The following is a 576,716-nucleotide window of genomic DNA, read 5'->3' on the forward strand; positions in this document are numbered from 1 at the left end:
GGAATGGAGGTAGACCCAACTAAAGATGTGCTAGCAAAAGATCCAAACAAAAGAGCAGAGGAGATGGAAATCGTTCCTCCCCCCTGTACCGATGTTGGAGTGTGCATAGTTGTAGCAATTGTAGTAGAAGCCATGCTTCCAGTAGTGGTCATCGATGGTAAGCACGTAGCATAACCTGGACTTGACAGTCTATGCATCGGAGTCCCGACGTATTGTCATACGTTCGGATGACTAGATGGTAGGGGAGAATTCGGAGCCGCTAACGACTCTGAGAGTTCTTCTACCTCTATGTTATTCTCTGCTTGAAAGAGAACTCGAGAAAGAATTGGAGCGTCCCTCTCTTGTTCTCTGGAAGTGCCAGGCCTTGCTTGAACACTAATGCCCCTGAGTGGAGGATCAATCCCCGATGCGTCAACTGCCGTGGGACGAAACCCACCAGCAGTATTACCTCTGCGCCTTCTAGGAGAAGGCTCTAAACTTGGTGGTGAAAGACCATGAAGTCTTCGAGACCGTCTAGGAGATCGGTCAGCCACTTTGAATTTTTTGTTATGATCTAACTAAAGACTCAAAAAATTGAAAGCTAGGCCAACTAAGAGCACAGAGCACACACTATAAAGTTCCTAAAGATAATAGCCAGTCAAACAACTTCCAAGTATTTCCGCTCCGGGTGATTAGGACCGGACACCAAAATACAAGAAAGTGAATTAAGGGGCCTCCCGAAGATAGTCTGGGATGATGAGGGCCCAGTCCTATCAGCAAAGGTATCAGAGGAAGTTACGCTGACCTCCTAACAACAGCCTATGCCGGTGCAAGCCCCCAGCTTCACAAGGGTGCCCTCCAGTAGTACTATTGAGAGTGATGCAACGTCGACCTCAGGTGCCATGGGATTCCCCTCCGCAGCCACCTGTGTAGATCCCTAGGAGTAGCAACTATGGATACCAACTCGTCGCAGAAGCCAGGCGGAACAGTCGTGAGGTAAGTTCGGACAAGTAGGAGAGGGGGTATCTCTCTTCCCTGTCTTCACAGACCCTCGTGCTTAACTCCCAGATCCAGAGCTTTCCTGGTCTTCCTAACGCTATTGGATTTTCACTCGCTATTCAGACTCCTACGTTTGATGTTTAAATGGCCTTGGAGAGTTAACTCTCCACTCGCTTAATCCAAGGCCCTAAAATCCTAAAACTTGTTGGTGTATCTATCTTAAAAAAACGTTTTAGTGAATTTTAATTAGCGCTTGATTTTAAAATAGGTTGTTCTTTAAGTCATGGGAAAACGGAAGTGAAAATAGTGGTGTTTTTTGACGCAAAAGAAATTAATAAAACCCTAACTACATGCACATGCACTTGTCTTTGTTTTTCGATGAAAAGCAATTTCTATAGGGTTCAGAGGAACTTCAAATAAAACAAATTTTTCTTTTCTTTTCATTAATTGAAGCTTCACACTCACAAAAGTTAACAAAGCTATGTATGCCTAAAAATATATGCAAATCTACCCTAATGCAACAAATATATGCTGATGCAAGATTCAAAACTACTCTAAAGACAAGAAATGAAAGTTGCTTGCTTATCGATTTCTATTTTTCCACTTAAAATGTCTACATGGAATATGAGATGTTACCATTCATTTCGTCTAAACACTAAAAACAAGTTTCAAGACAAACATAAAGAACTTTCATTCACTAAAAGGAAACCAAATGAAAACCAAGTTCAAGAAAGCAAAATGAAGTTTTTCAAAAAGTTTTCTTTAAAGCAACAACAAAAAAGTCTTTTCAAAAATGCTCTCAACAAAACTGAAACTTTGTGATTGAAGAATAGGCAACAAACACTTTTGCAAGTTGACACCATACAATGGATGAAAACTTAACAAAAAGAAACGTGTTTAAGGATGCTCTTAACAATCAAAAGCATCAATGAAAGCTTTGGCAACAAAAACCAAAAAGATCAAAAAGACCAATTTCAAGAAAGTATCAATCAACAACTTTCATGAAACAAAGAAGTGGATGGTCACAAAAAGCGGTTTTGTCAAGCAAACAAAAAGTCACCAAAAGCAAGATTAACACAAAGATTAAGATCAATCTTCCTGCCCTGATGAATCAGAGCAGCCAAGATTCCTAGCAAGAAATCTTGCGTGCTTTAGCAAAAAACGATGACGCTTGCAGCAACAAAAACAAGACCAATACCCCTTACAATCAGAGAGAATTTGGAACAAGATGCTCGCTGTAAAACAAACAAATGATACTGGAAAGTGGTTGTTTCAAACTGACTCAAACCATCAGACAGACCTTCAGCAGTAGAAAGATTTACAAATCTTGAAAATTGCAAGATATACACGACTGTACTGGTGTACAAATTGCGTGTATACGAGACTGTAACTAAGGAAACCTGCATATACGCGAGTTCACTTAAAGAAACATGCATATATACGCCTCTGTAACTAAGAAAAACAGCGTATATAAAAGGTTTCAAGAAAAATAAAAAACAAACTGAAGAAACTAGCAAAACTTAAAGTTCAAAAACAGACCAGACAGCATCAGCAAGCAAACAGGCAGCTGAGCCCTGATTGGCTTGCCCAAACTAGGAAAAACAAGAGTGTTGTCCCTAGTGGAGTCGCCAATTCTGTTGAGGGAAATGTTCCCCTAGGGCTTTTGGGTTGAAACCCTAGCAGACTGAAAGTTGTCTATATAGAGAAACACACATTCACACAGCCATTATGCGATTGTAAGCAAATTCTATGATAAGAGGGCGTACCTTAGGTCCTACGTTTAAGAAGGCCCTTTAGGGTGCAAACCCTTATTGGAGTTCCCTTTTTGCTCCTTTGATCTACAAAACCACAAATTCCAAAGAACGCAACAGTATATGGACAAAACCTTATAAAGAAACCATCTTCATGTTATAAAGAAAGGTAGTTAGTTATGAAATATAAACAACCATTCACATATGTATTCTAACATGAATATCATAAACATAAAGAAGATTTATATCGGGAACCAAGACATGTGTTTCTTTTATTATAGACAAATAAAGTACAGAAAAGGAATAATTTCACCTGAGTCACCTTTTGCAGGCTCCAAGCAAAGCTTCCTTTCGGATCCGTCCAGCCTCAAGCCTTTAACAAACTCCTTCCATGACTTACTCCATGATGTCATAAGTAGTGGATGAACATCAACACACAAGGAAACAAGGGTTTCCTGTACAAATGGGGGAAGTGCAGAAGGCACAAGGGACTTTAGACCTGGTGAGGGGAAAATCTCAGCATAATAACCTTTCTCTCTCTTCTCTCTTCCCTTAGGCCTTCCCATTGAGGTCTTTTTATACCTCTCCCAAAGTAGTTTTTTAGTTGGGAGTTGGTTGGGAACAGTTGGGCCACGGGCACTAACAGGTGATCAGCAGGTAAAACCCGCGATCTCCACCCGAAATTAAGGAGTTTTATATTTTTTTAAGTGTTCTAATACATACACGCTAGTTGGGTATATACCTACCCACGTATATACGCGTTTAACTCAGGGAAATGTCGTGTATAAGGGATAAAACACTGTTTTTTAAATTTTAGGACCAGGTCTGGAAGGAGGGGTTGCCCTAGGCCATGAGTGCAGCATCACAAACTATAAGAGTGAGATTTGGAGCTATAACACTAAAAACACAATGTTGAAGAACACACATTTTGAAAATTAAATACAAAATATTCTAAAACATGTGAATTTCACCAAGTTGTGCTTACATAGTGGGGGCACACTTGGTATATAATTGAAAAAAAACACATGGTCATTAAAAATGACACATTTATAACTAAAAAACACACACATATAAAATATATCTTACAATGTCCATCAATAAATATTTATGGAGAACTTCTTAACATTAATTCATATTTCACACAAAAATATTGAATTTCCATTTCCCCATTTAAATAGATCACTAGACATCCTATTAACATTTGCACAATGTCTTATGCTAAATGATTGAAATTGATTGACAATATTTTTTGCTTCTCCATGCAGTTGTTTTAACCTCTCTTTTTAGCTTGGTACACACCTTTAATCTAGTTGAACATAAGTTTAGAATTGGTGAAGACTACAATTCCATTGGATCCATACTCCCTAGTTGTTCCTAAGCCTTCTATCAGTGCAATATAATATGCTTCATTGTTTGTAGTTCTTCCAGGTAAATTCATTTTCCTCTAGAGGATTTTGTTTGTCACAATATTGCATAGCACATAAGTAATCACTCCTTGCCCTGGATTGGGATAACAAGAAACTTATATGCATAATGCTCATTTTTCAACTATGTTTAATGGGTTTTTTGATCCCTGTAAAAAACAAATTCAATAAAATTAACTTAATATATTTATACAAGTATTGATAGGTTGTGCAAAAGATCATTGTTTAGACAAATTCGTCGGAAGGCTAGGTAGCAAGAAAGTTTGTTTCTACTTGGTTGGATGGTTAGAGAATTACAAGAAGAAAACAACTAGAGATCTATAATTCAACTCAACTACAAATCTCTAATTCACTCAACTTAGCTTCAACTCAACTGAAGGTTGAAAGTATTTACTAATTTATTGTTATGTTATTCCATAGATACAAATCTTTCTAATTCAACTTAGCTTCAAATCACCCAAGTTTGAAAGTATTTATTAATTTATTTTCATTTAAGTATGCCAACACTCTAATTAGCTTCAACCTAATTCACCCAACAAATTAGAAATGAAAAATATTTATCTCAAAAAGAAACTACTTTTGAAAAGAGAAAGTACAAGAACCTTCAATTAAGTGTATTCTGCATCATCTTAGGAAGCTAATAAGACCCCTGTTCCAAGCAAATAGGGAAGCTTGAAGTGAATTACACATAATGAAAAAAGAAATATAAATGAACATATAACAACATAAGCAAGGAAAGTATGTTACCAAGAAGCATCAAGGTTGTTCTATGAGATAAATCAAGGTAGAATAAGTCAAACCAATAACATTAAAATTAAAACCCCAAAAATAGATGACAAACCAATGCCAACACTCTAATTAGGTTCAATATCATGAACCCAACAAAATATAAATGAAAAATATGTATCTCAAAAAGAAACTACTACTTGAAAAGAGAAATTACAACCTTCAATTAAGTGTATTCTGCCTCATCTTAGGAAGCTAATAACACCCATGTTTCAAGAAAATAGGGCAACTTGAAGTGAATTACACATAATGCAAAAGGAAACATAAATGAACATATAACAGCAAAATCAAAGAAAGTATGTTACCAAGAAGCATCAAGGTTGTTCTACGAGATAAATCAAGGTAGAACAAGTCAACCCAATAACATTAAAATCAAAACACCAAAAATAGATGAAAAAATAATGGCAACACTCTAATTAGCAACCCAATAATGTTAAACTTAAAACACCAAAAATATATGACAAAGCAATGCCAACACTCTAATTAGCTTCAATCTCATGCACCCAACAAAATAGAAATGAAAAAGATGTATCTCAAAAAGAAATGTTATGAAACCAGCTCACAAAAAGATAGAAAAGATAGATGAACACCTTAGAATTCAACCTCTTTGAGAGGGCAACCTCCTTTACATTACAAAATGAACAATTCTTCGATGATACAAATGACAAGGCCTCCTTTCTATATATAGGAGTCTAAGGGGTCATAATATAATCAAAGCTGACATAACAATAATAATATAAGGGCACAATAATAACAATAGTGGGCTTCTATGGGGCACAATAATAACAATATGGGGACTACATGGGCACAACAATATAATAAGGGGGTTGTACTAATAACAATAAGGGGTTACACTAGTAGTATAGGGACCTAACATGCCCCTCTCCTTCAAAAAGTGTTGTCCTCAACACTTGAGTAGTTCTTGATGCTTCTATACAAATTCTTGTCCTCCCATGTGGAATCTTTAGCGGGTAAGTTCTTCCACTTGATGAGATACTCTGAAATTGATCTATTTCATAGCTTTTGATTTCTCAGTTCTGTGACTACTTCAGGTTCCAATATGATTTTTCCTTCCTTGTCAAGTTCTTGCAATACTATTTGAACTGGGATCTTCTGCAACTTTTGAATGAGTTCCCACTCCTTGGGACATATGGATATATGTAAGGCTTGATGTTTGGAGGAACACTTCGTGGAATCAAATGAGTAGCATGATCATGATCATGAATAGGTGGGAGGCCTTTGAGAGTCTCAAATACCTTGCAATGATTGTCCAAAACATTTTGGAGATCTAGAGAAATACATGATTTCGATTTGGGATCCTCTGGTGAACATAATTGTGTAATTACACCCTATTGTTCTTTATTTAGAAGCGTTGCCACGCTATTAGAGTTGATTATCTTTCCAGGTTTTCCTTCGATACTCCTCAATTCAAATTCCTTTCCTTCCCAAAAAATTTCAAGAAAAGTTCTTGAAAATTAAAAGCTATCATACCCAAAGATTGTAGCCATTGGACTCCTAGTAAAACATCAGCACCACCCATTGGAATGGAAAGTGTTGGGCTATTCAATACATATTCTCCCATGGATAGCTTGATATTATGACACTTTCCAAAGAAATTTATGGTTCCTCCACTTGCAGCCATCACTTGACACTCTGCTGATGGATATAGGAAGCAATTCAATTCCTTGGCTATCCTACAATCAATAAAATTATGGGTACTACCCGAATCAATCAACACTCTTACCTTTTTCTTCTTGATATGTCCTTCTATCTTGATAGTTTTAATAGTGGTAATTTCTTCCAATGCATTACAAGATATGGTCGGATTGATTTCTTGAGACTCTATGTGATCTTTCAATTCTTGAACATTTTTCTTCTTGATATGTCCTTCTATATTGATAGTTTGAGGAGTGGTAATTCCGTCCAATGCATTAAAAGATATGGTTAGATTCATTTCTTCTTTCTCGATGTGATCTTTCACTTATTGAACCTTTTTCTTCTTGATATGTCCTTCTATCTTGAGAGTTTTAGGAGTGGTAATTATTTCCAATGCTTTACAAGATATGGTTGGATTCATTTCTTCTTTCTCTGGGGTTGGTTCTAGGTGTATATACACTTCTTTTGACATTTCTTGATCCTTTTCTTCCTCCTCTCCACAATCAATGTAAAATAATTTCTTCTCGGCACGCTTATGACATTTAATTTATTTGTTATCACAATTGTAACAAGCCCTTTTTCTCTTTTTTCTTCTAATTGTTGTGGTGTAACCCTTGTAGGTTGTGGAAGGCTAGGAGAAACAACACTTCCATCTTTATAGTTGTGAAGGGTAGACTTCCTTGTTACCATAATTTTGCTTTCCACTTTGTAACAATGCCCTTTTTCTCTTTTTTCTTCCAATTGTTGTGTTGTTGCTCTAAAGAAGGTGTTGTTCTTTGTATCCTCATAATGTGCTATCATTTCCTCCGTGAAAATTGACCACGTAACAAGTTGTTTACGAGAACAAAGCCCTTTATACCATAAAAATTGATCCAGTTCTAAATATGAAGATGCAATACATACCTTTCGTAATAGTGGCACACCATGTATATCTAAATATTGCTCCATCTGTAGTATCCAATTTATTGGATCCTTTCCATCAAACTTCCTCATATCGCCTTTTCTTGATTTCAGGAGCTTGATCTTGAAATGACTGTAACTCTATACTTTTAAATCTCCAAGTTCTGAAATTTATTCCTATGGTAGCTCTCTGAGCTCTATTTCTAACCCCACAAGTTTGATGAGAATTTGATTATCCAAGAAAGAGTTATGCCAAATCTCCCACGGTGACCTGATTATAGAATAGCTCAGTAGAGTGAACTTGAACAATGTGCCACATCTCATTGTTTCAACCTTAGTATCTAAAACTGATATACAGAAAACTACAAGAAGTCCTTTTTCTGAAGCTTCTTACGAAATTTCAAATCTGATTCTCAGAACAAAAGTTATGACTATTTTCCCAAGGTGACCTGTTTGGAATCTAATTCGGGGGTCTGCAAAAACCATAACTTCCTTAGATTATATCTTTGAACATATAGCAAGAAAAAATCTGAAATTCGGACCTGAGGTTCAGCGCGATGTTTTCTCAAATGGGTTTTGTTTTTAGCTTTTGGAACATTGCAGAAAAAAAGTTATAGCGAAAATTCCAAGATGACCTGTTTGGGGTAGCTATACCTTAGAATCCAAAGCTCTGATACCAAATGTTATGAAACCAGATCACAAAAGATAGAAAAGATAGATGAACGCCTTAGAATTTAGCCTCTTCAAGGGGGAAACCTCCTTTACATTACACAAATGAACAATTCTTCAATGATACAAATGACAAGACCTCCTTTCTATATATAGGAGTCTAAGGGATCATAATATAATTAGAGCTGACATAACAATAATAATGTAAGGGCACAATAATAACAATAGTGGACTTCTATGGAGCACAATAATAACAATATGGGGACTACATGGGCACAACAATAAAATAAGGGGGTTGTACTAATAACAATAAGGGGTTACACTAGTAGTATAGGGACCTAACAAGAAACTACTACTTGAAAAGAGAAAGTACAAGAACCTTCAATTAAGTGTATTCTGCCTCATCTTAGGAAGCTAATAAGACCCATGTTCCAAGAAAATAGGGAAGCAAAGTGAATTACACATAATGAAAAAAGAAACAGAAATAAACATATAACAGTAAAAGCAAGGAAAATATGTTACCAAGAAGCATCAAGGTTGTTCAATAGCCATGGTATCATCATCTTTTTCATTAGCGTCCTCCTCGTTGATCACATTTTTCATTTTTTCAATTAAAATGTTATGTGTTGAGAAGATGGGGATATGATACTAGCATTAATGATAAGTGCATTATTTCTAGTTCTTTGGCAGTGCATCATATGCCCATATTCTCAAGATAGAACATTTTGATTAAGTAGGGACTCCTCATAATCGTAAGGCTTCTCTTGAGAGCGTTTCGATGCATTTGGACCATAGTTCTACGAGATAAATCAAGGTAGAACAAGTCAACCAAATAAAATTAAAATTAAAACTAAAAATAGATGACAAAGCAATGCCAACACTCTAATTAGCAACCCAATAGAACTAAAATTAAAATACCAAAGATAGATGACATAGCAATGTCAAAACTCTAATTAGCTTCAATCTCATGCACCCAACAAAATAGAAATGAAAAATATGTATCTGAAAAAGAAACTACTACTTGAAAAGAGCAAGTACAAGAACCTACAAGAACCTTCAATTAAGTGTAGTCTGCCTCATCTTAGAAATCTAATAAGACCCATGTTCCAAGCAAATAGTGAAGCTTGAAGTGAATTACACATAATGAAAAAGGAAACATAAATGAACATATAACAATAGAATCAAGGAAAATATGTTGCCAAGAATCATCAAGGTTGTTCTACAAGATAGATCAAGGTAGAACAATTCAACCCAATAACATTAAAATTAAAACACCAAAAATAGATGACAAATCAATGCCAACACTCTAATTAGAATCAATCTCATGCACCCAAAAAAATAGGAATGAAAAATATGTATCTCAAAAATAAACTACTACTTGAAAAGAGAAAATACAAGAACCTTCAATTAAGTGTATTCTTCCTCATCATAGGAAACTAATAAGACCCGTGTTCCAATGAAATAGGGAAGCTTGAAGTGAATTACACATAATGAAACAAAAAACATAAATGAAGCAGTCATGCTGTAAAGGGAAGCAAAAGTGACATGGAACAAATTGATAATGTGGAGGATTGAAATTGATAATGTGACAACAATGATTTGGTGGAATATGAGCTAGAGGTAACATTGAGGGAATATGCATTGATCATATTATTGTCCTTTGAAATTATTATTGTCGAGTGATCTGGTTAAATGGGTCATTTACAACATTTTTTTAAATACTTACAAGGTCTAATTTTATTTAAAAATAAAAACAGAGAACAGGAAAGCTCAAAATGAAAAAGGATACATTATATGAAATATAAAATTCAATTGTCGCTTCTTAACCAACACCATGATAGATTATATCAAATAAATTTGATATTTATAAATCATCATTTCATTGATATGCATTGTAATTCTCTCTAACTCTCAAACTGAATTGCATAAATCTCAATAGAGTTCTGTATATATTGGTGACATGTTATATATTATAGGGTAATATTTTTAGCCAAGAGACATTACTGTACTGGAACTACTTTACTGTAGCTGACAATTAGGATTCAGTGCTAATAAACGTTTATGAAGGGGAAAGGTCCAATATCAAAGACAATTATCGTTTGGGAGAATTTGTTTTAGAGGGACTTCCATGTGCACCTAGAGGAGATGTTAAAATTATCATGGGTATGGAGATTGATGCTAATAGAATTCTGAAGGTGTCAACAAAGCATAAGTCAAGTGGGATAAAGAAGGCGATGACCATGACAAATGAGAGTGGGAGTTTGAGCGATGGTGAGATTGCCAAAATGATTGCATAGGAAGAGAAACTAAAAATTAAAGATCAAGACTGGAAAGAAACAGTGGAATTGAGGAATGCATTGAATCAATACATCTATTGAAAATCAAATTCCATGCCTGAGATACACTCTATCACCTCTTGAGGAGACGTGAATTCAACGTTGGGTTGGAATTATTTAAACACAAATGGTATATGAAATTATTCCTCTAACATATGAATTCCCATTTGTTTAATATTCCATAGGCAGTAAAACATGGCCAGAACAAAGGTGCCTGTTTAACTATTTTAAGCTTTGGTTTTCTTATTTTAAATTTAGTGAGACAATTTAAAGTGAAATTATAGATATTTTTGGTTTAAAATGTGTTTATAAATGATAAAATAGATTTAGATTCCTAAAAAAAACATGAAACATTCAAATTATGCAAATTTACTAACTCAAGTTTGTGTTTTCAACAAATCCCTCCAATAGTTTAGACTAAATTAACTAGAAAATTATCCAAAAATGCATCAAAAATGAAGAATGAGACTACATCATAACAAAGTGTCAGGCATCTCAGCTGATGGAATAAACAAATGTATGAAATTATGGACAGATATACAATTGTTGTGATTGCACATTCAAAACCACAAATTGCATTGTTTTTTTTACATGACATAACATGAATTTTTTCCTAGTTTGAGAATCAGTGGGTAACAAAATCATACAATGTTGTGAAAACCACATGCTACAGTAGTCTCTTGGTCTATTAGATCCTAATGCACCAATACATAGAGAAACCATACATTCCTAGGCTCTGTGTTGTGACTATCAATACAAGGATCTGTGAATGGGAAAATTTGTCATTGGTTTATAAGTTGGATATGACTTTGGTTATAAGATAGATAGAGTATATATATTGAAACTGGCTTAACAAAATTAGTGAGTTGGTTTGAACATCAAGCAACAGAGGTGCATTAAGTTTCCTTAATAGAGCTAGAGATAATAGAGTTGGACTTGCTTCCCATTGATGGGCAATGATCTGGCCATCAAAAGAAACCAAGCAGTGTGCCACATTTGAAAATAGAGATATCTAATCATGCCTTCTGGTGATTAGCAATGGATAAGATTTAAACTTAGCATTGACAAAGTTGTAATGGTATTTACATTTTTAAACTTAACTTTTGTATAATATTTATGTTGATGAGATGGGTAAGACATAAACCTACTGCTTATCAAATCTCCAACTAATCATCCATTATGTTAACAAGGTTCAATCACAATCAATGTCTTCATTAAAATTTATTTTGGGTAGAGATATTTCTGTGAATTCATGATCATCATGGAAGATAGTTCATTAAGATCCTTGGGCGACTTACCTGGTCCAGATGAGGAGGCGGGATGAGGAGGTTGAGAAAGATACCAACGACAAGTGAAAACAACCAAAATTCCTCTGGTGCCAAGCTGCAAAAAAACAAAAAACATTATAAAAAATTCAAATTAAAACATTCTTGTAAACAAAAAAATTTAAATTACAAAAAGTTTAAATTACGAAAAAACCTCATAGCATGAGGCTTCAGCTTCGGCAGGGCTTCGGCTCAAACCAACCACGCCCAATAGAGCAGCAAATTTAAATTACGAATGAACCTCACAACACTCAATAGACCACATTCAAAAATCAACAGAGCAGAAAAAATCGTAGTAGGGTCTGCCCCTTTGTATATATAAAAGTTTTTTCAATCAAATAAATAATTCCGCTGAAAACCATAGTTCGACTGAACAAATAGTTTGGCTGAACTATATTTTTTGCCGATTTTTTCAACTCCAGAAAAAATTCTATTTAGCAGTCGACGTTAGTCTAAATGGCCAAAAGTTTGGTTGAATGTTAATTTAATAGTTCGGCTAAAAAATATAAAAATTGCTCAACTGAAAAATTGAGATTGTGAATTTTTCAGATGCATTTCTCACAAAAGTGTAACCCAGCTTCACGTTTTCACCCATACTCTACTTAAATCTGTACATTATGGATTGCAATTTTTCAAAATTATGCCAATAGAGGTCTTGGTTAGCCTAATAAACTCTATATAAATACATCCAATAAATAGATGATACGGTCTGAATCGCCAACTAAACAAAATTATTGTTGATCATTCCATTGTCCAAACATTCAACAACCAACCAATTATTTGGTAGTGGCCATTCCCAAAAGTTTGCAATTCTGGAAATAACCACCATTCTCCATCGATTAGAAACTTGATTCATATCAACATGGGAGAACTTTTAATATTGTCAAAAACTTGGTAAAGATAGTAGTGCTCTTAAGAGACATATGTTCCCCATGGATCCAATCATCAAATGAGCCCAGAACTTCAACATCCTCAGCCATACCATACCACATAATAGGAACTTCATGAAATTGAATTACAAATGTCTTGAATTAATAAAATGAATACCATATCTACGATAATAATTAAAAAAGGAAAATTATTGTCTCAGAAGTCAGAAAAGACCACTCATTGTTGATTAGTACCTCTATTAACACTGTTGATTAATACCACCACACAAATTATGACATAGGTGTCACCCAGGGATCCATATTATCCATAATCCTAATGAATATCATCTTGCATGAGTTGGGATTCAATCCCATGTGAGTGAGGAGGGATATATGATCTAGAACAGTGAAGTAAAAAGGAAAAGGTATCGAATGACCAACACTTTGGATGTAGGAGTTACTGGAGTGCACATTGTAGCATGGAAAATAGAAATGTGTGTTGTTTTGGACCAAACCGGATATGACTAACCATATATTCATTCCAACTTTTTATTTAAATCATTCATTTTTTTTGTGTGCTTCCCTTGTCCTTTCTATTGGTTCTACCCAAGGCCTGACATGTTTCTATATTGTTAATAAAATAGTATGACAAAGGCATGAACCAAAAAATCAACAAGAGTAGTGCCTGACACCTATTGAGAACTATCTATATTTGTCCATCTTGTATCATCCATGAAATACAGAGTTATTATTACTATTAACCACATCGATTCTTAGAATTTAGAATTGATGACTTGGTGTTCCCATTATAATGTTAAACTATCCCTTAATCTACAATATATTACTGACTACATGAACTCAACATTAACTAAATAAGGGTGAGTAGTTCAACAACCTCATTTTAACTAGTGACACTTGTAAATATTGTAATTGTAACTTTAGTTCATCAAGATAATTCCAAGGTGTGCAAATTTTAAATTTATGATCTCTTAATGATAATTTCCATTGATGATAATTTTTATTCTCCTCTCCACGTACCAATCTTAGAGCTAAATTGCACAACACTTTAAGATACAATGCACTTCAAATCCTTCATAAATGCTTTAAGATAGTCATGACACTACAACAATATTCAATCTCTTCATCTTTCATTATGACATTTCATTTATCTTTTAAAAAATTGGATTCCTTCAAACTTGTCTCACCATTCATAGCTACTGAACTCAGTTTCTCATTGATAGTTACATCTACTTCCTCTTTGTATTCTTCACACTGTATTGGCTCATTCTGTATTGTTTTTGTTGACTCAACCATTTCGGTAGATTCCCTATCCAGAATAGTTTCTTCAATGCACAATGTCATGACCAGGTGGGAAACTTGGTGTTTTGTCTATCTCTAGACTTTGACTTAACCAATAAAATGATATGTAGCAAATAGTGAAGTATGATGTTGTGGTAATCAATAGTTAGTATTATAACTACGTCATAGTACTTTTCTCATCAAAGATATAACATGAAATGGATGTACATTGGGTTAGACTAGATTGGCTAGTCTTCTGGTGGGTCATCCAAAGAAAATTGATGAAATTTTCCTCATCGGATTATGAGAGTATATTCTAATATATCTTACTTTCAAACACACTATTTACAAAACCATAAAGTTTGAAACCACCTCATTTTTTTTTTTCAATTTTAACCATGCCTCTAGTATTTGTGTTGTCATTTAGAAGGGCTATTAATGACTGTATTTATTTAGTGAAAGAACACACATTCAATATACCCACATTCTAAACCACCAGATTTATCATTTCAACAAATGGAAAGAGAAAACAGACCAACATTTTCATGCTACTAGATCATTCCATTGTCAAATAATAGTGCTATATAACTTATATACATGAATTTTACCACTCTCTTAAGCTTAAATCAATCCTAGTGCTTATCTTTCCAGCTTCTAGAACTTGGAACTTTTCTAGAGCAAGACTTTTATGACATAAATCATTGACAGCATATTCTTGGGCACCTAGCTCTCTGTGTTGAAATATGTAACTAGGTTCATTCTTCATAAATATGGAATGTACTCTTTATTCTTTTATATTGTAAAAAGAAAGAAAAATTATTATTGTTATTTTTTATAGCATGGGTTTTCATGCTCAAGGTCATTGTATTTAGAGGTCAAGCACCCATTGAGTGCTTCTAAGGTTTGTCATAGAGTTAAGAAGTCAATAGATTCATTGTCATATAAAGAATATCTCATTGGGCATCTTGTAACATGTCAAGGGAATTATTTTTGTGGTTAAAGTGTCAAAATACCCCTCCAAGACCAAGTCAGTATGACAGCTAAGAAGTAAGCCTCATTAGGGAATGTCGTCCTCCTTAGACGGCTATATATAGGAGAGAACTTGGCCTCCTATCAACACTCACTCGATTCTATCATTCAAATGAAGAAGAGGCTGAAGAAAGGAAATTGAAGAAAAATAGAAGGATGAACGATGCGTTTCTTGGGTTAATTCTCTCTCTTTATCTCACACATATGAATATAAGGCTAAGGTTTTACAACTACAAGGTTGAAGTCATCAAGTTGCAGAAATAAGGTCAAAGGAAGGATGTTTAGGTCACCTTCTATCCCTAGAAGGAGAATAAGCCCAAGTGAAGGAGTAAGGAAGCCTTGTAAGACCTAATTTCCCTCACATGTGTGGAAGAAACAACTGTCGCAGGGGATGAAAATTCTAGACTTGGAGTGAAGGCTGAGACTCTGTAGTTGGGGGTCGAAATTATGTCGCTGGAAGAGATTTGACTGGTTTTGACTTGGATATAAGAATCACAACATTAATAAGGTCTGGCTTGGTCTTGGAAGGGTATTGCTTTGTCTACAGGTCTTGGAATTCATCATTTGAAGAATCTATAAGAAGATAAGATATTTGTGGGTTTCCTCTCAAGAGGGGAGGTTTTGGCTCTGGCTTATAGATGATATCCTGTGTTCTTGTGTATTATTGATCTTCATGTTTTTTGTAATTGTTTGATGATAATAACAACATAATAATAAGAGAAGAATCTAATAATCAAGAAAAATTAAAAATACATCACAAGCAGTTATCAAGCAATAGAGAAATCACCCTAGTTATAACCCTATTGATTTCTTAACATGGTATCAGAGCTAAGGTTGACAAAGGGCATGATGAAGATCACTACATCTTTGAAGAAATCATTGAAGAAATTTTCTATGATGGAAATTCATTTTAAGCAAGGCATCAAAGCATTATGGAATCTGCTATTATCTATCAAGAATGATATGACTAAAACTTCTAATACAAAGGTCAAAGGGTTATTCTCTGCAATTACATGTACATTTGAAGATGAAAATATATGGGTAATTGACAATGGAGCTTCCAAACATATGATAGGTGAGAACAAAAAACTAAATACCCAATCAAAAGGAAAGGCTTCCTATGTTGTTGAACTTGGTGACAAAAAGAGCTATCTAGTAAGAGGAATTGGACCAACTTTGTTGGAGAAATGGAGGAAACATACATCTCAACAATATTATATTCGTACCATATTTTCAAAATAATTTACTTTCTATTTCTCGTCTAAAAGATAAGGGAGATAAAATTTCTTTTATAGGTGGAAAAGTTATGGTATGGGATAAAGGATCTAGCATTAACAATGCAAAAATCATTGGGATTTGTGAAGGAAGACTTTATAGGTTACTTACACCTCTCTCTCAAGCCTTGGTTCACATTCAAGTTAGTGTTAGTAAATTATATATTACAGGGCAATGGAACACATAAGATAGTGTATAAACATAAACACATAAAACAAGAGAGACACATAGTATACGTGGTTTACCCAATTTGGGCTATGTCCACAAAGAAACAACTAGTCCTTTATTTTATATTATCCAACAAAATGAAGAGATACAACCTATAATAGATTCGTTGTAATTTCATATTCTCTCTCACATAGTCTCATCTCTCTTTCTCGCATAGAATAATCATACACAACCTCAAAACAATTCCCTCATGTAAACCAAGGGTTGGATTTTTGGGAAAAAAACCCTAAATTGACATAACTTCTAACTTCAGATCATCCACCTAATGAACGATCCATATTAAATATGAAATTACAATATTTTACAAGGAAAATTATCATCTATTTTTAGCTTCAGGGTCACTACACCCAAACCCCCTCTAGGGGGGCCTCATAAAAGTCGGTGTTGCCTCCTCTGTACCCCCCTAACGATGATTAAACATGCATCATTACTACTATGTTAAGAACAAGGATCTAACATGGCTGAAATAAAAAAAATCCTTTGAACAATCAGGGATAATCAAGCTACACACCCAATAATCTCCCACTTGGAGACAAATTATATCAATTTCGATGCTACTCCACTTGCTGGACATGGCTTCCACATTGGACCTGGTTGTTTCTCATCTTCATCATCATACTTTCCAAGACCAACTGAAACTGAGTAGAATCTCATTTTCTCCCAGGTTACAACTTTTGTTAACATCTCCACAAGATTTTGGATAGTGTGTATCTTTTTTGGCTTCAACTTTCCATCTTCCAACACTGGCCCTATGAAATGGTGCTTGATCTGTATATGTTTAGTCTTGGAACGAAATGTTGAGTTCTTTGCAAGACGAATGGAACTCTAGCTATCACTGTATAACTTGCCCATCTCCTGTTTTTTCCCAATTCTTCCATAAACTTTTGTAACCAAATCATTTCTTTACTAGCCTCTGTATCAGCAACATACTTTACTTTCATTGTTGAAAGTGCAACAATGTTTTGCAACTTTGAAACTCAACTGAAAGTTGTGCCACCTACAATAAACACACACCCTTTGGTGCTCCTCCTATTCTCTCTATCACTTGCCATATCTGCGTCAACATATCCCTATAGAGAAATGTTTGAACCACTAAATATTAGAGGTTGATTTGTGATACCTCTCAAATACCTGAGAATCCACTTTACTGTCATCCAATGCTCTTTTCTTGGATTGTTCATATACCTTCTTACAACTCCCACTGCATGTGAAATATCAAGCCTTGTGCGGACCATTGCATACATTAAGCTTCCAACTACTGATTCATATGGAAATTTATACATATAATTCATCTCTTCCTGAGCCTTGGGACACATCTCCTTACTTAGTTTGAAATGGCTATCCAAAGGTGTACTAACTAGTTTTTCATTTTGCATATTAAATATTTCCAACACCTTTTATATGTACTCACTTTGAGACAATTTTAACTTGTGATTTTCCATGTCTCTAGTTAATATTCTCATTCCAAGGATTGTCTTGCAGCACCCAAATCCTTCATTGCAAACGAATTCTCCAAATTTATTTCAAGCACATTTATTTCCTACATGTTAGACCCTACAATAAGCATGTTATCTACATACAATGAAATATAATATAGTTTCCATCATTTTTCCTTTTTAAGCTAAACACAATGGTCAAAGTCACATCTAGTATAACCTTGTTCAGACATGTCAAATTTTAGATACCACTCCCTTGGAGCCTATTTTAAGCCATACAAGTTATTCTTCAATTTACATGCTAACGTCTCCTTCCCTTTGAGCTCATACCCTTGTGGTTGTTGCATATATATTTCTTCCTCCAAATCCCCATCGAGAAAGGTTGTCTTTACATCTAATTGCTCAAGATGCAAATCTTCTACTGCCACTAGACTTAAAATGCATACATTAAGCTTCCAAATACTGATGCACATGGAAATTTATACATATAATTCATCTCTTCCCAAGCCTTGGGACACATATCCTTAGTTTGAAATAGCTATCCAAAGGTGTACTAAATAGTTTTTCATTTTGCATATTAAATATTTCAAACACCTTTTCTATGTACTCTGAGACAATGTTAATTTGCGATTTTCCATGTCTCTAGTTAATATTCTCAAACCAAGGATTGTTTTGCAACACCCAAATCCTTCATTTCAAATGAATTTTCCAAATTTATTTCAAGCATATTTATTTCGTACATGTTGGACCCTGCAATAAGCATGTTATGTACATACAATGAAATATAATATAGTTTCCATCATTTTTCCTTTTTAAGATAAACACAATGGTTAGAGTCACATCTAGTATAACCTTGTTCAGACATAACCTATCAAATTTTAGATACCACTCCCTTGGAGCTTGTTTTAAGCCATACCAATTATTCTTCAATTTCCACACTAACATCTCCTTCCCTTTGACCTCATACCCTTGTGGTTGTTGCATATATATTTCTTCCTCCAAATCCCCATCGAGAAAGGTTGTCTTTACATCTAATTACTGAAGATGCAAATCTTCTGTTGCCACTAGACTTAAAATAGTTCTGATTGAAGTCATTTTAACAATAGGAGAAAAAATTTCATCAAAGTCTATACCTTTCTTTTGTGAAAACCCCTTCACCAGAAGTCTAGCCTTATTCCTCTATTTACATCCATCTTCTTCCTTCAACCTTAAACCCATTTATTCTGCAATTTTGTTTAACCTGCAGGTAAGTTGACTAAGTCCCAAGTCTAGTTATGCATCAAGAAGTCCATCTCTTCTTCCATGGCTTGCTCCCACTTCTTCCAAGTTTCTACCTGCATTGCTTTTTCATATCTTTTCGGTTCACCATAATCATTCAACAATACATAATATAATGAAGGAGAGTATTGTTCACGGGGTCTACTTATCCTAGTAGATCTTATAACACCACTTTCAGGTGTTTGAGGTGCCTGTTGTTGTTGTGGTTTTTATTGTTGTTGTGGCTATTAATCATTATGATTTTCAAGCACCTTTACTTTTTTTGTGATTTCATCAAGCACTGCATATTCTTTGGTTTCCTTTTACCATTTCTTTTCTTGTCTCTGATCCTTATACAAGACCTTTTCATTGAATATGACATCTCTGCTCCTAATGATTTTGTGATTTTCATAATCATATAAGTGATAACCAAAATCATTAACACCATATCCAATAAAGGTACATTTCATTGATTTTTCCTTAACCTTCATTTTATTTTCTTTATTAATGTGGACAAAGTCTTCACAACCGAAAGTCTTTGAAAATGAGTAGTTTACCTTTTTACATGTCCATGCCTCCTTTAGAATACCACCATCCAAGGAACTTGAAGGCCCTCTATTTATTATATAAACAATAATATCTATAGCATATGCCCCAAATTTTAAGGGAAATCATACATGCAATCTCATGCACCTTGCATGCTCTGTGATTGTCCTATTCATCCTTTCTGACACACCATTTTCCTATGGCATTCCTGGAACTATCTTCTCTCTATGAATTCCATGTTTTGAACAGTAGTTATCAAAATCTTTGTTGTAGTATTCACCTCCATTATCTGATATGAGACACTTCAACTTCTTTCCTGTCTCATTCTCAACCAAATCATTCTATTTCTTGAAAGTATCAAATAAATTAGATTTATTTCAAACAAAATAACTCCAGGTTTTCCTAGTTTCATCATCAATAAAAGTAACATAATAGCGAGATCCATCGAGAGATGATACCTGAGCTGGTCCCCATACATATGTATGCACAAGCTCTAATTTTTTGCTCTTCTTTTCCTTCCCAACTCTGATAAATTTGACTCTCTTCTGTTTTCCATAAACACAATTTTCACAGAAATCCAAATCAACATGCTTCAAACCTGGAAACAAATTTCTTAAGTGAAGAATTTGCATCCCTTTCTCACTCATGTTCCTAAGCCTATGATGCCACAATGTCATATCTACTCATGTGGAGGTTAAAGCATTAACAAAATTAGAAATACCATTGCATAAATACAATGTACCAACCTTTTATCCTTTTTCTATTACCAGGGCTCCTTTAGTGACCTTCCAGGTTTTTTTTGTGAATGTAGTTACATAACCTTCACCACCTAACTACCCTATTGAAATTATATTTTTCTTCAGATATGGAACATGCCTTACCTCCTTTAATAGCCATTAGTTTCCATTTTTTTGATTTATAAAAACCTTACCCATTCCAACAATTTTATAGGGTTTATCATCACCGAAATGAACGTGTCCAAAATCTCCTTGAACGTAGTCATGAAAATGTTTCCTATCAAGAGTGGCATGGAATGAGGCCCTTGAATGTACCACCCAGGCATCAATAATATTATCTGAAGAAAGAATCAAATCATCCTGCAACATATCACTTGTCACATTCTCTTCATGATTGTTCTCTTGTTGTCCATCTCATTCTTTTCCTTTCTAAGATTTGCAGTCATTCTTCAGGTGACCTTTCTTCCCGCATTTCCAACACACTATCCTAGATCTGGATTTAGACTTGTCTTTTCTTAACTTACTGCAATAGCTTGGGTTCCTTCCTCTTTCCATTTTTCTTCCCCTAGTCTCTGTAGTCAAAGCATTACTTGATGTCTCACCTGAGCTTTTCTATTGAATTTCCTCACTAAGGATAGCACCAACATCATCATCGAACTTTAAAGTACTAGGTCTAGAGGAAAACTTACTTATAGCCATAACTAAGCCATTCCAACTTTTTGGAGCATAGAAACAATAGATCCCTAACTTCATCATAAAAATTTACCCCTATAGAACTTAACTGATTGGTAACCATGTTAAATTCATTTAAATGATCAACAACATATTCACCTTTTGACATCTCCATATTAAATAGATGCTTCATAATAAATACATTATTTGAGGTCGAGGGTTTTCCATATAGTTTTTCCAATTCCATCATTAAAATTTTTGTTGTCCTTTCCTTTGAAATGTTGAATGCCACCAATGCTTCCAAACACAATCGTATTGTTCCTAGTGTCTTTCTATTGAGGATCTCCCATTCTACATCCGTCATACTTGTCAGATTCTTTGATTTTTCACTCAATGGTAGGTACATATCTTTCTAATATAGATAATCTTCCATCTACATTTTCCACAGTTGGTAGTTTTGGCCATTAAATTTATTGACCCTAAACGTACCATCTTCCACCATTTCTCCCACTCGAACTAGGAACCATTATCTCCTATGAGTTTATCATCCAAATAGACCTTCAGATTTGAAACCAGTTAGTAAATTATATATTATAGAGCAATGGAACACATAAAATATTTCAGAGACATAAACACAGAAAACACATTAAACAAGACAGACACACATATATGTGGTTCACTCAATTTGGACTATGTCCACAGAGAAACAACTAGTCCTTCCTTTTATCTAATCTAGAAAAATGAAGAGATAGAACCTAGAACAAATTCATTGTATATTTGGTTGTCTTGCATACATTTACATTCCAAAAGATAAAAGAAAGAGGTTGGATCTTACAAGCATGGAAGGCATATTTTTTAGCTATAGTAACACTTCAAAGGTATATAGGGTCTACATAAAGTAGGGCACCAAATTGAAGGAAGTCAAGATATGATATTTGATGAGACAATTACATATAAGAAGTCTAAAGATATCTAGATTGATTTTGATGATGAATAACTACTAATATTTGAATAAAGGGAAGAAGAAGACTCAAACCATGAAGAGGAAGGTCCCATTGAACCTTTGCAGCAAGTCATCATTCCTGAAAATATAAACAGACCCAATTGGTTGAAGTATACACATCAAGATGCAAAAGGAAATTCAACAAATAAGGGTACATTCAGGGAAAGAAAGAAGCCTAAAAGATATTTAGGGTATGCAACTTATATGAAAAATTTAATTGAAGTTGAACCATCCACCTTTGAATAAGGTTTCAATCATCAAGAATGGAAATATGCTATCAATTAAGAATATCAATCTATAATGAAGAATGGAGTTTGGGAAATCATTCCTAGGTCAAAAGACAAATATGTGGTGATTTCTAAATGGCTTTACTAGATTAAACATGTAGCAGATGGAAGTATTGACAAATATAAATCAAGGTTTCTGGCTAGGGTTTCTCCCAACAAGAAGGAATTGATTGTGAAGAGACATTTTCACCTACAACTAGATACGCGACTATAAGATCGTTTGTCTCTTTGGAAGCATCTATGGGATTGAACATCCATAAAATGGATGTCAAGACAAAATTCCTAAATGGTACCATTGATGAAGAAGTCTATATAGAACAACCCTTAGGATTTGAATTGAATGATAGAGAGACTCACATTTGCAGATTGAAGAAGGAATTTTGTGGCCTCAAGCAAGCTCCAAGCGTTTGGTATGCAGGGATGGACACCTATCAACAAACATTAGGCTTCTCAAAGGTTTTTGTTGATCTGAATATTTATATCAAGATAATGAAGGATGAAGCTGTAATCATTCTATATGTGGATGATATTCTCATAATAGGTATGGAAGGTCATATTCAAGAAGGCAACGAGAAATTGGCAACAAAATTCGATATGAAGGATCTAGAGATGATGCACTATTAGTTTGGGTTGGATGTTTAGCAAAGACTTGGTGAAATATCTAGGTCAAGGAAAATATGTGATTAAGATGTTATAAAGGTTTGGAATGATGGGTTAGAAACCTATGAAAACCCCCATGATCACAAGCTTGAAGAGTTTAAAAATTTATGATTCAAACCTTGTGGATCCTACAAACTATAAACAATTGGTTGGCTTTCTGATGTATCTTGTGAACACTTAGCAAGACATTTGTTTTGAAGTGAATATTCTTAGTCAGTTTTAGATAGATGCTAAGCATGACCATTGGATAGCAGCAAAACATATTTTGAGGTAGCAGTAAGGAAAAATACATTACTGCCAAACGTATGATACAAAGAATGATGTCCAATTAATTGGATATACAAATTATGATTGGGGAGGCAGTGAGACAAATAAAAGAAGCACTAAGAGAGGATGTTTTATCTTGGGATCCTTTATGGTATTATGGATGAGTATAAATAAATAGTCAAATGCTTTGAATAGTAATGAAGCTAAATACATTGCAACATGTGAAGTTAGTAGAGAAGCTACTTGGTTGAGGAAGTTGTTGTCCAATTTGTTTGAAGGACCGATGGACCCTATAGTTATACATTGTGATAACACCAGCTCCATAAGGTTGTCTGAAGGCCCAGTATTCTGTTAGGTCCCTCTAATACTAGTGATTACCCCTTTACTGTTGTAGTTGTATCCCTTATTAATATTGTTGAGCCCATATTGTCCCCATATTTTTATTACTGTGCCATATAAAATCCCTCTATTGTTATTTTTGTGGCTTTATATTATTATTGTTAGGTTGGCTGGGTTATATTGTGACTCCTTAGACTCCTATACATAGAAAGGAGGTTTTGTCATTTGAATCATCAAAGAATTTTTCATTTGTGTAATGTAAAGGAGGTTTCCCCCTCGAAGAGGATGAATTATAAGGCATTCAACTATCTTTTCTATCTTTTTGTGAGTTGGTTTCATAACATTTGGTATTAAAGCTTTGGATTCTAGGGTTTCGCTGCTCCAAATAGGTCATCGTGGCATTTTCGCTATAAATTTTTTTTCTGCGATGTTTCAGAAGCGAAAAAAAAAACCCATTTGAGAAGAAATCGCATTGAACCTTGGGTCCAAATTTCAGAGCTTTTCGCGCTATATTTGCAGAGATATGATCTGAGGAAGTTGGTCTTTTTGCAGACTCCTGAATTACATTCCAAATAGGTGACCTAGGGAAAATTGTCATAACTTTCTCTTTGAGCATCGGATTGAAGTTTCGTAAGAAGCTACAGAAAGAGGACGGACTATAGTTTCTTGTATATATTTTTCAGAGCCAAAGGTCAAAACAGGGACACGTGGCATGTTGTACAAGTTCACTCTACTGAAGTAGTCTATAATCAGGTCACTGTGGGAGATTTGGCATAACTCTTCCTTGGAGAATCCAATTTGGATCAAACTGGTGGCATTGGAAAGAGGACAGAGAGGGCTACTGTAGGTCACAATTTTAGAACTGGATGATTCGAATTACAGAGATACATCAGAGGCAATATCAAGCTCCTTCAAAGTGAAAAAAGGTGTGTAGATTTTTTTAAATTTTTTCTTAAGCTTGGTTTGAAAAATTATTTTGAAGAATTCAAAAGGCATAGTAGAGCATTATTATCAGTAACTGATGCCCCGAGGAAATAAAATGCAAACACCTACTAAGCAACCTGAAAGCGCTAGCATGACTCATGAAGAAGAGGAAGAAATGCTACATGATATATCAAAATTACAAGACCAAGTGCAACAAATGTCACTCTCACAAATGCTAACATAAGCTAAGATAAATGGCATGGAATCTAAGATAAAGGGCATGGAAGCTAAGATGAATGGCATGGAAGCTAAGATGGATGATTTGAAGATAGATTTGAAGATAGACATGGAAGAATTGAAGATAAATATGAATAAGTTGCTACAAGAAATGGTCACTAATGGTGAAAGGGTAGCAAAGGAAACTCATGATGAGAACAAAAGAAATGTTAATCATGATTCCATAGACTCTAATATTGGATCGAAGACCCACAATATTCCAAAAATTGATATGAGGAAGTTTGATGGCAAGGACCCCACAACATGGATATTACAGATGGAGCAATTTTTCGATCTCAATAATGTGTAAAACACACAAAAGGTACGTATTGCAACTTTATATTTGGAACCAAATCAGTTTGTATGGTATCAATGGCTTTGCTCTCATAAACAAATTATCACTTGGGAAGTTTGTATGGAAGAATTTATAGCACATTATGAGGACACAAAAAGAAACACTTTTTTTAGCCAATTGATAAGTCTAAAACAAAAGGGTTCAATAATGGAGCACATTGAGGAGTTCCAAAAATTGAACATAAGAGTAAAAAATATTCTAGAGGAGCATAGGATTGATGTGTTCATAAGGACATTAAAGGATAATATCCAACATGATGTTTGCCTTTGGGAACCTGATTCATTAGAGAAGGCATTCAGGTTAGCAAGAAAAATGGAAAGAAAAATTATGGCAATCAAGAAGCATACCAGTCACAACTATAAATATGGAAGTGTTGTTACCCCTAGCCTTCCACAACCTATAAGGTTGACACCACAACAATTGGAAGAAAAATGAGCAAAAGGGCTTTGTTACAGTTGTGATAGCAAATACACTAAAGGTCATAAGTGTGATGAGAAGAAATTATTCTACATAGATTGTGAAGAGGAAGAAGAAAAGGAGCAAGAAAGGTCAAAAGAAGAGGATATACTCCAGGAACAAAGCCTAGATAAAGAAGAAATGAATCTGACCATATCTTGTAATGCATTGGCTGGAATTACCACTCCTCAAACCATCAAGATAGAAGGACAAATCAAGAAGAAAAAGGTAATAGTGTTGATTGATTCAGGAAGTACCCACAATTTTATTCATTGTAAGGTAGCAAAAGAATTGAATTGCTTCCTATATCTAGCACCAGAGTGTCAAGTGATGGTTGCAAATGGAGGAATGATAAATTGCTCTGGAAAGTGCCATAATATCAAGCTATCCATGGAATAATATCTATTGATGAGCCCAATGCTTTCCATTCTAATGGGAGGTGTTGATATTGTACTAGGAGTCCAATGGCTACAGTCCTTGGGTACAATAGCTTTTGATTTTCAAGAACTTTTCATGAAATTTTCTACGAAAGGAAAGGAAGTTGAATTAAGGGGTATTGCAGGGAAACTGGGAAAGATAATCAGCTCTAATGGTATGACAAAGCTTCTAAAAAAGAAACAAAGAGGTGTAATTGCACAATTATGTTCGCTAGATGTTTCCACATCAGAATCATCTATTTCTCCAGGTCTCCAAAAAGTCTTGGACAATCATTCCAAGGTATTTGAGACTCTTAAAGGTATCCCACCTATTCATGATCATGGTCATGCTATTCATCTGATTCCAGGAAGTGTTCCTCCAAACAACAGGCCGTACAGATATCCCTCTGCCCAAAAGAGTGAAATTGAACGTATGGTTGCAGAAATGCTAGAGGCTGGTATAATTCAACCTAGTCAAAGTTCTTTCTTTGCTCCTGTAGTATTGGTGCACAAGAAGGATGGATCATGGTGCATGTGTCTGGATTACAGGGAGCTCAACAAGCTCACTATTAAAGATAAGTTTCCCATTCCTGTCATTGATGAATTACTGGATGAATTGCATGGATCAATTTACTTCACCAAGTTGGATCTTCGTTCAGGATATCATCAAATGAGAATAAATATTGAAGACATTCTGAAAATAGCATTTAGAACTCATGAGGGTCATTATAAATTTTTGGTCATGCCTTTTGGCCTTACCAATGCACCTTCTACATTTCAAGGTTTATTGAATTCCATTTTCAAACCCTTCCTTAGCAAATTTGTGTTAGTGTTTTTTGATGATATACTAATCTACAGCAAGTCTTGGAAGGATCATGTTGAACATGTTGACAGGGTGCTACAACTATTGGAAGAGAAACAATTATATGCAAAAATATCCAAATGTTTCTTTGGAGTACAAGAGGTGGAATATCTGGGTCATATTGTATCTCATGAAGGAGTTAAGGTAGACCCTAGCAAAATTAAAACCATTAAGGAATCGAAAATCCCCACATCCATAAAGCATCTGCGAGGATTTCTCGGGTTGACAGGGTATTATCGCAAGTTTGTTAAGAATTATGGGAGAATAGCAGCACCTCTAACAACATTATTGAAGAAAGATGCATTTTCATGGACTCCAGAAGCAACAAAGGCCTTCGAACATCTTAAAGAGGCAATGTGCCAAGCACCGGTCTTAGCTACACCGAACTTCACAAAAACCTTTATTGTGGAATGTGATGCTTCAAGAAATGGAATTGGTGTTTTTTTAATGCAAGATGAAAGACCCATTGCTTTTGAAAGTCTTCCAATCAAGGGAAAGTTTTTACACAAAGCTATTTATGAGAAGGAAATGTTGGCAATACTACATGCACTTAAGAAATGGTGACCCTACCTAATGGGAAGACACTTCAAGGTAAAAACGGATCATGATAGCCTTATATAATTTTTAGAACAAAGATTATCCTCTGAAGAGAAACAAAAGTGGGTCACAAAGATGTTGGGTTATGACTTTGAAATCATCTACAAAAAAGGGAAGCAAAATGTGGTGGCAGATGCACTCTCAAGAAAGGATGAGGACGTGGAAGCATTGTTGTGCGCCATTTCTATTATCCAACCAGATTGGATAAGCTAAGCAAGGGAGGAATGGAAGAATGATGAAGAAGTGTGGGCACTTATTCGAAAGTTACAACAAGATTCCAGTACATCTGATAAATTTAGCTAGAAAAATGATTCGTTATGGTACAAAGATCGCTTATACCTTTGTAAGAATTCGCAACTCAAACAAAAGATTCTTATGGAATTGCACACTTCTCCCTTAGGAGGGCACTCAGGATTTTTAAAAACTTACCACAGGGTTAAGAAAAAAAAAAATTGGGATGGCCTTAAATCAGATATTCAAAATTTTGTGGCAGAATGTTTGGTTTGCCAACAAAATAAAGTAGAAACAATTAAGACCCCGGGTCTATTACAACCTTTATCCATTCCAAGAAAATGTTGGGAGGAGGTTTCAATGGATTTTATCACAGGTTTACCCAAGTCTGAGGGAAAGACTGTCATCATGGTGGTAGTTTATAGACTTACCAAGTATGCACACTTTTGTGCATTATCACATCCATTTAAAGCCAGTACAGTTTCTATTTCATTTATGTAAACAATTCAAATGCTACATGGAAACCCAAAGATTATTGTAAGTGACAGAGATCCCATTTTCACTGGAAATTTTTGGACAGAATTATTTTCTTGTCTTGGTACTCAGTTAGCTCATAGCTCATCTTATCATCCTCAATCTGATGGGAAAACTGAGATAGTAAACAAATGTTTGGAAGGATATCTTCGTTGCTTTGTATCTGATAAATAGACACAATGGGTCAGATGGTTGCCTTTGGCTGAATGGTGGTATAACACTTCCTTCCATACAGCAACAAAAATGAACCCATTTATGGCACTTTATGGATATCAGCCACCATCCATCACATCATATTTAAGAGAAAATTATAAGGTTCAAGCAGTGGAACATCACATCGAACATCAACAACAATTCCTCCAACTCTTAAAGGATAACCTCATGTTGACACAGAATAGAATGAAACAACAGGTAGATCAACATCGCAGCGAAAGAAGTTTTGATGTAGGTGATTGGGTATTCCTACAACTACAACCATATAAACAAATGTCCCTCAAGCAAGCTAAGAAGGATAATAAATTATCACCAAAGTATTATGGTCCATACAAGGTGTTGTAAAAGATTGGTACTATGTCATATAAATTGGAGCTTCCTGCAACGTCTCGAGTGCACCCAGTTTTCCATGTTTCATGTTTAAAGAAGGTTATAGGTGACAAGCTCCCAGTTCAAACAATATTGCTAGAACTTGATGAGGAAGGAAAGATTATATTGGAATTGGAACCAGTCATAGAAACAAGAACTCAATAGTTGCGAAATCGATCAATTTCGGAGTATCTCATCAAGTGGAAGAACTTATCCACTGAAGATTCCACATGGGAGGATGAGAATTTTATACAGAAGCACCCAGAACTACTCAAGCGTTGAGGACTACACTTTTTTGAAGGAGAGGGGCATGTTAGTTCCCTATAATACTATTGATTACCCCATTAATGTTGTAGTTGTATTCCTTATTAATATTGTTGAGCCCCTATTATCCCCATATTTTTATTACTGTGCCCCATAGAATCCCTCTATTGTTATTTTTGTGGCTTTATATTATTATTGTTAGGTCATTTGGGTTATATTGTGACTCCTTAGACTCCTATATATAGAAAGAAGGTTTTTTCATTTGAATCATCAAAGAATTTTTCATTTGTGTAATGTAAAGGAGGTTTCCCCCTCGAAGAGGCTGAATTCTAAGGCATTCAACTATGTTTTCTATCTTTTTGTGAGCTAGTTTCATAACAATAACAATAAGGGGGCTACACTAATAACAATGAGGGAATACACTAGTATTATATGGACCTAACATGCCCCTCTCCTTCAAAAGGGTTTTGTCCTCAATGCTTCAATAGTTCTAGATGCTTTTGTATAAAATTATCATCCTCCCATGTGGAATCTTCCACGGGTAAGTTCTTCCACTTGATGAGATACGCTGAAATTGATCAATTTCGTAGTTGTCGAGTTCGGGGTCCGGGTGTGAAGAAGGACCTTACCAAGATCTTTTACTTTTGTGATGTGTTAAAATATCTTTTCAAAAGAACATTAAGGAATACAAGTGCATGCGGAAAATAAGAGGAACAACATAATCATCATCACATGGAAACATAAGCCGTTATTAATGGAGTTTGTCCAGGAGGGACTACGTCTCCAGGCCCCAATCAAGGTGGTGTAGGCTGCTGCATTATGTGTTGTCAATGAAAGTGATGTACACAAGAGTTTTTTGTCCTGATCATACAAGGTAGAAGGCCCTCACATAGGAGTGGCTCTAAGAGATATTCCAAAACTAGAACTCTCAATCCAAAGACTCCTATCAGTATGATGCAAAAACATGCATAGTGCTCATCCTGCCAACAAGGCATAAAAAGGGATGTCAAAGAAAAACACATGCACAACGACAACAAGAGTATCCTAGTAACATACAATAAGGGATCTCAAAGCATAAAGTAAATCATATGAAGATTCTTCATAACATGAAGCAAGGAATCATGACAACATGAAAATAAAGAAGATCCTGCATCAATATCAATCTAGGATCTGCAACATAATGTAAAATAAGAAATATATGAAATAATCATATACCTCATACCAACCACTGGCCATCTGATAATATGAATGAAGAAGTGGATAAAATGATCCACAGTGAACATTTGTTCATATCATCAATGTGCAGGCACAGTCCGCTCCCAATCTGTCATGGCCTCATTATGAATGGCCATATGAAGAAGCCCTGCTCTGAAGCAATTGTCAAAGTGTTGAATCTCGCTGAAGCACTGATCTCATGGAATCAATATGCGAGAAGAATAAGCGATCGAAGAAGCATTCAATCAAGAAGAATTGATCAAAAGATGAGTTGATGACACAAAGAAGAATCGATCACAAGAAAAATCAATCAAGAAGAATTGATTAAGGAATTGATAAGAAGAACTGCTCTAGACTCTTGGCTTTGAGGCTTGCTGGCTATCTGGCTCTATAGCGCTCTGGATTTTGTCACTGCAGCTTTGTGATCTACCTGAAGTTCAAGCTCTGTGGCTCTATGCATCTCAAGCGCAGCTCTGCTTCAAGTTTCCTTGCATAATTCACAGCACAATCTAGCTATCTCTGCATAGCCTCATTTTGTGACTATTCATTAGGCACAACCTCCTTATGGCTCTCTAGCACTTCAGGCTCTCGGGCACTTTAGTACAAGCTCTCTATCCTCTATCACATAGCCTCTCGGGTTCTCTGTTTTACTACCCTCGCCCTCTGTTATGCAGCCTTTTGCCACTTTCTGCTCTCTGCACCATGTTCTCGATACTCTAGCATAGGCTTTATGGCCCTCGGGCATGCTCTAGCATGCAGGCTCTCACTCCCTCCTTCTTCTCTCCGGCTCTTTGTCACCCATCATGTTTTATAACATGTTTGGGGAAAAGAGCACTTCGAAATCGAAGGCTTGTTTCTTAATAATAGAAGTCGTTTGTATAGAAGACTTGGTGAGCGCAACAACCTTTTGAAAAGAACCTTTTATCATTTTACAACGATATGACAAAAACCTAGAAAAACACTGAAAATCATTGAAAAATCTGACTGCTCGGATTTCAAAATTTATAAAATCGGGCCTATAAACTTTTCGGGTCTAAGATATATTTCAATTCGAGATCGTAGTTCGCCGATCACTGATCGCCGATGTCACCAATTAGATCTGGGACATTGATTGGTTTTCAGATTCGATGGCTGAGGTTACGTCACTATATTGTTATCGCTGCAGCCCGGGGTCCTTCACCGATACATGGTATATTCTGACGCTGATCTCCGATCACCAATCATTCCAATCGCCGATATCAGTGATCGCTAATCGTAGGGTCTAAAGTCCCGATCCTCGGCCTTTGGGTTTCACTGATGTCGATTGCTGATTTGATTGTCGGTCACATAGACAACTCTCCGACATCACCGATTTCTTGCCCCCGACTCTGATATTGGAGATCGTTGATCGTGGGTCTGTTGGCATTATGACACAAGTTTGGCACAGGTTTGGCTCGATGACATAAGTGTTGTTCTTAATGGCAACTCACTCAAAGTCCATGATGGAAACTCACTCAAATTCCTTGATGGCAACTCACTCAATAGCAGATCACAAGTTCAGGCTCTCAAAATAGTAGAAAATGAGATACCCGCAGGTTCCTGTTCACAAAGCTGCGGACATCAGCAGGTTCTACAGGTGCGCCGAACAAAAGGTGTGGACATATTCGCAGGTGTACCGAACAAAAAGTGCGGTCGTAAAGTACACACACTTTCATGCAGAGAAAAACGTGCACACATGGGAAATCTTATGGTTGGTCCATGGTATTTAGTCCGACATTTTTGATCCTATGGTTTTGGTCCATGGTTTTGCTTCTAAAGTATTGAACCCAGGTTTTGGGTCCCTAGTATTGGATCTCTATGGTTTTGGACCATGGTTTGAGTAAGGCCTAGTCTATAAAAAGGAAAGGAGATCATTTGGCTGGGCACTCATGTGTTGAATATCTTAAGAAGAGCAAGATCTGAAATACTAGTGATCGGTTGGTGAGTTATAGCTGGACCTGAATCAAGGAGAAACCTGAGAATTACAAGACATATTTACTGATGGGTCGAGATCTCTTCGACGCATGATCAGATCTGTAAATCTGATAGTTTGGGGTATACTTGAAGTCTGATAAATTATCTATACCCGCAGGTCCACGGGTCCGACACAACGCAAGTGCAGAGATCCACAGGCTAGACACAGTGCATGTGTGGATACCCACAGGCTAGACACAGCGCGGGTGCGGAGAACCGCAGGCTAGACACGGCGCAGGTGCGGAGATCCACAGGCTAGACACAGTGCATGTGCGGAGATCCGCAGGCTAGACACAGCGCAGGTGCGGATACCCTCAGGCTAGACACAGCGCAGGTGCGGAGAACCGCAGGCTAGACACGGTGCAGGTGCAGAGATTTGCAGGCTAGACACGGCGCAGGTGTGGAGACTCGTAGGCTCGACATAGCGGAGGTGTGGATACCCGCAGGTTTCTATTAGTGAAGTTGCAGACTTTTCTTGAAATGTGTTTTAGCTTTTTTTGTCTATTACTGCAGTGTTCAGGGTTTTGAATTGGTGTCTGGTTTCTGTGTGCTGAGAAGTTATTGATTTAGTATTTGTACAAGGAAGTTGGTTGATTACAGATCTATTTGATGTTTGATTGATATTCATGGATCCAGTTTGAAAATTTATGAAACGTGGTCCCTGGAAGAAAAGAGAAGGTTGTAGCCTTCTGCAGGTTGAAGCCTGCGTGCTGGTATGAGACTGCACCAGTACAGAATCAATGTAAAAAGAAGTTTCTAATTGAAAGAAGATAGAGACATATTGCAGTAGGTGGTTTTCACCCACATTGGGTTTCCACCTTATATCTTGTGTTCTTTGGTGTGACTATCTGCTCTATTTTTCCTATTCCTGTTTACTGTTATATGGTTCTGACACACAGATTAATGATCAACATCTGAAGAATAAATTAAATTATAAGTATGGAAGATATACGCAAGTTTCATTAGTCAGATTTGCCTCTTAAGGCTTAAAGTCCACTTTCTATGAAAAAACCACCTTTTTCAAAGGAACTTAAGGCTAACACTTTTCATCATTACTTCGTCATCCAGACTCGGATTGACAAACCATTTGCACCTCCATGATCAAGAAGATGAGATCTACACTCTGGTCTTGGTTCAACATTATTCTGATCACTTTGATTTTTGAGTGTTTCCATGCCATGTATCTGAAGATCCACTTGGATCAATCCTCCCCACTGAGGAGCTTTTGGTCCTCAAAAAGCATAAAAAGTAATCTGCGTCCTTCTTTGTACCCTGTCTACATCACAAATGTCCTAAAAAGGTCTTGCTTCCATCTCCTTCACCTTTTTTCTTCGGAGCCTTAAGCAACGAGCTGACACTTGCTACATCTGCAACCTATAGTACATGGATTTGTAAATTACATTCTTAATTGACATGACCAACTAAGACCCAAACGTCCCACACTTGCCATGAGTTTATAAGTCATACTCGGTGGTCAAGTTTACAATAAGATAGACGTAATACTCCATATATGACAACAAGGCCAACCTATCATGGTTGCTTCAAAAAATGACGGAAAACACATGATCACTGCAACGCATGATTTACATTCATAAGGCCAAACACTATTGTTTTGACACGTGACAGAAACATAACATCCCTTTCAGATTTTTAACATGCAACTCAAAATACGACTCAAAACATGACCAGACATCATTGTTGCTGGCTACGTGATGGAAACACATCATCACGTTTACATTTTAAAATGCAACAAAAGATTTATAAAAGAATGACCATGAAATGAAAACATGTCTAGAAACCATTTCTCACTTATCAATGTGAATGGGTCACCTCCTTGAGGTGGTTTTGCATGTCGAACAACTTCTTTACCTAGTTCAGCATCGATGCTTTGTCTTTAAGGCACTGCTCTGGATGGAGCTTCTAGCAAGTGGCTCTTTGATGGCCATTTCTGTTGCAATGACTGCAATATGTTTTCTTCCTCCATACCTGCTTAACCTATTTCTTTTTATGTAGTTGAGAGGGTTTTTCATGCCTCATGAGTGCTGTTATTCTTTTCCAACACTTGGAAAAGGTATGGTTAGGTAAACCACAAAAAGTGCATATTTTTCGATGCCTTTGTCTTCATTCATTATTAACAATATGATCATAATGAAAATTCAAAGATAGAAAGTGATTATACCTTTCTTTGTTGTTTTTGATGTTGGTATGGCGATGAGAGCTTGCCCCAGCTCTCTCCATATAATGGAAACTGTCATGGGATGATGGGGATGTTTTCGCATCACACTCTTTCCTCGACAAAGTCTTGGACAACTCTAACACCTTTGAGCACTCTTCTTTGGTCTACCTTGAGCCTTCGAATCAAGGTTCGTGCATAACCTCCAAAGGTTGAGTTATGCCTTTGTTATTAACACCAAGTTCTTTCTCTTCGTGTCTTGTCTTTGTAAGGAACCTCATATTCGTCCCTGTAATTAGGATCTCCAAATCTCCAACAGAAATCATACCATCAGTAGAGGAAATCGAAAGGAAATCAACACCTTTTACCTTCTCTTTTGATTTGGAAAGAATTGATGAGGGTTTCTCATCATTTGTTGTTGGTGGATCGCATTCCCCAACTTCTTTCCTAACATACCCAAGTACTGCCTGACAGGGTAATTCCTCTACTTTGTTGGGATTGATAATGCCTTGGCCATTAACGCCCAAGCCTTTTCCTTCATATCCCATTCTCTTCAGCAATTTGGAGCCAATTCTCGTGGTATGATTTTCAAACACAGCAAAATCATCATCAGGAAACATACATGAAGATGGAGAACTACTTTTTACCTCACATGGGTCTTGCTGCAGCTTTTCCAAGGCCTCGTCCTTTGCTTGCAGCTGTAGTAGCAAACTCTACTTCTCCTCTTTCTCTTCATGTAGATGCATCTTCAATTCATCATTCTCTGTTTGAAGATTATGTTTGTTTTGCCTCAGTTCCTCCATGGCCTCTTCTATGGCTTTCAACTGAAGTTGTAACCGCTCCTTTTCCTCTGTTTCTTTCTGTAGAGTTTCATACACAATTTCCACTTTCTTGGAAATGTTAAGCATGGTCTCACACATGGCTCTTTCATCCTCTGTCATTGCACGTTCCATTGTTCACACTGCAATTTACATCAACGTTAAGACCCACTCCAATACCACTTGATCCAGGTCCGGGTGTGAAGAAGGACCTTACCAAGACCTTTTACATTCATGATGTGTCAAAATTTCTTTTCAAAAGAACATTACAGAATATAGGTGCATGTGGAAAAGAAGAGGAACAACAGAATCATCAGCAAATGGAAACATAAGTCGTTGTTAACAGAGTTCGTCCAAGAGGGACTACGTCTCCGGGCCCCAGTCAAGGTGGTGTAGGTCGTTGCATTATGTGTTGTCAATGAAAGTGATGTACACAAGAGTTTGCTATCCCGATCATACAAGGAAGAAGGCCCTCATGCAAGAGTGGCTCTAAGAGATATTCCAAAACTAGAACTCTCAATCCAAAGACTCCTATCAGTATGATACAAAAACACGCATAGTGCGCATCTCGCCAACAAGGCATAAAAAGGGATGTCAAAGCAAAATACCTGCACAACGACAACAAGAGTATCCCAATAACATACAATAAGGGATCTCAAAGCATAAAGTACATCACATGAAGATTCCTCATAACATGAAGCAAGGAATCATGACAACATGAAAATAAAGAAGATCTTGCATCAATATCAATCTAGGATCTACAACATTATGTAAACGAAGAAATATATGAAATAACAATATGCCTCACACCAACCACGGGCCATCTGACGATATGAATGAAGAAGTGGATAAGACGATCCACAGTGGACATTTGTTCATATCATCAATGTGCAGGCACTGTCCGCTCCCAATCTGTCATGACCTCATTATGAAAGGCCATATGAAGAAGCGTTGCTTTGAAGCAATTGTCAAAGTGCTGAAGCTCGCTAAAGCACTGATCTCCAAGCATCAATATGCGAGAAGAATAAGTGATCAAAGAAGAATCAATCAAAGAAGCATTCAATCAAGAAGAATTGATCAAAAGATGAGCTGATCACAAGAAAAATTAATCAAGAAGAATTAATTAAGGAATCGATAAGAAGAACTGCTCTGGACTCTCGGCTCTGTAGCTTGCTGGCTATCTGGCTCTATAGCACTCTGGCTTCTGTCACTATAGCTCTGTGATCTTCCTGAAGTTCAATTTCTATGGCTCTACACATCTCAAGCGCAGCTCTGCTTCAAGTTTCCCTACATAATTCGCAGCATAGTCTAGCTATCTCTGAATAGCCTCATTCTACGACTATTCATCAGGCGTAGCCTCCTTATGGCTCTCTAGCATTTCAGGCTCTCAGGGCTCTCTAAAACAGGCTCTCGGGCACTTTAGTACAAGCTCTCTGTCCTCTGTCACGCAGCCTCTTGGGTTCTCTGTTTTACTGCCCTCGCCCTTTGTTACACAGCCTTTCGCTGCTCTCTTCTCTTTGCACCATGTTCTCGGCACTCTAGCATAGGCTTTCAGGCTCTCGGGCACTCTCTGGCATGCAGGCTCTGACTCCCTCCTTCTTCTTTCCAACTCTCTGTCACCCATCATGCTTTATAACATGTTCAGGGACAAGAGCGCTTCAAAATCAGAGGCCTGTTGCTTAATAATAGAAGTCGTTTGTATAGAACATTCGGCGGGCACAACAACCTTTTAAAAAAACCTTTTATCATTTTACAATGATATGACAAAAAAATGGAAAAACATTGAAAATCATTGAAAAATCCGACAGTTCGGATTTCAAAATTTATAAAATTTGGCCTATAAACTTATTGGGTCTGGGATATATCACATGTCGGGATCGCAGGTTTTTGATCGTCGATCGTCAATGTCGCCAATTAGATCTGGGCCATTGAACGGTTTTTGGATTTGACGACTGAGATTGCGTCGCTATATCGCTATCGCTACGGCCCGGGGTCCTTTGCTGATACATGGTATATGCCGACGCCGATCACCGATCATTTCAATCATCGATATCGGCGATCTTTAATCACAAGGACTAAAGTCCCAATCCTTGGCCTTTGGGTTTCACCAATGCTAATCGCCAATTTGATTGTCGATCACATAGTCAACTCTTCAACATCGCCGATTTCCTGCCCTCGACTTCGATATCAGAGATCGCTGATCGAGGGTCCTACAGGCCTGCCTTAAGTCCTCCCTTTGGACTATGCTGATTGCAATTTGCCTCTTAAGGTTTAAAGTCCAATTTCTATGAAAAAACCTCCTTTTTCAAAGGAACTTAAGGCTAACACTTTTCGTGATTACTTCGTCATCCGGACTCGGATTGACGAACCGTTCACACCTCCACGATTAGGAAGACGAGATCTACACTCTGGTCCTGGTTTGACATCATTCTAATCACTTTGATTTTCGAGCGTTTCCAAGCCATGTATCTGAAGATCCACCCGGATCAATCCATGTACCATTATGAATATCTCCCTAGTTAAGAGGGGTGTTGTTATGAAACTAACTCACAAAATAGAAGAAGAGATAGATAAATGACTTTAAAATAAGCCTCTTCGAGGGGGAAACCCCCTTTACATCACACAAATGAATACTTCTTGGATGATTCAAATGAAAAAACCTCCTTTCTATATATAGGATTAAAGGGTTCATAATATAATCAGAGCCGACATAACAATAATAATGTAAGGGAACAAAAATAACAATAGTGGGACTTTATGGGGCACAACAATAACAATAAGGGGGCTACACTAATAACAATGAGGGAATACACTAGTATTATAGGGACCTAACATGCCCCTCTCCTCCAAAAAGGTTTTTTCCTCAATACTTTAGTAGTTCTAGATGCTTCTGTATAAAATTCTCATCCTCCCATGTGGAATCTTCCACAGTTAAGTTCTTCCACTTGATGAGATACGCTAAAATTGATCAATTTCGTAGTTGTCGAGTTCTTTTTTTTTGTGACTGCTTCAAGTTCCAATACGATTTTTCCTTCCTCATCAAGTTTTGACAATATTGTTTGAACTCGGAGGTTGTCACCTATAACCTTCTTTAAGCATGAAGCATGGAAAACTAGGTGCACTTGGGACGATGTAGGAAGCTCCAATTTGTATGTCATATTACCAATATTTTGCAACACCTTGTAAGGACCATAATACTTTGGTGATAACTTATTATCCTTCTTATCTTCATTGAGGGACATTTTTTTGTATGGTTATAGCCATAAAAATACCCAGTCACCTACATCAAAACTTATTTCGCTATGATGTTGATTTGCTTGTTTTTTCATTCTATTACGCGCCAAAGTGAGGTTATCCTTTATGATTTAGAGAACTTGTTGTTAATGCTCGATGTGATCTTCCACTGCTTGAACCTTAGAATTTTCTCTTAAAGATGATGTGATGGATGGTGGATGATATCCATAAAGTGCCATAAATGGGGTCATTTTTGCTGTAGTATGGAAGGAAGTGTTATACCACCATTCAGCTAGAGGTAACCACTTGACCCATTGTGTATATTTATCATATACAAATCAACGAATATATTCTTCCAAACATTTGTTCACTATCTCAATTTTCCCATTTGATTGAGGATGATAGGATGAGCTATGAGCTAATTGAGTACCTTGACAAGAAGATTATTCCATCCAAAAATTTCCAGTGAATATAGGATCTTTGTCACTTACAATAATATTTGGGTTTCGATGTAGCTTTTGAATTGTTTCCATAAATGCAATAGCAACTGCACTGGCTTTAAATGGATGAGATAATGCACAAAAGTGTGCATACTTGGTAATTCTATCAACTACCACCATGATGACACTCTTTCCTTCGAACTTGGGTAAACCTATGATAAAATCCGTTGAAACCTCCTCCCAATGTTGACATGGAATGGATAAAGGTTTTAGTAGACACGGGGTCTTAATTGTCTCAACTTTATTTTGTTGTCAAACCAAACATTCTGCCGCAAACTTTTTGAATATCAGATTTAAGTCCATCCCAAAAAAAATCCTTCTTAACCCTGTGGTAAGTTTTTAAAAATCATAATTTCCCTCCTAAGGAAGAGGTGTGCCATTCCAAAAGAATATTTTGTATGATTTGGGAATTCTTACAAAGGTACAAACTATCTTTGTAACATAATGAATCATTATTCCAACTAAATGTATAAGATTTTCTAGGATCTTGCTGCAACTTTTGAATGAGTTCCCACACTTGTTCGTCATTATTCCATCCATCCGTTGCTTTAGTTATCCAATCTAGTTGGATAATAGAAATGGAACAAAGAAATGCTTCCACATCCTCATCCTTTCTTGGATTGGATGAATTTCAAAAGAAATGGGTCTTCCTTCTTGCATTAAAACAACACCAATTCCATTTCCTGAGGCATCACATTCCACAATAAAAGCTTTTTTGAAGTCTGGCATAGCTAAGACGGTGCTTGGCACCTTTCCTCTTTAGGATACTCAAAGGCCTTAGTTGCTTTTGGAGTCCAAGAAAATGCATCTTTCTTTAGTAATGTTGTTAGACGTGATGCTATTCTCTCATAATTCTTAACAAAAGTTCAATAATACCCTGTCAACCGTAGAAATCCTCGCAGATGCTTTATGGATGTGGGAATTTTCCATTCCTTAATGGCTTTAATTTTGTTAGGGTCTATCGTAACACCCTTATGAGATACAATATGACCCAGGTATTCCACCTCCTATACTACAAAGAAACATTTGGAGGTTTTTGCATATAATTGTTTCTCCTCCAATAGCTTGAGCACCCTATCAACATGGTCAACATGATCCTTCCAACACTTGCTATAGATTAGTATATCATCAAAAAATATTAACACAAATTTCCTAAGGAAGGGTTTGAAAATGGAATTCAACAAAACTTGAAATGTAGGAAGTGCATTGGTAAGGCCAAAAGGCATGAGAAAAAATTCATAATGACCTTCATGAGTTCTAAATGGTGTTTTAAAAACTTCTTCAGTCTTCATTCTTATTTGATGATATCTTGAATGAAGATCCCACTTGGTAAAGTAAATTGCTCCATGTAATTCATCCAATAATTCATCAATGATGGGAATGAGAAATTTATCTTTAATAGTGATCTTGTTGAGCTCCCTATAACCTAGACACATGTGCCATGATCCATCCTTCTTGTGAACCAATACTACTAGAGAAAAGAAAAAAAATTGACTAGGTTGAATGATACCCGCCTCTAGTATTTCTGCAACCATACGTTCAATTTCATTCTTTTGGGCATAGGGATATCTGTAAGTCTTGATGTTTGGAGGAATACTTCCTAGAATCAAATGCATAGCATGATCATGATCACAAATAAGTGGGAGGCCTTTGGGAGTCTCCAACACCTTGGAATGATTTTCCAAGAGTTTTTGGAGATTTGGAGAAATAAATGATTTTGATGTTTGAACCCCTAGTGAGCATAATTATACAATTACACCCCGTTTTTCTTTCTTTAGAATATTTGTAATGATATTAGAGCTAATTATCTTTCCTAGTTTCCCTATGATACCCCTTATTTAAACTTCGTTTCCTTCCCAAAAAAAATTCAAGAAAAGTTCTTGAAATTTGAAAGCTATCATACCCAAAGATTGTAACCATTGGACTCCTAGTACAACATCAACACCACCCATTGGAATGGAAAGCATTGGACTATTCAATAAATATTCCTACATGGTTAACTTGATATTATGACACTTTCTAGAGAAATTTATAGTTCCTCCATTTGCAACCATCACTTGACACTCTGGTGTTGGATATAGGAAGCAATTCAAATCCTTGGCTATCTTACAATGAATAAAATTATGGGTACTACCTGAATCAATCAACACTATTACCTTTTTCTTATTGATATATCATTCTGCCTTGAGAGTTTGAGGAGTGGTAATTCCTGCCAATGCATTACAAGATATGGTAAGATTCATTTCTTCTTTCTCTAGGGTTGGTTCCTAGTGTATATCCTACTCTTTTGATGTTTCTTGTTCCTATTCTTCTACCTCTTAAAAATCTATGTAGAATAATTTCTTCTCAGCATACTTATGACCTTTATTGTATTTTCTATCACAATTGTAACAAAGCCATTTTGCTATTTTTTCCTCCAATTGTTGTGGTGTCAACCTTGTAGGTTGTGGAACACTAGGAGCAACAATACTTCCATCTTTATAGTTGTGAGTGGTGGACTTCCTTGTTGCCATAATTTTGCTTTCAACTTTTCTTGCCACCCTTAATGTCTTCTCCAATGAATCAGGTCCCCCAAGGTGAACCTCATGTTGGATGTTATATTTTAAAATCTCTATGAAGACATGAATCCTATGTCCTTCCGTAGTATCGATTACCTTAATATTCAATTTTTGAAAGTCTTCAATATCCTCCACCATTGAACCCTTTTTTATAGATTTATCAATTGGCTAAAGAAGGTGTTTATCTTTGTATATTCACAATGTGATATCATTTCCTCTATAAAAATTTGACCAGGTGACAAGTGGTTTATGAGAACAAAGCCATCTATACGATACGAAATGATTTGGTTCTAAATCTAAATTTTCAATACATACCTTTTGTGAGCATTGCAGATCATGTAGATCAAAATATTGCTCCATCTGTAGTATCCAAGTTACTAGATCCTTTCCATCAAACTTCCTTAGTTCTATCTTTGGAATGTGGTGGTTCTTAAACCCCCCATTGAAGTCTTTAAAATCATAATTGATATTTTTGTCTTCATCATGATTTTCATGGATTGCCTTGTCCCACTCGGACGCCTTTCTTCTAGAAACTTTGCCAAACCTTCCTTCAAACCATCTATATTGACATTCATCATTTCCTCCATGTTTGCTTTTAAACCATTCTTCAAATCATCCATATTATCTTCCATTCCATTCCTCAAACCATCCAACTTAGCTTCTGTTATGTTTTGTGAGAGCAAAATTTGTTGCACTTGGTCGTATAATTTTGATATATCATGTTGCATTTCTTATTCTTCTTCATGAGTCATAGTAGAGATTTTGGGCCTCTTACTAGGTGTTTTCATTTTATTTTTGGGGGGCATCAATTAATGATAATTATGCTTCACTATTCCCTTTGAATCACTTCAAACTAATTTTTCAAACAAAATTATGCAAATTTTTAAAAAGACTACACACCTTTTTTTCGCTTTGTAGGAGCTTGATATTGAATATGTTGTATCAATGTAATTTCGGATCTTCAAGGTCTGAAATGTCATCATGTTTGAGTCCTCTGCATCCCCTTACCAACGCCATAGGTATAATTGATATTGGATTCTCCAAGAAATAGTTATGTCAAATCTCCCACAATGACCTGATTATAGACTAGTTCAATAGAGAAAACTTGTACGAAGTGCCATGTGTCACTGTTTTTACCTTTGGCACTAAAAATGATACCCAACAAACTAAATTCTGTCCTATTTCTATTACTTTTCACAAAATTTCAATCTGATCCTCAGAGAGAAAGTTATGAGTAGTTTCCCAAGATCACCGATTTGAGATCGAATTCTGTAGCCTCCAAAAACCCTATATTCCTCAATTTGTATCTTCAAAACTATAGCGAGAAAAGATATGAAATTTGGTCACAAGGTTCATCAAGGTTTTGGATCAAATTTTTTTTAATTTCAACATCTTAATCTTCCTAGAAAAAATTTATAGAAAAAATTCCATAATGACCTGTTTGAAGTAGCGAAACCCTAGAATTCAAAGCTCTCATACCAAATGTTATGCAACTAGCTCACAAAATAGAAGAAGAGATGGATAAAAGACTTCAAAATAAGCCTTTTTGAGGGGGCAGCCTCCTTTACATTACACAAATGAATAATTCTTTGATGATTCATATTACAAAACCACTTTTCTATATATAGGAGTCTAAGGGGTTACAATATAATTAGAGTCGACATAACAATAATAATGTAAGGGCACAACAATAACAATAGTGGGCTTTTATGGGGTACAACAATAACAATAAGGGGGCAAAACTAATAACAATGAGGGAATACATTAGTATTATAGGGACCTAACAGGTGTTGAAATATGCAACTAGGTTCGGTCTTCATAAATCTGAAATGTACTCTTGATTCTTGTATATTATAAAAATAAAGAAAAGTTATTATTGTTATTTTTTGTAGCATGGGTTTCATGCTCAAGGTTATTTTATTTAGAGGTAAAGCGCCCATTGAGTTCTTCTAGGGTTTGTCATAGATACAAGAAGTCAATAGAGTCCTTTTCATATGAATAAGACCCCACTGTGCATCTTATAACATGTCAAAATAATTATTTTGGTGGTTAAAGTGTCAAAATAGCCCTCCAAGACCAAGTCAACCTAGCAGCAAAGAAGTCAGTTCCATTAGTGCATGTTGTCCTCATTGTAAGTTGATATATATGAGAGAACTCAAGCTCCTATTTACACTCACTTACTTCTCATCATTCAAGTGATGAAGAGGCAAGATAAAGGAAAGTGAAGAAGAATATAAGGAAGAAGGATGAATTATTTGGGTTAATTCTCTCTCTCTCTCTCTCTCTATCTCACATTTCTGAAGATAAGGCTAGGGATTTCTAGCTACAAGGTTAAAGTCATCAAGAGAAAGAATGTCAAAGGAAGGATTTTGAGGTCACCTTATAGCCATAGAAGGAGAATAATCCCAAGCGAAGGACCAAGGAAGCCTTGGAAGCCCTAATTTCCCTCACACATGTGGAAACAACAACTCTCTCAAGGACCAAAAATTTCAAACTTGTAGTGGAGGCCAAAATTTTGTAGTTGGGGGTCGAAATTGTGTCGCTGGAAGAGATTTGATTGGGTTTGACATGGATAGAAGAAGTACATCATCAATAAGGTATTACTTGGTCTTGGAAGGGTAGTCGTCTTGGTATAGAGACCTTGGGATTCATCTTTTGAAGAATCTATAAGAAGAGAAGATATTTGTAAGTTTTCCTCTCAAGAGGATAGGTTTTTTCCCTGTGTTGCAATGTACATCCTATGTTCTTATGTACTACTGATATTCATGATTTTGGTAGTTGTTTGATGATAAGAACAACAACATAATAAGAGAAGAATCTAATAATCACAAAAAAGTAAAAATACATCACAAGCAGTTATCAAGTATAAGAGAAATCACCCTAGTTATAACCCTATTGATTTCTCAACACTGTGTACCTCTCAGAATTATAGTGTGTTTATATAATCATTTATACATATAAGCCTACAAAATATTATAAAATTATTAAAATTTATCAAATCTTTCATTAAAATACAAAAAGTTTTCAAAAGAATATATTTTTGGAGAGAAATTTCTAAAAAAACACAGAGAGATATGTGTAATAAATATTAATATACAATAAATCATAAATGTATATTAGATTATAGAATTATGTCATGGTAAAGTGAGAATGAATCTTCATGAATAAAAATCTTGTTACATATTTTTATTTTTAATGTATATATGTTTAAGTTACATATTAACTCCTTTTACTAGTAGGCAGTTTTGATAGAAAGGGATCTCTTATGTGAAATGGGTATTACAGTTTATATATATATATATATATATATATATATATATATATATATATATATATATATATATATATATATATATATATATATATATATATGGAAATTATCTCATCTTATTAGTAGTTGTTGAATCATATTTGAAAAAAAAACCTAAAGTTCTACAATTGTTCTTGAAATTGTCAAAGAACAAATTTTGCAGATTAATTTAAGTTATTTTATATTGGATTTACTAATGAGCTACAATTTTTTTTAATCTTAAATGAGAATTTCTTGATTGGATGAAAAGCTATAAGCAGGGAATTAATAAAAAATTGCTTAGGGAAAAATATCAGTAAATGTGGAAATTTTATTTCTATTCCCTATTTTACTCCTAATGTATTTGGATGTAAACATAACTTTCTTCAAATAATAAATGTCATTTGGAACAAATTTTATTGTATTTTGAAAAGTAAGTGATGCTCATAAATAATCACATTGCAATGATCCCTTTTCATGGAGGAGGTCACTATTCATCCATCGACTGTGTTCCAATTTTTCTTAATCAATGTTTATTACTTTGAAGTTTTTTATTTTATTTTATTGATTCATGTGGAAACAGTTCCTTATAATTCTATGAAAACTTGACTACCCATACATTCTTTGTTTGTGTTCACTCCCCTCTAATATTTACGATTACAATTTACTTGTCAAGTAGATTCAAATTGTTGCACAAGAGCACATGTTTGTTGTTTGGGCCTACAAAACAATTGGCAACCCTTACTGAATGCGACTCATTATCCCTTACATTTTGTGAATTCTTGTTCTCATTTATTTCCTTGATAAGTTGTTTAGAGTCGTAAGTAAGTACATTTTTTACATTTTGGTATCAATGTCTAATAAAAGTGTTACATTTTCAAGTTTATATGGGATGTTTGGTTCTTACATATACTACAATAGGCCCTAAAACTATTGTCTTATTTCAATTGAACTAAGGAAACTTGATGTTGATTTAAAATAGTTGTCATGGCTAGAAGATGATTCAGAAGTAGGGTTGCTAGAGGGAAAAGCATGGGGCCATCAAAACAACCAACTCCTACCACTCTGCACAATGATTAGGAACACATTGCAACACATGAACATATACCTGTAAGAGAATTGTTGAAATTAATGAGATCATTTAAGAACATGTCAGAGGTACTAATAAATTGTATAGAATGAGAACGTGAAGGATGTGACACACAAAATGAAGCACCCCAAAACACTACAATAAATGATGTGTGTCGATATTTGGAAAAGGTGAAATTTCCATAATTTTCGGGGTCCGCAAATGATCAAACTGCAGAAGGTGTGGCTAGAAAATATGGCTATGTGCTTTACCTTGAGGGATTACACCTCAAACCTAAAGGCCAAGATGGAAGTATTTTAGTTGAAGGGAAATGAATTTCTTTGGTGGAAGACATTATTACCCCAGCTAGGCATGGATATCTTAGAGGTAACTTGGGAATTATTTGAAGAAACGTTTAGAGAATGATCCTTGTGAGAAGAGTTCAACAAAAGACAACTAAATGAATTTAATGCATTGAATCAGGGCAGTCTCTTAGTCCTTGAGTATGAGGCTATTTTAATGGAGTTACTTCATTATGCCCCTCACTTAAACAAAAAAAAGTTCAGAGTGAACAAATTGTGTATGTACTAAATTTTAACATTTGGGCTATGGTTAAGATCTTGATGCCTCACACCTTGCATGAGGCAGTTCAATGGGAAATTATCAGAGAGAAGGAGATCTTAAATAGTGGACCAAGTAAGATTCCTAAACCCATAGGGTCAGGAATGTCAAATGGAAACATTATGAGTCACACAAAATTTCAGAGGGGACCAGTGCATAGTCATCAAAACGGGTCAACAAAAAATCAAAGAACACCATATAAGCATCCAACTCAACATTTAGGCATGATATCTCAGTAGAATCTTCAGCCATAATAGTATCATTTTATTTAGTATCACGATGCCATGTCATCACAATACTGATCATGACATTCTGGCTCTTATCATCAGGGTCTCAAACCAACTCCCAGTTCATCCAGTAGCAAGAGCTAAGCTCCTAAGAGGGGGTGTTGGACTTGTGGAGGCTCACACTACGAGAGTGAATACCTTGAGAAGACATGTAATTCCAATTTAACCCAACCTCATCCAAAGTGGGAGATTTGGGAAAGGCTTATCGCATTAATGTGATGGTGAACAATCACTAGGTTGAACACTAGTCCACTATCCTGGAGATTTTAGGTAATATTGATGGTATGAGTTTTGTCATTTTAATATATCTAGGAGTTACCGATTATTTTATTTCTTTAAATGCATTATCAAAAATAAAAAATGAAGCAATTGCACAACATGATTTTAGGCATGTAGAGATGACATGCAGTATGAAAAGAAATGTAGAAAATATGGTAAAGGACTATGAGGTGGATTCACGAGTATGTAAAACAAACTATCCTTATACTCTACAATCTTAGGATTCTATGATGTAGGAAGAGGAATTGATTGGTTGGAGTAGCATAAGGCAATTATAAACTGCAAGGAAAAAATATTGCATTTCATAAATGATGACGGGCTAATAAATTCTTTGAGGGGAAATAACTGTCTAGTCAATTTAATGTCTTAAATTGCTCTACATAAATTATCAATCCAAGTATCGTAAACTGATGAAGTGTGGTGCACCATATGTGCTTAGTTAACCTTTTTCTTACTTCATTGTTTTATAGATTTTATTTTGTTTTGGTGTTTTGTTTTTGTTGGTTTCCTAAAGTGTTTAATGCAAATGGAAATCCTATTCTAATGTCTTAAGAATACTTTTAAAGGACAAGTATGGATAGAGATTTCAAGACAAGGCCTATGTCCCTAGTGGTAACTTCCAAAACTTAGCCCTTCAAAAGATCTAAAAACATGTTATTGATGGAATTAGTACTTAAACAAAAGTGTAAATATGCAGCTACTTCAATCAAAATGGAATGCAACAACCAATCAATGAGCTAGTGACTATGAAACCCAGTATCCTTGCTGCTATATAAAAAGAAAACTGAACTTAAAGCAATTCAAAAACTGTAAGAAAAGTAAACTAAATCATATTACATCAACCCATATTTTGACCCCTCACCTTTCGACTCGCTCTGGCTATAGGAGGCAATCATAAACAAATTGAGTAATCTAATATCTAAATTGCATAAAATGAAACTAAGATCAAACTACGCATTCATACTTCAATCCCTCACCATTCGACTCGCTCTGGCTATAGGAGGTAACCGAAAATGACATGAGTAATCTAATCACTAACTTGCAGAAAAGTAAACTAAATCATATTACATCAAATAATATTCTGATTCCTCACTATTTGAGTCGCTTGGCTATAGGAAGGTAATCATAAACAAATGGAGTAATATGATATCTAAATTGCATGAAATGAAATTTCATAAAATGAAACTAAGATTAAACTACTCATTCATACTTCAATCCCTGAAAATGACATAAGTAATCTAATCACTAACTTGCAGGAAAGTAAACTAAATCATACTATATCAAATAATATTCAGATTCCTCACTATTTGAGTCTCTTGGCTATAGGAAGGTAATCATAAACAAATGGAGTAATATGATATCTAAATTGCATGAAAGTAAATGAGCAAAACAAAACTGAAAGAAATAACAATGCTGGAGAACTCAGAAAATAAATCAGCAGAAGGACAAGATGATTCCATCATGTCATTAGTCATTAAAAAGCTATGTGCATTACTAATCTACAATCAACCGGTTGAACACACTTGCATGAATTAAAATTGCGTGAATGAAAAATCTAATCTATCAAACTTGAAAGCAATCAAATGACATAATGAAATCAAAGAAAAATTTACAAAATGAAATCTACTCTACCTTACATTCTAATATGCTCCATGACATCTACTTCACATCTCCTTCCATGTTGAGAAGATCAAAGCTTTATTCAAATTCTTCAAAATTACAAAGTACAACAAAGTTCTCCAAAGCTTTCAAAATCCTTCAAGGAAGAACTACAAACTCCAAGCTAAAGAACTCACAAGCTAAAAGACTTAAGAGCTCCAAACTCTAAGCTAATAAATGAAGGAGAGAGATCTCCTATTTATACAAAAAGATGAGAAGCCATCTCATTAATGAGAGTCCATGAATCTCTCCCTCTACCTCTAGAGTCCTAATCAAAATAGGAACTAATAAGACACGTCTTCTTAGAGTTACAATACAATTAGGAGATGTGACACATATCCTCATGATCCCATGATTCTTTCCACTCAAATTCGAATTTGGCCTTAAAGTGCCACATAAGGGTCTTCTATAAGCCTCCTTTCAACCTACACATGTCAACAATCTCAACCCATTTGTTAGGTATAAGTATATGCACATTATTTTCTAATTTTTAACCACAAATTCACTTAAAAGGCTTAGAATTAATAAAGATTGGAAAAACATAAATGTGGCCCAATGATAATGAAAGTGGGATGAATGTGGTGACATAGTAGTAAAATGGAGGTGAAATGGAGGTGATATAATGGACATAATAGTGAAAGTGTAATGGAAATGAATGACATTTTCAAGACTCAACATGCCCCCCAACTGAAGCTATTGCATGTCCTCATGCAATATATATTACATTAACTCTTTTGATCCTTGAGCTTTGGCTTAACTTTGCATGATATCATTTGATAACTTCATATTTCTGCAAAGTGTTTCACTTGAATTGCAACATGGTTGGTTCTTGTGTTACAACCATTTTTTTGTTGTTGCCTTCTATTTTGATCTTTGAACTTTGCATAATGTTATTTTTATTATTGTTGCAAAGTATATCTTTATTGGATTGCATGATGGTTGGTTCTTGTGTGACAACCATGATTTTGTTTGTATCCAATTTATCCTTTAAGCACTTTTTCAAAAGCCATTATATGCTCATAATAGCAATGTAATAATTAATATATGTTGGAAGTATGTAGGCTCCTGAATATGATATGGACATGGCAATAAATGAATATGAATGTATTCCCCCCTCCCCAACTGATAGTATTGGCAATTTTATGAAATGAGGAAGATAAATGTTTTTCCAATAATTATCATTCTAGCTTTTTATGGAATTCTATGGTCAAAAGTTAGAAAATGACGTACCTTCACTTACCCTTTGGAATGGATGAGTTGTATGTGTAGTGGCTGAAAATTTCTGATCATATTCTTCTTTAAGTGGCTGAACAAGAGGAGTCATGGGTAGAGAGATAAGATGACTTTTTATTGCTTCTACTAAAACTTGCTGAATCTGCTCCAAAATGTTGAAAATAATAGTCTTCATGTCTTCAAAACTTGTTGGCACAATTCCTACTATGTGAAAAGATGTTCTGATGTCAAACATAGTATGAAATTGTTGGTTTAGTGGCCATTAAGGGATGCCACTAGTCAACACGAGAACTCTCACCATTGATAACAATGAGAGTCAAGATGCCCAAACACATTTTGCTAGGTACGAATGAATTTGCTGAAGTCGAGTCACCTAGAAGATCTGACGAACAAGGGACATTAATGTATTCCCATTGTTTGTCAGCATGAGGACTTGCCATTAAGGCATGCAAGCCTCAAGGTGTTTTTACAAAGAACTTAGACTCAAAGGACTATGGACTCAATAATTTGCATTGAAGCAGGGCTTATTTGTGGAATGAAAATGACAAGGAATGGAAGATGAAAATGGAAAATGGCAATGGAGAGTAGAAATGGCAATGGGCAATAAGCATATGAATGAGCCTCTTGATTTTATTTTTGGGTTATGTATGGAGAAAAAGAGATGGAAAGTGTATGTGAATGTAAATGGAAAATATGGAGTGAATGGTTTATTATGAAGTATGGATGTGATGGAGACAATAGTATCTGAAAGTTTTTCAAGTGTTTGGATCTGATTTTGCATCAGCATATTTCCTCTTTGTTGTTGATCATCCTTTTATGAAAAAAATTAGTCTCTTAGAGAGACACCATTCTCTTGTAGTCATTTGTCCTTCCTCTTGGAACCTGCAAAAAAAATAATACTTCTTTTGCAATGGAATGTAAGATTATCAAAGGAGAGAGGTGATCAATCTCTCTAGTTATGATATTTACACACAAAACTAAGAATTTGTATTAATGAAACAAGTTCTCAAAGGAAAAATCAAAAGAATTTATACCTGCTTTGGAATTGGTGCCCAAGTTGAATGTTGCTTCTTTTCAGCAATTTATTTCATTATTTTCCATTTCAAACTCTAATGATGGATTTCTCATTGTGTAGCTCTTGTTGAGATCTTTCCAATGGTACTTAAATCATCAAAATCTGATTTTATATGAGAAAGATAGGCTGATTTGAACAATGAGGTTTTTCTGGCTGCAGAATTAGAGAACAGCTGCGCAATTGGACTTTAGCTGCAGAATGTGCACAGTTTCTGTAGCTAAAAATCTTGAATAAAAAGTTAGTCATTCATCTTTCATCGTCAGTCCAAAATTAAGCAATACCTTCAGAAAAGTGAGCAAATAACTTATTCATTTCATTGATTCAATTTTTTTTTTTTTTTTCTTGACATGCAGTGACTTAGTGTGGCGACTCAGTGTGGCGACTTAGTAATAACACTCAACTTGACTTCCTTTTGACCGGGGTCTTTTTCATCGAATTGGATCAAATGAATAGGACATCATCCATGTACTGACATTCCCCCAGCTACCCATGTGGCTTGTTTTACTTGATGACACCTGCAACCTAAAGTTTAACAAAACAGCTGCGAAAAGTTGAACCAGCTGCGGAAAGTGGCTGAAACAGTCAACCATCAGTTTTGAATTTTTTTTTTACAAAAACTGTGTAATGATATGTTGCCTTGGAATTATTAAGGTCCATTCTGTCTCTTTCAGCATAGATAATCAGAAATTAATTTCAAGTGTAAAAACATGTTGCCTTGGAATTGTAACGTTTTCTTTTCTAGTCACAAACAAAATAACTGGCAATAGTCATTACAGCTTTTTTTAGTAACTTGCCGTCTTTTTCCAGATGGTTATATACTAACACGTTTAAAGCATATTACAGCATGAAGAATACTCGAAATTGTACAAGATAAAATTTTATGAAGCAGAACAACTTGCTCCTTGACTATGAACATGGTTATCAAAATGGGCAAAAAAAATTCTACAGCAGTCCTGTATATAATCTATGGCAATCAGATGCTGGTGACGCGAATTCCTCGGTCCATGAATTCGCATAAAATATAACAAAGTTATTTAAATGGTTTGATTTTCCAATTCTTCCCTTTACTTTGGTCGTATATTTCATCAACAACAAACACAACTGCCGTATACTTTTTTTTGGACACGTCTTTGTTGTGGGTCGTGAAACTGAGCATAGTGACGCGTTGCATGGGACTATCCGTCATTAAAGACATATAATTAAGCTTTAATACCAACACATAGTTGATTCCTAATTAGATTTCTCTTCCTCAAGCACGCCGAATTACATCACAGCCTATTCATTTAATTGAAATTCCATTTTTTTTTTCACGCGGCAGTCAAAAATGCGCTCCAAAGAACCGCGAATTTCTCCCAAAGCGCCACGAATCTCTTCAAACAGTTTCTGGGTTATCTAACTGACCCAGCTGGAAAAAAACCCATGTTTTCTTTTCTTCAAATTCGCCTCCGTTTGGGCAAATTGTGTGTTTGAAGTTAAACGTTTTTCTCTGTTCTGCGTTTTTTTTTTCTAAATTGCTGTGTTTGAATTTGCAGGTTCATGAGCGTTTTGGAAAATTCTTACAGAAGCATTATGAGCAGTCACAGTTGTGTAGCCTACCACATGGAAATTTTCTTTGATTGTATACACTTGGTGATAGCATCTATCCGTCAGATTTACCTAAATCAACACACCTGTTTAAGTAATTTTGATCTGCATTTTGAAATTCCACCATTGAGCTCAGTGCTAATGGAATAGACTTTGTATTACAGGTTTGTTGAAATTGATACTGAAGATAAAGCATCAATTCACCATAGATTCATTTCATTGTTCCGATCCTTCACTTATCGTTGATACTCCAAATGCAATCACCTGTTACATTTTATTTCATTTGAAAAAAAAACTTTTATGCTCTTAGCCCTACGTGGTTTTCATGGAGTTTTTTTTCTTTTTTTAAATTGTTTTGTTAATAAAATTATATGTTATATTTTCAAAAATTAAAAATATACATATACATTTCATTAAACAAAACAATGAATTTTTTTTATTTTTTATTTTTAAACAAATGTTCTTGTAGGCTTGTTTCAGGGCCAAGGCTTGAACATGGATGTATATTTTTCTACTGAGGCCACAGTGAAAGCTAGGATTCAAGATAGCCATAGATTATTTTTCTTCTTTTTTTTTTTCTCTGAAATTGTAAATTTTTATAATAAGGATTAATGATTTTCAATTTCAGACAACAAAGAATTCAAGAAAAACATGCTAAAATCAGGACTTTGACTGAGGTCTTAGGCTGGTTTTTCATCGTTCTGAGCTAGGTGACTAGGATAGGATCCATGTCAGGACAATTCTGGAGATGCCCATGTGGTCGGTTTTTTCATTGGACATTTGTAACCTGCTAAACCTTGAAACAGCTGTGGAATTCTCAACTAGCTACGGAATCAGGGCACTTTCCACAGCTAAGTTGCAAAACCTTATTAAAACAGGATACATTGTTTTGAGGACAGCTACAAACCATAACCAGTCAATTTTGGACAATTTGAACCTATCAAAGCAGTTGAGTTCCATTTTTTTTTTTTGAATCAATTGAAATGATGAAGTTTATTTTGTCTCCTCTTTTTTTTTTTTTTACATAACAATCATTTTTTTGATCCTCCAGATCACACAAAGTGCAGGAGGAGAGCATACTCAAGAATTATTAATTTTTTTTACTTAACAATCCTTTTTCTGATCCTCTAGATCACACGAAGTGCAGGAGGAGAGCATACTCAAAAATTATTAAAAAAAAAATTAGATGTAAGAAATAAGGTCTCCTAATTACACTTCCCCGGCAACAGCGCCAAAATGTCTAGTCAATTTAATGTCTTAAATTGCTCTACATAAATTATCAATCCGGGTATTGTAAACTAATGAAGTGTGGTGCACCATATGTGCTTAGTTAACCTTTTTTCTTACTTCGTTGTTTTATAGATTTTATTTTGTTTTGGGGTTTTGTTTTTGTTGGTTTCCTAAAGTGTCTAATGCAAATGGAAATCCTATTCTAAGGTCTTAAAAATACTTTTAAAGGACAAGTATGGATAGAGATTTCAAGACAAGGCCTATGTCCCTAATGGTAACTTCCAAAACTTAGCACTTCAAAAAATCTCAAAACATGTTATTGATGGAATTAGTACTTAAACAAAAGTGTAAATATGCAGCTACTTCAATCAAAATGGAATGCAACAACCAATCAATGAGCTAGTGACTATGAAACCCAGTATCCTTGATGTTGTATAAAAAGAAAACTGAACTTAAAGCAATTCAAAAACTGTAAGCAAAGTAAACTAAATCATATTACATCAACCCATATTCTGACCCCTCACCTTTCGACTCGCTCTGGCTATAGGAGGCAATCATAAACAAATTGAGTAATCTGATATCTAAATTGCATAAAATGAAACTAAGATCAAACTACGCATTCATACTTCAATCCTTCACCATTCGACTCGCTCTGGCTATAGGAGGTAACCGAAAATGACATGAGTAATCTAATCACTAACTTGCAGAAAAGTAAACTAAATCATATTACATCAAATAATATTCTGATTCCTCACTATTTGAGTTGCTTGGCTATAGGAAGGTAATCATAAACAAATAGAGTAATATGATATCTAAATTGCATGAAATGAAATTGCATAAAATGAAACTAAGATTAAACTACTCATTCATACTTCAATCCCTGAAAATGACATAAGTAATCTAATCACTAACTTGCAGGAAAGTAAACTAAATCATACTACATCAAATAATATTCTGATTCCTCATTATTTGAGTCGCTTGGCTATAGGAAGGTAATCATAAACAAATGGAGTAATATGATATCTAAATTCCATGAAAGTAAATGAGAAAAACAAAACTGAAAGAAATAACAATGCTGGAATTAGAACTCAGAAAATAAATCAGCAGAAGGACAAGATGCTTCCATCATGTCATTAGTCATTAAAAAGCTATGTGCATTACTAATCTACAATCAACCGGTTGAACACACTTGCATGAATTAAAATTGCATGAATGAAAAATCTAATCTATCAAACTTGAAAGCAATCAAATGACATAATGAAATCAAAGAAAAATTTACAAAACGAAATCTACTCTACCTTACATTCTAATGTGCTCCATGACATCTACTTCACATCTCCTTCCATGTTGAAAACATCAAATCTTTATTCAAATTCTTCAAAATTACAAAGTACAACAAAGTTCTCCAAAGCTTTCAAAAGCCATCAAGGAAGAACTACAAACTCCAAGCTAAAGAACTCACAAGCTAAAAGACTTAAGAGCTCCAAACTCTAAGCTAACAAATGAAGGAGAGAGATCTCCTATTTATACAAAAAGATGAGAAGCCATCTCATTAATGAGAGTCCATGAATCTCTCCCTCTACCTCTAGAGTCCTAATCAAAATAGGAACTGATAAGACACATGTCTTCTTAGAGTTACAATATAATTAGGAGATGTGAAACATATCCTCATGATCCCATGATTCTTTCCACTCAAATTCGAATTTGGCCTTAGAGTGCCACATAAGGGTCTTCTAGAAGCCTCCTTTCAACCTACACATGTCAACAATCTCAACCCATTTGTTAGGTATAAGCATATGCACATTATTTTCTAATTTTTAACCACAAATTCACTTAAATGGCTTAGAATTAATAAAGATTGGAAAAACATAAATGTGGCCCAATGATAATGAAAGTGGGATGAATGTGGTGACATAGTAGTGAAATGGAGGTGATATAGTGGACATAATAGTGAAAGTGTAATGGAAATGAATGACATTTTCAAGACTCAACAATAACTAAGGGGTGTCCTTGAAATTGAAAAAATATAGATGAAGGGGATGTCAAATGTTCACAATGGTAGCTATAAATGATAAAGGAGACTCTAAAAATCTCAATAAGCATCCCATTCTTGTTAAATTCAAGGATGTATTTACCAAAGAATTTCCTGGGATACCCCCAAAAAGGGAATTTGATTTCACCATAAACCTTAAGCTAGGAAAAAAACCTATTTCAAAGGCACCTTATCACATGTCAGCTCCAAAATTAAAGGAGTTGCAAATCCAATTAAAGGAATTATTAGAATTTGGTTCATACGACCTAGAATTCCCCCATAGGGAGCCCCTGTAATTTTTTTTCAAAACAAATATGGGTCTTAGAAATTGTGCATTCACTATCACTAATTAAACAAGGCGACAATCAAAAATCACTATCCTTTACAGATAATATATGATTTGTTCGACCAAATGATGGGAGAAACTATATTTTTAAAGATAGATTTGAGATCAGGATATCATCAATTGATAATCAAGGAAGAAGATATTCCAAAGACACCCTTTAAGATAAGATTTGGGCATGATGAATTTGTAGTATTAACCTTTGGTTTGAAAAATTCCCCTGGTGTTTCATGAGTTTGATGAGCGGGATATTCTTGGAATACCTAAACATGTTTGTACAAGTTTTATCAATGATATTTTGATATACTCCAAGACCCCACAAGAGTATGAAGAATAGTTGAGGCTAGTATTACAATGTCTTTGGGAGAAAAAATTGTATGGAAAGTTGTCAAAGTGTTCCTTTTATCAATCCAAGATCCACTATCTGTGGCGCAGTATCCTTGGGGAAGGGATTTTGGTAGACCCAGTAAAGATCGAGGCCACCATTGAATGGTCGACACCAACTTATTTTCATGAAATATGCAGTTTCATGGGTATGGCCAAATACTACCATTAGTTTTTTGAATTATTTTTGAAGATAGAAAGCCCCATTACCGAACTCCAAAGAAAGAACAAAAGGTTCATTTGCACTGAAAAATGTGAAGATAAATTCCAAAGGTTAAAAGTATTATTAACAATGATGTCACTTTTGAAGGTACCAGATATGGAGCAATAATTTTTGGTTTGAATTGATGCCTCCAAAGAAGGATTGGGTTTTGTATTGGTTGAAGAAGGGATAATAATAGCATATGCATCAATAAATCTTAGAACCTGTGAGGATAACTACACAACATATGTTCTAGAAATGGAAACTATTGTTTACGCACTAAAAATTTGGAGACGCTACTTTCTCGGAAGGCAGTTTGAAATAAGGACTAATCATTATGGGCTACAACACATATCACCCAATACCATTTGTTGAGGCAAAGTGATTGCCTGTCATTTAATTTGTCAACCCAGGGGTTTCATAAACTTGTGAAGCATGCGTGCACTGTATGTGCTAGAAATTGTCTTTCAGTTTAGATCAATCTAACTACAAAATAATGAAAACCAATTCATCTAATCTATGAAATCAAATAATGAAAATGAAATTCAACTAACCTGTGAAATAAAAAATAGCTAATGTATACTTAGTTACTCCATAATTCAATTATGAAGTGTTACCTTCTTGAGATGATGTGTAAGCAACTATTTATACTTTAACTTCTAATGTCCTAGAAAAGCAAGTAAAGTGTGCAGAAAATAACTCAGTAATTGCATGCATTAAATATTCAACCATTCAATCTTGAAATATGATTAAATCAATTTCTTATAATGATCTTTAGGAATATCAGTTGATGCAATTAAATCAGGATCTTAAAAGAAAATATAAAAGAACTAAAAATTAAAGCTCAATGATTGCATAGGTTGAACATTCAATCACCCAATTTGAAGTCACCTTCTTGACCTGATATTTTATTCAATTATACAATGAATTGATAGTTTGATCTAAGAAAGTAAATAACATAATATAAAAGGAAACTAAATAACTATGAGCTCTTGCCTCAAACTTAATCCAATTGGAAAATACATAAATCTTTCCTATTGAAATGTTTTTAGAAAAGCAAAGATTACATAGTCATTCTAAAACTAATACTAAGAAAGAAAATGAAATTTAACCTATAAAAGCAATTAAATCTCACAATCATTAGATGGTCATTCCAATGGTGTATGAGGATGGAAAGTGAAGAAGCTCCATATATAAGAAAAACTAAATCTTCAAATCTCCAAGTATAAGCTCCAAATTCTCTATTAAAAACATGAGAATTTCTCCAACTTTACACATGCCTTTCAAAGGAGAAGGCTCTCCTATTTATACGAAAACATAAGAAGCTACCCTATTTAATGAGGATCCACTAAAATATCATATAGTTACAACCAAATAGCTCATAATGAGACACATATCCCCTAAGTGTCTCATAGAGTTCTAATCCAAATAAGAAATGATGAGACACCTCACAGAGTTACAATCCAAATAGGAAACATATCCTTCTTTGACATTTATCCAAATTTCCTTTGAAGGGAATTCGAATTTGAGCATTGGAGGCCACATAAGGGTGCCTTGGAAGCTTCCAAATGACCTACACATGTCATGAGACTCAAACCACATATATAGATACATGAAACCATGTTAATTTCCTAGTTTTTAATCATAAATTCACTTTAAACACATAAAATAAATAACTTTGGTAAATAAGGATCCTAACCCATATATTTATGAAAATGGTGGCTAATGAAAGGTTACCTGGTTATGGAGTTGTGACATGTGAGTGAAATGGTGGCGATAAAGGTGAAAGTGGATGTCATTTTGAAGACATTTTGGAGGCCCAACACCATTTACATGCCAGACAACGAAGGTGGTCATTATTATTATTATTAACCAATTTTAAGGTCACGACCAAAACAAAACCAAATTGGTATATGATACACCCTTGTTTATGGGACAAGGGACCCACCTTCGCGCAATGTTAAGAAACCAGCTCACAAAAGGATAGAAAATATAGATCAACAACTTCAAAATCAGTGTCTTTGAGGGGGCAACCTCCTTTAAATTACACAAATGAAAAATTCTTGGATACAAATGAAAAAAACTCATTTCTATATATAGGAGTCTGAGGGGTCACAATATAATCAAAGCCAGCATAACAATAATAATATAAGGGCATAAAAATAACAATAGTGGGCTTCTATGGGGCACAACAATAACAATATGGGGACAATAGGGGCACAACAGTAAAAATAAGGGCTACAATGGCAATAGTAATGGGGGAATCACTAGTATTATAGGGACCTAACATGCCCCTATCCTTCAAAAAGTGTTGTCCTCAACGCTTGAGTAGTTTTGGATGCTTGTTTATAAAATTCTCATCCTCCCATGTGGAATCTTCAATGGGTAAGTTCTTCCACTTGACGAGATATTCCGAAATTGATTGATTTCGTAGCTGTCAAGTTCTTATTTCTATGCCTTCTTCTAGTTCCAATATGATTTTTCCTTCCTCGTCAAGTTCTGGAAATATTGTTTGAACTGGGAGCTTGTCACCACTAACCTTATTTAAGCATGAAACATGGAAAACTAGGTGCACTCGGGAAGCTGCAGGAAGCTCCAATTTGTATGCCATAGTACCAATCTTTTTCAATACTTTGTACGGACCATAATACTTTGGTGATAATTTATTATCCTTCTTAGCTTGCTTGAGGGACATTTATATATATGGTTGTAGCCGTAGAAATACCTAGTCACCTACTTCAAAAATTCTTTCGCCACGATGTTGATCTGCTTGTTGTTTCATTATATTCTGTGCCAAAGTTATTTTATCCTTTAAGAGATGGAGAACTTGTGGTTGATGCTCAATGTGATCTTCCACTGCTTGAACCTTAGAATTTTCTCTTAAATATGATGTGATGGATGGTGGGTGATATCCATAAAGTTCCATAAATGGGGTCATTTTTGCTACAGTATGGAAGGAAGTGTTATAACACCATTCAGCCAGAGGCAACCATTTGACCCATTTTGTTTGTTTATCAGATACAAAGCAACGAAGATATCCTTGTAAACATTTGTTTACTATCTTAGTTTTCCCATCATATTGAGGATGATAAGATGAGCTATGAGATAACTAAGTACCAAGACAAGAAAATAATTATGTCCAAAAATTTCCGGTGAAAATGGGATGTATGTCGCTTATAATAATCTTTGGGTTTCCATGTAACTTTTGAATTGTTTCCATAAATGCAGTAGAAACTGCACTGGCTTTAAATGGATGAGATAATGCACAAAAGTGTGCATACTTGGTAAGTCTTTCAACTACCACCATGATGAGACTCTTTCCTTCGGACTAGGATAAACATGTGATAAAATCCATTGAAACCTCCTCCCAACATTGACTGAGAATGGTTAAAGGTTGTAGTAGACCCGAGGTCTTAATTGTTTCAACTTTATTTTGTTGGAAAACCAAACATTCTGCCACAAAATTTTGAATATTAGACTTAATGTCATCCCAAAAAAATTCCTTCTTAACCCTGTGGCAAGTTTTTAAAAATATCGAGTGCCCTCCTAAGGGAGAGGCATGCAATTCCATAAGAATATTTTGTTTGAGATGGGAATTATGACATAGGTATAAGCGATCTTTGTACCATAATGAATCATTTTTCCAGTGAAATGTATTAGATGTATTGGGATCTTGTTGTACCTTTTGAATGAGTGCCCACAATTCTTCATCATTCTTCCATTCATCCCTTGCTTTGTTTATCTAATTTGGTTGGATAATAGAAATGGCACAAAGAAATGCTTCCACATCCTCATCCTTTCTTGAGAGTGCATCTGCCACAAAATTTTTCTTCACTTTTCTGTAGATGATTTCAAACTCATAACCCAACATCTTTGTGACCCATCTTTACTGCTCTTCTAAAGACAATCTTTGTTCTAAAAAGTATTTTAGAATATCATGATCTGTTTTTACCTTGAAGTGTCTTCCCATTAGGTAGGGTCATCATTTCTTAAGTGCGTGTAGTATTGCCAACATTTCCTTCTCATAAATAGCTTTGTGTAAATACTTTCCTTTGATTGGACGACTTTCAGAGGCAATGGGTCTTTCTTCTTGCATTAAAACAACACAAATTCCATTTCCCGAGGCATCACTTTCCACAATAAAGGTTTTTTTGAAGTCTAGCGTAGCTAAGACCGGTGCTTGGCACATTGCCTCTTTAAGATGTTCAAAGGCATTTGTTGCTTTTGGAGTCCATAAAAATGCATCTTTCTTCAATAATGTGTTAGAGGTGTTGCTATTCTCCCATAATTCTTAACAAAATTGCGATATTACCCTGTCAACTCAAGAAATCCTCTCATATGCTTTATGGATGTGGGGATTTTCCATTCCTTAATGGATTTATTTTTGCTAGGGTCTACCTTAACACCTTCATTGGATACAATATGACCCATATATTCCACCTCTTGTACTCAAAAGAAACATTTGGAGATTTTTGCATATAATTATTTCTCCTCCAATAGTTTGAGCACCTTGTTAACATGTTGAACATGATCCTTCCAAGACTTTCTGTAGATTAGTATATCATCAAAAATAATAACACGAATTTTTTAATGAAGGGTTTGAAAATGGAATTCATCAAACCTTGAAATGTAGAAGGTGCATTGGTAAGGATGAAAGGCATGACCAAAAATTCATAATGACCATCATGAGTTCTAAATATTGTTTTTGAAAAGTCTTCAGTCTTCATTCTAATTTGATGATATCCTGAGCAAAGATCCAACTTGGTGAAGTAAATTGATCCATGCAATTCATCCAATAATTCATCAATGACATGAATGGGAAATTTATCTTTAATAGCGAGATTGTTGAGCTCCCTATAATCCGGATACATGTGCCATGATCCATCCTTCTTGTGCACGAGTACTATTGGAGCAGAGAAAGAACTTTGACTAGGTTTATTATACTAGCCTCTAGCATTTCTGCAACCATACGTTCAATTTCACTCTTTTGGGCATAGGGATATCTGTAAGGTCTAATGTTTGGAGGAACACTTCCTGGAATCAAATGAATAGCATGATCATGATCACGAATAGGTGGGAGACCTTTGGGAGTCTCAAATACCTTGGAATGATTGTTCAAGACTTTTTGGAGATCTAGAGAAATAGATGATTTCAATGTGGGAACCTCTAGCGAACATAATTGTGAAATTTTGCCTTATTGTTCTTTCTCTAGAATCTGTCATTCCATTAGAGTTTATTATCTTTCTTGGTTTCTCTATGATACCTATTAATTCAACTTCCTTTCCTTCTGAAGAAAATTTCATGAAAAGTTCTTGAAAATTAAAAGCTATTGTACTCAAGGATTGTAGTCATTGGTATCCTAGTACAACATCGGCACCACCCATTGGAATGGAAAGCATTGGGATATTCAATACATATTCTCCCATGCATAGCTTGATATTATGGAACTTTCCAGAGCAATTTATGGTTCCTCCACTTGCAACCAATACTTGACACTCTAGTGCTAGATATAGGAAGAAATTTAATTCCTTGGCTATCTTACAATGAATAAAATTATGGGTACTGCATGAATCAATCAACATATTACCTTTTTCTTCTTGATATGTCCTTTTATCTTGATAGTTTGAGGAGTGGTAATTCTGGCCAATGCATTACAAGATATGGCTAGATTCTTTCTTCTTTCTCTAGGGTTTGTTCCTAGTGTATATCCTCTTCTTTTGACATTTCTTGTTCCTTTTCTTCCTTCTCTTCACAATCTATGTAAAATAATTTCTTCTCAGCTAATGTATGACCTTTAGTGTATTTGCTATCACAAATGTAACAAATCCCTTTTTCTCTTTTTTCTTCCAATTGTTGGGGTGTCAACCTTGTAGGTTGTGGAAGGCTAGGGGAAACAACACTTCCATCCTTATAGTTGTGAGTGGTAGGCTTCCTTGTTGCCATAATTTTTCATTCCATTTTTCATACCAACCTGAATTCCTTCTCCAATGAGTCAATTTCCCGAAGGCGAACCTCATATTGGATTTTATCCTTTAAAGTCCCTATGAACACATCAATCCTATGCTCCTTTGTAACATATTTTACCCTTATATTCAATTTTTGGAAGTCCTCAATGTGCTCCATCATTGTACCCTTTTGTTTTAGGTTTATCTATTGGCTAAAAAACATGTTGCTTTTTGTATCCTCATAATGTGCTATCATTTCTTCCGTAAAAATTTCCCAAGTGACAATTTGTTTATGAGAGCAAAGCCATAGATACCATACAAACTGATTTGGTTCCAAATATAAAGTTGTAATGCGTACCTTTTGTGTGTTTTTCACATTATGGAGATCAAAATATTTCTCCATCTGTAGTATCCATGTTACGGGATCCTTGTCATCAAACTTCCTCATACTGATCTTTGGAACATGGTGGGTCTTAAATCCAACATTAGAGTCTATGAAATCATGATTAACATTTCTTTTGTTCTCATCATGAGTTTCCTTTACTACCCTTTCACCATTAGTAAGCATTTCTTGTAGCAACTTAGTCAAATCTATCTTCAAATCTTCCATGTCGCCTTTCAGTTTTTCTTCTATACCATCCATCTTAGCGTCAATGCCATTCATCTTACCTTCCATGCCATCCATCTTAGCTTCCACGCCATCGATCTTAACTTCCACGCCATTCATATTAGCTTCCATGCCATTCATCTTAGATTCCACTCCTTTCTCTAAACCATCAATCCTAGCTTTTGTTACCTTTTGTGAGAGTGAAAATCATTGCACTTGGTCTCGTAATTTTGATATATCATGTTGCATTTCTTTCTCTTCTTCATGATTCTTTCTAGAGCTTTCAGGTTTCTTACTAGCTTTTTCCATTTTCTTTCTTCGGGGCATCAATTAATGATAATTATGCTTTAATATTCCCTTTGAACTTCAAACTAGTTTTTCAACCCAAACTTATGCTAAATTTTGAAAAGACTACACACCTTTTTTTGCTTTGTAGAAGCTCGATATTAAGTCTCTTGTATCTCTATAATTGCGGATCACCAAGGTCTGAAATTTCTTCGTGCGGTATCCCTCTAAGTGCTCTTTCCAATGCCACCAAATAGATTGAAATTGGATTCTTCAAGGAAGAGTTATGCCCAATCTCCTAAGATGGTTTGATTATATAATTTTTCAATAGAGCTAACTTGTATGATGTGCCACGTGTCACTGTTTCAACCTTAGGATTTGAAAAAGATACACAGAAAACTATAGTCTATCCTATTTTTGTAATTTCTTACAAAATTTCAATCTGATGCTCAGAGAGAAAGTTATGATGATTTTACCAAGGTCACCTACTTGGAATGTAATTTGGGAGTCTACAAAAATCCTAGCTTACTCGGATCATATATCTGAAAATATAGCAAGACAGGATTTGAAATTCGGACCCACTGTTCATATTTCGCTCAAATGGGTTTTTTTTTAGCTTCTGAAATTTTGTAGAGAAAAATTTATAGCAAAAATTCCATGATGACCTATTTGGAGCGGTGAAACCCTAGAATCTAAGGCTTTGATACCAAATGTTAAGAAACCAACTCACAAAAAGATAGATCAACGACTTCAGAATCAACCTCTTCGAGGAGGCAACCTCCTTCACACTACACAAATGAACAATTTTTGGATGATACAAATGACAAAACCTCCTTTATATATATAGGAGTCTAAGGGGTCACAATATAATCAAAGCCAACATAACAATAATAATTTAGGGGCACAACAATAACAATAGTGGGCTTCTATGGGGCACAATAATAACAATATGGGGACAATAGGGGCACAACAATAACAATAAGGGCTACAATGACAATAGTAATGGGGGAATCACTAGTATTATAGGGATCTAACATGCAATGGTTTTGATTGCTAAGTCTATGAACGCATACATACTCTACCCCCCTTTGATTTTGCACTTGTGACCTCTTAGGAGGTAACACATGCTCATATTACTTACAAAAAGGGAACAATAAATAGGGTGGCATATGCTTTAAGTAGGAGACCTTGAATATTTTTAGTGATTCCTTTAAAGACAAACCTGAAGGAGAAGTTGCTTAATTTACTCGTTGATGATACCTCGTACAAGGAAGTTAGCATGAGTTTGAGGGAGGATGAAACTATGGTCCCAAAGTGTGAAGGATACTCCTTGGATGGTGATGGAATATTATGTGTCCATGGGAGGATGTATGTACCATTGAATGAGGATATATTCCAATTAATATTTAGAGAAGCACATCAAGTGGTATACGTGGAACACTCTGGTGTCAATAAGATGAGTTTGGACCTGAAACCACTCTTGTTTTGGAAGGGAATGAATAAATACATTGGAAACTTTTTGGTAAGATGTTTGGAGTGTCAACGACTAAAAGCTTAACACAAAAATCTAGTAGGGTTATTGAAACCACCTAAAATACTAGAGTCTAAATCAAGAGTTATATTAATGGATTTTGTTGTGGGACTACCAATGACCACAAGAATACATGATGCCAAATTTTTTTGGTTAACAGATTGACCAAGAGTGCCCCTTTTTGTACTAGTTAAGACTACTTATAAGGCACCTAAGATAGCCAGAGTTTTATTGATGAGATTGTGAGATTGCATGGAGTGCAAAGAAAAACCATTTTAGATAGGGGAGTAGTTTTTATAGGAAGGTTTTAAACTAGTTTCCAAGAAGCCTTTGTGAACCCAACTAAATTTTAGCACTTGTTATCACCCTGAGACAAGTGGTCAAACATAGAGGACTAATCAAATCCTTGAGGATATGCTATGAATGTATGTGATGGACCAAAAAAATGATGGGAGAATTTTTTTTTTTTTTTTACAAATTCGGCTTTTGGTTGTATTCAAAAAAAGATAGGGAGGCTAAGCTCTAGTATTACATGAGTAGAGCTCGCAGGATGAGCTTGGAACTGGATTACATTAAAGCATTCTGCTAAATTGCTTTCATTTTCAACTTGAAAAGTACTGACACATGAATAGATTCGGACAAACTGAAAAAGAAGTAAACAAACTTTACAAAACATCTGATCTATACTTATGTGACTTTCTGTTGTTCCTTTTCTGTTGTCCCTTTTCTACCTTATTTTCTGCTGTTCCATTTCTTTTTTTGTTGTTCCTTTTCTGCTGTTCTTTTAGATCAGCTGTTCCTTTAGTAGTGATTATCCTAGTAGCGGAATCAATTTTCTCATCCAAGAGGCACTAATGCATTCTGTTTTGCTCAAATTCTTCCTGCAAGTCTCGACGATGAAGACAATCTTTGTTGTGGGCCATCTGGGGGTCCTCGGCTCTGTCCTGAAGAAACGCTGAAATACTGCTCCAGCAAGCTCTAACCGACGAGATAGTGAAAACCAAACAAAGGATTTGAAGAGCAGGGAAGAGGGAGGAAAGAGGGCTCAGAGAATCGAGAGCAGAGTGATAAAAAATTTCAGAAAAAATAAAGTCCGAGGTTGAAGCAAATAGGTGGTCACGGATTTTGCACAGGTAACATAGATTCAAAAAATCTGAGGAGATTGCAGGGAGGAAAGGGAGGATTTCCGGCGGCGTGGAACATATAGCCTCGGGATTATTTTTTATTTGGTCAGGGTATGCCCTGAGCAAGATGTGAGTCTTTAGATATGAAAATTTTTTACAAGTCATGGGAGTCATGTAAGAAATTGGAATTGTTCCTCGTTGTTATAGAGGATATTTAGTTTTGGTCTTTACAAGCTTGGCTGGTGCATTTATCAGCTTCCCGATTGATGGTTCGAAGGATATGGTAAAATTGGAAATATCGAGTTTGATTGATCATGACTTGGCATCTGCTAATAGTTTGTTGTAAGAAGATGCTGGATGATTTTCGTTTGCTAGTCATTAAACTGATAATGATAGTAGAATCGCTGAAGATCATAGCTTTCTTGATTCCATGAATTTGTAGTTGAAGAATTCCTTGATAGAGCGCTAGAGCCTCTGCTCTGTTGTTTGAGAGGATCCCTAATCCCCACTCAAAGGTGACTAAGGGCTCACCATTGGGATTGTAGATAACTCCCCCTGCTCCCGCTACTCCTGGATTTGATTTGGAGGCACCTTCAAAGAACAAGGAGTGGGTGTTGCTAGTGCGGAGCCACTTGTTGAAGTCATCCTTCTTTAGTCAGATTTTCCAGTTGTGACTCTGATTGTTGTTGAAGTTGCTGTTGATTTTCACTACTGGCAGGATACTGATCTTATGTATCAAACTCCTTATGAAATCTTTTTCTTCAACCCAAAGACTTGTCATGTCCATTTTTTTTGTGCTCTTAGAAGCGATGGTTTCTATCGCAAGGCTTTTAGCCTTGCTGCAAAGATGCCTGATTGTGGTCTCTTTATCTTTAAAGATCTTACTGTTCCTAGCAATCCAGATCCTCCATAAGAGGGAAAATGGGAGGGCATCCCACACTCTCTTGGCAATGTTGTTTTTCATGGATTGCTAGGGGTAGTTTTCTTTCCAGTTGTTAAGGACTTCCCCAATGGATTGCTGAGAGTTCCAGGTGAAGGGAATGATTGGGGTAATATTGTTCCAACAAGAAAAAGCAAAAGGACACGAAATGAAGAGGTGCTGGATGGACTCCTCCGCTTCTTGGAAATTAGGGCATCGGGAGGGTCTAGCAATGCCTTTCTTTTTTAGATTTTCTGCAGTGAGAGTTTTTTTCTTTTAAGAGGGTCCACATAAAAAATTTCACCTAAGGGATGGCTTATGATTTCCACACTATTTTCCAATGTGTCCATGTTGGTGCCAGGTAGTCCCTGTTGCATAGATAATTGTATCCTGCTTGTATTAAGTAGTTGGTGCTAGTGGGGTCCCATCGGAATCCATCCTTGCCATTTTTTATTGTAGGAGCAATGTTGTGGAGGTGTATCTGAAAGTTGTCAAGATTCTCTTTGAGTCGTTGAGGGATGGGAGGAAGGCTCGATCTCTTCCAAGCTTGGGTATTTGTATCCCATTGTGAAATTTGATCTAAACTGTATATTCCTTTACTTTGAAGAAAAAGAATTATTGGAGCCATACCTGGAAGACTGCTAATTGGCTGATTCCCCATAATTTTATTAGTGCCAATGTTGATTTTGTTGCTTCCTTTGGGAACCTTGGAGACATTTTAAGACATAAAGGAGATGGCTTTTTTACAGAGTTTCCAGATCCTTGTGCTGTTCCTGTTGGGTATTTTAGTTGTAAGCAGATGCTGCCTTGGGTGGCTGAGATATTTGGCCTCCAAAACTTTTTTCCACCAAGCTTATTAGTCTTCAATAAGCCTCCAGACTATCTTGCCGCCAAAGGCTGAATTGGTGAGAGATGGGGATCTAATTCCAAGACCTCCTTTTTCTTGGTTTTGAATTACTTGTTTCCATCCAACCAAGTTATATTTTATCTTTTCATTTTTTCCTCCCTGCCAAAGGAAAAACCTGAGAATACTGTCCATTTTGTGGAGAAAAGAGGCTAGAGCCTTGGCAAGGGAGAATTGGTAAAGAGGAAGAGAGGAAAGGCCCAATTTGAGTAGTACCAATCGTCTAGCTGAGTTGAGCCAAGAGGCTCCCCACTTTTGAACTTTTCTTTTCATTTTATCTAAAGTTGTTTCCGAAACATCAACTCTTGCATTTCCTATATTCACTAGCATTCCCAAATAACTGAAATGGTGCCAATTTAACTTGCAAGGCAAACCGAAGATGTTGGCTATGTTTTGAAGCGTTTGAGTTGAGGCGTTCCATCCATAAATACAACTTTTGAAGTGATTAATCATTCCCCCTGAATATCTCATGAATTTGTCTAATAAAGAGTTGAATCTTCGAGCTATGATTGCGGACACCTCTCCAATGAGTAGGGTATCATCAGCAAATTGGGAGTGATTGATGTTTTTCACTCCATCTTCAAATTTGATTCTAGTGATGAGGCCTGTCTACCGCTTATGGTCAAGGGTGCAATTAAAGGACTCAGCCATGAAAAGGAAAAGGTAGGGGGACAGAGGACAACCTTGCCTTAATCCTCTTGAAGATTGAAAGGCAGGGTTGGGTCTGCCATTGATAAGGGGAGCTATCCAAGGGCCAGAGATACAGGCTCTTATGAGATCAATAAAGAAGGATGAGAAGCCCATTTTTTGAAGAAAAACAAATAGAAAGGAGTGTTTAACCTTGTCAAAAGTGTTTGCCAAGTCCAATTTTAGGATGAAGCCCTTTTCATTTCTAGAATGGCTTGAGTGAATGGCTTCCTAGACTAAGAGAATAGAATCTGAAATGTGCCTATTTGTCATAAAGCCAACTTGGTTTTCAGAGATTAACATAGGCAATAGAGGTTTGAGACGGGAAGCAAGAATTTTGTGAAAATTTTGGAGTAAGAATTACATAAGGATATGGGCCAGAAACGGGAGAAATTTGAAGGCCGGTTCTCCTTTGGAATGAGGGCTAGATGTGTTGAATTTGTGTAGCCTCCTAATTTATTTTTCCTCTGAATCCATTTAAAGTATTTGATGAGGTCCTTTTTTATCATTTCCCAATACTGCCTATAAAAACAAATAGGAAAGTTGTCCGACCCTGGTGCCTTGTCTGGCTAGAGGCCCCAAATTGCTTCCTTGATTTCTTCTTCTTTTATTTCCTCTGTCAGCCTTTCATTTGCTTTTGTTGCAATATTTTTTGGAAAATGCTATAGGAAGTCAGCGTTGTTTTCATCCTCCCCTGATTTAGTTAGCAGCTCTTTAAAATGTTCTGAGGCAGCGTTTTTGATGGCAGTTTGATCATTGTGTTGAGTGCCTGCATTATCTGTGATAGCTATTATATTATTCGCGATTTTCCGAACAGTGGCTTGCTTATGGAAGAAAGTTGTGTTCCTATCTCCTTTCTTCAACCAAGTCTGCCTTGATTTAATTCGCCATTTTTCTTCCTCTTCTCTTCTGATACTGTATAGCTGACTGTAAATATTTTCTTCTTGATTTTTTTCAGCCTGATAATATTCTTGCTTTTCTAGTGCATAGTGAAGTTCTTCAATTTTGGTTTTCACTTCTCTTTTCTTTATTTCTGGCTCTTTATATTGGGTTTTTGCCCAATTCTTGAGAGCATTCTTTACATTTCTAAGTTTGCTTTCCCAAATAAAACTTGGGGATACTTCGACATGTTGGCACCAAGTTTGTTGGACCAACACTTTGGCTGCTTCAATTTCATTCCATAAAGGACTGTATTTAAAAGGGAGAGGGCCCAGGGGGCAGAGAGATTCATGCGTTAAAGCAGTGGGATAATGGTCTGAAGTATCAAAAGGAAGGATGGAAGCGTTGAGAGCTGAAAAGGTGGAGAGAAGGGATACATTTACCAGGATTCAGTCGAGCCTTTCCATAATATTATTTCTCCCAAATCTGCGATTACTCTAGGTGTATTTGCAATTCTTTGGAATGATATCGACAAGATCACCATGTTACACAACATTTTCCAATTGATTTCTAAAAGGATCTGGGTTGAAGCTTCCTCCACGTTTTTCATTAGCATGTAAAATGAGGTTTAAGTCACCTCCTAAAATGATGTTGCTCCTATTTTCTTCTGCTATATTATTGCTGAGAGAGTCCCAACAAACTTCTTTATCCCTGTAATGATTCGAGACATAAACATTGTAAATTACTATCTATTGACTGCTGATAATATTCTGCAATACAATCTTGAACCAATGTTGTTCTACTATTTCTCTTGTGCTGTTCCATTCATCTTGAAGCCAAAGTGTAGCAATTCCTCCTAAGGCTCCTCTGGAATCACATATACATCCTTTGTAGCACTTATGTTGTTCAATAATCTTGTTCATCTCTAGCTGTCTTTGCTTTGTTTCTTGGAGTAAAACAATGGTTGGTTTCTCTTGGTTAATAAGATCCTTTAAGGCATTTGATTTGGAGGAGTGCCCTAGTCCCCTGCTATTCCATGAGAGGATTTTAATCATTTCAGGTGAGAGGTGCGAGGAGTTGCTCTCCCTCCCTTGTCTTTATTTGCTATGTCTTTGTCTATTGGTCCTTGAATATATGATTCAATGGGGTTCTGGAGCCCCAATGCTATGTATTTTTGCGCATTTTCATTCATGTGCTATTTGGCAGTCTTTCTTCCAGGCTTCTTTTGATTGTCTAGAATGGATCCATGCTCCTTGGAATTGCTTCTAGTGATTCTGAGAGGGGGAGGATCAGATAGGAGGGAAGAGGAAATGGCCTGGGGAAGGGGAGAAGAGGTAGGATCAGATTGAATCAAGGGATGGGATTCCTTGGGAAGAGAGAGGATGTGAAGGGGATTGGAAGAGGGAGAAGAGGTAAGGGGATCCGGCTGGTGATCAGAAGTTAGGGGAGGCTGTGGGGAAGAAGGGAGAGAAAATGAAGGTAGGGGAGAAGAGGGAGGGGAAATTGGGGAAGGTCAAGAGGAAGGACCGGCTTCATGGGATGGTTTAGGATTAGGGGCTGTCTTTTTCTTTTTAACGGTTTCTCATTGCTCTTCTTGAGGATTATTTTCTACATTATAAAGTTTAGTGCAACGATTAGCAAAGTGATCGTACTCATGACATACCTTGCACTTGAAGGGGATTTGTTCATAGTCAAGCTGTTGAATGTGCGTCCAGTCGTCAACCTTGAGATTGATGGCTTCTGGTAGGCCTTTACCCAAATCCACTTCTACATAGATGTGGGCACAAGCCTACATGTTATCTTTCAGTTCACTCCGATCAATGTATTTCCCAACAACATTCCCAATAGCACACACAAATTCGTCTCCCCAGCAATGCAAGGGGAGGTGAGGAAGCCGGACCCAAACAGGGACCGCATTAGGAATATCAAGCTCCGGGTCAAAATCCAGAGTCCATTTGTTTAAATATAAACCTCTAGAATCCATGAAATAAGGCCCATTACGAAACATTAAATCCTTGTCTTCCTTTGTCTCAAAATGAAATGTAAAATATCCCTTTCCACAAAATCTGATAGAGATTTTTCCTTGTATTTTGTCTGTCCAATTCCTTTCCACCCACCTCTAGACTATTTTTGGAGAGGGCCAAAGTCTTGTAAATTTCCCAATAAGTCCTTTTTCTGCCAAGGCAAGAGTAGCCATTCTGGGCAAAGTTGGAGGAAGAGAAACTTCCTGTAACCCATTAAGTTTTTTCATGAACTTTGATACTAAAGGGCGAGCTCGCTGAGGAGGCATGGACTTGATCAAGGCAAAGAAGATGTTTTGGTGAGCTACCTCCTCCAGCGAAGCCTCAAGAGGGACCATCCCAAGTGGCCGAAGATCGGTTTAGACCTAATGTTTGCAGGCGACGGCAGGAGCAGAGCGCGTGTTCGTTCTTTAAGTCTGGGGTTATCGATGGGAGAAATTTTTACCAATAGAGGAATTTACATATAATAACAGTCAGCAAAGTTCCATGAAGATGGCACCATTTGAGTTCTTGTATGGGAGGCCTTGCAGAATGCCTCTTAGTTGGGAACTAGTTAGAGGATCGAGTATTAATAGGACCAGAAGTAGTACAGGAGATGGATGAACAAATGACCATGATTAAGGGTAGGCTTAAAGAAGCACAAGATCGACATAAGAACTATGTTTCCACTCACCAGATGGACCAGAGTTATGAATTACGAGATAGGGTATTTTGACAGTCAAGCCCCAAAAGAGATCCATATGTTTTGGGAAGGGAGAAAAAGTATTCCCATGGTTTGTAGGACTTTATGAAATCATATAAAGGAAAGGGATGATATCATATATGCTTGTTTTACCTACATCACTAGAATGTATGCATGATGTGTTCCTTGTGTCTATATTACATCATTATATTTTGAATCCTTCACATGTTATTGACTTGCGAATTTTGTAGGAAGGGCATAGTGATCGTTTTACCAATTCACATGTTGGATCAAAAAACCCAGCAACTTAGAAGATGATTGGTGGACCAAGTTAAGGTCTAATGGGACAACTATATTCCTAGTTCAACCACTTGGGAGAACATTGAGGAGACGCATCAACATTTACCTTTCATGTTCTGAGGACTTCAGGGACGAATTCTATATTTAAGAAGGGTGTATGTGGTTCTTTTGTGCAAGAAATCCTTTCTGCGGACAGAAACAACTGCTCTAGTCCTATGGGAGGATTTCCTACACAAAAAAATGGTGACTCCACTGGGGAGCTTATAACCCTTCAAACCTCATTTTTATGTTTGGTCTTTATGATTATTTTGACGAACTTCCTTGTGATCTGTCATTTAGGGTCATTTTTGGGTGTTCATTATGAGTAGTACATTCTTTAGAGTGTCGAGTCTAAATATCTGTTTTGATTTCTCCTCATTTTTCTAAGTATTTCTCACTCAATGTGCTTTTTGTCACAAATAGTCGCACTGTCAGCATTGATTTTTCTCATTACAGTTGCATTGAATACCCTATCAGCCTGTCAGCACGGGTTTTGACCATAAAAGTAGCGTTGATCCACCTTATCAACATGTATTTTGACCATAAAAGTAGCGTTGATCCAAAAAATGATATTTTTTAGGGTTTTTATCATAAAGGTCTAGTATGTCTTGATCTCTAAAGTGTTCTCCCGCTTTGGGTGTATATAATTTTCCATTATTTTTGTTGATTTCTTATTGGGTTGCAAAATCCCATCCCATTGTCTGAAGTAGTGAAAGTGAATTTTGGTTGAGCCTTTAGTTATTAGGTCAATTTAATTTATTATTTGTTGCTTGTATGTGTGGAAGGAATACTGATTTGTTGTTGATTAAAGAATTATTAGTTATTTTGAGAACCATAAAAGAAATCACATTTGCATTTGCTTAGCTTTCATCTCAAAGTTTACTTTTTGAATTGCATTAGATTACATTGCATTGAAAAGTGATTTTTGGGATTATCATTGAGCATAGATTACATTGCTTAGTGTTGAAAGTTGAAAAGTGCATTTTCATCGATTAAGAAGAAAAGTAAAAAAGAAAATCATTTTACTTTTGGTAGGTGCATTGGAATAGTGAAAGCAAAAATTATATTTAGGAAGTTGTGCTTGTTGCATACTTGATTGTTGCATCAATGTTTGTGTTTTTTACCTACATTAGATAGCTTTCATCAAAATGAAAAAAAAAAAAAAAAAATTCTAATATTAGTCTCATCATAGGTGTGTTCAGGTGACATCAATCTTTGAGCCTTAAAATTGACACTTAATCCAAGTTCAACGTTGAAATTTACCTCAATTAACCTAAGGAGCATTTGGAACATCAAAAAAAACATTTAGAGGTCTAGGCTAGCGACATGTTTCGGCATTGTTAAACATACAATATGTCATTATTTGCTAGCATTGTATCCTGGGTGTGAAATTTCATTCCATGTACAGAAGTGTATAGGACCATTCTCCTGTACTTTATGGTATATCAGATGCACTCCACGCATGATAAGTATATGGGAACGCTCCGATCAAATGGTTACACATTAGATAGCACTACTATGGACTACACTCCCACATACCATCGTGTATATTTTTGGAGTCCCCAATAGGTTTCTATCTATCCATAGGTAACTAAGTCTTCCACCTTTATACCATGATACACTGAACACAACATTTAGGGAGATTGGTTGTCGTACATTAATTCCTTGTTTCCCCAAGGTGTATATTGCAGTTCACAGTTGCTTGGTAAACCTTTATCCCTAGATACCCCTTTTTGATCTATTTTTTGTTAAGTTCTAAAATCAATTGACCACAGAAAAAACATCCTTCCTGTGGAAATACTCCTTAGTAGATCTTAGGTTGAGATTAATGGCAATAGTTCCTGAGTTCACCAACCAAGGAAACCCCCTTGATGGGAATACTGGTCCTTTTCCTTCTTTTGGAAATGTTGGTTCTCCCTATATGGAAACCTTGTCCCTTCCTTGATTTACCATTGATTTTCCAGTTTGGTTATTTTTGACCCCTATGGTTCCAAATGTCCAAACTGCTCCTCAACCAAGCTCTCCTCCACCTCAACAATATCTATCTCTAGTTGAGACTAAATTTGACTCTTTTCCTTCTTTGCCTATTCAGTCTTCTTCCTCGTCTTCCTCTTCATCTGGTGAAAGCCTACAAGCTAGTAACTAGGTGGATAAGAAGAAGAATAAAAGGAAGATTAAGAAGGAAAAAATAAGCAAAGGGCCAACCAAGCGACCATTGCTATAGATGCAACTGATGTTGAAAAATATTCCAATCAACCCCATAAAGTGAAATTCCCTTTCAAGATTTGTAAGGGTGACCACCTTCTTTGAGAATGTCCTAGTATTCCCAAGATATTATAAGTATGGTCCACAGGTTCACATCGACCTTTCTCATTAGCCTCTGGAGAGCATGTTGGTGATAAACCTTCAAACAGTGACAGTGAATCTAATGGGAAAAAGATAAAAGTCAAATTTCCCTGTAGGTTGTGAGAAGGGAATAATCTTATTCACTTTTTTCCTTATATCAACGAAACCTCTAACGTGTTGAATAACCTTACCACTTCTCAAACTCATCTTCTGACTGGTTATCAGAATTTTTCCCTTGATCCTCCACTAGTTGATCAAATGATTGATCATAACTCATCTCTGGCCAATCCCATTCTCTCTGGAAGTGAATCCCATCAGTTTGTTTCCGACCAATCATTGGTAAAAAAAAATGGTTGACCCGATTCTGATTTTAGTTGATTGTATCTATCCTGTAGAGAGTGAATTTCATACCACTCAAGTTCTTCTGGTTTCTTCATATTCCAAAGGATTAGTGGGAAATCCTCTTGTTCCCATGGTATAGAGGATGATGCTCCTATTCCCATGGTACAGTGGGGGGATCCTCCTATTCCCGTAACGCAAGAGGGTATTCCTCCCATTTCGATGGCACCATCTCTAAGTATTTTAGTCACTTTATTTGATTGGAGTCGACTCGCAGGATATAGTCTTCCTTCCTATGTGCCCTTTCAGATCACGATATAGGATTATAATATATCCCTACCTGGAAAAATCATAAATAAAGGCGTATTTATTAGTATTATGTCCACAACTACTTGGCAAGATTTAGGTTCTCCGCAGCGTGTGCCCATTACCCAGAATATGTTAGATTTTAATAGAGGAACCACTCAACCCTTATGGATCCTTCCGAAGTTACCTATTACTTTGGGAGGAAAAATCGTCTATCTTGATGTGATGGTTGTCCCAGGCCCTTTGGATTTTAATTTGCTCCTCAAACATGACTAGATGTTTGTGTCATGGGAGATCTTGTCTCTTCTCTCTCATGTCATATGTTTCTCGCATGAAGGAAGAATTGTTGCCATTGATGAGCTTTTCTTCATTGGTCCTAATTTGACTCCCAATGAACCTTCTTCCATGAACAATCCTTGTATGCAAGTGTCATCACCCCTCCTACAGATTAATTATGTGGCCACTTGTTCCATGCCCACATCTACTAATGATCTAGTCAGTGATATAGTGCATCATGTATTGGGGGCATTAAAACCTGATCTTTCCATTAGATCACTTGACATGTATCCCTTCCAGAGTGTTTTTCTACCATCTAATGAGAACCTCTTGGAAGCCATGGTATCTTATGGACCATGAATCAAGGTTGTTGGAGCAGAGTTATTTGTCTTGTGTCAAGCTCCTTAAAAAATGAATCAAGGTTCTTGGAGTAAAGTTCCTTTACTTGTGTTAAGCTGATCCGGATTTAAACAGGAACGCAAAAAATTATAGAGATAACCATATACACAAAGATGCAGCGGAAATAATACTTCATTTCATTAATGGAAAATACTGAAATATGCTTACAACCAGAAATGGAGATAAACCAGCTAGGGCGATGGTAGCTTATCTCTGAGAAGAGATGTGATGGCTACATGCCTCTGAACTGTGTTACAATGAGGCTCGAAGGCCTATTTATTGTTGAGAAACAATGGAAAAACCCTTAACATTCCAAAACCTAACCCTAGGAGATGAAATGCCAAACTGTGGGCCCCGTTTGGGGTAAATTGGTACATCAATTTCCCAGGGTCGTAACTTTGGCATATGATCTCCGTTTGACGCGTACAATAGCTCATTAGAAAGATCTATCCGAGCACTATCATTGTTGGAACGAGCACCATCGGTCCATTCCATGGACCCATGTTGCCCCCAGATTCCCCAAAAAACGTCGTTTAGGGCCTCAAAATGGCTCCGGAAGTTCAGGACCCGAAAAACTGCTAAAAATAGTAAGTTGTGCTACAATTAAGGAAACTGAAAATGCTGAGAAAGACAATGGTGGGGGTCCAGGTGGACTTGGCAGGTGGCCACCAATATCCACCTGGATCATTCCTCTCCCCTTAGGAAGCAATGGTCCCCATTGCGTTGAGCTCCTCCATGAGATGAGGAAACTTCTGCTGAACTTGTTCCCTGGTGAGCCACTTGCCCTGCTGAAGGAGTTGGCCTGCTTTGACAACTCGATATAGTTGGATATTCTGTTGGCGAGTGTTCTTGATCTGTGTGTCCATGATTCGATCAGTTACAGCTTGTTCCATGCAATCTGGATTTAATTCTGTGGGTTTGAGCTGTTCTGCAATGTCGGATGTGTCTAGAAATGGTGGAAAGTATGGCCGAAGGCGGTCCACATTGAACACTGGGTGCAGGCCAAGGAATGGGGGAATGTTGAGCTCAAATGCATTGTCTCCCATAGCCTTAGTAATGGTGTAAGGACCATATCGGAGTGGTCTCAATTTCCGATAGGCTCCAGTAAGGCGTTCCTTTTGCAAATGCAACCAGACTTTGTCACCCACCTGAAACTTGTGTGGCACCCGATGTTGATCATGTCGCTGCTTGTACTTGGCATTTGATTTCTCAAGAATGTCATGGACCTGCTGGCGAATATGTTGGATGCGCTCAATGAAGCTGGTGGCCTTATCTGTTTCGGACTGGACATGAGCTGAATTCATGTGAGTAGCTACAAGTGGCATGGCCACATCAATGGGGCATAGTGGCTGGAATCCCAAACCCACCTGAAAAGGGCTATGGCCAGTGGAGCTGTGAAGAGCTTGGTTGTAGCTGTGCTGAACATAGGGGAGGCTCTCGTACCATGTGCGTGGATGCTTTGAGTTATACATGCGCAGAATGTGCACAATCATCCTATTGACAACCTCTGTCTGGCCATCAGTTTGAGGATGGAAGGCTGTGGACTTCGTGAGTTTGGTGTCCAGCATTGACCAGAGACTGGACCAAAATGTGCTGAGAAACCGACTGTCCCGATCTGAGATGATAGACTGTGGGATCCCAAAGTGCACCCACACTCGTTCAAAGAAGAGTTTAGCAGTGGCTTCTACTGTGATATTCTTCTTGCAGGCCACCATAATGGCCATCTTCGAGAACCTGTCGACGACCACAAAAACACAGTCATTTCCATGCTTTGTGGAGGGAAGGCCTGACATGTAATCCATGGAGATGGATTCCCAAGGTCGACTAGGGGTAGGAAACAAGGTATAGAGGCCGTGCTTCTTAATGGTCGGTTTGGCAATGGCACAGGCAGTACATGATCGGATGTACTTCCCAACATCCTGTCGAAGATTCGGCCAATAGAAATAATTTTGCAGTACTGCCATTGTTTTCTCTACCCCGAAATGCCCAGCAGCCCGACTGTAGTGTGCTTCACAAATCATCTTGGCACGATCACTTGAAGGAACACAAAGGTGACCGAGGTGGCATAATAGGGCATCCTGGAGGTGAAAATATGCAACATGCCGACCCTCCAAGAGTGTCTGGTATGTGTGGCCGAATTCTGGGTTGCTTTTGTAGAGAAGTGGCCAATCAGAAGTCTCGTGCCCACAAGAGTTGAGCACGGTGGTCAGCGCCATGATCGGTGGTCGACTGAGGAAATCTGAAACATTATTGGTGCTACCCTTTTTATACTTGATATTCAAGTGAAACTGTTGCAGGTATGTAGACCACTTCTGATGGCGATCATTCTGCAATTTCCCTTGGGTCTGTATGAACTGCAGGGGTCGGTGGTCTGTGTGGATGACCGTTTCCTTCCCCAAAATGTAATGCTTCCATTGTCGGCAGGCCTGTACAATGGAATACATCTCTTTATCATAAGTGGGGTACTTCCGGACTGTGTCTGATAGCGTTTCACTGTGATATGCCACTAGATGTCCATGTTGAGTAAGGACTGCCCCAATAGCATAGTCAGAGGCATCTGTCTCGACCTCAAATGGTTGTTGTAAATCTGGTAACGCGAGCACTGGTGCCGTGCAGAGGCGATCCTTCAACTCCCTGAATGCCTTCTGTTCAAATTCAGACCAAAAGAATTTTGCTTTCGCCCCTCCCTTGGTGACTTGACTCAAGGGCCAAGAAATATGAGAAAACCCCAGCACAAACCTGCAGTAGAAGTTGGCAAGACCTAGAAAGCTGCGGAGCTCTGTTAGAGTGGTTGGAGAGGGCCAATCCCGAATGACTTGGACCTTGGCTGGATCGACATGCACCCCCTGTTCATCAATGATGTATCCCAGATACTGAACCTGGGTCATGCCAAAAGTGCATTTCTCCAAATTGGCACATAGCTTGTATTGCCGCAGTGTTTGGAGAACCTGTCGGATGTGGTGGAGGTGCTCTTCCCAACTCTGGCTGAAGATCAGAATGTCATCCAAGTATACTACTACAAAGGAGTTGGTGAATGGCCACAAGATGTCATCCATTAGCCTCATAAAGGTTGCAGGAGCATTCTTCAATCCGAAAGGCATGACCAACCATTCGAAGAGGCCCTCCTTGGATTTGAAGGCAGTCTTCCACACATCTGAGGGTTCGATTGGTACCTGGTGATATCTTGATTTCAGATCGATCTTGCTGAAATATTTCGCCCCCTTTAGTTGGTCTAGGAGGTCATCAATCAGCGGGATCAGGTACCTATTATGGACAGTGATCTTGTTCAGCGCCCGATAGTCAATACAGAGTCTCCACGTCCCATCCTTCTTTTGTACCAACACGATCGGGCTCCCACAGGGCGATGAACTCGGACGGATGTGACCTTTCTGCAGGAGCTCCTGAATCTGCCTCTTGATTTCATTGTTCTCCAGAACGGAGCGCCGATAAATTGGTCCATTGGGTAGCGGCGCACCTGCGGTCAGATCGATGGAGTGCTTGACTTGACAGTGCAGAGGAACCCCTGTCGGGGAGGTGAAGATGTCTTCATACTCCTCCACAATCTTGTCCATCTGTACCTGTCGTGCAGAGGGACCCTGTTTGGAGGCTGTGGCCACTATCTTCTTCTTCCCTTGAGGGCGTATCATCAGGAAAACAAATTTCCTAGTTTTGGAAATGATCTTACTGCATTGTTTTGCAGTAATCAAAGAGATGGCGGCAAGTGGTGCTACCTCTGGTATCCTGAACAACTTATTTCCCAATGTAATAATAACAGCACGGGGCCTTGATTCATACACAGCATGTCGCTTCCACAAGTATGGTTGTCCTAGTAATACATCACAAACTTCAAGGGGAGCAATGTCACACAATACCTCATCCGTGAAGGGCTTGATGTTGTATGGAAGGCGACACTGCTGACTCACGCGAAGATCTCGCCCTTGGTGAAGCCACCCAATGGTGTATGGTTGTGGATGTGCTGTGGTCGGTAAGCCCAACCGCTTCACGACCTCTGCCGAAATGAGGTTCTTTTGACTCCCGCTATCAACAATGAACTGTATCGGGGAGCCCTTTACCCACATCTAGGAGTGGAAGAGACGCTCCTCCTCCTCTGGATCTTCGGGTTCATTTTTCTGGATCTTTACGGTAGCAACAGTGGCGCTGGGATCCACATCAATGATCTGCTTCCCTTTTTCATACCCCTTATCGGGTTCTGACTCAGAGTCGGAACATGCATCTGATTATGAAACCTTTAGCTCAGCCACCAGTGACTGCTTGGCCCGACACTCACTTGTGTTGTGAGTGGAGCTCTTATGGAACTTGCACCATTTTCCAGTGTCCTTTCTTGGCTTTGCAGCGTTGTTCTTTGCTTGCAGCTTCGGCTGGTTGTCTTGGGTTGTCCTGCCTTGGCTCTGTCCTTTGTTTTGTGGTTTAGGGGCACCTTTCCCCTGCTTTGGATTCGCAGATCCAAAGTCTCGCTTCTTTTGTTTAAACTTCTGCTCGACCTTGACGGCATATCGGTATGCTGCGCCGAGCGAGGGGATGTTTAGGAACTGTATTTCTTCCTGGATGTACTTGTGCAGGCAGCCACGGTATTTGAGTATCAAATGTTGCTCCGAATCCTTGATACCCAACTTTGTGCGAAGGGTATGGAAAAGATTGGTGAACTCCAGCACGTCTTGGTCCCTTCCCTGCCGCAGCGTAGTCCACTTTATGTATTCATCCTCATAGATTCCGACAGGGTAGTACTGCTCCTTGATGGCATCCCGGAACGAATCCCAGGTGGGTGCGGCTGAAAATAGTGAGCTAGTACTTTCATCCTTCTGCTCGCAGTAGGTTTCCCACCAGTCCTTGACGTGGGGGGCTGCTTTGAGAAGAGCAAAAACAATCTTTTCCCGACTCGAAAATTCATGAACAGAAAAATAATCCTCTAGCAGATTTAACCATTTATCTACAGAATCGGCGTCTATCTGACCCTCGAATATGGGGATTTCAAAATTAACTTGTACCTTAAAGGGTGTGGCGTTTCCAGCGGAGCTGCTGGAAGTCAATGCGCCGCTTCTGGGTAGCCGCTGAAGGATCTGGGCAAAGCTGTCCATCATCGCATTCCATTGTCGCTCGAGGGCTTCTTCGAGCAATATTTTGATGGGATCTCCTGCCCCCTCGTCTTTCTTCTCATCCGCCATGGGAGGCCGTCGGGATTTGCGAGGCTGGTCTTGCAAAGGTTCAACCAGTTCAAGCCCTAACTCCTTATATCCCGACCTTGTTGGGGACATGCAAAGAAAAACAGAGAAAAAGCAGACCGCTCTGATACCACTGATCCGGATTTAAACAGGAACGCAACAAATTACAGAGATAACCATATACACAAAGATGCAGCGGAAATAATACTTCATTTCATTAATGGAAAATACTGAAATATGCTTACAACCAGAAATGGAGATAAACCAGCTAGGGCGATGGTAGCTTACCTCTGAGAAGAGATGTGATGGCTACATGCCTCTGAACTGTGTTACAATGAGGCTCGAAGGCCTATTTATTGTTGAGAAACAATGGAAAAACCCTTAACATTCCAAAACCTAACCCTAGGAGATGAAACGCCAAACTGTGGGCCCCGTTTGGGGTAAATTGGTACATCAATTTCTCGGGGTTGTAACTTTGGCATATGATCTTCGTTTGATGCGTACAATAGCTCATTAGAAAGATCTATCCGAGCACTATCATTGTTGGAATGGACCCATGTTGCCCCCGGATTCCCCAAAAAACGTTGTTTAGGGCCTCAAAACGGCTCCAGAAGTTCAGGACCTGAAAAACTGCTAAAAATAGTAAGTTGTGCTACAATTAAGGAAACTGAAAATGCTGAGAAAGACAATGGTGGGGGTCCAGGTGGACTTGGCAGGTGGCCACCAATATCCACCTGGATCATAAGCTCATTAAAAAATGAATCAAGGTTCTCAGAGCAAAGTTCCTTTTCTTGTGTCAAGCTCCTTAAAAAATGAAACAATGTCCCAGAGTAGAGTTCCTTTACTTGTTTCAAGCTCGCTAAAAAATGAAAAAAGGTGTTATGAGCATGGTTCTTTTCCTATATCAAGCTCGTTAAAAAATGAAACAAATCCCCTTCCAATTTAAGTCTTTGATTAGATCTCGTAAATTCCCACTTGATTCTTTCACCTTGATCTAGTAAATGAACCTTCACTCCATCCACCTCTTAGTAAACCGTAGTTTACTTACGCGAATGAAATGAAGCTTGGGGGCATGTAACTCGAATTGAGTCCTTATGTTGGGGGCATGAAAACTAATATTAATCATACTTTTTCTTTGTTTCAAGCTTTTGTAAAAATGAAACCAATCTCAAGCATAGTTTGTCTCCATTTCAAGCTTGTGTAAAAATGAAACCAAATCCAAGCATAGTTTTTCTCCTATTTCAAGCTTGTGAAAAAATGAAACCATCTTCAAGTATCCTCAAGCATAGTTTCCCATGTTTCAATCTTGTGTAAAAATGAAACCGTTCCCACTTTAGCTCTCATGATTGCCATTTTTATCAGCCTGCTTTTTCTAGATGAGCCTTGTTTTTTTCATTTCATCATCACCATCTCTTTGACCGATCATATGTTTTCACTTGGTTGTCTTACCCTTTGCCAGGGAACATATGTGATGAGTGGTCATATTAGCCAACCTCTTGATTTTTACATGTTTTGAGTAGTTCCATCATGACGAGAACCAGTTTCTATCCTTTTATACCACTCATTCATCTAGGTGGAGTCCTCTTTCAGCTCTTTTCAGACTCCAAAAATATGAAAATATCATCAAGCTCTTGTCTCTATGAACTCGTAAAAGTAAATGAAAAGACATCTACTCAGTATAAACTTAACCTTTTTCTGGACTGAGATAGACTAATTTACGAAAAAGGAATACCTTTGTCAAAGGTGGCTAGGAGGTTCTCTTGAATATTTTTTCTACCTTTTCGGATTCAAGAGACTATCTACGAAAACAGGAACCTTTGGAGTTTTCTTTTTCCTCTTTTTCAAACTCTCTAAAATGTGAAAAATATGTCAAGTTACCCCTTCATCAGACTCATAAAACTAAGATGATGAAGGACTTGTCACCATGACGAGACCGAGCTACTCCTTCCTAGGGCTCATTAAAAATACTAGGATGGATTCATCTGAAAGATGAACTTATATGACAAGTATATGGTATCCTCTTCAAGCTTGAGATTAAAAATAATGAGGTACTCGCTAGAAATAGTGGGGAAAATGGAGGTAAACATATATCCTGTATTTTGTATAAAGGTACCATGTCGCTCTTGAACATGGCACTTGTCTATATCTCGTGTTGGGTTTGAGTTATCATGACTTTGTCACTTACCTTACTGAGTTTTCAGAATCCACTTTCCTCTCATTCAATTATCTCCTATTGTCACCATGAAATATGATCCTATGTTGAGTCAAATGCTGCCAAATTCCAGAGTCCTGTCACTGATATGTTAAAGAGAAGTCCCCACTGCAATTCAAACCCCTTATATCTTGTTTGACTTTTCTTCAAAAATCCTAAATCACTCTTGCCAACTCTGCAAAATCCTATGTTTCATGTCAATGATCTGGGAAACATTATGGACCTCCTTCAATGGATCACTTCCTTTTGACTCCAACTCATTATCCAAGAAGATGATCTAGAAACTCCCTTTTAGTACCTTGGAGCTTCCATGCCTCAATGGTAGGTTCTTCACATTCGATGATAGGTTCACATCGTTGGCCTTCAATTGAATGATTCTACAAGTGTTCGACTTCAGCTTCATTTTTGACACTCGTGGATTGTGCTATTGTACCTTGAGAGCCATCATCACTATTGGTGGTTTTTTTATGTTGTTAACGGTTCACATCATTAATTGGTAATCAAGTGGTTTCTACCATGTTCGAATTTGACACATCTATTCACATGGTGGGATTCATACTTTGGTTGGATTGAGACAGATATGAAGACCCTGGGTTTCATCTGATAAATCTAAGCTGTGTGGATTTATTAGATATTCATGATTGTACACATGATCCCTTCTATTCAGATGGTTGTGTCCATGTCGTGGATCCATACAAATGATCCTTTCGATTCAGATGGTTGTTTCCATGTCATATATTCATGTATTGTTAGATGCCTACTAAAATATGTTTTATTATGCATACTCACATCAGATATGTCTAATATCTTGTATCATGCTTTATTTTCAGGTCTCCTAATGATGTTTCTCTGGGTCCTTGCCTTGACTTGTAAAGCATTTCACCCATCACTTCCTGTTTTGCCTTCATGCTTTACAGGGCATCCGTTACACAATATTTTTTCGCACTCCTAGCTTCATATCCAAAAGTGTAAAAATGACGAAATCTGTTAGTGTATTCACCATGAAAAATATACAAAAGCATCCCTGCAGAAAATAAGGAAATTTTCCCTAAAAGAGTTTTTTAGAAAACTTGTCAAAAACCTAGTTTTTAGGATCAGCGCATGTTACACCATTAGTGACCTATGCTGGTAACTTATTTCACTATGATGACCTAGAAATTCTAGCATTAATTTTATAAGGAAAACCCACCCTGAACCTCTTCAGGTAGTTTTTCCTAAAGTGGAGGAGAAGCTCCTCTTACTAGAAGTCTCAAGCACAGTGAGCTAGTTACAGGTGAATAAGGATTAGAGCGAGATATCCCATTCTTGGTCCTTGATCCTACTTTCAGGGATCTTTCCCTTGAGTTGTGGAACCTCTCCCTCATTTTATGGATCCTTAACTCCCTCTCCTCCCCAATAAATGAGATCCCTACTATCCACAATTGGTTATCTATTGATTGATTGCCTTCCTAGTGCTAAACTATGCCCAAATGCTACCCATTTTGCTAAGGAGAAAGGATTTCTTGAAGGTTAAGGCTAGGAATTGAAAACTCAGATAAAAGAGGCTTCCAACATCAAGGCTTAAGTGGTTGTAATTCTCCCTTTATCCTTAGAAAATTGGGAAGCATTTGGGCATAGTTCAGCACTAGGAAGGTAACCAATCAATAGCCAACCAAGTGTGGATAGTAGGGATATCATTTATAGGGGAGGAGAGGGACTTGAGTACCATAAAAGGAGGGAGAGGTTCCAAAACTCAAGGGAAAGATCCATGAAATTAGGATCAAGGATCAGGAATGGGAGATCTCGCTCTAGTCCTTATTCACCTGTAACCATCTTGTCATTCTCAATACTTCTAGTAAGAGAAACTTCTCCTCCACTTTAGGAAAAAATGCTTTAAGAGGTTAAGCACAGGTTTTCTTTATAAAAGATGCATTGGTAGCGCTAGGTCAACATAGTGAAACAAGTTACCAACATGGGTCACTAGTGGTGCAACATGTGTTGATCCTGAAAACTAGGTGTTCGACAAGTTTTCTCAGAAACTCGTTCAGAGAATTTTTTCTTATTTTCTTCAGGGATGCTTCTGTATATGTTTCATGGTGAATACATTGAAAAATTTTGTTATTTTGACACTTCAGGAAACGAGATGTGAAGTGTGACAAAATGTTGTGTAACAAGTTCCCACTCTAGTTCACTAACCTTGATATGACATTAGCCTTAGGGCTCATACATTATTCTTTGAGGAACTCAGGTTGAGGATCCTTATATTTTACTTTTACTATTTTTGGATGTGATAATAACTATTTTCAATTTTGATAATATGATGATAATGGTTGTAATGGATGTGTTTCATGACTATGTTTAATCATATGATGGATTCATTATGTGTATGTTTACATTAGTTCTTGTTCAATTACAAAGATGTTGATGATTATGTGATGATGATGATTTAGCATACACAATTATATTGGTGACTGATATTACGAATAAAATATTATTGATGATCATTTAGTGTGGAAGGAGACCACCCAAATTCACTTTCATGTGGTGAGTCAACAACCTCTAGTTTGGTTTGAATTACATATTGTTATCTCAATAAATTTTTAAATTTCAAGTTAAAATTATGTTTTGGATTCCAATGACATGATAGTGGTTGTAGGCATAGCATAGTTGCTTGTATGAACGACTCAAACATGGGTCATGGGGCCATGTAGATAGATGGAACTTCATGGAAGGGGTGGGACAACATCACTAATCTCAGCCACTAGCACTCCCGTCGTGGCTAGGGCTGGAATGTGTTGGAATAACTTTGCCTTGAAGATCACGATGTCATGGAGGCAGACCTCAGATTGGGTCACTCACGAGGATTTTACTGGGAGGGTGTGAATCAAGGAAAATTTATTTATCCCTAGCACCATTACTGTCACTATAGCGGGTGACATAGGAGAGGATAGTGGTATCCATTGTCATGCCTATTTTTCCCCTCATAGTGACTAGATGCTTGAAGGGAAAGCGACATGTCACCCTTGGAACTTCAAGGGAAGTTCTTGAAGGAAACAATTGACTTGACACCCTTGACATCAAAAAGAAACTTATTAGTGTGGCACCCTTGGAACTTAAAGGGAAGTTCATGAAGGCCACGACTGACTTGGAAAAGGGGGGAAAGGGACATAGAGTTAATTATAAAAATTAATCCTAAAATAGTTTAACCTCATTAAGAAAATGCCGTGGTGAATGAAAATAAATATTAATAAATTAAATTAGAGAAAATTTAGAGAACCTCCATGTGGTTAGAGACAACACAAAAGTATTGATTTAAGAGTCAATTTAAGTTAAACTAGTGTAGAAATTTGGGAAGCTATGAGACGCATTTCCCCATAGAAACCCTAAGGCCCAAAAAGAAACCTGTGTTGCCTAAAATATGAATTCAAATCAGTTAAAAGAAATTATTAATTGGTTTGGTTCCTCTCTTATTTAATATAGCTCAAATTCACTTGGGCAAGTGATCTTAAAATAATGTGAAAATATATATTTAAGAGAAATACATTTAAATTGTAAGCTAATTTAAATATATTTCCCTCCAAGTATCTCAAGTTGGTTTCATAATTCTCATGTCATCCTTCCTCTAATAGACATGTCTTTCCACATTTGGAAAAAATTATAATTTCCCCATCGTTTTTCCTCACTTGATTACACAAGCATCACATACATTTTCTCTATGGTTCTGTGACTCCTTTTAGTTATGGATAACATCAAATCTCATGCAAGACTCACTTCTATTTATTCTATGGATATATATATTGTGGCCTTCTCTAAAATGCTCACATATATATTCTTTAGGTTTTAATTCTACAAAGAATCAAACTATAAATCATTATCTTTTCCATTGCATTGGTCTCCAACAGTGGGTGACAAAGTTCTATGGAGGTTTGCATTCAATAATCATTCATTGGAAGAATTTTTTAAATCACATTCATAATTTATTGTCTTGTATCATCTCATTGGCTCACATATGTAAATTGTGGTCTACTATCAGTTCCAGTGACATCACACTACATTACAGTGGTTTGAACCCATAGAATTGCATTTCATTACAATGTATAGTATGTGATACTTCTTATGGCTCACTCCCTTTATCTTTGAGCACCACATCTATGAATAATATAATTAATATGTGAAGCATATATGTTTCTATGGCTTGCATATGATCCTATGTGGCACATATTTATTGCTAAGTGTGATATTTGGAGATGAATATGTCAATACCTTTTGATATAAACTATGTTGGTTATAATATATGATGGATGAAAGTATGGTCATATTTATGACATATGAAAGAGTAACCTTTGTAATGGAAATAACCTAGTATGGAAAAATATATTTGATATGGTAGTATCCTATGATGCATAACTATGTCCTTACATTCATAGATGTATGACATGCAACATATTTATGTAGGGTTTGGATGACAATTTTGTATGGCAGGGATGTATGATTATATGATAGGGATGTTGATGTATAATAATACATAACAATGATATATGTCACCATGCATCTATGACTGGCAGTCACAAAATGGTATTATAAATGATATGTAAGTGATCTTGATGAATGTATTGGCAGTTATCTACGTCAACGTCATGATTTACATGATAGTGAAATATAGAAATTATGATGAGAATATGGATATTAACATATGACAATGACTTGGATCTATAATCTTGAACCTAAGTAATAATGATACAATGATCTCGTTGACAATGAAACAATGACTTTGATGACATTGACCTTGTTTGCATGGCAGTGATCCATTATGGATGATTGATATGACAATGTCTCTATGGAAAATGAAATATTGTATATGATATCGATATGATGACAACTCTCTTGGACTTGTTTTGTTCATGTCATAAACAAAGTTTTGAATTGACTTGGGTTGGCACTAGGTAGCTCAATGTGTTTGATAATGAAATACTCATGTCTCATGATGTTTGTACTTTGTATCTCAACTGGACATTTGATGAATATATAATAGAAGACGAATCTAGTTGGGTTTTTCCTTGATCTCTGACCTAAATCTAGGTGTCTCTATTTTGCATGTTTTTCTTCTACTATTCTTTATTGTTTCATTGGTTTTTGATGTTATTTTTGTATCTACATAATTTCTAATGATGATATAATTTCATGGGGTGAATGTAATGTGAAAGATGTTGAAAAAGTTAAAAATTACAATTATCATCAGTAGAGAACAATCTATCCCTAAAATTTAACATGGTATCAGAGCTAGGCTGAAGAAAAGTCATGGAAGATCACCCCCATGAAGAAACCTATGATGAATTTTATGATCAAAGCAGAGTGAAAGAGATGAGGATGGAAGAGACCTAAAAGTATACTAGGGGTTGAAGGAAACCATAGGAAGCCTTTACATTTGCAAATACAAGATATGGTTTGAGAGAAACCCTATGAGCGACCTTGATATGGAAAAGGACCTAGTATGATTCATAATCTATTTATATGAGATTATTTATGAGAATTTATTAAGTTATTTGGGACATATTCAAGGAAATTCTAGGAAAGGGTTTGATGCAATATCCATTGGTCATCGATAGTTGGGCTTGTCTAGTGATGAAAGATATCAAGGATATAGATGGGTTTTAGGATGACACATTTCATCTAAAGACGACATTGTCATATGGTTGATGAATAATGGTGACTCATGGAGGGAGGATCAAGGGGGTGTTGATAGCTTCCTACAATCCTCATTAAAGATAAGTACTTTCAAATCTCATGGTATTTCTTTATGACAATGCATTTGTTTAAATTTATCTTTTTAAACTATTATTTATTCTTCCTACATGAATATTTGAATTATTCATTCACTAACTTCTTGGATGAGGATGTGATTAAAGAAAGCATATTTTGAGGATCATTAGGATACAGAATAGTATGGGAATAGTAATCCCCAAAAGGGATCTAGTGTAGGAAGAGTAAACTTGAAAAGGGAGATGGTAAAGGATAATAAAAAATCCACTCTCATATCTAGAGAAGAAAGATAGTCATGCCTCATCATTAGGTACACTCACATTATGTTTGTTTACTTTTATATTATTTATCTTACTCTTATTCTAATATTATTACATCAAATGGATGTAAGTATCTAGTCCTCCATATCTAGATTTAAAACGGTGTAGAGCCATCGCATGGTTGGAATATGCACTTGAAAGTTGGACAAGATCTTAGACAATGAAGGAAGGATTATAGTGTTGGCATTATGATAAAGGTATTGTCCTTGATGGAAACTCACTCAGATGAAAGTTCACAGTGCAGTAGGTCAACAACAAAGGATTACAGATTAGACTCCAAAGAATGAAGAAAGAGAGGTATACACTGGTTCACTTTGTCCAAGGCGCGTATACACACGGTTTAATATAAAAAAAGTAGTGTATAACATATACAGACACTTTCAGGGGAGGAAAAGTGCGTACATGTTGGAAAACCATGTTTTTGGTCCAAGGTATTTGATCCAAGGTATTTTGGTCCGAGGCATTTGGTCCATGGTATTGACGCTAGGTATTGGGTCCAAGGTATTAGTCCTAAGTGGTTTTGGTCCAAGGTATTGAGAAAGTCCTAAGAGTATATAAGGAGGAGGAGATAATTAGGCCAAGGTGTGCAAGCAATGAGATTCTAAGGAATAATTCTATCTGAAGTATATATTATGTTGCAGGGCTATTGTAAATTTTTGTAGATGTTCTATGCTAAGAGCAATTTCACTTTTCTCACAGCAATCATACAAGTAGATAAGCAAAATGCAGATAGAACATATAAGCAGATCTTACAGAAGACAAATCAGTAACAAGAAAAATGAATGTGTTCGTTTCGGTGGTCAACAGGATGCTTCAACCAGCAAAGTCTCCTTTGGTCAGCCAGCCCAGCATGTGTCACAACAACCCTCCTGGTAGCTTGTACTTTTAGGATGAGAGAGGAAGATGTGAGTTTTTGTTCTCTTCAAATTCTCTCCAACTTTTCCTGTATATATATCCATCAATGAGGGTGTGTGACACATCTGTTGGGCATGTGAGCCTACATTACAAAACTGGCTGACCTTGCACATATAATTTATTAAGAATAATAAATTCAAAATATAAGTTCTGCTCATCGGATTAAGACTATTTTTATATGGATTTTACACCTCTCAGAAAGAGGAATCCAACAAAAATATTAGCCTCTTAATCTGAGCATTAGAACATGGAGTTTGGACCTAGTTGTCCAATTTTAACACTCCCTCTCAACTAGGGAGAACTCCATCTATTAGTGCAATTAACATCGTGGGTCATCCCGCCGAAACTTGCTTTGCTGGCTTCTTTATTTCAGAACAGAAGTGGGTCAGTCACAAAGACATCATTCCCCGACTGACATAATCAGTCCAGAGGTCCCAGACCTCACAAATCTTGATCCCAAATCAAGTGGTTGGACCATGCCATCCTAGATAGAGAGTACGGCAATCTCTGATGCGTCCATCAGTCTTTGCTAATAGTCTCTAGCTTTTCCACACCTCATTGGCCAAATGAGAGGTACTTCCCATGAGCCCTGAACTCAATGGGTAGGATGCATACGGGGCACAGATTAAATGAGTGGCGAACCAGCTCAATAATCACAAGGGTGGGGCAGAAGCATTATGAGTGCTTATAGCTCCGAGAAGCTATCCCCAAAGCCCCCCAGAGCTCCCAGAGCTCATCGTCCAACAGGACCCACATCATAGGGTCTTTCCACGACACCAAGACTCTCACGGAAGGTTAGGAACTTGACCTTCCCCAGGGGCTTAGTGAGAATATCCGCGACCTGCTCATCAGTTCCTATATGATCGAGCCTTACGACGCCTCGCTGTACCATATCCCGGATAAAGTGGTACCTGATATCAATATGCTTGGATCGGTCGTGGAACACAGGATTCTCAATCATACGAATCCCACTCTGATTATCACAGAGTATTACAGTGGTATCTAGCACATGTTGGAACAGCTCACTAAAGAGCTTCCTCAACCAAACTGCTTCACAACAGGCCATACTAGCAGCAATGTATTCGGCCTCCGCGGTGCTCAAAGCCACCGACTTCTGCTTCCTGCTCATCCATGAGATCGAAGCAGAACCAAGATTGAAACAGCATCCAGATGTGCTCTTACGATCCACCACACTGCCAGCCCAATCGGCATCAGTATATCCCCGGAGTATCACACTCCCGGCAGTGTATCTCAGCCCATGGTTTATCGTGCCCCGAAGATATCTCAAAAGATTCTTGGCACCAACCCAGTGAAAATGATGAGGCTCAACCATCTGTTGACTCAAAGTATTCACTGCAAAACATATGTCCGGACGGGTGTTCACTAAGAACATCAAAGCTCCTATGAGTTGACGATACTCAGTAGGATTGGCCAAGATAGGCCCTGCAGCGCTGCCACTCAACTTCTTAAAGTTGAGTTCCATTGGTGTCGACACGGACTTACAGTCCACCATCCCAAATCTTTCCAGAAGCTTCACAACATACTTTCCTTGAGAAAGGAGAATCTCTCCAGGTCTCTGCCAGACCTCCAGGCCTAGGAAATAGTGCATCAGTCCTAGGTCTTTCATCTCGAACTCAGCAGCAAGCTCCCTCTTACATTGATGAATGAGAGGGTCATCACCTGTCAGGAAGAGGTCGTCCACATACAGCACTAGAATGAGAGGCTTTCCTTCCTCAACCTTAAAGTTAAGGTTAGGATCAGCATTGCTTCGAGTGAAGCCCAGCTTCATCAAGTAACTATCCATCCTCTCATACCAAGCTCAGGGTGCTTGCTTTAACCCATAGAGGGCTTTCTTCAACCTGCAGACATAAGTGTCTCGATTTTGAACTTCAAATCCCAGAGGTTGTTCTACATACACCTCTTCCTTTATTGCACCATGCAGAAAAGCGGTCTTGACATCCATCTGATGAAGACTCCATCCTTGCGTAGCAGCAAGGGCTATGATGGATCGGATGGTGGTATATCGAGCCACAGGTGCAAATATATCGTCATAGTCAATTCCTTCCTTTTGAGAGAAGCCACGGGCAACAAATCTTGCCTTAAACTTTTCAGCACTCCCATCAGATCCATGTTTAATCTTGTAGAGCCATTTAGCGGTGACAACAGATTTGTCCTTCGGTCTCGGGACCACATCCCAGACATCATTCTTCATAATAGCCTCATATTCTTCATGCATAGCATCCTTCCAGACTTGATGCTTGATGGCTTCCTTAAAAGATCCAGGTTCAGATTGTATAATAGTACTCATGGCAGCTAGATACCCTTGGTATCTACACGGCTTCTTGCTTTCTCGGAATGTTCCCCTTGGGGCAGCATGACCCTCAGCATCTTCGAGGGTGTCCCTGAGCCATGATGGCCAATGTGTGGGGAAACCCTTTGATCAAATCTTCTTTTATCTTCAAAGTTCAGCAGAGAAAGAGAGAGAGAGAGTACATTTGCAACAGAAGTCAACCCTTTGACTTTCTCTAGATCTAAGCATAGATCATCTCCTATAATGAAGAGATCAGTTGAAGACATTCTGCTTCAAATGATTCTCAAGGTGACTCCTTCACCTATCATTGTGCTGCATCTCGTCCATTTGCTGCACCTTACTGTGTAGCACCATCATGCTGCCCATGATCATCATGTTGCTCATGATCATTGTGCAGCCCACACATCATGTTGTCCATGACCTCATACATTATGCTGCCCATGTGTCTTAATGCTGCCAATTCATTATGTAATGCTGCATCCAAGTATCACTGAGTTTTTCTCAACATCAAGCTGTCCATGATCATGCTGCCCATGCTCATGATCCTATCCATCATGCTGCTCATGATCTCATTCAACATTGTGTTGCCCATGCCTGTCCCTTAGAAGTTACCACAAAGGCGATCTCTGAATCTTCAACGAGATCAAGATCTTTACAAGAACTAGATCATGACTTTGTCACTGATCATTCTTGACACAACTTCTTCCACTATGCTGAGAATGTAACTATCACTATCATCACTACAGCAGCACATGACATTGCTTGAAACCTTTATCACTAATTCTCATTGTGCTAATATGCAGAGACTAAGGTTGCTTCTTAAGTATCATTGTGATCTCCATTAATCCAAGACAGGGAGAATAGTAAGGGGTCACAGTTCTCAATATCATACTATATTGTGTCTCGCCATTATGCCAAGTTTGTCTTTCTGTTTCATGCCTCTTCAAGTATGCCTAGTTCCTGAGGTGAGAAGGAATTATCATGTCATACGTGATCTGGTCTGCCTGTATCCAAACACTACGATAGCATCTAGATCCTACAGCTATTAGAGGTTTGTACCCTCCTTCCTATAGTGTGGATCACACGAAAGAATTGAGTCGTTGTTTGCGGATACCCTAGCCCACAGTAATGCGTATCTTATGTTCCTTCATCACCCGAAGATTCAGGGACAGATTGTGAGTCTTCAAGAACTGCGCGTAAGTAGTATTCAATTTCTGTGCGTATAGATAACAGCTTATAGAGGATAGTTGCTACGTATATGCTGACAACATTCCATATATAATCCAATTGCGGGCTTCTGCGACTAACAACATTCCATATATAACTGCGTTGTACATGGATTTTCCAGAGATTAACCAACGTATCAACATATATATGAAAAGCGTATCACATTGCTGCGTAACATATTAACTGTCACCATAACTGCGTAAGGAATCAAATACTGCAGCTATGTCTTCCTCATTGCGGCTACGGCAGCGATGTTCATTACTGCGACCACTGCTGCCAGGGCATCATTGTATGTTTTCATAAACAACGTGAGAAATGTTTTCATGACAGCGTATATATATATATCAGCATATATGACTCCGATGATGTGAGTATAAGCCTCCAGGAGCAGCGTATCATGACTGCGTTCACTTCATCGATTCGGCTCATTTACCAGTGTATATGTATATATATATACATGACCAGCGTACAGTGTATATGGTTTCCCATGTGTCAGCCTCATACATTTGTTGCATATGACAATTTATATGCATTCTCGACCAGCGTATATATTATTGATCAGCATCCAGCGATTATGTAAGATTGTCCAACGCTTATAAACACTTTTATAAAATTGTCCAGCATATATGCAAGACTGTCCAGCGTTTTCTCAGCGTACAACATTTTCCCAACGTCCAATGCTTATATTATTTCCGAGTGTTTTGATTATCCAGCGTTTCCAGCGTATACTTGTATGTAGATTCAGGAAACTTGAGTTTTGTTCCTCTAACCTACAGGCTTCATATATATTAGTGGCAGCTAACAGCGTTCCATTACAATGTCCTTCCATTATATCGTATAACTGTAAGTGGATTTCGGAGAGCGTATTACATGTCTACGTGCTACAGCATGAACCACGTTACCAGATCTAGGGCTTGCGTGATGTGCCCACGCATCTTTGCCTACATCCTGACTGCGTTCTAATAAATATCTTCATTCCCTGTATTATATGACAGTGTGCTATATGAAAACGATCAAAGTGTGTGGTCTCCACATGTTTCCTCAGAACGTATTTCTTTGCTGTGTTAATATGCCAACGTATTTGAATATATAGTTGTGACCGACATATTAGCTCCTGCGTGTAATCCTTTTCAGCTGTTCTATATACCAAATTGCGGCTTGGCTTCATATACCTTAAATCTCTTCGACCCACTGATCTATGACTCCTTAACTCCTATTGACTGTGGCTTGCTGTTCTTTGTTCCTTGGAGACTGCGGCTTACTGCATCATCAAACTAGGGCAACGCATTCCTTTTGTGACTCTCCTTCTCAAAACCCAAGAAGTGGAGAGGAGATCTAATAACATCTTCCAGGCATGGAAGTCATCACTTCCAGTCAGCTTGTCATTCTCCCTGAATTCAAGCTTAGAGGAATCCATTTTCTTCGATGATGATTGCTATAGATAGAGTTTGTCTTCACCTCAGCTCTGATACCATGTAAAGTTTTTTAGATGTTCTATGCTAAGAGCAATTTCACTTTTCTCACAGCAATCATACAAGTAGATAAGCAAAATGCAGATAGAACATATAAGCAGATCTTACAGAAGACAAATCAGTAACAAGAAAAATGAATGTGTTCGTTTCGGCGGTCAACAGGATGCTTCAACCAGCAAAGTCTCCTTTGGTCAGCCAGCCCAGCATGTGTCACAACAACCCTCCTGGTAGCTTGTACTTTTAGGATGAGAGAGGAAGATGTGAGTTTTTGTTCTCTTCAAATTCTCTCCAACTTTTCCTGTATATATATCCATCAATGAGGGTGTGTGACACATCTGTTGGGCATGTGAGCCTACATTACAAAACTGGCTGACCTTGCACATATAATTTATTAAGAATAATAAATTCAAAATATAAGTTCTGCTCATCGGATTAAGACTATTTTTATATGGATTTTACACCTCTCAGAAAGAGGAATCCAACAAAAATATTAGCCTCTTAATCTGAGCATCAGAACATGGAGTTTGGACCTAGTTGTCCAATTTTAACAGCTATGTTTGGGACTGGATCTGAAATATTCATGTGCACCTTGAGTTCAACATTGTATCAAGAATCATGAGACTTGAAATGACTTATTCTTGAATGATCTAATATTGGTTGTGACTAGATCTGATGTTTTGCACCTATTCTATTTGTTATCTATCATGATCTAGATTTTTCTGAAGTCTAAAATTGTAGCAAAGTTCTGAGCCAAAATTTGTAGATCTGTACACAGGTTCGTCTGCGTGTACATGCGGGTTCAACTCTTCCAAGTAGAGTATACAAAAAGAAAAGCTTCTATTCAAATTTGACTAATATATCTGATCAAATTCTATTGTTTTACTGTTGTCTGTCAATGAAGTCCTCTTAGATCTGAACGTAGAATTGTTGTATAAGAAAATTGAGTCTGATTTATTGATTGATTAAGAAGAGAGGGTGATCCTTGCTGCTATCTGTTTTGAACTTTGTAATATGACAATAGATCTTCAGAATGTCACTGATTGGTACAGTCTGTGGTTCAGAAGTGTATGATTCAGTATCTTTATATATCTATATCTATATCTATATATATATATATATATATATATATATATATATATATATATATATATATATATATATATATGCAAGTTGGGTTCAATCAAGTAGCGTATACACTCTTATTTTTGAGGTTACAGCTAGTTCTGGATGATGATGTAGGGTTCTGGGTTCAACACAGTGTTTTGGTGTCAGTGATCTGATTGTTTAGATTAACTGAATATTGGTTGATGCAGTTTAAGTTTAAAAGGCTTTGATGGGTCCTGTGTGAAAATTTGATGAAACGTGGCCTTCATCTTGTGGTGTTGTGATCCAGGAGTATCCAATCTGAAAATTCGTGAAACGTGGTCCCTGGTGGAAGAGTGGAGTTTTCTGTAGGCTGGCACCTACATACTAGTAAATATATTGGCTAGTACAAGAGCTAGGGGGTTGTAGCTCCCTTCCAATAGAAGCCAAAAAACGAGAAAAGTTTGTAACCTTTTGCAGGTAGAAGCCTATGTACTAGTATGAGTCTGCAATAGTACAAGATTGTAAACATATTTTCTTATTATTAAAAGAAGACAGAGATGACAACAGCAGGTGGTTTTTACCCACATTGGGTTTCCACCTTAAATCTTGGTGTTCATGTGTGTTTCTTATGTGTGATGCTTTATTCTACTTTCACTACACTGTCTAATAAATCTTTGATATACTGGTTTAAGCCCAACACATGATAAACTGTCTAAATCACAAGCTCTCTGCATATACGCTGGTTTCTTTAAGCACAGTCTCGTGTACACGCTAGTTCACTTCACTAAAGTAGCATATATAAATCTATTTGGGAAATAAAATTATTGATCTGATAATACTGATTCACCCCCCTCTCAGTATTATTTCCAACATACAGTCTCTTAGGTCGATGTCTATTATTGAAGAATCTTCCTATTCATAGGGAGTATATTGTCAAATTCAATGCAACAGTCTTATGAGATGATGAGATCTATATGTCCTTCGTGTAAGGACCATTTTAAATGACATGATGCAAAAGTGCCAGATGCTCCAGCGATATCAAGATAAATAGTAATAAGGAAGATACTCTTAGAAGAAGAGGATTGTGATGAGTTCTAAGCACCATTGTTGGAGGCACTATTATCATATGTATGAAAAATTGACTTTATCCATGACATTTAAGAAGAATATTTCTTGGAGCTACCTCAAGGTTTTGAGGCACATAATAATATACTCATGATTCCAGACTGAAGTAAGTCCCATATGGACTCAAGTAAATCCTCTGGACTTGGCATGCTTGGTTTAGTGGACATCTAATTCAGACTCCGGCCTCTCTTAAAGGTTGAAGGTATGTCACTATTGTTTGGTTTTATTCATGCTAACAAATTATTTATGACATGATTAGATCATCTTAGTGTTGAGTACCAAATGGATTGAACTGTAATCCCTAATGGATTAGAAGTGTAATGGAGTGATGATGAAGACTTCCTTGTTAAGGGAAGTATCTTATCATAGACTCGGCATGTTGGATTACAGTAAAGCAATTAAGAGAGACTCATCTTTAGATTCAGATTTAATGGATCCTATGATGAGATGGAAGTCAAATGAATTGTTGCTTTGCAATATGAGCCAGATAGAGCCTAGATATGTGTATTGGGATGTTGATAATCATGTGTTGAGATATATAGATGAAAATATTAATCATGGACTGAGACAAATTGCCATAAACTCGATGGATACACTGATGTTGACTGAGACTGAAAATGTTGTTGATAGGAAAAGTACATTTGGGTAATGTTGTATCATTAGGTCTACCATGATTTCCTGGATGAGATGGAAATATAAATATGTTGATTTGAGAATGGCTGAGTGAGAGCAAATTGTTGCTAGAATGGCTAGTTGCGAGGTAGTGTGATTGAGAAAACTCATTGGAGAGTCGCTTGAGCATGTGTTGGACATCAATATGATATACTGTGATAATATTAGTGGGATCTGAATTTCATAGAATCCCATAGTTTATGACCGGTCCAGGCATTTTGAGATAAAATATTACTATATTTTGGATATGGTGCAGAGGGAGTAGTGAGGCTTCAACATTGATTTGTTACAGAATTGAAGTAGTGAGGCTTCAACAAATGAGCTAGTTGTTGACATTATCATCAAGCCTTTTTCAAAGGGGAAGTTATTAGTTTTCAGAAAGCAACATGGACTAGTGGATGTGACCCTCTTGGGAAAGGGTCATGACTTATCAAGAACATTGAGCTATGCTCTGCCACCCTGTCTGAATTCCCGGGGAGGGAATGGAGCCAGAGAGCTCTTGGGGTTATGGGAACTCTAGAAAATTGGATAGTGTGTGACCCATACATGCCTAATGTCACTACAAGGTGTGTCTGTGATCCTTGTCACTTATGACAAGTGGGTATCTCCCTCTACCATCAAGTATGGGACTTGAAAGAGTATAAACTACTATGCATCTTACCCACAAGCTGGGCTTATTGGGATTTCCACCCATCTAGCCAATGGCTGAGGAGACTTGAGATAGTGTGTGATCCTTACCATTTATGGTAAGTGGTATCTCGCTCAACTGATGGGATGCAAGTGTTCTACCACTTGATTCTTAAGGATCAACATGGGAAGATTAGTAGACAATAGGATAGTGTGTGATCCTTACCCATCATGGAAAGTGGTACCTCACCTATTAACAATGGATATAGGGTGGCAGACATATCTCCCCTATGATGATTCTTCTTCTTTATATCATGACATCATTTTTAAGCTAAGATGAAGGTCATGGAGATTGACTTGGAGACTAGTAGGGTTTGAAGGATCGAATCGATCTCCCCTACCATTGGTTGTGATTATTATTCTTTTATGAGACAATATGATATGAGATGAGATGAGTTGAGACATGATGTAGTATAAATATACATCTGAGATGATAATTTTGATGCAAATGGAAATTCCTCCCTAGATGAGAGGGAGTGCTAAAATTTGGGCAGCTTTACGACGAATTTCCCCATAGAAACCCTAAGACACAAAAAGAAACACATGCTTCCCCAAAGATAAATTCAAATTATTTAAAATAAATTATTAATTGGGTTGGTTACTCTCTTATTTAATATGGCTTGAATTCACTTGGGAAAGTGATCTTAAAATAATGTGAAAATATATATTTAAGAGAAATGCATTTAAATTGTAAGCTAATTTAAATATATTTCCCTCCTCTAGTGCCTCACTTGGTATGCTCATGATGGCCTTCCTCTAATAGACATGTATTTCCACATTCGGAAACAACTATAAGTTCCCCATTGTTGTGCCTCACTTGGTTACACAAACATTGCATACATTTTCTCTGTGGTTCATATGTTCTATTGTTTTTCATTTTCTGCGGAAATTCACATATATTTTATTGATTTGATTATATGTTTTGTGGCTCAGATATATATTTCCTATAGCTTGTTGTTCTATCTCATTGTGGATTAGATCTATATATATTTGTAACTCCTTTCAGTTATGGCTCGCATCAAATCTTAGAAAGGGCTCGCTTCTATTTACTCTATGGATCATCCATATATATATATATATATATATATATATATATATATATATATATATATATATATATATGTTTGTGTGTGTGTATATTATGGCCCGCTCTATAGTTCTTGCATCTATATTCTTGAGGTTAGTATTCTATAGGGCATCACACTATATATAATTATCTCTTACATTACATTGGTCTCCAATAGTGCATTAACAAATTTCTATGGAGGCTTGCATTTAACAATCATTCATTAGTAGACTTATGTGACTCAGATTCATAGTTTAGTGGATCATATCATCTCAGTGGCTCGTGTATGTCAATTGTGGCTTGATATTAGTTCCAGTGTTATCGCACTATGTTACAATGGCTTGATCTTGTAGCATCACATTTCATTACGGTGTATGATATGCAATACTTCTTATGGCTCACTCCATTTATCTTTGTGTAGCACATCTATGAGTTGTATAATTAATCTGTGAAGTGTATGTGTTTCTATGGCTTGCATATGATCCTCTGTGGAATGTTGTTGTTGCTATTTGTGATCTTTGGCAATGACTATGTCAATACATTTTGACAGAAATTACATTGGTTATAATCTATGACGGATGATAGTATGGATGTGTTTATGACATATGATAGAGTATCCTTTGTAATGGAAATAACTTTGTATTACCAAAAATATTTTATATGGAAGTATCCTATGATGCATAACTATGTCATAATGTTCACAAATGTATGACATGTAAGCTAAAGTGTATTTAATAAAACGTATTTATGTATGGTTTGGATGACAGTTTCATATGGTAGGGATGTATGGTTATATGACATGGATGTTGATGTATGGAAATATATGACATTGATATGTGTCATAGTGAATCTATGACTATGACAATGACAAACTGATAGTATAAATGATATGGAAATTATCATGATGAATGTAATGGTAGTGATTAATGTCATTATCATGATGTAAATGATAGTGACATATGGAAATGCTTATGATAATATGGATATTAACATATGAAAGTGAATTGGATCTATAGACTTGAACATAAGTAACAGTGATACAATGATCTTGTTGATAGTGAAATAGTCACTTTGATGATAATGACCATGTTTACGTGAAAGTGACCCGTGATGGATGAACGATGTGACAATGTCTCTATGGAAAATGAAATATTGTATATGACAATGATATGATAACAAATCTCTTGGATTTGTTTCATTCAGTTCACAAACGAAGTTGTGAATTGAATTAGGTTGGACCTAGGTGGCCCAATGTGTTTTATGAAGAAAGACTCATGTATCATGATGTTTGAACTTTGTATCCCAGTTTAAAATTTGATGAATATTTAATAGAAGAATAATTTGGTTAGGTTTTCCACCTTGTGGGCTTTTCCTTAGTCTCTGACCTAAATATTGGTGTCTCTAGTGTTCATTATTTTCTTCTATTATTGTTTATTGTTCCACTACTTTGTGATGTTATTATTCTCTCTACATAATTTCTAATGATGATATAATGTTATGGGGTGAATTTAATGTGAAAAATGTTGAAAAAGTTAAAAATTGCAATTATCTTCAACAAAGAACAATCTAGCCATAAAATTTAACAACTAGGATGTAGTTAGGGGACCAAATTTGATACATATCAATTGACTTTAGTAATGAACACAAATTAAGGAGTAGAAAAGGGGGATAAAAATATAACTAGGAGAAGAATTAGGGAGTAATGTTGGGGTGAGGAAAAATATTTTTTTTGAATTAAAATTTAAGTAAATTATTTTGGAGAGCCTTGGTGAGAGGGTGACACACGGGTGGGTGAAAAATCAAACTTTTGGATTAATAAAAGTAACTAAATATGTGATAACTCTATTATGAGTGGCTATGAAAATATAGTGAGTTTGGTGAGGTAGAGGAAATTAGATAGGGACTCTTGAGCCAAGAGTGTTCTTCTCTATCATATAGCATTCTCCCTCTCAGTGTACAGCTCCATTGTATCTCAGCGGTCTGCGGGAAAGAAGAGTACCCAAGGAGTAGGCTAGGAGGTCAACAGGTGAGTCACCAATGTTTGGTTGGGACACATTATCCTTTACATGTGGACATAGACAATAGTAGGGATTCCAAGTAGCAGCAAGGTCGAGAACCAAAAATTCACTCCTTGGTGAATGACTCCTTGTGTATTCATAAATTTTGTTATATGATTATCAATGTATATGTAATAACCAAATTGAAAAAGTGAACGTTGTGATGGTTGTATTACAATAATGTCTATTAGTGTATGCATCTCCAATTTTCTAGTGTTGATGTAATTTTAGGAAATGTGACTTCATAATGGGCATGACTAATAATTTACTAGTTGAAACTAAATGTTGTTTTCTTACTATTATAATATCAGAACTTAAATACGAGTTTCTCCCTATACCTAGTAATTTGTTGCTACTTTGATTTGTAAACTGAAATATAAAAAAAAAAGGAACAAAATTAATTTTGAGCATAATAGGGAAGGTCCTTACATCCATCACCAACAAAAAACACTGCTAGAAAATATGACCTAAAAATACGTCACACCAAGTTACTCCTAGCCACTCCAAAGGCTTAAAAATAAAGAAACATTAATGCCAAAAATTACACTCTCGCTCTTTCTCAAATCTTTTTTTCACATAATCTCTCTAATGTTAGAACTAATTTCATCTCCTCATTATAATAAATTTGGTTTTAAAATGAGTCTCCTAAGGAGAATATTGAAGTAGTAAAATAAAATTCCATGTTGTAGAAATTATGGTGTAGAATTGCAATTTCTCATGAAATTTTAATCTAAATCACTAGACATAATCCTACTCTACTACTCTGTAGAATTCAATTGACAATTTAGAACATCAATCACAAAGATGCAATGAGAAATAACACACGTACACATCGTATTTTTCCATGGAGAGAAATCTGCGAAAAACCCATTTTCCACCTTGCATTAATCTGATGAATAGAGATGCATTACAATTGCTTGCTCAATCTAAGCATAACCTAAAAGTGAATAATCTATATCTCTACTCACTGAGAATATCTAACTGGGGCTCAGTCAAAATTTTCCTCTACTTGAGCCCCTATTTCCTTGCGAAATTCCAGAGGAAATTAGGCCCTCTTATTTAGGAATTTCCTCCAAAATGAGTGTGCAATTCCCAAGGTTGATCATCTGACTGCATGCAACACCTTTACACTCAAAACTAGTCTACCACTAATTTCACAATGCCTTGGAATCTCCACCACAACTAGGGAACTTGAATTATTTACATGCACTAGAAATTTTTGGATGATTGATCAGTTAACTGGATGATCACTGAGTTAGACTGAAGTCTCACTACGTAACTAAACTTCCACTAGTTCCTTCAACAGTTAGAACTAGTTTAACTAAAAACAACTAGAAATAATTGACCATGATTTCTAAAAATTAGTAATCAAACATGTTTTTCTAAACTCAAACTCCTCTAAATCAAGTTTACTAATCTAACTGTTTGACAAGGGCCATGCCACACAAGTTAACTACACCCAAGTTGTCTGCTAATGTGGAAATTCAAATTTTCTCAATTTCACTAAGGAAAAATCAAATTGAGACTTTATTTTTGTAGTTTTCAATACTCTCTCTTAGCAATAAAGGGATTATCAACCACCCCTATCATACACCTTTGGAACTCAAACTTCCCTCTTGAAAAATCCTTTGTCAAATTGTCAGCATCTTGTTCGTCTTTTAGAATGTATTGTAGCAATATTATCTACCTCTACACATAGTCCTGTAAATGGTGATATTGGATATTTATATGCTTTGATTGATATTGAAATACAACATTCTCATATTGCTTGATGCAACTCTGATTATCACAGTAGATCATAATTGGATCCATCATCTGACCAAAGATACCCACAAGTATCTTTCTCATCCAAATCATCTCACATGTTTCTTGACTTGCAACCATGTATTTTTCTTCTGTCGAGCTAAGAACCACAAATATTTTCTTTCTAATGTACCAAGAAGCTGTGGGGGACCAAACATTGAAAATTCCACCTGATGTAATCTTTCATTCATATGGAATCCCTGCCTAATCTACATCTATGAATCCACACAACTTCACTCCCTCTGTCCATCTGTACCATAGTCTAAACTGGGTAGTGCCTCTGAGATACCATAAAACATGATTTTCTTCCTTTCAAAATAATTTGGTTGGCCTAACCATAGCTTCACTCACCTATTTTACTACATATCATATATTTGGTCGTGTGTTCACAAGATACATATGTGAACCCACTAGTTTCCGATAAATGGTAGAATCCACTTCTTCACCTGAAGTGGCATCCTCCTTCCTCCAATTGGTCACTAGAGGTGTCTCCATGGGTTTATAACCCTCCATGTGGAATCTATGTAGTATTTCATTTGCATACTTTCCTTGAGACACAAATAGTTCCCCATCACCTTGCCATACTTCCAACCCAAGGAAGTGGTGCATGAGACCCATTTCCTTCATTTCAAATTCCCTTGGAAGGTCCTCCTCGCAAGATCTCATTAACTGATCATCACCAGTTAAAATCAAAGCATCAACATATAAAACAATAATAAGAAATTATCATTCTACCAAGATGTGATAGATTTTTGGATCCGCTTCACTTTTGGTGAATCCCAAACCAACAAGATAGTTGTTGATCCTGGTGTACCAAGCACGAGCTACTTATTTGATATCGTAAAATGCTTGTTTGAGTCTGCACACATGCATGATACTGTCAATCAAATGTATCAAAATATTTTTTTTTCCCAATGTACACCTCCTCCTCAATAACCCCATTGAGAAATGTTGTTTTTAAATCCATTTGGTGGATATTCCACCCGATCTGCACAACCAGAGAAATAATTTCTCTAATGGATGAATACCTTGCTACAGGAGCAAAGGTCTCCTCATAGTCAATTCCCTCAATGAAAGAGAATCCTTTGGTCACAAATCTAGCCTTATGCTTCTCTATGCTTCTGTTTTCTACATGATTTACCTTGAAAATCCATCTCGAACCCATAACTAATTTATCTGTTGATCTTGGGACCAATTCATAAGCATTGCTATTTACAATGGATTCATATTCCTCTACCATTTCATCAACCCATACAATTTTTTCAACTGCTTCCTCGAAAGAGGATGCCTCAGCCTCTACCAACTCAGTCATTAGAGCCATGTAGTTGGTGTACCTCCCAGGTGACCTCCTTTGTCTGTGCATATTTGAAGGATCTCTCACATTCTCCCTCGCATCCTAAACAAGTCCACCATCTTCCCTAGTTATTTTTTTCCTTCTCTAGATGGTTCATCCTAAGTTGATGTATCCACTCTCTGGTCCTCAATTTTTGATTTCTCCACAAATTCTTGAGGCTCCTCCTTTGGATCTAAAAGCTACTCTTATGATGGGATTTGAGGCTCCCTCTCAAGAGAGCACCACATCGCTTTCTCCTCATCAAACTTTACATCCCTTCACATAATTTTCATTTTGAGGGAAGGTAAGTACACATGGTAGTTGTGAGGTGTTTTTTTGTAACCCAAAAATACCCCCAACTCTATTGTCGGCTCAAGCTTCTTCCTTGATTAATTAGAGACATGGTAGTAAATAGAGGCTCCAAAAGTATTGAAGAGTGACACATCCAAATTTCTCCCCAAGAAGGCCTCCTCGAGTGCAATCATAATAAGAATCCAATGGGGACTTTCGTTCTGCAAATAGACTGTTTCGTTGCATGCCTCATCCCATGAATGCAGAGGTAGAACTTGGTCATGTAACATATCTCTCATTTCTCCACCAATGCTATGATTCTTTCTCTCAGCTACCCCATTCTATTATGGGTTGTGGTGTGTTGTAAGCTCTCTTCAAATGCCTTCTTTCACACATAAATTTTTTAATTCATTCAAAACATACTCACCTCCATTATCACTCCTAAGAGCCTTCACTTTTCTATCATTTTCTTTCTCAATTAGTGCCTTGAATTCTACAAACTTGGAGAATGTCTCATCTTTCTTCCACATGAAGAAGATCCAACACTTCCTTGAGAATTCATCGATAAAAATGATAAAATATTTGTGTCTGGTAGTGGAGGCTATCAAGAATGTTTCACAGACATCAGAGTGTATTTTTTCCAAGACTGCATGTGTTGTGTTGTCCCGATAGTGGAATGTGTATTTTGCATACTTCCCCAAGGTACATTCTTTGCATACATCTTGCTACTCAAGTGCTCCTTTAGGGAGGCTAGTGGTTATTTGTTGCATAATATTTAAGGCACCATGATGCGAATGGCCAACTATTTTGTGTCAAGGTTCACTAACAGCGTGACTCTGCAATTTCTTTGCAACATAATCTTCCACATCTATCTTATACTCTTTCTTCACATGAATCCCAATTTTCTTCACTTGTCTCATGGCTATGTGTCTCAGAAATGCTATCCCTTTGTTGAAGATCACATCATAACCACGGTCTTCCAAAATTACAATCGAGATGATATTTTTCTTTAGGCTTGGAATGAACATGACATCCTTCAGCCTAAGAGGGGATCCCAACTCCCTTCGAAAGGTGACTGTACCAATCCCAGTCATTTTTTCCCTTTCATTGTCCCCCAGATCAATGTGCATTTGGATATCTTTCTCCTCTAGGTCATTGAAAAAATATCTATGCCCTATCAAGTGGAACGATGCACTTGATTCCAAGTACCACATGCTCCCCATCACTGTGTTGGCCATGCATGCAATAAAGGTGAAGTAAAGCTCGAACTATGAAGCCAGAGCTTCACCAGCTACTCCTCCTAAGGTCTTCTTGCTCAAATTTTGGTGTGGACACCTTGTGGCATAGTGCCTAAATTCATGACAATTGGAGCATTTAATTTTGGACAAAGATTTCTTCTTGCCCAATTAGCTGGATTCTGGTTTTTTTTTAGATTTCTTCCCCTTTACTTTCTTTCCCTTTCTAACCAATTCAATTTTTTTTTCATCCTCACCCTTGGATGAAGTCCCATCTCTGATATTCCACCTTATCTCCTCTTATACCAAATCAGACCATAAGCATTCCCAATTCGATAATTTCTCCCTCTCATTCACTGAGTCTTGGTAGCTATACCAGCATTTGGGAAGGCCTAAAAGAGCTAGGCTTACCAAGTCATCTTCTGCAACATTAGCACCAACCCCACTAAGTTCATCACGAAATTGCATAAATCTGATCAAATATTGCGGGACAGTGTCATTCTTGTGCATCTTGATATTTCGAAGTTTATCCTTGAGTGCCAACTTCCTGTGGTCACTACTATTCTCAAAAAAAATTAGCCAGTGATTTCCACATTGCGAAAGAAAGTTCTTTCCCATGGATATTTAAGACAATGTGATCCCATACTCCTTCCAATATTATTCTCCTCATCTTCGCTACATATTTCTTCCATTGGGATAAGTTATGTGCTTCAGATGTTGGTGGTTTTATAATATATGTCTTGACATATTCTGACAATCCATTATCATCCAATACCACCTCCATGTGATCCTTCTATGCAATGAAATTAGAGTTTCCTTCCAAGGCATACTCTAGTCTCAACTCATTAAAGGTCATGTTTCCAACTCTATAAAGAACCAGCTACACTGAAATGCAAATTTGATCCTCCTGAGAAAACATTTTGAAATTCTTGTTCTAATGTGAATCCTGCTCTGATACCATGTAGAAATTATGGTGTAGAATTGCAACTACTCATGAAATTTTAATCTAAATCACAAAACACAATCCTACTCTACTGCTCTACAGAATTCAATTCACAATTTAGAACATCAATCACAAACATACAATGAGAAGTAACACACATGAACATAGTATTTTTCCAAGGGAAATAAATCTGCTAAAAACCCCTTTGTCTGCTTGCATTAATATGATGAATAGAGATTTACTACAATTGCTTGCTCAATCTGAGCTCAACCTGGACGTGAATAACCTATCTCGATACTCATTGAGAATCTCTCATCTAGACTTAGTCAATTCCTACCTCCTCTTGAGCCCCTATTTCCTTATACAAATTCTGAGGAAATTAGGCCCCTATTATTTAAGAATTTCCTCCAAAATGATTACGCAATTCCCAAGGTTGATCATTTGATTGCATGAAACACATGTACACTCAAGGCTAGTCTACAACTAATGTTATACTACCTTGGAATCTCCACCACAACTGGGGAACTCGAATTATCTACATGCACTAGCTAATTTGGGTTGATTGATCAATTAACTGGATGGTCACTTAGTTAGACTGAAGTCTCACTGCACAACTAACCTTCCACTAGTTCCTCCACCAGTTAGAACTAGTTTAATTGAAAAAAACTTGAAATAACTTACCTTGATTGCTACAAATTAGCAATCACACATGCTTAACTGAACTCCAACTTCTCTAACTCAAATTTACTGAGAAAATTTAATGACAAGAGCCATGTCACACAAGTTAATTACATCCAAGTTGTTTGTTGATGTGGAAATTCAAATTCTCTCAATTTTACAATTATATGTTGCGTCATAGCCACACAGTTGTAGACTAGTTGGAAACAATGTGTATTGTTAAGGAAATCCTTATGTAAAGGTGGTTGGTACAAACTTCAATTTACTTGTGCCCATGGTAGGGAAATTTGTGAGAAACCAATGGTTATAATGGTAACGATCAAAATTGACCTTGTGTCATTTAAGTATGAGCCTACCCTAGTTGTTAATTCCCCTAGTTACAAAAAAGAATAAGTATATGCCACGTCACATTAAATTATAGGTGTTCTATAATGAAGGCTAATCAGTATTATTTCATTAATGAAAATTAAGTGATGAAAGTAAAAAATAATAATAAAAAGTTTTAAACCCTTGTTGGATAAATGACATTATGCTAAAATACGTAAATTTATATCATATTTATTTTATTTAGAATAATTTATTTTTTCTCCCATAACAAACTTGAAAATTATTATGTTAATATAAAAGTCATAGTCAATAGGGATAAGTACAATGAAAGAGACAACTAGCACCCTATCCTTGAGGGGAGATTAAACAAAATATTCTTCTTCCTACTAGACTAGAAAAGCCCCATTTTGACCAAAACACATGTTTATGGAATGTCTCGATAATACTCATGTCCAACAACTACTAATTTCCTCAATTTTTTTATATGTGCCAAAATTGGCTTGAGTGTTTTTTGCTTGTTGTTGACACATAGGATATGGAACTATTACACTAATTCAAAACTTCCTTCGAGGGTTCTAATTTGAAAAAAAGCTTGATTCAACTTATTGTCCTTTGCAATTGTACCATGAACCATATGCTTGATGATGATTGTGGAATCCTCAAATACCAATAACTTTTGTATGCCCCATTTGTGTGTGAATCACAGGTCTAGGAGCAAGGCATATGTTTATGATTGGTTGTTTGTCATGTGACCAGGGCTTCCAGTATAACTATGCTCTAATCTCCAAGAAAGAAATAAACCCAAATGCCACCTATATGATTTAGAATATTTCTTAATTAAATATGCCATCATATTTTTTATATATTTAATAATAAATGTAAAAGTCAAAAAATATAATTATATATTTTTAAAATAATAATATATATTTATATATATATATATATAGATAATATAATATAATTGACTATTTATTATTTTTATTTATTTATACTTGGAATGAAAGCATGGGAAACCCTGGAGTACTTCTCCACATTTTGTATATGGTAAATCGGGTAAACCTTCAGTCCTGATTACTGCGCATTTCCCTAAGGGGATCAAACAGAGTTGAACCTATGCTCAACAACAACTAGCAACAATATGAAAGAACTTCACGTGTGGCTCTAGATCACTTGAACTAATCCGTGGGGATAGATTATTACTTATTATATATTACAAATTATATATAATATATAGTGGATAACTAGTCATTATATGTTATATGATACAATATATAACAATTAAATATTTCTAATACATTATGTTATATAATATAATTAATTATTTATAGAGTATATTATATATTATAACTGTCTACTTATAATTAACGAAATATAATATATAATATATAATAATAATAATAAATTCAAGGGAATCATCCTCTCTGTTAGCTTGAGGGCAAGAGTGAGGGTCAATACAACAATATTCATAAGAAAGTACCCATTACATCAATATTTCTTATCATCATGACACTCGCAGTGAATTGAACTTGTTTGGGGGAGATAACAACCCTTAAGGTGCTTTGTCTACAACCTCCAAAATTACAAAAGTTATCGCCTGAGAAGTACATTTATTGTAGAATGTCAAAATTATTTTCAAAAATATCTCTTAAATATAGTCTAATAACTTTACATATGTACTATCATGATAATCATATAACTTGTATAAACTGGTAAAAAAAACCTGATGTGAGATGTTGTTCAAAAAAAGTCCTCAAATAGGCCCTAACGAGGCCTAGTGAGCATGCAAGTATTCTTCTTTATGAGTAATTTTTTTTGTGGATATTCGAAATGCCAGGGTCCAACACCAACCCTTATTTTTAAAGTGTGTTGGCTTCCTGATTCTAGTGTATATAGACCTAGATGAAAGTTACGTTTTTGAAGAGATAAAGCATGTTTTGAATATTCTTGAAGAGAGGCTGCAAGGAGAAATATTTCATCTTGTATATGTCTTTATCCAATTTATGACCAAAAGTGAGCCCCCATATATGTGAATATTTGTAATTTTTCTTTCTTATGCAAGGTGTAATAGGAGATTGAAAGCCATGAGCTTCACATAATTGTTTGGAGGGCTCAACCCTTGCCCAAAATGAGATTTGTGAATTTGCGAATAGATAAAGGATGCCACTAGAACCTCCCATTGATGGTGAGCGTTGTGCTACCCCATCGAAGAAAGCCTATGAGGAGTTAGTTTGAATAGTGAGCTCAATATGGTGCATGGAAGATGACAGAGTTTGTGTGTAGGAACTTGAGGAAAAAATAACCAAGTTGTAAGCAACAACTTTAATGGCTAGGGGAGGCTTGTTGTCAAATATAACCTGATTTCTCTCTAGTTTTATGCCCTAGGTTACTGAGAGTGGGAGGGCTTTGTGATATTTTTGAATATTTGAGTGCAACCAAGTGTGAATACAGAAGTCAATGACATTCCCCACCCAAATGTAATTATGACTAGTAAGCTTATGAATTTCATACCAGACCTCATGAGGGAAGGAGCAATGTAAGAAGAGATGTATTATGGATTCTAATTCTTGAAGGCGCAACAAACATCTGTTTAGTCCTTGAAAGGATCATTTTTTAAGGTTGTCCCATATATTATTAGTATATCCAAAAGTGAGTACATCATGGGAGTGTGGTGTAGGTACTTCCAAAAACAAAGACCACAACAATCCTTTTTTATATCTAATATTATCCATGACTGACCACTATAGCAGGTAGAATTACATATATCAACTGATAATTGTCATAAATATACATACCATCATAGAATTTCAAAAAATTTCCAATACAAATAAGAGTTATGCAATGTTATTTAGAAAATTTAAATTCTCATCATTTACCTAGTGACACTAGATGGATTCTTTTTGAAGACCATGTTTTAATTATGTGACCAACTAGACTCTAAAGGACAATTACATACTCTTATTCGATAGGGAGTCCATAACTTGGTTCTCGTGCATGTATACATGATCAAAATTTATGTGAGAAAATAAAGTAGCCATGTTTTGAATATTTTTTAAAAGTTTGAAAAGAGAAAAATTAGAAATCCTATTAATTCCTTTGAGCCAATTTATGACCAAATCAAAGTGCCCATAAACATGTATCTAAATTAGATTATGTTCAAGAGTAAGTTGGATAAGTATTTTAAGTGCCATTAGTTCAACCTGATTGTTTTTAGTGGGACCTAAACTAGCCCTGAAGGAGATTGAGTGTCTATCCAAGAAATATAGTATACTTCTTGCCCCACCTTTTGGCAGGCTCATTTGGGCTGCATCATCAAAGAAATCCCAGGGGAAATCAATTTGAATAGGAATATCCATAGACAAGGAGGATATGTTAGCGGCGAGGACATGTGCATTAGAAGACAGGATTGCAAGACACTGAGTTTCCAGTTTGACATTTACAGAGAGCTTGTCCTAAAAAATGTCTTGGTTGTGCTCTAGTCATATGCCCTATGCATAAAAAAAGGGAAGATCCTTATATTTATTTCGAATATGTCCTAAATACCAGCTCTATAGATATGATTCAATATTTTTCTCCTTCCCATATAGGGTTTAGCTACAAAATCTGATTCATTTCCAACTAGACTGGCTTTGAGAAGGGGCAACAAACAAAAAGGTGGAGAACCGATTCTCCATCCAAATGACACAAATCACATCTATGTGGGTCCTGGAAAGAATGTTTCTAAAGGAATATACATATTTTGGTCTTCAAGGGACTACTTATACTAAATAACAAATCTCAAAGGCATTACAATAAAGCCCATCATGTCACTTGCTAAAATAAACCATAGCTTGAGAGTATAACAATCATTCCTCTCAATGACCCAAGATAAACCCAACTAAATTAATCAATTATATAATATACTAAAACAACCATATAAATTAAATGGACGGTAAATGCCAATATGCATCAATTCATAGTAGGCATCAAGAGAGTTACCTCATGATACATCTTACATTTGCTAAGGTTTTAAAAAAATCATAAAAATAAAATGAATTTTAACTTTATTTTAAGTTATAATTATTATTATTATTATTAATCATAAAAATAATTATTATATAAGTTATACATATATACAATTAAAAAAAATAAAAATAAAAACATGTAACAATAAAACATAATAGAATAATAATAAACAATAAGAGTGGAATGACACTTGTGGACATGGCATGTTTTTAATTAAGTTGAAAAGTAAAAATGGCATAACTAACTTTGAGATAAATCTCAACCCTCTATCCTAACTATTACTAAAAATATTCCTTGGAGGTTAAATCTAGACCTAATAATTATTGATAATTAAATTAAAATATCCCTATTTTAAAATAGACATGCACATCTATGTAAATTTAGTTATTTAATTATAATTAATGAATGAGCTATATTATATATTATATAATAAGCATAGTCTAATTAATAAACGAAATGACTTTTTTGGTTGGAAATCAAAAATATGATTTTAGCAAGGTTATGATTTCTTTTTGTTCAAAATGCACTTTCGAATGCATAAATGGATTCAACACCTTGAATAACCTCCGAGGAACTTAAACTTTACAAATTAAACAACTTAAAGTTATAATTATTAAAAATCTCTATTGGATTTTGGGAAAAATAGACTAGAAATAGTGCCATGAAAAGGGCAATTTCATCTGAAGTATTTCTTTATTGGATCGATAGGATTCTGAGACGGAGACGAGAATGAACCCTAGAGACTCAGCCGCCGCATCCTCTCCTTTGGCCGCCGTCTGGACACGGCTCGGCCCTATCGATGATGCCGTAGCGTGTTTCAGCCCAGGATTGCAGGTCTTCGCTCGCACTGCGGTTCCGCCTGTCTTCAAGATTCTTTTGAAAGCTCCCCGCCCTTTGTGCTACTCCGCTCTGGACTTTGGGGCCGCCAGCTCTCAGCCCTCTGCCGCTGCATCTGGCTGCAGCTACCCCCATCAGATTGCAGACGCATTGGTCAAGAGCGAATTCGCAGAACATGCTCTCAGTTTTCCCCAGGCGGCAGCTCTTGGAAATAAATTCTTTACCCTGCCCGGAGGGAGCATCTGGACGCTCTTTTGGGCGGAACGCAATGTCAGATTTGGCGACCCTAAGACTCCCTCCTCTTCTCCTCACAATCCCTTGCGGCAAATACAGGAAAAGAAAGCCCTTCAAAGTTCCAGCCGCCTGTTGTCTCAGATCTGCAGAGGCAAGCAGAACTATGGTCTCTCTGCCTCATTCCAGATCCTGATCAAGCTTATATCTGGCAAAACTCTGCTACAATGGGTGAGAGCGTCGGATCAAGTGCAAGACCTCAAGCAGGCTCTGGAACTCAAGCTGGGGATCCCCTCTGCAGCACAGCGAATTCTCCACGAAGGTAAACAACTCGAGGATATTTTCCCCCTGTCTTTTTACAACATTAAGAGAAATACCTCCATTTCTCTTACCCTTCGTTTGAGAGGGGGAGCTACAGGACAGTCATCCTCAGCTGAGGCGTTTTCATACAAGGACGTTGTCCATGCTAAGCTGCCTAAGAGAACAGCTCCACCTGCTCAAGCTCCCAAGCCTTTCCTGGTGGATAAACTGGAGGAAACCCCCTCCATAGAAATAAAGCATCCAACGCTGGATGAGAAAACCCAGCATTTTGCGGAACATGGCATTATCTGCAGGTTTAATGGGCTATGGCCACGCACAGCAAACCTCTATCAATGGATTCACTCTAATTGGACCAACAACTGCAAGGTTCTGTTATGCTCAAAGGGATTCTTCATCGTAGTGTTTGCCTTCGCTGAGGATTATCAAAAAGCCTTAACTGGTGGCCCATGGTTCTGGGGTGTAGTTGGTATATTCCTCACCCCTTGGTTTCAAGATTTCGATCCCTCTACAACAGTCATCACCAAACTCCCCATCTGGGTCAGACTTCCAAACCTCCCAGCGCATCTATGGCACTTTGCTGTATTCCAAGGGATTGGCAACTCTCTAGGATGCTTTTTAGACACAGACATCTCTAGAGGGGAAAAGGGCTTATACACTTTTGCCAAGATCTGTGCAGAAATAGACATGAGCAAAGGTCTCCCGGACCAGATCAATCTCAAAATTGGAGACTTCCATTGGACTCAAACTTTGGACTACGAGAACACCGCCTTTCGCTGCCGCAACTACCATCTGACAGGTCACCTTCAGAGCTCTTGTCCCACGATGCCAGCCCAAAAGAAGAAAGCCAATCCTAAGCAGAAATCCAAAAGCTGGAAGCCTCATGATCCTCCCCCCATGGACGATTTTGATTTCAGCTCCGATGAAGAGGAAGAGAATAAGGAAGGTGTGGCAGCAGCGTCGGAACCGGATCCGTCCTCGACAGGTCCTGTGGATTCATCCGTCCTACCAGTCTCACAGAAAAGGAACCATGAATCCTCCACCTCAGACTCAGACAAGGAGACCTCTCCGTCAGCTCATCTCAGTTTGCAAATCATGCCAGCTCAGCAAAGTCCTCTTGAGTGGGTCAAAGTTGGTAAAAAGAAGGGGAAAAAATGCCGAATAGTGGATTCTGCACATGTTGGGTAGAATCCTCTGTTCAGTTCTTGCTCCTCTGTTCCTCTTGTTTCTTCTTGCTCAGCTCTGCTCTCTTCTCTTTCTCTCTTAGGAGCCGAGGTGGATAGCCAATCCTTTCCGGCTGCCTATGTTCTTGCTTCTCTTGTTTGTAATCTCGTATTGTACCATACGTTCTCTTAATAGAATTAGTTTTTACTGAGAAAAAAAAAGAAAAGGGAAATTTCATCTATTAGTTAGACTATGATTTATATATTATAATATTATATTTGATATAAAAGTGGTTAAGATATTTAATTCATTCTTTTATTTTTTCCATCACAATTTATTGTTTTATATATTATATAATTACTTATTATAGATCCTTTTTTTTAATAATTAATAATATTGATCCAAATGGATCCAAGAATGCCTCTAAGTCTTCATAAAATTATTAAAAATCATGCCAAAGCCAAAAATCTTGTAAAAGGATCAAAAATATCATAAGAGGGACACCCTTAGCCGGGCGGAAAAGCACTATTGGGCAGCCCAAAACCCATGAAATCATGAAAAAAACAGAGTAATTGCAAGCAGAACAAGTGATGCACAGTAGCCATCTAACTTGGCTAATCAACGGTCTAGATCGGATCAGCAATCACAATCAGCGGTGAAATTTAACAGAGATTGATGAGATCCACATAAGAGTTGCGATCGCAAACAGCGATATCGGCGCTTTGTATACATATATGGAGATGGCGATTGGCGGAGTTAATATGGACCGTCGATCAAGCGCGCAGATCGATGGCCCATATTAACTCGCATGATCATTATCAGGGGATTGCAGAAGCGCTTACCATAGCGAAAGGGTTCTTGTGATGAGCGATTGCGATATATCGCATCGCCGCATCACATCGGAACTATGCAGAGGGTTTGATATCCATACACCATGCAACAGCCGGACCCGATAACATTCTAAAGGAAATTTGATATAATTTCAAGTCCCTAACAGGGCCATTTTAATGTATTTTCATGCTTTTCGTGTATTTCCAAAATACGAAGGGACGAAGCCTCCCCGATATGCGATGGCAATCGATAGGTGGACCCGATAGGTGATTGAACCATATTTAAGGACTTTTGAAGTCCGACTTCTCATGTTTTGGCAGATTTCTCCATTTCAAAATGCATTTCCCTGTGTTTTAACAAGACGCGGTTGTTTTAAGAATTTCAGAGACCCAAGGTACTATGGCGTTATGGATAGGTGGCCACCTCCCCTCCATACGTTAAAAAATGATTGAATAATGCTGGCAGAGGGATTCTAAGTATTCAGAAGCTGGGGAGACTGAGAGTCGAGGATGCGAAATGAACAAGCAACCCAGAATGGCTTTAAAAGCCATAGACAGAGAGCAAAGAGGGGTGCAGTGTTGAAAGAAAATGCGAGACAGAGTTTTAGAGAAGATTGAGAGCTATGTGGGAGTCTGTGTACTCAGAGGAATCTTGAGGGATTCAAGTGAAGCTCTTGTTGTTATAATCTGTTTGTGTGTGAGGCTCAAATTGAGCTCACCATTGTAAACAAATCTCTGCTTGAAGACATAATAGAGAGGCCACCACTGAAGGCTAGACCAGGAGATGTAGCCCAGGAGTATTGGGTGAACTCCTTATTAAATTTGTTGTGTCATGTGTTATCTATTATGTTTGTTTACTGCTTCATTGTCTATGCATTTCACAATCTTATTGGTCCATTACATATAATGACATAGACTAATCCATGCACATAAGTCTGTAATACCTTATTAATTGATTTAGATCGCATTTCAAATCAAGTGGTGTCAGAGCTTTAGGTTGCTAAGGTTAGACAAGCTTGTGTTGGACTATTTATGAATGCTCACTAGATCAAAGCTTAAATTAGGAGAAGGAAAATTGGTTGAATCTAAACCAGAAATTGGTAGAATATATACTAGGAGGAAAATGGTAGAAGAAAACCCTTTGGAATCAGACTCTCAGTTCATGGACAGTTTCATGACCATGAGATCCATGGTAGAATAAATGTATAGAGAATTTAAGAAAGGTTGAAGTGAAGATTCTTCTACTTCCAAACAAGACAAAGGAGCAAAAGAATCTCATATAGATGGCCATTCTAAATGCAAAGGGAAAGGAAAAAAGGTTTCTTTCTCCACGCCTCCTGACAGCCCTGAAAATAAAAAAAAGAAACATCTTTGATTAAATTAGATGTTAAATTTGATTTTCCTATTTATGATGGAGATTTAAATGCAAAGAAGTTAGATAATTGGATTAGGCAGATTCATGTGTATTGTAGAGTGCAAAATATTGATTCAGACAGAAGTAAGATTTAGCTGGCCAACCTACACCTTGGAGGAACTACCTTGGTATGGTGGGAAGGTAGGACACAAGATGACTTGAAGAAGCATGGTAAAACTCTTTCTATTTAGAGTGAATTTTTCTGCAATTAAAAAACAATTTTATCCACTAGCTTATATGCAGCAAGCGACAATGAGTTGGCAAACTCTTTGCCAATTAAAAGGGAAAAGTGTACAAAGCTACACTCAAGAGTTTAGAAAAAGAGCTTTGATCCTAGGCATTTCTTTAGACTCACCTAAAACCTTGCTGAAGTATATAGGTGGTCTACATAGTTATTTGAGACATACCATTATCATGTTTAACCCTACCAGCATAGATGAGGTATCTGTTCAGGCTACCCATCTAGAGGCTAGAGGCAAGAATGTGAACCCAGAGATTGGGTATCATCAAAACCCACTGCAAGCAAGAACAAGGAAAAGAGGAAGTAGAAATCGAAAGAGAGGAAGGCCAATACTGTACAAAAGGCAAAACCTTCATGCACTCAATGCAAGAAGGATGGACATGATGATGAACATTGCTGGTCTTTGCATCCAGATCTGAAACCCAATAAGTTAGATGGCAAGAAGAAGAAGACTATTGTTGCTATACAAAAATATTTGGGGTCAAACTTAGGTGATGAAACAACCGTTGCAGCCATGGGTATAAAAGGTAAAAATTCTGAAGCATCTACTAGTAATTTTGCACAAACTATTGATAGTGAAGAAAATGAGAGAAGAAGACATGAACTTTTCCATATTAGAGTTATTTCCAAGAATCAAAAGATTGATACTTTGTTTGATAGTGGCTCACAAGTAAGTTTAATTTCTGAAGCAATTGTAAAGAAATTGGGACTGCTAACCACACCTCACAAGAAGCCATATCCATTAGGTTGGGTATGCGATAAAGAAAAACTACAAGTGACTACACAATGTAAACTTAGGTTTTCTTTTGGGTCAGCATTTGTGGATGAGGTTGAGTTAGATATTATTCCTTTGGATATATGTGGAATTGTTTTAGGAAGTCCTTACATGTTTGATAGAAAATCCATATTCTATAGAGATGAAAATAAGTACCAACTCATTAAATATGGAATCGAATATATTGTAAGAGATCATAAACTCAAGAATAATTATACTCTCATAAACTCAGGGCAGATGAAAAGAATTGTCAATTCATGCAAGCAATTTTTACTGATGGTTGTAAAGGAAAAGAAACCTGATAAGACCAATGTATTTGAAGGTTGTGATGCTAAACAACAAGCTGATTTAGAAACAGTTGTTTCAAAATATGACATATTATTTCAAGAACCTAAAGGTCTGCCACCAAAAATGGAAATTGTACATGATATTAATTTGCAGCAAGATGCTCCACTGCCTAACATCAGAATGTATAGGTTATCCGCTTTAGAGAATGCATAAATCAAGAAGCAGGTATAGGAGTTGCTCGAGAAAGGGTTCATAAGACCAAGCACATTGCCGTGTGGATCCCTAATAGTGTTGGTGAGAAAGAAGGATGGTTCGTGGAGGATGTGCATTGATTACCGAGCATTGAATAAAATAACAATAAAAAATCGTTATCCGCTTCCTCACATAGATGATCTATTAGATCAGCTGAAAGAGGTTGTTTACTTTTCCAAGTTGGACCTACATAGTGGTTACCATCAGGTCAGAGTAGCAGAGCAAGATGCATGGAAGACTACTTTCAAAACAAAGCAAGGGCTTTATGAATGGCTAGTTATGCCTTTTGGCTTAACTAATGCTCCTGCCACTTTCATGAGAGTAATGAATGATGTACTCAAGCCTTTTATCAATGATTTTGTAATTGTATATTTGGATGACATTCTTGTATTTATTAAAACGTGGGAGGAACATTTAAATCATGTAAAGAAGACTCTAAATGTTTTAAAGCAAGAAAATCTCTATTTTAAATTATCAAAGTGTGAATTTGATCAAAAATCTTTAAATTATTTGGGTCATATTGTACAGGGTGGTCAATTGAAGATAGATCCCTCTAAGGTTGCAGTCATTGTAAACTGGCCAAAGCCCAAGTCTACTATAGAAGTTAGAAGCTTCTTAGCGGCAGCACAATATTGGAGAAAGCTTATTGCTAACTTTTCCTTAATTGCAGTTCCCTTACATGCTTTGGCAGGATTGAAAAAGGTGTTTCAGTGGGGAGGAAAACGACAGAAATCCTTCGACACCTTGAAAGAAAAAATTAGTACAACACCAGTACTAGCATTGCCAAATCTTCAACAACCGTTTGAGATCAAAACAAATGCCAATGATTATGCCATGGGAGTAGTGTTGATGCAACATGGTAAACCCATATGCTACCATTCTAAAACTTTTAATTCTGCAGTAGTTAATTATCCTACATATGATAAAGAATTGTATGCATTAGTCCAAAGTGTAAAAAAGTGGAAACATTACTTAATGGGAAAAGAAACAGTTATACATATTGATCATCAACCGCTTCAATATTTACACTCACAAACTAAGTTACAACAATCAAGACACTATAGGTGGATGTGTTTCCTACAACAATTTCATTTAGTCATCAGATATAAAAAGGGCATACACAATAAAGTTGCAGATATGTTGTCCAGACCAATTATAAATGCATATACTATACTTACGCATAACACAGTAATGCATGAAAGCTACATTAAACAATATGCTCAAGATATAGACTTCAAAGATGTATATGCATCTTTAAGTAATGGCAAGAAGGTAGAAGAATTGGATTACTATATTAAGGACCAACTCTTGTATCATTTTGACAATCTATGCATTCCACAAATAGAGAGAATTAATATAATTAGGGAATCACATACTTCTCTAATATCAGGTCATTTTGGTGTAAGCAAAACAATTGCACAACTACAAAGATACTGTTATTGGCCAAAAATGCATGAAACAGTTTCTAGATATGTAAGAGGGTGTACCATGTGTGCTAAAAGCAAGCCTAGCAATAGAAAACTAGGCTTGTACACTCCACTGCTAGTCCCTTCCCATCCTTGGGAAAGTGTTTCCATGGAATTTGTTGGAGGATTGCCAAAATCTAGAAAAGGACATGATTATTTATATGTTATTGTGGATAGGTTCAGCAAAATGTGTATTCTAATACCTTGTAATAAGTAGATTACAGCTGAACAAATAGAAAAATTGTTCTTTCAACATGTCTGGGTGAATTTTGGGTTACCCACTTCCATAGTATCTGATCGAGACTCCCAATTTGTTGGGAAGTTTTGGTCAAGTCTGTGGGAATTAATGGACACCAGACTGAAGAAAAGCACAACCTTTCATCCACAAATAGATGGCCAAACAGAGGTAGTCAACAGGATAGTGATCCAGTTGCTCAGGGGTTATTATAGCAAGCATCCCAAGCTTTGGGATGAACATTTATGTTATATGCAGCATGCTTACAATCATGCTAAACATTCTTCTACAAAGAGATCTCCTTTTGAGACCTGTTTTGGTTTTATCCCAAGGTCTCCCTTGGATTTTGTCTTTAAAAAAGATATAGCAGTTGTTGGACACAGTGATGTGGATAAAAAAACCAGATTCATTGAACAGACCCAGGAGATTCACCAAGCAGTGCAGGAACAACTGGAAAAGAGCCAAGCCAAATACAAGGCTAGGCATGACAAACACTGGGTGGAGCACAACTTCCAAGTTGGCGATCAAGTCTCGCTGTATAATAGCAAGGATAGAATGCAAGGTGAAGGAAAGAAGCTGAAACCAATAAGGTGTAGGCCTTTTAAGGTACTTGAGAAAATTGGTGAGAAAGCTTTCTGCCTTGATCTGCTAGCATACATACACATCTATTCAGTAGTAAATGGAGAAAATTTAAGACTGTTTGAAGCTTCATTAATTGAAGATCCTGAAGAGCAAAGTCAATTGCCTTCCATTGATGATCTGTTGCCTGAATACCTCAATGAGATGCAGGAAGATATAGTTCTGGACAGGAAGGTGAGGACAATGCGTAGAGGAGATTTTGAGTACCTAAGGATTGGACTCAAAGGTTCAAACCCTAGCAGTGCAAAATGGATAGAGATTGGACAAGTGAGGTAACAATATCCTCACTTGATTGATGTGTGAAAACAAAGTTTTGGTGGTCCAAAATCCTTTTTCAGTGGGAAGGCGTGATCCAAATGGATCCAAGAATGCCTCTAAGTCTTCATAAAATTATTTAAAATCATGCCAAAGCCAAAAATCCTATAAAAGGATTGAAAATATCATAAGAGGGAAACCCTTAACCGGGTGGAAAAACACTATCGGGTAGCCCAAAACCCATGAAATCGTGAAAAAAACAGAGTAATTGCAAGCAGAACAAGTGATGCATAGTAGCCATCCAATCTGGCCGATCAATGGTCCATATCGGATCGGTAATTGCAATCGGCGATGACATTCAGCAGAGATCGGTGAGATCCACATAAGAGTTGCGATCGCGAACAATGATATTGATGCTTTGTATACATATATGGCGACGGTGATTGGCAGAGTTAATATGGACCATCGATCAAACACGCAGATCAACGACCCATATTAACTCACAGGATTGCTATCAGGGGATTGCAGAAGCACTTACCACAGTGAAAGGGTTCTTGCAATGAGCGATTGTGATATATCGCATTGTTGCATCGCATTGAAACTATGCAGAGGGGCCAATATCCATACACCATGCGACAGCCAGACCCGATAGCATTCTAAAGGAATTTTGATATAATTTCAAGTTTGTAACAGGGCCATTTTAATGTATTTTTTCGCTTTTCGTGTATTTCCAAAATACAAATGGATGGAGCCTCCCCGATATGCGATGGCGATCAATAGGCCTAACCCGATAGGTGATTGAACCATATTTAAGGAATTTTGAAGTCCGAATTGTCATGTTTTGGTGGATTTCTCCATTTCAAAATGCATTTCCCTGTGTTTTAACAGGACGCGGCTGTTTTAAGAATTTCAGAGACCCAAGGTACTCTAGCGTTATGGATAGGTGGACACCTCCCCTCCATACATTAAACATTGATTGAATAATGTTGGCAGAGGGATTCTAAGCATTCAGAGGCCAAGGACACTGAGAGTCGAGGATGTGAAATGAACACGCAGCCCAGAATGGCTTTAAAAGCCACAGACAGAGAGCAAAGAGGGGGGCAGTGTTCAAAGCAAATGTGAGCCAGAGTTTTAGAGCAGATTGAGAGCTGTGTGGGAGTCTGTGTACTCAAAGGAAGCTTGAGGGATTCAAGTGAAGCTCTTGTTTTTATAATCTGTTTGTGTGTGAGGCTCAAATTGAGCTCACTGTTGTAAACAAAACTCTGCTTGAAGACATAATAGAGAGGCCACCACTGAAGGCTCGACCAAGAGATGTAGCCTAGGAGTATTGGGTGAACTCCTTATTAAATTTGTTGTGTCATGTGTTATCTATTATGTTTGTTTACTACTTCATTGTCTGTAAATTTCGCAATCTTATCGATCCATTTCATATGATGACATAGTCTAATCCATGCACATAAGTCTGTAATACCTTATTAATTGTTTTAGATCACATTTTAGATCAAATATAAAATGTTTATTGTATTTCAAAATGATTATATTATGATTTGAATTAGTGTAAGATTTATTTTTAAAAGTATTGAAAACAATGATTTTCCCCAAGGAAAAATCATAATTTTCATTAAAGAGATCGAAAGTTACTTTTTGCAAATGCAATGTAGTGCATCCAAAAACAGGTGCTTTTGAAAAAAAATAAACCATCCATAATTTTTTTTCTTTGAATTAGCTTGAAAGGCCTGTTCAAGTCAGCACCAAAGTGTTTCATTAGAGAAATACATATATACCATAAACATCACTAAATGATCCTCTAGACATCAAAAAGGGAGGATCTCATGATAATATAAAACATGCCATAAAGAGCAGAGAGAAAATGAAATGTGGTCACAATGCTACTTATGTTCCATCTCTAGGCCTTCTATAAAAGATTTGTGGTAGAACTCATGAAATGAATCACCATTATTTTCTGAAATCTTCCATATTCCTAGTTCTTGTTGTGCGTCTACTTTGGAAAGGTCATCAACCATGGTATGCCTCTTCTTGTAAATACGAGAACAAGAAATTTGATCAAAACTTATTTTCAACTATAAAGCCTCCTCCAAAATGGGAAATATTTAGTATTTCTAGAACTTTTATTATATCTTGAAATGATATTATCAAAATATTAAACAAAGTTACGTTTATATGTAATTCACTCATGTAGTTTAAACATTCTATGTCTCTACCCTTGTTTGGATATATTCATGATGAGTTTTATTTGAAATCCGACTAAAAATTGTTGAAATGATATATTTGAGTTTTCAAATATATATAGATTGAGTTCCCCACATTTTTTTAAGACTTTGAATCTATATATTCTTTCAAAAATGAATTTCAAGCAATTAAAAATAACGATCCCACCATAAATCGCATCACTAAATTCCAATGAAAAAAACCCGTAGAATAGTTAGACTTTACCATTCACTATTTCCAAATAAAAATGACATATAATAATATTTGACTTTTAGAGTTCCATCTCAACTATTATAAGTGACCTAATTTCTTAAAATTCTATTGGTTTTTGAATTCTAACTCATCAACCATAATTTTTCTTATAAGGCCTATTTTAAACGTAAATTTATTCTAATGCCAATTTATAAATTTATGTCTTGAAAATATTGGAAATATTAATCACTTCATAGGTAAATTTCATAGGAATGAAGAGAGTTGGTTTGCTTAATTTATCCACCACTACCATGATTACAACTTTTTTCTTGGTTGTTCCTGGAAAACCAATGCTGAAGTTCATAGATATGAATTCCCACTTACATTCCAGATTTTTTATTGGTTGCAAAAACCCTTTTTGATGCTTATGCTCAACTTTAACATGTTGAGATTCTAAACATTTTGCAACATATTCAACAATTTTTTTCATCATCCCAAGCCAATAATGTAACTTTGTTGTGGTTTTTATCATCTTCCTATAACATATTTGTCCACAATAAGGCATTTTATGGAGTTCATCCATTATGAGCATCTTTAAGTCTATTGAATTTGGTATGTAAAATTTTCTCTTTTACATCAATAAACCATCCTATGTTAGTTGATATCCTTTATACATTTAACCCTTGGGCTCTTGTTCTAAGCATCCCTTTACATATTTGAAGTGTTCAACACTCTATAGAGAATCTCTAATCATGTTATCTTATTCACATATACTAGTTGTTGGCATATGGATTGTTTGCATGCTTTGACTAAGTGCATCTATCACTTGGTTTATTTTCCTTTAATGTGTCCCATCTCAAATTCAAGTTCACTATTAATATCCGTCCACCTAACTTACCTGACATTCAAATGGGGTTGATCAAAAAAACATTTCAACCCAATTTGATTTTTCATTAATACATATTGTCTTTGAAGCACGTAGTGCCTCCATATATTTAAAGTGTGTACAATGGAAACAAGATTTATATCATGTGTAACATAGTGTTTTTGGTGCTCACTTAATATTCTAGATCCAAAATTGATCACATGTCTCTCTTGCATGACAACTCCACCAAATTCTTCCTTGCATTAGGGAATTTTGAGGTCTAAAATGGGCCACCTAAGGAAAATAATACAATAAGTGTTATGAATTTTTAAATGAAAAAAAAAAAACTATTTTTTTATTATATTTTATACTTATCTCCTTATAGGTTTACTCAAATTTTAAGTCTCCATCTAGTTTTTCATCCAACAAGTTACCACACTTGAAATTTGAGTAAACCTATAAGGAGATAAGTTGAAAATATGATTTCAAAAAGTAGTTTTCTCCTTTTCTCTCCAAAATATTTACCCCTAGAGATGAAATTATCATCTTGAATACCATGGTTCTTCTAAATTTTATTTTGTTAGTACATTTTTCATTTTGAGGTCCATTTTTTACCTCAAAAATTCCCTAATGCAAGCATCTATGTAAACCAATAAATTTTTATATGGATCTAAACTCTTCATGATGGGTGCATAAGTCAAATTTCTTTTAGTTGCTATAAGCTTGCTTCGCACTTTTCTAACCATACAAATATCACCCCCTTTCTTGATAGTGATGTGATTGGATGGCCAATCCTTGAAAACCCTTAGATAAACATTATGCAGTTTCTTTCCAATTCCATAAATGATCTCACCTCTAATATATTCCAAGTTGAAAGCAAATCCATAATTTATTTGATCTTCTCAAGTTATACTTTGACTTCTTCCTTCGAAATCGCATGGCCGAAGAAATGGATCTATCTTTGAAAGAAATCACACTTATTGAGCTTGACATGCAATTGTTGTTCTCTCATTACTTACTTTACCATACTGAGGTGCTCCTCACGGTCCTCCTTGGTCTTTGAATATACTAATATGTCATCAATACAAAACAAAATATACTTATCCAAGTATTTTCTAAGGATTTTTTTCATTATGCACATACATTTTGTTGGTTTATCGGTAAGTCTTAATGGCACCACCACAAACTCATAATACCCACACCTGGTCCTAGATACGGTTTTGTATATGTCCTCAACTTGGATATTTACTTGTTGATACCCATACCTCAAGTTTATCTTTGCAAATATTGTGTCTCATCTCAACTAATCAAAGACGTTATAAATCCTCAGAAATTGGTACTTGTTCTTAATGGTCATCTTGTTCAATTGTTTGTCTGTAATGCATAATATGAGGGTACCATATTTATTTTTGATAAGAAATGTCGGGTTCTCCCCACGAAGACACATTAAGCATAATATACCCTTTTTATAACATCTATTTCAAATGTATCTTCAATTCCATCAGCTCATGTGTGCTCATATTATAAGGTGCCTTAGACATAGGAACTGCTCTTGGCATAAGTTGTATTGAGAAATAAATATCTCTTTTGGGATGAAATCTTGGTATCTCTTAAGAAAATACATCCCTATATTCGTGTAGCATTGGATGGTATTTAATTTTTAGCTTGTTGTATTCTATTGAATCTAATACATGTATGGAATACAATAAACATTTGTTTCTCTAATATTTCTTTAGCCATAGTACTAAAATATTCTTCATTGATATTGGTTTTAGTATGCCTTATAGGATCATTTAGTTTCCTTCATCATCCTCACATTCCAAAGTTTTGTTGAAGTAATCCATCTTGATGTTTTGTTCTACCAATCCATGCCAATTAGCATATCATGTGACCCCAAGGGTAACACATTTAATGTTTCTTGTTTGTGAAACACACTAAGTCCCAAATTAGCATGAACTAATCACTTCAACCACTTTCCTCTTGGTCTTTATAAATAACGATTTGTGGTGCAATATAATTGAGGTTATAACAATGGTAAATTGAAATTAAAATAGGTCAGTTATTGAAGTATACCTTCCATCCCCACCATTGATGCCTAGTGGTTTTCTTACTCATTCTCAACAACTACATAAATATAAGGTACATTTTTTATGGTAGCCTCTCGGACATTGTAAACCCTCATGTTATCAATTTTCTTGTAAGTAAAATTTCTTAATAGGTTCTCTTCCCTGCACCACCAATATTTTAGTGGTCTCTATTTCTGATCTTTCATCTTTTCCTTTGTTGGTTTGACTGCCTTATTCCCACTTTGACTGGGATAATTCTACTGGTGCACACTCTTTTTTGGAAAATTTGACTTAACACTTTTTCTCAATTGCTTATATCATGATAATTTGAATCCTTTCTTTTTAAAATCAACTCCTTCTAAAATTTATTGGACACCAATCTGTGCTTTGATTGGTCATATCAATACTTATATTTTTCATTCATCAAACTCAAGCTGGTCATAGAGGATTGTGGAAATCCATTGCAAAAATTTGTATATTTACTTTCTCATCCTTGATGTATAGTACATACCTCAATAACTCTGTAAATTCTCTGATAGTACTTACCTCAATAACTCTTCCTTAGTGGGTTGTCCCAACTTGAGTTCATGAAATTCTCTAATTGTTTCATCATATTATCCTTCTCCTTCCAAACTTTATGGGAATCCAATCTTTTTTTTGAATGGTTGTAAGAGTATTACCTTTTGGGTTCATCAAACTCAATTTGGTCCTAGAGAATTGTGGCAATCCATTAAGAAAGTGGCATATCTTTAATTTCTCATCCTTGATATATGGTACATACCTCAATAACTCTAAATTAATTTACATAATCATTGATAGTGAGTTGTCCCAACATGAGTTCATGATATTATTTTATTTTTCTATCATAATACCTCTCTGATAAATATTTCTTCCTGAAATATTTCTCAAAATATCTCTAGTTATATTTGTTTCATTGAACCCCTCGAAATTATTGAGGTCTTCCCACCAAATGGAAGCCCTTCCATTTGAGTTAAATATGGTTACTCTAGCCTTCATGTTTCTGGAGTATTGTTGTACTGGTAAATACTTATATAGTTTTAGCAACCATGTCTTTTCTGCCTCACCTTTTTTGATCTCACCATTTTAATTGTCAACTGAAGGAGAGGATGACCTTTAAAATCCCAATGTTTGATGGAATGTAATTGTTGAATTTAATGGGCTACCAATTGTAAACCTATTCAAGCTACTTACTGATAGTCGATTTATGAGATGTGATTGGAGGTGGTGGAGGAAAGGACAGTGCCCATACCATTAGTGCAACGAGGAGATAGGTCTACAACCTATCAAACACACGAGGGGACGTTGGGAAGAAATATATGAAAAAACAACTAAAGAAAAAGGGGGTTGTCTTATTCGTTGGATGGTTGTTGGCTCTTGTTGTTGATCGCTGGAACATGTGGAAGCTATTGGACATTTCTAGTTGAAAATAGAGTGGTGTCTAAGCTGATTTATAGAGCCCTGTGCATGGGTTAAACCCCTATGAATTTGGGTCAGTTCCCTGTCAACTGTGTGTGAGGAAACTGGATTGTGTTGTCTAAGCTTGTATGGTCAGTGGGAGGCTCAATGGATAACTGAATCATTGTGGTGCTTGTTGTATAGCCGATAAACCACCTGGATAGGGAATTTTGGGTCACTATGGTGCTTGTTGAGTAGTTATACGCGACTTGGACAATGAACTCCAATCCCTTATGGTGCTTTATATGAAAATACATTTGATAATTCACATAGACAATGGATTCCAACTTCTAAGACTGAGTAATACCCCATATAAACCTTGGGTGTATCCTTGTCAATGAACTAAAAGGAAATAATGAGTCATTATGGTGATTACTGCTATGAATAATTGATAAACCACCCTAGTGCTTATTGTAGGTATAGCTGATAAACCGCCTTGGTGTTTATTGTCAGAGGGCAGTTGAAAAAGCCCCTGGACAATGGAATCCATACTCTAACTGGTAAACCAACCCTTTGGTGTGAATTTCCTTGAGCAAACATTTTATCAGACAATAGATCACGCTTGGAGTTGGTCGATTGTAAGAAAGTTACAGTGTAGCCATCTTATGGTTGGGTGGAGAGTGGAAGTCCATCCTTCAGTAGTTAGTGAGTTTAAGACACATATATAAGTGTATTGTACTTGTATATTAAAAATCACGAACTATGATGTTCAATGTTATGTTTATGACTAGTATGAGATCTGGTGTGTCTATGAATTTTAAAGAATGTCTAGACAATATTGATCAATATTTGGTTCGTAATTGATATGAGGAAATTTGTGTATATGCTTTCTTAGATGAAAAAAATGGCTTCTAAATATAGTAGCTCAGTTTGTTTAGAGGACTAGTAATTTTTTATAAATGCACTAGAATTCCTCTTGTATATTTATGAGTACTTGCATATTCATGCTTAGTTAATTAACATTCACGACTCTCTAAACAAGTTTAATTGGATCACAAGTTTTGTAAGAAAGTGATGGTAGTTTATCAAAATATTTCAATGAATTGATTAAATAAAATCATGGAAAATTTTAAGGATGGAAATTTATCTTAAATTTTAGAAACCTCAATGAATCTTGCTACTCTCTAATATGAAAAACTATAAAATATTTGGTGATATATTTGTAAAAGCATTCAAATTTATTATGTTTTTATATATACTCTCTATATAATTTTGGTGATATTTAAGGTAAAAAAAATCTATATTATAAAACTTGGGTGAACTATTTTTAGAAAAAATAGAAATTAGTGAATCTTTTTTTTGGAAAAACCATGGAAAATTTGCCCATCTACAAATATTAGCTCCTAAAATTTTCCATGCTCGAAATAATGTTTCTACATAAAATCCAAGAAATGGTAAGCTTGGAATTAATTACCAATCCTATTAATTAATGTTTAATCATTTTTTCAATAAAACTGGGTTAGGGAAAATGATCTTAAGGAAAACAACACTTGGTGAAGTGATCTTGGGGAGATGCATTTCCAACCCAGGGAGATATAGTACTCAGGTATTTTATCCCAAAGAATATGGTACCGAGGAGGTAATCCCAGGGAGTGGGGTGCTAGGAAAGGGACCTCGGGGAACATGACACTAGGGCGAAGTGAAAATAGAGTATAGGACACAAGGAAAGTATCAAATCACTGGATTGGGGAAAGGACTTAAATGATAAAATTATGCACGTGTACTAACATGGCATAAAATTAAGAAAAAGTATTAAAACTAGAAACTAGGGATTTTACTAGAAATAATTTTTTTAATCACGAGCACCAATGATAATTAACTAAATTAATAACTGTTATAGCTCCAAACCTCACTCTTGAGGTTTGTGATGCTGCACTCATGGCCCAGGGCGACCCCTCCTTCCAGACCTAGTCCAAAATTTTAAAAACAGTGTTTTATTCCCTATATGCGACATTGCCCTGAGCTAAATGTGTGTGTATGTGGATCTGTGTATACCCAACCCATGTATGTGTCTTAAAACACTTAAAAAAATTAAATCTCTTTAATTTCGGGCAGAGATCGCGGGTTTTACCTGCTTATTACCTATTAGTGCCCGTGGTCCAATTGTTCCCAACGAATTCCCAACTAAAAAACTACTTTGGGAGAAGTATAAAAAGGCTTCAATGGGAAGGCCTAAAGAAGGAGAGAAGAGAGAGAAAGGTTACTATGCTAAGATTTCCCTGACCAGGTCTGAAGATCGTAGTGCCTCTTGCACTTCCCCCATTTATAGGAAACCCTTGTTTCCTTGTGTGATGATGTCTATCTACTACTTGAGATATCATGGAGTAAGTCATGGAAGGAGTTTGTTAAAGGCTTGAGACTAGATGAATCCAGAGGACGATTCCGCTTGGAGCCTGCGAAAGGATGAATCAGGTGAAATTATTCCTTTCTGTACTTTATTTGTCTATAATAAAAGAAACACTTGTCTTTGTTCCTGATATAAATCTTCTTGATGTTTATGATATCCATGTTATGATTCATATATGAATGGTTGTTTAATTGCATAACTAACTACCTTTCAATATATTATGAATATGATTTCCTTATGATGTTTAATCCATATACTGTTGTACTTTCTTGAATTGATTGTTTTGCAGGTTGAAGGAGCAAAAGGAACTCCAAAAGGGTTTGGACCTTGGCAGGATCTTCTCAAACGAAGGACCCCTAGGTACGCCCCTTATCGTATAATTTGCTTATATTAGCATTGTGGCTATATGGAATGTCTGTTTCTCTGTATAGACAACCTCTGATATGCTAGGGTATCAACCCAAGACCCTAAGGGAATTTATCCCTTAACAGAATTGGCAACTCCACTGGGGACAACAATATTGTTGTTCCTAGTTTGGGTTTATTCAAGCCAATCAGGGCTCAGCTATCTGTTTTCTTGCTGTTATTGTGTAGTCTGTTCCTGTAGGAACTTGAATTGTAAGTTTGATCAGTTTCTTTAGACTGTTTCTTGTTTTTTCTTGAAATCTTTTATATACATTGTTTTTCCTGTTTACAAAGGCGTATATACGCATGTTTCCTTAAGTTAACCTGCATATACGCAGGTTTCCTTAGGCTCAGTCACGTATACACGCAACTGTACATCAATATAGTCATGTATATCTTGTAATTTTCAAGATTTTTCAAATCTTTTTGTTTATGAAGGTCTGTCTGCTAGCCTAGTTCAGTCCTGCACAGTTACTTTTCTGTGTCAGTCTTTAGTTTTACAGCAAGTATTTGATTTCAAATTCTCTCTAATTGTGGAAAGTGTTGGTCTTATTTGTTTTTCTTGCAAACTTCATCGTTTTTGCTTAAGCACACAAGATTTCTTGTTAGGAATCTTGGTTGCTCTATGTCTTCAGGGTAGAAAGATTGATTTCAATCTTTGTGTCAAGTTTTGTTTTGGTGACCTTTTGGTTTGCATGTCAAAACTGTATCTTTATGACCATATGCTTTTCTTGCTTTCTGAAAGTTGTTGGTTCACACTTTCTTGAAAGTTGTCTTTTCAATCTTTTGGTCTTGATTGCCAAGCTCTAGTTGCTGCTTTTTTATTATTAAGAGCATTTTGAAACACATTTTTGTTGAGTTCTCACTTGTTTTGTGTTGCAAACTCGCAAAGATTTTCATTGCCTATTCTTCGATCATAAAGTTTCAGTCTTGTTTAGAGCACTTTTGAAAAGTCATTTTTTGTTTTGCTTTTGAAGAAAACTTCTTGAAACTTGGTTTTGATTTAGTTCCTTTTAGTGAATGAAAGTGCATTTTTGTTTATCTTGAAACTTGCTTTTAGTGTAGAGACGAAAATGAGCATTAGCAACTCATCTTCCATCTAAACATTTTAAGTGGCAAATTAAAAATTGATAAACAAGTAACATTCATTTCTTCATTTAGAAGTAGTTTTGAGTTTTGCATCAGCATGTACTTGTTGCATTAGAATAAATTTGTAAATCGTTTTAGGCATCCATAGTTTTGTTAATTTTTGTGAGTGTGAAGCATGAGTAAAAGAAAAGAAAAGAAAAATTTGTTGCTTTCTTTGAAGTTCCTCTGAACCTAGTAGAAATTTCTTTCATCAAAAAATGAAAACAAGTGCATTTGCATATAGTTTGGTTTTTATTAATTTCTTTTGTGTTAAAACATCACTAGTTTCACTTCCGCTTACCCCTTGACTTAAAGAATAGCCCATTTTTTTTTTCTGAATTTGTCTACTCCTATATTGATACAAAAAGTTATAATTACAGAGAGGAAGTGGCCTCGAAACATCTAGCCCATAGAGGTGACATGCTTACAATACCTCGCTTGATCACTGACCAAAAAAACTGGTTAAAGACTGACTAGTAGATCTTCCATGAAACAGAAAATGCCCAGACTGAAGCTGAAGACTGACCAGAGGAATATTTAGACCAGGACAAGTTAACTGAGCCCGAACAAGTAAACAGTTATGCGTTGCCCTTTCAAAACTGGAGACTGACCCAAAGAACAGCTTAAACCGAAACTGAGACCCAATGACACAGTCAGGAGAATGCCGCCCTCGCAGGGGAAACCGACCATTTGACATTGGAATAAAAATCTGAGCCTGAGAACTGTAAATCATGTGATGACTATTAACCATAAGGGAATTGAGCAGCTTCGAATAGCAAAGAAACAAAAACCAAGAAGCACAGACCTGATTAGGCTTCATGAGAGGTGGTAGGCGCCTCTTCAACAATGCGACACCCATATTTGTAGGGGTCTTCTTCCTCGGAGGGATGGCCTTCTTTACCTGAAGAACCTCCGCCAGTGGGGACGCTTGGACCGGCTGAGCCACCAGGATCCTTAGTCTGCGCCTTGTCAATTTGAGAAGTCCCATGATTGTCCTCCACCCCCATCTCCTGAGACACCCCTAGTGTGGCAGCAACCGAACCAAAAGAATCCTCCTGAAGCTCGATGGTGACAAAGGCTATGAAGGAGGAATTACAGAGAGTGCAGGGGAACTGAAAACAAGCAGTGTGAGAATGGGAATGCTGAGAGCGCTTTGCTATATTTTTCTACCCTTGACCCCGACCATGTCCATGCCTGGTAACTAGATAGCTATCAGTGCAAAAGTCTGAGGCTTTAGTCGAGGAGTCCGAGGTAGTGGAGGAGGGCTGGCGGGTTACGCGGCCTCGAGAACTTCCTCTTCTACAACTCATTCTCGAGTGCAATCTAGGCATGTTGAAATGAGCCAGAAGATCTAAATTGGCAGCAGCTGGAAAAATAGAGGAGGAGCGACCGCTGTAGTTGCAAACAAGGCTATGAGAAGTGTGGAAGCCCAACGATACCTCAGCACAGCAATCCAGAGTAAAACGATACCCTTGTTTGGCTTGAGAGAGAAGTGCTGCACCAGTAACTGAATGAAAAGAGCTTAGGGGAGGAGAAAGAGTGTAATTTACGAGGGGCGCCATACCTAAAGAAATTGCAGACTGGAGAGGCGGAGTGAATGGCATTAATGCTGCATTGATGTTTTTCGCTGAAGACATTAAATCTGGCTTCACACGAGGCCAGATGGCAGTGGTAGTAAGCCACACGCTAGCCCACCAAGCTGCACTCATACAACTTGTCACGTTACACACCCGCATCCGTGAAAAGAACAGCCCATTTAAAAACAAGCGCTGATTAAAATATACTAGAACTTTTTATAATTGTCAAGTTAGACACACCAACAAGTTTTAGGATATTTTAGGGCCTTAGATTAGGCGAGTGGAGAGATAACTCTCCAAGGCCATTTAAACTGTCAAACATAGGAATCTGAATAGTGAGTGAAAATCCAATAGCATTAGGGAGACCAGGAAAGCTTTGGATCTGGGAGTTAAGCACGAGGGTTTTTGAAGATAAGGAAGAGAGATACCCCCTCTCCTACTTGTCGGATCTAACCTCAAGACTGTTCCTCTTGGCTTCTGATATGAGTTGGTAAGCTTACTTGCTACTCCTAGGGATCTACATAGGTGGCTGCGGAGGGGAATCCCATGGCACCTGAGGTCGACGTTGTATCCTCTCAACGGTACTACTGGAGGGCACCCTTGCGAAGCTTGGGGGATTGCACCGGTGCAGGCTGTTGTTAGGAGGTCAGCATAACTTCCTCTATTACCTTCGCTGATAGGACTGGGCCATCATTATCCCAGACTATCTTCGGAAGGCCCCTTACTTCACTTTCTTGTATTTTGGTGTCTGGTCCTCATCACCCGGAGGGGAAATACTTGCAAGTTGTTTGGATGACTGACTTCTTTTAGGGACTTTTTAGTGAGTTCTCTTTGCTCCTTGTATATAGTTGGCTTTAGGTACTTTTGTCTAGTCACTTTTTGGACTTTGTATCTTGAGTGATTGACTTGCCACTCTGCCGATCTGGAAAGGCATTTGATCGTTCTTTCAAAAGTTGTGGAGTTGCCTCCTCAAGGGCAAAGGTTTTGATTGTCTATCTATCTTCCTTGAAAAGAAATTTCTACATTCCCATAAGGGAAGGGTCTGCAAATCAGTTAGATATGGCCAATATTCCCGGCGGAAACTAACCAAGGTACCCTCCCAAAAGGGGATCCTTGTGCTTTTCCTTTCTTTGGAAACGTTGGTACTCCCTTGATGGCCACTTTGAATATTCCTAGATTGAATGTTGGACTACCAGTTTGGCTGTGGTCCACTCTGAATATTCCAAATGCTCTTGAAGCTTCTTAGATGAATGCTTTATTTCAGGGGCATCACATGGGTGCTAATTGTTCATCTTCTGTCAAAGAGAAATCTAGGATTCCTTCTTCTCCTCTTTCTTGTAACAAGAAATCTAAAAAAAGGAGAAAGAGGATGTCAAAGAAGAAGAATAATTCTATCCATTCATCTTCAACCTCTTCCAGTCATGTTGGAGATGAGCCTTCAGCCGCTGTGAGTCATGCTTGGGGCACAAGTCTAGTCACTGCAAGTCACACTAGCACTTCATCCTCAACCTCTGCCAGTCATGTTGGAGATGAGCCTTCAGCCGCTGCAAGTCATGATGGGGGCACGAGTCTAGTCACTACGATTCATACTAGCAAAGAGTCAATATCCTCTGCAATTCATGTTCAGAACTCTCCGCAAACCACTGCTAGTTATGTTGGTGGAATGGAGGTTGATAAGAAACTTGGATGTAGAAGTTTTAAACCTAAGTTACCTTGTAAGATATGCAAGGGAAACCATCTTACCCATTTATGCCCTGGTATTCTATAGGTTCAAAGGATATGGTTCGAGTCTAAAAGTACTTCTACTCCTAGACTTGATATGGTTTCTCATCAATCCCATCAACCATTAGTTGATAATGTGGTTGAGCCAGTGCAATCGTTGGCCGATTACACTCCTCTTTTGGGGGGTGAAGTTCCTAACAAAATAGTTTGTTTCATCTCTAGTATAGAGTCTTCTAGTAAAGGGGGCATTCCGGTTTCTTCGAATGTTCCCCCTCCAAGTTCCAGGAGTGTTTCCTTTGATTGGGATAATCTTGTCGAGCCTCGTCTTCCTTCCGCTACACCTTTTCAAATAAAGGTCAGAGTTAATTCCACAAATGTCTATCGATGTATGGTGGATGAAGGATCCTTTGCAAGTATTATATCCTCTTTGACTTGGAAAGCTTTGGGTTCCCCAAAGTTGTTGACAGCTCAAAGTTAGTTGTTAGCCTATGATAGAAGACCTGGTGAATCTATGGGTGTTCTTCCCCAATTGGCTATCACTTTAGGTGGGAAGACTATCCTAATCAATATGATGGTGGTTGATAGCCCTTTAGACTTTAATATGCTACTGGGGTGTGATTATGTCTATACTATGAATGATGCGGTGTCTTCACTCTTTCGAGTAATGTGCTTTCCTCATAACGAGAATATTGTCACTATTGATTAGCTTGCATCTGATAATTACCACCCTAATTCGACTTTACTACAGAATACCCCTTGGTTTGTTCCAAGTATTCAAATAGACTCTACCCCGCCACAGGTCAACTATGTGGCATTGAATCCTCAACGTTCAATCGCTTCTGAGAACGATCCTTGGACCTATTGTTCTCCTTCTTGGGACTTGATCCCAGCAGTTGACCGAGAGATTCTTCCTATAGGGACATGAGACCCCTTAATTCCCTCTTTTGATCCTTGTAGTTCTCATGATTTCTCAGAACTTGTTTTGCCTTCACAGGAGGAACTCTTTGAAGCCATGAGTTTTGACTATCAAAGGAGTCCTTGGCCTGAGCCTGGGAAGGGGTTTGTCCAAATGAACTATTATGCATAAGCCGCAAGGTTGTGTGGTTCCCTGTACCTTATTGTACATATGAGGTACATATTTTCAAGTTTTTTATTCTACCACACAAGATTTTATATGAAGTTTATAAGTGGTATGTATTAACTTCTTGTCTAGTGTTCCTATTTATGTATACAGAACTTGGAAGATTTCTCCTTTGGAAGTTTATGGTTGGTCCATTCTGGCAGGTATTGGTTCTCGAAATTGGCATATAGGTTAGGGTTTTCCACCTGCATTGTGCACTTATCAGTTTCCTTTCCCATTTTTGCCTTAGGATCGACCCCACCAAGTTATGGTGCAGAACCTTCTCATTGCTTAGAAGTATCATGACTTGTGTGGTAGAGCCTACCTTATCATGGGTGCCCTAGTTAGTACCTTGTTGTCACTTGTCACTTATGTTGATGTTTTGTCCCTAGGCTTGGGAGTCCTCTTTAGTCTCGCCATGACTTATGCGTTGAAGACTCATTCCTCTTTGCTTCTTCACTTCATTTTGGCCTTATACCCTAGAGGCTCCTTTGTGTTGAGTTGTACTACTGCATTTCATTTTTACCATTTGCATCTTTTGGCCTTAAGCTGGCTTCACTTGGACTCGTGTTTAAGCCAACTTTTGACCATGACGACTGCAAAAGAAAACTTGCATACCTTTAACTTCTACAACTTTACACACCTTGAACCGTGGAAGGAACACACCTTTGAGTGTCTTTGACCAGTTTTCGCCTCCCTGCATTGAGCATAGGAACGTTCCAATCCCAGGAACTAGATCATCTGCTTCACCGACACTCATTCTTTCCACTGTACTATAGCATTCTTTTATTCTTTTTCCAGCTTAACAAAAAAAGACAAAAAAATTATATATTCCAAAAAAGAGTGGGAACGGGACAATATTTCCATTTATTGTTGGCAGCTAGAGTTAGTCGTGTCACCCTTGAACAAGGCACTAAAAAAAAAAAGTCTCCTCCATTTGGGTAGGATTTAGTTTGACTTAGGTACGCCTTAACCTTGTTATTGAGTCAATTCTCCCCTGATTGGTTATCTCTTCCAATCATATGGAGGGTTGGTTCGTGCCTCCTGCATGACGAACTTATACAGAGTCATCATATGCTGCCACATAGTCACATTGAGTCATGCTTTTGTTCAAGGGAAGTTAGCCTGAGTCGGCCTCTCTGCGGTGTCTCTTGACTCACTTTTTAGTCGGCCATCCCTGGTTGTCAGTATCATGTCTATCATCACATCAGTTATATTGGTCCTTTACTCATGCCGGTTTGAGAAGGTCTTCGTTGACTTCTTGCTGGCGGGTCTTATCCTTATCGAAGACAAAATCTTGCTCTGAGGACAGGCCTAGAACTGCACCCTAGCCCTATTTTCATTATTGATAGGTCACCTTGTGCTCAGCATCGATCAGTATCATGGGTCTTTAACTGAGTGGTTTCCCTTGTGTTCGACATCAGCTTACATTATCACACATTGGGATTCATTCAGTACCTTGGTTTCCATTTGACCCTATTGGTGGATACCTCACCTCTGTGTCATCTTTCATTATTGGTTGGTTCAGAGGGTTTTTGTCATGCGCTAGCCACATCTTGTGTACGTCGGAAATGTACTTTGGTTGGGTTACTACATTTTTTTGGAAGATTCCTTCCACATTATTGGCCTACGGGTTACACTCGCGCTAGATTGACGAAGGGTGCCTTAATGCCTTCCTTCTAGCGGATCTTTCCCTATCGACTTCGACTCATTGCTCTGGGGCAAAGATCTAGAGTCCATTTGGCAGTACCTTGGGGTTTGCAGTCATTAGTGGCAGATCCTTCGCTATCGATAGTGGGAAACCATCATTGTCTCCTGATTGATAGATTCTTACAGGTGTTCAACTTCAGCTCATCCATTCACACTTGTTAGATTGTACTGGGTACCTTGATGCTCATTATCATTATCGGTGAGTAGTCTTGCGTTTATTAACAGTATACATCAATGACTGGTAATCAAACGATTTATCACATGGTCGACTTTAGATCATTTATTCCCATGGTGGAGAAATGTACCATAGCGGTCGGTGAAGACCTCAGGTTGCATCAGCATTCATTGGTTCACTTGACAGTTGCTCTTGTTGTTGCTAGTTGATACCATTCCACCTTATATGTTGCAGTCAGTCATGGCAACATTCTATATGTTGGCACCTAAGTTTGTAGTGTAGTACCATCCTATTCCATCATGTTCGTTTGGTACCTTTTGTGATCAGTCTTTGATATCAGTAATCCGGTTCATTCTTCAGCATCATTGACATTCTTATATGTGACATTCAGACATGTACTTGTTCGATCGTGATCAGATGATCCATTATCTATTTTCTAGTTCTGTATACTTGTATACTTAGTGGATCCGCTTGTACTTGATATGCGGACATGCTTTACTTTCTCTAAGCATGGGTATGCCCGCCTCAGACAGTGTTTCTTTCTAATCTCCTTGTGTGGCTTGGCAGGTTGAACTCTGGTGAAGTCCTTCTCAGTTTTTGACAGATTTCCTTTCCATGAACTTTCTTAATACATTTCAGCCACCATGTACCCCTTCTGACCTCATATATTAGGGGGCATCTGTTATAGCTCCAAATCTCACTCTTGAGGTTTGTGATGCTGCACTCATGGCCCAGGGCAACCCCTCCTTCCAGACCTGGTCCAAAATTTAAAAAACAGTGTTTTATTCCCTATACGCGACATTGCCCTGAGCTAAACATGTGTGTACGCGGGTCTGTGTATACCCAACCTACGTATATGTCTTAAAACACTTAAAAAAATTAAATCTCCTTAATTTCAGGCGGAGATCGCGGGTTTTACCTGGTAATTACCTATTAGTGCCTGTGGCCCAACTATTCCCAATAAATTCCCAACTAAAAAACTACTTTGGGAGAAGTATAAAAAGGCTTCAATGGGAAGGCCTAAAGAAGGAGAGAAGAGAGAGAAAGGTTACTATGCTGAGATTTCCCTGACCAGGTCTGAAGATCCTAGTGCCTCTTGCACTTCCCCCATTTACAGGAAATCCTTGTTTCCTTGTGTGATGATGTCTAGCTACCACTTGAGATATCATGGAGTAAGTCATGGAAGGAGTTTGTTAAAGGCTTGAGACTGGACGAATCCGGAGGACGGTTCCACTTGGAGCCTGCAAAAGGACGAATCAGTTGAAATTATTCCTTTATGTACTTTATTTGTCTATAATAAAAGAAACACTTGTCTTTATTCCTGATATAAATCTTCTTCATGTTTATGATATCCATGTTATGATTCATATATGAATGGTTTTTTAATTGCATAACTAACTACATTTCAATATATTATGAAGATGATTTCCTTATGATGTTTAGTCCATATACTGTTGTACTTTCTTGAATTGACTGTTTTGCAGGTTGAAGGAGCAAAAGGAACTCCAAGAGGGTTTGGACCCTGGCAGGATCTTCTCAAACGAAGGACCCCCAGGTATGCCCCTTATCATATAATTTGCTTATATTAGCATTGTGGTTGTATGGAATGTGTGTTTCTCTGTGTAGACAACCTCTGATCTGCTAGGGTATCAACCCAAGACCCTAGGGGAATTTATCCCTTAACAATAACTATCATTAGTACTAACCTTAAGTGATTAGCATGATACCAGATACTGGGAGATTTATTAATAGAGTGTTTCATAGCATGTTTTGATCCCATGCGGAACCTTGATCTATTGGAACTATATCACTAGAATGTCGTGCCATTAGGCCACCAAAACATTGGAAAATTTTAAGTGGATATTTGTGCAGGGAAGGCTTGACGTTTGTGGGCCAATATTGGCCTTCGGTTATCGGCCAAGTCATAGAACACACGACAATGAAAATATGTCGATAGCCCGATATGGTATGACTTGTGTGCGATAGGATGCATTGATTTATTTGGGCATTGCATATTGCAAATAGTAGTAAGGTTATTAGGCTCTTAGTAGTAAAGGTAAAATAAATATATTTATTATTTCTAGTAAAGGGACTTGTACCATTTGGACTTTAAAGGTGGACCCCCATGTGGTGGTGACACGGCACAACATGGCCACATGGGTTCCACATATATTACCCTTGATGACATGGCCACCTTAATGGGATAAAGTTATGAGGGGCTTAACTTTCTACCTCAAACTTGGATTGAGATAAAATTTATAACACTAGAAAGTGATCAATCCGTTTAATTTGTTGGTGGCACTAGTTTTAGAATTTGAATATTTTGATGAGAAGAGGTTTTTGTGACCTCATCTTCATAGTAGACCTTGTAGATCAGGTCAAAACGAGTATCACTCCCACATCCTGAGATGGTCTAAGGGGTGGTAGGTGTTACAAAGTGGTATTTGAGCTAAAGTTCATCATTTGGACTGGATGGTCCCTAGAAGATAAAAGAATTATCTGAGGTAAATTGGATCTCTGATGTAGAGTGGTATCAAAGAGAAAGGTTCAACACTAGACTTGAAGGGGCTCACACACACGGAGTAGAATTTAAGCTTATATGGATGAGTAAAGTGATTTTTTAAATGAATTTTGAGTTAAACGAGTAGTTGATGTGATCATTATCTTTGATGGGATTCTATTTTTCCTTTTTTTTCTAGAATATGTAATTGACATGGGTTTTTGTTGTGTGAACAACTTCAAGCTAGCATTCTTGGTGTTGGCATAACAAGGCTATGGTTAATATGATTATACTTGATTTAGATGAAAATTATGTGTGTGTAACAACACATAAGAAGACATAATCTACAATAGAAAACAAAGGAATGAGCAGTAGAATGGTATAATACACCATGGATAGAACCTTTCCTAACTAAGAAGAAGATTTAGTTGCAAAGAGGTCAGAAGAAAATTCCCCTGATTGGATGGATACCATAAAAAACTTGAGGGCTGAACTGATGAGCTATAGGGCTGACAATGAAAAGACTTTTAGAACTCAAGGAAGGTAAGCAGAGGTGAATGCGGTGATATGTCAAAGCTTATAAGATCTGCAAAGATAGAAGCAACATGATGATAAGCATAAATCCAAGAAAGGCCCATCTGAAACATAGATGCATGGATTGGAAACCAATAAGGCATAAAGTAGAAAGTAAATTAAGAGGCACAACCATGCAAGTGAAGACATAGTGAGAGGGGGAACTCCACTCAACATTATGGAAAGAGAAACAAATAGCCACAACAAACTATCTAGTGCTATAACTAGGTCATGAAGACACCACCAACAAAGGAAGAGTGAGGAAAAAGCAATGTTGGAAGCATTCAAGAAAGAAAATATTAGAAATAATGGAAACCAAGAAACCACTAGGGGGGTGTGAATCATTAATGTGGCCAAATTATACAAATTTTCAAAAATTATACTTTTCAATCACTTTAGCAATTGTTCATGGATCAGCAACACAACTCAATCATAATCACCAAACACATGAACAAGATATACACGAGACACCAATATTCTTTTTATTACAAGCTTCAACTTGATTACATCAATGCCCCATAAGCTACTACTTGTAGGTTTATGAGCTACTATTGAAAGGAACTTCTATCCCTACTCATTTCTTAATATTCACTAAAAGGGACTATTATCCCTACTTGTTTATCATTCTCTGCTGAAATGGACTCTTTGCCCTGCTTTTTTATCAGCCTCTGATGAAAGGTACTCTTGCCCCTACTTGTTTATCAGTTGATATTGAAAAGGACTCTTTCCCCTACTCATTTATCAGTTACTACTGAAAGGGACTCTTTCCCTACTCGTTTAATAACTAATACTGAAAGGGACTCTTTCCTCTACTCATTTATCAGTTAATACTGAAATGGAATGCTTCCCCTAAACATTTAAAAATGCCCACTAGAAGGAGCTACAACCCATGATCTGCAAGCCACCACTTTCCAACTCATTTAATCCATCTTTCATTCATTTTCAAACTATAACCAATAGGTCAATTATGCATAAACAAATAAATTTTCTTACTGCAACTTCTCACCAAAACCACCTTACAAACACCTTCAAAAATATATGACTATTGATAAAAACACCATCACCTTCAACAATTTCTCATTACTAAAAATATCACCAAACTATATGCACCAACAAAATCAACACCAAAAATCACCTTTAATGAATGCACCAAAGCACTAATCACCAATTCATCATTCACCTATCAGATATCAAATATGATATTTGATTCATCCTTGATGCATAATGCATCTTGTTGCACCAACAACCTTTCATCCACCTCATCTACTCACTCTACTGCGTAAATTCTACTTTTAAATAATTCTTAATTGATATTTTTGGCTTTAATGCTTTTCTTGTATACTGGCATGAATCCTTATTTTTGTCTTTGTTTTGTTTATTCTAGTCTTATGTATGTGCTCTTAACTTCTTAATCTCTAATATGAATTTATGGGCTCAATCTGTGAGTTTCCCCACAAACTTTGATTCTTTTGGCATCTTATAGAAGTTAGTTGGGACTTTCTATCTTTGGCAAAAATCTAGTTTTACCAAAACTGCTAAGTCTTCCTGTTAATTGCTTCCAACCCATTCACAGATTTAACATTCTACTATTATGCTTGGATTAGCTACCAAACACTGCCACTAAACTGTCACATGTTGTCGACTCATCCATTTGTTAGCCCAAAGGCTCTATTAATCATAACACACTGTCAAAATAGTTGCCAACTCAACCATCGATGCAAGACATTTCCACACCACCAAACTAAGTGGGTTATGGCCCAAAGGCTTTATTCAAAAATTTTTCCACACATATATTTGTCGATTGTTCATGCCTTAGTACTTTAAACATAGGCCTGAAGCCTTTTAATACATTGTTACTACTAAACATTGTTGCCATATAAGCCTTGGCCCCAAGTGCTTACGCTTGCAAAAATAACTCTGCAAGCCTTTTTAATTTAGTTCCTCTCATGCTTGTACTTAACCTCTTGTCCATCATATGACTCGATGTTGTCACCATTGCTCAAACCTTCAGAACTAAACTCTTTTTATTCTTGTGAGGGCTTATTTTCCTTTGGAGATCCTCCACGCCTTTGGTCTTCTTTTTCTAAACATAGAACTACATTCTCGGTGTTCTCTACCCAACACACTAAGCCTATGCCCCTTTATAATCCATCAATCTCTTCATTATGGGACAAGTTTTTCCAGTGGGGTCCTCCTGCTATAGTAAGAGCCAATAGAAAATCCCTCTGAGTTGAGTTGTCATTGACATGCCCACGTCATCATCACGCGTAATCATCTCGCTCATCTTCCTTTGCAGTACTCCAAGACCTTCCAAGGTACTTCCAGTGGGATGATGTCATGTTGACGTCACCTGTACGACGTGTCAACCTATGACTGATGACACGTTTCACCTAGAAATGGACCCTTTACGTACCCAAAAAACACCAAATATGGATTCCACATGTCACACTCCCATTGGTTGGTGATGAAGTCGTCACCGACCAATAAAAAAATTTCATGTGTCTCATTATTAGAGAGGAGAGAGAAGGGTTGCGCAAACCTGTTTTACACCATATTTCCTTTACAAAAATTTTAAAGGGTCCCAAACATTTTTATTTGTACTACTCCATCCTTCCACTGGATAGATGCTCCTCGACACTCTACTTTTAAATCCTTCAGGATCACCTTTGTGCTAGTCTAGGCTCTTGCAGGCTTCACTATCAATTGTGGGGTCCTCCTGCTCAAATGTCCACCAATTAACTTCCTTCGCTACATTACGTTGGGTTCACATATTCCTGCTTCCTTCTCCTTTGCGCCTTAAGGCTTCTTTGGGGTGTTACCTCTAGGATACATCCGCCAAGATGGCATCATCTAATGGTGTCATCCCACCAATTTTATTTGAGCATTCTTTGCAAACATTTGGGACACATCCACTGGGGTGCCTCTACTAGGTCAAGATATTAAGTGGGCTCTGCTAAGAGCCAATAAGAATGCTTTATTCTGCTACAATTTTCATCTGCAGGTACCCAATGCTCTTTATGGTAGTTCTGTTATGCTTTTCGTTGGATTTTTAACTTTGGCCAACTTTAATAAAGCACAAAAAAGGGTCTCCAAGCCTCTTTAACTCTACATACTATGACTTGGGGGTCCTGCAACTTTGACTAGATTTAACTTTCAAACCAAGAGGCAAATTTCAAACTTCCATGCACCACTGGAAATCTCTTTCAGAGCTCTTCACATTTATGTGAGGTTCCATCTACATCTGATATGATATGTTATGATAGAAATGGATCCAAATCCTCTACACGTATCTCACCATGAATGTTGATCTTCATACTTCTTGTAACTGATCCTAAACACCTGTGTCATCCTTTACCATCCTCAGACATCTTTTCCATCCATTAACAAACACCATCAACAGTGCTATGCAATTTCCATGCTTTGACTTTGCCATCATTGACAACATATTTATCAATGCATTTGTAGTTTCCATTGCTGGCCTTTGCCAACCTTTTCCATTGCCTTTATCTTTGCCATCAATGACAACATACTCCTAACATAAAATACCCCTACCTTGATGGAGAGATTAAGAAGAGTGAAGAAACAAAAGCCTACTTTTTGGGCTTAAAGAAGTACTTTAGAGTCCATGCTTATTATGAGAGTATGAAGGCTAAGGTAGCTATTTTCAACTTGAAAGGAAAAGTTGATATATGGTGGGAAGATCTTAGAAATGTTAAAGGCATTGTAGAAAAGGAACTAGCTTGGAAAATATTTCCAGGAAAAGTACTTATTTGAGAGGTGATATGACAACTAGTTCAAATATTTCCCTAAGCATAAGTTGGGACAACTCATCTTGGATGCCTACACCAATATATTTTTTGGAATACTGAGGCATATGCCCTACATCAAGGATGACAAGGTGAATATTCAGAGATATCTCAGTGGTTCATGATAGTCCTTCCGAGACATAATTAAATTTGATGAACCAAAGAAACTGGAGGACACTACGAAGAAGGCCAAGTATTACTATGATTAGTCTAAGCATAAAGCTAAATTTTGAATAGATTGGAAGAAGAAAGACAAAACTAGCTTTAAAATGAAAGGACCACAACCCTCAAGGTACAAGCAAACATAGAGAAATGTCAAATCAAATAAACCTACTAAAGTCGAGTTCCAACATAACTTTCTTGTTTCCAATAGAGATTAGCCTATCAAATCAACAAGGAAAGAGGCAAAGGAACCCATGATAAATTCATTGCAGTGTTGGGGATGTAGATAGGATCACATGTTAATAGATTGTCCTTATAGATAACATAGAAGAAGATGTTGTACAATTTCCAAGAGGCAACAATAGTGAATGATGTGGATCAAATCATACCTCAGAGTTATGTAGCATTGGACAAACCAACTTTCTTTTCCTCAACCAATATTTGGACAAGTTCATGCTAGTCTTTGTTGATGATATTTTTATTTACTCAAAAACCAACTAACAACATGAAGAGCACTTGAACGCGGTGTTGCAAGTACTACAGGAAAACAAATTATATCCCAAACTTAACAAATGTGATTTCTTCCATTCACAAGTACAATATTTGGGACATGTAATCTCAAAGGAAGGAGTAGTTGTAGATCAAAGAAAATCAAGGCCATAATGGAGTGGCCCTCTCCATGAAATGTTATGGAGGTAAAATATTTCATGGGATTGGCAGGATATTACCGACGGTTCATACAAGGCTTTTCAAAGAACACATGCACCTATTTTGAGGATAATATACCCAGAGAAGGATTTCCTCATTTGCATAGATACCTACAAGGAAGGATTAGGTTGAGTCCTAATGCAAGAATAATGTGTAATATGTTGTGATTCAAGGAAACTAATGGAAAATGAGAGGAACTATGTTACTCATGACTTGGAGCTAGCAACAATTGTGCATGCACTAAAGATGTGAAGGCACTACTTGCTTGGGAGAAGGTTTGTGTTGATGCCAAATCATGGAGTACTGAGATACTTGTTTGACCAGCCTAAGTTAAATGCTAGACAAGCCATATGGTTTGATTTTATTAGTGAAATTGATTTTGAAATCAAGCATACTAAGGTCAATGAAAACCAAGTAGTAGATGAATTTATTATAAGTCTACAAGTAGCTCACTTGGTAGTCACGAACACTTGTGGAATTGACACTAATAAAAAGATTAAAGAGGACTTGCTACATGATCCAAGTGGATTTTGGTGGCCACCTGCCTATTCCGATTAGACCCTCACAATTGTTTCTTTAAGTTTTCAGTTTCCTTAATTGTAGCACAGTTTACTATTTTTGGTATTTTTTCGGGTCCTAAACTTTCGGAGCTGTATTGAGGCCCTAAATGGAAATTTTTTGGCAACATTGCAACTGTTCATTGCTATAGAAATAACATTGGTAGTTGTAGTCATTGGATATGTCTTTCCAATGAGGTATGGTATGCGTCAAACAAAGATAATATGACCACGTTACGACCCTGAGAAGTTGGTTGTCCATACAACCCCAATGGGGCTCATAAATTCTTGGTGTTACATCTCCTTGGGTTAGGGTTTTGGTTGTTTAGGGTTTTATCTTATTGTTCAATAATAAAAAGGCCCTTGAACCTCATTGTAACTCAGTTCAGAGGCATGTAGCCGCCACATCTCTTCTCAGAGATAAGCTACCATCGCCTGAGCTAGTCTTATTTCCATTTTGTTTGTAATCATATTTCAGTATTTGTTTATTAATGAAATGAAGTGTTATTTCTGTTGCATCTCTGCATTTATCGTTATATCTATAATTTGTTGTGTTCCTTTTTAAGCTTGGATCACTACATGATGAGCATTTCCAATATGTGAAGGAATGCTTAAAGCAGGAACAAGAGGGAACGATAAGCAATAATTACAAGCTAATTGATGATGGTACGTGGTTATTCAAAGATAGATGGTATGTACCATGTGCGACTGACTTGAAGAAACCCATAAAACAAAGTTACAAACTTAATGAAAACTGTAGTCTAAAAATGAGAACTCTAGCCCAAAAAACCCCATTTTTGTGCAACAGGCATGAAAAAACATCCTGAAAATGGAAAATGTAAATGTTGCATCAACAACAAAAAAAATCATGTTAAAATTCCAATTTTTTATTTTAGAAACTACATTAAAAACCAAAATTTTGGTGTAATAAACATGAAAAACAAAGCGAAACAAAAAGTGTTGATGTAGCTTGATGTTGCATACACTTACTTTTTTTAGGGTTAAAATTCTACTTCTTTTAAATAATGGAGTTAAAAACAAAACAAAAAATTGTGCAATAAACATAAAAAACCACCCCGAAATAAAAAAGTGTTGATGCTTTTTTTCAACAAAATGGTTATGGGAGTACCAAATGGAACTCATTTATATGACTTTTTTTTGCAATTTTCACCAAGTAAAGCATGTCTCTGGAGACTTGAACCTGCCATGGCCAGAAACACAATATGTGCCTCTACTACTTGCACTCAACCCCTTCGACCAAAAGGTGTTGATGTTGCATCAATGCTTTTTTGTGTGTGTTAAAATTCCAACATTTTTTAGGAATGGCATTAAAAATAAAATGTTATGACTCTGAAAAACCTTAAAATTCCAATAGTTTTCGACGATAACATTAATTATGATATATCACGACTCTAAAAACCTTAAAATTATAATTTTCAAACATGGTGCTAAAGATAAATATCATGACTGAAAATCCTTGAAATTTTGACATTTTCCAACCATGGCGTTAAAGATTATAGAAATTTTATAGAAATTGCAACTACTCAAGATTTCAAATTGAAAAACAAGAGACAAAATTTTACTCTACAATTTTGCGGAATGGAAAACACAATTTAGAACAACATGTTATTGTAGCTGCTACAACACCCTCCAAAATTTTGGCTTACTCTCAAATTTTTGAGCCTTCCTTGGTATTTTTCATTGTTTTTACAAACACTAGAGCTCATTTCATGAGTTTTCTCGCAGTTGTTTGGTCCCTTTCAGATGTTGGGTTACCTACCATCTTTTGGCATGTTTAACTGTCGTACAATGTTTGCGAACATTTTCTGATGGTTTCAAAGCTTGGTCTTTTTGTATATGAGTTGTCCCAACCATGTGAACATCTATCACATCCATAGACAAAGTCTTGAGCACTGTCTCACAAGTGTCATCGTGATCGTCCTAAAGCCTATCTTAAGTGTCATGTTTGTTGTATTTTTTCATGAGGCAATCACACAAAAGGGAATGATTTGCTTACGTGTTCCAATTATCTATGTTGTAATTTCATCAAATTATTTTAAGTGTGTGATCATAGTCAAGGGTTCATCATAGTTCATCACCCATCCCACACTTAGGCATTTTCAGAAAATCTTCCCGACCGAGCAACTTAGCTTCACCAAAACCTAACTGAACTACACAATGTGCAGTCTCATCCCTCTAAGTTGTCACCTTTCTTCTTGGAATTGTGGAATTTGTAGTCCTTGTCTCCCACAATTTTTGCTCTACGCAATTCCTGAGCCCAAATCCCAATCTTGACCTTCAGAATTTCCTAGTTTTGTCTCCCAATCTACCTTGAACTGCACACTTCACGCCTTCAACCCTCAAGCATTTCCCTTGTCTGTTGGAACTACACAATGCACAGAAGCCCAACCTCCCTTCACCCCAAAACTACACAGATTCTTCTACTAGTGCCCTTTCCCTCATTCGAACTTCACTACCTCCAAAAACTATGCAATTATGTCCTTCAAGCCTCCCTGAGTTGTGCACTATGTACTATCAGTTTCCCAATCCCCATTGCCTCCTAAAAAAGGACATTTTGTCCTCCTAGGGCCTCATCCTACACCCTCCACTACCTGCTTGAACTGCGCAAATTTTTCCCTCAATGGGCACTACGCAATTTTTTCCCTCAATGGGCGCTGCAAAATTTTTTCCCTGAGTGGGTACTGCGTAATTTTTCCCCTCAGTGGGCACTGCACAAATATTCCCCTCAATGGGGACTGCACAAATTTTTCCCTCAGTGCACACTATGCAATTTTTTCCCTCAATGGGAACTACACAAATTTTTCCCTCAGTGTGGCTTGAGCTGTGCACTACACAGTCTCATTGATCAAAATTGAACTTTGGCTACTTGAATTGTGCAATTGTGCAGTCATTGAGCCTCCTCTCCTGACTTGTCACCCAGTCCTAACCTAGTTCATGAATCCAAATGCTCTATCTTAGGCTACAATTTTTCAGATTGATGTTGCCTCGTCATGAGTGAGTTGCGGATGCAGGTAGTCTCTTACACCATGACAAGATGATGAAGAAGGAGATGCAATAGGGAAGCATGTAGAAATAAATCTTTGCAATTGAAACATGGAAGCTCATCTATCAAATAAAAGCAAAGGGACACAAGTTTTCAACTACCATCCAAGACTAAAGATCATTGAAGACTTCACATCACCAAGCCATGTAGAGGAGAAGAGAAAGCATATCCAAGAAGACATCCAACAATCAATAGCAACAATAACTTGACATTTCCACATCATTGAGAAGTCCATGTTAGCAGTGTCATGTCATGTCATATCATGAGTTTTCATATGCCACATCACCATTGTGGACAATGTATAGTATATTCAAATGTATTGTAAAGTGGAAGTCTAATGGACACACATGAATATGGAGAGTCATGTAAGTTGAAAATTCATAGGAAGATAAACAATCATTAGGGTATTCAACGAGTCACAAAGGGAAAGAATCACCCCTTGTTTATATATACACCCTCATTGTATGAGCAAAGGACTTTTTCACCTTAGCTCCTTCCGCAAGGAATTAAAGAGATCAACTAGTTTTTTAAGGAGAAAGGATTGGCTTCAATGTCCCACTCTTGGGGCTAGTGATGTACATTGTAAAAACGTGGCTCGGAAATTTTCTTAATAACCAAATCTTGTTAAGGCCAACACCACTATTGGGGCTAGTGATGTACATTGTAAGAACGTGGCTTGGAAATTTTCTTAATAACCAAATCTTGTTAAGGCCAACACATTCTTCATGCATGGACTATGGATGTTTGTAATGTATTTCATGTTTGCTTTCACATGAACTAAGATAGTTGAACTATTTCAGTTATTTTAGTGCTTATCTTATTGAGAATTTGTTGTAATGGTTGTTATTGTTTTCCCATCGTTGTGGACTATTCCGTCGGGTACTAGACAGATCTTTCCTTGTTTGTTGGTTGTAAAGATTGTAACACTTGTTGTGAACTATTCTGCTAGATGTTAGATGGATTCTGCTAGTTCATGTGTGTCTCTTCTTGGGTGGTATTATTACCTCTCACTTAAAGGCTCACTTTTCTCCCCCCCCTTTTGTATGTATAATAACCTTGAAATAGTCACAACAACACACTCACTTGACACACCTCCCTTGCTTTTCAAAGACACCATTCCATCCCTTTCTTGTGCTAACAGTTAGAACCAAGGAATATGCAACTGGGCCAATATTATGGATGGGGCTCCTACATATAATGATGTAAGGTTAATTGGGACTTCACATCAGGAGACCCCCTTGGTTGACAGATTTCTAGCACCGAGAACAAAATGGTGCTACAAGGAGGGGCAGATAAAAGGATGTTCCCATTGAGTCTGTTTTGAATCTCTTATTTAAAATGGCTCTTCCCCAAATCATAATCCCAGGATGTTTCTCTAAATAGCTTAATTGTACCATCCTTGCAGAATTTATTCATAACCTGTTTGAATTTAAGTTAGATGGTGAGAGTGAATCAACTTTTCGTGAACATTTGTTTCAAGTTGTCAGTCTTTGTCTTTATAATGGAATACATTCCAAATATGTCATGACTAGATTACTCACCCTCACATTTGAAGTTCATGTTAATCGATGGTGTCATACACTACGCATTGCTTCTATCCATTCATTTGACCAATTTTCCAAGAAGCTTCATAAAACCTTTGATAAGTATAACTACCGAGATGTTTTTGGAATAATCAATCTTTGAAGAATGAAACCTGATGAATCATTTGAGGATTTTTTTGATCGATTCCTTCACCTCTGTTATGAAATTCCTAAAAAAAATATAAACTGGGAATTTGAGCGCTTGGTTCTTGTCTCTTCTTATGGTGAACATGATCCCCCTAATTTTTTTGCTTCTCCAACTTTTGTGGATCATGAGACACCTCTAATTTCAGAGGAGGAATTTACTAGTCCTTTTTTTCTATATCCTCCTCCTTTTCCAGTTCTGATAGGGGTGCCTCTCTACGATAAATATGAAAATCAAATCCCCAATCCATCTTCTCATTCTTCTTCCCTTTCTCATGATACAGATTCAATGGAGAAAAGTCTAGAATGGCTCATAAAGCCTAAAGTGACGACTGACTCCTCTATTTCACAAGATGTTGTCACCATGCACAACTCTAGTCTCCAAGCTGATCTCAATTTTTTCTATACTCTATCATATACAAGTCATGACTCTTTGTACCATGATCCACTTAAGCAATTTTTCCCACCAGCTATTCTTTCACACTCTCTTGATTTTCGCGTTGCTAGTTCAAATTGCGATCAGGTACAAGGTAGTTAATCTACACAGGTAGAGGAGTAGAGAGGTGAAGTTGCTTTGAATCTTTCTTATGTTTTTCAATATCCTTCATGTCAATATGTTGTGCTTCCATTATTGGATGATCTTCAATATGCCAATATTGGTAGTAAATCAAATGCAATCAATTCTCTCAATCAACCCCCAGCCTTGGGTGGTAAACATTCCAATGATGATGACTCTATTTTCGTTTGTCGTCACAAATTCCCAAGCACATGATATGATCTTTCGATTTCTCAAGAAGATTTTAATTTAGTTCTAGAATTTGTTCATTCAAGGAAGATGTTCATATAAAAAATTCCTATTCACCTCACTATCCCTTGTGCCATTCAATTTGCAATGCATCTACTTGCAACAGAGATACTCCATGCTCTTCACTTTCTTCAGCTGATTAGTTATCCCCTCGATGGACACCAAGCGGTGAGGTTATCCATGAAGAAATTGAAAATAGTCAAATCATAGAGTACCCTTCCCATCCATCACCATCTCTTCTCCTACTTGAAGACAACTCTTCAAATAAACTATCTCACGAGATTTAACTGATTCATTTATCTCTGAATCTACGAGCAGAATAGCCCTTCAACTTGAGTAATTTTGTTGTTGAAGTTAGAAGATCTGGCAAAATCGTTGACAAAGATGGTCCTTCAACTTGAGTAATTTTGTTGTTGAAGTTAGAAGATCTGGCAAAATCGGTGACAAAGATGGTTGTTATCCAGTGAGTAGTGGCTTTATGGAAACTAGTAACAAAAACTATCCTCAAACCATGCATGATCTAGTTCAAGTTTCAAAATGCAATTCTACAATCCTGGAACATTTCGAGACCTACCAGGGAGTCGAGGCACTTCAACTTCCATTGATGGTTATGTCAGGATCTCGTGACTATGGTAAGTGCCCCTAACTAAGACAAATCTAGTTACTCTCGCACAATCTATTTGTCTGCATGGTTTCACTCAATGTAAATTTCCTTATGAAAAATATTTGGTATTCTGGGTGTGACCTTTCAAATTTTCAAGATTCTACTTCTATTTGAATTCAAGAAGCTATTACAGTACATTCATCTTCATGAAAATCTCTCGCATCAAACTTGGGTTGGGAATGTGCATCTCTCATAGAGTCATGGAATTGCGAAGTTGATCATTCCAAGGACTATCTTTGCCCGAAGGAATCATGCTTATCAAATTCATCCCTTAATGGTCATCTCTTGGGTCTTCTTGCAAATTTTATGTTGCAAATTTGTCCTCTCATCACACCAGAAATCCTCTTGAGTAATAATGAATGCACAAGTTGTCACACGAATCAAGTTATTCTTTGTTCACCATGTCCCAACTGGTCTCATGTATTTGTGGTGCTATCATCCTTTTTAAACTCTTTTGATGACTATGATGCTTGTACAATTTGTCACCAGTTGCATGAAAATTGTTTGTCATATTTGGCTCGCAAGTAACTAGGTTTGGTTCTTCAGAGAATTCACGAGACTATTCAAATTGATTTTTCTTCATTTATTACAAACTGGGAATATGATGCTTTAATCAGCTCATGTGATCATTTTTTTGTCTTTAGTGACTGACATTCAGCTTATCATTTTCCCATCAGTACATCTGATGATAGTTGTTTCACATCATTCAGTATTCATCATGTAACATCTCGCTATTTAGATTTTTCCCAAATGTCTGAGGCACTTTAGCCTTCATTGATGGTTTTGTTAGGTCCTCACTAGCTTGACATGCCTATTGAATATGATCAGATTTATTTTTGCTTACAATATTCTCATCTTAATCTCATGCTTTTGATTGAAAATTCATGTTGTCAAATATTTATGGGTTTTCAAGAGGACCATCATGAATTTTACAATCCAATCATTGAATGGTTGAAAAAGTCTTACCTGGCAAGATTTGTTGCAAACAATAATTTTAGATCTTCCATCACGCTTGCTAAATAGTTCGTTGTAGATGGAGACACATCGATGAGAATCTTCCAAGGTTTGTTGAAAGATGGTATTCATCATAAAGGTAAGAATGCAATTTGGATGAAAGTAGTGGTTGTGACACATCTTTCTGCCCATAGGCAAGACCTTCCTTATCTTGTGCAAGTTATTCGAGTTCTTATCTTTTCTGTTGCACATTTCTTTATATTCTTTTTAGCTATTCATATTTGTTTGAATGCAGGTCAGGAAAAACTACAGTGGCTTCACTTGAAATTTCATTATACATGACCCCGACCTTCTAAATATTAGGTTAGGAGTAGGATTAGTTGCATCCTTGTTTTCCCTCTCTTGAACTCATTCTGCACTCGTTCCTTGTAGTTTGTCCTCATTTTCTTATTCTAGTTTTGCATCATGTTTTCTTTAGACATTTTGTTCTCTTATCTTTTGGTTTTGTTTCCTTGTTGTGTCTTTCCTTTCTTTTCGTCTTGTTTTCTTTCTTGTTGAGTTTCTCCTTTTTTTAATCATGCGAATAAGTGTTGTTCCTGGACCTGTTTTGGCTTATTAGTATGTGTGTGGCCGAACTATAAAGATTCTTGTGACACTTCAACATTTGTCTAGCCTTCTTTCCATCTTCCATGTTTTGGTTACATATTTTGGCTAATGAAGTTCTAATGGAAAATGTGATTCGTCCATAAGGATATTTTTGGTCCAACCATGAACCCACATCTAGTTCGAAAACTTCATGCCTATTGTAATTTTTTTCTACTTTGGTGTTCTCAATCTTATCCAACTAGTAGAAACAGAGAAGGGGAAAATCTAAATGAAAAAACCTAAATGAGAGGTCTCTATATGCTTCTCTGAAGGAACAACCTCTTATGCTCTCAATAAGTCGAGATCCCTCTTCCACCCCAAAATAAATAAGTGCCAATGCACAGTCTTCTTTAAATAAATAAATAAAGGTGAAAGAAGAGAAAGGCTTCTTGTGCAGAGAGGTGAAGAAAGAAAATCCGTTGCGGTATTTTCCATGCTCGCTGACAGAAAACCAATGTTTGTGTTCCTGCGTGACTCCCTCGAGGTACCTTCCAGGTCTGATGGCAGCGTAGCAACACAAGAGATGAAAAATTGCACTATGAAAATCTTAAGCTTGTGAGCTACACTACCCTTCCCAACTCGAAACATTGTGATTATGCTTAATATTATGTGTGTTCGATTGAGAAGGTATAGAGGGGACCATGTCTATTCATGGGATAAGTGGGAAGGTCGGGGTAATTTGCATGATTAATCAATACTCCCTGAAAAACCAAGACCCTACTCAGAGGAAGTTAACCAAGACAGAGAATCTAGAGTTCAACCAGTGTGTCGCCAAGTGTTGTTGTTGCTACAACACCCTCCAAAACTTTTGCTTACACTAAAATTTCAAAGTGTTCCTTAGCTTGGTCCTTTTCATTGTTGTTGCAAACACTAGAGCTCATTTCATGAGTTTTCTCACAGTTCTTTGGTCCCTTTTGCATGTTGGGTTAACTGTCGTCTTTTGGAATGTTTGACTATCGTACAATGTTTTTGAACCTTTTCTGATGGTTTCAAAGGTTAGTCTTTATGTATATGAGTTGCCCCAACCATGTAAACATATTTTGCATCCATACACAAAGTCTTGAGCACTATCGCACAAGTGTCATCACGGTTGTCGTAAAGCCTATCTTAAGTGTAGCGCTTGTTGTATTTTTCCATGAGGCAGTCGTAAAGAGGGAAATTATTTGTTTACATGGTCTGATGATCTATGATTTCGTGTTGTCAAAGTATTCTAAGTGTGTGGTCATAGTCAATATTCATCATAGTTCATCACCCATCCCACATAGCCATTTTTGCAAAATATTCCTGACCGAGCAACTTAGCTTCACCGGACCTCGACTGAACTTCACAGTCTCAACCCTCTAATCTATGACCTTGCTTCTTTGAAATGCACAATGTGCAGTCCCTATCCCCCAGGGCTATTCCTATGTGCAATTCCTAAGCGTAGCTCCCGATATTGACATTTAGAATTGTGTAATTGTGTCTCCCAATCTTCCTTGAACTGCACACTTCACATCTTCAACCCTCAAGCTTTTCCCTTATCTACTGGAACTGCACAATGCACAGAATCCCAATCTCCCTTGGCACCCAAAATTGTACATATTATTCTCCCAGTGTCATTTCCTTTAGCCGGACCTCACTGCCTCCAGAAACTGCGTAGTTATGTCCTTCAAGCCTCCTTGGGATGCGCATTTTGCAGTCTCACTTGCCCAGTCCCCCTTGCCTCCTGAAACTAGACAGTTGTTCCTCCCAAGACCCCATCCCGCAGCCTCCATTCCCTGCTTGAAGCAATTTTTTCCCTCAGTAGGCACTGCGAAATGTTTTCCCTCAGTGAGAACTATGCATATTTTTCCCTCAATGTGGACTACAAAAAAAATTCCCTCAGTGGAAACCGTGCAATTTTTTCCCTCATTGGGCACTATGCGAATTTTTACCTCAGTGGGCACTGCACAAATTTTCCTTTAGTGGCCACTAAACAATTTTTTCCCTAAGTGAGGACTGCGTAGAAATTTCCCTTAGTCTGGCTTGAGCTGTGTACTACGTAGTCTCAGTGATCAAGCTTGACCTTTTGCTGCTTGAACTATGTAACTACGCAGTCACTGGTCCTTCTCTCCTAACCTGTCCCCCAGTCCTGGCCCATTTCACGAATCCAAGTGATCTATCTTAGGCTAGGGGTTTTCAGACTAATGTCATCTCATCATGAGTGAGTTGCAGATGCAGGTACTCTCTTACACCATGACAGGATGATGAAGAAGGAGATGCAAAAGGGGAGCATGCATAAAGACATCTTTGCAGCTGAAACATGCAAGCTCATCTATCAAAGAAAAGCAAAGGGACACAAGTTTGCAACTAAAATCCAAGACTAAAGATCATTAAATACTCTGCATATCCAAGCCACGCAGAGAAGAAGATAAATCATATCCAATCAAACATCCAACACTCAACAACAACAGTGACTTGACATTGCCACATCACCAAGCATTCCATGTCAGTAGTGTCATTTCATGAGTGGTCATATGCCACATCACTATTGTGGAAAATGTATAGTATATTCAAATGTATTGTAAAGTGTAAGTCCAAAGGACACACATGAATATGGAGAGTCATGTAAGTTGAAAATTCATAAGAATTTGAACAGTCATGAGGGTAGTCAAAAAGTCACAAAGGGGAAGCATCATCCATTGGTTATATATACCCCCTCATTGTATGAGCAAAGGACTTTTTCACCTTGGGTCCTCTCGCAAGGAATTAGAGAGATTAGCTAGTTCTTTGAGGAGCAAGGAATGGCTCCAATGTCCCACTATTTGGGTTAGGAATGTACATTGTAATCATGTGTCTTGGAACTTTTGCTTAATAGCATAAGCTTGTTCAGGCCAACATGTTCTTCATGCATGGACTATGAATGTTTGTAAGACTATTCTATGGACATTTTCATTTCATGTTTGCTTTCACATGAACTAAGATAGTTGAACTATTTCGGTTATTTTAGTGTTTACCTTATTGAGAATGCATTGTAATGGTTGTTATTGTTGTCCCATCCTTGTGGACTACTCCGTGAGATACTAGATAGATATTTCCTTGTTTGTTGGTTGTAACGACCATCACAACCATTGTGGATTATTCCATTAGATGCTAGATGGATCCTGTTGGGTCATATGTGTCTCTTCCTAGGTGGTACTATTACCTCTCACTTAGCGGTTAACTTTTCTCCCCCCCTTTTGCAGTAGAATAACCTTGACATAGTCGCAACTACACACTTACCAAGTGTGACATCTCCCTTGATTTTCAAAGACACCATTCCATTCCTCTCCCATGCTGACAGTTAGAGACAAGGTATATCTTTAGAGATATATGGAAACTAGGCCAATATTCTGGATGGGGATCCTACACCAAAGTATGTGAGGTCTAATTGGGACTTCACATCAGGGAGACCCCCTTGGCTGACAGATTTCTAGCACTATCAAAAAAATGGCGCTATAAGGAGGGGTAGATGAGAGGTTGTTCCCATTGAGGATGGTTTGAATCTCTTATTTAAAATGGTTCTTCCCCAAATCATAATCCCGGGATGTTTTTCTGAAGATCTTAATTGCACCATCCCTCTGAAAGTTATTCATATCTTGTCCAAATTGAAGTTCAATGGTGAGAGTGAATCGACTTTTTGTGAACATCTATTTCAAGTTGTTTGTCTTTGTCTTTCAAATGGAATACATTGCAAATATGTCATGGCTAGATTATTCACCCTCACATTCAAAGGTTGTGTTAATTGATAGTTTCATGCACTACCCATTGCTTCTATCCATTCATTCAACCAATTTTCCAAGAAGATTCATAAAGCCTTTGATAATTATAACTTCCAAGATGTTTGTGGAAGAATCAATCTTTTAAGAATGAAGCCTGATGAATTAGTTGAGGATTTTTCTGATCGATTCCTTCACCTCTGTTATGAAATTCCTGAACAAAAATTGAACTAGGATTTCTTAAAATAGGAGTTTGAGCACTTGGTTCTTGTCTCTTCTTACGGTGAATGTGAACCCCCTAATTTTTCTACTTCCCAAACTCTTGTGGATCATGAGACACCTCTAATTTCAAAGTAGGAATCTACTGGTCCTTTTGTTCTTTGTCCTCCTCCTTTTCCAGATCTGATAGGATTTCCTCTCTGCAATAAATATACAAATCAAATCCCCATTCCATCTTCTCATTCTTCCTTTGTTTGGCATGATGTACAATGGAGAAAATACATAATGGCTCTTGAAGCCTACAATGATGACTGAAGCCTATGTTTCACAATATGTTGTCACCGTGCACAACTCTAGTGTCCAACCTTATCTCAATTTTTTCTATCCTCTTTAATCTACATGCCATTAATATTTGTACCATGATCCACTTTAGCAATCTGTTCCAACAAGTAGTCTTTCACACTCTCTTGATTTTTTCTTCGTTGGTCCAAATTGCAATCAGGTACAAGGTAATCACTCTACACAGGCAGAGGAGAAGGAAGGTGAAGGTTCTTTGAATCTTTCTTATGTTTTTCAAGATCCTTCATGTCAATATGTTGTGCTACCAATCTTGGATGATTGTCAATCTGCCAATCCTGGTAGTAAATCAAATGTAATCAATTCTTTCAATCAACCCTCAGCATGGGTAGTAATCATTCCAATGATGATGACTCTATTGTCGTATGCCGTGACAAATTCACAAGCACATCATATGATCTTTCGGTTTCTCATGAAGATTTTAATTTAGATCTAGAATTTGTTTCGATCCCATAATATGTTCATATCAAAAATTCATCTTCACCCCACTATCCCTTGTTTCATGTCATTTGCAATGCATATACTTGTGACAGAGAAACTCCATGCTCTTCAGTTCCTTCAACCGATGAGTTATCCCCTTGATTGACACCATACGGTGAGACTTTCCATGTTGAAATTTAAAATAGTCGAACCATAGAGTACCCTTCCCAGCCCTCACTATCTCTTCTCCTGCATGAAGACAACTCCTCAAATCATCTTGCTCATGAGATTTCACTGACTCATTTATCTCTGAATCTGCGATCAGAAGAATCTTGCGACTTGAGTAATTTGGTTGTTGAAGTTGGAATATCTAGTAAAATCAGTGACAGAGATGGTTGTTATCTCGTGAGAAGTGGTTTAATGGAAACCAGTAACAACAACTATCCTCAAACCATGCATGATCTGGCTCAAGATTCAAAATGCAATTCTACAATCCTGGAAAGTTCCTCGACCTTCTAGGGAGTCGAGACACTTAAACTTCCGTTGATGTTTATGTCAGGATCTTGCGACTCTGGTAAGTCCCTCGAACTAAGTTAGATTTGTTTTCTCTCACACAATCTATCTCTCTGCATGGTTTCACTCGATGTAAATTTCCTTGTGAAAAATGTTTGGTATTCTGGGTGTGACCTTTCAAATTTTCAAGATTTTACTTCTGACCGAATTCAAGAATCTGTTACAATTCATTCATCTTCATGCAAATATCTCACATCAAACTCGGGTTGGGAATGTGCATCTCTCATAGAGTCATGGAATTGTGAAGTTGATCATTCCAAGGAATATCTTTGCACGAAGGAATCATGATTATCGAATTCAACCCTTAATGGTCAGCTCCTGGGTCTTCTTGCGAATTTTATGTTGCAATTTGTCCTCTCATCGCACTAGAAATCCTCCTGAGTAATAATGAATGCACAATTTGTCACATGATTCAAGGTTTTCTTCATTCACCATGTCCCAACTCATCTCATGTACTTGTGGCGCTGGAATCCTTTTTAAACTCTTTTGATGACTATGATGCTTGTACAATTTGTGACTAGCTACAGGAAAATGGCTTGTCCTACTTGGATCTTAAGGAACTAGATTCGATTGTTCAGAGAATTCGCGAGACTGTTCAAATTGATTTTTCTTCATTTATTGCAAGCTGGGAATTTGATGCTTTAATTAGCTCATCTGATCATTTTTTTTTTGTTTTTGGTGATTGTCATTCAGCTTATCATTTTCCCATCAGTTCATCTAATGACAATTGTTTCTCATCCTTCAGCATTCATAATGTGACATCTTGTTATTCAGATTTTTTCCAAATGGTTGAGGCACTTCAACCTTTGTTGATGGTTCTGTTAGGTCCTCACCAGATTGGCATGCCTATTGAATATGATCATATTTATTTTCCATTACAATATTCTCATCTTAATCCCGTTCTTCTGATTGAAAATTAATCTTGTCAAAGATTTTGGGGTTTTCAAGAGGACCATCATAAATTTTATGATCCAATCACTGAATGGTTGAAATGGTCTTACCTGGAAATATATCCCACACACAAAAAGTTTCGATCTTCCCTCACGTTTGCTAAATAGTTTGGTGTAGATGGAGACACATCAACAAGAAGCTTTCAAGGTTTATGAAAGATGGTATTCATTGGAAAGGTAAGAATGAAAATTGGATGAAAGTAGTGGTTGTGACACAAATTTATGCCCATAGGAAAGACCTTCCTTATCTTATGAAAGTTACTCAAGTTCTTATATTTTTTGTTGCACATTCCTTTATATCTATTTTGACTATTTATATCCGTGTGAATGCAGGTCGAGAAAAACTAGTGGCTTCAATGGAAATTTCATTATATGTGACCCCAACCTTCTCAATGTTAGGTTAGAAGTAGGATTAGTTGCATCCCTATTTTCCCTCTCTTACACTCATTCTGCACTCATTCCCTATAGTATGTCCTCGTTTTCTTATTATGGTTATGTATCATGTTTGATTTAGCCATTTTGTTCTCTTGTCTTCTAGTTTTGTTTCCTTGTTGTGTGTTTCATTTCTTTACATCTTGTTTCCTTTCTTGTTGAGTTTCTCCTTTTGTTTTTATCATGCAAATAAGTGTTTTGTCAGGACCTGTTTTGGCTTCTTCCTATGTGTGTGGCTGAACTATAAATATTCTTGTGACACTATAGCATTCGGCTAGCCTTTTGTTTGTCTTCCTTGTGTTGGTTACATCTTTTGTCCGATGAAGTTCTGAAAAAATATACGGTCCATCCATAAGGACAGTTTTGGTCCAACCATGAACCCACGTCTAGTACTTAATCTGTTCCAAGCTTAGAATTTCGAACTTTCCTCCAAGGCATACTCCAATCTCAGTTCGTTGAAAGACATTCTCCTAAATCTGAAGAAAAATTGTTGCACTGAAGCTGAAAATTCAAATTTCTTGAGGGAAAAATTCAAAATATTGGTTCTAATGTGATTTTAGGGCTCTAATACCATGTAGAAATTTAATAGAAATTGCAACTACTCAAGTTTTCTAACTCAAAAGCAAGAGACACAATTCTACTCTACAATTATGTGGAATGTAGATCACAATTTAGAACAACATGCATATACATGCAACAAGAAAAATCATGAGTAAAAAATGATTTCTAGGGGAACCCAACTAAGAAAAAACCCTCAACCCTCTTTGTATTAATCAGTTGAATAGAAAAACTATTACAATTGCATGCTCCATCTCTAAGCACCACCTGTAAAGGTCAAATTGTTCTCCCTACTGAATGAGAACCTCTCGACAACACTTAGCCACTTTATTCCTCCACCAGCCTCCTATTTCCTTACACAATTCCAAGAAACTTCTAACTCCTAAACAATAGGTAAGGTCCCTATTTCCTTGCGCAATTCTTAAGGATTAATCAATTTCCTACATGAAAAATTTTGTACACTCCACTAGTATACAAATAATTTTACATTAGCCTTAATTCCACTAATCCATCTATGAAATTCAAACTCCATGCATGCATATGCTATTTTGGGTTGATTTATCAGTTAACTGACAAATCTCTAAGTTAGACTGTTGTCTCACTACACAACTGACCTTCAACTAACTCTATCAATAGTTAGAGGCCAGTTAGTTGAGTACAACTGAAAATAATTGAACTATATTTCTCAAATTTAACAATCGACACAAGAATGACTGAACTCTAAGCCCATAACTCAAATTTACTAATCTAATTGAGTGACAAGATCCATTTCATTCTAGTTAATGGCCTCCAATTTGTCCTACTGATGTTGAAATCCAATTTACTCAATTTCACTAAAGCATAAGTCAAAATTGAGTCTTTTGCTTGCTACAATTTCTAACAAAGATAAAATATCATGACTTCAAGAAACCTTAGAATTTTGACATTTCTTAGCCATGGAATTAAAAACAAACATCATGACTCTAAAAAATCCTTAAATTTTCAACATATTTGGAGACCAAACATCATGACTAAAAAAAACCTTAAAAATGAATACCTAAATCAAAGAGTTATTATATTAAATGCTAAAAGTATAGTTTTTTTAAGTCTTAGCTTAAGACAACTTGACACATTGCAACAAAAACTTTAAAATCAATCATCAAATCAGCACACAATGGGGGGGGACTTGATCGATTGCAATAAAAACTTATTATTAAATGGACCATCAATTGACACACATTGGAGGCGAACTTGACCCACTATAATGAAAACTTAAAAACTAGCTATCAAATTGACACAACGGGGGTCAAGTTGCTAGTTGAGTATTAACACAACCCCTGAAACCAAAACAAAAGTAAGTAAATAAATAAATTGATGAATAAATAAAATTAAAAAACCAAACGAAAAGAAAAATAAAATAAAAAATAAAAAAAAAATAAACTGAAAACAAAAAAGTTTAAAAAATAATAATAAGTAAAAAATAAAATAAATTGTCTAAGGGGCACTTCCATTGGTGATTGAAGTAATGTGAGTCCTAAGAAAACTGAGAGGTCCAAGGTTGAAATCCCCTCGGCTATGACCTGATTTACGGAGAGGAGGACAAGCCATAGACCTCCATATATTTACCAGTAGCTACATGTCATGCAGGCTACTCAGTTCCTTTGGGATACCAAAAAAATCATGGAAAAAAGTTAAAAAAAAAAAATATATATATATATATATATAGAAAAAAATGATTTAAAAAACAAAAATAAAATAAAAGTTAAGCATACAAAATTTAAAAAATAAGGAATAAAAGAGAAATTCAAACATAAAAATAAATAAATAAATAAATAAAAGTAATGAAAAAATTAAAAAAACAAAAAACAAAATTTTCAAAAAAAATTACATAAAATTTTTAAAAATATTTTTAAAAAATAAAAGTAAAATCTAAATTCTAAAAAGATAATTGTCCACGGATAGAGGGTGATCATCAGGTGAATTGTTAAGGTAATCTTAGATGTTAAGTCATTGATTCAATTCCCCACCATATTCGGGTATTATCCTCGGACATGACCATGATGAAGCCTCACCAATGTTGAAAAATAATAATAATAATAATAATAATAAAATTAAAAAAAAAAACAAAAAATAATTAAAAAAAAATATGACGACCCTATCGCATGGTGGCTGGAGTGGTCTACGCATCGCTCCATCTACCATGCTAGCATCCCCTAGGTGATGTGGTTGTGTTGGGGGGTTGTTTCTAGGAATCAATCATCTACCATGGTCACAATGCAAAGGAGTCGCTAGCAGGGCAGTTGGAGTGGGGGTTGTTCCAACAACCATGTTGATAGCCCCTAAGTGTTGTGGTCATAGCAGGGGATCAATTCTCGGAATTGACCCCTGCCCACACATGACCCTGTGTGGGAAGGGGATGATTCACGGAATTGAACCCCCGCCACAGCTGGAACCATGGCAGTGGGAGCAGTCGCTCCATCATGTCTATTGTAGGGGGTTGATTTTGGCCCTCTCCAGTTGCCATGCCAGTGGTCCCTTGGCGTCACAGCCATGGTGGGTGGTCGATTCCGGCCCCACTCTAGTTGCCATGCCGACATCCCCTTGGCATTTCAACCATGGTAGGGGTCAATTCATGTCACACCTGCGATGCTTAAGGGTCAATGACATGGCCGCTGGAGCGAGTGTTTATGGTGAAGGAAGGGTTGCCCAATATCTATATATATATATATATATATATATATATATATATATATATATATATTGTTTTTTTATATTTTCTTTTAAATTTTATTTTTTTCTGAAATTGTTTTTGTTTTTTTCAATCATGTTTCATTTTTTCCTAATTTGTTTTTTTTTTGTTTTCATGTGTTTTTTTTTTTCAAATAACATTTTAAAATTTGTGATATATATATGAATGAAATGTTTTGTTTTATTTTTATAATTGTTTCCTTTTCAAAAAAAAAAAAAATATTACTTTTAACTAGTTTATAATGGTTTTTTTTTCAACTTTTTGTTTGAATGGTTTTTAATTTTTATTTTAATTTTTTTTTTGTCATTTTTTATTTTCTTTTCACTTTTTCCGGGGGGTTTGTGTTAATTTTTTTTTTTTTACATGAATCGTTATTTTTGAAAAAAAATAGTATTATGATCTTTGGCCACAAAATTCATAAAAAAATTCATAAAAATTATAATTTTTTTAACTTTTTATATTCAAACCTTTCCATAAAATAAATAAATAAAATTATTTCACATGTCATTTTTAGCGAAAAGGTCTTGAAATGTGAATTTTTTTATTATATCTATATGCAAAATGTGTATTTTTTGTAAGGAATTAAAAGTATTACTTTTTAGTGATAGTTATTTTATGTGTATTGAAGTATTAATTAATGATATATAAATACATAAAAATTCTAACTTTAAATTATTAATTTTATTATGTTTTAAAACTTTACAAAAAATTTGAATATTTCATTACAAAAAAAATTGTAAAGAAAAACAAAAAACACAAATTAGAAAAACCCTTAAAAAACAAACATCTCATGAAGAAGAAGAAAAAAAAGAAAAGACGAAAACTTGAAAATTTTTTAAATACCAACATTTTAAAAAAATGTGCATACTTACTGACAAAAGAAAATTTAAACTTTTTAGAAATATTTCTAGAAAAATCACATTAGAAAATCTTTGTCGACGCATTTCGAACCAACGAGTGTGGTTCATCGTCAGGACAAGTTGAAAAAATCAGATCATGGCTACATGTTAAATAGGGATGGCAGATCTTCCAACGGTTAGGTTTGACTGGAAAAATGGCTATATTAGACTCGATTGGATCAAGGCCATAATTGATTAAGAAATGGCTAGATTAAGTAGGTTAAAATTATTTAATTATAATAATATTATCAATGAATTAGAGTAAAAATATTAATATTTTATAATGTCATTTAATACATTTTTGGTTTATTTAATAAGTTTTATAAAAATATTATACTACATCTTATTAAATCATTATCATAACATTATAATAGTGGTAGTATTTTCATCACTATAATTTTTAGCCAAAACCTACTACTCAAATCTAAATATTAATCTTATAATGGTTAATATTAAACCCTTATAACAAGGGTAATCTTAGATATTATCTTAGATATTATTAATGTATAATATTAATATTTATTTAATACGAGTTAATCTTAATTATAATGTTATTATTAATAATTATTTAATATGAGTCTAATCTTAATTATAATTATACTAAGTATTATTATAATATTATCATAGTAATAAACTTACTATTATAAATCTAAATAGTAATCTTGTAATATTAACCCATTTAGTTAGTTATGACAATGGTAATTTTAATAATATTATTAATGTTTAATATGAGTCAATATTAATAGTATTGCTTTAACATTATCCTTAAATTAAATATTATTAAATAATTATAGAAAGTAATATTTTATCATTAATGGTTTTTGGGAAACTTTTTAATATAAATTAATTCGATAAGCCATCTAAAGAGAAACAAAACGGTTAGTTAGGACAAGGGAAATTTTGAAGAAAAGGAAAGGGGGAAAAATTTAGTTTAAGTCATTAATAGAGGGGGGAGGTGAAGAAGAGGGGAGATAAGACTGGGAAGAAAGGGCAGGGATCCAACAACTACTTATCTTCCAACCATCATCCCTATTGAGATTACTTCACCTTTTTCAATCTCAATAGCTTCCCTAAATTTCTGGTGATGAAAATGCGCAACCTTAGAAATCACTCGGGCTTCCTCAATACAAACATGATGTTTAGTCTTCTCTGCATGTTCCGCCAGTGCAGAGGACTTGGTTCTCCCATGTTTTAGGTCAGCTGCGTGCTCATTAATCCTTTGATTAATAGAGCGACCAGTCTCACCAATGTAGGGGGTCCCACATGAACAAGGAATAATATAGACACCCTTCATGTCCTTGGGGTTGATGGGATCTTTTACTGATCGGAGGGAATTACGAATGGTTTTAAGGGGTCTGAAGGTCGAGGGAACATTATGCTTCTTAAGAATCCTAGCAATCTTATTAGTGGTCCCTTGGATAAAAGGCATATGGACCCCCGGGATACGATCTTTAGGTTCTTTTTTGACCACCGAGTTCTTGAAGGCTTTAAGGAAAGCTTTCTAACCATAACCGTTTTCAACAAAGACATTAAGGAGATGGGATTTCTCTCCATCGAAGCTCTTTTCATCGGAGATTCTCAAGGCACGAGTAGCGAGGGTGTTGAGAACGCCCAACTTCTGAGTTGGGAAATGATGGGAATTGGCGTGAAGGTATTGCTCAGTGTGAGTTTTCTTCCGATATACCTTATGGGAGAGGGAACCATCGACATTCTTCGAAATAAGAATATCAAGGAAAGGGAGGCAACCATCTACCTCTTGTTCCATGGTGAATTTTATGGCAGAGGATTGACTGTTAAGATGCTTGAAGAAGAGATCCAACTCCTTTTGGCCATGAGACCAGATGACATTAGTGTCATCTACAAATCTCTTCCAGAGCTTGGGAAGGAGATGGGCAGAGGCTAAAGCTTTGGATTCAAAATCTTCCATAAAAATATTAGCAACAACAGGGGACGGGGGGAGCCCATGGCGACACCACAGGTCTGCTCAAAGAACTCGCCTTCGAAACTGAAAAAAGTGGAAGTGAGACAGATCTCAACTAATTGAGCGGTATCAAGATCTGTGAGACGCTTGATAACCTCCATGGCCTCCTTTATAGGGATGCAAGTGTAAAGGGAGACTACATCAAAACTCACTAGAATATCCTCAGGTTCTAGTTTTATGCCTTTGAGTTCTTCAATAAAGGATGCAGAGTCTTCGACGAAGGACTTCGTAAGGCCGACTAAGGATTTTAGCTTAGAGGCGAGGTATTTAGCTAGAAGGTAGGTCGAACCACCAATGGTGTTTACAATGGGCCTAAGGGGAGCTACTTCATTATGAATCTTTGGAAATCCACACTTGTTGGTTCGAAACGCGTCGACAAAGATTTTCTAATGTGATTTTTCCGAAAATATTTCTAAAAACTCAGATTATGGATCACAGAAGCTTAAATTCAAAAATTTGAAGTGTCAAAAATATGCCCAAAAAAATGTTGATGTTGCATCAACACTTTTCAAAATCAACATGAAATTCACTAATATTTAAAAAAAAAAATCCATACTTAATACATAAGAAAATTTAAAGTGTCAAAAATAAACCCTCCAAAAAACGAGGTTAGTGTTGCATCAACACTTTTCAAAATCAGCATGAAAATCACTAACATTTAAAAAAATGTTGATACTTAATACATAAGAAAATTTAAATATCAAAAATATGCTTTGAAAAAAAGTTGATCTTGCATCAATGCTTTTCAAAATCAACATGAAAAGATGATTTTTTGCGACCTCTAAAAAATAAGAACATGATACAGTTCTTGTTAAGTTGGTAACTTAGTTATAATGGATGTGTTTTTCAAAAGACCTTATTGAGGTTATATTGATTAATAGAAATTGATAACATCCATAAAGAAATTTTATCATTGGCCAGGAATGAAGAAAAAAATAGTTGAATATATTGTGAGGTTTCTGGAATGCCAACAAGTCAAAGTACAATATAGACATCCAACAAGATTACTACAACCAATTCCAATCCCTTAGTGGAAATGGGAATTCATATCCAAGGATTTAATCATGGGATTGTCAAAGACATAGAAATAACATGATTCCATTATGGTGGTAGAGGAAAAATTGAGCAAGGAAACTCACTTTATAGCTATTAAGTCCACCCACAAAGATATTGACATAACTTGGATTTTTACGAAATAAATATTCAGATTGCATGGCATACTCAAGAACATTATTTTAGATTGGGATGCCAAGTTCACTTCAAATTTTCGGAAAACATTGTTTGTAGACTTTGGGTGTTGTTATGTTTATGTTGCTATGGAGTACCAAAAACACTTCCCTTGGAGTTGGTTGTTACCTACAAGGAGTCAATAGACAGTTGGTTGTTGTTAGTGGACAACTTAAATAAAAAAGCACTGAAACAATGGAAGCAATGCATACATAAACATAAACTGAAAAAACTATGCTAGATAACACAAAGAACAAAGCTTAATGAAGCAAACAAGTCAACAAAATTTAGGAAAAGGGCTCCCTTTATTGACTATTGAAAGTAGAAGAGATATAATAGATGAATTCCAAACACTTGGAGAGAATTGTTTGAGCAATGGTGCTAAAAAATCCTCAACAAAGAATTTTCTTTCTTCAATCTCCTTGCAAGCTTCCTCTCTCAAAGAAGTATGAAGACTCTCTCAATGGTGAAATCCTCTTCTCTATGAAATGTTGGATTTATGTGGAGAAATTTTTCCAGTATAACAATGCTTTACTTCTTCTTGTTTTTGGTCTTCCAATGGCCTATTTATATAGAATTTTGAACTCCTCTTCCCTCCCTTAGTTCATTAATGAGAAAATGACTTATGAGTATGAAAATAGGATCCCTTGGGGGTTGCATATCTCCAAGTTGACTCAAAATTGGTCGTCCTTGGGTGGTACATGTCAAGGAATCCTAATTCCAAATGTGTGAAGTGGTCCTAAATCGTTGATTTAGATTTTTGTTTAACTGCGTGACTATTAAAGAAAAAGTCATGCAATCATTAATTTCTGCCTTTAGATGAGTTGCTTGGGTAGACTTTAAAATTAAAATCTTTGGATAACCTTTGATTTTTATATTTCATGATATTTTCAATTGGAAATCCTTCATATGTACGCTCTGCTATATGACTCTAGGTGTCATCTAGATTATACAAATGTGTGTGTGATTTTTCCGTGTTAATAGTTTCCCCCTGATGTATGAGGTTAGGAGAAAGTGTATAGCCAAAATACATCATGTTTTTTCTGTTCTGACTAAGAGTTTGATCAACTTCTTGAGAGAGAGAAACTTACAACATAGATGAGTAGAGAAAATCCTTGATTAAGAATTAAATATAACTATGTTCTAGAGAATTTTGAGTGAAAAAGTGTTTATACAAGGAAAACACGTCCCATGCTCGTTATGATAACTAATGATTAGCTATTATAATCATACAGGAAATGTTCTTGCCAAGTCAGAATTGACATGGCTAAAATTTTGAGATGATGATGATAACTGCTTACGCCCTCAATGGTGCCTTTGGAAAATAGACTAAACTAGGTGCCCCCATGCATCGATAGTGAAACATTGTTGAATGAGGTGTTGACGGATGCATCGGTATTCAAATTTGAGTACCTCTCCTATATCAAAATGTAATAAATATTGAATTAGGTTCTAAAGGATGCATGGGTATTCAACTAAATGAGAGAATTACAATGGTCACATTGTATGATACTACCCTGACATGATAAACTTTGTTGGTGTAAAATTCCAGGGAGACTGATGACATTAGCAAGTGATAGTGATTCCCACTGTGCCATTTGAGGATGTCCTTTAAGGGGGGAGAAACCAAGGTACAAATTCGATCTTGGAATATGGGTGTTGACATGGATAGGAAAGAAGCACCAACCACCTGAAATAATGATTCAAGGAATCGTTGTGAAGGAACAAAGATGACTATAACATGGTGGGTCATGATAACAAGAGTTGACAGTATGGGTGGATATGGTAAATTTTCCAATGTCGGAGTTGTAATGTGAGTGGTGGTAGTTAAAATAATTCTTCTCGAGAAATGTCCCTGGAGTCTGTAGGAAATCCAGGGTGGGTATAAGCATGTTTTGACTAGCGTGATGAATGATGAATGAAAGTGGATCATGTTATGGTGAAGAAAGAAATATCCAACCAAGGGAGACTAGGGATTAACATCGGGTAACTAAGATGAAAATATGGGTCATAGTCCTTTTCCTTAAAAAAATTGTGTACACTTTCCAAAGGAATATAAAATTGGTTTGGGATGTACAAACATGGAGATGGGTGACCCAAGAAAACGACATCCTGCGGAATAGTGTAGCTAAGGTTTTTTGTTGAGGGCGAGGGACCCATTGGTTAGTCTCTATGTGGGGTTGGTGAGGCATATGAAGTAATGCAGATGGGTTATTTAGGATGGAGGGATGATAGGCCAAATGTATAACATGGGAGTGCATTCAACTTTATCTGACAAAAAATAAATGAAGAGGACGAGGAGTGGGGTTGGTAAGAAATGAGTAAAGAAGAGGAGAATGTGATTGATCTTCAAGACATGCGAATGAGATGGCTCTCTGGACTGAGTGGGTGGTCATGGATCCTGATAGGGTATGGTGATCTATTAAATGAGGTGATCCATGTATGGGGAAGTTCTATCGACTGGCAAGGATGTTTACTAGGTGAAAGGGGAAGGTAGTCGTAAACATGGTCAAGATGATGGACCCTATGGTGTATTTCAAAGAAATGATGTCAAGTTATGCAAAGATTTGTAAGAATCATATCATTTTGAGTGGATAATGGTACCTTAACCATAAAATTTCATGATGGGGGGGGGGGAGTGGGATGAATCTGATGAGAAACAAGTTGAATACCTGCAACTTTGAGAACTAACACCCCAAGTAAAAACATCTTGATGAAATTAGATAGAAGATGAAATGTGTTGAACAAGATGAGTCAAAGAACATAGAAAGGCACACCTAAAGGGGTAGTTTGAAACATGAAACGAGCATGAAAATTGTGTCTAATGTCAAAATAGACCGAAGGGTACCATGATGAATATGACTTCATCCTGATCCTTGTGTCATTGATGGTTTTAAAAATAGAGGTCATGAGCTCCTGAAAAAGTCTTTGGAAGATGACAAAGAGGGGATATATAGGGAAAATTGGGCCATATGCCACCTCATTTATACGTGCTGACATGGAGTTTAGAGCCTTCCTAGGGGTGGTAAGTCCTTAGTCTCTACTATGTAGATGTTGTGGCTTGGTGCCTCAATAGGTGAGAATGATTTCTCTAGGAAGAAGAAAGAGCGGTGAGGCATAGCGTCCCAATGACAATAAAGTTCTGTCATGGCCTTCAAAATATCTTCATCTAAGTGAAAAAAATGGCCTACATGTGTTATATATTGTTGGAGGTCATGAGGATGCGATTGGGATATAACGGTGTTTGTTGACGAACAAGAAAACAACTCGCTGGTCACCATTGTAGAACCTAATGATGTTGACAATGCGCAGATTCCATGTGTCTACATAGTCTATGATGGAACCACCTTTACGGTGGGTGTAGCGGCCTTGAAACCAAAAACTTATGAGAAGACTACATGAATCAAGGTTCTTACAGTCTATTAAAGGAATCATATATGGTGTTGTGTGTTCTCCGCACAAGGTGGTGGTAATATTTCTCTTATGGGTTCCTAACGGTAGTTTCTAGTACTAACGTGATATATGGTTTTTGTCGTGACACCTCGCATAGTTGTCGATGATGGGCTTGTTAAGGTGTTGGTGAGGGGTGCATGTCGTGTGTTGTTATGGGGTTGGGTATATTTTTGGACAAATCTTGAGGTCACAATATTATATTTTCGTAGGCGAGCTAATGCTTCGCACAACCGAGGAAGGGTTAGGAAAAACCAAGTATGATGGTTTCGTGTACAAATGTGACAACTATGGTGTTTTCACCTGGGTATATTGCTAGGGACAACTTGAGGGACCTAGTACCATTTCTTAAGTTCCTGAAAATCAGGAAATCGGTTAATCACATGTCGAGGTTCATCACATAAGGTGTAGATGAAGGTAGTTTGAGGTGTCACTAATTCTAGTTGCCTCCTTGTATGGTGGGAGGTTGTGTGACCATGGGTATAAGATGAATATGAGCATGAAGCTTCTTCCTCAAAGACACATAAAATGGTTTTGGACCCATCTACGGTTACCGATGTGGCAGGAAGCAATTGGGTCATAGTATTGGTTTGAACAAAGGCTCCCAATGCATCTCGATAACATGGAATTTCGGGACAATAGTGAGTGTAATGTCCATATTTCATTCATATAGTGCATGCATGGTTAGTGTGTAATTCATTATTTCATGTTGGGGTAGCCTTTTCTCTTGGGGGTTGAGGTGGGGCTATTGGCAATGTTGGGGCATGAATAAGGGCTTTTAACTCTTCCAACTATAGGCATAAGTTCATAGGGTGTCCTAATACTTCACATAAAGCACAGATTGGTGGTACCCTGGGTGAGGAAGAGTTTAGGGATACCACATTATTTCCTTTTTGTTTATCCCTCTTTCTTGCATGTGCTGGTGTCAACATAGGTGCAACTCATATTAGGGTGGTTTCTTGATGAGGGGCTATAGGAATGATGCTTGTCGAGGTGATACCCGATTTTGCTGACATGTCTTGAGGGGGAAAATACCAGACAGGTATCATGAAATCCATATCTGAAAACATGAGTGTTGTCATGGCTTGTTGTAAGACAAACCCAAGTGGAGGGTATAAGAATGGTGTATAAGTGATAGCATAGGGTACTAGGAGTGTTGAGTTAGTAACCACAACACAAAGGGTGTTAAGGACTGGTTTATAGGGTTTTGGTGTGCCTGACGAGCTCATCATGCACATCAGGGCTAGAGGGGTGGCCTTTATTAGCGGTGGGTCTCTCAGGTATGTGCCAAGAAAATATGATGGTTTGAACATCCCTGGGGTTGTTTTTGTAAAAGTGGTAATCAACTCTCAGCAGGATCCTATGAAAGGTAACACCCCTTTGGGAGAATTTTTGGTCCTTTTGTTGTAGTATGTGATTTGATCTACCATAATGAATTTCCCATCGTGGGGGAACATCATGATACAAAATACAGAAGATGTCATCATAGGAATAACATACATGTAGTTGCAGCCCAATAAGATGTTGTAATTAAGTCAGGCATTAAGCACTTCTATGTCGATGAGCATGGTTTTGTCAGCAAGCTCTATCGGTACATCCTGAGAAATCATGGGGGGATAATGGGCACTCATTGTAATCTCTAAGAGTAATGGGTGATGGTTTTAATTCGAGAGAACCCAAATTTTTCCAAATTGTCTTTGACATGATGCAAGTAGATTCCCCCTCGTCAACAATGCAACGATGGATCTTGATATTTTGAATAGTGATAGAAATATGGAAGGCGATTATCAATGGAAGGAGTAGGGTAGTGTTATCCAAGTCGAAAGCCATCAAACAAGAATTGATTGGGTCGATGGATCCTAACATGAAAAGAAGGGATTTTCACTAAGTTGGGTAGGTTTGTAAAGCTTCCAATGTTGACATGCCCAATGGGGATTAGGCTAAGTAATAAAATATGTTGTAGCTATGAGCAGCCTTTGTGTTATGTCGAGTTCGACGTAGAGGCTCATTGACCATGTGTGGGATGGTTTCAACAAGGGGTCGAGGGATCATCAAAGGTGTTGCTATTGTTGTAGTTGTAGTCGTGGTTGATATGGAAGGGTTAGTTTCCAGAGGGGTTCCATAGTCCTTTTTCATGTTTGCAAGAGAACTTATTCTATTGCAATGTAGATGTCTTGATTTATGGTATCCATGGAATTCCCTCCATGGGTATTCTAATAATGTCATTGAGGGTTTTCATGTTGGGTATTAACTACTCCCTAATGGGGGAAATGGTCCTACGTAATGGTAGTTTGTTGGTGTGGCCTGCCCTGCCCCCTAGTGTATTTCATCCTTTTCAACTTGGTGAGTTGAGGGAAATGGTGGGTGCAATGTCTATACTCACCACAAATAACACAATCATGATTAGTCCTTATACTATAGTTCTCATTCTGCATTTGTAAGTTTTTATTACTTTGACTTGGTTTTGGTTCTGGTTAGGTCGATTTCCCCCGGTTGGTTGTCGTGAAGGTTGTTGTTGGTTGTTTCCCCCATACCCATGATCCCCCTTTGGTTTGTTCTTTCCTTTTTGTTTTTGTTGGAATTTTTTGAGTTTTCCATATTTGACTGTTCAAAAGATTGTTGTCATTGTGGGAAAGAAGGTTGTACAAAATTAACCTCGACATTAGGATGTGGTAAGGGGGGATTCTGCTCAAATGCAGTAAAATTGAAGTATGGATTCTCTTGCCTTGGGTTGATGTAGGTGCTCTGGGAGGTGGAAACTGCCTTTTCCATGTGTAGGGGGTACTGACCACCCTTCATTGGAGGATGTTGACTCCCTTGCATGATCAGATACTGGACCTTTTTCATAGCAAGGTTTTGTGGGGTTGCAAAATGATTGGGATAATATCCCATGTTGGATGATGGTTGCACTACAAGTTGGGTACTATATGGTTGGTAATTTTTTGGTCCTTGGTACATGTTTTCATCTTGCTAGAAAGTGTTTATGGGTCGATTTTTGGCTATGGTTCCAATCAACCCATCTGTAGCACTTGATTCTCTTAGTGTTTCTAGTCTAAAATAATTCAGTAGACTGGTGTCTGGGAGGACATGATAGAGGTATCCATATTGAGTATAAATTAGCTCAAATTTTTTAGCTTCACTCATATAATCTTCCTCATTTTTGGGAATGTGCTAGTCACATCTTTTGAGATTTCCGTTGTGAGATGTTTCAAAAATAAGTCCAGGATAAGGTCCTCATCTACTTGTACCTTACATAGGTTACAATGTTTCCTCCATTCATGGACATAGTCTAAGATATGGACGGAATATATCTTTTGGAAATAGGTGAGAAGATTTAGGCCAATGTCCTTGTTGAAGAATCTACGGCAATTAAATATAGTAGGATTCTTCTAGACTTGATAACAATTTGTGAAGCACTTTTACAATTTATCTTGTTAGCTTAATATTCTTCTATTCCTATTAATTCATGTGTGTTTACTTCATCAAACTACTACCAAAAACACAAGAAACAAGAACATAATATGTTGGCACTATGTCAGCAAAAAACCTCTCTCTCTTAGAGAGGAAAACCCTTTCGTAAATTTCTCTTATTGAAGCTTCTATTGATCAATGCCAAACCCTAAACCCTTGACAATAATATCCTCCAAGCATAAGTGAAGTCATTCCTCCTTTCTTCACTTCATTTCCCTAGAACTTTGTCCTTTTCCTTCTGAAACGTTTTTCCCCGACACTTCATCCTCCTCCTTCCAACACTTTTTTCCCCAACACTTCATCTTCCTCCTTCTGGCACTTTGTTCTTATTTCAACTTGTTGATAGTCCTTAGTACACTAGATCTATAAGAGACTCAAATCTTTGATCCTTACTGAGATCCTTCACCAACAGGATACCTTATTTCTCTTGACCCAATCAAGCTTCTCCTCAATGTATAGTGCAGACTTGATATACTAGTACTATAGCCCAAGTTTCTCCCACACGTGGAAGGTTTCCCTTATGATTTTAGCTCCTTTCTCCTTCGCTTGAGAGATCATCTTCTTTGCTTGAGTAGGAGACCTTATAGGCCTAAGTTACTAGAACAGACAAGGAGAAGTATGTAAACTATGATCTTGTTGTTGTTATATCTACATACTACCCTTCTTTTCTCGCACGTGTGACTGTGTTTCTTCCTGAGAACAACCCTATAAAATCCGGTTTGTGTCTCTCCTTCTTCATTGCACTAGAGGCTCCTTGTACTTCGACTTCCTTCACCCTTTCTTAGTCTTTCTTCTTCACTGATTACAAAAGCAGATTTCCTTTTTGTTGAAGGAGTGGACAACCTCTATATATAGAGGATTGTCCCTCCTTTAGGCCGACTTGAGGATTGTAGGATGACTGGACTTTTCTTGCTTTGGAATTGCTTCTTTAATGATGTTGTTGCATGGAGATGACTTCAATTTGGTTGGAGGGATATGTTTTGACTCTTATACAAATATATACATGGCATAAAATGCTCTTAAGGGTCTTCAACATTTTATTTTGACTCTTTGACTTACCTATAGAACTTTGACATGTAATAGACCTATTTCAATGAGCAAGAAACCCATTGATAAATATAAAAAAATTAATATTTCGTTTCTTGAATAAATACAAATATCAAAAGGACATTTATGAAGACCGAACCTAGTTACACTTTCTTCAACACTCCCTCTTAACTAGGGAGGTATTCATAGATCATTACAAGGTGTTTGGCTATTTTTCAATCTTGAAGAATTCACATAAGGGAAACCATATTGGAAATCCATCCGTTGTAGCATCATAGTAACCAACATTGTTCATAGAAAGGCCTTTACTAATAGCTCTATCTCTCATAAGGTCAGAGCACAATGTTGGTGAGACCAATGACTTTATAGACATCTTAGTCATTGTCTCTCAAGGTACATACCCACCTAGGTGTTCACTCATTATTACCTTCTAGGACTATTCTTATCTTGGGTTCCCAGCCCTCAAAGAATATCGCTCCCACAGGGGCTTCACTCACTGAACCTCTGACATAGCACATGTGTTCATGGCATACTAAACAATACCCTTAATGCAGAAACATTTTCTACAAATCAACTAGCTTTGATACCATGTAGAAATTTTGAATAATATAACACTTATTCACAGAGATTATCCTGATTATACACTATTTTCAGAATGCATGCATAATACATAACCTCCTCTACCATTGATCATCAATTTTTCGGAATTAAAAACAATCGCATGCGCACATTGAAACATCAATCACACATATCAACACAGTATGTAATGGGGAAAGCATACAGCTGAAAACCCCCAACTATCTGTATATTATAATGATAGAGAACATGTAACAATACATAGTACAATACTCCTCACAAGTACTCAGTACTATCTCCACCTGCTACACACAAACTAGCTCAGATCTCAATCAAGTCACAGGTTCAAATCTCCTCCACTATTTGCCTGCCTCTACTGCGCAATCCAAGTTGAGAATAAATCTGATCCAAGTTCAAATTCCCTTGGCATGTACTATGCAATCCTCATTGGCAATCTAAATCAATGATTGTGCAAATCTCATGCACATCTATAGTCACAACTGATAGTAGTCTCACCCTTTCACCCACCTCTAACACTTGTCTCCACTGAACTGTCCATGCACTAAGTTAACTGATGTATTCTTTAGTTGATTTATGAGTTAATAATTAGTGAATTAATTAATAATTAATTCACATCACTCATCACTAGTGTATTTGGTAGTTAGACTAAATACAAGTAGTTCAACTAAGTCAAACTGAACACAACTCCATCAACTCCTCAATACACTCCACCAAACTCAATCACTTGAGTTCTAACTGAAGTCCATCATGCAATAGCTCAACTAACCCATAGGAAAAGCGTACTTCCTTCTGGCAGTTGCATGTGCCACATCCGTAGCTCGAACTGAAGTGCTGCAAGAGGATAAGATAATGTTTATAGTCCAAATACTATTAATAGCTAATAATATTCGACTGTTCTATTTTTAGATTGGCAGTCTAAAAATAGACTCCGCCCATATGTCTAAAAATAGAGGTCCATCTATTTTTACCAACATGACCAATCATCCATAAATAACATCCTGCAACTCATAGACCATGATCCATATGTCTAAAAATAGACATAGTTTAAAAATAGACTTTGCGCCAAAAATAGCCTGTGGACCCACTTAGTGAAGGCGACTTCTTTTCACTAAGCTCCATCATCTTGTTGCATTTTCAACACTCCCTCTCAACAAGATATGGATTATCTGCAACCCCTATCCTGCCTCTGTGGTATTCCAATTTGCTCCTGGTGAGCACCTTCGTCAAGATATCAGCATCCTAATCCTCCATGGGAATGTATGAAAGTAACACGATTCTCTGCTGCACACAATCTCTGATATGATGGTACCTGATGTCGATGTGCTTGGATCTATCATGAAATACTGGATTAGTCGAGAGTTTAATGCAACTCTGGTTATCACAATAAATCACAGTAGGCTCCAAGTGTGACCCGAACAACCCGACCAGGATCTTCCTCATCCATATAGCCTCACATGTAGCCAAACTTGCTACCATATTCTCGGCCTCTGCTGAACTGAGTGCCACGGATCTCTGCTTCCTGTTGTACCAAGAAACTGCTGTCAACCCAATACTGAAGATCCCTCCAGATGTGCTCTTTCTGTCCGTTGGGCTCCCTGCCCAATCTGCATCTGTGAAGCCACGTAGCTTCACCTCATCCTCCTGTTTGTACCACAATCCATATCCCAATGTGCCTCTGAGATAACGCAATACATGCTTGCCTGCCTTCCAGAAGAGCTTGGTTGGCTTAACCATAGCTTGTGAAAGCTAGTTAACAGCATAGCAAATATCGGGTCGTGTATTGACCAAATACATAAGCGACCCCACCAACTGTGGATAAACAGTGGCATCCACTACCTCCACTGAAGTAGCATCCTCCTTCCTCTAACCTCCAGGAAGAGGAGTATCAACAGGCTTGCAACCGTGCATGTTGAACTTCTCCAGTATCTCTCGGGCATACTTACCTTGAGAAACAAATAGTCCATCACTATGTTGCTTCACTTTGTTGATCCATCTCGAACCCACCACTGATTTCCCCTCCGGTCTTGGGACAATCTCCCATGCACTATTTCTGACAATCGAATCATACTCTTCCACCATGGCATCTACCCATGCGGGATCCTCCACAGCTTCCTCGAAAGAGGATGGCTCAGTCACGACACATTTGCTCACAAGAGTCATGTATCCAGTGTACCGATCAGGTGACTGTCTCTGTCTGCGTTGTGTTGTAGGTGGTCCTACAACCTTCTCTGCATCTTGAGCCAGTCACTCAGCTTCTGTAGTGCGCTTTCACCCTCTGATGGTTGGCGCTGCATGAGTGGTCTCTTCCACTCCATGAACTTCATCTTGTGGCTGATCCACATCCTAAAGCTCATCTTTAGGAACTAATAGCTCCTCATCTGCATGCAAGTGTGGCTCCCTCTCAAGCGAACACTTCATGGCTTTCTCCTCCTAAAATTTTATATCCCGTCGCACAACAGTCTTGCGACTGTCTGGAAAATACACACGATAGTTGTGGGGTGTATCAGTGCACCCCACAAATATCCCAACCTTTGTGGTCAACTCCAGCTTCTTCCTGGCATCCTTCGTCACATGCATGTAAACAGGAGAACCAAAAATCCTCAAATGGGAAATATCAGGCCTCTTACCAGAATAAGCCTCCTCGAGTGTACTCATGTCAGGCATCTTGTGAGGACAACAGTTCTGCACATATACTGCAGTATTGCATGCCTCCGCCCACAAGTGAAGGGGTAGGCCCTGATCATGCAACAACGCCCATGCAGCACCCACGATCATTTTGTTCTTCCACTCAGCAACCCCGTTTTGCTGTGGGTTATGGGGAGCTATGAGCTCTCTTCGAATCCCTTCTATGCTGCAGAAGTCCTTGAACTCGCCAGAGATGAATTCACCACCATTGTCGCTCGTAAGAGCCTTCACCTTCTTCCTCGATTCCTTCTCGACCAGTGCTTTGAACTCACAGAACTTTGAGTATGTCTCACTCTTCTTCTGCATGAAGAAGATCCAGCACTTTCGAGAGAAATCATCAACAAAGATCACATAGTACTTGTGTTTTGCTATTGAAGCTACTGAGAAAGGTCCACACACGTCTGTGTGAATTCTCTCAAGGATCGTCGTGGCGCGTCTATCCTTCTCATGAAAGGTGGATTTCACAAATTTTCCCAAAGTACACCCCTTGCACTGATCTGACTGCGCAAGAATGCCATTAGGAAGCCCAGTAGAAATATGCTGCAGTATCTTCAAGGCTCCATGGTGAAGGTGGCCCAATCTCCGGTGCCACAGCTCGCCATCATCCCGGCTCACCAATCCTTCTACCTTGCATGCCATTGCTGCGCAGCCATCTACATGCAATTGATAAAGGTTCTTGACTCGAACCCCTATCTTCTGGGTTTCTCCAGTTGTCTTACTGCGCAGGAAAGCCTTTCCCTCGCTGAAGACAGCATCGTATCCCTTGTCTTCGAACATCGCCACAGAAATAATATTCTTCTTCAATCCTGGAACATGCATCACTTCCTTCAATACAAAGGGTTTACCAGACTCCCTCTCAAAGGAAATGGTACTGATACTGGTCGCACTATATCTACCATCATCGCCCATCTCGATGTGCACTCGAAGATCTTTCTCATCCATATCAGAAAACAAATCTCGATCTCCTGTCATGTAAAAAGACGCACCACTGTCCAAGAACCATATCGATCCCATCACACTTGATACCAAGCATGTGATCAGCGAAAAATCCAGCTCAAACTGCGAGGCTAAGGCCTCTCCAGCTGCAGATCCAGCAGCTTGCTTATTTTTCTTCTTCTGCAGACAATTTGTGGCATAATGTCCGTGCTGGTGACAGTGAAAGCACTTCACCTTGGACATGTCCTGCTTCATGCCTTTCGCACCGAAATGAGAAGCTTTCTTGTTCTTCCCCTTCTTTGCTTTGGCAGCCAAAGTGCAATTTTCTTCATCAGATGCCTTTGATGAAGATCCATCCCTGGTATTCCGCCTGATTTCCTCTTGCACAAGATCAGACCAAAGTCTCTCCCATCCTGAAAATTTCTCCTGACCATTGATAGAATCCTGATAGGAATGCCAAATCTTCGAAAGACCAAGGAGAGCCAAGCTCACCAAGTCCTCATCATCGACAGTCACCCCCACACTTCCCAGCTCATCCCGGCATTGGGCGAACTTCGTGAGATACTTGGGCATACTGTCTCCTTTCTCACACTTAATGTTTCTGAGTTTATCCTTGAGTGCCAACTTCCTCTGGTCGCTCTTGCTTTGGAATAAATCTGTCAACGCTTTCGACATCAAGTATGGAGAAGCCTTTCCATGCAGGCTGGATACAATGTGATCCTTCACACCCTCCAACAGAATCCTTTGACACTTTGTTGTCTTCTTTTGCCAAGCCTCAACGTGAGCAGCATCAATAGGCTTTGGGACCTCAGCATCTATAAACTCCTTCAACCCATTGTCATCTAACACTGCCTCCATCCTGTCTTTCCATGCAATATAATTCGAGCTGCCTTCAAGGGCATACTCCAATCGCAATCCATTGAAAGACATTTCAACTTCGACACCAAGAAAACACTGTTGCAAAGCCGAATTCCACCAGCTCAAAACTCAACCACTTCTGATCTAAAATTCGTGAGAACAAAGTATTTCTCGTACAGAGATTGACTGTATGGGAATTTACCGGATATCTCACCTTCCAAAAGAAGGATGAATCTAGAGGCTACCTGGCCTGATTACAGACTCTGCCTGAAGAAATAAAATGTAATCACTTTCTGAATAATAGATCTGATGATCAACTTTGCTCTGATACCATGTAGAAACGTTTTCTACAAATCAGCTAGCTTTGATACCATGTAGAAATTTTGAATAATATAACACTTATTCACAGAGATTATCCTAATTATACACTATTTGCAGAATGCATGCATAATACATAACCTCCTCTACCATTGATCATCAATTTTGCGGAATTAAAAACAATTGCATGTGCACATTGAAACATCAATCACACATATCAACACAGTATGTAATGGGGAAAGAATACGGCTGAAAACCCCCAACTATCTATATATTATAATGATAGAGAACATGTAACAATACATAGTACAATACTCCTCACAAGTACTCAGTACTATCTCCACCTGCTACACACAAACTAGCTCAGATCAGAATCAAGTCAAAGGTTCAAATCTCCTCCATTGTTTGCCTGCCTCTACTGCGCAATCCAAGTTGAGAATAGATCTGATCCAAGTTTGAATTCCCTTGGCATGTACTGCGCAATCCTCATTGGTAATCTCAATCAATGATTTTGAAAATCTCATGCACAGATATAGTCACAACTGATAGTAGTCTCACCCTTTCACCCACCTCTAACACTTGTCTCCACTGAATTGTCCATGCACTGAGTTAACTGATGTATTCTTTAGTTGATTTATGAGTTAATAATTAGTGAATTAATTAATAATTAATTCACATCACTCATCACTAGTGTATTTGGCAGTTAGACTAAATACAACTAGTTCAACTAAGTCAAACTGAACACAACTCCATCAACTCCTCAATCAACTCCACCAAACTCAATCACTTGAGTTCTAACTGAAGTCCATCATGCAATAGATCAAATAACCCATAGGAAAATCGTATTTCCTTCTGGCAGTTGCATGTGCCACATCCGTAGCTCGAACTGAAGTGCTGCAAGAGGATAAGATAATGTTTATAGTCCAAATATTATTAAGAGCTAATAATATTCGACTGTTCTATTTTTAGATTGGCAGTCTAAAAATAGACTCTGCCCATATATCTAAAAATAGAGGTCCATCTGTTTTTACCAACATGACCAATCATCCATAAATAGCATCCTGCAACTCATAGACCATGATCCATATGTCTAAAAATAGACTTTGCGCCAAAAATAGCGTGCGGGCCCACTTAGTGAAGGAAACTTCTTTTCACTAAGCTCCATCATCTTGTTTCATTTTCAACACTTAATTTGACTACATATTGGAAAATACCTCTAAAAATCACATTATTTAATCCCCTACCAATATAAATCCAATACACCTTCCCAATTTATAAAACCCCTATTTTCACTAAATATTGTATGTATCCATTTTTTTATTCACATTTTTTATACCCTTTTTATTTTTATATCCCTGATATAGTGACATGATGCCTATCTTATGACACCACATGCATTCTACAATGCACCTTTCTTCTTTTGATATACATTGTAAATGCATATTAGTTTCACCTTTCTTCTTTTGATAGACATTGTAAATGCATATTATTTCTCCCACAATGCAATTACTTAACCCAAACTCAAGCACATCTCACTATGATTTGTGGCATTTTATGGTCTAAGGCACACAAAATTCTATTTGATACCAATTTGAGAGGAAAAATCCTTATTTGCCATGAAACTTTAACACCTATAGGAAAATTCCTTCACTAATCCACCATATCATAAATCAACTCAGGCAATTCTAGGATTGAGCATAGCAAGTTCCAGTCAATGGATAAGGTGGTAGTCAAGGAAAAGTCTTTAATGACATTAGATTTCCAAGACCTGAATTAACCTATCAATGACTAAAATTTACTACAGATACAATCACCTAGATCTACAAAGGATCATAAGCAGGACTATAGAGAGCTTACTCTCAATTGCATTCTAAAATTGTTTATTTGCTTCCCCAAGAGCTACAAAGGATGATGATCAGGGCTAAAGAGAGCTTAATCTCAATTGCATACTAAGCATGTTTATTTGCTTCAGATCTAGGGGCATAAGAGCATTGGAAGTACACTCCCACAATGAAAATTCATTTCCAGGTCTGGGTGATGCCCAATTTTGACCAAAAGAAAAGCCCACGAAAAGCCTCCAAAACCATCATAGAATAGTCTCTATTAGATACTCTGACGAGGAGAAAGAGGTATGGTGTGACTCTTATTCCTTTTTGAGTGAGAATTTCCATGATATGATGGCCTATTTAGCTATGTAAGTACATGCGTAGCCAACCTGTAGCAAGACCACAGCAAGACCAAAGAAATACTTACAAGCCCTCAAGCCTATGTACAAATTTGTCATTTCATCCATGAAGTTCTTGGTGCTAACACCCATTACATTATCATTGTAATGGGATGCTCTCCCTTGTTGTAATGGGATGTTCTCCCTTAGCTTAAGGATACATACATAATTATTCTTGCAAGCCTTGGATGAGGACACATCCAATCTTCCATGACCAACCTGCACTCCAACTCATGGCCCATCAACTACAGTTTTCTAGGTTGCATGTGTGTGTATTTTGTCAGAGAAAAAAACCTATATATACATGAGAGGTGAACATACATGTTGTCCCAAAAAGGATTGGACTTGGATTTTCATCCCAATTTGAATACATACATAAATACACACATATATATTTACTACCAATCTTAATTAGGCACGTTGATTTCATATTTTCAAGCTAACCCAAATATGGCCTATGGATGTCAATTTCAGATTTCCAAGGTCTATTTTACCGAAGATAATTCATAATAATAATTCCTCATCCAAGCAAGTATAAACATTGAGGAGTTGGCCCATAAGCATATAAATGGTCATATCTAAATTCTGCACTCCAAGAATCCAGAGTAGAACAAAAAACTTCAAGATTCTCGTTAGATAGGGTATGAGGATTCCATAAGGTAGAGATCAAATATTTCACTATTCCAGCCAATCCACAATACATTGTCATAGATCTTTTGCCCAGATCTATGCTTAACTCAAGAATGAAGTCTGAGGAAGATTGATAGAATTCTTGGGTGAGCTTAAGGAGTAATGTAACACTCCTGCAATGCTCAAGAGTCAGGGTTGACCCCTAGACCAAACTTACAGGAACATGAGTGCATTGGTGAACATTTTAGATTTCATTTTCAGATGTTCTATGAAGACTAATTATTTAGCCTTCTTATAAAACTCAGGATTCCACCTATGAAGCTTGTCATAAAGGTTGGGTCTCTAAACTCAAAGTGGCATCATCAAAAACATCTCCCATCAACCAATACACTCAACCATGACACTAAAATCAATACTATAGAGTCATACCCAAGAGGTAGCATTCATTCAGTGAACAAATATCAAGCAATTACAACTAATGTTCCACCTAGTTTCCAAGATTCAAGGGGATAGGGGGATGTCAGGATATGTGTGTGTGTGTTATAAACATGATTCAAATTTAAATTCAATAACGAAATATATTGATTCACGCATCATAAATGATTCAATAGTAGATACTAAAGTCTAAATACTAGACTAGTAAATTGAAATTACTCAAACTGAGAAATAGTAAAAGGTGATGAGTCAAAAACTTGGTCTAAGGTCATTAGTATCAAAAATCAAGACTCAAAATTTAAAATTGAAAATGATCAATGGACAATGAACCAATGTTATCAGAATTGGACTAGTCATCGAACCAGTTGACCCCAAAACAGATAATCAGAGAAAAACCAAACCAAAAGACCAATGAACCAAAAATTACATAAATATTCATTTTTTTCAAAAAAAATGTAAATATTCATGTACATCAATATGAATCTAAACTGTTATACAAAAATATGAAAAGTTTCTCATATATATAACAAGTAAAGGTGCATATAACCAAAATAACACTAACTTAAATCCATCTTTGAACTAGAAATGCATCAACAAAGAGGTTGTAGATGGATTCTATAGTCCAAAAGAAACCATGCTACAACAAACACCTGCATATCATCATGCTAGAATAAATTGAATCTATGAAACAACTCCATAGACCTACAGCCAAGTCAGCTTGTTAAGAAAACCTATGACTATTGTGAAAAACCTAATACCACTGTTAAGACACATTACAAAGCCTGGTGTTAGAATATTCATCTGTTATAGTTGAAATACATATCATACAATTCAAAATCTACCATGCCCTCCTAAATTGAATCTAGCTTTTTCTTATCAATGTGCACTCTGGTAAAAGCTAGATCCTTCTTCTTATGAAATGTTGATGCACCAACTCCTACAGCTTCTGTTGAAGCAACATTTATGCTTGGATCTTGAATATTATTCTCATATTTGTTTGGAATGGTAGAAGTGGGGTAAGAGAGGTCATGAGGGTATTTCTTGAGCCTTCATTTAAAGTAATAGACTTTGAAATTTCCACTTTACTCTTCAATTTGGGCTTCAAAGCATGAATGCTTGTATAGAGCCTGCAAAATAAACCCATATAAATATATTTTGTTTATAACATAAGCACATTGTATCTCTTGTAACATAATCACGTCGTACCCATAAATAAGATAAATTGATAAGTGGTTGAACACATACAAGAAGAATGTGTTACAATCCAAGGGTTAGATTCCAATCCTTCTTCAGAGTATTGACACATATCTCTCCATTGCTTGCAATATTAGGGTGGAAGATTTCTGTGAAAAAATACCCTGCAGTCACACATCCAATACAAGTTTAAAAAATGTAAGACTTAGTATTCTTTACATCATAAACAATGTTTTGATATCAAGAAAAGTCAAAGAAACTAATAATTCACTCATGATATAATGGTAAGAATGAATATCCTTGTGGAATCGAATATGGACATCCACGACTGGCCATTGAGATTTGACTGACTCAACTATACTTAACAGGAAACCTGAACACACTAACTCGGTTATTGCTAATAGAAAATTTTCATCTTATACCAAACAGTTTATTGTGTGACTCCGTGAGGTATTATTGTGTGAAAATATTACAATGGATTGTAAGAAAATTTACGTGACTGCTATAGGGATTAAATCACTTTGGTGGAAGACACACCAATATACTTATAGATGGTAAGCAAGAAAATTTTTGTGATTCTTCTACACCTAGAAGGAAGCTTAAGCATAGTAACTCAACTATACTTGAAACAAAAAAAAAAAAAAATCTCTCTATACCAAACAGTGTGATAATATATTTTAGGACTCCGTTGAGCAATTATTGCATGACTTAGTTGTTCACAATTCAAATAAATTTTGGCCATAAATTGGATAGCCCAACACAGTTTTGCTACTTGTCTCACATTCCACATCACACATCCAATACAAGTTAAAAAATGCAGTGTACAAGAGAAATGTGCAGAGTTAGCAGGAATACTTATCATGGATGGATATGACTGACACGCAAGAAAGGAGATAGGTAGAAGAATATATGCCACTGAGAAAAAAATCAGTTTATATGGCGGAATAAACTATTAACAATTGCATTCTATAGTTTTCTTGGGAGAAAGAGCCATAGGTACGTGGCTCCATGCGTGGAGGATAGGAGTTCTGTTTGGGCAGCGTATCACTTAATTTTAGGTATAGATTTCCTATTGAATATAGTTGTTGTCAGAGGAATACATGTTGGATGTTTTTCTGTGCTATTTGGTGAGGTTTATCTTTGTTACAGGCTACAGGAATAGAGCTTCTACAGTAGCTTGTTGCTAAGACTATTCGATGGGTATGAAGGCATGTATAAGTCCTCTCTAGGACACATATGCCCAAGCTTGAGTGCAGACAGGTCAGAATTCTTCCATGTAGTTTGGGACTGTTTCAAGATTTGTTGAGGAGGAGCTACCAAGCTCTAAATCAGTGATTGGGTGTCTTCTATGGATAATCACAGTAATTGAGGGAGAGGAGAATGAGGACTGAAGCTGACAGCCCTAACCAGTGACCAGGATTACCATCAACACTTGAAGCTAACTGTGTTTGTGCCCTAACCAGTATTCATAATTGCAGTATAGAAATCTCCAGCATATAGGAGGATATACTTAAATATTGAAATCTTTTATGATCCTGGGAGATGGGCCAAACCTCTGTAGATGTTTGATTGAAGTATTACAACCCTCATTTTAGAGGACTGTATCATTCTTAAAAGAATAATTTCTCTTTGAGATTCTCAAATCCCTGGAACGTTTCAGATGACAACTATGGTTTCACATCCATCTCATCCCTTTTTCCTTCATTACATATCACTGAGAATTTAAAGTCGAATTGTTAAAGGGTATATTGAAGACAACCCAATTTGAGCATGAGTACTGGATATTTGCTGAGATTTTGTTGACAATTTTGAATATAAGGATCAACCTTGATTATCCTATGCAGCATACTTTCTGGGAAATTTTTCAGATCAAGGAGCAATATTAGATAATCAATGATAATATTGCTCTAACTTTTGCAGCAGTTTGTTTGGGGATATATGTATATATATGTTATCGATATAATCCGTCATGTCTATGAAGTCATTATGGGAGATGTATTGATCACTTGATATCTCAAGGCAATACGTCCTTTATTCTTAATACCAACTCTAAGGTTCTGAGTGTCCTTGCTCTGAACTTGATTTAAGAATCTTTATCTCTAATGATGATGTAATCCTAGCTCAATTTGATTGATGCTCTTCTTGAAGGTATCTCGGCTCATTGAAATCAACAATTAACTTCCCCACAAGAATTCTATGTTATGCTTAAAATCCTGACCTAATAAGTTTTCTTGTTGGTAAGTAAGGAAGCCATATTTTGTACTAAGAGGTTCAGATTTGAATATTGAAGTTGAAGAAAACAAAAACGTAAGGAATTCTATTACATCTCATATTCGATGCCTTGACAACCTTATCCTATCTCTGACCTTGATATCAAATTATAGTATCATTTTCTTCAAAGTCAAATGCCTTATCATATTGTGAAATGTGGCTCTTGGTTGTCAAATCTACTTGACCTTCTCTCTCTTTAATTATTGAAATCATTCAAAACTAAGAATGGAACATCTCCAAGAGCAAAGGTATCATCTTGATGGAAAGTCATTTTGAAATCATATAAGTGACAACTTAATTAGGACAATTTTATGAAGATATGTCTAAGATTCGGGTTGAAAATTGATTGAGTGTAGAAGTTGCCATGGAATCATTAATAAGTAGAAAAGGGTTCCTCTCTTGTTGTTAATTTGTATCACTAATATACATCATCGATTGAGTGTTGTGGTGAACCCGTCAAAGGTTGAAACATTCAGATCAAGGACACAACTTGTTTTCGCTAATGAATATGTATAAGGAAATGTTGAGATTAGTTACTACTGGACATGTATTACTATTATATATAGAATAAAACTAAGAAGCCTTGTTAACAAAACAATGCTTGTATGGACCATATTGGTATATTGAGTAATGATGGGGTCGTCCTGGAATTATGAAGATCTGTAGCTATCAAGGATAGTATCCTGTGCAGTAAAGATACAATATCAGTGGCACTGTCTATGAATGACATCCCTGTACATGCAACAAAACATCATTTATGCTCTATTTTTATCCCACCATTTTGTATTATATCGCTACAAGTCTAGTAGTGGTGGTGATATGTTGTAGGCCTTATATGTTGATGCCTGTTTTACAGGATTGTTCACAATCAAGCTATAAACCAGTTAAATGCATATTTTGAAGCTTTTATTATTGAAGATCGGCTAGGAAAAGAATGACCTTTGTTGAAATCATCTCAAGAAATATGTCATCTCCTTATTAAAGAAGAACCTTGTCGATTCTTCAGAAATTTCCTCTTTCGTCTAGAGCTTCCTTGAAGACCATACGAGAAGCTCAGGAAATTAAATATAAAAAGGCTCTACTATCATTGGATTAATAATAGGTTGAGATGGACCTATGAATACAATTTGAGTATGAGGGAGCTATGATTCAGCTATTAATGACATTTGTCCTACAGATGATAACCCTCTCATTTATCAAAGTAAGAGGGAGACTTTTCTTGAGGGGTCAAGATGAAGGGCTCTAAGATTAAAAGGTTTGATAAGATGGAGATGTTGTTAATTTTTACATAGTCATCTTATGAGGTCTGATTAAATTGTTTAAATGAAGTGTATTCTTCTAAGACAAGATGTTGTTATTTTGAATAGAAGAAAAACAGTTTGCAAGTCTCCCATGACAAAAGGGGCGTACCTCTGTATACCAATAGAAATGATAAATGTCTTGAACGTATTCAACTACAACAAGTTGATTTTCATTATCTGCTTCGTCAATGTTGGGAAAGTAAAATAAAACCAACGGAAGTAAAATAAATACATGTAAACCATCCCAATTAAATAGGCAAGCAAAGAGCCATGTTATTGACCTCAGTATATCCACATACAGTTACCGATTTGAATAGAGGCAAACGTATAAAGCCCAATAGTAGTGAACTCATATCATTCACCTCATGCTACATACTAACATCTAGGGATTGATATATGATAAATAAATCAGATAGTTGTTTAATCACACACAATTTATACAACCAAGGATGATCTACATACCATGGACGATGACTTTGTTGTAGCACTCGTATTCTTGACATCGACACCAAACCTCCTACACACCCAATTCTAATTGTTAACTCTAATTGGTAAAAACCCCAAAATATCTACAAAAGACCATAGCATCATATTCGGAAGTTGAATCTACCTTGGCATTTTCTTATCAACAAGTTGATTTTGCTTCCTAGATTTCCTATGGACATACAATTACACACCCAAAGTGTCACATACACATTTCTCTTCATCAACCCCCGACAAAAGAGGGTTTAAAATTCCTGAATAAGCATATGGCTAGAGAAAAATGCTTGACCAGAGAGGCTAAGCTCACAATCAAAACTTCTTTATAAAACTGAAGTTTCCACTGTGTGTTGATAAAACATGAGTACTACATAATGGTTTTCCAAATAAAATAAAAAAATACATATGTTCTAGGAATGAAAATGCCTGCTTACTCTAGCTTGATCTCATCACCCCCATTGGGTTTTGAAGCATGGCACCCTGGGTTCCCAATGTCTGATAAAACCCTTCTAGGCCTTGTTTCAACCCGTGTCACCACTACACCACAAAGCATGCATATAACCTCTATGAAATCGATCTTTGTTTTACACTATTCATATAGAGCCATAGGTATTCATATAAACACTAATAAAGATGTACTACATATTTGTTGATATTAGGTTTTGGTATGGGGTTTGGACAACAAAATACTGTAAAATACCTTTGCTAGCCATGGGCCTGTTGGGCTTCGCCACCCTATTTTCGATTCCAATTTTGGTTTGCTGAAAATACAAACAAAAAGCATTCAGTAACTATTGAATAATCAAACCCCTCCAAAACTAATAAGGAAGCCATAACTGAGCGTGATCTTGACCTTAAACATAAATTCAAGAATTCTAAAATCTTACCAGCCATCTTGGAGATTCTGGGATAATGGAGAGACCAATAAGCAATAGAAAACTGGGAACTAGCTCTACATCACCTCCCATTGACAACCTACCTCGCTCAACAATGCATATTTTTTTCTTCTAGTTATGTTCTCGAGAGAGATCATAGGTATATTCTGTATGAAAGTTTGTGAAAAGTGGCCACCAAGTGGCCTTATTTTCCTTTTTGGAGGTGATATGTCATGCTATAAGCACTTTTCTATGTATTTTCCTTTTCCAAACCATGAAATAGAAAGATATGCATTCTTTCTTTGAAAAAATAAAATCAGTTAAAATTTGCATACCATTCACCCTATCAAATTCTTGTCAATCCAAAAGTTGCAAAAAATTAGATACCATTCACCTTAAAATAGCCCTTGGATCATATGCACACATTGCAAGGCCCATCAAACACATGTATATCAATGTAGGCAAAAATAAGAAAGCAAAGTGCCATCACCCAAACAATCTACCAGAAGCACATATCTCAATAAAGTTGCAAATAATTTAAAAACAAACTACCATCACATGTCCAAAAGCCTTTACAGATAGTAATTAATGTTAATGTCGTTTAGTGAAAGCACTGAAAGGAAATGCCCAAAATATGATTGAGGACTCAATTGACAATAATAACCAAATGCAATTTAACTATTGTAGACCCCATGCATATGGCCAAAACATAAATACTTCCAAAAAGACTCTGATGGCACATTTGAACTACAGACTCTGATTTATATGTCCAATTTAAAAAATAGGAAAGCCAACTACCACATAAACATTCAAAATAAAATGCACTTCATGTGCTAGACATTGCTATGGTGTAAATTTGTTGACTTGAGTGAGAAAAAACCATCATGACTAAATCTCGTGCCATCAGATCCTTGATATCCTTTCTAGCAAGTGAACCATTAATCTAAAAATTCAAGGAAAATGTTAACATTAGTGAGAAGAACCACATACTTATCCACAAAACATATTCATGAAAAAGGAAACATATCTTCTTGTTTTTCATGATTAAATGGACCAACTTCAGAGGGACCAAATTAACATTTGAATGAAACACAACTACGAAAGGATGACTAACTAGTGAAACAAACTTACACCAAAAAGAAGGTAGCAAAAAAAGGCTGAGTTATCCCAAACATTCACCATTTGAACTATTCACTAGACCTAAAACCAAAAACTACAAAATTAACATCAGATTCATACGAACAAATCAACAAAAATACAACCAATAATTATTTATAAATGATCATATGGAAATACATAAGGAAAGAGAAAGTAGAATGTTTTGAAAATCTACCTTGTTCAAAATTTTCACAAAATCTGAAAAAACTTTGTAATCACATTCTTCTAATTTGTATGTATCATTCCTAGCATTGTATGATAAGTTTGCGATTGCTATAATAGATTCAAGTTGTACAAATGCATGATATGTCAAATCATACTTATACATGTGTTGCCCCTTTATTCTACTATACCAACATAATTGAAGCTCAATGCCTTCTAATCTATCCAAAAGGTCAATGTCATTATGGTAATCAAACACCCTATTACCATCCATCTTCCTTATTCTTTGAACCCTTCCAATGTACCACATTCCACAAGAAATACCTTGTTTTGTACTTCGAGGAACACCTTTTCTTGCAATACATTCAATGGGGGGAATTAAGTTGCTTTCAAACAACACCCCACAATCTGATCCAATTCCAAAGCCAATTGAAACACCCTTTTGTGGAGCCTTCCCATCTCGCCTAAAGTAGACCCCATTTCTCACTTTTGTCAATCTATCTTTTGATTATGTCGGATTTCCATTCAACTGACTAACCAAACATACTTTAAACATATCCTTACCATCCACCAATGACTTTATTGCTTTGCTTCCATTTTCATCAATGGAATCGAAAATTTCACCCGACTCGTGTCTCCACTCACTTTCCATTATTTGCAATTCACTTTCATTGTGCACCAATGATGATGAAGATTGGAATATAGAGTTGGAACAACTCGGTGGAGAAGCATCAATTACTTCATCCACAAATTGGAATGTTGGATAATTTTGATTCTCTGCCCATGGTTTAACCCACCAAGAAGATTGAGTGTAATTTTCTGGTTGCATTCCAAGAGTTGATAAAATGTCTTGTGGATCCTTCAATCCAATCTTAAGGGCTTCTACAATTTTAGCATTTGTGGATATTGAATCATATTGCGACAATATATCAATGTTTTGTATTGTTTCTTGGTGCAATCTATTCCAAATTCTTTCTTGCTTATTATGAGATTTATTAAAATGAAGCCCATGGGGGTTTGATTCTTCTTCAGCAACTCTATTAAGGGTTCCAACAACATGAAGCAAGTCAGTGAAATCATATGCCCTCTCCACTCCAACCATCCCACCAACTTTACTAAAGAAGTTCTGACATACATCTGACCCAGTCAAGTGCAAAACACATGGAAAGTTAGAGTAATGATCTTGAAACAATCTCATCAACAAAACTGCAAAATGGAAAGAAATTTTCACATCTTGATATGCTTCTCTGCTGATGAAATTTATGTTGACATTAGTATGAGATTGTTTTTGTACCCAACATAACCATAATGTGAAGAAATGATGAACTCGTGAAGCATTTTGCACCCTTTCCCAAAGGCTGGAACTATGAGACATAAATATGTCAATGTAGTTAGCAACAATCATTAGAGAAGTCTTTGTAACTAGTGTCCTCTCTAACTTTCCACTTGGTGTACTTCTCAACTCTTTCAAACAGCTCTGAACATGCCTAGAAGCAATGCGTTGTGCGGATCCCCAATTTTGTCGATCCATCCTTTCTATATCTTCACCTTTAAGCTTGTGATCATCCACTTTAAAAGTGTGATAAACCATTTTGACATGACCAAAACTTATGTAATCATTTCCTAAAACCAATTCTCGTCGACCGCTAAACAAAGGATTCACTAGCTTTTTGTCGTTGTGGATGTAATCTTGGTCATGCAATCCTGTTACATTGCAACCATTGTACAACCCGGTTAGCCTCCACCCTTCCCAAGGAATTTGATATCGAAGACCTGATGTTGAAGAATAATCCTTCAACATAAGTTGTCTTCTTCTGCTATCCCCATCTGAGGAATGACCAACAATAGGTCCCAAATTATTTTCCATGTGTTTCTTCCACATAGATTCTACCTTTTCCCATTGTTGATAAAAAAAATTGCATTGAACCTATTGCATGTTGGATGAACAACCACAACCAAACGAGGAAGCCTTTCATGTAAAGGGTTTGCAATAATAACATGTACGTAATGGCCAATAACATTGTTCTTAAAAGAATATATTATAATCTCATAGCCTACAGCTTCGTCACCAACTCTCACCAAGAAATGTGATTGCCATTGATATTCTTCTTTCGTACCACAAAACCCCACCAGTGTATCACTTTTTGCTCCCCACCTAAAAAAAAATTTCGCAACTGTTTCATCTTCAGTGAGCAATACAGGAATTGAGCCATCTATACCATGCTTGGCTTTATAATAAGCATAAAATTTTCCGACTGCCTCAAAAATATGCTCGTGCTCCCCTGGGATATATGCTAATGACTTTCTAACTTGCCTTAAAGTCGTAGATATTGAAGGACCATCTAGATTCAAGCTAATAAAGCTATGTAATCTAGGGCCTCCCCATAACTTGATCATCTCATAAAGGGATTTTGTGGATGTACTATACCTTCTCCCTACTTTTGCATGCATCAAGTTATGAAAAATATCCTTGACAAATTCCCAAACTACATCTTTACCTTGTAATTTTCCTTGCTTATGTGCCTCACACACATCCTTGCAAAACCTAAATACATCCTTCCTTTCTGTCGATTCAAACAACTTTTCCTTTAGGGATCTCATTCTAATAGAGAGTGTAGCAACCTTTGTCCTCTCCCACCAAAGAGATCGCATTGTTGATCTATGGTTAGCATTTGTAACCCTTGCAGCATTCTTCAATTCATTGTGAGTCAAATAGTTGAGTCTTCTACCTTTTCCTGTATCTCGTTCACTTCTTTTATTGGTGCACATTGATTCACGATATAATCACATCCTAAAGTCATCACATTCTGGAACCAACTTACAAAAGTTTCATGTTAATGAATCAAATGGGATCCCTGTTTCAGAAGCCCTCTGGCAATGAATATGCCTATATGTACCATCAATACAAAATTCAATACCCTCATAACATAACATGATCTTGGTATGCTTCTCTATGGCCCATAAATTTCCACCTCTTTGATCATCCATTAGGACATTTGTTTCCAACTCCCCATTTCTATCAATATAAGGATACCAATACCCCCAACATTGTAGTAACAAGGGAGATAATTGAGCTGTAATAAGATGACAACAAAAAAATAAATTTGAAGTAAGATAAATAAAATAATGTACAAATTCATATTCAAGTTTAGTATAAGTTGTTAATTAACATACCTGAAGTAGAAGGATCTGCACTTGTAGAACCCCTATGTAATACTGAAGGTGATAATGGGACCAAGAACCTAGTCAAAATTTCTTGGGACTTATCATTGGTAGGCTTTTTGGGTCTCCCAACCGTGCCACTCCTCAACCCAATCTCCTCATGTGAACCTTCATTTGTAGTAGTAGCAGTGTGCTTCTTTGATTTCATGTGTTCATTTAGAGAACTGGCAATATTACCACTTGTTGGCACTAAACAAAACCATTTATTGCATCATGTATATTCCAATCTCACTTTTTTCATGTCCTTATAGTCTGCAAGTGTTGCTTCCACCACCTTGAATAAATTAGGCTCTTGTTTCTTGTTGAAATCATCTAGAAGTTTGATTGCTTAATCAATATGAAATTGATCTCCAACCATCACTGTCTGTTGTACTTCGTTACATGAAGGAATTTCACTACCACTTAGCATTGATAGGAATTGTTGATGGGCCCCTGGTTTCATATGATGGTTTTTGAAGTTGCGTGTTGTTCATGCTGCCAAGGATACATCACCTGTTCCATAATCAAAGCCACAAATTTCACAATGGATATTTATTTTAGATTCTCCCTTTTCTGAATATACTTTGATAGTAATTTTCTCACTGACAAACTCTTCCATTAAACTTTTAACCTTTTTCTTTCCCAAGATGCCAATACACTAGGATCAACAACTATGGCTTGTTCCACTGACAAAGACATATTTTCAACTTTTGGTTGTTTATGCATAGGTCCCTGCACATTCACTTCAATGTTTTCAAATGTTGCTATTGTTTTCACTACATTTGAACACTCTTCTTCCACATCAAATGTGCCTAGTTTCCTCTTGATGCCTACAACTGTTTTACAAAATTTCCATTTTTTCTCTTGCTTTGGATTTAAAACTGTTCCATCCTAGATCAAATCAAAAGGGTATCCAATGATTTCATCATCCACAATTTCATCATGAATTTCAGCAAATGTACAACCTTCTCAACACTTGACCACGCCAATGATAGAATTTTCTTCACCAGTAGCAATTTTATAAAACAACTCCATCTATTTTTGCACATACATAAATGAAAAAGTAAGTAAAATACCACAAGCATATTGGTTATTATAAAAAAAAGAGCAAGGAAGCAAAGTATGAAATTTCAATTCAAAGCTCCAAAAAACATGAAGAAATATTACTATTTGGATGAAACACCTTGATGCAAAATGTTACTCAAATGGAATTGAAACCAGAAATAAAACATATTACTAAAAAAAAATTGAGAGTTGATTTATTGCTACACCAGAACTCTTTTCAGCCTCCTGGGTGTATGTTAGAATACATGTTCTCCACCATTTAAAGCATCTAGATTGAGCAAGGCCAATGTGGGTTGTAATTCTTTAACTATGATAATTTCTTCTTTTGAAGTGAATTATGCATTTTGGGAAAAGGAGATTTCAAAGGAGATGTCATTTGAGTTCTATAATATTGAGTACACTCCATGTCAGGATCCAGTGAGATCGCATAAGTTCGATATAACTAGGTTGATAAACGGGTCACTGTCTAGACAAGGAGGAGGCCTTGAAATGCCCAGGTTACTGAGAATTTCTGGATATAAAAAGCACCATCAAAATTTTTCGATAGGTTATGGTCCATCTGTAAACTAGTACAATTCTTAGTTAGGCTAATAGTCCAGTAGTTGGTCAATAAAAAATTGTGTTGCTTATACCAAGCTTGACCTGCTTAGTGGCCTTCATGTTGCATTTCCATGTTTTCTGAAGGGATGTGGTCTAGTTGTAGACTGGTAGAATTGTCAGTTAGACTGTGGTCTAGAAGTACATTAGAGAAAGTTTCTGATCATGATTGATGAATTCAACAATTAATGATTCCAACACCAAGGTACATAGAAGGATTGGTGCTAATGATTAGTGGCTTGTCATACCCATTGATAAAGTGTACCTTTTGAACTTCAATGGTGAGTTGTACTTAAATGAACTAACCCGGTTCGATGTCTTCAACTGAGGTTTCTTTGCACTTTCGTAGTTTGCTTTGGAATGCCTCCTTTTGTTTTGTTTTCGACTCTTGAGTTTGTGTAAAATATTTTTGTTTCATTCGTTGAATGCCCAGACTCCACATATATTGAGTACATGCTCCCATTATAGGATACAGTAATAGTAATGATTGTCACAGCTTGTCTTAGCATCTTTTTTAATTAGACACCTTGATTGACTAGTTTTTGTTGCCCAAAATTTTCTAGTTGTCCAAATTGTAGTAGCTAAGACAACTAATGTCTCTGCATCTATCTGTTGTGAACTTGCTGCAATCAGCTTGATCAACAAGCTTTCATGGGTATCGGTTGGGGACCATTCCATTCTTTTAGTCATAAGTTATTTTATTTACGGCCAAGGCAGGTCAGTTCAATAACATCTCCAGATGTTCATCAACGCGAGTTGGTTTAGTCTTTGTGCACACATCCCAAGCCATTGCAACCAAATTATCAAAATTTAATTCAAAGCAACCTGATTATGATAATTTGGTTGACATGATTGAGGCCATAAAATCTAATATACGGTTAATTGAAGTTATTTTGAATGAAAAATACACCCAGAAATTTGCATAAAATGTAATAGCATTTGAAGAAATGGTTAATGTGATGCATTCAACCTAAAAGTACATATGTATACATATCATACGTCAAAACTCGGTTTCAAACCTATAGAAGGATGAACCAGCTTCAACATATGAGGTGACACAAAATTTAATGCATAGGATTCTGATGTAATGCATCCATATTTTGGATGCACATTTTGAATACTATTGTCATCACCTTGGCATCTGATAAAAGGAAGCATGCTCTCATCAGAAGATTTCGACATCACTGTTAACTTCAAATTGTTAAAGGAGCGTTGCCACAGGAAGCTACAGTGCCTCGGACCTGTAACGATGGTCTAGAACCTCTGCAGTAACATCTAAAGCCTGCTGTCATGGGAATCAAATAGACTGGGCTGAATTTTCATAGAAGTTTTGCATTAAGGGTACTGTTGATTTGTTTGGCAAGGTGTGTGTATATATATACACCCAGACTTGTTTGGCGCTGGAAAAATTTACATGGGCCAACCTGTGTAGTAGGGTCGACTCTTGGAGACAAATTTTAATATAAATGCTACACCATTTTGTGTTGGCCAACCCTTTCGGTTGAGCATTGTTTTGTTTGAAGTTCTGACATTTTGACATGGTTGTTTGGAGTCGTCATTGTATGCAGGGGTTTAATGGTCTTGATCATAAATTTTGGGGCAGTGTTTACTTGGAAGTACATTTGAAGACAGAGCAAACCCATCGGAGGCTTGGGGTCTGATCATGCAGTTTTGAGGCCCACCTTCATATCTTTGGGAGGGATCTTTGAAAGTATTGTGGTTGTGCTTTGAAATGTCAGAAAATTATTAGCAAATTTGGAAGGCTTAATTTCCTATTTTGAGTATTTCTCTAGCTTGAAAGGGGTCGATGGAGCATAATGAGATGGTTGGCTTATGTTGGGAAGTTTTATCACAGTTCTAAGTTTTTGTGATATGAATTCACTTGGAAAGTTACCTTGCATGACTTGGGGGGGAACACTATTCAAGATGAGGATGTGGATTAACATTGATGGTATCTTTTGGAGTATTCTTGAGCACATTGGACCACATTATTTTGGAAGGTCATACCATTATGGGCTTGTTGGCCCACTTTGGAGGGTTTTATCATTGTTTTGAAGACCAATTGAAGGATTATTGTGCAATGATGGGCCTTTGGAGGTATTGAAATGTTACCAATCATGAAATCCTACCAACTATAAAGTATGTAACCACTCTTAAACATACTTAAAAAATTAATGGTAATGTTAAAAATTTAAGTGAAATGACAAAAAAGGCAAGGAAAACATCAGCCTTTATTTTCAAAATTAATATTACCATTAATTACTAGGGTTAGGTTTAGTAAGGCACCAAGGTTTTATATTTTGCTTTCTTTCTAAATAATTCTCTAATAATTTGATGCACGCTAGCCATGTCATAAGATATTGTATGAAACTAGCTATTTCTATACAAAATAAACGACCGATTCCTTAGCAAATTAGCCTTAGTAGGTTCGAAACATCAAACAACGCCAAAACCGATCAAACCAACTAATTCCACCAATTCCAACATAGTTTCATAGCACTACAATAAGTTTGTTCTACAACATCATCTTCCTATTTATGTTTTGACTCTAGTAAAAACTAATCAGGGTATCTAACATTTTGTTTGTCATCTTCTTCTTAGACATATGAGGGAACATATGGTCCTTTAGGGAATCCAAAATCATCCATACTTGGCCTTCAATTCCTTTTTGTTGTGGGCTATCAATTCCTGCAAATCTATGGGCAAAGTCACAATCTCCGGGACAATATCCCAAAGATTATTCTCTTTTAGCAAGAGTGTAACTTTCAACCTTCCATACTAAAAGATTCGAGACACCATCCAATTTTCCCTCAAACCTAATTCTATCCAATGTCGTTTCTAAGAAATTATTTTGAAATCCTCTAATTGTTAGTACTTTCCAACAATTGATCTACCATTGTAAATCTTTGAAAATCTCAATTAAAAAAGTTTGTTCTAATATCATGTGAAAATTTCAAGCCCTCTATGGCCAATGTCCTGATGATCTCATGATTAATGCTAAAATTAAATTCCAGACCATAATATGAATCACACATTAGCTAGAAATTAAATGGCAAAATCATACAAACTAATCACATACATAGATAATTACTCCTTCAAATCAAGTTTTCATTCATTCAAAAAGCTTTTTGAAAACTCCACACATCCTCCAATGAAAGAAACACTACACAGATGCCAAATAACACCCTAAACTGAGCTTGTACAACTTGCTCGAAAAAGTACAAAGTACTAAAAACAACCAAAAGCTATAGAAAACTACTATACAGCTTATGAAATAACTTGTACAGAGATGTCCATACTACTGTACAAAACTATCCCGTACAACTGTATGGCACTATTCAACACCTATACTAATTTTCTGCTTCCTGGATTCACCTCTACCTGAATGCCTCGTTTGTGTTGAAAAACCTCTACCTTGCCATGTCTTTATACTTTTAGTAAATAATCCATTTTTAAGATTACTCAATTACTAAATATATCAAGTGAATTACAAAAATATAATTAGTTTTCAAGGATACTTTTCAAAAATATCTCAAAAAAATTTCACATGTTTACACTCTTGTCTAAAATTGTCTAAACTATAATTCTCAACGTGTTCCTCCTCTACAGTTCTATGTTCTCTTCTTCTTGAGAAGGTGAAAATGAATGGCCTTCTAAAACACTAGTAAACTTAAAAGCCCTTTTGATTCAAAGTACAACCCCAAACCCTGTGCAAGGACTATTTACTCCCATATCATAGACTACCCACCCATAGCAATATACCTACCTTCATCACAAGAGCAATATAACTTTGACAACAGCCACTTCTAAACCAATTACAAGTCCATTTTATACAATGAACTAAAATTTTAAACAATTAATTATAGTTAGCAAACTGCTTACAACATCAACAATAGATCAATCACAGTCCATGCCTATTAAACCACTAGAATGCAATATTAATAGACTGCCCACCAACAAAAATATACCTGTCCCCTTGACAAAAAATAGACACTTATAGACAATTACTAGTAAACTGATCGAGATATGTTTATCCTCTCCTATTGTGGCAATCTAGTTCCATTAATATATTAATCATAGTGAAATTGTGACATTAGCATGAACCATTTCTTCACAAGACTGAAAATTCAAGATTGTACTACAATACCAAATTCTTCATGTGCAATAGAAAATGCTTCTCTTTCAGATAGCTGTTCCAGCGTTTGACAAGAGCCTCTCTTGCCTCAACATTTATATCTATCAGCTATCTTCTGTAAACAGCTGACTCACATCAACAACTTCCTTCAATTTGAGATGCAATTGCAGTTCCTATAGGGCAGCCCAAAGATAGGATTAATGTTATCCACCAACCCTCTATTAATTTATTGTTCACCCATTTCTTTCTAGAATTGAATTGCGCATGCATTTTATGAAGTTACCCCCTGCTTAGGAACAAAATTTTAATATGGTGGATCAATAGAGCTTCATTATATTGACAGGTGGATGCCCCTAATGCTTGGAACATGTTATCTAGGAGTTGGGACACCAATTTGGGGGCTACATTACAAATGGATCTATATTATGCTACGATCACTATATGTGATGGAACTGTTGTCACTCTTTATGAGGTGCCTCCTCGTAAATACCATGTAGAAGATTTTGAAGAGTATGTGAATGACATTTACTATGAATAAGAAATTGGGAACCAATTGATCTTAGTAAAATCGATTGCACCTCATGAGGAGATCCATGAAGATAAGGAATGTGACAAAGTATGGAAGATGAATTTTGATGGAGCTCAATCCCAGTTGGGTGTTGGAGTGGGGATTGTGTTCACATCTGCTGAAGAGGATGAAAAGTCATTTTCATATCGCCCAAAGTTCAAATGTACAAGTAACATAGTTGAGTATGAAGCATAGTTCATTGGTCTTGAACAGTCTTGAATTGGCCCTACACATGGGAATAATGTTTGCAAGTGATCAATGACTAATATATTATAGTCTTATAGATTAAAAGATAGTTCACCACAAAAAATGAAAGATTCAAAATGTATAGAAATGCAATATGGGATAGCATTAAGATTTTATAGGCATTTGAAATTAGGGCAATGCATAAAGAATATAATACCAAGGTTGATTTTTTGGCAGTGTAAGATCCCACTTTAGGACTATATGAGCAATTTATCTCTTGCGATTGCAAGATGTAGATTATCTTCAAGGCCTTGGTTCCTAATAACCAATAACATTGACAAATTTTCCATGATGATTATTAGATTATGATGTTCCTAAAAAATATGCTGGAATTTGAAGGGAGTTACATCAATTGGTAAGGTGAGAATGACATTAGCGATTATGATATAGAAGAACTTCCCAAAAACAAGATTCCTTAGAGTGTTGTTCCTTTAGAAGGCATGTTCACTAGACCTGACATATATAAGAAACCACTAAGTGAGGATTGACTTGATGACATTTCTGAGATAAATATTGGATCTAAAAATAATGCATAGATTGTTAAATTTAGCAAGGGTACTTCCCTTGAATAAAGGAAGAAAACTAAAAATTTGATTAAGGAATAATGGGATATATTTTTCTAGTCATGATATAAGGGAATACAAAAGAGATATTATTCAACACAGAATTTTGCTTAAAGGAAGCCAAATAGTTTAAACAGAAGCTGAGAAATATCAATCCCAAACTTCCCCCCTCATTCATGAGGAGCTACAAAAGATGCTTTCTATAAAGATCATTGCGCCCTCTAGGCACTCTTCATGGGTGTCAAACTTGGTGGTTGTGAGAAAGCAACATGGAACGCCTGGATTTTAGGAATTTTAACCAACTTTCACTTAAAGATAATTATCCCCTATTGAATATGGAGCAATTTCTACACAGAATTCTAGGAGCAAAGATGTTTCCTATGTTGAATGGTTTTGCTAGATACAACCAATTTTTGGTCAAGAAAGAAGATTGGCATAATAGAACCTACATGACACCATGGGTTATGTTTTAATACCTGAAGATGCCCTTTGGATTACTTAAAGGTCAAGAACTAACTTTTTTCTATATAGAACTCCATTCATTCTAGAATTTATATAAAGAGGAGATCATTTTCCCACACTATGGTGGGAGAGCCACTATAATCTGATCCTAACAACTAGTTTTTCATTTTCTAGGGATATGGTTGATCAGAAGGTGGGTTGAAGCAGGAAAGAGAAAAGGTGAGGCAGAGTGGGTGATTTTTATCCTTCAATGGTTTAAGCAATCGATCTAGAACCAGTAGCAGGACTGTTATAGACATTTTTTGGCACTGCAACCCCAATCAAACATGTCCATAAACCAAGGGCTCCTAAGTCCCTAAAAGTGTTGTTCCATACCCTAAAAGAAAAAGGTCAATTGATTACATCATCTCCCAGAAGTTCTCCATGAAAAACTACTCAGAACTGGTCAAAACTGGGCCATCTCACCTGCTCCATGGTCAAAGTACGATGCATCCCACCTAATGCACACGGGAGGTGCGATGCATACTGAAAAGCCCTACTATGGGGAAAAATGACAGAGACAGTTTGCGAGGTGGATGATCATGGAATCTTCCAGAAACTTCTCCTGTGACACTTGCCTCTCTAAATTCACCCAGGGATGAGTAAGAGATCATCAATCTCCAAGTGGAATCAAGAACTATTAGAGAGAGGACACTAATCAGAATCCTAGAAGCTGACTCACCCCCCTGCAATCATCTATATATGGATCCCTCATCCCAGAGATCCAAAGGCTGGAATTTTGTATCTTGTAAGGAAGTGTTGTTGGTTTCTTGTTGGAACATCATAGTGTTGGGTGATCTAAGCTTTTCATGAGGTGAAAGAAGGGATTTCATGCTGGAGGGTGACGCTGGGTCAGAACAATTGTTTGTAATCCTCTTTGCTTATTCTTGATATTAATAAAGCTATTCAAGTTCTCCTCCACATTCTTGTATGTTTGATGATATATGCAATTGTGTGGTCAATATACATTTGGTCCTGTATTGTTTATGATTGTAGATCTTTGTTCTTCGATAGTATTATGCTGCTTTGATTCCACAGGTGCTCTTTGAAGCTGGGTAGACGAAGGAGGAGCGGCAAGGATCTATCAGAAGGGAGAGGAACCGAGTAAGGAAACAAGCGCAAGACTGAGGTTGGTGTCCTTCATTCCACTCTTATCTAATTCTCATAAAGGAAAACGAAAGTGGTTTTAGTTTGTTTATTTCTAAGATAGCTACCAGTCTTAGTGGGACTAGCAGCTCCGAGTGGACACTAGATTTCCCGATAACAAAATGGCGACTCCGCTGGGGAGTGAATAGATTGTTTGTTTGTAAATATTTGTTTGTTTTATAAACTTACAGACGGAGCCTGAAGTCAAGCCAGCTAGCCTTCGAACTGCATTTTCTATGCAAGTGCAAAGTAGATCAATGTTGCTTCAGTCTATCTCCGGGTTTTGTTTATAAACTGAACAATTGATTTGCAAACCTTCTAATTGCCCTAGTGGTGGCTCTAGTAACCTCATTAGATCAGCCCCTGTGATTTCTATTTGCTGTACATCATTTGCTCGGCCTAAATCCCTGAACTGAGCTGCAAACTATGACCAAGAGCCAAGTAAAGTCTCGTCCTGGTACCATCGCACCCTCTCTTCAAGGAAACCAGTATGCATCGCACCTCCCATGTGCAGTAGGTGGGATGCATCCCTGTTTCCCTATGTTACAGGTGCGTTGATCAGAAAAGGCTAATTTTTCCTCCAGGTCTTAGTTTTTCTTCACTCTTTTCAGCTCTATTCTAGAGTTTTTCTGTCTGTGATCAGTATACCACTGTGGAAACCCCCTTCCTTTCCATCATTCCACCTCCATTGTGCAAAGAACTGTGAATGTTTTTATGTATTTTCTGCCATTTTCAGTTCTCTTTTGCAAAGTAGTAGCATAGTCATACTGTCGTTTTTTTTTTATTTGAAAGTGTCGCAAGTGTCGTTTTCAGTCAAAGAAAAGGATTCTATTGTTCTTGATGGTTGATTATACAGTTACTCTTGTATTTGATTTGAATTAGTAGTTTTTCAAGTGTCTAAAGCAGTTTTCAATTCAAAATAGTAAAGTGTCGTTATTATCTTCCTTTCATTTTTGAAGAAAAATCTGTTAGTACTGTTGCTTTGAAAAGATAATTCATATTTGTACTTAACATTCTTCTTGTCATTCACACATTAAGAAAGCTGAAAACAAATACATGCATGTGCATTTGCATTTAGACTGCTTGTTGGTTTGATTTAGGACAGTGCATCTAGTGTGTGCTCTCTGCTCTATGTTGAAAGAATACCATCTCTCTTTCTTTAGTAGCTAGGATTTTCATTGCAAAAAGAAGATTAAACGATTGTTTATCATCTTAGATTGCATTTTAGGAATTGTACATCTACATCACGTGGTGAACCTGAAAGGAAAATTTCTTAAGAAAGATCAACTGTAAAATAAATTTAATGAACCTAAAAACGCTTTGGAACCTAACGCACAACATCTAGAAGTCTAGGCTAGAGACGTATTCCAGCGTCGTAAAGCTTGGTAACTGTCGCTTTCACTGTTGGTTGGGTGATTCCTCCTCTTTGAGATGACAAGTGCTAGTACAGACTTGTGCTCCCACGTACCATCGAGTATATATTGGGAGACCACAATAGGCTATATCCTTTATCCATAGGAAGCCGTGTCTGCCGCCCTATCGATCGCAATGCACTGAACACAGCATTCGGGAAGATTCACTGCCATACCGTAAAAAGTATTCTACAGTTTTGCGATTGGTTTGGTAATCCCTCTGTCTAGATTTCCAGAGTAGTCTCCTTCATTCCTTTTCAGAGTCCTTAAAGGAAAAGGTCCATCTGAGCACTTGTCACTTCAGGCTCATTAAAAATTGAAGGTGACTAGAGTCATCTTTTGTTTTTTCTCGACTCTTAAAAATTGAAAAACAAGTTGTGTCAAAGCGTGTAAAATTCATTTAATTCGGAAACATTTTTCCCTTTATTTTTAGTTGATCGAGTAATCCACAATCATGGAAGAAATTCAATTAAAACCCCATCGTTCGCGGAGACTTACGAGTCAACCATCTTTGTCCCCAGAATCAAAACTATTCTGGATAAAGCAAACTTGTTTAACCGGCTCAAAGTCCCCTGGTCAGGTTGGAACAAGTGTTCTGACACCCTCGGAGACACCGGTTACTCCAAACATTTCTGGTACCCCTACCTTTACTAAAGAAGTTCTGCAGCCACAAGAGGATAGTAGAATTGATCCTAGTGTGAAGGTAAACACTTCTATACCTGAATCGGCTACATCCATAGCTGATTTGGAAGGTGTTGTTCCCCAAACATTAGTCGCTGCAGAATCTATACCTTCTTCGGCACCAGAAATATTTTACGGACCTGACGGTCTACCTCTTCCACCCGGTTTGATTGCTATAGAAGAGATTGTGGAGGATCCACCATCTAGTACTCCATCGCAATTTGGAGTCAAGATCACTCTATATCCTTCTTCGTTAGAAATTAGTCCACCGTTATCGCAAGTTCCTGTAGAATCGCTAAGAAACCTTTTGGATAGACTGGATATGTCTGAACAACCGTCGACATCTAGGACTGTGTCATCTGACACAGCAGCGGCAGAACTTCCTATTGCTACTCCAACAATGTTCGTCGGTGTACCATCTATCGCAACTAGCTCTCAATCACTGGATGGGATCCATCCAGAGGCTGTTTCGACGGTATGGTCTGTTCCCGTTTGTTCGTCCGGAATAATATCTGGAATCTCTTAAGTTGAGCCTCAGCAAAATGATCCTTCACAATGTCAATTTTTGTAGTCCGGTCCTCAAAGGAAAATAATTCCCTTAAGCACCAGATTACCGCCGTATGGGGGGCAATATGCCCTTTCATTGTCTCCTCCAAGAGGTCAAACATACGAGAGTTCCCAACAAAATTCAGGCTATGCTGGAATTACATCTAGTGGTTGGATTCCAATACTGCCTCAACAACCAAGGGTTGTATACTCAATGCAACAAAGTATGCCTATGTCAAATATTCCCACTACACCAGCTATTGCGATGGTGTCGCAAGTACAAGCGTTACCTGTTGTATGCCAACCTCAAGTCTCTCAGGTCGCAATCCAACCGCCCCTTGTCCCTGCGATGCCACCACAATCATCGGTTAGTGGCTCCTTAACTCGAGTGACCCAGGCTCAAACGGGTATCATTACCCCTCATCTCAGTCAAACAGCCAGTATTGGGCAACAACACATGGTCTCACAACCATGGCTGGTGCAATATCAACAACCACAATTCCAACAAGTTTACCAAGGATCTGAGCACCAAGTCTTTGCAAGTAATGGGCATCTGTATATTCAAAACGGACAACATCAACCATTTCATAATGGTTATGCCCATCAACCTTATTAGAGTTATCAGCATCAAATTCACTATGCTAGTATGCAAAGACCCACTGCTCAGGCAATCCCATCTTATCCTGGGTACACTTTGCCAAACCTGAATCAATAGTTGCCCTTCGTGGCAACTTTAGAGTTACCAAATCTAACCCGGCTAACAAACGATCCAATCGCTTACGTCCCTTGGTGGCTAGCAATTCCTCATAAACTTCCATCAGATATTCCTAAATTTAATGGAAATCTGGGTGAAGATCCGTCGAATCATGTGATGACCTTTCACTTGTGGTGTTCATCTAACACTCTAAATGATGATTCGATCAGGCTTCGCCTTTTTTAGTGAACATTAACTGGTCCAGCAACAAAATGGTATATCTAATTGCCTAGAGCTTCGTTTGATAACTTCAGCAACCTAGCCACAACCGTTTTAACCCATTTTCAGCTACCCATAAGGTACGAAATGGGAATAGAACTTTTTACCAATTTCAAGCAAACGACGGCCACTCACATATCCGATCATATTCATGAGTGGCGACGTCGTCGTAGAATGGTAAAAACATATGTTCCTGATCAGCTATTGACTGAATGGTTTATTAAGTCGTTGTTACCTTCTATCACCGAAGATGTGGCAAAAGGAGGAGTCGTCACTAAAGAGCAAGTAATTGCTCGTGCGCAATATCTAGACTTGATCTATACTCAGTCTAGCACACTCTACGATAAAATCCCTAATGCGCCTAGACCGGAATTTTCCGTTCCTCCATCTCCTAAATCAAACAAAGACTCTCATGCCGGGGATGGCGTGATAGGAACGACCAGCATGAAAACCGTAAAGGCTAAGTCGAAGAAAGCCCGTACGGTTTCAGGTCAAAATGCAAATGAAGAACTGACAAAGGAAAAGAAACCAAGCAACCAGGAGGCAAGGAGAAAAAGAAAGGGAAGAAGAAAAAACAGGAAGAGTCATCCCCTGAAAAGTCTTCTGCAAACCCTTCTGGAGAAAGGAAACCAAATCATCCATGCCTAATATGTGATGAGGATCATTGGACAAGAGAGTGTCCGTATAAAGCTGAGCTTAGAAAATTCTTCAAGAATTCAAAAACCTCGGCAGTATTGACTGATCCGTTTCCAAATACAGGAACAAATCTGGTTGCTAGTGACAATGCTTCCCTGTCCCAAGTGCTAATGTTGTCGGTTTCAAAGCAGGAAAAAAATGCTTTGATATCAACAAGGAATAAAGATTACAGGAATCCACAGCTGTCGGACAACAAGGCCAATCATCAACCCAGTAGTTCGACAACAACTTCGACCGAAGTTGTGCCACCCATCATTCCTGAACTAATGATAAAGCTGCCAAAGGGAGTAGTACACAAATCGACATTTAATCCTCGAGCCAGAGTAGCACAGCATTATAATATAGTGGAAGATTTGGCCCAATCGCCATCCCCTATGTCAAAACTTGAGGTACTGCAAAATTGCCCCTCACAAAAGCAGGATTTATTATCAGCAATAGGTGGGATTGACCTAATGGATTCCAATCTTGTGTCCTTTAATCACAAAGGATATGACCCTCAGTTACCAGCTCAACTAGCTTTCCTCATTCAAGTGAAAGCCCTCAACAAAACTGTTCATCGAACAATTATTGATGAGGGGGCATCTACATGTATTATGTCGATGAGTTGCTGGAAAACTTTAGGATCTCCACCCTTGTCGCGATCTTCGACAACATTAAAAGCATTTGATGGACGAACATACACCCCATATGGGATTTTAAGTAACTTGCAAGTCGAACTGGGGGGCAAAACAGTAGAAATAGATGTTGAAGTAATTGATGGAAACCTCGATTACAACATCCTACTGGGAAGGCCCTGGATATATGCTATGGCAGCCGTTGTGTCAACCTACTTCAGGAAGATTGCATTTCCCTTTCAAGGAGGAATTACAATCGTCAACCAACAGACATTTCTCCCCAACAGTTCACAAGTTATGGGAAGCATTCTGATGATCCACGGAAGCCCTCACTCGCTTCAAAATATCGGAGTAGGCCTGCTAAAAGACCCTATATTAATGGGGATTTTTTCCCTACCGCCTCCAAACAATCTAGTGGAAGTGGCCACGGTGGGGACCTGCAATATGGTATCTTCTAGATTCAGAGGATTCCTGAACATTTTGACAGCATGGATCATCGCCATTTTAGAAATATTGTAGCAATCAATTTTCTTGGCCTGGGGGGAAAGCCCAAATCAACGCTCATCAAGCGTTTGGATAGATAGGTCTAAGGAATATGGAACCTCTTCAGATCCTTGGTCGCATGTACATTCTACAGACGAAGGAATCATTCAGTCAAAGATGATAGGAGAGGCACCATGGGAAGATTACCACCATTGTTCCCATCTTCTGGATTACCACGAAGATTATTCTGGCAACCTTAATCATCCTTCAGTTTTTTATTTTCTATCAAATACTATAAATATGGTGAATTCTGAGGATAGTTCTTTTCCTGTGTCAACCTCATTAAAAAATGAAACAACTCCCTTTCCAAATCGAGTCTTTGATTATGATCTCGTAAAATCCAAATCGAGTCTTTCAAAGATCTCGAAGGTAAACCTTCATTCCAACCACGGTGCTGAATGCAATGAAGCTTGGGGGGCATGCACCTCGATTTGCGTTATTATGCTGGGGGCATGCAAACTTATCACGAGCAATGTTTCCGCAAAGTTCAAGCTCGTTAAAAAATAAACCTAGCCACTAGCAGTGTTACCACAGGGTTCAAGCTCGTTAAAAAATAAACCCGCCACGAGCAATTTTTATGTGGAGTTCAAGCTCGTTAAAAATTAAACTTAAGCAATGAGAAAACGTTCCCCCAGGGTTTAAGCTCATTAAAAAATGAACCAATTTCCGGTAAATAACCATTGTGAATGCATTATCATCAACTTTTGAGCCTTGGTCGTGTTCTCATCTTCACCTCCACTCTGTTCTAGCCGATCCTTCACCTCCATTTGATTGTTCGCCCCTTTTTGAGGAACAACTGCGAAGAGTGATCCTATTAGCCATCCTTGTGACACTGCCATGACTGGAAAATTCCAAACCTTACCTGGAACCAGCTGCTACCTGAAATTATCACTCATTCCTCAAAAACGAGTCTCCTTTAAGCTCTTTTCACCTGACTCGTAAAATATGAAAATATTGTTGAGCGATTGGCCTCTCCAACTCGTTAAAGCGACCGGAAGTGCTATCACTACTCTAGATTTTAATCTTTTTGGACCTGAGGGATTATTACACAAAAAGATCGAGCACTTGTCTTGTTCGACTCGTTAAAACTCTCGAAAATTCATCCCTTTCGTATTGTTTTATACTTTTTCGGACTTAAAGGATTACATGATGAAAAACGATTACTGGAGTCTCCTTTCTGTCCCTTTTCAGACTCTCTAAAATTGAAAAGGACCGAGTTATCTTTGTCGTTAAACTCATTAAAACTGAATAGCGACAAACTTGTCCATACAGACAAGAACAAGTTTCACTGTCCTAGGCTCGTTAAAATATAGCGACGTGTTTGCCCGAAGTGAAAATTATAGAACAAGCATATGTTATCCTCCTCAAGCTTGACAAAAATAAAGAGGTACTAGTCAGCAATGACTGGGGAAAAATTGGGAAGAAAACTTGAAGAAACTTTATTGGTACCAAGTTTCTCTTGAACATGACACTTTCACTCCGCATCCGAGTCGGGTTGGGTTGTTCCGTTCACTGGTCATATCACCATTGGTCCATCACACCATCCACATTTGGGGTTAACGCTATCAATCCATCATGTCAGTGTCGCCGGTATGTTCAAGAGAAGTCGCTCAGAGAATTCACCTATGTGTCATCCACTGCAATACATTCACGCTCCATTCTTTCATGACTGCCACCCTGAACCCTGTATCATCATATCGTTTTCACCTCCAAAATCATTTACTCCGTTCCATGTCGTATATGTGGGATTCATTAAGGCCCTCCTACGGTGAGTCACTTCTTGTCGACATCAGCTCATTATCCAAGAAGTCGACTTAGGAACAACCCCTTCACTACTTTGAAGCTTGCATGCCTCGATGGCAAGTTTCTCACTTTCGACGACAGGTTTACATCAATGGCCTTCGACCGAAAGATTTTGCACTGTGTTCGACGCTAAGTCCCTTATTCAAACCATGCGAATTGTACTGTAGTACCTTGAGGGTCATCATCATTATCGGTGATTCCTCTCGCGCCTGTTAACACCTTACATCATTGGCTAGTAATCAGGCAATGTCTTTCCATGTTCGACTCCAGAACATCTTTCACATGGATCAACTTGTACTCCGAGTGAAGATTAAATGAGTTTGAAGACCCCGGATCTAGTTTCATCCATCCGGGCTACGATATATTCAGGAAAATAAAGACATCAAATGTACATTGTTGTTGCACAGATGATCATCCAAATCAAAGGATGATGACTCTATTAGAATCATCAGTCTCCCGCACAGACGGTTGTCTGTCTTATGTACATGGAAATGAATTTATAAAGTTGAGCATGGGAATGCCCGCCTCAGCTAGATCATGGAAAATATTATGAAGATAATGTATTGTATTGTATCTTATTATAGGTCGCCTTCCAACTCGAAAAAACTTCGGATCCTCATGATAAAGCATTTCACCCGACATCAAAGAATAACGACCTCATGCTTTAGGGGGCAACTATTATAGACATTTTTGGGCACTGCAACCCCAATCAAACATGTCCATAAATCAAGGGCTCCTAATTCCCTAAAAGTGTTTTTCCATACCCTAAAAGAACAAGGTCAGCTGATTACATCATCTCCCAGAAGTTCTCCATGAAAAACTACTCAGAACTGGGCCATCTCACCTACTCCATGGTCAAAGTGCGATGCATCCCACCTAATGCAAATGGGAGGTGCGATGCATACTGAAAATCCCTTCTATGGGGTGTGATGGGCGAGAGTGGACAAATGGCAAAGATAGTTTGCGAGGTGGATGATCATGGAATCTTACAAAAACTTCTCCTGTGACACTTGCCTCTCTGAATTCGCCCAGGGATGAGTAAGAGATCATCAATCTCCAAGTGGAATCAAGAACTATCAGAGAGAGGACACTAATCAGAATCCCAGAAGCTGACTCACCCCCCTGCAATCATCTATATATGGATCCCTCATCCCAGAGATCCAAAGGCTGGAATTTTGTATCGTGTAAGGAAGTGTTGTTGGTTTCTTGTTGGAACATCATAGTGTTGAGTGATCTAAAATTTTCATGAAGTGAAAGAAGGGCTTTCATGCTGAAGGGTGACGCTGGGTCAGAAAAATTGGTTGTAATCCTCTTTGCTTATTCTTGATATTAATAAAGCTATTCAAGTTTTCCTCCACATTCTTGTATGTTTGATGATATATGCAATTGTGTGGTCAATATACATCTGGTCTTATATTGTTTATGACTGTAGATCTTTGTTCTTCGATAGTCTTATGCTGCTTTGATTCCACAGGTGCTCTTTGAAGCTGGGTAGACGAAGGAGAAGCGGCAAGGATCTATCAGAAGGGAGAGGAACCGAGTAAGGAACCAAGCGCAAGACTGAGGTTGGTGTCCTTCATTCCACTCTTATCTACTTCTCATAAAGGAAAACGAAAGTGGTTTTAGATTGTTTGTTTCTAAGATAGCTATCAGTCTTAGTGGGACTAGCAGCTCCGAGTGGACACTAGATTTCCCGATAACAAGGACCGAAACATCATATACTTTCTTCTTTTGATCCAGGTTGAGAACCAGTCCTAGTAGCTTCCCTTCGCCCGGTTGGAGATTGAGGAGCAAGCCCCTACCCGAAATGATATATCATAGGTTTATGCTAAGTTACGGGGCCAGAACAAGGTAGGAAGCATAACATGTTGGATACATCTCCCGTGCATCTCCCATAGGGAAATGGATTTGCAATTAGAGGCCTAATTGGTAAATCAATTGAGAACAATTAAGATGATCTTTGAATGTTTTCAAAGGATTGAAATTCCTATGCAAGTCACCTAAGACAATTTTTTGAGAGGTGTCATAGATACCAAATTTCTTTAAGTCCTAATAAGCCTCTATGTTCCATGCCAATGTGACTTTTCATGGAAGAATTCATCCTTGAGACAAACTCCAGCAGTTTGTGGTAGAATCGTAGACTTCCTCAGAAGCACATTCTTACATTTCTCTATTAACTCAAGCTACAAGAATCCTCTTTTTCAAGGTTATAGCTGTCTAATTTCACTAAGGAAGCTAAACTGGGGAAGCTCTAATCCAATGATTCTTACAATATTCATATTTATGCACAGTATTTGCAGGTTCAATTGGTCAAATGCAATTGTAAATTGTGAATTGAGAGTGTACAATGCAATATTGATGGTTTTTGAATGCTTGAGATATCCACTAGTTCACTAGCAATATGTCCTCAAATGGTTCTTCGTCCTCTTTGGGTCTCCTCTTCTGCATGACTAAGCAATAAGAACAGGGGCTGAATCTAATGAGAAGTGTAACCTATGAAGGAGATTCAAAATTTTGGCCAGGGACGTTGCATTAAACACAAGCAGGGGAAAATCTAATACACCGCTTACATGAACTCCCTTGTCCTCCACGTTCATTGATTCCTGCCTATACAAATAACCTCTTTCTCCATAAAATAGAAAACATTACAGGGAATACCTTTCTATGCTGGTTAACTACTGGTTAAGTGGCTGAAGCATGCTGCTGGTTAAGCTGGCTGGTCTTTGAAGAGCAGAGGTGCGAAGGCTGGCTGGCCTTTGAAGAGCAGAGGCGTGAAGGCTCTGCTCAAGTAAGGTCTTTCATCAACAACCGAATCAAGTTCTGAGAAACTCGATAGTTGTCCTGCTAGGGTTAAAACGAGCAGAAAGGCTTATGGTTGCAGGTGGGTTGTAGAGGCTCGACTCCAAAATAACTCTTTCCCTCTGCTGTGATGTGTAGCTCGAATAAAGCGTTGAAAAACGTGTGAAAAACTCAATAGCTGTCCTGTTAGGGTTCAAACGAGTAGAAAGGCATTGTAGGTGGGTTGCAGAGGCTCAACTCCAAAAAACTATTTCCCTCTGCTATGATGTGTAGCCCGAATCAAGTGTTGACAAACTCAATAGTTTTCCTACTAGGGTTCAAACGAGTAGAAAGGCATTACAGGTGGGTTGTAGAGGCTAGACTCCAAAATAACTCTTTCCCTCCACTGTCATGTGTAGGCCAATTTTGAGCCCGATTTTTTCCCCAAGCTTGGTGTATTTTTCCCTCCACTTGGCCAAAAAAATGTATAAAAACTACCTTATGTTATCTATATTGTTGTATGGTATATTAAAACCCTTTAGGCCCTCATTATAACCCCAATATTTTATTTTTTAATTTTTCCATTTTTAATGCCCTAATATGAATGCACGTGATATAATATTGGTTTGTCAGTGATGCCCCTGTGATCGATCCTCTTTCCTACTCTTGTCTTGGATGCCCTACACATCCTCAAAGAGTATGAGATGCCAGATGATTATCCAATATTCCCATTCTTTCTTCCCAAGTGAAGACAAGAATGTTGTGTCTATCTCTTCCTCTCAATTGAGGAAGACATGCCCAAGTTTCCTTTGATAAGGAACTTTCCCAAGCTCCTTTGTAATTGGAAACTTGTTAGAACTCCCTCTTAGATAGGGACTTGTCCATTCATTAGAAACTTCTTCTTTGCAGGTCTTGTAAGTGCCAGTCAGTTCAGCCTTTCACCAGTGATCAAATATGCTCTTACAAGGTGTTGTTAGGGTGTCAAGCCAAATTCTTGTCATTACAGTGAGCCTTCAAATAAAAATTTGGTCACTGGTTGTTGTGTCTAGGTCATTGTTACTCCCTTCACTTACTCATGGTATTCATCACTCATCATGGTCATTGTCTTCTTCGAGGTATCATATCTTCACTTAAGTGTCTTGGGTCATGAAATGGTTAAATTCCTCATTTTAGGTCACGGTCTACAGTTTCACTCCATGTGTCACCATGATACCATATGTCAAAACAAATACATGTGCATAATGTGATTTAGTGGGTGAAGGGAGTTAGCAGCTTAGGGAAAGAAAAATAGAGGTAATGGTAATGTTTTATTTCAAATAAGACAATGTTGCAGTACACTACCTCACCTCATCATTCCTCATAGGGACATGTTTGATTCAAAATATGTTTCTGACAAAATGGAGAATAATTTTACAAAAGTGAAAGCGGTTTTTGTCCATTATAGCCCAAGGAACAAAAACCTCCTTCGGTTTATGCACAGGTGTTATGATTTGAAATAAATTCCCTAAATACACTTGCTATGGGAGTGTTGCTGCACTTTTGGATAGCTTGACTTCAAGACAATTTTTTAGGGGTTTGGAGTAGGTTTTGGCAGTGCTTGAGGACTCTATTTCATAGCAGACATCCTAAGATTTCCAATGGTACCTTCATCTTGTGATTTGGATTAGTGGAAGGCATCCAAAAGTAATCTTCAAGTTGGCACTGCGCTCTTGTTAGAGAAACCCTGAGTTTTTGGAGTGACCTTGGGAAAATCAATTTTTCTCCCTACTGGAGAGTCCAAATTACATTCTTGAGATATCCATATTATATCAAACTTCAATATATTTCCAACGCGCTATCAAGATCTCAATTTGGATCAATTTAAGGCCTCCAAAAGTGGTTTGGAAGATGGCATTGCGCTTCTGTGAACTGCACTGCACTTTTGTGAACTGCGTTGCACTTGTGCCAAAGCAACCCAAAACTCATCCAAACTCACCCAAATTTTGATTTTGAAGCTTGAAAACCTATTTATTTCTATTCTAATCTTGTTCACAAGTAATTATAAGTCTTTTTCTCACCTTTTTCCTTTGGAAAGATGAATGCAAATGCAAGTTCTCTTCATATAGGGTTTAGGTGAAATTTTCATGTTGCAAGCACTAATGTGATTGATGGTTTGGTTAGTTTTGATATTGGAAACATGTAAATATTCCACCTCACACCTTTTTACATGTTTAAAACGCCTTTTGATTCACTAAATAACTTATCAATCATCAGATTGCCTCACCCTTACCTAAACCCTAGCTCATACCTAGCGTTTTGAGCAGATTTGCTAGCAGCTTTGTTTTTCAATTTCTCCCGATCATTTATTTCCCTCATTTCATTTCATTTAAGATTCCTAAGTTTTCTATCACTCGTATCCATCTCAAAAAATTCCCATATCATCATCTCCCTTCCCTAACTCCCTCATTTCATCATTTCCTTCCTTGAGCAAGAAAATAGTCAGCTTAAGACTAAACAACTAATCATGGAAAAAGAATAAGCCAAGTTATTGCAGCAGGTTGGAAAAGGTAAGGAGATCATATAATCAAGTGAGCCTGAAGGATCAAAAGGTACACGAAAGAGGAAAAGGCCAAGAACAAGGGGCCCAAAGAAGGCATTGCAAGAAGAGCAAGAGCACATTTTGTTGAATAAAGACCTTGACCTAGAGGGTAGAATTTCCCTTGAGGTTCATCAAGAAAAGGAAAATTGGCTAAATAGGGTAAATTAACAATTGGAGAAGCTCCTTAAGAAGGAAAACAGGAATAATCAGTTTCTCAGACACATGGCGCACCACTACCAAGCTCAAAACATGATCGCCAATGTCAAGGTAAAGCAACTTGAAAACAAGCTCAAGGAGGCCAAAAAATACCAAACAGATGAGGGAAACTTGGAGATGCTTTCTGAAGCATCCATGAAGCTATAAAAAACATACTTTTACACCTTCCCTCCAATTTTGAGCTAATTCTGAGCATTTTGAGTTTTTTGAGAATTTTTGGTCTAAGTTCAGAAATTCAGTTGCTCCAAAAGTGCAGCGCCTTGGCACTGCGCTTTTTCCTCAAGCCTCCATTTTAGGAAAGGTATACATTTTTGGAAATATCTTTCCATCCTATAAAAACCCATTTTCTCAGATTTTGCAGAGGTGGCTTAGTTTTGGAAAAAAAGGCAAAAAAGTGGGTAAAAACTAGCATTCTGGGCCATTTTTTGACAGGCGCTGCACTTTTGGAGTGACCTTGGGAGAATGGATTTTTGAAGGTCTTCCCATGCTCCAAATTCAGAAATTAAAACTGTTATGGAAGCTAGACTTGAAGGGCTAATTGAATGTTCTCTCAAATTTGCATTGTGACCCTTGGAAGGCACCTAACAATCATCTCAAAGTTGGTGTTGCACTTCTACACTTTTCTCTGTTTCAAATTGTAAATTACACTATGTAAATTTCTAGTTTCTAGTTTGACTTAGTCAAAGTCAATATTCTCTATGTAATGGCACTAGTTTTGAGGCTAGGTGATGTAGGCATGAATAAATGTACATCATAGGTTGTTTTTGATGTTTATTAGGCCTCATAAAAGAAGCAATCTCCTAAAAAAACTCTCCATGAAGTGTTAGAGTTTCACCTTCTCACTCTCACCTATTGGTTGAGAAAATCTTGGAGTCAGTTCCTCCACCAAGGAATCCGACTCCTAAATGTGGGAAAGTGTTCTAGGAGAGTCTATATGTATCATTTCTCCTCAGAAGAAGAAGGTCGAACTTTTGTGAAGGAGGCTTGCATGTAATCATCTTTCAGCTAATATAGAGACAGGTTGCAACTATTTTCAAAGAACTCTAGCCCAGTGAGTTCATGGTGTTTTTACTTCATTATTTTTGTTTTCTCATGGTCTAAATATCTGTATCTACATTATATCTCTTCTTTCTATGAATTCCTTGTGATAAAATACTCAGAATTCTTTTTCTTCAAGCTATGTTATCTAGTTTTCATAGTTATGTTTTTTGTCTTCCTAAGCTAATGAAATCATGTTTATTTATGCTCATTAGTTTCTTTCACACCATATCCTCTATACTACACTGAAAAATACTCAAATTAAACCATGTCTTCTGATATCTAGCTCCTTATGTTTGCTCCTGCATTCCCACAGCCTAGACCTACTTGTGACTCCAAACCCTAAGTTCAGCAAATCCTAAGAACCAAAGTTTCACAAACATACAAACAAATATACATATCTAGCCTAAAATTCATTTTCTTTAAAGTCATATCACTGATAAGAGACTTAGAGAGATCCCTCTCGTGGTTAGTAAGGCTAGCTACTAAGCTGAAGTGGTTTGAGGTTACCCTTCTCGATTTCCTTTTTAGCCTAGGAGATTGTAAGGACTAACAGGTCCTTCAGTTACTCGATCTCCTTCTTTCTTCTAATATCATGAAGTCTTTGTCTGAACTTCTTCTTGGTAGGGCACCAACCATCAATCACTTTCCTTCCTAGCTTGTCACATCATTTCTCCTTCGTGGAAGGTGTCCTTCTTGATGTATGTCGGGTTCTTTCAACATCTGGCTACTCCTTTGTCATCTGGCTATGCTTCAGAATACTTATCACCTAGATTCTTAGTTGTACTTTCTTGTTCCCATACTTCGATTTAGTCGCCCTTCATGACTTCATCCTAATATTGCTTCAACATAAAATAGTGTTTTTGTTGGATGGCTTCTTCATCATGACATGTTTGTAGAGTTGAATGATCCGAATTTAAACAGGAACACAACAAATTATAGATATAACCATAAATACAAAGATACAGTAGAAATAACACTTCATTTCATTAATATCAAACACTGAAATACGCTTACAAACAGAATGGAAATAAGACTAGTTTGGGCAATGGTAACTTATCTCTGAGAAGAGATGTGGCAGCTACATGCCTCTGAAATGTGTTATAATGAGGCTTGAGGGCCTATTTATTATTGAGAAGTAATGGAAAACCCCAAACATCCAAACACATAACCCTAGGAGATGAAACGCCAAACTATGGACACCGTTGGGGTAAATTGCTACATCAACTTCCTGGGGTCATAACTTTGACATACGATCTCTGTTTGATGCGTATGACACCTCGTTAGAAATATCTATACGAGGAATAAAAAATTTTGATAGTGAATAATGAGTTGAAAATTCATTTTCACTGCCCATTATTTTCCCAAAAAGATCGTTTAGAGCCTCAAAATGGCTACGAAAGTTCAAGACCTGAAAAACTCCCAAACATGGTAAATTGTGCTACAATTAAGGAAAATAAAAAACTAAAAGAAACAATGGTCGGGGTCCAGGTGGAATAGGATGGTCGCCACCAATATCCACCTGGATCATTTTTCCCCCCTTAGGAAGCAATGGTCCCCATTGTGTTGAGTTCCTCCATAAGACGAGGAAACTTCTACTAAACTTGGTCTCTGATGAGCCACTTGCCCTAGGGAAGGAGTTGGCCTACTTTGAAAACTCGATATAGTTGGATTCTTTCTTGTCAGGTGTTCTTGATCTATGTGTCCATAGTCCAATCATTTGTGTCTTGTTCCCTAGAGTCTAGATTTAACTTTGTAGGTGTAATCTATTTTGCAATGTCTGATGCGTCCAGCAATGGTGGGAAGTATGGTCGAAGGCAGTCCACATTGAACACTAGGTGTAGGCCAAGGAATGGGGAAATTCTAAGCTTAAATCCATTGTCTCCCATAGCCTTGGTAATGTTGTAAGGACCATATCGGAGTGGTCTAATTTTCCAATAGGCTTCGGTAAGGCATTCCTTCTGCAAATGCAACCATACTTTGTCGCCGACCTGAAACTTGTGTGGCACCCGATGTTAATCATGTTGCTACTTGTACTTGGAATTTTATTTCTCCAAAATGTCATGGACCTATTGGTGGATGTGCTGAATATTCTCAATGAATTTGTTTTCCTTGTCAGCTTTGAACTGGACATGAGTTGAATCTGCCTAAGTAGCTGCAAATGGTATGGCCACATCAATGGGACATAGAGGAAGGAATCCCAAGCCCACCTGAAAAGGGTTGTGACCAGTCGATTCGTGGAGAGCCTAGTAATAGTTGTGTTGGAAATAGGGGCGGCTCTCACCCCATGTGCATGAATGCTTTGAGTTGTACATGTGAAAAATGTGGATGATCATCCTATTGATGACCTCTGTCAGTCCAATAAGTTTGGGGATGGAAATTTGTGGACTTAGTGAGCTTGGTGTCCAACATCGACCAGAGACTGGACCAAAATTTACTGAGAAACATGTTGTCCCAATCTGAGATTATAGACTGTGGGATCCCAAAGTACTGTACCCACACTCGTTCAAAGAAGAGTTTAGCAGTGGTTTCTGCTGTGATATTCTTCTTGTACGCTGCCATAATGACCATCTTCGAGAATCTGTCGACGACCAAAAAAACACAGTCATTTCCCTGCTTAGTAGAAGGAAGGCCCGACATGTAATCCATGGAGATGGATTCCAAAGGTCGACTAGAGGTAGGTAGTAGAGTATATAGGCCTTTATTCTTGATAGGCGGTTTGGAAATGGTGTAAGAAATGAGGGATCTAATGTACTTCCCGACATCCTATCGAAGATTCGGCCAATAGAAATACTCATGTAGTACTACCACTATTTTCTCGACCCCGAAATTCGCAGTGACCCGACTGTAATGCGCTTCCTAAATCATCTTGGCACACTCAACTGAAGGAACACAAAGGTTTCCCAGGTGGCATAACAGTGCATCTTTGAGGTGAAAATCTGGAACTCGCAGACCCTCCAAGAGTGTCTGGTATGTGTGGCCAAATTTTGGATCACTTTTGTAGAGAATTGGCCAATCAGAAGTCTCATGCCCATAAAATTTGAGCATAGTCGTTAACACCATGATTGGTGGTTGGTTGAGGCAGTCTGCAACATTATTGGTGTTTCCCTTCTTGTACTTGATATTCAAATGGAACTGTTGTAGGTATGTGGACCACTTCTAATGGAAATCATTATGCAACTTCCCTTGCATCTGTATGAACTACAGGGGTCGGTGGTCTGTTTGGATGACCATTTAGTTCCCAAAAATGTAATGCTTCCATTGTCAACAGTCTTGCAAAATTGAATACAGCTCTTTGCCATAAGTGGTATACTTCTAAACTATTTCTGAAAGAATCTTACTATGATATGCCACTGGATGCCCCTGTCGAGTAAGGACTACCCCAATAGAATAGTTAGAGGCATCTGTCTCGATCTCAAATGGTTGTTGCAAGTTTGGTAATGTGAGCACTGGTGTAGAGCAGAGGTGATATTTAAACTCTGTAAATGTCTTCTATTGAGATTCAGACCAAAATAATTTTTCTTTCGCTCCTCCCTTGGTGACTTGACTTAAGGGCCAAGTGATATGAGAGAACCCCAACATGAATTTTCGGTAGAAATTGGCAAGACCTAGGAAGCTGCGGAGCTCTATCAGAGTGGTTGGGGTTGGCCAATCTTGAATGACTTGGATCTTGGATGGATCCACATGCACCCCCCCATTCATTGATAACGTATCCCAGATACTAAACCTGGGTCATGCCAAAAGTGCATTTCTCCAAATTGGCACACAACTTGTGTTGTCACAGTGTTTGGAGAACTTGTCAGATGTGATGGAGGTGATCTTCCCAACTCTGGCCGAAGTTCAGGATGTCATCCAAGTATAACACTACAAATGAGTTAGTGAATGGCCGAAAGATGTCATCCATTAGCCTCACGAAGGTTGCAGGAGAATTTTTCAACTTGAAAGGCATAACTAGTCATTCGAAAAGGCCCTCCTTGGCTTTGAAGGCAGTCTTCTACACATCAGTGTTCAATTGGTACCAGGTGATATCTAGACTTCAAGCCAATCTTGCTAAAATATTCAGCCCCCTTGAGTTGGTCCAGAAGGTCATCAATCCGTGGGATCAAGTACATATTCTGGATAGTGACCTTGTTCACCGCGAAATAGTCAATACAAAGTCTCCAAGTCCCATCCTTCTTCTGAACCAACACGATCGAGATCCCATAGGGTGATGAACTCATCCAGATGTGACCTTTCTACAATAGCTCCTGAATCTGCCTCTTGATTTTGTCGTTCTCCATAATATAGCATCGATAGATTGGTCCATTGGGCAATGACACACTTGGGGTCAAATCAATGTAGTGCTTGACCTGACAGTGCAACGACACCCCTGCGAGGGAGGTGAGGATGTCCTCGTACTCCTCCACAACCTTGTCCATATGTTTTTGTCACGTAGAGGGGCCCTGTCTAGAGTTCGTGGCCACCATATTCTTCTTTCCCCAAGCGAATATCATTAGGGAAAAAAAATCCTAATTTTGGAAATGAGCTTACTATATTTTTTTCAATAACCAAAGAGATGGCGGTAGGCGGTGCTACCTCCGGTATCCTATACAACGTATTTCCCAAGGTAATAATAACAATGTGAGGCCTTGAATCATACACAACATGTTTCTTCCACATTGATGGTTGGCCTAATAATACATCACAAACATCAAGAGGAGCAATGTCACATAATACCTTATCCGTGAAGGGCTTGATGTTGTATGGAAGGTGACACTGCTGGTTACCATGAAGATCATGTCCTTATTGAGCCACCCGATGGTGTATGGTTGTGGGCGTGTTGTGTTCAGTAAGCCCGACCGCTTCATGCCTTCTTCTGAAATGAGGTTCTTTTGGCTCGTGTTGTCAATAATGAACTATAGCAGGGAACCCTTTTCCCACATCTGGGAGTGGAAGAGGTGCTCCTCCTCCTCTGGATCTTCAGGTTCCTCCTTCTGAATCTTCGTGGTGGAAACAATGACAGTTGGCTCTGCATCGATAATCTACTTCCTTGTCATTACCCTTATCAGGTTCTGCCTCTGAATTGGAACATGTATCTGATTCAGAAGCCTTCAGCTCGGCCACCAGTGACTGCTTGGCCCAACACTCACTTATGTTTTGAGTGGATCTCTTATGGAACTCAGACCACTTTCATGTGTTCTTCTTTAACTTCACAGTGTTGTTCTTTGCTTGTGTTTTTGGCTGTCCTATGTCATCCTGCCTTGGATTTGTCCTTTTTTTTGTGGTTTGGGGGCACCTTTCCCTTTCTCTGAATTCACAGATCCAAAGTCTCGCGTTTTTTGTTTAAGCTTCTACTCGATCTTGATAGTGTGTCGATACATTGTTTTGAGTGAGGAGATGTCCAAGGACTCCATCTCATCCTAGATGTACCTGTGTAGGTAGTCGCAGTACTTGAGTACCAAATGTTTCTCAGAATCCTTGATACCCAACTTTGTGCGAAGAGTATGAAAAACATTGGTAAACTCTAGCACATCTTGGTCCCTTCCCTACCATAGCGTGGTCCACTTTATGTATTTATCCTCATAGCTCCCGACAGGGTAGTACTGCTCCTTAATATCATCTTGGAATGAATTCCAAGTGGGTGTGGCTGAAAACAGTGAAGGTGTACTTTCATCCTTCTATTCACAATAGGTTTCCCACCAGTCCTTGACGTGGGGCAGCTTTGAGAAGAGAAAAAGTAATCTTTTCCCTGCTGGAAAAATCATGAACAGAAAAATATATTTCTAGCAAATTTAACCATTTATCTATGGCATCTGCATCTATTTGGCCCTCAAATATGGGAATGTCAAAGTTTACTTGTACCTTAAAAAGAGTGGCGCCTCCAAATTAGCTGCAAGATGTGGATGCACTGCCGGTGGGCAACCATTGAAGGATCTGGGTAAATTTATCCATCATCATATTCCTTTATTTCTCGAGGGCCTCCTCAAGTAATATTTTGATAGGATTTGTTGTTCCCTTGTCTTTCTTTTCTTCCCCCATGGGAGGCCATCAGGATTTGCGAGGCTGGTCTTGCAAAGGTTCGACTAGTTCAAGCCCTAACTCCTTATATCCTGACCTCATTGGGGACATGCAAATAAAAATAGAGAAAGTGCAGACCGCTTTGATACCATTGATTTGAATTTAAATAGGAATGCAACAAATTACTGATACAACCATAAATACAAATATGCAATAGAAATAACACTTCATTTCATTAATATCAATTACTGAAACATGCTTACAAACAGAATGGAATAAGACTAGCTTGGGTGATGGTAGCTTATCTATGAGAAAAGATATGGTAGCTACATCCCTCTAAACTATGTTACAATGAGGCTTGAGGGCCTATTTATTATTGAGAAGCAACGTAAAATCCCAAACATCCAAAAACCTAACCCTAGGAGATGAAATGCCAAACTATGGGCCTCGTTGGGGTAAACAGGTACATCAACTTCTCAGGGTCATAACTTTGGCATACGATCTCTGTTTGATGTGTATGATACCTTGTTAGAAATATCTATTCGAGGAATACAACTGCTAATAGAGAATAAAAATTGAAAATTCATATTCACCACTAGCGATTTTCCCAAAAAACTTCATCTCGGGCCTCAAAACAGCTCCGGAGGTTCAAGACCCAAAAAACTGCCAAAAATAGTAAATTGTGCTACAATTAAGGAAACTGAAAAACTAAAAGAAACAATGGTAGGGGTCCAAGTGGAATAGGCAAGTGGCCACCAATATCCACTTGGATCATTGAATTAGTTATCTTCACCTTAATATCTCCAAGGACTTCATAGGTGTCAAGGGTCCTTTGATCTTTTTCTTCCTTTGTCATAGTTGTCATGCCTTCTTTCAGGAGATGTCTTTTAATGGATCTTGTAAGATAGTGATTCTTTGTGACCATGGTGTTCTTCACATGTTTTATCTCTTTCTTCATTTTCTTCTTCTTGGATTGTTTAGTCAACCTCTTTATTCTCCTTATGGGAGCACTTCTTTATGTTGACCTTAATTGCATTATAGTACATGCCTTCGAGCATGTCATTGATGAAAGAGATCCTTTTATACTTGATCATCCTTTTAGAACTATTCCCATAACCCAATTTTTGTCACTCACTGCTTCATATGTTATCATTTTCCCAGAATGCAAAGGAGCATTGAAGTTTAAGCCATTTCCTAAGCCACTAAAGCTCTCAAAGTTGAATCGGACCCTCTCCACTACATAGTTCTTGTGATATGATTTCCAACAATATATAGAAGTCCAAAAATGGACTTCTAGATCAGAAGTTGGAGAAGTTTGAAGATCAGGGTTCTGTTGCCTTGAAATGAAAGAGAAGAGCACATTGGAGGCCCCCCTGGGCACAGTAAATCCCACATATCGGCTATATCATAGTCCCACAGTGCCACAGTAGCACGATCCCGTAGTCTTGCAGTACCACGATCCTGTAGTCCCGAAGTCCCGTAGTCCTACAGTCCCACATCCTGCAACATCACAATAAATCTCGCATACCAAAAAATCAGCGATCAGCATGGCGATGGGGTTGTAACTTTAAAAACCTTGCAATATCGCCAATTTTTGATACAACGTTAAATTGCCAGGGAGAGGCTGATTATATTTAACAAAGGAATTTCATGAAAAAACCAAGACCGGGCCGACCCTTTTCTCTCTCATCCATGTGGCAGTACAAAAGGTGACATGGCCATACAGGGGACACGTGTCACTCAATTTCAGCGCTTTCAAAGGTCCTATAGGGGCATTTCCGGGTGACAAGTGTCACCACACATAGGGTGACATGTAGTAGTAATGACACCACCCCCTACATATTGGCGATCGACGATCACACAAGTTAAGGTACTCCCGTAACTCAGTCTCTATCGGCCTGCAATTGCGATATGCAGGAAAATCCCCCCCAAACATGGTATATTATGCGATCTTGCCTATAAAGCCCCCGCGTCCGAATAGTCATCCAACACTGAAAAATATGGTAAAAGGTCCATCTCTCCATGGTTGCAATTGTGATATCTTTGGTGGGCCTGATCCCGCAGATCGGCGATCGCAAGGGTAAAGGGAAACGCCACAGGCAAAGAACTATAACTCATCGAGATGCATATTCTACATAACAAAGGAAAAAGGCCCCCGAGACGGGAGCCTAAAGGTCTTAGCACCTGAGGGCTAAGCCCCCAGTCATATGATAATAAAAACATAAAGGGGCTAAACTAAAGGGGGTTGAGGGGGATCATAGCCCATAGATTCGTAATGTTTCAAAGGTAAAAGCCTCGATTACAACAAGGCCTCGATAGCACAATACAGGGCATTGAAGGCGTATGGACCTGTAGCTGAAGCAGTGAATGAAGTATGGTGTGGCAGTAGATCAGTATGGGGGGGACTCAGGAAGACTTAATGACATGGCATGGTGCTCCACTCCATCACACAACAATGGACTACTTGGCCACACTCCATTCCCAATCAATGATAGGCATTTATAATTGACCCACTCCCTACTCCAGCGAACGAGCTATTTAGGCAGTTAAGGCAGAATTGACAAAAACCAACCGAGCAGTAGGGAAAGTGCATCACGACAGAGATGTGGCTTGACCAGCGGCCTCCACAGGAACAGAAAATGGACACCTTCTCCATCATCTTTCCATTTCCCTTCTCTTTCTCATTATTCTGTAGTTTATTTATTTCCAAGAATGGATCGAATCCCAATTGTAATCATTTTTGGAAACATCACCTTACATAGGCCGAGACGGCTATTCTAGCAGGACAGTTGGAGCTCTGGCTCAAATATTCAGTTGCAACTGTAATCCAAGCTCCCCCTCTTCTTATAAATAAGGGAAAGAAACAATTATGAAAGGGTTGGTTGGCCGGTTCCGGAATTTCGCACCCGTAAGGTCTGAATTCTGAGTAGCCATTTTGGTTCAATTTGTTTTTCATGGGGGCTTCAGTGATATCATGTTGAATGTATGGACTAGTTCTTTGGACCCTTTAAGATAAATGGCATTTCCCTGTTGATTCCAAGCATGATTAATGTGCAGCATGTTCCTCTCGGTAATCTCATTTCATTTGTGTTTTTCCTCATTTGAAATGGCATAATGAATGCATTTGGTTCCACTCTAATCTATGGATTTATCTTAACTACTCAATAGAAGATATCACCTGTGTTATCACAAACCTACATGTGTTATTCACTAACATTGCAGTACCTGTAAAATTACAGATTTAATTGTGTATTTGATTAACCTATAGGGCCTGGGTTAGCCGGAATCTATGTTAGATTTTGGCAGAGAATGATATTGATGTCATGTTTGGTCTGAAACCTTCTTTTGCACCCTGCTATTTTTGTCACTCCACCTCTTCCCTCTTCCATATTTCTATTGGAAAATATTTTCTTAGGATTTTGTGTCGTTTACAGCCCTATACATCAAATTCCATATTTCTGCTAGAACATCGCTACTTAGGATTCTGTTTGTTACATCCCTATGCATCTATTTCCCTCCTTCCTTTCCTCCTTTCCACCATTTCTACAACTTTAGTTTGAAGCTGTCTCATTGTTGTGTGTCGGCCACCAGAAGAAGAGGCCATTTCTCTTTGATATTGCCCCAATATACCCCCAGTATTTAGATCCTTGTGCTGGCTTGAAATTACCTCAGTGAAGGCTTATTGAACCAAGCCCATCCTATCACCTTTTCACATGACAATTGGAGTGCTAAAAACCCCTCATAGATTATCTCTTAAGCACTCCTCTCTTTAAGATTTCCTAGGCACTGGTCTACAATCAACCTAGAGGTTGTCTCAACGAGGCTTTCTATCTCCCCTGCAGCACTTGTGCTGCTAGTGCGATTTGAAGTGAAAACATCTTTCTGGCACCATTTCTAGGGAACATATTAGAATATTTTTCCCTGGGTACGACAAAATTTTACATTTCTTTTGTTAGGTGAGCAAGGGAAGTGTGGGTTGAAGATATCTCACCTTGGCAACTCCACTATCAATTTTATGGTAAACATCCTGGCAACTCCATTACCCATATCTATATTTGATCATGTTGGCTTTTAAGCAGCCCCATACTCACTCTTATGCTACAGCAGCCGAAAACTTCCCCTACCTTTGAAGCTGAAATCACTCATATAGGGAGGTTTTCGAGATGGCCCTTCCTACATTCCTCAACCTCTAGTTTGCAATGACCATCTTTCGCCTAGAGAACAAGACCAAGACCCTCATCCAATGCTTGATTCATATTATTCAGAGGAGGAAGAGATGGTCGTTGAGGTCAAAAATGGGTTGTTTACCAACAAGTGGGGAGACAGCTCCCATCAGCAAAAATTTCGAGAAGATCCCGAAGTTGAAAGACCAAGGAGTGCCCATGATTACTTATTGCAGAAAGGTCCCTACTAGGAAGTCTCAGTAGGCCCTCCCGTCTTTGACTCTTGCAGCTTAGAAATTGAAGATTCTACAACAGATTTCCAAGATGGTTGTCTCATCGACAAATGGGTAACAAATGATTAGCAACAAGCTTTTCTCAAAAAATCTAAGGCTGAGGAGCTGAAAGGAATTTGTGGTTGCCCTGGCCAAGGGGATATTGGTCAGTAGACTACTCATTAAAAGGAGGTAGCAACAAACTTTCCTTGTTCATTCCATGACCCTGTAGCTGAGTACATAGGCATATTCTTTGATCAACAGCAGAGGTTGTGTCTAGAGCATGCATCAAGATTTTCATTTACAGACTTTTTGTGGTGTATCCCTGCTTTAATTTTTAAATTTCAGCAACATGAAGGCATAAATCCCAGTACTCTAATGTTTTTCTGGCTTCATTGGAGGGTTGAACTCACCTAGGTGAATTAAGCTATGGTGCATAAGTAGGATTGTACATAAATAAGCTCACCAGCTAGGCATTTTCTTTTCAGTTTTTATAGAATTTTTATTTCTACATTTTTAGATTGATGAGGAAATTCCCATGAAGATTTTGTTCGTTAAAAAGCTCATATATTTCTAAATGCATGCCTAATGGTGAAGGATATTGTTCTACAGGTTCTCATCACCTTGCTAGCAAGGCACTGTCCCTAGTAGGAGCCAATGTCGTCACTCACTACTTTACACGTTATCATGTGCCTAGAATGCAAAGAAGCAGTGAAGTTGAAGCCATTTCCTAAGCAAATAAAGCTTTAAAAGTATAATTTGACCCTCTACACTACATAATGCTCATGACAAGATTTCCAACGATATATAGAAGTCCAAAAATGGATTTCTAGATCAGAAGTTAGAGTAGTTTAAAGAGCAGGATTATGTTGCCTTGGAATGAAAGAGGAGCACATTGGAGGGGCCCTCGGACACAATAAATCCCGCATATCGACTATATCGTAGTCTCGCAATACCGTGTTCCCGTAATCCCGCAGTACCATGATCCTGCAGTCCTGTTGTCCTCTAGTACCGCGATCTTGCAGTCTCGTAGTCCTGCATCCCTTAACATCACAATAAATCCCACATACCGGAAAATTAGTGATCAATGTGGCGGCGGGGTTCTAACTTTAAAAACCTTACAATATCGCTGATTTATGATACAGTGTTAAATCATGGGGGAGGGGCCAATACTATATAACAAAGGAATTTCATGAAAAAACCAAGGTCAGGAAGACCCTTTCTCTCTCCTCCATGTGGCAGTACAGAAGGTGATGTGGTCATACGAGGGACACCTGTCACTCAGTTTCAATGATTTCAGGGGTCCTATAGGGGCATTTCCGGGTGATGCGTGTCACCACTCACAACATGACATGTGTCCGTAATGACTTCACCCCCCGCAGATCGATGATGGGCGATCATACAGGTTAAGGAACTCCTGCACCTCAGTCTCTCCTGGCCTGCGATTGCAATATGCGGGAAAATCCCCCCCAGACGTGATATATTATGTGATATGGCCTATAAAGCCCCTGCATCTAAACACTTAGCCAATGCTGAGAAAGAAGATAAAATGTCCCCCTCTCTGTGGTTGCGATTGCAGTACCTTTGGTGGGCCCGATCCCGCAAATCGGCGATCATAAGGGTAAAGGAAAATGCCACAGGAAAAACACTATAACTCGCAGGGATGCAGTATTTTGCATAACAAAGGAAAAAGGCCCCTAGGACAAGAGTCTGAAGGCCTTAGTGCTCAAGGGGTAAGCCCCTCGTCATAGCTCCCGGTCATATGATAAGAAAAGCCGAAAAGGGCTAAACTAAAGGGGGCTAACGAGGATCATAATCTGCAGATTTGTATTGTTTCAAAGGTAAAAGCCCCAATTAAAGCAAGGCATATATAGCACAATACAAGGCATTGAAGGTGTATGGGTCAATAGCTAAAGCAGCAAATGAAGTATGGCGCGGTAGTAGATCAGTATGGGGGGGGGGACTCATGAAGACTTAATGGCACGGCATGGTGCTCCACACCGTCATGCAACAAAGGACTACCTGGACACACTCCATTCCCAGTCCATGACAAGCATTCACAGTTGACCCACTCCCTACTCCAGTGAACAAGCTACTTAGGCAGTTAAGGCAAAATTGATAGAAACTAATCGAGCAACAGGGGAAGTGCATCAGGACAGAGACGTGGCTTGACCAGGGGCCTCCACAGGAACAAAAAAGGTACACCTCCTTCATCATCTTTCTATTTTCCTTCTCTTTCTCATTATTTTGTATTTTCTTTATTTTCAAGAATGGATCGAATCCCAATTGTAAGCGTTTTGGAAAATAACGCCTTACATAGGCTGAGATAGCTAGTCTAGTAGGAAAGTTGGAGCTCTGGCTCAAATATTCAGTTGCAACTGTAATCCAAGCTCCCCCTCTTCTTATAAATAGGGGGAAGAAACACTTATGAAAGGGTTGGTTAGCTGGTTCCAGAATTTCACACCCACAAGGTTTAAATCCTGAGAAGCCATTTTGGTTCAATTTGTTTTTCATGGGGGCTTCACAGATATCGTGTTGAATGTATGGACTGGTTATTTGGACCCTTTAAGATAAATGGAATTTCCTTGTTGATTCCAAGCATGATTAATGTGCAGCATTTTGCTCTCAGTAATCTCATTTCATTTGTTCCTCATTTAAAATAACATAATGAATGCAGTTGGTTCCTCTCTAATCTATGGATTTATATTAGCTACTCAATAGAAGACAGTACATGTGTTATCATAGACTTACATGTGTTATTCACTAGCATTACAGTACCTGTAAAATTATATATTTACTTGTGTATTTGCTTAAACTGTAGGACCTCGGTTAGCTCGAATCTACATTAGCTTTTGGAAGAGAATGATACCCATGTGATGTTTGGTCTAAAACCTTCTTTTGCACCCCGTTGTTTTTATCACCACCTCCTCCATCTTCCATATTTCTATTGTAAAATATTTTCTTAGCATTCTATGTTGTTTATAGCCCTATACATCGAATTCCATATTTCTGTTGGAACATCGCTACTTAGGATTTTGTTTGTTACATCCCGATGCATATATTTCCCTCCTTCCTTTCCTCCTCTCCACCATTTCTACAACTTCAGTTTTAAGTTGTCTCATTGTTGTGTGTCGGACACCAGAAGAAGAGGACATTTCTCTTTGATATTGTCCCAATATACCCCCATCATTTGGATCCATGTGTTGGCTTGAAACTACCTCAATGAAGGCTTATTGAACCAAGCCCATCCTATTACCTTTTCATGTGACAGTTGGAGTGTTGAAAACCCCTCAGGTATTATCTCTTAAGCACTCCTCTCTTTGATATGTCCTAGGCATTGGTCTTAAATCAACCCAAAGGTTGTCTCTAGGAGGCTTTCTATCTCCCCTGCATCATTTGTGCTACTGGTGTGATTTGAAGCGAGAACACCAATAATGTATGTATGATGATATGACTTAAACTTTGATGCATACATACCTCATCATGGTTCTTCTTTGAACATCTCAGCTTCATTTGATGGTTCTCCTTGATTGGTGTAGCCTTTCTTGCTTCATCTTTTCTTGCACACATATCATCCTTTCTTGAATCCCATGAATGGGACTACCAATGAGACATATGCTCTTATTTATCAACCTTCTTTTCAAGATTCTATTAGAGTATCTTGAATAACTTTATCCTGCAAATTTTTCATCCTTTCGATGATAGAGGCCTTCTAAGATTCTTAATCATGATCAATTATTCTTTCATTGTGGATGAGGTTTTATAGGTATGCTCCTTCTATATGAATATCTTGAGCTATATCTACACCATGCTTCTATATTCTAGAATATTCTACTTAACCATGCATTCTATTCTATCCCTATATGCTCCTATGCTACTCAAAACTTTGAAAGAAGACTTAAGTAAATAGGCTGACTTAGTCACAGTGTAAATCTGGAGGATATTCATTCTTCTACTTCTTGTCTTCTTCTTTCAATTCTTGAGTTATGTGAGCTTCTTCCCTTTTTCTCTTGTTGTTTTTGTCCTTCTTAAGCTTAGGACAATCCCTTTTGTAGTGTCCATACTCTTGGCATCCAAATCATTGGACTTTGGACATATCTCTATTGCTTGTTCTTCGTGGACCAAATCTGCCAAATTTTCTCTTTCTCTTGGACATGGTAGAAAATGCTTGCTCCTTTGATCCCACATCATCCTTGGCTTTGATTTTAGTTTCCTCTATCTTTCATAGAGACCATAGTTCACGTAGTGGGGTAGCTTCCTTCTTTGCATATATGCTTGATGAGAAGTTTCCCTAATCCTTAGGTAGACCATTGAGTACTACAGTTGTCATTTCTCTGTCAGACATGACTTCTCCTAGATCTTGAAGTTGATACCTCATCTCATATATCTTCATGAAGTAGGGATCTATTCCTTCCTTTGATATATTCATTTTTTACAAATCATTTCATAGAGATATCACTTCTCTAGCTGTGCTTACCGAGAATATCTCTATTAGTTTATCATATACTTCTTTTGATGTTTCAAATTTGGAGACATAAGGAATGAGAGATTATTTGATGGATTCTATTAGAATCATTTGAGCTCTTGTCTCATCCTTATTGTACTTGGCTAAGGCTTGAGTTTGTTCCTTAGCAGGTATAGTGATATTCCCTTTGATGTGGTCTAGAAGTTTATTCGCTTTGAGAAGTAAATCAGTCCTCTTCTTCCATGCAAGGAAGTTAGTGGTCCCAACCAATTTGTTGCTTTCCTTGCAAAAATACATTGAGGTAGATTCAGGAGGGGACATACACTTACTTGATAGAGTTTGAGATGTAATGTACTTTCTTTCTTCTTGAAGACTTTATGGCTTGCCTTCCTTAGATCTTGATGCTTTTCAAGTTGATTTCTCCAAATGGACTTGCTTGATGATGAGATTTTCTTGATGACTTGACTTGTATTGCTTTTCCTTTTGAAGGTGGCGTACCTTGATGTAGGTCCCTCTTTGATTTTATATTCTTGTAGGTGCCTTTATACAAGGTGTTTCTTCTTGATTTGTAGTCTTCCTTGAAGAATAGTAGATGGTAGACCTCATTGTCCTTGATGTGATTGAGACTCCTTGGCTTGATGCTTCAACCTTGTAGTTATTTTTGAGTTGCTCTTCCTTGATGAGTCACCTTATGAGTGTTCTTGAGATTCCCTTTCCTCGATGTGTCACCTTAGCTCTAATACCATGTTGAAGAGTATAGGGCAAGTAGATACAGTATGATTCTTCTAGACTTGATAACAATTTATGACGCACTTTTACAATTTATTTTCTTAGCTTAATCTTCTTCTCATATTATTAATGCATGTGTGTTTACTTCATCAAATAGCTACCAAAAACACAAGATATTGGCTCTCTACAAGATGGGCTCCTCGGAGGGGTAACATGTGCACTCCCCTAAGGGGTAGTGAGTGGGCTTCCCAAATGGGTGTTGTGAGGACTCCCTTACGGGGTAAGGAAAGGATTACTTTGAGGCAGAGGAGTCTCAATCAAATTTTCTCCAATGAAAGATGAAATAATTACAATGGCTACATGATGTCTTCTTCACCTAAATGGTGAGAGACCTAGTACACCTCCTGGTAATAGAGGGAGGTTTTGGAAGCGCCTAGAGCGACGGGGAGTTGTGGTATCCCCAATGGTGTCAATAAATGGAGTATGTTACTTATGGGTGAGAGGATGATATGTATCAAAGAAATTGAATCTCATACATAAAACAAAGCGAAAAATAAATGGTTATTTTTCCTTTAAGTTATACTATGTGATCAATCAATAAAAAAAAAGGTTTTTTTTTGTTTGTGTATGATAAAAATCCTACAAGACCTATAGGTACTTTCTTCTCTCATAGTAACTGGGCCTTGCGGAGATATCTTTTGATGGGTACTAGGGAAATGTCCTAAAAGAGCATATGACAGTTTCTAGCAGCCAAAGAATCAACCAAGGTAATGATGAGGATTTAGTGCTTCTTGCACCTCCACCTATAGGGAAAGATGCCCTAAATTTTGGCCACTAGGATACCTTCATCTCACACGGGCAGTCTAGTCTTTATATTCTTGGTAATAAATCATCAATACCGAGCATTATGTAGGTCAAGTAGCCCAACATAGTATTGCATGAACTGGGACCTAAGGCGAACCCCCTCTGAATCAGGTCTTTGGTGTGCCCGGGTAGTCTTTTCAATGATATGGTGAAGGATTTTAAGCACCCTAAAATACAACTTCTATGTTTCAATGTAACATAACCATGGAATCTTATGGGATTCCTACCTCCAATGGTCTTAACCTGAACTATAAAATCTTTTGTGGACCCTGTGGGAAATTTAATGTGTTTAATGTTATGGTTTCTTTTATGGAGTATTACTTCACTTGTGGTGTAAAAATGTAAGAAAAAATAAACTAAGTACAAAACCTCCTAAAACTAGATGCCCTTTGTACAAATCTTAGATAAGCTTAGTACGTGGGGTGTTTACTGTGTGCAAGTGAACATGTGAGCATAAAAATATGAGGCAATGTGGACATGCGATGGTCCTTTACAATATCCTCTAATTACACTAAGTTTTTTGTTGTTCTTTGCATGAAAAAATAAATAATATGTGAATAGTGGGCCACTTACTCTTTTCCTATTACATTATGTGTGCCTAAAGGGAGATGGAAAACTAAAGTGATTTAAGAAATATTTCAGATGCAATCCCATGATCATCTAAAAGACACAAGGGAAGTAGGGGCTACTTACTTTCTTTAGTAACACTTAGTCCTAGTCCCAAAATTTATGAAATAAAAATGCTTTGTCTAGTAAAACAAGATATGTGGAACATGGGTCACTTACTCCTTTATTAATTAAGCGACATTACCTATGAAAAATAGAAAAATAAGTTGAAAAATATGTGTGGAATGTGGCCACTTACTTTTCCCTTTAATTAAGCTATGTGAGACAAGAAATTAAAAGTAAATATTATGTAATTACTCTACTAATAATGATTAGTAAAGAAACTAGGAAATGTGAACTAACCGGAAAAAATTTGCAGAGGTGAAGTCATTTCACTAAAGGCTGCCTATAATCTGGGAAAGAAAAGTTGTAATGGTTTTTTGTGCTCTTTGTAAATCGCGTGGGTTTTTCTATGCAAAGGCACATGGACCTAGTGGACCTGCAAAAATTCTTGAGAACTAACAGAGACACAATTGACTAAAAATGTAGAGAGAAACATCCTGCAAAAATAATCGTTAGATCAGAGAAAGACAGCTAATGGAGTTTACATTCTGTTGTTGTGTTTCTGCTACTATGGAGTACAAAAGAACTTCCCTTGGAGTTGGTTGTTACCTACAAGGAGTCAACGGACATTTGGTTGTTGTTAGTGGACAACTTAAATAAGAAAGCACTCATTAAACAATGGAAGCAATGCATACATAAACATAAACTAAAAAACTATGCTAGATAACACAAAGAAAAAAGCTTAATGAAGCAAACAAGTCAACAAAATTTAGGAAAAGGGCTCCCTTTATTATGTATTGAAAGTAGAAGAGATACATTAAATGGCTTCCAAAAACTTGGAGAGAATTGTTTGAGAAATGGTGCTAAAAAATCCTCAACAACGAATTTTCTTTCTTCAATCTCCTTGCAAGCTTCCTCTCTCTCTCAAAGAAGTATGAAGACTCTCTCAATGGTGAAATCCTCTTCTCTATGAAATGTTGGATTGCTTTGGAGAAATTTTTCCAGCATAGCAATACTTTCCTTCTCCTTTTTTTGTCTTCCAATGGCCTATTTATATATAATTTTGAACTCCCCTTCCCTTCCTTAGTTCATTAATGAGAAAATGACTTATGAGTAGGACAAGAGGATCCCTTGGGGGTTGCATATCTCCAAGTCGACTTGAAATTGGTTTTCCTTGGGTGGTACATGTTAGGAAATCCCAATTCCAAATGCTTTAAGTGGTCTCGGACTATTGATTCAAACTTTTGTTTGACCACGCAAATATCAAATAAAAAGTCACACAATCGCTAATTTCTACATTTGGATGAGCCACGCAAGTAGAATTTATAATTAAAAATTTTGGAGAACCTTTGATTTTTGTATTTCATAATGTTTTCAGTTGGAAATCCTTCATCTGTACACTCTATTGGATGACTTTGGGTGTCATCTGGATTGTAGAAATGTGTGTATGATTTTTCTATGTTAACATTAGGTCTTAGTTAGCTTTTAGCATAGCATATCATCCTCAAATAGATGGCAAAACTAAAAGGGTAAAAAGAATTCTAGAAGACATGTTGAGGATGTATTTCATGCATCAGCCAAATAGGTAGGATGAATCCCTACCATCAGTTAAGTTTTCATACAATAATGGGTACCAAGAGTCAATGAAGAAGAGTCATTTTGAGACATTGTATGGTAGAAAATGAAATACTCTTGTTAGCTAGGACGAAGTAGTGAACATGATGGTAATTTGACCCAACATACTGAGAGAATTGGAGGAAGAAGTGACTAATATTATACAGAAATTGAAAGAAACCTTGGATGGGTGAAAGAGTTATGCAGACTAGAAGAGACTAGGGAGAGCATGTATATCTTTGTATTAGAACAAGAAAGAGCTCACTGAACATGGGGTCATGTGATAAATTAGCACCCATATTTTGTGGACCATTTCATATTTTGTAAAGAGTGGGATAAGTAGTTTATAAATTTATCCTACCATCCATAATGAAAGCATACAATGTGTTTGATATTTATATTCTTAAGAAATATGTATGTGACACTAATCATGTGATTGATTGGTTTGTGATATAGATGGAATCTGAGGGAAAATTCCAACTCGAACCACTATGCATCCTATACTAGAGGCATACCATGCTCCAAAATCAATTAATAGAGTAGGTCAAGGTGCAATGGAAGAATTTTAGACCCGATGAAGCTACTTGGGAATTTCAAGACCAAATGAGAGAGCTCTATCCATTTTTGTTTAATATATAAACTCATGTAAGAGATGTTAATTATAAAGCTCAATTTTTGCTTTCAGGTTATAAAAAACTAAGGACGATGTTCCTTTAAGGATATAGGGTTTGTGACAACCCTTTCATTTACCTCAACTTTTGTAATGTGACTATAACTACGACAAGAGAAAAGGAGTCATGACTAGCTAATATGATGTATTTTGAAAACATTTGAATTTCATTACCAATTGAAGGAGGGAATGACCATTATGGTACCAATATATGATGGATTTACTTGCTCGAAAAGCAAAGAAACTAGCCCTAAATGTAATTGTTGAAGTGAACGAGATATTGGTTGTAGGCTTGGTCAACCTACTTATTGACAATCAAGTTATGATATGTGATTGGAGGAGATGGAGGAAAGGACGGTGCCCATCCCCCTAGTGCATCAAGGAGACATGCTTGCATCCTCTTAAATGCACAATGGGACACTGTGAAGAAATATATGAATGCACCACTAAAGAAATAGGGGGGTATCTCATTTGTTGGTTGGTTCTTGACTCTCATCTGGTTGACTCTCACTGCTGATCATTGGATTGTGTGGATTTTTTTGGGCATTGGTAGTAGAAGATAGAGTGGTGCCTGAGATGGTGTAAAAATCTTTGTGCATGAGCTAAACTCCTATGAATTATGGTGAATTCCATGTGAACTATGTGTGAGGCCATTAGACTGTGTTTTTTAAGCCTATTTGGTTAGTGAGAGGCTTAATGGGTGACTAAATCATTGTGGTTCTTGTTGTATAGTTTATAAACCACCTAGACATGGAATTATAGGTCACTATGGTGCTTGTTGAGTAGCTTATAAACCACCTAAATAGTGTAATTTAGACCCTTGTGATGGTTGCTATGAAAATATAGTTGATAGACCACCTGCATAATGGATTTCAACTCCTGAGACTGAGAAATACCCTATCTAAACCTTGGTTGAATCCTTGTGAATGGAATCAAAGGAAAGAGTGAGTCACTATGGTGCTTATTTCTAAGAACAACTGATAAACCACCCTGGTGCTTTTGGTAGGTATAATTGATAAACCGCCTTGGTGCTGATTGATAGAGGGAAGTTGAGAAACCACCTGGCTAGTGGACTCCATACTTTGAGTGTTAAACTAAGCCTTTGGTGTGAATTTCCTTGAGTAAGAATTTCCTCAGACATTGAATCCAGCTCGGGGTGGTTGGCTACAAGAAATTTATAGTTTAGCTAGCCTATGGTTGGGTAGAGAGTGGAAGTCCCTCCTTCACTTTCCAACCAGTTTAAGAGACACAAATTAGTATATTACACTTTTGTATTTGAATCATGAATTGGGTTTCTCAATGCTATGTGTGTGGCTAGTACGATATCTTGTATTTCTATGAATTTTAACGAATACTTGGACTGTGTTTCTCAATATTTGGTTCATAATTGATATGAGAAATTGTGTTCATGATCTCTTAGTTGAAAACAATGGCTTCTTAATATAGTAGCTCAATTTGTTAAAAGGATTAATGACATATGATAGATGGCTTGAAATTCCTCTTTTATAGTTATGAGTACTTGTGTATTTGTTCTTATTTAATTGATATTCAAAACTCTCTAAAAATTTAACCAAATCACAATTATTGCAAGGAAGTGATCGTAGTTTACTAAATATTTCAATGAATTGATGAAATAACAAACGTCTTCAAAATAACTTAACTGTACATAATATCCAATAAATGATAAGATTGGGATTAATTAATAATCCTATTAATTAAGATGTTTAATAACGTTTAATTAATGTTTAATCATTTCTTTAATAATATCATCCTGGGGAAAATGGCACCCATGGGGAATTGATCATGGGGAGATGCATTACCGGTCAGGGGAGATGTAGTAGAAACCCAGGGAGATGTAGCGTTGAGGTATGTAATCCCAGGAAACATGGTATTGGGGAGGTAATCTCAAGGAACAAGGTATCAATTAAAGAGACCCTCGGGAACATGACACAAGAGGGAGGGACACTGGGGAACATGGGACCCAGGGAAAGGAAATACTAGGAAAACATGAAACAATGGAATTAAATGATATAAGTATTCACCAGTACTAATATGTCATCAAAATTGAGAAAAAGTCTTAAAATTAGGAACAAGGTATTTTCTTTGAAATCACTTTATTAATCCTAAGCACTAATCATAATTAATTAAATTAATAATTGTGATTAGTACTAATCTCAAGTTATTAGCATGATAATATATACCAAGAGATGTATTAATATAGTGTTTCATATCACATGTTGATCCAATGGCAGAACCTAGATCTACCGAAGCTATTCCACTAGGCCATCAAAAAAGTTTAAGTAGATGGTTGTGTGGGGAGGCCCGATGTTGATGGGCCGATATCAGCCATCGACCCTCAGTCAAATCACATAACACATGCTAATGAAATTACTCAATGTCGATAGTCTGACATGATATGACTTGTGTTCCATGTGGACCCCCACATCGTGGTGATGTGCCACCATGTTGGTCAGGTGTGGGCATGTGGATGCCATGTAGATTCCCCTTCATCACATGGCTTCCTTAATGGGCTAAAGCTCTGAGGGGCATAACTTTCTACCCGGGACTCAAATTGAGATAAAATTTATATCACCAGAAAGGTCTTGATGAGCTTAATGAGATGTTAGCATTGATTTTAGAATTTGGTGATAGAGTAGCCCTCTCACATCCCCATATGGTTTAAGGCATGGGAGGTGTTACATTCATAATAGATTAAAGTTAATTAAATGTTACAATTTTCCCAACAAGGTTATTGAAAATAGACATTAATTTAAGAGGCTCTAAAATGCTCAAGTCCCCTCTTCAATAGATTTTATAAAATCATGAGTTATTTAGCGAATAATTTAATAAATTATTTCAAATGTTTCTTGATGACTCTTCTCCATTACTATTCATCATTAAAATAGGAATTTTATTTCATATATTAATTATAAATCTATTTAAGTTGCCTAACCTTGAGTAACATGTCAAGGACTCATTTTTCCATTTTGGTCCAAACATAGCCTTCATGAGTAAGGTCCATTGTAAGTCACCCATTACTAATTAACCATCAAAGATTTCCAAGCAGCTGAGAGGCAAAATTATTCTATCCTTCCAAGCATAAAATAATCTTACAAAAGGATTATTACAACCATTACATTACATGTATTAATTGATTCAAAAGTTATTTCTGAGTTTTCTGCTCATTCTCATTCAAGATGCAAACATACAAACATGTACACATAAGTTTGAAATTTAGTTTATTAGGAAATAAGTCTTAATTACACATCCATGAACATAATTTATGCAACTTAAAGTAAATAACACATTGCAAATTTAAAACATTAATATAGTTATCTGGTTTAATTTAAGAGTTGTCTAAAAATGATGAAGGGTGAGTCATTTTCCACCCAACCATAGGCTCAATTGCATATTAATTCCCTTTGTTATTTGTTACCTTTTAGCCATACTATGATTCCATCAAGGTAATTTTTGTATTCAATCACCTAAAGTGGAAGAATGAAGGCTACTCTCCTTCACAATCAGAATAAAAATGCTTTCCTTCAAGCCACTAAGCAAAGGTGCTTGCTCAAAGTTGTAGTGGTCATCACAACTAGCTTGCACATCATAAGGGAGGCCCTTCATTTCCCTGTTATTCTGTCACTGCCATCCCCTTTCAATGCCTTCATGCCTACTCAGCTAGACACCCAAAATTTCATCCTTGTTTTTTAGCTTTGGTTCGAGGTTGACACTTAATTTATTTAATAAAAAAACGGACTTAACAATTCCTCACACTTATTCTATCAACTAGAAGTGTTTTTGGCATATTTTCAATTAAAATTTGGTCTCCAAATCCATTTTTGTGCATCCCACACTCTCTACACGTGAATTGACTTCATTCTCTACTCCCTCAAATGAGATTTCGTAGGTCCAAGTCATAAATTCATGGGTCGATTAAGAAATATATAGATGGGTATGTTTCCCATAACTATTGGATAGCTTTTTACAAATCCCAACTACCCTCATAATTATGGAAGTTGGTATTTCCATTACCAACTCCCTTTCTAATTGAATTTGCTGGAACATGGGAAAAATGAGTTTTTAAATTTTAACTTATCAAGGAATTAGGGTAAAATAATATCACATGGAAATTATAGCCCCTCTCCCCACCCCCACCCCCCAATCCATAAATTGTTGTGGATATTCCACTAGACAATTTGTCAAAAGAGATCTACTAAAATATATATGAAATCTACACTATGAGGGTTTATTTCTCCTTATATTTCTGTATCTATTAATTATTATTTATTGTGTATGCATGCAAATTATAGCTAAGTAGAAAATAGAGAACAAAAAAATAAAAACTCACAAACCACAATTGAAACAAGATATACCCTAGGAAACCCTTTCGGGAGAAAACCAGTTGGAAAGTGAGGTCGCTTTTCTCTCTCTTTGAATAGAAAATGGATAGAGTATAAAGATGTAAGGCTTATGGTTTTTGGGATACTAGAGTGAAAAATACTCTCTATGTTCTCTCCCCCTATCCCTCTCAACTACTATGCTTGTCTATTAAACAAAATGCACTTGAAAATAATGTATCCACTTTTCCTCTTACTGACCTGGTTATAACCTTGTCTAATAGCCTACTATTGGTTAGGTTTCACTCCTTCAACTCTTAACTAGAGTTATAATATTGACTCTTTTAGAGTCTTATTCATTATGATCATGTGGCTAGCCCCTTTTCCATGAATAATGGGGGTTGACATGGCAATGGTGGTAGAAAAAAGAAGCTCAACTTTTGAGTGGCATAACTTTTGCATGCATACTCAGATTGAGGTGATTCTTGCACCGTTAGAAATATCTCTATGTGTAGATTAGAACGAAAATTTTCACCCTTAAGTGGTAAATTTTTAACCCCAAAATACGTTTAATTTCTCAAACTTCTCTCAAAAGGCTCTAGATCCCAATTTTCCAAACTAGGTTTTGTCCGTAAAAGTAGTCTTGTGAGTTGATTCCTCCATTTTTTCCACTTGGAAAGCATTGATATGGATGAAAAATAATAAAACGATCAAATCCGGATCACCCCAACCCCCACCTTTAACACCCCTAACCACTTGTTACGGAATATAATTAGCCTTGCAAACCATTTTTTTTTGAAATTTTTCCTACAATTCATTTCCTATCGCATCTATTATGCATCTAAAGTATTTTACCATGCAATTCCCTCATACATGGGTAAAAAATTTCATATATGAAATTATTAAATGACTATGAAAACTCATAATTAATTACAACAAAATTTGAATAACATCAAAATAAACACTTATCTAATAAAATATATTGATTGATTGCATACCTCAAAAATTACACTCGTCCATAAACCAAGTTGTTCATAATTTCTCAATAGAAAGTCAACCCCGAGTTGGGGCTTTGAATCGACAAGGAAACAACTTACCCAAGGCTAGGTACATGCCATTGCCATACATAAGAAGGACAAGGCACCAAACCCAATAACATCCTACCAACAATATCACATCCTCTGTCAACCCAACAAACCAACTTGTGCACCCCCTTCTTTGCACCTGTAGTCCATCTGGCTATGTGACTACCCTTCTAGGGTGTCCAATTCAGTTGGTCAGGGATGTGTCATAGCATTGTGGTTTTCTAGGAGTTTCTACTTCCCTCAAGGGTTACTAGGTACCTATCTAGCCTCATACCAGGGAAAACCATTCATTTTTTTGCAAATTGCCCTGGATTTTACTAGGTTCCATCATGTCATAGGGTCACCCCTACTTCCCTTATTTGGAATATAGTCACCTCCTACCAGTCATAATTATACAATGCGTGTCCTATAACAATAACACTCTCATTTTTATGTGCATGTCACTCCCTCGACACACAGAACCCTCTAAAGTCACTTTATGGTCCTTGGATAAAATAATGTGCAATTTTGAGTTAGGATTATTTAAATAATGTGTTAGCCACCTAGGCTTAATCCCTTCATCATTTACACTTTATCCCCTCTTTCACATTTGTGTAATTTTAACCCCTCATGCTCTCGTGTGTGACTTAGATTGCAACAATGGTGTATTTTATTAATATGCATGTGATTTCATATTTACAAAATTAGGTTTTCTAGCCCCAAAATGTATAAACATTGCACACTTAGCCTAAAACATATATATACATGGGCACACATCCCTCAAAGTAGTCCTTGACTCACTAACCTAAATATCGTATGTACATCGCACATGAGATTCATTGTAGGGGAGTTACATTCCCCTTATTTATGCATTGTCCTTAGTGCTTTATATATATATATATATATATATATATATATATATATATCATAGCATCTTCATTCTCCCATGTATCATCCTCAAGACCGGAATATGTCCATTGCACCTTTACGAAGGAGATGGCTCTGTTCTAGAACACCTTGACCTTTTTATCCAAAATTCACATTGGTGGGACCTGGAAGTCTCCCTCAAACTTCACCTAAATTATATTCCAACCAACTACATTATTAACATCAAGAACATACTTTTTAAGCAATGAAATATGAAGCATGTTATGAATATGTATGGATGTTAGCAATGCAATCCTATACGAAGTTTGGTAAATGCTCTCCAGGATTTCAAATGGAAGAAAAAATATAGTTGAAAACTTTGTACAACTACCTAGTTTCAATGAAATTTTCATTGCCTTCACTCAACATGACATGATCACCAACTATGAATTCCTTGTTTAGCCTATTTTTATTTACATAGATTCTTTTTCTATTCTTAGAATCCTTAAAAAATTCTGTTTGATTTTCACTACTTTCTTTACCATTTCCCTAAGTAAGTGTGGCCCAACAATAGCCCTTTCCATTGGGTTGTTCCAACTCAACGTTGTATTTCATTTTTTGCCATACAAGCCATCTAATGAAATCATCTTCAAAGATTCTTGGTACCCATTATTATATGAAAACTCCACCAAGTGAAAATAGTCTTCCCATTTTGATGGTTTGTCTATCACATACATTTTCAACATATCTTCAATCACCTAATTCACTCTTTCTATTTATCCATTTGATTTTGGATGGTATGTTGTACTAAAATTCAAATTGGTTCCAAATCCCTTGAATAAACCTGTCTAAAAGTTTGAAGTAAACTTGGGACCCCTATCTGAAATAATTTATGTAGGCACACCATATACCCTAATAATCTCTTTCACATAAATTGTAGAAACATTTTTTTCCTTGTGTGTTGATTTCTTTGGAATAATCTAAGAATCCTTAGTGATAATTTCCACCACTACCATGAAGGCATCACGTCGCCTCATAGTCTTGGGAAAATTTTTAATAAAATCAATAGAAACAATTTCCCATTTCCACTTAGGAATGTATTGATTGTAGAATTCAGTTGAATGTATATTCTCAACCTTAACTTTTTGGCACTCTAAACACCTAGATATACAATCAACCACCTCATTTTTCATACTTATCCAAAAGTATTGTTTCTTGATTGTTGAAATTGTTTTCTAGAATTGTAGGAGTCTAGTATAAGCCACTTTGTGCATCTCACTCGACACTATACTTTTCATCCTTTGAGAATTTGGCACATAAATTCTGCCTTTGTACAATTTCATCCTCTTTTAGATCATAATTCTTGTACTTTAGTTGTAAATTACCTTTCTTTAACTCTCCTTGTATTTTAATGTACTTCTAATCAGAATTTTCATCCTCTAAAATTTTGATTTTTAAATCAAATTTTCATAGACTTATGGTTGTAGCATGCATTGTATGCACCCTTCTACTAAGTGCATCTATCACCTTATCCTCCTTATCTTTTATGTGCTTTATTTTAAATACATAATCAACTAGAAATTCTAGTCATCTAATTTGTTTGATATTTAGGTTTGGATGTCCAAACAAGTGTTTCAAACCATTGTGGTATGTTATGCAACCAACTCACAAAATAGAGGAAAAGATAGATAAACGACTTCAAAATCAGCCTCTTCGAGGGGGAAACCTCCTTTACATTACACAAATGAACAATTCTTGGATGATACAAATGACAAGACCTCCTTTCTATATAGAGGAGTCTAAGGGGTCACAATATAATCAAAGTCAACATAACATTAACATTCTAAGGGCACAACAATAACAATAGATGGCTTCTATGGGCCACAAGAATAATAATATGGGTACTACATGGGCACAACAATACAATAAGGGGGTTTCACTAATAACAATAAGGGGCTACACTAGTAAAATAGGGACCTAACATGCCCCTCTCCTTCAAAAATGTGTTTTCCTCAACGCTTGAGTAGTTTTTCATGCTTCTATATAAAATTCTCATCCTCCCATGTGGAACCTTTAGCGGTTAAGTTCTTCCACTTAATGATATACTCTGAAATTGATCTATTTCGTAGTTGTCAATTCCTTGTTTTTGTGACCGCTTCCAGTTCCAATATGATTTTTCCTTCCTCGTCAAGTTCTATCAATATTGTTTGAACTGAGAGCTTGTCACCTATTACCTTCTTTAAACATGACACATGGAAAACTGGGTGCACTCGTGAAGGTGCAAGAAGCTCCAATTTGTATGCCATAGTACCAATCTTTTGTAACACCATGTATGACCCATAATACTTTGGTGATAATTTATTATCCTTCTTAGCTTGCTTGAGGGAAATTTGTTTGTATGGTTATAGTCGAAGAAATACCTAGTCACCTACATCAAAGCTTCTTTCACTGCGATGTTGATTTTCCTATTGTTTTATTCTATTTTGCGCCAAAGTGAGGTTATCCTTTAAGAGTTGGAGAACTTGTTGTTGATGCTCGATCTGATATTCCAACTGCTTGAACCTTAGAATTTTCTCTTAAATATAATGTGATGGATAGTGGATGACATCCATAAAGTGCCATAAATGGGGTCATTTTTGCTGCAGTATGGAAGGAAGTGTTATACCACCATTCAGCCAGAGGCCACCACTTGAACCATTGTGTTTGTTTATCATATACAAAGCAACGAAGATATCCTTCCAAACATTTGTTCACCATCTCAGTTTTCCCATCGGATTGGGGATGATAAGAAGAGCTATGAGCTAACTGAGTACCCAAACAAGAAAATAATTATGTCCAAAAATTTCCAATGAAATTGGGATCTTTGTCACTTACAATTATCTTTGGGTTTCCATGTATCTTTTTAATTGTTTCCATAAATGCATTAGAAACTGTATTGGCTTTAAATGGATGAGATAATGCACAAAAGTGTTCATACTTGGAAAGTCTATCAACTACCACCATGATGACACTCTTTCCTTCGGACTTGGGTAAACCTGTGATAAAATCCATTGAAACGTCCTCCCAACGTTGACTTGGAATGGATAAAGGTTGTAACAGACCGGGGTTCTTAATTTTCTCAACTTTATTTTGTTGGAAAACCAAACATTCCGCCACAAACTTTTGAATATCAGATTTAAGGCCATCCCAAAAAAAATTCTTCTTAACCCTGTGGTAAGTTCTTAAAAATCTTAAGTGCCCTCCTAAGGGAGAGGTGTGCAATTCCAGAAGAATCTTTGTTTGAGTTGGGAATTCTTACAGAGGTATAAGTGATGTTTGTACCATAACGAATCATTTTTCCATCTAAATGTATCAGATGTACTGGGATCTTGTTGCAACTTTTAATGAGTTCCCACAATTATTCGTCATTATTCCATTCATCCCCTACTTCGTTTATCCAATTTGGTTGGATAATAGAAATGGCACAAAACAATGCTTCCACATCCTCATCCTTTCTTGAGAGTGCATCTGCAACGACATTTTGCTTCCTTTTTTGTAGATGATTTCAATGTCATAACCCAACATCTTTGTGACCCATTTTGCTGCTCTTCTGAAGATAATCTTTGTTCTAAAAAGTATTTAAGACTATCATGATCCATTTTTACCTTGAAGCACTATCTTCCCATTAGGAAAGGTCGCCATTTCTTAAGTGCATGTCATATTGCCAACATTTCCTTCTCATAAATAGCTTTGTGAAAATGCTATCCTTTGATTGGAAAACTTTTGAAAGAAATAGGTCTTCCTTCTTGCATTAAAACAACACCAATTCCATTTCCCGAGGCATCACGTTCCACAATAAAGGTTTTTGTGAAATATGGCATAGCTAAGATCGGTGCTTGGCACATTGCCTCTTTAATATGTCCAAAGGCCTTCGTTGCTTTAGGAGTCCAAAAAAATGCATCTTTCTTTAGTAATGTTGTTAGAGGTGTTGTTATTCTCCCATAATTCTTAACAAACTTGCGATAATATCCTATCAACCCTAGAAATCCTTGCATATGCTTTATGGATGTGGGGATTTTCCATTCCTTAATGGCTTTAATTTTTTTAGGTTCTACCTTAACGCCTTCATGAGATACAATATGACCCAGATATTCCACCTCTTGTACTCCAAAGAAACATTTGGAGGCTTTTGCATATAATTGTTTCTCCTCCAATAGTTTGAGCACCCTATCAACATGTTGAACATGAGCCTTCCAAGACTTACTCTATATTAGTATATCATCAAAAAATACTAACACAAATTTTCTAAGGAAGTGTTTGAAAATGGAATTCATCAAACCTTGAAATGTAGAAGGTGCATTGGTAAGTCCAAAAGGCATCGCCAAAAATTCGTAATGACCCTCATGCATTCTAAATGTTGTTTTTAGAATGTCTTCAGTCTTCATTCTGATTTGATGATATCCTGAACGAAGATCCAACTTGGTGAAGTAAATTCCTCCATGTAATTCATCAATAATTCATCAATGACAGGAATAGGAAATTTATCTTTAATAGTGAGCTTGTTCAGCTCCCTATAATCTATACACATGCGCCATGATCCATCCTTCTTGTGCACCAATACTACTGGAGCAGAGAAAGAACTTTGACTAGTTGAATTATACCAGCCTCTAACATTTCTACAACCATACGTTCAATTTCACTCTTTTGGCCATATGGATATCTGTAAGGCCTGGTGTTTGGAGGAACACTTCCTGGAATCAAATGAATAGCATGATCATGATCACAAATAGGTGGGAGGCCTTTTGGAGCCTCAAATATCTTGGAACGATTGTCCAAAATTTTTTGGAGATCTGGAGAAATAGATGATTTCAATGTGGGAGCCTCTAGTGAAAATAATTGTGTAATTGCACCCTGTTGTTATTTCTTTAGAATCTTTGTCATGATGTTAGAGCTTATTATCTTTCCCAGTTTCCCTGTGATGCCCCTTAATTCAAATTTCTTTCCTTTGCAAAAAAAATTCAAGAAAAGTTCTTGAAAATTAAAATATATCGTACCCAAAGATTGTAGCCATTGGACTCCTAGTACAACATTAGCACCACCCATTGGAATGGAAATCATTGAACTATTCAATACATATTCTCCCATGGATAACTTTATATTATGGCACTTTCCAGAGAAATTTATGTTTCCTCCATTTTCAACCATCACTTGACACTTTGGTGTTGGATATAGGAAGCAATTCAATTCCTTGGCTATCTTACAATGAATAAAATTATGGGTACTACCTAAATCAATCAACACAATTACCTTTCTCTTCTTGATATATCCTTCTATATTGAGGGTTTGAGAAGTGGTAATTCCTGTCAATGCATTACAAGATATGGTCGAATTCATTTCTTCTTTCTCTAGGTTTGGTTCCTGGTGTATATCCTCTTCTTTTGACATTTCTTGTTCATTTTCTTCCTCCTCTTCACAATCTATATAAAATAATTTCTTCTCAACACACTTATGACCTTTAGTGTATTTTCTATCACAACTGTAACAAAGCCATTTTTTCTATTTTTTCTTCCAATTGTTGTGGTGTCAACCTTGTAGGTTGTGGATGGTTAGGGACAACAACACTTACATTTTTATAGCTATGAGTGGTAGGCTTCCTTGTTGCCATAATTTTGGTTTCAGTTTTTCTTGCCAACCTGAATGCCTTCTCCAATGAATCAGGTTCCCAAAGGCGGGCCTCATGTTGGATGTTATCTTTTAAATTATGTATGAACACATCAATCCTATGCTCCTATGGAATATCTTTTACCCTTATATTAAATTTTTGGAATTCCTCAATGTGCTTCACCATTGAACCCTTTTGTTTGAGATTTATCAATTGACTAAAGAAGGTGTTATTTTTTGTATCCTCATAATGTGCTATCATTTCTTCCATAAAACTTGACCAAGTGGCAATTTGTTTATTAGAAAAAAGCCATCGATACCATACAAACTGATTGGGTTCTAAATATAAAGTTGCAATGCATACATTTCGTGTGTTTTGTACATTATGGAGATTGAAATACTACTCCATCTGTAGTATCCATGTTACAAGATCCTTGCCATCAAACATCCTCATATCGATCTTTGGAACATGGTGAGTCTTCATTCCAACATTAGATTCTATGAAATCATGATTAACATTATTTTTTTTCTCATCATGAGTTTCGTCTACAACATTTTCACCATTAGGAAGCATGTCGTGTAGGAACTTTGCCAAACCTCCTTTCAAACCTTCCATGTATTTCTTTAAATCTTGATTCTTTAATGTTTTCTTTCAGTTTTTCTTTTAAAATATTTATCTTAGCTTCCATATTAGATTTCATATTAGCTTCCCTGTCATCCACCTTGGCTTCCATGAATTTCTTTAAAGCATTCATCTTAGCTTTTGTTACTTTTTGTGAGTGTGAAATTTGTTGCACTTGGTCTGGTAATCTTGATATATCATGTTGCATTTCTTCCTCTTCTTCATGAGTCATGGTAGATCTTTCAAGTTGCTTACTAGGTGTTTCCATTTTATTTCTTTAGGGCATTAATTAATGATAATTATGCTTCAATATTCCCTTTGAATCACTTCAAACTAATTTTTCAAACCAAACTTACGAAAAAAAAAAAAAAAAAATTGCACACTTTTTTTCACTTTGTAGGATCTCGATATTGAATCTCTTGTATCTCTATAATTTCAGATCTCCAAGGTCTGAAATTGAGTCCTATGGTATCCCTCTAATTCCTCTTTCTAACGCCACCAATCTAATCAATATTGGATTCTTCAAGAAAGAGTTATGCCAAATCTCCAACGATGACATGATTATATACTAGTTCAATAGAGTGGACTTGTACGACCTGCTAGGTGTCATTGTTTCTAACTTTGGGCCTCAAAATGATACATGGAAAATTAAAGTCCATATTATTTCTGTAACTTCTTACTAAATTTCAATCTGATGCTCAAAGAGAATTTATGATTATTTTCCCAAGGTCACCTATTTGGAATGTAATTTGGGACCCTACACAAACCCTATCTTCCTTGGATCAAATCTCCAAAAATATAGTGAGACAAGATCTAAAATTTGAATCTGAGGTTTATCACTATTTTGGATCAAATGGGTTGTAATTTCTTCTTCTGAAACATTGTAGAAAAAAAAGTTATAGTTAAAATTCCACGATGGCCTATTGGAGCAGTGAAACCCTAGAATCCAAAGCTTTGATACCAAATGCTATGCAACCAGCTCACAAAATAGAATAAAAGATAGATCAACAACTTCAAAGTCAGCCTCTTCGAGGGGGAAACCCCCTTTTACATTACACAAATGAACAATTCTTAGATGATACAAATGACAAGACCTCCTTTCTATATACAGGAGTCTAAGGGGTCACAATATAATCAAAGCCAACATACCAATAATATTCTAAGGGCACAACAATAACAATAGTGGGCTTCTATGGGGCACAATAATAACAATATGGGTAATACATGGGCACAACAATACAATAAGGGGGTTGAACTAATAACGATAAGGGGCTACACTAGTAGTATAGGGACCTAACATGGTATGTTCTCAATTTGAATCTTTTCCCCTTGAGGTAATGCCTCTACATTTTTAAGACATGTGTAATGACTACCAACCTTAAATCATGACTAGCATAATTTCTTTGATGTTTCTTTCACTCCTTTGACTCCTAAAATGCCACATGCCCATTTTGCATGAGGACTTCTTCAAGTCCCTCCTTGTATGCATTAGTGCACACAACAAAATCTTCATTTAAATCAATTATCCTTACTATTGGTGCACTTGTTAATAACATCTTTAAATTTTGAAATCCCTCTTCACATTTATGAGACCACTCAAATTGCATGCCCTTCTTTCATAAAAAAGTGATAGGATGTGTTAATTTTTAGAGCCCCTCAATAAATATTTTGTAATATCCTGCTAAGCCCATGAAGGATCTAACATCCATCACATTTTTGGGTGTTGGAAAATCTTTGATTGCATTGATTTTATTTGGGTCTACTGTCACCCCTTCCTCTGAGATGATATAACCCAAATAATAAATCTAAATTTAATAAATGAAAACTTACTCGACTTGAAATAAAGTTGATGTTCTCTAATTACTTGCAACACCATCCTCAAAAGTTGTTCATGCTCTTCCTCTTAGTTTGAATACACTAGGATTTCAACCAAAAATACAATGATGAACTTATCTAAATAATTCCAAAAAATTCCATTCATAAAGCACATGAAAACACCGAGTGCATCAAATACACCAAATGGTACCACAACAAACTCATAATGTCCATATCTAGTACGAAATGTTATTTTGTTGATTTATTTCTCCTCAATTCTTACTTAATGATACCCCAAACTTAGATAAATATTAGAGAACACTTTAGCTCCACTTAGTTGATCAAACAAGTTATCTATTCTTGGAAAATGATACTTGGTCTTCACTATTACCTTGTTTATCTACCTGAAATCAATACACAAACTTAGTGTACCATATTTATTTTTAACAAAGAGCATTGGGGCACCCCAAGATGACACACTTTGGCATATTTAACCCTTTTTAAAAAGTTCTTCCAATTTCATTTGTAATTCTTTATGTTCTAGTGTGCTCATTTTGTATGGTGTCTTGGACACTACGGTAGCTCCAAGTACCAAAATCTATGGAGAATCCAATATACGATTTAGGTGGTAAACCTAGGATTTCGACCCTTAAGTACTCGATGATCTTCAATGCTTGGTGCTTTATCCTTGGATGCCTCATCCATGTGAGTTGCATAAATTTGGCACCCTTTCCTAAAATATTTCTTCAATTTCAAGGTTGATATCTCCCTGATAGAAATTAGCCTTGGAATCCCCTGCACTTATCATTGTTTCCCTTCTTCATCAAGGCAAGTAAATGCTTTTTTTATAACAATTTAGGACTTCTTGGAATTTTTCTAACCAATCAATACTAATTAGGAAATCATATGAACCCAATGGTATGATGTTTAAATCTGCAATTGTCCTCAACCCATTCATATTAACTTTTCATTCCTTCACAGGTTCAATTATTATTATTTTATCTCGTGTAGCTAACTAAAATAACCAAGTCTTTCCATGCTTGATTATTTCTAAATTAAATCTTTCAACAAGTTTGGGAACAAGATAACTATGACTAGCTCCACAATTAATTAAAAAGGTAATGGGTTGATTATTTTTTTACCTTCAACTTCAATCATATGTGCATGATGATAAGCTTTCCTATCATCCAATGTTGCATAAATCATGGGCATGCTATACGTGTTTACTCTACTATATCAACTCCTTGAATGTGGTGTATAGTCCTCATTTTGTCTCCTTTGTGAGAGAAGTCCATGTACATGTGTTCTCCTTCACAACTCCAACACCCAAGGGGCTTAACTCTTGATCTTTTACCCAATGAATTATCTCCCCTTGATTCATTATGGGTTGGATGAGTTTGTTTATTTTCCTAATAATTTTTCTTAAAAAATGATGGTTTAAATCCCTTCTTCATTTTCTCCACCTTAGTTGTTTTCTTTTTGGGATTGGTTTATTTTTACTTTTCTCATAAAGTTATTATGCCTTCCTCATGGATTCATGCAAATTCATGGGTGCATCAAATTTCATTCGATCACTATATAATGGTGGCAACCCAGTTACAAACCTTTGTATCTTTAGCTTTTCATCCTTCATAAATTCAGCGTACCTCAATAATTCAATGAATTTTCTACCATATTCTTCCATCGTCATATTCCATTGCTTGAATTCAAATAACTTTTCTAGTTTCCTTTCATGTTAATGCTTCAAAAAGTACTTCTTTTGAAATTATATTGTAAGTTGCTTCTATGAGATGTTTGCTTCACCTAAGTGTTTGAATTCCCTAAGTTGTGCCCACCACAAATTTTCTTTTCCTTTCAAGTGGTAGATTGCAATTTGTGCCTCTAAGTTGGATGAGTAATTATGAATTTGGAGTTAATTTATTATCTCTAATATCCAAGCTTCAATTCCCTCTCCCTTATTATACTCACCATCAAATGTAGGAGGCTTAGTATTCCTAAGCTCTCCTTTCAACTTATCCAAGTCAGGTTTCCTTATTTGTTGTTTCACTGGTGATATGCATGGAATATGCCCTCATTCTAAGGAAACCTAGACTCTCTTGGTTGAACGTGTTGAGAATGCAACAAGATGATGGAGCTTAGTGGAAAGGAGTCGCCTTCACTAAGTGGGCCCGCAGGCTATTTTTGGCAGAAAGTCTATTTTTAGACTATGTCTATTTTTAGACATATGGATCATGGTGTATGAGTTGCAGGATGCTATTTGTGGATGATTGGTCATGTTGGGAAAAATAGATGGACTTCTATTTTTAGACATATGGGCGGTTTCTATTTTTAGACTGCCAGGCTAAAAATAGAACAGTCGAATATTATTAGCTCATAATAATATTTGGACTATAAACATTATCTTATCCTCTTGGAGCACTTCAGTTTGAGTTACAGATGTGGCACATGCAACTATCAGAAGGAAATACACTTTTCTTGTGGGTCAGTTGAGCTATTGCATGCAAGACTTCAGTTAGAACTCATGTGGTTGAGTTTTGGTGGAGTTGATTGTGGAGTTGATGGAGTTGTGTTCAGTTTGACTTGGTTAAACTAGTTGTATTTAGTCTAACTGCAAATACACTAGTGATGAGTGATGTGAATTAATTGTTAAATTAATTCACTAATTATTAACTCATAAAGCAACTAAAGAATACATCAGTTAACTCAATGCATGGACAGTTCAGTGGAGACAAGTGTTAGAGGTTGAGATTGCTATTAGTTGTGACTATAGTTGTGCATGAGATCTTGCACAATCAATGGGATTGAGTAATGCCAATGAGGATTGCGTGGTTCAGCCAAGGAAATACGAGTTTGGTTCAGCCATTCATCATTATTCTCTTGCAGGATTGCGCAGTGGAGGCAGGCAAATAGTGGAGGAGATTTGAGGCATCGGATCTGAGCTAGCTTGTGTGTAACAGGTGGAGATAGTACTGAGTACTTGTGAGGAGTATTGTACTATGTATTGTTACATGTTCTCAATCAATATAATATACAGATAGTGTGGGGTTTTTAGCTGTATGCTTTCCCCGGGTTACATACGATGTTAATGTGTGCATGAGATTGATGTTTCATTGATTTTAATGCTGCTAAATTGATGATCAACGTAGAGGAGGTTATGTATTATGCATGTATTCTGCAATAGTGTAAAATCAGGATAATCTCTGTGAATAAGTGTCATATTATTCAAAATTTCTACATGGTATCAGAGCAGTTGATCATCAGATCTATTATTTAGAAAGTGTTTACATTTTATTTCTTCAAGCAGAGTCTGTAGTTGGGCCAAGTAGCCTTTGGATTCAACCTTCCTTTGGAAGGTGAGATATCTAGTAAAATCCCATACAGTCAATCTCTGTACGAGAAATAATTTGCTCTCATGAATTTTAGATCAGAGGCAGTTGAGTTTTGAGTTGGTGGAATTCAAATTTGCAGCAGTGTTTTCTTGGTGTCAACGTTGCAATGTCTTTCAATGGATTATGATTGGAGTATGCTCTTGAGGGCAGCTTGAACTATATTGCATAGAAGGACAGGATGGAGGGGGTGTTAGATGATAATGGGCTGAAGGAGTTCATATAGGATGAGGTCCCAAAGCCTACTGATACTGCGCAAGTTGATGCTTGGCAAAAGAAGACAGCAAAGTGTCGAAGGATTCTGTTGGAGGGCATGAAGGATCACATTGTGTCCAGCCTGCATGGAAAGGCTTCTCCATACTTGATGTGGAAAGCATTGACAGATCTATTCCAAAGCAAGAGTGATCAGAGGAAGCTGGCGCTCAAGGATAAACTCAGAAACATTAAATACGAGAAGGGAGACAGTATGCCCAAGTATCTCACGAAGTTCACTTAGTGCAGGGATGAGCTGGGAAGTGTGGGGGTGACTGTCGATGATGAGGACTTGGTGAGCTTGGCTCTCCTTGGTCTTCTGAAGAGTTGGAATTCCTATCAGGACTCTTTCAATGGTCGGGAGGAATTGCTAGGATGGGAGAGACTTTGGTCAGATCTTGTGCAGGAGGAGATCAGGTGGAATACCAGGGACGGATCTTCATCAAAGGCACCTGATGAAGAAAATTGTGCTTTGGCTGCCAAAGCAAAGAAGGGGAAGAACAAGAAATCTTCTCATTCTGGTGCGAAAGGCAAGAAGCAAGACATGTCCAAGGTGAAGTGCTTTCACTGTCACCAGTATGAACATTATGCCACTAATTGTCCGCAGAAGAAGAAAAATAAGCAAGCTGTTGGATTTGCAGCAGGAGAGGCTCTAGCCTCGCAGTTTGAGCTTGATTTTTCATTGATCGCATGCTTGGTATCAAGTGTGATGGGATCGGTATGGTTCTTGGATAGTGTTGCGTCTTTTCACATGACAGGAGATCGAGATTTGTTTTCTGATCTGGAGGAGAAAGATCTTGGAGTGCACATCGAGATGGGAGATGATGGTAGATACAGTGCGACCGATATCAGTACCATTTCCTTTGAGAGAGAGTCTGGTAAACCCTTCGTATTGAAGGAAGTGATGCATGTTCCAGGATTGAAGAAGAATCTTATCTCTGTGGCGATGTTAGAAGACAAGGGATATGATGTTGTTTTCAGCGAGGGAAAGGCTTTCCTGCGCAGTAAGACAACTGGAGAAACCCAGAAGATAGGGGTTCGAGTCAAGAACCTTTATCAATTGCATGTAGATGGCTGCACAGCAATGGCATGCAAGGCAGAAGGATTGGTGAGCCAGGATGATGGCAAGCTGTGGCACAAGAGATTGGGTCACCTTCACCATGGAGCCTTGAAGATACTACAGCAGATCACTACTGGGCTTCCTAAAGGCACTCTTGCGCAGTCAGATCAATGCAAGGGGTGTACTTTGGGAAAGTCTGTGAAAGCCACCTTTCACAAGAAGGATAGTCGTGCCATAACAATCCTTGAGAGAACTCACACAGATGTGTGTGGACCTTTCTTAGTAGCTTCGATAGCAAAGCACATGTATTATGTAATCTTTGTTGATGATTTCTCTCGAAAGTGTTGGATCTTCTTCATGCAGAAGAAGAGCGAGACATACTCAAAGTTTTGTGAGTTCAAAGCACTGGTCGAGAAGGAGTCAGGGAAGAAGGTGAAGGCTCTTAGGAGCGACAATGGTGGTGAATACATCTCTGGCGAGTTCAAGGACTTCTGCAGCACAGAAGGGATTCGAAGAGATCTCATAGCTCCCCATAACTCACAGCAGAACGGGGTTGCTGAGCGGAAGAACAGAACGATCGTGGGTGCTGCATGGGCGATGTTGCATGATCAGGGCCTACCCCTTCACTTGTGGGTGGAAGCATGCAATACTGCAGTATATGTGCAGAACCATTGTCCTCACAGGATACTTGGCATGAGTACACCCGAGGAGGCTTATTCTAGAAAGAGGCCTGGTATTTCTCATTTGAGGATTTTTGGTTCTAACATTTACATGCATGTGACGAAGGATGCCAGGAAAAAGCTGGAGCCAACCGCAGAGGTTGGGATATTTGTGGGGTACACTGATACGCCCACAACTATCGTGTGTATTTGCTAGACAGTGGCAAGACTGTTGTGCGATGGGATATAAAATTTCAGGAGGAGAAAGCCATGAAGTGTTCGCATGAGAGGGAGCCACACTTCCATGCAGATGAGGAGCTATTAGTTCCTAAAGATGAGCTTCAGGACATGGATCAGCCACAGGACGAAGTTCATGGAGTGGAAGAGACCACTCATGCAACGCTAACCATTAGAGGGTGAAAGCGCTTGACAGAAGCTGAGCGACTGGCTCAAGATGCAAAGAAGGTTGTAGGACCACCTACAGCTCAACGTAGACAGAGACAGTCACCTGATCGGTACACTGGATACATGGCTCTTGTGAGAAAATGTGTTGTGACTGAGCCATCCTCTTTTGAGGAAGCTGTGGAGGATCCCGCATGGGTAGATGCCATGGTGGAAGAGTATGATTCGATTGTTAGAAACAGTGCATGGGAGATTGTCCCAAGGCCAGAAGGAAAATCAGTGGTGGGTTCAAGATGGATCTACAAAGTTAAGCAGGCAGCTGACGGGAGTGTGGAGAAGTACAAGGCAAGATTTGTTGCCCGAGGCTTTTCACAGATAGAGGGGATCGATTATGAGGAGACCTTTGCCCCTGTCGCAAGGTATTCTTCCATACAGACGATTCTTGCTCTCTCAGCGCAGATGGGGTGGCACATTCATCAGATGGATGTGAAGACTGCATTCCTCAATGGAGTCATTGAGGAGGAGGTGTACATAGAACAGCCCAAAGGTTTCGAGATCTTCAGCAGCGAGTCGCATGTGTGCAGGCTCAAGAGAGCGTTGTATGGGTTGAAACAAGAACCACGTGCTTCGTACACACGGATAGACAGTTATTTCACCGGACTTGGATTCTCCAAGAGTGAGGCGGATCCTAACCTATACCAAATTGTGGTGGACGGTAAGTTTCTTATCATTGTACTTTATGTAGATGATTTGATTCTAACGGGTGATGAGTTGTTGATAATTTCATGCAAGGATGATCTTGCTAAGGAGTTTGAGATGAAGGACTTGGGCCTCCTTCATTACTTCCTGGGATTGGAAATCTGGCAGCGCAGTGATGGACTATTTGTTTCTCAGGGTAATTATGCTCGGGAGATACTGGAGAAGTTCAACATGCATGGCTGCAAGCCTATTGATACTCCTCTTCCTGGAGGTTGGAGGAAGGAGGATGCTACTTCAGTGAAAGTAGTGGATGCCACTGTTTATCGACAGTTGGTGGGGTCGCTTATGTATCTGGTCAATACACGACCCGATATATGCTATGCTGTTACCAGCTTTCACAAGCTATGGTTAAGCCAACCAAGCTCTTCTGGAAGGCAGGCAAGCATGTATTTCGTTATCTCAGAGGCACATCGGGATATGGATTGTGGTACAGACAGGAGGATGAGGTGAAGCTATGTGGCTTCACGGATGCAGATTGGGCAGGGAGCCCAATGGACAGAAAGAGCACATCTAGAGGGGTCTTCATTATCGGGTCGACATCAGTTTCTTGGTACAGCAGGAAGCAGAGATTCGTGGCACTCAGCTCAGCAGAGGTCGAGTATATGGCAGCAAGTTTGGCTGCATGCGAGGTTATATGGATGAGGAAGATTCTGGTCGGGTTGTTCAGTACATACTTGGAGCCTACTGTGATTTACTGTGATAACTAGAGTTGCATTAAACTCTCGGCTAATCCAGTATTTCATGATAGATCTAAGCACATTGAAATCAGATACCATCATATCAGAGATTGTGTGCAGCGAAGAATCATGTTACTTTCATACATTCCAAGAGAGGATCAGGATGCTGATATCTTGATGAAGGCGCTCACCAGGAGCAAATTCGAATACCACCGCGGCAGGATAGGGGTTGTTGATAATCCATATCTTGTTGAGAGGGAGTGTTGAGAATGCAACAAGATGATGGAGCTTAGCGGAAAGGAGTCGCCTTCACTAAGTGGGCCCGCAGGCTATTTTTGGCGCAAAGTCTATTTTTAGACTATGTCTATTTTTAGACATATGGATCATGGTCTATGAGTTGCAGGATGCTATTTGTGGATGATTTCTCATGTTGGTAAAAATAGATGGACTTCTATTTTTAGACATATGGGCAGTTTCTATTTTTAGACTGCCATGCTAAAAATAGAACAATCGAATATTATTAGCTCATAATAATATTTGGACTATAAACATTATCTTATCCTCTTGGAGCACTTCAGTTTGAGCTACAGATGTGGCACATGCAGCTGTCAGAAGGAAATACACTTTTCTTGTGGGTCAGTTGAGCTATTGCATGCAGGACTTCAGTTAGAACTCATGTGGTTGAGTTTCGGTGGAGTTGATTGTGGAGTTGATGGAGTTGTGTTCAGTTTGACTTGGTTAAACTAGTTGTATTTAGTCTAACTACAAATACACTAGTGATGAGTGATGTGAATTAATTGTTAAATTAATTAACTAATTATTAACTCATAAAGCAACTAAAGAATACATCAGTTAACTCAGTGCATGGACAGTTCAGTGGAGACAGGTGTTAGAGGTTGAGATTGCTATCAGTTGTGACTATAGTTGTGCATGAGATCTTGCACAATCAATGGGATTGAGTAATGCCAATGAGGATTGTGTGGTTCAGCCAAGGAAATACGAGTTTGGTTCAGCCATTCATCATTATTCTCTTGCAGGATTGCGCAGTGGAGGCAGGAAAACAGTGGAGATTTGAGGCATCGGATCTGAGCTAGTTTGTGTGTAACAGGTGGAGATAATACTGAGTAATTGTGAGGAGTATTGTACTATGTATTGTTACATGTTCTCAATCAATATAATATATAGATAGTGTGGGGTTTTCAGCTGTATGCTTTCCCCGGGTTACATACTATGTTAATGTGTGCATGCGATTGATGTTTCATTGATTTTAATGCTGCTAAATTGATGATCAACGTAGAGGAGGTTATGTATTATGCATTTATTCCGCAATAGTGTATAATCAGGGTAATCTCTATGAATAAGTGTCATATTATTCAAAATTTCTACAGAACACCTTTGTAAATGATGTTTTTTCCTAAGAACACTCCTGGAATGCCTTGATTCTCTAGCATTATCCACCCTAACTTGTGAATTATGTTCCTTTTCCTTCCTTGAATTACATTTATTGTATATTCTCATCTATAAATTATTTAGGCTCTATAAAATGAGTTTTAATTTGTTGTTGTTCCTTCATTATCCTTGTAAATGAGCACCTCCATTTTGATACTCCTAATGGTCTCCTCTAAGCACCTATTCTTTGACCTTTCCCTTCCATGCCCATTTGACTCTGTCTCAGCATTACCCATGCTAATATTCATACCTTTGACCTCTTCTTCATGACTCTAGGACCCTTGAGCATATGCCATACTTGCAATCCTCATGTTAATTTTGGTCTCGTAGGCCACCAAAAACCTTTAATTTCCTAAGAAATTTCCTATCCGAAACCAAAATTGTGGGTTGACAGATGTATTTTCCTCCTCGATAGATCTCTATTGACTTCTCATCTACCCAAATGCGAGTCATGGGCTGAAATTTATGGATTGTGAAATTTTTGGAAAATTTTACCTAATTTTCTCTGTTCTACTATAGAAAAATTCTATTAATTTCATGGAATTATGTGTGTATGAATTTCATATCTAGCTCCATGGATTTCTTCTTGCGTCCATGATATTTCTATCAACTAGTTCAATATCCCAATCAAAGCTCTTGTTATCGAGATGAACCTCTTGGAAGTGAATTATACTTTATTTTTCCTCTCTTTTATTCTAGTCATAACTCCTCATGTTGGATTTGTTTCAAAGTTGTAATATGTCATTGGAAATCTCTATCTGGGATATTTTATTTAATCTATAGAAACTATATAGTTTTCAAGGGTTTTCACTACTTAAGAATGTCATTTAGGGCCTCAAAAATGCCTTGCAAGTTGATATTTCAAAAAATCAATGAAAAAATCCAAAAAATTACTAATATTTCAGGTAGTTTAGTACTTTTACCAAATCAAACCTGCTTACAACTATTGTTATAGCTCCAAACCTCACTCTCGATGTTTGTGATGCTACACTCATGGCCTAGGGCAACCCCTCCTTCCAGACCTGGTCCAAAATTTAAAAAACAGTGTTTTATTCCTTATACGTGACATTTGCCCTGAGATAAACACGTGTGTATGTGGGTCTGTGTATACCTAACCCGTGTATATGTCTTAAAACACTTAAAAAAAAATAAATCTCCTTAATTTCGAGCGGAGATCGCGGGGTTTACCTGCTGATTACCTATTAGTGCCCGTGGCCCAACTATTCCCAACGAATTCCCAAATAAAAAACTACTTTGGTAGAAGTATAAAAAGGATTCAATGGGAAGGCCTAAAGGAGGAGAGAATAGAGATAAAGGTTACTATGCTGAGATTTCCCTGACTAGGTCTGAAGATCCTAGTGCCTCCTGCACTTCCCCCATTTACAGGAAACCCTTGTTTCATTGTGTGATGATGTCTATCTACTAATTAAGATATCATGGAGTAAGTCATGGAAGGAGTTTGTTAAAGGCTTGAGACTGGACGAATCCGGAGGACGGTTCCGCTTGGAGCCTGCGAAAGGACGAATCGGGTGAAATTATTCCTTTCTGTACTTTATTTGTCTATAATAAAAGAAACACTTGTCTTTGTTCCTGATATAAATCTTCTTCATGTTTATGATATCCATGTTATGATTCATATATGAATGGTTGTTTAATTGCATAACTAACTACCTTTCAATATATTATGAAGATGATTTCTTTATGATGTTTAGTCCATATACTATTGTACTTTCTTGAATTGATTGTTTTGCAGGTTGAAGGAGCAAAAGGAACTCCAAAAGGGTTTGGACCCTGGCAGGATCTTCTCAAACAAAGGACCACCAGGTATGCTCCTTATCATATAGTTTGCTTATATTAACATTATGGTTGTATGGAATGTGTGTTTCTCTATATAGATAACCTCTGATCTGCTAGGGTATCAACCCAAGACCCTAAGGGAATTTATCCTTAACAGAATTGGTGACTCCGCTAGGGACAACAGTATTGTTGTTCCTAGTTTGGGTTTATTCAAGCCAATTAGGGCACAACTGTCTGCTTGCTAGTTGTTACTGTGTAGTATGTTCCTGTAGGAACTTGAATTGTAAGTCTGATCAGTTTCTTCATATTGTTTCTTGTTTTTTCTTGAAATATTTTATATACGTTGTTTTTTCTGTTTACAGAGGCATATATATGCATGTTTCCTTAAGTTAACCCGCGTATACGCAGGTTTCCTTAGGCTCAGTCGCGTATACACGCAGCTGTACATCAATACAGTCACGTATATCTTGTAATTTTCAAGATTTTTCAAATCTTTTTGTTTCTGAAGGTCTATCTGCTGGTCTGGTTCAGTCCTGAACAGTTACTTTTCTGTGTCAGTCTTTAGTTTTACAACAAGTATCTGATTTCAAATTCTCTCTGATTATGGAAAGTGTTCGTCTTATTTTTTTTCCTTGCAAACGTCATCGTTTTTGCTTAAGCACACAAGATTTCTTGCTAGGAATCTTGGCTGCTCTGTGTTTTCAGGGTAAAAAGATTGATTTCAATCTTTGTGTCAAGTTTTGTTTTGGTGACTTTTTGGTTTGCATGTCAAAATTGTATCTTTATGACCATCTGCTTTTCTTGCTTTCTGAAAGTTGTTGCTTCACACTTTCTTAAAAGTTGTCTTTTCAATTTTTTGGTCTTTATTGCCAAGCTCTTGTTGCTTCTTTTTTATTGTTAAGAGCATTTTGAAACACATTTTTGTTGAGTTCTCACTCGTTTTGTGTTGAAAACTCACAAAGTGTCTCATTGTCTATTCTTCGATCATAAAGTTTCAGCCTTGTTTAGAGCACTTTTGAAAAATCATTTTTGTTTTGCTTTTGAAGAAAACTTCTTGAAACTTGGTCTTGCTTTCTTGAACTTGGTTTTGATTTAGCTTCCTTTTTATGAGTGACAGTGTGTTTTTGTTTGTCTTGAAACTTTCTTTTAGTGTTTGGACGAAATGAGCATCAACAACTTATATTCTATCTAAACATTTTAAGTGGAAAATTAAAAATTGATAAACAAGTAATTTTCATTTCTTAATTTAAGAGTAGTTTTGAGTTTTGCATCAGCATGTACTTGTTGCATTAGGATAAATTTGTGCATCTTTTTAGGACATCCATAGTTTTGTTAACTTTTGTGAGTGTGAAGTTTGAGTAAAAGAAAAGAAAAGAAAAGAAAATGTGTTGCTTTCTTTGAAGTTCCTCTGAACCTAGTAGAAATTTCTTTCATCGAAAAACGAAAACAAGTGCATTTGCATATAGTTTGGTTTTTATTAATTTCTTTTGTGTCAAAACACCACTAGTTTCACTTCCGCTTATCCTTGGACTTAAAGAATAGCCCATTTAAAAACAAGCACTAATTAAAATATACTAGAACTTTTTATAATTGTCAAATTAGACACACCAACAAGTTTTAGGATATTTTAGGGCCTTGGATTAGGCGAGTGGAGAGATAACTCTCCAAGGCCATTTAAACTGTCAAACATAAGAGTCTGAATAGTGAGTGAAAATCCAATAGCGTTTGGGAGACCAGGAAAGCTCTAGATCTGGGAGTTAAGCACGAGGGTTTTTGAAGATAAGGAAGAGAGATACCCCCTCTCCTACTTGTCGGATCTAACCTCAAGACTGTTCTGCCTGGCTTCTAATACGAGTTGGTAAACTTAGTTGCTGCTCCTAGGGATCTACATAGGTGGCTGTGGAGGAGAATCCCGTGGCACCTGAGGTTGACGTTGTATCACTCTCAACATTACTACTGGAGGGCACCCTTGTGAAGCTTGGGGGCTTGCACCGGCACAGGCTGTTGTTAAGAGGTCAGCGTAACTTCCTCTGTTACCTTCGCTGGTAGGACTGGGCCGTCATTATCCCACACTATCTTCGGAAGGCCCCTTACTTAACTTTCTTGTATTTTGGTGTCCGGTCCTAATCACCTGGAGCGGAAATACTTGGAAGTTGTTTGGTTGGCTGACTTCTTTTAGGGAATTTTTAGTGAGTGCTATTTGCTCCTCGTATATAGTTGGCTTTAGGTATTTTTGTCTAGTCATGTTTGGACTTTGTGTTCTGAGTGACTGGCTTACCACTCTACTGATCTTGAAAGGCTTTTGGTCGTTCTTTCAGAAGTTGTGGAGTTGCCTCCTCAAGGGCAAAGGTTTTGATTGCCTATCCATATTCCTTGAAAAGTTATTTCTACATTCCCGTAAGGGAAGGCTCTGCGAATCAGTTTGATATGGCCAATATTCCTGTGGAATCCAACCAAGGTACCCTTCCAAAAGGAGATCCTTTTTCTTTTCCTTTCTTTGGAAACATTGGTACTCCCTTGATGGCCACTTTGAATATGACTGGGTTGAATGCTGGACTACCCGTTTAGCTGTGGTCCACTCCGAATATTCCCAATGCTCTTGAAGCTTCTCAGATGAATGCTTCATTTCAGAGGCATCACATGGGTGCTAATTGTTCATCTTCTTTCAAAGAGAAATCTAGGATTCCTTTTTCTCCTCCTTCTTGTAACAAGAAATCTAAAAAAAGGAGAAAGAGGAAGTCAAAGAAGAAGAGAATTCTATCCATTCATCTTCAACCTCTGCCAGTCATGTTGGAGATGAGCCTTCAGCCGCTGCAAGTCATGCTAGGGGCACGAGTCTAGTCACTCCAAGTCATACTAGCAAAGAGTCAGGATCATCTGTAAGTCATTTTCAGGAATCTCTGCAAACCATTGCTAGTCATGTTGGCAGAATGGAGGTTGATAAGAAACCTGGACGTAGAAGTTTTAAACCTAAGTTCCCTTGTAAGATATGCAAGGGAGACCATCTTACTCATTTATGCCCTGGTATTCTAGAGGTTCAAAGGATATGGTCCAAGTCTGAAAGTACTTCTACTCCTAGATCTGATATGGTTTCTCATCAATCCCACCAACCATTAGTTGATAATGTGGTTGAGCCAGTGCAATCTCTGGCCGATTACACTCCTTTTTTGGGGGGTGCAGTGCCCAACAAAAGAGTCTGTTTGATTTCTAGTACAGAGTCTTCTGGTATAGGGGGCATTCCAGTTTCTTTGAATGCTCCCCCTCCAAGTTCTAGGAGTGTTTCCTTTGATTGGGATAATCTTGTCGAGCCTCGTCTTCCTTCTGCTACACATTTTCAACTAAAGGTCAGAGTTAATTCCACAAATGTCTATCGATGTATGGTGGATGAAGGATCCTCTGCAAGTATTATATCCTCTTTGACTTGGAAATCTTTGGGTTCCCCAAAGTTGTTGAGAGATCAGAGTCAGTTGTTAGCCTATGATAGAAGACCTGGTGAATCTATGGGTATTCTTCCTCAATTGCCTATCACTTTAGGTGGGAAGACTGTCCTAATCGATATGATGGTGGTTGATAGCCCTTTAGACTTTAATATGCTACTGGGGCATGATTATGTCTACGCTATGAATGTTGTGGTGTCTTCATTCTTTCGAGTAATGTGCTTTCCTCATAATGAGAATATTGTCACTATTGATCAGCTTGCATCTGATAATTACCACCCTAATTCAATTTTAATGTAGAATACCCCTTGGTTTGTTCCATGTGTTCAAGTAGACTCTACCCCACCACAGGTGAATTATGTGGCATTGAATCCTCAATGTTCAATCGCTTCTGAGAAGGATCCTTTGACCTATTATTCTCCTTCTTGGGACTTGGTCCCAGCAATTGACCGAGAGATTCTTTCTATAGGGAAATGGGACCCTTTAATTCCCTCTTTTGATCCTTGTAGTTCTCATGATTTCTCAGAACTTGTTTTGCCTTCACAGGAGGAACTCTTTGAAACCATGAGTTTTGACTACCAAAGGAATCCTTGGCTTGAGCCCTACAAGGGGTTTGTTTAGAAGAACCATTATGCGTAAGCCGCAAGGTTGCGTGGTTCCCTGTACCATATTGTATATATGAGGTACGCATTTTCAAGTTTTGTATTCTATAAACACAATATTTTATATGAAGTTTATATGTGGGATGTATTAACTTCTTGTCTAGTGTTCCTATTTATGTATATAGAACTTGGAAGATTTCTCCTTTGGAAATTTTTTATGGATTGGTCCGTTCTGACAGGTGTTGATTCTCAAAACTGGCATATAGGTTAGGTTTTTCCACCTGCATTGTGCACTTATTAGTTTCCTTTCCCATTTTGGCCAGAGGATCGACCCCACCAAGTTATGGTGCGGAACCTTCTCATTGTTTAGAAGTATCATGACTTGTGTGGTAGAGCCTACCTTATCATGGGTGCCCTAGTTAGTACCTTGTTGTCACTTGGCACTCATGTAGATTTTTGTCCATAGGCTTGGGAGTCCTCTTTAGTCCCACCATGACTTATGCGATGAGGACTCATTCCTCTTTGCTTCTTCGCTTCGTTCTGGCATTATACCCTAGAGGCTCCTTTGTGTTGAGTTGTACTACTGCATTGCATTTTGACCATTTGCACCTTTTGGCCTTAAGTCGGTTTCACTTGGACTCATGTTTAAGCCAACTTTTGACCATGACGACTACAAAATCAAACTTGCATGCCCTTGCCTTCTACAACTTGACACACCTTGATCCGTGGAGGGAACACACCTTTGAGTTTCATTGACCAGTTTTCACCTCCCTGCATTGACCATAGGAACGTTCCAATCACAGGAACTAGATCATCTGCTTCACCGACACTCATTCTTTCCACTATACTATAGCATTCTTTTATTCTTTTTCCAGCTTAACAGAAAAAGACAAAAAAAAAATTATATATTCCAAAAAAGAGCGGGAACGGGACAATATTTCCATTTATTGTTGGTAGCTAGAGTCAGTCGTGTTGCCCTTGAACAAAGCACTTAAAAACAACGTCTCCTCCATTTGGGCGGGATTTAGTTTGACTTAGGTACGCCTTAACCTTTTTATTGAGTCAGTTCTCCCCCAATTGGTTATCTCTTCCAATCATATGGATGGGTCATTCATGCCTCCTACATGACAAACTTATATAGAGTCATCATATGTTGCCACATAGTCACATTGAGTCGTGCTTTTGTTCAAGGGAAGTTAGCCTGAGTCGGCCTCTCTGCGGTGTCGCTTGACTCATTTTTCAGTCAGCCATCCCTGGTTGTCAATATCATGTCTATCATCACATCAGCTATATTTTTCCTTTACTCGTGCCAGTTTGAGAAGGTCTCCATTGACTTCTTACTGGAAGGTCTTGTCCTTATCAACGACGACATCTTGATCTGAGGACAGGCCTAGAGCTACACCCTGGCCCTATTTTCATTATTGATAGGTCACCTTGTGCTCAGCATCGATCAGTATCATGGGTCTTTGACTGAGTGGTTTCCCTTGTGTTCGACATCAGCTTACATTATCACACATTGGGATTCGTGCAGTACCTTGGTTTCCATTTGACCCTATTGGTGGATACCTCACCTCTGTGTCAACTTTCATTATTGGTTGGTTCAGAGGGTTTCTGTCGTGCGCTAGCCACATCTTGTGTATGCTGGAAACGTGCTTTGGTTGGGTTACTATATCTTTCTTCATCTGATTCCTTCCACATTATCAGCCTACGGGTTACAGTCGTGCTAGATTGATGAAGGATGCCTTAATGCCTTCCTTCTAGCGGATCTTTACCTATCAACTTCGACTCATTGCTCTGGGGCAAAGATCTAGAGTCCATTTGGCAGTACCTTGGGGTTTGCAGTCATTAGTGGCAGATCCTTTGCTATCGAAAATGGGAAACCATCATTGTCTCCTGATTGATAGATTCTTACAGGTGTTTGACTTCAGCTCATCCATTCACACTTGTTAGATTGCACTGGGTACCTTGACGCTCATTATCATTATCGGTGAGTAGTCTCGCATTTGTTAACGGTATACATCAATGACCAGTAATCAAATGATTTCTCTCATGGTCGACTTCAGATCATTTATTCCCATGGTGTAGAAATGTACCATAGCAGTTGGTGAAGACCTCGGGTTGCATCAGCATTCATTGGTTTACTTGACAGTTACTCCTATTGCTGCTAGTTGATACCTTTCCACCTTATAGGTTGCAGTCAGTCATGGCGACATTCTATGTGTTGGCACCTGAGTTTGTAGTGTAGTACCATCCTATGCCATCATGTTCATTTGGTACCTTTTGTGATCAGTCTTTGATATCAGTGATCTGGTTCATTCTTCAACATCATTGACATTCTTATATGTGACATTTAGACATGTACTTGTTCGATCGTGATTAGATGATCCATTATGTATTTTCCAGTCTTTTATACTTGTATACTTAGTGGATCCTCTTGTACTTGATATGTGGACATGCTTTACCTTCTCTGAGCATGGGTATGCCCACCTCAAACAATGTTTCTTTCTAATCTCCTTTTGTGGCTTGGCAAGTTGAACTCTAGTGAAGTCCTTCTTAGTTTTTGGCAAATTTCCTTTCCATGAACTTGCTTAATACATTTCGGCCATCATGTACCCCTTCTGACCTCATATATTAGGGGGCATCTGTTATAGCTCCAAACCTCACTCTTGATGTTTGTGATGTTGCACTCATGGCCTAGGGCAACCCATCCTTCCAGACCTGGTCCAAAATTTAAAAAACAGTGTTTTATTCCTTATATGTGACATTGCCCTGATATAAACGCGTGTGTACGTGGGTCTGTGTATACCCAACCCACGTATATGTCTTAAAACACTTAAAAAAATTAAATCTCCTTAATTTCGGACAAAGATCGCGGGTTTTACTTGTTGATTACCTATTAGTGCCCGTGGCCCAACTATTCCCAACGAATTCCCAACTAAAACACTACTTTGGGAGAAGTATAAAAAGGCTTCAATGGGAAGGCCTAAAGGAGGAGAGAATAGAGAGAACGGTTACTATGCTGAGATTTCCCTGACCAGGTCTGAAGATCCTAGTGCCTCCTGCACTTCCCCCATTTACGGGAAACCCTTGTTTCCTTGTGTGATGATGTCTATCTACTACTTGAGATATCATGGAGTAAGTCATGGAAGGAGTTTGTTAAAGGCTTGAGACTGGACAAATTCGGAGGATGGTTCTGCTTGGAGCCTGCGAAAGGACAAATCGGGTGAAATTATTCCTTTATGTACTTTATTTGTCTATAATAAAAGAAACACTTGTCTTTGTTCTTGATATAAATATTCTTCATGTTTATGATATCCATGTTATGATTCATATATGAATGGTCGTTTAATTGCATAACTAACTACCTTTCAATATATTATGAAGATTATTTCTTTATGATGTTTAGTCCATATACTGTTGTAATTTCTTGAATTGATTGTTTTGCAGGTTGAAGGAGCAAAATGAACTCCAAGAGGGTTTGGACCCTGGCAGGATCTTCTCAAATGAAGGACCCCCAGGTATGCTCCTTATCGTATAGTTTGCTTATATTAGCATTATGGCTGTATGGAATGTGTGTTTCTATGTATAGATAACCTCTAATCTGCTAGGGTATCAACCCAAGACCCTAGGGGAATTTATCCCTTAATAACTATGTTATGTAACTATTATACTATTATACAAACATTCTTTGTGTGCTCCCTCTCATTGGTAAGTAACTATATATACATACACACACACACATGAAACTAACTTTTCTACCTTTCGATCCCCACCTAGGCACCATGGTTCATGTGGTGCATTTACTAAGCTTCTCTAAGATATAAGGGTACTACTTCATTTTCCACCTTTCCATATGGCATTCCTTTATTGGTTGTGACTACATGTAACATCCATTTGTCACCTCCCCCCACAATGTGTGGCTTTCACACTCGTAAATTCGATGGTTGATCATGAAGTAGATCAATGTCCCACACTTCACATTGACTTATAACATGCTCAAGGGCTTATATCTATTTGTGCATGTGATGGATGCAATAGTTGAGACTATCCCGATCAAACAATCCAAAGCTCATATCGAATCTTGACATGTGTGGGGGCTAAATGTGAGTTGCAACTCCAATGGATCTGACGGTCATGATCCACTCAATTCGATGGCTTGGAGCTCACATTGGACCCCAACATGCATCAAAGTTAAATGGGTGTTGCACCCCCGATGGATATGATGGCCACGATCCACTCAATGTGATGACCTCAATCTCACATAGGATCCCAACATGCACAAAGGTTAAATAATAATTACACCACCAATGGATTTTACAACTATGATCCACTTGATCTAATGACCCATTTCTGCATCGAATCCCTGATGTAAACGTTTTTTAATACATAGTTGCATTCCAATGGATCTAACAACTGACATCCAATCAAATCAATGATTGATATTGATATAGAATTTAAAGGTGCAAGGGTGTTTAACAACCCATCGACTTTTGATGATACTCGTCATGCCACGTGTTTTCCACCTATCCTCCTCCACACACAAAATCATTCACCACCTTATACTTCCATTTGGCATTGCCAACTCATTGATGATGTCACAATATGGGAATTTTTAAGAAATTTATAATTCTCTAAGTGTGGGCTTTTGTGATTCATAGTTTTTTAGAAAGAGATTTTTCATATTAATCACATGAATAGTTGTTTTGTTGACACATTTTGAACCACCCAGTGTGTTTCATCATCGGGACTAATATGGAGAGTCTGATCTAAACTAGCACTTAAGTAGTGTAGATATGCAAGAATTACAACATTCAAATTTTAACGGTAAAAAATGAATAATAATAAAAAAGGTTATTTGATTTTGATTTTGTTTTTTGTTGCAATGATACTAATTGCTAAGGCTATGGTTACAAAAATATTGCAATTTTAAGATAAAAAAATAAGAGATGTTACTAACCAAACACCATATATCAGTATGGGAGTTGATTTTAAGGTTTTGGTCACAAAGTTATTGGTTGTTATGGACACAACTTTAAACAAGTTGTAATTTTAACATTGAAAAAAAAAATTACTAGTAACAACACTTTCGGATTTGAGGGTTTGATTTTGAGGTTGTTTTTATCAACAATTTAATTTTTTAAGGCCATTATCACAAAAATTTATAATTTTAACCCTTAAATAATGGGTCCCATTAGTAGCACAACTCTTTGTTTCAAAGATTGATTTTATGTTTTTAATGCCAAAATATGGGTTTTCAGGGTTAGAATCTTTGTTGTAAGGTCACATTTCTTATCAAGTCAATAATTTGTTTATTATTCATGTGGATATACTTTTTAAGCGATTTTGTGAATGCAATTGAAATCTCAATTTTGGGTGAGAACCCCTCATTAGGTCCATAAACACTTTAGATACCATTATGATTCCAAAATAGACAAAATCCATTTTAAGTAGTTACTAATGAGGTTAATATGAGCCAAGCCTCCTTAAGCCTACACAAGCTATTAATGAAACTTGTGATGTGAATTCCTAGATGGGTATTTCCTCCGTTATCTATAGCATGCATAACAAAAAGGTATTTTGGGCTTTAAAATATTTGGTATAGCCTTCTTAAACCAATTATACTGACTCAATCTATGTTGCAAGACGATTTTATCCAAGTTGGACCCTTTAATGGCTAATTTAATGTATATCTGTACCTTTAGGTTATTTTGTTGCATATAAGTACTATTCATTTTCTTTTTGTAAATATTCTTTGTTTATTTATTCATTGAAATCATATTTTGCAAGTACACACTTGAATACATAACATGTCTTGATCTCCCACCACTTCCATTCTCTTTTTCTTCTATCATATGTTCTCTCCAACACATATATAAAGATTGTTGTGATTGGTTTGAATCCAACCTTTAAGGTTTGTTGTTTCATCCTAGGGTATCTTTTGTGGAATAGTTTTATTCATATCTTGGACAACTCAACCCTATAACCTCAAGGGAGGCTTTATTGTAGCTATAACAAGAACATATGATCCCTTATGGGAGCACAAAATTCCCCCTAATCAATTTTATCATAGATTAATCTTTCATGATAGTAGATATAATGTCTAGATATGCTTCTTTATATGTGTGTGTGTGTGTGTGTTGGAAATACTGAGTGGGGTGTGAATCAAGATTTCCTTTCAATTAGTATATTTTTAACCTTCAAATCATTAAACTCATATCAACATATAAATCAATTTCATATCACATGAACAGTAAATAACACCATTCAACAATGCACAACATCAAGACAGTACACAAAATATTTTTAGGTGGAAACCCTTTCGGGTGAAAAACCATTGAACCCTTCTTAATATAGGTCTTTAAGGTTTAAATCAATTAGGAGTCTCCCACCTCCAAGATTCTTAGCATTAATTGAAGGAGTCTTCAACCCCCTAGTTTATCAACTTCAAACAAAAGGATTCTCCAACGCCCTAGTTTATAGGCTTTAACCTGAAGGAAGCTCCAACTCCCTGATTTACCATCTCTAACTAGAAGGATGCTACAATGCCCTAGTTTTATCAGCTCTGACTAAAAGGATGCTCCAACACCTTGCACATGCTCCAACCTACCCTAGAAACACTCTACCCCCTAGAGTGTTTTAAGGCTCCAACCTAAAGGATACTCCACTCTCCTGCCCTGCACCACCCTACCACCTATGCTTAATATCAATACAAAAGGAATTGCAATACAATATTTTCTCATCAATCAAATCTGCTTCTACTCACAATATCAAACCCTAGCTTCATAAAAGGTTGGTTAACTTTTGCTCAAGTTACATCAACTTGTCATCAAACTTTTAGCCATATAAGATTGTTTCAACAAGCACTGTAAACCCTAGCACACATCATCTGCTTACATAGGTCAACAATTTTAGTCAAACCCTAACTTTTACCTGTATCACTTGACACTCTCTGCTTGTCAATGTAATTTGTTTTCTCTACATATATGGTAACTACATTCCTTGTTATCTTATATACATATATGATCATTCATCTAGGTCAGCCAACAATCTTGTTACAAAGGTTCTAACTTGTATGTTGTCAATTCTAGTTTTCAATATCCCAACTACAACATCAACGGTTGTCATTATACAACCAGTGCCTTAGCATACTAATAATGATATATGTCCTTAGAAACACCAATCTCAGTTCCAATATCATAATTTTTTTTCTAATGCAACTTTAGTGCTATACAATCAATCTCCGGGACTTCCTTTCAAAATGTTGATGTTGTAGATCAAACTTGTAATGAATGTGTAGAGATCAATAATCAAACAACTTCAAGAAGTTTCCTCATACCCCATATAGAGAAGGAGCAGTTTAGTTTCCTTTAGTCTTCTATCAAGTGTTCTTTCTTTGGTGATGCCTTTTGGCCTTTAACCTTTGTCAAGTATTTATCATCAAAGGTCACCTTTCTTTAGTCAAAGACTAATCTTTGCATATCTAAGCTATCCTTAAACATGGTTTTGAACAAGTTTGAAAGTAACATGGAGACATCTCTTTTTTGTGCCCAAGGAAAGAAGATGATTTGATTGTTGCCTCAAAGATAAATTTAAGTTGTGTTTGAAATTTTCCCTCAAATGAAGTCAAGTTTGTGTGTCCTATTGACTCCCATGAATATGTCTAAATTTGATTTACAAGTGCTCTGACATATATCTCAAGTATTCTTGAAGATGTCTTTGTCTTAGTATAATTTCTTAAGGATTAGCTACATTATCCAAACTCCTTAAAATAAAAAGAAAACCTCTTGCAATTTGTTCAAATGAAATAGTCTTTGATACAGACTTGAAAAGCCTTAGTTCAAACCCTAACAAGTTCAATAGGTCTCATATTAAGACAAATATTGAAGTTTGGATAGTGACTGCCATAGATGGTTGGGTGGAGAAAGGTTTTAAAATCCCAAACCTTCAATTCTAAACCATCGAAATCCTCCCAAGAAAATGCAAAATATTTTTCCTCATACTTGTATTGAAAGCTTGGCCTAGAGTGCATGTTCCATAGTGATCTCACCATAGTCTTAGGGATGAAGGGAAGACTTAGTACTGCTTCAGAATTTTCTCTAAGACAAAGGCCAAGGATTGTCACAATTAATCCTTCAACAAAAAGCTTCAAGTCTCAAACATATCCTAAAATACCTTTGTAACAGAGTTTGAATTTTCCTTAGAAAAACATAGTTTTGTGATACAATAAATTTAATTTGAATTACCTTTAGATATGTTTGAAATATTTACTGAACTAGACCGCAAAATACCTTAGAAATAGAGTGCGTGTGTGCCAAAAACAAGTCCCACTAAGGTCTCTTAATTGGCCAAATCCTTCTTAAATACTTATTCATTCTAAGCCTCAATAAAATCACCAAAATACTCCACAGAAAGGTTGCCTTCAAGAATAGTGAATGACCTAAAAAATGATGCCTTGATGTGCTAGAAATTCAGCTACAAAAGAAGCTCAAAACTATACAATAGAGTTGATACAAGGATCCTAAAACCTTGTGCCACAAAGCTGATTTAGACATTGAAACAATGCATAGTTTACCCTTCAAATATTCTCAAAAAAGGACATGGAATATGGAAACAAATCTCCAATCTGAGCCTGCAACAACCTCAAGTCCGAGCCTACAAAAAGCTATATATTTGAGCCTGTAACAATACCTTATATCTAAGCGTGAGGAGGCTCCTCTAACAAGGTTGAAAATTTGATCTAGGTGGATGTTGGTGGCCACCCACCTATCCCATTTGGACCCCCACAACTGTCTCTTTCAGCTTTTTCAGTTTCCTAAATTGTAGCACAGTTTACTATTTTTAGCAGCTTTCGGGTCCTGAACTTTCGGAGCCGTTTTGAGGCCCTAAACGACGTTTTTTTGGGAATCTGGGGCAACATGGGTCCGTGGACCGATGTTGCCTCCCAAAGTGGTAGTTCTCAGATAGATCTTTCTAACGAGCTATTGTATGTGTCAAACGAAGATCGTATGCCAAAGTTACGACCCCGGGAAATTGATGTACCAATTTACCCAAACGGGGCCCACAATTTGGCGTTTCATCTTCTAGGGTTAGGTTTTGCGATGTGAAGGGTTTTCCATTTTTTCTCAACAATAAATAGGCCTTCGAGCCTCATTGTAACACAGTTTTTAGAACAGTTCAGAGGCATGTAGCCACCACATCTCCTCTCAGAGATAAGCTACCATCGCCCTAGCTCGTTTATTTCCATTTCTGGTTCTAAGCATATTTCAGTATTTTCCATTAATGAAATGAAGTATTATTTCCGCTGCATATCTGTCTTTATGGTTATCTCTGTAATTTGTTGCGTTCCTGTTTAAAGTCTGGATCAGTGGTATCAGAGCGGTCTGCTTTTTCTCTGTTTTTCTTTGCATGTCCCTAACGAGGTCGGGATATAAGGAGTTAGGGCTTGAACTAGTCGAACCTTTGCAAGACCAGCCTCGCAAATCTCGACGACCTCCCATGGCGGATGAGAAGAAAGACAAGGGGGCAGGAGATCCTATCAAAATCTTGCTCGAAGAAGCCCTCGAGAGACAACGGAACGCGATGATGGACAGTTTTGCCCAAATCCTTTAGCGGCTACCCAGAAGCGACGTATTGGCTTCCAGCAGCAACTCTGGAAACGCCACACCCTTTAAGGTACAAGTTAATTTTGAAATCCCCATATTCGAGGGTCAGATAGACACAGATGCCTTAGATAAATGGTTAAATCTGCTAGAGGGTTATTTTTCTGTTCATGAATTTTCAAGTCAGGAAAAGATTGTTTTCGCTCTTCTCAAAGCAGCCCCCCATGTCAAGGACTGGTGGGAAACCTACTGCGAGCAGAAGGATGAAAGTACTGGCTCACTATTTCCAGCTGCACCCACTTGGAATTCATTCCGGGAGGCCATCAAGGAGCAGTACTATCCTGTCGGAAGCTATGAGGATGAATACATAAAATGGACCATGTTGCGGCAAGGAAGGGACCAATATGTGCCGGAGCTCACCAATCTTTTCATGCCCTTCGCACAAAGTTGGGTATCAAGGATACGGAGCAGCATTTAATACTCAAATATTGTGGCTGCCTGCACAAATACATCCAGGAAGAGATGGTGTTCTTGAACATCTCCTCACTCGGCATGGCGTACTGGTACGCTGTCAAAATCGAGCAAAAGTTCAAACAGAAGAAGCGAGACTTTGGATCTGCAAATCCGAAGCCTAAAGGATAAAGCCAAGGTGGGGTGACCCCAGACAACCCGTCGAAGCCGCAAGAAAAGAACAACACCATGAAGCCGAAGAAGGACACAGGAAAGTGGTGTGAGTTCCACAAGATTCCCACTCATAACACAAGTGAGTGCCGGACCAAGCAGTCACTGGTGGCCGAATTGAAGGCTTCCGAATCAGGTGCATGTTCCGACCCTGAGCCAGAACCTGACAAGGGGAATGGCAAAGGGAAGTAGATCATTGATGCGGATCCCAGTGCCACTGTTGCCACCGCCAAGATCAAGAAAAATGAGCCCGAAGATCCAGAGGAGGGGGAGCGTCTTTTCCACTCACAGATGTGGGTGAAGGGTTCACCGCTGCGATTCATTTTCGATAGTGGTAGCCAAAAGAACCTAGTTTCATCAGAGGTCGTGAAGCAGTTGGGCCTACCGACTACACCACACCCACAGCCGTACAGTATCGGGTGGCTTCATGAAGGACGAAATCTCAAAGTTCGTCAACAGTGTTGCCTTCCCTATAGCATCAAACCCTTCACAGACGAGGTATTGTGTGATGTTACACCTCTGGATGTTTGTGATGTATTATTAGGCCAACCATACTTGTGTTGGCGACATGCTGTGTATGAGTCCAGGCCTCGTGCTGTCATTATTTCTTTGAATAATTCATTATACAGGATACCGGAGGTAGCCCCACCTACTGCCACATCTTTGATCACCGCTAAGAAAGGCAGTAAGCTCATCTCCCAGACCAGGAAATTCATCTGTCTAGTTCACTCCCAAAGTAAGGGGAAGATTTCCATCACATCCATGACCCCCGTGAAGGGTTCCTCCATGCAGCAGCAGCAGCAAAGGGATACAGTCATGACAAGACACAAGAACAACTTCTCCTCACCCATAGGGGTACCACACAAGTTTCAGGTGGGCGACAAAGTTTGGTTACATCTACAGAGAGAACACCTTACCAGAACCCATCAGAGACTCAGGCGACTCTGACATGGTCCTTACACCAGTACCAAGGCTACGGGCAACAATGCTTTGAAGCACAACATTCCTCCATTCCTTCGCTTGCACCGAATGTTCAATGTGGACCATCGTCGACCATGCTTCCCACCATTTCTGGTCACATCAGAGATTGCAGAACAGCTCACCAGAGACCCAGCTCAGCAGAAGCTTCCTCATCTCAGGGAGGAACTCAACGCAATGGGGACCATTGCTTCCTAAGGGGGGAGGAATGATCCAGGTGGATGTTGGTGGCCAGCCACCTATCCCATTTGGACCCCCACAACTATCTCTTTCAGCTTTTTCAGTTTCCTAAATTGTAGCACAATTTACTATTTTTAGCAGTTTTTCGGGTCCTGAACTTCCGGAGCTGTTTTGAGGCCCTAAACGACATTTTTTTGGGAATCTGGGCAACATGGGTCCATGGACCGATGTTGCCTCCCAAAGTGGTAGTTCTCGGATAGATTTTCTAACGAGCTATTGTATGTGTCAAACGGAGATCGTATGCCAAAGTTACGACCCCGGGAAATTGATGTACCAATTTACCCAAACAGGGCCCACAATTTGGCGTTTCATCTTCTAGGGTTAGGTTTTGGGATGTGAAGGGTTTTCCATTTTTTCTCAACAATAAATAGGCCTTCGAGCCTCATTGTAACACAGTTTTTAGAACAGTTCAAAGGCATGTAGCCACCACATCTCTTCTCAGAGATAAGCTACCATCGCCCTAGCTCGTTTATTTCCATTTCTGGTTGTAAACATATTTCAGTATTTTCCATTAATGAAATGAAGTATTATTTCTGCTGCATATCTGTCTTTATGGTTATCTCTGTAATTTGTTGCGTTCTTGTTTAAAGTCCGGATCAAAATTCCTCAATTAAAGGTGTGAAATATGCCTCAGAAAGGATGTCTCAACTTGCCTTAGAAGAGGCCCAATGTGCTTAGAAGATAATCAGATAAACATAGCAAAGAGCCTTAACCAAACATAAATTTAAACCCAAAAAATATTTATAGATGTCTCATAAGTTTGACCTTTTTCTTTGGATATTCAAGACTACTCTAGGCCATAGACCCTCACAAAAATAATCCACACAAGATCAGTGTGTTTAGATGTATATTGTGAGGAAATTGATCCTCCTTTTATAGTGATGAGAGGGGGCTTCTTAAGGAGTCAAATTTGTACAAAATTGGATGGAGCCTACTTTAAATTCAAATTTCAAATTAGTTGTAGCCAAAACCTTACAACCATCTTATTGAGAAATGTAGCAATAAAGGCTCAATTTGACTTAATCTTGGTCAAATTAAGTAAATTTGAAATTTCCACATCAGCAAAGAAATTAGAGGAAATTAACTGAGGTGACATGGCTCTTGTCACTCAAATAGCTCAGTAAATTTGCGTTAGTGGGCTTGGAGTTCATTTTGCATGTGTTTATTGCTAATTCATAGCAATCCAGTTAAGTCATTTCTAATTGTACTCAATTAAACTAGTTCTAACTATTGATAGAACTAGTTGGAGTTCAGTTGTGCAGTGGGACAATAATCTAACTCAAAGATCATCCAATTAAATGATAAATCAACCAAAAATAGTTGATGCATGAAATGAATTCGAATTACTCAATTGTGATGGAGATTCCCAAACAGTGTAACATCCAATGTAGACAAGTCTTGAGTGTACAAGTTTTGCATGCAATCAGTGATCAATCCTTGGGAATTGTGCAATCAATTTGGAGGAAATTCCTAAAGAATAGGGGCCAATTTCCTCGGGATTTGCGTAAGGAAATAGGAGATCAGGTAAAGGCATAAATTGACTAAGTTTGGGTCAGAGCTTTTCATTGAGCAGAGAGAACAATTATTCACTTGTAGGTTGATCTCAGAGTGAGCAAGAAATTGTAATATATTCTCTATTCATATGATTAATGCAAGCAGACTTAAGGGGTTTTTACCAGTTGGTTTCCCCTATTAAATATGTGTCCTTGTGTATGTGATTGATACATGTTTGTGAATGTTTTTCTAAATTGTGAATTAATTTCCACATAGCAGTAGAGTAGAATTATGTCTCTTGATTTAGATTATATTTCTTGAGAATTTGCAATTCTATCACCATATTTCTTCATGGTATCAGAGGAGTATTCACATTAGAAAAACAATTTCGAAGTTATTCCTCAGGAAGTTCGAATTTTCAGTTTCAGTGTAGCAAGATTTCTTCATAGTCGAGAGAATGACCTTTAATAAGCTGAGATTAGAGTATGCCTTGGAAGGCAACTCGAATTTCATTTCCTAAAAGGATCGCATGGAAGTAGTGCTTGATGACAATGGATTGCTAGAATATGTCAAGAAAAACATTCCAAAACTAGGATCACATGATCCCTAGAACCTAGCCCAATGGAAGAAATATGTAGCCAAGGCGAGGAGAATGATTTTGGAGGGAATATGATACCACGTTGTCTCAAATCTCCATGGGAAATAAAATCCTTCCGCAGTGTGGAAGGCACTAACTGAGCTATTAAATAATAGCAAGACCATAGAAAATTGGCCCTCAAAGACAAAATTCGAAACATTAAGATACAAAAGAATGATACTCTTCTACAATATCTCACTATATTTACACAAGTTCGGGATGAGCTTGGAGGGGTTGGTGTGAATTTTGCAGAATATGACCTAGTGAAACTAGCTCTTATAAGCCTTCCCAAAAGTTGGAATAGCTACCAAGAATCGGTGAACAGGAGGGAGAAATTACTAAATTGGGAATGCTTATGGTCTTATTTGGTATAAGAAGAAATCAGGTGAAATACTAGAGATGGAAGTTCATCCAAGGGAGAGGATGAAGAAAAACTTTCACTGGTTGGAAAGGGAAAAAATGGTAAAAGGGAAGAAATCTCAAACCAAACTAGAATCCAGCCAAGGGGGAAAGAAAAAAGGCTTGTCCAAAATAAAATGCTTCAATTGTCATGAATTTGGGCACCATGTTACAAAGTGTCCACATAAAATTTTTAGCAAGAATAACTCAAGAGGAGTAGCAGGTGAGGCATTGGCTTCACAGTTCGAGCTAGACTTCACCCCGGTTGCCTGCATGGCCAACACTATGATGGGGAGTGTGTAGTACTTGGACTCAGGTGCCTCATTCCATATGATAGGGTGATGAGGGTTTTTTAGTGACCTGGAGGAGAAATATCTCTGATGCATATTGAGCTTGGGGATGATGAAAGGTACAGTTCTACTAGGATTGTTACAGTAACCTTGAAGAGGGAGTCGAGATCCCCTCTTTGCCTCAAAGATGTCATGTTTGTACCAAGCCTAATGAAGAAACTCATCTTTGTAGCAGTTTTGGAAGACTATGGCTATGATGTGATATTCAGTAAAGGGAAAGCCTTTTTGAGACACATTGCTACTGGGTAGGTGAAGCAAATCAGGGTTCGTGTCAAGAACCTACATAAACTTGATGTGGAAGATTTTGTTGCATTAAGAAGTAAGGTAGAGAAAGTGCAGAGTCGCGATGTCAGTGAACTCTAGCATAGGAGATTGGTCTATTTGCAGCATGGTGCCTTAAAAATTATGCAGAAAATAACCATTGGCGTCCCTAAAGGATCAATTGAGAAGCAGGATGTTTGCAAGGGTTTTACCTTGGGGAAGTATGTAAAATCCACATTCCATGATCGAGACAACAAAGTAAATGCAATCTTGGAAAGATTCCACTCGAATGTTTGTGGACCCTTCTCAACAACCTACACTGCCAAACATAAGTACTATGTTATTCTTATTGATGACTTCTCAAGAAAGGGTTATATCTTCTTCGTGCAGAAGAAGGATGATAATTCTCAAAATTTGTAGAATTCAAGGCACTAGTTGAGAAAGAGACTGGAAAGAAGGTGAAGGCTTTTAGGAGTGACAATGGAGGTGAGTATGTTTCGAATGACTTCAGTACTTTTGTGCCAAAGGAGGAATTCAGAGAGAATTGGCAGCTCCCCACAACAGAATGGGGAGGAAGAACCAGATCATTGTGGGACTTAAAAAGAGTTATGCTACATGACTAAGGCTTACCACTACATTTGTGGGTAGAGGCATGTAACACAATAGTCTACTTACAAAATCAGATTCCTCACTGAATTCTTGGTATGATTACACTAGAGGAGGCTTTACTGAGGAGAAAGTCGAATGTGTCTCATTTCAAAAAATTTGGATCCTCTGTTTACTACCATGTCTCCAAATATTCGAGGAAGAAGCTTGAGCCAACAACAGAGTTGGGAGTTTTTTTGGGTTATACTGAAAATCCACACAACTACCGGGTGTAATTACCTTCCTTAGAATGACATTTGTGCAAAGGGATGTAAATTTTGATGAAGAGAAAGCAATGAGATGCTCTCCTGAGAGGGAGCTTCAAATCCCACAAGAAGAGGAGCTTTTAGCTCCAAAGGAGGAGCCTCAGGAAGTTGTGGAACAACCACAAATGGAGGGGCAGAGAGGAGGCATAGTGGATACATCCACTCAAGAATAACCATCCAGAGAAGGTAGAAAAAGAACTAAGCTGATAAATTAGTGTAGGATGCGAGGGAGAATGTGGGAGCTCCTTCAAATTTGGGCAGGAAAAGGAGGTCACCTAAGAGATGCAATGGCTACATGGCTCTAATGACTGAGCTTGTAGAGACTAAGCCATCCTTTTTTGACGAATAATTTTCATAACCAGCTTGGGCTGATGCAATGGTGGACGAATATGAATCAATCATGAAGAACAGTGTTTGGAAAGTGGTCCCAAGACCGGAAAATAAATTAGTTGTGGGTTTGAGATGGATCTTCAAGATTAAGCATGCAGCAAATGGAAGCATAAGGCCAAATTTGTGGCCAAATGATTCTCTCAAGTTGACGGAATTGACTATGAGGAAACCTTTGCTCCTGTAGCAAGGTATTCATCCATTAGATCAATTCTTGCACTAGTTGCAAAGATGGGGTGGAAGATCCACTAGATGGATGTAAAAACAACATTGGTCAATGGTGTTATTAAGGAGAAAATGTACATAGAGAAACTAGAAGGTTTTGATACATTTGATCGGGAGTCTCATGTGTGTAGACTTATGTGAGCATTGTATGATCTCAAACAGGCACCCTAAGCGTGGTATACTCAGATTGATATTTATATCACTAGATTTGGTTTCACCAAAAGTGAAGTGGATGTGAACTTCTATCATATTTTGGTAGAAGGTAAATTTCTTATCATTGTTTTAAATGTTGATGATTGAATATTGATAGGTGATGAGAAGTTGATCAGTGCTTGCAAGGAGGACCTTGCCATGGAATTTGAGACGAAAGACATGGGTCTCATGCATTACTTCCTCAGGCTGGAAGTATGACAAGGTGATGGGGAATTGTTTGTGTCTCAAGGAAAGTATGACACCGCGATATTGTAGAGATTTCACATGGAGAGTTGTAATCCCATGGAGACATGTGTAGCGACCAGCGAGAGGAAGGATAATGCCGCTTCAAGTGAAGAGATTGATACTACCATTTACCAATAGCTGGTGGGTTCAATGATGTATCTTGTGAACACATGACCAAGTATGTGTTATGCTGTCAACCAGATGATCTAAGTTATGGTTAGGCTCACCACATTGTATTGGAAGGCAGCTAAGCATGTTTTACGGTACCTCAGAGGAACTACCTAGTATGGATTATGGTACAAACAGATAAAGAGAGTGAAGATGTGTGGCTTCACAGATGCAAATTGGGTAGGAATTCCATCTGATCGAAAGAGTACATCAGGTGGAATTTTTAGTGTTGGGTCCACAACAATTTTCTGGTACAGCGAGAAGAAGAGCTCTATGGCACTCAACTTAGCAGAAGTTGAATACATTGTTGCAATTCAAGCAATATCTAAGGTGATCTGGATGAGAAATATACTTGTGGTACTATTTGGTCGGGAGATGGATCCAACTGTGATCTATTATGATGATCATATTTGCATGAAGATCATAGTTACCGATCAAAAGAGAAAATGACCTAGTACCCATTTTTTTGAGGTAGCAAAAAATCACTCGATTTTGAAAAATGGTGATTCATAATACACCTTTTTTTTTGGAGCATATTTTTGCCACTTTAAAGTTTTTTATGTATCAAGTATGATTTTTTTTTTTAAATGTTAGTGATTTTCATGCTAATTTTGAAAAGTGTTGATGCAACATCAACACATTTTTTTAGAGGGCTTATTTTTTACACTTTAAATTTTTTATGTATCAAGTGTGAATTTATTTTTTTTTGTTGGTGATTTTCATCTTGATTTTGAAAAGTGCTAATGAGCATCAACCCTTTTTGTTTAAAGGGCTTAGTTTTTACACTTTAAATTTTCTAATTAATTAAGTGTGGATAATTTTTTCTGAATGTTTGTGATTTTCATGTTAGTAATAAAACATAAAAATAAAAATAAAAAAACATGACAAAAAAATTCAAACACAAAAAAAATATATAAAACAACAAAACAAAACAAAAAAAAACAAAAAACTTATAAAAATGTAAAAAAAAACATAAAATATAAAAAAACATGACAAAAAAAATAAAAAGTAAATATAAAACATGTTAGTAATAAAACATAAAAATAAAAATAAAAAAACATGACAAAAAAAAAGTCAAATACAAAAAAAATATATATTAAAAAAAAAAACCTATAAAAATGTTAAAAAAAAACCAAAATTAACTCATTAAAAAAAAAATGAATAAAAAATTAACGAAAAAATAAATAAATAAATGAAAATTTTCCCCAAAAAAAATTAAAAACGTTTTTTAAATTAGAAAAACAAATAAAAAATAAAAACCTCATTAGAAAAAAAAATAATAATAATAATAATAATAATTACCAAAAAAAATTAAAATAAAAATAAAAAATTAATTAAAAAATATTTAAATTAAAACAAATTCAAAAATTCAAATCAAATTAAAAAAAAAAAAAAAAAAAAAAAAAAAATAAATAAAAAAAAAAAAACAAAAAAAAACAAAAAAACATTAAAATGAAAAAAGAAAAAACATAAAAAAAATAAAGAAAAAACATTTAAAGAAAAAAATAGAAAATAAAAACAATTAACCCTCACCCATTCCCTCCCCACCCTCGGCCTCCCCCCTCCCTCCCCCCCCACTCCCCCTCCCTCCCTCCCCCCCCCCTCCCCTCACCCTCAGCTCCCCCTCCCTCCCCTCCCTTGCCTCGCTCCCTCACCCTCCCCTCTCCCCTCCCCCTCCCTCCCCTCTCCCCTCGAGTACCTGTTTTGAGGTAATGTTCCTGCTTGATTGGTAACTATGTTGAAGCTCTCTAAGAATCTGGTATTTCGTAATCAATCCAAGCATAAAGATATATGGTATCATCATTTGCGGGATTGTGTGCATAGGAGGACAATGTTGCAACAATACATTTCGACAGAGGAATAAGATGTTGACATATTGAAAAAGACTTTGTCAAGAGGGATGTTGAAATTCCACAGGTGTAGGATAGGGGTGGTTGAAAACCCCTTTCTTGCTAAGAGGGAGTGTTGAGCAGTGTAGCAAGAAAGGCTCAATTAGACTTAGCCTTGGTCAAATTGAGTAAATTCAAAATTTCCACATCAGCAGACAACTTGGAGGCATTTAACTGAGGTGACATGGCTCTTGTCACTCAGTTAGCTAAGTAAATTCAAGTTGGTGGGCTTGGAGTTTAGTTTACCTGTGTTGGTTGCTAATTTGTCGCAATCTAGTTCGGTTATGTCTAGTTGTACTCAGATAAATTAGTTATAAATATTGATTGAGCTAGTTGGAGGTTAGTTATGTTGAAAATAGCAACAAGAAATGATAAAAATAGAATCCAGAATATTCCAATTTTAATTTTTCCTTGAATTAAAGTTGTGAATTAAATCGAATTTAGTCTCACCAGCCACTTGGAAATAATTAATTAATTCATTATGGATTAATTAGTTGAAGAAATTCAAGTTAGAAGTCTTTCTGAAGTCATGCAAGAGTTATCCCTTAAATTAAGGAGATAAGATTGAGTTATATTTGAGTTGTAATTAGTTAGCTCAGTTTACCGAGTTAAGTCCAGTTAAATTAGTTCCATGGAACTAATTGTGAGTTATCATTTAGTTCATGCATTCATGCACTCAACTAGTGTACTCCAGATAGCTGAAGATTCCCTCATCAATAACTCATGCATGTCTGTTCTGAGAAAGACCTAGTTGAGCTAAATTTCAAGGACAGTGTACTATCAGTTGCATGTGTTTTCCTATAAAGGAAACTCATGCATGCAGTCAAGGTAAGGTTCCTTGAGGATTGCACAGTTTTACAGTGTGTAAGAGCAGTGTTCTACTTGATTAGGTGAGAATCATCCACTAGGAACAGTACAAGGAAATAGGAGCTTGGAGGGCAGAGGAGAAGGCTTGTGAGAAGCCAGATTTTCCTATGAGCATCCAGGAGGATTGTACTGAGAGCTGGCTAGCTGTGAGAGCTAAGGCTTTGTATAATTTTGATATATTTCCACCTTGTATGATAATATAGATAGTGGGGTTTTTTAGTTGAGGCTTTCCCCAAAGTATTTTCATGTGTATTGTGCATTGATTCTTCTTCTTCTGGTTATATGTGTTCAGCTCGATCTTGCTCAATCTTTCAGCTTCTACAAATTGATAGTAGAAGTATATTATAGTATTTTTGCTTTGGTTATATTGCATTATCGGGTTAATATACAGTCAAATTTTCTACATGGTCTTAGAGCGAAATTTATAGAGAATTTGCAGAATTTGTACAAGTTATGTAGTGGGATAGTAGTGTAACTCAGAGATCATCCAATTATATGATCAATAAAATAAGAATATATCATGCATGCAAGGAATTCAAATTGCTTAGTTGTGGTGGAGATTCCAAGGTAGTGTAACATCAGTTGTAGACTAGTCTTGAGTGTATAGGTGTTACGTGCAATCAATGATCAATCCTTGGGAATTGCACAATTAATTTAGAGGAAATTCCTAAAGAATAGGGGCCAATTTCCTTAGGATTTGTGCAAGGAAATAGGAGCTTAGGTGGAGGCAGAAATTGACTAAGTCTGGGTCAAAGATTTTCATTGAGCAGAGAGAACAATTATTCACTTGTAGGTTGAGCTCAAAGCGAGCAAGAAATTGTAATACATTCTCTATTAATATTATTAATGCAAGTAGGTTTAAGGGGTTTTTACCAGTTGGTTTCCCCTAGATAAATTTGTGTACTTGTGTATGTGATTGATGCATGATTGCAAATGTTGTTCTAAATTATGAATTAATTTCCACAGTGCAATAGAGTAGAATTGTGTGTCTTGATTTAGATTAAATTTCTTGAGAACTTGCAATTCTATCACCATATTTCTACACATCTTAATTCAAATTTTTTAATGTTTTTTCCAAGATTGACTCTTGACTAGAATTGGATAATCCTAATTTAATTTAATTTTCTTGAATAAAAAATAATGCTTATAGCATATCCTTTGGGGCTTATATATAAAAAATGAGGCTCCAACACTTCGAGAGGTCATATGTCCTCAACTGAGAGGACCTATGTGACATGCCACCTATCATTGGAATCAACATGAAGAGCGAATCAAATGACGATGGTTGTGCGATTAAATACACTAGTCTCCATCGACAAATTCTTCAAAAAGTGTGGGGCATCTAGGACTTCTTGTCATTTGCAGCTTCCAATCAATACAAATAGGATGAATATTAAGAGCGTTCAAGGACCGACATTGGCATCAATGACAACAACATTCAAAAATATCCCCCTTTGTCCTTGATGGCAATGCACTTTCTCCCCTTACGATTACTGCTCCCCCTATCTTCATGATTTTAATCTTATTTTCTTGATTTATCTCCCCATTCGACATCAATGGAAAAGGGTTACTCCCCTTGATGAAATACATTCCTCAATATGCCTCCCTTCCTTTGACTACTTCTCTCCCCTTGACATGTTATGCCTCTCATAGGTTCCACGGCTGATTCTATCTTTCAACAAAAACTATGAGTCCTTGTCGATAACTTTTCTTTCCAAAACAACTACTCTTCCCATAATGTTGAATATTTCTCTAATGACTTCTTCCATTTGACATCTATCAAACTGCAGAAGGATACATTTTCAAATATGCAATTGTTGCTACTTAGACTCCCCCTCTTCAATTTTCACAGGAAAAGGAGTCATCATGCTAGATTCTTCAGAATAATGTATGAACCATCTTTGTGGGTTGATCATCCTCCTTCTCATTGGTGGATTCATCATGATGTTTTATCTTTACAAAAATTGAGATCATAACCATTGGGAATTCTTCTTTTACCCATTCCTCTTGGGTTTTTTCTCTTCTCTAAATCTTCTTGTACGTGAGTTCTCCTTCATCTTGTATTTGCAATCATGAGCTATATGTCCATAGTTATGGCATTTTTAGCATTCACTTTTGAACCTAAATGATGGAGAAAATGACAAATACTTTCTATTGGCAAAGTAATTTTGAAATTTATCTTTTGATCTTGCAAATTTGCTTCTAGGATTTTGATAATGTCCTTGAGAATCATCCCTGTCATACATTATACAATACCTAGCCATATGCTCAAAGTTAGAACATGACAAACAATAACTATTGAACAAAATAGGGTACCTAGATGAGTTGTTGTTATGAAACTAGCTCAAGAAAAGATAGAAAAGATAGATCAACGCCTTAGAATTCAGCCTCTTCGAGGGGGCTACCTCCTTTACATTACATAAATGAACAATTCTTGGATGATACAAATGACAAAACCTCATTTCTATATATAGGAGTCTAAGGAGTCACAATATAATCCAGCCGACCTAACAATAATAAAAGCCACAAAAATAACAATAGAGGGATTCTATGGGGCACAGAAATAACAACATGGGGGTAATAGGGGCACAACAATATAAATAAGGGGTATAACTACATTAGTAATGGGGTAATCACTAGTATTATAGGGACCCAACATGCCCCTCTCCTTCAAAAAAGTGTTGTCCTCAACGCTTGAGTAGTTCTGGATACTTCTGCATAAAATTCTCATCCTCCCATGTGGAATCTTCAGCGGATAAGTTCTTCCACTTGATAAGATACTCTAAAATTGCTCGATTTCGTAGCTGTCGAGTTCTTGTTTCTGTGACTGCTTCCGGTTCCAATATAATTTTTCCTTCCTCATCAAGTTCTGGCAATATTGTTTGCACTGGGAGCTTGTCACCTATAACCTTCTTTAAACATGAAACATGGAAAACTGGGTGCAATCGAGAAGCTGCAGGAAGCTCCAATTTGTATGCCATAGTACCAATCTTTTGCAACACCTTGTACGGACCATAATACTTTGGTGATAATTTATTATCCTTCTTAGCTTGCTTTAGGGACATTTGCTTATATGGTTGTAGCCGTAGGAATACCCAATCACCTACATCAAAACTTCTTTCACTGCGATGTTGATCTGCCTGTTGTTTCATTCTATTTTGTGCCAACACGAGGTTATCCTTTAAGAGTTGGAGGACTTGTTGTTGATGTTCGATGTGATGTTCCACTGCCTGAACCTTAGAATTTTCTCTTAAATATGATGTGATGGATGGTGGTTGATACCCATAAAGTGCCATAAATGGGGTCATTTTTGTTGTTGTATGGAAGGAAGTGTTATACCACCATTCAGCCAGAGGCAACCATTTGACCCATTGTGTCTGTTTATCAGATACAAAGCAATGAAGATATCCTTCCAAACATTTGTTTACTATCTCAGTTTGCCCATCAGATTGAGGATGATAAGATGAGCTATGAGCTAACTGAGTACCAAGACAAGAAAATAATTCTGTCCAAAAATTTCCAGTGAAAATGGGATCTCTGTCACTTACAATAATCTTTGGGTTTCCATGTAGCTTTTGAATTGTTTCCATAAATGCAGTAGAGACTGTACTGGCTTTAAATGGATGTGATAATGCACAAAAATGTGCATACTTGGTAAGTCTATCAACTACCACCATGTTGACACTCTTTCCCTCAGACTTGGGTAAACCTGTGATAAAATCCATTGAAACCTCCTCCCAACGTTGGCTTGGAATGGATAAAGGTTGTAATAGACCCGGTGTCTTAATTGTTTCAACTTTATTTTGTTGGCAAACCAAACATTCCACCACAAACTTTTGAATATCTGATTTAAGGCCATCCCAAAAAAATTCCTTCTTAACCCTGTGGTAAGTTTTTAAAAATCCTGAGTGCCCTCCTAAGGGATAAGTGTGCAATTCCATAAGAATCTTTTGTTTTAGCTAGGAATCTTACAGAGGTATAAGCGATCTTTGTACCACAATGGATCATTTTGCCAGCTAAATGTATCAGACGTACTGGAATCTTGTTGTAGCTTTCGAATAAGTTCCCACACTTCTTCATCATTCTTCCATTCCTCCCTTGCTTTGTTTATCCAATCTGGTTGGGTAATAGAAATGGCGCACAACAATGCTTCCACATCCTCATCCTTTCTTGAGAGTGCATCTGCCACCGTATTTTGCTTCCCCTTTTTGTAGATGATTTCAAAGTCATAACCCAACATCTTTGTGACCCACTTTTGTTGCTCTTCAGAGGATAATCTTTGTTCTAAAAAGTATTTAAGGCTATCATGATCCGTTTTTACCTTGAAGTGTCTTCCCATTAGGTAGGGTCGCCATTTCTTAAGGGCATGGAGTATTGCCAACATTTCCTTCTCATAAATAGCTGTTCTTAAAAACTTTCCCTTGATTGGATGACTTTCAAACAAGGAAAATTTTAAGGATGGAAAATTTTCTTGAAGTTTAAAAACATTGGCGAATCTCACTAATCCCTAATATGCAAACTATAAATTTTTTAATGATATATTTGAAAAATTATTCAAATTTATAATGATTTTATATATAGTCTCTATATAATGTTGGCGATTTTTAAGATAAAATAATTTTATATTCTAAAATTTGGGCGAATCATCTTTTATAAAAATTGGAAATTGGCGAATCATTTTTTGGAAAAATCATGGAAAATTAGCCCACTGGGCAAACATTAGCCCCTAAAATTTTCCTTGCTTTCAAAAGCAATGGGTCTTTCATCTTGCATTAGAACAACACCAATTCCATTTCCTGAAGCATCACATTCCACAATAAAGGTTTTTGTGAAGTCCGGTGTAGCTAAGACCAGTGCTTGGCACATTGCCTCTTTAAGATGTTCAAAGGCCTTTGTTGCTTCCGGAGTCCATGAAAATGCATCTTTCTTCAATAATGTTGTTAGAGGTGCTGCTATTCTCCCATAATTCTTAACAAACTTGCGATAATACCCTGTCAACCCAAGAAATCCTCGCAGATGCTTTATGGATGTGGGGATTTTCCATTCCTTAATGGCTTTAATTTTGCTAGGGTCTACCTTAACTCCTTCATGAGATACAATATGACCCAAATATTCCACCTCCTGGAATCCAAAGAAACATTTGGATCTTTTTGCATATAATTGTTTCTCCTCCAATAGTTGTAGCACCCTGTCAACATGTTCAACATGATCCTTCCAAGAATTGTTGTAGATTAGTATATCATCAAAAAATACTAACACAAATTTTCTAAGGAATGGTTTGAAAATTGAATTCATCAAACCTTGAAATGTTGAAGGTGCATTAGTAAGGCCAAAAGGCATGACCAAAAATTCATAATGACCCTCATGAGTTCTAAATGCCGTTTTCGGAATGTCTTCAATCTTCATTCTGATTTGATGATATCCCGAATGAAGATCTAACTTGGTGAAGTAAATTGATCCATGCAATTCATCCAGTAATTCATCAATGACAGGAATGGGGAACTTATCTTTAATAGTGAGCTTGTTGAGCTCCCTATAATCCGGACACATGCGCCATGATCCATCCTTCTTGTGCACCAATACTACTGGAGCAGAGAAAGAACTTTGACTTGGTTGAATTATACCAGTCTCTAGCATTTCTGCAACCATACGTTCAATTTCACTTTTTTGGACATAGGGATATATGTACGGCCTGATGTTTGGAGGAACACTTCCTGGAATCAGATGAATAGCATGATCATGATCACACATAGGTGGGAGACCTTTGGGAGTCTCAAATACCTTGGAATGATTGTCCAAGACTTTTTGGAGATCTGGAGAAATAGATGATTCCGATGTGGAAACATCTAGTGAACATAATTGTGCAATTACACCTCTTTGCTCTTTTTTTAGAAGCTTTGTCATACCATTAGAGCTGATTATCTTTCCTGGTTTCCCTACAATACCCCTTAATTCAACTTCCTTTCCTTCCATAGAAAATTTGATGAAAAGTTCTTGAAAATTAAAAGCTATTGTACCCAAGGATTGTAGCCATTGGACTCCTAGTACAACATCAGCACCTCCCATTGGAATGGAAAGCATTGGGCTAGTCAATACATATTCTCACATGGATAGCTTGATATTATGGCACCTTCCAGAGCAATTTATTGTTCCTCCATTTGCAATCATCACTTGACACTCTGGTGCTGGATATAGGAAGCAATTCAATTCTTTTGCTACCCTACAATGAATAAAATTGTGGGTGCTTCCTGAATCAATCAACACTATTACCTTTTTCTTCTTGATTTGTCCTTCTATCTTGATGGTTTGAGGAGTGGTAATTCCCGCCAATGCATTACAAGATATGGTCAGATTTATTTGTTCTTCATCTAGGCTTTGTTCCTGGAGTATATCTTCTTCTTTTGACCTTTCTTGCTCCTTTTCTTCTTCCTCTTCACAATCTATGTAGAATAATTTCTTCTCAGCACACTTATGACCTTTAGTGTATTTGCTATCACAACTGTAACAAAGCCCTTTTTCTCTTTTTTCTTCCAATTGTTGTGGTGTCAACCTTATAGGTTGTGGAAGACTAGGGGCAACAACACTTTCGTCTTTATAGTTGTGACTGGTATGCTTCTTGGTTGCCATAATTTTGCTTTCCATTTTTCTTGCTAACCTGAATGCCTTCTCTAATGAATCAGGTTCCCAAAGGTGAACATCATGTTGGATATTATCCTTTAAAGACCCTATGAACACATCAATCCTATGCTCCTCTGGAATATCTTTTACTCTTATGTTCAATTTTTGGAACTCCTCAATGTGCTCCATTACTGAACCCTTTTGTTTGAGACTTATCAATTGGCTAAAAAAAGTGTTGCTTTTTGTATCTTCATAATGTGCTACCAATTCTTCCGTAAAAATTGCCCAAGTGATAAATTTTTTACGAGAGCAAGGCCATTGATACCATACAAACTGATTTGGTTCCAAATATACAGTTGCCATACGTACCTTTTGTGTGTTTTGCACATTATTGAGATCGAAGAACTGCTCCATCTGTAATATCCATGTGGCGGGATCCTTGCCATCAAACTTCCTCATATCGATTTTTGAAATATGTTGGGTCTTCAATCCAACATTAGCATCTATGGAATCATGATTAACATTAATTTTGTTCACATCATGAGTTTCCTTTACAACCTTTTCACCATTAGTAAGTATTTCTTGTAGAAAATTTGTCAAATCTGTCTTCAAAACTGCCATGTCTGTCTTCAAATCTGTCATCAAATCTGTCTTCAAATCATCCATCTTAGCTTCCATGCCATTTATCTTAGATTCCACACTATTTATCTTAGATTCCACGCCATTTATCTTAGATTCCACGCCACTTATCTTAGCTTCTGTTAGCTTTTGTGAGCGTGACATTTGTTGCACTTGTTCTTGTAATTTTGATATATCATGTAGCATTTCTTCCTCTTCTTCATGAGTCATGCTCGAGCTTTCAGGTTCCTTACTAGGTGTTTGCATTTTCTTTCCTCGGGGCATCAGTTACCGATAATAATGCTTTACTATGCCCTTTGAATTCCGTTAAACCAAGCTTACACAAAAATTTAAAAAAAAAACTACACACCTTTTTTCACTTTATAGAAGCCTGATATTGAATTTGATGTATCTCTGTAATTTCAGACCATATAGTTCTGAAATTGCAACCTGTAGTAACCTTCTGCGTCCTTTTTCCAATGCCACAAGTCTGACCCGAATTGGATTCTCCAAGGAAGAGTTATGTGAAATCTCCCACAGTGACTTGCTTTTAGACTAGTTCAGTAGAGCAAACTTGTACGACGTGCCACGCGTCACTGTTTCAACCTTTGAATCTGAACCACACATACAAGAAACTAAAGTCCGTCCTCTTTCTGTACCTTCTTACGAAATTTCAATCTGATCCCCGGAGAGAAAGTTATGACGATTTTCCCCAGGTCACCTATTTTGAATGTAATTCAGGAGTCTGCAAAAAGACCAACTTCCTCAGATCATATCTCCGCAAATATCCCGCAAAAAGCTCTGAAATTCGGACCCAAGGTTCAGCGTGATTTCTTCTCAAATGGGTTTTTTTTGCGACTTCTGAAACGTCACAGAAAAATAGTTATAGCGAAAATTCCACGATGACCTGTTTGGAGAAACGAAACCCTAGAATCCAAAGCTCTGATACCAAATGTTATGAAACCAGCTCAAGAAAAGATAGAAAAGATAGATCAACGCCTTAGAATTCAGCCTCTTCGAGGGGGCTACCTCCTTTACATTACATAAATGAACAATTCTTGGATGATACAAATGACAAAACCTCATTTCTATATATAGGAGTCTAAGGAGTCACAATATAATCCAGCCGACCTAACAATAATAATATAAAGCCACAAAAATAACAATAGAGGGATTCTATGGGGCACAAAAATAACAACATGGGGGTAATAGGGGCACAACAATATAAATAAGGGGTATAACTACAATAGTAATGGGGTAATCACTAGTATTATAGGGACCCAACAGTTGTCTTGTCCTGAAGATATTCTGAAGACATTCTTTCTGGGAGGAGGTACAACCGTTTGTTGAGCACTACTTCATGGATAAACAACATTTTCAACCTTCTTATGTTCTTCAATTCTATTTATCCTTTGAAGGAATTTTCTATCAGGATTTTTTTCAATCTTTCTTTATGGGGGCTTGGAGCTTGTGTCTTCATTGCATGGAGCTTTACCTACTTATTTTTCATTCATCTTCAATTGAGAAATTTCTTGGTCCTTTTCATCAATGATATGATTCCTCTTTTCAAAATCCTGCAAATATTCCTTCTACCATTCCTTGATCCTATTTATTTATGTTAGAGATGCATGAAGTTCCTTTCGCTTCTAACCAACTTCTACTATAGATTCCTCTAACTGGTTTGTCAAAGTATTCTCTTTCTTTCCAAATTCATGCACTTGAAGACATAGAAGGGAAAATTCTTCTTCAAGTACCTAGTTTTGATTCCTTTCTTTGTTAATATCACATAAGGAATTGGTCAATTCTCCCTCCATATCACCTATTGCTTCTTCTTCATCATCTACTTCATTTGAATCTCATCATCATCTTCATCTTGACCTACATGCTTCTTTGACTAGAGATCATGGAGCTTCTTCAAAATATATTTGGTTGATGAACATTGATCTACCGTGGATTTTATAGGGTTTAGAAGAGCACTAAGAATGAATTTCATGGATTTTGTATTTTACCTTATATATTTCTCTGTAAACGTGTCTCCATAAGCAAAAAATTACCATACATCATATCCTTGAGCTTGCAAATTGACTTTCATTCTATATTCCCATATTTCATATTTGGCTTCATCGAAATCGGGAGCTGGTGGACCAACTTGATGCTTTTCATATTTTTTTACTGCTACAATACTAGAGACTTCCTTTGATCATTTGGATGCATGCTTCTTTGAATTCCCATCTTTGCATTTCTAAGATATGCCTTCTAACTATTAAGATGCAACTAAAGGAACCTGGCTCTAATACCAATTGATGGAAATACTAAGATGGGGGTGAATCAATATTTCCTTTCAATTTGTATATTTTTAATCTTTAGAGAATTAAATTCACATTAGCATATAAATCAACATCACATCACATGAATATTAAACAACAACATTCAACAATGCATGGCATCAAGATAGTACGCAAGAGATTTTTAAGTGGAAACCCTTTTGAGAGAAAAACCACCGAACCCTTGTTAATATAGGTATTTATGGTTTACATCAATCAAGAAGCTCCAACTTCTAATATTCTCAGCATCAACTAAAGGAGGCTTCAACCCCCTGGTTTATTAGCTCCAGCTGAAAGGATTCTCCAACTCCATAGTTTACCAGCTCCAACTGGAAGGACGCTCCAATGCCCTAATTTACAATATCTAGCCTAAAGGAAGCTTCAACTCCTTGATTTACCAGCTTCGTCTAGAAGGGTGCTCTAACACCCTGGATTTATCAACTCTGACTGAAAGGATTCTCCAACACCCAACACAGGCTCCAACTTGCTCTAACACCACACTGCCACCCTAAAGTGTTCTCAGGATCAAACCTGAAGGAGACTCCACTCTCTTGCCTTACACCACCCTGCCACCCTATTCAACAAGAATATTGTGTTTTATATATTTTTAGATTGGATCCACCTATTGTTACACATCATTTTGTCGCATTAGGAAAATGACCATTGGTTTGGATCTTTCATTATCCAAAAATGTGTTCCAAAGCATCCCCTTGCAAGGCTAGAACCCAAACTATCCCAAAGAGAACGAAAATCTTGGATCCCATGGCTTAAAATCCTATTTTTGGCTTCCTACACATATATAGAGGAGTCCACTAGGAACTATGCATAAATACACTTTGTCTTACACCGAGACCTACGCACATGAATGGATGCCTATTCAACCTTGATCCCTCCCATCATGGAGCTACCTCCCTCTCTTCGTGGAAACCCTATCCCACCATAGTGGATCTCATCCCTTGGGAAATGGATCCCAAACTTCCCCCCCTTGGCCTATAAAGATAACACAAGCTTGAGGATTGGAGAGGAATGTTGGAAGTAGGCTTATGCTGCAAGAATGAGGTTGGAAGGCTATTCATTCAAGGAGAGGGTTGGATATTGTGGGAAGGGACTTGCAGCATCAAGGCTTCAATATCTCCTTCAAGACATCATGGAGAAGTTGTGGGGAGTGATGGGAATATATCTAAATCATCGAGGAGAAGTGGATGGTCGAAATCTCTAAAAGGGACTTCATCTGGCATTTCGATTAAATGGTAAGTGTCCTCTAACATAATGTTTCTTTCAACCAATCACAATCTAGGGAAAGGTAGAAGTCACTTGTTGTTTGTTACTAGATTTATCTGAGGTTTAGGGAAATCGATCTTGTTTGCAAGAAGGATAAGTCCACATAACAAATTGGTGACTCCCCTGGGGACCATCTCATTCTCAATTATTTTCCTTGATTGACATTTTGATCCTTTTGCAGAAGCCATCTTTGAGTGTTTGGAAATCTTAAAAATCTAGATTTTGGGTTTTATTTGACTTGTTTTTTTATTTTTTTTTCTAAATTTTCCCATTGTGCGCACTTTAGTTTTAGCCACAGAGTGCACATCTGTGCACTTTTTTTTGCAATAGTGCATATGCGCACTGGTTTGTTCTATGACCTGCGCACATACCTGGAATTTTTTAAAAATTCAGTTTTCTCCTCATCAAGTCTAGAGATTTTGATTTTTCCTATTTAATTACACTTGTTTGTACCTTATTTGAATCTTTGTCTGATCAGGTGCTCATGTCCTAAGTGTCGTAAAATGCTCAAAATTTAAAGTGCTTAGAACTAGTTCAAAGTTGAATGACTGGAAATTTCTCATCTTTCCGATTCCGGCGCCGCAAATGGTTCGAAAAACGGTCGCCGTATGAGGAAGTTATGGCAAAAAGAAGAATTTGACCATAACATTAGAAATTTTAATTTTTCAAAAAAAAAATTAAAAAAAGAATATTCCGCCAGCACAAAATCCGAGGCAACCACCAAACATTAAATGTAACTGCAGTTAAGTTGGCGGAATTTTTGCAGGAGCACCAAATTTGGCGGACCCGCCATAATTGGCAGAGCTAACTGGAGTTAACTAAAGTTAGCTGGAGTTTTTCTAGGGGGCAAACTGGAGAAACTTTAAATGGCCATAACTTTGGCTAGGAAAGTCGGTTTTGGACGAATTTTTTTTTTATTTTGGGTATTTGCGACCTTCTAAAGCCATTGGTGCAGGTCTTACAGCCATATGAGGTCATTTGCAGAGGTTTTAGAGCCGTGAAAGTTCTAGGAGCCACCAGGGCCCAGTTTTGTGAAGACTGTATAGGGTTGCAGGTATCCATTGGAGGTGATCCAATAGTCAATCCTAAAGGATTCAAGTGTTATGAATCCATTTTTATCATATATTTCTCCTGTAGATGCTTCTATTCAGCTATATTTTCAATTTGATCATTTAATAAAAACAAGGACAAGCCCGGTTGGGAGCTTTGGACCCAGCAGACGTAGCCCTGGAGGGGGTGAACTGCTTTATCAACTTCTTTTGCATTTGTGGTTGATTTATTTTGCAGAACAAATTCATTTTAATGTGTTAACAGTAAAAGGAAATAACTCTACTATGCTTAAATGGGTCATGAACAACTGAAAATTTCATGTGTTTTCTTTCCGCAAGACATGGAAATCTTTTAAACATGTTTAATTCTGAATTGAATACCTTGCAAACAAATTTCAAGTAGTTTCAAATTCAGATCAAGTTGGTATCAGAGCTCAGGGTTTTGTGCAAAGATCTTCTAACTGTCTTGCAAAGTATTGATGCTCACCAGGTTGAAACTTAAAAGAGGGGAAGGACAGTTGACTAGAGAACGAGAGAATCCTCAGTCAAGGAAGGCCAGAGAGCCATCACCTCCACATTCAATTTCACCCTCAAGAGTCTCAGCAGAAGCTTCAAGGATGTCTGAACATGAAGGAGAAATTCCTACAGAGACATATCCAAGAGAAGAAGAAAGAGTCTTCAGAAAGGCTTTCTTGGACCTCACTGAAATGGTGAGGATATTGTACCAAGAAAGAAATGAGAAATTGGCTGGAGAAGGGTCCAAACATCCACATGAAGGAGAGGGCTCTTCAGGAGGTAAGAAGGATGATGATCATTCCAAGAAAGGACATGGAGGAAATGGTGATCCACCACCCCCATCTTCACCTTCTTCCTCTTCATCTTCGTCTTCTTCTATTCATAAGCATAGATCCTCTGGAAAAAGTCCTTTTTTGAAGCTTGATGTAAAATTCGAATTACCTATGTTTAATGGTGAAGTGAATGCAGAAAAGCTTGACAACTGGATTAGGCAGTTGGAAGTTTACTTGAGGATCCAAAATATGCATGAGGATGCCACAAAGATTCAGTTGGCTTCTTTGAGAATGGATGGAGCAGCATTGGTCTGGTGGGAGGCCAAGACTAAAGAGGAGATCAAGAAATTTGGTAAGGTTACCTTAACATGGCCTGAATTTCTGTTAGCCATTAGAAAACAGTTTTATCCTCTTGCTCACATGCAGAAAGCCATTATGAATTGGCAAAATTTCAGACAACTTAAGGGTCAGAGTGTCCAAGACTACACCCAAGAATTCAAGAGAAGGGCTCTCTTGTTAGGGGTAGATTTACAGACCCAAGAAACCTTGCTGAAATACATCGGTGGCTTGCATAGCTACCTTAGACACAACATCTTGATGTTTAACCCTACTAGCCTGGACGAGGTTTGTGTCCAAGCTACCCATTTAGAGGCAAGGGGAAAAAACACATTTGAAGAGGGTAGAAACAAGCCCCCCAAGGGGAAAAACAAAGAGAAAACCTCCAATGGAAAGAGCAAAAAGAATGCATCTGTCAAACAGGAGAGTGAGAAAGTGATCTGTAAACACTGTTCTAAACTAGGTCATGAGGAGAAAAACTGTTGGAAATTATATCCTGAAAAAAGACCTCAATTTAACAAATCCAAAGGGAAACAGAAAACTGCTGCTACTACATCTACACCACAAGATTTAGGGGAAGATTCAGGTGATGAAACCAAAATTGCAGCCATGGGTTTGAAAAACTTGAAGGAAAAAGAAATTGAAACTCAAGCCAGCACTAGTACCTCAAACTGCCATGTACAAGCTCCTAATGAGGAAGAAAGAATTGAACTGTTTCATGTGAGGGTGATTTCAAAACATACTAAAATTGACACACTTTTTGATAGTGGGTCACAAGCAAACCTTATATCAGAGGACTTGGTCAAGCAGCTTAAACTTGAGACCGTTCCACATCCGAAGCCATATCCACTTGGATGGGTTTGCAAGGATGCAAATTTACAAGTTTCAAGAAAGTGCACATTGCGCTTTGCAATTACTGCACATTTTATTGACACAGTTGAACTTGATGTGGTACCTTTTGATATAGTAGGAATTGTTTTGGTAAGTCCTTACTTGTTTGACAGGAAAGCTATCTTTCATCGCCATGAAAACAAATATCATCTGTTCAAAGATGGCAAGGAGTTCATTGTTAGAGCTCATCGCAAGAAGACAAATATAGCGATGGTGAATGCAGGACAGGTAAAAAGGCTGGTCAATTCAAGTAAGAATTTTGTTCTTCTTATGATTAAGCCCAATGTTGATGTGAATCATGAGTCATTTGACAATTGTGATCCAAAACTTAAATCAGATCTGTATGATGTAGTTGATGCATATCATGAGATGTTTCAGGAGCCAACAGGTTTGCCTCCTAAGAGGGAGATTCAGCATGAAATCCATTTGCATCCAGATTGTCCTCTTCCAAACATAGGCATGTACCGCATGTCTATTATGGAGAATGCTAAAATAAAGAAGCAAATCAAGGACTTGTTGGACAAGGGTTTCGTAAGGCCAAGTACTTCACCATGTGGGTCACCGATTGTATTGATTCCAAAGAAAGATGGCACTTGGCGTATGTTTGTTGATTTCAGGGTCTTGAACAAGATAACGGTAAAGAATCGTTACCTACTCCCAAGGATAGATGATTTGCTAGACCAACTGAAAGATGCTCGATATTTCACTAAGCTAGACTTGTGCAGTGGATATCACCAAGTAAGAATTGAAGAAAGTGACATTTGGAAGACAGCCTTTAAAACCAAACAAGGACTCTTTGAGTGGCTTGTGATGCCGTTTGGTTTGTGCAATGCACCTGCAACATTCATGCGGGTAATGGATGATGTCTTGCGTCCTTTTCTTGATGATTTCGTTATTGTCTACTTAGATGACATCTTAATTTTCAGCAAGTCTAGAGAAGATCATGTCATGCATGTTAGAAAAGTACTTGATGTTTTGAAGAAGAATTAGTTATTTCTTAAAATGTCAAAGTGTGAATTTGGAAAGACTTCTTTGGTTTATTTGGGACACATAGTAGGAGGAGGTGCTTTGAGAATTGATCCTGCTAAGATTGAGGCTATTGTGAAGTGGCCTACTCCCAAATCCATAACAGAGGTAAGAAGTTTTTTGGGTGCATCTCAATATTGGAGGAAGTTTATCTCTAACTTCTCTTCTATAGCAGCTCCTATGCATGCAGTGACAAGTGTGAAGCATGCTTTCCAATGGGGAGGCAAGCAGCAAAAGGATTTTGAATCTTTAAAAGAGAAGATTAGTTCAGCTCCAGTCCTTGCATTACCGGATTTGAGACAGCCATTTGAGATACAAACTGATGCTAGTGATTATGCTATGGGTGCAGTTCTTCTACAGCATGGTAAGCCTATTTCTTTTCATTCTGAAACTTTTAATGGTGCTGTTGTAAATTATCCTACATATGATAAGGAGTTGTATGCGTTGGTACAAAGCGTCAAAAAGTGGAAACACTGCTTGATGGGCAAAGAAACTGTTATACATACCGACCCTCAGCCCTTACAGTACTTGCAATCACAAAGCAAGTTACAACAGTCACGACACTTCAGATGGATGGGCTTCTTGCAACAGTTCCATTTGGTAATAAGGTATAAGAAAGGTACTTTGAATAAGGTTGTTGATATGCTTTCAAGGCCTATTATTGGTGCTGTTACTTTACTTAAGAATGATTCCATTGTACATGATAGTTACATAGAACAATATGCATCTGATGATGACTTTAAAGATGTGTATGCTAACTTGAGTAAAGGGAATCATGTAGAGGAAAATGACTATCACATGCATAACAATTTGCTGTTTCATTTGGGCAAGTTGTGTATAACACAGGGGGAGAGGATAAATGTCATAAGAGAAGCTTATTCTTCTCTTATTGCTGGCCATTTTGGTGTGAGCAAAACAGTTGCACATCTACAGAGGTATTGCTATTGGCCTCGCATGGTAGATTCTGTTTCAAGGTTCATAAGAGGTTGTTCATTATGTGCTACAAGCAAGCCTAGCAATAGGAAGCTTGGTTTGTATACTCCTTTGCCGGTACCTTCTAGACCATGGGAGAGCATCTTTATGGATTTTGTAGGAGGTTTGCCAAAATCTAGAAAGCAGCATGATTATTTATATGTAGTAGTTGATCGTTTCAGCAAAATGTGTATACTTATGCCTTGTAAGAAAACTATAACTGCTGAACAAACTGCTAAATTATTTTTTCATCATGTATGGATTCACTTTGGTTTGCCTACTTCCATTATTAGTGACAGGGATTCCAGATTTGTGGGGAATTTTTGGTCCAACCTATGGGAGATGATGGACACAAAGTTGAAGAAAAATACTGCTTTCCATCCGCAAACAGATGGACAAACCGAAGTTGTGAACAGAACCATTGTGCACCTCTTGAGAGGTTATTGCAGCAAGCATCCCAAGCTTTGGGATGAACATTTGCACTACATACAGCATGCTTACAATCGTGCCAAGCACTCTTCCACAAACACCTCACCATTTGAAGCTTGTTTTGGTTACTTGCCAAAATCACCTCTTGATTTCATTCTTGAGAAAGATGTTGCCATTGAGGGACATAGTGACATTGACAAAGTTCGTTCATTCATTGAAAGAATTCAGCAAATACATCAGCAAATTCAGAACAGCTTGAGAAGAGTCAAGGAAAGTACAAGGAAAGACATGACAAGCATAGAGTCGATCACAAGTTTCAAGAAGGAGATGAGGTATGGTTGTACATTAGTAAGGAAAGGATGCAAGGAGAAGGTAAAAAGCTAAAGCCTATTCGTTATGGTCCATTCAAAATCCTCAAGAAGGTTGGAAATAATGCTTTTCAATTAGATTTTCCTTCTTACATGCAAATGTATTATGTTGTCAATATGGAGAACTTACGTTTGTATGAACCTCCTTTGATTGCTGATCATGAAAGTGTTGTTCAGCTACCATCTATAGAAGATTTCTCGCCAGAATTCTTAGATGAGCTAAAAGAAGATACAATCCTTGACAGAAGGACACGCACTTCAAGAAGGGGCAGTGTAGATTATGTTCGGGTTGGTTTCAAAGGCAACAAACCAAACAAGGCAAAGTGGATGGAGGTGGACAGAGTGAGGGAGCTATACCCTCACCTCTTTAACAAGTAGTTGAAGGCTTTTGGGGTCCAAAAGCTTCCCAATGGGGAGGCGTGATCAGGTGCTCATGTCCTAAGTGTTGTAAAATGCTCAAAATTTAAAGTACTTAGAACTGGTTCAAAGTTGAATGACTGAAAATTTCTCGTCTTCCCGATTCCGGCGCCGCAAACGGTTCGAAAAACGGTCGCCGTATGAGGAAGTTATGGCAAAAAGAAGAATTTGTCCATAACATTAGAAATTTTAATTTTTCAAAAAAAAAATTAAAAAAAGAATATTCCGCCAGCACAAAATTCGAGGCAACCACCAAACATTAAATGTAACTGCAGTTAAGTTGGCGGAATTTTGGCAGGATCACCAAATTTGCCGGACCCGCCATAATTGGCGGAGCTAACTGGAGTTAACTAAAGTTAGCTGGAGTTTTTCTAGGGGGCAAACTGGAGAAACTTTAAATGGCCATAACTTTGGCTAGGAAAGTCGGTTTTAGACGAATTGTTTTTTTATTTTGGGTATTTTCGATCTTCTAAAGCCATTGGTGTAGGTCTTACAGCCATCTGAGGTCATTTGCAGAGGTTTTAGAGCCATGAAAGTTCTAGGAGCCACCAGGGCCCAGTTTTGTGAAGACTGTATAGGGTTGCAGGTATCCATTGGAGGTGATCCAATAGTCAATATTGAAGGATTCAAGTGTTTTGAATCCATTTTTATCATCTATTTCTCCTGTAGATGCTTCTATTCAGCTGTATTTTCAATTTGAGCATTTAATAAAAACAAGGACAAGCCCGGTTGGGAGCTTTGGACCCAGCAGACGTAGCCCTGGAGGGGGTGAACTGCTTTATCAACTTCTTTTGCATTTTTGGTTGATTTATTTTGCAGAACAAATTCGTTTTAATGTGTTAACAGTAAAAGGAAATAACTCTGCTATGCTTAAATGGGTCATGAACAGCTGAAAATTTCATGTGTTTTCTTTCTGCAAGACATGGAAATCTTTTAAACATGTTTAATTCTGAATTGAATACCTTGCAAACAAATTTCAAGTAGTTTCAAATTCAGATCATTGTCGAGTTGATTGGGTGTTTTGAATTTTATTTTTGAGAAATTCTTAATTTGATTTCTTTGGTCATTACTCCGAGGTTTGTCTCGGTTTCTTAACAATTTTTGCATGTTTTTGTTTCATTTTTGCAAAAACAATACTCCCTCAATCATCGGGGGCGTTGAATTGTGTATGAGTATTAATCACCTTTGAGTGTCATCATTTTTTAACTTTGGAATTTTCACCCAATTTCCTTTACTTACACTCAATTGGTTCTTTAGTGACATTGGTGAAGGAAAATAGTCTTGTTGTTCTTTCACTAATTTGGAATCATCTTGTGTTTGTTTTGAAGAATTCTCTTGAATAGATTACATTTGTATAGTTAGAATCCTCATTTTCATAACATGAATGAAAATTGTACATAGATTACATTTGCATAGTTTTTAAGCAAATTGTGCATATATTACATTGCATGGTTTGGCACTTAGGGCTTTGAATTCCATTGGAAAAATAGAAGTGGCTTTTAAAGAACAACCTCTCTCCTTACTTTTAGCTACAATTCATTGAAATGAAAATATCACAATATCATGTCTGATTGCATTAAAGTTTTGAGTCGGGTCATAACACCATCTGTTTCACATCCATTTACCCTATGAGTAAGTAATAACTTTAAAAAACAACGCTAATAAAATATATCTAGAAATTATTATTATTTTAGGGCTCCTTTCCACTTAAATCAGATCAAGTTATACAACTTTGGGATAGGGAAGTGAGTTAAATTTCGAAAGCTACAAACAAAAATTAGCATCTTGTGATAGGGAGTAAATCCATTTACTACAATTTTTCTCTTAGAAGCTCCCCTTACAAAGGAGTCAAGCACGAGATCATATCGGACCCAGTGGAGTGATCGAACCCATTTCATTAGTTACTTTAGAGTGATTTACATGTATTAAAAATGGTGTTGAAAGGTACTTGGGAGTTGCTTGGAAGTAAACCTCAAATTAACCATGTTGAGGAACTTTCAAGGGGATTGAGCTTTGTTACTCTACCCTTACATGTACCTCTGATCTGTGACTGTCCCCCAGGTTAAATTATTTTATGTGGTAACTTTATAGACCATATTCTTAGGGCTTTTAGCCGAGGTGACGGTGGAGGGGAAGTCTCTGTTGTACCTGGAACAAACGTTGGCTAGACTCACTTTGACCTTTTTAGAGGGTATTCTTCACTCAAGATGGCATAAGTGAAGATTACTTGTACTCGATCATGTACATTAAGTAGGTTGTCAACGTAACTCATTCCACCCACTCTATATTTAGCCACTTTGATCTTTGATCTTTGTGACATTAGGTTTTGTCACCAACTAGTGATTTTACTGTGAAAATTCTTGTTCGCGTGGTTTGAATCCTTGGATTTTTAGTGCGTGTTAATTGTTTGTTTTTACTTTTTTACAGACCTTAGGTGTGGATTGTGATTTTTCAATTGTTAATATTGATAAACACCTCCCTTTTAACAAGAACCCTAATACTCTTCCCGATTTTCAAATATCGGTCCTCCTTACATGACTACTTTGTCACTTCCTAGATTAACGATAGGTTTATCGGTGTGGTTGTTTTCAATTTATTTAATCCAAAATACCCGCACTACTCCTCCTCAACCGATTTTTTCACCTCAAGCAAGTTCACCATCTCAACATCACCAACCTCATGTTGACCCTTTACCTTCTTCACTCAACATGTCCTCCTCCCTTTATTCCTCTTCACTTGGTAAAAGACCTAATTCTAGTAACCAAGTGACTAAGAAGAAGAAGAAAGATAAGAAAGAAGTCAACCAACCAACCATGGTTGTAGGTATTGGTAATGTTGAGGAAACTTCCAGTATGCATTGCAAGCCCAAATACCTTGCAAGCTTTGTAAGGGTGACCAGTTCCTTATTGATTGTCCTGGTGTTCCTAAGGTTTTGGAAGTATGGTCAAAAAATTCTTATCAACCTACTATTAATCCATCAACCAGTGATTGTCGAGTTCCTAGGAGAAAGGGTAAAGTCAAGTTTCCTTGTATGTTATGCCAAGGGATTCATTATAGTCACCTTTGCCCCCATATGGATGAAGCCTTAAAATTGTTGGAAGAACTTACTATTTCACAGCAACAACTTCCAACTGGTTACCATAAACTTTCTCTCAACCTACCATCAGTTAACAAAGTGATTGATATAATTGTAAGTAGGGTCAATCCCACTCTTCCATTGGAGAGTGAAACACATATCACTCAGGATGATGAGCCACTGGTTGTGTTATCACTAGAATCTATAGTTCATGTATATGTTAATTGTCCATAAGTTTTTATAAAGTCTTGAGGTCTTGTAAATAGGTTTGTTAGCTTATGTCAATTTCAAAATTTGAAATTCAAGAGTTATGGATGAAATTCGTGTAAAGGCAAGGGTATTAGTCATCCTCCATCATTGTTAGTTATGTCATGTCATGTCATTGGTACTTGCGCAGTTTCGCAGCGCGGGTATGATTGGTCAGTTCTGCTGCGAAATAATGTTTGCGTGTTTTCGTAGCGCCCCGTTTGTCAGCGATTTCGTAGCGCATTCCCTTAAATTTGAACTGCCTGCGCTACGAAATCGGGGTTTCAGGCTTTTGTGCAGCGTTTTTCCCTGAATGTCTAATCCGAGAAGTAGTGAGTCACGAATCCGGTCATGATTGTTTCTTCACACCATTTCTATGTCATGATTAGCCATTACTTTGCCATCAGGTCCGAAGTCATAGAGTTAGGTGTCAGTTTGGAGGACGTTATAGAAGATGGTCATTCCATAATGTGTTCTTCATAACATATGAATGTTTTTGCTCTATGAAAAGCTTGAGCTTTATTCTAAACAGACTACTGCAAGCGAGCCTGATCTCTACAGCTAAAAAGTGTTTTATTGCTGCAAACCACCGTCATTCCCTTGTGTAGAATTGCGCAAAGAAGCATGGAAAGAAAGGAGCACCGTTCGGGTAAATGTGTGAGAACAGAGCCGGAGGGATTAGATGTAACCCTCGGGAATGAGGAGGTAGCAAAGGCGTTTAGAAGTGCTGGTTGTTGGCGGTTTTGTGAAAAACTAAAGGGTGGACATGCAGAAGTGACCAAGGCATTTGCATTGAACTTCACTGGGCTCAATTCGAAGGTGGCCATGTTGGAGTTTCCGGTATCCCCTGAAGTCATCTCTACTGTCACAGAAATCCCGAGGGGTGGCCAAGAGTGGTTCAAGAATTTCAAGTTTGACATGGGTCCGTGTAAGGAGTTCTTAAAGGCACCATTTGTAGACGAAGATCTCACTAAAGCTGTCCCAAGGAGCTATCTAAAGGAGAATTATGCTATGCTATTGACATGTATCCAGAAGTACTTGACATGTGAAGGTCGGTACAACAAAGTCTACTCATACCATTTCAAGCTGCTGCTACACTTCACTGGTAAGAGCTCAATAGACATACCTTTTTACTTATTCAGGAGTATTAGTAAGATGTGTGATAAGATTCAGTTGAAGAAGGAAGCTTATGAAACATCTCTTTTTCATCATGGTCTGGTTAAATTACTGGTGTTGGATAGCTTACATAAAATTGGTAAGGACTGGGATTCGTTTGTGTTCATGGCCGGTTTCCCTAGTAAAACGGGCCTCACTCCATTACCTGTAAGAGAAAGAGAAGATAGGAGTGAGGAAACTACTTTGGCTGAGATTAGAAAGGAAATAACAGACCATAAGAAGCCCAAAGCTAAAACAAAGAAGCCAGAGAGGTCTGTAACAGTCAAAGAAACACCTGAAGCATCAATGAAGAAAACTCCTAAGTCAGCAGTTAAAGAAACACCTCAATCATCAAAACAGAAGACTCACAAAGGAAAAGATGAAATTAAGTCTAGTGAAGTTGAAAGGGTTTCAAGGGTGAGAACTAGAGGCCAGCTAAGCAAAGAAAAAAGAAAGTCAGCCCCTGTGGAAGAGAGTCCTGTTTCTAAGGGTAGTTTAAATGACTTGTTGGAAGCCATTGAATTAGAACAAGAGCATCCAATTCAAATTGAACCACTTGAAATTGAGCAAGATCAATTGGTATCACCAATGCATATTGATCTAACACAATCTTCACCTGAAAGTTCTAAGAAGTCAAAGGCTTCTAAAAAGTTAAAGTTTGAAGAACCAGGTGAAGAGTATGCCTTTAAACCTCGCAGGCCAATGACTAGAAGGCAAATGAAAGAAGTAGAAAAGGCTCAAAAAGAGAAAGTACTTTCAGAGATGCCTAGGACAGAGGCACTTGAAATTTTCTCTGAAATAGCCCAAGCAGCTAAAAACAAGAACAAGGACAATAAGGTGGTTATTAGTCAAAGTGGAAATGTGATTGCCATTAAGAAACAAGCTGGAGCAAGTAAGGAAATACCTCAGGTTCAAAATGTTTTTAAAGAAAAGGCAGTAAGATACACAAGCTATAAGAAAGCTGTAATGAAAGGTAAAACAAGCTTGATCAGTCAAGCTAGTTCAGTATCAGATGCTTATGTATGGACAGTGCCTGCTCTGAAGCAGGCAAAGGTTATGAAACAAATGAATGCAGGTCTAAAAGCCGAGAACAAGAAGTTGAAGGAAGAAGTCATCAGCCTGAAAGAGAAGCTAGACAAGCTAGCTAAATGATTCAAAGAGGAATGTGTTTTTTCAAATTTTGATATATTTTGGGGCCACCGTCTTTTTAAAAGCTTTTTGAGACTTTTTGATGTCTTCACACCTGTATAGAATGACTGAAGAAATCACAGACTTGAGTTATTGTTGTTTCAAGGTTCATGTATTTAATTTTGATGACCTACAGCAGTTTCGTAGCGCGCTACGAAACTGCTGTAGATGACTGGTTATGTTGAAAACTTGAGTTGGAATGCTGAGGTCAGCAAATATTTAAAGAGATGATTTAATGCCAGCATGGAGGTTATGGGAGAATCAGTCAGATAGTTAAAAAGGAGGCCAGGTGTAAATATTCGAAGTAAAGGTAAAGTTTTGTCTTTTGTTGAAAGTCACTTTATCTCCGAATTTTTAGGGTTTTGATAGAGCTGCTGAGGTGTTAAGTGATACACTTGTCTAGTTATGGGATAGCCAGATCATGAGTTTTCTTCAGTCACATGGGACTATCCAAGGATTAAATGGCTTGAAGATGGATCATTAATATATGAACATCGATGGGAGGCAGCAACCGAGAATATAGGCTTCATTTTCTTATTGGTTGTTGAATCATCTATGCATCAGGTATCCGGAGCTGTTCATACATTGAATCTGCTTTCAGTTTGGGTGTGGTTATTATTGTAATGCTACAGGTGGCAAGCTCCAAGAATGCAGCAAAGTATACGAGGAGAAAGACTTAAAGTGCCAATATGATGGAATCCTCTGTTTTCGTAGCACCATATCTCTTGTAATCAATCAGTTTGTTTATGATATAGTTAAGGTCATTAATGTCAGAATTCTGAGCTCCCTTCATGCTTGTTGAGGAGTCTCGTGCAGTAGTGTTTTGATAAGCTATATATAGGAATAACTTTTATGTAAAAAAGGTTGGATACTTAATAGAAAAACAGTGTTGTTTTGGGCCATTGTAAGACCTTTTTTGACAGTAATAGTAAAACAGAGTTATTCTCTTCTCAAGATTCTCGAAGGATTGTCATGATCAAATGTAGTGATGATGTGTGGTACTTTATGTTATTTTATGGTTTTGTTGTATGCAATCACTCAGAATTCATAAATATATGCTCTGACTTCCTGTGTATACAGCAAGCTATGTTTTGGTGAAATATGTTTGACATGTAATGCTAAGAGCCTTGATTTCTATGAGGTCACTGTGTTTTTCCTTGTTTACTTGATATTATAGACTCCATAGCCCAATGAGAGCCAGTGTGATGTGTTTCCAACCAGCTATGCTTTCATAAGTAAATAAAGAGTTAGCCATCTAGTGTTTGAAGGATTTTGTCAAGAGTTGTGAGAGAGCCCTCTCTGATTAGGAAGGCTAATTCCTAATCTAAAGTATGGTCTGAAACAGTTACATGAGACCTTGCTTGGTTGCAGTCCCTAGTACTGGTTTTGTGATAACAGGTTGATCAAGTGGTCAACTCGATTCTATCTTCAGTAGACCCCACTCTCCCTTTAGAGAGTGAACTTAACACCACTCAAGTTCTCCTGGTTACTTGATATTCTTCTATACATGGGGGAATTTCACCTGTTTAAATTGATCCCCCTCCAAGTCATGAGGTTATTTCCTTTGATTGGAGTAGACTGTGATGAGCCCCAAATTTTGGTAACATTTTGGGCTCATTTGGCCTACTTACCTTGCTCAACCTTTCATTTTTCATAACTTATGCATCATTTCTTAGTATATTCATGTTATTTGTAGGAAGGAGGGCAGTCACTATGCCTAAGTGGCTAATACATGTTTATTTCAGGTTTTTTTTACATTAAATGGAGCAAAACCACGCAGATGAAGGCAAGGAGACAGCCAAGGTGGCATTGCGGTTTTGTAGGAAGGTTGTCCACAGCCTTGAATGACCTTCCTCGTGATCTCCACCCCAACTCCGAGCTCCAACAGCTATCACCACCGAGCTAGAAGGCAGCCAACGGATTCTAAAGGAACAGCAGTTTACTTTTAGTTGGTCAGCCAAGCCCAACTAATTTAGGAGGCTAGCTTGGCCCTCATAATGTATCAATATTGAGGCTGTAGCCTTCAATAAAAGACTTTTGAACCTTTGTTGCAAATTCTGAAGTACGAGCTACAGCTCTGTTTTGCTCTTTGTAAGCCATTTTTGGCATGTTGTTAGACTTTTGACTATGATCTTTTAATAAAAGGCAGGCAGATTTGAGTTCAATTCTGAGTTCTTAGAGGAGCTATAGCTCTCAGGTTTGGGCCCAACCTGAGAGCAATAGGCCTCCTTTCTTTGTATTGTTACTTGTCTTTCTTTCAGCATTATATTTCTTGTCCTTTACATGCACTTGGAAACACAGTTTGCTGATTCGGATTTCTTGGTGTGGTTACATAGGTTAGTGTTATGAACAAAGTTGCTTTCAGTAGTTTAGATTAGAGTAAGGAGATTAGAGTGATCAGAGCTCCAAAAAAGGGTTGAATGCACCCTCACTTTCACCTCTGTTTGGGGACCGGAAGTGCAGCCCGTGCCACCCACCAAAAACACAGTTTTACATGTTCATGCAAGCTTTAACATAATATTTTCAGTTGAAGAAGTGTCCATGCATTTAGATCTTGTGGAATAACTCTTTGTTTCAGCACCATGCACGATTTTCCCTTAAACTACATTGCTGTTCTTTGGTTTCTAATAAAACAGTTAGAGTAGGTTGATGACATTTCGGTTATACGCAAGACAGAGGTGATTTGTTTCATTTACACTATGCAGCACCACTCTATCATTTCCTTATTCTTCTCAGCCGTGCCTAAGCCATCTACTTACCTCCCAGTTAGATCATTTACCTCCCAACTCTTCTATCATCCACATTGTTTTATCTTTTCGGCCTTTCATTGCCTCTACCCTCCTATCGACCAACCAGCTTTACACACCCCGTCTCCATCTCGTCTCCCTGTCCATAAGCCATCACAAGCTCCCCTTTCATCCTCCCTATCCACCCATACAACTCATTCACTCCTCCATCACCCAAAACTCCGATTGCAGAACATCCTGTAGAAGTTAGCAGACTTCCTGTAGAAATCCTGAACTTCCTGTAGGATCCCCTGCAGACATCCTGTAGAAGCTTGCAAACACGGTTGCCAGGCATCTGAACCTTGTGAACTTCTATGGAATGATGCTAGGGATCCCTTGGACCCTCTCAGAAGTCCTCCTGACCTTTTCCAAGCCTTCCTCCCCTTGAACTACCCCTGCACAGTCAAGACCCAGTAAGAAGCACAGTCATAATAACTCCAGCCACTTGAGCAAAAGTACAGAACATGTTCTCTTCATATGAAAGTAGTTAGACCCATGCATCTCATCTCACTAGAAGTAATGGCATCATTTTTAGAAGTTGCATTCCCACCATTGCATCGTAAGGATTAAGCTGGTCAAATTAGGGTTTACTAGGGTTTCCATGTTTTGTTGGCTTTCAGTTCATTCTTGCAAAATAGGTTAATTTCCTTTGAGATAGCTTTCGTTCATCACTTAAAAAGCTTCTTCTGAGAACATATAGAAGTTGGCTTGAGCCCTAGCGGACTTGTGCCAGCTGACCAAGTGACAGCTGCGACAAGAGCTAGTACTTGTGCATACAACACCGTCGCTTCCAAGTTTGTTACGAACTACCGGGTTGATAAAATTAGAGAAGGAAGCTCCAAGAGTTGTAGCATTATTGCTACAATACTGGAGCCCACCAGACTGACAGAGCCTCCTCTTCCTTCTTTCACCTGTTTCCAAATCATTGTGAAAGTGTATGGTAAGAATGTGCATCGCACAAATGTAGACGAAGGTGTTATGTCAGTATTTTATCCTCATCTGCTTGGCAAGCTTTAGGTTCACCTCAATTTTTGCCTATTACACAGAACATTTTAGCTTTTAACGAAACCATTATCAAGACTTTAGGGATCCTTCCTAAGTTACCTATTACTCTGGAAGGAAAATTTGTCTGTATTGATATTATGGTAGTCCAAGGTCCCTTAGATTTAAATTTACTCCTTGGGTGTGACTATGTCTATGCCATGAAAGTTGTCGTATCAACACTCTTTCATGTGATGTATTTTCCTCACAATGGAAACATTGTGACTATTCAACAACTTTCATTCATAGATATTGATTCGACTACCAGCCATCCAGCATCCCTAAATGTTCCTTATCTGCAAGTGCTATGCACCCCAGGAAGGGTTAATTATGTTGAAACCACTCCCATGTTTTTAGTTACTGATTCAAGCGAGCCTCTCACTATTTTCTCAACTTCTTATGACTTATATCCAATAATTAGCATAGAGAAACTTATAAGGGAATTTGAAATGGGTTTTCTTACCCCTTTTGATTCTCTTCACATCTATTCTATTGAAAATGCAACAAGATGATGGAGCTTAGTGAAAAGGAGTCGCCTTCACTAAGTGGGCCCGCAAGCTATTTTTGGCGCAAAGTCTATTTTTAGACTATGTCTATTTTTAGACATATGGATCATGGTCTATGAGTTGCAGGATGCTATTTGTGGATGATTGGTCATTTTGGTAAAAATAGATGGACTTATATTTTTAGACATATGGGCGGAGTCTATTTTTAGACTGCCAGGCTAAAAATAGAACAGTCGAATATTATTAGCTCTTAATAATATTTGGACTATAAACATTATCTTATCCTCCTGGAGCACTTCAGTTCGAGCTACGAATGTGGCACATGCAACTACCAGAAGGAAATACGCTTTTCTTATGGGTTAGTTGAGCTATTGCATGATGGACTTCAGTTAGAACTCAAGTGATTGAGTTTGGTGGAGTTGATTGAGGAGTTGATGGAGTTGTGTTCAGTTTGACTTAGTTGAACTAGTTGTATTTAGTCTAACTGCAGAATACACTAGTGATGAGTGATGTGAATTAATTATTAATTAATTCACTAATTATTAACTCATAAATCAACTAAAGAATACATCAGTTAACTCAATGCATGGACAGTTCAGTGGAGACAGGTGTTAGAGGTGGAGACTACTATCAGTTGTGACTATAGCTGTGCATGAGATTTGCACAATCATTGATGGAGATTGCCAATGAGGATTGCGTAGTACAACAAAAGGGAATTCGAACTTGGATCATTCCTATTCTCACATTGGATTGCGCAGTAGAGGCAGGCAGACAGCGGAGGAGATTTGAACCTGTGACTTGATTCAGATCTGAGCTAGTTTGTGTGTAGCAGGTGGAGATAGTATTGAGTACTTGTGAGGAGTATTGTACTATGTATTGTTACATGTTCTCTATCATTATAATATACAGATAGTTGGGGGTTTTCAGCTGTATGCTTTCCCCAGTACATACTATGTTAATGTGCGCATGCGATTGATGTTTCATTGTTTTTAATTCCGCAAAATTGATGATCAACGTAGAGGAGGTTATGTATTATGCATGCATTCCGCAAATAGTGTATAATCGGGATATTCTCTGTGAATAAGTGTTATATTATTCAAAATTTCTACATATTCCTTCCAAAGAGCTATTATTCCTTCTAACGAATATCTCTTGGAGGCCATGGTCGGGAAACATCCCTTGGCATGTGTTTCTTCCAAATGGAAGCCATGATCCAGTACCAGAAGATAATTATTCTACCTTCTCAACCTCGTTAAAAAATGAAATAGGTTCTTATGAGCATAGTTATTTTTGTTTCAATCTCGCATAAACATGAAACAACCCATGAGGATGGTTCTTTTACTATGTCAACATCATTAAAAAATGAAACAAATACTTGTGAGGATGGTTTTTCTATTGTGTCAACCTCATTAAAAAATGAAACAAGTGCCTAAGAGGATGCTTCTTTTATTATGTGAACCTCGTTAAAAAATAAAACAATTGACTAGGATGATGGTTCTTTTATTGTGTCAACCTCGTTAAAAATGAAACAAATACTTATGAGCATAGTTCTTTTCCTATGTTAAGCTCATTAAAAATGAAACAAGGTTCCATGAGCATAGTCATTTTCATGTATCAAGCTCATTAACAAATGAAACAAATCCTCCCCTAATTAAGTCAAGTCTTTCACCTGATCTCGTAAATGAACCTTCATTTCATCACATATTAGTAACCAATAGTATACTCATGCAAATCAAATGAAGGTTGGGGTGCATGTACCTCTACAAGTTATGCTTGGGGGGGGCATTAAAACTTATCTCAAGTATACTTTCCTCTTTTTTTCAAGCTTGTGTAAAAAATGAAACCACTCTCAAGCATAGTTTGTCTCTATTTCAAGCTTGTATAAAAATGAAAACTATTTACGAGTCCATTTTTGTTATTATTTTCAAGACTCATTAAACTCATGAAAATCCTGAGCATCTTTTGGTTAATCTTTTCATGCTCATAGACCATATGAAAATTCCAAGTTCTTTCCGTTTTTTCCTTCTCATTAATTAAATTGAAACTTTGTTATACTAAGTACATTTTTATCACTTTTTTCGAACTCATTAAAAGCTTACGAAAAAAGTGAAAACCAGGAGTTCTCTTTACGCCCTTTTCATACTCCTTAAACATGAAAAGATCGTTGAGTACTTGATTGTTCGAACCTGTAAAATTAAATGCACAATCATCTATTCAGTATAAGTTTACCCCTTTTATGGACTGAACTAGACTATTTATGAAAAAATCATACGTTGAATAATCATGGTCAATAGAGTTCTCTCCTACATTATTTTACCCTTTTTCAGGCTTGAGGGACTCAATTTACAAAAAAGGGCATTGTGGAGTTTACTTATATTTTTCTTCTGACTCCCTAAAAATGCAAAACACTGAGATTTACTTTATCCGGACTCGTTAAAATTTACGTTGAAAGAACTACATGAGTTTTCTTTTTATGTGTTTTTCAAACTCTTTAAACATGAAAACGACATCAAGTTACCCCTTCACTGGACTCGTAAAATCTAAACACTGTAGAACTTGTTAAGCATGATGAGACCGAACATCTCCTTCCTAGGTTTAGTTAAAAATACTTCAAAGGACTCATCAAAAGGATGAGATTATAGGACAAGCATATGTTATCCTCCTCAAGTTTGTAAAAAATAAAGAGGTACTTTCCAGTAATGGTGGGGGAAAAGTGGGAAAGAATCTTTGTTTTTGTATTTTAAAAGGCAGTATGTCACTCTTGAACATGACACTCCATCACTTTTTGTGTCCGGGTTGGGAAATTCATTTGCCTCTCAATTGACCATACCTCATTGAAAGTCTTCAGTTGGTTTGGGTATTATTTATTGAGTCAAATGTTGCGAAGTCAAAATGTTGTGTCGCCAGTATATTCAAGAGAATTCCAACCTTAGTCAAATTAATTTTCCAGTCATAGCCTTCAGTTGTATCGACCATCCCTGAGTCAGTCTTGGATTACTCCAAACTTTTTTTCTTCAAAAATTGAGATGAATTTTGTGTCGTAGGCCCTCCTGTGACGGTTCGCTTCCTATTGACTTCAGCTCACTATCTAGGAAGTTGATCTATAAATCTTCAGTACCTTGGAGCCTGCATGCCTTAATGGCAGGTTTCTCGCCTTCGACGATAGGTTATCACCATTAACCTTTGATTGAATGATTCTATGAGTGTTTGACATCAGCACATCAATTCAGACTTCATAGATTGTACTAGAAGTACCTTGAAAACCATTGTTATTATTGGTGGTATCTCTCGCGCTTGTTAAAAATTCACATCATTGACCATAATTAAGTGGTTTCTATCATGTTCAACTACGAGACATTCACTTGCATGGCTAGATTTGTACTATGGATTGAGAGATGGAGATCAAGACCCTGGATCTAGTTTCATCCATCCAGGTTGCATGGAGTTATTAAATATACATGATTGTAAACATAGATCCATTAATGGTTGCATCCATACTATGTCTTCTATCGACATGGATCTTTAGATGTATTTTTATATTAGTTCTTTGACACATTTATACTCTGAGTATGGGAATGCCTACCTCAGTGATGATTGTATATTGCATTGTAACATTCTATTGATTGTTTCAGGTCTCTAACTACAGTCTCTAACTCAAAAATTCACATGATAAAGCACTTCAATCATCATACATATTTTCTAACTTTTCTCTTTAGGGGGAAATCCATTACACATCATTTTGTCACATTAGGAAAATGGCCATCGGTTTGGATCTTTTCCTATCCATAAATTTGTTCCAAAGCATCCCCTTGCAAAGCTAGAACCCAAACTATCCCAAAGTGAATGAAAATCCTGGATCCCATGGCTAAAAATCCTATTTTTGGCTTCCTGTGCAATTCCCTAGTCAATATCTGTGCATACGAAGAGGAGTCCATTAGGAACTTTGCATGAAAGTGCTTTGTCTTACACTGTGACCTGCGCACATGAATTAACGAATGTAAAAATAAAAAGTAAAGTCTAGAAGCATTGTTAGTCGTATATTTCCCAACTAACAAGATTTGAATGGATTCCTATTCATCCCTAATGCCTCCCATCATGGAGATACCTCCCTCTCTTTATGGAACCCCTATCCCACAATTAGTGGATCTCATCCTTGGAAATGGATCCCAAACTTCCCCTCCTTGTCCTATAAAGCTAACACAGGCTTGAGGATTGGAGAGGACTGTGGGAAGTAGGCTTATGTTGTAGGAATAAGGTTGGAAGGCTATTGATTCAAGGAGAGGGTTCGATATTGTGGGAAGGGACTTGTAACATCAAGGTTTCAAGATATCCTTTAGGACATCATGGAGAAGATGTGGGAAGCGATGGGAAGATCTCTAAAGCATCAAGGATAAGCGGATGGTCGAAATACCTGAAAGGGACGTCATCAAGCATTTCGATTAAAAGATAAGTGACCTCTATCATAGTGTTTATTTCAGTCAATTGCAATCTAGGGAAAGGTAGCAGTTCCTTATTGTTTGTTACTAGATTCCTCTGAGGTCTAGGGAGATCGCTCTTGTCCACAAGTGGGATAAGTCCATATAACACCTATGCTCAATATCAATACAAAAGGAACTACATACAATATTTTTTCATCAATAAAACCTACTTCTACTCATAATATAAAACCCTAGCTTCATAAAAGGTTAGTGAGCCTCTGCTCAAGTTACATCAACCTATCATCAAACTTTTAGCCATATAACCTTAGTTCAACAAGCAATTTAAATCCTAGCACACATCATCTGCCTACATAGGTTAACAATTTCAATCAAACCCTAACTTTGAGATATAGAACTAAACACTCTGCTCATTAACGTAATTTTTCTGCTTTTTATAAATGGAAATTACATTCCTTTTTATGTTATATACATATATGATCATTCATCTAGGTCAGGAAACAATCTTGTTACAAAGGTTTTGACTTGTATGTTGTCAATTCTAGTTTTCAATAACCCAACTACGACATCAAATGTTGTCATCGTACAATTAGTGCCTCAGCATACTAACAATGGTATATGTCCTTAGTAACATCAATCTTAGTTCAAATATTAGAGTTTTGTTTTTCTAATGCAATTGCAATGCTATACAACCAACTTCAGGACTTCCTTTCAAAATTTTGTTGTTGTAGATCAGACTTGCAAAGAATGTGCAAAGATAAATAATCAAACAACTTCAAGAATTTGCCTCATACCCCATATAGAAAAGGATCAGTTTAGCTACCTTAAGAATTATGTCAAGTGTTCTTTCTTTGGCGATGCCTTTTGGCCTTTAACCTCTGTCATGATTTTATCATCAAAAGGTCATCTTTATTTAGTAAAAAATCAATCTCTGCATATCTAAGTTATCCTTCAACATGATTTTGAACAAGTCTGAAAGTAGCATGGAGGATTTTATGTTTTGTGCCCAAGGAAAGAACGTGATCTGATTATTTCATCAGAGATAACCTTTAGTTGTGCCTGAAATTTTCCCTCAAATGGTGTCAAGTCTGCTTGTCCTATTGACTACCATGAATATGCTTAAAGTTGATATATAAGTTCTCTGATATATATCCTAAGAATGCCTGAAGATGTATTTTTCTTAGTCAACTTTCTTCAAGTTTAGCTGCATTATCAAATCTGCTCAATAATTAAAAGAAAACCTCTTGTACTTTGTTCAGATGACACATTCTTTAATGCAGACTTGAACAACCTTAGTTCAAACCCTAACCAGGTTAATAAGTCTCATATGAATAAAAATCATGAATTTATGATAGTGAATGTCATAGATGTGTGGGAGGAGAAATATTTCAATAGCCTAAATGATCAATTATGAACCAACAAAATCCTCCCAAGGAAATGAAAATTATTTGTCCTTAAACTTCTGTTGAAAGCTTGGCCTAGAGTGAATGTACCACAGTGATATCACCACAGTCTTAGGGCTGAACGGAAGACTTAGTAATGCTTCAAAATTTTCTCAACAACAGAGGCCAATGACTATCACAACAAATCCTTCGACAAAAAGTTTCAAGTCTCAAACATATCCAAAAATACCTTTATAATAGAGTTTGAATTTTCCTTAGAAAAATATAATTTTGTGATACAATAATTTTTCTTCGAACTACATTTAGATATGTTTGAAATAAGTCTTGAAATAGACCATAGAATACCTTAGAAATAGAGTGTGATTATGCCAAAAACCAGTCCCACTGAGGTCTTTGAATTGGTCATATATTTATTTTGTACTTAGTCATTCTAAGCCTCAATAAAATCACCAAAGTACTCCACATATAGACTTCGTTCAAGAATAATGAATGACATAAACAATGATGCCTTGATGTTGGGATGGGGTTCCCTAGGTTAGTTTTGGGGTTAAAAACCCAGTTTTGATGTAAATTTTGGTAAAAATATGTAAAATCTATGCAAATTATGGATGTAGAGTATGTAGAGAGTTAGAAGTCAAAAGGGGTTTAGCTTCTTGTTTATGTAGATTCAAGCCAGTTTTGAGGAGAAGCTATAAATAGGTGTATGTTACACAGTAATTTGTCACCATCCCTGTTACTCCTCTTTCCGTACCTTGGAGGACCCATCCCGGGAGTTATAAGAAGTGACAAAGTCTAAAAACACTTGCATTATGTTCCCCTGAGTATGTACTCCATGTTCCCTGAAGACACCTTCTGCAGATCATCCCTAAAAAGTGCTCTTTTTCCATTGGCGCAAGTCCACAGTATCCTACCCGCGCCAATGATGGAGATCCTCAAAAGAGGGCGCGACCATTGGCGCTCTGCCTTAGAACAACAGTCGCGCCAACCAAATTTAGTCGTGCTTTTTGCCTTAACGCACGTCCGACTGTTTTTTCCTTCATTACATGGAGCTTTTCTGAGGATAAAAAATCAGTCTTTTGTCGAGCTTTATCCATCTTTATGGCTTTTGAGGATAATGCTAATCCGCAAAAGGTGTCCCGGTTCATCGTATCCTCCTCCCTTCTTCATCTATATAAGCTTGTCATTATGCATTGGACAAGCTAGAGTGTTGGCTAGTGTTGGAGAGTGTTAGTGCTAGTGATTTAGTGATTGAGTGATAGTAGTGATGATTATTGGTCATGGAGTGTTAGATGTCGAGTTCTTGGAGGAATGCTAGTGAGTGCTAGAGAGATTATGCTGCCGGAGAGGAGATGCATTGCAAGACACATATAGTTACTCGCCCAGCCAGGAGAAGGGTCGACGTCAGAACAATGGTTGTAACTTTTCCTGTTTATTAATTGATGAGCGACTGCTATTATAGTTCCAATCTCATTATCTATCATGGTGATGTGTTGATTTATTTCCTTTCTGACTGAAATATAGTTGTGCCTTGGTAGTTTTTATGTTGGTATCTGTCTCTTCCTTTGCATGTGCAGGTGTTCGTTTGTGATCTGTTGGAGCAAGGGAGCGAGGATATCAACTCTGCTTCAATCATAGCGTTGGACTCCAGGTTAGTCTTCTTGATTCACCTTTGATGCATAACTAGGAACTTGCGTAGCAGCGTGGTTTGTTTGTGGCTAGTTCTGTTATAGGCTAGTGGGATCGCCTCTGTCCGCAGAGGGGATTTACCTGACCAACAAATTGGCGACTCCGCTGGGGAGGAACTATTTGATTTCTGTCTTGCATGTTAATTTTCTTCTGCTTGCTTGAGTGAATGAGCTTCCTGAGTCAGTTTTGAGATTATTCTTTACTGTTTGACCCATCTGAGCACTATCAACCCGACCTGAGGTCGTATCATTTATTTTTCTAGTTGGCAAGCTTAATTGGCGCGATTATTTCTTTGACAGTCGCGCCAGTTGGCGCATGTTGCTCAAAAGCAGCTCGCGCCAATCCTGTGGTAGCGCAAGTTGCAGGCTGACAGTCGCGCCAGCTCTGTAAATTTTGCCTGTGTGTGGGTGGAAAGCTCATTCAGTCTCTTTATATATCTCTTTCAGCCTCTGGAACTGTGTTGAACCGCTGCTTGACTGGTCTTAGCCTGTATCCCTCAGCTGTTTGCTCATTTCTATTGATTTTCGTCTCAGCCCTAGGATATCTAGGGGCTTTGCATGACTAGCCTTTTGTGGGAAGTTTCGATCTCCTGATTATCCAGTCAACTTGTTGGTTGTGTTCTGCACCTATCCAGTGCTTTGTTAAAGCTTGATCTTCTATACTCTGAATACTTCACTTCTAGCCTCTTTGAAGTTCACTAGTCTTTGTGTTTTTCCTTGCTTGCATGGTTCATTTTAGTGTTTCAGAATTGGTTCTATTTCATTAACTGAACTTGGATTGTGCATATCTCTTAGAATTTGTTTACATGCATCATGCCATCTTAAAGGAAAGAAAAATAAAAAATCTCTTGCATCATAGTAGTTAGCATTTATTGTTATTTGTTGCTATTAAAAAGAAAAAGACAAAATTTCGTTTCTTGTTATTAGCTGCATTAGGGTCTTTGTTGTTTGTTGAAGTGATCGTTTCGTTTGTGAAAAAGATCTCAACCCTCCTGTAGATAGAATTCATCGAATCAAATGATTTAATTTTTGAGGTATCACATACGGTAGGACCAAAAACTGAAACATAATCAAAGATAAACTTTAAAATGAACTCAATGAACATAACAATGCATTGGAACATAACGCAAACACTCTAGAGGTCTAGGTTAGAGACGTGTTCCGGCGTCTTTAAACCTGGTAGTTTATCGTCGAGTGGTTGGGTGATTCCTCCACGGTGAAACGATAGGTGCCAATACGGACTGTGCTCCCACGTACCGTCGAGTATATATTGGGAGACCCCTATAGGAATAAAGCCTTTATCCATAGGAAGCCATGTCAGCCGCCCTACGATTCGCAATGCAGTGAACATAGCATTCACGAATATCGACCACCCGTACCCTAAAAAGTATTCTGTGGTTTTGCGAAAAGTTTGGCATACCCTCTACCTAGAATTCCAGAGCAGTCACTTTTGATCCTTTTCGGACTCCCTAAACGAAAAGGTGCCTGTGAGCGTCTTGTCACTTCGTGCTCATTAAATATTCGAAGGAGACTAGAGTCATCTTTTATCCTTTTCTTGACTCTTAAAAAATGAAAAGGTTAAGTTCAGTGTCTTAAAATTTATTGGCCACGATAACATCTACCCAATTAGCTTTCGTTTGTGTCAGTCCGAAGTAGGGATTGTCTCGGTAGATTTCGTAAGTTTCATCCTGGCGGAATCACCAGTTTCGTCTTCTACCGAAACATTGGTTGTGAGTCTCCCTGTGGTTCTAAGTATACAACCACTTAGTTCTCGTGCCCCAGGTGACGAGACTTACCAGTTTCATTGGAACCCTACGTGGGAATCTTTTGAGGACGGTGCCCCTTTTTGGGACCATACTTCTCCTCGTGTGTCAGTCCCACCTGTTTCATCTGACATGGATGATTTGTCCCCTACAACGACCGATGAGTCCGTTGCAACGAGCGGTGAAATTCCCACCTCAACGGACCCTATACATGTTAGTAGTACACCTACTACTACAAATTTACCACTGGGCTATAAAGCTTTAAGAGATGCTACGCCTTCTGGAACTCCATTCACAGGTCCCATTTGGTCATCACACACTTTTCCTACTACGGAGCCTTTTACTCCACCAAGTCGCAGTCTATCTGTTACCTCCGTCACAACTGCTCCAACGGTTTGTGCAGCCTCTTCGACTCCTATTTCTAGTCGTCCCTCAGCTTCTTTGTTTGGAGTCTTTGACCCCATGACAAATGTCCCAATGCAGGAGCCATATGATCCATATTTGTCATCTCAACCGGTTGTTGAGGTATCGGTCCCATTGTCAATTGATTGGACCTCCACCTCTTTCCATGGTGGTCAAGTTTTATCTGCGCAATCTCCAATACAACCCCCTCAAGACCTACCAGGGCACTCCGTTCATGGAAACCCTTTCGTTACTGTTGCTCCTTTTTCCTCTTCTTATATGCAACCTTCTGGTAACTCAGGTCAGTCGTCTTTTCAACAAGTCCAACCTGGTATCCAGCAGGGCTATCCCATTGGACAAAGTGGTCAACAAACTATTAACCCAAACCAATCCAATGTCCAGTATAGTCCAATGTCTGGACAAGTTACTCAACCACTTGGTCAACCTACTGTCCAGTATTCACAACCCTCTGGGCAGGTTGGTCAGCCTCAAACACAGTTGGGCCAACCAACTGCCCAGTCTCCTCAGCCATCTAGTCTGCTAGGACAACCTTCAGCTGCGCAACAACAGTTCCAACAGGTAGGCCAACCTCAGTATCAGCAGGTACAACCTTCTGGACAAATCGGCCAACCTCACTATCAACAAGGTTTTCCTTCTGGCCAGATAGCCCAACCTATAGGACAGTCTATTGGCGCTGCTCAATCCGGTCCGTGGCCCCAAATGGGACCCCAATACCCATCTGGACTTCAAATGCAGGTTGGGTCTCAATCACAAACTTTTTATCCAACCTAGCCTGGTCCTTCAACTCAATTCAGCGCCCCACCACTGTATGGCTACCAACAACCTCAAGGGCAATTTTCATTTGCCCCGTACCAGAACTACCAGCAACCACAAGCGAATCCCTCGCAAACTTATCAACAGCAATACGGCACACCTGCAGCATCATTTGGTAATCCTTATGCCGGGGGGCACTATACAAATCCCTACGGCCAATCCACTATAGGGCCAAATCCTTCCGGACAAACTCTATGGGGGCAACCACCACCTGGCTGGAACCCTGGTGCTCCACCCTACCAACAGCCCCAGATGCCTTTCAATCCTCAATTACCATTCTTAGCGACTTTAGAATTACCAGATGTATCCAAATTAACCAATGATCATATTCTTCATAATCCTTATTGGCCTCCAGTTCCAACTAAAATACCTGGTGACTGTCAAAAATTCGATGGTAAAGCCAATGAAGACCCACAAGCCCATATTATGACCTATCATTTGTGGTGTTCATCTAATTCATGGCTTGACGATTCAATTCGGCTTCGCCTTTTTCAAAGGACTCTCACTGGCTCTGCCGCTAAGTGGTATATCGAACTTCATCGCGGGTCCTTTCAAGATTTCAATTCCTTGGCTATGGCATTTCTCACTCACTTCCAGTTACCCATTCGATACGAAACGAGTACGCACCTCCTCACTTCCTTAAGACAAACGACAGCTACGCATATCTCTGATCATATCCATGAATGGAGACGGCGTAGACATATGATCAAATTTTGGATTCCCGACCAGCTTCTTACCGATTGGTTTACGACTTCGTTCGTGCCTCCGATAGCTCGGGATATCGCCATGGGGGCGTGTGTCACTGAAGAGCAAGCTATTGCTCGAGCTCAGTACCTTGATTTGGTTTATTCTAGGTCAGGTACATTATATGATTATCTGCCTGATGTCCCAAGACAAGGAACATCTAAAGCCCCGCCAACACCCACTGTTGACGGTATCATTGGTTCGGTTAATTCATCCTCAAAGAAAAATTCGACGAACCCTGCAAAGCAAAAAACATCTGCTTCGAATGGACAACCTTCCCAGGCATCGCCTGGTTCGAATGTTACTTTTGAGGTTAATGCCGTCCAATCTAATACGGCAAACAAGGCTTCGAAAAAGAAGAAAAAAGGGAAAGCGAAAAATAAGCCGGAGCAACCTAAGCAGGAAACCCCAAAACCTCAACCTGAGGACGGGACTAAACGCAAACCCAAATATCCTTGTCTTATTTGCGATGAAAATCACTTTACCAAGGATTGCCCGAGGCGGTCCGAAGTTAGTCGTTTGTTAAAAGGCACCTCTGGGACTCCTGCGGTGCTCAAATAGCCCTTTCCCACCCAACACACTCAAAAAACTCAAATGGTGGCTGACCCTACTCAGCCTCCCTCTTCCTTTGGTTCTCAAGTGTTTATGGCTGGTACAATACCCATTAATATCAATACTCGAACGAAAGATTATTCGTCATCTGCCGGGAAGGAGCCTGAGGTTCCCCCAAGTGCTCCCCCGTTCAGTTCAGGTCCGCTCCACATCGAGAGACCTACCACTGAAACGCCTCTTCGACCCCCTCCAAAAGGAGTACTCCGGAAATCCTCGTATAATCCGAATGCTCGTGCTGCACAGCACTACAACATCGTTGAGGACTTAGCACAGACTCCGTCGGCTATGTCCGCTTTAGAGGTTCTCCAGAGCTGCCCTTCTCAGAGGAAGTCCATGCTATCTGCCATTGGTGGCATAGACCCGGCCGATTCAGATTTAATAACTTTTGACTTAGAACGCCACACTCTAAGACTCCCTCCCCAAATCGCCTTCCTCATACAGGTAATTATTGATTCCAAGACGATTCATCGTACAGTTATTGATGAAGGTGCCTCAACTTGCATCATGTCCGTTGCCTGTTGGAAAGCGATTGGATCTCCGACATTGAGCCAATCTCCCACTACCTTGGAAGCTTTTGATGGAAGAGCGTCCCGTCCTTACGGTATACTCCAACGTTTACCAATCTCTTTGGAAGGGAAGACGGTCGAGATGGAAGTTGAAGTCGTTGATGCTACTCTAACCTACAACCTCCTTCTCGGACGTAGCTGGATATACGCAATGCAAGTTGTTGCTTCATCTTTCTTCTGAATCATATGTTTTCCTCATCAAGGGAAGATCGTTACCGTTGACCAGCTCTCTTTTTTTGCTTCTTCTTCCGAAGGCACCATCCCGTTCGTGGACCATACCTCCAAATTACCTAGGACTCTGGGAGCTGGACTTTTCAAAGATCCTGATCTTATGGGTGTTTTTCCACTCCCTCCTCTAAATGTCGCCTCTATCAATATGATCGCTACTGGCTCTGATCCGTGGCTCGTACCCCCTACAGACCAAGTAGATTCCTGGGGGGACCAAATTCCATTGAGTCCCGCCGAGTTTAATTATGTTGAAATCATTGCTGCCTTGGCTCCCTCCTCTACGCTTACTCCATCCTCAGGACTTCTAGATAAGGCTTCTTCGGATTCTCTAGGAGAAATATTCCTCTCTGACGAAGCTATTATTGAGACTAAGTCTCTAGAGGAACCTCCCTGGTATAGTTCTCACCATCGTTCCTCATTTCTCCCTGCTTCGCAGCATTTCCTGACATGCCTCGAGCGGTTTTCTCCTTGTCTACCATCACAAATCCTTCAAATGCCTATTCAAATTGATCAGGTTTTTTCTGAAGAGAATATGGCAAACATTACACGAACCCAACCCCTCGACATCTCTGTTAAACCCGGGATAGTCGAGCATCTTCACATCGGAGTCACTTGTACTCCAGAGGAGATTCAACTTTATTCCGAACTTTTTCGCGAATTTCGTGATGTTTTCGCTTGGTCCTATGAAGAAATGCCTGGCATTGATTCTAGTATAGTGATGCATGAAATAATCACGTACCCAGATGCTAAGCCTGTTCGTCAACGTCTACGCCCTGTACACCCTCGAAAGGCTGCAGCGATTAAGGCCGAAGTAGAAAAGCTTCTTAACGCCGGTTTTATTTACCCTATTCCTCTTACAGATTGGGTTTCTAACATTGTCCCTGTAACTAAAAAACAAGGTACAATCCGGGTTTGTGTCGATTACCGTGATATAAACAAAGCCTGTCCTAAAGATAATTTTCCCACACCATTCATTGATCAGATCATTGACGAGTGTGCCGGCAGTGAAATGTATTCTTTTATGGACGGTTTCTCCAGTTATAACCAGATCAATATTGCTCCGGTTGATCAACACAAAACAGCCTTTATTTGCCCATGGGGGACTTTTGCCTACAAGAAGCTCCCTTTCGGTCTTAAAAATGCCGGTGCTACCTTCCAACGCGCAATGTCGTATGCATTTCATGACATTCGGCATATTGTGCAACCTTATCTGGATGATCTTCCTGCTCATTCAGCTAAACGTCAGGACCACCCTAAACACCTTCGCGAAATCTTTCTTTGTTGCCGATACTACCGAATCCGGCTAAATCCTCACAAATGTGTCTTCTGCGTTGAATCTGGCAGACTTCTCGGTTTTATCGTTTCTAGAGAAGGCATCCGTTTGGATCCCCTTAAAGTCGAAGCTATTGTCGATCTCCCTCCCCCAACTTCTTTGCATCAGTTGCAGAGTTTGCAGGGGAAAGCCAATTTTTTACGTCGTTTTGTTCCCAACTATGCCGAGGTAGCTAAAGGTTTTACATGATTACTGAAGCGTGATGTCCCTTTTCATTGGGATGCCACAGCTCAGGAATCTTTTGAGCGTCTCAAGAGTCTCCTTGTTTCTGCTCCATTGCTTCGTCCTCCGAATTATTATCGCGACTACACCTTGTATTTGGCTGCCGCCGATACTACTATCGGCATGGTTCTTGTTCAAACTGATGATGATAACACTGAACATGTTATTTATTATCTCAGTCGCAACCTGTTAGACACGGAAACTCGATATGCTTATATCGAAAAGTTGGCACTAGCCGCAGTTTGTGCTGTACAATGCTTCCGTCATTATATTCTTTTGCGTACTACTACTGTGATTTCTGATTGCAACCCCATGACATATATATTGTCACGCCAGTTACTAGGGGGCAAATACTCAAAGTGGATTGTTATCCTCCAAGAGTTTGACTTGGAATTTACCACTGCCAAGTCTAAGAAATCCCTTGTGTTTGCTGAGTTAATTTGCTCTTTGCCATCTTCTTCCTCAACCTCGCCTGTAGAAGATCAAATTCCAGATGAAACCCTGTTCCTCATTAGCACCCTCGATCCATGGTACGGAGATATAATCACATATCTGCAAACGTCCTCCTTCCGCCCGGGTGTGTCTAAAGACGCACGGCGGAGGATTCGTCATCAATCCCAACCCTACCGTATCATTGGAGATACATTATATCGTCTTGGTGCCGACTCCGTTCTCCGCCGTTGTCTTACTCTAGAGGAAGCTGAACGGGTTCTAAATGACTGACACTCTGGTGCTTGTGGCGGACATATGTCCGGATATGCTACAGCCCAAAAAATCCTTCGTGTTGGCTATTTTTGGCCCTCTATTTTCAAGGATTGCATCCTTGCCGTCCGCTCTTGTCATGAGTGCCAGATATACCAGCGGAAAATGCGAGCGCCTTCTGCTCCGTTGCACCCTGTGGTTTCCGTCGGCCCTTTTGCAAAATGGGGCATTGATTATATGACCTGTAACCCTCGCTCGGCCGGGGGGCATGGGTTTGTCATCGTTGCCGTCGATTACTTTACTAAATGGGCCGAGGCGATGCCTACATTAACTGAAGACGGTCACACTGCGGCGCAATTTTTATTCAATCATGTTATTTCGCGATTCGGCGTCCCTCAAGCCATTGTCACTGATCACGGAAAGCATTTCCGTAATCATATGATGTCGGAATTAACAACCCTAGATGATCCTACATCTGAATCCAAACCAGACAACAGTCAAACGGTCCGGATTACAAGTGACCCGGTTTCGCCTTCAGAAGTTACCTCCTTAGATGATGTTATCACTGCCAAGAATGAAGAACCCACCGTCCAAATTCTATTCATTGACATAGACGTTAATGATCAAGTGAGCATCCCTCTCATTCCTTCACACCAGGAAGAAATTCCATTAGAATCATATCCGGTTGTCTATCCAGTCCCACCTCCAAGCAACCTAGTTGTTTCCTTTAATCCTCGGTTACCAGCCACCATACCATTTCAAATTATAGTCCAAGTCTACCGCATGGTTATGGCTGGTACAATTATTGATGAGGGATCTCCTGTGAGTATCCTTTCTTCAACAGCTTGGGAAGCACTTGGTTCCCCACTGCTTCTGCCTGAGATGAGAAACCTCATAGGTTTCCATCGAGAAATCACTCGACCTTTAGGAATTCTTCCCAATGTACCTATCACGTTAGAAGGGAAGACTATCCAAATGGGTCTTATGGTAGTCCAAGGTCCGTTAGATTACAATTTGCTCCTTGGACACGACTATATTTATTGCATACGTGCTATTGTGTCCTCACTCTTCAGAGTGATGTGTTTTCCGCATGAAGGAAGAACGATCAAAGTCGTAGACCAACTTTCATTCCCCGGTTCACACTTCACATATAGTCATCTGCCATTCCTAAATGGTCTTATTTCCACAGGAAATGCCCCAGCACCCACCCCGTCATTTTGATGACGGCAGCTCACCCGGGCACGTGACTGAAGCCCGGGGGGCATGCATCCTCCTTCAAAATCGAGTCTTTCCAAGTAAACCTTCATTCCATCCACTCTGTGAATGCCATGAAGCTTGGGGGGCATGTACCTCGATTTGTATGATCATGCTGGGGGCATCATGCTGGGGGCATGCAACAAAAATTTTAACAAGCAAAGTTCTCCATGGTTCAAGCTTGTGTAAAAATGAACCCATTTACATCCCGTGATTGCCTTTTATCCGCTAAATCCTGCTAGATGAGCCTTGGTTGTTTCATTCCATCGCCACCATCTTTTTGGCCGATCATATGCTTTCACTTGGTTGTTTCTCCTTTCCTGAGGAACCGCAGCGATGAGTGGTTTTATTAGCCAGCCTCTTAACCTTTACGTGTTTTAAGTGAGTTCCACCATTACCGGAACCAGTTACTATCCCTTATACCACTCGTTCCTTCAGGACGAGTCGCCTTTACGCTCTTTTCTGACTCGTAAAATATGAAAAGATTGCCGAGTATTTTTCCCTTTTTGACTCGTTAAAGAAAATAAAAATGGAGGTCCGCTTTCAGCTCTTTTCTGACCATTTAAAGAGGAAAAGATTGCCGAGTCGCTCCTCTTGACTCGTTAAATGGTGATAAGGGGCGGTCGTTTTAAGTTCTTTTTGTCGACCGTTAAAACATAAAAAGATTACCGGGTTTTTGTCGTTTCAAACTCGTTAGTGGTTACGAAACGACGTATTTTTGACCGCTTTTTTACCTTTTCAGGTCAAAGTCACTAATCATGAAAAGTACTCCTCGATCGTAATGATCGGGCGGTTCTTTCGGGTATTATTTTATACTTTTTCGGGCCCGAGAGACACAACTTTACGAAAAAGGACATCCCTGGAGTTTCCTTTTCTACTGTCTTTTCAAACTCTCTAAACATGAAAAGACGCCGAGTTCTTCCTTTGTCAGACTCGTTAAAACTTAATGACATCGGATTTTGTCACAACACAAGCATATGCTATCCCCATCAAGCTTGTTAAAAATAACTGGGGTACTCGCCAGAAATGGCGGGGGGAAAAGAAAATTTTTGAACCATAATTATTACCGTAACGGCAGTATGTCGCTCTTGAACATGGCACTTTTTGCTTTCGTGTCCGGGGTGGGGATATTTCATCTCATATCTTTCACTTGCTTCCATGGACTTGGGTACCCTATTTGACCTCTCATTCACTCATTGCCTCGTCATCATGACCTTTGATACATTGATGTCAAATACTGCCAATTCCGTTAATGTGCCGCCGATATGTTCAAGAGAAGTTGACCTCTGCAAAACAACCTCCCTCTGATAGTTCGCACAATCTTGATTCACAACTTCATCTCTCTGTCTCGTGTCGATGATGTGGGAAACATTATGGCCCACCTTCGATCAAGGTCACTCCCTGTCGACTTCAACTCATTATCCAGGGAATTGATCGAGAGACTCCTTTCCGGTGCCTTGGAGCCTGCATGCCTCAATGGCAGGTTCTTCGTGTTCGACGTGAGGTTTTCATCATTGGCCTCCGATCGAATGATTCTACGGGTGTTCGACTTCAGACCATTGATTCACACGCCGTAGATTGTACCTATAGTACCTTGAGGGCCATTGTCATTATTGGTGGTACCTCTCGCGTCTGTTAACAGTTTCCATTATTGACTGGTAATCAGACGATGTTCATGCATGTTCGACTTCAACTCATATATTCACATGCTTGGACTTGTACTCTTGTTCGGGTCGAGTTGGAGCGCAAGACCTTGGATTGTGTCTGTTGTAATCCAGGCGTGATTCTTGATACTTGACTCATTCACTGGATGGCTGCGACCATACCTGAGTCAGTTTATTGATCCTAACCAGATGGCTGCGTCCATACTATGGATCCAGATTATTTATGTACTCTCTTATGGATGGCTGCGACCATACCACGTACATCATGTAATTTAACTATCAGTCATGTCTCTTAATACAGCTCCTCGGCGGCAGTAACTATATGTGCTCTTATGTGCTCTTATGTGTGTTCTTGTAAAGAATTTCACCCCTCTCCACCTCTCGGACTTCATGCTTTAGGGGGCATCTGTTACACAGTAATTTGTCACCATCCCTGTTACTCCTCTTTCCGTACCTTGGAGGACCCATCCCGGGAGTTATAAGAAGTGACAAAGTCTAAAAACACTTGCATTATGTTCCCCTGAGTATGTACTCCATGTTCCCTGAAGACACCTTCTGCAGATCATCCCTAAAAAGTGCTCTTTTTCCATTGGCGCAAGTCCACAGTATCCTACCCGCGCCAATGATGGAGATCCTCAAAAGAGGGCGCGACCATTGGCGCTCTGCCTTAGAACAACAGTCGCGCCAACCAAATTTAGTCGTGCTTTTTGCCTTAACGCACGTCCGACTGTTTTTTCCTTCATTACATGGAGCTTTTCTGAGGATAAAAAATCAGTCTTTTGTCGAGCTTTATCCATCTTTATGGCTTTTGAGGATAATGCTAATCCGCAAAAGGTGTCCCGGTTCATCGTATCCTCCTCCCTTCTTCATCTATATAAGCTTGTCATTATGCATTGGACAAGCTAGAGTGTTGGCTAGTGTTGGAGAGTGTTAGTGCTAGTGATTTAGTGATTGAGTGATAGTAGTGATGATTATTGGTCATGGAGTGTTAGATGTCGAGTTCTTGGAGGAATGCTAGTGAGTGCTAGAGAGATTATGCTGCCGGAGAGGAGATGCATTGCAAGACACATATAGTTACTCGCCCAGCCAGGAGAAGGGTCGACGTCAGAACAATGGTTGTAACTTTTCCTGTTTATTAATTGATGAGCGACTGCTATTATAGTTCCAATCTCATTATCTATCATGGTGATGTGTTGATTTATTTCCTTTCTGACTGAAATATAGTTGTGCCTTGGTAGTTTTTATGTTGGTATCTGTCTCTTCCTTTGCATGTGCAGGTGTTCGTTTGTGATCTATTGGAGCAAGGGAGCGAGGATATCAACTCTGCTTCAATCATAGCGTTGGACTCCAGGTTAGTCTTCTTGATTCACCTTTGATGCATAACTAGGAACTTGAGTAGCAGCGTGGTTTTTTTGTGGCTAGTTCTGTTATAGGCTAGTGGGATCGCCTCTGTCCGCAGAGGGGATTTACCTGACCAACAGTGTGTCTTAGAGAGTCTAATGAAAATAACGAATGATGGATGTAATGGGTTAATAGAAGATAGCACAGAGAAGTGAGTCGTAAAGGAAGAAAAGGCTCTGCAGCTGAGTGCGCGAACCCCTGCAGCTGAGTGCGCAGGGTAGTTTTGAGTCTGTAGCATCGTATTGAATATCAATAAAGAAGATTGTTGAAGAAATTCATGTGTTTATCTGTTACTTTTCTTATTTATGTTTGCGATATATGTTGTGATGGAATAAATGTTTTTATGAAATATTGATGTATTAATGCATGACTCTGTTGGATAAGTCTTGCTAACTATACGCAATACCTGTTAACTATTTACACGAATATTATAATACATTTTGTGGTGTTTATTAATACTTAAGTAGATCTATGCGAATTCAGATCTAGGGTTTCTTTATGGTGCACATCGTGGATGTTTCGGCTGTTAAAGGTCTACAAACCCTATCATAGATCTTCGCGAAGGCCTAAGTGTCGTTTAAGTGAAGTTGCAGTACCAAGCCTTAGGGGCTTATAAGCATGCGTGAAGCTAGACCTAGGGAAATAAAACACATCACACTGACCTCTGGATGCGGAAACTTGGTTCCATCATCCCCCCATACTGCTTCGGGTGAAACTTCAGCCTACGCTACGCGGGTTGATGTCGAAAGGGATAGTAGTGTAGGGTTTTGTTTGACGTAATTAACTTTGAACCTGGGTCACGACCCACTAAGACAACAAGGGAAGACTTAGTAATGCTTCAAAATTTTCTCTACAACAGAGGCCAAGGATTGTCACAATAAATCCTTCAAAAAAAAGTTTCAAGTCTCAGGCATATCCCAAAATACCTTTGTAACAAAGTTTGAATTGTCCTTAGAAAAATATAATTTTGTGATACAATAAATTTTCTTCGAACTACTTTTAGATATGTTTGAAATAAGTCTTGAACTAGACCATAGAAGACCTTAGCAATAGAGTTTGATTATGCCAAAAACAAGTCCCACTGAGGTCTTTGAATTGGTCAAATATTTCTTTTGTACTTAGTCATTTTAGGCCTCAATAAAATCACCAAAGTACTCCACAGATAGGCTTCATTCAAGAATAATGAATGACATAAACAATGATGCCTTGATGTGCTAGAAACTCAACTACAAAGAAGCTCAGAACTATACAACGGGCTTGATCCAAGGAGCCCAAAACCTTGTCCCATAGACCTAATTTAGAGGTTGAAACAATGCACAATTTACCCTTCAAACCTTCTCACAAAATGAAATGCAATCTGCCAAAAAATATTTGGTTTGAGCCTGCAACAACTCCAAGTCGGAGCCTGCAAAAAACTATAGGTTTGAACCTGTAACAATGCATCAGATTCGAGCCTCAGGAGGTTCCTTTAACATGGCTGAAAATTCCTCAATTAAAGGTGTGAAATAAGCCTCAAAAAGGATGTCTTGAACTTGCCTCAGAATATGCTAGAAGTGCTTAGAAAATAATGAAATAAACCCCAACCAAGAGCCTTAACCAAACAAAAATTTAAACCCTAAAAATCTTTAGAGATGTCTTAGAATTTTGACCTTCTTCTTTGGATGTTCAAGACTACTCTAGGCCGCAGACCCTCACTAAAACAATCTGCACAAGATCCGTGTTTTTGGATGTTTATTGTGAAGGAACCAAGCCTCCTTTTATAGTGATGAGAGGGGGCTTCTTAAGGATATGAATTGTACACAATTGGAGGGAGCCAACTTTAGATTCAAAACATAGATTATTTGGAGCCAAAGCCCTATAACCATCTTAATTCAAATTTTTGAATATTTTGTCCAAGATTGTCTGACTAGAATTTTATAAGCCCAATTTAATTTTATTTTCTTGAATAAACAATAATGCTTGTAGCATATCCTATGGGGCTCCAACACTTTGAGAAGTGATATCTCCTCAACCGAGAGGACCTTTGTGACGTGCCACCTACTATTGGAATCGACACAATGAGGAGAATCAAATGATGATGGTTATGGGAGCAATGACACTAGTCTTCATCTGCAAATTCTTCAACAAGTGTGTGGCATCTAGGGATTCTTATCATTTGGAAATTCTAATCAATGTAAATAGGACAAATATTAATAACGTTCAAGGACCGACATTGTCTCTCTCTGAGCTTAACTCGATTGTAAATCCAAATCTTTGGAGGGCCCAACCCCAAAGTCAATTATTGGAATCTTGGCTAGCCCCTTCAATGATTCAAATCTACAATTTGGTTAAGGATGACCTATTTCTATATTAGAGATTTGGTCAAGTCTTGTCTTGTAGGAGAGTTGAGAAGCTTATGTAAGAGCATCTAGGATGTGGATCTCATCTACTAACTTATCACAACACACTTCTTTAGACTAGCTAACTTAAACACCTACAATAATAAATCCCAAGAGAGCTTAATCCATACTTCTATTAATATTTTCTAACATTATGATTTCTAGTGTACTAATAAAAACTCCAATAAATTAATCTTGATTAGTTAATTTGTTTTCCTTTATTAATTTACCTATAAAACCTAATTTAAAATAAAATAAAATATCCTAGTATTTTGTAGTTGTTATCACTCTGTAATTTTCCTAGGATGAGGAAGAAAACTACAAAGGTAACCAAAAAACCACTTTTAAAGTTGGGATCTAGCCCTTCTGACTTCAGAGAGGGATCCCTCTATATGACTTAGATTTTTGTTTCAGATTTTAGACTAGCTATTTGAGTTTGAGATGTGTTTTTCAAAAGGTTGGTTGAAATATGCAGGAAAAGTCCATTGGGCATGGAGTCATGAGCCTTTGGGTAATCAATCACAAAATGACAGAGTAGCTATAACAGGGCAGGATAGGCAAACTTTTGGATCTTTTAGAGTGTCTACGAGGTGAATAGGATCAATATGATTTAAGTTCAATTAAATATAGAGCATATTGGGATGAATTCTATATTTAACATCAAAAAGAAAACATGGGTATTTCTAACAATACATAGCAGAGTACACTTAAGCAAATTCATCCCTTAATATTCTTGCAACAATAAAGAGGGAAAAACATATGGAAACTGAAGAGAGAAACAATTTAACATAAGAAAGCACATCACCAATTATCTGACATTATGTTCCTAGAACAAAACTCTCTGTATTTCTGTAAATTGATCACTTTGAGTCCAAACCACATCTTACATCAATAAAAATCCATTTTCTTCATACATAATCCAAAATAATCATTCCAACCTTGTTTACGTCTTCAAAAACTGTTTATGTAGTGCTTTACATAATAATTTTACAAAATAATAGTCATTACATAATTACAAAAACAAATATATTTTTAGTATCTCTCAAGTTCATGTATGCAAAAATAAACTTTAAAATATATTTTGTATGTCCTAGAACAAATATAGGAAAATATGCTTGCATTCAGGCAAAAGAAGTATCTGGTTAACTACTTCCCTTGAAAGTAGAACAAGTCCCTAACTGAAGTTTTATCATTTCTGTTATCATAACAGGTCCCTTTGCAATAATTCATCAAAACTGCTCCTTCGCTCTTCTCAATTCTGCTGGAAAATCCTTAGCCTCTAAATTTGGAAATTGGTTCAATATTTCTGATCCTCTACCTTTAAAATTGGAGTGGTTGTAGTTATTTTCGTAGAGACTTGTTGATTGTGCATTTCAAACCACTATTCCTCTCTTTTCTATGTTTAAACAGTTGCCAACCCATACATCTGTTGACACTTCTGCATGGTTTATCGGAGAAGTCCCACATCACCAATGCCCTGATACTTTGCAGTCCTTTGCATTTTGCTCACAGTTGTCAACCCATTCATGCTCTAACACTTCCACTTATTTCACTATGGGAGCCTTTAAGCCCTATAATATTGTCGTGATGCTACTTCAGAGCTTTTGGTTGTATTGCTGGTTTGAATTGCACGGGGTGTGAACTTTGCAATATGCCTAGCCCTTGGGGTTCATGCAGAAACTACATAACCAGGGTCTAGGGAATCAGGACCAAATCCTTTTAGGGGCTAAACCCTTTGGCTGGCACGAGGGCCAATTCTTTGAAATATCGCTGCGATGTATGGTACTTTGGAACCATAGAACCACTTACAATAACCATTTCGGGACTTGGTGAAAGGGGGCTGATTCTAAGTCAATAGCCCTTCTTCTTTGAGCTATTCGTGACCATAATGCTATCCCCCTCATCGGAGCTCCTTAATAGGAGCTTTTCGATCAGAGTTTTTAATTTCAAGCAGCGACATTCCTCATCCTTTGATCGTCAATTGCGATCTGACGTCATGCTTTGCCACGTGTCACATGGTGAGTGGTGACACGTGTTACCCTTTTTTGGCCTCTTATGACCCCCTAAAGTGTCGTATTTGTATGCCACATGTCCATTGTACAACCACGTCATGATGACATCAGCTGCCACGTAGCATATCGGAACCAATCGTTGCTCGCCACATGTTCCTCTGGAGGAGAGAGAAAGGGCCTGTCCTACTCTGGTTTTGTGATGAAAATCCTTTGTTAAGTTGTATTCAGCCCTCACGACGCTTTAACACTGTCAGCGTATTATCATATCACAACTTCGAATTATCGCAACTTTTAAAAGTTGTCATCCCTGCGATATACGAACGTTGATTTTTGATTGTGATATGCGATATGCAAAGGACCCTCACCGACTGTTGATTGCATTGTTTGTCGATTTGCCGATTAGACCCTACCGATATGCTTGATCGGTGATCGCAAATCGTCGATATTGTTTTGTTGTTGCATTGTGTACTGAAACCTCCAATTGTCGATATGTAATATCGAGGATCATTGATCATTGTTTCGCTCGACCTCTCTTGCTTGCTTCTCCAAATATCTGATATGTGGGATCCGAGACTCATACTTAGGCTTTTTCCTTTGTTTTCAAGCCTTTAAAGAGGGATTTGCATTTTTCCATAACTTTTGATGTCTGGATCCATTTGAAGATATCTTTGACTTGTTGGAAAACTGATTCAGAGCTCATCACCATGAAAACATTTACAAGATCATTTTATAAACACTCGACAAGAAAAAAGCCTTTCCAACCTTAAACTGATTTGATAAATGACATTTTTTAGATGAAAACCTTTTAAGCTATGACACCGAGTGATTCATAAACTAAATTGACCAAATTGAATAATAAAAAACCAACACCACTAATTCATATTATAAAACCCTAACATCAATCATAAATTAACATAATCAAATTTCCAAAAACTAACCCAAGCCATTCTTTTCAATATGATTAAACATATAGGTAATTATGTAATCCCAACAAGTTACTCATTTCCTCAGCTTTAAAAACAATTTCACATCATATTTTATTCAACACTCATTATATATGATTCTATGATTCTAGGGCCTAAATATTGTGAGAGACCAGAATCATACCAAGTTGACACACTAATCAAAAAACATTGCCACATGCCCTTTTATTTGTAAAGTCTTGCTGGATGCTGTACTTTTACTTAACCTACACAATGCTTGACTAGACCATCGTTTAAACATTAAAAAACCCAAACTATACCCAACAAAGTCAAAAAATTCTAATTAAAATATCCATCCTTCACCACTCATGTGCTTACAAATTTCTTCATACATAAAGTAATATTCCATACTTCAATTTGATTTATTAAAAGATTATTCTATGTAATATTCCATCAATATGATTTATTAAAGATTATTCCATGGTCTTAAAGGAGGAAATTAGTTGGTGAAGGTAGTCACTATTAAATGGCAGGGGGTTTGAAGTTTTAAGATTTTTATTCACTTTATTTAAAAAATAAATAAAAAATTTTAAAATACCACGTGTCAACCACCCCACATTTATTGCAAGTCAAAATTCCTTACAACAGCATGAATATTTATCATTAACTACAATCATTACAAATACACAATTTTCTTCATTGAGATAAAAGACAAAATAAAATAAATAAAATAAAATAATAATTTTCCATAAGTCTCCAACGTTGGTCAATGGTACTTGCAAGAGAAGACACATTGCATTCTGGCAAACGTTGTCAGTTTTTTCTATAAATTTATTTTGAAATAATTAAATAATGCCATAATAATTCTCGTGAAGAAGTGGTTGGTGTTCGTACCGACACAAGGCCCCTTGTGTGGGGAATCCTACCCTGGCCCTTTATTCCGAAGTGGTGCTTAGGTTTGTCGGGTAGTTAGTTCTACGCGTACGCGTATGCCTTTATCATGTGACCCTGGGGTCAACATACCGTGTTAACTTTTTATAATTAAATGCTTTCCCATCCTTCGAAATTTTGTGAAATTTTCGAATTTATTTTTATGAATATCCCATGACTTTACCAACTGCTGTCGAGTCCTTTGTTTAGATAAGAAATTTAGTGTATAGATTTTGATGCACTTAATAGTAAAGTGTATTAATAGTAAATTGTATGCCTTGTCCCTTTTCAAAAGTCAAATTACTAGAACAATAAATTCACGGACTTACATTTAATTTTGTCAATATTGTAACCTCTGAGTTTCATGAAAAGACTTTACAACGGAGATTTTAAATTCCTAATATTTATATTAGGAAAAGTAAGAATTCTTTTTTTTTTCTTTTTGGTAAAAATCACATCATTATAATTTCTCTCAAGTTTGTTGAACCATCAGTGTTGTTCATCGTTAAGATAAAATGATTTTTGGTTTGACGATGAACTACACTAAAAGTCTTGTGAACTATTCAGTGTGGTTCATTGTCAAGATAAGATACCATACTAGATGGTTCGAAATGATATGATTTTTACGGAAAGTTTTTTTACTTTTCATAATATGGATCACCAAAACCTAAATTCAATTAATATTAATATTGATAAAATAAAAATGTTATTTTTTATTTATTATTAATGTGGTATATGGAAAGAGTAAATATTAGTGTGATTGTTAGAGTGTCGCAATTCCATCATCGGAAGTTTAGAGAAGCCCTTGAGATTGAGAAAAGGCCAAACAATCTCAATAGAGAAGATGGCTGGAAGATCAGTGGTTGCTGGGTACCAACCCTATCCTCCTAGTAGTTCTCTTCCTTTCCCCCCCTCCCTTCAATAAGCTTTTAATTAATTTTTATGGTAATATTTTTCTCTAATGCTTGAATTCTCTAGTATTTGATTCATTTAAAATCTCCTTGATGATTAATTTAAACTCAACTAATTAATAAAATTAAATTAAAATTAATCTATTCTATAATCAATTAATATATGATTTAAATTAAATATGGATTCATTTCTAATATTATAACAATTGATATAGAAATAAATAAATAAATATATATATATATATATATATATATATATATATATATTTTTTTTTTTTCTTTGACTTTGAATATAAAATTAATTATATTTTAATTGATAAAATGTATTAAAAAAAAAACAATAACTCTTGAAAGTAATTAATTTATGAAGTTAATTTAAATTAATCTATTTTATAATTATTTAAAAACTAATAGATCACTAATTAATTTCTAATCATTTTTAAAACTTTTTGGACTATGAATATAAAATTTATTTTATTTTATTTTAATAACTAACTAATATGTAAGTTAATTTATTTTATTATATATTTATATAAATCCCTTTAATTAAAATTTAATTAATTATTTATAGATTACTCTTATTAATAATAATAATAATAATAAAATTTAATTTATGGTAATATATTAATATATATATAATGGTCCACTTACATTTATAACCGTATTAACCTTTTTAAATAAATAGAGTTTTTATCCCTTATCAAAGTCAAACTAGCCGTTTCCAGGTCAAATCTAGCTGTTGTCATTTTAGCTGTTATCTTATCTGGAAAATTGGGTCATGGGATATGCTGCCCTGTCTATTTAATGTGCAAAATGAGATCTGCTCATTTAACTTGTCCTGACGATGAACCACACTGGTTGGTTCGAAACGCGTCGACAAAAATTTCTCTATGTGATTTTGGCAGAAGAATCTTCAAAAATTTGATATGGATCACAGAAGCCTTAATTCAATAAGAGTAAATATTAGTAAAATAAAAATGTTATTTTTTATTTGTTATTAATGTGGTGTATTGAAAGAGGTTTTTATAATTTAAGATGATGGAGATATGTAATTTCTTTAATGTATTAAAGAAAGTTTTAATAATAAGATAGAGTTCTTGTCTTGACAATGAACCACACTAAAAGTCTTGTGAACTATTCAGTGTGGTTCATCCTCAAGATAAGATGATTCTTGTCTTGACGATGAACCACACTAATGGTTCGAAACGCGTCTGATGATATGATTTTTACGGAAAGTTTTCTTACTTTTCATAATATGGATCACAGAAACCTAAATTCAATTAATATTAACATTAATAAAATAAAAATGTTGTTCTTTATTTATTATTAATGTGGTATATGGAAAGAGTAAATATTAGTAAAATAAAAATGTTATTTTTTATTTTTTATTAATGTGGCATATTGAAAGAGGTTTTTATAATTTAAGATGATGGAGATATGTAATTTCTTTAATGTATTAAAGAAAGTTTTTAATAATTAGTGCTATTTTTTCGAAGTTTTTCCGGTGGGTTTTTTTGTCTAATTTCTCTAAAATCCGGCAGGAATTTATTGAAATCACAAGTTTGTTGGGTGACTTGCACAATCCAAGTGCACTAGGGGTTTTTAGGGTGCTAAATCCATATATATAGTCAAAAAATCAGTTTAAATAACACAAATCACAAATCAAGAGTTCACCTCAAAGTTTTCCGTTGGATTCTGGCACCAAAAAGTCCAAAAAGTCGCACTAAAGACAACTCCTTTCTTTTATGGAGTTAACCTATAGTATTTAAAAATAATATTAATAATAAAAAAATGTTTTGTATGCTTATATATATCAATTTTATATATACAATGAAATAAAGTAATTAAAAGTTAAATATATATATTTTAAGTAGATAGTTTCTACTCCTAAATATGAGGGAGATGTGCCATCCCTTTTGTTTTAAATATGGGATTGAAATATTTATATATATATATATATATATATATATATATATATATATATATAAAACTTTGAATCATTTTCATGGACCTATTCTTTCTAGCAAAATAGATCTATGTCAATAATATTAAAAAATTATATCTAGTGGCAGGGGCAAAAGGGCTTCTCATTCACCTAGAGGAAATTTTGAATTCTCTTATGCTTCATCTTTCATGTTGGACTCTAATAACTAAGTAGAAATTTATGCCCTCTTTTAGGGTGTTCAACTAACCTCATCTATAAATACTATAAAACTTATCATTCTCAGTGATTCTAAAAACACCATTATGCATCTTTAGGCTAGCACCATCCTGAAAGATATTCAAATTAAGCTCCATCTTCTATTAGATTTGACTGGTTTTGAAATTATTTCCTATGGTGAAGTTTTACCATATGCTTTGCACTCTCGGCTCTTAAGCAAATGACTATGCCACTTTGGAAAACCAGGGAAACTTTTGGGGACTTAACTATAATTATAATATATATTATCAACCCATCTCTTAATTTTCCACGTTCAAGGAGTATTTATGTTTTCTCCAAGTGGTAGGTCTCCACGATCATGAAACTCAGTTCTTATCACACCTTGTAGTGCATGTGCATACGATGGTACACTCCAACCTTTTTGATATGTCATTCCCACATAACCCTCTAAATCACAATGGGATATTTCCCTAGGATAAGATCTACTCTGCTTGGTATCTACATCGCACAGTAACGAAGGGTATGGTACAAACGTACACATTCATGATGGGTCAACATTGGTGTAGTTGAAATATAAATTTGAAGGAAAGATAGACGAATTTTAGTAATCCTTTTTTCTTCTAATCTTTGGAAGCCTTCATCTTAGTTTGCAAGTTGTATAGAGGTTTCCCACCTCATTTACACAAGGAATTATTTAGTTTACACAAGGAATTATTTAGTTCCCACAGTGTTGTAGCTCACAGATTTGAACATCCCAGGGTTAATGACCAACCAGGATGTAGATGAATTGGAAAACTTTTTTTCACTAAGGTTAATTTTAATGTTCCGTAGTTGTTTCCAAATGCTTGACATCTATTATCAAATTTACTTTGTCAAATCTTACTATATAGGTTTCAATTTTTACTTTTCAATTTTGGGCTCTAAGAATTTTGAGCTTCTACTTGAAACTACAATATTTTTTTTTAACAAAACAATTATCTTTAATATTATAAAAGCTAGCTTTCATAACCAGAACCATTTACAAGTTTTGGCTACTTCAATTTCTTCCACATTCCAACACAACCACAACAAATTTGTTTTGGCTCTATGGGCTTTTTGCACTATAATTCTACACTGAAACCTCCTGTAGAGTTTACAAAATTGTCCCCAAAAAAGTTCAAATTTACAGTACATATAACATTTGAATTAAGATAAACCAGAGGGGCAAGCATCAGACTTGTTCCCAGATGCTTCCTGCTTGCCACGTGACCATCTTTCCCCATGTGATGCTACCTTGATGTTTTCCTTCTACACGTGCAAATTTGAATCCATGAATCCCTGCAAGTCTTTGTCCTCAGCGTTCCTAACAATTTCACAAGACTAAGTCTTCAACAACAACAACTCTGCCTCTAAACCAGCGAGCTTTCTATCCATATAAGCTTGTAACCATTCAAATTTGCTGAAAATGCAACAAGAAAATCCTAATTTAGTTTTGTCCTTGAATTAAATTAGGAATAAAATTGTAATTCCACATCACAAGACAACTTATCCAAGTTAACTAAGTTAAATGTAATTAGTTGGCTCAGTTAATTCGAGTCAAGGATCTAACTAGAGTCACGTAAAGCGTCTCCTACATTATAGGAGCCCATGTTGAGTTTATTTTGAGTATTTAACCAGTTAGCTGATGATTCACTATTAAATAACTCATGCATATTAGATTTGAGAGTTACCCAGTTGAGATTGGAGTTCAGGGATATTACACTATTAGTTGTATAATCATCTGAATTGTACAGGTGGTGCATGCAGTCAGAGGAAGGTCTATGAGTACTGCACAATACATATTGAGGAATTTCCCTAATTAATAGGGGGCTTGATCTGAATTTGAAACTACTTGTAAATGGTTTGCAAGGTATTCAATTCATATATATACATGTTTAAAAGATGTCCATGTCTTGCAGAAAGAAAACAAATGAAATTTTTAGCTATTCATGACCCATTTAAGTATAGCAAATTTATTTCCTTTTACTGTTTAACACACTAAAACGAATTTGTTCTGCAAAATAAATCAACCACATATGCAAAAGAAGTTGATAAAGCAGTTCACCCCTCCTGGGCTACGTCTGCTGGGTCCAAGGCTCCCAAATGGGCCTGTCCTTGTTTTAATTAAATGCTCAAATGGAATATACAACTGAATAGAAGCATCTACAGGTGGAATAGATGGTAAAAACGGATTCAGAACACTTGAATCCTTCAGGATTGACTACTGGTTCACCTCCAATGGGTACCTGCAACCCTATACAGTCTTCCCAATACTGGGCCCTGGTGGCTCCTAGAACTTCCACGGCTCCAAAACCTCTGCAAATGACCTCAGATGGCTATAAGACCTATGCCAATGGCTTCAGAAGGTCGAAAATACCCAAAAAAAAAAAAAAAAAAATCGTCCAAAACCGCCTTTCCTAGCCAAAGTTATGGCCCATTAAAGATTCCCTCCAGTTTAGCCTAAAAAAACTCCAGCTAACTGTAGTTGGGGCCAGTTAGCTCCGCCAATTATGGCGGGACCGCCCAAATTTGGCGGTCCGCCAAAAATCCCGCCAACAAACCGCGTGTTTAACTGACTGTTTTAATGGCGCATGTGAACAGTTTATGGCTTGGCGGTTCTGCATGGGATTACGTGCCCCAAACTCCGGGTTAACTGTCGTTTACCTCCGCGTTCAATGGTTATGTGACCACGTTGCAAACACGCTGGCGGTAACCGTTTCAATGTGCTGGCAGTTAGTTAGGCTTGCGGTTCCGGGCGGAGGACATATGATATGGGGGCTGGCCCCCTTTGGGACCCATCCAAACCAATTTTAACATTTAAATAATGTTGTTCTGCACTCCATGCAAATGTGATCCCTGTGGTGCGTTGGTAAGGTGTTTGGCTGGTGGGAAGGAGGTCACGTGTTCAAAACTTGCCAATGCCAAAAATTTTATAGATGCGCATCCATAGGATATGATGACGTCATCCTGGGCCACGTGGATGCCTCCGAGCCTGCCACGTGGCATCCTGTGATTGGCTGCCTAAAAGGAATATTCCCTGGAATATTCTTTTTAATTTTTTTTTGGAAAATTCAAAAATTAAGGGTTATTGGGCGATTTTGTTTTTGGCATAACTCTCTCATACGGGGACCGCTTTTCGAACCGTTCATGGCGCCGGAATCAAGAGGACGAGCACTTTCCAGTCGTTCAACTTTGAACCAATTCTGAGCACTTCCATTTTTGAGCATTTTACGACACTTAGGACATGAGCACTTGATCACGCCTCCCCATTGGGAAGCTTTTGGACCCCAAAAGCCTTCAACTACCTGTTAAAGAGGTGAGGGTACAGCTCCCTCACTCTGTCCACCTCCATCCACTTTGCCTTGTTCGGTTTGCTGCCTTTGAAACCAACCTGCACATAATCTACATTGCCCCTCCTTGAAGTGTGTGTCCTTCTGTCAAGGATTGTATCTTCTTTCAGCTCATCTAAGAATTCTGGAGAAATCTTCTATAGATGGCAGCTGAACAACACTTTCATGATCAGCAATCAAAGGAGGTTCATACAAACGTAAGTTCTCCACATTGACAACAGAATACATTTGCATGTAGGAAGGAAAATCTAATTGAAAAGCATTATTTCCAACCTTCTTGAGGATTTTGAATGGACCATAACGAATAGGCTTCAGCTTTTTACCTTCTCCTTGCATCCTTTCCTTACTAATGTACAACCATACCTCATCCCCTTCTTGAAACTTGTGATCGACTCTATGCTTGTCGTGTCTTTCCTTGTACTTGCCTTGACTCTTCTCAAGATGTTCTTGAATTTGCTGATGTATTTGCTGAATTATTTCAATGAATGAATAAGCTTTGCCAATATCACTATGTCCTTCAATGGCGAAATCTTTCTCAAGAATGAAATCAAGAGGTGATTTTGGCAAGTAACCAAAACAAGCTTCAAACGGTGAGGTGTTTGTGGAAGAGTGCTTGGCACGGTTGTAAGCATGTTGTATGTAGTGCAAATGTTCATCCCAAAGCTTGGGATGCTTGCTGCAATATCCTCTCAAGAGGTGCACAATGGTTCTGTTCACAACTTCTGTTTGTCCATCTGTTTGCGGATGGAAAGCAGTACTTTTCTTCAACTTTGTGTCCATCATCTCCCATAGGTTGGACCAAAAATTCCCCACAAATATGGAATCCTTGTCACTAATAATGGAAGTAGGCAAACCAAAGTGAATCCATACATGATGAAAAAATAATTCAGCAGTTTGTTCAGCAGTTATAGTTTTCTTGCAAGGCATAAGTATACACATTTTGCTAAAACGATCAACTACTACATATAAATAATCATGTTGCTTTCTAGATTTTGGCAAACCTCCTACAAAATCCATAGAGATGCTCTCCCATGGTCTAGAAGGTACCGACAAAGGAGTATACAACCCAAGCTTCCTATTACTAGGCTTGCTTGTAACACATAATGAAAAACCTCTTATGAACCTTGAAACAAAATCTACCATGCGAGCCAAATAACAATACCTCTGTAGATGTGATACTGTTTTGCTTACACCAAAATGGCCAGCAATAAGAGAAGAATGAGATTCTCTTATGACATTTATTCTCTCCCCCTGTGGTATACACAACTTGCCCAAATGAAACAGCAAATGGTTATGCATGTGATAGTCATTTTCCTCTACATGATTCCCTTTACTCAAGTTAGCATACACATCTTTAAAGTCATCATCAGATGCATATTGTTCTATGTAACTATCATGTACAATGGAATCATTCTTAAGTAAAGTAACAGCCCCAATAATAGGCCTTGAAAGCATATCAACAACCTTATTCAAAGTACCTTTCTTGTACCTTATTACCAAATGGAACTATTGCAAGAAGCCCATCCATCTGAAGTGTCGTGACTGTTGTAACTTGCTTTGTGATTGCAAGTACTGTAAGGGCTGATGGTCAGTATGTATAATAGTTTCTTTGCCCATCAAATAGTGTTTCCACTTTTTGACGCTTTGTACCAATGCATACAACTCCTTATCATATGTAGGATAATTTACAACAGCACCATTAAAGGTTTCAGAATGAAAAGCAATAGGCTTACCATGCTGTAGAAGAACTGCACCCATGGCATAATCACTAGCATCGGTTTGTATCTCAAATGGCTGTCTCAAATCCGGTAATGCAAGGACCAGATCTGAACTAATCTTCTCTTTCAAAGATTCAAAAGCTTTTTGCTGCTTGCCTCCCCATTGGAAAGCATGCTTCACACTTGACACTGCATGCATAGGAGCTGCTATAGAAGAGAAGTTAGAGATGAACTTCCTCCAATATTGAGCTGCACCCAAAAATCTTCTTACCTCTGTTATGGATTTGGGAGTAGGCCAATTCACAATAACCTCTATTGTAGCAGGATAAATTCTCAAAGCACCTCCTTCTACTATGTGTCCCAAATAAACCAAAGAAGTCTTTCCAAATTCACACTTTGACATTTTAAGAAATAACTGATTCTTCTTCAAAACCTCAAGTACTTTCCTAACATGCATGACATGATCTTCTCTAGAATTGCTGAAAATTAAGATGTCATCTAAGTAGACAATAACAAAATCATCAAGAAAAGGACGCAAGACATCATCAATTACCCGCATGAAAGTTGCAGGTGCATTGCACAAACCAAACGGCATCACAAGCCATTCAAAGAGTCCTTGTTTGGTTTTAAACGCTGTCTTCCAAATGTCACTTTCTTCAATTCTTACTTGATGATATCCACTACGCAAGTCTAACTTAGTGAAATATCGAGCATCTTTCAGCTGGTCTAGCAAATCATCTATCCTTGGGAGTGGGTAACGATTCTTTACCGTTATCTTGTTCAAGGACCTGAAATCAACACACATACGCCAAGTGCCATCTTTCTTTGGAATCAGTACAATCGGTGACTCACATGGCGAAGTACTTGGCCTTATGAAACCCTTGTCCAACAATTCCTTGATTTGCTTCTTTATTTCAGCATTCTCCATAATAGACATGCAGTACATGCCTATGTTTGGAAGAGGACAATCTGGATGCAAATGGATTTCATGTTGAATCTCCCTCTTAGGAGGCAAACCTGTTGGCTCCTGAAACATCTCATGATATGCATCAACTACATCATACAGATCTGATTTAAGTTTTGGATCACAATTGTCAAATGACTCATGATTCACATCAACCTTGGGCTTAATCATAAGAAGAACAAAATTCTTACTTGAATTGACCAGCCTTTTTACCTGTCCTGCATTCACCATCGCTATATTTGTCTTCTTGCGATGAGCTCTAACAATGAACTCCTTGCCATATTTGAAAAGATGATATTTGTTTTCATGGCAATGAAAGATAGCTTTCCTGTCAAACAAGTAAGGACTTCCCAAAACAATTCCTGCTATATCAAAAGGTACCACATCAAGTTCAACTGTGTCAATAAAATGTGCAGTAATTGCAAAGCACAATGTGCACTTTCTTGAAACTTGTAAATTTTCATCCTTGCAAATCCATCCAAGTGGATATGGCTTCGGATGTGGAACGGTCTCAAGTTTAAGCTGCTTGACCAAGTCCTCTGATATAAGGTTTGCTTGTGACCCACTATAAAAAAGTGTGTCAATTTTAGTATGTTTTGAAATCACCCTCACATGAAACAGTTCAATTCTTTCTTCCTCATTAGGAGCTTGTACATGGCAGTTTGAGGTACTAATGCTGGCTTGAGTTTCAATTTCTTTTCCCTTCAAGTTTTTCAAACCCATGGCTGCAATTTTGGTTTCATCACCTGAATCATCCCCTAAATCTTGTGGTGTAGATGCAGTAGCAGCAGTTTTCTGTTTCCCTTTGGATTTGTTAAATTGAGGTTTTATTTCAGGATGTAATTTCCAACAGTTTTTCTCCTCATGACCTGGTTTAGAACAGTGTTTACAGATCACTTTCTCACTCTCCTGTTTGATAGATGCATTCTTTTTGCCTTTTCCCTTAGAGGTTTTCTATTTGTTTTTCCCCTTGGGGGGCTTGTTTCTACCCTCTTCAAATGTGTTTTTTCCCCTTGCCTCTAAATGGGTAGCTTGGACACAAGCCTCGTCCAGGCTAGTAGGGTTAAACATCAAGATGGTGTGTCTAAGGTAGCTATGCAAGCCACCAATGTATTTCAGCAAGGTTTCCTGGGTCTGTAAATATACCCCTAACAAGAGAGCTCTTCTCCTGAATTCTTGGGTGTAGTCTTGGACATTCTGACCCTTAAGTTGTTTGAAATTTTGCCAGTTCATAATGGCTTTCTGCATGTGAGCAAGAGGATAAAACTGTTTTTTAATGGCTAACAGAAATTCAGGCCATGTTAAGGTAACCTTACCAAATTTCTTGATCTCCTCTTTAGTCTTGGCCTCCCACCAGACCAATGCTGCTCCATCCATTCTCAAAGAAGCCAACTGAATCTCTATGGCACCATCATGTATATTCTGGATCCTCAAGTAAACTTCCAATTGCCTAATCCAGTTGTCAAGCTTTTCTGCATTCACCTCACCATTAAACATAGGTAATTCGAATTTTACATCAAGCTTCAAAAAAGGACTTTTTCCAGAGGATCTATGCTTATGCACAGAAGAAGAAAACGAGGATGAAGAGGAAGAAGGTGACGATGCGGGTGGTGGATCACCATTACCTCCATGTCCTTTCTTGGAATGATCATCATCCTTCTTACCTCCTGAAGAGCCCTCTCCTTCATGTGGATGTTTGGACCCTTCTCCGGCTAATTTCTCATTTCTTTCTTGGTACAATATCCTCACCATTTCAGTGAGGTCTAAGAAAGCCTTTCTGAAGACTCTTTCTTCTTCTTTTGGATCCATGTCTGCAGGAATTTCTCCTTCATGTGCAGACATTCTTGAAGCTTCTGCTGAGACTCTTGAGGGTGAAATTAAAGGTGGAGGTGATGGCTCTCTGGCCTTCCTTGACTAAGGATTCTCTCGTTCTCTAGTCAACTGTCCTTCCCCTCTTTTAAGTTTAAACCTGGTAAGCATCAATACTTGCAAGACAGTTAGAAGATCTTTGCACAAAAACAATCAAAAGACAACTATACCAGAGATTGACTGAAAGAGCATTTATCTACTTTGCAATTGTGTGACAAGAGCATTTCGAAGGCTTCCTGGCTCGTTTCAGGCTCTGTCTATAGCTTATTTGACTGCTTTTGATACAAAGAAACAACAACATAGCTATGATACCAACTTGATCTGAATTTGAAACTACTTGTAAATGGTTTGCAAGGTATTCAATTCAGATATATACATGTTTAAAAGATGTCCATGTCTTGCAGAAAGAAAACAAATGAAATTTTCAGCTGTTCATGACCCATTTAAGTATAGCAGATTTATTTCCTTTTACTGTTTAACACACTAAAATGAATTTGTTCTGCAAAATAAATCAACCACAGATGCAAAAGAAGTTGATAAAGCAGTTCACCCCTCCTAGGCTACGTCTGCTGGGTCCAAGGCTCCCAAATGGGTCTGTCCTTGTTTTAATTAAATGCTCAAATGGAATATACAGTTGAATAGAAGCATCTACAGGTGGAATAGATGGTAAAAATAGATTCAGAACACTTGAATCCTTCAGGATTGACTACTGGTTCACCTTAAATGGGTACCTACAACCCTATACAGTCTTCCCAATACTGGGCCCTAGTGGCTCCTAGAACTTCCACGGCTCCAAAACCTCTGAAAATGACCTCAGATGGCTGTAAAACCTATGCCAATGGCTTCAGAAGGTCGAAAATACCCAAAATAAAAAAAAAATCGTCCAAAACCACCTTTCCTAGCCAAAGTTATGGCCCATTAAAGATTCCCTCCATTTTAGCCTAAAAAAACTCCAGCTAACTATAGTTGGGACCAGTTAGCTCCACCAATTATGGCGGGACCGCCCAAATTTGGCAGTCCGCCAAAAATCCCGCCAACAAACCGTGTGTTTAACTGACTGTTTTAATGGCGCATGTGAACGGTTTATGGCTTGGCGGTTCTGCATGGGATTACGTGCCCCAAACTCTGGGTTAACTGCCGTTTACCTCCGCGTTCAATGGTTATGTGACCACGTTGCAAACACGCTGGCGGTAACTGTTTCAATGTGCTGGCGGTTAGTTAGGCCTGCGGTTCCGGGCGGAGGACATATGATATGGGGGCTGGCCTTTAGGGGCTGGCCCCCTTCGGGACCCATCCAAACCAATTTTAACATTTAAATAATGTTGTTCCGCACTCCATGCAAATGTGATCCCCGTGGCGCGTTGGTAAGGTGTTTGGCTGGTGGGAAGGAGGTCGCGTGTTCAAAACTTGCCAATGCCAAAAATTTTACATATGCGCATCCATAGGATATGATGATGTCATCCTGAGCCACGTGGCTGCCTCTGAGCCTGCTAAGTGGCATCTTGTGATTGGCTGCCCAAAAGGAATATCCCTGGAATATTCCAAGGAATATTCTGTGGAATATTCTTTTTTATTTTTTTTTGAAAAATTCAAAAATTAAGGGTTATTGGGCGATTTTGGTTTTGGCATAACTTTCTCATACGGCGACCGTTTTTCGAACCGTTCACGGCGTCGGAATCAAGAGGACGAGCACTTTTTATTCATTCAACTTTGAACCAGTTCTGAGCACTTTCATTTTTGAGCATTTTACGACACTTAGGACATGAGCACCTGATCAGGGCTAATTCCAAAGGAAAAAATACAAGGAAATTGGGATTTGGGAAAGCCAAAATTTGGTTAAATATTGGCCTAGGCTTGTCTAGGAAGCTATGAGACAAATAGAGATAGTGCAGAGGTTGCTCGGGCTTGAGCAAAGCATTGTAATCTTCTCATATTTTTTGACTAATACAATATACAGGTAGCAGGGGTTTTTATTTGTGGCTTTCCCTAAGAAAACATTGGGTAATGTGTTGGTTGAATTCTTTCTCTTATATGCTTTATGATTTTGCAATCATTTAACTGTTTCTACTAATGAGTAGAGTACATTCGAGTCTATTGTTTTAGTAAATTACAATTAGCAATTTGAATCTACAAGGAATTTCCACAAAATTCATGATCCATGAACTTGGACCTTTCCTTCCTTTCTCGCTCCACGAATTCTAGCCTTCTAAGAGTAAGTTCATGCATTCCATCCATAGCAACCTATCCATTGATTTTTTCCAACAAGCCAGCTCCACTTCAAAACCTTGATTCTCAACTTCAGTCATGACAACTAACCAGACATTGTACCACTAGGTTGAACGCAAAGGGAAAGAAGATATTGTGTCTATTTCTCGACATATACCTCTATTTCACATTTATTTCGCTCTCCAACGATGACATGACATGAGAAGACTCAATAATTCTAGCCTCAAGAAAGAATTCCATTCATTCTCCACAACCATACAAAAAATCTTCGCACAAATGAAATTCTCCAAGTTGTTAATATTCATGGCTTCCAAGGAGTGTAGACAAACTTCAACATAAGGTGAAGGGTATGAATCTCATTAATCAATTGGATGTGAAGGCTACCTTCCTCTTGTTTGGATGTATCAGTTGTAATCTCCTATATGCAGGGAATGAAACGTGGAGTATCCACTCCAGCCACATGGAAGATCATTCGAGGGGATAGAGCCATGGAAGTGGAAATCCACCTGGCCAATTTCATTTAATTCCAATGTTTTTATATCCTCATGCTTTGATCGAAGCAACCACCTTAATTGATTCTTAATCTCCATACTGATTTCACTGGATTGGGGCCATAAATCTTACTCCATGCTGTGTCTCAATGGTTCCTTGCTCAATCTGAGAACCAAGCTTAGAAATCTAATTTGCCTCACTATTTAAGTGCCTCAAAATATGTTGGAAGGAAATTTCTTCAAACTTTGAACATTGTAAAGAGATCCATAGTAAGGAGATCCTATGGACAATTGGAGAGAGACTAGAGGTATTAATTGATGTTACTTTGGTGATCTATCTAAAAACAACTATTGAGTTTCCCAAATTATAATTTTATTTATCATTTTGTTTATTGTAATGTCTAATTTTTTCATATTGTGAATTCAGCGTAATTATTTGTTGTTATTCTTAGACCTTACATAAAATTATATAACAATTGTTTTTAGAATTATATGTTACTCCTCCTACTCTTACTTAAAACTAGAATATTAACAACAACACCAACAAACTTTTTATTTTATAATTTAATTATAATTATAATTATAAATTTTAATTAATATTAATATATATAAAAAAGCTAGATCAATCATTACTGTTTAAGCAAATTATAAAAAAAAATGCATCTACTTTTTTTTGGTAAAATTCTAGCAATTCTCTTCTAACTGGAGAGAAGTAGTTTTCATCTACAGATCCTATTAAAACATATCATGAGATATAATCCACTCATCAAAGACATGTGAAGACATAAACACAGACATCACAATATAAAATGATATAGTAATTCAACCTAATCTCTTGGAACTTAAAAGTTGAAATTTATGACATATTTAAAGCAATCCTTCTTGAATTGTGAAGGTGTCTTTTTCATTAATTAAAATATATATATATATTTTATTAAATCAAAACATAATATATAATACACCCATCAAAACACATGCGGAGATTTTCGAAGTACAAATAGGCATTATGTAAAATAATATATCAATTTAACCTAATCTCTTGTGAACCTAAAAGTTGAAATTTATGATACATAAAAATAGAACGATTGTTATTAAATGTATTTATAAAAAGTATAATATAATAAAGTATTTAATGAATTATAGTTGAGTAGTTGAAATGGACTATCAATATTAAAAATATTGACAAATTAATTTAATTAATTACAATTTGATAATTTCAATAAAATATTACAATTTGATAATTTCAATAAAATATTATTGTTAAAATTATATAAATTTAGTAAACTATATTAAAATCATTATTTAAAAAAAATGTATTTTAAAAATTAAATGGTATGTAAATTTAGGTTAATAATATTAAATATTGATTAGATATGTGTATACTATTAAATATGGATTTAATACAATATGTTATATAAAATTTGATAATACGATATAGTTTTGGTAGTTAGGAGAAATGTTGTTATTTTTTCTATTTAAAAATTTTCATATATAATATGTTTGATATGTACATATAATTTAGAAATTTATTATTTGAGATTCCTTTGAAAACCAAATACAAAACTAAAAATATTTAATAAAAAAAATAATATGCAATACCATTATACAAATAAAATCATAATAATAATATAACACAAATAAAATCATATTATTAAAAGTTAAATGATAACATTTTTTAAGAAAAAAGGAATGTATGCGGATCATTATCAACTTATAATGCGATTATTTGATTTTCATTTCTATTATTTTTGGTGTTTCTTTCCATACTTAATAAATATTAAATTAAGATGTATTTGCACTAGTATGACAAATTTAGGTTTTTAAAACATAAAATGGAGAGGAAAACATTTAAAGGAAAAACTAAAAATAATGAAATAAAATTTTAAATGGTATAGATATTATATTTAAAAAAAAGCACATTTTAAATAAAACTACAATACTCAAATTCTTTCAGCACATTTCAAAAAGGATCAACAAGGTATATGTCTCTTTGATTTATTTTCTTTTTAAATTTTAAAAAATGCACATTCATATCAAGTATACTATTTATGGAATGATTAATGGTAAATAATAAATTGACAAATTACAAGTTCCAAAGAAGTTCAAAAACCATTAAATGAAATTAAAAGGGGTTGGATCCAATGGTGGAAAGTGTTTGCTCCATTGGGCAAGGTTCAATTCTCGTGATGGTCTAGCCATAAAGTCATGAGACCATATTAAGTTAGCGGTTGAACATGTGCATCTAAAGAAACTATATTAATAGTTTCATGACACATTCCCATATAAGTAGATTAAATTCCACCTCCATGTTATTTTCTAAAAATTTAAATGAAGCCCCTAGGGGTGTAGATCAATTAGCGAAAAGTGTATTGTTAAGACACTCATTGCGACATTGCTAGTTTGAATCTTACTTGGCTTGTCTGTTGTGATTAAGAGATGTCTGGTGCATTTAGAGGTTATAGTGATAATGGTTAGAATCAACCCTGTGTCATGTAAGTACAAGCTCCACCTATTAATTGATTCCTACAAACTCAAAAAGAATTGTTTAAAATAACTATAAAATTATCTCGTGTTTCTTCCCATAAAATAAAATAGTTTAAAATCCTTGTTTAATTATTGCATAAGTGAAAAAAATATATTTTTTTCCCTTGATAACTTCTTTTCATCTAATTAATAACCATTAAAAAAAACCTGAACTTAAATAATATATTCTTTATGTTAATATATAATAATACCTTATTCCTAAAATATTTTTTTAAAGAAATTACACAAATACAATCCGACGACTTGTTATATCCTCAAAACCAGTATCACCTAATCAATTAGTACAATATAATGATAAAATAGTGATAACTTAAAGGATGCACTAGCCTCACCCATCATTTAATATCAATAACCTATTTTACTCATAAATCACCTTATTTATCGTATACGATTTATTTAATTAAAAACTATATTTAAACATATTATATTAAATTATCTATTAGTTATGAATATAAATAATTACTATTATATTTGGGTGGAAGAATCTAAAGAATTGGTTTACATCGAGGAACAACTCTACAACAAACTAAATTCTACACCTCCGGTTAATCCAACCATTCAAGGCACTATTGATATTTCCAAATCCTCTTGATGTGTTTAGTTAGCTTATGATTTTTCTACTTCGCTTGGAATTTACTAGTATTGTGGAATTCAAGGCACTGTTGATATTTCCAAATCCTCTTGATGTTTTTAGTTAACTTATGATTTTTCTACTTCACTTGGAATTTACTAGTATTGTGGCCTAATGTCTTGCATATTGAAATATTAGTGAGTAGACCTTTTCGTATGTATATTGTTAGTATATGGACATTTGGGACAAAAGACATTGACTTTTTCCATTAGTATGGTTTCCAATTTGGAAGACCACAATAGAAGGATTTTGATATTATATTTAATGGAAAGAAACTTATTTATGAAAGAAAAAAGAAGAAAATGAAAGAATATAAACGATTGTTATATTTATTCAATTGAATTTATTCTAATATTAAAATATCTAAAAAAATATGTTAAATTTTTTTTGTATACATATAATTATTAAAAAAATATTTCTTCGGATGGCGTGTATGAAATTCAACAGGTGGAGGGACACATTGCCACCATCCCACCAAGCACGCAAGAGAGTGGACATGGCAATGTGTCCCCCCAAAACAATAATGCCTCATTCATTCCCCTCACATGATATTATATGGCTCTTAATTATTTCATGATGGTGTAGGCAACAAACTCTGGTACAAGGTTAATGTAGAAATTGAGTGGGGATTCTTCATATCTTGGTTGAGAATGTATGGTTGTTTTCGACCATCAGACATCCCATTCTAGGCTAGTCTTCCCATGCTTAGCAGTCATTTTAGGGGGTGGGTGTTGAGAAATCAAGAAGTCAGCATATTAAAGTAGATTTCTCTTTCTTTGATAATTGCTTGTGAAATTTGTTGGCTTCTTATTAATTTTGTTGTGTTTTTTTCATCAAACATTTACCAAAACATAACCAAGAAGATCATAGAAATATAATGAACACAAGATATAGGCTCTAAGCCAGGGCGAAAACCCCACAATGGGGAAAACCTAGAAAAATTCTTTTCTTACAAAATCAAATCAAAGTGAGACATACAAGACCCATGACCATAAAAAGACTCCAACCCTCAAGATGCCAATTCAAACCCTCCTTACATATAGTAATCCATCAACAACAAGAGACCAATAATATGTACAACATCAGGAAAAAATCTTCAATAAGAATTGTGTCAAGGAAAAACTTCCACAAATATGACCTTGAAAGAAACCCTTCTTTACTTGTCAATTTTAGATTTCGTCCCTCCTTTCTTTTGTAAAATTTCAGAACAATCATGTGAATTATGTGTGTCCAAATGACCTCAATTATCCCTCTATTTATACTATCCATAGGGGTTCTAATAGGCATGTCTTCTGGGGTAGGGGCAACTTGGCATCTTATAGGAAATTTTGACCCAAAATACATATTTGAAACAATATTTTTCCAGGCTATAAACAAGCCTTTGAGTTCGACCAATACACAACATAATGAGCATGAAGAACATGCTTAAATAAAATAATAATTTTGACTTGAGCATGAAACCCATGCTTGAAAAAAAAAGCTTCTTTTTTTATTTTACAATGACATAAATACAATAATAATTATAAAGGCATAACCTAGTTACATTTTCCAACACTCCCTCTTAAATAGGGAGGTTTTCATAATTACACAACCAGTACAAGATACTCTCAAATTGAAATATTCTCATAAGAAGAGTCGGATTGAGAAGCCATCTTCAAGCATCAACATCATAAGCAACATTGTTAGCCTGAAATATAGCAAGGCCTTGACTAACAAGCTTTAACTCTCTGCAAGATTAGAGCACAATGTTTGGAGGCATACATTTGGACACTACCGTAACTGCCTCTCAAGGCACATACCCCATCCAGATGTTCACTAGGTATGTCCTTCCAGGACCATTCTTATCTTGGATTCCCAATCCTCAAAGAATATTCGTCCTCTTTGACCACTCTTAGATTGGATACCCTATCCAATCCTCAAAGAATGTTGATCCACGTGACTAATTCTATCTTGGATTCCTAATCCTCAAGAGGTACTGATCCCAAATGGTTATCGAATCCTCCATTCTCACTACCTGTGTCTTCACTATATTTATGGTTGTTATTCTTGGCCTAGTGTATGATGCATGGAGAATACAATGTCCTCTATCACTCCCTCCCAACCAGGGAGGAGATCCTCACTCCTTCTCAAACATTGAGGAGATTTCTTACTCCCTTCCAATCAAGGAGACATCATCACAATCCTTAGTTGGTCTCATACTTCATCAATAAAATAATTACGTGTTCTTTTGTGGAGATCTTAGTGGTAGTTGCACATCATACCTGAGCTTTGGCCTTATTGGATGTCAAACATTTTATGGAGCTAAAAATTTTCACACTTTATCTTCATGACATGGTTTCTCGACTCCTAACAACATCACATTATTTTGATCTTTCTAGATCTTGATAATCAAGCAACTTTGTCATTAAATGGTTTATCTATCATCTTCAAGGAGCGAAAATTCCTCACATTTTCTAGGACATTCCTTCTAGATTTCTGCCTCATATTCTTCAATGAGTCATATCATCTTTCCAATATCAATTCTTCCCTCATGCTTATCCAATCCATCAATATTGTTATCCACACAATCCATGTGTTTCATGATCAAACCAAGGTCCAAATTATCTTAACTATTATATTTCCAGCTTCTACATATACTTCTACAAAATGGCTTTCCAAGGAGCCAAATCATATCTTAAATAAATCATCAATATCTGATTTGTCAAATCATAATGACCTCAAGTCAATGTGGGGGATTCTTTACGTCAAATTCTGCTAAGGTCAACATTCCTTACATAGTCTGTCTGATATTGCAACATATTTTTTCTTCATGCTCTTCAACTTTTAATCATCAAATAGGAACGATCGAATCTTCAAGATCGTAATCATCAGGATCTTTACAACTCCCTCTTTCCATCTGAGGTTAGTAATTTTTTTTTCCATCTGATAGTCTTCTTTGATGCATACATCAAATTGTTCATTCCTTCATAGTCTTCATGTTATGCCACGTTTCTTCAAGTCTTTCATCTGCTTAGTCAAGCTTTAGATGGAACTTTCCTTGACCTGTAAATTTGGTTAGAAAACTTATGAAAGAACAAGGAGACAAAATATAAAGACAGTGGCATTAGTAATAACCAAGAATATGTCAAATACTTATCTCTAGAGGAAGGTTGAATCCCTCTTAATATTGGACCTTTTTCATCAAACCTTGTCTTCACATCATCATGATATAATACTTGTCATTATAAGTTCCTTTTTCTTTTCAAAATAGATACCAAAAACCTTCAAGACATTACAAACTGTAAGATATACAAATCCTAGATTCTTTACAGCCATAAAGATCTACTATGCAAATATTATGCTGCAAAACCATCATGCAATTCATTTCTAACGTTCATATTCAAGAATTATATGTCATTGTCTCTGATCTATATCTATGTAGACCCTTTATTCTTCAAATGACCATCATGAGATAGAGAACTTGACACATATCATGAAATGCACACAAAAATAATACATACCTATGCAATTTTACCTTATCTTTTCCTTGCAAATATTTGGTTCTTCTTCAAGTGTCAAGTCCAATAATCCTTTAGCAAATGTATATCTTCAACACATGTGCCTTAGTTCATTTTCCTTCAAGCTAGGGTATGATCTATAGAGATATTTTTGCAAATTTCTTTGTCACATTTTTTCAAAATCTCGACCTTTAATATAGTTTTGGTTCTTTCCTTAAAGAATGTGACTCAAATTTCAGTGCTTGCAACTGTTTTCTAATCCTATAATTTATTCTTTTCAGGTCAGCCTTATTGATTGAGTTACTCCTTCTTATATGTATATGATTTCTTCTCATAGTAGTGTTCGATAACCATCACTGTCAACTGTCATCATTATTATCATATGCACTTCTTATCATAGCCCTAATTAACATTGTCATAGGTGAAAATATCTCTGACATATGTCAATAGGTCACTTTTCATAGCATCAAGTCAAATACCACTGTCAAGGTTACTACTACATTGAATATCCATATAATCCACATAGCAATATATATATGTGTGTGTGTGTATTTCTCTGTGGATTATGTGTCAATGTATTGAATGCAAGACACATAGGGAATGCAGTTCTCACACATAATAATGTCAAGCCTTGGAGATGTAATGTTGAGGCTCATGATATGTGATGTCACTATGAAGATAGAGAACAGGGTATAGAATATGACTGTGCTAGCTGATGTGATGCGATGTCACTAATGCTATGAACAATGCAATTTCACAGATATAGTCGACAGTATAAGCCATAAAATATATATATGAATCTTAGATAGATGTGAGCCATAGAGAACCACAAGGAATATAAGTCAAGCCACTAGAAAATAATACGATTCAATGAGCCACAAAAAAAGGATAAGCGAGCCACACAGAATTGATTCAAGCCATAAAAGTGATGCCACAATGATAAAAATGATGCAAGCCATAAACAAAAGCGTGACTCCACTCAATAGAAATGTTATCCATTGTAATCAAATAAGAGTAGTGTGAGCCTCAAGAATATATGATCCACTGTAAAAAGGATGCGAACTACTCAGAAAGGATGCAAGTTGAGCGAGAACATAATTGCGATTTATAGAGAAATTGATGTGCCAAAGAGAATCATCGAGCTAGAATGTGTGATTCCAAAGTGTGTGTGATACCATAGAGTGTATGACTCTAGAGTATGTGATGCCAGAGTGATACCATACAAATCATAGAAACTAAATACAATGCCATACAAAGACCACATATATGATGCCACTATGTGATGTCACCAATGTGTGATATAATTGATGTCACGATCCTTGTAATAGATGCGATGAAATTATATATAATCATATGCAATGTCCCTATGTGAGATACAATGAGGAGGATGGATATCATAGAGAATACGATCCATTTTTCAGACAATATAATGTTGTGTGAGCCATACCACACAGAATGCAAATGCCATATGCATTTTCCAAAGAGAATGTCTTCCACAGGGAATGTCATCCAAATTTTCCATAGAGAATGTCTTACGAACCTTTCCGTAAGGAATGCCATTTGGATCACAAAAAACGTTTCCATGTGAACCATAAATGATGATCTCGGGATGCCAATAAAAGTGATCTTCAACCAATTTTTTCATCACCTTAACTCTGATACCATGTTGAGAAATAAGGAAGCCTGCATATTAAGGTAGATTTCTCTTTCTTTGATAATTTCCCTTGAAATTTGTTGGCTTCTTATTAATTTTATTGTGTTATTTTCATCAAAAAAATACCAAAACATAACCAAGAAGATCACAAAAAGATAATGAACACAAGATATAAGCTCCAAGCCAGGGAAAAAGCCCCACAAGTGGGAAAACCCAAAAAAATACTCTTCTTATAGAATAATATCAAAGTGAGGCATCGAGACCCATGACCATAAAAATAATCCAACTCTTAAGATTCCAAGTCAAGCCCTCCTTCCATATAGAAAATCCATCAAAATCAAGAGACCAACAATATGTACAACATCAGGAACAAATCTTCAATAAGGGATGTGTCAAGGCATAACTTCCACAAATCTAAGCTTAAAGACCCTTCTTTACTTGTCAATTTCATACTTTGGCCCTCCTTCCTTCTGCGAAATTTCATAACCAATCATGTGAATTGTGTGTGTCCAAATGAGCTCAACTCTCCCTCTATTTATATTTTCCAGAGGGTTTCGAATAAACATGTCTTCTTGGGTAGGGCCAACTTGACAGGCAAGGTTCACTTGGCATCTTAGAGGACATTCTGACCCAAAATACATATTTTAAAAATTATTTTTCTAGGTTATAAACAAGCCTTTGGCTTTGAACAATACAAATAATAATGAGTAGGGGGAACATGCTTAAATAAAATAATAATTTTGACTTGAGCATGAAACCCATGCTTGAAAAGTAAATTGTATTTTTCTTCTTTTGTATTTTGCAATGACATAAATACAATAGTAATTATGAATACCAAACCTAGTTATATTTTCCAATAGTGGGGAGCACCTATGCGCAAGGTGACACCACCCTACGTGAGAGACAAACTTATATGCATCTTCAAGGAGATTTACGATGAGTTTTATGGTTTTTCATGTTTTGTTTATGCTTTGTCCAATTAGTGCTTGTTGAGAAATATAACTAGTTTCGGTCTTCATAATTGTATTTGAGTCATGATGTAATGTATTTATCAAAAGGAAAGAAAAAGAAAATTATTTGTAAAATAAAAACAAATTATTAGCATGGGTTTCATGCTTTTATTTATTTATTTATTTCTAGGTCAAAAGGACCCACTGAGTGCTCTAGGGTTTGTGTCTTGAGTCAAAGTCTAAGTCATGATGTAAAATACCCTTCTTCGAATTTACAAGTCAAGAAAGAAAATTATTTTGATGTAAATAGGTCATATAATCCTCCTCCACCAAGTCTGCCTTATTTTTATGTAAATGGGCCATATAATCCACATCCACCAATTATGCCTCAAGTTATTCAAGTCAGCCTCAAAGAGCAACTTCAAACCATTATAAATAGTTGGGCTACTCGACCTATTTGATTATCCATCCAAAAAGGTTTCGATTTGCAATAGTAAGAGGAAGGAAGAAATGCGAAGATGCCTAACATAAGCCTTTATATATAGCGAAGAAGGAAGAGATATACATATAATAAAAGAAGGTGATATTTTTCTTTTATTCTATCGCATGTGCGAGGAATACTAAGGTACTACAGGTCCAAATTGTTGCAGACAATTTGCAATGAAGACCGAGACACTTGTTGATTTGTATTTTGAAGAATTGGCTTGGGTTGACTATTGTAAATCTTGACTTAGAGGAATTCTCATTATTAAAGGATGACATGGTGGAGTATAGTAAGTCTCTTTTTTGGTTTAAAGGTCCTAGTTGTCTCATTTGATTTGGTTCTAAAAGAAGAGAAGAAGATTTTTTGGGTTTTCCCCTAGAAGAGGGGTTTTTGCCTAGCTGAGTGCCTACATCCTATGTTCTTGTCTTTGTGATCTTCATAGTTTTTGCAATCGTCTTGATGATGAATATATAACAATAAAGAAGAATAAGTAATAACAAATCACAATAAGTTGTCAAGATAAGATAAATTAAATTTAAATAATCCCTAACTAAGTTTTCTAGATTTCTCAACATGGTATCAGAGCTATTGTTAGTAACATGGGAAGCTTCAAGGTCACATCTACTATGCCAAAGAAAAAATTGAAGTCTACTAAGAGGACTGAACTCAGATCTTTGTGGATAAGACCAAGCTTCATAAATAAGCCACAATTTCTTCCTTGGAGGTTGAAGGTTTTTGATAAGGGTCACTTTAAATGTGGTCTGAAGAAAAATAATATCTAAGTGGTAAATCGAAGAAGAAATAATTATAAAAGGCCAAGACATATGCACAAAATATTTAGGCCTCAGAAACATTGTAAGATGACCCTAAGATTTTGTTAAGAAGGACTGAGACCTACAATATAAAGTTCAATCTTAAGAATCACTAAAAGGGAGTTCTAATAAGTTCTATGTATAAGAAGGACCAAGACAAAATAATGGTGTTAGAATCCTACAATCTCCTTTGAAAAGAATGTGATCTAATAGGCCGAAAATTTTATAAATCCAAAATGGTAACTCTATCATTGTGATTGACAAAGGAAAATATCAATACACACTTGAATATATATGGTAGTAAAAGAAGAATTCTATTTAAAGACCTATAAGAAGTTGAAAAGGAACAATGGAATTGTCCTTTAAAGTGTATCCTAGCTTGACTATTTTGAAGAAGGCAGTGAAGAAAGAATTCAGTACATAGCCTATCAAAGGAAGAACTCGCTGAGAAAAATTAGTTTCTCTATCTCAAGGAAAGAAGAGTTAGCAACCGTAAGAATAACTTGTTCAATTTATCTCACACTAACTTGTGGAAGAACCCTTGAAGATCTTATCAAAGTTAGGTAAGTATTATTTTTGTTCTTATGTGTCAAACATCTAACAATATGTCTTCCGTTTGCAAGGAGAGCTATAAGCTTCAATCATGGAAGACTCAGGTATTAAATCGTAAGGTATGTATAGCTTGTTCATTTGTTAAAATTCTACTATGTGAGGGTTTAGTTGCTTATATGATCCTAGGATTTACAAGTTCTTATTATATCTAGAGATTATAAACCTTAGATAGTACATATGAGAACCCTCACTCTATTCACTTTTTCCCTTTCCCATAATGTTTAGGGTTTGCAAGTAGTTCAATATACATGGAAATCCTTGGTAAAAATAGAATTGAATGATGTATAGGTTTTGACATATTTCTCTTTAGATCTAATTAGGGTTTGTACTCAAAATCCCTAGGAATTTGTTCTCTAAAAGGTAATGGAAACTCTGGATAATCATCACGCTATTGTACTTGTATACTTTTTGTGGTACTTGTTCAATAATGTTGCAGGTACATATATAAATGTTTATCTTATGCAAGAAAGGAGTCCTTCAAGAAGAAGCTTCCATATTATCACAAAAGATAAGTATTATTTTTTATTTCCTATATATTTAGCTTTATGTTTGTTACTTGACTATTATCCTTTCCTTGGAAGGACTAATCTTGCAAGTATAAGGATTGTAACTAGATTCAGAGGGAGTCTTCAAAGGGAGACTTATAAGAAGCTTGTTACAAAGGGAGTCCTACAATGAGAAACCCTACAAGTTTTGTTGCAAGACAAATTCAAGGTATGTAAAATTACATGATTCATAGAAGATAAGAAGGAACGATTATTTTTGAATTTCGATTTATATTACTAACTCTATCATGTACAAGGTTTTGAATCATCATTATTCTTGTTCAGGGTGATTAATCCTTGAATTAAATCAACCCTTGTCATACTCTTTATATTTTTTTCACTTTGGTGAAACCCTAACATTTATGGTTCACTATAAAAATCCTAACCTTTTTTATGTTTAGGGTTTGTTTATGTTCTGATGAAACCCTAGCCTTTTAGGTTTTCTTGTTGATGTCCAGGATATATGATGAGACCCTATATTCTTAGGGCTTGATGAATTAGGGTTTATGACAAAATCCTTATAATAGTCAAGATCCTAGGAATGAAATCTTAGTTGTATATGCTTCCATTTTATTGAAACCCTAGCTTGGTTGAGATTTTTATGTTTGTGTCTAAGGTTTACAAAAAATACCTATTAGAGATTGATATAAGATTCTAAGGTATGATAGTGAAACCCTAGATGTAAAATTATTTTTCTATGATTGAAATCCTTACTTGATCTAGTTGTTTATATCTAAGGTTTATCTTTGATAATGGAATCTAGTGTTTGTAGCAAAACCCTAGTATATTTTGTTGTAAGATTCTAGGGTATGAAAGGTGTAACCCTTGTTGATTTTAAATATAACTAGGTTAAGGTTTTGTATATCTAAAAGTTTGACTTCTTATTCAAAGCTTTGATAACCCTAGATGCTCCCATTGTGATTACATGCTAACCCTATATTGATAAAGTTAACTTCATGTGCTTATATTTTTTTGTTTGGTCGGTACTTGTTGTTGAAGATATGCAGGTACATAGACGTCAAGATGTTGAAGATGACTACCTGCCTCATACTCCATGATGACTTTAAGATGATAATGAGCATGATGAAAAATGGAGTTGTAAGAATCTTGATAACATTGAAGTATACATTGTTGATTAATATATGACCTTGTGAAGATAGAAGGAATGATGTTATGGAAGGTTGAAGTTCTTCAATGATATGATGATGCGAAAGGAAGAGTCTATGTGGTTGAGTTATTGATTGATTTGTCCCTTAGTAGAAACGAAACTTGGATAAAATTAAAATGTATATCTCCCCAGTAAAGAGGGAGGGCATATTGTGACATCTATAGTAAAGACATTGAATAAAGAATAAGATCAGAGAAAGGCTAAAGCACTTCAGATGGTTATTCATGATTAATGAAGTTGTGAACAAGACTTGGATGTTTTGAGAGAAGTGTTAAGGTTGAGTTTGGTGTTGTTGAAGAAGTTGAAGAAAGAAGCTTCCATCAAGATGTGTTTGGATATTGTGATAACCTAAGCAACATCAGAATTGTTGAAGACCTCAGAATTCCATGCTAGCATACAAAAACATATACATTGGAATTTTGATACTGGTTGGAGTTGTGAAGCTACTAGATGTTCTAATGGTTAAACAGGTAGTTGATGTGTGGATCTCTCCCTGAGAAGTTTTGAATATTTGACAAGCATGCTTGGATTGATGATTGAGAGGGAGAGATGAAGTACCATAAAATTGCCTGTTGATGGTATTTTGGAGGACATTTTGGTTAGTCGTTGATGATGTCTGAATCACAATAAGGGAGGGTATCATTGGTCTTATGGATATTTGACCTTGGAGATGATACATAGATCCCTGAGGGTTGGTGTTAGGGTTGAAGCCTGATGGTATCTTTAGTGGCAGATGCTTGGATAACACCTTAGTCCTTGTTGAGAGGATACCTTGTCAGTGAGGGTATCCCAAGCATTGTGTATGTTTTTATACTCTTCTAAAAACATTTCAAATTGAGGTCAACCTTGTATTGATTGAACAATACGAATTCCTCCCTAGTTAAGAGGGAGTGTTGAGAATGTACCTAGTTTTAGTGTTCATAATTGTATTTGAGTCATGATGCAATGTATTTATCAAAAGCAAAGAAAAAATTATTTGTAAAATAAAATTTATTTATTATCATGGGTTGCATGCTTATTTATTTTGTTTCTAGGTCAAAAGCACCCATTGAGTGCTCTACGGTTTGTGTCTTGAGTCAAAGTCTAAGTCATGATGTCAAAGACCCTTCTTGGGATTTGCCAGCCAAGAAAGAAAAATCATTTTGATGTAAATGGGTCATATAATTCTCCTCCACCAAGTCATCCTCAAGTCATTCAAGTCGGCCTCAAAGGGTAGCTTCGAACAACTATAAATAGCTGGGCTACTTGACCTATTTTATTATCCATATAAAAGGGTTTCAATCTGCAATAGTAAGAGGAAGGAAGAAATGTGAAGATGCCTAAAAGAAGCCTTTTTCTATAGAAAAAAACGAAGATATACCAATATAATAAAATAAATCGATAGTTTTTTTGTTTTTCTATCACATGTGCGAGGAAGACTAAGGTATTATAGGTCTGAATAGTTGCAAAACAAGTTGCACTGAAGACCGAGACACATTTTTATTTGTATTTTGAAGAATTGACCTGGGTTGAATTTTGGAAAGCTTTACTTGTAGGAAGTCTCACTATTAAAGGTTGACTTGGTGGAGTAGAGGAAGGATCTCTATTGGTATAAAGGTTCTGGTTATATCATTGGATTTGGTTCTAAAAGAAGAGAAGAATAATTGTTGGGTTTTCCCCTAGAAGAGGGGTTTTTCCCTAGCTGAGTGCCTACATCATGTGTTCTTGTCTTTTTAATACTCATAGCTTTTGCAATTGTCTTGATGATGGATATATAACAATAAATAAGAATAAGTAAGAAAAAATCACATGAAGTTTTCAATATAAAAGAAACCAAATTTAAATAAACCCTAATTAAGTTTCCTTGTATTTCTAAACAGTACCCTAGGCCTTCTATATATATATTTTAGTTCCAATATTTTTTCTTTGTTTCTTCCCTAGTTCCTTGACATGTCGATTGGTTCGTTATGATTTTTCTTGGCCTATGTCCAATTGGTTCCGGTGGCTTGGTTTGGAACAATAATGTCATCCTTCATTCATTGACTTTTCTCACTTGCCACACTAGCCTTATCGTTATTCTTGATATCCCTCACAGTCTTGTTTATTTTGAAATTATATGTTCCACTCCCCCCCACTATTCCCATCCCATCTATGCTCTCTCCCAAACCTCTCCCTAGATAATTCTCAACCATTTCTTGGGTCAAGTATTTTCAAGTGGACCATTGGCCACTATGCCTTATCAAAGGGATGGAAGATGAAAAGGAGTGGCATACTTCTGAGAGTAGGGTGCCTCTCCCACCCATCAACAAGTGAAGAACTCAACACACGGATATCATGAGCACACTCTTAAGCCAATTCAAGAGTAGATTGAGCAGGTGGAAAGAGAAATAACAAGGGAGCAATGTTGTTTAGATGATTCTAAGGTGTTGGTTGAGATAGATAACTAGGTTCCAAATACGAACCACACTTGGGGATACCACAACCAATATATGTATATTATGGAAATTTATTGGCACCTGAAATTGTTGATGGAATGTGTTTTTCTTAATAGGAATGAGGCAAAATAAGAAATTATATTAATTCTAGATGAGTTGCAACTCACTATGAGCTCCCTAGATCATAGGCTTAGATGAGCATAGACATGTATAGGCATTCCCCCTTACCCTTGTTGATATCATTTCATTAGCAAGGAGCCCATTCTAGTGGATGCCTCTGATTCTAATAAGCCTAAATGATAGTCATTGTGCAATTTTGTTTTTTGAATTGTCTCTAAGTTTTTTATTTTTCAATTAGAAAATACCCATAAAGGCCTAGCACTCCTATATATATATATATATTTTTGTAATGTGGTTGAACTTAAGTAAACCCTTTATCTGGTTAATGTTGAAGTTGAAGTTTTGTCTATGGTCTAGTTTCCCTAGTGGCTTACCAGGATAAGATTCTTAATATTATGATGCATATTTTTTAATCTCAGGAATAGAAACTTTTACCTTACAAAAAAATGGTAAGAAAATATCTAAATATTATATAATAAAAATAAGTAATATTAACACAAGTAATCAATATTTTTGAAATTTTTATTATATAATTAAATTTCTAATTTGGAATATGTTGGTTTGCAGTCATGGGGATCAACTTTGTTGCTGAGATTGGGTTTTATTGTTTGCCTTTTGGTGCTAGGATTCTAGTCTTCTCTAATTGTTTTGTGTTTGTGTAGTAGCAAGCCTTTCTTAGTTTCTTGTTTACTACATTTGGCACTTTTCTAGTTCTCTTCGTCCCTTTTTCTAGCATGGAGTTGAACAAGATATATTACAAGGATATCTCGTATTGAAGCCATTCCTTTAGGTCCTAGTCAGTGTTTACATGTAGTGTTCTTATGCTCTCATTAGAAGGATGGGGTGTTCTCAAGTAAGGCCCATGCAACACACTTACAAATTGAAAAGGTTCATCCAAAAGGGAAACATTTTGTGTTGATCATGGTAATGCATGTGTTGAAGTTTCCCTAAGGTTTGTTTCTCCAGAAGGCATTAATGGTGGTTTCTCCTTGAATTTTTATCCCTAATAAATTTCTCATATTCCCCTGAACATGCAGGTTACAAGTGAGTTTTAGAAAAATGCTAAGGTTGGTGAGGGTTCCAAACCTAGTACTAGTGAGAGGGTGAGTAAGAAATGTAGTAGGGAAAAAGAAGATAAGGCTTCTATGGTAGTTGGAAAAGACATCAGTTTTGAATAAATCCTCTAGCTCATGGGAAAAGCTTTGGTATGTAGATTTTGTGGCTAGTCAATATGCAAAACCTTTCAGAAGTAGTAGTTACCTCTCAACTAGTTTCCTAAGATTGGTTATTTCCAAAATTTCACATAATGGTAAGAGCTTGTTTGTGTTTTTTGTTTATCTTAAAGGACGATTTCTGGAAAATTATGGACAAGCGATGGAGCTAGGGTCCCTTCGGGCTAATTCTTCATAAGTGTTTTATGGAATTTGACGTTGTTAGGGCTTCAATTTCCATCCAACAAGTGTGGACTGTTCTCTAGGTACTTCCAATGGCTTTTTGGTCTGAGGCATGACTAGTAGCAGTTGGTAACAAATTGGGTCACTCTTTTTATTTGGACCCTAATTGGGTTTTTAAACTTAATAGAGGATAAGGGCTTGGGTTTTGGTTGAAGTGAACCTTAGGGAACGTATGTTTGGAGAAATAAAGCTTAGTTCTTGAAGGCTTCTTGTGGAAACATCAAATTGATTGTTGGAAGTTTCCCTTTCAATGCTTTGGCTATGATAAAATTGGTCATTTGTAGGGTTAGTGCGTGAAGGTGGTTCCTCTAGCCCTTTATACGAAGAAGGTGTGGATCAATGTTTAAAATGATTTCAATAAGGTTAATGAGATTTTTTTTCCTCTAACCATTGGAGGTGATGATTTGGGTCTTATTCTAGTTGTGTCTCGTCATGAAGTTCTAGGAAAAAACCAAAGGGCACTTTGGGTGAATTCGTTGGTAAGTCCTCACTTATTTTTGATCCTATTAAAGGTTCATTTTCTTCAAATATTTCTTTATTATAAGGTGAAAATTTTGTGGCTTGCATCCACCTAAAGGCCTGTAACGTATACTATCCTTAGCCCCAACTAAGGGTAGAGGGAGGAAATTAATATGTTGACCTAACCTATAATGTACCATTATGGAAATGGGGTCTAAATTTCTCAGCATTTTACAACTTCAAAATGTAAAATAGATAACATCATTTTGTTCATCTTGCTGAGACGTTTCCAACAATATAATTTTTTCCTCAATTTGATTCTCGGATCAAAAGATATCGCTAGACAAGGTTTGGCCAATCAAATAGTTTCACGTCATCTTGACCTACCATGTGGTACCCACATAGCCCCTACGTGGCACCCATGTGGCTATCAGAATCTACCACCACACTGCCCCCTGGCAGTGTTACCTTAGCTGCTAACCTTGATCTCATATTGGAGGCATGTATAACCCCATTCATATAGTCCTCACAACTAACTATAACATAATTTACTTTATACACGATGGATATATGTGGGTATGGGCCCTGTAAGGTTACGTCACCCCACTACGTATAATATTGGTGGGTTTGACCCTGTACCTTGCTAAAACTATTGGGGACAACCTCTCGGGCTTATGTGGCAATACATGCTCTATGATAAGACTTCGACGCCCATTTTCGACTTATAAGCAAACAAATTTGTGCCACACACAATGATATTTCCACTAAAGCAAGCCCTCGTGCCACACCATAGTGGGACTTAAATACTGGCAGGATTGCACTTGTCTCCATTGAGAATCGTTAGGGACAAAGGACCATCATGAGAACAACGACCCTTTCCATTCAGGTAACGTCACTTTCCATGTGGCTCCAATCTAAACATGCCACATGTCACTTGTTTTGAGACCACATGACCCCACAAAACCATTGAATTCAACTGACACGTGTCCCTCATCTCCAAACACCACATGGACATAAAACCATGAGGCCTACCACACTGGGCATAGATCTTGCCTAGACCTTCATTTCACGGTAATTTTAGATTTCCATGTTATAGGGGTTTTGAGTTTTTTATTGCGTTAAAGTGCCCATACTTAACTACTGGACCCTCATGCTAAGTCACCCTAGGAATAGAATCTCGAGAGTTTCCCTTGGGGCTCCCCTCATAATCTCTCAGGATAAAGTTATGGGACATGTGAATGATGTTTGTGCCTCTTTCCTCTACAACTCAGATCTCTTTGTCTTTGTTCTTGGGCACTATTGTTGGCCATAAAGCGCTTAAGGTATGAGTCTTTATACTTCTCTAGGTCATACTTTTGACCCTCGTGACATAAACGTTAGTGAATATAGTGCAGATTTTATGCCCTCGATGATTAACTATGAATGCATGTATAAAGTTCCTTTCCCCAAGATTCTCACATAGTCTTTAAATATGTAAAGGAGTATAAGAAAGCTTTTTTATACTTTCCCTCTGAAGCTTTTGATTACCTGCACGCTTATTGGGCTTTATTTCCATCCATCCTAAGATTTCTATAGGGATCAACCCAACCCATTTGTTGTATTTGTGTGTGTGTGTGTATATATATATATATATATATAAACATGTAATAAGTTGTCCTTCCTGAGATCTATAGGTAATCATCATCTTGATAGCAAAGTTATTTTAGTGCATGCACTCATTCAGTTAACAGAGATTTGTCAATCTCTTCTGGACACAACCAATTAGACTAAATTGAAGACCTAGGAAGAATATAAGAGTAACCTACCCCTAAATATTCACTGAAGAAATTATTGTCTTTTTGACCAGTTAATATAAATAGTACATAGGACATTGTTGTAATCTAGGGAAAAGTACACATAGTTACCACTAGTAAAGAGGTCTAGCATTCACATAGCAAAGCACATAAGTAAATAGAGAAGAGAAGAGACACAAGTAGTGGAGAACTAATGGAAGCACACTTTTATTATATATCTCTTAAATCTAAATGGAACTGATACATTGATACATTAATGGATATTCATACCCTGTCGAGATAGTTACAACAATTTAATTGTCCGACTTAACTTATCTTAATCTAACATAGTCGTCAACTCAATTGGTTGTTGATCAAATTACAATATGCTTTTCTAACTTGATTGGGCTAGTCGACTAAGTCGAGTAACCCCTCCAATATCTCCCCCAACCTCAAATCCTTCTTCATCTTGAAGAAGGGGAGACTTGGAGTGATACAAAAAAAAATTATACAAAATTTTTGCAATATGGATCATTATGAATTATATAGATTTATGTTCACATGCTGGCTCTTTTAGATCTTCTGAAGATATTAAAAAATTTGATACAAATTGATTACAATAGAAGACAAAAAATAAGAGACAGACTAAATTTATAACTTCTCATAAAACTTGTGGTTCTTCGATAGGTACTTCTAGATTATGGGTTGGTGCTTCATGGACTAGTTATGTCAAATGATGTGTTTCTTGATTGACTTCAACTTCGTAAGACTGTTGTTATGAAGTTGCAACACATATTGAGACACTAGGTTCAAAGAATGGATGGGTAGGTTATGGTAGTTCTGGAGGTGAATATTGAACTGGTGGTAATGGCGGCATGTCTAGGAAGCAAGTTTGATATATGATGAGAGTGAGCAGTTGAAGATGATTATCAAAGATCGACCATTCTCGCACTACTAGCCTCACTTGCATATCCAATTCCTTAAGTTCTACAAGATATTACACTCTCTCTTCTAGTGAGTTCTCTTCTGATATCCTTTGTTCGGGAGGTCATCCATGTTCCAACTGCTACACCTGATTAATTATCCCCTGTAAAAAATCTAAGGCATTAGTTTCTTCAGTCTAAGATTTCTTCCCTTCTCTAAGCCATTAGTGCTCCTCCTACTTCAACTGGGCTTGAAATTTCCTCTCCTAATCAAGGTTTTTATCTATTGCCATTTTTTCCCTTGGGTATACAACTTCCCTATAGGCTGGGTCATGAATAAGCATCTCCTATGTTCAAATACAGTTATGAATTAATGTTAAATAAGTAGGCCAATTGTTCAAAGTGGTAGTTAAGGAGGCTCCTCTATCAAGTGTGAATTCTAATGCTTGCTTGGATACCATAAATTCTTGATGGGTTTCTATTGTAGCGGCTACAAAACCCTCCAAAATTTTGGCCTGCATCCAATTTTGGAGCCTTCCTTGGTTTTTCCTTTATGATTTCAAACAATCGGGCTCATCCCATGAGCTCGTGTTGAGTATTTACACCCTCTTTTCTTGACCATTCACTAGTTGTCTTTTAGCATGATGGTTGCAATGTCATGCTTGTGGTCTTGTTCTAGCTATGTTCAAGGTTTGTCTTTGTGTGTACAAGTTGTGTTTGCTATGTAAGCATCTGTCGCACTCACACACAAAGTTGTATGCAATGTGGCACAAGCATCCTCACGGTCATTCAACGATCTACCTCAAGTGTCGCACTTGTAGCTCACACCTTTTAGTCAGTCACACTGAGCACATGTTGTCATGTTGGTTCGGGGTGTCTTGTTGTCAAGTCATGTTGAGTGTGTGTTTGAAAATTCATGAATACACGAGTTCACTCACTCACACACTTAAACATTTTTTCGAATATCTTTCAACTGGACCACCCTCCATCAGTTGGACCTCCACTGAGTTGCACTACGTAGTCTCAACCCTTAGTGACCAAGCATTGTTGCCCAGAACTGCATCGAGCTTGAACCTACCTACCCAGTAGTTTGCACTATGAAATCTTGGAATCAACCTGGCTGACTGTCACCTAGAACAATGCAGATGTTGCCCAATAATCTATCATAGTTTGTGCTTCCCACAATCATATCCATCAAACCTCTTGCTGGTCAACCAGAGAATTTGACTAGGTAATCACACCAAGTTTCACTCCTCCAAAAAATTGCGTAGAAGCTGCCATCCTACCTACTTGCACTGCTTGAAGAAATTGCACAAACAAGAGGGACATGTACCCACTGCCTATCACAACACTATCTCTTGAAATTGTGCAGTTTTGTCAGTCAGTCCCCCTATCGACTTGCTTGCCACTCCTCCTAAAAATTGAACAGTTTTTTGGATAGTCCACCTGCTTCCCAACACCTCACTCAACCCAGAAACTGCATGGACATGTCCTGCATGACTACCTCCTAGATCTGCGCAGTTTTGGATAGAAATCTCTCGCAACTTGCTCCCAGCCTCCTTTGACAATCTGCGTAGTTTTCACTGTTAGTGCCTCCTCCTGCCCGCACTGCCTTCCAGGGAAAAATTGTGCAGTTCTACCTCCCAGCTGAGCCAAATCCCACAGATGTCACTATTGTCCCAGACTGCTCAACCTAGCTTCTCAGTGACCTCTACGTAGTGTTTCACAGTAGTTCCCCGAAGCCTTGCATCCCGGCCTGAAATGTGCTCTACAAAGTTTCAGAGCCTTGTCCTCTCTCCCGGTCACCTGCACCCGAAAACAAAAGATGATGCGTCATGGTAGACTAGGGGATTTATGGATTTGATGTTATATCATCATGAGTGATTGCAGATACAGGTACATGGATGAGACATGGCATGACGATGAACGAGATGAACAAGCAACACATGCTAGGAGACTTCCTCACAAACGAATGAACACATGAAGCATGTCAACTACCAGCAAAGGGGATACATGCACATGAAACATCAAGCGAACACCAAGACCATCGAAGACTCTGCACACCTTGTCATGTGAAGGTGAAGCTATGATACACCAAGAGCACACTCATCATCCAGCAGCATCGAAGCTCGAGATGGACACCACCATCAACATGAACATACTAGCATTGTCATGTCGAGTCATGTCATGAGTCGTCTCGGCCAGATCACTACTATGGACCATACTACTGTAATCAATGTAATGCAACGTGGAAGTTCAAGAGACCCACATACAAATTTGAAGAGTCATGTAAGTCAAACAGTCATAAGGGAAGTCGAAGAGTCACAAGGGTCAAGTTCACCCTTGGCTATATATACTCCTCATTTGTACATGCAAAATACTTTTCACCTTGGGTCCTCCCACATAGCCTTGAGAGTCTGTAGTATTTTCTTTGAGGAGCGAGTAGTGGCTCCAATTCCCAGCTATCGAGGTTCGTGATGTATGGTGTATGGATGTGTCTTGGAACTTTCACTTAATTCAGAATCATGTTAACTGGCCAACACGTTTTCACACATGTATTGTATTTGTTTGTAAGACTATTCTTTGGACACTTGTAATGCATGTTGCTTTGAACTGTACTAAGATAGTTGAACTATTTCATTTATTTTAGTGCATATGTTGTCAGAAATGTGTTGTATTAGTTGTTAACGTTGTCTCACTCGTGTGGACTACTCCGCCAGACACTCGATAGATTCATCCTCATAAACTTGTTATAACGACTATCACACTCGTGTGGACTATTCTGCTAAGTGTTGTATGTGCTATTTGTTCACTTTGTGTTTGTGAGTGTCGTATCCATGTGGACTACTCCACCAGAATTTGTGCATGTCCTGCTATGTTTTGTGTCTTTAACTGAGTTGGGACTATTCCCTTTTGACTTGAGACTCACTCTCACCCTCTCCTTTTGCAGTGAAAGAAATTAGACACAAGTTACACTAAGCACTCACCAAGCACACGAATCTCGTTGTTTGAAGACTAAGTATACCACTCTCATGTGCTAACAAGCAAGAGCTAAGGCATATATTTAAGATAATGCCAACCGGGCCATCATACTAGAGGGGACTCCTACACCAAACGATGCGAGGTATAATTGGGACTTCATACCGGGGATATCCACTGAATGTTGGTGGGTCCAACACCGTCAACATTTCTGGCGCTAGAAGGAGGGTTTCCAGTTGTTTGTGGTTGAATGTACTCTCACCCCCACTCGTCAATCATCTGGTCAAGGCAATAACTCGTACTCCCTCTCACCTCTGCATAACTCTGAGGTCGGTTACTCCTCACCTCCCAAACATGAACACGAAATTTCATATCATCACCTCTGCTCTGTCCGTCCCATCACCCATCAGTTTTCCAAAGCAGTCAAACTGATCCCAAGAATACAAGATCTTCCATATGCATAAAAGAAGCCAAAGACCACTCCCACAGGATTTTTTGTCTCATTAGTGGAAGAAGCAGTTCTTTCTAGTCTCGAAGGTCTAGCAGAAGCTGTTGAGAATGGAGAGGAACCTCCAGTATTCCAACAGGGAGAACAGGACACCCTCGTGATCTTGGGCTTAGGATTTGGTACAGGAGACAGAGGGGAAGGAAATGGAGGACGTGGAGGCGGAGATGAACCAACTGAATTAGAGGCGGAACCATCAAATTCTAAAGAAGAGGAGGAGGACGAAGAAGAATAAGACATGGGTGACCAAAACTTGAAATGGATGACTCAGGCACCATCGACTCTCCCACGTGCTTTGCACAAGATGCCAACGCATTCAGAGAGGATGTTGACAACGTATGACCCTAACGGAATAGTGAAGGAAGAAGACCACTTGGACAATTTATACCCACAATTGCAGACACTTGAGGTACGGTACAATGACATTGCATGTAGATTGTTTCTGTGTATCTTGGATGGCCGAGAGCAGTATGGTATCACAACCTTCCTGTCAACTCCATCCAAAACTCGGGTATGTTCAAAAGATTTTTTTTGGAAAAAATTGTTGATGACAAGCCCCTTGCCATGTTACTCAAAGAGTTGGGAAGTCTCACGATGGAGTCGAAAGAGAAAGTGAAAGACTTAATCAGAGGTTTTTACGCATCTTGAACAGTTTTGTAGTAGACACAAAACCTCATGACTCCATCATTATCTACTATTACACATTTGCACTGCCAACCAATATTGCACAGTTCGTCAAGCAAGTTGTGAAACCAACATTACTTGAAAATTGTGAAGAGGCAATCGTTGTGGAAAAGGACCTGTGTACGATTGGAGTCATCAAGGATGATGAAATAGCAAAAGACTCCAAATAAGCGAGCAGGAAGCCCCAGGCTACTATGAGTAAGGGGAAAGACAAGGAAGCAATCTTATCAAGAACTTGACAATAGAGGTGTATGAGCTAAAGAAACGAATGGTCAAGACACTTGCTAGCAGTCGACCTCCCAGAAAATAGAAGAGGAGCATTTCATCAGGCAACAACAACTTCTCAGCTAAAACTGCATAGAGCTCTAGCTCAGTGTTCCAGGCGGAAATGTACATGAACTCTAAGTTTTTCTCATTCCATGAATATCATCACCTGGAAGGGACTTGTCTGGAATGGAAACGAGTTGCAGACTCGGTGTGAAATAGTTTGACAAATGTGGTAAAAAAATGCGCAGTGCCAACCGGAAGACAAAGATGATGAAGAAGATGCTGCATCTGATGAGGCAACAAGTATTGGGTAGGTGATCAACATGTATCAATGCTCCTGCACAACACAGAAAATGAACACCAAGAAGCAACCCCCAAAACAAAATGGTCGATACAATATCAGAAGTCAAGGGGCTCCCCCTACTATTGGGGAGATGCAAGAAAAGTTGAAACTACTGATGAAGAAGGTTGATCCATCGGCTGTCCCAATGCAGAAAGCTCAAAGCAAGCTCAGGAAGACAGCTACAAAGAAGAGTACGTCCATGCGAAGTAAAATTCAAAACACTCCATCGGACAGTACAAACATGAGTCTAACCCCAGAAACCTTAGTGAGTTTACCCACTCTTGATTACAATATTGTTGAAGATATGAAGAAAATTCATGCAATTATTTCTTTTTACGAGTTAGCTAATCTCAAGGGTCAGTGGGATATTCTATTGCGTGTATTGGGGCAAAAATCCACATACATCACAACCTCTACCACCAAGGGAGCATGCACATCTCCTGGTTCACTCACAACTGTGCTCAACACACTCCGGATGGAAGAAGAAAGCTTTGTTTTCCCTCTATTCTGTCTCTCATTTGAAATTTTTAACTACAATGTTCATAACTATTTGGTTGACTCTAGCACATCAATTAGCGTCATGCCACTCTCCATTGGCAAGAGGATCAATACACAATGGAGCAAGACATCTGTGCATATCACCCAACTAGATCGAACATGTGTACCAGCCATTGGTGAACTTCAGGATATGATCATCTGATTATCTCATGACGACTGAGATCACTAGTGCATCAACATAGTCATTGTGGACATATTAGAAGCGTATGGCTTTCTGCTTAGCAGAGGCTAGTCCAACAAGTTGAATGGGTACTTTGCCACAAATGGTCACACTTATGGCTCCTATAACAGGGAAAAGTCAATCAGATCTTGGTGTTGTCCGAGAGATACTTGAAACATATTTTCACTCCCATCAACGGTGAGAATGAACTGTTGGTTTTCGTGCAAGTCATGTTCAGAAACTGCCTCTTGGAAACATAGCTGGGGTATTCTCTCGCACAGCCAGCTCCAACCTCATGAGACACGCAGTTGGGTCTCCTTCCTTATGCAACTAATGGAAATGAAACATGTACAACACATTGTAACACTAGAAGCAGTAGCAGTAGAAGTAGTAGTACTATCACATCAAGCGGTCCGTGTACAGACAAGTTGTGGACCATCTATTTTGATGGATCAGAGACACAAGATGGATATGGAGTTGGGTGTTTCTTGATATACCTAGAGCACAGTAAACACTTGATGTCAAGCCGCTTGGAGTTTGAGTGCATGAACAACATTTCTGAATATGAAGCACTCGTATTGGGCTTACACAAAGCCATTAGCCTCAATGTTGTTGCACTTAAAGTGGTAGGTGATTAAGAAATATTGGTATGACAGGTACATAACACCATACATTATTTGTCACCTCATCTCAAAATTTATCAGCAAGAGGTATGGTGAATGATCTCTAACTTCCAAGCTTTCAATATCATTGTTGTTCCAAGAATGCGTAATGCAGTTGTCGATGCCTTAGTTAATGCAACTGCTAGGATGACATCGCTTAGGGATAGGTTTACTATTGAATTTTTTTTATAAGCCTTATATCCCTCATAAAATAACTAATCTACGTGTTTTTGACGATGATCAAAAGATACTGCACTTCATGGCCAACGAAATGTCTTCAAGGATGCAGTGATTGACAAAGATGAGCACAAGCAGTCTCTGCAAGTCGCAGTAGATGACAAGAAAGGAAACTTCATCCCCAGGGGTGTGGCATCTCTCAAAAATCTCTATGAATTGTAGAACCATTTTCAAGGGCCAAGGAACAGCCAAACCCATAGTTCTACCATGATGCATGAACATATCAACTTGGGAACAGAACAAGATTTGAAGTTTGTCAATCTTGATACGTGTTGCACACTGCAAGAGCGACAAGCCTTTGACTGCTTATTCAAATAGTACCAGGATGTGTTCACATGGACATATGATGATCTGAAAACATGTGACACGCGAATAGTCCAACGTGTGATTCTTATCAAAGAAGGTGTAAAGCCATTTCAGTAGAAGCTATGAAAAGTACACCCGTTACTTGAACCCCGCATATAGAAAGAATTGAATAAGCTATTGGATGCATGAATCATTTATAGAGTTCATCATTCCATGTGGGTTTCTAACTTAGTTCCTATATGTAAGAAGTTTGGGGAGATCCGTTTATCTGTTGATTTCTGAAACTTGAACCATTCCTGGTGTTAGCGTTCGAATTTGCCTCAGGCTGAGGAAGGCAAAACTCGAGGCAACATCATACCACGCTCAGCCTCGTAGCTAGCCCTACGAGGATATGAGAGGGCTCTCTGCGGGTCTATCTCGGCGAAAAGTAATCACTGAGGCTTGAGATGACTAAAATTGCAACTGATCTTAGGCTAGGTATTAAGTGCAGAGGTTTTAATTTGGTTGTTTTTAGGGTTTTGTTGAAAACAATGGGAAAGGCAATTTGGGCTCGATGAGACACAGTTTCTGCAGAGGTTTGAATGGAGCAAGGTAGGCAATTGTTTGATGCCTTAAAAGCAATGAAGTGAATAGATCAGACAGGTGAGGAGCTAAGGAGAGCAATAAAACCTCAAGGATTCTCCTTAAACAGATGAAAACATAGGATTTTAAACAAACTTAAAGGAAGAGCATTAAAGATTATGAATTCTAACTTAACACTTCATTTGTTCAATTGTAGAAGATGAGAGAAGGAAAATGATACACATAACAAACTTACAAGTACTGAAAGAAGCACACCATCAAGACATAAAGCCACAAGAATTCCAAACAGTGCTGCAAAACCCTGGTCTTTCCTTTGCCAAAATGCTGAAGTAAAATGTACAATAAAGTCTCAAAGCCTCTTCCCCAAGAGTTCAACCATGAAAATGACTAAGAAAATACATAATATAGGCAAGCTAACACATTCCCTTGCCTCTAGGGGTCGAGATCATCATCCTAGGAGCTGTTTCAACCAATTCTAAACAAAGCACTACAATCTAGGCAGTAAAAACAACTTGCCTCTATAAGCTAGGAAACCAATTCATTCATTAAATTTTTGCTATTTTATGAATGAATAATCTAGAATAGGTAAATAAGTGTCAAGTCAACATAAATTTCCATTAATTACATCAAGGATGGTGAAAAATCCCATCACAAGTCAAAACTGGTCAAGACTGGCTAAATTCCTGAGCTGGAAGTTGAAAACTGTACAAAAATCCTGATGCGTAGCGCGCCTGAGCCCTACGCGTAGTGCACCTTTCCAACTGCTTTTGGGGCACTTCCCGGCATCCAAATTGAGCTCAGGTTGGCTTTTTGGAAAGCCCTGGATGTCTACTTTCCAACCCAAGTGGAATTTTCCAATTTGATGTCCATTTTCTCCTCCAAAAGTTCATTCTCCCAAGGCTGCTACCTGTGTGTCCAAAAAGGGGCAGTGAGGTCATTTTTTGCATGTTTTTTGACCTTTTTGGGGACCCAAACCTTGATGAAATGCCTTGGCAGTGGCTAAGCAGGTGTATTTCATCATGAAAAATCGAAAAATGCAAACCTTTCGTGATTTGGACCTCCCAATTTTAAGGGTAGCGCGTGGCGCGCTACGCGTTGAGCCAAAAAACCTGTTTTTTACACAAAAATTTCAAAATTGACAAAATTTTCCCTAAATTTGTTGAAATTTGGGCTAGCGGTCCCCAATCAAGTACTATGCTCAGCAAAAGAGGCTTTGGCCAAAATCCGAAGACGATCAAGCTCCTTTTTCCGTTTTTGCCTCTTGACCATTTTCCTCAATTTTGCCTTAAGACTCCTAATTCGCGCCTTGCAAACCAGGTTCCGGACCTTGTAATGCATAACCATGTGTTTCAATAATGCATGATCTCTATCGGCCCTTTTAAGCCGTTCCTCCAAGTAGATGTTGACCCTCTCGAGATTAGCCTCTCGATCCTCATTTACCTGTTGCTCTAGAGAGGTGAACTCAATTTGCCTATGTTGGGCAACTTGGCGATTCTCACGGATGTTCTGTAGCTCTATGATCCTGTGCTAGTCCTCAAGCTGTTTATTCCGCTGCTCTAGATACCTGATATATTGGGTCTTCTCTGATTCTGAAGCTGTCTCATCATGAATAGTAACAAAACCGGATGGCTCACCTGAAGGTCCCTCCTCATGCTTGGGCTTCTTGCCCTTATCTTGTACCTGCAGTGCTGCTGTCGAAAGCGAGGCCCCTTCCACACAAGGTGGAGATAACACTCGCTGTGCCGATGAAGTCAACGAGACCCCTTCCACCCCGGGTGGAGATAGTACTCGTCGTGTAGATGCAAACAATGTCATGTGACCTCGCTGATATGTCACATATGGAGGAGCACTTATATGCTCAGTCTCGGGAATGTCTGGCTGGTGTGAAGGTCCTCCCTCATCATGAACTATCTCACGAGGTGGCTGTAATGGTGCAAAGTAATCACGGGAAATGAAATCTTCCCAGGTAATGCCCTGTTGTGCCAACTGATGCATCACTACAATTTTGATCAATGCATAATGATAGATGCTCTTATGTTGATGTGCTGGGCTCTTCCTTTGTACTAAAGGCACCATCCTCTCTATGTTGCGACACATAAAAAATGGAATGTTCATCATACGTACTCTGGTAAAATGCATCAACAAACGAACATGGTATGCATAGAGACGTGAAAATCTGCCCTCGCAACTGAAATATCGATTGATAAGTTTCATCAATGGTGCATACTCATCCCTTAGGAATCTGAAAGGAAAAACTGCAGTCAAGTGTCTCACACATCCGGGCTTAATATATGGCTCTTAGTGAAATCTGTCTAACTGCTGGCGTTTACTCCATTCCTTCCCTACATTTGGTATCCCAGTGGCCTGAGCAATAATATCGGGTGACAAGGTGAAATTCACTCCGGCAAGGTTTACATGACCATCCTGCAAATGTAGGACAAATAAACGGACTAGTTCCCGATGATGCTGGATTTGTGAGATCCGCTCACAGTATTCAAAACATGATTGATACCGAAAACAGTCCATTGCAAGTGGACAACCTTGCAATTGAGCCAAAGAAGTAGGCTCCTCCCTGACATGCCGACCACCTTTGCCACCTTTGTGATACCTCCTTGGCACACTTACCTCTAGTGTAGAATCACTATCATAATCCTGCTCATAATCTGACTCGGTCTCTGACATGTTCTTTAAAAACAAGGTGGCTCGAATATATAGATGTTGATATACAACTGTGTGCAAGATTGACTGTAGGCTTTTTCTTTTTCTCAAAATGTTGTGACCAAGGGGACACAAATATACAAGGGAACTGTTAGGAAAGGGGAAACATTAGGGAAATGGGGACAATGGAAATAAAACAAGGAAATTAGGGAAGGGAAGGGACATGAAAATTTTCAAATTTTAGGGTTTAGGATGAGGTAGGGTAGGAAAAATATGTTTGTAGTAGAAGGGAAGGGTTAGGATTGGAGGGAGATTAATATAGGGTTTTATGAGGAATTATTGGGGAAAATATTAGTGAGTATAGGGGGTGGGAAACACAAGAAATGAGAAAACCTTGGAAACATTTATGTTTGAAAACCCTACAACAATCTTGGCATTTGAATCCTCACAGTAAAATAATGGAAAATGAGGGTTTATACATTTGGTTTTTTCATGGCAAATATAGCATAATTTCTTTACATAAATCCTTCAAAACCAAGAACGAGTTGTGGATAAAAGCCTACCTGTGATTTGATGCATGAGAAGAAATGTTTGAATGTGTTTCAGGCAAAGTTCTGGGCATAAACTCCAACGCGTAGCGCGCCTCACCCAACGCGCCACGCGCTCCTGATGCGCCTCACCCGTGCAAAATAACACTGCAAATTGTGGCCTGATGCGTAGCGCGCCCCTGGTGCGTAGCGCGCCCACCCTGATGCGTAGCGCGCCCCTGGTGCATAGCGCGCCCACCCTGATGCGTAGCGCGCCCTGGAAATGGCCCGATTTGCCCTCAAACTCACAAAATCGCCTTAGAAGAATACTCTTTGCTCTTGGAATGTGGAATGGGTTGCAAATGAGGAGAAATATCTTCATATGGACTCCTTGTTGATTTTTGCTTAACCCAAAACCCATTTTCTTATGTTTGGTTGTTGACACTTTTTGAAAATTAATAGGCTTTGACCTTTTTGGTTTCCCCTTTAAAATTGGTTTAAATAATGATTTTCACTGATAATTTTTTGCAGGGATAGCTCTGATATGCTCTGGCAAAGGAGACCAAGGCTGCACTTGAACGATTGAAGAACTGAAAATTTTGACAATTTTTACAAAAATGAGATGGTGACTTATCTTCAAAACAGAGTTTTGAAGAGAAGTCCTAATTCAGCTGTACAATGATGAAAATTATTGAAGTGATGATCTACCAAAGACATCGCTCTGGCTTGCTAGTCTTCCAAGACTTTTCAAGACAAAATTGACTCAACCCTAGACCTAAGACCTAAAAATTTAAAACATGTTGGTAAATGAACTTTGAAGACTTATTTTAATAAACAGACCTGAACCAATAGTACCAAGCACGAGGGGAATGAATGACACAAACCGCTCCATCAGAGTTATGGCATGCCTAACGAAATGCAACTGATCAAAACTGATGGGACACCTAATCATGAAATGCAAAAGAGCTTTGATCTCTGATGGAGGGATAATTAGACCGACTCTAACATTGGCTCCAATGGGGATGGTAGCTCCTTGGAGATGCCAAGAACCGCAGATCTTTGTAAGAGATAGACAGTGCCTTCATCCAATGGGCGATGGAGTCATTATTCCGACACAAAATCTTGAGAATTTGACCAAAAAACCAAAAACTTCTTTGACCGAACTAAACTCAAAACTAAAAGATTTTGACAACTGACTTGACAAACTTAGACTAACTAACCTTCATTTTCAGAATTATAGCCTTCACCTCGGGCCTCAGACTGAAGATGATAAGTTAGTGTTACATGTGCAATAGAACAAAAGTAAAATGATATGTACAATGATGATGAAATGAGCAAAAAATACTCAGAAGTAGTATCTCTTTAACAGCTGACCATTAATCGACCCTCCAGGACAGTCATCTCCATTCATTTCTTTGAGAAGAAAAGCATTCTGACCACGATATGCTACAATCTTATAAGGACCCTTCCATAAATTGTCAAATTTTCCATGCTTTCCTTTGTCTTCATGTCGAGCATCCCATCTCAAAACTACCTCATCTAGCTGAAATGTGTCCGCCTTTGCCTTCCGGTCATAAATCTTTTTGATGCACTCCTGCAACTTGCAAGTGTTTTGAAATACCTCCTCCCATGTCTGCTGTAAATGAATCATCTGATTAATCCTTCTCTGCATAGGATCTTCCTCACTACCCACTTCTTGAAGCAATTTGACTGCTGGGACAGCAAGCGAAGTTGGAAAAACTGTGTCTGTTCCGTACACCAACTCGAAAGGAGACATGCCAATAGACTTTTTCTGATTCACCCTATCAGCCCATAGTGCATTTATCAACTTCTTGTGCCAACCCTTTTTACTGATTTCCAACAATTTTTTAATGATATTGACCAAAGATTTATTGGATGACTCCGCCAATCCATTTCCTTGAGGATGGTATGCGGTTGAATCCCCCAAGCTGATATTGTAATTATAACAAAACTCAACCATACTTTTTGACTTAAATGCTGCTGCATTATCTGTGATTAACTTACTTGGACATCCAAAACGTGACAAAATATTGGTTTCAAGAAAAGAGATAATTACCGCATCCATGGCTTGTCGAGTAGGAATTGCTTCAATCCATTTTTTGAAGTAGTCTGTGGCTGTCAATATCCATCGATGCTATCCTGATGATGCTGGATGAATTTCCCCAATGAAATCCAATCCCCACTACTGAAATGGTGCACTGACCTCAATTGGTTTGAGAGGCAATGGCTGTAGTTTTTGCTTCCCTTCGAAAATTTGGCATTCATGACAATTCTTAACAGCCTTATATACATCTGAAAATAATGAAGGCCAATAATAAACTACCCTTAGAATCTTGTTCACAGTGGTTTTCCAAAACAGATGGCCTCCACAGTCACCTCTATGAAAGTCTTCCACAACTCTTTTGGCTTCTTCTTCTACCAAACAATTTAATAACATTCCACCAGGATCTTTCCAATACAATGCAGAATTTAATATGCAGAATTTTGCAGCTTTCAATTTCAGTGTTCTACTTTTGTTTCTAGGCATTCCAGGAGGTGAAGACAAATGCTGAAGTACATATAAAATGTTAGCATACCAAGGAGAATAAAGAAACATTTCAGATACCTGAACGGATGAATTCTCCTCATCTTCATCAGACATGGCAGCAATCAAATTTATGTCTAGAACTTGCAAATTCGTTTCAGCCATTAACTTGGCAAGGTCTTGACCTTTGATTAGCTTGGTTGGTTTGATATCCACATCATACTCTAACAACGCAGTAATCCACTTACCCCGCCTGCCTTCTGGATCTGCCTGTACTAAAATATCTTTAACTGCTGCATTAGGAACATAAGCTAGAATATGGGAGTGCAATATATACACACGGAAATCTTTCAAGGCCTTTACAAGCGCAAGTGCTTGCTTCTCAATGATGTTATATTTCAATGCTCCATCTCTTATAATCCGACTGAAAAAAGCAATGGGCTTTTCAACACCTTCCCTCTTCTGCATTAATACAGCTGCCAAAGTGTGCTCAGAAGCAAATGAGAACAAAATAAAATCCTGAGTGTAGTCTGGGCTGATCAAAATAGGATCTGAAGAAAGAGCTAACTTCACTAAATTAAATGATTTCAACGCCTCTTCGGTCCACTTTACCTGACTATCCTTTTTTAGCATGCTCGTGATTTCTCTAATATGCTCTAATAGATTTGGAATGAAGTGACGCAGAAAATTCAGTTTACCGTTGAAGGACTGTATTTCTTTCTTGTTCTAGGGCTGTTCAATTTGCTGAATGGCTTCAACACGTGCAGGGTCAATACGGATACCGTCTTTAGATATGATGTGGCCAAGAAGTTTGCCCTCATCCATGGCGAAAAGACTTTTTTTCGGATTCAGCGAAATGCCATATTTTTTGCACTTTTGGAAAACAATTTGCAGATGATACAAATGTTCCTCATCAGAATTTGAAAACACGGTTAAGTCATCAAGATAAACAACTAAAAATACATCTTTCTCATTGGCGAAAGCCATGTCCATAGCACGCTGAAAAGTGGCACCTCCATTTTTCAAACCAAACAACATCTTTGCATAATGAAACGTTCCCCATGGAGTGGTGAATGCTGTCTTGTCACGGTCATCTTCATGTACTAAAATCTGATTGTATCCTGAATAGCCGTCACATCCTTGATGCTCCAACTACTCGCTGCAATATATGGTCCATTTTGGGCAGCGGATAATTATCTTTCAAGGACACCTTATTCAAATTTCTGAAGTCAATACATAAACAGATCTCACCTGTTTTCTTCCTTACGGGTACCAAGTTTGATATCCAATCTGAAAATCGGATAGGCACAATGATTACTGACTTATACAATCTGTTTACCTCTTTTTCAATTGATGGCAGTAGCTTCGGATTGATTCTCCTCAACTTTTGATGAAAAGGCTTCTGATTAAGCTTCTCTTTGCTGGTTATCATGTATTTCATCTTTTGCTCTCGATATAGCTTTCTCATTTGACTGAAAACTGGAATTGTAGCATAAGAAAAGTCTAACTGTAGAGTACCCTTCAACTTAGCTCCCCAAGATCTTGAAAGTAACATACCAAAACGTGGAGGAATGTCGGCCACAACCACATCCATCAAGACATTCTTCGCTGGGATTTGGTCTAAACTAACAACCAAATCTTTGATGAGTCCGATACATCTTACACGGCTGGAATCAAATGAATACAAATCATGATATTTTCTTGTAATGTCTAACCCCAGTTTCTCCATGATCGCCTTTGGCATCAAATTGTGCGAAGCACCCGAATCGAACATAGCATTGTGCAAAACATATTCATGCAATCTCAAACTGATATAAAAGGGAGGAACATCACTTTCAGGGGACTCACCATCCAATGCTGGCCCGAATATCAATTCTGGCTGATCATCTTCAACGTTCACCGTGTCTAACATGGGATCAAAATTCAGAATTTTAGAGACTTGACTTCGGTAGCTGCTGTTTTTCATGATTTCAGTCAAAGGAATAGATACTTTTAATTTCGAAATTTCATTTTCCAAACTAAATGCTGAAACTTTGTCGACTTCGTTGACCGAAACTTCTCTCCTATCTTTGATTATACTTGTCTGATTTGTCCTTTCTGCTGCTGATATCTTGCTAGTTGTGGGATCAATTGTCTCCTTTCCTTTCTTCTGTGGTATCGGTGAATCCGTCTTTGGTGCTGTAGCTTCTTTTCTTTTCTGAATCGGATTGATAGGCACATCTCGGTTTCTCAATGAATATTGCTTCTGTTGAGCGGACAAGGCATTCAAATATCCTCTTTGGTAATCATCTAAATCTGCATCATTAGCTAAGATAAAATCTTCATCTTGCTGGGCGCCTGAACTTTCTCCATATTCTTCTTCTTCAGTGACGTAAATGGGCAGATCATCAGGAGTAAAGAAGTGATTTTGGTCCCCTACTACATCAACATCTTCATCTGAATCTTTACTCACAAAATTATGCAAAAGAAGAGTCTTGATCGGTTGCTGGGCTGCCGGCTCTTGTACTCTTGGTTCACGCTGCTTAATTCTGAACTAAGGTTGTTGCTGGCCACGGTAATTTGGATTACGAATCTGCGGTTCTGATTTGTCAAGGTTCATTCTTTTGAACATTTTTCCATCTCACGAAGCCAAGGCGGTTCTGATGTAGATTCTTCCTTTATAGTCACTCTTTTCTCTACCTTCAACCGCGCTCTCTTGTCATTCATATTCGCTTCAACATTAACAGCAATCTTTTGCATATCTTCTAAAGTAGGCGGATCTCTATCCCGTAATGAATAAGCCATCTCCGGATCAAAACCATTCAGGAATTTGAGAAGAGCTGATTTTCTAGATGGTCTTAAATCATCCGGAATAGCATTATAAACTGTATTGAACCTGATAATGTAGTCTTGGACAGACTCACCATGATTGCGTTTGATATTATTGTACTCGGCATTGATCTGAAGTGGATCCTTTCTGAGTTCCCAACGATCTAGAAACTGTCTTTGAAGTTCAGCCAACATAGGTATACTTCTAGCTCCCAAGCCTTTGAACCATTTTCTTACCTCTCCTCTGAATGTTTGCACAAACAACCGCATAGTTACATCCTCTTGATCAATCTCATATAAATCACAAAAATTTGCCATTTTGTCTATGTGCTGCTGAGCGGACACACTTTGAGGAGTACCATCAAATAAAGGAATCTTACTCAGATAATACGCGGGCATATCATGCAAATCTTGAGGAAGAGCGAGAGGAGCAAACCGAGCAGCCATTGCTCTAGGCGGATTTGGTCCTGGAGTAGTTGGTGGAGTAGATGTAACTGAAGTATGAGGAGTATGAGGTGGTGTATGCGGAGGAGAAGCGATGTGGGATGAAGGAGGGGAATTAGCTGCAGATTCTGAATAAGTAATTATAGGTTGCACAGGGATGGTGGGAATGAAAGGTGGTTCGGTGGGATTTTTCGAAGCGGAAGCCGTGACAACAGATCCAATATTCTCAGATGCAGCTTCTAGGAAATCAGCAAGATTTGCAGCCTGGATGTCACTTTGAAGGTGCCTCAAGATAAAATTTTCAATTAATTTATTATGTTTTTCAACGTTAAGAGCTGCAACAAAGTCAGGATTTGGAACGAGAGAATCAAGTGCACTTTCAGATTGAGTTTTAAACAGTGACAATTCAAATTTCTCGTCAAAGTCAAGTTCTTCAAGATACTCAAAAATTGCAGGACATGAATGATATTTAACCAAGGGAGTCGCCGAGCTTTCTTGACAAAGGATTTTTCGAATCAAATTTGGATTTTCGTAAATAGTAGGTGGATCTGGATCAGGATTTAATCTCATGTATCTTCTAGAAGCCAATGTAGAATTGTTCGGAACAATCAAAGGGACACAGTAAATTTCATCCTATCAATTTGCTAGACTCAGCCATCCAAGGTCTAGAACAATAAGTGTACTGGGGTAAATACAAATGAAGTGCTACATTCACAAGCTCACCGGAGATCGACTGAAGCAGCGTTTATCTACTTTCGCTTATGCATAGCAAAAGCGTTTCGAAGGCTACATGGCATAACTTCAGACTCCATCTAAGACTCATGAAAAACAAAACACATCAACCAGTGAACTATTTCTTCCCCAGTATGGTTGCCACTATGTTAGCGTTTGATATTGCCTCAGGCTGAGGAAGGTAAAACTCGAGGCAACATCATACCACGCTCAGCCTCGTAGCTAGCCCTACGAGGACAGGAGAGGGCTCTCTCCGGGTCTGTCTCGGCGAAAAGTAATCACTGAGGCTCGAGATGACTAAAATTGCAACTGATCTTAGGCTGGGTATTAAGTGCAGAGGTTTTGATTTGGTTGTTTTTAGGGTTTTGTTGAAAACAATGGGAAAGGCAATTTGGGCTCGGGGATGAGACACAGTTTCTGCAGAGGTCTGAATGGAGCAAGGTAGGCAATTGTTTGATGCCTTAAAAGAAATGAAGTGAATAGATCAGACAGGTGAGGAGCTAAGGAGAGCAAGAAAACCTCAAGGATTCTCCTTAAACAGATGAAAACATAGGATATTAAACAAACTTAAAGGCAAAGCATTACAGATTATGAATTCTACCTTAACACTTCATTTGTTCAATTGTAGAAGATGAGAGAAGGAAAATGATACACATAACAAACTTACAAGTACTGAAAGAAGCACACCATCAAGACATAAAGCCACAAGAATTCCAAACAGTGCTGCAAAACCCTGGTCTTTCCTTTGCCAAAATGCTGAAGTAAAATGTACAATAAAGTCTCAAAGCCTCTTCCCCAAGAGTCCAACCATGAAAATGACTAAGAAAATACATAATATAGGCAAGCTAACACATTCCCTTGCCTCTAGGGGTCGAGCTCATCATCCTAGGAGCTGTTTCAACCAATTCTAAACAAAGCACTACAATCTAGGCAGTCAAAACAACTTGCCTCTATAAGTTAGGAAACCAATTCATTCATTAAATTTTTGCTATTTTATGAATCAATCATCTAGAATAGGTAAATAAGTGTCAAGTCAACATAAATTTCCATTAATTACATCAAGGAGGGTGAAAAATCCCATCACAAGTCAAAACTGGTCAAGACTGGCCGAATTCTTGAGTTGGAAGGTGAAAACTGTACAAAATCCTGATGCTTAGCGCGCGTGAGCCCTACGCATAGCACGCCTTTCCACCTGCTTTTGGGGCACTTCTCGGCATCCAAATTGAGCTCAGGTTGGCTTGTTGGAAAGCCCTAGGTGTCTACTTTCCAACCCAAGTAAAATTTTCCAATTTGATGTCCATTTTCCCCTCCAAAAGTGCATTCTCCCAAGGCTGCTACCTGTGTGTCCAAAAAGGGGCAGTGAGGTCATTTTTTGCATGTTTTTTGACCTTTTGGGGACCCAAACCTTGATGAAATGCCTTGGAAGTGGCTGAGAAGGTGTATTTCATCATGAAAAATCCAAAAATGCAAACCTTTCGTGATTTGGACCTCCCAATTTTAAGGGTAGCGCGCGGCGCACTACGCGTTGAGCCCAAAAACCTGTTTTTTACACAAAAATTTCAAAATTGACAAAATTTTCCCCAAATTTGTTGAAATTTGGGCTGGGGGTCCCCAATCAAGTACTATGCTCAGCCAAAGAGGCTTCGGCCAAAATCCGAAGACAATCAAGCTCCTTTTTCCATTTTTGCCTCTTGACCATTTTCCTCAATTTTGCCTTAAGACTCCTAATTCACGCCTTGCAAACCAGGTTCCAGACCTTGTAATGCATAACCATGTGTTTCAATAATGCATGATCTCTATCGGCCCTTTTCAGCCGTTCCTCCAAGTAGATGTTGACCCTCTCGAGATTAGCCTCTCGATCCTCATTTACCTGTTGCTCTAGAGAGGTGAACTCAATTTGCCTATGTTGGGGAGCTTGGCGATTCTCACGGATGTTTTGTAGCTCTATGATCCTGTGCTGGTCCTCAAGTTGTTTATTCCGCTGCTCTAGATACCTGATATATTGGGTCTTCTCTGATTCTGAAGCTGTCTCATCATGAATAGTAACAAAACCGGATGGCTCACCTGAAGGTCCCTCCTCATGCTTGGGCTTCTTGCCCTTATCTTGTACATGCAGTGTTGTTGTCGAAAGCGAGGCCCCTTCCACACAAGGTGGAGATAACACTCGCTGTGCCGATGAAGTCAACGAGACCCCTTCCACCTCGGGTGGAGATAGTACTTGTCGTGTAGATGCAAACAATGTCCTGTGACGTCGCTGATATGTCAAATATGGAGGAGCACTTATATGCTCAGTCTCAGGAATGTCTGGCTGGTGTGAAGGTCCTCCCTCATCATGAACTATCTCAGGAGGTGGCTATAATGGTGCAAAGTAATCACGGGAAATGAAATCTTCCCAGGTAATGCCCTGCTGTGCCAACTGATGCATCACTACAATTTTGATCAATGCATAATGATAGATGCTCTTATGCTGATGTGTTGGGCTCTTCCTTTGTACTAAAGGCACCATCCTCTCTATGTTGCGACACATAAAAAATGGAATGTTCATCATATGTACTCTGGTAAAATGCATCAACAAACGAACATGGTACACATAGAGACGTGAGAATCTGCCCTAGCAACTGAAATATCGAATGATAAGTTTCATCAATGGTGCATACTCATCCCTTAGGAATCTGAAAGGAAAAATTGTAGTCAAGTGTCTCACACATCCGGGCTTAATATATGGCTCATAGTGAAATCTGTCTAACTGCTGGAATTTACTCCATTCCTCCCCTACATTTGGTATCCCAATGTCCTGAGCAATAATCTCGGGTGACAAGGTGAAATTCACTCCGACAAGGTTTACATGACCATCCTGCAAATGTAGGACAAATAAACGGACTAGTTCCCGATGATGCTGGATTTGTGAGATCCGCTCACAGTATTCAAAACATGATTGATACCGAAAATAGTCCATTGCAAGTGGACAACCTTGCAATTGAGCCAAAGAAGTAGGCTCCTCCCTGACATGCCGACCACCTTTGCCACCTTTGTGATACCTCCTTGGCACACTTACCTCTGGTGTAGAATCACTATCATAATCCTGCTCATAAGCTGACTCGGTCTCTGACATATTCTTTAAAAACAAGGTGGCTCAAATATATAGATGCTGATATACAACTGTGTGCAAGATTGACTGTAGGCTTTCTCTTTTTCTCAAAATGCTGTGACCAAGGGGACACAAATATACAAGGGAACTGTTAGGAAAGGGAAACATTAGGGAAATGGGGACAATGGAAATAAAACAAGGAATTTAGGGAAGGGAAGGGACATGAAAATTTTCAAATTTTAGGGTTTAGGATGAGGTAGGGTAGGAAAAATATGTTTGTAGTAGAAGGGAGGGGTTAGGATTGGAGGGAGAATAATATAGGGTTTTATGAGGAATTATTGGGGAAAATATTAGTGAGTATAGGGGGTGGGAAACACAAGAAATGAGAAAACCTTGGCAACATTTATGTTTGAAAACCCTACAACAATCTTGGCATTTGAATCCTCACAACAAACTAATGGAAAATGAGGGTTTATACATTTGGTTTTTTCATGGAAAATATAGCATAATTTCTTTACATAAATCCTTCAAAACCAAGAACGAGCCGTGGATAAAAGCCTACCTGTGATTTGATGCATGAGAAGAAATGTTTGAATGTGTTTCAGGCAAAGTTCTGGGCATAAAATCCAACGCGTAGCGCGCCTCACCCAACGCGCCGCGCGCTTCTGATGCGCCTCACCCGTGCAAAATAACACTGCAAATTGTGGCCTGATGCGTAGCGCGCCCACCCTGATGCGTAGCGTGCCCTGGAAACGGCTCGATTTGCCCTCAAACTCACAAAATCACCTTAGAAGAATACTCTCTGCTCTTGGAATGTGGAATGGGTTGCAAATGAGGAGAAATATCTTCATATGGACTCCTTGTTGATTTTTGCTTAACCCAAAACCCATTTTCTTATGTTTGGTTGTTGACACTTTTTGAAAATTAATAGGCTTTGACCTTTTTGGTTTCCCCTTTAAAATTTGTTGAAATAATGATTTTCACTGATAATTTTTTGCAGGGATAGCTCTGATATGCTCTGGCAAAGGAGACCAAGGCTGCACTTGAATGATTGAAGAACTGAAAATTTTGACAATTTTTACAAAAATGAGATGGCGACTTATCTTCAAAACAGAGTTTTGAAGAGAAGTCCTAATTCAGCTGTACAATGATGAAAATTGTTGAAGTGATGATCTATCAAAGACATCCCTCTGGCTTGCTAGTCTTCCAAGACTTTTCAAGACAAAATTGACTCAACCCTAGGCCTAAGACCTAAAAATTTAAAACATGGTGGTAAATGACCTTTGAAGACTTATTTTAATAAACAGACCTGAACTAGCAATACCAAGCACGAGGGGAATGAATGACACAAACCGCTCCATCAGAGTTATGGCATGCCTAACGAAATGCAACTGATCAAAACTGATGGGACACCTAATCATGAAATGCAAAAGATCTTTGATCTCTGATGGAGGGATAACTAGACCGACTCTTAGGGATAGGTTTACTGTTGAAATTTTTTTATAAGCCTTCTATCCCTCATAAAATAACTAATCTACGTGTTTTTGACGATGATCAAAAGATACTGCACTTCATGGCCAACGAAATGTCTTCAAGGATGCAGTGATTGACAAAGATGAGCACAAGCAGTCTCTGCAAGTCACAGTAGATGACAAGAAAGGAAACTTCATCCCCAGGGGTGTGGCATCTCTCAAAAATCTCTATGACTTGTAGAACCATTTTCAAGGGCCAAGGAACAACCAAACCCATAGTTCTACCATGATGCACAAACATATCAACTTGGGAACAGAGCAAGATTTGAAGTTCGTCAATCTCGATATGTGTTGCACACTGCAGGAGCGACAAGCCTTTGATTGCTTATTCAAACAGTACCAGGATGTGTTCACATGGACATATGATGATCTGAAAACATACGACACGCGAATAGTCCAACGTGTGATTCTTATCAAAGAAGGTGTAAAGCCATTTCAGTAGAAGCTGTGAAAAGTACACCCATCACTTGAACCCCGCATATAGAAAGAATTGAATAAGCTATTGGATGCATGAATCATTTATAGAGTTCATCATTCCATGTGGGTTTCTAACTTAGTTCCTATATGTAAGAAGTTTGGGGAGATCCGTTTATATGTTGATTTCTAAAACTTGAACCGTTCCTGGGACAAAGACAACTACCCCATGCTATCAATGGAACATATTTTAAAGACAGTATCTGGAGTAGAAATGTTTTAGTTTCTCGATGGTTTTTCAAGATACAACCAAGTTCTGGTAGCAGAACCTGATAGATTGAAAAATACCTTCCATACCAAGTGGGGTATGTTCGCTTACAGGAGAATTCCATTTGGGCTTGTGAATGCAAGCACAACCTTTCAGCGCGCCATGGACATCACCTTCTGTGGACTTATCAAACATAGCATAGTGGTGTACCTTGATGATGTGATTGCCTTTTCCAGAAAATGGTCAGACCACATACGCCATCTGAAGAAGATATTCGAGAAATGTCGAAAATATGGGATATCCTTGAATCCCAAGAAAAGTGTATTTGCAGTGTCTGAGGGGAACCTCCTCGGGCACATGATTTCGAGAAGTGGGATAAAGGTTGATCTGGACCAAGTTCGAATGATTACACAGATTCCTCACACAGCCAACAAGAAATCCATGCAGTCCTTCTTGGGAAAGATAAACTTTCTCCGGAAGTTCATCTCATATTATGGGCAAATAGTGAAACCTATGCAAGACATCATCAACAAGGATGAATTATACGACTAGGATAGGAAGGAAAAGAATGCATTCACCATATTAAGCAGGCTATAGTAGACGTGCCTACACTTTATAGCCCAAACTTTAACGAGGACTTCTTGCTATATACCTTCGCCTCCGACAATTCGCTTGCTGTAGTACTCACTCAAAAGGATGAGTTGAACACGAGCGTCCCATCTCCTTCATGAGTGCAAGCATGCAGGGACCCGAACTCAACTACCTTGATGTCGACAAACAAGAATATGCAATATACAAGGTGGTGAAACACTTCAGACCATACTTGTTGAAGAACCATTACACAGTCTTTGTGCCACACCCAACAGTCCGATCAATTCTTGTACAACAAGAGTTGGGTGAAAGACGTGCAAAATGGATGACAGGCTTGCAAGAGTATGATCTTGACATCAATCTAGTTCACACTATCAAGGGTCATGGTCTCTGCAGACTCATAGCTGAAGCAGTCCATGCACAGGAGGAAGAAGAAGAGCTCGTTGGTTGGGAGCAAGAAATCAAGATGTACGATGTAGAGCGAGCACCACCCACTTCATATGGAAACTCTTGGTATGAAGATGTGCATCAGTACCTTGAGCATGGCACCATACCCTCTCACTTCTCCATGAGACAGAAGAGGGCACTTTGCCTCAAATCATTACCTTATCAGTTGGTGCACGAAGTGCTTTACAAAAAGCACAACAACAGAATTTTTCTTAGGTGCCTGGAGACACATGATTCAGAGAAGGTCTTGCATGATCTGCAATATGGACCAGCCGAGGGCCACTTTGCGGGAAACAACACTACACACAAATTCATGTGAGTCGGTTTCTGCTCGCCCACATTATTCAAGAATGCACATGCTTATGCCCGCAACTGCCCAGTCTGTCAGCGATGCACCAACAGAACACAAAGGTCAGTAGCCTCGCTGCACCATGTTGCAATGACTGAACCATTTCAACAATGGGGTCTGGACATCATTGGGGAAATCTTCCCACATTCATTGAAACAACACCGCAACATCTTGACAACTACATATTACCTCACGCGGTGGACAGAAGTAGTTCTGCTTAAGCAAGTGAATGACCAGGAAGTCATCAACTTCCTTCAATAGAACATCATCTCACAATTTGGCGTTTCGGTATCACTTGTTTTTTATAATGAAACTTACTTTTCATCTTTAAATCTTTATGATTTTGCATTTCAATGTGGTATCATGCCTAAACACTCAGCTAACTACTACCCGCAGGGAAACAATCTCACAAAATCTACAAATAAAAGCCTTATCCGCATTATCAAGAAGACCATTTACTTTGAACAACGTAACTGGAACTCCGCTTTGACAAATTCTTTATGGATTGACCATGTAACACCCAAACCCTCTCTGAATACTTCTCCATACTTCATGGTTTATGGGAAAGAAGTCATCCTTCCACCAAACATCTACTTGCCTACTCTCCAATTGTCACAAGAATCCCAAGACAAGCCTTGTATGTTAGTTCAGTGTAGGATGGATACACTTCACAAGTTGCAAGAAGAAAGGATGAAAGCAAAAGAAAAATTCATACTCCACCATAACTGTATCAAGAGATGGTTCGACAAGGAGTCTGTAGGGAATGCTAGCTTTGATGTGTGCGACTTAGTCTTGAAATGGGACAAACTACATGAAGACAAAGGAAAAAATACGAAGTTCCAGTCCCTATGGATTGGTCCATACACTGTCCAGGAAAAGCTTGGCCCACACACGTATTGTCTGCAAAAATTTGATAGGAGGATTGACAACCTTCCCGTCAACAACCAAGACTTAAATCACTACTTTCAGTAAGTCGGCCCCGCGCCCCGCGCCATGTACATAGTATATTTACTACTTGTTGTCTTTTTTCTTTGATTTTATATTTTTCCTTTGATTTGTTTTGTTTGCTTAGTATCATGCTATTTTTTGTTTTGCCAATAAGTGTTTCCCTCTACTGAGTTCTAGCTTTTGAATGAGTATGTTGTTGATATTCAAAGAGTCTTGTGACATTGCAGCACTTGGCCAGTCCTGTGTTTGTGTTCTCTATGCTTGGTTATAACTTTTGGGTGATGAAGTCTCGACGAAAATACAAGTCGTCTGTAAGGGGAGCTCTGGTCCAACCACAAACTCGTGTCTACATTTGGAAACCCCATGCATGTACTCATTCTTCTGCTCTATGTGTTCAAGCTCATCCAACTAGTAGAAACAAACAAGGGGAAAATATAAATAAGAAGTCTAAAGCAGAGGTATTACATGCTTCCCTGAAGGAACAAACTCTTCTGCTCTCAATAAGTCGAGATCCCTCTTCTTCCCCAAAAATAAATAAGTTCTTATTAACAATCCTCTTTTCAAAAAATTCAAAGGCGGAAGAAGAGAAAGGCTTCTTATGTAGAGAGGTGAAACATGCAACTCCACCGGGGAACTGACCAGGCTCATTGGCAATGGAGCAATGCGTGTGTTCCTTCGTGACTCCGCCAGGGTATTGTCTAGGCCTACTAGAACCGGAGCAATATGAGAGATGAAAACTTATATTCTAAAAATTTTAAACTCGCGAGCCAAACTACCCTTCCCGATTTCGAAACATTGTGATCAAGTTGAAACTTGTTGTTGTGTTTGACTGAGTTGGAACAAGGTGAACCATGTTTGTCCATGGGGTAAGTGGGGAAACCAAAGTAACCTAAATAGTGATTCAATACTTCCTGATAGACCAAGGCCCCGTGCTATCAATGAATCGAAATAAAGAAGTTGGTATTCAACCAATGTGTCGCCAAGTGTTGTAGCAGCTACAACAACCTCCAAAATTTTGGCCTGCATCTAATTTCAGAGCCTTCCTTGGCTTTTCCTTGATGATTTCAAACACTCGGGCTCATCCCATGAGCTCGTGTCAAGTCTTTAGACCCTCTTTTCTTGACCATTCATCGGTTGTCTTTAGCATGTTGGTCTCAATGTCATGCTTGCGGTCTCGTTCTGGCTATGTTCAAGGTTCATCTTTGTGTGTACAAGTTGTGTTCACTATGTAAGCATATGTCACACTCACACATGAAGATGTATGCAATGTCACACAAGTGTTGTCACGATTGTTCAACGATCTATCTCAAGTGTCACACTTGTCGCTCGCACCCTTTAGTCAGTCACACTGAGCACATGTTGTAGACTTGTTGGTTTGGGGTGTCTTGTTGTTAAGTCACGTTGAGTGTGTGTTCGCAAGGTCATGAATACAAGATTTCACTCGCTAACACACTTAACCATTTTGCTGAAGATTTGTTGACCAAACTACCCTCCATTAGCCAAACCTCCACTAAGCTACACTGCGTAGTCTCAACCCTTAGTGACCAAGCATTGTTGCCCAAAATTGCACAAAGTTTGAGGCTACCTCCTAGGAAATTTGCACTGTGCAATCCCGGAATCAACCTGGATAGTTGTCACCCAGAACAACGCAGAAGTTTCCCAAGAATTTATCTCAGTCTGCACTTCCCACAAGCCTCTTGCTGGTCAACCAGAGAATTTGACTAGGCAATCACCCAGGGTTTCACTCCTACCAAAAATTGATGAGAATTTGTCAGCCTGCCTGCTTGCACTACCTGAATAAATTGCATAAATAAGAGGGACAGGAACCCGCTATCTGTACTGCATTATCTATGGAAATTTCCCATTTTTGTCAGTTCTTCCCCCTTCCAGCCTTCTTGCAACTCCTCTTGAAAACTGCGTAGTTTTCTTGGACAACCGCAAATGATACCTGACACCCTACTCAGCCCAGAAACTACGCAGACATGTCCTGCATGAATGACTCCCAAATCTTCCTAAGTTTGACTAGCAAACTTCCACAGCCTTCTCCTAGCCTCCTCTAAAAATCTTTACAGTTTTCACTGTCAGTGCCTCCTGCTGCCCGCGCTGCCTTCCCCAGAAAAATTGCACAGTTCTGCCTCCCAGCTGAGCGATATCCCGCAAATGTCACTGTTGTCCTGGACTGCTCAACCCAGCCCCTCAGTGACCTATGTGCAATTTTTCTCGATAGTGCCCCAGAGCCTCGCATCCCAGCCTCAAATGTGCTTTGCGCAGTTTTAGAGCTTTGTCCTCTCTCCCGGTCAACTGCACCCAAAAACAAAAGATGATGCATCATGGTAGACTAGGGGATTTATGGATTTGATGTCATATCATCATGAGTGATTGCAAATACAGGTATATGGATGAGACATAGCGCGACGACGAACGGGATGAATAAGGAGTGCATGTTAGGAGACTTTCTCATGAACAGATGAACACATGAAGCATGCCAAGTACCAGCGAAGGGGATACATTCACATGAAACATCAATTAAACACCAATACCATCAAAGACTATGCACACCTTTTCATGCGGAGGTGAAGTTATGATACACCAAGAGCACACTCATCATTTAGTAGCACTGCAGCTCGACATGGACACCACCATCAACATGAACATACCAGCACTGTCATGTTGATTCATGTCACGAGTCGTCTCGACCACATCACTATGGTGGGCCATACTACTGTAATCAATGCAATGTAACGTGGAAGTCCAAGAGACCCAAATACAAATTTGAAGAGTCATTTAAGTCAAATAGTCATGAGGGAAGTCGAAGAGTCACAAGGGTCAAGTTCACCCTTGGCTATATATACCCCTCGTTTGTACATGCAAAATAATTTTCACCTTGGGTCCTCCCACATAGCCTTGAGAGTATGTAGTCTTTTCTTTGAGGAGAAAGTAGTGGCTCCAACGCCCCGCTATCGGGGTCAGTGATGTATGGTGTATGGATGCGTCTTGGAAATTTCGCTTAATTCAGAAGCTTGTTAACAGGCCATGAAGTTTTCACACATGTATTGTATTCATTTGTAAGACTATTCTTTGGACGCTTGTAATGCATGTTGCTTTAACCTGTACTAAGATAGTTGAACTATTTCCATTATTTTAGTGCATATGTTGTCGGAAATGTGTTGTATCAGTTGTTAATGATGTCTCACCCATGTGGACTACTCCGCCAAACACTCGACATATTCATTCTTGTAAATGTGTTATAAGACTATCACACTCATGTGGACTATTTCGGTGGGTACTGTACGTGATATTTGTTCACTTTGTGTTTGTGACTGTCGCATCCGTGTGGAATACTCCACTGGAAGTTGTGCATCTCCTGTTTTGTTGTGTGTCTCTAACTAAGTTGGGACTATTTCCTTTCAACTTGAGACTCACTCTCACCCTCTCCCTTTGCATTGAAAGAGCTTAGACACAAGTTAAACTAAGCACTCACTAGGCACATGAACCTCGTTGTTTGAAGACTAAGTATACCACTCTCATGTGCTGACAAGAAAGAGCTAAGGCATATATTAAAGATAATGGAAACTGAGCCATCATATAGGATGGGTCTCCTACACCAAATAGTGTGAGGTCTAGTTGGGACTAAATAGCTGGGAGATCCCCTGAATGTTGGCAAGTCCAGAACCGTCAATAGTTTCTAAATTATCTCTGACAATTGCTAGCTTCTCGAGACTATTGTTTTTTATTGCAACTTTGATATTTGTGTATTGAGCTGCTCATTCTTGTCAATCAACTCATGAATTAATTGTTGAAAAGAAATGAGATGATCATCAACTTCAGTTGGCATGCTAATATTTGATTTTTTTGTTTCCCAGTGCTAGCAATCCAACCAAATATCCCTTCCTCATTCCTCTTTTTTTTGAAGCTTGTTAGTGTCTTTTTTCCTCTTCTTCATCTTTAGGTTTGCTACTTTTACAAAATGTTGTAGAATTTAAAAAATTTGTGTGTCACTAGGAAATATTAATTCAGAGAACTTACTTGGAATGTTGATGAATTCGTTCTTAACTTTAGTCACTGGTGTAATTGTTGAAGTTAGTTTGGTCATTGGTGTGCTAGTTGAGGTCATCTCAGTTACTGGTGTTGTTGGGAGTGGGATTCCCAAAGGGAAGTTTTGGGGCTAAAATCCCATGTTTAAGTCAAATTTTTGTAATATTATTGTAAAGACTTTGCATTTTGTGGTCGTGGATTGCAAAGGTGTTTTGTGTCACAGAGGGTAGTTCGCCCTTAGTTTTGTAAAGTAAAGTCGGTTGTAAGAGAACTACCCATGGTCCGCGGACCGTGGAATTGTATAAAAGGAGTTAATATCTAAGTAATTTAAAAAAAGAAATAAAAGAGAGACAATGATGAATGATGTAAGAGAGTCATAGCTTTAGAGCGATAAGTCTAAGTCTTGGGTCGTAGCATAGGTAGAGGCTCTGCAGCTGAGTGCACAAAGGCCTAGGGTAGAAGTCTACAGCTGAGTGTGCGGAACCCTGCAACTGTGTGCGCAGGGAAGATAGAGGTTGTAACCACTTGGAAGATATTAATAAAAAGAGATATTTTGCAATTCTGTGTCTTTTTTTTGTTGATGCATATTGATATGTTATGTATGAATTTTATTTATTATGCTTGTATGGTGCACGAATGAATGCAATTACATTCAATAACTGAACGCATATATGAATATCTGTTTACACAGGGATAACCATAATTATTTGATAAGGTAAACAAGTCACTTCGATTAATTGGGAATTTGTATGGCGCACTACCATAGCAGAGTGAAAGTACCGAGTAGCAGGCTCGGGCTGCGTGAAGGACAATCGTATCCTTTCGCAGAGGTATTGAAGAACAGAACACAAGGTTTGTCTTGCAAGCCGTAGAGCGAAGCAACTTGCACGAGGGCAGGGATAGAAGAAATCAAATGACATCACAACCATCTCAGGGTGTGGAAACTTGGTTCCAGCATCCCCCCATACTTCTTCGGGTGAGACTTCAGTCTGCACAGTGTGGGCTGATGCCGAAAGGGGCAGTAGTGTAGGGATTTGTTTGGCTAATTAACGCTGAACCTGGGTCAGGCCTCCTCAAGCCAACAAATGGTTCTGTTGTCGAGACCAGAATCTGCATAAGATATTTGTGATGTCATATCACTGGAATCCGAACATAAATATAGTGCTTGTAAGTGGAATCACGACGGGAGATGACAAAGGGAAGCAACCAGAAGACAGTTTTTGGGTTTGCAAAGCTCTGACAAAGGAGGTTGAGTTCGATTTGGAATGTGCACGTGAAATCTTCAATGAAGCTAAGAAGAGCTTTTCTGAGGCCTCCACCTCAGGAAGCAAGGATAAGCTTGAGCAGGAGATGGACCCCTCTATGCTCACAACTTTCCTAGAAACCTGTATGAAGTTGTTGTGTGATAGTAAGGTTGTGAAAGGATTATAGAAACTCATTAATAGATGTTTTGGAACCACGCTAGGTGAGCTACACATAGTACGAAAGATTGGAAAGCATAAAACAAGGACGGGATGGGAGATGAGACTGACCGCACAGATAGGAGAGTATGAAATGGATCAGGCATTTTGGGTCGGATGCGAACGTCCTACCAAAACAGACTTGGGAACAAATGGGGAGACCTGTGCTGCAATGGTCTCCGATTTAGCTAAGGATGGAAAATCAATAGAAGATCATCCCTATAGGGTGGTTGCAGGGGGTGACTGTGGATATTGAGGGAGCGAGTGCACTGGCTAACTTTGAAGTAATAGAGATAGTGGATGACAACAATCCCTATCCTGCGCTCCTAGGAATTGACTAGGCTACTGATATGAATGGGGTAATCAATCTGAAGAAGCGAAAGATGATCTTTGAGAAGAAATCGTTGCGTGTAATAGTACCCCTCGATCTTGTTGAAGGGTTGCGCTACACTGAACCTATCTGCGATTATGAGAGTGATGACAACTTGGATTGTATCTATAAGATAATAGAGCAAGACCAAGATTTGGTGACTCCCACCACGAATGGATGGATTACATGGGATCATGAGAGTTCCTGCACTTCGGACTCCGATGAAGAAATATAACGCTCGTAGAATTGGTTACATGAAGTAACTACGCTGAATTGTAACATGATGACCCGGTCACTATGATGTGTTTCATCAGACGTAAGGAATCTGCCTACTTATGATGGTTTGAATGAGGTAGATATCTTTTTGGATGCATTTGAAAGGGAGGTACTAGAAAAGTAGTGCTTCCAAGCCTTAGACTGGGCACTGCGCGCTACACCCGCAAGATGGTAGGGTACGCACAAGGGAAGCTTTGACGATTGGCGTGAATGTAGGAGGATGATGAGAACATGATTTGGGAAGCCTAAGCGGTGACTGACAAACAAGTATTGTGGGTTAAATGATCCATGTGCACATCTGGCCAAATGGAACCAGGCTCATGGAGAAAAGCCCCAACTTGAGTGGGTGAACCTTTTCTGTCATACCCTGGATGTTATCCCAAAGAATTGGTATATAGAAGCAGAGCTCCGCCATGGGACAAGAGAATGGGATGTCCTGTGGGAAGTATTCATGATGACCTTCAGTTTTGAGGATGGGTTTAGCAGTATTGATGAAGCGCTACAAGAGGTGAAAGCAGCTATCTTTAGGATACCACTAGATCCTTTAGACCTAGCTCAATCTGAATGGGCTACTCAGCTGAGCCGCATGCCAGAATGCTATAATGTAATTGCTGAAGAAGAGGACAAGGATCCGCGGAGGATTAACATTCTAGAAACAGAAGGTCACCGTGAGGTTCAAGGGCCGCATATTGAGAATACTGATATAACTGTGCTGCTAAAAATGAAACAAGTAAAAATTGGTACAGAGGCAGAACCCAAATTCATGAAGATTGGAGACTACTGGGACGACGCGGCGGTGGATAAGGATGCTGAATTGCTCCGCGAATACTAAGACTTATTCCCTACCAAGTTTATGGATCTAAAAGGAATTATTAGGGATCTAGGAATGATGAAGATCACATTAAAGCCTGACACGAAGCCAGTTAAGCAAAGGCCTTACCATCTCAATCCAAAATATAAGTAGAAGGTCTGCTTAGAGCTAGACAAGATGTTCGCAGCAGGCATCATTGAGCCCGTGGAAGAATCTGATTGGGTAAGCCCAATGGTGGTGCAAGAGAAGAAGCAGAAGGATGGGATAAGGATATGCGTGGATCTCTGAAAATTGAATGATGCTTGTGTGCATGATCCTTTCCCAACACCGTTCACGGATGGAGTGTTGGACAATGTAGGTGGCCAGGAAACATATTCCTTCATTGATGGGTTCTCTGGGTACCACCAAATCAAAATCACGCTGGAGGATAGGAGCAAGACAACTGTTGCAACTGAATGGAGTTTTTTTCAATACAATGTAATGTCGTTTGGATTAAAGAATGTGCCTGCAATATTTGCGCGCGTGGTTGTTGCGACATTCAAGGAATTTATTCATAAGTTCTTGGAGGTATATTTTGATGACTGGACTGTATTTGGGCTAGTTAAGCGCCATGTTACAAGCTTGCGCATGATGCTGGATACCTGTCTAAGATACCAAATCGTGCTCAATCTCAAGAAGTGTCTATTTTGCATTCCTTTCGGGAACCTATTGGGGCATGTGGTTTGCGGACATGGACTGATGGTAGACCCCATGAAGGTCGCAGTGATAATGAACTTGGAAGCACTGAGGAGTGCGAAACAGTTGCGTGCTACTCTAGGACATAAGAGATATTATAGAAAGTTTATCAAAAGTTATGCCTAGATCACCACGCCTATGGAAAAATTATTGAAGAAGGATGTCACGTTCTGCTAGAATGATGATTGTAAGAAGACATTGGATATATTAAAAGCAAATATGGTTACCGCGCTGATTCTAGTCTTCCCAGACTGGAAGAAAGAGTTCCATGTACATGTCGACGCGTCATGTATAGAGCTGGGAGTAGTATTAACATAGGCTGGCTGAGAAGGCTTGGACCATCCTATTGCGTTCGCAAGCTACATGTTATCCAAAGCATAGAAGAACTATTCCACCACCGAGTGTGAAGGGGTAGTTATGGTGTATGCGCTCCAGAAGTATCAGCACTACTTGCTAGGAGGCCATTTTAAGATGTATACAAATCACTTTGCATTGAAGTACCTGGTTAATAAGCTTGTGTTGGGGGGAGAATCTGCAGATGGCTCTTATTGTTCCAGGAGTACGATTTTGAAGTTGTCGTGAAGCCTAGATGATTGAACGCGGGACTCGATCATCTGTCACGAATCGAAATGGGGGAGGAACCTACTAAATTGGAAGAAGGATTTCTTGACGTGCAACTATTTGCAGTGCGTGTCGCAGATGGTCTCTTCAAGGATATAATACACTTACTAACAACAAGAACTGCGGTGGAAGGATACATTGTCTAGAAAAAGAAGGAATTAGTGGTGCGCATGACATATTTCTCCGTCATTGCTGGGCATCTGTACAAAATGGGAATTGATGAGATATTGCGACGATATCTACTTGAGTTCAAAAGAAGTAGCATCCTCGTGGATGCTCATTGGGGTTCTGTTGGAGGACATTATGCAGAGAAAGCAACCATACATAATATTCTACGCACAGGGTTGTGGTGGCCAACCCTTCATCAGGATTCAAAATTATATTGCAAGGTGTGTGATGTATGTCAAAGAACGAGCAGGCTATCACGGAAGGATGAAATTCCTTTGAGTCCACAAATGACATTGCAACCCTTCGAGAAGTGGGCGATAGATTTTGTATGACCCATTCGGCCACAAGGGAAGACAGGAGCAAGGTACAATATCACTATGATGGAGTATTTGACTTGTTGGGTAGAAGTGCAGCCGGTGAAGGATTGCACAAGCGTGACTATTGTGAAGTTCCTATTTGAGCATGTACTGACATGATTTGGATGCCTGAAGATATTGATGAGTGATCGTGGTACACACTTCCTGAATGAGATGATCAACACGCTGATGGAGGAATCTCAGGTATATCACTAGAAGAGCACACCTTATCACCCACAGGCTAAAGGAATAGTGGAGGCATTCAACAAAGTGCTCGAAAACACACTGACCAAGATTTACAATGCTCAGCGAAGTGATTGGGACCTACGCATACCTGCAGTCCTATGGGCTTATTGAATGACATGCAAGAAGTTGACTAGACAAAACCATTTTAGGCTTGTCTATGGCATGGAAGCAGTAATGCCTATGGAAGACATCGTACCTTGTCTACGCATAACAACGCTCAAAGGTATGATGGATCACGGAGCCCTAGAGGAGAGGCTCGCGTAGCTCGATGAGATCGAAGAAGAAATATTTTTGGCTGGATTTCACCAACAATTCCAAAAGCAGTGCGAAAAGGTATGGCTTGATTGACACATCAAGTTGTGCACATTTAAGGTAAATGATCTGGTTTTGTTGTATGATAGTAAGTTTGATAAATTTCCAGGGAAATTCAGGATGCATTGGTTAGGGCCTTATGTTATTAAGGAGAATACTAATGGAGGAGTGGTACAACTGGTCAAGTTAAATGGAGAACCCTTCCCAGGAAAGGTGAATGGCAGTTGCTTGAATCCATACACCGATTGTTCGACCATGTGACTAAATGAAAGTGGCATAGTCTTAGCACTCTAGGCAGCTGGAAGGAGGCATGGGACTATAAACTACATTGCCCGAGTGGGGGAGCTGCGTAATGGGAAGATGGTGCTAAGAAAGGATGTGTCACTGGGTCTGTGACAGCGCGAAGGGAGCTACGCTACCCCGGGAGAAATCATGCAGGTCGGCTGGAAAGTGACCATTAAAGTCACTGTTCATGAAAAGACGGAAGACGTGAGGCAAAATGGAGTGGGCGACCGACATTTAAGATGAAATTTATGGCTTAGATCTTCTAGGAAATCTGTCGCCGATCCGGCATTAATGAACCGATTATGGGGGGAATGGTCAGATTTGAATTCAAAATGCCCTATAAATTACAATTGGCTGCCCAGCGAAAAACACTTGGCATGTTGAACTGCGAATTCTTTCAAGATCTGATAGTGAGTCGGCCGTTTGAACAATTTTCGAAAGAGACACAAGCACTAGTGGAAAGCGTCATGTAAACCCATGCAGAAGCTATGAACACTAAAGGAGTGGTCGCTGAGGAAAATGTACAGGAAATTGATATGGGGGCCGAAGTAGATGTCCCAGAAGTAGCTAAAGTATTGGCGGAGGTCCCTAAATCTTTGAGAATGCCGAGACCGAAGTCAACCCTAACCAAGGAGACCATGAAAGACAAGAAGGGAAAGTAGCTTGCCATACCGGTGCGCACGTCGCCAAGATGAAACCCACCAAAGCCCACTACCTAGGAGAAAGGCAAGGCTATAAACCTAGAAGCAGAAGAGGAGGATATCGAAGACATCCCCAGATGATGATTTCAAAGGATTAGTCATTTATGTCGAGAAGTGTCAAGTTCAAGGGGAGCTTATTGGAGATTGTTGTGTAGGAAGAGTATTGGATTGAGGGCTTATTTTTGAGGGAATTTTGTCTATAGTAGGTCAAGTCAAGTGACCTTGAAAAGTGTTCAAATGGATAGTCCTTTGAGAGACCTTTCCAATAGTGTATGGCACTTTTAACAACTCCCAAGGGATCAAAAGTTATGATATTTTAATTTTTTAGAGGGTTCCCTAAACACATGGTTCCACATGGGCTGACAAAATGTGCGAATGGGTTTTTTACTATTAGTTAAATTGAAATTTCATATTGTGGCATGGAGCTTTAGAACAAAAGTCCTAGAGATGCCATGGTCGTACAATTAACAAAGTCCATGGGCGATATTTTTCTTGTCATCAAATGGTTAAATTCATGTTGCATCATGAAAGGTTTTGATCAGAGAGCATAACTATGGGCATGCTAGAAAGACTCTAGGAGAGAAAAATGTCTCCATTAGATAACATGAGAATTCACATCCCACCATAAATGTTCAAGCTGAGGTGAAAAGATGGAGTACGACATGCTTAACAAAAGATAACATGGTGATTGGTACGCATGACAATGAGGTGGCAAGTGAGGACACATGATGTAGGTGCTGAATGAAGATTTTGTTGAGAATTGTAGCAAGAAAGTCTCAATTTGATTTTGCCTTGGTCAAATTGAGAAAAATCGAATTTCCACATCAACAGACAACTTGGAGGTAGTTAACTTGTGTGACATGGCTCTTGTCACTCAGTTAGCTTAGTAAATTCGACTTAGAGGGCTTGGAGTTTAGTTAAGCATGTGTGATTGCTAATTTGTAGCAATCAAGGTCGGTTATATCTAGTTGTTTTCAGTTAAACTAGTTATAACAATGGATGGAACTAGTGGAAGGTCAGTGATGCAGTGGGACAATAATATAAATCAGTGATCATCCAGTTAATTGATTAACCAACCCAAAATATCTAGTACATGCAGAGAATTCGAGTTCCCCAGTTGTGGTGGAGATTCTAAGGTAGTGTAACATCAGTTGTAGACTAGTATTGAGTGTACAAGTGTTGCATGCAACCAAATGAGCAACCTTGGGAATTGCACAACCAATTGGAGGAAACTTCCTAAATAATAGGGGCCTAATTCCTCAGGAATTGCACAAGGAAATAGGGGCTCAAGCAGAGGTAGAAATTGACTAACTCTGTGTTAAAGTTTCCAATTGAGCAAAGAGATAGGTTATTCACTTGCAGTTTAAACTTAGAGCGAGCTAGAAATTATAATACATTCTCTATTCATCTGATTAATGCAAGTAGGCTTAGGGGTTTTTCATAGTTTCTTTCCCCTATAAAAGTACTGTGCATGTGTGTTATTTTTTATTGCATGTCTGAGATTGTTGTTTTAAACTGTGAATAAATTTCCACATAGCAGTATAGTAGAATTGTGCCTCCTGATTTAGATTAAAATTTCTTGAGTAGTTGCAAATCTTCACCAAAATTTATACATGGTATCTGAGCTGGATTCATATTAGAACAATAATTTCAAAGTAGTTCCTCAAGAGGTTTGAATTTGTAGCGTTAGTGTAGTAGGATCTCTTCAAATTTGGGAAGATGACCTTTAATGGGCTGAGATTAGAGTATGCCTTGGAAGGAAACTCAAATTTCATTGCATGGAGGTGGTGCTTGATGACAAAATATTATTGGAATATGTTAATATGAACATTGAAAAACTAGGATCAACTGATGCCTAGAACCTAGCTCAATGGAAGAAAGATGTAACCAAGGCGAGGAAAATAATCTTGGAGGGAGTGTGATAGCATATTGTCTCAAATATCCATGGGAAAGAAAATGCTTTCATAATGTGGCAGGCAATGACATATCAATTCTAGAATAAAAATGACCATAGAAAAATGTCCCTTAAAGACAAAATTTGAAATATCAAGATGCAGAAGAATGACACCATTCTGTAGCATCTCAATAGATTTACACAAGTTCATGATGAGAATGGAGGGGTTGGTGTGACTATTGTAGAAGATGACCTGGTGAGCCTTCCTAAAAGATAGCATAGCTACCAAGACTCGGTGAATGGAAGGGAAAAGTTATCGAAGGGGGAAAGGTTGTGGTCCAAGTCCGATTTGGTTCAAGAAGAGTTCAGGAGAAATAACTGGGATGGAACTTCATCCAAGGCAGAGGATGAAGAAAACTTTGCATTGGTTGGAAAGGGAAAGAATGGAAAAGGGAAGAAATATAAAACCAAACTAGAATATAGCCAAGGGGGAAAGAAGAAAGACTTGTCCAAAATCAAATGCTTCAATTGTCATGAATTCAGGCACTATGCAATGAAGTGTCCACACAAAAATTCTAGCAAGAAGAGCTCTTGAGGAGCAACACGTGAATATTTGGCTTCATAATTCGAGCTTGACTTCACCCTTATTGCATGCATAGCCAATGCAGTGATGGGGAGTGTGTGGTACATGGAATCCAGTACCCCATTCCACATCACAAGGTGTAGAGAGTTTTTCAATGACCTGGAGGAAAAAGATCTCGAGATGCATATTGAGCTTGGGGACGACAGAAGGTACAATGTTATCGAGATTGGTACAATAACCTTTAAGAGGGAATATGGATTTTGTTCCAGGCCTAAAGAAGAATCTCATCTCTATTGTAGTTTGGAAAGGCTATGGTTATGATGTGATCTTCAAAAAAGGGAAATCATTCCTAAGATACATAGCCACTAGATAGGTAAAGCAGATCAAGTTTCGTGTGAAGAACCTGTATAAACGTGATGTCGAAGATTGTGTTGCATTAAGCAGTAAGGCAGAGAAAGTGTAGGGTTGCGATGTCAGTGAACTTTGACACAAGATATTGGGCCATTTGCATCATGGTGCCTTAAATATTATGTAGAAAATAACCACTGGTCTTCTAAAAGGATCATTTGAGCAGCATGATGTCTATAAAGGTTTTACCTTAGGGGAGTATGTAAAATCCACATTCCATTATCGATATAGAAAAACGCATGCAATCTTGGAAAGAGTCCACTCTAATGTTTGTGGACCTTTCTTGATAGCCTCCACTTCCAGACATAAATATTTTGTTATTTTTATTGATGATTTCTCAAGGAAGTGTTGGATCTTCTTCATGTGGAAGAAGGATGATACATTCTCCAAGTTTGTAGAATTCAAGGCACTAGTTGAGAAAGAGACTAACAAGAAGGTGAAGGCTCTCAGGAGTGATAATGGAGGTGAGTATGTTTTGAATGACTTCAAGGATTTATGTGTGAAATAAGGCATTCGAAGAGAGATGACAACACCCCACAATCCATGACAAAATGGGGTAGCTGAGAGAAAGAACTGTAGCATTGTTAGAGTTGCGAGAGCTATGCTACATGACCAAGTCCTGTCATTACATTTGTGGGTAGAGGAATGTAACACAACAATCTACTTCTAGAACTAGAGTCCTCATCAGATTCTTGGTATGATTACATCGGACAAGGCTTTCTCAGGGAGAAAGGTTGATGTGTCTCACTTGAAGATTTTTGGAGCCTCTGTTTACTACTATTTCTCCAAAGATTTGAGGAAGAATCCTAAGCTAACATCAGAGTTGGGAGTTTTACTGGGTTAGCCATAAACTCCTCACAATTCCTGTGTTTACTTACCAACCCTCAGAATGAAAATTGTGCGAAGGGATGTAAAGTTTGATGAGGAGAAAGCAATGCAGTGCTCTCTTGAGAGGGATCTTCAGATCCCACCAGAAGGGGATCTTTTAGCTCCAAAGAAGGATCCTCAAGAAGTTGTGGAGTAGCCACAAATTAAGGAGTAGAGAGGAGGTAGAGTAGAGACGTCCGCTCAAGAAGAATCATCTAGAGAATGTAGAAAAAGAACCAAGGAAGTTGATATATTGGTGCAAGATGCGAGGGAGAATGTGGGATCTCCTTCAAATTTTCATAAGAAAAGGAGGTCAACTAAGAGGTACAATGGCTACATGGCTCTAATGACTGAGTTTTTATATGTTGAGCCATACTCTTTTGAGGAAGCAATAAAAAAACTAGTTTGGGTTGATGCCATGGTGGAAGCATATAAATCCATCACGAAGAACAATGTTTGGGAAGTGATCCCAAGACCGACAGATAAATCAATTGTGGGTTCAAGATGAATCTTCAAGGTTAAGCATGCAACAGATGGAAGCATAGAGAAGTATAAGGCCAAATTTGTCACCAAAGTATTCTCTCAAGTTAAGGGAATTGACTATGAGGAAACCTTTGCTCCTGTAGCAAGGTATTCATCCATTAGATCAATTCTTGCATTGGTTACGCAGATGGGGTGGAAGATCCACAAGATGGATGTAAAAACAATATTTCTCAATGGTTTTATTGAGGAGGAGGGGTAGATTGAACAACCAAAATGTTTTTATACATTTTATCGAGAGTCTCATGTGTGTAGATTCAGGCGAGCGTTCTACGGTCTCAAACAAGCACCCCGTGCTTGGTACACTTGGATCAATAGCTATCTCACTGGTTTGGGTGCTTCACCAAACGTGAAGTGGATGTGAATGTTTATCATATCTTGGTAGAGGGAATTGATTATCATTATTTTAAATTTTGATTATTTAATATTAACATGTGATGAGCAACTGATCAACTCTTGCAAGGATCAGGACCTTACAAGTGTATCTGGAATGAAGGATATGGGTCTCAAGCACTACTTCCTTGGGTTGGAAGTATGGTAAGGCGATGGGGAATTGTTGGTGTCTCAAGGCAAGTATGATAATGAGATACTACAAATATTTCACGTGGAGAGTTGTAAACCCATGGAGACACTTGTAGCGACCAATTGGAGGAAGGACGATGCCACTTCAGGTGAAGAGGTGGATGCTACCATTACCGAAAACTAGTGGGTTCATTGATGTATATTATGAACACACAACCAGATATGTACTATGTAGTCAATTGATTGAGCCAAGTTATGTTTAGGTCGACCAAATTGTATTGGAAGGCAACGAAGCATATTTTACAGTACCTCACAGGCACTACCCAGTAAGGATTATGGTACAAATAGACAAAGGGAGTGAAGCTTTGTGGCTTGACAGGCGCAGATTAGGCAGGGAGTCCATATGGCCAAAAGAGTACATCTAGTGGAATTTTTAGTGTTGGGTCTGCAATGATTTACTGGTACAACAGGAAGCAAAGATTTGTGGCACTCAACTCGGCAGAAGAAAAATACATGGCTGCAAGTCAAGCAACACGTGAGGTGATATGGATGAGAGAGATACTTGTGAGATTGTTTGGTCAGATGATGTATCCAACTGTGATCTATTGTGATAATCATAGTTGCATTAACCTCTCTAAGAATATAGTATTTCATGATTGATCCAAGCATATAGATATCTAGTATCATCATTTACGGGATTGTGTATATAGGCAGATAATGTTGCTACAATACACTCCGATAGAGGAACAAGATGCTGACATCTTGACAAAGGATTTGCCAAGAGGGAAGTTTGAATTCCATAGGTGAAGAGGTGGATGCTACCATTTACCAACAATTAGTGGTTTCATTGATGTATCTTGTGAACACACAACCAGATATTTGCTATGTAGTCAATCAGTTGAACCAAGTTATGTTTAGGCCGACCAAATTGTATTGGAAGGCAACAAATCATGTTTTACAGTACCTCAGAGGCACTACCCAATATGGATTATTGTACAAATAGACAAAGGGAGTGAAGTTGTGTGGTTTCAGAGATGTAGATTGGGTAGGGAGTCCATCTGACCGAAATAGTACATCAGGTGGAATTTTCAGTTTTGGGTTTGCAATGCTTTCTTGGTACAATAGGAAGCAAATATTTGTGGCGCTCAGCTCAGCAGAAGCAGAATACATGGCTACAAGTCAAGCAACATGTGAGGTGATTTGGACGAGAAAAATACTTATGGGATTGTTTGGTCAGATGATGGATCCAACTGTGATCTATTTTGATAATCAGAGTTGCATTAACCTCTCTGAGAATCTAGTATTTCATGATCAATCCAAGCATATAGATATCTAGTATCATCATTTACGGGACTGTGTGCAGAGGTGGATAATGTTACTACAATACACTCCAATAGAGGAACAAGATGCTGACATATTGACAAAGGCTTTGTCAAGATGTCAACATCTTGTTCCTTAAGAGGGAAGTTCAAATTCCATAGATGCGGGATAAGGGTGGTTGATAATCCCTGTCTTGCTAAGAGGGAGTGTTGAGAAGTGTAGCAAGAAAGTCTCAATTTGATTTTGCCTTGGTAAAATTGAGAAAATTCTAATTTCTACATCAACAAACAACTTGGAGGTAGTTAACTTGTGTGACATGGCTCTCGTCACTCAATTGGCTCAGTAAATTCGAGTTAGAGTTCTTGGAGTTTATTTAATCATGTGTGACTGCTAATTTGTAGCAATCAAGATTGGTTATTTCTAGTTGTTTTGAGTTAAACTAGTTATAACAGTTGATGGAACTAGTGGAAGGTCAGTTGTGAAGTGGGACAACAATCTAAATTAATGATCATCTAGTTAACTAATGAATCAACCCAAAATAGCTAGTGCATGTAGAGAATTCAAGTTCCCCAGCTGTGGTGGAGATTCCAGGGCAGTGTAACATCATTTGTAGACTGTTCTTGAGTGTACAGGTGTTGCATGCAACCAGATGAACAACCTTGGGAATTGCGCAATCAATTGGAAGAAAATTCCTAAATAATAGGGGCCTAATTCCTCAGGAATTGTGCAAGGAAATATGGGCTCACGCAGAGGCATAAATTTTCTAAGTCTGGGTCAGAGCTTCTCATTGAGTAGAGAGATAGGTCATTCACTTGTAGGTTGAGCTCAGGGTGAGCTAGCAATTCTAATACATTCTCTATTCATCTGTTTAATGAAAGAAAGCTTAAGGGGATTTTAGTAGTTTCTTTCCCCTAGAAAAATACTTTGCATGTGTGTTATTTCTTTTTTCATGTCTAAGATTGTTATTGTGAGTTATGAATTAATTTCCACACAGTAGCAGAGTAGAATTGTGTCTCCTGATTTAGATTAAAATTTCTTAGGCAGTTGCAATTATTCACCAAAATTTCTATAGATTCAACAACCACGATTCATCATCACCAAAAATATCAACAAATATGGATTATATGGGGCACACAACATACAAGGAGTTTAGTGTGCCTACCTACACATGATGGATCTCATGATGAATAAGGACTTGATTCTACAACCTAACTTCACGTTAGGCACACAATATGTGTGAGGGTTACCGACTAGTATAATGTGCGATGGATCCAATGGTTGGGATTGAATTGATCCAATGGTCCATATTGCCATCAAAATTTCTACATGCACAATATTTAACACATGAAATCGACTCGATGGGGTATTCAAATAATGACTTGGCAGCACACATGGCACTAGGTGGAAGTGAGATGACAATTATTTGGCATGATACGTGGAAGAGAAGTGACTTAGCAAGTGACACAACAAAATGATGACATGACAACTAGAGAGCGTGACACATGCCATGTGTTTTTGGCTATATTAGGTGGTCAAGTGACCAATTCCTATACGAAATGTGGTACCACTAAGATATTTCCACGTGGCATCATGAAACAAGCATGACATTTGCTGATGATGTGGCACATTCTTGGAATTCACACCTCGGGGATGATTTGTAAAAAAAAATCAGTGTAGTGTGATTTGGTATATGACTGGGCAATGGGTTCCACAAAGTGCCAAAATGTGGACCCCCCCTTCCATTAACCATTGAAAATAAGGGGGGAGGACTAAAATTTTTCTAGATCACAAGATTTGAGATATAGACTATTAAGTTGCGACGAACTTCGAAAAGAAATGCGTAGGGGTTAGTCATGAATACGTCAAAGTGGAGACCCCCCTCCATTAACTATCAAGCATAGGGCGGGCTCTACACTAAACCTCGACCATTGATCGATGGAGACCAAATAGATCTATGGCCAACCAATCATAGAGTTGTGAATGAGTTAGGTGATATATGGATACTAGTGAGGTACAAGTGAAGTTGATGTGAAATCCAGTGTGGGAAGGACACCACGTGGTATGGTGACATTAGTATGACATCATTATCGAGATGACCTTGGAAAACTAAGGGTTTGGTCTTGAGGTTATGGTCCTATGGCTAAATTGAGGTATTGTTTCAAATTTGGTACTCATATAATTTGGATTTCAGGGCTATGAAAGTTTGGCTCATTCTACCAAATTTGGTGCTTTAGTGCCAAAATTAGAAGAATAGCTAATTATAGTCCAAACACCAGCTAGGCACAAAACATATATGGAATTAAAACAAACTAAAGAAGGAAATTTTTTATTTTAGAACAACATGTAGCAAATTAAAACTAATTTTTCACATGTAGACTATGAATAAATATGCAAACTTGAGCGTTAACTGATTGAACATCAAGAGAACAAAAATATTAATGAAACTAAAAAATAGTTTAGACAATAGGTAAATCCAGAATAAAGTTGAAGTAAAACATATTGATAAACCCAAGATTATTAAACCAACCTGATATAGAAGCAACTCTAAATCTATATAAACAACAACATTACAAATAATGTATCTGAGGTATCTGAGATGTGTGTATCTTGAGAGAAACAAATTGGTGTTTGAAAGAGATGTGAAGGCCAAATGTTGAAAGGGATGTGTAACAACCTCTAGTTTATTTTCCATGTAAATAAAATAAGACCAAGGTCATGGGACATGTATTCCAAGCCGAATGGTGGGAAAAACATTATAGTGGGCATCACTTGTGGATTAACAATGGATATGGAAATTAGCAAAGGCATTAGCAAAGAAAAATAGGCAATAAATGGCATTTAATTATGAAAATAAAGGAAAATAGGAGTAAAGGAAGGCGAAGAGACAAATTTGCATGTAAGGAAAATTAGAGGAAAATTTGAGGAGAATGAAGAAAAAAGGGAGATCAATGATAAAAATGCATCAAAGAACCAATTGGTAGTTTTTTGACAGTTTTGAGCTGAGCACACTCTCATTCTCTCATACTCTTACACACTTAGGAGTATTCTTTGAGCATCCTCGGAGAATTCTAACATTCACTTGGATTGGAGAAAGAAAGCAAAGGAAAGCAAGGGAGCACAAGGGGATAGTTAGATAGACAACTACAACAAGATTACTTTGTACGTAATAGGTTGCATGTGTGATTTCCTTGCTGATTTTTGGATGCATGGTATATGCATGTGTTTCTTTGGTTATGTGTTGTCATTGGTATGGATATTTTCCTGGATTGACTACGGTTTCAACCTTGCCTTGCCATTTCCTGGATAACCATGGTATTGTAGGTTTCCCACTTGTTTTTCTGATTGGTTCTCAAGTTCCCTATGGTTGTGGGTTAGAGAAAACACTCTAGATCCCTGAAACAAATTGGGTTGAGTTACTAGTTCCTGGAGTTTGTAGGTTGGGACAAACAATCTGGAGCCTTGTGGGTTAAGTTACTAGTCCCTGGAGCCACGGGTTGGGACAAATTCTCTAGAGCCTTGAATTAGTTGTGGGTTGAGTTACTAGTTCTTGGAGCCCTGGACAACTTGGGTAGAGATCGATTTGGTTGATGTTAGTGATTTATAGACTGTATAGGTGAGAACATTGTGGTTGAGGGTTGAAGTGGCTTGGCATTTGGAAGCCCTGTTGGTTTTGATGTGGTTTAACCCTTATGATCCCACATTCATGCTTGGAATATGATGAGTGGGTGATTGGCTGAAACATAGATTTGGTTCAACCTAACCTATGGTTAGGTGGTACATGGAAGTCCCTGACTTGGTTGGATTTTGCATATGTTAATATGAGTTATTTTCCTATTGTGATATATGAACACTTGCACTGGTTATTATGGTGATCTTATGGTTGATTTTTCATACTTTCTGTTATGATTATATGTTGTTTATATACTTGGTTATTTGATGTGCTCTAACTATGGATCTCTTTCATGATTTGATAATTTATTGAATGGTTGATGTATACATGGGCTAATAAGTGTTGTTGTAGCTAGCTAGAAAGGGCATTGAGCCTTGTTAGTTATTTTTAGATGAAGTTCATAAGTTGATGATTAGATATGCATTCACGACATGTGACTTATATGTTTTTCGTATATTTGGTGAAATACCTATCCTGCATTAGGCTTGTCTAGGTCAAGATCTTGTTTAATTTTTTATTATTTAGCATCATTATCATTATTGATATGAGTTTGGAAAGTTATAGGCAGTGGTATAGAGGCTTTCTTGAAAAAGTGGCATAGATCTTGCGACTACATGCACTAAATTGAGGAAATTGGGTCATAACCACATGCAGACAAGCTTGTGAGTGTGGTTATAGCCTCCCAACAACATGCATTTAGTCTTTTGGGTGCAGTTGGAGGGTAAATTTTGTGAAAAGGGGTTCTAGCTCAGGGATTGAACACTTGAGGGGGTTTGGAAGTGCCTAAGTGGTCTGTAGTTCCTGACGAACGTCAATTTGTCAACCCCACTTCCATAACTGGAACTTGAAGGTCAGGTCATATCATAGTGACACTAAGCTCATGTTTACCTTGGAGAGCTTGCAAAAGTGGGTAAATGTGGGAGGAGGTGTTACAAAGTGGTAGTAGAGCAAGGTTGCAGCACTGGACCTCAGTGTAGATGTGATTGTTCTACATGCATGTTAGTTGTTTATGAGTTTATCATGTATGCATGTTAGTTAATTATTGTTATGTGTTGTGATAGGGTCCCTAGGGTAAATTTTGAGTTATTTTAACCAATTTTTGAATAGAATATTGTAAAGAAGGTAAAGCCTCCGTGAAATGTGGAAGTGGAGTGTGCAACTAAGTAGGAGCAAAAGGGGCTTTAGCCCCTTGTATGGGTAAGTGATAGGTTGGTTTTGGAACTCATCCATAGTCCGTGGGCCATGATATTGTAATAGAAAGGCTATAAATATTTGAGTCATGGCAAGTTTAAAGACAACGAATGAAGATAGAAGATATTTTTTTGGGCAAGTGCTAAGGTAGGAAAGCTCTGTTTCCTGTACTTAGGCGAAAGGGGAAGGCTCTTGTAACTAAGTGTGCAGAGACCTTGGTAAGTTCACAGCTAAGTGTGCATGCCCCTGCAGCTGGGTGCACAGGGTAAAAGAGTTTTTAATTTGAACACTGAACCTAATAAAGACTGATTTTGGACTTAATATCTTGCATTTGTGTCTTATTCTTATTTATGTTCAAGTTATGCTTTATCGCTCAATAATATGATTTATGTGGAATAAAGTGTAATTTATACGCAAATATGTTAAATCCTTAATATCTATGCATGAACTAAGTAATGATATGGTTTCACAAAGGTATTAGATGAATTTGTATAATTTCTGTTCGCATTGGTGAGATATGTGTGAAGGCAGATCTAGGGTTATTATTTACTATGTGAAAGTTGTCAGTCTTCTTCATTTAGGGTAATAAAGTTTGATAGCAGACCTTCGCAAAGGTCTGAGATCCGTTTTCATAGAGTTACAATAACGAACCATAGGAAGACTTTGATCTGCACGTAGGCATATCTAAGCTACGAAGGCTTCAGATTTCTTATCACGCGATCTCTAGATGCAGAAACCTGGTTCTAGCATCCCCCAATAATGCTTCAGGTGAGACTACAGCCTGCACTATGCAAGTTGTTGCTGAAAGGGCCAACAATTAGGGTTTTTTTGGTTGGCGTGAACAACTTTGAACCTGGTTCAGTCCCCCTTAAGCCATCAAATGGTTCTGTTGTCGGGACTAGGATCTATATGAGAGATGTCTGATAAATGGTTTCCTACAAAGAAATAGCTTGAGAAGTGGATTGACTGAAAAATGCATGCATTTGCAGCTCAAGAGAACAGGAGCTCTAAATTGTCCAAAGAGAAGTGGTTGCAGAGATATTTATACACAGATGGAACTGACGTGTTCTTCTATTTCTTCCCCAATGAACTACACAAGTGGTTGTCTAAATTGGCCGAAAGTCAAGAGACGTGGAGGTTTGACAACTCTATAGTGTGGACTCCTGAACTGGTGCAATGACTGGAAGCATCAGGAAGCAATATTGCATGGGTCATAGATCATTGAATTGATCGCACACTTGGATGTTTTGTGATTGAGTTCATGATCAATAGAAATATCATCTATAGTGAAGCGTAATGATGACTCTTTAAAGGACCATGAGGTAAGTATTTAAAATCATTGAAGACAGATTAAAATGTTGTTATGTGAAAAACAGGTTATGTGATTACCTTGATGTTTGGGGCTACGCGAAGTGGGAGATTCTTTAGATGGAACAAAGGATCGAGCTCAGAGTACATTCCACTCATTGAACCTCCTTCAAGTGACGACGAAGGGACGGTGCTAGTTACACCGCGAAGTGCACTTCATCTAATTATGTAGGGTATCCTGAGGATACCTCATCCATCCACTCCACCTCCACCTCCACCTCACCTCATACACCTTCGCCTACACCTCCACCTCCACTTCCACCATTCAACATGGAAAACATGATGAAGATGCTGATTTTTAACGGGGTAGGGAGTGAAGACCTTGAGAAATTTTGGTTCATCGTAAATGATTTATGGATGACAAACTCGATTATAGATGATAACATCAAGAAAGCACAGTTGGTCACCACCTTACAAGACAGAGCATTGACTTGGTAGATTAATTACTTCACTGATAACCCCAATGTAACGTTGGTAGCAACCAACAAGCTTTGAACAAGGAGTTTAGAAAGCCTAAATTAGAGGTGCAATCGGTAACTGAATTTAAAGAGATTCGACAAAAGGTAGATGAGACACCTTGGGATTTTGATCAAAGGTTGAAATGCCTGATCAGGCATGCCAATATGATAATTTCAGATTCTTAACATCGAGACTGGTATATAGTGTCGTTGTTACCACACTTGAGAGTGTCGTTGTCACAACAAAATATAGCAACGCAAGCAGAAGCCGTAGAAATCATGATGAGGTTGGACGCCTTGCCCATACATGATACAAACCTTGGAGTGCAACAAATTCACTCTCAATTAGAAAGTATGTAGTTGGAGTTGTAGAGCCTGAAGAAAGGAAAGGAAGCTCAACCGAAGGTGCACACTGAAGTTTGGTGCTTGAAATGCAAGAGTCATGGACACGATAAGGACCATTTTCCAGTTTATAAGAACTATCTCTTTGGGGGAGGGCCTATTCCCCTGAAACCAGAAAATAATGTTGGGACAAGTGCTGGAGCTGTGCTATTATGCGCCATTTGTCAGGTTACGAGACAAAACTCTATTGATAATTGCCATTTACTACAGAAGTTTGTATAGAGCCCTCAACAGTTGTTCTACAATTGTTGTCTGTGGGACATGATGAATGCCATTGTAGAAGTTATGAACTGATGATGGATAGAACCCCTACCTACCGAATGCAGGCAAAGAACCGGCCTCAGGATTAGGGTGCAAGAGTAGCACGTGGAGGATTCCAGGGCTGAGGACGAGGAAGAGGGGGAAAAGTTGGTCGAGGATGAGGGCAAGTAATTTTCTATAACTGTGGCGGAGCAGGACACTTCGCACGAGATTGCACAAACCCCACGCATCCATCATGTCAGTGTTGTCGACAGTTTGACCATGTGATAGAGGAATGTTCGGTCCTTATGGAAAATATGGAAGAAAAGAAGATGCAACCCCAACAGCCTACACAGAACATCTAGATGATGAGGGCAGAGCCCCACGAAGAAGATCACAACCTAAATATAGTAACAAGGAGCGATATGACCACTGGTGCAGATAACGGTAAGCAGCCTGAGATTGACGAATGGGTGCACAAGGCTGCTGAGAAGGAAATAGACTTTGATCATAATCATGCTAAAGAGACATTCTTGGAAGAAAATAATAATTCCACTGAGGCCTCCACCTCAAGAATCCAAGGGAAAATGCCCAAAAATAGTACGACACAAGAAGTAGATCCTTTGGTACTAGCTACTTTTCTGAAGACCTGTATGAAGTTACTGTGTGATAAGAACATAGTAGAAGGGTTGCAAGAGTTAATTAACGACTATGCAAATAAAGAAAAGAATTTTTCAGAACAATGCACTATGAGAAAGTTTGGCAAGCACAAGAAGAAGACGGGGCACAAGATGAGGCTGACTGCGCAGATAGGTGAATATGAAATGGACCAGGTAATCTTATATCTGGGCTCTGATGCAAATGTCCTACCTAAGCAGACGTGGGAAAGGATGGGGAGACCTACATTGCAGTGGTCTCCTATTCAGATGCACATGGAAAATCAACAAAATATTATTCCGATGGGGCGTTTATATGGTGTAATGGTAGACATTGAGGGCGCAAACGCACTGGCTGACTTTGAGGTTATCGAAATAGTGGATGAGAGAAACCCATACCCCGCGATACTAGGAATTGACTGGGATTTTGATATGGGCACGACAATTAACTTGAAGAAGCGGAAGATGACGTTTTAAAGGAAGTCACTCAGGGTTGTAGTGCCACTAGACCCTGCTGAAGGAGTACGTTATACTGAACCTGTTCGTGACTTTGAGGAAAGTGATGATGATCTAGATCAGATATACAAAATCACCGCACAAAATGAAGATTGGATCAATCCTATGGCCGATGGACAAATTGCATGGGAAAAGGATAGTACCTGTGCCTCAGAATCAGATAAAGAGCTTGAACACTGGCAGAATCAGTTGCATGAAGTATCTACGCTCCGTTGCAATAGGATGACCAATTCACTATGATGTGTCTCAACTGAGGTAAGGAACCTTCCACATTATGATGGTTTGACTGATGTGGATTTGTTTTTATATGAATTTGAAAGGGAAGTACAAGAAGAACATCGCTTCCAAGCAGAAGAGTTGGTGTTGCGTGCTACGCCTACCCATTGGTGGGGTACGCACAAGGAGAGTTTCGCTGGATGGAAGGAATACATAAGGCTGATGAGATTAAGGTTTGGGTATGCTAATACCTGGATGATAAAAAAGTATAGTGGGGAGGATGATCTGCACGATCATCTTACATGATGGACTAAGGCCTGGGGAACAAAACCACAACTAGAATGGGTGCACATTTTTTGTCATACCTTAGACACAATTCCAATGAACTGGTATTTGGAAACGGAGCTTCGCCATGGGACAACTGAATGGGATATCTTAAAGGAAAGTTTCTTATTGAATTTTAGCTTTGAGGATGGGTTTTCATGCATTGATGAAGCGCTCTAGGAGATAAAATCAGCTATATTCAGAATGCCTAAGGAAGTGATAGAATGGGCTCAATCGAATTGGAGTACATGGCTGTGCCATGCATTGGAATGTTACAATTTGACTGCTGGAAAGAAAGATGAAGACCCACATAATATTAGCACTCCAGAGACAAAAGGTCAACGCGAAGTCGAAGGACCGAAAGTTGAGAACCCGAATATCTTAGAACCTTTGAAAACTAGACAAGTAAACATTGGGTTTGAAGTGGAGCCTATGTTTGCAAAGGTAGGAGACTATTGGGATGACGATACAGTTGATAAGGTGACCGAACTACTGTGCAAGTACCAAGATCTATTCCCAACAAAGTTTTTGGATTTAAAGGGGATTGTTGGAGATTTGGTTGTTATGAAGATTACGTTGAAGCTGGATGCAAAGCTCGTTAAGCAAAGACCCTATTGACTCAACCCGAAGTATAAGGAAAGGTACGCCAAGAACTCGATAAGATGTTGGATGCCGGTATTATTGAACCAGTAGAGGAATCCGATTGGGCGAGCCCTATGGTTGTCCAAGGGAATAAACATAAAGGAAAAATCATGATATGCGTAGATCTAAGAAAGTTGAATGATGCATTCATGCACGATCCATTTCTAACACCATTCACAAATGAAGTATTAGAGAATGTTGGAGGATAGGAGGCTTATTCATTTACTGATGGTTTTTTGGGATACCATCAAATAAATATTGCGCTAGAAGATCGAAGCAAGACAACCTTCATGACGAAATGGGGTTGTTTTCATTACACTGTAATGCCATTTGGATTAAAGAACGCACCTGCAATATTCTCCCGGGTAGTCATCGCGACGTTTAAAGAATTTATCCATAAAATTTTGGAGGTTTATTTTGATGATTGGACTGTGTTTGGGTTGGTAAAGTGCCATGTTGCAAACCTGCGCCTTATGCTGGATACATGTTGAAGGTATATCATATCACGCTGAATTTGAAGAAGTGCATATTCTGAGTGCCCTTTGGAATTTTTCTTGGCCATGTCATATGTAGGAAAGGATTGATGGTGGACCCAATGAAGATTGATGTGATTGTGAACTTGGAAGCTCCTAGGAATGTCAAACAACTGTGTGCAACATTGGAGTACACTGGGTATTATAGAAAGTTTTTCAAGGTGTATGCTCAGATAACCGTGCCGATGGAAAAATTATTGAAAAAAGATGTGATGTTTTGTTGGGATGAAGAATGTCAGTGCAATTTGGATGTATTGAAGAAAAATATGGTAACGATGCCTATTTTGGTGTTTCCAAACTGGAAGAAAACATTCCATGTGCATGTCGATGCCTCTTGCATTGCATTAGGTGAGATATTAACACAAGCAGAAGAAGGAGAAATTGATCATTCGGCAGCCTTCATGAGTAGAAAGTTATCAAAGGCTAAGAAGAATTATTCCACTATAGAGCACGAAGGGTTGGCGATGGTCTACGAGTTGCAAAAATTTAGGCATTATTTGTTGGCTGCACATTTTAAAATGTACATAGATCACTCCACGTTGAAGTACCTGGTCATTAAGCCTGTGTTGGGGGGGGGGATCTGCTGATGGTTATTTTTGTTTTAGGAATATGACTTCGAAGTGATTGTGAAGCCTGGAAGGTTGAATGCAGGACCCAACCATCTGTCACAAATTGAAATGGGTGAAGAACCAAATAGTTTGGAGGAAGGACTGTCGGATGTGAAACTCTTTGTGGTGCATGTCGTGGATGACCATTTTGCTGATATCATTCAATTTTTAACCATGGGTATAGCTCTGGAAGGATACTTTACTCAACAGATGAGGGAATTAGTAGTCTACTTTGCAGATTTTTCAGTGATTTTGGGTCACTTGTACAAAATGGGAACAAAGTATCCAAAATTTGAACACGCTAGTATCCTCACCGAGGCACATGGAGGAGTGGAAGGAGGTCACTCGCAGGAAAAGAAACCGCGTAGAATATTTTGCACGTTGGGTTATGGTGGTTGACATTACATAAGGATTCTAAGGCATATTGCAAGGCGTATGACGCTTGCCAAAGAACAGGAAATCCTTCATGAAGAGATGAAATGCCTTTCAATCCTCATGTTTCATTACAGTTATTTGATAAGTGGGCCATTGATTTCATAGGTCCAATACAACCACCAAGAGAAAATATGGGCACACAATATATCATTAATACAATAGAGTATTTAACCACATGGGCGGAAGCACAACTAGTGAAGGATTGTACAGTTGTCACCACTGTAAAGTTTTTGTTTGAATATGTCTTAACATGGTTTGGATGCCCTAAGATATTTATGAGTGATAGCAGTACACACTTCTTGAATGAAACGATCAACATGATGCTTGAAGGGTTCCAGGTATACCACTAAAAGAGCACACCCTATCACCCGTAGGTGAATGGAACGGTGGAAGCATTTAACAAGATCTTGGAGAATGCACTGACAAAGGTCTGCAACACACAGAGAAATGAATGGGATATGTGCATACCAGCAGTGCTATGGGCATATAGGATGACCTGCGAGAATTTGACAAACCAAACACCATTTAGGTTGGTCTATGGGATTGAAGCGGTGATGCTAATGGAGTATATTGTGCCTAGTCTATGTATCACAACTTTGACAGAGATGGTGGATCGCGAGACCTTGGAAGAATGGCTCATACAACTAATGGAGTTAGAAGAGGATCATTTTCTTACAAGAGTTCACCAGCAAGTACAAAAGGAGTGCGAGAAAGCATGACATGATAGGCATATTAAGATGCACACTTTTAAGATGGATGATTTAGTGATGCTATATGAAAACAAGTTCATAAAATTTTCAAGGAAATGCACTGGTTGGGGCCCTATGTTGTTAAAGAGATCACAGATGGTGGCTTAGTTTAGCTCGCGAAGCGGAATGGGGAGTCATTCCCTGGGAAAGTGAATGGAAGTAGGTTGAAGCTGTACACAGGGGATCTTGCCCCTACGCAATGACTACATGGTAATAGGACAGTCTTAGTAATCCAGACAACTGCAATGGATTGTGGGACTATAAACTAAGCTTCCCAAAGTGGAGAGACATTTAGTAGGGAGGTTGCGTGATGGAATAAAGGAGTGTGATAGATGAAGACGCACTGGATGGGCTGCGCCAAGGAGGATGACACCACGTAGACGTGTCAAAAGTAGCTATTGGAATCATTGTTCATGATTTAATGGCAAAAATCCCATTCAGAGGAGCGAATAAGTGCCATTTACAGAAAAAAATATGTGGAGATCTGCTGCCAAAGATGCATTTATGATCAGAAAATGGAAGGAACAGTTAGATTTGATTTCGAAACCTCTTATAAATTGGGCATGTTGGTCTGCCGAAGAAAAATTTACATTATGAGAATTGTCTATGAGCCTTACTGTTCTAATTTTATGATGCACAAAGACTGGGAAGAACTCTTGTCATGACCATCATTCGCAAACCTATTTGCAGAAGCCCGTGAAATTTTCTTTGAACGAATGTTTACTCCAGTTAGTTCCGAAGCCGTTGTTTCTCAAGCAGAATGCCCCAAAGTCGTATCTATGGAAGTTTCTCCTTCTGTGCCTATGACGCCAAGGTTGCCTAGGGTGAAGCAATTGAATGCTAATGAGAAGCAGAAGAAATCTGTACCAGTGAGGCATTCACCAAGGAAGAACCTGGATGTTCGATAGAAGGAAAAGAAGGATAAGAAGCTAGAGAAAATCGTGGACCTAGAGGATGAAGAAGTCTGTGATGGAGTGGAGGAAGTAGATGATGAGGAGGGTGAGTCTATCACATGGCTCCCGGAGTATATCCCTCCATGGAAATGGAAGACAAAAGTAACCAAAGACCCGGATTCAGGAAAATTTATGGTCTCGACACCCCTGTTACTAAAACAGGTCGTGTTTGAAGGCACAGTCTTAGCGCGTATTTCAGTATTGAATATGGAGGATTTGGATCTCACATACTACGAGAAATTCCCTCATTTGGTTACTAACAAATACATGACGAAAATATATTACAAAGAAATGGTGGTTACGTGGCTGGAACCCATGAAATGCGTCAGAGGTGTTGAGCATGTTGGATTGTTACACATGCTTTGCTTACCACACTTTCACAGGTCGATCATCAACACTGTGTCTGTACGCTAGCTTCTCGCGTTGGTGCATGATGGGTGCTTATGGCTTGGTGAACCCATCCCTATCACGGATATGCTCATCCATAGGATTACGAAGCTTCCCTATAAAGGGGCAGACCCTGCCAAGGAGTTTGGAGGGAAAAGTGGAGAAAAGGAGTTGGTAGATAAGATGAAGGCTGAATTTGGGTTAATCAAGAAGTCGTGTGGATATTCTATCCACTCCATTCAAGACCAGGTGGTGCAATTTTCCACCCAAATCTTAGCAGTGAAGATTATGAGGAAATGCAACGTGGACGAATTTTCAACGCCTGTAGTGTCATTGGCTACCTAGTGCACAAAGGGAGTACAATATAACTGGGTGCAATATTTATGTAAGGAATTCCTCGCAAATTTACGCAAAGAATAGGAGGATAGTAAGCCATTTTACTATTCCTGACTCCTATTGCCCATTTTACTAGTGGAATGGCGCCTGCCAAAGGATAGTCAGTTTCCTCCACAGGAAGAAGCTTTACCAGAGGCAACAAAGTTCGCTTCGTTGTGGTCGAAAAAGGATTTGGAAAGGATCACAGAGTCCAAGTTTTTCTGGATATTAGTTTAAATGGATCTTTTCATAGTAATCAGTTAGCGGCTAAGGTTGTCTCTAACCTTGTTCGAGCAGTTGAGGGCCTTCACGGAGTTCAAGGCCGATTTCCATAATGGATTAATCAGGGCGCAGAACGACCCTAAGTAGATATGTCACAAGTTTCCATACTTAGTGTTGGAAACAGATGCACAGGAGATTGTGGGGCAGTGGCCAGTAGAGTGGTGCAAACCCACAGACATTGGTGCAGGTACCAGTAAAGGTGGAGAAATATCTGTTGCGCAGAAGCAAAAATAAGCACACATAAAGTGGCGTGGGCATTGGTTGAACAAAGGAAGCAAGAAGTTGCTGCTAAGGTAGCTATTGAGAAGGAGCATGCTGTGAAAGAGTGTGCTGAGACATAGTGCACTGACATAGAATAAGGTGAAGAATCGGCTTCCCAATGTACATATGAGTAGGAACAATTAGAGCAGGAAGGAGGCAGGGAAGGGGAGTAGATCACTCCCTTGACATTGAAGAAGCGTAGCAAGGAGACAACTTCCGAGCCAAGGAAAAAGCATAAATCAAATAAACAAGCACACATTGATCCGATGGTCGTCATAGAAGGGGATCTAGATGAAATTGGGGACAAAGTCAGGGACATAACAACAAAGCTATGACAAAAATTTGAACAATAGTACATGCAGATGCTAGTTAGTGTACAGAAGGATTTGCATGAGCTGCAGATCTAGACAGGAAGGGTTCAATCAAGCGTTGGGCAAGCGAGCCTAGCGCAAGGGAGTGAGAAAGTTTTGGATTTGGAACAAACTCTGAACCTTAGAGTCATATCCTTATCAAAAGGATCAATCTGCATAGAATCACAGGAAGACCATGCTTTGTTGAGCACAATCAAAGACATTGGGGTGAACTTAGCTGCGCTGCCACTTCAAACTCTCCATGCATTGCATCAGGGGGTTTCAGATGAGCTTAGGATCAGAGAGAAATGAACACTTGTTATCATCAACAAGTTGAAGGCAAACAACAAAAATATGTTTGCAGAGAAGGCTTAGGCTCTGAAAGCAAAGGAAGAACAGGAAGCCAAAAGTAAGAACCTGGAAACAATGATAACACAGGCATGCAACTCAGTCCCAGAGTTAAACATTCCGGAAGACACCGCAACTACAACAACGATCAGGGAGTTGGCTGTTGTTGTCCATGCATCAAAAGATGAGATAGGAAAAGTCACGTTTGACTTCGAGATGAAGAAAGCAGAACTATAGCTGAAGCTACAGTCGACGACTCCGCCAGAGGTCAGGGAGCAACCATTAAGGAACATATGAATACATTGGAGATTACAGTTAAAGGATGTGATTTTCTCTTTAAACAAGCCATGGAGTTATGGGACACTTTGCAGGAGGACCCAAACCTCCAAATATTAAGCGCAGAAATCAGAGAGGCCCATCAGAAGTATGATGAGGTCCGGGTGACTGCGTGCACATTGACGCCAGTCTAACGCTTCATGCACCTGCAGGAAGGAAAGCTACTACAAGCAGAAGTACATGAACTACAACAAAAGGAATCAGTGCTAAAGGCTCATCTTCAAACTTGGACAGAAGAGACCAGCTAGATTTCACAGACCATACACAAGAAGCCGAAGATCTACAACAGACTCAACGGATGATGCAGCTAGTGGTAGAAGGAACAACTACTAAGAAATTGGTCGAAGAAGTGAAGAAGGTTGCAGTATAGAGTACCACAGGGCTGAATGCATTGAAAAAACAGTTCAATGATCTCCACCACAAAGTTGAGAAGCCAGCTGAGTGACTCGAGGGCGAGTCACCATATTTGTGTTGGGGGCCTGTTGGGATAGAGTCCCTAGGGTAAATTTTGAGTTAGTTTAACCAATTTTTGAATAGGATTTTTTAAAGAAGGTAAAGCCTCCGCGAAATGTGGAAGCGGAGCACGCAAATAAGTAGGAGTCAAAGGGGCTTTAGCCCCTTGTATGGGTAAGTGATATGTCGGTTTTGGGACTCATCCATAGGTCACGGGCCATGGTATTGTAATAGAAAGGCTATAAATATTTGAGACATAGCGAGTCTAAAGACAATGAATGAAGATAGGATATATTATTTTGGACAAGTGCTAAGCCAAGAAATCTCTGTTTCCTGTACTTAGGCAAAAAGGGAAGGCTCCTGCAGATGAGTATGCAAAGACCTTGGTAAGTCCATAATTAAATGCACGGGCCCCTACAGCTGGGTTTGCAGGGTAAAAAATTCTGTAATTTAAACACTGAACCTAATAAAGAATGATTTTGGATGAATATATTGCATCTGTGTCTTATTCATATTTCTATTCAAGTTATGCTTTATCGCTCAATAATATGTTTTATGTGGAATAAAGTGTAATTAAAGGATATGTTAAATCCTTAATATCTATGCATGAACTAAGTAATGATATGGTTTCGCGAAGGTATTAGCTGAATCTGTATAATCTCTCCTCGAATTGGTGAGATCTGCGTGAAGGCAGATCTAGGGTTATTATTTACTACATGAAAGTTGTTAGTCAACTTCATTTAGGGTAATAAAGTTTGATCATAGACCTTCATGAAGGTCTAAGAGCCATTTTCATAGACTTACAATAGCGCACCATAGGATGACTTAGATCTACATGAAGGCAGATCTGAGCTACGAAGGTTTCATATTTCTTATCACACGATCTCTGGATGTAGAAACCTTGTTCTAGCATCCCCCAATACTTCTTCGGGTGAGACTGCAACCTGCGCTATGTAGGTTGTTGCTGAAAGGGCCAGCAATCAGGGTTTTGTATGTTGGCGCGAACAACTCTGAACCTGGGACAAGCCCCCTTAAGCCAACATTATAGATATCATGACCTTATTTATCATGATGTTGATATGTGGTTGTCATTATGTATCTATATCGTGCTAATCTGGACTAATTGTGTAGATGAGATAACCTCCCCTAAAATGCACTAAGGTATGATTTTGTTTATGTTTCTATTTGGTTTATATAACAAGATATGTTTGCAGGAGATAGAAGATCAACGATGAAGAGCATAATGGTGGACTAAAGTTCATATGACTCCCCTTACAGGCATGATTTGAACTCAACGGAATGGGAGAGGTTAGTTAAGCAGGAAGGAGAACAGTGTTGGAATTATGATCCAGGTGTTGTCCTTGATGGCAACTCACTCAGATGAAAGTTCAAAGTGCAGCAGGTCAACAGCAAAGGGTTACAGATCAGACTCCAAAGAATGAAGAAAGAGAGGTATACACTGGTTCACTTTGTCCAAGGCACGTATACACGTAGTTTAACAGAACAATTAGCTCTACTACATGTTGCTAATTTTGAAAGAGTGGAAGTAAGCTTGGTCTTTGGTTTCTTGCTCAAAAATGGTCCATAATGGTTATCCTCGACTTCTCCTTCACCTCGCTTACTTCCTTTCAACCCACTGCGTCCTTTATTTCCCCCAAAACCTGGCGTAAATCCTTGTTCCTAAAGGCCTAAGCGCTAAGTTTTAAACCCCATAAGACTACTTCCACACGACCCCACACTTCCGCAACCCATCGTTCTCCTTTGGTTGTCACCACAAATAACCTGCCCACCTGTCTCCCATCGTCCGATCATCTCCACCGTGATCGGACGACGATCGCTTCCCTCACTGCCTAAACTTAACCACGCATTAACACGTGATGAACGCAGTTTTCGCCACGTCCCATCTGCCACGTGTCGCACGTTGAATGGTATCGCGCACCCACGTACAATTACCACCATCCTTCGAAAGCGGTGCGGGGAATACCACCGGCAACCGAAACCACCTTCCTTGCTCGTTAACACCCCACGCATCTTTCCCGCCTGATGACTGTCGGAGCCGCTGCATCCAGATCCAACAGCTCACGACCGCCCGCTCCCACTTCTGCCCGATATCCTCTGCCGACCAATTCCTGCCGTTGATCTGCACAATCCAACAGCCGATCTTCCCCCTCAATTCATCCACATTGTCCTCACCCATAGCCATTCCAGACTCCCGAAGGACGAAGGTGGCCTGCATTCATGTACTCGGCGCAGTAACTCCTCAACCACTACATTCAATAGCAGTATGACCGAGAACAAAAAGGACAGCCTCAAGCAGATAAACGCATTTATCAATTATGAAGTTTCATTCATATTACACGCCACCTGCTCAGGGAAGGACCGTTGAACAACAAAAAAGATCGAATTCATTTTTTAAAGAAAGCAGTTTGCAACAGAGACCCATATTAAATAGTTAAAGTGGTTGGTGGTCAATTATGACCCCTCCACACATAGAACAATAGCATATCTTTGTAATCAAACTCTATATACCCAGAACAAAAATGTAATCAGTGTTGATGGTTGTTGTTTTGATGTAAGGTTCAACTTCTGGAGACTATAACTACTTTGATACTTGCAGTGTCTGGTCTTCATTTTTAGCTAATACAAGCTTCTTTTGTTGTTAATTGCTCACTTTCCATTTCTACTCTATTCTAGGTTGTGCCTGTTATGCATTTGTTCATGTGCTCTTGATATTTAGCATTAGAGGGGCTGTCATCCCACCTCTGTGTTGAAGTCTAGTATGTATCATTGAATGTGTTATGCAGGTTTATGTTTACTTAGTGCCAAAGAGCTGTCATCCTATCTGTGCATTAGGAAATAGATTTGCAGACCTCTTTACTAGTTGCAGCTGGCCATCACATGGTCTTGTGCATCTTCTGGTGTGGTCAGTATTCTCCATGTTCACCTGATCCTCAAATTGTGAGTAATTGGTGGTCTAAAGCCTTGTAGTCTAGGGGTGTTCACCCATGTCTGGAGTTAAGCATAATAGGAGTGGTTATCTGGCTTGAATATGCATCATTCCTTCCATTCATCCATTTCCAACATTTTGTTGAGTTTGTAATGTTCTCAAGTATCTCTGAGATACAACCTAGGATAGTTTCTTGGGGTGATAACATTAATTGGCGCCGTTGCAGGGGAGAGGAGATTGAAGCTCAACTTCCTTGGGAGAACGACACAGTTCCAGATTTTGATGATAGACAAAGTCTGGGCACATTTCTGATTGTAATCATTTATCTGGCGACTCCACTGGAGGAAGACCAACCTTTGGCGACTCCACATCATAGTCCTGGCTTAGTTTGTGAGACATGCTTGAAGAAATCCTCAGAAATCACCAGATGATCTAGTGCCTGACCCTGAGAAGATCGTTAAGCAGAAGAAAACTTTTCAGAAAGGAGCATTAGGATCAGGTAAGCCTAAAAAAAATCCCATGTATCTCTGTTAGTGAAGAAATACCTTCAGAGATTCATAGAGCTCCTTGTTCAATAAGTCCCCCATATAGTCCATCAGTGCCCTCTTGCTCTGTTGATCGTTTCTCAACCTTCTATTATCCAAACGACCAGTACCCTTCCACCCACCTCAGTCATGGCAGGCCAGTTAGCTCCCACAAAGATAGAAAGAATTGTTGTTGCTAGGTATGGACCCTTGGTCTTGCCTGTTCCTTTAAATGCCATGCCTGCAGGAGATTATCAGAAATATATGACTAAGTTTACTGGTGTAGAGGGAGTATCAACTGAGGAGCACCTTGAGTCTTTTTATAGCTATGCTGATAACCTGGATATCAATGAAGATGATGTGTGGATGAGGGTTTTTGTCCAAAGCCTAGATGGGGAAGCTAGGAAATGGTTCAGAGAATTAACCCCTAGGTCTATAGCAGACATTGAGACCTTAGATGATGTGTTCCTAAAGCATTGGGGGGATAAGAAAGATCTGCTCTACTACCATACTGAATTTGGGAACTTGCAAAGGGAGAATGGTGAGCTACTGTCTGATTTCAACATCAGATTCAATCATATGCACAGCAGAATGCCAGCTGAAGTGAAACCCACCTGTACTTCTGCTATGCTCACTTATGCCAATGCCTTCGACTCTCAATTCTTCCTGCTGTTAAGAGAAAGAAGATGTGCTTCTTTGGCTGATATGCAAGATGCAGCATTTGAAGGAGAATCAAACATCATAGCTGCAGAGAGGCTCAGAGGTAAAACAGATAGGAGAAGACAGGGACGAGAGATCTCATCATCCATAGATCTTAAGATCGATAATTTGGCCAGGATGATAGAATCATTAGCCGCTAAAGTTTCCAGATTAAGGGTGGAGCAGAATTCTGAGGAAGCAGGAGCTCATTATTCCTTTTCTCTTCCAAATCCAAATCCATATAGAGGAGCAAATGAGCAGCTGCAGATTTTGCAAAGAAAAAAGGATGTAAACGAAGAAAAAAGGGTGAAGACCCTTTTTCAGAGTATAGTCATGGAGGAAGAGCGTTTCGAAGAGGAGAAGGTCCATGGTTTGGAAGATAAGGGCAATGCTCCTTTCTTAACTAGGGCTGCTTATGAGAAAGCATTATCTAGAGGCCCTACTTATGATTTTGTTGTACCTGCAGAACAACAAGCATGTAAGCAGAAGTGACTAGCAGCGGGTCCTACCATCCTCAAAGAATCTAAGCCTAAAGCCAACCCATCTTCTAATGACTATTCAGATCTGCGAATTGACTAGCCTGCTCTTATCACCAGTCCAGTGATCAAAAAGGGAGAAGAAAGATCCCCATCATCTTGTGCTTCTTCATCTGTTCCAAAGACAAGCCCTCATAATTTCCCATTAGGCACTGAGGCAGGCCATAGCTCGATGCCCAAGGCTGATATTGACAATCTCAGTCTTGATATTCTGATGCCTGCCCAGTTGGCCTCCACACAGTTTGAAAGGGCAGCTTGCCAGATCATAGAGGAAGAGGATGCACAGTTTTGGGACACCTCCTTGGATGTGGACTGTTCTAAGAAAAATGCAGGAGTAGATGATGTCTTTGTGTCCTCCACACAAGAATACATTGGTCCACCATTTATATTAATTGTGCAGGCCACAAACGACACAGACAAGTACACAATAATTGTTATTAATCAACAGGTGTACAAAAGCTCCCATGAAGAACATCCAAGGACGAGAGCATATAGAGAGGGGATGAAGTATAAGCCATCTCTACTTGATAAGGTCAAATGCCTGAAAATTTTTGAGGTAGAGGATCAAATAAATCCAATTTTGCAGATCTTTGATGAACCAGCTCATAGGCCAGCTGAGAGGAGGAGAAATAGTTTTGATGGTCTAGTAGATGGCCAGTTTTTGGAGATTTATATTGTTTAAGGTTTTCGAGCCTTAATGATTGTAAGCATGTTCTTTTACAGGTTTTAGCATAGACTTTATTAGACTCCATTCCCAATGGAATACTAGGCAATGTTTTTAAGCTTGTTTTGTATGAAGGCATTGGTCTGCAGTTCTTGAGACCTCACAGGGAGGATCTCATCTCCAGAAGGAGCCAGTGTTAGCTCTGCTACATGTTGCTGATTTTCAAAGAGTGGAAGTAAGCTCGGTCTTTGGTTTCTTGCTTAGAAATGGTCCACACTGGTTATCCTCGCCTTCTCCTTCACCCCGCTTACTTCCTTTCAACCCGCTACCTCCTTTCTTTCCCCCAAAAACCAGCGTAAATCCCTATTCCTAAAGGCCTAAGCGCTAAGTTTTAAACCCCATAAGACTGCTTCCACATGACCTCGTGCCTCCGCAACCCATCGTTGTCCTTTGGTTGTAGCCATTGATCGTTCTGATCCAATGGTACCCACTGCAAATAACCTGCCTGCTATCTCCAGCCATCTGATCATCTCCGCCGCGATCGGATGACGATCACTTCCCCCACTGCCATAACTTAACCACGCGTTAACTCACGATCAATGCGGTTTTCGCCACGTCCCATCCACCACGTGTCGCGCGTTGAATGGTATCGTGCGCCTGTGTACGATTACCACCATCCTCCGAAAGCGGTGCGGGGAATACCACCCGCCACTGAAACTGCCTTCCCCGCGCGTTAACCCCCCACGCATCTTTCCCACCCGATGACCGTCAGATCCGCCACGTCCAGATCCAACGGCTCACGATCACCCACTCCCACTTCCGCCCGATATCCTCTACCGACTAATTCCCGCTGTTGATCTGCGTGATCCAATAGCCGATCTTCCCCCTCAGTTCGTCCACGCTGTCCTCGTCCATAGCCATTCGAGACTCCCGAAGGACGAAGGTGGCCCGCATTCATGTACTCGACGCAGTAACTCCTCAACCACTGCATTCAAGAGCAGTATGACCGAGAACGAAAAGGACAACCTCGAGCAAATAGATGCATTTATCAGTTTTGGAGTTTCATTGATATTACACGCCACCTGCTCAGAGAAGGACTGCCGAACAACAGAAATGATTGAATTCGTTCATTAAAGAAAGCAGTTTGCAGCAGTGACCCATATTAAATAGTTAAAGTGGTTGGTGGTCAATTATGACCCCTCCACACATAGAACAACAACATATCTTTGTAATCAAACTCTATATACACCCAGAACACAGATGTAATCAAGGTTGATGGTTGTTGTTTTGATGTAAGGTTCAACTTCTAGAGACTGTAACTACTTTGACACTTGCAGCATTTGGTCTTCATTTTCAGCTAATACAAGCTTCTTTTGCTGTTAATTGCTCACTTTCCATTTCTACTCTGTTCTAGGCTATGCCTGTTATGCATTTGTTCATGTGCTCTTGATATTTAGCATTAGAGGGGCTGTCATCCCACCTTTGTGTTGAAGTCTAGTATGTATCATTGAATGTGTTATGCAGGTTTCTGTTTACTTAGTGCCAGAGAGCTATCATCCTATCTTTGCATTAGGAAATAGATTTGTAGAACTCTTTACTGGTTGCAGCCAGCCATCACATGGTCTTGTGCATCTGCTGGTGTGGTCAGTATTCTCCATGTTCAACTAATCCTCAAGTTGTGATTAATTGGTGGTCTAAAGCCTTGTAGTCTGGGGGTGTTCACCCATGTCTGGAGTTAAGCATAGTAGGAGTGGTTATCTGGCTTGAATATGCATCATTCCTCCCATTCATCCATTTCCAACATTTTTTTGAGTTAGTAATGTTCTTGAGCACCTCTGAGATACAACCTAGGAGAGTTTCTTGGGGTGATAACATTAATTGGCGCTGTTTCCGAGGAGAGGAGATTGAAGCTCATCTTCCCTGGGAGAATGACACAATTCCATATTTTGATGATAGACAAAGTCTGGGCGCATTTCTAGTTGTAATCATCTATCTGGTGACTCCACTGGAGGAAGACCAACCTTTGGTGACTCCACATCACAGTCCTGACTCAGTTTGTGAGACATGCTCGAAGAAATCCTCAGAAATCACCAGCTATTCTAGTGCCTGATGCTGAGAATATCGTTAAGCAGAAGAAAACTTTGCAGAAAGGAGCATCAAGATCAGGTAAGCCTAAAAAAGATCCCATGTAACTCTGTTAGTGAAGAAATACCTTCAAGATTCATAGAGCTCCTTGTTCAATAAGTCCCCCATATAGTCCATCAATGCCCTCTTGCTCTGTTGATCATTTCTCAGCCTTCTATCATCCAAACGACCAGTACCCGTCCACCCACCTCAATCATGGCAGGCCAACAAGCTCCCACAAAGGTAGAAAGAATCATTTCTGCTAGGTATGGACCCTTGGTCTTGCCTGTTCCTTTAAATGCCATGCCTGCAAGAGATTATCAGAAATATATGCCTAAGTTTACTGGTGCAGAGGAAGTATTAGCTGAGGAGCACCTTGAGTCTTTTTATAACTATGCTGATAACCTAGATATCAATGAAGATGATTTGTGGATGAGGGTTTTTGTCCAAAGCCTAGATGGGGAAGCTAGGAAATGGTTCAGAGAATTAACCCCTAGGTCTATAGCAGACATTGAGACCTTAGATGACATGTTTCCTAAAGCATTGGGGGGATAAGAAAGATCTGCTCTACTACCATGCTGAATTTGGGAACTTGCAGAGGGAGAATGGTGAGTTGCTGTCTGATTTCAACATTAGATTCAATCATATGTACATCAGAATTCCACCTAAAGTGAAACCCACCCGTACTTCTGCTATGCTCACTTATGCCAATGCCTTCAACTCTCAATTCTGCCTGTTGTTAAGAGAAAAAAGATGTGCTTATTTGGCTGATATGAAAGATGTAGCCTTTGAAGTAGAATCAAACATCATAGCTGCAGAGAGGCCCGGAGGTAAAACTGATAGGAGAATACAGGGAGGAGAGCTCTCATCCTCCTCAGATCTTAAGATCGATAATTTGGCCAGGATGATAGAATCATTAACCTTTGAAGTTTCCAAATTAAGGGTGGAGCAGCATTCTGAGGAAGCAGGAGCTCATTGTTCCTTTTCTCTTCCAAATCAAAATCCATATAGAGGAGCAAATGAACAGCTGCAGATTTTGAAAAGAAACAAGGATGTAAACGAAGACAAAAGGGTGAAGACCCTTTTTCAGAGTATAGTCATGGAGGAAGAGCATTTCGAAGAGGAGAAGGTCCATGGTTTGGAAGATAAGGGTAGTGCCCCTTTCTTAGCCAGGGTTGCTTATGAGAAAGCATTATCTAGAGGCCTTGCTTATGATTTTTTTGTACCTGCAGAACAACAAGCATGTAAGCAGAAGTGATCAGCAGTGGGTCCTACCATCCTCAAAGAATCTGAGCCTAAAGCCAGCCATATTCTAATGACTATTCAGATCTACAAATTGACCGACCTACTATTATCCCCAGTCCAGTGATAAAAAAGGGAGAAGAAATCTCCCCATCATCTTGTGCTTCTTCGTCTGTTCCAAAGACAAGCCTTCATAATTTCCCATTAGGCACTGAGGCAGGCCATAGCTTGATGCCCAAGGCTGATACTGACAATCTCAGTCTTAATATTCTGATGCTTGCCCAGTTGGCCTCCACACAACTTGAAAGGGTAGCTTTCCAGATCACAGAGGAAAAGGATGCATAGTTTTGGGACACCTCCTTGGATGTGGACTATTCTAAGAAAAATGTAGGCACAGATGATGTCTTTGTATCCTCCACACAAGAATACATTGGTTCACCATTTATATTAATTGTGCATGCCACAAACGACACAGACAAGTACACAACAATCATTATTATTCAGTAGGTGTACAAAGGCTCCCATTAAGAACATCTAAGGACGGGAGCATATAGAGAGGGGATGAAGTATAAGCCATCTCTACTTGATAAGTTCAAATGCCCGAAACCTTTTGAGGTAGAGGATCAAATAAATCCAATTTTGCAGATCTTTAATGAACTAGCTCATAGGCAGGCCGAGAGGAGGAGAAATAGTTTTAATGGTCCAGTAGATGGCCAGTTTTTGGAGATTTATATTGTTTATGGTTTTCGAGCCTTAATTATTTTAAGCATGTTCTTTTAGAGGTTTTAGCATAGACTTAATTAGACTCCATGCCCAATGGAATACCAGGCAATGTTTTTAAGCTTGTTTTTTATGAAGGCATTGGTCTGTAGTTCTTGAGACCTCACAGGGAGGATCTCATCCCCAGAAGGAGCCAGTGTTAGCTCTGCTACATGTTGCTAATTTTCAAAGAGTGGAAGTAAGCTCGGTCTTTGGTTTCTTGCTCAGAAATGGTCCACATTGGTTATCCTCGCCTTCTCCTTCACCCCGCTTACTTCCTTTCAACCCGCTACCTCCATTCTTTCCCCCAAAACCCGGCGTAAATCCCTGTTCCTAAAGGCCTAAGTGCTAAGTTTTAAACCCCATAAGACTGCTTCCACATGACCCCGCACTTCTGCAACCCATCATCATCCTTTGGTTGCAATCGTTGATTGTTCTGGTCCAACGGTCCCCGCCGCAAATAACCTGCCCGCCTATCTCCCTCCGTCCAATCATCTCCGCTGCGATCGGACAGTGATCGCTTCCCCCACTGCCATAACTTAACCATGCATTAACTCACGATCAACGCGGTTTTTGCCACATATCGCACGTTGAATGGTATCGCCATACGATTACTGCCATCCTCCAAAAGCGGTGCGGGGAATACCGCCCACCACTAAAACCACCTTACCCGTGCATTAACCCCCCACACATTTTTCCTGCCCGATGACCGTCGGATCCGCCGCGTCTAGATCCAACGGCTCATGACCGCCCGCTCCTACTTCTGCCCTATATCCTCCGCTGACTAATTCCCGCCGTTGATCTGCGTGATCCAAGAGTCAATCTTCCCCCTCAGTTCGTCCACACTGTCCTCTTCCATAACCATTCCAGACTCCCGAAGGATGAAGGTGGCCTACATTCATGTACTCCAACCACTGCATTCAAGAGCAATATGATCGAGAACGAAAATGACAGCCTCAAGCAGTTAAACACATTTATCATTTATGGAGTTTCATTCATATTACATGCCACTTGCTCAGAGAAGAACCGCCGAACAATAGCAAAGAACGAATTCGTTCATTAAAGCAAGCAGTTTGCAGCAGAGACCCATATTAAATAGTTAAAGTGGTTGGTGGTCAATTATGACCCCTCCACGCATAGAACAACATCATATCTTTGTAATCAAACTCTATATATACCCAGAACACAGATGTAATCAGGGTTGATGGTTGTTGTTTTGATGTAAGGTTCAACTTCTAGAGACTGTAACTACTTTGATACTTGCAGCGTTTGGTCTTCATTTTCAGCTAATACAAGCTTCTTTTGCTATTAATTGCTCACTTTCCATTTCTACTATGTTCTAGGTTGTGCCTGTTATGCATTTGTTCACGTGCTCTTGATATTTAGCATTAGAGGGGCTGTCATCCCACCTCTGTGTTGAAGTCTAGTATGTATCATTGAATGTGTTATGTAGGTTTCTGTTTACTTAGTGCTAGAGAGTTGTCATCCTATCTGTGCATTAGGAAATCGATTTGCAGACCTCTTTACTAGTTGCAGTCGACCATCACATGGTCTTGTGCATCTGCTGGTGTGGTTGGTATTCTCCATGTTTAGCTAATCCTCAAATTGTGAGTAATTGGTGGTCTAAAGCCTTGTAGTCTGGGGGTGTTCACCCATGTATGGAGTTAAGCATAGTAGGAGTGGGTATCTGGCTTGAATATGCATCATTCCTTCCATTCATCCATTTCCAACATTTTGTTGAGTTTGTAATGTTCCTGATCATCTCTGAGATACAACCTAGGAGAGTTTCTTAGGGTGATAACAAGAACAAAAGTAGCGTATAACATATACACGTACTTTTACAGGAGGAAAAGCGTGTACATGTTGGAAAACCAAGTTTTTGGTCCAAGGTATTTGATCCAAGGTATTTTGGTCCAAGGTATTAAGAAAGGCCTAAGAGTATATAAGGAGGAGAAGATCATTAGGCCAAAGTGTGCAAGTAATGAGATTCTAAGGAATACTTCTATCTGAAGTATATATATTATGTTACAGGGTTATTTTTGGGACTGGATCTGAAATATTCATGTGCACCTTGAGTTCAATATTGGATCAGGAAACAGGAGACTTGAAATGAATTATTATTGAATGATTTGATATTGGTTGAGACCAGATCTAATGTTTTGCGCCTGTTCTATTTGTTATCTATCATGATCTAGGTTTGTCTAAAGTTTGGAATTGCACCAAAGTTCTGAGTCAAAATTTGCAGATCTGTATGCAGGTTCGTCTCTGCCAAAATGTGTGTACACATAGGTTCAACTCTTTTAAGTAGAGTATACAAAAAGAAAAGCTTATGTTCATATATGACAGATCTATCTGATCAAATTCTGTTGTTTCACTATTGTCTATCAATGAAGTCTTCTTAGATCTGAACGTAGAACTATTGTATAAGGAAATTGAGTTTGATTGATTGATTGATTGAGAAGGAAGAGTGATCCTTGTTGCTATCTACTTTTGAACTCTGTAATATGACAGTATATCTTGAGAATGTCACTGATTGGTACAGTCTGTGGCTCAGAAGTTTATGATTCAGTATCTTTAGAGATATACGCAGGTTGGGTTAAAGGAAGTAGCGTATACACGCAGGTTAGGTTCAACCAAGTAGCGTATACACTCTAATGCATGATTTTTGAGGTTACAACTGTTTCTGGATGATGATGCAGGGTTTTGGGTTCAGCACAATGTTCTGGTGTCAGTGATCTGATTATTCAGATTAGCTGAATATTGGTTGATGCAGTTTAAGTTTAAAAGGCTTTGATGTGTCCAGTGTGAAAATTTGATGAAACATGGCTTTCAGCTTGTGGTGTTGCGATCCAGGAGTATCCAGTCTGAAAATTCATGAAATGTGGTCCCTGGTGGAAGAGTGGAATTTTCTATAGGTTGCACCTATGTACTAGCAAACATATTGGCTAGTACAAGAGCTAGGGGGTTGTAGCTCCCTTCAGTAGAAGCTGGAAAACAAGAGAAGGTTGTAACCTTCTGCAGGTAGAAGCCTGCATACTGGTATGAGTCTGCACCAGTACAATATTGTAAACAGATTTTCTTATTATTAAAAGAAGACAGAGATGATAGCAGCAGGTGGTTTTTACCCACATTGGGTTTCCACCTTAAATCTTGGTGTTCATGTGTGTTGCTTATGTGTGATGCTTTTTTCTGATTTTACTACACTATCTAATAAATATCTAATATACTAGTTTAAGCTCAACACATGATAAACTGTCTAAATCACAAGTTCTATGCATATACGCTGGTTTCTTTAAGCACAGTCATGCGTACATGCTTGTTCACTTCACTGAGATAGCGTATATAAATCTGTTTGGGAAATAAAATTTTGATCTAATAATACTGATTAACCCTCCCTCTCAGTATTATTTCGAACAATTGGTATCAGAGCTAGGTCCTGTTGTGCTCTGCAACAACCCCCCATTTCTTATCATTTTATTCACAAAATGATCATATGAAATGGGTCCCTTTAGATTTGATTGGTATCAATATTGCATTATTTAAAAAAGGTCCGAAAACCAAATAAAAAACATTATAAAACCCTTTTCGGAAAATCCCATTTTTATCAAATAAATCAATCTTTATCATTGCGATAAAGCGATCGCAAGATCGCATATCGCAATGACATAAGGCATATAAATAAGTGGCACATTGGTCTCTGCCGATGCGATATCGCTATTGGCTATCGGTAATACTCTATGCACACTTTAAAGTGCCCCCATGCCATTGGCCCCGATCCGATGCGATATCGGCGATCGGCGATCGGCGATATACTATACATATCTCATATGAAGCCAGTACTCCCGATGCGATGCGATATCGCTATCGGCTATTGGGGTTTTCAAAAGATGTCAATATAAAAGGTTTAAGTTTGCCCCGATCGCCGATTGCGATAAAGCGCAGATTTCAAAAAACCGTTGGAATAAAGGGATATCATGATTTATTCATATTAAAGGCTTGATCCGTCCAACAATGATTCACCTGCGCTCAACCGCCAAAACATCTATAGCACGCTTACATGAATCATTCGGCCGATTAATGATATAATGGGCATTTAAGATTGGCAGGTTTTAAATGGCCATTTAATGTGATCGTAATTCCTAAAATCCTCCCATGGATTGTATCTACGCCCATTTTAAAAGTTAATCCCTTATTACGCATCAGTCACTATAGCTCATCACTTTGAAGTTTTCATTGCCAATTCTCCGTGTTACGTTTATTTTCGCCTCTGTGCAGAATTCATCCCAAGGAGAAAGCTCAAGAAAAATGGGGAAGAAATCCAAGAAGACCACAGGTGCTTCCGCTGCGCCAGCTGCAGGACAAGCTGTCACTAACAAAAAGAAAGGATTGATCTCAGATACCACATGTTCTGGTCTCGGCAAAACTACTTGGCAGAGTACCTACAACTTGATCGAAATCGAAGAACCCAAAGTGACAACAGTAGAAGCTACTGCCGATTCTACTCAGAAATCTGAGGGTACTCTCAAGGACTTAGCTGACTCCTTCCTTCACCGGATAGCAGCCAGGGAGCAAATTCTCCCATACACAGATGTAGTGCGGTGGGCAATTGAAGAAATCCCAATCCTGGATAGAACCTTCAGCACCAGAGACGGGAGAATTTTCGTGTCTTTCCAAGAAAATGATTTGAGGCAAATGTATCATTTGCCTGAGCCAGAAAAGATATACAATAAGGCGTTCCTGGAGAAATTTGCAAACGAGAACGAAGTTGAATCCGAACCCATCCGGGATTGGAGACAAAATCCGGCAAAGCACAAACATGAGTCTTCCGGTAAGTACTCAGTTGATTCCCTGGCTTCTCCTTATTGCTGCGCTGGAATAATGATGTGTAGATTGTGGGGATTGCACGACTCTGCTAATTTCACTATAGAAATGGTCCCCTTAATGGAAGCTGCATGCAACAGTATAATAATGGATTGGGCCACTATTCTTTCAGATAAACTAGCCAAAGCTGTTCTTGAGTTTAGGAATAAGACTTCCATCTCTGAAAGGATAATTCCCCCATTCTATTACAGTGCATATATTTTAGATACATTGTGTTTCAATTCTGAATTTCCCGTGCTCGGCTGGAGGTGGACACCACAAGACCCCACGACTATCCACATATACCATCAGAAATTATGGAAATCCTCTTACAAACACCATCTGTACCAAGTCTGTAATGGCTTTATGGTGCCTATTTATTATTCTATTTCTGATAAACCCATTCCCAAGATTTCGTACCAAGCTGGGATTGATTTAACAGCGGTAGGGAGTTGGTTTGGAGAGGAGAAATTCACCTATATAAGAGTTTTCGGTAACCAAGACAAACCTCATGTTCTCCCTTTATATATACCGGATAAACTGTTGGCAAGAGAAATCTCTTACCAGATTATTGCTGAGAGTGTTACACAGACTCTCAAGAAAAATAAGAAGCAGGGCTGGCCCTCTTTTCCCTTGAGATGTGGTGTCTATACTCTGCATGATCTCAAACATGCAGAAAAGGAAGCCATGAATATTAAATCATTGACTCTGGCGACTCTCCCAAATAGGCATTTTGATCCAAACAAAGTTGCCTATAATGCACTAGAACAGGCCAAATTGTCAAAATTTGACCATAAAGAAGATATGTTTGACGACCTGTTCTCTTCAGCTGAGACAATAAACCAGGTTAAAGCATTGGCCAAAATGAAATATAATGATGAGGGTTTTACTGAATTTAATAAACTTAGAGAACAGAGGTTGCAAACTCTGCCTCTAGATCTACTAGCGACAACCCCAGCGACATCGTCAAGCGAGCCTGATCAGCAACAGTCAAAGGAGCCTCCAGCTATAACGAAAGAACAAGAGAAGCCACAGGAGGAAAATCAGAAGAAAGAACAGGAGGAAAAGCAGAGAAGAGAGAAGGAGGAAAAGCAGAGAAGAGAGAAAGAGGAAAAGCAGAAGAAAGCGCAGGAGGAAAAGCAAAAGAGAGAGCAGGAAGAAAAGCATAAGAGAGAGCAGGAAAAAGTGTGGAAGGAGACCCAAACTGAAAAGGAAAAACAAACCACCATTGATGTCAATATAGATACTCATATTGACCCTAAATTTCTCCAGGAATGGAAGCAATTTGATTCCATCATCAGTGGTTTGGAATGCTCAAAGGACACAGACAATTCCAAGGCATCGAACACACAGGAAATCACTTCATCACAGGTTCTGAGTGGAACCAACGACCCACCCATTTCTAAAGAGGTAGAGATAATACCAAAGGATCCCTCCGACCAAATCATTTTGCAGGTAGAAGATATTCCTCCCCTGGATGTCTTCTACAGCCCAAGGCATAAAGCAGTGGTTAAACGACAAAGGAAAAGAAGAAGGACTGATCAACCTTCCCTTTTCCCAGAGAAAACTGTCACGGGCAATGTGGTTTGGAAGGAGGAAATTGATCCCTCCGATGACCTGACGAAACTATCACAGTATGCGGGAGCTTATTCAGCAGCGACAATAGATAAGGCATCGGAGGTAAGCCTTCTACTGAAAACCAAGGATCAAGAGATTTTCTCATTACAGGCGCAGTTAGCTGAAACAAAGCAGAAAGCGGAGCAGGCAGAGCAGCAATTGTTGACGCAACAAAAATTAAACAGTCAACTAACTCAACAATTGTAGGCAGAGAAGCAAAGGATTGACCAAAGCGCAATCCAGAAGCAGAAAGAATTATCAGAGGCATTGGCACAATTGAAGGCGGCAAATGAGCAAATGGTGAAAACAAAAGATGAGCAAATTGCTCAATTATCATCACAGCTCGAGAAAATAAAGGGCGTTCCACAAGTGGTTGAATTTAGAGCAGAAGCATTACAAATAAATACTGCATTAATATCCCAAATTAAGCTTCTGTGTCAACAAATCGCCCAGGCAGAGCCACTATGTGAGTTAACGGCATCCATAAATAAGCAAGTAGAAAAGGCCAGAACTGAATTGGATCAAGCCGAAGAAACAATAGCTGCATTTCTCGACTGGCAAGATTCTGATCAAGGACAAGTGGCGAATTTACCCAGGATCTTAGAACCACATAAAGATATACTCTTCACAGAATGGCAGTCCCAGTTAATGAAGGCAGAGAGGGCGGCTTCAAGATGTAAATCAACTTCTAGCAATTTAGTTGAATTAGTCAATAACACTATTTATCAAACATGATTTCTCAATGCACACCAGGAAAGTTGACAACAATGAAAACATTGGAGCAATCATGTTATCCAGATCTAGAAGAAAAGGGGAGATTAATCGCTGGGATTAACAGTTTAACCTGGGACACATATTGGTTCTTCCTGGTAAAGCCGCACACACAGAGAGCCGCCCTCAAGTGCCTAACAGATGCAATCGGGTATATTATTCCCGATATTCAGGATGCCACCTATGCCGCCCAGCTCAGCTCGTGCCTCAACAAACCACCTGAAGTAGAGCCAATGCTTGCGATAAGTCAGCTCAGATATAAAGGCAAACAGCCTACTTGATGAATCATGCCGCCGACTGCCAGATCGCTGAAGAAAATCAGATCAAGATTTATTGATACCAATTAAGTAGGATTTATGTTTTATAGATAGGTAGATTAATTAAGTATTTATAGACCCTTTCATTGTTTTGGAAAGGGTCGTAAAGTTTTGTACCTGACTTAAAGACTGAAGTTGCACTATTGTGCTTCAGTCATATTCTTTTATGAAACTGAACCAGTTGTTCTTAATTTGACAAGGAAGCTTTTTATGCAATTGTGCACTATTGTCTTTGTTGAAAATGTTTCTACGTTGAAGGAAGAATTACAAGTAGCGATTAATATTGGGAGTGTCAAGAAGCTCATATGGTATTTCTATCTATGTCTGAATTCATTCCTTTCATATGAATTGTTATTTGATTATCCTTGCTATTATTGATTATATGCATGTGCCTTAACAGAAGATCTATATTCCTTCCACTATTGGATGTTTTATGATGTGTTTTTCTTTTAATCATGTATGTGTCAATGATATAAATGATGAGTGTGGTAATATCGCTTTAATTGCTTTGCTTAACTATTTAAGCATAGTAATCCCGAATGAAATAATGTCCATCTCTGTTAAATGGAGTCATCTATATGCCTGTTTATAGACACAGACCATCAAGCGCTACACTTTAAAGCTCAATAAGTTCCCGGGATAGCTCATAGTTCTTGTATTCTTGTTAATAGATTTAGTTATTCGCTCATCACTAGCTTAGTTAATAAATCATCCATTCATCCCATTTATTCACTATTGGGAAACTGGTCCCATTATCCCTAGTCGGAGCCACCATTCCAAACAGAAAAGGAGCTGTACTAAGGTCCGGACCGGGTGGTTATCCCCAATGTTGTTGCAGCGATTTTCGAGGCATCAACATTTTTGGTGCTAGAAGGAGGGCCTGACTGTGAATGGCACATAAACCAAAATTTACAAGCCATTCTAAGAGTAATTCTCCCTCCGTATCCCCTCAAACTTCTCATTCGCATGCTGGTTCTCCAGTATCCAAACAAGAAGAAGAGGAATCAACTACCACTACTCAAACCCATCTCACTCCAGAACAATTAAGTCTTGAATCACCTGAAGTCCAGTCTCTTATCCACAAACTTCAGAGCTTCTCGATTTCACCACAGAAATCTGAGGTATCACAAAGCAGTGCGACTTCGCAGTTCAGTTTACCTCACCCTCTCAACAGACTTCAGAGCGAAAAGCTCGGTATTGAACCCACTGAGTTCCCTTTACCCAAAAGGAAAAAGGCGAAAAAATATACTGAAGGATCTGATAGTGAAGAGCTTTCATCCACATCCTCCATTGCATCTTCTCCTCTGCAAAGTCAACCATCCACTCCCCCATTACATATTGTTGTTCACCAGGGATTAGGAGCTTCAACATCCCAACCTGCTCACTCCTCAACATTATTGCCTTCCCAGACATCTGGAGTCCCAACATTAGTATCAACCACTACTGCTATTATAATGGCAGATCCATGGACCAGACCTGGTGCAGTCAATATGCCTGCACCATTGCATCCATTACCAGATGCTCCTGAAAAATGGTTACCCAAGTTTAATCCAGATGATGGGACCCAGGCTGAGGAACACATTAATAATTTCATGTTGGCAGTCAACTTGAAAGGAGTAACAGAACAAGATGTTGTTGTTAGACTTTTTCCTTACACCTTGCAAGGATCAGCAGGATCCTGGTATTTTTCCTTACCCTCTGGTTCCATTACCAGTTGGAACACTTGCCAAGAGCAGTTTCTTACCAAATATGGAGATGATAGGTCTCTGGCTACCCTAATAAACGACCTCTCCAATCTTAGGATAGAGCATAGGGAACCAATTAAGGAATTTAATGCTCGATTCAATAAACTCCTGAACAAAATCCCGACGGCCTCCAAACCAAGTGAACAAATTCGAAGCGAATGGTATATAACCGCCCTACCTGCCAATATAGCCATTTTTGTAGATAGGGCTGGGAAACCTACCTTAGCCGAAAACATGAGAGAAGCACTTGCTGTGGAGAAACGTATCAATGCTCTAGAAAAGAAAGCTGCTCTGGAAGACAGAAAAGCCAAAAAAGTCTCTTTTAAAGATGACCCAAGAAAGAAAACCTCAAAAGACCCATATGACATGGAGGGTTTGCAAAAAGTCCTAAAAACTTTATCAAATGAAATGGTTGAAATAAAGAAACAGGTAGCCGAGACCTCAACCAAAAGACCCTTTAGGACTTATAAGAAAAATGAATCAAAGCCACCGAATGTCATATCTAATGCAGATTCAGAGCAAGAAGAAGAGGAAGAGGAAACGATTTCACCAACTAGTGATGAAGAAGAAGTAGTAGAATGTCATGGAATGTGGGATTTTATACTCCCCAACTCCGATACCGATAATGAAGAAGAAGCGTTCCCGGTCACTACTAGGAGTAAAAGTACTTCTGAACCTGTTCAGGTAACGTCAAAGAAAAGGAGTGCAGGTGCCGCTACAACCAAAGAAAAATTACCTACAAAGAAATCACCTGCAGCAGTTCCCCAAAACCAGCCTTCAACTTATAATACTCCTTCAACATCTAAAACATTAGTGGTATCCGATTCAATGGAATACAACATTGTTGATGACATGAAGAAAACTAAAGCAAACATTACTATGTTTGAACTTAGTAAATTAAAACATCAACAGAAATTGCTTCTCAAAGAATTGAATGTTGTTCCTTCTACACCTCTTCCCAGTGCAAAAGCTGCTAATGATTCAGGCCAACCTCCTCCCGGTATGGTTGAAGCTACCGATTCAGTTCTGATTGGAGATAGATCAAATTCCCATACTCCACCCTTCCTTCTGACCTATGAGATCTACAACAGAAACCTACACAACTGTTTGATTGACTCAGGGGCATCTTCTAACATAATGCCAGCCTCAGTTTGTTCCAAACTGAACATTGAACCCCAGAAGTCTGCTATTCATATTGTGCAGTTGGATAGGACCAAAGTACAGGTTGTGGGAGAGATTAATTCCGTAACTATCAGGTTATCTGCTGATCCCAGAGTAGTACAAAGGATTGATATCCTGATAGCCGATATACCTGAATTTTACGGTTTAATCTTGAGTAGGGATTGGTCTGAAAAACTACATGGATATATTTCTACTGATTGGTCACATATGTGGCTTCCCTATAAGGGTAAGCCAAATCAAATAAGGATTGATCGAGAAAAACATATGACCCATACAGTTACTGAATTTGAGCAAGAAAACCAACCTGTAGCATTTAATAACAACATTTTGGGGAATTATGCATCTGAGTCATTCTTTGGTAACTTTACTGCCCAGTCATCCCCTTTTTCAGTCAATCATTTTTCATCTCAGATTGAGAATTTTTCACAAACAGATAAGTCTAGATGTTTCAATGATACTGAGAAGTCTGTAAATAAAATTGTTAATACTTCCTTATTTTGGTCATTATATTTCGATGGGTCCAAATCTAGTGAGGGCTCAGGAGCAGGATGTATTTTGGTTAGCCCACTAGGAGAAAAAACAATGTTGTCTTGTAGGCTGGAATTTGAATGCACTAACAATACAGCTGAATATGAAGCCTTAGTCCAGGGACTGTATAAAGCGATCGGCCTTAAAGTACAATATTTAAAAGTATTCGGCGATTCTGAAATTATTATCAAACAGGTGAGAAATACAATTCATTGTCTTTCAAATCATCTCAAACATTATCAATCGCTAGTACAAGAACTCACTTCACACTTTTTGGCATTCAATATTTCCGCCATCCCTAGATCTCAAAACTCGGCAGCCGACCTGCTAGCCAATGTAGCTTCCAAACTCCTACCTTCTGAAGACTACATCCCGGATAGATTTTCAGTAGAATTGCTTTTTAGGCCTTCAATTCCTGATAATGTCACTAATTGGAGAGTGTTCAATCATGATGAGGATATTTTACAATTCTTAACTTCTGAAAAATCCTATGATAATCAAATTATTGAGGAAAATGAGCATGACTTTCAAATGAGAGAAACACCTCAGGAAAATTCAATTCCTAAGCCTGTGGTAAAGCTGGAGGATCTTTATGATATTAAAGACAGGTTTAAACCTGTAACTAATGCAAAGCTCCAAAGCTCTACCCTAAAGTTTGAATTGATAAATCTAGGTATTGAGCAAGCTCCTCAAAATATTAATTTAGGATTAGGACTTTCCTTGGAAGAGAAAGAGGCATTCATTAAACTGTTAAGAAAAAATAAACAGGTTTTTGCTTGGAAATATGATGATTTGAAGACATATGATACATCCATTATCCAGCATACCATTCCAGTGCTTCCCAATCAAAAACCAATTCAACAGAATTTAAGAAAAATACATCCAAGTTTAGAGGGTCAAATAAAGACTGAACTTAACAAACTCTTGAAAGCCAAGATTATTTTTCTAGTCCGACACTCAAACTAGGTCTCCAATATGGTGCCAGTCAGAAAGAAAAATGGCGACATTCGGATCTGTATTGATTTCAGAAATTTGAACAAAGCAAGCTTAAAAGACAATTTCCCATTACCTACCATGGAGCAAATACTCCAATCAGTAGCAGGCTCTGAATTAATGTCTTTTCTAGACGGTTTCTCAGGATATAACCAAGTTTTGGTCCATCCTGATGACCAGCATAAAACCACATTCAGAACCAAATGGGGAACATATGCATATCAAAAAATGCCCTTCGGACTTATTAATGCAGGAGCAACATTCCAAAGAGCGATGGATACAACTTTTAGAGGGATGATTAATAGAACAGTAGTCGTCTATCTAGACGATATTACTGTATTCTCTAAAAAGAAGTCCAATCATTTGCATGACCTAAATCAAATCTTTCAACGCTGCAAAAGATATGGTATTTCTCTTAACCCTAAAAAATCTTTCTTCGCTCTTGACCAAGGAAAACTTTTAGGCTTTATTGTGTCTAAAGATGGCATTTATATTGATCCTGATCGGATCAAAGAAATCTCTGAAATCCCTTTCTCGCACAATAAGAAATCCATGCAGTCATTTTTAGGCCAAATCAATTTTGTTAAAAGATTTGTTCCAGATTTTTCTCAAATTATTTTGCCACTTCAAACTATGATCAAGAAGAATTCAGTCTTTAAGTGGGGATCAGCAGAGAAAGAAGCGTTTGATTTAATCAAACAATCAATAATCGATGCCCCAGCCTTAAATACTCCCAATTTTTCTAATCATTTTACATTATACACTATTGCCTCCACCTCGTCTTATGCAGCAGTACTCACGCAGCTCAACGATCACAAATTGGAAGCACCCATTTCATTTTTTAGTTCAAATCTTCAGGGTGCTGAATTGAATTACTCCGAAGTAGAAAAACAAGCCTTTGCTGTATTTAAAGCAGTCAAACATTATAGACCCTTCCTTTTGAAAACCCACACAAAAGTTATAGTTCCTTTCCCTGCTGTTAGGCAACTATTAATCCAAAAAGAACTGGGTGAAAAGAGAGCAAACTGGGTCACAGCGCTTCAAGAATATGACTTAGAAATTAAGCCAGCAAAGATTGTTAGGGGCCAAGGTTTTTGCAGGATATTGGCAGGAGCATCCAACATTCCAGAATCAAGTGATACAGATCAAACTGAAGAAATCAACCAGATAAGTGTTACTGATTCTGAATCTCAATATGCAGATTTAATCTTTTATTTAAAAAATGGTTATGCACCTCCAAACCTGTCTTACAAAAACAAAAGGGCCATTAGGTTAAAAGCAAAGAATTTTACAATTATTGATGATGTGCTTTTTAAGCAGAATTATGATTCCATCTTATTAAGATGCCTTGAGAAACCTGAAGCACAAAAGGTTCTGCAGGAGTTACATGATGGACCATCGGGAGGACATTTTGGAGCTGATACAACAGCTCACAAAATTATTCATGCTGGATATTATTGGCCTACTCTGTTTAGAGATGCCCACGAGTATGTAAGGAAATGCCTCAATTGTCAAACTTCTAGTGGAAAACAATGTAAACCTGCTTTCCCTCTGCAACCAGTCAACATTGAACAACCATTTGAGCAATGGGGATTGGACATCATTGGGGAAATTACTCCACCATCTTCCAAACAGCATAAGTATATCCTTACTGCTACTGATTATTTTACTAAGTGGGTTGAGGCAATTCCTTTGAAGACAACAAATTCTGAAGCAATCATTGAGTTCATAGATCAATTCATCATTACCAGGTTTGGCGTCCCAAATGCTCTTGTTTTTGATAATGCATCTTATTTCTCAGGAAATGCTATGTTTGATTTCGCTATTAAAAGAGGATTTAAATTGAAATATTCTGCTAATTACTATCCCCAGGGTAATGGTTTAGCAGAGTCTACTAATAAGAATCTGATCAAAATCATTAAGCGAACTATCGAACAGAATCATAAAAACTGGCACAAATCCTTAATGTTTGCATTATGGGCTGATAGGATAACACAGAAAGCTTCTATAGGATCTTCCCCATTCAACCTTGTGTATGGAAAAGAAGCAGTACTGCCCACAAATCTTGTTCTTCCTTCTCTAGCCCTAATTCAATTCATTGAGGAAAGTCCTTCCTCTTCTATTCAGCTTAGACATGATCAAATTCTAAAATTAGAAGAGGAAAGAGAAAAAGCCAAGATTATTCATGCCAAACATCAGCAAATCATCAAGGCAACATTTGATTCAGTTTCATCCGGTGCGAAACAATTTCAAGTCGGTAATTTAGTTCTGAAATGGGACAAAGCCCATGAGGACAAGGGAAAACACACCAAGTTCCAGAAGATGTGGCTTGGACCATTTCAGATCTGTGAGAAGATAGGCCATTCAACCTTTATATTGCAAGATTTATCAGGTTTGAGAGACTCTCTCCCTGTTAATGGCCTTATCTTGAAGAAATTCTTTAATTGAGGAGGTAACCCCTTCTCCTTTTAGTTTGATAGAGTTTTGTAGTTTGTAGGATTTTCAGAAAATAATGTTGTAAGGTATCTTCCATTGACCTTTGTTGTGTTTGAAAATTTAATCTATAAAGGTAGTATAATATTTGCTTTTAAAATAATAGAAGTCTTAACCAAAAGGGATAATTTATAGGAAACCAGGTATCATTGTATCCTGAAACCACACTTTAAGTTTTGTTAACACCTCTCAAGGTTTAAAAGTATTATAAATCATTTTCTGTTTTTAAATTGGTCATAAAAGGTTATTAATATCAAGATAGAAGCTAATCCAACTTCAGCATCTTCAACTCTTACCCTGTCATCCATCTACTCTTAAAAGAGAAAATTGTCCATCCCATTCACCAAAGTGTATGATTACTCAGAGTGTAATTCTAAAATTTTGATATAAAAATATAAGAGGTCTTATTACAAGCCTGCTTACCATGATCATAGGGAAATAGTTTAACCGACATTACCAATACTGCATACCATAACAGGGTAATGGCTTTTCAATTTTAAGACAAGGGGTCTCATCACGAGCCAGCTTGTTCGGTTAGATTACTACCGGTGAATGGCATTGTCAATAGCTGGCTACCAAACCAGGACAATGGATTTTTTATCTTATCAATAACAGGAAAAGAAAGAAATACAAAATATGAAAACATATTTTGAATTCATGCTGTTAATCACACTCTTAAATTGGATGGGACAATGGACAATAACATGGTTAAAAGGTATCCCTGTCGAAACTATGAACGTTTGCTGGCAGCAGAGGCTCTACCTATGACAGACGAGTTCATTATAAAAGCTGATTTGGAAAGGTTTTCTGTTTTATCATTATAAACCAATAAAGGCTTATTTAAAACTTAGAATGTATCTATTATCTTAAAAAAGAGAGGAAATTAACAAAATAGTTTCATTTTACTCGGAATGCATTTATACCTAGTTATATTAGATTTTTCCCCTTTTGATTAGAACTCTATTTTGAAAAAGTTTAAGTATTTCTATACTTTTCAGAGATAACTGTTTCTTCCAGCGAATCGCCAATTGTTGTGCTCTACAACAACCCCCCATTTCTTATCATTTTATTCACAAAATTATCATATGAAATGGGTCCCTTTAGAGTTGATTGGTATCAATATTGCATTATTTAAAAAAGGTCCGAAAACCAAATAAAAAACATTATAAAACCCTTTTCGGAAAATCCCATTTTTATCAAATAAATCAATCTTTATCATTGCGATAAAGCGATCGCAAGATCGCATATCGCAATGACATAAGGCATATAAATAAGTGGCACATTGGTCTCCGCCGATGCGATATCGCTATCGGCTATCGGCAATACTCTATGCACACTTTAAAGCGCCCCCATGCCATTGGCCCCGATGCGATGCGATATCGGCGATCGGCGATATACTATACATATCTCATATGAAGCCAGTACTCCCGATGCGATGCGATATCGCTATCGGCTATCGGGGTTTTCAAAAGATGTCAATATAAAAGGTTTAAGTTTGCCCCGATCGCCGATTGCGATAAAGCGCAGATTTCAAAAAACCGTTGGAATAAAGGGATATCACGATTTATTCATATTAAAGGCTTGATCCGTCCAACAATGATTCACCTGCGCTCAACCGCCAAAACATCTACAGCACGCTTAAATGAATCATTCGGCCGATTAATGATATAATGGGCATTTAAGATTGGCAGGTTTTAAATGGCCATTTAATGTGATCGTAAGTCCTAAAATCCTCCCATGGATTGTATCTGTGCCCATTTTAAAAGCTAATCCCTTATTACGCATCAGTCACTATAGCTCATCACTTTGAAGTTTTCATTGCCAATTCTCCGTGTTACGTTTATTTTCGCCTCTGTGCAGAATTCATCCCAAGGAGAAAGCTCAAGCAAAATGGGGAAGAAATCCAAGAAGACCACAGGCGCTTCCACTGCGCCAGCTGCAGGACAAGCTGTCACTGACAAAAAGAAAGGATTGATCTCAGATACCACATGTTCTGGTCTCGGCAGAACTACTTGGCAGAGTACCTACAACCTGATCGAAATCGAAGAACCTAAAGTGACAACCATAGAAGCTACTGCAGATTCTACTCGGAAATCTGAGGGTACTCTTAAGGACTTAGCTAACTCCTTCCTTCACCGGATAGCAGCCAGGGAGCAAATTCTCCCATACACAGATGTAGTGTGGTGGGCAATTGAAGAAATCCCAATCCTGGATAGAACCTTCAGCACCAGAGACGGGAGAATTTTCGGGTCTTTCCAAGCAGATGATCTGAGGCAAATGTATCATTTGCCTGAGCCAGAAAAGATATACAATAAGGCATTCCTGGAGAAATTTGCAAACGAGAACGAAGTTGAATCCGAACCCATCCGGGATTGGAGACAAAATCCGGCAAAGCACAAACATGAGTCTTCCGGTAAGTACTCAGTTGATTCCCTGGCTTCTCCTTATTGCTATGCTGGAATAATGATGTGTAGATTGTGGGGATTGCATGACTCTGTTAATTTCACTATAGAAATGGTCCCCTTAATGGAAGCTGCATGCAACAGTATAATAATGGATTGGGCCACTATTCTCTCAGATAAACTAGCCAAAGCTGTTCTTGAGTTTAGGAATAAGACTTCCATCTCTGAAAGGATAATTCCCCCATTCTATTACAGTGCATATATTTTAGATACATTGTGTTTCAATTCTGAATTTCCCGTGCTCGGCTGGAGGTGGACGCCACAAGACCCCATGGCTATCCACATATACCATCAGAAATTATGGAAATCCTCTTACAAAGACCATCTGTACCAAGTCTGTAATGGCTTTATGGTGCCTATTTATTATTCTATTTTTGATAAACCCATTCCCAAGATTTCGTACCAAGCTGGGATTGATTTAACAGCGGTAGGGAGTTGGTTTGGAGAGGAGAAATTCACCTATATAAGAGTTTTCGGTAGCCAAGCCGAACCTCATGTTCTCCCTTTATATATACCAGATAAACTGTTGGCAAGAGAAATCTCTTACCAGATTATTGCTGAGAGTATTACACAGACTCTCAAGAAAAATAAGAAGCAGGGCTGGCCCTCTTTTCCCTTGAGATGTGGTGTCTATACTCTGCATGATCTCAAACATGCAGAAAAGGAAGCCACGAAGATTAAATCATTGACTCTGGCGACTCTCCCAAATAGGCATTTTGATCCAAACAAAGTTGCCTATAATGCACTAGAATAGGCCAAATTGTCAAAATTTGACCATAAAGAAGATATGTTTGACGACCTGTTCTCTTTAGCTGAGACAATAAACCAGGTTAAAGCATTGGCCAAAATGAAATATAATGATGAAGGGTTGACTGAATTTAATAAACTTAGAGAACAGAGGTTGCAAACTCTGCCTCTAGATCTACTAGCGACAACCCCAGCGACATCGTCAAGCGAGCCTGATCGGCAACAGTCAAAGGAACCTCCAGTTATAACGAAAGAACAAGAGAAGCCACAGGAGGAAAATCAGAAGAAAGAACAGGAGGAAAAGCAGAGAAGAGAGAAAGAGGAAAAGCAGAAGAAAGCGCAAGAGGAAAAGCAGAAGAAAGAGCAGGAGGAAAGGCAAAAGAGAGAGCAGGAGGAAAAGCAGAAGAGAGAGCAGGAAAAAGTGCGGAAGGAGACCCAAACTGAAAAGGAAAAACAAACCACCATTGATGTCAATATAGATACTCATATTGACCCTAAATTGCTCCAGGAATGGAAGCAATTTGATTCCATCATCAGTGGTTTGGAATGTTCAAAGGACACAGACACTTCCAAGGCATCGGACACACAGGAAATCACTTCATCACAGGTTCTGAGTGGAACCAGCGGCCCACCCATTTCTAAAGAGGTAGAGATAATACCAAAGGACCCCTCCGACCAAATCATTTTGCAGGTAGAAGATATTCCTCCCCTGGATGTCTTCTACAGCCCAAGGCATAAAGCAGTGGTTAAACGACAAAGGAAAAGAAGAAGGACTGATCAACCTTCCCTTTTCCCAGAGCAAACTGTCACGGGCAATGTGGTTTGGAAGGAGGAATTTGATCCCTCCGATGACCTGACAAAACTGTCACAGTATGCGGGAGCTTATTCGGCAGCGACAATAGATAAGGCATCGGAGGTAAGCCTTCTACTGAAAACCAAGGATCAAGAGATTTTCTCATTACAGGCGCAGTTAGCTGAAACAAAGCAGAAAGCGGAGCAGGCAGAGCAGCAATTGTTGACGCAACAACAATTAAACAGTCAACTAACTCAACAATTGCAGGCAGAGAAGCAAAGGATTGACCAAAGCGCAATCCAGAAGCAGAAAGAATTATCAGAGGCATTGGCACAATTGAAGGCGGCAAATGAGCAAATGGTGAAAACAAAAGATGAGCAAATTGCTCAATTATCATCACAGCTCGAGAAAATAAAGGGCATTCCACAAGTGGCTGAATTTAGAGCAGAAGCATTACAAATAAATACTACATTAATATCCCAAATTAAGCTTCTGTGTCAACAAATCGCCCAGGCAGAGCCACTATGTGAGTTAACGACATCCATAAATAAGCAAGTAGAAAAGGCCAGAACTGAATTGGATCAAGCCGAAGAAACAATAGCTGCATTTCTCGACTGGCAAGATTCTGATCAAGGACAAGCGGCGAATTTACCCAGGATCTTAGAACCACATAAAGATATACTCTTCACAGAATGGCAGTCCCAGTTAATGAAGGCAGAGAGGGCGGCTTCAAGATGTAAATCAACTTCTAGCAATTTAGTTGAATTAGTCAATAACACTCTCTACTTATCAAACATGATTTCTCAATGCACACCAGGAAAGTTGACAACAATGAAAACATTGGAGCAATCATGTTATCTAGATCTAGAAGAAAAGGGGAAATTAATCACTGGGATTAACAGTTTAACCTGGGATACATATTGGTTCTTCCTGGTAAAGCCTCACACACAGAGAGCCGCACTCAAGTGCCTAACAGATGCAATCGGGTATATTATTCCCGATATTCAGGATGCCACCTATGCCGCCCAGCTCAGCTCGCGCCTCAACAAACCACCTGAAGTAGAGCCAATGCTTGCGATAAGTCAGCTCAGATATAAAGGCAAACAGCCTACTTGATGAATCATGTTGCCAACTGCCAGATCGCTGAAGAAAATCAGATCAAGATTTATTGATACCAATTAAGTAGGATTTATGTTTTATAGATAGGTAGATTAATTAAGTATTTATAGACCCTTTCATTGTTTTGGAAAGGCTCGTAAAGTTTTGTACCTAACTTAAAGACTGAAGTTGCACTATTGTGCTTCAGTCATATTCTTTTATGAAACTGGACTAGTTGTTCTTAATTTGACAAGGAAGCTTTTTATGCAATTGTGCACTATTGTCTTTGTTGAAAATGTTTCTGCGTTGAAGGAAGAATTACAAGTAGCGATTAATATTGGGAGTGTCAAGCAGCTCATATGGTATTTCTATCTATGTCTGAATTCATTCCTTTCATATGAATTGTTATTTGATTATCCTTGCTATTATTGATTATATGCATGTGCCTTAAAAGCAGATCTATATTCCTTCCACTATTGGATGTTTTATGATGTGTTTTTCTTTTAATCATGTATGTGTCAATGATATAAATGATGAGTGTGGTAATATCGCTTTAATTGCTTTGCTTAACTATTTAAGCATAGTAATCCCGAATGAAATAATGTCCATGTCTGTTAAATGGAGTCATCTATATGCCTGTTTATAGACACAGACCATGAAGCACTACACTTTAAAGCTCAATAAGTTCCCGGGATAGGACATAGTTCTTGTATTCTTGTTAATAGATTTAGTTATTCGCTCATCACTAGCTTAGTTAATAAATCATCCATTCATCCCGTTTATTCACTTTTGGGAAACTGGTCCCATTATCCCCAGTCGGAGCCACCATTACAAACGGAAAAGGAGCTATACTAAGGTCCGGACCGGGTGGTTATCCCCAATGTTGTTGCAGTGATTTTCGAGGCATCAACAGGTCCTTCAGAAGAAGCTTGATCTCTTGAAGGGAGATCCATAAAAATGAATGGTCAAGAAAGCATGGGATCCATCAGACCGCCAATCTTCGATTGGGGAAATTTTGTTTATTGGAAAATAAGAACCACAACCTATCTACAATCACTTGGAATGGATGTCTAGGAAATTGTGGAAGGAGGATATACATTTCCAACAACAATTCCTACAGATACGGCAGGTAAAAATAAATATGAAACCAATGCCAAAGCTGTCAATACTTTATTGGGAAGTCTGTCACAATCAGAGTTTGTCAAAGTCATGCAGCTCAAATCAACCAAATAAATATGGGACAAAATCGTTCTGAGCTATGAAGGAGACTCTTAGGTAAAACGTGCTAAGCTTCAAACTCTCAGAATTTAGTATGAAACTCTTAAGATGCATAGTGATGAAAGTATAGCTAGTTACTTCCTATGTATAGATGAGGTTGTCAATTGTATGAAGAATCTAGGTGAAGAAATTAAGGAAGTTACCTTAGTTGAGAAAGTCTTGAGATCCTTGTCTACTAAATTTGAATCCAAAGTGTTTGCCATAGAAGAAAAACAGGATCTGTAGAATATCACTATGACACAACTTCATGGAATCTTAACTGCCTTTGAGATGAGAAACGGAGGACCATCAGATATGAGAGAGGCTGCATTCAAAGCTTCAACAAAAGGAAAGGAAAAACACAATGAATCAGGACATATTTAAGAAGAAGAAGATGAGGTAAACTTTGTCAAAAAGCTTCAACGGGGTTCTGGAAGGTTTAGAGGTAGGTTACCCTTCAATGCTTTTCTTGTGGCAGAGTCAGTCATTATGCTTCCAGATGTCCTCATAAAGATAAATTTGAAAAAGGAAAGGAATATGCAAAAGGGAATAGAAAACAAGTTGTGAACAAAAGAAGTTACTATACTCATGAAGATAGCGATGGTTTATCTAATAGTGATGAAGATGAAACTGGACAAGATTACAAACTTCTCATGGCTTATGATGCTGATAATTTTTGGTATGCTTTAGAAGAGGAAGACCTTCAAGAAGAAATATCTAAACTCAAAATCTGTTTAGAAGAAAAGAATATGATTATAGATACCTTGACATACCAACTTGTTGAAAAGGAAAAACACAATGAAAAACTCTAATGTGAAATTGTGGGTCTAAGAAAGGATCTTGAGAAAACGAAATCTCTCAATCTTAGATTTGCTAAAGCATTAGAAACTTTAAACAAAATTATCAAAGTTCAGCATTCTCCTCTGATAAAGATAGGTCTTGGATATACTGAAGAAGCATCTCAATCGCAGAAGACGTCAACCTCCACCAAAAGCTATCTTGATGCAGCAAAGACCAGTGAACAATATGACAATCGCCAGCAAAGGCATAAGTAGATCACCAGGTAAATCAGACTCAATTTACTCCAAGGATGAATAGAAGCCACAACCAAACTCAGGTAAATCATGTTGAATTTTCTCCAAAGATGAATATCAATAGAAACTACAATCACCAGGTCAATAGATTAGATAGTAGCAGGAACTTATTTAATGGGCAATGTTTTTCATGTCATAATTTTGGACACAAAGTTGCTCAATGTGTTGCTTACAAAACCATCATGACTAGAGAAGCACGAAATCAAAGGAATGTAATAGGGATCAAGAAAAGTTCCTATAATAACTTTTCTCTTCTTGAAAATGAAATAGAATGCTCAATCTATAACAACTTTGGTCATGAAGAATCTGAATGCAAGCGAAAATTTCGGAAAACATCTCAAAAGGAGCAAAATCCATTAAATCCCAAGATATGGAGAAGGAAAGAATATCAAACAGAAATATGTGGTATAGCCTTGTATGCAGAAGGACAAGAAAATCAGTTGTACATCGACAGTGGATGCTCAAAACACATGATAGATGACAAAGAAAAACTTCACTCATATAATGCCTTAGAAAAGGAAAAGAATGTCTCATTTGGAAATGACACTCTTGCTATCATAAAAGGTAAAGGATTTGTTTTCTTGAAAGAAAAGGTTAAAGATGGAAATGTTATGTATGTAGATAGTTGAAAGCTGTTGACACCTAATCCGAAACGGATGGGTGAACTGGACAGTCATCTAGAAGATGAACTGATCCATCATATGTATGTATATAAATAATGTGTTAGCTAATGAATAAAATCAATGAGTTTTGTCTCTCGTTCAATGTGGAGTTACCCTGGCCTGACATGGTATCAGAGCTCAGGTCCCAGTCCCTAAAATAGTAGTAACTCCTGTCTTGAGAGCTGCTCTGGCTTGATTCCCTAGCTCTGCCTCTGCCTTTGCCTGAATTCGCTGCCCCTCTGACCTGAATTCGCTGCCCCTCTCTGCGCTGCCTCTGACTGCCAGAGACTGCACCTTATTTTTTTATATAACGTTTCTACTGTCCCTCTCTGCGCATGAATCCATGAATGCATCCGTTATGAGAACGTTTGTCTGAGCTACCTCTGCGTAATTCTCTGCAGAATCCTTGAAGCTCTGTCACGGCTTTCTCTAAGAGATTCTGGGGCGAAGAATTGGTGAAGTGTTTTTGTGGTTCACACTCGTTCAGCCATCCCTCTGATGCCTCTTCAGACTTGCACATAGTTTCAGGCATAAACGTATTGTCATCTGAATCTGAATTTATTACCTTTGTCATTCGAATCTCTCCTGCGTCGTTACGAGATTCGAAAGTAGGGTCTCCTGAATTGCAGAGTTTTACTTTCTTGACGGAAGAAAGTCCGAGCTGCTGCCGCCTGCCACTGCCGCTAGAGAGTGAGGGCCATTCAAGAAGGGAATCGAGGCATTGATTTTTTTTAAGCCACAAAGAAGGGCCCCCGAAACTGCGTAAAAAAAAAAAGAACGCTGTTTATGAGCCCGCCAGCCGAGTTGGAGGAACCCGCACTGCCAGAAACCCCAGCGGGACGAGCAAGATCCTCCCGCCATCGTGAAGAGGAAAGAGCTCTTGTTAAGAGCCGACCCTGACAGAAATCTAGATTCATCGTTTGTGAAGACGGAATGGTGATTGAATCCGGTGCCGCTGTGGAGGAACTGAGACGAAAATAAGGCCATTCAAGAAGGGAGATCCGCATAAGATTTATGTGGCTCGGCCTCCTGCTCTGATTCTTTTGATTTCTGACATGAAGACTGTGTTATATAAAGACTGCGTTTTTGGTGAAAATACGACTGCGTTTTTGTAATGGTGACTGCCTGAAATGGTATCGCTCAGTTTCTGTAATGGTATCGCTCAGTTTTTCACCTCAGTCTTTATTCGCTCAGTCTTTTATTCGCTGTGTTTTTATTACAAGAACCATGGTATCACTCTGAAAACTCCAAAGGTAGGACTCCATCTGAAAACTGTGGCCGTGAATAAATCACTTGACCCAAACAGCCATATAAGCGATAAGATGATATGCTAGTCGAAGAGGAAGCATTGTAGCTCGTATAACACTCTGGGTACATACATTAAATAGGAGGCGCCGTCTGTGGAATTTTTTTTTGAGAGTGAACATTGCTGCATATGATAACAAAACTGTGTTTGATAGCTCAAATAGTATTACGCAGTTTATATATATCATCCAAAGAGTTTATTTTTTTTATGATAATGCTGCACTGAAAAGTTATCATGCTGATGCTTCATTAGAGAGATTTGAAGGCTGTTACATAAGGAAAGTTTTTTTTAGCAGAGATATTTTTACAGAATGCATTCAATCATTTCTATGGTAGGAATAGTTCTCACTGGCAAGGAGAACTATTCAGAATGGTCTCGGATGGTAAAACACACCCTTATCTACAATGAACTGTGGAAAGGAGTGTGTGTCGGAGAAGAAGACAAAGACCTTGTGCAGCCCACATCAGACAAAGAACTCGCCATTTGGGAAAACAAGAACAGCAAAGCCTTTGCATTGATCGCAGCATCTGTAAATGAGGAAGTAAGTCGTCATATTTCATCCTATTCCACTGCCTTTGAAGCTTTACAAAAGGTGAAAGAACTCTATGATACACATTCTGCACTTGAAGTTGTTCAGCTCATGATTAAACTCTTCACTCTTGAACTGAAAAATAATGATCCTCTTACTCTTGCATCTGAAATAAAGTCTATAGTGCATGATATTAAATCCACTAAGGTTGAGCTGGATATCTCTCTTATTGCCTTTCTCAAAGCACTCTATCCTACCTACTCTAACTATCTTGAGTCTTTACAAGCAAATGGAAATCTTAAAGATATAACCTTTGACACTCTTGTGAAAAAGTTTGCTGAAAGAGAGAAAGCCTTTGGAAAGAAAACAGTCCCTGAATCCTCTGAAGAGACTGTTTGCCTTGCTCATAAAGAAAAGCATCCTGCTCAAGATTCTACAAGAGGAAGAGGTGGACGAAGAGGAAGAGGAAGATACTTCAGAGGCAGGGGGGGCAGACATCCTCAAGCAGAAAAGGTAGATCTGCATTGCATTCGCTGCAAACGAAATGGATCACATGATGCTTCTACACGCAAGCTACCATGGGACAAAGTTGAGCAGAGAAGAAATCAGCAGAAAGGTAAAACTGATGACACAGACAAAGGTAAAGCACCTGAATCCACTCACTATATTGAGGCACAATGTAACATTGGAGTAAATGAAGATTTGTTTAATGCTTCACTTGCTTCTTCCAAAAATGACTGGTTGCTTGATTCAGGAGCAACCTGTCATATGACTCATAGGAAAGATTTCTTTGAAGATTTCACTGACAATGTTGATGGAGCAGTATACTTTGCAGATCAGTCAAAAATCAAGCCATCAGGGCTTGGCACAATCAGGCTTAAACTGCCTGGTCTTCCAGACTTTCTTCTGGATCATGTTCTATATCTCCCACAGCTCAAGAGAAACTTGCTGTCCCTGGTCCACATCCGCCAGCAAGGTCACTCCATTCACATGTTTGATGGCAAGCTTGAGGTAAGAAAGGCATCTGACCACTCACTTGTCATGAGGGGTATAGAAGAATAAAGACTTCTTAAACTGCAAGGAACCTCTGCTCATGCACAACATTTCTCATATATTTCTCATCATGAAGAAGGTGCACTTCCATCAAGTTTATTATGGCATGCTAGATTTGGACATTTAAACTATGATAGTCTCCGCTTATTGAAGAAAAATGGTGTTGCTGGTTTGCCTACAATTCCTAGAAAACATAAACAATGTGATGCTTGCATTCTAGGAAAGCACAGCAAACAGTCTTTTCATGATTCACATTCAAGAGCACATAGGAAGCTTGAACTTATTCATTCAGATTTATGTGGTCCAATGCCTGTTCCTTCTGCAAATGGAAATAAATATATCATGACATTTATTGATGATTACACCAGAATGTGTTGGGTTTACTTATTGAAGAACAAATCTGATGCTTTTCAAACATTCAAGAATTTTCATAAGTGGATTGAAAATGATGCACAATCTCATATTGGGTCTATTCGCACTGATAATGGAAAAGAATATACATCAAATGAATTTGAACACTATCTTCGCCAACATGGGATTAAACATCAAACAACTGTACCTTATAATCCTCAACATAATGGTGTAGCTGAAAGAATGAATAGAACAATTTTGAATATGGTACGATCCATGCTTTTCTTCAAAAATGTAAAGACAATGTTTTGGGCTGATGCTATTCTATGTGCTGCATATATAAAGAATAGATGTCCATCTAGTGCTATAAGAAACAAGACTCCTTATGAATTGTGGTATGGACATGTTCCTTCGGTAAAACATCTCAGGATATTTGGTTCCACCTGTTATGCTTTAATACCAAAGGTACATAGAAACAAACTTGGTGCTAGAAGTCGTAAGTGTATCTTCCTGGGGTATTCAAACACATCTAAAGCATACCGCCTCTATGATGAAGTAAATAAAAAGTTTGTTTTATCTAGAGATGTCATTTTTCTTGAATCATCCAAATCTGACAGTGTTGTTGAGCGGCAACTTGATCGCTTGGATAGATTCACAAAACCGAAATCATTCCAAGAGTTTGATAATCATATTCCACATCTTGAAGGGGGGATTCCTATACTAGATCAACATGTGGAATCTCCTTTTGAAGAACAATCTCCCCTGCATGACACTCCAACAACAGATGATGCTTTAAGTGATGTAATTGATAGAATTGGGAGACAATCTTGATTCAGACCCAACTCAATCAACAGAACAGCCTGGACCATCTCAGAAAGGTCCCCCAAAGTGGCTGACAAAGACACTTGAAAGTGTTCATCCTGATGAAATTGGAAAAACAGGAACCAGAAATTCAAACCAACAAGATGGAGGTGATGTAGATAACTCTAATTCACCTGTTGATATGGATGTTACTTATGATTGTGAATTTAACTTGTCTACAGATTTTGAACCAACTTCCTTCAAAGAAGCTGCTTCTCATGATAAATGGAAAGAAGCGATGCAGAAGGAGTATGATGCCCTCATAAAGAATGGCACTTGGAAGCTGGTTGATCCTCCATTTGGAACCAAACCAATTGGCTGCAAGTGGGTCTACAAGAACAAGTACAAAGCTGATGGCTCACTTGACAAGCACAAAGCTAGGCTTGTGGCAAAAGGTTTTGCACAGAAGGAAGGGGTCGATTATGAGGAAACTTTTGCTCCCACAGCAAAATGGGCCACCATCCGGACACTCTTTGCACTAGCTGCTCAGAACGGTTGGAAAGTCCATCAAATGGATGTAAAAACTGCATTCTTGAATGGAGATCTAAAAGAGAATGTTTTTATGTCCCAGCCTGAAGGATTTGCTGTGAAAGGACATGAACACAAAGTATGCAAACTTGTGAAGTCCTTGTATGGCCTCAAACAAGCACCACGAGCCTGGTATGAAAAACTAACTGAGCATCTTCTGAAACTCAACTTCAAACATTTTGATCTTGATGATGCAACTTTATTTGTCAAGAAAGTTGGCAAAACAGTTGTATATCTTGTGGTATATGTAGATGATCTTTTAATGACAGGGAACAATGAAAGCTATATTGCATCCATAAAGAAAGAATTAGGAAATTTTTTTGAAATGACTGATTTGGGCTATGTTCATTACTATCTTGGCATTGAAGTAACCCAACATCCAAAGTCCATATTTCTTTCTCAAAAGAAATACATTGGATATTTGTTAAACAGATTTGGCATGACAGAGTGCAATCCCCTTTCTACTCCAATGGAACAAAACTTGAAGCTCACATCTATTGAAGGAAAGGAATTTGAGGATGCAACAAAGTATAGACAGCTTGTAGGAAGTCTCATCTACCTCACTACTACCAAACCAGACATTTCATTTGCTGTTGGAATCCTCTCCAGGTTTATGCAAAAGCCTTGTGAGGGACATTGGTCTGCTGCAAAAAGAGTTCTAAGGTACTTGAAGGGAACTCAAGACCTTGGAATCAAGTATACACAGGTGGACGACTTCAACTTGATTGGATACTCTGATTCAGACTTCGATGGAGACAAAGAAACTGGGGTATCTACTTCAGGATATGCTATGAGTCTTGGATCAGGAGCTGTCTCCTGGAGATCACGCAAACAATCAGTACCAGCAGATTCCACAACAGAAGCAGAATATGTGGCAGCAGCTGAAGCAACGAAAGAAATTGTGTGGCTCAGGAAAATTCTTGAAGATTTGCAGGTAAAACAAATACAATCAACTCCACTCATGATTGATAACACATCTGCAATAAAGTTGGCCAAGAACCCAAAGTTCCATGATCGTACTAAGCACATCAATACTAAATATCATCTGATCCGACATCATGTTGAGGCCAAAACAATCAATCTCCGTCATTGTTCCACAAACGAGCAAATTGCAGACATCTTCACCAAAGCGCTTGGAAGAGAAAAGCTTGAAAGATTCAGAATGATGCTTGGACTCACCAACATCCCTTCAGATTAAGGGGGGGAATGTTGACACCTAATCCGAAACGGATGGGTGAACTGGACAGTCATCTAGAAGATGAAATGATCCATCATATGTATGTATATAAATAATGTGTTAGCTAATGAATAAAATCAATGAGTTTTGTCTCTCGTTCAATGTGGAGTTACCCTGGCCTGACAAAAGCATAACCTGTTGAGTGTCAGTCAAATGTGTGATCAAGGAAATGAAGTGGTGTTTCGATCAAACGGATGTGTTGTTAGTACAAGAACTCAAAACAACTTATACATACTCAAGGGAGGACAAAAATAGTGCTATCTAAGCAAAAATGATGAAAACTGGTTGTGGCATAGAAGATTGGGACACCTAAGCTTTTCTCAAATAAGAAAAACATGCAGATTCAAGGTTGTTCGTGATCTTCCAGATATCAGCATCCTAGAAAATACAATATGAAAACCATGTCAAATCGGCAAGCAAACCAAAGTTCACTTCATGGAAAAAGAAGGGTCAGCTAGTAAGCCTCTTGAACTTGTCCATACTGATTTATGTGGACCATCAAGGAAAAAGTCACCTCATGGAGAAGAATACTTTATTTTGTTCATTGATGATTTTTCCAGAATGTGTTGGATAGGTCTTCTAAAGCATAAAGATGAAGCTTTTGAAAATTTCTAAGTCTTAAAAGCTTTGGTTGAAAATGAATTAGATCGAAAAATAAAATGCCTCAGATATGATCGAGGAGGGGAATTTACCTCGGATGAATTCTTTGACTTTTGTGAACAACATGTTATAAAAAGGCAATTCTCCACCGAAAGGACTCCTCAACAAAATGGTGTGGTAGAAAGAATGAATAGAACAGTTCAAAAAATGGCTCAAGCTATGCTAGATGAATTTGGAACTCCTGCAACCTTCTAGGGTGAAGTTGCATTCATTGTCGTAACTATTCTCAACCAAGCAAATGTTCGAGTAAACAAAACTCAAACTCCACATGAACTTTGGTATGGTAAGCCTCCTATTGTAAAATACTTTAAATTTTTTGGAAGCAAATGTTATATCAAAAGGACTGATGAAAAACTTGGTAAGTTTGAACCCAGAGCAGATGAAGGAATTCCTCTTGGTTATTCTTCCAGAAGTAAAGGATATAAATGTTATAATAAAAGACTTGGAAAAATTGTTGAAAGCATTGATGTTATAGTTGATGAAGCATGCAAAAATCCAAAACAGATAAAATCAACAGGAGATTATGACAATGAAGAAGTTGGGGATTATTTTCCCACATCAAAGCAAAGTCATATTGAAGAAGAAACCAATGAAGCACTAGAATAAGAGATAATGATAGAAGAAAAGACTCCATCCAAGTATGTTCAAAAAAATCATCTAGAAACTCAAAATTTAGGGGAAAAAGAGGCAGTTGTACAAACAAGAAGAACTATTACAGGGACCTCAAGCTATCTAGCATTAATATCCTCCACCAAACCTCAAAATGTAAAATAAGCATGTAAAGATGAATGTTGGGTCAAGGCCATGGATGAAGAACTTGAGCAAATTGAAAAAAATGATACTTGGGAATTAGTTCCTAGACCTCATAATAAAAATATTATAGGAACTAAATGGATATTCAAAAACAAGCTGAATGAAAATGGAGAAGTCATTAGAAACAAGGCCAAACTTGTTTGTAAAGGGTATGCTCAACAAGAAGGTATAGATTCTGAAGAAACTTTTGCACCTGTTGCCAGACTTGAAGCCATAAGGATGTTTATTTCTCTTTCTAGCTTTTAGAAATTCAAAGTATACCAAATGGATGTAAAATTAGCCTTCCCGAATGGAGATTTAAAAGAAGAAGTTTATAGTGAACAGCCAGAAGGATTCATTCTTGGAAATGATGCAAAACTTGTATGTAGACTCAAAAAGGCCCTCTATGGTCTGAAATAGGCTCCAAGGACCTGGTATTACCGCCTTGAAAAATATCTACACCAATAGGGTTTTACAAGAGGTTCAACAGATAGCAATCTATATACAAAGATTGAAACTGATAAATTGCTAATTATTATTGTTTATGTTGATGATATCATTTTTGGTAGCAATGAAGAATCCATGAGTTAGAATTTTGCTTCAATAATGCAGCAATAATTCGAAATGTCCTTGTTTGGTGAACTTACCTATTTTCTTGGTCTACAAGTTCAACAAAATAAAGATGGTATTTTTCTTTCACAAACCAAATATCTCAATTAGATCTTGAAAACGTACAGAATGGATTCTAAACCTATATGTACCCCAATGGTAATAGGATGTAGTCTCAGCTCAAATGATGAATCAACAGTAGTACATCAACCGATGTACAGATCCATGATTGGAAGTCTGCTTTATCTAACAGGTACCTGAACTAACATCATGCATGCAGTAGGAATAGTTGGAAGATTCCAAGCAAATCCAAAGGAATCACACCTTCAGGTTGTCAAATTTTTTTTCAAATATGTTCAAGGAACTCAAGACTTTGGTTTATGGTATCCTAGAAATGCAGATCTTACTCTTCATGCATATACAGATGAAGATTGGGCAGGAAGTGTTGATGATAGAAAAAGCACTAGTGGTGGTGCATTCTATATGGGTTCCAGGTTAGTGTCTTGCTTCAACAAGAAACAAAGTTCAATTGCTTTATCTACAGCTGAAGCAGAATATGTGGCTGCTGCATCTTGCTGCACACAACTACTTTGGATGATGCAAACTTTGCAAGACATTCATATAACATGTACTCCACCTATCTCCATTCTATGTGATAATACAAGTGCCATTAGTATTTCAAAGAATCCAGTCATACACTCCAAGACCATGCACATACCCATCAAGTACCATTTTCTACGTGAACAAGTACTTGAACAAAAGGTCAAATTGGAGTATGTTCCCTCCAAAGAACATGTTGATGATATATTCACTAAACCACTGCCTAGAGATACATTTGAATATCTTAGACAAAAGCTGGGAGTAGTTGCTACATCATCCTACTATTAAAACCAATTTTTTTAGAGAAAGGTTATTATACGCGTGTTTCATGAAGTATAGTCACGTACACACGCAGGTTTTTGAGGGTCAAGGAGCGTATATGTTTGTCAGACAAGAAAACAGTGGTGCAGGCTCAGATATGGGTGCTCTGTCAGATATTGATGATTACTGTCTATCGATATGCTTTGTTCATTAATTTTTATCTGACTGACAAAGATGCCTTGATCATTGACTTGTTAACAATGCACAAGTAGCACAGGTTCAGGGGGAGCATTAGCCTTCATGTACATTCAACATTGTTGGCATTATGGTTGCTGAGTCTAGCTATGGCTTTAGATATTTATACCATTTTGTTGCTTAAGTCATGTAAAAGTCTAGGGTGTGATATGTCTTCTCATACATTTGAATGAGTCCTATTAGACAAATGATGTAATTTGTATCCCCACCTTACATGGGATGGATGATGTAATTATATTTCTGTCATGTATAAACAATTGGTATATCCCCACTTGGTTGGATGGATGAGACAAAATTGGTATATCCCCACTTGGTTGGGAGATGGATGTATGTATGCGTCATTGGTGATAGGAAGGTCATACTCACATAGTTGAGTTATAGAGTCATGTTGGTTCTTTTGGAGAATATTTTTGTAGACTTTTCTTATGCTCAGGGGGAGCATGGACGGTTTCAGTGCATCTCAGCATGTACAAAGGGGAGCTCAATTAGATAAGTCAACATGTACTCAGGGGGAGCATGAACAACATAGGGGAGATAATATCTTAGTCCGCCCTTTGCCCATGATGTCAAAGGGGGAGAGTGTCTTGGTGTTGTTGTTGCCATCAAGTCCAAATGGGGAGATTGTTGGCATTATCCAGGTGTTGTCCTTGATGGCAACTCACTCAGATGAAAATTCACAGTGCAGCAGGTCAACAACAAAGGATTACAGATCAGACTACAAAGAATGAAGAAAGAGAGGTATATGTTGGTTCACTTTGTCCAAGGTGCGTATACACGTGGTTTAACAGAACAAAAGTAGCGTATAACATATACACGCACTTTCACAAGAGGAAAAGTGTGTACATGTTGGAAAACCAAGTTTTTGATCCAAGGTATTTGATCCAAGGTATTTTGGTCCAAGGTAATTGGTCCAAGGCATTTGGTCAAAGGTATTGACCCTAAGTATTGGGTCCAAGGTATTGGTCCTAAGTAGTTTTGGTCCAAGGTATTGAGAAAGGCATAAGAGTATATAAGGAGGAAAAGATCATTAGGCCAAAGTGTGAAAGTAATGAGATTCTAAGGAATACTTCTATCTGAAGTATATATATTATGTTACTGGGTTATCTTTGGGACTGGATCTGAAATATTCATGTGCACCTTGAATTTAATATTGGATCAGGAATCATGAGACTTGAAATGACTTATTCTTGAATGATCTGATATTGGTTGAGACCAGATCTAATGTTTTGTGCCTATTCTATTTGTTATCTATCATGATCTGGGTTTGTCTGAAGTCTAGAATTGCAGCAAAGTTCTGAGTAAAAATTTGTAGATCTCTACGCAGGTTCATCTCTGCCAAAGCGTGTGTACACATAGGTTCGATTCTTTCAAGTAGCGTATACAAAACGAAAAGCTTCTGTTCAGATTTGACTAATCTATCCGATCAAATTCTGTTGTTTTACTACTGTTTGTCAATGAAGTCTTCTTAGATCTGAACGTAGAACTGTTGTATAAGGAAATTGAGTCTGATTGATTGATTGATTGAGAAGGAAGGGTGATCCTTGTTGCTATTTGTTTTTGAACTCTGTAATATGACAGTAGATCTTTAGAATGTCACTGATTGGTACAGTCTATGGTTCAGAAGTTTATGATTCAGTATCTTTAGAGATATATGTAGGTTCGATTAAAGGAAGTAGCGTATACATGCATGTTGGGTTCAACCAAGTAGCGTATACACTCTAATGCATGATTTTTGAGGTTACAACTGTTTTTGGATGACGATGTAGGGTTTTACGTTCAGCACAGTATTCTGGTGTCAGTGATATGATTGTTTTGATTAGCTGGATATTGGTTGATGCGGTTTAAGTTTAAAAGGCTTTCATGGGTCCAGCGTGAAAATTTGATGAAACGTGGCTTTCAGCTTGTGGTGTTGCGATCCAGGAGTATCCAGTCTAAAAATTCATGAAACGTGGTCCCTGGTTGAAGAGTGGAGTTTTCTGTAGGCTGGCACCTACGTACTAGCAAACATATTGGCTAGTACAAGAGCTAGGGGTCGTAGTTCCCTTCCAGTAGAAGCTGGAAAACGAGACAAGGTTGTAACCTTCTATAGGTAGAAGGCGTGTAATGGTATGAGTCTGCACCAGTACAAGATTGTAAACACATTTTCTTATTATTAAAAGAAGACAGAGACGACAGTAGTAGGTGGTTTTTACCTACATTGGGTTTCCACCTTAAATCTTGGTGTTCATGTGTGTTGCTTATGTGTGATGCTTTATTCTTCTTTTACTGCACTGTCTAATGAATATCTGATATACTGGTTTAAGCTCAACACATGATAAACTGTCTAAATCACATGTTCTATGCATATACGTTGGTTTCTTTAAGCACAGTTGCATGTACACGCTAGTTCACTTCACTGAGGTAGCATATATAAATATGTTTGGGAAATAAAATTTTGATCTGATAATGCTGATTAACCCCCCCTCTTAATATTATTTCCAACAAAGAGTACTCTCCTGATAGAGCAGATACATTGAGATGTTTGAAGGCAGAAATAAGAAGTTGTAAGTAAGATAATAGTAGGTTGATTGAGGCATAGGAAAGGCTTGCCAGAGCTTAGGAAAAAAAATCAAAGGTTAATGCAATCATCCTTCAAAGCCTTTCATATTTACAAAAGAAGGGATAACTCAGGATTAGTAATGGACAAAAGGAAAGGACTAATCAGGCATATGGTAGTAGGTATAGATTAGGTTATAGCTTGTACAAGGATGACATAGTTAGAGGTGGTATATCTTTGGATGTGCTTGACAAGTGGGCTAGCACTCATGGATTTTATTCTAGCTCCGATTCAGAGAGACATCATCATCATTATTTCCATCATCCTTATATGAGGAATGAGAAGTAATATTTTCCAGAGGAGTTCAAGAAATTCAAGCCTCCTACTTTTGATGGGGATGTGAAGAAAACAGAAGATGAAGAATGATGGCTACTTAGGATGAAGAAGTTCTTTGGATTGCATGATTATTCAGTGAATATGAAAGCCAAGATAAATATCTTCTGTCTCAAAGGAAGAGTATATATCTAGTGGGAAGATGTGAAGCGTGTCAAAGGCATTAGGGTAGAGGAGCTTAATCAACATGAATTTAAACAACTCTTTAGGAGGAAGTACTTGTCAGAGAGATATTATGATGGAAAGGAAAAGGGGTTCTATGAGTTGAATATGAGTTGCATGAGAGACGAAGATTACACAACCAAGTTTCTGAAGTTGTGGAGGTAGGTGCCCTACCTGAAGGATGAGAAGACAAAGGTCCAAAGGTTCATTAGTGGATGTTAATTTTTAGATTGTTCTATGTTGTTTCAATTACTTTAGTCCAATTCAATTATTTAATTAGCAATATTTTCAATAACAATTAATGTTTCCAATCATCAATAGTAATTGAAGATAGAAAAATAAATGAAATGACAAAGGAGACAATAAAAAAATAAAAAAGAGACACCAGATTTGGTCAAAGACCAGGGAAAAAGCCCACAAGGGGGAAAACCCTTTGAAATTCTTCTTCTATTAGATTGTCATAAAATGTTCAACAGAGAGTACAATGAGCATAATGTAGGTTTTAACCCTGTACAAAAATTACATGCAAATGAATTCTTAAAAAATAGAAAATATACAATGGTGAGAAACATAAAACAAATACACAGAGATTTTCCCCTAGATCCCAAAACCAAGACTACCAGATTGCTTTTTCATTATGTTCCTTTCAATGTTACAATACATATATATACATGCCGAAACATTCATAAACCTCAATCCATTAACCCTGGATTAGAACATAACTATAGTTCCCTTGACCGAATCTACAAAATACCATGGGTAGAAAACCATCATGCTCAAAACCATGTGCGAAACCCATGCACAAAACCATAGGTAGGTCCACCCACCTAATATAGGGTCCAAAAAAACTTTCCTAGGGCGCTGCCCCAAATCCCGTACAGGGGCTACCGCCCTCCTTCAATCCCCCGAAAGGGGGGGCTGTGGCCCCCCTCTAACCCCTTGTTTTGCCGGTTGCAACAAATAGGGGGAACTATTGCCCCCCTTATGCCCCCCCCCACCCCCCACATGTGGCTGGTTGTGGAAAGAATATAACACACACCCAATACAATATCATCCAACAAAATTATCCCAAAAACATTAAGAAAATATGTTTCTGGCATCAATATAGATCCGAGACAAATTTCTCTTGTCTGCGGTCACCTATAGTCAAATGTCAAATTTTATCCCTACTTTCTAGTTGGAGGGAGGAAGAGTTATGCGTGCAGCTGAGAGCTTCCATTCTCTAACTTGAGCATGAAAAATTGCAGCTACAATTGAAAATTTTCTTTGACAAGCTTTTGGCTGTGACCCAAAACCCTAAAAACACGTGCGAGATTTAAGCCCTGTAATCTCAGACCTGTACGAACTAATCAATGAAGAAGAGAAGAAGAAGATTCTTGGTGATGTACAAATGAGTTTGAGGTCACTTGTATTTCTAGGCTTCCAAGGGTGTCCAATTTTCTGTTAGGACCGACCTGTCCAAATGTGCATATGTGGGATTTTCTTCATAAGTACAATTTCCCTTAACCAATGGAGTGCTTCAATAGACAAAATTGGTCCTCTCAAAAAGAGGAATCTAGTCCCATGGTTGGAATTTGTCATGGAGCTTCCAAATTAACACTCGCTCTCAGCTAGGGATAAATTCCAACTACTTCATGTAATAATCATGTGTATCCTGTCATCATATCAAGTCCCATCTCTTCTCAACTCTATCTGCTGAAACATTCTTGAATCTAAAGAAGAAGAATCATTAGGGAGAATTAACTACCACCCTTTATAACGCCGGAGAGAACATCTCAATCTGAAATAATATCAGGGAGCACATCTCAACTTGAAACTACATCAGGGAGCACATCTCAACCCGAAATCTCATGGGGGAGCTAAACATCTTCAACCCCATATCGAGAAATAGGTGATATAGGGGAGCACATCTCAACCCATCTTATTTCCTACTTATTTTCACAACAATGACCCTCAAGAGTCATGTGGTAGAACACTTGCATCATAACACGAGCTTGGGTGAGATAGATGACTTACCAAATGTAAGCATCACACACCCCCAAGCCTCCTCAACCCATTGGCCATAAAAGGAGGGACAATCACAACAAGCCCAACTTTTAGGTATGATGCCAACTAGGGTATACTCTACAAAGACCAAGAGAGAGGGAGATACCTAACTTGTCAAAATAGAAAAGGATCACACACACCCTATGGGTGACAGATAGGGGTGATACCTTATTGTCAAGAGATCCCTCAACCACAGGAACCCTCCATCTCAATTCCACACCTTGGGATCTCAAACATGGGGGAAGAGTTGGCTAAGTTTCCTCTATTAGCGATGCCCCTTATTAGGAGGGGTCACATATGTTAGTCCAAGCTACTCTCTGAAGACCAAGAACTTCCCTTTTCGACAAATCCTTGGTGAGAATATATTCAATCTGCTCATCTGACAATATATCATGGAGTCTAATGGCTCACCTTTCCACCATGTCTCAAATGTAATGATATCAAATCTCTGTGTGCTTGGAATTTTCATGAAATTTGAGATTCTTTTCTAGATGGATCCCACTCTTATTGTCATAGTATATCACTATAATGTCTAAAACCTGCTCAAATAGCTCTCCAAAGAGATTTCTCAACCAAATTGCTTCACATCTATCCATGCTAGCGATAATGTATTATGCCTTGGAGGTACTTAGTGCTACAGACTTCTACTTCCTACTCATCCAAGATATCATGGTAGATCCAAGGCTAAAACAACATCCATTTGTACCCTTCATGTCGACAACATTTCCAGCCCAATCAACATCAATATATCCATGAAGTTGAACATCTCTGACAAAATATCTCAGACTAAGGGTGATCGTCCCATGCAAATATCTCAAAATGTGTTTGGAAATGATCCAATGTGCATAGAGAGGCTCAATCATGAATTGACTCAATGTGTTCACTGCATAGTGTTGTACCTCTGAGATAGTAGTAGGTCAGCTACCAATGCCAGAGCATCTAAAATAATTGTTTTGGGGTTTTTGGTTTTAGTTTTGGAAGACCAATGAATGAAAACAGATGTAGAATTGAAATACTTAATCCTTTGGATAATATTAATATCTTAGCAAAGGGCTGCTATAAAGATTTACACAGAGATATAGATCAAATAGTGGTGAGAAGAAGACAAAAAATAATATGATTATCACAGTTTCCAGACTGTAAAATAGAACAATCATAAGTGTGAAAGCCTTCTAAACTACGTTCCAAAGATTCAAGGCAATATACTTAAGCTTACAAAAGATGCTGATGATTTATTGATTAGAGGGGATTAGCTAAACAGACAGTTCCTTAATCCATTCTCTTAATAGATGATCACTTCAGGAGCTTATAGGAATAAATTGAGACACAATTATTCCTACCTAGATATCTCTATAAGTCATAAGCATATGAAGAAAGACATAATGATTGATAACTGGAAAAACTTACAATATAACACAAATTGTGTAAAACCAAATTTAGAATCCTCTGCTTTCTATTAAGGTTCTAGAAAGTTTGAGTACATCAAGTGTCTAGAAAAGCTTCCTTCAAAGGTGCAATCAGGTTCAAAGTAGAATGAACAGTCACTACTTAACAAGCAATGAATAATGAACCTTGAACAATGAACCCTTTAACAACTCGAGAAGAGAGTTATTTATACAATAATGAAACTAAGAAAATATCCTAAAACTAATTAAGATCTATTCTAGGAAAGGAAAGATCTTCATGCAAGAAGATATGGGCAACTATTGAACTTTTTCTTGCTGTCCCTTTTATTCAGGTTGTGTTGGCTTTGTTGTTTGATATTTTTCCCTTTAAGTTGCTTGATTGTTTGTATCCTTTACGCTGGTTGATTCCTTCATTTGATCTTTCATCTGATACTCTTTAAACTCTGTGAATATCCTTTGACCCTGTTGAGTAACCTTTACTATGTTCCTTTTTAACTTTACTATGCATTTCATGTTTTTTACTTTGTTTTTCAACAGTAAGATCTTCGTATTTGTCTTCAAGTTGTATGCATGCTTTTTCTTTGTAAGCCTGGAATAGAAGTTTTTCCCTGCAAAACACAGAAATTGTTAAGAAAACATAGGTGATAGAGGAGGACATCAATGGCTTTATTGAGCTCAAAAGGATATTGGAAGGAGTCCAGAGCATATCGGAAGGTAAAACAATGGTTTTATTGGTCGCATAGGCTTATGGAGGCTTCACTGTGTAAATGGGTGAAACAAAGCCAAAATGGTGATTTTTGCATTTAAACAGAAAAACAACTTTCTTTTTGAAATATGGTGCAAAGTGAACAATGGTCATTTTGTCATTATGGGGGAGGTGGTTTTGGTTTTCATCACACTGCTTATGAGGCGTGGGCGGTTTTGGGAGGGGTCACCCGATATAATCTGAGCTTGACACGTAACAAGGGGAGGTCAGTGGAATACCGCTTTTCGGGCAGGTAATGCTCAAGCAGAGAGCCAACCTGAAATCATAGAGGGTCGTGGATTTGAATGTACTGGATCAGACGGTGGTGGAGTGAAAGAGCAGCACGGAGGGACCCAACGATTAATAATGGCGACATGGGATTTATTATGGGTTAAAGATTGAGATTAGCGGGGTTTTATGTTTAAACAAAGGTTTAGGTTGGTTCTTCGTTTAAAACATAGAAATAGTTTAACAAAGAAATCCTTTTCAAAACATGGTATGGCGGACTTGAAATAATATGAACTCGGTGGATAAATGACATCGGGTTCGGGTTCCCATCGCATATCGAAATCGCAGTTTAACGAAGGAAGGCACATCACAAAGGAATGCAATAGGGGCCAGACGCGATGTGGAAAATATATCATGGTTAATACTGTGATCAAGTTCAGGTTCCCATTGCATATCGGAGATCGCAATTGCAGAGGGTATATGCTTTAGCCGGGACTTGCGATGGAGGGCAGATGCGAAATGGCAATGAATTCTGATATATATTTGCGTTGGGTCCGGGCCCATCGCACATCGCATATCGCAATGCGGGGAGTGTGCATGCACGTTGAAAAGCTTGCAATCCGCCAATATGCGATGTTTTATTGAATACATAGTTTTATGGTTTTTGGTTATTTAATAAAAGGATTTAATAATATACGGGAAAGGGAACTTTTAGGGGTTTAATACTATAAATTAGCATTAGTATGAAATATGAGCGGAAATGGGAAATACACTGAGTATAACGCTTTTTCATGAGTTATTTGCTTTTCACATATATACATTAATACTTAGGCTAAACATCTTTTTGTGGGTTTTTGGGTAAAAGGGAATTTAACATGGGGTTTTCACTCTTCCTAGGCAAAAAGAATTTTAACCTTAGGAAAAGGGATTTTTTATGGAAAATGAATGAATATGAACTGTATGAAGGTGGGAAGAGGAAATTAGTAAATAAAGGGATGAATGGGGATGAGAGAAGTTAATTAATTGATCTTGTAGACCTTCATTTGCTTTGTGTAATTGCCTCATGGACATAGAAACATATGGTAAAACATGATAAATGTACATTTTGTCCAATTAATTATCATACTTCTGCAACCTTTATTCTACTTAACCTTTGCTTATCCTATCATTTTTTCTTCACTTAATGGGTGCATTTAAGCTAGAAAACCCTTTTAATTTCTTTTTATTTAAAAAAAAGCAAACTATCTAATTATAACCTTATAACATCCAAGGGCTCAGATTAAACTGATGAGCACCTTATTATTCTCTACCTAACTACAAATCTGCCAAGATTAAACAGTTTTTCCAGATCTTTATTCTCTAATTATAACATCAAATTTAAAGCATGAAGCAGTCAAGATTAAACTATTTGACTGTCATGCGTTGTGGCATTTATGACAAGCTACACACAACCATTATTTTGCAGAAACAATAATAGTGGCATTTAGACTTGCTCACTTTTAGAGTTTATTTGTTTTCTTTTCTTTCTAACCCAACATTTTCTTTTTGTCTTGATTTTTTAGGACATCTAACCTAACATTTTCTTTGATAGGGACATCATCATCAAGATTTTTTTCAAAGACATTCTATTCAATATTGTTATGTCCATATCCTAACTTAATTTTTTTTCAAATATTCTATCTTATCAAAATAAAAAAGTGCTACAACATTGGCTCCATCTAGGGACTGCTTTCTCTTATAGAATGCAAAGAACCTGTAGATGCATGTACCTTCTCCTCGGGCTATGGAGTCCTTGCTGTAAGAAAAATCACACTGACATCTTGAAAAGTAAAAGAAAACCAGAGTATTTAGAATGGAAACTATTTCAACTTCTTAGTACTGAATGTAATGTTTGAGAAACCTTCCATTTATAGGATAAGTGAAATATATCCCCTCAAGATTCTACAGCACAAAAGTGTTGTTACCCTTCACTTCAAAAATTACTAAAGGTCCAAACCATAGATTGTCAAATTTGCCATGCTTTCCTTTCTCTTTTCTCCTGGCATTCCATCTTAGAACTAGATCACCTTCCTTTAAGTCCCTTTCCCTGGCTCTTTTGTCAAATAGGGCCTTCATATTATTCTAATATTTATTCAATTTGTGTTGAACTTCATCTCTGTTTTCATTAAGTTCAATAATCTGATTTATTCTTCTTGAAAAATCATCAGGTTCATCTGTAGAATCCTACAGGAATTTTAAAATAGGGAAGGCCAAATTGGTAGGGAAGATTGCATCTTTCCCATAGACTAATTGAAATGGAGATTTTCCAGTTGACCTCTTTGGAGTAATTATGTTGCCCATACTGCATAAATCAAATGTAAATCCCAACTCTTCTTATGATCAGCTAGAGTATTTTTTATTACCTTTACCAAACTTTTGTTTGATGACTCTGCAAGGCCATTACCTTGAGGGTAGTATGGAGTTGAATGATGTAACAGAATCTAATATTTCTGGCAAAAGTCAATCATTTTAACACTAGAAAAAGCTGCTGCATTATCAGTGACAATTTGAGTTAGACAACGAAATCTAGATAAGATATTCTCCTCAATAAACTTAATTACTACTGAATCAGTAGAATTTATGACTGGAATTGCTTCTACCCATTTAGTAAAGTACTCTGTTACAGTGAGGATCCATCTATGCTGATTACTTGAAGTGGGGTGAATCTCTCCAACAAAATCTAATCTCCATTGAGAAAAAGGTGTTGAAACTATTGATGGAATGAGTGGAAGAGCTGCTAATTTTTTTCTACCAGCAAACATTTGACAAGGAACAAAACCTCTGACCTTTGCCCCTACTTGTAAGAACAATGTGGGCCAATAAAATCCTCCCCTCAGAATCTTGTATTCTATTGCTCTCTAAGCATAATGTCCCCCACAAAATCCTGTATGAAATTGATCAATGATTCCTTCAGTTTCTGATTCTGTTAAACATAATAACAAAATATTCAGTGGATCTTTCCAGTATAAATTTTCATTTATAATGCAGTACTTGACTGATTTTAACTTAAGGGTTTTACATTGGGTTTTGGAGAATGATGTTGGACACTCAAAATGGATCAAGAAATTTACAATATCTTGATACTAGTTTGACAACAAGAATTTTTCATCAATTTGTATAGGACTGATCTGCTTAGAAGGTAGAGGTTCTTGTGGATTCTCCCCTTTAGGATGAAGGGAAGGTTCTTGTGGATTCTCCTCTTCTGCAAGGACAAAAGGTTCTTGTGTATTCTTCCCTTGAGGATGAAGGGAAGGTTCGTGTGGATTCTCCCCTTCTGCAAGGACATAAGGTTCTTGTGTATTCTTCCCTTGTATTTCTAAAACAGAATTGATTCCAAGAACTTTGCAGTTGGACTCAGCTAGAATCTTGGTTAATCCTTGACCTTTTACTAGCTTGGTAGTCTTGATAGTTAGATCAAACTCCAAAATTTGAGTGATCCATCTACCTCTTTTCCCATCAGTGTTTGGTTGGGTTAGGACAATTTTCACAGCACTATTAGGGACATAAGAAGTAATAGGTGAATGTAAGACATACATTCTAAATGATTTCAGGGCTTGAATGAGGGCATAGGCTTACTTCTCAATGATGTCATACTTAAGCTCAACATCTCTCATAACCTTGCTGAAAAAGGCTATGGGTTGGTCATGGGAATCTTCATTTTTCTGTAATAGAATGACAGCAAGGGTTGTTTCAGAGGCAAAAGAGAAAATACTAAATGGCTTAGTATAATCAGGGCTGGCTAAGGTGGGAGCTTCAGAGATAGCCCTTTTTATTTGTTCAAATGCATGCCTAGAAGAGGCAATCCATTTGACTTCATAGTCCTTTCAAAGCATGTCAGTTATATCTTTTACAATCTCTGCATAGTTTGGAATAAACCTCCTTAGAAAATTAATCTTGCCTAGAAAGGCTTGAATATCCTTCTTGTTTCTAGGTAAGGTCAATGTTTCAATGGTAGATACTCGTTTGGGGTCAATTACTACTCGCTCCTTTGAAATTATATGGCCCAACAATTTTCCTTCTTTGACAGCAAACAAGGGCTACTTAGAGTTCAATGATATTCCAAATTTTCTACACCTGTCAAAAACCTTCATCAAGTGCTTTAGATGTTTCTGAACAGATTTAGAAAAAATAGTTATGTCATCAAGATAAATAACCACAAATTTATTTACCTAACCCATAAAATTTATGTCCATAGCTCTCTGAAATGTTGCTCCAGCATTGGTTAAGCCAAATGGCATCCTAGCGTACATGAATGTACCCCAGGGTGTAGTAAATGTTGTCTTCTCTCTGTCTGCTATATCAACATTCACCTGATTGTAACCCGAAAAACCATCAAGCATAGAAAGTCTTTGTGCTCCTAAAACCATTTGAAGTAACTGATCCATTTTGGGCAAAGGATAATTATCTTTTAATGATGCCTTGTTCAAATTTCTAAAATCCACACAGAGTCTTATTTCTCCATTTTTCTTTCTAATATGAACTAGATTTGCAACCCAATTAGAATATCTAAGACGGAGGATGATCTGAGCATCTAGCATTTTCTTAATCTCCCTTTCTATAGTTGGTAGAAGGGCTGTATTTATCCTTCTAAGTTTCTGTTGATAAGGTTTTGCTTCTGGCTTCAAAGGAATCTTATGCTGTATTAATGAAGTATCATAGGTCTTTAAATCAACATAAGTCCAAGCAAAAACGTCCTTATAATTTTGCAGTAACTTAAGATATTGAGCTTTGATCTCAAGGTCTAAAGATGCACATATTTTGTGTTGGAAATAATACTGAGAGGGGGGGTGAATCGGTATTATCAAGTCAATTATTTTTCCTTTCACACCCAGATCATATACGCTACTTCAGTTAGTGAAAACCACGTATAAATGCAATTACAGATAAGGAAACCAACGTATACTATGCAGACTTATAATTTAATTTATTTTACAGATGTTGATCATTAATTTGTGCATCAGAATCATATAAACAGTAACTAGGAATAGTAAAACAGATCAGAAGACAATCACACACAAGAACACAAGATATAAGGTGGAAACCCAATGTGGGTGAAAACCACCTGCTGCAATTCGTCTCTATCTTCTTTTAATTAGAAACTTCCTTTTACAATGTTTCTGTACTGGTGCAGACTTATACTAGTACGTAAGGTTCTACCTACAGAAGGCTACAACCTTCTCTTGTGCTCCAGCCTCTCCTGGAAGGGAGATACAACCCCCTTAGCTCTTGTACTAGTTCAAGTACTAGTACGTAGGTGCTGACCTATAGAAGGCTAAAACCTTCTCTTTCGTCCAGGGACCACATTTCATAAATTTTCAGACTGGATCCATGAATAACATCAATCAAACATCAAGAATTTCTGCATCAAACAATCTCCTTTTCACCCATTAAGATTGAATCAAATAGACACTTCTCTTACAGTTGTACCCAGAACACAGTAATAGTAACCATACACCAATTCTGAACCCAGATCACTGCAGTAATCAACAGAAGCAGCTAGAACATAATTTAAGAGATGTACGCTACTTCAATATTCAGAAACCTGCGTGCATACGCTTCTGTGTTAAGACCAACTTGCGTATACGCACTTTTGACTTACAGAAATAGCATGTATACGCTCCTTCGCTTCACTGAACCTGCGTACAGATCTATAAAGATAATTCACTCCTTCAAATATTCAGACATTAGTTAACCTAGATTATCAGATTTATAGATCAAGCATGTGCCACATATAACAGATCAAAATCATACAAAGATACTATTGCTCAAGCCTTAAGATTTTGACCCATCAATAGAACCTATCCTTTTCTTTGCACTTAGGTTCCTCCTTCATTCAGATCTAGCTCTGAACCATAACCCTAATCACTAGTATTCCAGATCTAGCACTTTATCCGATATTCAATAATTCAGATCGTGACCTTGCCTAATGATCTCCTTCCTCTTTTATAGTCTTAGGTCTTTCACAATACCACAGTCCAAAACCATAACAAATCAATACCATGGACCCAATACTTGGGATCAACACTTCGGACGAGATACCATGGTCCAAAACCATAGGTTCAAATACCAAGGACTAAATACCATGGATCAAACATAAGTTCTCCCACATGTACATGCTTTTCCTTGCGTGAAAGTGCGTGTATACGCATACGCGTCTTTGGAATGTCTAACCCGCACGTATACGCGGCTTGGTCACGATGAACCTGCGTATATATATTTTTCCTTCATTCTGAGAGCCTGAACTGAGATCTGTCACCAGAGTGAGTTGCCATCAAGGACAACACCTGTGCCATAGCGCCAAACCTGTGTCATAATGCCAACATTTTGATGCTTTTGATATCTTCATCTGTTCTAATGTTAATCTCTTCTATGTCATCTTCTGAAGAAATGGACTGAGGGTTTCAGAGGACATCAATCTGATCAAAATTATTTCTAAAGGAATGAGTCCTTTTGGAATAAAATTATTAGATAATTGAATAATGTCATGATTAGAAATTTGGGTTTTAAAATATGAAGTATCATTTCCATCTGTATTTTCATTTATTTCAATTCTATCTTCATCAATTTGTAGAAATGAAAAATCATCTATTACTTGCAGAAATGATTTTAAATGTTCGTCATTTTCAAATATTTGCCAATGTTTCAGATTATCTGGGATAAGTGGCCTATATTTGACTTGTATCTGATAGAGTACATCAGTATGATCAGGAATTTTAAAAGAGCTAGCAGAGACAGCTAATGCTTCTGCATGAATATTCTAATCTCTGGGAATATGAGTCAAATTAAAAGCATCAAAGAATTTTTCAATTGAATCCCATACTTCATTTTGGTAGGACCTAAGTCTAGGGTGCTTGGTCTGGCAAACATTTCTTACTTGCTTAAACATAAGTTTTGAATTAGTAAAAACACTTAAGTTTTGAACTTTTAAGCTTTTGGCTAATTGCAATCCTCAAATGAAAGCTTCATATTTAGCCACATTATTTGTAACTTCAATGTCTAATTTACATGATTGGGTTATATTTTCTTTTTCAGGTGAAATTAAAACTACTCTATCTCCCGCCCCATATTTCGTGCAAGAGCCATCAAAGAACAGTTTCCAAATATCAATTTGGTTTGGTTCAAGACTTTCAACTACCTCTTCAATTTTGACTTGATTTTTATGTTGGTTTGAAGTGAGTTGAAAATAACCAAAGTCTTGATCTATTGCATAAATTGGATGGTTCCTTGGCTGGCCAGTCTTACAAACAGTATGTACAAATCTTACCTCCCTATATAATCTTAATTTCTCTCCTCCATAAACAGGAATAGTAGCATATGACATATCCATCTGTAGAGTTCCCCCTAATTTGGCACAACAAGACCTAGAAAGGAGCATTCCAAACTTGGGAGGGATATATGTGACAATAATATCAAGTACTACACTTTTCACTGGAATTTGGGCAAGGGTAACCACTAGATCCTTGATCAATCCCAAACAGGGAACCCTTTTAGAATCAAAGGTGTACAGGTCATGGTAGGATTTAGTTATGTCGAGTTTCAAATGGTCCATGATAGATTTTGGCATAAGTTTGTGTGATGCTCCTGAATCAAGCATACAATTATACAACATGGAAACATTTGTTTTAAGAGTTACATAGAAGGAGGCACTATCTCATCTATCATGTCTGAACTAGGGCCAAAAACTACTGATGGCTTTTCATATTGCAGAATTATGACATCACCTTCAACATCAACCGAGGTATTTTGTATCCATTTTGTGACTTGGCTTTTGTAACCAGGGTTTTTAGAAAGTTCTGACAGTGGAATTGGGATCTTAACCCTCTCTAATTCTTTTTCAACATTAAATGTAGTCAAAATGTTTTTACCAGTTTGGGTAGTATCAATTGACTGATCTAAGGGATGAATAAGAGTTGTTTGAGCTTCAACAGTTTTGGTACGTGGTTCAATTATTGGAGTTTCCTTTGGAGGTCTCCCAGGACTAGGCCTAGGCCTAAGATCATATCTCTTGTTTAACTCTGCAATTAAAAATTCAGAGAAAGCATGATATTTAGAGACCTGTGAAGCTTCCTGATCTTCTTGATCCTGATTTGTTGTGAGAGAGGAATGATGGTTGTTTGATTGGAAGAAGAATCCATACTATTAATATCTTTAGTAATTGTCATAGTATTATCATCAGGTTGTTGGTCATCTATCAATAGAGGAGTAGGAACCTGTTGATCATTGCTAGGTCTCTGAAGAATTTGTAGTGGTGGATTTCTTTTATATTGACCTTGATTTTGGTTTTGGGGTCTAGTAACTGTTTGTTGTATTGTCCTAGGTTGGGTCTCAATCTTTGAAATCCTATTTGATAGGTTTCTAAGAAGAGATGTTATTTCATCTATTTTTGAGTCTTCTGATTTAGTCTTAGAGGAACTAGAGGCTTCTTGAGCAGATTTGAGTTTTCTTTAGGCCTTTTCTTCCTTAAGTTTTAAGAAGTTGTCCTATTTTCTTCTACTTCTATAGCATTTGTTTGCATATCTTCAAGAGTTCTTGAAATTCTCTCTCGTAGCATAAAAACAAAGTCATCATCAAAAGCTTTAAAAAATTTAGACTTAGCTGCTGCTACAGGGGGCTTACAATCAGCAGGCATTTTGTGATATAGTTTATTGAATATTTTGATAAATTTAATACTGGTTCACTGAAGTTCCTTTTAAGCTCTTCAAATTCTGTGAGGAAGTAAAGAGGATCCTTTTTCACATCCCATTGATTTTTAAATATGGTTGTAAGCTCTTCCCAATTTCTAACGGAAGCTGCTGGTAACTACCTAAACCAAATCCTCACATTTCCTTCAAGTGACTGTACAAACAATCTCATATAAACGTTTTCTTGTTTAATATTCATGTTGTTTGCAAAGTCTAGGAAAGCTTGAAGATGGTCCTCAGTTGAGGGACCAGTTTCTCCATTGTACTTGGGAAGGTATTTTAAGTATCTAGTTGGGAATGCATCAAGGTTATTAGGTAAGACTAAGGAAACATATTTAGCTTGTATAATAGGTCGGAAAGCCATGACAACAGGTGGTGTATGAGGTTCTTGAGGTGTAGGAGGTTGTCCAGGTGGAGTATGAGGTGTTTGTGTGGATGTAGAGGATGAAAAAGTAGAGGAAGAAGACGGTGATTCAGGGGTTGATGAACTAATTGGAGGTGAAGGAGGAGGAGATCTCCAGAAAGACTTCAAAGGAGTCTTAAGAACTAAATTTGGGACCTGTAAAGGAATACCTTCTTTTGTTTCAAAGAGAGGATTGGAATATATAGAGAAGGTCTCCTCAGGTTGTTTAGAAGAAGAAGCTTCAGGTCGGTCAAAAATGGAAGGAAAATGATAGGTGGTAGGGGATATGAAATCTGTGGGTTTATATTCTAGTATATTAATACCCAAATCAGATTTAGTTTTAGGTGATCTTGGTGGTAGTTTGGGTATTGGATGAGATTCTAATGAATGAATAAGGTAGGCTAACTTAAAATCAACTCCTCTGTTTAGAAGTTCAGCAACCCTAGTTGATAAATGGGAGTAATTAGGATCAGATGGGATATTACTATAGGGGTCAAATGATTTTAATTCTTCAGGCTGTAGGATTGAAGAGGAAGGAGAAGATGGTTGGTGTCCCCTTTTAGAACTGGCTTTTCTCAGAAGCCTTTCAGGATTTGACAGAGGACTAACTATGTCAGCTTCTGAATGAGATTTGGTATGTTTAAAAGGTGCCAAATTGGGAGTGTGGAGTCGCCTAGTTGAATAATTTTAACCTCTCTAAACCCTTTAATCACCTTAAAGGAAAGAATGAATGAATATCTTTGTCCCAAGGGAAACTTAAATGAAATTTGAATCCTCGGCAACGGTGCCAGTCTGATGTTGTACCTCTGAGATAGTAGTAGGTCAGCTACCAATGCCAGAGCATCTAAAATAATTGTTTTGGGGTTTTTGGTTTTAGTTTTGGAAGACCGATGAATGAAAACAGATGTAGAATTGAAATACTTAATCCTTTGGATAATATTAATATATCAGCAAAGGGCTGCTATAAAGCTTTACACAGAGATATAGATCAAATAGTGGTGAGAAGAAGACAAAAAATAATATGATTATCACAGTTTCCAGACTGTAAAATAGAACAATCATAAGTGTGAAAGCCTTCTAAACTACATTCCAAAGATTCAAGGTTATATACTTAAGCTTACAAAAGATGCTGATGATTTATTGATTAGAGGGGATTAGCTAAACAGACAGTTCCTTAATCCATTCTCTTAATAGATGATCACTTCAGGAGCTTATAGGAATAAATTGAGACACAATTATTCCTACCTAGATATCTCTATATGTCATAAGCATATGAAGAAAGACATAATGATTGATAACTGGAAAAACTTACAGGATAACACAAACTGTGTAAAACCAAATTCAGAATCCTATGCTTTGTATTAAGGTTTTAGAAAGACTGAGTACATCAAGTGTCTAGAAAATCTTCCTTCAAAGGTGAAACCAAGTTCAAAGTAGAATTAATAGTCACTACTTAACAAGAAATGAATAATGAACCTTGAACAATGAACCCTTTAACAACTCGAGAAGAGAGTTATGTATACAATAATGAAACTAAGAAAATATCCTAAAACTGATTAAGATCTATTCTAGGAAAGGAAAGATCTTCATGCAAGAAGATAGGGGCAGCTATTGAACTGTTTCTTGTTGTCCCTTTTATTCAGGTTGTGCTGGCTTTGTTGTTTGTTTTTTTTCCCTTTAAGCTGCTTGATTGTTTGTATCCTTTACGTTGGTTAATTCCTTCATTTGATCTTTCATCTGATGCTCTTTAAACTCTGTGAATATCCTTTGACCTTGCTGAGTAACCTTTGCTATGATACTCTTCAAACTATATGCAGGATTTTTCTTTGTAAGCTTGGAAAATAAGTTTTTCCCTGCAAAACACATAAATTGTTAAGAAAACATAGGTGATAGAGGAGGACATCAATGGATTTATTGAGCTCAAAAGGATACTGGAAGGAGTCCAGAGCGTATCGGAAGGTAAAACAATGGTTTTATTGGTCATAGAGGCTTATGGAGGCTTCACTATGTAAACAGGCGAAACAAAGCCAAAATGGCGATTTTTGCGTTTAAACGGAAAAATAGCTTTCTTTTTGAAATATGGTGCAAAGTGAACTGTGGTCATTTTGTCGTTATGTCGGAGGTGGCTTTGGTTTTCATTGCACTGCTTATGAGGTGTGGGCGGTTTTGGGAGGCATCACCCGATATAATCTGAGCCTGACACGTAGCAAGGGGAGGTCAGTGGAATACTGCTTTTCGGGCGGGTAATGCTCAGACAGAGAGCCAACCCGAAATCATTGAGGGTCGTGGATTTGAATGTATTGGATCGGACGGTGGTGGAGTGAAAGAGCAGCGCAGAGGGGCCCAACGATTAATAATGGCGGCATGGGATTTATTATGGGTTAAAGACTGAGATTAGCGGGGTTTTATGTTTAAACAAAGGTTTAGGTTGGTTCTTCGTTTAAAACATAAATATAGTTTAACAAAGAAATCCTTTGCAAAACATGGTATGGCGGACTTGAAATAATATGAACTCAGGAGGATAAATGACGTCGGGTTCGGGTTCCCATCGCATATCACAATCGTAGTTTAACGAAGGAAGGCCCATCGCAAAGGAATGTGATAGGGATCGGATGTGATGTGGAAAATATATCTTTTTTAATACTTCGATCGGGTCCGAGTTCCCATCACATATCCGAGATCGCAATGGCGGAGGGTATATGCTTTAGCTGGGACTTGTGATGGAGGGTGGATGCGAAATGGCAATGAATTCTTATATATATTTGTGTCGGGTCTGGGCCCATCGCACATTGCATATCACAATGCGGGGAGTGTGCATGCACGTTGAAAAGCTTGCAATCCTTCGATATGTGATGTTTTATTGAATACATAGTTTTATAATAAAACTAATGGTTTTGGGTTATTTAACAAAGGGATTTAATAATATATGGGAAAGGGAACTTTTAGGGGTTTAATACTATAAATTGGCATTAATATGAAATATGAGTGGAAATGGGAAATACACTGAGTATAATGCTTTTTCATGAGTTATTTGCTTTTCACATATATACATTAATACTTAGGCTAAACATCCTCTTGTGGGTTTTTGGGTAAAAGGGAATTTAACATGGGGTTTTCACTTTTCCTAGATAAAAAGAATTTTAACCTTAGGAAAAGGGGTTTTTTATGGAAAATGAATGAATATGAAGGTGGGAAGAGGAAATTAGTAAATAAAGGGATGAATGGGGATGAGGGAAGTTAATTAATTGATATTGTAGACCTTCATTTGCTTTGTGTAATTGCCTCATGGACATAGAAACCTATGGTAAAACATGATAAATGTACATTTTGTCCAATGAATTATCATACTTCTGCAACCTTTCTTCTACTTAACCTTTGCTTATCCTATCATTTTTTCTTAACTTCATGGGTGCATTTAAGCTAGCAAACCCTTTTCCTTTCTTTTTATTTTTAAAAAAGAAAACTATCTAATTCTAACCTTATAACATCCAAGGGCTCAGATTAAACTGATGAGTGCCTTATTATTCTCTACCTAACTATTGATCTACCAAGATGAAATAGTTTGGCCATATATTTATTCTCTAATTATAACATCAAATTTAAAGCATGAAGCAATCAAGATTAAACTATTTGACTGTCATGGGTTGTGGCATTTATGACAAGCTGCACACAACCATTATTTTGCAGAAACAATAGTAGTGGCATTTAGACTTGATCACTTTCAGAGTTTATTTGTTTTCTTTTCTTTCTAACCTAACATTTTATCTTTGTGTTGATTTTTTAGGACATCTAATCTAACATTTTCTTTGATATGGACATCATCATCAAGAATTTTTTCAAAAACATTCTACTCAATATTGTTATGTCCATATTCTAACTTAACATTATTTCAAATATTGTATCTTATCAAAACCAAAAAATGCTACAACACATAGCATATGTATGGATGGGTGTTCACTAAGAACATCAAAGCCCCAATCAATTGTCTATACTTCGATATATTTTCCAAATCACTTCTTACAACTTCTCCATATAACTTCTTAAAATTCCTTTCCATCGGTGTGAGTAGGGACTTGCATTGTTCCATTACAAATGTCTCCAACAACTTCACGACATATTTTCCTTATGAAAGGAAAATCTCATCGGGCCTTTGCCACAGCTCAAGACCTAGAAAGTAGTGCATGAGTCCAAGGTCCTTCATCTTGAATTCAGAGGCTAACTCCCTCTTACACTAGATCATTAGGGGCTCACTACCTGTCAAGAATAGATCGTCAACATATAAAACCAAAATCAACGACATACCTTGGATTACCTTGAAGTAGAGGTTGGGATCGACATTGCTTCTTGTGAATCCCAACTTCACTAGATAACTGTAAATTTGGGTGTACCATGCTCTTGGGGCTTGCTTCAAACCATACAATTCTTTCTTCAACCTGCAAACACGTGTCTTTCGATCCTCTACTTCAAATCCTTATGGCTTCTCAACGTACACTTCTTCTTGTAACACAACATGGAGGAATGTTGTCTTCACATCCATTTGATGAGGGGTCCATCCTTGACTTGCAGAAAGAGAAACTATCGAACAAATGGTTGTATATTGAGCCATAGGTGCAAATATATCATCATATTCTTCTCCCTCGTTTTGGGAGAATCTTCAGGCCACGAACCTTGCCTTGTATTTCTTAATGTGTTGTGAAATGGCAACACGAAATTCCAGTTTAATTTGTCCTTGAATTAAATGTGAATTAAATTTGAATTCTATTCTCATAGAAACTTAAAATAGTTAACTTAAGCTTATTAAACTTACTTAACTTAGGAAATTCAAGATAGAAGTCTTTTGGAAGTCATGTATCTGTTCTCCCTACTTTGTAGGAGTCCACTGTGACTTAATTGTGAGTTGTAAAATAGAAGACTCAGTTTCATGAGTCATTTTTGTTAAATTATTTCACAAACTGATTGAGAGAACTAATAGTGAGTTAACAGTTAGTGGTGACACTAATGAACTCCACCAGTTCTACTCTAGTTAACTAAATATTTACTCATCATAAACTCATGCATGTCGATTCTAAGAAAGACTCAGTTGAGACTAGAGTGCAGGGACAATGTACTATTTGTTTTAGATTTTTCTGAGTTGCACTGATAGTGCATGCAATCAAGAACTGATCCTTAAGGGATTGCATAGTTTTTAGACACTTTATTTCACTTTAAATACAAACTATCCTTCATAGGAATTACACCTTCGAATATAGACTTGGAGAGCTTGTGAAGAGGCTAAGATTTGGCCTTGAGCTTTCTTATGAGTTGGAGATTGAATTTGCTGAGTGTTGGGATTGTTCTAGAGAGAACAAGCATTGTAATTTCATCTTGATTTTTCGGATTAATACAAAATAGATAGTGGGTTTTGAGCTGCGACTTTCCCCGAATATTTATTGTGTTATGTGCCTTTGATTCTTTTCCTCTATTGATTATTTTTTTCTCAATGTTTATGGGCTTCTGCTGTAAAGAGTAAAAGTAGATTCTTGTCTCTTGCTTTAGAAAATTGTATTAGCTTGTGAATCTACAGGATTTTCTACATGGTATTAGAGCTAAGAACAATATACTAGAGGAGATTTTGAAGTTTTGAGTTTTTGGGTTACAAGTGAAAGTCATATTTTCAATACATACTTCAGGATCGGTAGATGGCGTTCCATGGGTTGAGGCTTGAGTATGCCTTGGAAGGTAGCTCAAATTTCATTGCCTGGAGGGACAAGATGGAAGTTGTGCTATAGGACAATGGCTTGAAGGAATTTGTTGAAAAATAAATTCCTAATCCAGCAGTTATTGATGCACAAAACTTGGCTGAGTGGAAGAAGTGTTTGGCAAAGGCAAGGCAGATAATCCTTGAGGGAGTTTGAGATCATATTGTCTTGAGTCTCCATGGGAAGGAAACCCTGCATGCTATGTGGAAAACATTGACAAACTTGTATCAGAATAGTAGTGATCAAAGCAAGTTGGAACTGAAGGACAAACTTCATAAAATCACAATGGAGAAAGGTGAGACGATTCCAAAGTACTTGACCAAGTTCACTCAATGTCGGGATGAACTTGGAAGTGTTGGAATCACAGTTGCCGAGGAGGATATGGTGAGCCTTGCTCTTTTTGGAATCCCAAAGAGTTAGCATAGTTATCAGGACTCTGTCAATGGTCAAGAGAAGCTTCTAGATTGGGAATGACTATGGTTGGAATTGATGCAGGATGAGATCAGGAGGAACACCAGGGATGGCTCTTCATTAAAGAATGATGATGAAAAGAACTGTGCCTTAGCGATCAAGACGAGGACGAGGAAAGGTAAAATTTCCCATTCAAAATCAAATTCTTATCATGGAGGTAAGAATAAGGACATGATGAAAATTAAATGCTTTCATTATCAAAAGATGGGTCACTTTTCTACAAATTTTCCATTGAATAAGTCCAAGGAAAAGTCCTCGGGAGGAGGAGTGGGTGAGGCTTTGGCCTCCCAATTTGAATTTGACTTTTCCCTCATTGCATGCATGGTGTCTTTAATGATGGGAAATGTCTAGTACTTAGACAGTGGAGCTTCTTTCCACATGAATGGCGACAAAGAGTTATTCAGTGAACTTGAGTAGAAAGATCTCAAGATGCACATCAAGATGGGTGATGACGGTAAGTGTAGTGTTAATGGTATGGGCACTATTACTTTTTAGAGGGAGCATGTGGCTCCACCCACCTTGGAGAATGTTATAAGAACTTGGTATCTGATACCATGCTTGAGGATAGAGGTTATGAGGTGATATTTTTGAAATGAAAGACGTTCCTTTGACACATAGCCATGGGTCAAGTAAAGAAGATAGGGCTTAGAGTTCAAAATCTCTATAAGATAGAGGTAGAGGATTGTGCTGCTTTGAGTTCAAAAGCAGAAAATATGTTGAGCTGAGACATCAATGAGTTGTGGCACAGGAAATTGGGCCACTTGCATCATGGGGCTTTGAAGATTTTGCAGCAAATCTCTACCTGTCTTCCCAAAGGTATGCTTGATCAAGTTGATACATGCAAGGGTTGTACTTTGTGAAAATACACCAAGTCTTCCTTTGGAGACATAGACAGTTGAGGAGAGTCTATTCTGGAGAGAGTCCATTCAGATGTGTGTGTACCATTCTGGAAAACATCCACGAGCCGACACATGTATTATGTTATATTTGTTGATGACTATTCTCGTAAATGTTGGGTATTTTTTATGCAGAAAAAGGACCAAACTTTCACAAAGTTTTGTGAGTTCAAAGCATTGGTAGAGAAAGAGTCTGGCAAGAAGGTTAAAGCTCTATGGAGTGATAATGGTGGTGAGTATGTCTCCAATGAGTTTAAGAACTTTTGTGCAACGGAAGGGATTAAATGAGAGTTGATGGCACCTCATAACCCTCAACAGAATGGGGTTGCCGAGAGGAATAATAGGAGCATAGTAGGGGTAGAAAGGGAGATGTTGCATGATCAGGGCCTACCACTACACTTGTGGGCTGAGGCATGCAACACACCGGTTTATGTTCAGAACCGTAGCCCACATTAGATACTTGAGATGAAGACACGAAAGGAGGCTTATTCCTGTAAGAGGCTAGATGATGGTCACTTTAGGATTTTTGGGTCATCCATTTATTTCCATGTGACCAAAGATGTATGGAAGAAGCTTGAGCCAACAACAGAGTTGGGGATCTTTTTGGGGTACACTGATACACCCCACAACTATTGGGTGTACATGCCAACCAGTCAGATGACAATGGTTCACAGGGATATTAGGTTTGATGAGGAGAAGGCCATGCGAGTATCCCTTGAGAGGGAGCTTGAGCTACATGCAAAAAAAAGATGAGTATATTTTAGCTCCTAAGGTTGAGGGGCTTCAGATTGATGTGGAGCAACCACATGTAGAGGTTCAGAGAGTGGAGACATACACTCAGGAAAAGTCTTCCAGAGAGGGAACAAAGCGCACTAGAGAGGCTGACATATTGTTGGATGATGCACGGGAGAATGTGGGAGCACCCTGTTCTCAGGGCAGACAGAGGAGGTCACTAGAGAGGTACACTAGATACATGGCACTTATGGGTGCATGTGTTGTGACAAAGCCATCTTCCTTTAAGGAAGCAATGCAACAGCCAGTTTGGGTTGATGTGATGGTGGAGCAGTATGAATCCATAGTTCGAAACAGTGTCTGAGATGTGTGTCATGCGGAAAGAGTCAATTTTGCGGACAAAACCAACCTCCCTAGAAGCTTAAGGCTTTCTAGTGACAAACAAGACAATTAAGAACAATCCTTCTCTAAATATGCATTTACCATATAAGAAACCAAGTGTTTAGATCCTACCTATAGTCCAACGCTGTTGCAGTAGTCCAGCCTCATCGATCCGGATGAGCTCCTCCTTCTCTTCGAAACCTGTATTCACTAACAATCAAATGATTAAATAGCACCTGAATATCTCATAAAATAAAACATATTTAACATACAGACCAAGGAGTATATGAAACAACTCATGAATAACAAATTGTTGAGAAGAATGGACTTATTTGTATTAATAGGAAACAAAAGAAACCATTACAACCTGAGCCTTGGTGTTGTGCAAGTTCCTCCCAGGGTCCAGCAAGAGTTTTCCTTTACTTTGACCAGCTCACCCACTTCCAAATGAAACAAGAAAGGATGACAATCTCTCCTCACAAGCTTCTACAAGGAAGTCCTAATCTCAGTAGCATCTACCCTTAGGAATGTTCAGCTTTCAACCTCTCCTCCCTCTGGCCCAATGCATGTATTTATAGTGCTGTAGAGGAAGTTAATCAGGTCCACCATCAATGGGATAAGCCCCTCTTTGGGTGGGTTAGCTCCCCTCTTGATGGGATAAGTTCCTCTTCCATAGGGATACATGAACCATCTGGAGGCGCTCCATACACGTTAAACAAGCTTCTAGAATGCTCTAGAAATGACCACAAGTAATTTTTTTGAGCGAAACTTGCGCCTTTTGACCTTTATAGGAGTACGCACCCATTGCTTTACAGACAGAGCATACAAGTACGCAGGTATTGTGAACTTGGGTTGCGTACACGCAGGTAAGGTTGAGAGAAACTGCGTACCCAGAGATAATTGACTTTAAATGACTTTTCTCTCTTTCTTGGAGTTTGACATGGAAAGCAGAGGCATGAGACTTGCCAAGGAGGATAGTATGACAGTTGATGGAGCCATACTAACTGCAAATGGTCATGGTGACAATTTTTAGTGTAACAGATTGCCCCCTAAAGTGCGAAGCCTGTAGTAGATTAGGGTTTTAAATCATCTAGGAAGGGTGAAGTACTTTATCATTTCAAGGATTATCTTGTGGAGAGCCCAGTCAGAACCTGCAAATATTCAACAAAAAATACATATATAAGATCATAGCATCGCTGAGGTAGGCATTCCCATACTCAGATTGAAAATTTTAACTAACAATCTAACTACTGCTCTGATACAGGAATGATTTTGCAGTACATCACAATCATAGACACATGTAGACACAGTATGGACGCAGCCATCTGTTTATGATTAGTCTACTATATAATGAATACAAAACTCCTCGCAGCCTGGATGGTGGAAACTAGATCCAGGGTCTTGATTTCTACTTCCCGAATTGGTACGATTCTATCCATGCGAATAAATGAGTTGATGTCGAACATGGTAGAAACCACTTGATTACCAGTCAATGATGTAAACTGTTAACAAGTGTGAGAGAGACCACCAGTGATGTCAATGGTTCTCAAAGTACCCAGTACAATCCATGAGATGCGAATGAATGGGTTGATGTCGAACATGTCACGGAATCCTTCGATCGAAAGTCAATGATGTAAATTGTTGTCAAAGGCGAGAAACCTGCCATTGATGCATGCAGACTTCAAGGTACTGACGATTTCTAAGTCATCTCTCTAGATAATGTGCTGATGTCGATAGAAAGCGACCCGTTGCAGGCAAGCCCACAACACGAAATCATAGTTCAAGTTGAAGAAATGTTGCTGTAAGGACTGACTCAGGGATGGTCAAAATGGATGACAAGTATTTTGCATATGAATGGTTTATTTGCAGAGACCTCTTGAACACATAACGACACGACAGATGGCTTGCCGACGATTGACCCAAAGTTAATACCCAGAAACGGTTGAAGAATTTCAAAGTGGTTTAATCAACTGAGAGGCAAAGGATTTCCCAACCCAGGTGAATGAAAAGTGTCGTGTTCAAGAGTGGTAATAAGGTTTTTTCTATGACAAAGGATAACAAATAGGCTCATTCTTCTCTCTTTTCCCCCACCATTTCTGGCAAGTACCTCTTTATTTTTTACAAGCTTGAGGAGGATAACATATGCTTGATTATAAGCTCATCCTTCGAATGAGTCCAACTTAGTTTAGATTCGAACCCTAAGAAGGAGTGGTCCATTCCTGTTTGTAATCGAACAGGTCCTCTAATGTGAAATTTTAACGAGTCCAGTATAGGAGAAACTCGGTGTTTTTCAATTTTAGAGAGTCTGAAAAAACTAAAGAAGACTCCAGGGTTGAACTTTTTCGTAAATTTGTGTCTCCCAAGCCCGAAAAAGTATAAAATAATACTTGAGAGAACCGCTTGATCTTGCGACCAAGGAGTACTTTCATGATTAGTTTCTTTGACCTGAAAAGTAAAAAGTGATCAAGGACACGTCATTTTATTTGCAGTATCGAGTTTGAAACGACAAAAACCCAGCAATCTTTTCCTGTTTTTACGGTCAGAAAAGGGCTATAAGGGGACTGTCTTTTAATTTCGTTTTAACAAGTGTAAAAGAAATGCTCGGCAATCTTTTCATGTTTTAGGAGTCAGAAAAGGGCTTAAAAGATGACTCTGAGGTTTCACTTTTTCGTAAGTTTTAATGAGTTTAAAAAAATGATAAAATGTACTCATTTGGCCGACTTTCAATTTAATTTACGAGCAGGAAAAGACGGAAAGAACTCGGCATTTTCATTTGTTTTACGAGAATGAAAGATAGCAAAATAATCTCGGGATTTTCATGAGTTTAACGAGTCTTGAAAATAACTAAAATTGACTCGAGATAGGTTTCATTTTTATAAAAGCTTGAAACAGAGAAAAACTATGCTTCATAGTAGTTTCATTTTTACACAAGCTTGAAACAGAAAGAAAACTGTGCTTGATGCCCCCTAAGCGTAACGGCTAGGGCGCATGCCCCCCAACTACATTTCATTCAACTAAGTACAAGCTGGATGGAATGAAGTTTCATTTATGAGATCATTTGAAAGACGCAACCTAAAACTGTAAGAAAATTATGCAAAAACTAAAATAACTAACCTAAATATACAACCTAACATTTATGAGATCTAGTCAAATTCTCAACCCAAGTAGAGGAGGATTTGTTTCATTTTTTAACGAGCTTGACACAGGAAAAGAACTATGCTCGAATTCGGTTTCATGTTTACGCAAGCTTGAAACGAAAAACTATGCTTGTTATAAGTTCGCATGCCCCCAGCACAATGACGCAAAACAAGGTACATGCCCCCCAAGCTTTATTGCATTCAATAAGGTGGATGGAATGAAGCTTTACTTTCAAGATCTTGGAAAGACTTATGGGAGTTGTTTCATTTTTTAGTGAGCTTGACACAAGACAAGGAACTATGCTCATAACTACTCTCTACAATCTACCTAACAAAAAATTTTACTCTAAAAACCGTGATTCATTTTTTAACGAGCTTGACACAAGACAAGGAACTATGCTCTAAAATCCTTGATTCATTTTTTAAGGAGCTTGACACAAGACAAGGAACTATGCTCATGACTACTCTCTACAATCTACCTACTTAACCTACCCTTGTTTCATTTTTTAACGAGCTTGACACAAGATAAGGAACTATGCTCAAAAAGTTCGCATGCCCCCAGTATAATGATGCAAAGTGAGGTGCATGCCCCCCAGGCTTCATTGCATTCAACCAGATGGATGGAATGAAGGTTTACTTTCAATATTTAACTTGAAAAGGGAGTTGTTTCATTTTTAAGGAGTTTGACACAAGAAAAGAACTATCCTCATACTTGATTCATTTTTTAACGAGGTTGACTCAGTAACAGGAACTATCCTCAAAATCCTACTTTCTACAATCTACCTACATATCCTAAAATCTACCTGATTCATTTTTTAATGAGGTTGACTCAGTAAAAGAACTATCCTCATGCTAGCCTGTTTCATTTTTTAACGAGGTTGATACAGGAAAAAACTATCCTCGTAGCATCCAGTTTCATTTTTTAATGAGGTTGAGACAGGAATAAACTATCCTCGTGACATCCAATTTCATTTTTTAACGAGGTTGAGACAGGAACAAACTATCCTCGTACACACTGATTCATTTTTTAACGAGGTTGACACAGTAAAAGGAACCTTCCTCACACTCACTGATTCATTTTTTAACGAGGTCGACACAGTAAAAGGAACTTTCCTCATAAAATCCAATTTCATTTTTTAATGAGGTTGAGAGAGGAACAAACTATCCTCGTAGCATCTAGTTTCATTTTTTAACGAGTTTGAGACAGGAACAAACTATCCTCGTGACATTGATCATGGCTTCCAACTGGAAGAAAGACATGTCAATGGACACACCTTGATCATGGCCTCCAAGAGGTCTTCATCAGAAGGAAGAATACTTCTCTAGAAGGAACACATGTCAAGGGACTCAAAAGGGATAAGAACATCATGTTCAAGTAATCCCATAGAGTTTTCCATGCCAATTACCGGATTTAAATCAAAGGAAGATGAGCAAACAGTGAGAGGCTCACTTACATCGGTAACTGAAAACATGGGACCGGTTGCCACATAATTAACCCGTGGCGGGGTAGATACCACTTTAGAATCAAGAACATTTAGGGGTGTCATATTATTGGTAGTTGAAAAAAGACTAGGGAATGAAAGTTGGTCTACAGTCACAATATTTCCATTGTGAGGGAAAGACATCACGCGAAAGAGTGTCGATACGACAGCTTTCATTGCATAAACATAGTCTCGACCAAGGAGTAAATTGAAATCCAAGGGACCTCGAACTACCATAAGATCAATACAGACAGTTTTATCTTCCAAGGTAATAGAAAACTTAGGAAGGATCCCTAAAGGTTCACTAATGGTTCTGTTAAAAGCTTTCAGATTCTGCGTAATAGGCGCAAGTTGAGGGGAACCCAAAGCTTTCCAAGCAGTTGAGGATAAAATACTAACAGAAGCACCTTCATCTACCTGTGTGCGATGCATGTCCCTACCACCAGCCTTGACAATGATTTGGAAAGGGATGGAGGAAGGAAGACGAGGTTCTGTCAGTCTATTCCAATTAAAGGAAAAGACCTCAGTACTTGGAGGTGGTTCTGTAGAAACAGATGAAATGCCCCCCGGCGTAGAAGAATCTGATGTAACAAAAAGAACCTGAGTGGTATGAAGTTCACTCTCTAAAGGGAGAGTGTGATCGACCAAATGTGAAATTGAATCGACCACTTTATCAACTAATGGATCATCAACGTGAGTGACATGAGTTTCACTCTCCAATGGAATAGTGTGATTGACTGTACTTGAAATTAGATCAATCACTCCGTCAGTTGACGGTAGGTTAGGAGAAAGTTTACGGTAACCAGTTGGAAATTCTTGCTGTGGAACAGTAAGGTTTTCCAACAATTTTGAGGCTTCATCCATGTGAGGGCAAATGTGAGTTTGATGACTCCCTTTGCATAACTTACAAGGAAACCTAACTTTACCCTTTTTCCCAGGAACCTGACTATCACTGGTTGATGGATCAATGGAAAGTTGATGAGATTTTTCTGACCATACTTCCAAGACCTTTGGAATACCAAGACAATTAACAAGGAAGTGGTCACCCTTACAAAGCCTACAAGGGTATTTTGGTTTACGATGCATGTCGGAATTTTCCTCAACACAACTAACACTTACAACCATGGTTGGTTGGTTGACTTCTTTCTTATCTTGCTTCTTCTTCTTCTTCTTCTTCTTCCCTTTCTTCTTCTTCTTAGACACCTGGTTACTAGCGTCAAGGTTTTTACCAAGTGAAGAGGAAGAAATGGAGGAAGAAAAATTAGGCGAAGAAGGTAAAGGGTCAACAGAAGGTTGGTGATGTTGAGATGGTGAACTCTGTTGAGGTGAAGCATTCGGTTGAGGTGGAACAATTGGAGTATGTGGGGCCAACAAAGTTGAAAATAACCATATGGGTAAACCTATTGTAAATCCGGGTAATGACAAAGTAGCCATATAAGGAGGACCAACATTTCCAAAGTAAGGAAAAGTACTAGGATTCTCGTTAGGAGGGGTTCCTAGGTTGGTAAATTCCGGAACATTTTCCATTATATTCAACTTCAGTGAATTTTATTAACAATTTAAAACTAAAATTAACAATTCACAATTCACACCTAACAATTAAAATTCACAATTCACACCTATGGTCTCTAAAAGTAAAAACAAACAAATTAACACGCGCTATCAAATCTAAGAGTCAAACCACACACAAACAGTGGCCTTTTGGACCGAAAACACTAGTTGGTGATGAAATCCAACATCGCAGAATTCAGTACAGAAGTGGCGGGTGGAACAGTTACCCCGGAAACCTGCTTAATGAATAGACTGGACCAAGTTCCTCCACTTTAACCGTCTCGAGTGAAGTGAACCCCCCAGAAAATCCAAGTGAGTCTAGCCGACGTCTGCTCCAGGTACAGTGGGATCTTCCCTCCATCGTCACCTTGGGTAGAACCCTAAAGATAATGGTCACTAAGGTTACCAACAACAACAAATATACCTGGGGGAACAGTCTACGACCCAATAGCACGCAAGGGCAGAGTAACAAGCTCAATCCCCTTGCCGGCTCCTTGATAATAATCCAAGGTTTACCGACAAGTGACCCCAGGCTCCTCGACAATAATCCAAGGTTTACCGTTTGTAGTACGTGCGTATCTGGCGTCTTTCCCAATGAAGGAGGATTGATCCCCTCACTGGTTCGGACACGGTCTCGTGCTTCTCCTTTAAGAGGAGCTTTCCCAGAGTACAAATGAAACAGTTGGATTTATCCTACCACAAGATAAGCTACTTGTTTGGTTTTACTGTCTTGGAGAGTTAATTACTCTCCTACTCCAAGACACTAGCCTGGTCTATATTGGTGTTTCAGAGCCCTAGAAATGTAAAAATTACTAGATAAATTTTAATTAAGCGCTGTGTTATTAAGGCTGTTATTACTCAAATGGGTAAATGGATATGAAACCAATGGTGTTATGACCCGACTCAACTGAATGCAATCGAATATGATAATGTAATCTTTTCAATTCGATGAATCCTAACTAAAGTAAGGAGAGAGTTTCCATTCACTTCCAACAATGCAAAAAATTGATCACTAAGAGAAAATATAACAAATTCTCTAATGCACTAATTTCATCAAGAAAAACTAATGCAAATCAATTCCAAAATATTTTTTTATTTTTATTTTTGTGTAAATTCAAATCAAAGAAAACTGATCTAAATCTATGATTGATTTTTCAGAATGTAAACTATGCAATTGTAATCTATGCACAATTCACTTGAAAAGTATGCAAATGTAATCTATGCACATTTTTCATTAATATTCTGAAAATGAGAATTCTCATTATGCAAATGTGATCTATGCAAGAGAATTCTCAGACACAAGATGATTCTAATGTAATCTAAGAAAAAATCAAGTGCAAGTCGAGAAAATTGGGTGAGAGTTCCAAAGATCAAAAAATAAAAACACTCAAAGGCGATTAACACTCATACACAATTTAGCCCCCCCCCCCCCCCCCCGGCGAATGAGGGGGAAATTTTTTTGCAAAAACAAGAGCAAAAAGATGCAAAATTGTGAAAAGACTGAGACAAACCTCCAAGTAATGACCAAAGGAAATCAAATTTAGAATTTCTCAAAAAAGAGACTCAAAACACCCAATTGATAAAAGCTTAAAGCAGGAATGCCAATGGAATTAGCCAAGATGAAATCTTCTGACAGGTGAATAGTGGATCTGGGCAGCAAAAACAAGCTATAAACAAAATCTAAAAGATAAAAAAGAAGAAATTGAAATTTTCTAGGCTTTTGACAGGGGTACGCAGGCAGCCTGTTTGCACAGGTGCGGCCACACTCTGTGTACACAGCAAAAGTGCATACAGGTACGCACTGTGCTTAACGCAGAGGGTGCGTACTGCTAGCAAAACCAAGAAAAATAAAATCTAACTTAACCCTAAGCTATTCCACCCAAATGCACAGTCAAACAGCCAAAAACCAGAAAGAAAACAACGTTTCTCAAATCAAAGTTTCACACAAAGGAGAAATCATTCACATCAATGGAGTTCCCTAGCGGAGTCGCCATTTTGTCATGCGGAAAGAGTCAATTTTGCGGACAAAACCAACCTCCCTAGAAGCTTAAGGCTTTCTAGTGACAAACAACACAATTAAGAACAATCCTTCTCTAAATATGCATTTACCATATAAGAAACCAAGTGTTTAGATCCTACCTGTAGTCCAACGCTGTTGTAGTAGTCCAGCCTCATCGATCCAGATGAGCTCCTCCTTCTCTTCGAAACCTGCATTCACTAACAATCAAACGATTAAATAGCACCTGAATATCTCATAAAATAAAACATATTTAACATACAGACCAAGGAGTATATGAAACAACTCATGAATAACAGATTGTTGAGAAGAATGGACTTATTTGTATTAATAGGAAACAAAAGAAACCATTACAACCTGAGCCTTGGTGTTGTGCAAGTTCCTCCCAGGGTCCAGCAAGAGTTTTCCTTTACTTTGACCAGCTCACCCACTTCCAAATGAAACAAGAAAGGATGACAATCTCTCCTCACAAGCTTCTACAAGGAAGTCCTAATCTCAGCAGCATCTACCCTTAGGAATGTTCAGCTTTCAACCTCTCCTCCCTCTGGCCCAATGCATGTATTTATAGTGCTGTAGAGGAAGTTAATCAGGTCCACCATCAATGGGATAAGCCCCTCTTTGGGTGGGTTAGCTCCCCTCTTGATGGGATAAGTTCCTCTTCCATAGGGATACATGAACCATCTGGAGGCGCTCCATACACGTCAAACAAGCTTCTAGAATGCTCTAGAAATGACCACAAGTAACTTTTTTGGAGTGAAACTTGCGCCTTTTGACCTTTACAGGAGTACGCACCCATTGCTTTACAGACAGAGCGTACAAGTACGCAGGTATTGTGAACTTGGGTTGCGTACACGCAAGTAAGGCTGAGAGAAACTGCGTACCCAGAGATAATTGACTTTAAATGACTTTTCTCTCTTTCTTGGAGTTTGACATGGAAAGCAGAGGCATGAGATTTGCCAAGGAGGATAGTATGACAGTTGATGGAGCCATACTAACTGCAAATGGTCATGGTGACATTTTTTAGTGTAACAATGTGGTCCCGAGATTAGAGGACAAGTCAGTTGTGAGCTCCAGTTGTATTTACAAGGTAAAGCAAACTACAGATGGTAGTGTGGAGAATCAAAAGGATAGATTTGTGGCCCATGACTTTTCTCAGGTAGAGGGGATTAATTATGATGAGACCTTTTCTCCTATTGCAAGGTACTCATCAATAAGATCTATTTTGGCACTATCATTGTAGATGGGTTGGAAGATCCATCAGATGGATGTGAAGGCTGCCTTCCTTAATGGCATGATTGAGGAAGAGGTGTACATAGAGCAACTCGAAGGTTTTGAAACCTTGGACCATCAGCTGCATGTGTGCCGACTCAAGAGAGAGTTGTATGGGATGAAGCAAGCACCCCGTGATTGGTACACTGGGATAGATAGCTACTTCACTGGGTTGGGCTTCACAAAGAGTGAAGTTGATGCGAACCTGTATCACATAGTGGTGGAAGGTAAGATATTGATCATTATACTTTATGTATATGATCTCATACTAACAGGTGATGAGAAGCTCATCAAATATTGCAAGGAAAACCTTGCAAGAGAGTTTGAGATGAGGGACATGGGGCTCATGCATTACTTTCTTAGCATGGAGGTATGACAGGGAGATGGGGAGTTGTTTGTATCTCAGGGAAAGTATACCAACGAGATACTCAAGAGATTCCACATGGAGAGAAGTAAACCCATGGAGACTCCTCTAGCTGGTAATTGGAGGAAGGAGGATGCTACTTCAGGGGAAGTAGTGGAACACATATTTAATTAAAATTGGAAATTTTTTATTACAAGGACATCACTAGAATTGAGTTTTTTGATTATTTTGAAATTCTAGATCCACTATTTAATTCCAAATTTAATAAAATATGTGTTAAAGCTATTGTTTACAGGCAGATTGTGGGTTCACTCATGTACTTGGTGAACACATTATTGGATATGTGCTATGCAATTAACAAACTTAATCAAGTGATGGTTAGGCCTATCAAGCTATATTGGAAGGCGAAAAAGCATGTATTGAGATACCTCAAAGGCACTACTAAATTTGGGTACGGACAGAGGGAGTGAAGCTTCAAGGCTCCACCAATGTAGATTGGGCAGGGAGTCCATCCGATAGGAAGAGCACATCAAGAGGGATCTTTAGTATTGGGTCAGAAATTGTTTCTTACTATAGCAAGAAGCAGAGATTGGTTTCACTCAGTTCGGTAGAGGAAAAGTACATGGCTGCAATTCAGGTAGCATGTGAGGCTATCTGGATGAGGAAGATCCTGGTTGGTTTGTATGGTCAGCAGATCGATTCGACAATGATTTATTGTGATAATCAGAGTTGTATCAAACTATCTGAAAATCCAAACTTTCGTGATCGGTCCAAGCATATTGATATCCAGTATCATCATCTCGAAGATTGTGTATTGAGGTGGATCATGTTGTTAGATTACATTCCCACAGAGAAGCAAGATTCTGACATATTGACAAAGGCATTGTCAAGATGTAAATTCAATTTTCACAGAGACAAGATTGGGGTAGTTGATAATACCTTTCTTGTTGAGAGGGAGTGTTAGAAATGGAAATAAGAAATTCCAGTTTAATTTGTCCTTGAATTAAACTGTGAATTAAATTCGAATTATATTCTCATAACAACTTAAAATAGTTAAATTAAGTTTATTAAAGTTACTTAACTTAGGAAATTCGAATTGGAAGTCACGTATATGTTCTCCCTACTTCGTAGGAGTCCAATGTGAGTTAACTGTGAGTTGTAAAATAGAAGACTCAGTTTCATGAGTCAGTTCAGTTAAATTAGTTCTCAAACTGATTGAGAGAACTAATAGTGAGTTAACAGTCAATGGTAACACTAAGGAACTCCACCAATGCTACTCTAGTTAACAGAATATTTACTCATCAGAATTCACGCATGTAAATTCCAAGAAAGACCTAGTTGAGACTAGAGTGTAGGGATAGTGTACTATTTGTTTTAGATTTTTCTGAGTTGCACTGATAGCGCATGCAATCAGGAACTGATCCTTAAGGGATTGCGCAGTTTTTAGAGGCTTTATTTCCCTTTAAATACAAGCAATTCTTCATAAGAATTACACATTGGAATAGAGACTTAGAGAGCTTGTGAAGAGGCTAAGCTTTGGCCTTGATATTTCTTATGAGTTGGAGATTGAATTTGATGAATGTTGGGATTGTTCTAGAGAGAACAAGCATTGTAATTTCATCTTGATTTTTTGGATTAATACAAAACAGATAGTGGGGGTTTGAGCTGTGGATTTCCCCAGATATTTATTGTGTTATGTGCCTTTGATTCTATTCCTATATTGATTATTGTTTTCTCGATGTTTATGGGCTTTTTTTGTAAAGAGTAGAAGTAGATTCTTGTCTGTTTCTTTAGAAAATTGAATTAGCTTGTGAATCTACAAGATTTTCTACACAATTCTACCATCAACTCCATGTTTGATCTTGAATAACCACTTTGAAGTCACCATGGATTTCCACTTCGATCTCAGAACAACATGTAGAAATTTTGAATAATTTAACACATATTCAACAGAGATTATCTTGATCATGTACTATTGTGGAATACATACACAATACATAAGCTCCTCTACGTTGATCATCAATATAGCAGCATCAATAACAATAAAACATCAAGAGCATTCACACATTAACACAGTATGTAACCCGGGGAAAGCATCTCGCTAAAAACCCCACACTATCTGTATATTAATGATTGAGACCATGTAACATTACAAAGTACAATGCTTATCACAAGCAATCCAGTACCAGCTCCACCTGTTACACACAATACAGCTAAGATCTGATCTCCAAATCTATTCCACTGCTTGCCTGCCTCCACTGCTCAATACCTGCTCAAGAATGAATGAGAATGGTCTACCAAACTCGTATTTCACCTCCAAAGAATCACTCACAATGTGTAAGACGTGAGCAGAAGCTACAAACTGGGCAAATACATGAGAAAACTCATTGGCATACTCAATCCCTTGATTGTGCAAGATCTAATGCACAACTATAGTCACAACTGATAGCAATCTGATTCTCTAACACCTGTCCCTGCTGAACTGAACATGCACTGACATGCAACTGAGTTAACTAATGTATTCTATAGTTGTATTATGAGTTAATAATTAATTTAACAACTCATCACTAGTCTATTTGCAGTTAGACTAACTACAACTAGTTTAACCAAGTCAAACTGAACACAACTCCATCAACTCCACCAAACTCAACTAATTGAGTTCTAACTGAAATCATGCATGCAACAACTCAACTGACTCATAAGAAAAGCGTACTTCCTTCTGACAGCTGCATGGGCCACATCTGTAGCTCAAACTGAAGTGCTCCAAGAGAATAAGATCAAGTTTATAGTCCAAATATTATTATGAGACAATAATATTTGACTTTTCTATTTTTGACAACCAGTCTAAAAATAGACTTTGATCACCCACACTGTGATCACTCACACTGTGGTCACCCACACTGTGGTCACCCACACTGTGATCACTCACACTGTGATCATCCACACTGTGATAAAAAATAGAACTTGCGCCATAATTTGCCTACGGGCCCACTTAGTCAAGGCGACTCTTTTCACTAAGCTCCATCATCTTGTTGCAATCTCAACACTCCCTCTCAACAAGATATGGATTATCAGCAACCACTATCCTGCCTCGGTGGTACTCGAATTTGCTCCTGGTGAGAGCCTTCGTCAGAATACCAGCATCCTAATCCTCTGTTGGAATGTATGAAAGCAACATGATCCTTCGCTGCACACAATCTCTGATATGAGGGTACCTGATGTCAATATGCTTAGATCTATCATGAAATACAGGATTAGCTAAGAGTTTAATGCAACTCTGGTTATCACAGCAAATCACAGTAGGATCCAAATGAGAACCGAACAAACCAACCAGGATCTTCCTCATCCATATAGCCTCGCATGCAGCCAAACTTGCTGCCATATACTCGGCCTCCGCTGAACTGAGTGCCACAGATCTCTGCTTCCTGTTGTACCAAGAAACTGTTGTCGATCCAATACTGAAGACCCCTCCTGATGTGCTCTTTCTGTCCATTGGGCTCCCTGCCTAATCTGCATCCGTGAAGCCACATAGCTTCACCTCATCCTCCTGTCTGTACCACAAACCATATCCCGATGTGCCTCTCAAGTAGCGCAATACATGCTTGCCCGCCTTCCAGAAGAGCTTGGTAGGCTTAACCATAGCTTGTGAAAGCTGGTTAACTGCATAGCATATATCAGGTCGTGTATTGACCAAATACATCAGTGAACCCACCAACTGCCGATAAACAGTGGCATCCACTTCTTCTCCTGAAGTAGCGTCCTCCTTCCTCCAACCTCCAGGAAGAGGAGTATCAACAGGCTTGCAGCCATGCATGTTGAACTTCTCCAGTATCTCCCGAGCATACTTGCCCTGAGAAACAAATAGTCCACCACTGCGCTGCCATATTTCCAATCCTAGGAAATAGTGAAGGAGGCCCAAGTCCTTCATCTCAAACTCTGTAGCAAGATCCTTCTTTCATGACAGTATCAACAGCTCATCACCCGTTAGAATCAAATCATCAACATACAGTACAATGATAAGCAACTTACCCTCCACCACAATCTGGTATAGGTTAGGATCCGCCTCGCTCTTGGAGAATCCAAGTCCTGTGAAATAGTTGTCTATCCGTGTGTACCAAGCACGTGGTGCTTGCTTCAACCCATACAGCACTCTCTTGAGCCTGCACACATGCGACCCGCTGCTGAAGACCTCAAAGCCTTCGGGTTGCTCAATGTACACCTCCTCCTCAATGACTCCATTGAGGAACACAGTCTTCACATCCATCTGATGAATGTGCCATCCCATCTGCGCTGAGAGAGAAAGAATCGTCCGTATGGAAGAATACCTTGCGATAGGTGCAAAGGTCTCCTCATAATCGATCCCCTCTATCTGTGAAAAGCCTCGGGAAACAAATCATGCCTTGTACTTCTCCACACTCCTGTCAGCTGCCTGCTTGACCTTGTAGATCCATCTCGAACCCACCACTGATTTCCCTTCCGGTCTAGGAACAATCTCCCATGCACTGTTTCTGACAATAGAATCATACTCTTCCACCATGGCGTCTACCCATGTGGGATCCTCCACAGCTTCCTCGAAAGAGGATGGCTCAGTCACAACACACTTGCTCATCAGAGCCATGTATCCAGTGTACCGATCAGGTGACTGTCTCTGCCTGCGTTAAGCTGTAGGTGGTCCTACAACTTTCTCTGCATCTTGAGCCAGTCGCTCAGCTTCTGTCAAGCGCTTTCGCCCTCTGATGGTTGGCGCTGCATGAGTGGTCTCTTCCACTCCATGAACCTCGTCCTGTGGTTGATCCACGTCCTGAAGCTCATCCTTAGGAACTAATAGCTCCTCATCTGCATGCAAGTGTAGCTCCCTCTCAAGCGAACACTTCATGGCTTTCTCCTCCTGAAATTTTATATCCTGTCGCACAACAGTTTTACCACTGTCTGGAAAATACACACGATAGTTGTGGGGCATATCATTGTACCCCACAAATATCCCAACCTCTGCGGTCGGCTCCAACTTCTTCCTGGCATCCTTCGTCACATGCATGTAAACGTTAGCACCAAAAATCCTCAAATGAGAAATATCAGGCTTCTTACCAGAATAAGTCTCCTCAGGTGTACTCATGCCAAGTATCCTATGAGGACAACGGTTCTGCACATAAACTGCTATATTTCATGCTTCCGCCCACAAGTGAAGGGGTAGGCCCTGATCATGCAACATTGCCCGTGCAACACCCACAATCATTCCGTTCTTCCGCTCAGCTACCCCGTTCTGTTGTGGGTTATGGGGAGCTATGAGCTCTCTACGAATCCCTTCTGCCTTGCAGAAATCCTTGAACTTGTCCGAGATGTATTCACCACCATTATCGCTCCTAAGAGCCTTCACCTTCTTCCCCAACTCCTTCTTGATTAGTGCTTTGAATTCACAGAACTTTGAATATGTCTTGCTCTTCTTCTGCATGAAGAAGATCCAGCACTTACGAGAGAAATCATCAACAAAAATCACATAATACCTGTGTTTTGCTGTCGAAGCAACTGAGAAAGGTCCACACACATCTGTGTGAATTCTCTCAAGGATCATCATGGCGCGACTATCCTTCTCATGAAAGGTGGCTTTCACAAACTTCCCCAAAGTACACCCATTGCATTCATCTGACTGCGCAAGTGTGCCTTTAGGAAGCCCTGTAGTGATCTGCTGTAGTATCTTCAAGGCTCCATGGTGAAGGTGACCCAATCTCCTATGCCACAACTCGCCATCATCCCGGCTCACCAATCCTTCTGCCTTGCCCACCATTGTTGCGCATCCATGTACATGCAACTGATAAAGGTTCCTCACTCGAACCCCTATCTTCCGGGTCTCACCAGTTGTCTTGCTGCGCAGGAAAGCCTTTCCCTCGCTGAAAACAACATCATACCCCTTGTCTTCTAACATCGCCACTGAGATGAGATTCTTCGTCAATCCTAGAACATGCATGACTTCCTTCAATACGAAGGGTTTACCAGAATCCCTCTCAAAGGAAATGGTACCGATACTGGTCGCACTGTATCTAACATCATCGCCCATCTCGATGTGCACTCCAAGATCTTTGTCCTCCAGATCAGAGAACAAATCTCTATCTCCCTTCATGTGAAAAGACGCACCACTGTCCAAGAACCACACTGATCCCATCACACTTGAAACCAAGCATGCGATCAATGAAAAATCAAGCTCAAACTGTGAGGCTAGAGCCTCTCGTGCTGAAGATCCAGAACCCTGCTTGTTCTTCTTCTTCTGCGGACAATTAGTGGCATAGTGTCCGTGCTAGTGATAGTGAAAACACTTCACCTTGGACATATCCTGCTTCTTGCCTTTCGCACCAAACTGAGAAGCTTTCTTGCTCTTCCCTTTCTTTGCCTTGGCAGCCAAAGCACAATTCTCTTCATCAGATACCTTTGATGAAGATCCATTCTCATCCTTATTGTTTCTGAGTTTATATTTGAGCGCCACGTTGCTCTTGCTTTGGAATAACATTCACAATCCGTTGAAAGACATTTCAACAACACTGCTGCAAAATCAAACTCCACCAGCAACCAACTCAACCGCCTCGGATCTAAGATTCGTGAGAACACAATATTTCTCGTACAAAGATTGACTGTATGGGCATTCACCGGATATCTCACCTTCCAAAGGAAGGATGAATCCAAAGGCTACCTGGCCCGATTACAGACTCTGCCTGAAGAAATAGAATGTAAACACTTCCTGAATAGTAGATCTGATGATCAATCCTCGCTTGATATCCTGTAAAAATCTCTTCTACAAATCAAGCAGCTCTGATACCATGTAGAAATTTTGAATAATTTAACACATATTCAACAGAGATTATCCTGATCATGTACTATTGCGGAATACATACACAATACATAAGCTCCTCTACGTTGATCATCAATATAGTAGCATCAATAACAATAAAACATCAAGAGCATTCACACATTAACACATTATGTAACCCGAGGAAAGCATCTCACTAAAAACCCCACACTATCTGTATATTAATGATTGAGACCATGTAACATTACAAAGTACAATGCTTATCACAAGCAATCCAGTACCAGCTCCACCTGTTACACACAATACAGCTAAGATCTGATCTCCAAATCTATTCCACTACTTGCCTGCCTCCACTGCTCAATACCTGCTCAAGAATGAATGAGAATGGTCTACCAAACTCGTATTTCACCTCCAAAGAATCACTCACAATGTGTAAGACGTGAGCAGAAGCTACAAACTGGGAAAATACATGAGCAAACTCATTATCATACTCAATCCCTTGATTGTGCAAGATCTGATGCACAACTATAGTCACAACTGATAGCAATCTGATTCTCTAACACCTGTCCCTGCTGAACTGAACATGCACTGACATGCAACTGAGTTAACTGATGTATTCTATAGTTGTATTATGAGTTAATAATTAATTTAACAACTCATCATTAGTCTATTTGCAGTTAGACTAACTACAACTAGTTTAACCAAGTCAAACTGAACACAACTCCATCAACTCCACAATCAACTCCACCAAACTCAATTGACTGAGTTCTAACTGAAGTCATGCATGCAACAACTCAACTGACTCATAAGAAAAGCGTACTTCCTTCTGACAGCTGCATGGGCCACATCTGTAGCTCAAACTGAAGTGCTCCAAGAGAATAAGATCAAGTTTATAGTCCAAATATTATTATGAGACAATAATATTTGACTTTTCTATTTTTGACAGCCAGTCTAAAAATAGACTTTGATCACCCACACTGTGATCACTCACACTGTGGTCACCCACACTGTGGTCACCCACACTGTGATCACTCACACTGTGATCACCCACACTGTGATCATCCACACTGTGATCAAAAATAGAACTTGCGCCATAATTTGCCTACGGGCCCACTTAGTGAAGGCGACTCTTTTCACTAAGCTCCATCATCTTGTTGCAATCTCAACACAACATCCCATATGTCATTCTTCATAGTTGATTCATATTCTTTGGCCATAACATTCTTCCAAACTTGTTCTTTCACGACTTCTTCAAAGGTTGGAGGTTCAACTTGAATCATAGTGCTCATGGTTGCAACATATCCCTAGTACCTGCATGGATTCTTTCTTTCTCTAAATGATCTTCGGACGGGAACTCATCTCTCATCATCCTATAATGTGTCACAAAGCCAAAGTGGCCTCTTCCTAGTAGGAGGTTAACTTGGAGGAGGATCTAAGGGATCCATAGGCTCCATGGGATCATCAACAATGTCTATCTTGGATTCAGGCATGGAAGTACCATCTAAAATATCCATATCATCATTGCTCTTCTCAGGAGGAGGAGGCAGAGGAAGGTTCCTTTCTTTCCCAAGGGAAGCATATTCATTGAACATTACATCCTTGTTAATTTCAACCTTCCTTTGATCAAGAATATATATTCTAAATGCCTTAGAATTTTCACAATATCCAACAAAAATACCTTTTCTTCCCATAGCTTCTAGCTTGTTTATTTATCCTTTGGTACATGAAAATATACAGGGCATCCAAAGATATAGAGGTGGTTAACATTGGGCTTGACACTCGTGAACACTTATTCAGTGGTCTTTTTGTCCAATGCTTGACGAGGTACCCTGTTTTGAACATATACGACAACATTCGTTGCTTCTCCCCAAAGGAACTTCATCAAATTTTTGTCATGGAACATGGCATGAGCAACTTATATAATAGACCCATTCTTTCTTTCAGCTACTCCATTTTGTTCGGGAGTATAGGGCACAATCATCTCTTTCTTAATACATTCATTCTTGCAAAAATCAATGAAATCCTTTGATATGTATTCTCCACCATTGTCAGACTTGAATATCTTTATTTTCTAACCTGTTTGATTTTGAACCAAAGCATTAAACTCGAACACTTTGAAGGCTTCATTCTTGTGCTTCAAATATTATATCCATGTCTTCCTTGAGAAATCATTAATGAATGTGATGTAGTAAATATTGGCTACCAATAGAATGCACGAGCATCAGACCACATATGTCTGAATGAATGAGATGGAGGATGTCTTTTGTATATTTCTCGCTAGAGGGAAGTGGTCCCCTTGTCTTCCTTCCATTGGCACAACTTGGACATAATCCATCATGTTGGGCTTGAACATCAGGAATACCATAGACCAATTTATTCAATTTTGGAAGAGCATCATAAAGTATACGGGTTAATCTTTGGTGCCATATCTCACTTATATGATTAGTATCATGGACTAATGTTATAAGACGTCTTCTAGTGACTCTATAGAGTCCTTCAAATATTGATCCCAATGTGAATGAATATCTTATAGATGATCCAAATGCCAAGTAAGAACATTTCCCTTGATGAAGGAAACCCTCATCCATTTGTCTTCAAAAGTGGATGTTGGTACCAAATTATTCTTCAATCCCAACACATACATTACGTCATGGACCAAAATAGATTCCTTGGAATCCAAATGAAATTTGACGAACCCAAAGCCTTTGACGGGATGAGTGGAGTTGTCTCCAAGAACAATTTTCAAAGTTTGAATACCTCTATACCAAATTAAAAAGAAATTCCTTGTACTTAGAGAAATGACGAGTGACCCCACTACGAACAAACAAACTATCCCATGAATCTGAAGGAGAGAAACTAGTAAGGGAAAAAATAAGAATATATTCAAATTGATTGGAAACATTACTTTCATACATGGAGAATCTTGACTTCTTTTGATGCTGACAATCTTCTTCATGATCACTTGGAGCATCTCTTCTTCTTATTCCATCTCTTTCATTATGATCATTCCTTCGATCATCTCTTCTTCTTCAATCATCAAACCTATTGTTGTTGCTTCTAGTGTTGTAATGTGGACCACTGTTCTTCTTATGGCAATCTTGAGCATTGTGGCCTCTCTTATGACAATTGAAACATTCAATGTGCAATGATTACTTGGATCTTCCAAACCTTCTATTTGAAATTCAAGGGGGAGGATTTATTGAATTTGATGGACCTCCTTTTCCTTTCTTCTTCTTGTCACGAATGATGAATGCAACGATCTCTCCTTATTGATGCTTTTGTATCCTACCTCTAGAAATCATCCTTGATTATTCTTGAGTGAGCTTTCCAACAATCTCATCAAATGATGAAAAAATTATTGTTGTTTCTTATAGTAGTAATGAAGGTTTCCCAAATAGGAGGGAACCTCTAAGAGAAACAATCACCGATTCCCTGTCAAACACACTTTAATCTCCACCTATTTGCAATTGATCTTTAAGACAAGATATCCCATAATGTAGCATTGCACATACTCTCCTTTGTTCATCTTCATATCTTTGAGTTGATCTTTCAAGGAGATGATTTAATTCAAATTGTTGACTTCATACATGCCAACTATCTTATCATACATGTCCTTAAAATTCCTCAAATTTCCAACAGATGCAAGTAAACTATCTTTTAAATCATAAACTATATTTTTATTTGCTTTTAACTCACCTTTATTTTACTTATTCTTGGCAGCAGTTGAAGCATTCTCCAGAGGCTCAGGCACTTTTCCTTGAATGTATTCCAAAACACCATTGCTATCAGCTATGATCTCCAACCTGATTTTCCATGCAGCAAAGTTTGACGAATCACCCAACTTCTCATGTTTTGTGAAGAAAGAGGAATACATCTTGAATTCAATAGATAGGCTTCTTCAAATTTCCAAAGATTATTGCTTCAATGCTTATCTCTTTTGGGCTTGTCATTTGCCTTAGCTTCGAAACCATGTTAATTTTCAGAATTTTTTATGCTATTTCAATTACTTTAACCCAATCCAATTCTTCAATTAGAAATATTTTCAATAAAAATTAATGTTTCCAATCATCAACAATAATTGAAGATAGAATAATAAATGCATTGCAAAGGAGAAAATCAACACATCAATAAGAGACACTAGGTTTGGTCAAATACCAAGGAAAAACCCCACAAGGGGGAAAGCCCTTTGAAATTATTCTTCTATTAGATTGTCATAAAATGTTCAACAAAGAGTAAAATGAGCCCAACACAATATCATCTAGGAAAATTATCTGAACAATATTTAGAAATATGTTTCTGGCATCAATATAGATTAGAGACAACTTTTCTTTTCTGCAGTCAACTGTGGTTAGCTGTGGTCAAATGTCAATTTCTATTCTTACTTTCCAGTCACAGGGAGGAAGAGGTATGCATGTGACTGATAGATTCCAGTTGCTACCTTGAGCGTACAATCCTGCGGTTACAGTAAAAAATTTTCTTTGAAAATCCTGCGGTTGTGACCCAAAACCTTAGGAGCATGTGCAAGCTTCAGAACCTATAATCTTGGATCCATGTGAAACAATTTCCTCAATCCAACCTTAGACTTGTGTGAACCAATCAATGAAGAAGATAAGAAGAATATGCTTGGTGATGTGAAAATAAGATTGAGGTCCCTTGTATTTATAGGCTTCCAAGGGTGTCCAATTTGTTGTTAGGGTCGACCTGTCTAAATGTGCATATTTGGGCTTTTCTTCATAAGTACACTTTTGCTTAACCAAATTGAGTCCTTCAATAGTCAAAATTGGTCCTCTCGAAAAGAGGAACCTAGTTGCATGGTTGGAATTTGTTACCAAGATTCAAAATTAATAGTGGATTTCCTATAGCATTTAAACACCAGATTGAGAATGATGAGCCACAGTTATTGGAGGAAGTCATCGAGAAGCTGAAGCATTGTTATGAGTAGTCTAAGCACAAGTATGAGCCTAAGCGAGATTGGAAAGGTAATGAGAAGACTAAAGGGAGGTGGGATAAGAAATGAGGAATACCTCAGGGTGAAGGTGATAAGGATAATGTAACACCCTATATAAGTTTAATGTAGTTGATAGAGGACATGAATTTTAGCTTCAAGAGTAGCATAAGGGTGATGGCAGGAAGCCTTTGCGATGTTGGACTTGTGGTGGAGAGCATAGAAGGAGATATTTCCCATCATACCAGGGTGGAAAGCCTCATATCTATAGTGCTCAAGAGGCACAAAAAGTTGGGGATGTTGGTGAGAGTATTCCTCATATTTATGTAGTAGTGGATAACAAGGAGGTTGATCATCAAGCATCCGTTATCGAGATGGAAGGCATGCTTCATGACCAAGTTATTTCCATTTTGATTGACCTTGGATCTAATTATAGTTATATCAGTCCTGACTTGGTGGATAAGTGTTGCTTGAATAAAGAAGTGCATCAAGAATCTTGGTTGGTGCAATTGGCTACAGGGACCAAGAGAAGAGTTCATCATTGGGTGAGATCTTGTGCATTCAAGATGAATGATATTCCTACATAAGCACATCTAAATGTGATTCCTTTGGGTTAATATAGTATGATTTTTGGCATGGATTGGTTGTTCATTCACGAGACTAAAGTGGACTTCTATGACAAGGGTATTGAGTGCCTGGATGATGACGGAGGAAGGAAAACCTTGTAGGGAAAGAAGAAGCCTACATCAGTGAGAATGGTTACAACTATGCAAGCAAAAAACAATTGTAGGAAGAGATATGTATTGTTTGCAGTGCATATTTCTAGTGACAAAGGGAAGGATGTTGAGGATGATGAAGTCCTAAAGAGGTAGAATGTTTTACAACAGTTTTAGGATGTGCTTCCAGCAGAGATTCTAGAGTTGCCTCCTCATATAGAGGTGGAATTTTCTATTGAGTTGATGCTGGGAGCAACACTAACATATTAGGCCCCATACATGATGAGCACTTTAGATTTGGTGGAATTGAAGTTGCAACTTAAGGAGATTCTTGATAAGGGATACATAAGGCCAAGTGTATCACCTTGGGGTGCACCAATGTTGTTTGTAAAGAAGAAGGATGATACTCTCAAATTGAGCGTTGATTATAGGCAACTAAACAAGGTGACTATCAAGAACATGTATCCTTTGTTGTAGATTGATGACTTTTTTTATCAGTTGAAGGGATAAATAATGTTCTCAAAGATTGATTTGATATCAGGATATCATTAGGTTCACATCAAAGAAGAATATATCTAAAATACTACATTCCATTCAAGGTATGGGAATTATGAGTTTGTGGTGGTTTCTTTTGGTCTTACTAATTCTCTAGCCACTTTCATGTGCTATGAACAGTGTGTTGTGTCCTTATCTGGAACAATCTACGATAGTGTTTATTGATGATATATTGATATGCTCCAAGAATGAGGAAGAGCATGCAGAGCATCTAGCAACAATATTGATATTGTTGAGAGAGCATCAATTGTATGCAAGGGTTAGCTAGTGTAGTTTCTTTCAATATTAGATTCACTATTTGGGACATGTTGTTTCTTAGGAATGGATATCAGTGGACCTAGAAAAGATTAAAGATATCATGGAGTGGCCAACTCCCAAGAATGTGGATGAGTTCATATCATTCATGGGAATAAAAAGTTATTACAAGCGGTTCATTAAGAACTTCTCACAGATTGGCTATCCTATTACATCCTTACAGAGAAAAGGGAAGAAGTTTGAATGGACTGAAGAGTGTGCAACTAGTTTTGAGAAGTTGAAGCATTTGCTTACAAATGATCCAATCTTGAAGATTATAGATCCCGATAAAGAGTTTGTGGTTTGTACATATGCTTGCAAGGAAGGACTTAGTGGAGTATTCATGCAGGAAGGGCACGTGGTATGCTACGAGTCAAGGAAGTTGAATGAGCACAAGAGAAACTATGTGACTCATTATCTTAAGTTAAAAATTATCATTCATGTATTAAATATGTCGAGACATTATCTTCTTGGAACGAGGTTTGTCTTGATGAGTGATCATAGTGGACTAAGGTATCTGTTTGACCAACCCAATCTGAATTCCAAGTAAGCTGATGGTTGGCTACCCTTAGTGAGTTTGACTTTGGGATAAAGTACATCAAGGGAAAGGAGAACAAGGTTGAAAATGCTCTTAGTAGGAGAGTGCAGGTAAATCATATTTGAGTTGTCAGTTCACATGGGACATATTTACATGAGTGAATCTTGTATGAAGAGAAACATGATGAAAGGTACCAACAGTTGAAGTAGAGACTGTAGCAACAGGGTGAAGGTGATAGGGATGAGGAGTATCACCTCACAATAAATGAATTGTTGAGATTCAAGAACAATATTTATGTGTCATATAGCAGTGAGATCAAGAAGATTATTGTGAGGGAGTTTCATGTCAAGTAGTATTCAGGTCACCTAGGATATTATAAGACTCTGACAACAGTCAAGAAGTTCTATCACTGGTCAAAATTGAAGAAAGATGTGGTTGCTTTTGTTGCGAAATGTTTGCATTGAAAACAAGTAAAGAAAAGTGTAAGCATCCCACTGGTTTGTTGTAGCCCATTCCGATTCCAAAATAGAAATGGGAGCTCATTTCCATGGACTTCATTATAGGTTTGCTGAGGACATCGAAGCAACATGATTCCATCATGGTTGTGGTTGACAAGTTGAGCAAGCTAACTCAATTCATTGTAGTGAACTCTAATAATTCAGCTAGTGAGGTAGCTCATATCCTCATCAAGGAGATAGTGAGATTGCATGGTGTTCCCAATAAGATTATATCAAACTGAGATGCCAAGTTCACTTCCAAGTTTTGGAAGGATTTGTTTGAAAGTTTGGGGATAGAGTTAACATTCAATATAACTTATCATCTGCAGACATATGGAAATACAGAGAGGGTCAAAAGGATTCTTGAGGACATGTTGAGAATGTATGTCATGCATTAGCAATTAAAGTGGGAGGAGTATATTCCAATGATGGATTTTGTATATAATAATGGGTATCAGGAATCCTTGAAGATGAGTCCATTTGAAGCTCTTTATGGGTAGAGTTGTAATACTCATATCAACTGGAGTGATACAATGATTAGGGTGTTGATTAGACCAGATATGTTGGCTCAGATGGAGCAGGAGATGCAGGTTATCAAGAGGAATTTGAAGGAAGCACATGACAGACAGAAGAGTTATGCAGATCAACATAGAGCATTCAAGGAGTTTTAGGTTGGGGAGAATGTGTACTTGTGCATCAAGTCCAAGAAGAGAACCTTGAGGATTGGGTCATGTGCCAAGCTGACACCTTAGTTGTAAGGACCCATATTAAATTAATGGGGACATAGAGATATTAGCATGCATATGAGACATGCATATGATAGCTAAATATGCATGCATCGCCTGCACTGCACTAGTATATATATTAGTTAATATTGAAAAAAAGTTCGTATTTAGGTAACGAATTAACTACTGAAATGAATACCTAACATATAAGAATATAGTAGGGTATATGATATACGTACCACCAACATAATACATATATATAATTCTACTATATAAAATTAAAGATAAATGCAGTGTAGTGAACTCACAACAAAGGACGTATGTACCCTACTACATCCAAAGGAACTATACCCAAAAGTATTATGTATAAAAGAGTTATAATTTACATATTATTCTACAAAAGAAACAACATATTCTATAAAATCAAAGGAAAGTATGTATATGTATATATATATATATATATATCTATATATATATATATATATATATATATATATATATATATATTAAAATAGTGAATGTAATAAAGAGAAGAATATATAAAACCATAATACTATGAAAATAATTCAATTCAAACAAAAGTGAAACGTAACATTATGATAAAGGAGATACTGTATAAATAAGAGTGCATGGTCATAAAATTGGGAAAGGAGAAGGTGGTGACCGCCTCTACAACTTATGAACTTATCAAATTAAAACAATAAAAAAAGAGGAAGTGGTGGAGGAGTTTCGGAGGGCATAAAAGGAGGAAGGGTATTGCAGAAAAGGGGGACATCCTTTGACACAGAGGGAGGCAGAGGAGGAACTAACAAGAGGAAGACGTAGAGAATAATGGAGCTTGAGTAGGTGTTCTTGAGACTTTTGGGCACAGGGGCCAAAATGCTTCGAATTTGAAGTATTTTGGGGCTAGGTGCTGAGACTGTACCTAGTTTGTTTGGGAGGTTTTTGTTCTTTTGGTAATGGGAGTGGGAACTAGAGAAAATTAGAAACATCTTCAGCTAGGTAGGTACTCAACATTAGATTGATAAATTCTTATATTTTGAATAGTTATATCCTGTTAAAAATTTCAAGGCTTTACATCAGTATTGTGGGCCTTTCGAGATCCTTAAGAAGATTCGACCAATGGCCTACAAACTTGCACTGTTGCTAATAGTGAAAGTCCATGATGTTTTCCATATTTCATTGCTTAAAATATATGTGCAGGATGTTGGTTATGTGATTGATTGGTCAGTATAGTAGGTTGAATTAGAAGGAGAATTCTAGCCGGAGCCATAGTGAATTTTTCTGCAGAAATAACCCATGCTCCAGAACCGAGCAATAGAGCAACTTAAAGTGCAGCGAAAGCACTTTGGGCCTGATGAAGCTACATGGGAGATGGATGATCAGGTGTGGGATTTGTATCCTCTTTATTTTTTGGTTGATCAAAAGTGTTTGGTCTATATTTATATATGTATTGTAAATACTACAATGAGACGTGTTATAAAGCTCCAATAAGTAGTATGTTGTAAATACTACATTGAGCTATGTTATAAAGCTTCAATAAGCAGTATGGTGTTCATGGATTCAATAGTTTGGTATGATGTAAATGTTGCATCGAGCTATGTTATAAATCTCCATTGGTAGCATGTTTTGTTGGTTATAAGCATCATTGGACACCAAGGACAGTGTATGCCCAAGGGGGAGGGGTTTGTAAGAACCCTTGGTTGATTTTCCATGTAAATAAAATAAGGCCAAGGTCATGGGACACATATTACAAGCTGAACGATGCGAAAAAAAATTAGAGTGGGAATCAATTGTGGATTAATAATGGCTATGGAAATTGGCAAAGGAAAAGAGGCAATAAATGGAATTTAATTGTGGAAATAAAGGAAAATAGGAGAAAAGGAAGGTGAAGAGACACAAATTTTCATGTAAGGGAAATTAGGAAAATGAAGAAAAAAGGGAGATCAATGACAAAAAGGAATTAGAGAATCAATTGCTAGCATTTTGACAGTTTTGAGTTGAGCACGCTCTCATTCTCTCATACTCTTGAACACTAGTATTCTTGGAGCATTCTAGCATTCACTTGGATTGGAGAAAGAAAGCAAAGGAAAGTAAGGGAGCAAAAGGAGATAGTTGGATCAACAACTACAGTAGGGTTGCTTTGCAGGTAACAGGTTTCATGTGTGATTTCCTTGTTGATTTTTGGATGCATGGTATATGTATGTGGTCTTCTGGTTATGTGATTCATAAACTGCCATGGATATTACACTGGACAGTTCGTCACAATAGATCTGATAATAATATATTAAAATACTGAAATTTTACATTATACAGTTTATTACAATTCTAGATTTGTAGATTTAATTGTAATTAGTGCATGCATGTAAATGGAAATTATGCAGAAAAGTAGAGAATGAAAAAATAAGCTCACACACACATAAGACACAAGATATTCTCTCTGGGAAATCCTTTCGGGAGAAAACCCAACTGGAGGGTGAGGCTGCTTCACTCTCTTTCTTTGTCTAGAAATATGGTTGTAGGTACAAAGAAGTAATGCCTGTGGCCTGTGGCCTGCTACAATGTACAGACCGTCTATGTGTGCTCTACCTCTTATCTCTATTGGCTATCTTTTCTCAACTATGGAAAAAAGTTCTCTCGAAAGAATGTAATGCCTCTTCCTCGTAGTGGCTCAGTTATAATACAACCCGATAGCCTACTAGTGGTTAAATTTGATTGCATAAAGTCTTAACTAGAGTTATAATATAGACTCTTCTAGAGTCTTTTACATCATAATAATGTGGCTAGCCCATGTTTCCATGAATAATGGGGTCTCACGCGGTATCCTCCCAAATTATAGGTGTGAAAATAAGAAGGTTAACTTTTGAGTGGCATAACTTTTGCATACAGACTCCGATTGATGTGATTCTTACATGGTTGGAATATCTCTCCATGTACAACAACATGAAATGATTCTACGCTAAAGACGCAAAATTTTACCCCAAAAATGTCACTTTATGCTAAAAAATGCTCCCAGAAGCTTTAAAAACCGTTTGCCAAACTGGGCCCCGCCGTAAAAACAGTCCCATGAGTTAATTCCTCCACTTTTTTCACTCTGAATGCATCAAGAGGGATGAAAAACAATATAATTATCCAATCCAGATCATTGTGTGTTTTAATTGGTAAGGAGATTTGTTTGGATTGAAAGTGGTTATATGGTGTGCGCTAGCTATGGATCTCTTTCATGATTTGATAAGTTATTGAATGGTTGATAAATGCATGGGCTAACAAATGTGTTTGTAGCTAGCTAGAGAGGGCATTGATCTTTCTTGGTGATTTTTAGATGAATCTCATAAGTTTATGATCATATATGCATTCATGACCTGTAGCTTATATTTTTGTCATATGTTTGACGAAATACCTATCCTGCATTAGACATGTCTAGGTCAAGATCTTGCATAAGTTTTGATTGTTTAGCATCGTTATCATTATTGATATGAGTCTATAAAGTTACAAGTAGTTCTGGGTAGTGGTATGGAGGATTTTATGAAAAACTAGCATAGATCTCGTGACCACATGCACTAAATTGAGGAAATTGTGTCATAATCGCATGCATGCAATCTTGTGAGTGAGGTTATATCCTCCCAACCACATGCATGTAGTCTTGTGGGTTCGGTTGGAGGGTAAAATGTGTGAAAAAGAGTTCTATCTCAAGGATTGAACACCTAGGGTGGTTTGCAAGCTCCTAAGTGGTATGTAGTTCTTGAGGGATGTCAGTTTGTTGTTAGCTTGATGACCCCGCTTCCATAACTAGAACTTGGAGGTTGAGTCCTATCATAGTGACACTCAACTCATGTTTACCCTGGAGGGCTTGTAAATGTGGTAAATGTGGGAGGAGGTGTTACAGGATGATACTTTAAAATACTAAGTTGATGGAGTAGATATGAAAATTTGTGATCAGGTCTGAGTGTGAGGAGAGTTGCATAGTAGAGGTAGAGTCAGATGATGGTGAGTTTTACTATGAAATATCAAGTTGAGTGAGAGTTGTATTAGAGAGAAACAAGTTTAATATAAACATAGCACCTATAGATATAAGTTTTAAAATGGATGAAAAAGGGATTTGCATGGTTTAATAGGTTGGTGACTATACATCGGAGAGTCAGTTCTTCCTTCAGGTGGGTTCCTAAGAAATAACTTGGGGGTTGGTGCCTCCTGGAAGTAGTAGCTTACAAGTCAAGGAGTTGGTGCTAGTAAAACAAATAGGGGTTGGCTCTCCTGCAAGAGGGAGCTTGTGTATTAGGGAGTCATTTCTTCCTTCTAGTTGGTACTGGAAAACATAATGTAACAACAATTTGGGGATTTCATTTACATAAGTAACTAAAAATAATATCCGTCGTTTTCTCCCTTTATGGGTTTCCATGTACATTTGATGTCTCTATGTGTTTCATATGAGTTATAGTGTTGTTGTGTGATTCATCTGTTAATTTGTGATGTTTCTTACGTGAATTGCTGTTAAATAAATTAGAAAGTATAAAATGGCAATAGTTGTTTAAATTGGCCACAATGCTAATTCACCCCCCCTCTTAGTATTAACCTAATTTCTAACACTAGACAACAAAATTCATCTTAGTTATTGAGTCATCCTATGTCTTGGAAAGCATACGTTCTACAATAGGTCCAAAACCATCCCTGAAAATAAGGTTGGTGACGATCCTATTATGGGAATATTCCTACCTACTCTTATGCCATATCACCACAACAACTATATCCTCCATTGTTTCCACAATCGTACACAACATACCCTCAAAATAAAAATAAAAACTCAACCAAATGCGCTACCACAACAATTATAACTTCCACAAATGTAGGTGCCACTTTCCCACCCGCACGACCTACATTTTTACTTGCTTAAATGATTCCTAGCCCCAATAATAAGGTAAATTAACAATTTTTTAATGTCGAGTTGCCACCCTTTCCCACATACTTGATTACAACAATTGTATTTCCAGACATCCAGCTAATATCAGGAAAGGTTTTGAATAAGAATAAAGACTCTCCCATCATCATTGAGGAAGAATTGAGGGAGTAAATTCTCAAACAAATGAATAATGATTCCTTAATAAAACGAACTTCCAAAAATTCAAAGCTTCCATCATCATCCCATTTTCCTCCCTATCAAAAGAGGATAACATTGGAAACACTTTGTGTGCGCCTTGAATTTGACCTAGTTTCAAAAATTAGGAGCATATGTATCAAATTTCCCTTACTACAAGTCATTAAAGACATTTTGATCTATGCTTAAACCATTAGGGAGATTTATCTAAAGAAACTGGGGAGGGAGAGGATAGAACCACAAATCATCATGTTCATTGGAAAATAATTGATTTAATGTCTAGATAGATCTTTGTAGAGAAATATATGGATCTTGGCAATCCAATTATTTCAGTCCACCTCAATAATATCCTTGTTCCAAATGTTTTGATTGATTTAGGAGTAGTGATCAATGTGATGACAAAACAAACCATGGAATAGTTGCAATTACCCAACCTTCTTCCTACACCTACAATGTTGGAACTAGCTACCTAATCTAAAATAAAGCATGAAGATGTATTAGATGACATAATCATCTCATTGGATTCTTGGGAGTATCCTGCAGACTTTAAGGTCTTGTATTCCAAAACCCCCTTAGGACGACATCCCTTGATATTGGGATGACCATGGCTAGCCACTACCAATGCTTACATTGGTTGTCACTTCAAAGATATCACTTCTACATATAGGAAGAAATTTCGATGAAATAGTATGACGATATGATTAAAATTGGTAGTAACATCTAAAATTACATAAATAATGTTATTTTTTTGTGTTTTTTTAAAAAGGCCTTGACATTCATCAGATATCCAACAAACACAATTATTATCAAATCTCCAGTGATATGTTAGTTAGATCAAATTTATATATGATATATTTTAGGGTTAAGCACACTCTCCAATTAATGGATTGTTTTGAAAATACGGCTAGCCACCACCAACATTTTGAGCCATTCATTTGGTTTTATTTTGTTTCACATTAATAAGCACACCACAGTCTCCTCTCACACCTTTGATTTTGCACCCAAGCAGAGTTGAAAACCCCAAACATTGAGACCATGTCCAACAACAAAAGAAGAAGAAAATGTTGAGGCTCAAAGTTTTGGGCAACCAAATTCTACACAGCGTTGCTACTAGATGATTCCAACCTCTTTGCATGCCCTTTAGTTCTAGGTATATTTCCCATTCTTTTTATTTTTTTAACAAACTGTAGGTCGAGAGGTTGAAATTTGTCAGCCTTTTATAAAATCCCTTATGGAAATAGTGGGGGCTTTCTCTGTGTTGGAATTCTTTAATAGATTAATAAAGGGAGATAGAATTTACCTTATAAATTTAATTGCATTTTTTTTCTTTTTATTGGGAATTTGCAGCCATTGGTGTTCCATGGTTGTGAAACCTAGTTCTGATGATGAATCATCTGAGACATGCGACTTATCTTCGAGTCTAGCCAATTATGCTCCAACTCAGCTTGAATTTTTGTGGAATAAGCTCATAGTTGTTTGCATTATGATGGTAATAAACTAATGATTCTCATGTCAATTCATTTCAATGTATTGTGTTATTATTACATGATATCATATATTACTCTATAGAAAATATAATAAATCTTTCCATACACTTATCTACATGTTTTGATTTGCTTGGTGATGGGGAAGAGAAAGGATGTTCGATACACTCTAAGAGAGATTTCCTAGGGTGTCTAACCAACAGGTTTCACACTAAGAATGATTAGATAAAAAATATATTCCCGAGAAATTGCATCTTACATCTTTATACTCCTTGTTTTGTTAGAGTGAGGAGAAGATGCATGATCCATGATGTCTAGTTTAGGAGGAGCATCTCTCTTTTGTGGATTGGCTGATTCCCTACTAGATTTGATTGGCTACTCATAAAAAGCTAGTGCATGTATGCTAGGGATGGATTGAGCTCCCCACGTTTCACCCAAGCCCACCCCTTAAGAGTAATGCATCATCCACATGATCCACCACTAGATTAATCTATGCTTGGGTTTATGTTGGTGTCCTTTTCACTAATTCTGGAGTGACTCTCCTATGGTTCTAAGAAACAAATTTAGATCATAATATATTAATATGTGTCAAATATGATGGCATAATTGTCATATAAAAGGAACATTTTTGTATTTTATACATTGTATCCACTCCTTATTGTTTCACATCATTGGAATATAATTTAAAAATCCATTATTAATGGTCATCTTAATCAATATCCTTGGGATTTGTTTCAAACTTATGAGCCAGGGTTTGCATTGCCATGTGTTGGAAAGATTCAAATGCATTCCTTATTAAATTCAAAATTTCCCAATTCCAATAATATAAAGGAAGGTTAGGAATCCTAACTAGTAGGAAAATTTTGTTCTTCCATGCATGGCTTGAATCAAAACTATCATACCATGTCTAGAAAACCAACATAAAATAACTAAAATTCAAAAGACCCCCTCTAAGAAGGATATCCTTGTCTATAAGACTTTAAAAAATGAATGAAAACATCCTCTTTTCAAAAGATAAATACAAACCTTTACTTTTTCCACATTATACAGGAACCCCCCACCAATTTCCATTGCCTTCTGTACCAATTTTTTACGATGATGTTTGAATAAAGATTTCCTTCTAATATTTGAAACCCGCTCTTATGATCCATTATATTGGGAATGAGTCTCACTATTGGAAATTAGACCAACACTAAGGGGGGGGGCCGAATCAGTAGTGATAACACTTATATAATTTTTAACTTCTTTTTATCGGTTTACTGAACAAGAATACACATCAATTCATCAATAGATTAGATAATGAAAACATATTAAAAAATCATCATAAGCATCATAATAAACATGCATAAGGGACAAATGATTTCTGGTGGAAACCCTGAAGGGACAAAAACCACCCTGCTGCTGCTGGTGCTTCTCTTCTTTTATTAAATCTTTAAATAATTTTCTTTTACATCATTTAGCTAGCCACTACCAGCTACGAGCCACAACCCATACTATAGTTTGTTGGCCACCACCAGCTAGGAAGCCCAAACTCCCTATCAATTGTTTGTTGGCTCTACCAATAAGCAACCATTACTCCTATCTTGGCAAGCCACCACTTACCGAAGGCCCCAACTACCACAAAATCTCTAGCGCCACATCTAAGAATGTTTCAGAATAGACCCCCAAAAAAATAACCGAACTTTACAACACATAAATAAATTAGTTTTCACTACAACAAAATCTATCCTCAAACAATCCACACAATCAACATATAATAAAACTCAAAGCACTTTATCAATCTCTTGACAACAACTCTACAAATATTTAGATTTGACTATACAAATATCACAACAAGTAGCTCCTACAATATCATCATACAACACTCTGATCCATGTGCTCTACTCTGATACCACTATCATTTTTCATTTTTCACATCAAATCAATGATTCACTACAAGCGTTCACTCTATCTCTTCATTATTTATATGAAATAATGACAGGAAATTGCACAAAAATCTCTGATTTATTTTGAATATTCAGTAAGTTGCTACAACCACAATACTCCTCTCTCAATTCCCTCTCAATAACTCACATTCACAATACATCCAACCAACCTAAAATCCTCAAAGAATTCTCCGATAAAAAAATTTCTATACTGATTAAAACAATAATTTCATTATGAGTAATGGATCACTCAACATCTATATTCATATAATAGAATTGATCTGGTTGATAGAATTTTCCTCCTTAAATCAATCGACCATCGTATTCATTGGAAGAGAGATATTTGTCAACTTTAATCATCTTCTAGATGTAGACCAACCTTCCTTGATCTATTTGACCAAATACGATGTGAAAAGACCACAAAAAATGCCATGGAATTGACTGAATGCACACATAATTCGGGAAATCCACCTACATCCATTTTCACTGGGACAACATGGGAATTTTAGAGATTATTGTCACCCATATAATTTGGGCATCCCAATGATGATGTTGCTATTGTTTCTCTGTGCACAACTTCTTCCTAGAGAATATACCATAACACTTGAAGTTTGTAACCTCTTGCCACCAAATTTGCAACTCAGCTTTAGGACATTAATATGCAACCTTGAGACACTGTAACAATCTCTTATAGTCACTACAACAACCCAAAAATTTGACCCACTTCAAAATTTTGGAGCTCCCCCCACTGAACATTTAAACCTTTGTCTGTGTCATGTTGAAGTTTCACACCCTTGGTAATGACTCAGGTTTTTCTCTAGCACTTGAGAACATTTTGTTTTCCAAGCCTTCAAATTAGTTGTTTCCCATGGTTGCAAGTCACACCATGAGACCCTAGCCTCAAATTAAAATTTATAACTTGCGACCCTTTCCCTCACATCTCCTTTCACCCAGGTTGTTAAGTCGGATAGTCATTGAGTCGCACCAATCTGGATCTCTCTAGTACAACGACATTGTGACCTATACTAAAGGTTACACTGCAGGTCCCTACGTCACATAACTTTTACTTCTCATCCTCATGATGTAACCAATCTCGATCTCTCTAGTACAATGACATCGTGACCTATACTAAAGGTTACATTGCAGGTCCCTAAGTCACATAACTTTTACTTCTCATCCTTATGACATTTCGTTACTAGCGGCCTAGTAACCTTGCATAGAAATTTTACAGATGACGTTACAAAGTCGCTAGGTTGCACCATACAAATTTTCTTCATACATGATCTCTCCATTGACCTCCTCCACATGTGCGAAATTTTTCTATATATATCTCTCACCCTCATCTGTTATTTATCAGCTCATCAGAGCGCTTGAGGCCAACAACTTTGGTGACCTGGTGATCGTGAAACTTGTTATCACTATAAAAAAAAAAAATTGGACAACTTGTACAGTTTCACAGTTGTAAGTCAGCCTTGGTCAATTCATTTCTATTGTTTTGTTTAGGGAGTCTAAAACATAGGATAAAGTCTTGTTCCCATTGTTAAATAAGGTCAACAATCTTGTTTTAACTATCATTAGTCCCACATTGGTTCATAGGTGTCATGTGTTAAGACTGTTTTAAAGTTGGCATGTGCTACGAAATCAACTAGGAGTTTTCGTAGCGCAAACTCATAAAAATACACTATGTGCGCTACGAAAATAGGGATTCGTAACTAGGAGATTTCGTAGCGCAAAACCCAGAATTTGCACTGGCTACACTACGAAATCAGGGATTCGTGCCAGATCTTGTCTAGCTGTCTTTTCCATCAAAATCTATTAATGTTTCATCACCATGTGTCAGTCCTTGAACCATGCCTATCACATGCAGCCATTCATTCTCATCATTAGATTCATTAGATGTCTTGTACGCATTCTTTCAAATTTCAAAAAAAGTAAGGTGAGGTGAGTTAGTCTTGGTTTTTCTCATGTTCCTTTCATGCATAAGAAGACAATTGGCAAGCTTAAGGATGGCACTCATCAGAAATTTTTGAAAGCTCAAGCGAGGCAGTTCTCAGTTTCAAATTCAAGCAAGGCAGTGTTCAAACCAATACAGTGCAGGTTTATCTTCAAGTTTCCTTGCAGGGATTTCATAGACATGTCTGAAGAAAGGAAAAATCACAGATCAAGCCGGTGTCTTAGAGCTGAGCCTGAAGGTTTAGATGTGCTCATGAGAAGCAGAGAGGTTGAACATGCATTCAAACAGGTGGGCTGTTGGAGATTCTGCGAAAAACTTCAAGGTGGTCATGTTCAAGTAACCAAAGATTTTGCTTTCAATTTCGCTGGTTTGAATTCAAGAGTTGGAGTGCTAGAAATTCCAATTTCTCTTGAGGTCATATCTGCAGTCACCGAGATACCAAGAGGCCAAGAAAGATGGTTCAAGAACTTTAAATTCGAAATGGCACCCTGCCAAGAATTTTTGAAGCCAAAATTCATAGGCTCAGACTTAACCAAATCAGTGCCCAGAAGCTATGTAAAGGATTCATATGCCAACTTGCTGACATGCATCCAAAGATATTTTACCTGTGAGGGAAGATATCATAAGGTGTACCCTTACCATTTTAAGCTCCTCTTACATTTCACTAGAAAGATATCTCTTGATTTACCTTTTTATCTGTTTCTTAGCTTAGGCAAAATGTCTGATAAGGTTCAATTGAAGAAAGAAGCTTATGAAACCTCCTTATTCCATCATGGGTTGATCAAGTTTATTGTTTTACATGAGCTTCAGAAGATTGGAAGAGAATGGTCTGCTTTCTTGTTTATGACAGGCTTTAAAACTAAAACAGGACTTAGCCCTAAGGCTAAGGATATTTCTTCACCAGCAATAAGTCATCAGGAGGAAACAAGATCAAGAAGATTTGTGAAATTGAAAGCCAGAAAGCAGGTGAAGGAGCCTATGACACCACTAGTAGTTCAAGACACACCCCAACAATCACAGATAAAGAAGGTTCAAATCAACGAGGTGGTACAAGAGCAGTCTATTGATAACACTGTCCAAAGAAGAGAAACAAGAGGTCAATTATCCAAGGAGAAGACTGTGATTGCTGATGAAAGCCCAACTTCAAAGGGAAGTTTGAACGATCTCATCCAGGCCATCGACATAGAAGATACTCCCCTGGTCCAAGCAGAGCAACTTGAAGCCAACAAGAACAAAACCAAAAGAGTTAAATCTTCCAAAAAGCTTCAATTTAATGACCAAGTCTCAGAGTTTTTGTTCAAGCCAAGAAGACCTGTGACAAGGCATTCAGGAAGGATACAAGAGGCACAGCCAGAAGCAAGTGAGACAGGGGAGGTAGCAGTGGTTCTATTAGAAACATCATCACAACTGCACAAAGATGACAGAGGTAGGAAAATTATCACTCATAAGGAAGAATGTAGCTTTGAGGAGGTTAAGAAGAAATTGAAGCTTTCCAATCTTGAGATTGCCAAACTTAGACAAAAAGCAAGGAAACATGCAGTTAAGGAAGCCAATTTCAATAGAATGGAGGCTCTGTGGGAAGATAAAAAAGCTTCAATACTTGAAGTAGTTAGCTTTCATGCTCAATATTTCACTTGGATGGCCCCTGCAATAAAAGAGGCAAGATATATCAGAAGGGTCAATGAAAAATTAAGAACTAGAATCCGAATGATCAAAAGACAGATCGAATATTTGAAGATTCAATTGAATGAACCAGAAGAACAACCTCAACATAAATGAAGCAGAGAGTAAGTGAAGCAATTTTGAGACAATTTTGATGTGAAGTTTACTATTTGAAGATTGAAGGTTATTTTGGATAAATAATGTCAAATTATTTGGCTCATAGCATGTGGATAAGCCATCAAAAAATCCCAAAAAATGACAAAAACTATGTTCTTGAATCACACAGCAGTTTCGTAGCGTGATACAAAACTGCTAGAAACTGCTAAAAATGATATATAATGCATAACATTTCATAGCGCGCTACGAAACTGCTGTAGCTGCTAGTTTTGTTTTTTTGAATCAATTTTGAATGAAAGGTGGGAACCATTATGAAAGAATGCTACTGCGGAAGATACAAAAGCGCCACCTCAGAAGTTTTGAATACTAGGCAAAGGAAAGTTCAAAGAATGAGAGGCAATTAATAACTCCAAACTCTGTGCAATGAAAACAACAATCATTTCGTAGCTCAGACAGTTGTCATGCTTCAACTAGAATCTAAGGGGTTTTGTCTTAGCGTGAGTATATGAGCAGGACCTTTAGTCTAATTCAAGGCATCATATGTTATTAAAAGGGATAAAATGGTTAGTAAAATTTGAGGAACCACTTTGGAGACCAAAGCAAAAAAAACAGGGGCATTTTTCCTAATATCCAGGGACAATTAAAGGACAAACAATCAAAGGCCAGCATGAAGTTTAAAGTCATCACTCAAGCCAAATATGAAGAGGGAAAGATGTCAAAGAACGAGTTTGTTTTCATAGCTAAGGTTGTTGCCAGCATAGATAAGGAGTTACACTCCTAGTCAAATTAGGTCTCTAAGACTGTTAGTTTACAGTCAGTTGTAATTAATAGTTTGTTTAAAGTTCAATAGGTGTCAGGTCTAGAGAAATTCGAATTCCCCTCTTGCTAGAGGAAGGAATTCAAGCTTGTAAGGAAACTCTATATATGACAAGAGTTGTAATGCACTAGGGGTTGGAAATTTTCAGAGAAAACACTCATATTGTGTCATTGTAGAAGATTATGTTTTTATGAATACAGACTTTGGCTTTACTTCTCAGGATTCAAAAAGAGTTCAATGGTGGCTTGTTTTATGTTTGTCCTCATTTCCTTATTTGCAGTAGTATGAATGTATGGTATTTATAACTCATTGGAAATGCTCTAACTTGCTTCATGCATTTGTAGACTGTGTTTCCTACATGTTTTTATGTGCTAGCTGATATATTGAACTTTTGATGCCCTGATTTCCATGTTCAGCTAATATTGTTGTCATACTAAGAATTTTTTGACTCCATAAGCCCAATGGATGTTTATTGACTGTGTTTCAACCATTTACACTCCTTCATTTGTTTCATAGAGTTAGCCATCTAATCCATTATCAAAATCTTTAACCTAGTGAGAGAGCCCTCTCAGGTTGAGGAGGCTAAGCCTTAGCCAAAAGTTGGTTTGAAATAGTTACTCAAGGTCTACCTGATCAACAGCTTGTCAGGGTTAGGTTTTGTGATAACATTTTGGTGCGTCTGCCAGGAGCCTGAAGATTATTCATTCCCGAAATCAAGAAGCTGAACTTCTGAAGGTAGTAGGAGCTCAGAAAACTTTTCGAGGCTGCAGTCTACCTTGGTGACTCCATACATTTTCAAAGTTTTAAAGGTGGCTTCGAGAGGGAGATATACACGGAGCAATCCTGACCTAAATCCACCTTCTCCTATGGACAATCCCAACACTCTTTCAAGGAGAAAACAAATATTTACTGAAACACCAGGTACTCCATCTTATTCAAAATCTTTGCTCTCTGAATTCTCAAGAAGTCCTGAGGACAAAATAGTTGATGACAAAATTCATGAGGTGTTGTTTAGATCAAAAAATGAAGAAGAGCTCATTGGAATTATTTTAGATTTGCAAAAGAGAGGAATTGATACCTCAGCCTTAGTATCACAAGAAGATAAAGAGGAATTTTGGGAAGTAGTTACTTATGAATTATTGTTAGAAAGGGAAGCCTTGGATAAAGTGAAAGAAATTGATCCTTTTGAAGTCTTGCTTAGATCTAAAGCTAGTTTACCCCTTCCCAATTGGAGTACATTTGTCACTGGTTTGCAGAGCCCAAGTAGTCCTTTTCATATTAGTACCTCATCTTCTGCTTCTTCTATTCCTAGTGGCTTTCAGAAACCAAGTAGTCCTCCTCATATCAGTTCTGCATCCTCTGTCCCTTTTGTACTTGTCACTATTGTTCCTCCTTTAATCATGGCCGTACCTGCTAGGTATGCTCCACTTACACTCCCTGATGTTTTGCATGACCTTCCTAGCAAATATGTTGCAAGAATTCCAACGTGGGGTTTTGATGAAGAAATCATAGCAGAAGAACATGTAGACAAATTCAATGATTTTCTTGACAAAGAGGAAGTTGATGATGAGGATGTGAAGCTAAGATTATTTGCACAAACCTTTATCAGGGAAGTTAGAAAACGGTTTAAAGCCCTCCCAGGAGGAAGCATTCATAATTGGGTAGAGTTTGAAGATATCTTTCTAAGGAAATGGGGAAATAGAACTAATCTGGTTCATGCTCTTACCGAATACAATAATCTTAGAAGGGCACCTGATGAAACCATTCAAAACTTCTCAAAGAGGTTTAAAAAAGTGTTTAATTCAATCCCAGCTCACTTAAAACCTCCGGAAGCCTTAGCAAAAATGAGATATGCTTAAGCATTTGATTCTGATTTTTCTCTGTTGCTTAGAGAGAGAGACTTTGCTACACTTGCTGATATGCAGAATGATGCAATAAAAGTAGAAGTAAACATGGTTGCTGCTAAAAAATCAAAAATGGGAAAAGCTAAATTGAAAGAAGAAGAGAAACCTTCCTCTTCAGCTCCTGAAGATAAGATAGATTCAATGATGAAGACCATGGAGAAGCTAATGGATAGGTTAGCTCTTGGAAATACCTCTGCTCCTCCTGTGCAGCAGGAGCCTCAATTTAGAAATCCTCAATTTAGGAGACCTCAAAACCCACAAATACCAAGAGAAAATAGGAATCAACAGCCTGATCCTCCAATGAGACCTCCTTTTTAGCAGAATTTGGTTGATGAAGAAGATTAACCTGGGATTCTTGAAGAATCTATCCATTTTCTTGATGAAGAAATGTCAGGGATTTTCTTGATTAAGGAAGAACATGATGAGTCAAGTTTGACCAAACAAGGAGAAGAGCCTTCAGATTATTTAAAGGGGTATCAACATGCTATATTTGAAATGCAAAAATAGTACAATCTCAGAAATAGAAATGTACCAATTATTGCAAACAAAACACAGCCCAAGAAGGATGTTTCAAAGACAATTGAAGCCAAAAAGGATACCCAAAAGGTTGTTGAAGGTAAAAATGACTCTCTTCTTGGTAAAAAGGACATTCAACCTCCATCTCCTATCAAAGAAGTTGAGAAAACTGTTTCTATTTTTAACCTTGAGAATGAAATTGCAAAAATCAAAATATCAGTTCCTTTTAGTGAAATTCTCAAGGTAGACAAATACAGAAGCAAGATTGTAGAGATGTTAAATTCACAACCAAGAGCTACTGATATCTTAAATGTGCAAGAAGATAATCCTACTATATACTTGGGTCCAAGGCTTGAAGATGATCAGAATGAAGAATTTCCTCCTTTCTATGTAAGCATTAGTATTCATGATATGACCTTACATAATGCTATGTTGGATTCGGGGGCTTCTCATAATCTTATGCCTAAGGTAATCATGGAGAGGTTAGGATTACAGGTAACAAGACCATATAAGGATTTATTCTCTTTCAATTCAAAAAGAGTCCAATGCATTGGTTTAATCAAAGATGTTGTTTTTGGTCTAACACAAATCCTAAACAAAGACATTTGTCATGGACATTGTTGTGGTTGACATTCCAACAAAGTTTGGGATGCTGTTGTCAAGATCGTGGGCAACCAAATCAAAGGCACAATGTAGATGGACCTTAGTTATGCTACCATCCCTGTTTTTGGTGAGTAAAGGAGATTGTATTGGGAGACCAGAATGGCCTATATGGTAAGCAGCAAAGGCAAACATCAAAATTTTCGTATTTATTCATTTGATACTGAACTTGGCTCTACCATTCTTTTCAATGAGTCATTTGATAGTGGATTAGAAGAGATGCATTCAGAAAATCAGCACTCAGAAAATCAGCAAGGAAATGAGAAAGAGATGAAGAGATGGTGGTATTTGTACTTTGATGGATCAACAGGAAAGGAAGGGGCAGGAGCTAGAATTTGGATCACAAGTCCAAGTGATGAAAGTAAGTTTTACTCTTACAAACTAAACTTTGATTGCACAAATAATATGGCTGAATACGAATATCTGATTTTGGGCTTAGAAGTCTTGTTAAATATTGTTAAACACACATGGGAAACATAAAATAGGAAAGATAAATCATGTGAGTACATTTTTTTATTAACAAATGATATACATTTACAGTACAATGTTGTGACCGTTGGGTTTCACTACCCAAGGTCTCTTGGACTACTTAGTCTATTCAGCTTCCACACTAACCCATTAGGATTAGGTGTCCAACATTCCCCCCCTTAATCCGAAGGGTTATGTATGAGTCCAAGAAGAGAACTGTAATACAAAATGTGCAAAAAATGCATGGCAGCACTAAGCTGAATGTGCTCTATGAAATGTTGGTATAAAGGGTGGTGGTTTAAGGATGACCACCAACACTGGAACGCTTAGTGCAGTTCCCGGAACTCTTCCAAAACTGGCAAGAAACTGAAGTTTTCTGCTAGAGGAAGTGATCCTATTGTTTTAAAGAGGGAAACCTTCAACCATAAAGGGAGGTCTCACCCCGCATAAAAGGTAAAACTTCAACCTAAAAAGGGAAGTCTCAACCTGTGATGGTTTAAGGATGACCAACAACTCTGGAATGCTTAATGCAATTCCTGGAACTCTTCCAAAACTGGCAAGAAGCTGGAGTCTTCTGCTAGAGGAAGTGTTCTCAATTGTGTTCCTGGAACTCTTCCAAAACTGGCAAGAAGCTGAAGTCTTCTGCTAGAGGAAGTGTCCCAGATCGCCAACTGAAGGCATGTTCACGGGCATCTTTGTCGCTAGCTACAACTCTGAAACTGGTGTGGCAGGTTGTGGCTCAGGCTCGCTTGATGTGACTTTGAAGCTTGTAGATGACCATCATTTCCCCCCCTGTCAGATACAAGGTGAGATGATGGAGAAAACTCGACTGCAAGACTGTTCAATATTCTGGAACAAGTTCTGACATGTGTTTGGAATATCTTCTTGGCTGTTGATGCCCATTGCCAAGAAGCGATCCATCCAAGATGAATCTTTGTTCTTGCAGGACGTTTGTTTTTGAAGCATCTGTGTGAAGAATGGCTGGTTTTATGACAGTGCTTACATGGATGAAGATCAAAACAGTGATCTTTCAGATGGCCAACTCGATCACAGTGTCGGCATTTCTCAATTTGTTGTTGTTGTTGTTGTTGTTGAGGTGAATTGTCATGAGGAACAGGTGAACTGTCATGAGGAACAAGTGAACTGTCATGAATAAATCCAGCACTTTGAAACTGAATGGGCTTTGAGTAGTCTGGAATATGAAAGGACAAGTCCTTGTCATATCCAAGACCAATTCTGTGCTTGTTGTGGACAAGCTGTTCCCAAGGTCTGATGATGGGCTTGGGAAGTGCAGACTGAGTTTCTGCATCTGCATTTACAATTGCTTGCTTTATTTGAATGAACAGTAACATTATTGTCTTGTTGCTGATGGGTGGTTGTATCAATGTTCTGAACAGGTTCAGAATGATGTCTATTTTGATGTAGCTCTTCTTGCTGTAGCTGTGATTCAAGCTGCAAAAAATCAATCTTTTCCTGTGCATTTTGTAGACATGTCTGAATTTCTGAGAGAAAATCCTTACTGATTTTGACTGTCCCATCAAGAGTGGAATGAATTAGGATATTCAGTAACTTTAATGCATCTTCAAGTCTGGTCATTTCCTTCATCATCTTATACATTAAAGAAACTGATCACGACTATCAACCAGCAACAATCACTCACAATTCAATGTCATTGCAATATCCTTTATAAATGTGAGCAAATGAGGAGCATGCAACATAAAAAATTACAATCAGCTCACCAAACTCTTTATACAGCAGTGGAATCAAGGAATGTCAAGCTCTATAACACTTAGCCCGTCAATTCAACATCATCATCAGAGTCTATCCATCAGCGTATTCAGTCAATAATACTTGGTAATGCAAGACTTATTTCTGAAACCCTAGAATGTGAAATCATACTCCACTTCATCAATACATGTCTATAGATCAACAATGTCAGCAGTACCAACTCAATAGATGCTTTATCATAGGCATTTACAAAGAATAATGTGTCAATATTGTCATATCAAATCTCTAAATCTAATCTCTGTTTAATGCAAACAGTCAACAACACTCCTTGCATCAAACAATACAATCGGCATACTCCTCCAAGGATATTATAGATCCACGCATCCAAAAAACTCTGTGGGTCCTCGAAAAACTGCCTGTGTGCCGCACTGCATATTATTCATTTCAAACGCCATTTATAAGTAAAGTGGTCTCTCCAGAATCCTTGTGGAAGGCATGGGTAGATATCGCTTTTCCTCCTCTACTAACGCTGACAATGATATGTGTATACACACCCAAGTGCTTGGCAAATGTGCAAAAGTCGAGAAGAAAAACTACTAATGGCAGGATCATATGATAGTTTCAAATACCACTGGACAGCGCGCATTCAATATTTAAAACACCGCACATTCAATATTAAAACAGCGCATTCAATATATATCACTGTATATAACCATGCTACCAATATATATCACCGTATATATATCACTTTAAAACAGCGCAAATGCAGTTTGATACCACGAACGCAAATCCAAAAAACAGATGTTTAAGAGCAGCGTTTTAAAAAGGAGTGTATCATTTTAAGAACTTCGTGTAGCCCTACAGCAACAATGTACACGAAGATGCAGGGTCTTTATGCCACGAAGAAACAAGTACGCTGCATTTGGACTTAATACACCTCCCAAGACATTGTGCAAAGCACGTACTGTGCCAATAACCTTGTTTGAACCACTCAAACTGCCTGCAAGAACATCATTATGACCTGCAATATATTTAGTTACCGAATGGAATACAACATCTGCGCAGAGTGCTAACGCTTTCTGGTTAACAGGCGTTGCAAAAGTACAATCTATACAAACCAATACACCATTTTTATGACAAATCTTGGAAACCGGCTCAATATCAATACATCGAAGATAAGGGTTTGTATATCAAATGAATTAAGCCATCATTCTTCGAACAGCACTGGGAGCCAACGGTTCAATGCGTTATGGACGCTACGTATTCATGCTCAGAGAGAATAGAGAATTCGAATCCAAGATAACAAATTCTGAGAAAAACTATGCCTGCATGTCCACCAATATTTCTCCAACCAACGCTTATGCCAAACTAACATACATACTCAACGACCAGTGCACATAGATTAAAAGAGCAGGTTTGATCATTCAATGCAGGTATTCACACCAGCATATTGCGTTCAACTATTCAATTTTGCATTCAACATACCATGTTCACCCCTAAAAAGGACTTCGCCAGTTGCATACAGCACATCTCTTTTGGGTCAAGCCATTATTGTTGGGAACCAAAATAACTCGAACAATGACAGACGTAATAAAGTAACCATCGATATGCTAGCACACAAGCATTCCAATTGATTCTGCATGTGCTTCAGAGCTTGGATTAACTGCTACTGATGACCCTAAAGTACAGTAATAATCTACTCGGTAGACGATGGATCAATGGAAAGCTTCTTGGTAGGTGGAACATGCACGTTTAAAACACATTCAAAGTTCAAAATGATAATATCACTGCGCATTCAACATTCAAGTGTTAATACGACTGCGCATTCAAACGTTGTGACCTTGCCGTCAGCCCGGAGCGCCCAGATATGGATCTTTGATGTAACACACAGCCCCAAGAAAGCAAACTCGGTGACACCCATCCAGCTACTTGGAAAGGTAATTCTTCAGAGAAACAGTGCTTACTCCGCCCTTTGCACACGGACCTCTCCAGGCTACATATTAGCAAAGTCGCTTGCAAATATAGCTATGTAGGAGTATTCACACAGGGCTTTGCACCCAGTGTTCTATCTTTGAAGCTTGTAAATATAGCTCTGTTGTGAATCAACACAGTGGTTAATTTCACAGACAAACTACAAACATTCAATCATCACACAATACACCCAAACATGCGAGAACATAAACATAAGGAACGCTCCACACATTCAATAATCACACAATACACCAGTCTACCACCGCCTAGTGCTGCAGATCCAACGAATAAGCTCCGTAAGTCTCTCAATATTGATTCTCTGCAAGAAAGAGGCGAGGAGGACGAAAGAAAGTTGCAGGAAAATGGAATGAAAAGTAACGCCAAAGAAAGTCTGCAGTCGCTCAAGAGGTTTTTAAATATTAGAGAAATTCGCTCGGATAAAAGTGGAGCAACGGATCCTGAATTTCCAGATGGAGCAGTTGCCAGGACGTGCGCGGAATGCAGAACAGACAGAACGCCGCTCTGGAGAAATGGCCCCGACGGACCAAAGTCTCTGTGTAATGCCTGCGGTATATACAACGTTTAGAAAAACGCAAAGAACGCTGCTACCAGGTCAGGGAGGTGTCAGTGCTGCAATATGGGCAGAAAATAGGAGTTACAAGAGAATCTAAAATGTCTATGAGACCAGCAGCGTGAAGAGGGCAGCGTATGGAGGCCAGTGGCGTATATGGAAGCCCAACAGTTTAAATTCACAGTTTTGTCAGGGAATAATGGTAAATCGCAGCACTGTTATACCAGTGCGCAGACTCTGATAGGCCGCAGGTAGGAATACAATGCCTAGTTGCAGATCTGATGCGCTCAGCTAAAATAAATGGTCAGGTAATGAAGACTAGGCCAGCATTATTCAAGGCAGCTCAGACCAGTTGCTAAACCGTGAGAAAACTACACAGGCCACACATCATGGCTCTGATACCATGTTAAACACACATGGGAAACATAAAATAGGAAAGATAAATCATGTGAGTACATTTTTTTATTAACAAATGATATACATTTATAGTACACTGTTGTGACCGTTGGGTTTCACTACCTAAGGTCTCTTGGACTACTTAGTCTATTCAGCTTCCACACTAACCCATTTGGATTAGGTGTCCAACAAAGATGAAGGCTCGAAACATTTTTGTTTTTGGAGATTCTAAATTGGTTATTAAACAAGTGGAAGGTGCTTATCAAACAAAGGATGTAAGAATGAGAGCATACAAAAATCTAGTGTTAGATATGTTGGAAAATTTTCAAGCATATTCTTTCACTATCAAAACTAGAGACCAAAACTCCATTGCAGATTCACTTGCTATTTCCACAAGTTTGTTTGTCATTCCTATCCATTCTTCTGAAAAGTATGAGGTGGAAGTTCGTCATCGACCAGCTATACTGGATAACATCACCAATTGGCAAGTCTTTGAAGATGATCAATAGGTAAAGAATTTCATTGAATTAAAAGAAGAATTTGAAAGCACTCAAGTGGATCAACAAAACATGTTTGTTGAATCAAAAGAGAATTCTGAAGTCTTACAATTAAAAAATAATTCAATACCAAAAGGTCTTATTCCTCTTGAGAAGTTATTCGATCAAAATGATGTGTTCAAATCCCAAAGATATAGGCTGATGAGGAGGAAGTAGAGAGCTGCAATTTAGGGACTTCAGTTGTACCTAAGATGATTAAAATCTCAAAGTTTCTTTTAGCTGATATGAAATCCAAATATGTTGAGATGATGAAAAGGTTCTCAAATTTGCTTGCAAATTTGGTTCCAGTTAGGAAGAAGAATGGAGAGATCATAACTTATATTGACTTCAGAAATTTGAATAAGGCTTCATTAAAAGACAACTATCCTCTTCCCAAGATGGATTTAATTCTGCAAAATATTGTTGGTTCACAAAGAATGTCTATGCTTGATGGTTTCTCAGGGTACAATCAGATTCTTGTGCATCCAGATGATCAAGAGAAGATAGCCTTCACAATGCCATGGGGTACATTCATGTACGCTAAGATGCCTTTTGGTGTCATGAATGCGGGGGCCACTTTTCAAAGAGCAATGGATATTGCTTTTGCTGAAGAAAAGGATAAATCAATGGTTGTTTATCTTGATGACATCACAATTTTTTCAAAGAGAGAAGAAGATCATTTGAAGCACCTTGAAAGAATTCTGCTGAAATGTAGAAGGTTTGGTATCTCGCTCAATCCCACTAAAAGTATCTTTGATTTAACATCAGGCAAGCTACTTGGTCATATTATTTTTGAAGAAGGAATTAGGATTGATCCTAATAGAGTTAGTGCAATTCAAAAGCTAGATCTGCCAAGAAGTAGGAAAGATATCCAATCTTTTCTTGGAAAGGTGAATTTTGTTAGGCGATTCATTCCTAATTTTGCTGAGATTGTCAAGGATATAACAAGGATGTTAAAGAAAGGTGTGGATTTTAAGTGGATAGCTAAAGCAAAGAAATCTTTTGAAGAAATCAAGAAAGCACTTACATGAGCTCTGGTACTCATTAGTCGAGATTTTTCCAAAGAATTTCTTATTTTTACATTTGCTTCTGAAAATACAATTGTTGGAGTTTTGCTACAAAAAGGAAATCAAGGTACTGAAAAACCTATTTCTTTCTTTATTAGGACATTAGCAAATGTTGAACTGAAGTACAATATTCTAGAAAAGCAAGTGTATGCCTTGGTGAAAGTTATAAAAGATTTCAGAATCTATGTTTGGCATTCTCATATTGTCGCTTATGTTCCAAGTGTTGTAATATAAGATATCCTAACACAGGCAGATCCGGATGGTAAAAGGGGCAAATGGATAGCAAAATTGCTAGAGTATGACATAGACATCAAACCGACCAAATTGGTGAAGGGTCAAGGCTTAGCAAAGCTAATGAATCAGTCAAATCTAGACTGTCTTGACATAAATCTAAATGTAGAAATCTCAGAAATTTCTGAAAGCGAGGAAGAATTGGTCCAAGTCAATGAGAAATTCTTGGTTTCAGAATGGTACAAGGATGTGGCTTTTGTTCTACAACATAATAAAGCTCCTGCCAATTAACAAATTCCAAAGAAAGGTTTGTCAAGTTGAAATCCTTAAGATATTTTGTATATGACCAAAATCTATTCTGGAAAGATGTAGGAAGGATTTTGTTAAATTGACTCCTTGAAGAAGAAGTTGATAAAGTGATTGAAGAATTTCATAAAGGAGATTGTGGAGGACACCGTTATTGGAAAGCTACTGCAAATAAGATCTTAAGAGCTAGATATTTTTGGCCAACTATGTTCAGAGACATTTACAAAAGGGTGGTTGCATGTCATGAATGTCAAATCTTTGAAGGAAGAAGAAAGCTTGTGCCTTTGCCTTTGGTTCCTACATATGTGGAGGTGCCTTTCCAGCAATGGGGATTGGATTTTGTTGGAGAAACTCATCCTCCTTCATCAGGGAAATATCGCTGGATTCTCACAGCCACGGATTACTTCACCAAATGGATAGAGGTGATTCCAACCATGCAAGCTAATGATTAAGTAATTATCTCTTTTCTAGAAAATAACATATTGTATAGATTTAGTTTCCCAATGAAGATTATAAATGATAATGCTCAAGATTTTAAGTCCAAGAAAATGACTAACTTTTGTCACCAATATCACATTACTCTTGGACATTCTACAGCTTACTATCCGCAAGGGAATGGTCGTGCTGAATCATCAAACAAAAGCATTGTAAGGATCATTAAAAAGGTGCTGCAAGAAAATAAGAAAGCTTGGCATTTAAAATTGAAGTATGCCTTGTGGGCTGATAGGATTTGTACAAAGATATCAATTGGCACTTCGCCATATGAATTAGTGTACGGTGCTGAAGCTATATTTCCAACATCACTTGGAGTACCAGTAATGAAACTAATTCAAGGACTAGAAGAGGAACCAAATGCCATTCAAAGGAGAATCAATCAGTTGATAGCCTTGCAGGAGAAGAGAAATGAAGTATATGACAGTCATCAACACGGTCAGAACAGAATCAAGAATACATTTGATAAAAATATCAAAGAAGTTAGTTTCCAGATCCATGACAAAGTGCTGAAATGGGAGGCCAGAATTGAACAAAAGGGCAAACACAGTAAGTTTTGGAATTTGTTGAAAGGTCCTTATCAAATTGCTACTTTCCATGGAAACAACACTTACATTCTGCAGGAAATTGATGGAGGATCATATGCTAGAGGACTTGTTAATGGCAGGTTCCTAAAGCATTATCATTGTTGAAGTACTACCAATTTCTCATAACATTGTATATATGTGTTTTATCAGTTTTTTGCTAATAATGACAAGCTGAAACAGAAGGCTTAAGCCCGAGGTGAAGGCCCAAGAAGCTTAAAGGGGATGCTTGTCAAATAAATTTATGTTTATCATAAGTGGATGAAGCACTGGAACTGCGAGTTCTTAGTGTACCACAAGGGCACACTATCCCAAGTGGAGCCACTATTATCACTATAAAAAAAATTGGACAACTTGTACGGTTTCAAAGTTGTAAGTCAGTCTTGGTCAAGTCATTTCTATTGTTTTGTTTAGGGAGTTTAAAACATAGGATAAAGTCTTGTTCCCATTGTTAAATGAGGTCAACAATCTTGTTTAAACTATCATATGTCTGACATTGGTTCATAGGTGTCATGTGTTAAGACTATTTTAAAGTTGGCATGCGCTACGAAATCAACTAGGAGTTTTCATAGCGTAAACTCATAAAAATACACTATGTGCACTACGAAACAGGGATTCGTAAATAGGAGATTTCGTAGTGCAAAACCCAGAATTTGCACTGGCTGAGCTATGAAATCGGGGATTCATGCAAGATCTTGTCTAGCTGTCATTTCCATCAAAATATGTTAATGTTTCATCACCATGTGTCAGTACTTGAACCATGCCTATCACATGTAGCCATTCATTCTCATCAATGGATTCATTAGATTTCTTATACACATTCTTTCATATTTAAAAAAATAGTAAGGTGAGGTGAGTTAGTCTTGGTTTTCCCCTTGTTCCTTTCATGCATAAGAAGACAATTGGCAAGCTTAAGGATGGCAATCATTAGAACATTTTGAAAGCTCAAGCGAGGTAGTTCTCAGTTTCAAATTCAAGTGAGGCAGTTTTCAAACCAATATAGTGGAGGTTTATCTTCAAGTTTCCTTGCAGGGATTTGATAGACATGTCTGAAGAAAGGAAAAATCACAGATCAGACCAGTGCCTTAGAGCTGAGCCTAAAGGTTTAGATGTGCTCATGAGAAGCAGAGAGGTTGAACATGCATTCAAACAGGTGGGTTGTTGGAGATTCTGTGAAAAACTTCAAGGTGGTCATGTTCAAGTAACCAAAGATTTTGCTTTCAATTTCGCTGGTTTGAATTCAAGAGTTGGAGTGCTAGAAATTCCAATTTCTCCTGAGGTCATATTTGCAGTCACCAAGATACCAAGAGGCCAGGAAAGATGGTTCAAGAACTTTAAATTCGAAATGGCACCCTGCCAAGAATTTTTGAAGCCAGAATTCATAGGCTCAGACTTAACCAAATCAGTGCCCAAAAGCTATGTAAAGGATTCATATGCCAACTTGCTGACATGCATCCAAAGATATTTTACCTGTGAGGGAAGATATCATAAGGTGTACTCTTACCATTTTAAGCTCCTCTTACATTTCACTGGAAAGATATCTCTTGATTTACCTTTTTATCTGTTTCGTAGCTTAGGCAAAATGTCTGATAAGGTTCAATTGAAGAAAGAAGCTTGTGAAACCTCCTTATTCCATCATGGGTTGATCAAGTTTATTGTTTTACATGAGATTCAGAAGATTAGAAGAGAATGGTCTGCTTTCTTGTTTATGACAGGCCTTAAAACTAAAACAAGACTTAGCACTAAGGCTAAGGAGATTTCTTCACTAGGAGTAAGTCATCACGAGGAAACAAGATCAAGAAGATTTGTGAAATTGAAAGCCAGAAAGCAGGTGAAGGAGTCTATGACACCACTAGTAGTTCAAGGCACACCCCAACAATCACAGAGAAAGAAGGTTCAAATCAATGAGGTGGTACAAGAGCAGTCTGTTGATAAAACTGTTCAAAGAAGAGTAATAAGAAGCCAATTAGCCAAGGAGAAGACTGTGATTGCTGATGAAAGCCCAACTTCAAAGGGAAGTTTTAACGATCTCATCCAGGCCATCAACATAGAAGAGACTCCCCTGGTCCAAGCAAAGCAACTTGAAGCCAGCAAGAACAAAACTAAAAGAGTTAAATCTTCCAAAAGGCTTCAATTTGATGACTAGGTCTTAGAGTTTGTGTTCAAGCCAAGAAAACCTGTGACAAGGCATTCAGGAAGGATACAAGAGGCACAACCAAAAGCAAGTGAGACAGGGGAGGTAGTAGAATTACATAAAGTACCCGTGGTTCTATTAGAAACATAATCACAACTGCACAAAGATGACAAAGGTAAGACAATTATCACTCATAAGGAAGAATGTAGCTTCGAGGAGGTTAAGAAGAAATTGAAGCTTTCCAATCTTGACATTGCCAAACTTAGACAAAAAGCAAGGAAACATGCAGTTAAGGAAGTCAATTTCAACAGAATGGAGGCTTTGTGGGAAGATAAAAAAGCTTCAATACCTGAAGTAGTTAGCTCTCATGCTCAATATTTCACTTGGACGGTCCATGCAATAAAAGAGGTAAGATATATCAGAAGGGTCAATGAAAAAATAAGAACTGGAATCCGAATGATGAAAAGACAGATCGAAGATTTGAATATTCAACTGAATGAACCAGAAGAACAGCCTCAACATAAATGAAGCAGACAGTAAGTGAAGCAATTTTGAGACAATTTTGATGTGAAGTTTACTGTTTGAAGATTCAAGGTTATTTTGGATAGATAATGTCATATTATTTGGCTCATAACATGTGGATAAGCTATCAAAAAATCCCAAAAAATGACAAAAACTGTGTTCTTGAATCACACAACAGTTTCGTAGCGCGCTATGAAACTGCTAAAAATGACATATAATGCACAGCAGTTTCGTAGCGCGCTACGAAATTGCTGAAGTTGCCAGCTTTGTTTTTTTGAATCAATTTTGAAATGAAAGGGGGGAACCATTATGAAATAATTCTGCTATAGAAGATACAAAAGGGCCACCTCAGAAGTTTTGAATACTAGGTAAAGGAAAGTTCAAAGAATGAGAGGCAGTTAATAACTCCAAACTCTGTGCTACGAAAACAGTAGTCATTTCGTAGCTCAGACAGTTGCCATGTTTCAACCAGCATCTAAGGGGTTTTGTCTTAGCACAAGTATATGAGCAGGACCTTTGGTCTAATTCAAGTCATCACTTGTTATTAAAAGGGATAAAATGGTTAGCAGAATTCAAGGAACCACTTTGGAGACAAAAGTAGAAAAAACAGGGGCAGTTTTCCTAGTATCCAGGGACAGTTAAAGGACAAGCAATCAAAGGCTAGCATGAAGTTTAAAGTCATCACTCAAGCCAAAGATGAAGAGGGACAGATGTCAAAGAATGAGTTTTTTTTCATAGCTAAGGTTGTTGCCAGCATAGATAAGGAGTTACACTCCTAGTCAAATTAGGTCTCTGAGACTGTTAGTTTACAGTCATTTGTAATTCATAGTTTGTTTAAAGTTCAATAGGTGTCAGGTCTAGAGAAATTCGAATTCCCCTCTTGTCGGAGGAAGGAATTCAAGCTTGTAAGGAAACACTATATATGACAAGAGTTGTAATGCACCAGGGGTTGGAAATTTTCAGAGAAAACACTCATATTGTGTCATTGTAGAAGATTATGTTTTTATGAATACAGACTTTGGGTTTACTTCTCAGGATTCACAAAGAGTTCAATGGTGGCTTGTTTTATGTTTGTCCTCATTTCCTTATTTGTAGTAGTATGAATGTATGATACTTATAACTCATTGGCAATGCTATAACTTCCTTCATGCATTTGTAGATTGTGTTTCCTACATGTTTCTATGTGTTAACTGATATATTAAACTTTTGATGCCCTGACTTCCATGTTCAGCTGATATTATTGTCATACTAAGCATTTTTTGACTCCATAAGCCCAATGGATGTTTATTGACTATGTTTCAACCATTTACACTCCTTAATTTGTTTCATAGAGTTAGCCATCTAATCCATTATCAAAATATTTAATTTAGTGAGAGAGCCCTCTCAGGTTGAGGAGGCTAAGCCTCAGCCAAAAGTTGGTTTGAAACAGTTACTCAATGTCTACCTGATCAGCAACATGTCAAGGTTAGGTTTTTTGATAACACAACTTATCCCCTCCAGTTAAACACTATTTCACCTTCCCTTGCAATTATTATATTTTCCATTTGTATTCCCGTCTCGACCTACACCCACAGTTTCCATTTTGTGCCTTTATTTTCCTGCTCACTGCATCCTTTTAAAGCCCATGCTTATACCAAATCCTTCAGCCTTTCCTTCATCTACTAGGTACCATATTTGGTCTCCCATTTCTCCATTTAAGTTGCACCACTTCATTACTTGGTCACCCTTGACCCTTTCATCCCCCATGGCTTACAACAAACCATGTAAATCCTATTTTTTCCATTTCCTTGTACCTAAACCCATTAATAAATTGACCAACCAGTACCAAGGCAATGTCACACTCCTTTTATGCATAATCATCTATTTTGTGTGACCTCAAAAACCCACCATTTGAGCAACCACATGATTTCACCAAGAATTTCACTCTCCTTGAAACCCTAGGTAAAAAAATCACAGGGTCACGTAAGAAGCTATCAAAAATCCCTACGACCTAGTTATTGCATAACTCTGCGATCCTACCATCCCAACGACCATATCACCCTCTTCGTATCCCTAAGTCGCAAGGTTGAACAATAAATGAACCTAGAAACCTGTGACCTCATTACATTGTGAACCAACGACCTCCATTTCTCGTGACCTCACTATCCATTAATATTTTCAAGCTATCAAGTCACAACATTACCATTCTAATGGTCTCTAACTATTGTGATCCCTAACCATTGCAACCCTACGACTTGCCTATAAGCTATTTTTTGCGAATGAAGTGGTTGTCCTACCTTTCACACCTCTGAAGCCTAGTTTACATTTTTTCTCTTGTCATTATTATTTATTTCATCGCTTTCATATTGGGATTGTTTGTTTGAAATTTCAAGTGACAGTGATCTGGAATGCATATCTATATCTTCCTTCTTTGCAGATATGGTGCCGCTAGTAGTCAAAGCCTCCCGCAAGAGCACTAAGAGCAACATTTAAGGGATTGTAGAAAGTCCACCTTCACCACTAATTTAAAGGGATACAACTTGCAATATCAACAAGAGAACCAAACTCACATGGCGGGATATTTATTTAATTTTTTTTTAAGAAGGTCATTCCTTGTATAAATTTAATGTGTAGATTCAAAACTGTTCATGAAATTTGCTAGATCACAAGACTTGAATCTAGCGTAAAGAAAATAACGATCTAGAACACAAATCATTAACATGCATCAAGATTCAAAACACATAAATAGATATTTATCTAGGGGAAATAAACTACTTAAAAACACTTATTATCTGTATTGCATTAATAAAATAATAGAGAAGAAATACAATGCTTTCTCAACACTGAGCAACTTCTGAACTAGTATAATCTATCTCACTGCCTCATAGACTGACTCAAGCTAATACTTAGCCAATTTATCAATGTGCCAAGCTCCTATTTCCTTGTGTTGTTTGATGAGGAACTAGCCCCCTATTAGTTAAGGAAATTACTCATTCAGAATTTTGTAATTCCTTTAGGCCCTTCTTTGACTGCATGTACCACTTGTAAAAGGAAAATTATACAAATGATAGTACACTTCCCTTTAATTCCAATCTCAACTGGGTAACTCAAATTCTCTGCATGCATGAGTTAATTTACATTGATTGATTAGTTTAACTGGATGATCACTCAGTGTGAAAAAAGTTACACACCCTTGACTGAACCTCCACTAGTTCTACTAACAAAGAGAACTAGTTACACTAACAATAACTCAGATTAACTAAAATATATTGCTACAAATTAGAAATCAATCAGGTAGAACTGAAATCAAGTGTCTCCAATTGAAATTTATTGAGTTAACTGAGTTACAAGACCCATGTCACCTCAGTTAACAACCTCCAAGTATTTTGCTGAAATTGAAATTGATTTTTTCTCCTAATTTAATCAAGGAAAAATTAAATTAGGATTTTCTTGCTACATTTCCAACACTCCCTCTCAGCAAGAAATGGATTATCAAATACCCCAATCCTTATTCTATGGAACTTGAATTTTCCTCTTGACAAATCCTTTGTCAAAATATCTGCATTCTACTCCTCTGTCAGAATGGTATTACAACAACATAATTTTCCTCTGCACAAAATCTCGTAGATGGTGATACCAGATATTGATATGCATGGATTGATCATGAAATACTGGATCCTTAGAGAGTTTCATACAACTATGATTGTCATATTAAATCACTGTAGGATTAATCATCTGAAAAAATAACCCCACAAGAATATTTCTCATCTAGATATCTTCACATGTTTCTTGACTTGTAGCCATGTATTTTGCTTTCGCTGAGTTGAGTGCCACAAATCTCTGCTTCCTGTTGTACCAAGAAAATGTTGCTGACCCAACACTAAAAATTCCTCCTAAAGTTCTCTTCTTGTTTGATGGACTCCCTACTCAATTTGCATCTGTGAAGGCTTGCAGCTTCACTCCCTATATCCCTCTGTACCAAATACCAAATTGAGTAGTGACTCTGAGGTATCTCAACACATGCTTTGCTAAATTCCAATATAGTTTGGTTGGATTAACCATGACTTGACTACGATAGTTAACTGCATAATGCATGTCCGATCGTGTGTTCAAAAAATACATAAGTGAACCCACAAGCTACCTGTAAATGGTAGCCTCCACTTCCTCACTTGAAGTGGCATCCTCTTTCCTCTAGTTACCTGCTAGAGGAGTTTCCATGGGTTTGCTACTCTCCATGCAGAACTTCTTCAGTATCTCGTTGGCATACTTTCCCTGAGAGACAAATAGTTCCCCATCTCCTTTCCATACTTCCAAACTGAGGAAATAATGCATGAGTCCCATGTCCTTCATCTCAAACTCTCTTGCAAGGTCCTCCTTGCAAGATTTGATCAACTTCTCATCACCAGTAAGGATCAAGTCATCAACATATAAAACAATAATCAATAATTTACCTTCTACCATAATGTGATAAAGGTTTGCATCTGCTTCAATTTTGGTGAAGCCCAAACCGGTGAGATAGTTATTTATCTTGGTATACCAAGCACAGGGTGCTTGCTTGAATCCATATAACGCTTGGTTGAGTCTACACACATGTGACTCTTTGTCAAAGGTATCAAGCCCCTATGGCTGCTTAATATACACCTCCTCCTCAGTAACTCCATTAAGGAATGTTGTCTTCACATCCATCTAGTGGATCTTCAACCCCATCAGTGTTGACAATGTTAGACTTGACTTGATGGAAGAGTACCTTTCTACTAGAGAAAATTTCTCATCATTGTTAATTCCCTCCACTTGAGAGAACCCCTTGGGCAAAAATCTGGCCTTGTGTTTCTCTATGCTCTCTTCTGCTACATGCTTTACCTTGTAAATCCATCTCGAATCAACCACTGATTTATCTGATGGTGTTGGGACCACTTCCCAAACACTGTTTTCGATAATGGAATCATATTCCTCTACCATAGTATCAACCCACACTTGTTGCTTCACTTCTTCCTGGAATGAGGATGGTTTTGTCTCAACTAGCTTACTCATTTGAGCCATGTACCCAGTGTACTGATCTGGTGACCTCCTCTAACTGCGTTGTGATGTGGGTGCTCCCACATTCCCTCTAACATCCTGCACTAATCTGTTAGCTTCCTTGGTTCACTTCCTTCCTTCTCTAGATGTCTTTGGTTGAGTGGATGTCTCCACTCTCTGCTCCTCTGCTTGTGGTTGCTCCACAACTTCTTGAGGTTCTTCCTTTGGAGCCAAAAGCTCCTGATCAAGCTGAAACTAAAGCTCCCTCTCAAGAGAACATCTCATTGCCTTATCCTCATCAAACTTCACATCCCGTCTACCACTATCATCCTAAGGATGGAAAGTACACCCGATAATTGTGAGGTGTATCAGTGTACCCCACAAAGATGCTTAACTCTGTTGTTAGCTCTAGCTTTTTCCTTGATTCCTTGGAAACATGAGAGTAAAATGATGATCCAAAGATACTGAAGTGTGAAAATTATGGCTACTTCCCAAAACATATTCCTCTAGTGTACTCGTGCCAAGAATCTCATGAGGAATCCTATTATGCAAATAGACTGTTGTGTTGCATGCTTCAACCCACAAGTTTAGAGGTAAGTTTTATTCATGCAACATCGTCCATGCTACTCCCACAATACTTCTATTCTTCCTCTCAGCCACCCCATTCTGTTGTGGGTTATGACATGTTGTCAAATCCCATTGAATGCCTTCCTTTGCACATAATTTTTTAAACTCATTCAACACATACTCACCACTGTTATCGCTCTTGAGAACCTTCAGTTTTCTGCTAGTCGCTTTCTCAACAAGAACTTTAAACTCAACAAATTTGGAGAATGTCTGGTCTTTCTTCTGCATGACGTAGTTCCAACATTTATGTGAGAAATCATCCACAAATATAACATAATACTTGTGCTTGGTGGTGGAGGCTATCGAGAAAGGTCCACATACATCAGAGTGGATCCTTTCAAGGATTGCATGCGCCCTACTATCTCGATCATTGAAGGTGGCTTTTGTGTACTTCCCCAATGTATACCCTTTGCATGTATCTTGCTGCTCTAGTGCTCCATTGGGGAGGCCTGTAGAAATATATTACATGATATTCAAAGCACCATGATGCAAATGACCAAGTCTTCTATGCCATAATTCACTGACATCTCAACTTTGCACCTTCTTTACTTTTGTTTTGAATGCTGCATAGTATTCTACATCTAATTTGTAGAGGTTCTTCACTCGAACTCTCATATGCTCAACTTGTCTTGTGGTGATGTGTCTCAAGCAAGCCTTTATTTTGCTAAATATCAAATCCTAGCCAAAGTCTTCCAACACCACGACATAAATTATATTCTTCTTCTACCCAGTACAAACATCACATCCTTGAGCCTGAGAGGGGAGCCAGAATCCCTATGAAAAGTAACTGTACCAATACCGATCGGACTATATCTTCCATAATCTTCCATCTCTATATGCATTTGGAGATCCTTCTCCTCCAAGTCACTGAAAAATTCTTTGTTTCCCGTCGTGTGGAATGAGGCACAACTGTCAAGATACCACACACTACCCATCATTGTGCTTGCCATGCATGCAATGAGGGTAAAATGAAGTTCAATTGTGCAGCCAAGGCTTTACCCACTCCTCCTCCTATGGTCTTTTTTCCTTCTTTCTTGTGTGGAAATTTCGTGGCATAGTGTCCCAGTTCATGACAGTGAAAGCACTTGATTTTGGACAAGTCTTTCTTCTTGCCCCCTCGACCTGCTTTAGATTGGGATTTATCCCCTTTCCCTTTCTTTTCCTTTCCATCAAAGGCACAATTATTCTCATCATCACCCTTGGGTGAGGTTCCATCTCTGGTGTTCCGCCTTATCTACTCCTGTACCAAATTAGACCAAAGGAATTTCCAATTTAGTAGCTTCTCCCTCCCATTTACCTAATCATGGTAGTTGTGCCAACTATTGGGAAGGCCTAGAAGTTCTAGGCTTACCAGATCATCCTATGATATAGTAATGTCAACTTGACCAATTTCATCATGACATTGTGTGAATCTGCTAAGGTACTGTGGAATTGTGTCTCCCTTTTGTATCTTGATATTCCAAATCTTATCCTTCAGTGCCAGCTTCTTGTGGTCACTATTATTCTATAACAAATCTGTTAAGGCATATCACATTGCATATTGAGTCACTTTCCTGTGGATATTTGAGACAATATGATCTTGAACTCCCACCAATATGATTGTTAGGATGGGGACCCCCAGGTCTAATTTTTGCCTAAGTTTTGAGTCAAATTTTGTAATATTGTAAAGTCTCCGCAATTTGAGGAGCGGAGTGGGCATAATGTTAACAGTCAAAGGGGATTTTGGGAAGGTCAAAGCCCCTTTTTTTGTAAAGGGATGGGCTGTTTTTATTATACAATGGACTCCGCCCATGGTTCACGGACCATGGTAATGTAATGTAAAAGGTATAAAGGGAAGTCATCTAGGGATTATTAGAAGTCAGTTGATGAATGAGGTCTTGAGTCTATTTTGTCTGTAATGAGAAAACGATGTGGAAATTGGGTATAAGAGAAAGCGCGGTTGAATTCATGACTGGTATGTATGAAGAGACACAGAGTGTTGTTTATAAATAAATTAGATAGTGATATCGATTTATGTTTAATACAATAAGTCATTGGTTCTATGTGGAAACGAGAATGGAGAAGTCTGGTGAGGAAAAGTTGAATGAAGAAGTCGAGCCTTACTGGATTATGGTTCGATTCTAATATGAAACCATTTATTTGCCCATATTATTTTACATATGCTGTTTTGGTATAATTAAAGGTGCATTTCATAGTTGATCAAGTCACATTACAAGCAGATGAACTTCATTTGGTCCATGCGGTGGTAATAATGCTGTTATTGGTTGATCCTTTGAAAAGTATAAATTTTGCACATATGCCTAAATGGGGCGAGTATTCTCTAATCTCCTGGAGGTTTTCCTGAAACTGTGCATAGTTGGAAGGCTCTTGAAAGGTCATGGTAAAATGCTATGGTATATATGACCAGCACTATACAGTTTGCTAAGTATTTGGACATGTAAGGAGGTCTATCACTGCTGTTTCAGCATGCTAGAGATTCATTCCAATGCCCATGACATGGTGTTATAATTATTGAAGTTTTGATAGCCATCATTTCTGAAGGAGTACTTGAAGGATCCAAGCAAGTTTGCAGTTGTTGCTGCCCCAATTGTGGCATTGTATTTAAAACCCATTATAGTTTCTGTCTACATATATATGCATTGATTCCCTGATTCATTTGCTGCACATTTATACAAGATATTGCTGTGTACTGTAAGTGGATATTACTTTTCTGCATTAAGTAATAATTGTGATCAGTTTTTAAGGTGTAAATCTGACATTGAAGAAAAATGGCCAGAATCAGTGAAGTATTAGAGTTCATGAAAACTCTTATACAATTTACTGTTGATGACACATTACAAATCAGCAAAGGATCTCTCTCAGAAATTCAGACATGCCTATATAATGCACAGGAAAAGATTGATTTTTTGCAGCTTGAATCTCAGCTACAACAAGAAGAATTACAGCAGTGGAGTCATCATTCTGAATCTGTTTCTGTTCAGAAGATTGAAACAGACTCCCATAAACAGCGAGACAATATTGTTGAAGTTCATTCAAATCCAGTGCCCAATAAAGTAGCAGTTGTACATGCAGATGCAGAAACTCAGTCTGCACTTCCCAAGCCCATCATCAGACCTTGGGAACAGCTTGTCCACAACAAGAAAAGAACCGGTCTTGGATATGACAAGGACTTGTCCTTTCATATTCTAGACTACTCAAAGCCCATTCAGTTTCAGAGTGCTGGATTCATTCATGATAGTTCAGCTGCTCCTCATGACAGTTCATATTGAGCTGTTCCAGATTCTGCCCCTCCTCCATAACAACAACAACAACAATAGATGGTGAAATGCCAACACTGTGACCGAGTTGGCCATTTGAAAGATCACTGTTTTGATCTTCATCCATGTAAGCACTGTCATAAAACCAGTCATTCTTCACACAGATGCTTCAGAAATAAACGTACTGCAAGAACAAAGATTCATATTGGATGGATCGCTTCTTGGCAATGGGCATCAACAACCAAGAAGATATTCCAATCACATGTCAGAACTTGTTCCAGAGTATTGAACAGTCTTGCAGTTGAGTTTTCTCCATCTTCTCACCTTGTATCTGACAGGGGGGGAAATGATGGTCATCTACAAGCTTCAAAGCCACATCAAGCGAGCCTGAGCCACAACCTGCCACACCAGTTTCAGAGTTGTAGCCAGAAACAAAGATGCCCGTAAACATGCCTTCAGTTGGCAATCTGGGACACTTCCTCTAGCAGAAGACTTCAACTTCTTGCCAGTTTTGGAAGAATTCCAGGAACAAAATTGAGAACACTTCCTCTAGCAGAAGACACCAGCTTCTTGCCAGATTTGGAAGAGTTCCAGGAATTGCATTAAGCATTCCAGAGTTGTTGGTCATCCTTAAACCATCACAGGTTGAGACTTCCCTTTTCAGGTTGAAGTTCTCCCTTTTATGCGAGGTGAGGCCTCCCTTTCATGGTTGAAGGTTTCCCTCTTTAAAACAATAGGATCACTTCCTTTAGCAGAAGACTTCAGCTTCTTGCCAGTTTTGGAAGAGTTCCAAGAACTGCACTAAGCGTTCCAGTGTTGGTGGTCATCCTTAAACCACCGCCCTTTATACCAACATTTCAAAGAGCACATTCAGCCTAGTGTTGCCATGCATTTTTGCACATTTTGTATTACAGCTCTCTTCTTGGACTCATACATAACCCTTCGGATTAAGGGGGGGAATTTTGGACACCTAATCCTCAATGGGTTAGTATGGAAGCCGAATGAACAAAAGGAGTCCAAGAGACCTTGGGATGTGAAACCCAACGGTCACAACATGTACTATAAATGTAAATCATTTGTTAATAAAAATTGTATTATCATGTTTTATCTTTCATATTTCTTTTGTTGTCCATGTGTGTTTAACATTTTCTACCTTTTCGGGCTCGAGAGACAAATTTTTGAAAAGGGACCTTTTGGAGTTTTCTTTTGTGTGTCTTTTTCAAATTCTCTACATATGAAAAAGATACAGAGTTTTTCCTTTGTCAAACTCGTTAAAATTTAACGACATCGGATTTGTCACCATGATGGACGTGAGCTTCTCCTTCCTAGGGCTCGTTAATCTTACTAGGTCGGATCCATTCGAAGCATGGACTTATATTACAAGCATATGTTATCCCCTTCAAGCTTGTGATCAAAAGTAATTGGGGTACTTTCCAAGAATGGTGGGAGAAAAATGGAAACTTTTTACCAGTTGTGTTGGCAACTTGTCACTCTTAAACATGACACTCTTTTGCTTCGGGTCAGGTTGGGATATCCTCACTTCATCATTAACCTTCCTGGGTTTGGGTCATCCACCTTTTTCCTTTCCATTTGATCTTTGCCACATCATCATGACCTCCGATCCTATGGATCTAAAGAGCTGCTAAACTCTGAAGTCGTGTCGCTGATATGTTGAAGAGTTAATCCTTCTATAGTTTACACTCATTCCTGATTCTCTATATCATCCATAACCATTGCATCCCCTTGTCTCGCGTCAATTATGTGGGATACATCATGGCCCTCCTTCGACAAGGTCACTTCCTGTCGACTTGAGCTCATTATCCAGGAAGTTGGTTGAGAGACTCCCTTCCAGTACCTTAGAGCTGCATGCCCTAATGGCAAGTTCTTCAAACTCGACGACCGGTTCTCATCATTGGCTTTCGATCGAGTGACTTCACGGGTGTTCGACTTCAGTTCCTTATTCACACTCCGTGAATTGTGTTGTTGGTACCTTGAGAGCCATTGTCATTATTGGTGGTTTCTCTCACGCTTGTTAACGCCTCACATCATTGACTAGTAATCAAGAAACTTTCTAGCATGTTCGACTTTGACACATCTACTCACCTGTTAGAATTTGTACTTTGATCGGGTCATGTTGGAGCGCAAGACCCTGGGCTTAGATTACAAAAGTCTAGGTTAGGCGATGTGACATGATCACGCTTATACACATGTCTCTTTCAGATGGATGGTTGTGACCATACCATGAGTATGTTATATGTTATCCTTCTCATTATTGGATGGCTACGACCATACCTTGGGTTCGATATGATCCTTCTTACTTGATGGTTGCACCCATACCTTGGATCCATTTACATGATCGTTTTCTGGATGGCTGCATCCATACCAAAATTCATGTATCTTTTATCATAGATTTTAGTAATGTATATGTATCTATGCTTGGTTGCAGGTTTCCCGATGACAGTTTTCGGTTCCATGCATCTACTCGTAAAGCATTTCACCCCTCACTCATGTTCGGCCTTCACGCTTTAGGGGGTATCTGTTACACAGCATTTTGTCACTGTCCCTGTACTCCCCGTTCCTCAATCCTGGAGGACCTCTATAGTGAACGTCATGGTTCTCCTATCATGAAAAACATGTTTTTACATCACTCTTCATCTGTTGAACATTTCCCTCTTACATCATTTCCAGAGAATATTCCTTCAAACTCAGTTTTAAAGGTTGGAATTATCCCTCAATTTCTTTCCCGCGCCGATTTGCAGAGTGTAACACTAAGCCTAGCGCCGATCAGCACTTGTATCCATCCATTACCTTAGCTGAGCCTCTTTTGGAAAGTTTTTTAAAAATGGAGACAAAGCTTCCAGGTCTAGAAGCTTCATGAATGGAAGTCTAGTAAATGGTTAGTCGAGATAGAGCCAAGAGAGACTGTTTGGGCTCCTTTCCCCTATTAAAATGGAACAAACCAAAAGGGATGAGACCTCTCCCATCACAAGAGAATCCATGTCCCCTCTCTCAAGCTATATAAACTTCTCCTATTCCAACCTCATCTACCTAATGGAAGGGCTTGAATAATCTACAAAATATTGATATCCTAAACAACTCTTGATAACCTTAGACTTCTAGTTTTCACTTGTAAAGGGAGAATAAGTTTGTAGTTTGTTTGGTTTGGAGCAAAGAGGAAGAAGCCTTGAAATTCTATTGTTTGAGGTGAATCATGAGATGCTAACAGTGGTGCTAGAACCCAGACACGTCGAAGGAAACCTGCAACACTAAGGTGAAGGTTGTACTTTCCTCTTTGTCATAATAACACAACTAATATTTTGTTTCCTATATCAATCACATATGGTATTTGGTAGCTTAATACTCCTTATCCTCTTATGTAGATTGAATCTATTGTATGTTATCATGTATTCTTTGGTTTCTTGACTATTTGCTTCACGTGCTTAATTGACTTTAAGGAACTGATCGCTGGAGCAAAGACACAAGGACTTCATCAAACAAGGATAAGTGACACAAGAGGTAGGATCTTATCCATTCTCAATCTAAGGGAACTTATGTCAGATTGTCTTGTTTGTGGCTAGACCCTCTCCCCTAGGCTAGAGGGATTGTCTCTATCCGCAGAGAGAATCTTCCTACTCCTCAAATAGGCGACCACACTGGGAGACCATCACTCTCTTTGGATTGTTTTTCATTTCATTATTTGTGACGAATTTTGTCGTATCACTCTTTCCTATGTACTTTGCGTTATCTACTACTTTGATTCTTGAATTTAGAGTGACAGGTCTGGTTTTGGTTTGTGGATTTTTTTTATTTTTCTTTGAATCCCTTGATCAGCGTTGTGATTTTGCTAACAGTAGCATCGACCAGTGTGAGTTCCTCTTGAACAATCGCGCCATAGCCCCTTATGGTGCTAGTTGCTAGTTATACATTCACGCCGATTCCTGTAGGTTAAAATCAGTGTTTCTCTTAAATCATTGCCAGTGTGTCTTGTCCTCATAGCTTCTGTTTCTTGGCTTGTTTTCCTTTATTCTCCCTATCTATAATGCTTTGTTAGCTTGATTTGTTTGCTTGGTTGGTTTGAGATTGCATTACTTGATTTTTTTATTATTTTGGATGGTTTGTGTTCCTAGGGAATCTAGGTCATTATCCATTCATTTGCTTATATTCTCATCAAGTCAAGTTGGTGATTTGTTGCTTCATGCATTTGATGTTTTATTCCTTGCATCCATATTGCTATGTTTCAATTGAACGAGTGAAAAAGTTTCATTTTCTCTTCTCTTGTTGAATGTCTCTTTTCTGAGCATATATTACATTGCTCGGTTTGTTTCGCTTGAATATTTGCATATTTGGTTTGAAAGGAGTTATTTTTACCATGCTTTGCATATGATTGATGTTTGGTTGTTTGAAATTTTTTATTGAAATTTTTATGTGAAAGGTTCATTCTAGCATTCCATTAAAGAAAATACATCATTCTAGTTTGTTTAATTGATATGTTGCATTAAGTAGCATCATTGAGAGCTAGAATTACATCATCACGAGTTGTTGAAATGAAATGAACTTTTTTCACTATTGAAAGGACTAGTTGAAGTGCATCTGATAGGAAGAGTAGGAAGTGGAAACAATTTTCATTGTTTTGTTTTGAAAAGGGAAGTAGTGAAGAGTCATCTTACTTTCAGTTTCTTGTTTTTTGGATTGATTGTTTTCTCTTCTCTCAATTAGTGTAAGCATTCATGGAATTGAAAGGGTTTTGTCTCATATAGCTGCACATAAGGGTTTTTTAGGTGACATCAATAAGACCTAAAATATGAGACTTAATTTCAATATAAACCTTTAAAATATATTCAGTTAACCTAAGGTTCATTTGAAACTAAACACTTACATTTAGAGGTCTAGGCTAGAGACATGTTTCGGCGTCTTTAAGCTTAGCAGTTGTCATTCGCTTTAGCATTAGACAGCGCTAGTACAGATTTGTGCTCCCCATAGCGTCACGTATGTAAAGGGAGACCCCACCAGGTTTGCAATCCTTTATCCATAGTTTTGGCTTGTATGGGCCTAACTCAGGTTTAGAGGTGATTTAGCTAAGAAAATCTCGATACTACTAGCCCTTTCAGCAACAATCTGGGGAGCACAGACTGAGGTCTCACTCGAGCTAGTATGGGAGGGTGCTAGAACCAGGCTTCCGCACCCTTGGGATGTCTGAGGGGCTTCTGGATGTCCACGGTCTGACCTGTCGCTACGCACACTTGTGATCCCTTCACAACCTGTGGTGCGGCTTCTATGTAGCCCTACTGGGGGCGCGACCCATATAATACCCAAGTTCCTTGCTAATTAACCGACATGGGCTTGTTCACCAGGTATTCCAACACAGGTTTGTTCACCAGGTATTTCAACACGGAATGGTCGGTATACATCTTGAAATGTCCTCCCAGTAAATAGTGTCAGTATTTTTTGAGTGTGTACACCTTTGCCAACCCCTCCCACTCGGTGGTAGAGTAGTTATTTTCGGCTTTAGACAATCTTTGACTTGCAAATGCGATCGAGTGATATATACCCTCCGTGCCTTCCTGTGTGAGTACGTCTCCTAACACGATACACGACGCATCAATATGTACATGAAATTCCACGTCCCATTTCGGGAAGACCAGGATTGGTGCAGAGGCTAGTTTCCCCTTCAGGACATCCAAACTCTTCATGCAATCATCATTCCAGCAATATGTAACATCTTTTCTCAATAGCTTTTCCATTGGTGCAGTTATCTAGGCATAAATTTTGATGAACTTCCTATAGTATCTAGTGTGTCCCAAGGTAGCGCGCAGTTGTTTAACACTTCACGGTGCTTCCAAATTGAGGATAACGACAACCTTTGCAGGATCCACCATCAGTCCTTGTTTGCAGACCACATGTCCCAGCAGGTTTCCAAAGGGAACGAGGAATGTGAACTTCTTCAAGTTCAGCACAATCTAGTGTCAGTGACAAGTATCCAACATCAAACGTAAGCTCGCTACATGGTGCTTAACTAATCCAAAAATAGTCCAATCATCCAGATAGACCTCCAAAAATTTGTGGATGTATTCTTTGAACGTGGCTACCATGATGCGTGAAAATATAGCTGGCGTATTCTTCAGTCCAAACGGCATCACGGTGTATTGAAAGCATCCCCATTCTGTTGCGAAGGTCGTCTTGCTCCTATCTTCTGCCATGATCTTGATCTGATGGTACCCTGAGAACCCATCCGTGAATGAGTATGCTTCTTGACTACCAACATTATCTAGTACTTCATCTATGAATGGTGTTTGGAATGGATCGTGTACATAGGCATTGTTCAGCTTCCTGAGGTCTACGCATATTCTTAATTCACCCTTCTGTTTTTTCTCCTGTACCACCATATGACTCACCCAGTCGAATTCTTCCATTGGTTCAATAATTCTCGCTGTGAGCATTTTGTCTAATTCATCGCAGACCTTTTATTTATACTTCAGATTCAAGCGGTAAGGTCACTTCTTAACTGGCTTCATGTCAGGTTTTAGGGTGATCTTCATCGTCCCTAACTCACCCACGATCCCTTTTAAGTCTGTTATTTTGATCGGGAACAAGTATTGGTATTTGCAGAGTGACTCAGCGACCTTATCGACCGTGGCATCATCCCAATAGTCCCCAAGTGTTGCGTATTTTAGTTCTACCTCCATTCTAATGTTGACCTACTTCGTCTTTAGCAATGCAATGATGTCGGGCTCTTCAAGTGATGGTCCGCAAATCTCGCGAGAGCCTTCTGTTTTCAAAACATTAATGTTCCATGGGTCCTCATTATCCTCTTCAATATTCACGTTATAACACTCCAGTGCACTGCTTAACTGTATTGCCCATTCTGGCTGAAGTACTCCCATTGGCTCATGTGGTATTTTAAAGATAGCGACTTTCACTGCTTGTAGTGCATCGTCCACAGTATCTGACCAATGATCTTCAAATGTGAATGTTAACAAGAATCCCTCATGCAAGACATCCCATTCGCCCATACCATGGCGTAGCTCCGTCTCCGTATACCAATTCATGGGTATGACATCCAGGGTATGGTAGAATAGGTGCACCCATTCAGGCTATGGCTCTTCCTCATAGACCTTGGTCCATTTCACAAGGTGCGTGTGTGGATCATCTCATCCATCATATTTGTGTACTAGTCGAACTTGGGGTTTTCCAAACCGCAGGTGCATCATCCTTCTGCATCCGCGTCAGTCCTCAAAATTTCCTTGATGTGTACCCCACCAGCGTGCAAGTGTTGTACGCAGTGCCCACTTCAGCACATCGAACCGTTGTTGTTCTAGTACTGCACTTCCGAATTTTCTCAGAAATCCATCCACCACTAACATTCCATCATATGTCGGTAGCTCCCTTGCCTCTGTTGTTATGCAACGCAATGACTTGCTCATCATGTTGCAGTTCAGTGTTGTTACTTCATGTAGGCAATTCGGCCATCACTCTATCTCTTCTTCTAAATCTTAAGTGCAGGAGATTTCGCGCTCCCACGAAATCCTTCCATCTGTAATTAGATTCACCCAATCCTCTCCTTGTTTAGTTATCTTTTAGATCCAGTTGAGATCATCAACACTATCATTGTCGCACAATGGTTTAGTGTATCACGCTCCTTCGGCTGGATCCAATGGTACTGCTACACGTAGTGACTTTTTCTCAAAGGTCATTTTGCGCTTCTTCAGATTTATTAATCCATTCATATTGGTAGCCCAATCTATTCCTAGTAGCGCGGGATAAGGATTGTTATCAATGACAATCTCTATCACTTCAAAATCCACCTGCACGCTCGCGCCTTCAATATCGACTGTCACCACTTGCAATCTTCCCATGGGCAAAATATTTTGTTGGTTCGCCATTCGTAACTGAATAGGGGACCATTGTAATGCAGGTCTGCCCATGCATTCCCATGTTTTCTTTGGTAGTACATTCACGTCTGAACCCAGATCCAGGATTACCTGATCCATTTCGTACTCGCCTATTTGTGCAGTCAACCTCATCTCCCTTCTTATGCACAATGCATGCTTTCCCAGTTTTTGGACCACGCGCGGTTCTCTTGACCCCGCGCACCTAGTGATAAGTTCTTGTAGCCCTTTGACTGCCTTACTATCACGCAGCAGTTTCATGCATGTCTCCAGAAAGGTAGTGAGCATGGAAGGATCCATCCTTGATTCTATTTGATCCTTACTACTTGAAGTGGAGGCCTTCATGAAGCTCTTCTTAGCTTCCATGAATGTCTCTTTCACGTGTTCTAAATCAAACTCAGGTTCCTTTGTAGGAGCCTTGTGAACCCACGCGCTTTCTTCTGGCTACTTCCCTTTATCATCTCCCTTTTTCATACTGCTCCTGAGCATCATGTTTACATTTGGGTCTTTTTCGCACGATTCAGACCTCATCATTTGTAAATTCTGTGTCGGAGGGGGCTGGAGTACCCCCTTTCACTCATCTTCATTATCAACGAAGGGCAATCTTCTGTCTCATGATCAAACTGATTATAATACCAACATGATATCCTAGTCGGGTTCGTACAATCATGGGCATAATGCCCTGTCCCTCTGCAATTATAACAAATTATCTGGTCGCGACCCCTTCCTGGTCCCATTCCACCTCGACCCCGCCCGCGTCCCTGAACCCAGCACGCGCCATTCCTACACTTGGGTCGAGGGCTTACATTTCGGTCTGCACCCTATGGGTAGGAGTCCGAACAATCATTAGTTCATAGCTTCGGTAGGTGCATTCGTCATGGCCTACTGACCTGCAGAAATTACAAAACAATTGTTGGGATGTCTGCATATACTTCTGCAACAGATGACAATTATTCATGGTGTGTTTTCCTCCTATCTTGTAGATCGCGCACCATAATGCAGATGCCATGCTCGGCCCTACATGTGCCTCCAATCTTAATGGCATTGGCCCTCCCCCTACCAATTAGTTTGTGAACACTGGACAGTGGTCCTTGTCGTGCCCTTGGCCTTTTCATTTTATGCACCATACTTCCTCACTCACCTCCGGCCGAGTTATCCTGTCCTGTTTCAAACTTTGCATCTCCAGACACAGATTTTGCAATTGCGTGTGGATTTGTTGGACTCCCAACCCAGGGTCTTGTATAGGGGTCTCATGCAATCTCATTGCCATCTCCAATGCTTTGGCCTGGGTGGAAATTTTTTGCTGTGATAGCGCCATCCTTAAGTGTGGCGTAAGTGAGGCCACAAACCATGTGCGATGTTGTGCATCTTTTAATGTCATATTGGCTTCACAAATTGTACTCTTCAGCCTTTGGTCCATATCCCAGGGGGTCTCACCCGGGAGCATCGCGATCTCCTTAAACCCAATGATTGATTGTGTCTCTGATTTTGGCCTGCTAAATTCCCTGTTCAACGCAGTCTAGATCTCTACAATTCCTGCATTCGGGTGGTCATTAGAATGCTTGATATACCACGTTAATGTGTGATCCTATAGCGCACTCACCAGCATAGCTTTTCTAATATTATCATCCACGACGCCCTGTGCTTCCCATACTGCTCTTACCACAAACCAAAATTGGTCTGGATCTTCATTTCCTACTTTTTTGAACACCAGCAGTTTGATCGCACTTGCCATACTGAGCTGCGGTGGTGGCGGAGGTGGAGTGGGTGGAGATGGAGGTGAGGAGGGTGAAACGGGTGGTGGTGTGGATGGGGGTGGTAAACATGGAATTCTCTATCTTATCAAACTAACCACGCTTCTCAAAGAGACTTTCGCGAGCTCCTCCTCACTTTCCCACAAGGGTGAAATTAAGGGACTGTTTTCCAACTCCTCACTACTTCCGCTTCTATATATATTTCCGCTTCGCGTAGTCCCAAACATTAATTTATTCGCATAACCCACTTTTCACACAATAGCATCTTAATCCAAGTGTTCAAAGATTTAATATACTTACTTCATGGTCCCTTGAGAAAACGTTGCTTTACCTCGTTGTAGCTGATGGTCATGTCTACCGCGAACTCGGTGATAAATCCTCCTATTATTTGGTTGAGCAAGTGATCCACAACTTGCGTTATCTTATCTTCTGAGGCTTCTAGTCTGTGCACTAGTTCCGGAGTCCACACTATTGGTTTGTCAAGCCTACACCTTCCCTAGCTATCTGCTAACTTTGCGATCCACTCATATAGCTCAAATGGAAAAGATGTAAAGAAAATTTCGTGGATTTCAGTGTACAAGTAGCGATCCAACCACTATTCCTTAGATACTCGCGGATTTCTATTTTCCTGCACCGCGAACTCATGAATCTTCTTGTCCAACCACTCTTCAATTTCTTTCTTTGTAGGGTTCCAGTGGCACGACATCAGACATCCTTTATGCATATCCTGGTCCTAGCAACAGAACCATTTGTTGGCTTGTATGGGCCTGACCTAGGTTCAGAGGTGATTTATCCAAGCAAATCCCAGTACTACTGGCCCTTTCGGCAATATTCCGTGGAGCGCGGACTGAGGTCTCACCTGAAGTAGTATGGGAGGGTGCTAGAACCAGGCTTCCGCACCCTTGGGATGTCTGAGGGGCTTCTGGAGGTCCGAAATCTGACCTATCACTACGCGCACTTGCGATCCCTTCGCAACCTACGGTGCGGCTTCTGTGCAGCCCTACTCGGGGCGCAACCCGTATAATACCCAAGTTCCTTGCTAATTAACCGATTACTTAACTTATGTGTGTAAGATTTATGGTTATTACAGCATATTCAGCAATCATATCAGTGTGCACGATACATAAATGAATACAAACATAAAGAAGATAATGCACAACAATTACACAGAAATAGGAATCAACTTCTCTTTATTTAATCTTCAATCTTGCTTACAAACTCGACACCGCCCTACGCACTCAGCTGCAGGGGTCCACGCACTCAGCTGTAGACTCTACTAGGCATCTGTGCACTTAGCTGCAGAGACTCTTCCTACTACTACGACCCAATACACTTAGAATCCTACTCTAAGCTCAAACCATTCCTTCGCTACTATCTCTCTTCAACTATCTTTAATACTTAGAGTCTCGCTCTATTTATACAATCCCATGGTCCGTGGACCATGGGTAGGCCAACATGACTTTACATTACATTACATTACTTTAGGGTGGATATCCCTATGACTTAACATCTACTTCGTGCTCCGAACCCGCAATTCGCGGAGTTTTACAAAACCCTTGACCAAAACATGGGCTTTGAGCCCCAAAACCTGTTGTGGGGGGATTCCATGCCCAACACATAGGAAGTTGAGTCTACCGCCTTGTAAACGTGATACACTGAACATTACATTTGGGAAGATTGCTTGCTCGTACTTTTCGGTTCGCCAAGAGGTATTCTGCGGTTCACGGTTACCTGGTAATCCCTTTTGCCTAGATTATCCTGAGCATTCATTTTGGTATTTTTGACTCTTTAAATTTAAAAGATCATCAACCACTTGTCCTTTTGAACTCGTTCAAAGCGAAAGTGACTAGATTCATCTTTTCCTTGTTCTCAACTCTTAAAACATGAAAAGGCATCAATATGTTTTAGCGTCTTAAAAAAAAATCTCACGATCTCATCACATTCCTAATAGTTTTATTCTGGACCACATCATAAGTATATCCTTAATATATTTTAAAGAAGCATTGAAATTAATATCTCTTCTCTTTTCGTTTGAGACAAAGTCATCGTGGCTGAGCCATCAGATTTGCCTCTTTCCCCTTCCTCTCCTCCATCAGGAAGGTCATTTGGAGAAACTTTCCTGGAACTTTTGCAGTTGCTTGAGGATCAAGGTGTTAAAATTGGGATTGTTCTGAGTATTCAACCTTTGTCATCTCATTTGCCTCCATCAGATACTGGGTCACATTACGAATCTGACCTAGAATCCTTTCATCATCCTATCCAGACTCCCGAGAGTCCACAGACTCATGAAATTCTGCAAAGACTGGTTGCTTATCCACCAAACTCTTTTGTGATATCTCCTCAGCATCCCTATAATCCATACAATCAATATGGTGTTCCTTTGGAGTTCTCTCCTCGTTCATCTTTGGTTCTTCGTCATCGATTGTTTTCTATGGAGTTAGAAGGAGAAATCCCAGTCTCCTCTTTAAGTTAGTCAGAAGTTTCTGCTACTCATACTCCTCACATAGATGATGAGCAGGGATATGAGTTCCCTCCAGAAGGCTTTCCTTATATAGGAAACATCCCGTCGAATGCCTATTCTCAAACTAGTGGAGCTATGTTGCTGCATGGCTACACCACTATATCTTAGTTGGTTTTAGGCACTCCTAGTGCCTCGTCATTGTATCGGAATCCCATCTAGTCTTCCAATGTTATGCCCACGTCAGGTTCGTTCATCTCAAACACGGCCTCTCGACCGATTATGCAAACTATAGCCACTTTAGTTCTGGTTCAACCTACCATTCCATCTCAACCTACTTCGTCATTTCGAGTGACTCTCCGAGTCCAACCAACTATCTCAAGTCAGGCTTCAGTAAGTCCTTCTACCCCTCCAATGAGTGGACAGACTATGCCACCACCTAGGGGCAAGATCCGAATATTCCTCTTATGTTAGGCCAAACCAATGTGAGTGGATTACAAACTCACATGGTTGGAATGAATCAACCTTTTTATGATGTTATTCCTAACCATGTTGGTCCATCCAAGTCAGGTAACGTCCAATACTAGCCTCCATACATGGCTCAGGTTCCATTCCAACCGTCTTATGTTCCATATGGTTCGCAAGCCTTGGTTACTCTACCTTACATTCCTCAAGCTAGACCTTATGTTCAGCTCGGTCAATCCACTATGCCTAGTGAATATGGCCAGATTCAATTCGGGAACTATCAATACCTTCCAGATATAACCCCAGGAACTATCTCAAGGGTACAATAATATTATCCTGTAACAGTTTCTTCACTTCCTTTTCAATTGATGGGAGTAACAAAGGATTAACTTTCCTGAGCTTCTTCTTGTATGGCTTCACTCTAGTTTTTAAAGGAATCTTATGTTGTATGACATTGGGGTCAAAAGTATTCAAATCATCATATGACCAAGAAAAGACATCCATATACTCCTTAAAAAGGTAAATATATCTTTGTTTTTATTTATATTGAACTCCTTTAGCTAACTTGATGAGTTTAGGATCTTCTTTTGTGCCAACATTACAATCTTCCACATCTTCTTCAAGTTCTTGCTCGGTTGGCCTAGAAGCCACATCATTTGAGTTAAACATCCTTTATAGGTTGGTATTTCCCTTTAGTTGCAATATTTTGTGATCAAAAATAGATTCCTCCCAAACGGTCTGATGTTCATCTGTTATCTTCTCATCCTCCTGATCAATCACTAAGTTTAAGAATTCCCCAATAATCTCCATAAAGTGTTTGATCTATTCTTCATCCTCAAATACCTGCCAGTACTTCACATTGTCTGGTACTAAAGTCCTATACCTGAGCTCAAATTTGTATCTAAGGAAATGGTTTTGAGGGGATTTGAAATTACTAGCCATGATTGATAAAGAGTCAGCAATCCTATTTCACTCTTTGGGAAATAATAGAATATTGAAAGCTAGGAAAAAGTTTTCCACTAAATCCCATACTTCGTTCCCATAAGACTTCAATCTTGGGTGTTTGGTTTGACATTGATTTTCTACTTGTTTCACCACCAATTTTGAGTCCCCATACACATACAAGCAACCAATGCTAATGTTTTTGGCATGTTGCAGCCCCAACAGTAATGCTTCATATTCAACTACATTGTTCGTGGCCTCAAATTCCAGGTTGCAATAAAGAGGAATAAAATTACCTTTTGGAGATACCAACAACATGCCTACTCCATTTCCTTCCCTTGAATAAGCACCATCGAAATATAATTTCCATACCTGGCCATGTTCAAGTAGTTGTTTACCCAGCTGGGTAGGAAATTCCACCTGGGTATCTCCCATGATTTGATCATCTTCTTCTAATAACAGACAAGAAAAATATTTCTCCTTACCATACACAGAGGCATTGTTTGAACAATGTTCCTTTGTAATTGTCTTCACAAATATAGATTCCTTGTATAATCAATGCTCCTCTCCACCAAACATTGGAATGGTATCATATGTTAGATCCAGTTTAATGGACCCCCAATTTTCATCCCCCATGTCCTAGACAAAAACATACAAATCTTGCAGTGATGTTAGCAACTACAATATCCATTTATACACTTTTTGCTAGGATTTGAGCCAAATTAACCACGAGATCCTTAATCATTCCCATGCACTTAATTATTTTGGAATCAAAGGAATGTAGATCTTTGTATGGTTTTGTTATTTGCAGTCCCAACTATTCCATCACAGATGGTGGCATTAAGTTATGAGATGCTTCTGAGTCAAGCATATAATTATGTAGTAGCAGATCTAGACCACCAGGATGATATAGAATGGAGGTGTGGAAGGGTCCTACTCCTCCACATGTGGTCCAAATACAACCATGGGCCTTTATTCTTATAGGTTAAGGATATAATGAAGGAATGTAGTGGTGGGTGAGTTCATAAACTGAGAAAATTGAGCTTTATAACTTGGTTGTTTCAATAATTCATTCAAAGGGACAGTTATCTTGACTTTCTCTAGCTCTTTTTGAAGATTGAAGGTAGAGGGATTCCTATCAGTTTTAACAAACTCAACAGGTTATTTTCCCTCATTAATTATTGGCTTTATTTGTGATGGAAATTTCTCTATTTTGGAGGCTCCATACTCATTGGGAATGGGATTGGAAGATTCTTTTTTGGTAGGTGGGACAGAGTTGAGTGGTTTCTTCCCTTTATCTGCTAGCTTAGGGTGACTTGGGTGAAGAGCTTCCTCATTCTGATCCTGCATTATGGACCTTTTCCTAGATGACCTAAGATCATATTTCCTATGTAACTGGGCCTATATGAAGTCAGAAATTTTCTTACAATAATTATCTATCTTGTCATCATCTAATGGGGCATCCAAATCATCCCCTTCTCCTTCATGTGCTTCTATTTCATTTTCTTCCTCAGAAAGAGAAGAGAATTAGTTTTCTTGAACCTCTATAGTTTCTTCAATATTCTCCTCAGGATCATCTTCTAAATACAAAGGAGGTTGAATATGATCTTGTTGATCCTTTCTCTCCCTTTGCAAGAGCTGCAAGGGTGGCCTCTTGTATTGGGGATTAAAATTTATGTTAGGAGTTGGTTGACTTTGTCGAGGGGGGGTTTTGTTTTCCAACTCTAGTTTTACGAGTTTGTTATACAAATTCTTTATCAGCTTGTTCATCTCATCTAATTTTTGTTCTTGGGTTTCCTTTACATGGCCCGAAGAACTGGCTTCTTCCTTTCCCCTCCTCCTATCACCATATTCAACCTTCCCTTTCCATTTTCCAGTGGAGGTGAAATTTGCTTCAACTTCTAAGGCATTTGTTTGGATTTGATCCAGAGTACGAGACTTTCTTTCTCTAAGGGTAAACCCAAACTCTGGTTCAAAGGCTTCAGCAAAAACCACTTTGGCAGCAACCTGTGGAGGTTTAATTTTAGCAGGAAGACTATTATATAATTTATTAAACGTCTTTATAAATTTTGAGACATATTCATTATGTCTTTTATTCATTACATTGAATTTTGTAATAATATACCCATGATCCATTTTCTCCCCCCATTTCTGCACGAAAGAGTTATCCATCTCCTCCCAGGTATTAATTGAAGCATTTGGTAGAATCTTGAACCATTTCCTGGCCTCTCCATCCAAAGACTAAATAAAGAGTCTTAGTACTACATCCAGATGTTCTACATTCAAATTCTCAGCAAATTCATAGAAGGTTTCTATATGTTTTTGGGCTAAGATATCATCTTCTCCAATGAACCTTGGCAAGAGTTTAAGGTAACCTTGTGACATCCCATTCAGAGGTTGTTGTAAGCTGAGTGGAGCATATTTATTAAGTATAAAACCAGGGACAATCGTGTTTTGCAATGGAGGTGGTAGGAGATTTATCAAAGGGCCTGGTTGAGGAGATGTATGGATTGTAGCTATCTGGAGCTGAGACGAAATATTATCACTGCTTTGAGTTAGACTAGTAATAAGGATATCTTTGACCTCTTCAACTTCTGGGAAGGTATGGAATGTGAAAGGAGGTGAACTGATAGAAGCTTCTTCATATTTGACTCTTGAGGAAAATGAGGTAAATAGTGGGCAACGTTCTTCTGAATATTCCAAAACTTTGGAAGAGGACTCAGAGTAGTTTATCTCAGCCTTTTGAGAGCTGGAAGTTGACACCTCAAGAAATGAGATCACAAGATCTGGAGTAATGGAAGTCCTCTCTTTCCAAACCCTCCTGGATATAATTTTGTTAGGGTTAAATACAAGGGGAGTTTTCTATTGAGAAGTGTCAAAATGAGTATGAGTCCTTTTGAAAGCCAGGGTGTTCAAATTGAAATCTAAACAATGGAGTTGCTAAGGTGAGAGATCTTCAACCCACACCCCCTTTTTCTCACCTAAACAAGGGGTGTACAAGTGTTGTACCTAGGGAAAATATTTTGATTCGTCCCCAACAACAACGCCAGAAGATGTTGTGGCTCCTAGAGACAACCCCCAGGTTGAGGAGAGGTCAGTGCCTAGGACATGTTAAGAGTGTTTGTAAGATTTTCTTAAAATTTTCACTTGCATTCAACATTAAACACATTTTTAAAATAGAATTGGTCTGAATCTCTTTCAAGAAGGTAGATGCAATTGATATCAAAAGAAAACTCATAGAAGACTTAATATCAAGTTTTGGTGGATAACTTACAAGAGCACATAGTTCGTTAGTCATTATAGCAAGCGTAAAAGAAGAATATGAACAAAAGAAATCAAATACACAAGGCTTAGCATAGAATCCCATGCATCAGACTTCGGTAAGAAATAGATAAATGAAACACTAAATGATATATCATATTTACATGGAGAGCATATTAAGGACAATAGATTTTATTAGTCATAGATGTCTTAGATCACCATTAGACATAGATGAATCCATGATTTCATAAAAATACACTCAACAGTACTATTCCATGTCAGCCTTATGCGATCCGAACTTATGTAGGAACATAAAAAATATAGATATAAACATAAACATAGAGATGTAGTAGACATAAAACTTCATTTCATTAATATCAAAAACTAAAATTTGCTTACATACAGAATGGAAATAAACTAGCTTGGGTGATGGTGGCTTATCTCTGAGAGGGGATGTGGCAGCTACATGCCTCTAGACTGTGTTACGAAGAGGCTTAAATTCCTATTTACTATTTAGAAACAATGAAAAACCCTAAACATCTAAAAACCTAACACTATGAGATGAAGCGCAAAAACTATGGGCCCTGTTGGGGTAAATTGGTACATCAACTTCCTGGGATCGTAACTTTGGCATACAATCTTCGTTTGACACGCACGATACATTGTTAGAAATATCTATCTAGGGACTATAAATTTCAACTAAAAATGTTATACAAGGAGGCACATTTTCATGTATTCCAAAAAAACTTCGTTTAGGGCCTCAAAATGGCTCTATAAGTTCATGACCTCAAAAACTATCAAAAATAATTATTTTTGCTACAATTATGGAAACTGAAATAAATAATGCTACAATAGTGGGGGTCCAAGTGGAATAGGTGGCTGGCCACCAATATCCACCTAGATCAGTCCTCCTACCTTAGGAAGCAATGGATGCCATTGTGTTGAGTGCCTCCATGAGATGGGGAAACTTCTGCTGAACTTGGTCCCTGGTGAGCCACTTAACTTGGTGCAGGAGTTGGCTAGCTTTGACAACCCAAAACAATTGGATCTTTTGCTAGTGAGTGTTCTTGATCTGGTGGTCCATGATCCAATCAGTTTTGATATTTTCCATGCAATCAAGGTTTAGCTCTATTGGTGTGAGTTGTTATACAATGAATGATGCCTTCAGTAATGGTGGAAAGTATGGTCGTAGGTGGTCCACATTGAACACTAGGTGCAGGCCAAGGAATGGGGGAATGTTGAGCTCAAAATAATTATATCCCATAGCCTTGGTAATGGTATAAGGCCCATATCAGAGTGATCTGAGCTTCTAATGGGCATCGATAAAGCGTTATTTCTGCAAATGCAACCTATCTTTATCACCCACCTCAAACTTGTGTCACACTCGATGTTGATCATGTTATTGCTTGTACTTGACATTAAACTTCTCCAAGATGTCATGAACCTGTTGGTGGATGTTTTGGATGCATTCAATAAATTTGGTTGCTTTATCAGCCTCGGACAGTACATGTGTGGATTCTATCTATGTAGTTGCATGATGCAAGGCAACATCAATCGGACACAATGGTTGAAATCCTAGACCTACTTGAAAGGGATTGGGACTAGCTGAGCAATGGAGAACTCTGTTATAGCTATGTTGCGCATAGGGAAGGCTCTAACCCCAAGTTCATGGATTCTTGGAGTTGTACATGCGGAGTATGTGCACTATCATCATGTTGACAACCTTTGTCCAGCTATCAATCTGGGGATGGAATGCAGTCGACTTGGTGAGCTTGGTGTCCAATACTGTCGAGAGGCTTGACCAAAATGTGCTCAGGAACCTTCTATCTTGATCTGATATAATGTTTTTCAGGATCGAAAAATGTACCCACAATCGTTCAAAGAAGATTTTGTTAGTTTCCTCTATTGTGATACTCCTCTTCTTGTAGGCCACCAATATAGCCATCTTAGAAATATTTCCACGACCACAAATACATAGTAATTACCATTCTTGGTATAAGGGAGGCCAAATAGATAGTCCATGGATATGGATTCCCAAGACTAGATGGGAGTAGGAAGATGAGTGTACAAGCCTTACTTCTTGATGGTTTTCATGGCGATGGCACAGGTAGTGCAGGATCTGATATATTTCCCAACATCCTGTCAAAGTTTTGGCTAATAAAAGTACTTTTGTAGTATGACCACAATATTACCCACACTAAAGTGTCATGCAACACGACTATAGTGCACCTCCCAAATCAGCTTGGCACACTCGCTTGAAGGAAAACAAAGTTGGCCCATGTAGCATAATAATGTGTCTTGGAGGTGGAAATCAGGAACTTGCTTGCATATATTAGAACCTAGTATGTGGAGGTGGGATATGGATCATTTTTGTATAGTTGTGTCCATCTAGGGGTCTCGTGGCCACAAGAGTTAAGAACATTAGTCAGTGATGCAACTGGGGGCTAAATGAGGCAGTCTGCAACATGATTGGTGCTACCATTTTTGTATTTAATGTTCAAGTGGATTGTTGTATATATTAGACCATTTATGATGGCAATCATTCTA

The sequence above is a fragment of the Pinus tabuliformis genome, chromosome X, assembly GCF_031772625.1.
Source record: "Pinus tabuliformis cultivar Carrire ecotype Pingquan chromosome X, CPIR1, whole genome shotgun sequence".
NCBI classification, from domain to species: Eukaryota; Viridiplantae; Streptophyta; class Pinopsida; order Pinales; family Pinaceae; genus Pinus; species Pinus tabuliformis.